This window comes from Vanessa tameamea, chromosome 14 (genome assembly GCF_037043105.1).
Source record: "Vanessa tameamea isolate UH-Manoa-2023 chromosome 14, ilVanTame1 primary haplotype, whole genome shotgun sequence".
NCBI lineage: Eukaryota > Metazoa > Arthropoda > Insecta > Lepidoptera > Nymphalidae > Vanessa > Vanessa tameamea.
In genome coordinates, this window is record NC_087322.1 from 7448786 (window position 1) to 7889654 (window position 440869).

The 440869-nt window shown below is 33.1% G+C and overlaps 26 protein-coding genes, 1 long non-coding RNA gene and 1 other non-coding gene across 50 annotated transcripts; 15 read left to right on the forward strand and 13 right to left on the reverse strand.

Annotated features, from left to right (window-relative positions):
• Positions 1-7217: 7217 nt before the first annotated feature.
• Positions 7218-53071, reverse strand: LOC113398677 (uncharacterized). 5 transcript variants are annotated; one of them, XM_026637538.2, is made up of 23 exons: positions 52791-53071; positions 52312-52396; positions 51223-51290; positions 50544-51092; positions 22528-22719; positions 22115-22265; positions 16154-22037; positions 15884-16077; positions 15650-15788; positions 15218-15383; positions 14561-14717; positions 13810-13910; positions 13324-13674; positions 12767-13082; positions 12431-12660; positions 12250-12349; positions 11967-12115; positions 11418-11675; positions 11160-11329; positions 10523-10625; positions 9964-10131; positions 9748-9879; positions 7218-9352 (listed from the first exon to the last, which is right to left on the reverse strand). In XM_026637538.2, exons 3-23 carry the CDS (start codon positions 51286-51288, stop codon positions 9188-9190), a joined length of 9741 nt encoding a protein of 3246 aa, XP_026493323.2. In that variant the 5' UTR covers positions 51289-51290; positions 52312-52396; positions 52791-53071; the 3' UTR covers positions 7218-9187. The 5 variants fall into 5 exon arrangements, with proteins under 5 accessions (XP_026493323.2, XP_026493324.2, XP_026493325.2 ...); XM_026637539.2 differs by having other exon boundaries at positions 22130-22265; positions 52791-53069; XM_026637540.2 differs by lacking the exons at positions 50544-51092; positions 51223-51290; positions 52312-52396; positions 52791-53071 and adding exons at positions 42239-42484; positions 43044-43238.
• Positions 53072-54208: 1137 nt separating this feature from the next.
• Positions 54209-55319, forward strand: LOC113398678 (tRNA-uridine aminocarboxypropyltransferase 2). The gene is made up of 2 exons (XM_026637541.2): positions 54209-54541; positions 54617-55319. The coding sequence occupies exons 1-2, from the start codon at positions 54459-54461 to the stop codon at positions 55272-55274; spliced, it is 741 nt and encodes a 246-aa protein (XP_026493326.1). The 5' UTR covers positions 54209-54458; the 3' UTR covers positions 55275-55319.
• A 1323-nt stretch (positions 55320-56642) lies between these two features.
• Positions 56643-58459, forward strand: LOC113398679 (small ribosomal subunit protein uS19). The gene is made up of 4 exons (XM_026637542.2): positions 56643-56738; positions 56899-56984; positions 57077-57299; positions 58266-58459. Exons 1-4 carry the CDS (start codon positions 56730-56732, stop codon positions 58389-58391), a joined length of 444 nt encoding a protein of 147 aa, XP_026493327.1. The 5' UTR covers positions 56643-56729; the 3' UTR covers positions 58392-58459.
• A 17688-nt stretch (positions 58460-76147) lies between these two features.
• LOC113398597 (bumetanide-sensitive sodium-(potassium)-chloride cotransporter) lies at positions 76148-111983 on the forward strand. The gene is made up of 20 exons (XM_026637404.2): positions 76148-76403; positions 87870-88002; positions 88272-88557; positions 91173-91244; positions 91314-91494; positions 92765-93024; positions 100614-100722; positions 101149-101288; positions 105182-105406; positions 106176-106407; positions 106586-106707; positions 106875-107010; positions 108029-108240; positions 108998-109239; positions 109370-109578; positions 109718-109896; positions 110197-110354; positions 110573-110709; positions 110971-111104; positions 111493-111983. Exons 2-20 carry the CDS (start codon positions 87989-87991, stop codon positions 111604-111606), a joined length of 3162 nt encoding a protein of 1053 aa, XP_026493189.2. The 5' UTR covers positions 76148-76403; positions 87870-87988; the 3' UTR covers positions 111607-111983.
• A 1814-nt stretch (positions 111984-113797) lies between these two features.
• On the forward strand, positions 113798-122076 carry LOC113398772 (bumetanide-sensitive sodium-(potassium)-chloride cotransporter-like). Its single transcript, XM_026637660.2, has 19 exons — positions 113798-113822; positions 114512-114594; positions 114730-114807; positions 114911-115091; positions 115173-115432; positions 115527-115635; positions 115795-115934; positions 116136-116327; positions 116701-116932; positions 117033-117154; positions 117223-117358; positions 117496-117707; positions 118341-118582; positions 119364-119536; positions 120043-120191; positions 120418-120572; positions 120956-121095; positions 121465-121598; positions 121908-122076. The coding sequence occupies exons 1-19, from the start codon at positions 113798-113800 to the stop codon at positions 122013-122015; spliced, it is 2871 nt and encodes a 956-aa protein (XP_026493445.2). The 3' UTR covers positions 122016-122076.
• A 982-nt stretch (positions 122077-123058) lies between these two features.
• Positions 123059-171473, reverse strand: LOC113398826 (tyrosine-protein phosphatase non-receptor type 9). 2 transcript variants are annotated; one of them, XM_026637766.2, is made up of 15 exons: positions 171350-171473; positions 162323-162544; positions 161513-161602; positions 160163-160303; positions 133995-134203; positions 131941-132050; positions 131133-131256; positions 130451-130527; positions 128263-128449; positions 128020-128180; positions 126879-127108; positions 126660-126796; positions 126335-126411; positions 126103-126260; positions 123059-125481 (listed from the first exon to the last, which is right to left on the reverse strand). In XM_026637766.2, exons 1-15 carry the CDS (start codon positions 171380-171382, stop codon positions 125410-125412), a joined length of 2028 nt encoding a protein of 675 aa, XP_026493551.2. In that variant the 5' UTR covers positions 171383-171473; the 3' UTR covers positions 123059-125409. The 2 variants fall into 2 exon arrangements, with proteins under 2 accessions (XP_026493551.2, XP_026493550.2); XM_026637765.2 differs by lacking the exon at positions 171350-171473 and adding an exon at positions 162806-162994.
• Positions 171474-172032: 559 nt separating this feature from the next.
• Positions 172033-173333, forward strand: LOC113398832 (large ribosomal subunit protein uL23m). The gene is made up of 3 exons (XM_026637775.2): positions 172033-172159; positions 172229-172508; positions 173101-173333. The coding sequence occupies exons 1-3, from the start codon at positions 172146-172148 to the stop codon at positions 173257-173259; spliced, it is 453 nt and encodes a 150-aa protein (XP_026493560.2). The 5' UTR covers positions 172033-172145; the 3' UTR covers positions 173260-173333.
• Positions 173334-173689: 356 nt separating this feature from the next.
• LOC113398834 (uncharacterized) lies at positions 173690-174566 on the reverse strand. Its single transcript, XR_010309335.1, has 2 exons — positions 174189-174566; positions 173690-174106 (listed from the first exon to the last, which is right to left on the reverse strand). It is a non-coding gene; the product is annotated as an uncharacterized LOC113398834 (transcript).
• Positions 174567-179574: 5008 nt separating this feature from the next.
• LOC135193625 (uncharacterized) lies at positions 179575-180692 on the forward strand. The gene is made up of 2 exons (XR_010309340.1): positions 179575-179835; positions 180443-180692. It is a non-coding gene; the product is annotated as an uncharacterized LOC135193625 (long non-coding RNA).
• Positions 180693-183571: 2879 nt separating this feature from the next.
• Positions 183572-184386, forward strand: LOC113398831 (mitochondrial import inner membrane translocase subunit Tim29). Its single transcript, XM_026637774.2, has one exon. It carries the CDS (start codon positions 183652-183654, stop codon positions 184216-184218), a length of 567 nt encoding a protein of 188 aa, XP_026493559.1. The 5' UTR covers positions 183572-183651; the 3' UTR covers positions 184219-184386.
• LOC113398825 (uncharacterized) lies at positions 184374-193313 on the reverse strand. 2 transcript variants are annotated; one of them, XM_026637763.2, is made up of 14 exons: positions 193067-193313; positions 192873-192985; positions 192194-192339; positions 190931-191100; positions 190689-190756; positions 190461-190617; positions 190059-190249; positions 189907-189993; positions 189331-189835; positions 189040-189245; positions 188838-188972; positions 186842-186901; positions 186527-186689; positions 184374-186144 (listed from the first exon to the last, which is right to left on the reverse strand). In XM_026637763.2, exons 1-14 carry the CDS (start codon positions 193134-193136, stop codon positions 186062-186064), a joined length of 2154 nt encoding a protein of 717 aa, XP_026493548.2. In that variant the 5' UTR covers positions 193137-193313; the 3' UTR covers positions 184374-186061. The 2 variants fall into 2 exon arrangements, with proteins under 2 accessions (XP_026493548.2, XP_026493549.2); XM_026637764.2 differs by lacking the exon at positions 186842-186901.
• Positions 193314-194896: 1583 nt separating this feature from the next.
• LOC113398830 (2-oxoglutarate and iron-dependent oxygenase domain-containing protein 3-like) lies at positions 194897-196319 on the forward strand. Its single transcript, XM_026637773.2, has 4 exons — positions 194897-195092; positions 195180-195606; positions 195692-195844; positions 196003-196319. The coding sequence occupies exons 1-4, from the start codon at positions 195010-195012 to the stop codon at positions 196273-196275; spliced, it is 936 nt and encodes a 311-aa protein (XP_026493558.1). The 5' UTR covers positions 194897-195009; the 3' UTR covers positions 196276-196319.
• Positions 196320-197378: 1059 nt separating this feature from the next.
• Positions 197379-201562, forward strand: LOC113398824 (myb-like protein D). 2 transcript variants are annotated; one of them, XM_026637762.2, is made up of 3 exons: positions 197379-197543; positions 197621-197749; positions 198392-201562. In XM_026637762.2, exons 2-3 carry the CDS (start codon positions 197631-197633, stop codon positions 200925-200927), a joined length of 2655 nt encoding a protein of 884 aa, XP_026493547.2. In that variant the 5' UTR covers positions 197379-197543; positions 197621-197630; the 3' UTR covers positions 200928-201562. The 2 variants fall into 2 exon arrangements, with proteins under 2 accessions (XP_026493547.2, XP_026493546.2); XM_026637761.2 differs by having other exon boundaries at positions 197380-197749.
• LOC113398829 (uncharacterized) lies at positions 201416-205475 on the reverse strand. Its single transcript, XM_026637771.2, has 8 exons — positions 205188-205475; positions 204887-205101; positions 203956-204184; positions 203691-203818; positions 203160-203253; positions 202841-202957; positions 202442-202558; positions 201416-201660 (listed from the first exon to the last, which is right to left on the reverse strand). Exons 1-8 carry the CDS (start codon positions 205345-205347, stop codon positions 201605-201607), a joined length of 1116 nt encoding a protein of 371 aa, XP_026493556.2. The 5' UTR covers positions 205348-205475; the 3' UTR covers positions 201416-201604.
• Positions 205476-206476: 1001 nt separating this feature from the next.
• L(3)neo43 (lethal (3) neo43) lies at positions 206477-207786 on the reverse strand. The gene is made up of 2 exons (XM_026637776.2): positions 207490-207786; positions 206477-206782 (listed from the first exon to the last, which is right to left on the reverse strand). Exons 1-2 carry the CDS (start codon positions 207642-207644, stop codon positions 206599-206601), a joined length of 339 nt encoding a protein of 112 aa, XP_026493561.1. The 5' UTR covers positions 207645-207786; the 3' UTR covers positions 206477-206598.
• An 883-nt stretch (positions 207787-208669) lies between these two features.
• Positions 208670-233191, forward strand: Csk (C-terminal Src kinase). Of its 4 annotated transcripts, none has more exons than XM_026637767.2 (16): positions 208670-208826; positions 220306-220396; positions 222741-222857; positions 224271-224351; positions 224573-224654; positions 225824-225917; positions 227432-227578; positions 228027-228117; positions 228218-228337; positions 228559-228682; positions 229027-229192; positions 229478-229645; positions 229831-230047; positions 230133-230219; positions 230355-230537; positions 230782-233191. In XM_026637767.2, exons 2-16 carry the CDS (start codon positions 220349-220351, stop codon positions 230782-230784), a joined length of 1728 nt encoding a protein of 575 aa, XP_026493552.1. In that variant the 5' UTR covers positions 208670-208826; positions 220306-220348; the 3' UTR covers positions 230785-233191. The 4 variants fall into 4 exon arrangements, with proteins under 4 accessions (XP_026493552.1, XP_026493554.1, XP_026493555.1 ...); XM_026637769.2 differs by having other exon boundaries at positions 228562-228682; XM_026637768.2 differs by lacking the exon at positions 208670-208826 and adding an exon at positions 213225-213608.
• Positions 233192-233199: 8 nt separating this feature from the next.
• Positions 233200-235713, reverse strand: LOC113398724 (uncharacterized). The gene is made up of 4 exons (XM_026637612.2): positions 235553-235713; positions 235178-235376; positions 234355-234475; positions 233200-233802 (listed from the first exon to the last, which is right to left on the reverse strand). Exons 1-4 carry the CDS (start codon positions 235620-235622, stop codon positions 233200-233202), a joined length of 993 nt encoding a protein of 330 aa, XP_026493397.2. The 5' UTR covers positions 235623-235713.
• A 308-nt stretch (positions 235714-236021) lies between these two features.
• On the reverse strand, positions 236022-239733 carry LOC113398627 (DET1 homolog). The gene is made up of 5 exons (XM_026637476.2): positions 239226-239733; positions 238757-238882; positions 237420-237643; positions 236426-237328; positions 236022-236341 (listed from the first exon to the last, which is right to left on the reverse strand). The coding sequence occupies exons 1-5, from the start codon at positions 239544-239546 to the stop codon at positions 236149-236151; spliced, it is 1767 nt and encodes a 588-aa protein (XP_026493261.1). The 5' UTR covers positions 239547-239733; the 3' UTR covers positions 236022-236148.
• A 466-nt stretch (positions 239734-240199) lies between these two features.
• Positions 240200-242437, forward strand: Cdk7 (Cyclin-dependent kinase 7). Its single transcript, XM_026637504.2, has 7 exons — positions 240200-240460; positions 240547-240715; positions 240920-241054; positions 241255-241420; positions 241519-241696; positions 241771-241943; positions 242022-242437. Exons 1-7 carry the CDS (start codon positions 240407-240409, stop codon positions 242161-242163), a joined length of 1017 nt encoding a protein of 338 aa, XP_026493289.1. The 5' UTR covers positions 240200-240406; the 3' UTR covers positions 242164-242437.
• Positions 242438-242805: 368 nt separating this feature from the next.
• LOC113398723 (tubulin polyglutamylase TTLL13-like) lies at positions 242806-251823 on the reverse strand. 2 transcript variants are annotated; one of them, XM_064216917.1, is made up of 18 exons: positions 251741-251823; positions 251516-251657; positions 251347-251446; positions 250732-250900; positions 250346-250546; positions 250180-250272; positions 249940-250081; positions 248441-248556; positions 247681-247809; positions 246975-247128; positions 246759-246830; positions 246411-246577; positions 246218-246313; positions 245750-245876; positions 245420-245623; positions 245176-245331; positions 243015-243113; positions 242806-242935 (listed from the first exon to the last, which is right to left on the reverse strand). In XM_064216917.1, the coding sequence occupies exons 2-18, from the start codon at positions 251519-251521 to the stop codon at positions 242927-242929; spliced, it is 2040 nt and encodes a 679-aa protein (XP_064072987.1). In that variant the 5' UTR covers positions 251522-251657; positions 251741-251823; the 3' UTR covers positions 242806-242926. The 2 variants fall into 2 exon arrangements, with proteins under 2 accessions (XP_064072987.1, XP_064072988.1); XM_064216918.1 differs by having other exon boundaries at positions 251746-251808.
• Positions 251824-252437: 614 nt separating this feature from the next.
• On the forward strand, positions 252438-260521 carry LOC113398722 (ubiquilin-1). The gene is made up of 11 exons (XM_064216863.1): positions 252438-252658; positions 252779-252965; positions 253163-253260; positions 253413-253556; positions 254005-254143; positions 254220-254327; positions 254591-254850; positions 254984-255097; positions 257922-258113; positions 258683-258815; positions 259356-260521. Exons 1-11 carry the CDS (start codon positions 252557-252559, stop codon positions 259430-259432), a joined length of 1554 nt encoding a protein of 517 aa, XP_064072933.1. The 5' UTR covers positions 252438-252556; the 3' UTR covers positions 259433-260521.
• A 715-nt stretch (positions 260522-261236) lies between these two features.
• On the forward strand, positions 261237-263667 carry Pig-v (Phosphatidylinositol glycan anchor biosynthesis class V). Its single transcript, XM_026637278.2, has 2 exons — positions 261237-261436; positions 261512-263667. Exon 2 carries the CDS (start codon positions 261518-261520, stop codon positions 263114-263116), a length of 1599 nt encoding a protein of 532 aa, XP_026493063.2. The 5' UTR covers positions 261237-261436; positions 261512-261517; the 3' UTR covers positions 263117-263667.
• Positions 263668-263879: 212 nt separating this feature from the next.
• On the reverse strand, positions 263880-268726 carry LOC113398516 (methyl-CpG-binding domain protein 3). 2 transcript variants are annotated; one of them, XM_026637280.2, is made up of 5 exons: positions 268465-268720; positions 267739-267888; positions 266648-266813; positions 266334-266478; positions 263880-264791 (listed from the first exon to the last, which is right to left on the reverse strand). In XM_026637280.2, the coding sequence occupies exons 1-5, from the start codon at positions 268584-268586 to the stop codon at positions 264625-264627; spliced, it is 750 nt and encodes a 249-aa protein (XP_026493065.1). In that variant the 5' UTR covers positions 268587-268720; the 3' UTR covers positions 263880-264624. The 2 variants fall into 2 exon arrangements, with proteins under 2 accessions (XP_026493065.1, XP_026493066.1); XM_026637281.2 differs by lacking the exon at positions 267739-267888 and having other exon boundaries at positions 268465-268726.
• Positions 268727-270003: 1277 nt separating this feature from the next.
• On the forward strand, positions 270004-340154 carry LOC113398721 (probable phospholipid-transporting ATPase IM). Of its 6 annotated transcripts, none has more exons than XM_064216843.1 (25): positions 270004-270174; positions 301454-301739; positions 315961-316019; positions 316326-316538; positions 318895-319100; positions 321495-321625; positions 324278-324477; positions 324756-324974; positions 325061-325169; positions 325523-325662; positions 326465-326599; positions 327477-327656; positions 328411-328521; positions 328605-328781; positions 329245-329416; positions 329523-329627; positions 329777-329929; positions 330005-330158; positions 332084-332215; positions 332385-332536; positions 332652-332875; positions 337984-338209; positions 338310-338413; positions 338508-338681; positions 338767-340154. In XM_064216843.1, exons 2-25 carry the CDS (start codon positions 301682-301684, stop codon positions 339169-339171), a joined length of 3939 nt encoding a protein of 1312 aa, XP_064072913.1. In that variant the 5' UTR covers positions 270004-270174; positions 301454-301681; the 3' UTR covers positions 339172-340154. The 6 variants fall into 6 exon arrangements, with proteins under 6 accessions (XP_064072913.1, XP_064072914.1, XP_064072915.1 ...); XM_064216844.1 differs by lacking the exon at positions 270004-270174 and adding an exon at positions 285927-285992; XM_064216845.1 differs by lacking the exon at positions 270004-270174 and adding an exon at positions 292706-292868.
• An 826-nt stretch (positions 340155-340980) lies between these two features.
• Positions 340981-342949, forward strand: LOC113398513 (uncharacterized). Its single transcript, XM_026637277.2, has 2 exons — positions 340981-342101; positions 342382-342949. The coding sequence occupies exons 1-2, from the start codon at positions 341026-341028 to the stop codon at positions 342923-342925; spliced, it is 1620 nt and encodes a 539-aa protein (XP_026493062.2). The 5' UTR covers positions 340981-341025; the 3' UTR covers positions 342926-342949.
• On the reverse strand, positions 342937-367016 carry LOC113398720 (unconventional myosin-IXAa-like). 6 transcript variants are annotated; one of them, XM_064216941.1, is made up of 33 exons: positions 366153-367016; positions 364538-364681; positions 363465-363577; positions 360614-361527; positions 359007-359187; positions 358177-358316; positions 357418-357664; positions 357102-357237; positions 356728-356876; positions 356507-356617; positions 355688-355828; positions 354854-355048; positions 354531-354778; positions 354283-354454; positions 354048-354216; positions 353844-353938; positions 353667-353738; positions 353448-353564; positions 352907-353081; positions 352667-352779; positions 351798-351970; positions 350978-351119; positions 350591-350722; positions 350003-350420; positions 349622-349891; positions 349227-349406; positions 347711-347815; positions 347408-347545; positions 347056-347238; positions 346709-346824; positions 346437-346578; positions 346139-346323; positions 342937-345881 (listed from the first exon to the last, which is right to left on the reverse strand). In XM_064216941.1, the coding sequence occupies exons 1-33, from the start codon at positions 366186-366188 to the stop codon at positions 345734-345736; spliced, it is 6000 nt and encodes a 1999-aa protein (XP_064073011.1). In that variant the 5' UTR covers positions 366189-367016; the 3' UTR covers positions 342937-345733. The 6 variants fall into 6 exon arrangements, with proteins under 6 accessions (XP_064073011.1, XP_064073012.1, XP_026493392.1 ...); XM_064216942.1 differs by lacking the exon at positions 355688-355828 and adding an exon at positions 356194-356241; XM_026637607.2 differs by having other exon boundaries at positions 349227-349388; positions 366153-367015.
• A 2706-nt stretch (positions 367017-369722) lies between these two features.
• On the reverse strand, positions 369723-371487 carry LOC113398766 (Krueppel-like factor luna). Its single transcript, XM_026637652.2, has 2 exons — positions 371280-371487; positions 369723-371204 (listed from the first exon to the last, which is right to left on the reverse strand). The coding sequence occupies exon 2, from the start codon at positions 371195-371197 to the stop codon at positions 370346-370348; it is 852 nt and encodes a 283-aa protein (XP_026493437.1). The 5' UTR covers positions 371198-371204; positions 371280-371487; the 3' UTR covers positions 369723-370345.
• A 7815-nt stretch (positions 371488-379302) lies between these two features.
• On the reverse strand, positions 379303-432028 carry LOC113398542 (protein groucho-like). Its single transcript, XM_026637321.2, has 16 exons — positions 431767-432028; positions 426422-426519; positions 425230-425293; positions 424224-424268; positions 407525-407662; positions 400439-400637; positions 397373-397398; positions 383951-384052; positions 383448-383569; positions 382175-382468; positions 381757-382003; positions 381413-381592; positions 380764-380924; positions 380522-380604; positions 380091-380290; positions 379303-379720 (listed from the first exon to the last, which is right to left on the reverse strand). Exons 1-16 carry the CDS (start codon positions 431833-431835, stop codon positions 379613-379615), a joined length of 2136 nt encoding a protein of 711 aa, XP_026493106.1. The 5' UTR covers positions 431836-432028; the 3' UTR covers positions 379303-379612.
• Positions 432029-440869: the final 8841 nt, after the last annotated feature.

Sequence of the window (440869 nt, forward strand, 5' to 3'; positions counted from 1 at the left end):
TTGTATTAGGGCTTATCTTACAAAACCATTCTTCACTCGCTTTTCTGACGGATGTGGATTTTTTTTTAGGCACGAGGGACATAACATCTTAGATCCCAAGTTTGTGTATGATGGCGCATCGGCGATGTAAGGAATGTTTAATATTTCTTACTGTATAATATATATAATATACTACAAAATAAGAATCTTTTATCGTGTTACATTAAACTATTACTTAATAAATTTAATCAAATAATCGAAAGAAAATAAATGAGTCCAGGGGCCAGGGCTTGTTTAAAGATTATAAACAGCTTAATGGATTTTTAAAGTAAAAATAATATTTTGTTTTATTTTACAAATAAACACCATATACAACTATGAATGTTTTAAATTTTATGAGTTCATATTAAATGAACTGACAACCGTAAAAACTATTATATATAGAAACTTTTGTTATGAGTTTAACTACTTCCATTAAAAAAAAATTAATGACGCGTGTACCTGGTGGAACTAATTAAGTTGATAATTGTAATAATATTTTAACTAAAAAGTTCCTAAATTTTAAACGGTCGTTTTAGTTGAATTACGTTTAAGCTAGATAATAATATTTCAATCGATAAAACTTTAAATCCGACTAAAATTCTTAATAAAAAATGTTTAATGCTATTTTTAGTTTTTTTTTTTATATTGTATGATTTTTTAGTAATGAAACTTCACAAATATATATTCTGATGACTGCGTATAGTTGATGTGCTAACCTAATTGAATTAAAAACCAATAACATTACATGTTATCCTTTGCATTTAATATGTATGTATATAATATATCTCTGGGTATATTACCTTTTTTACTATCTAGATACTCATTAATTTTCTGATTTTGTCGATATGTTAATTTATATGACAATTACTAAAACTACTGTAAAATAGTCTTGGTAATTCTAGGGCTATTTATATTTTAATACTGATCAATAAAGTTTCGCTTCAAAACAAAATCAAAACATTTATATAATACATAACAGCATATACCTACAATTAAATAAAATGTTTACAAGAAATTATTAGTTTTTAAGCACAAAAAAACCGAAATGAATATTAATATTTCGATTTACGCTTTGATGCGTGCTATAATTTCGTTCGATCAGTACATTTTAGAATTTATCATGTGTTATGAAGAATTTCGAAATTAGTATAATTTCGAAAAGAGTTGATCGGTCTATTTTTAATATTGAAGGCAGAAACTTCCGTCGGGATATTTTCCACCAAACCCATCTTCACAATACATTTACAAGATTATTATAAAATATAACCATAATAATATCCATATTAATATAATTATTATAGATCGGAACAGTTAAAAAATTTACAACCGCAAAATTAACTCTGCAAATTCATTCTTTCTGAGGCAAAGGGTACTAAAAGACCATCGATAAAAATAAGACATGATTTTATTAAAACAATACAGAAAACGCAGTAATTCAGTAAACCATAATCGTCGGTAGTTCCTAGTAGTAGTATCTTCCTTGACTTCGTTTCACAGACATGTTATTCACTGTCGCTTCCGAAACTAAATGATAGCAACCGTCCGCCTGATGAAGCCGTTCGAGATAAGATTTATAAAATTAAGCCAGTTTTTAAATATAATTGTTGAAAATATACATTGGTATTTAGTATAAGTATTGTTTATGATACAAGATATTTATCTTCCTATGAGCGCACATAATATTAAGATTATATATATTAAATAGTAAAGCTATTTTCTATTGAATCTCCGTGGAACACACGACCATATCATTCTACGGAGTAATTGTCAATACGGTTGTTTTTATCATCGTCAGGGTTTTTCGAAGCTATAACCAATGTACAAAGTTCAATCCGGAAATGAAATGGTTATCATCCCAACCCGAAGATGAGTCCAGAAACTTTTGCGTCTTAAGTTCTTGAGTAAATGCGTATAAAGGCATGGGACATGACTATTAAATGCGTCACATAGGTTGAGATACGAATTTGCTGATCCGTTGCCTCGTGCCTCACCTATATGATACTCCTTATACTTTATAACAGGTAACTAACATAATATAAATGTAAATTTAGTAAACAAAATCGTAACATTTTCTCACCCGATTTTATAAGCAAGTTTGGTTTATTTACGGTAAATAATTTACAAAGGATTTATTTATTAAGACTGGTAAATATTATCTAAGTTTGTTAGGTATATGTTGTTTTTATATATTTAATTCTACTTCATATAAAATACTACATAAAGGGATTTTAATATCTTAAATATAATCAGTCAGTAAACCTATATTATTGTCTATTTTATCAATGATGGATAGGCATTCTTTTCGTCTTCGTCTTATAATAAAACTGTTACAGATCGTATAGAGTATCACTTACAGTGCTTAGCACTGTAAGTTATATTTTTTTACTATTCATTATAAAAGATTGGAATTTATATAATTAATCGTATTGAATAATGGGTAACAATGCCAATTTATTATTCTAAAATTTATTATTCTATTATATTATATTATTAATATAAAAATGTCTTCATGTGATTCGTGTACGTGATCATCGAAAAAAATATCTTATATAACCGATACCAAAAAAGGAGTTACCTATGCTTTGACGCTCTTTAACTTATGAAACATACAAATGTCTCTATAACTTTGCTTGTTAGTTGATCGTACACCGTTTTTTGGGTAAATTGATTACCTGTAGATGATTAATTGTTCCGCTAAAAATCCATCGGCAACTGTGGAAAACTAGGGGAACCATCTCTCAATTATCGAAAAGAATACGTTTTATTTACGCAGACAGCTTATCATCGGCCTGTCGACTTCTATTTAATAAAAGATAAAGTGTATGTACTAGCTACAAAAAATACTGTGTTACATACACAAAACTAAAAACTAATAAATCAATTATTTAAATATTTACAATACATATATCATTATCAGTCTAATTCAGAGAGGGTGATTTTAGAACTAGGGAAGATTAAGCCGCTTATTTATGAACACAAAATATATTCTATACATCATTTATAAATTTTAATAATAATAATTTGTGTGCTTAAATCCAAATAACACACATTAACTTCGTGCATAAAGCGATAATTCAGAAGTGAGTAAGAAATCTTGTCGCGACATATTATTCGCGAACAATCAGTCACTTCCGCTTACACCATGTCTACTCAATTACTTTCAATAAACCGTTAAAACATTATTTAATAATACGGATACAAATATCTTTATTATGTGTAACAAATTAAATATTAAAAAATATGTTTAATCCTATCAAAATGCAAGTAACTATAAATTAGTCATAAAAATAGTAAGATAACGTTTCCACTTTCAAAAATCGTCTCGTATCAACAAATAATCAAAAGCAGATATTTTTATGAAATCACTTTCTATGTAAATTTTATTTATATTACAACGAACTAAATATATATGATATGTATATCTAATGTATTTATAAAGTTTCATTGCACATGTGAACAGTCTACAAACACAAACGTTTTAATCTACCATTGATATTTAACAGGCAGTACACAGTTTGAGAAATGTGTATAAATAGCTTTTTTACTGATTTCTCCAAAGCCTTCGACAACGATAACGATATAGTCTATTTTTTTTAAGCTTACATATTACAGAACTTGCTATCAGTTATTGATATACATAGATATATATTTGAAAAGAGCAATCATGCGAGAATCTTGCCGTTTCTTCTCGCTAGAGGTTGCTTTCCGAAATGGTGGTAGTGTTTAAATATTGATGAGTCAAAAGCGCTTCAATGTGAATAAAATACATTTGATTTGATTTGATATGGTTTGAGTCTTATCTCTACTATGCCTCTAGGTGGGGTCACACAAGGCTAAAATTTGGGACCGTTCTCCTTCATATGTTGTTTTCATGTTCATGTTCATGAATAATTTTATAGCCGAAATCAAGCATTCGCGTACATATGTACTTACAGCAGATTGCAGATGCAGATTACTTTAAAAGTTGAAAAGCTGTCAAGCAGCTGTCTGTTGTAAAAAAATATTAGAAGACAAAAAAATGTATTCTTTGGTGCCGAAAAAATAGTATTTATTTGTAACCATCGAAAACCTGGTTCATAAATTTATTCATTTTTTATTTATTATATATCAGTTATTTTTAGAGTTAGCGTCCGCTATGAAAGGCAAAGCTGCTTAGTTATGAACATAAACTATATTCTATTCATTGTTCATAAATGTTACTTTCATTGTCAATGAGAATGGAGCTTTTATCGTATATTATCATATATGTTGGACGACGAATGGATCTTTTCTGTAAATTGTTTTTTTTCTTTGTAAAACTAATTTTAGGTGTTGTTTTCTCTGTTCCTTAAAAAAACAAGACCGAAAATATAACCATATAAGAATCTGTTATAACCTTGTCTTAATTTTTTATTTCCGTGTACAACTTCCACCAAACATGCATATTTTCTTGATGATAAGGAACTTTTAAAGTTAAGATTAAAGAGTTTAACGCAAATAATAAAAATATTTTATTACAATTATTTTTATCAATATATATCATAATGTCTAGTTAAACCGACAACAAACACTTTTTTGTCTTATATTAATCGATTCACGATAGAAAAATTTATACTTTTTAATTTGTAATATTACCATCTTTCACATACCTCTGAAGTTAGGGTGATATATTTTATAACCGTAAATGGAAGGGTTAACGATTGAACTGATGAATAGACGGTTAAGACGATAATGGATAGCTGTATTGGTGAAATGGGTGGATGAATGAGTGGGTATCTCATAATGTCATCAATTTAAGACTAAGTAATATTTAAAAATAAATTAGTTGGGTGGAAATACCGGTTGAAGGACCGTTGAAATATTTTTCCCAGCCCTTTGAAGTTGAAATATACAAAAACTTATATATTTTAACGAGACGTGCTTATAATTGCGTACGACTTTTTTAGAATTTGATTGATGATAATTAGAAATGTTATTAACAAAAAAGGGCGAGTTCAAATGAAAAAATATGAAAGATATTCTTCTGGCTGAGATGGCTTATTCGACTATAATGCCCAATATTTTATCGAGTCAATTGATTAATGAAACTTAGAACCATAAAAAATTTTAGAATATGTTTTCTTTTGAAGTCGGCTAATAACTTCAAAAATGTCAACATTAAGTTTACCAAGGTGTTAACCCGTGCGGTGTGAGTAAGCGCAGCGACAGCGACATGCGGGCGGACGCCGGCCTAATCTTCTCATTGCGGGTGACCCCAGCAAGCGGGGCCACTGGATGGCCAGAGCATCGTAAACATGAATTGTTATTTAAGGTCAATGCTGATTCAAATTATTCCTTATTAACGGCAATATAAAGAATAGTCTGAGAAAAAACAGCAGTAAATCATTATTGTACCTACTAGCCTCTATAAAACCGATTTTAAATTCCACGTAAATAAGATATACCTACCTTTATTAAAACGTCTCTAGAGAAAAAACCTAGTACAAGGTTTACCTATTTTGCTCCGAAAAAAAAAAGATGAAAATAAGGAAAAAGATAAAAATTTATTTACGTTAATAGTTACGGTAAAATAGGTTATTTAAAACTAAATTTACTATCAACTTGACCCTACAAACTAGACACCTACCACACAAATTCGCCTTTAAGCCTGCAGGAGCAGGCCAATCATCACATTAATATATTGTTGTTATTTGAGTGGGTAGTCAGGCACTTGAGAAGTCCCATATTATACTTCCCATACCAGCTTACTGAGCGAGGAATTCATAAATACATTTCCCACTCAAAAGAATAAAAATAAAAACCTAGCTTTGTTTTGGGTAGTTAACAAAGCTTAATAAATATCTCTACATTAAATCTGTATACACATTTATATTATACATGTAAAAGTAAAACCATGTTAAAAATACTTCTTAAAAAGAATACGTAATTTATATACGAATACATTATTTAAAAAAAAACGCAGAATTTACATTTCGTTTAATGGCTACAATCTCAAGACATGACACACTTTAATACATCTTCGGATTTAGACACTGCCTGCTTATACACATAAACTCAAATGGTTGTAATTACTTACGTACTATCGATGTAATTCATTATTTTTTTATAAATACGAGTAACAATTAATTAAGGCATGGCTGAGAAAATAGTGCAGGTGGTCTCAACCGAAGATCGCGGGTTCATATGAGGAAAGGCAGTGCAATAATTTCCAAACTTTATGTTTAAATGTGGAAGCTTTTACCCCGAAGCGGGTATTTACTAAGCAACAAGTAATACTTTCATATTAATTTATAGCCTAATTTTAAATAGGCTATGTATTTCGCCCTTCACGACTATGTTCTTATGACCATGCAATAAGATTACAGCTATAGAGTATTATTTACAAATATTCTAGTCATCGTTGGAAATGAAAAACTATTTGATTCCATTTTTATTTAATATTAAAACATGAATTACAACAAATGGCATCTTAAAAATAAAATCCTACATATAAATAGTAAAGCTGCTCAATAGTTAGTATAACAGATGAATTAAATACATTTGCAGTTTTTATCCATTTGATTTGTTGTTTTTGGTGATTTTGTAATAAAATTCATAAGATATATACATATTTATATACATATATATTATAAATCAAAAGAAATATTTCAAAACTTTATTAATTGCAACTTTCATTGCATATAGATATTTAATAGATATGTGTAGTATGATTTGGAGGTGACATAAGAGTAATGTTGTTCCAAATCATCTAAACATTTTTGAAAACTTTTACATACATTATACAATATATAGAGCTGTTGTAATAAATATTTCATATGATATAAAAACAAATGTAAAGTTCAACATGATAAATGAAATACACCCAAATGGATAAAACTGTTAAATTTGAGAATGCCAATTAAACACGTAATATAATTTTGATCCCAAAATAGTTATATTTTTATATAAGATGCTATGTATTTTTATAAACAACGGTGATAGTAAACACACAAGAAAGCAAGTAAATTATCTAAATCTATTATATTATTCTATTGACGTCTATTTCTTCACTAATTAAGTACATAAATGGAATTGTGATATAATAACAAATCCTTTTTATTATATTTCGAAATGTTATGAGTTTTGTATATAATTAATTATTACTATCTATAATTCATACGAGTGCATTCGTGCAAGCAACTGAAATACGTAAACAAAGGATACTTAAACTTTTTATATCATATCATAATACTTTAATAATCAACAACATTAACTATGAATTGTCTAAAACTGATCTACTCTGTACTGTGAAAGATTTTTTATTATTAAAGACATTTATAAAGTTTCGTAATTCAATCTTACATGTGTTCACAATTACAATATCTAATACTTTTAAAATGACACAAAACATTAAAGTAATTGGACATTTCGGTGGACTTTTGTACTACATTTTGGGATCAATTTATCCTTATGTACTCTGGGCTCCACTTCATAGTGTCTATAAATATCAGGATCAAAAAAGCTTAGAAATATAATACTATTGAAATATATTGTGCTCAACCCTAAATCTTGTTAAATTATTTTACAAATGTAAAAAATTTTAAGTCATCATCCATTTTTAAAATATAAAATCTGGAGTAATTTTTTACATTTGTAAATTATTATTCAAATTGAATAAAATATTACAGAAAGTGTTATGATGAATATTAATTCATTAAAACTTATAAAAATAGTCAAGAAACATCAAAAACCTAACTGTAATTTACAAATAAATTAGAAACAAAAACAATTTGTTCTGTATAATCACGTTAGCAAGGCTAGCGAATTAATACTTGCAGCATGCATATTAGGCAAAACGCACAGCAACTTAATTCACGACCAAAAATGGTCTTTAAACAATATATTATTATCTTGATTTAAAATAAAACAACCAACCACCTTAATCACTAGAAATATGTACAACTTAACAAACTAAAAATAAAAATAGAGAGATTTTTAGCACATTATAAGGCTCAGTAGTGCACCAGCTAACCTGCTCACTGTTGGTATAATAAATGACCAGAAAAATATAAAATAATAATTGTAGAAGTAGCTTACTCTTAGATAAAATCAATAATTATCACTAATATTACTTTAACAACCTCCAAACAACTTGACTGTCCCTAACCTCTATAAAAACTTTCAATGCTCAACATCAGTTCGCACCAGTGGTCGTTAAATTGTAATTTAATTATTCTAAGATTTAATTTATATTATCAGTATACTTTAACAATAATAGCCTATATAAAAATATATTTATAACTAAAAATATTTTTTATGCATTACAAAGCTGTAATTAAACACTCTAAATCGTGAATTAATTAATTAATAAGACCTATCAAGCAATTGAGATTACAAATGTAATTTCATTACAACAAAAATAAAGTTTAGAAAAATATCAAATGGTTAGAAAACAATAAATTATAAAAGTAAACTAGGTAAATACCAAAAATTATGATAATTATCTTATTAATAGCTAATTACAAAAATATTATTTATGATGGGAATATGTCAAATGTATTTACAAAAGCTAGCAGAGATTCGTTTCCATGATCTGAACTTCACTTACAATTCACACATGCATACATACATATATACATACATAGATACATACCAGCTGATCCTTTATTATTGTCTCAAACCATTAAAAGTCCAGGAATGTCATTTTTACTTTACATACTGTGATTTTTATTTTTTATTACACCCATCCTACATATCCAAAAGACATTTTAGTCACTGTCTTTTCTTTTCTTCCTACCTATCTATCCAATACCCTGCCACATGAGTTATTCCAATAATGTCGAAAGAATAATTTAAGACTAACAGTTGCAAGAAATAGATAAATTTTTTACAAGGCTATATTATACGACGTATATAAATAATAAACGCATTTTATGCAATACAATTACAAATGTAATGTTAAAATTTTGAATTAAACATTTCTAATCTACGCATATGAGATATTTACAAGGGTGAGCCATAGTCTCCGGCATCACAGGGAAGCACACATTATAGTGACTTTTTAAAATACTATTGTAATTGTTGTCGTAATTGCGTCAAAGTCAGACTATCATGTCAATCACTTGTCACTGTCATATACACTCATCATCCACTGTAGCCCCTGATTGCGGCGCACTCAGCAGGGGCAGGTGGTGCAGGCGCGCGCGGGTCAGGAGGGGCGCGCGCGGGGGCGGCGCGGGGCACGGGCCACGCGCGGCGCCAGCAGGTACGACGCGTCGAGTGCGCCGCGCTGGCCGCCGCGGGCGAGGAGGCGCCGGGCGATGTTGTTCACGCGCTCCTTCTGTTGTTCGCGACGGGCACTTGGTGTCAGCGCCTGTAGACATATTTTCCTTAATGACAGGTGCCTTCAATAACTATTTTTATATATCCTATAGAGTAAGTAATTACAACCTTTTGATAGAATTTTATTTTCGGACAAGACGATTATGTTTACCTAATAATTTTAAGTATCAAAGTCGCACAAAGCGACATATTGCGTTAAGACAGCGACAATATTGTTTTTACTATGACTTATTCAGACTCATTTGAAGTGAGAACATAAAAAATCGTTTGCTGGCCCCTAGTATTCTTTAGAGTTGTCTCGTACGACCTTTATATTATAAAACATAATCAGGCTCAATTAAGTCACAACTACCTTAACAATTGAAAATGTAAAATAAGGGATTGTTATGACCTTAAGTAAAGATATATAATATAATTTATACAAACCTTAGGAGTTGTAGTAGACATTGTTGTTGTCGTTGGTTTTTTCTTAACTTCTTGAGTATTTTTAGCTTTATCAGTTGGTGCAGAACTTTTAGCAGCACGACCTTTAAGGTACTCAGGGGACACTTCATGAGGCTGCAATTTAAATACATAAACTTCTTTGATACCATTCACATTACTTTACAAATATTCATATAAAACACAAGTTATAAAACTTACTGCGTAAGTTCTTGTCAGTTTGAGACGCGTAGGAAAGTGATCGAAAGCGTATGGCTTGGTGCACAGCGGGTATTTGGGTCTAGACACGCGTGTAAAAAGTCGCGCGGAGCGGTCCACGCGTAGCTCGCAGATGTATACGTGCTCCTCGGATGCACCCACTGGCCGACCCTACAGAAAGTAAATAATAAATACACTTTTTAGGTTTAGTTAAAATAACAACCTCGTTATTATAGATCAAGTAGAATTATATATAAATTGAAAGTAAGGTAAAGAATGAATTTTATAAATTTAATTTAATACAGAACAAATAGAAAAATATATCAAAACTTTTATAAATATAAATATGGTAATATGTATAAGAAAATATTCATAATTCAATCAGTCATTTTTGCTTCAGGTTCTTTGTTTGTTAAAGTAGGATCTTATGAACCACGTAACTACAATGCTTAACACTTCTAGATTTAAGAAATTTTATTAATGTTCACATAATAAATCTAATTAAGATATAAATCTTGGAATTTATTAAGCATATTATTTAATTTCGTAAGAAATATCTAACCTTGCAATATGTATTCAAGTCCATAACCCAGCACTGTGACATCACAAGTTCTATGGGCACAGCCTCATACAGTGGTACTCTCATCACTTCATTATGGAAGAACCTGAAATAAAATAAACGTAATATGTAAATAATAATTAAACAGTAGCGTTAGTAATTACTAACGAAATTATTGAACGGGCGGATTGTATAATCATACAATATACTTAATATACCAAAATGATGTTTATATGTTTGTTAGTATCCAATAAATGACGCTGTCAAGCTTTAACAAATCATATTGAAATGGATCGAAATGACTCATATTCAAAATGTATTATGCTGATTTGATCCGCGTTCGTAGATCTAGTTGCTAGCTATTAAAGGTTCCGAGGTTCTAGGATAAAATCTCGGATCAAGAACTGTCCAGGTTCGAGCTTTTTTAATGATCAATAAAAAGTCATAGGTTTTCCTTCGAAGATATTAATAATAGCAGCCTGAAGTTTGCAAATTGAGCTCGGATTTTAAGCTTATACATGACGTGCCGAACCTGTGTTTGCGGCTGAGCACACACTTATATTGTACAGTTATCCGAGTCTGGTATTATCGATCAAGATATTATCATAATTATTTCATATATATCTTGCATCAAACTTACTTCCTAGTCGGCTCGTGGAAGGTCTCGTGCGGTCGTAAGTAATGGTGACCATAAACGTATCTCTCTTGAGTATCTTTATGCTTCCAGAGCCGCTCCACTCGAAATATATCCAGCTCCGAAACCGGAACCTCGCCGATTGTCTGATATGTATGTTTACGCACTTCCCCTTCCTGTGGATTATGAAAGAATAAAGGGTTAGCTTTAAAACCAATACAGACATACCCAGATACGTAAGTATCAGCGTTTAAAAGTATGTACCTTATTTTGAGTAGTCTCATCATTTTTATCTTTTCCTTTAGCAATCTTGAGTTTTTTTCTGTCCAATCGTTTAGTTTTAGGGGACTCGTTCTTATCACCATTTTTCTGACTTACATCTGGGCGTTTGTCGTCTATTGGAATATCTCGAAGCACGTACACTGTATCGCCTTGGCGGACTTGTAAGTCACCCCGCATTAGCGATAGATAGAATTGATGACCCTCTTCGGTATATTCGTCGAGAGGAATTTCACGATCGACCTGAATAAAATAAAACGAGAGTAATGAAAATGTATCACATTTAAGCTCGTAATATAATTAAATTTTTATTTTTAAATTCCAAATCAGGTCACTTTTTTATAACATAATTTTATTGCTATTTGCTATTAGTATTGACAGTATTTTTTTTTTATTGATATCATGTTGATTCGAAACCAAATAGGTCAACTTACGCAATGTCGTGTTTTTGCCATGAACATTGTTAAGTTTTTTTTGTCCTTTACATTTAAAATGATGTCTTATTTGTAACAGGTACGGTAAAAGTTAGTGTACCGGTTTGGGGCTGCAGTAGTGGCAGTGGTGTTGGCGCTTGGCGTCGGCGAGTCGCACGCAGCGCGCGTGTTGCCACACGCCGCACCGCCCGCACTGCACCATCAGCCCCTCCTCCACATGCAGGCCGCAGATGCACAAGATCACCTCCTCTGATCAAGTTAATTAATTCAGTAATGTGTTCATTAAGAGCTTATTTAATGTAAAGCATCAAACTATAATTTGAATATACATTTTATAACAATTAAATCTTATCGGTAATCAAAAAAAAAAGTATATAGGTTACCGGGTTTTGTCTTTTGTATAAATCCAGTTGGTAGAGACTCGTTGGGCCCAAGAATTTTAGTTAAATACTCTGCGAAGTCTGATTTCGTTGCATTGTAAACCTTAAAAAAAATTTAATAGTATGAGTTATTGTCTTTATGAATATTTATTTAATATTAAGTTATATTAATTAATAATGTTACCTTTTTGAGCTGTGTAGCAGCTGTACCTAAAGAAGTAAATCTTCCGTGTTCACGTATGACGCTGGAGAAAAAGCCGTTCATGTCTCCGTCAAACTGCGCCACTGTTTCATACTGACCACTGTCTATATTATTTTTTATTGTGTTCAAATCATGTGTATATCCTGTATCTGTCTTGGATTGACCGAGCTTAAGTTTCAGCAGAAGAGCAGAGACAGATTTATCTTCATCATCTAGGAAGACAATAATTATTATTTAAATTTAATAGTTCATATTATAAAACCTTTAAAAAGAACTCTCATAACCCAAATGAAAAGAAAAACAGAATTATTAGACAACCTTTAACAGCCACGACTGAGTTGTACAGGGCTTTGTAAACTCTTCCCAGCCGAGTTTTTACATCGAGCGTAGAGTCATTTTCTAGACGCGCCAGTTCTTTCACATTTTCCTCCTTCGATGCGCGCAAGGTCTGCAATCTTTTGAGAAACACTGTCGGATTCATGGTGTCGGGTAGGGAGAGGGGATTAACGTTGGTGACGACGGGAGCGCTGGGCGCGGCGAGCGGCGGCTGCGCGGGCGCCGGCGCGGGCGTGTCCGCGCCCGACGGCGGGGAGGGGGGGATGGGTAGCGACAAGCGCTCTCGGATACGTCGAACCTGTGGAGTTTTTCAAATGGTAATGATAATTAAAATGTAAGAAGTTCACTAACAGTAACTACTATTTCTATATGAAGGTTATTTTTTTTAATTCTCTGTTTTTCTGTCTCTGTAATTTAAGAGGTTACAGTAACTCAATAACCAAAAAGCCGTAGCAAATTTGGCGGGTTTGCCTTATACTTTTTAATATTGTAGCTTAATATAATTAGTAAATTATTATTATTGATATAAAGTTACTTACATTTTCCAAGTTTCTGAACAGGAAACAGTGACGTTCTTTGACTAAGGTCCTCTCTTTTGCCGTTAGAGGCTTCATTTGCGGCTCTTGCCACAACTTGTTTAAATGTTGTTGATATTTCAGTATCGTCATGTTTTTAATATCGCAAGCAGTGACGCTCTGCTGCTCTGACTTTTTATTGCATTTTACAGCTTTCCTTGGCCGGCCTACTCGTGGCTGATTACCGTTCGAATTATTTGATTGGTTGGAGGCATTAGATGGTGTTCTTGATTGTGTTTTAAGCGGTTGCTTAGTGATTCTTTGTGATTTGCCTCCAATAACACCACGACAGTCTTCTGAGTCACATTTGCAGGGCTAAAAATTTACATTTTATTATACATACATACAAAATTAAAACACATATAGAGTATATTATCACTCTTATATTAATAAAAAGAATGATGCGCTCTTATTATTAAAACTAAATAAATTACTATTTGAAATGCCTACCTGACCAACAGCAGGATTGAATAGTGAAAAGTTGTAGTCATAAGTTAATTCCTCATCTGGATCTATATCGCGAAGTGCAAATAAAGCCATTCTAAATGTACCTGTCAAAAAATAAAATATATTAAGAAAATACTCTTACTCACTGCACATGCCATATTTCATTCGAAACAACAAATTATTACGGTAGCTGGCTGCTTTGTTGAACGTGAGGTTTTCTAGGCTTTAATTTCGTAAATACTTAATTGAATTTTAGTAAAATAATGTGTATATATATATTCCCGCAGGATTGCCGACTTTGCAATTCTGCCAAATATCTCACATTAATCTTAAATGCTCAAAATTGCCGAGAGCCTAGATGGCCCAGTGATTAGAACGCGTGCATCTTAACCGATGATTTCGGGTTCAAGCCCAGGCAAGAACCACTGAATTTTCATGTGCTAAATTTGTGTTTATAATTCATCACGTGCTCGGCGGTGAAGGACAACATGAGGAAGCCTGCATGTGTCTAATTTCAACGAAATTCTGCCCCATGTGCATTCCATCAACCCGCATTGGAGCAGCATGGTGGAATATGCTCCAAACCTTCTTCTCAGAGGGAGAGGAGACCTTAGGCTAGCAGTGGGAAATTTACAGGCTGCTTAGGTTTATATATGTTATACTCAAAATTGCCTTCTAATAGTTTTGGTTTTTACACAAGTGCATGCGACATAAATCGTTTAAAAAAAACATAAACGTTAGTATGGTCTCTTACCGTTAGCAGTCCACTTTTGCATCTCGCAATTGGGTCTGCAGGAGTGGTTGACGAAGCGTCCGTCGCCGCCCATGCGGTGTCCGTCGATGACGAGCCCTCCGTCCAGGTGCAGGCAGTAGTGGTGCGTGTCGCGAGCGTAGCGAGTCGCCATGCGCTCCTATTTTATGTGCAAACATCGAACAAAATTTATCATCAATCATCCTGTGTTTTTTTTATATTTCTTTTCATTCTAATTGTTTTCAATCAAATCAAGTTTACTAAAGATGTGATCAAATATTAATTGAAAGTAGTTAAGTTACATTTCGAATCTGAATAAGTGAGCGCTTACGTTATTGTTATATATATTAATAAAGTGAATATATATAGAGAAGTTGTTATTGTCTAAAGTAAAATAAAATCAATATGTATAAAGTGAATTCCTTCGTATTCCTAAAACATTCTAACAAATCTAAAAACATACTTTATACTAATTTTAGTTATTTTTTTCTATTTATTACCATAAAAACCTTTCTAATTAACTTATATTACTTATATTTCGCGTTAACGTCATGTGGAATCAGTCGACGTCGAATTCATTAAAAATTTATCACCTTGAAAACAATTTTAATTATACGATAAGGTAATTATGTTATCTTATGCAAATACTGCAAATCCTACCTTAAATTCCTTATCAGAGACGACTTCACCGACGTACTCGAGTATGAAGTCTCCAGACTTTATCATGTGCTTGGTACGCACGCCCCAGCCTTTGTTCTCTGTCATGAACTTCTCCAAGCCTGATGCCCATTCGTGACGTTGTATTCGTTGATTTTTACATTTATCTCTGAAATATAATGGTATTATGATACTAAATATTTTCGTAAAATCTTAAAATATTAACTAACAAAAAAGATTATTTCAGAGTTTTCAAATTGTATAATTACAAAAGGTATGGACAAGGATAATTTTTTACAGTTACTATTGATTTTATTTTTAATTACGGATCTTGATCTGACCTTGTCAGATCCGCTTTAAAAAAGGTTTGTGAAAGAAAGTGAAAGAAATAATTTTAGCGATAATTATTAGTCGATAAAAGTAACATAAGTATACCCGCAAGGACATAATTGCGGCGAACATTCGGAGAACACGAGCCTGTTGATGCAATCTTCATTACACCCCGACGATTGCGCGCAATTGCAAGCCACACTCTCGCACTCTTCTGCTGAGGGCTTCACGTCGTAGTAAACATCTAAAAATTTAATAATTATTATCAATTATTAAACAACCTCTGGTAACTGAATAAAGTAATATTGTGCTTTAACACACTACGATATAAATACTAACTTGTGCGAATCTTTTTATAGTTCCAAGATGGTACTGGCTGATTATAATGTTGTTCCCACCAAATATCGTAAGGTAGAGTAAAATATTGTGGTGTACGGCGCACCCAACGTTCACAATATGGCGGTGGTGCTAGCAAACCTGGTGGAAATTCTGTTTGAGTCACTAGATTCTTTCCTTTTCCATCTGGTTTTGGGCTGAAACAATAATGATTAAGATTAATAAGACATATAACAAAAAAATTAAAAGATTATTGCACAGAAAACAACTTACTCTTCTTTGTAATAATCTGAAAACAGACCAGCTACCAAAAACTTTTTTCGCAGTCGAGGATTTTTTTTGGACACTACAGGTTTTTCCCTTCCATCGACACCATTAACTGGACTCTCGTCGCGTGATGAGGCAACCCGTTTTTTACAAATAATGTTTTTAGAAAGAACGTCGATACTTTTCTCAAAATCAATTTCCTTTTCATTCAATGGTAATGGATCATTTTCATCATGATCATGAAGGGTATCTAACGAAGGTTCACGAGATTTAGATGTTATTCTGCGACTAATTACCGTATCCAATGAACTGTCACGTGAGCTAGAATGTATTTCGTGAGTTTTTTTACTAGTCGTGCACGACCTCGATTTTCGTCTGTTGGCTATGCTCATTGGCTTTGCACCTTTTTCTGAAACATTTTCAATGGTCGATTTCTTGTTTTCGATCTTTTTGGTCCCCGTTTTTCCATCATCAGCTGTATTATCAGAACTCCTAGTAAGTCTGCGTTCGCTAGGATACAAAATGGCCAAGCTCGATTTTGGTCTCAAGCCCACTTTTGTAGATTTTTCGACATTTTTGCGCTTTGAAAATATTTCTTCAATTTCATGTGATGGTGACATAGCCCTTGTTTTTCTTTTCAATCTTTCCAAGTTATCTAAACGACTAGTGTTTTTGTGAGCTTTTAAATTCAATAAACTTAATGGGATACTGTCTTCTGGGTCGTTTCCTAAGGAACTAGTTAATGACGGAATACTATCACTTTCACTAAGCACTTCCCATTTATTGATATGATTTTTAATTTCTTTGTCGCTCTTACTTTGTTTGAGTTGTAAAGCAGGTGCTCTTAAAATTGATGAACTTCCAATCTTTTTCTCACTAGTTTTCTTGTCTGTAGATAGAACCTTATTATTATCAACTAAAACATCCTTTCCTTGTAATTTTTCCAGAGCAACAACGGTCAATCTACCCTGCTTCGGTAGCTCATCTTTATTCAGAACTATTTTTAACTCCGGTTTCTTAACTGTCGTGCGTTCAAGAAAACTGCTCATAGCTTCACCATCTTTGGGGACCCTTTCAAATGCTGAATGATCAGTGTCTTCTGATGTAAAATGGTCGGAGCAAATATTTAATGTACTGCTTGGTTCTATTTTCTTCTTCTTCTTTTTAATGCTAGGAAAACCAGTTCTATTAATAGCTTTACGCCTTCGTGTTCTTTTTTTTGTCTCTACGATTTTATTATCCACCGAGTCGGTACTTTCAGCTGTTTTGGTATTTAAGGCAGATTTTTTAATTGAATCCATAATTGATATTTTCTCTGTTGATATTTTAGGAACTATCACTTTTGTCGGTAGCACTAACTTGCTTTCTCTTATTAGATTATTAGAAGTCTTTTTCTTTTTCTTATCATTTGTGTCGTCATTTTCAGTATTCAGATTTCTCTTAGTTTGACGTAAATTATGACCACTAGCAGTCTCTTGGATTTTATCAGATAAAACAGCTGCAATGGACTCGCCTCGTTTCGGCCTGATTATAGGATCAGGTGTTTCAGATATTAACGCAAGAGGTATTTCTGCCTCGGTGTCTATTGGAGATAACAATGCATTTGAACTTTTGCAATCCATTCCTTTGGTTTTGTTTTTGCCTTTAGCACTGTCTACAAAAACACTAACGCAAATTGATGACTTTGGTATTTGATCTTCTAAATCAACTGAAGGTTCAAATATACCCGTGGGATTATCAACATTAACGACTACAGATTGTTCCGAAGTAACTTCTATTGTTTTTGTTTTTTTAGTTTCTATAACTTTTCCTTTAGACACGGGTGATTTAATTACACTGGCTCTAGTGTTAATTTGCGGTGAGCCTTTATTTTTTTCTTCACATAAGTTTTTAACACCATCATAACTGTTTTTCTCCTTTTCTAGAATACGAGATTCAATTGATTTTCTAATATTGTTATTTAAAAGCGTATCTAAGACTTTAGTCGCTGCACTTGGATTAATTTTTGACACTAAATTACTTGTCAGACCCTCAAGTCTATTCTTTTTGCGTGTCATTATTTCAGATTTTTGTGCGGGTGGAATTGAACTTTTATATAAGGAGCGCGCTGACATACTTTTAAGTGGGTCTATAGTTGATGTATTAGACTGATTATTCTGATCTGTGGACATTTCTGTTGATTTTTCAGACTCTTTGCTGTCTTCTATTGATGTGTTTTGATTGATATCCTTAGAAACATTTGGGTTTACAGATTTTTCTTCGGATAGTTTTTTGGACAATGACTGTACAACTTGATCTAAACTAGAATGTGATATAACTTTGTCAGCTTCTAGTCTATGACGCTTTTTTGGTGTCGCAATAGGGGCTGTATTACGCATTGGCGACAATCTTTTTTCTGATCTAGGTGATGATATTCTATGAGGATCAATTTTTGAAGACTCTGTTTTTCCTTCGCATTCTTTGGATTTTGGTAAGCATTTTTCTAGATCATGAACCATCTTGTGAACAGCTTTAAGCTTTTCTGATGTTTCATAAATTTTTTTAGACAGTTCTGACTGTTCAGCCGTGGGTTTTTGAATAGTCAGATCATCATCAATATTGTTTGAAAGTGAGGGCTGACTAGTGTCAGTGGGAGTTGTGTCATTATGTTTAGACGATAATTCTCCTGCATTAGCGTTCGACTTCAATGCTTTAGGTGAAGATTCACAATTCTGAGTTTTAGAATCTTGAATATTGTTTACATTGTTTTTAGAATTATCACTACCCTTTTTTCCTTTTTCTGCTATTGCTTTTTGTTTGGAAGATTCTTCTGTAATATTATTATGTATATCTCCCATGCAATCAGTTTCAGTGCATAAAAATTTGTCTGAACTAAGATCGGTCTTAGAATTTTCATCAAATTCGGCTGTTACTAAGCTCAGACTTAATGAGTTACTTGTAGAAGAATTGATATGATAATGTCTCTTTTTCAAAGGTAATTTATGTTCATTTGTATCCTTACCTTTATTTTGAGATTCAGTTAATTGTTTTTTGTGTCTTCGTTTTGATGTGGGAGTAACAATTTCCTGATTATCTGACGTTTTTCTTTTCTTTGAAGCTCTTTTTATAACTTTTGTTGGAGCTTGTTCCGTTGGTTTTTCTTTTTCTGCTGCCTTTTGCGGAACTTGTGATATATTTGTCATGAATTTAGGAGCAATTTGACATAGTTTTATAAAGTTTGATATTAAGCTGTCCATATCTTGACTAAATTTTTGATCAACTGAATCTACAGAATTCCGATTCGTATAAGATTCACGACACCTCGAAGCCGACCTTGAGCGATGTCTTCTCTTACTACGATGCCTGTGATGTTTACTTTCAGTTTTAATGGTTATTCTTGATGGTCGTTCAGTTTGTTTTAAATTTATTTTAGGAGGTGCTAATACAACTGTCCTTCTATGTTTTTTAACGTTATATGTTGGTTTTATATGTGGCTTTTTAAAATTCAAGAAAACATTTCTCGACAATGATTTATTCGGAATGTATGTATTTTTAGCTTTTTCAAAACAACTGGGTAAGGATTTAGAAATATTTTCTCGTTTTGCATTCGGAGAATCTTTTTTTACTTGCTTTCGATTTTTTGGTGAAAGTGTTCTAGTAAAATGTCTTAAGCTGTCTTCTTTTTTTGCACTAGACAATTTAGAACCGGTGCAAATTGGTGAAACACCAAATTTATGAGTAAAAACTGGCTTCAGCGATGGCAGAGGGCTCCCAGTGTAACGGGTCTTTGAAGGGGATTTCAATAAGGTATTATTGTTATTATGACTCACTTTGAAGATATTATATGTCGTTACTGGCCTCTGCAAACCACTAAACACAGGACCGGGTGCAAATGGGTCCGAAGAATTTAATCTTAGAATATGCTTTTGATTATTCTTTGTAAAGCCATAATTATATTTTGAAGGTAACGGATATTTTGTACAGACGCTTACATATTTCGGACTAGCGTTTGGTTTACGTAAGTAGGTCTCACATTCAGAATCACTGGAGCTGTGACCTAAAGTAAGACTACTAAAAGTTTTATTTGATAATACTAAAATTTCTTTATCAGATACGAAATGCTTTTGATATTTATAGTAGGATCTGTTTCTAACGGAACGCGTTTTCTTCAACTTCCGCATCCGTCTTCGCATACTTCTGACACTATAATCTGTTTTATAACCAGATTTATCACTTTTGTACCCAGATTTATGATCGCTTTTATAACCAGATCTATAGCAATCACTTTTATATCCTGATCTGCAACCATAATCACTTTTATAGCCTGATTCTATTAATCTACTACAACTTTTATATGGTTTAAATTCGTGATCACTTTTATAACCAGAAAGAATATCTTTATATTTAGGATTGAGGTCAATTTGTTTCCAGGTCGGGTCAAGCGGATCATCAGCGGCCGCTTCATTTTCACTTTGATGATCTCTCCATGAATTATTTATCGCCTTACTATTTTTGTTATTTTTAGGTAAATTAGCCAGTTTGCTATTTACTTCCTTTCTTTTGGCGTAAACACCAGATAAAACAGATCTATTAGACGGTAAGGAATCATCATCACTGTCTGCTGAATCGAATTGATTTTTATCTCTTAAAGTTTTTGGTGTGGTTTTAGTATTTTTCGCTTTATTTTGCGGTTTTCTTCCTACTTTCTTTCTTGGCGGGTATAAAACTCTGTCAGTAGCATATAACATCCTATCTAAGGCTGCTATATCGAGTTTGTGATCATTCTTTTTATTTTTTTCATATTTATTTTGTTCTTGTTTAAGCGGAATAGGAGAAGGAGCTTCAGTTTTTATTTGCTTAATTTCATTTTCTAACCGTTTTTTCTGGAAATCACAATCACTTGAATCAGACCTATTGTGCGTTCTGCTTCGTGTTTTTGATTTAGAGCGTGCACTTTTTCGCTCGCCGATATTATTTTCTTTATGGGTGGACTTTCGACTAAGCCTACTATTACTCTCATCGATATCGTGTCTTCGCAATGGTGAATGTGTGGGTGAGTTGTGGTTAGACAAAATTCCTGAATCAGGAGAAACATTCGGCGGATCATTATTATTATGAAAGTCGTTAATTACATTAACTTTGGCTTTAACTTGTTTTTGAGATTCAGTACCTTTACTCTCAAATTCGTCCACCTTTCGTACTTTACGGGGACGACCTCTTTTCCTTCTAGATTCAATAACGATATTTTTAACATCTTCCTGAGATTCAACAGAGTTTGTACTAATTGTATCTAGTTTTTGAGACTCTATTTGACTAACCGAACCTGTATCAGGGCCAACAACTGTTATAGGTGAACTTTTTAATAGGTCACTTGCACTACCAAGTTCTGAACCACCTGATGTTATATCCAAGTTCATGAAGTCGTTATTATCTACACAATCATCCAGACCTGGAGCACTTGGTATTGTTAACACTACAGATTCTGTGACGGACGTTATTTCATCAAGAGCTTTGTTTATTTGGGAAAGCTCTTCTGTCTGCTGTGGACTTAAATGCTGAGTATTATTCAAATAATTTGAAGCAATGGGAGGAATTTCAGGCAAATTATTTATTTGCCCTAAAACACAGTCAGTGATCGTTCCAACGCCTTCAATCGAGTTTGATGTGATACCACACTGTAAAGACGGAGTTGCCGCAGCATTGATGGTGGTGAGTGGAACTGTACTACTTAATAATTGTGTCTGAGCAACAAATTGTTGTAATAAACTGGACGCGTAATGTGAAGTGTTTTGATGGACAGTATCCGAATTTGAACACTCATTTTCTGAACCCGATGAGTCTGCAGTTGCCCTTTGTATTGCAGCTGTTACGAGTTGTGGTGTTAATTCCATTTCACTACTTGAGCCATCTCCTATAAAAAAAATAGAAAAAATATATTTTAAAAAATCTTCTCAATATACATTGTTAGTTATTCAAATAAAATATTACCTTCATTTGACTCACCATTATCTGCAATAGATTTGTCATCGTTTTCAGGTGCAGCGTTATGAACAGAGAAGGTCGAGAAATTGGGCTGTTGCGCCGGCGCGCTCGATGTTTGTTCTGGAAATAGTTCCGCAAGGTCCGCATCGTCGATGACCTGTAGGATTTATTTCTGATAAGTTAATGACGTCATAGTCTAGGTTATAGGAAATGTAATAGGTATAATATAATTATAATTTATTACGACATTTATCTTTCGGCGCTGTAAATACGAATTAAATATATATTTATTTTTTCAAAATTAAAGTTACTCCTAAAAAAACAAATAATTCAAAAGAATGTCACTCTTGATAGTGAGTAAATATTTATATAAAAAGTGATATTATTAGAATGTTAAACATTTTACAAGTTATGCTTACCTGCAATTGGCAAGCGGCCGCGAGAGCAGCGTTAGAATCATCGGGCGACGTGTGTGCGGAACCGCCAGCAGCATCCGCAGTGTCGGAATCAGAAGACGATGATGAGGATGAGGACGATGACGATGATGATGACGAAGTTGACGATGACGTACTACTACCGCATGCGCCGCTCTCAGCCGCTGATGAGGCGAACTGTAAATAATTTAATTATATGAGATGATTAAATTATAACATTAAAGATTATTTAGAATCTACTATTATTATCAAAATGCAACAAAAACGGTTCCATATAAAAAGAAACAAAAATTTTATAAAGACAAACTTTGGTCAACATTTTTATCGTTTTGTGTCTATGCAGACGAAACTACTTGACTCAACGAAAGATACAAAGCATAGGATAATTCACTATTTATATTTACACTTCAAAGATTTTTCATACACAAATTATGGCAGAAAGTAAAATCATTCTTCAATATAGAAATAATTAAGTCTAACCAACTATTGTGATAACTTTTTCAGAGACGCAATTTATAACCAGAGACATAACATTCGTTAAGATAGCTCCGCATTTGCTAAGAATGTTGAAGCAATTGCAGAGTTTAACGACAATAATCACATTGAGCGAGAGGTGCCATTAGCTCGGCAAGATTGATTTAGCGTAACTAGTACCGACAGTTGTTTCGCAAGGGCTCTCACTGGCCGCAATACTGCACCTTTACATTCGTAACAGGCTACACAAACAGTGCATTAAATCTAACGACCATTCATACATTTCCTGTATATTGCTTGGATTTCGTTTTATTTGCACATTAGTTCATCGTGTATGACCGAAAATATCGATGTTTAGTTTGCACGTTCGCGCCGGTCGTGCGCGATTAGTGGAAGTACTCGTATATGTGCCAATAAATATATACAATAATACTGCATATAACGCCAAGTTGTTCTTCCCTTTCCCTAAGTGGAACTTTGAAGAACGAATGTACAACTCACGACTTTCGATAACACAATGAAAGCAAGGGATTTACAGCACGCTTCTATTATTTGACTTGTCTAACGCGGCTTATCTGCGATCGTTCTCTTGCAATTAATTTTAGGCTTATTTAATTATAATAGTTTATAATCTCTTTAAGTTAATTCTCTAAAAATGACCTGTTTATAATTGATAATAATGAATCCACGGAGAATAGGTACAATATGCTACTAAAATTATATGATTGTTTTGAAATAATATAAGCCAAATGAAATAATTTAGTTTTTTAAATAAAAATAAGCCTCCCAACAATATTATTATTGTACTATGTTATCATCTAAAATATTTAGAAACACAACCAGATATCTGTTTCGTAAAGCAAGTAAATAAAGTCGTAAATCAAGTTAAATAGGCGGAAACCATACATATTATTTCAATTATTAGGTACCCATAGACAAGCCATATCAAACGCAGCTAATAATGTATTAAAGGTATTAAGTTATAAGTATAAGTTATTTTATTAAGTATTGTTGAGGAATAAGGTGATGTATGAAGGGCACTAATCAATAAGGCGGAAGGGCAAGCAGCCCTCGCAATGCAAGGGGCTAAAGTGTCGTGTGGCCGGTGGCCTTATCACGGCTCGCATATCAAACACCCTGAACTACCCCATGTTAACACGGCACCGAGGCCTTTTTCACACAAATTGTAAAAATATACAATAAATACGTATTTTTAATTTCCTAATATAATCAAATAAAATGGTTATATAATTAAATTGTTCTCTCATATAGGTATATTGTTTCCATGAGTCAATATTAATGCAGATATTAGATACTTAATATCTACTCATATCTTATTATTATGATCCGTCAGGAATGATTGATCGAATATGTAAGTATAAATTAATAACATGATTTTGTAATTAAGCAAATAATAACGTCATTGCGTCATTTAAATAGAAATATAATGTTATCAATAACAAAAAATTAGCGAATGTCGTTGTGTTCGACACTTGCATAAGTTTTTTATACCACATTTGGATTATCCATACCTGACTTATGATGAGTACATAAAGAGTACTTGCTTCTAGTTTACCAAATTGTTTGCCGTTTATGGTCACTGATTAACTCCTTGTGGTCACAGCATGAAGTCGCAACACTTGTAACCTTCCCCCATAAACGTTATCTAATGCAAAAGTATTTACTCAAATCGGACTGAAAATTCCTGAGATTAGTGTGTATAACTACACAATTTCTCCAGTTTTAAGATAATACGATTTATAGAGGCACCACTACTTGTGACTATTAAAAATGTTGAAATATCTTGCTATATAAATTAATTTTGTAATAGTATATATTATATTTTGTTTGTGTCTACTAGATTTAACTTCAAAAAATAAAATAAAATGATAATAACTAGATTAATATAAAAATCATAGCTTGAAAAAATGAAATCTACATGAAACGTCTCACATTTGAATCGACAATAGTGTAACAGTGCCTGTACCTCAGTCAGACGGCGCCGACACGAATATCACATTAACGACCTCGTGATCTACGGAGATTTATATCTGACAGTAAGTCAAACAAACGCAAAACGTTTATCGAATAGCTTTCAAAACGTTTTTGTTTGTTAAAATAGGGACACTCAGCGATGAAATCATGTCAGTATAACTACATACATACATACATATAACTGAATATATACATACATATAACTGAATACACTATAACGGAATCATGTCTGTGCGTTCAATTTATTTTCTAATAAACTGGTGTAGGACTTTATTATCCATGTAGCCCGCATGTATTTTCTTTTTAAAAGTAAGCCTTTTTAAACACAATGAAGTCACAACGAATATCATTAAAACTAAGTATGGGTTACCAATTTCATACTAAATACGAAATGTGAAAAGCGGGAAATTCTTAGATTTATTTAAAAATAAAACAGATGATATATATAAAAAAAGTCTTAAATACGAGTGCCAAACAAGAAAGAATCGTCTCATACAGACGTAAACAGTTTTCTTTTATAATATTATCCTATCAGTATGATAGCTTCAATATCATACTAACGTAAAATATTGCTATCGCACGGGCGATGTGTGTGTATTAAAAACAGTAAAACATTAACCATTACTTTCTATTTAAAAATATCACTTCCATTAACGTGATCTACGACACAAATTGAAACTTGGAAGTTATTTGCACGAGTCATTGACCCCGAGTCCGAATCTCGAAAACAATACTCGCTGGTAATGGAACACTCTAATGATCGCGTATCGAGGTTGATCTTAAATTATATTGTGTTCAATAGCATCTACAAAGAACACGGCGATTAGCGTCACGAATTACAAAGTGTTGAATTATGCGTTTGAAATTTTTACGCACGTTTCATGCCTTTAATCAATATTATATTGAATTAGTACCTAACTAGATACGTTGTCAGTATACATAATTTTATAATAAACTGATTCAAATCCCATTCGATGAGAAACTTAAACTTGCGAGTCAATTAATAAAGAGTATACTAAAATACAAGACGAAATCGAAAAAAACAAGGCTATAAAAAATAGTTAATAATTTAACAAATAACAAATGCCTACTATGTATAATTAGTTAACAAAAAGTCAACCGACTACAATATAACAAAAAATGCACGAAATGTAAAACATGATTCAATTGGGGTTTTTTTTAATGTTTTATGTATATAACCATAATCTTATCTTAATCTTACTGAAGGCTACACTTGTTTTTCAAATATATATTTTTTACCAAAATATCTTGTAGTAACACTAAATATACTGAACTATGTATATATATAATTATAAGAATGAATAGTTTTTGATAACGTGTTGTAATATATCTAAAACTGCTAGTCCACATTTTAAAGTTTATTTTTAATTTACAGTAAAGTTTAAAATTAATATGATATTCATTTTGATAAGGATTAAGTTTGTGTTAAACCATTTGACCTTAAGTTATCGGAAAGTGCGTAAGCGCCAATAAATGAGCATTAATGTAAGTTACTTCTTCTAAGATTTCGATAAAATCCGTGATTTTACATAAAAGTCTATAATTATAATGGACTTTAAGTCATCACAGTTGTTACAAGATTGAGCAATAAAACTAAATAGATAAAAAGTGTACGCTGAGGACAATCTATAAAACATTGTTTTCACAATTATATAAAAAACGGCATCTTGTACAAATAATGTTTATAATTTTAATTGTATTAACTACATCTATAGTAGTTTAAATCTCCCAAATCAGTCTAGCCGAATACCAATCGATGAACACAAATAATAAAAAAACATACGCGTCAAACATACAACAATCTCCTTTTTTTGGAGTAGGTTAAAAATAATATACAGTTCGAACGGTGATCGATCAAGAGAGGCCGTGAACTTGACTGCGACAGACAATCGAGCGTCAGTCTGAGCACAGATATCAAATAGCGGAAGGGCAAGAGAAAGGCCGACGAGCGATATTTGCGTGTATTGTGTATTGCGCGTATTGTTAAGCATGTAAGCGATACTACGATCGAATCTCTCCGCACAAGCGCTAATGATGTTCACATACATCAACAATTACTAATAAATAGCTACGATTGCGTGAGCCTATGCCATATTAGCTTTCCATTTTAACTATAACAAGAGCGAACTGATTAATCAGTATAGAATTAAGCTGCATTTAGCTACTGAATAAACATCAAAAATCTATTAATCAGAACATAATACAAATCGCCAATCGCATATTGCGATCGTTTCATAATATCAATCCGCTGCGGTGGCCAGTGCGGCGAGCTGGTAACCAATCACTGCATCTGAGCCATACGTCCAAAAGATCAATTAGCTTTTCTATGGACATTTCATTTTACATCTTACCTACAACTGCAAAAAGATCTCAATCCCACGCACCTATCAGCAGTTGCAATATTTCTGCAAATGATTATATTCTACCGCGAGGCCGTACACTCGCGTAATTGGTAACGATTATTAAGAGAATTTATATTCGATAAGTTGACAGGTCGTGCCTCAAATTAAATTAAATTTCAGTTAAAGTTGAATTTTAAGCGTGACACATATACGTAGCCGTTTTGATAATATAATGGTACGTTCAGATAATCACCGGCTGCCGGAAATCTTCGTTTTGTAATTTAGTTATTCGCTTCACACTCATTCACTGAATTGCTTTCGGACAAAGAGCTGTGAAGTAGATATAATCAGAACGATTATTGCTATAGCTTTACACATCGAGATATTCAAATTCGGATGTCTTCTACTTAAGATTCAGTGGTAACAAGTACAAGATAAAGTAATCTTATCGCAATGCACATAATTACCGGTTTACATATACGTATAGCCCGCATCGGAACGAGTATCGTAAACCACGCCGTTAATAGACGATTATTTTCAGTTTTAGTTTTTGTCGTCAGTTGCTAGCACCTACGCATTAATAGAACAGGGCTGTAATATCTTGGAACATTAAAAAAAAATCAAAATGTATTCCCTCAGAACAATTATTACATCTTAGAGCTCGCTAGAAGTTCACTTCGAAGTATAAAAATGTACGCAAAATAAATATGCATTGTTGCAATGACAGTTTGCGCGCGTAGTAAGTGTGCATTCAGGATTAAAGGTTACATTATTAATTGGCAGCCCTGAATGAAGGCGGCTATCCGGTGGCGGTTGATTGTACTCATCAAGGTTTTCTGCACTCAAGGACGTTGGTTGCTAGACGATTGCTGTCGAACGCCTCTTATTATTTCTCCCCAGACACATCTCGTTTTTGTCTCGACTCATTTATATTCATGATACATATCGACTGTTAATCCCTATAAATCGTGTTTATAAATCTGCAGTTAAGTTATGAAAACCTAAAGGCATCTTGTTATATTATAAAACTTATGAAAGGTAAATACTCGTTAGGAGTTTACAATGGTCAAGTCAAGGGAATTGTGATTTTCTAATAATGGCTAGTTTTAAGTTTGATATTATACATTTTTTTAAGTTGATGTCCTATAAAAGCTATGAACACTAAAAAAAAATTAATGAATATTCTTTCATCATTCTTTTATCATCAGAACATCACTAAGAATATTCCTTTTCAATATCGTACAGAACGATTGTCATTGTAATAATTATAGTTGATAAAAAATAAATGTTAAAAAAAAGATTGCGCAACAATAAGATAATGGTAACTAAAATTTATAGATTCAAAGTTCGTACAGTGTCGGACGCATGTTTAAAATGAGATATTGATTTGGAATTTTTTAAGACCACGAAACGTGCCGGGTATCAATGCTTAGTCGGTTTATTTAAATCAGTTTTTGTATAGACGAAGCACCAACAAAAACTATAGACTATGTTCATCTACTAGGGTTCACTCACCTCGACAAACCGAATGTGCGAACCTCATTGTCTAGTTACATTTTTTGTGGCATATGGCCAGTTCACGGTGTTTGAGCAGATGGTAAACAATTACAATCTGCCTTTTCGTCTCGATCTCAGATAATCCGTAAGATGGCTAGCGTTTAGCACATGATTCGTTTAACACATTATGATCATATCAATATTCGAACAATGCGGTTACTTTTGACAATTCATCCGATTCAGGGGTATATGCAAATAAACAGCACGTCAACAAGGCTCATTCGAAGTCGAAAAAAAAAAACAAAACAAGGACAAGGACAAAAGGACTACCAGTCAGAGCCATCGCACATATGAGGACGGCAGTCTTTAATTACTTTTATTTACGTCGAGGATATCGCGTTTTTATGACTTGAATGGCTGGCTTAAATAAACATAAGTAATAATTACACAGTTGCTTAACCGAGAGCGTAATTTTTAAGCTCGGGCGAGTCATGATATTGACATTTGGCGTATAGAATGTATTATTAACTCCGGTAAGCTGGTGCACTTATGAAGTTACTGATCTATCATCAATTACTTTTTTATTATTGTTACCGTTAGCAATATAAGTAATGAGCAGAATAGTAACATAGAAAGTAAGTTCATTCGAAAATAACTCACAAATACTTTAAACTTAAAATTATATATTACATTATCATATAAAACTGTAAACCTACTGTAATATGTTGTTATGTAGTACATAGTTCCTTATGTATATTATATCCTTTTTAATTAATATTTCTGCGTTTAAATGATGTATTTCCTTTATCAAAATCAATAAATAAACCCCAAAAGTACCTAAAAAAAGACTATTTGTTAATGTTAACTTGGTAGGGTTAAGATCATAAATATGTCCATAATTTGATAATAAAATAAACATGTGACTACACGAGACATATTGCGGTTTTAAAATAAAGCAATGTCCGAGCGTGTTCACGATGTGCAAAGTGGGTGTTGCGTCTGGAAACCGCAACTTAATAGTATGTGAAACGCGTGCACCCAAGTATCTTTAAACTTTATAATGTAAATAATTTAACAAATAATTGATAAATTTACTATAATAAAATATGAAATAATATAAATTACAATTTTACATGCGATTACACATAGTGTTGTTAATCAGTAAGATGTCATCATGCATATATTAGTGGATATAATATGAGTTTTTTATCAAATATAAAAAGGCATATAATAGTAATATAAACATATAAATGTATCGTAATGTTAAACGAATATAATATATATTGAAATATACGTGAAAAAAAAATAACAATTGGTTTTATATATTTTTTGCTGCATATTATTTTTCCAATTCGTCGTTTGAATATGAATAAATTAATTGAGATATAAAACTACAATCAAAGCTGCCGAATAATAAATATTATCGGAAACAGCGTACCTGTTAAGATAAATAACCGTCGCTAATGCCAGCGATCAGGCAAACGATATAAAAAAAATGTAATGGGGCTGCCAAACTGGTGTGATCATCAATTCGCAAATAAAACACGTGTTGTCTGATCGACGGACTTCGTGCTACAATTTTTACTTTATTATTCACATAAAGCAGAAACCGAATTTGATAAACTTAATATTTCTTTTAGTATAATATAGGTATTTCATATGCGTGTTATCTTTATTTTATTTTAAAGGAATAAAACTTATTATTTGGGCGTGAATTTACGTTAAACTACATACTATATTATTATTTTAATATTTTTACGTCAACGCAAGTCATTACTTGCGATGTGTTTTCAATTATAAGTTTTAACCTTCCTTTTCATATGATGTACCTACTTTTGACCGAGTGCCAAGAACAATTTAAACGGTAAAGGTTCTCGACGAATAAATTGTGAAACATGTTTGAATCATACAAAGCTAATAGTCAGCTCGTTAAAGTATTAAGTGGCTTATTGAGCCAACTATCAAACACTGTTGATTCAATTACACGAACAAATAAATTATATCTTATTAAAATGCATCGCGTTCTCAAGTCATCTCTATAAACACTCGATTATTAATGCCGTTTATAATAATTTTCAACAAAAACACTCGCCAAACATTCATAAGGCGTGATGTCACTCTGTCACATTGTGAATAGGTACAAGTGCTACGCGACGACGAAATAAAAACACCATGATATTGTTTACGGTCTTCATCGAAATCATTTTAAAGGACACGTCAATACAAAAAGAGGACAATGAAGTATTAAAACTAAATTCATGTTCTAAAGATATCATCATCTTATTTTATATAACCATTTAAGCGTCAGTTTTTTGCGTAATGTTCGACACTTTTTAATTGTTTTTAAATTTATTTAATAAATTATAATATTAAGTTTTATGTACCTTCATATAACATTTATGTTTATATGACTTTGACCTTTTTCTGTTACATACTATACTTGTCCGAAGCAAGCATAGTGTAGTAACCACCAGTAAATATTCCACTGCTAGTCAAGACATTTACTTTGGGGGAGGATTGGAACTTAATCGTCAGATGTGTGTGAAATAGGAAATTCACAGTACCACCAAGCATCAATATTATATATTACTGTTTGAAGAGCGAGTGACCCGGTGTAAATAAAATTACAAGACACGTGTATTGAATCTATTGAATAATTTACAATACCACGGTCTATGAAGAAGGTAACCAATTAAAATCTAGTGCCCATTATTCGTGGGCTCTCTAAAAGTAAAAAAAAAATATAATTATTATTAGTAGGTACATACAAAATATTAAAATATTGTCGTAAAAGGCATTTGATTAAGGTAAAAAAATGTACGTAACGTCGTACTGCTACAAGTAATTTGTAATTTTAATACCATTAATGAAAAGTGGAACCACACAAGGAGTTAAGGCATCTACAATTTGTCCATTTTTTTTATTAATGAAAACAAGTACCCACGTATAAGCGAATATATTAATTTATTTAATTGAAATCAATATGTATTGTTTGTACTTGTATAAAACAAATTGCTTTCATTTCCGACTGTCAATTATTTCGCCTACATTTTAAAATTACACGACTAATTTTGATATGGTTTTTACCACTTATTAGTAGGCAAGTTCTTTTAATTAAACTTTACTTTATACTTTATTTATGATTAAGTCAATAAAAAGGGGAACAAAGGATGTTCTGACATGTCTACGGTTTTTATCACACAATCCCAAACAATATTATACTAAAAATTAGTTTTAACCATTTTGTGTAAATAAACTAATTATTATTTACAATTTGCACGTTTGACTACTTTTCATTCCTTTTTAATATCGTAGACAAATAGATCAGATCTGTGTTATATTTGTCTATATTTCTTGATTCATAATCACCGTACCTCGTAACTACTTGTACATATTGAAAAAACCTTGAAGTAATAGTGTAGAAATATTTTTGAAACACCTCGTCCTACTTCCTTCACTAGTGACGACAGTTCGGCTCAATCATTTTTCTTACAGAAAATCAAAATTGCAATTAAAATAATCACCTAGCATTCTTGCCATTATTCCACGCGGTTATGATTTCTACAGTAAATCATTATTAATAATAATATTATATAAAATCATAACGAAACGATATACTACAACCATTCGACTATTCGAACATACAACTTCACTTTTAGGTCAATGTCCAATTACGTTGATACCTGTGATGAAAATAAGTTATGGAAGATGAAGTATATATTCAATTTATTATATAAATAATAATACTGTAAATATATTTCATAATCAAACTGCAAAGAAAGTGTTTTATCGAGCGGAGTATTTTATATAACGACGAACATTATACGAGATACAATCGTGAATATTAAGTAGCTGGATGATGACTGAGAGCATCTTGACGTTACAACCGCCATTTTAAATACATATACTTAAAACAATGTTGTAAAATCGAGACATGTGTGATATCGAAACGAGATTTTCCTCGTGACTCGCTTTGAATGAACAAAAAATATTTTATCGGTATATCTAACTTTATTAACAGATTAAATATATATAAATTTATTTATTTAAGCAAATAGTATGTTAAGTAAAAAGTCGATTATAATTAAAATATTAGAATTTAACCTAATATAACTATAGATATTTGATATATCTATGCGACCCGAGAAATAATAAACAAGAAAATTACACTATATTTAACGAAAATATCAAAACCATTATCCAGTAATTTGACCGTCAATAATAATACATTTCAAATATTATAATGATGGATAGAATATTTCGTAATTTTCGGCACAGCAATACTCAACATTTTAAGCATTTCCGTTCAATGCGAGATTCAATTATTATGCAAAAAAATCTACCAAATAAATTTACATTAAAACTCAGGCGTCATATTTACTATAATCTAATTGTATATTATTTTATATTGTCTTTTTTGAAATTATGTCTTCACAAGTCATACACTGTAGTTTTATCTAGTGTTACGAATATATGTCAAAATTATCGACCTCTTTCTTAAAGTAGCTTACATTTCGACTATTTGAAACATGTGCCAATGTTTTGTACCAAACTTAATGACGCAATAACAAATCGGGGAAGCGCGCTGAATCCTATCGAATATTCATTTCAAAACTATGCACGTCGTCCAAATTATATTATGAGAATTGGAAGCACTTTTTTTCAATGTTCAAATTAATAAACTTAAATAAGATTTGAGTAATACTACGTGTACAAGTAATACCGAATCGTTAATTTTATAGTTCGGGATAAAAATATCTGACCGTGATCGACTGAAAGTACACATAATTTACTATGACTTCTATTGTATTATTTCATTGTTTATATTTCAATTATGACGTCCAATTGGACGCAAGAAACTAATTAAATTTACTTCTAAATAGTGTTAAATTTTAATTTATGCCATTAAATGTACCTAAGTCAGCATCATAATACTACTATAGATGACGTAAATAATATAATCATTACTTCCAGTATCACCAAAAGCTGATTTAATTACAGTAATACTCGCTAATGATACAGAAATGCGCCTTTCGTTTGTATATTACATGTGGACAACGCTCGTGTAGATTGAAGGGTTGCCTTGGCCGTTCCGGGCGGGCAGGCACCGATGCACACCGCACCTACTACGTCGACCTGAAGAATGGTTACCGATACCGAACGACTAACCTATTGACTCGTTTTGAGTGATAGGCATTTTAATTAATGCGATAACATTTACTTCTTTAAAGAAATACTATACGCATCATCAATTTTTAGATTGTTAGACAATTCGTTTATTAAATACAAACTCATATATAATACTTTAATAAGGCACATTTTAAATCAACTTTTGTATGATTATAATTTAAACAAAACATCACAGTAAACGAATTATAACTTCACACTATTCTCGTCGATAAGGAACAAAATGTCAGATTTCAATCTTTAATCAAATAGTTATATAAATTGTATCTAACTATCACAAATATTATTAAAAATATTTATTGCAATATTTGTAACTAAAAAACGAAAAGAAAATTATTAAAATAGTTTAACGTAATAAAAACAGCGCTACAAAACTCCGTGTTACATTTTCGTTTTATTTAATATAAGCATAAAGTATTTTGTATATATAACCTTTATAGATAGAACAAAATACCAGCAAAACATATTAATTAACTTGTTGTTATTTGTCAACCTTACATCGCGACAACATTTCAAATCACACTGGCGCCCATGACTCAGAATTAGGCGCCCGATAATGTAGTAGGTACCTTCGATCATAATCTACAGATCCTGACCAAACTAATTAAGGTGCACACATTAGGGCGCAAATGGATGGAGCATTCGTGTAATAATACTAATAACACCCTTAATGTAGTCAAGCATTTTTAAATATTTTTAATAACAGGGGAGTGACTTGTTGTTGCTTATAGTAATAAAAAATAAACAGTGTAAAAATTTACAAATTCTAAAACGTCCCTTGTGCACTAAGAGTTAGTTAGTTCACAAAAGTTTGCATGCACATGGGCAGCTATTATGAAAAAGTATTATAATAACTACACTAAAACTGTTGTAATTACGAAGCATCATTTCAAACTATGAACTTGGTGCATTAAATTATAACTCATCATATATTTTACAATAAAGTACTGATTCTGCATTCCAATTCTCGAAACGGCAAATAATGATTTGCGATAAGCAGTAATCGCATGAAAGCTAGGCTAGCTTAGAACTGGTTGCTTTCCTAAGTCGCTCTGAGTAAAAGGGAGTAAGTCTCAACGGGCATTGAGAAATCATATTTTATACGACTATATACATATAACATGGCTTGTTGGTAATGAAGTACCGTGCTATGCACAACGTTCACGACGTAGTGGCAGTATTCCCGGCGATGACAAGATAGCAGACCGCAACTTCCTTATCCGTTACGCGATATAATCGGCTAAGAACGTTGTCTCATTTGAATAACCAACGACTTGAGAAGTCCCGATCTAAATATATTCCTTGATGAAATGGCCTGAAACCGTAGGAACTTCAATGAATATCGAGTCGGTTTATTAGATTATATTATATCATTCGGAATGAATTATAATGTTTTATTTAAACATTTTAAGAGCATGTACGGAGCCGACTGGTATATGAACACCGATAATCCCATTAATATCTGCTGTAGCATTTACGTTGGAATTCTCTAGAAATTTCCCGGGTTCCCGCGAAGTTCAGATCGTGACTGCGCGTCGCGTTCGGCGCAATTTGCTTACCCATACAGTGCCGGTGCGCGCCGTTCTAATCATGTGTAAAATATTGCCGTACCTCGTCACTGTAACACGGAATCAGGACGGCACGTCAAAAAGTCACAGTGAAACATTTTGAGATTAATTGACTACGATAGTCGCTGCACGATTACCGTTGTCTGCACTCAAAGCTGACTTTGAACGTGATCGTAAACCTGTTAGGCAAATGTTAAATATATTTTCTTATTATAGACCGATCTATGTGCGAAGCGCAGAAGTAGTGGCGACTATATTGTAACCCTCAGCATAAAATGGTCGGTTAAGTAATCCATCCGAACAATTCCCATAAAAGCGCGGAGAATCGACGAGATCAAGTTGAACGTGACCTCAAGTCGGCGAGTAACAAGCCGGGTGTTACGAAGTGCGAGAGGAGGGCCGAGGGCCTATTAGAACAATAGTAGCGCGCAGAACCATACGATCATAAAGTCGCACCTAGAATCAGTTATAAAGCATACACACCTGACATGCCACAATCTAACTAATCTCGGGAATAATACTTTAGTACTATAATATTTTAATGATAAATTTTAATATTTTAGATCTCAAATAAATACTGAAAATGTTTTTCACATGGTAGTTGAAAAAATTGCTTTCAAAATCCAATTTTTTATATACTTAACAATAATTATTACGCTCTTATTACAATAATTTAACGTAAAATAATTTAATTATTTTCTATTAATACATCTTCAATTGTTTATTGCTTCAACGATCCTACGTTAATAACAATGAAGTAATTAATGATTAATTACAAAATAATTATAAAGGATAATTGTAATGACCGCAAATTACCATAATACATACAACGTGATAGACATTAACAACTAATCGTCCATTGACAATATAATAATAATTAAAAGAAGCTACCAGAACAACACAAGTATTTTGTATAACAATTATTATTTATGCGTTCAGGTTAGATAATAAGAAACATTTTTGATTGAAACGTTTACGGAACTGTCTCGCCGAATAAAAATAACAAAATCAGATGACAACACAATTGAATTTGAATGATCAGGTGATATAGCATTTCATGAATACAAAATGTTCTACAAGATTATATTATAGACAAGTTGCAAGCCTCGACCTTTTTAAAGGGAAAATAAAGATTTATTTTAAACCTGTAAAAGATTAAACAGTCATCAATAAAAAATATGGAGAAGTGCTGAGAGGTTGGAGATTAAAGATTATATTTTCTTTTAATTTGATAAATATAAAAATGTACTTGAAAACATTATGGTACAGTATTTAAAGAATATCGATATCGGCGACACAAACCGGGAAAAACCGTATAAATATTTCATAAATATCAGTCAAGCTGTTTAGGAAGAGAAGAATTGTGAAAACACGCACATCGGAATTTTATATAAAACATGTACAAAACAAAGATTATACGAATTTCACAACCACAAAAGCTAAATGAAATAAACGCAGTTTTATATAATAGGTAAAGGAATGCTTTACGTAAAACAGCTCTACAGCTTTGTTTATGTGGTAAGGGAGGTAGGGGTACTGCATTCCCACGCGTCAGTCGGCACACGCGGATACGATGGTTCCGATCACCGCCCCCACTAATTGAGGAGATGCATCCAAGGACGCTTCAATACCGTACTGTTAAATACGACGATAATTAATATTTGCTTTTCATTTAGAAAAAATATACAACCATAACTATTACTGTAATAAAAAAAAAACGTTAAAAGACAAATACGATATATTATATCGCAAATTATAAAACTATCAATAGTTAATTTGTAATTTGAATAATAAATGGATGGATATATATTTTATCTTCAAACTAGCAAATCTTCTAAGACGTGTTTTCTGTGTACTTTATCTTACTATTATTTAGACTGAGTTTATTTCTGATCGGCTTACGTGTTTTTATTTCCAGGCAGCTTCAACGCATATGCACTGATAATACTCACCTACTATTTTATTAGCCGCTTTGTGAAAAAAATACATTGTTTTTAACGATTAAATATTTACTAGGTCCTAGTTTAGTCTTGACAAGTAAATATAAATAGCATATCGTTCCATAGCATTACTATTAATGATAAGTGACATAGCATATAACTATGCTGAACTTGAGAGACGTGTGGGCGGCAATCATCCGGCACTATCTACCAATGAACTTCGCATACTTCATCGCAGTTTACACGGAAAGCAACTAATAAATTCTGAAATACAGTGTATACGTTTTATTATATTATTATTATTATTAAAACGATGGTAACTTTTAAATATATACACGTTAAAGATAATTTTAATTAATTCGACTGCTGATATCCTGCACACTATGAATATAATTCATAAAGTGGTCACCGAATTATCGATAAAATCGAAACGGCAGCTGCTATTGCTATAAATATCAATACGGTCCATTGTCGTAACCATATTCAAACAAAATATAAACAATAAGAACTATAAAATATCGAGTATAGAGTAGTGTATGAGCAATTGAGTGCTGTTGGAACGGTTCAAGGTAACCGACGGGCATAAAAAGTGCAAAACATTCATCGAACTGAAATACTTCCTTGTTAGCGGAAAGATATTTTAAAACGTTGCGACCGCAGAATAATGCATAAAATAAGACTTTGCCGTGGAAGTAAACAGTGGTCAATTACGGTGTAGCGCCCGGCTTTGTGGCGGGTTCAGAAACAATCGAAGCGGTGCGATGGGCGAGATACCGACCCGTAATAACTCTAATGGTAAGATAAGACCGCCACTGCACGGCTACAAGCTGTACCAACCGCACAAATGTTCCAACGTTGTGCGTACACTATAATCAGATGTCGCATTCTGGGATCTGATCTGTAATGTTTTTTTACAAATATTTATTAATTTTAGAACTTATTCTGCATAATCTGTTCCTTTGATACAAAATATTTATATTTTAATAAATATTAGTAGATCAAAACAGATAAAGTTATGACAAGTGTAATGGTGCCGATAGCTTTTTACCTCCGCAGTATTTTACCGCGCGACGAATACTGAGACCAGTTTACGCCGACAACCATGTAAACGATTTATTCCCGAGCCTCGTTTTGCATTACCCGATCAGAAGCTAGGGCTGGATTGTAATAATAATGATAACAATATAAAAATCACGCTCCAAACATGATAATGATTTTTTGTTTTATATGATAGATTTGATTAACAATGAATAATAATTTAAAGGTGGAAATTGTATTAATACAACATCTTATACCACTATAAATACAGAAAAAATATATAATTTTAAAAAATCAAAATATCGCTTAGAAAACAAGCGTGGGAAATGTAACAATATCATATGAATAAGCGATCGTGCATGCATCGTAGATATGATAACGGGCGATTTATATTCAAAGCTCCTCGAATGTACTCTTATGCAAACAGGTATATCATGACTGTCAGCCCTATTGAAGCGTGCAGTTGTCGCAGGGGCTTTATTAAACGACGCAAAACTAAGATGGCCGTTGGACCGGCTTATCCCGATTCCCCGAGCGCCTACTCGACGCGTCGTTAATACGCAATAATCCCTGATTCTACTAACTTTACCACTTAAATCCATAACACCTTAACACATATTTAAGAGATAAATCTCAGAGACTAACAAATTAACCGCCCACTCCGACCATAAAGTTCACATATGGAGGTATAAATTTAAATCACGTTAGATGTCGTTTCCTTTAAAAAGATAAACAAGATGAATAAAATTTAATAATTACATAAGAGCCGTGGGCCGATGAAAATCAATGACTTGGATAGGCATTCTTATAAAACAAAAACTATAAACCCCGAGACACCACTAAATACAGTAGAAGACCCTCATAAATATTTAATTGGCACATGAGAAGCCTGATTGAAAGCGTTTATTAATACAAAAGGCCCGTATGAGGGTCGGCGAATTACATATAAAGGAGACCGATTGAATATAAGCATGCAGTAATGGTGCATTTAATCGATGTGACCAAGTGTGAGCGCAAACGTGTCGAATACACTCACATACATTCAAACTGCATTCCCTCACAACATTTACCTGTCTCACTTACGCATCCTTTATACCAGACGAATAAGCTATTCGTATATTAATCATAACTAACATTTTTTACATTAGGAATGTAGTTAGTTCCCAATAGAAACGGCTTCAGTTATTTTAATAGAATCATTAAAATCTGTGTCCCTGTTGGCAAGTAGAAATGCTATATTTGCAAGACATGACTTTATAATCATCTAGATATACAAACAAGAGTATAACCGGTTTAGATAACGACTCGGCGCGAAGAAAATCAATGCATCGTCTAATGATTGAACTTAGAAGCGATCTTTAGCATTGAACTTGAAAATCGATGTTTCGATTAAGAATGTGCCGAAATTTGCGCATGTGGTTGTGCACTTTTTGCGGATGTCACCAAAAGCCGGCAGTCGCCACGTTAAAGGTGTCCAACCGGTTTAAGTTACCATCTCCATCTCCTCCCGCCGCCGTCATAAACGCGTCTGCAAATTCAACACTCGTCAAATACCGCAAAATGCAATACGACCGCTATGCCCGAGCCGCACTGACATTAATGTAAGCACGCACCTTTTGAATAAACGTCGCGAATGTTCGTTCATAAAGCTGCATTATTATAAAATATTTTAATAGTTTTGAGCAATGGTATAATGTTTTGTACTTTTAATACATATAAATTTACATTTTTTTTTAAAGATTTCTTAAAGAAATACCTACATATTTAGCTATTCCTGAGACGTAGCGAACTATTTAAAATAATGTAACCGAACAGTGTTTATTATCGATATCTATATCGACGTACATACATGGAACTGAATCATCGCCATCTTTAGATGGGACTAACATATTGCATAATCGGTCATTAAAGTCGTTCGCAATGAGAGGCGTGCTACATGAGTATAATGAAACAATACTAAAGAACAAGGAAATATTTACGGAAATATATTTTATTGTGTCACGTCCACAACAACTGTTAGGAAAACATTGATAACGCAAAACGATTCGATAATAATCAGGAAGAGATGTAAATTGAACAAGTAGGGTACCGTAATCTCGTTAAAGCTATTAGATACCAAGATAAGATCTACAGGGCTTTAACGGCGACGCACATCAATCAGTTGCGAGACTTAGGTCTGCCGGCACATCGCATTCCTCCATTTTCTTTTATAATGATCTAGTTATGCAGCAAAAAGTCATATTACCAGGAGAAGTAATGACAAATGTACAGAGTAGAAAACAACGTTATTAATAGATTCATTAGTCACTCCCGAGTTTCATCGCTATAAAAACACGAATCTAGAAGTTGATTAACAGCATTATCAAAATAGAGAATTCAATGTCAGTGTTATCTACAATAATACATTCGGCGTGTTATTATATTTTTACAATTTAAACAAGATAAACGATGATATTGAAAAGCAGTTAATATGGAATATCCTTGAAACGATCAATGACATCTTTAATTATTAAAAACAGAATATTTTATACACTTTATTTTTTGTTAAATATATTCGTATTCATATTAACAGCCGGATCCATGATTTAATACCTACCTATATCAATAAAAAACCAAGCAATAATGAAGGTCAACTTTCACATCGAAGATCATATAATATCGTTATCAAATGCCAGATTAAAATAATCGGCAAGATCCATTTCAATAATAATAATAGTCTTATATATAAAGTCAATATGTAAGATTTAAGCAAGTTAAGTTAGGCAAATCTATGTAAGAAAAATCCAGACAATATGGCGACCATAAGGTTGATCGTAAGGTATATTCATTAAATGTGATTACTCTGATGAGCAGAATGAAATAGTCGCCCACGCGAATGTCAACTGCAATAAATTCTGAAACATACATACTTGTTTTTTTTTATATACGAAGTGTTTTAATTTTATTTGTTTTTAAAATGGGAAATCAATTGTTTTGTAATAGAACACATGAGCATTTATATGGATGTATGCACACCATGTCTAAACACGCGACGCTGTCGCGCTCGCTCGATCACAATTTCATGGTCAAATGAAGCAAGTTTGATCTGTCTATTACGTGGCATTTTATTGGTTGCTTTATAAATAGGTTCAACGAACAGAAGCTATCTGAAACAATCACATTCATACAACCTTATAATATACTTATTTTTAATTACGTGCTTAATGATGTTAGAACCAACAACAATTTGAAACAAGAAGATGATGCTGAGATATTCAATCGAAACACATTAAAAGTGAAATGCATCGTGTTAGTGTATTTTTATTTGGATTACCTACATATAAATAAACAAGCATATAAAATGTATGAATCGGTTGTGTAACAGAAATTGATATTTATCTTTAATGAGATTGGGCGCCGTATCTAATGAAATTGACGTAACCGCGATTCTTTACGAGCGCGGTCAATCTAATAAAATTTTCCCCGCCTTAAAATGTTAGGATTGAAATTAACCAGATACGATGTGCGATCCTAACCAAAAACTTGTACATAAATAACGTATACGAGAGGAGCTAATTGACGTGAGTCACATGTGTTATAAATGTTATTGATGCGGTCGAGTTGGTTGTGTATGTTAGGGGCGTTTGTGTCGCACCTGGCAGTCGTGCTGGTCGTGGTAGGAGCTGACGAGTTGGCTGACGTACTCCCAGACCTCGCCGGGAGCGGTCCAGGCTGCGGAGGTGGCGGCGTGCCGCATCATGCCAACATCACACGGCCGCACTGGTCTCACTTATCACTCACACACTGTTTTGAACGAACTAGTTACACTCACGCTCACGTCCGAGCGTTGACGAGCTATTTATATTGTTTTATCCTCAATCACGCGCAACTGGGTCGCGATCTACATAACGAGCTGTGCTAAAAATCGGTTCCAGTTTGTAAACAATTAATTAAACTTCGTTTTTGTTTTAATATATTGGGATATTAATTTGAGTAACGAAGATAATCGATTACACAATTACCATTAAAAACCAAGCATTGAAAATATGTTTTACAGCTGCAACGTTTAATACTTATATTTGAATATGTAAATAACGTTTTAAAAACAATTTTTTTTAAGCTATTAACATAACATTCGTAATAATACATAACGTAATTGACGAAAGAAATGGCTAATTTGCAGCAGAGCGCGCAATCAAAGAGCAAATCCATTGGATTCACAAGAATGACTCTGATAACGCGTGACCTTGAGCCGTCGCTAAGCGTTTGATAAGGGAAATTCGGCATTTGCGGCGTTGTCTCGCTTGCTTATCGAAGCGTCATGTTTGTTTTGCACAAAATTAATATCGCGACATGCATAACAATTCAGTGATGGCGAATTAGTGAACTATTATTACACGGCAATGAGAGATATGTAAAAATAATTAATTTTATAACGTAAATAAAATATAGTTATTTACATTTATAAAAATTCAATCACTTTTCATAGTTTTGTTTCACATATATTTATTATTAGCACAACCACTAAATCACATTAGTCAAACCGTCTGCGAAATGGTTAAGGCACGTAAAACGCGAGTAAGTACGCATTTGCGCGGCACCGCACACGCAGGAGTAGAAACGCGCGCGCGCTTCGCCGCGAGCCAGCTAATGACCGGCGCGACGCGTATTCACGACCCCCACTCCGCCACTGTACGCGCTATCAAACCAGTTTACGTGAAAAATTTTAATTCCTCGGCGCGGGTGACGACCGGTCGCGCTTTCCTCGATCGGAGTCCCCCGTGAGGAAAAAGCGCAGCACCCCCGGGGCGCACCGGAAGTGCACGGCCGGCGCCCGGCACGCGAACCGAGCGCACCCACCGCCTTAATTAAATGCTGCACGCTGCACACCTACCCTAACCACCGCGGCACGCTCTACCACCCAGGCTACACACTGCGACACCTTCCCGCCTATCACTTACGTTATTGTTTGCGATAATGCGACAAGAGATAGATCGAAACCCGATCCGAACGTCACATTCCACAAATATGCATTATCGCGATGCTAATCTTACGTGAAGTATTCATCATGAAAGCTTTTGTCGATTACGAATATCTCAATTACCGTAAATTTATATTCAGTCCGATGTTCTGAGAGACAGAGCAATAAATCTGTACAGATTTGATCCGTCAATGCTAACAATGAGCATTTTATTCGGCCTCGAAGTGAATGACCTACTCGCAGATTAGTTGTGGGCGGTTCTCAGATGTATATTGATATCATAGTAGTTTTCTATATTAATATCCACTTTGTACAAAATTATTGCATTTTTTACTTAAACGAAACGATTAAAATGATCAAAATAAAGAATCAATAAAATTTAGAAATATATTGGAAATTTTTGTTGTGTTATGCGATCTGACTCACATATCGCATCATATTAGCAGGATGCAAAAATAGCAATCTGGGGCGCGGATTCTGGCTCTTACAACTATTTTGTGTAACTATTAACACAATTACTTTTAGTATCGCGTTTCTAAGTTTTTGATTAAAACTCGTAGCGAGTGTACTGACACATAAAATTCCTTCCAACTTTACCTTACATATAATTTGATGTGTATGGTTTCCTAATGCTGTGCATTTTTCAGGCTACGCTAACATGCATTTGTTTAATTTTTTTTTATTATTATATTTTACGATATTATATACCATCTACAGTTATTTAAAAACCTGATTTATTGTATTGATATCATTTTAGACACTTTCATTTCGGTTTAGGTTTAGGACCATTTTCTCATTAGATCACGGGCTTACAGCTCAACTATGAATAAGTTTTTGTAGTTTTATTTATATTTTTAAAGAAAAATTGTTTTAGAAATCTTCAAACCACTCATAAATAGGTCAGCAATAAAATCATAGACAAACTTACTTATATGTAATATGAAAACCCCAGAGTATACACTCAAACGGTGTCTCAATCAGTGTATTTAATATAGAAAAAAAAATTTGCTCGATAACCTATTTTCATTTATGAAATAAAAATGTTTGAAGCGCAAAAATAAATCTCGAAGTCTGGAATGCGAACTGCGCGTTTTCATTGAGTCACATGGAAAAAAACGTGCACTAACTATTGATTATTACATTTTCATGACCTTGTATAATATTCAATCTTCAACATAGTTATGTTATATTATGAATAACGAATAAACTAATCTACCATTTAATATTTATTACAGAGACATTGAGAATTTAAATTCTACAATAATTTAATATCATTAAAACATATATGATTTAATAATAATAATATGTTTGATACAAAATTATGTTATTATAAAAATATACTTTAATACATTTATTAGAGCATTTATAAGTAAATCATATTCACCCCATTTTTAGAGTATACAAAAATTACATTAGGGTCCCTTTACTCCTTTAAATAAAATCATCCCATTTCTATAGACTTCTCACTTCACGTGTGGTAAACGAGTATAATAACGTAAGCAATAAAATGTATAAGTTTGAATAACAACAAAGAATTCTGGGTACCTTTTAAGTTCGTGTACCCTTCTTAATATTTTAATAAAATTTAAACCGGATTGAATATTAAATAGGGTAAGACAAGTTAAATACACGCTTATGTAACTTCACAGATCATGTCGGCGATGCTCGTTTCACATGACATATGTTTATGTATGAACAATATTTTGGGTGAGGTCATATCTTTCTACGCATTATATGAGAGCCGAGAGGGTATTTAAAGTGACTCAAACGCAATGAAAAAAATATTTATTGTAAATATTTCCTCACTGACCCGCCATCGTTTTATAAAACATAGATGCTATTAGAAAGAAAATTAATACAAATCATTGAAATCCCTTCAGAGTATGACAACTTGTCCGAAAAAGTATGTATAGCACAATACTGTTAATTTTCCACTGCTGTTTTCTCATTTGTAAAAAATATTTAGAACTTTTTCAACCATCTCATTCCCCTATTGTTTAATGCGTTGGAATTTTATAGACACATTGAGATCTCCTCAAAACGTAGAAGATGAACTATATACAAAACACAAATTAGCTACATCGATACTCCGTGTTGCCTGCCCGAATCGAACTTGCGATTTTCTTTTAAAATAGATTTATTCTATACCTTATCCCATGTGGGCTCTTGAAAGTAATTAAACGGACTAAAAACCTTTAAAACTAAATTTGATTTCATATTATCCGTTGCACCTCACTGTAATACCTTTTAAAGATTAAAGAATACGTTATTGATTAACCTAGAATGATGTCATTAGATTGCATAATGTATGTTAATGCTGGAAAGTCATTAAATAAAGAACAAGAAATTCACAGTAATAAAATACCACTATAATAAATGAATATGAGGTTAAATTTTCTTAACATTTTGGCTTATTTATTTATTATTTTAATCTTAAATTAAAATTTGACTACAAGTATGTGGGATTATAGGTGATTTATATAATGTTATTTATATTTATTATATTATATTTCAAATTTATTTATTTATCCACTAACTATACATAATACATACATATGTATAATTAGAAACGTGCTCAAATATTAAGCACGGAATTTTGAGACTGAATTTCTTTGTAGCTTGTATGTTGTCTACAGATGCGTAGTCGCGATTTGATGAAAAATTTGACAAACATTGGTGGGAACACGCAAAACATGGGCGACGGTTTACATATGCGTGTGTAATAGTTTCTATTCACACTTGCAACACGATGTGTACTTTCTAGCAACATCCGCGTTGTTTCTTAAGTATTTATAATATTGGTAATAATAATAAAACAGTGACAGACTTATACCACCGTTTTTAAATCAATATGTACTTTTTTTCGGGATTAGCTGCCACCTTAGTAGCGCTCGAAAAATCGCCAAACCGACCAACAAAGTTGCGACTCGAATGACAATGGAACCATCGGGCAATAAATACAGATGGTGATTGACGATTTGGTTTTTAGAAAAACCCAAATGTTAGGATTTGATATGTATTATGTATTCGATTTATCACGTGATCAAAATTGATACATTGCATTGAATAATTTAGATGAAAGCTAAGTTCAAAATCGCTTTGACAAATTTGTGTTAGTGGGATTTCGAAAAATCATTGTAGATAGGAACCATTCATTCATAATTTATTCCACGAGTCCTCCTACTCGTCCGTCTCGATGGTGTAGTGTCTAATTCATAGGGCCGCAGAACCTGAGTTATTGGGTTCAAACCTTTGGTCCCATCAATAAAAAGTTATAGGGTTTTTTGTCATGAAATTATCGGTAACTAGAATTTGGAAAGGGGATAGTGTTTGCACTCATGTGCTTCGTAAAGCACGTAAAACAGTTGTTCCAGTGCCTGAACTCTTTCCGGTCGTTTTGCATTAGACGTCCCATGGGACTAGCATAGAGCGTGAGCTAAGGTTTGTCAACATAGTTATGCACTGTAGTGCTTCTTGTGCAATTGACTAGTCTCGCTTAAGCAATCGCCGTGGCCAGAAATTGATTAGCAGGACTTCTACATTCTACCAGAGAACAGCATCACATTTTGTGGCTTTTTTTCTGGTTTAGCGAGCGTGTAATCTGTATACGGGTATAAGGGATATTTTTTCTTATACAGTTAAAATCGTTTATGGCGACATCGTTTAGAACAACATATCGGTTATATTGACCAAAATCAAAGGTCCCGGCTGAATGCTATATAACTGCCTTATGAAAAATATTGCTTTGTACGACATTGCTTACTACGAAATACCGCATTAAACGACCACATTTGGCTAATGTTTTTGGAGAATTATATCTGTAGAACCAGCTGAAGAAGAAGAAAATGACGAACTGATGAACAAATTACAGTGGCAACTTTGAATGATGGTCTCAATGTTGTTAGTGTATTACGCAAGATTGTTCTTTTTAATAAACAGTTTCACATGCAGGGAAATTATAACGATACGCTGATTAAACTCCAAAGTGAATTACAAATGTGTATACAAGACAGAAATGTTCCAAACTAAAATAACAGATTTTATGCATACAGGAAAATGACATTGTTCTTTCTTAATACGTATACGTTTTGATTGAAATAAACGAAATATAATTTAATTTCATTCATTTATATATTTTGCCTATTAAAACCTATGACCTACACATTCAATAATACCACTTCATAAATAAATAAGCATCACCGGTTGTTACGACTATCGGTTTTTAACACTAAATATGAGTAGTCCCTTCAATGTCGTTATAACAGATTTGACTGTACTTGCAATGTCTATAAACCGCGGTGACAACTTACTATCAGATGGACTATTTGACCATATTTCATTGTATATAAAATAAAATATAAATAAGCATTCCTATGTGCGCTAATTTACAGAATCGGTATTTTAGCCGTCATTCTATTAAATAACAATGAAAAACTATGTATATAATTATGAAGTATTTATTTAATTATCAACCCAGAACAGGACAATTTACGAGTGTACAGTGAAAAATTGTGCCTCCTGTACTTCTACCATTATTGTTCTATAAATTAGTACTACAGATCGTGTTAAATAAAAAGGTCCGATAAATGTTATTAGTATACTAGTTAGAAGTATAGTAAAAGTATAGTAGTTAGAAGTATACTTCTTAGTAGTAGGTTGTTATCAAGTAACTGCCAGTGTAGTAATCATGTGCGACGCAATCGAAAAAATCTCTCTTCGAACTCGTGGGATTACCGTCTCATCAAACTATGAGAGTGAAAGAAGAATTGATTAACAACATAAATGCTGAAGTATTGAGAGTACACAGGCACTATTTATACATATTTTCTGCAGATATGGTCTATGATTGTTTACCATGGCTGACATTCGGTCAGCAGAAACACAGCAGAAGCTAAAATGTTTTGACAGTTCCTTCAATCTTTCCTACGAAAAAAATTATACGGTGGCGCACATTAGTTTATTTGGACGATTTTCAAATAAGATATTTATTTCTCAGAATTTATTTTGTAACATAGTAAACCTAGTTAATTTGTAGATCAGTCTGCTTGGACCAATTTATCATTCGTATTTTTAAAATAGCCAAGCAAAATATATATATTAAAGCATAGTATCCACCTTATATTGCGCAATCATTACTATTTTCCTTTACTAAACTGGCGAGGTTCACCTGTTATCCTAACACCTGTTATCATAAATAAAACATAGAAAATAATAAATATGAAATTAAAAGACCAACCTTCGCGCCTAAACGTTAATATTACGGATTTTCGTTTTGATGAAACAGAAAAGAAAACGAGTATAATGATCAACTTGTTTATCAATTTTGAATATTTTCAATAAAAAAAATGCACTCTTAGCAACTATTCGGATTTACAAGGGGTTGTCCAATACCGATGGTAGTCTGAAGCTCACCAGGCTTAGCCACAAAAGCGGAGATTTACAGCATGAAACACTGGTCAGGAAACTACGTCGCAATGACGCTAGATTATTTGGACTCAAATGTAAATTTATCTCCAATAAATGAGGATACCACCATTTATTCATGGAACATTTATACTTTCATAAAAATAAATAGCAATGTTTGTTGATAAGAGAAATTAAAAGAGAGGGCATATGAGAGAAACTTATGACAAGCTATTATATATATGCTTATATTTAATTATATATAAATGTCACCTATTGATGGCAGACAGGCACAAGGGACATAATATCTTAGACAAATCCTGGAACTCTGGAAAGTTTAATCAAAATCAAAGGTTTTTTTTTCATCACTACAGCCAGACATACTCGGTTTTCTCTTTACAGACAACATAATAATTGGGGTCACCACAACTATATCTCATTTTCGCGTTGGATATGCAATTACCATACAATCCACCGAGAACAAATTAGGGTGAGAGATTACTGTTTGAGCGAATAAGGCCTAGACAAAGGGTTTTTATCTCACATTCAGTTCTTCTTACTCAAACTCCTTCATTTTCTTAATGACATTAACCTTTCTAAAGTTCCACATCCTATTGTTGATCTTTTTGATTACTTTTATATTCTTAAAATATTTTTGATTATTATTGATTACATTTTTATGTAAATACATTGAGCATACTTAAATGAATTAGTAAAGAGTGTTGTGATTATTCATATTAAAATTTATATTTATTAATTAATTATGTCTGTGTTGTTTGAGTTGAGGGTTGACGAGAAAACAATACTAGACAAGACTAGACAAATAATTTGATACTGTTATGCCTTCAAAATTAAAATAAGCCTGTAACCTCAACCTTATCTACCAATCTCCTTCGTGTCTTCTCCATCGCATGTGACATTCTGTACCAAGTAAGCACAAATAAAAGCCATAAAAATAAATAAACATCTTATGTTTTAAAGGTTGGCGGCGCATTGGTGATGTCAAGATTGGTTCATATTTGATAGAACACCATGTCTATGGGTAGTAACCAGCATCATCAGGTGGCCCATTTGGCTTTTGACTTCCTTATATATATACATATTATCCTACATAATTCCTCTTGTTTGGCTTATTATTAATTAATAATTCTATTTTGTATAGTAATACAACTTAGCTCTTCTACATATAAAACCTTTTGCTCATTACTTGCAGCCCAAAAAAAACCAAATAAATTAATAACTCAGCAATAATTTACCTCTTCCAAAAATTTTGACCCCACTCATAAGTATACAGAATATTGTGTAAGACACAGTAAATTTTCTTTATTCCTAATTTATATTTAGTGTGCCAAACAACAGGCTGCCTTTTCTTAAAAAAATTAGACTCATATACTGATATAGCTATAAGTTATCATTTGCAGACATTTTTATTATGCATTCACTTAAATCAACATAAAAATATTAATGTCTATAAATCCAAGAAGTAATCCTGCAATTTCATTTCTTTATGAAGTATTATTATTAATGTTGAATTATAAAATACCAAAAAACATATTAGAAAAACACTTGTGCTTACCTTAGAGCGTTTTCTTCCTTGCCCTCTCTTCACATTGACGTCATTATTGGAATCATCACTTTTAGTTTTTTTCACATGAACATTGGTCTTTGAAGCACAGGACTTGTCTTTATTTTTAGACGTATCTTTAGCCTCACAAAGTTCTTCATCACTATCACTTTTAATAACATTTTTTGCATTCTTCGAAGTTGTCTTCTGCGGAGAACATTTAGCTGGTAAGTTTTTCTTAACAGTTTTCAGTGGCAAGTCATCTTCACTGGATGAGTCAGATGAACATTTGCTACATGATTCTGAACTTGAACTGGTTTCAGACACCTTTTTCTTCTCTTGCTTATCTTTTGATGGTTTTGGTGTAACCTCATGAGGTTTCTTTTTCACTGATGGCTTGATAGTTTTCTTGGGGGTAGATTTTTTTGGAAGAATTGCGGCAATTTTTAATTTCAGTCCAGTGTCACAAGAAGTAACTGAGAAATGTGGTTTCCGTGTGTTGCTCTGTTTATTGCCAGAACATTCCCAATCACTTCCTGAAGAATCGCTTGAGCTGCTGTTCTGTAAAATTGTAAAACACAGCTTGATTCTTGTAGTAGACAAGTAAATTTGTAAAATATACATAGGTTTTTGCCTATGTCAAGAAAAATTACTCATATTTATTGAAATAAAAATAAATAATGTAGCTTACCTCGGAATCACTATTAGAATCCGAATCACCACTTGAATCTTGCGTTTTTGGCACCTCTGTGCCCATTTCTGAAACAAAATTAAAATACAATAATTAGGAAAATTCACAATAACTGTACTAAAACTAACAATTTTTAAGATTTTTTTTTAAACCTATTTATATCCATTTATAATTGAAGGCTATGGCTATGGTATGGTATGGTAAAAATATGGTATGGCATAGTATGGCTATTTTTAATAATACCTGATTATAACAAGCATAATTTATTAAATAATATAATATTATTAATTAAATTATAGAATATAATAAAATATACCATAACAGATCATTTATGAGGATAGTAAATCCTTATAAATTACTATTATGTATTATATTATAGCTAGTGTTTATTTGTTTTTACTTTTAATTATGGTAAAGATACCATTTAAAATATTTTGTTATTAATAAAAACAAATTTAATTATAAGTTAAATTGGGTATTAAGAACCTAATGCACCAGTAGTAGGAATGCATTATTTATTTCATATATACAAGAAAAATATATAGTAGGCATTATCATTTTAGAGGATTTCCTCCAGCAGGCCAGAAAAGGAATTAATGCTTACAGAAAATTAAAAGAAAACACAAAAGAAAAATACAGTAAAATAAAACTATAATGACTTTACTTTTTTAATTCAAATCATTTCTCTAGCTATACTATAATCACACAAATAAACTAAACATAGACTTCAGCTTTAAACATTCATTGTTTGCAATGATTTTGAAATAAGTACTACAAACAACCACCACAATAATAGTATTTTTTCACATGAGAACCATCAGTTTATATAATTATTGAAAATACTAAATATGATAAATTTCATTTATTGTTTTGCCTTAATTTATATCGTAAACCATAAAAAATATTTAAAGGACTGTGTTACATACTGATGTCTTAAAGCAAAGCATGACATTTGTTTTGTAGTACCAAAACAAAAAACTCTTGTTTTCTTGTTTCCTAAGTTATTAGTACACGTAAAATTTTTAGTTGTTAACTAGCTGAATTAATATCTAATGACGCTACTAGTCGTATCACGTATGAGGTACTTACTTCAAGGTTGGTCAAGATGTTCCAAAATATAATACTATGTATTTCTTCATTTCACTCATGGGGTATGTGTATACATTGACGTAATCTGAAATATATGATAGATTACATTATAATATAATACTATCAGCGGATAAGTTCAGTACTTCCAGAAATTAGTATCGTTTTCTCCTCCAACTCCAATACTAATTTGTCGGAATGACAGATCTGACGACACTCGTTGGACCAGTTTTATTTCACCGTGTAACTAAAAACTGAGTTTTTTACACCACATCAGAGACATACAATTTCATAGATTCATTATCAAAACATGTTAATTTAACGTTTTTATGTAATAATATAATAAGTTTAACGGTTTTTACGACGTTGGCGCCAAATAAATGTATACGTTTACATAAATACTTGATATAAAACCTCTACAATCGCTCGATAGGTTTTATATCATGATTTGTTACTCGTTACGAAAATGTAGAGTCACTAACCACTTCAATATTCTTCAAAATTCACGAAAAAAAACGAATTACATCAGCTAAGCACTTAATTTTTACATTGCTTGGCCACCATGTTTACAAATCTTTCGCATAAAAATTTAGGTAGGTACAAAGGGAGAAAGCTAGTGAATTCTGCAGCTTGTTCATTCCCTCTTACGTGAATTGCTTGTGCAAGAAAGAGATTCCAATCATAATAATAGGTTCAAATTGCGGCGCAAAATGGCGTCAATGATCTATATTATAAATATATGTAGCTTATTCTTTAACAACTATTATGAGTATTTGCTTAGGAAAGTAACTGTGTTCGATTTAATATTCGACGGTGATGTACGTATTTACCTAAAAATAAACAAAAGAATTATCTATATTTACTCTGCTACTGATACGATGACATCTATTAGTTAAGTAATGTACTATTCATATAAAAAATGAGCACTTAGCTAACCTAGTTAAGTGATTTGAAGTTAGATGTCAGCCCGTTCCTTAGGAATTTTATTACTCTTTGGATTACCGAGTGTATTCAAACTTTAAAAAAAAAATGCTTAATTATTATAGCACATAATAAACCATTCGGTTTTTTGTTCAATATTGTGTTAAATATGAAAGCTCTTTTAATTGTTTATCATTTTCTAGCTCTTGTCATTCATATGGCACATCCACACAGCGACTCCAGAATGGCAACAATAGTATAATTAATCATACTTAAATAAATAGTATTTAGGTTTTCTAGTTCGCAAGTTTTTTGAACCTCGCCATTTTTTAAATATTTATATTACGTGTATTATACTTAATTTGATCCAAAAGACAAGGTCGCAATTAGGAGAAGGGTCTACAGCCCCGGGAGTATCCTCAAACTAAAAGCCTATTTTAAAATCGTGCTCGTACAAAATAAATATGCGATTTAAAACTGCGTTGGCACACACGTATGTCCCATCAAAAATTAAGAATAATATACGATATTAATAAGAAAGTACCATGACAACACTTTTAACCTATGGTCTTAGCACACAATTTTTTTTTTCTATTAAAAAGAAAAACTGGTACAAAATGAGGCTCTTGTGTCAATATTTTTGCCTATTCCATCAACAAGGAAACAAGATTAACTCATAATGACATTTGACATTGACAGTCGTGGTAAGAGTAACTCTATCACTGAATACTGAATACTGAGATCAAATAAGCACTAAGTATATGTTACATATTATATGTTTTACTAGTCGTATCGGATAGTGCTACTTCAGTAAATAAAAATATGAACTTTTTATCATTAATTTATGGAATTATGAATTAAACTTACAATAAACTTAATTAAACTGCCAAAGCAGGAACATAAGTGAAAACACAGTGCTTATCATTTTAGAATTTAGTTTTACTTCATTTATGCTGTTGCATATTTCATATATTTATATAAAAGGCCCAAAGACATCAGTAATTACTGTCATTTTTGGTAATTACCAAAAATGTATTAAGCATTAACATGTATAAGCTTTTTTATACTAACACTGTAAACAGTATGAATTATTTTATATAAAATATAACAAAAAAGTGAAACTTATTTATAGACTGATTTACTTTTGGAGAAGAAAATAAAACAATTTGTGAATAAAGTGTTCAAACATAATTTATTCATTCTTTCGGAAATATTTAAATAGGAGAGTAATGGATGAGCTAGAAGTATGGGAAGATTTATCTAATATTCCAGCTGATCCACCTTTGATGCGAGAGCTATGTGAAAATTGCATGTGAGTTTCTAATTTCTTTAAAGGAAAATGACCACAGATACACAGATGTTAATTTTTATTATTTAAATTTTTTAGGAGACCTTCAGTTGTTTGTTGGTGTTCAGCACTTCCACCAGAGCGACTTGAGCCTAAGAGTAAAGTCATTTTATTACAACACCCAGCTGAAGAAAAAAGATGCCTTCGAACTGCTCCTATGCTACAACTAGGCTTAGCAGAAAATAAGTGCCTTATATTCAAAGGAAAAAAATTTCCTCAACCTAGACATGAATGTCTAGAAGATATTCTAACACAACCAAATACTGTGCTTTTATATCCCAGTAAAGCTGCCATTGATATTAAGGACTTAAAACATGAAGCTACCTCTTATAATATTATATTAATAGATGGAACATGGCCACAAGCTAAAGCCATATATGCATCAAGCCCTATTTTACATATAATTAAACAAGTAAAACTTACTACTACAAGCACTAGTAACTATCTCATAAGAACACAGCCAACTCAAGGCTGCTTAAGTACACTAGAGACTGCAGCTGAAGCTCTATCTCAATTAGAAAACAATTCAATTTACAGAGAACAATTACTTGAACCTTTACATATGCTATGTAAATTTCAATTAGATAATGGTGCAGTTACACATCAATCAAAAGAATTTTTAATTAAAACAAAAACATACCCTAAATTAATAGGAAAACGATTGTCTAAATTATTAAGATCTACAAATGAAATATAAGTAATTAAGATAAATTATTTTATAAAATTTATACAGTCATTTTTAGTAATTTTAAATTATTTTAAGTAACAACCCAAAATAAATATTACATACTTTAGTAATTATCTTGATTTTTTGGAACATTTATTTCCACTAAAATTTAGCTATGAATTCCTACCATCTTAATAAAATGTTCTGTTTTAATTGAGACATATACCTCTTTTAATTTATAATAACTCTACTAGACCTACATTCTACTTGATAAAAATTTAAAATGGCCGATTGACTTATAACATGACTACCTAAATCAGAGGGTATAACATGATAAATTTTTGTCCTCATAGAATGTAAATAACCACTAGAAAGAATTTTTCAAAATTCTTTACCTAAGGGAGCTAAATGGGGTATGGCCAATTGTATGGATATTTATCATTTCTGATGTAAAATATTAAAACTCGATATTTAACTAATTAACATAAGCCATTGATGAGTTAAGGACACTTATGAAAAAAGTATTTACGAAAATTCATCAGCTAAGAGGGTGAAATTTCGGATGAAACTATGAAAATTTGAATTTTTCAAAAGTTAGAAATATGGATTACTTAAATAATGTAGGTAAAGGTTATTTTCAAATTTACCTTATGTGGATAAAATTTGGGACTAAAGTATGTATAAAAAATACAGGAATCGGCTGCGATGGTTAAGTATAGAATTAATATATGTATTTGTTTTACTTAGACTAACCACTCTAAGAAGATTAGATTAAAATTCCAAAATATTCAACTTATGTGTTTTACATTTTTATATACTTTTAATAAAAAATTAAAAATATAGTTAAAAAAATTTTTACTAGTGATGATCACTATCCACATAATATTCGAGGAACAAAAAAGTTCTTAAATATAAGATCATCAATGTTGAAAATCGTCGAAATATCAATATGCACGTACTGTAAAAACAGTTTTGTGATAAAATTTAGCTATGTGACGTTCATACATCGAAAGCTACATAAATTGAAATAACAATTAAAACGGCATACAAATCTAAAAATAAGAAAAAAAAACAGCGACTTTTGCAGGCGCAACGACGAAATGCTATTTATTATAAGCTGAAATTATGAGCTAGTTATTATATTAGTTATTCTGCTAATTTATAAACGGACGGAATTTAAGCATATTTGTATTGTCCGTTCAACAAAAAATATTAGGAGATTTTTGTCACTAAAAAAATGTGCTACTTCCAACATCGACGCGAATCAAGTTATTTTGCAAACAAAATAAAATTGTATTTTTTTTTAAGTTTATTCAATTCAATTTTTATATTGTTTAATGGCTTTTAGTTGTGGTGACAGGGCACAGATTATTTCGCCAATAAGTTTATTTTATAATGGCAATACTATATTTGATCTGTCAAAAGTCAACGAAACAACAAATATTCACCATTTCTTTCTTTTTGATCTGTCAAAGGATATAAAACATGGCTGAGGTTTGTTAAGATTTTATAAAAATAATCAATCCTGTTTTATATCACCCATCGTGTATTTAATATTCGGACGAAGCCTAGTAAAAGAAAATGTGTCTAAGTCGTACGCGTTTTTCGGTGTTATTTTTTGTTTGTGACTACAAAATATGTTTACATATTTCAGGTCGACGAAACTCTGAAGAAGAAGCGTACCTTCAGGAAGTTTACCTTCCGAGGTGTTGATCTTGATCAGCTTCTTGATATGCCAAAGTGAGAATCATTGTTTTTTTTTACCAAATGACAATAATGAAATGAGATGCGGTGAAAAACATAACCTCATTTAAAATAAATTATATTTTTAGTGAGCAATTAATGGAATTGATGCATGCACGAGCCCGGAGGCGATTTGCTCGTGGTCTTAAGCGCAAGCCTATGGCACTTGTTAAGAAACTTCGCCGTGCAAAGAAGGAGGCTCCTCCAAATGAAAAACCAGAAATTGTTAAAACACACTTGCGCAACATGATCATTGTTCCAGAGATGGTTGGTTCTATCGTCGGTATTTACAATGGAAAGACTTTCAACCAGGTATGTTTCGAGTACCTCATGTTCCTTTACCAATTGACTGAGCAAATTCTCTGATAACTGTAAATCATTATTAAAGAGGGTTATAAATAAAACATCTATTACTAATAGAATTGAAAGAATTTTGAGTAATTGAGTTATTTATGTTAACATAAATAGCAAGAAATTAAATCCTTTCAGTCAATATTTTTTCCTAGTAACTTTAATTCTACTTTACATTAATTCAGTCATTAGGATTTTCAAAATCAGTATTAGAAAAAATTTCATAATACTTTACTGCTTTCTTATTGTGTTATTAAAGAAGTAAGACTTAAAAGTTTTAATATTTAGAATTGCTTTAAAAAAGAAATATGTTTTCCTAATTGATAATTAAAATAAAAAGAGAAATAAATAGAACGATAAATTAAATGCTAAATTACAAGTACTAGAGTAACTCAAAAAGTCGAATTTATATCTGTCACTGTCATACATATCATACATCGACACCTACAATTTATACTACGCTAACTCGAATTTTAGTGAAAATCTTTTTTTATGCCAAGTTGCTTAAAATATGTTATTTTATATGTATTAATAAAATCGTGAAGAAACATACAAAATTAACAAAGTTACAAATTTTATACAATGCTTACTAAAGGCAATTTTTGAAACAAAACGATTTAAATTATGCTAACTATTCTTAGCGGAGTGTGCGGCACACTCTTGAGTTAGCGTAGTATAAATTTTTGGTGTCGAAATATTGTTGAAAGGGTTTTTAATAAAACAATACTGTCATCTTTTGAATGGAAAAATATAAGACACAATTGTCATTGTTTAACAACAGTAAAGGAAGTACATATGTATGTTGTCATATTTACGACAAATATATGTTGCAAAGAATTATATTATATTTTTGAAATTTTAGCTACAAAAAAAATGTTAAAGAGAACAATGTGTCACTTTATTATTATAAAACATTTCTCTTTTCAGGTTGAAATCAAGCCTGAGATGATTGGTCACTACCTTGGTGAGTTCTCCGTGACATACAAGCCAGTCAAACACGGTAGACCCGGTATTGGTGCTACTCACAGCTCCAGGTTCATCCCACTCAAGTAGATGATAGAACATCCACTTAGGTTAAGTGCAAAATCTACACAATGATACAATAAAGTATTTTTGTGCAATGTATGCAGTTTTTATTAATTTTCCTTTATAAAAAAATGTTCTATGTCAAAACTTTTTTGTACATTATCAATTGCTTTACTATGAGTAAAAAAACACAGAAACTATATTCTATTTTATAGTAGAGTCTGTACTAATGTAAATAGTAACTAAATTCAATAGTGATATTTAAACAAATATGTAAAGTTCATATTTTGTAAATACATAGTTCTAAGACTTAGAAGGACTATTTAATTATGGTACCCAACTCGAAATAAGACATTAAACCTGCTACATAGTATATAAACCAAAGTCGCTTCCTGCTGTTTGTCTGTGTCTATGTATGCTTAGATCTAAAAAACTTCGCAACGGATTTTGGTGCGGTTTTTATAATAGATATGTGATTCAAGAGGACGGTTTTTATGTATAATACATGTATAAAATAGTAGAATTACACGGGTAATTTTAGAGGTTTCTAATGTGATGTAAATAAACATTTTTGTGCATCATTTGTGCATTTAATATAGATCAATATAGCTCTTTACAGCATGTCATTTAAATGAATATTTTCGATAATATTACAGATTTATAATACAGGGATTTGTATTGTCTAATGACAAAAAGCTGTGAACGTTGAATATAAAGACTTGTGATATATTTAGTATCACTTGCACCCGAGCGAAGCCGGGGCGGGTCGCTAGTTAGTAATAGAAGAAACAATTGAAATGGATAAAACTACTACTATTGTATACTGGTCTAGTAGAATCTTTACAACAGCGATTTTTAAGTGTAGAAATGTAGTTTGCTGTAGATGTTTAGGATTTTGTTAGAACTGGCGAGCTCTCGTCGAAAGAAGGATGCTTTTTCTCATAATTGGCAAACATCCTTAAGCGCTACATAAGCGAAGATGCCACATCAGCAACCTCAACGCGTTATTAAACTGAAAACAAAGAGTATTGTATAATTTTAATGTATATATAAATATTATCCGTATAAAAAGTTTTATACCAATACCATACACTAATACCAATAAATTACATGTATAAAAAGAGATACAGTAAGCGCGGAAATTCGTGGTCTTTGCAGTCCGTGAGTCGCGCAAATATGCGACTACTGCGATATTTCTTTTTATCGACAAAACTCTCCTCCCCATTTTAATGTCATGATGATATATGTCCAACGTATTTAAAATGAAGCACTTAAGTCAAACATGCACAATTATATTTTACCATGGGCAATATTTTCAGACATTTACTTCCAGACTCAAAGAATCATCACGTTATTTTAACGTCCTGTACCTATTAATCATACAGTTAGCCCCTTTTTTTTTTTTTTTTGTTTAACGAGGAGGAAATGCATTTACGCATGCCGCCCGGTCGGGGGACCGGGACGGGTATGTGGGACTCAACCGGGGCCTAATGCCCCGTGCCAGGGCACGCTGATGCTAATGCCCTGTCCTACCCACTAAAACCATCCTCGGGTTTCCACCATGCCGCCGAGTGGTGAGGCAACGGGATCGCCAAGGGCATGCAACCGCGACCCCACCAGCGGCTGAATATTCATGGAAAGCGCGCCTAGTGCGCGCCTTATTATTATTTTTAATTTACATAAACAACATAGAAAAGATAGGATTAACTGGCAATCTTACACTATATGCAGACGACACTTGTCTTTTTTATTTTCATAAATCTATTCATGAAATTGTAATCAATGCACAAAATGATCTAAATTTGATAAATGAGTGGTTCAAACACAATTTACTTACAATCAATACTGCTAAAACTTCATTTATTATTTTCTCTGCTAAAAAATAAAAAGATACCTGACTTCACTCCGCTGACGATAAATAACGATATATTACAGCGCTCTCATCATGAAAAATATCTTGGCTTATGGTTAGACGACAAACTAAATTTCAAGATACATATTAACCATATTAGAACAAAGCTGCAATCAATATTAGGAGCAATCAATAGAATCTCCACTTGTATACCAAAAAGAATCCGAAACATTTTATATAATTCTTTAGTAAAATCTCATTTAGAATATCTAATACAGGTTTGGGGATCCACTACTACTTCAAATTTAAATACTTTACAAAGAATACAAAATAAGATTATCAAAACTCTATATAAATATCACTATTCTACTCCAACGACACAACTTTATAATGAAACAAAAATATTGAATATATCACAACTATACACATACTATACATGCATTCTAATCAAACAAATTAAATCAGGTTCCATTCAATCAGAGATAAGGATTTGTGAGAGACCGCATATTTCGAATTTAAGGAATAAATATAAACTTCATATTGATAATGTAAGAACTAATTATGGTAAAAAGACAATTCTGTTTGAGGGAGTACAGCTGTTCAACAAACTACCAGATGAAATAAAACTATGTGATAGTATGGAGATGTTTAAAGTCAAACTAAAAAATCATTTAATATCCTCGCTATAGTAAATAAAGCCTTTTATATCCAACGGCCCAGATGTTAAAACTGTTTTGCAAATGTATAGAAATGTTCATTGTATCTCATTTTAAGTGAATGGTAAATTCTTATGAGAAATAAAGTTCTTTATACCTATCTCCCCCCGATGTAAGCTTCGCCGGGATTTTATAGGGGGGTTGGAGGTCCGCATGGGTGGGCCAACTATCGTGGCTTTACAGTACCGGTAACAAAAGCAGTAATGCCACTGAAGAGACGGAGTGGGTACCGCTGGTTTTTTCGTGGTTATTTTGGTGCACTCAGCGCTGTCGATTCCCGCATACCTCCCTCTTTATGTGGAGGAAACGCGTAAATGCGTTTTTCCAGTTAGATGAAAAATTGTACAAAGACCACCTCGCCAAAGTGACATCACACTTCGATAAATAGTTTAGAAACAGATAGAGGACAAACATTTTTTATTTATCAAGAATCCAGGAAAAAGTTTGCTATCTACTGGGTCCAATTAAAAATATCTAGGGCTTATCTAATCCATTTTCATCAAAATTGGTTTTATATATGAATGTCGGTTAGTAGATACAATTTGACATTTGCACTTTGCGCCGTAATTAATCATTTCTTAAATCGGCAACGCGCCACCAGTCTTGACCTGCAGTTATACTTATATTATGATTCTCTATTAAAATGATCTTTAAAGAATATATTATAGGGTAGGTCCGGTAAAGGTCTGACTTTCTCAGGTATGAAAGAAACGTCAAAACTGCCAAAAGTCGCGAGCAGGAGGCTAATCAAAAGTATGTCACCAATGTGTAGTAACTTTTTTAAATTTTAGTAGTTTGGACTACGATCATGTTTTTAGAGGAAAGTATTATTATTATTATTTTTAGTACCAGTATTATTATTTTGCCTGGTTATTTCAGTTTGATCTTTGCTTGGTGCTCTATTGGTCTATTTTTCTAGTATTATAATATTTCTTCTTCTTCGTATCCTTAGAAATTACAATTTTCTAATTCAAATCAATAAACTTTCTTATTAATTGTCAAATTAAACATTGCACTGGTTCGAAAAAGAATATACCTTGACCTGAGAAGTACTGGCGAAAGAAACTCAGCAGCTATACGTATATGTATAACAGTATAACTTGTTTGTTTCTTTATATTGTTAATAACATAAGCGTTCTTTAACAATTTATTTTAATTTAGCAACTTTTGGCATTTTGAACGCTTTCTGTGATTCTGTTATAGAACCGTATACATAGCCCCACGAAAGAGTTACTGACCCTATGCAGTCGAGTAACAGGAGTAACAAGTTTGTGTTAAGTTTCTAGTACCAATGCTATGAGTATCACGTTCTCGCAAAATCATTAATATTTTTCCGTACATACATAACATTACAGAATATATTTAAGCAATATAAGCAATAGTTAATAATATCTTGATTTCTTTAAATTTATGCTTCAATGATTCTTTAACTTCTAGGTTATAGATTGCGCGAATAGCCCTTTTCTGTAGCACTAATACCATATGGATAGCGGCTGCGTTACCCCAAAGCAATATAAATTAATAATACCTTAAGACATTGTACTGTGAAAGTAAGTGAAATATACTAAGTGAACCGTATCAACATCGGTAAATTATCTAATTTTTTGATCGTAAATGCAACAGTCTACTCATCCATCTATTTATATAGGGAACACACAACAGCTTGGCATCAACAGTAAGGCCAAGAAATTTAGTTGACTCAACTGGATCCATCGATGTAACATTTAGCAATTGGTGTACTAAACTTTACAATTTTTGTATTTTTATTGTTTAGCCTACGATTATAAAAAAAAATATATTTTTTATATAGAATACTATATAAAATAGATATTATTTTGGCTGTGGTTAAAGTACTTTTTTATTAGAGTACCTATTTGTTTTACATAATATATCTTAAAAAGTGACGGATTCGATACTTCTTATGTGCCGAGCTTCGCTTGTGGGTTGGCGCAACTTCGCTTAGCAGGCGAAAATGTCCCGTACTCCTCGCTAGTGAGTATGGCAGCGAGGTCATCCCGGTTGTTGTCCTACTTAGGTACATTTGAAACAGGAGATTAGAGGCTCTTGACCTTACGCGTTAACTGCTCTGGATGTACGATCTGTATTTTAAGCCCCAGGCGTCAAGGCTGTGTGTGGATGTCACATCCGATCTCACACCTCCAGGCTACGTTGTACCGGTCGTCGCCATTTCAAGTCCAATATTACACAATATTCGCTTAAACAGTCGAGTCCTGTCATTAATTGTGTAAGTCTAAATATCTATGACTCGTCTCGTGTTAGACCAGCTTCATCATATCGCTTGAATCTATTGACAATTGCTTCACTATATTTCGCATTAATTGCTAGATAATGAATTTAAATTAGAATTCTGTAATCGTTCATGATTTTTTGTCCATGATGCTCGTCATCTGGAGATACCGAATGAATACTGAACAATCGCCATGCCATGTAGTATGTATACAGCTACGCACTGTCTTGTGTGTTGCAACGTTGCATTAGTCCTTCTTACGAGAAACAATTTTAAATACCGTGTAAGTGTATCATGTATTAAGAGTATGTCAAATTGTTTTATAATATAATATAAAAAAATCCATTAGCAAATAATAGCACATGCATAATTATTTTATTAAAAATCAAAAATTCTGAAGAGGCGTTAATAGAATATGTGAAATACTAAGATTGTTTAAAAATATTTTAATAATAATTAATTAATTTAAAGTTATCTTTAGCGTGCCTAATATTAAAAAATAATATTTTAGAGCATTTGTTCAAATTGCCGCTTGTCAATTATAAGCTTGTGTGTAAGTAACTGCGTATGTGTTATCACAATAACTAGTTTAGTCAAGTAAATGAAAATAAAGCATCTTGATCCTATCACATTAATAATTCCGTATTTTTAATTGTAGTATAGAAAATAAAATGTCATATACACATACATACGCAATTTCATCTTAATATTACTTTACCGTGAGTAACAATAACAAATGTTTGTCTTACAAATATATTGTTTGAATAAAAGCCAAGATTTTTCAAATAGCAACATTATGAAATTTATTAATAATCGACTTTTTTTTGTAGAATATATTAATTATTAACTCACGATGCACATGTATACTTCATCCTACAAATAAAGTGGTACAATTTCTCTGTCCAACGCTGGGATAATATGTACCGAACGGTGATCCTTTGTTTTATCACGAACTGTAAGACGAACACATCTCACGAAAGATGAAGGTTTATATGATAATGGGTAGCAATATCTAGTTCTACAAAAAAATCCAACTACGGATTTGTTTATCCATGTTGTTTATCCATTTTAACTTTAAGTATTATTCGTTCACAAGTGACACATGTAAATTGATTTGAAATGAGAAGTTTTATTGGGTTTGTTGTTAATGGATCATAATTAAGTATCAATTAAGGAGTTCACGAATAATGAGAACGCAGTGCGTAATCATAATAGGCGGGTTAATAAGAGTGCATACTATTGTCTTTGTAAGCGTGCTTGGTTCATTTTGCGAGTTGTAACCGGTGGCTGCCGCCTCGATCTGACGATTACCGACCTCGGCGACGCCATAAAATGTTTGTTTGCAATTCAACCCTTTTACATCCTAACGTTATCTCCTTACAAAGACTTACCAATTAATAGTAAACATTGACTATTTGCTGAAATCAATCCATGGCTAACTTATATTCTTCAATTGCCCGTGAGACTTCTCCAAGGTTATCGAATGATAATTTAATTTTTTTTCCAATGTTTAAATAGCAAGTTACTTTAACATAATATCAATTTTATATTGTAATTTATTTACATACTATATTAATCTTCTGATTACGTACAGTGTAAATAGATCTCTAATCTATTCTAGAGGATGTATGGATTTATGCTGAATATATTTTGTAATAATGTAGTTTTAATTTTGTTCAGATAATGAAGAAGGCCAATTTGTTTATTATAAATGTATTATTTTCAAATAGATACAATTGAGTTTTAAACAAATAACGAAACTAATATCAACATTTAATATAGTATAAATAATAAAGATACATTGTTATTAAAATAAGTTATCGGCTTTATTTTATTACATTATTTTATAAGTGGCATGTTATGATCGTATTTTAAATTATACAATTAAATAGGTAGTGACTTCATGGCAAATACAATTTGAAACATGAGTTGAACTTTTGACTAGCGACATTTGGATCAGGGAGGCGTACACCATTATTCTTTTAATTTAAAAGTCTAGTATCAATATCGAGATGACAGCGGTTTTCTGACTGACTTCATCATCACGGTATGCGTGCGAAATGATCTTGCAAAATTATTAGTCATAAGTCTTAATTAATTCTGTTGACGATTAACAAGACTCGAAATGATGCTAATATATTTTCACAGACAAAATTTCATGGCATGATGTTCTTCATAACGCTTGCCTTTATTATGTTTTTTTTTTAATAATATTTAATTAATATTACGTTCGAGATTCTGCCGAAATACTTGAGCTCTTTAACTAGTGTATGTTGAAAGAACAGCGTCGTATGTGAGCTTTAACAAGAGTTGTTTTCAACAAGAGGGGGATCTCTTTTGTGGATTCACTCAGACTCACTCATCTCTCCGGGTTCTCGTACTGTCTTACTCATGTGATCATCATATTGGTGTTGTAGCAGTGGGACCGGGATGCCTAATCGGATAAACAAAAACACATTGGCCAGCACCATTTGTTTTGGAATAAAAAACAAAATCTCTGGCTAGGCACAAGACCTTCAAACTTAAGCCTACTAAGTAAGCAAAAACCAGGCAAACGCAAAAGCCTTTAATACTAAGTATAATAATACTATATAAGTAAGTTTAACACAATAAATAATCATTGCAGACCGTTAGAAACGGTATTAAACCTATAGCTTGTTACAGCGACTTTTTATTCAAATAAAATACGGCAAACTATATAACAATTTTTATTGCGTTTGTTAAACTTTAATTCTACAATGCGGATGGTAAGGCAGACAAGAAAGGCGAAGAAATTTATATAACGATTGAAAATAACGAAATCGGTAAGCGCGGTCAAAACTAGCATAGGTCCGGCGTAGAAAGCGGTTAGCGGGGCACTGCGGCGGCCGGCGGTCGACTGATGCTCCTCGGCTCCTCGGCTCCGCCCACTTGTGACGTCACGCGCTAATGGATAACGCGCCGCGCTGCGCTAGCGCCGCTCGCGGCTTGCGGCCGCTGAGATACAACTTCGTGTGCACTACACCACCCCCTTCGGAGACTTATTGTTCAACTGTAAAATAATCAGGGAACCGGATTTTACGTCCGTATGATGAAATTTTAGCAGGGAAAGGAGTTTGAGGAGGGGGTTTGGTTGTCGGTTCCTGATCCGACAATATGTAGGCAGGTTTAACACGGTCAATGGATACTGTGACCGGTCCTCTAGCAGTATGTACTGTAATTGTTTTGTCAGATTGTTCCAAAACTTTTAAAGGGCCTGTGTATGGTGCTTCTAAGGCGCCTCTTAATGTATCCTTCCTTAGAAAAATATACTCAGAATTTTTCAGGTCTTTATGTATAAAAATGTTTTTAGTACCATGCCTCGATGCGGGCACTGGTTTAATTTTTGAAATATGTTCTCTAAGTTGAGTAATAAATTCTGATGACTGATTAATATCTTTAGAAACTGAGTGAAAGAACTCACCGGGCATTCTCAAAGGCTCACCATATACCATTTCCGCAGGCGAGCACTGAAGATCCTCCTTGCATGCCGATCTTACTCCCAGCAGTACAGACGCGAGCACATCTGTCCAGCTTGTGGTTTCATGAGCCATAATGGCTGCCTTCAACGTGCGATGCAGTCGCTCTATCATACCATTAGCTGCTGGGTGGTACGCGGTTGTATGCTTCAGCTGGATGCCGCACAAATCTGTTAAAGACTTAAATAATTGTGAGTTGAATTGTCGACCTTGGTCTGTGGTTACAGTCTGAGGGCAACCGAATCTAGAAATCCACGTATTGTAAAACGCTTTTGCGACTGTTTCTGCAGTTATATTGTACAGAGGCACGACCTCCGGCCAACGGGTAAATCGGTCAATGGCTGTGAGGCAATATTTAAAATCCGATGATGGTGGGAGTGGTCCAATCAAGTCTATATGAACATGAGAAAATCTGGAACCAGTCAGTTTAAAAGTGCCTAGTGGTGATGATGTATGTCTTTGTATCTTTGAACGTTGACATTTTTCACAAATTTGAACCCAGGTACGACAGTCTTTCCGTACAGAAGGCCAAACAAACCTCTCAGTAATCATTTTTGTGGTAGCTTTGACACCAGGATGACTAAGTCCATGCATACTGAGAAAAATATCTCGGCGGAATGCCTTTGAAACATAAGGACGGGGTTTCTGTTGAGACACATCACAGAACAGTAATAAATCTGTACCTGGAATAGGGACTTGCTCCAATTTTAGCGATGAATTTTCGTTGAGAACTTGTTTTAACTCTGCGTCATTTTCCTGCGCCCGTGCAAGTGACACGGGATCCGGTGGACTTGAGAGGCTTTCAATTCGTGACAAGGTATCGGCAGTCAGGTTATCCTTACCTGAGATGTACCGGATATCTGTTGTAAACTGCGAAATATAGTCCAAATAGTTAAATTGACGTGGAGAGCATTTGCGGTCTTTTTGTTGGAAAGCAAATGTTATTGGTTTATGGTCCGTAAATATGACAAAATGATGACCTTCGACCATGTGCCTGAAGTGTTTTACACTTTCGTAAATTGCCAACAGTTCGCGATCGTATGCGCTATAAAGGCATTGAGTTTCTGTAAGCTTATGTGAAAAGAAACCAAGAGGCTGCCAATGACGTCCAACTAGCTGTTGCAAAACTGCGCCAATAGCTATATTTGAAGCATCGGTGACGAGAGCGAGCGGTGCATCCGGAATGGGGTGTGCTAACAAACTTACATTAGAAAGGTTCATTTTACATTTTTCAAAAACTTGCAACAGTTCTGGTGTCCAGGTCAGGGCCGTTGAACCCTTGACTTTTGGACCTGCCAGCATAGCATGGAGTGGTGCTTGATCCTCTGCAGCATTGCGTAAAAATCTTCGGTAGAAATTTATCATTCCCAGAAATCGTCTGAGGCCTCTGGCAGTAGCGGGAGGAGGGTACTCCTTTATAGCGGATATTCTGTCATCCAGGGGGCGGGTACCTTCTGAAGAAATAGTGTAACCAAGAAAAACAACCTCATCTTTCCCGAATACGCATTTCTGTGCATTTAATAAAAGACCGTACTCACTAAGGCGCTCAAAGAGTTGTTTTAGATGTTCCTGGTGCTCAGCATGAGAATGAGAGTAAACCAGAATATCGTCGATGTAGGAATAACAAAAATCCAAACCACGCAGTACCTCGTCTAAAAAACGCTGGAAAGTTTGTGCAGCATTCCTTAGTCCAAAGGACATATAGGGGAATTCAAAAAGTCCGAAAGGAGTCGTAATTGCTGTCTTCTGGACGTCTTCTTTATAAACCGGTATTTGGTTATAAGCCTTTACTAGGTCTAGCTTAGAGAAAACGTTACAACCTGCAAGTCTATTCGAATAATCCTCAATATGGCGGATTGGGTACATGTCTGGTATAGTTCGGGCGTTTAACGCCCGGTAATCACCGCAGGGTCTCCAACCGTCCTGTTTTGGTGCAAGGTGTAATGCAGATGCCCACGGTGAGTCTGACCGACGAGCAGTACCATCACGTAGCATCTCCTCGAATTGCTCCTTGGCGATCTTCAGGCGTGCCGGTGCTAACCGTCGAGGTTTACAAAACACTGGTGGTCCAGGTGTTGTTCGGATATAATGCACTGTAGAATGTCTTACCTCTCGATCAATGCCGCATGGTCTCGTCAATGTGGGGTACTTCGATAAAAGTGTGTGGTACTCGCTGTGTCCCGATATGGCCTTGACGCTGTGGTGTTGGCATGCCTTCAGCTCTGCTGGACACGTAAGAGAAGTCACGCCGTCGAGCAAACGCTTATGTCTGCAATCGACTAAGAGGTTATAGTGAGAAATAAAATCGACACCTATAATAGGTCTGTCAACTTCAGCCACTACAAAATTCCAGACAAAATCACGCCTAAGTCCAAAATTTAAATGCAACTTTAGAGTACCGTAGGTGCGTATTATTGATCCATTCGCTGCCGTAAGGAAATAATCTGTGGGATTCCTACGGTCCTTCAAAAATCTACGGGGCAGTACGCACAAATCGGATCCGGTATCAATTAAAAATTGCGTCTTGGCAACCCGGTCCGTAACAAAGAGGCGGCGAGGTGAGGGTGAACAGTCGGTTGCCGCCATTACTGACTGTCGCGGCAGTTTTCCGAGGCAAATTTGCAAGGCCTTGTACACTTATTTGCCCCCTCGCCAAATATCGAATGATACCAACAAATACCTGGATCTCGGTTTCTGCTTGCTGATCGTCGCCGATGCCTGGAACCACTGCGTCGACTTCCGGATTGTCTATGTGGGTAGTTGGCGCGACCACGCCCTAAGTTCATTTGCGCCACCTGATGGTTGAGCTCCGTCCGAATGCGGGTAGAAATGAAATCTTCCATCTTCTTGAAGAGCTCATCGAAACCTGGAGTAGAAGCACTAGAAACTTGATTAGAAAATGGCGTTACTTCGATTATTTTATCTGCTAATTCAGCAACTTCATCCAATCTTAGACTTGTTTGAGACGCTATAATTGCCTGAATATGCGTTGGTAGGCGGCTAGCCCATAGGCTTCTTAAAAAATCGTCGTTCACCTGGTCACCGGCTAACGATCGTATAATATATATACGATATATTTCTAAATAAATATAAATATATTTATTTAGAAATATATCGTAAAATAATATATGTAATGTTACTCGAAATGCAATGATTATAATATTATAATTTATTAGTAATATATATGAATAAGCCATAAAATAAGGTATTTAAGTGAAATCGTTAAAAAAAATCACATTGGTGTCATCTTCTACACCCAGTTAAAGACAAACAGGTTTCAAATAAAATGGTTAAAACTTTTTATTGTTATATCCGTACACTGTACTTATTAATATTTATAATTCATCATATTCTTTATTGTGAATTAACATTAACTAATTTGGATCGCGATTTTTTTTGAGAGAAACTATGAGAATACCCGATTTATATGTAATAAATAAATAATAATTTGTTGACTATATGTATGATTGTAGAGCCGAGATGGCCCAGTGGTTAGAACGCATGCATCTTAACCGATGATTTCGGGTTCAAACCCAGGCAGGCACCACTGAATTTACATGTGCTTAATTTGTTTATAATTCATCTCGTGCTCGGCGGTGAAGGAAAACATCGTGAGGAAACCTGCATGTGTCTAATTTCAACGAAATTCTGCCACATGTGTATTCCACCAACCCGCATTGGAGCAGCGTGGTGGAATATGCTCCATACCTTCTCCTCAACGGGAGAGGAGGCCTTAGCCCAGCAGTGGGAAATTTACAGGCTGATTATGTTTATGTTTATGTATGATTACTGTGAGTAAGAATTTATAAATATTTTAAATATTATCTTTCGATTCATAATGTTTCAAAACACAATTTTAAATGTATATTTAATATTTCCCGCTAATTTGTTGTTCGAAATTAAATTCTTGTAAATAAAACCAAAAAACGATTACCTATGTATGTTACAAAAGACGATATACAATAAATCATAAATAGTTAAGACTTTCCTTTCCTACCCCGGGTATAAATTGGAACATTCCTTTGTACCACGAACTGGGGTGTGTATTTACGTCAGAGATGGTATCTGCTCTCGACGCCTCGGCAGCCTTGAAAGGCAGGACCGATTGATTATCTGGCTGCGTGTGGATTGCGACGACCATTTGCGAAACTACGCGTGCCTTTATAGGTTGGGACATCGTACCCCTCGGACGACGGGTCGAGCACGTCCAAATGGCTACAGATTTCGTGCTACAGCAGATCCCATCCGCAGAGATCGTAGTTCTTGGCGATTTTAATGCCCACCATGCCGAATGGCTTGGATCACGCACTACCGATCATGCGGGTAGATCTGTTCTCGACTTCGCTTTAGCATATGATTTGACACAACTGATCACCTCGCCAACGCGAATACCAGACGTGGAGGATCATACACCTTCCCTGTTGGACCTTCTGCTGACTTCCCATCCGGATAGCTATCAGGTTATCGTCGATCCCCCTCTGGGCTCGTCGGACCACTGTGTCGTTCGGAGTACAGTGCCGGTTGCGCGGTACTCACGACTTCGTTTCGTGGGGTGCCGCCGCTTGTGGCACTACAAGTCAGCAGATTGGGATGGGATGCGGTCCTTCTTTGCATCCTACCCATGGGTGCAGTTTGTTTCTGCCCAGATGATCCGAGCGCTATTGCTGACTCTGTTGCCGATGTGGTACTTCAGGGTATGGAACTGTTCATTCCGTATTCTGCGGTCCCCATCGGTGGCAAGTCCCAGCCCTGGTTTGGTCGTTTCTGCAAAACGGCCTCACGCCGAAAATGGGAAAATGGACTGGGCTAAAGCATCGGCGTCTCGTGATGTAAAGACCAGCGCATTCAGAAAAGAATATAACTCTGCCTCTAGGTCCTTCAAAAACGTAATTGCTAAGGCGAAGCGGAGTACATTGGCAGAATTGGCGAGAGACTGGTGCGTCTCCCTTCAGGAACACGTGCGTTTTGGTCTCTCGCTAAGGCTGTTTTAGGGAATTTCTGTCAGCCTTCCTTTCCATCTCTGCACAAGGACGGTGAGTCATTGGCCCATACCGCGAAGGAGAAAGCTGATCTTTTAGGCTCTCTCTTCGCGTCGAATTTGACTCTGGATGAACAAGGAAAGTCACCACCAAGAATCCCGCGATGTGATACCACGATGCCGGAGGTTAAATTCCGGCAAAGTGCAATTCGTAAAGCACTTCTTTCCTTGAACATTCATGTCGAGTAGACCTGATGGCATCCCTCCAATCGTGCTACGGGTATGTGCTACCGAGTTGGCACCGGTCTTAACGCGTCTTTTCCGGCAATCCTACGCATTAGTCGTCGTCCCGATCTCCTGGAAGACTGCTTTGGTGCATCCGATTCCTAAAAAGGGTAACCGCTCAGACCCGTCCAATTATAGGCCTATAGCCATCACCCTCTTCTTCTCCAAGGTAATGGAGTCCATTGTAAACTGCCAGCTCCTGCGGTATCTAGAGGAGTACCAGCTGATTAGTGACCGCCAGTACGGTTTTCGTCGGGGTTGCTCGGCCGCTCGGCAGTTGAGAGCAAGGGGGAGGCATTAGCAGCCAGTCGGGACATAGCGAAGGCCTTCGATCGTGTGTGGCACAAAGCGCTTCTTTCGAAGCTTCCTTCCTATGGGCTTCCCGAGAAATTATACAATTGGATTACCAGTTTTTTGGCATATCGGAGCATCGAGGTCGTTGTCGACGGTGCATGCAAAAATTCGTCAATGCTGGTGTTCCACAAGGCTGCGTTCTATCACTCACTCCGTTTCTTCTGCATATCAATGACTTGTTGCAAATCAGGAAAATGCACTGCTATGCAGACGACAGTACCGTAGATACCTCATACACCGGCCGTGCTAATATTTCTCTGGAAAACGTCGAAGAAAACCGGAACAAACTTGTGTCTGAAATCGAGTCTTCGTTAAACAAAGCCTCGAACTGGGGCCGGCTAAACCTAGTCCACTTCAACCCCAAAAAGACGCAAGTTTGCGCGCTAACCGCCAAAAAAGCACCGTCGTATCTCCACGATTTGAGAACATTCCGATAGTCGCCACAGCTAGTATCGGGATACTTGGCGTTGATATTTCGAGCCTCGTTCAGTTCCGCGGTCAATTGGAAGGCAAAGCCAAATTGGCATCAAAAAAGCTAGGTGTTGAGCAAGGTAAGAAAGTATTTCACGTCGGCCCATCGCCGACTGCTCTACTACTGCTCTCACCTCTGGGCGGGTGCCCCCCAGTACCAGCTCCTTCCATTTGATCGTATCCAACGTAGAGCGGCTCGAATTATCGACGATCAAGCCCTTTCTGATCTGCTCGATTCTTTGGCTCTGCGTAGAAATGTTGGATTACTCTGCATCTCCTAACGAATTTTCCACGGGGAATGTTCCGAGAAATTGTTTGGATTAATCCCGGCAGCTGAATTCCACCTTCGGACATCTCGTCAAAATTCTAAAATTTAAAAATTTCCCCCCACCACCTAGATGTCCGAAAATCCACAACAGCGCGATTTTTAAGGCATTTTCTGCCTCGCACAACCACCCTGGGGAACCGATATGACTTGGGAACCTTCAAGAAAAGAGCATACTTATTCCTTAAAGGCCGGCAACGCACCTGCAACCCCCCTGGTGTTGCAGATGTCCATGGGCGGTGGTAATCACCTTCCATTAGGTGAGCCTCCTGCTCGTTTGCCCCCTATAAAATAAAAAAAATAATAAGAACAAGTCTTTTTTATAGCAATTATTTATTTTTAATTCCACCAACCCGCATTGGAGCCGCGTGGTGTAATATGCTCCAAACCTTCTCCTCAAAGAGAGGAGGCCTTAGCCCACCAGTGGGAAATTTACAGGCTGTTAATGTAATGTAATTATTTTTAAAATAAAATGTTTTTAAGATTTGAATTTGAATTTGAAAGAGAAAAAAATATACGTATTGTAATTTATACAATAAAGAATTATTTTACTATTATATTTATATACACAATACAAATTTATTGGTTATTTCAATATTTTTAACGTATGAAGTTGCTTTTCCTAGACGTTTGTTATGAACACGAAAGTTTTTTATTAACTAACCTACTTTGAAGATTCAAAATCTGTAACAATAAAAAATATATTATGTAGTAGTATAAATATTTTATTGCTGGAGTTATAAGCAATTCGATGTGAAGAAGCGTAGTGAATTTAAATTAACTTGAAATTCCAAATCAGTTATTGGATTTTTATTATTAAACTAGTATTTTCTGCATGATAGATTTTTGTTTAATGTTTATTAACTGATAGTATTTTTTTTTGTTTTGTCAATTCTAACTAAATATAAATCCTAATTTTCTATAAAATTAAAAACTAAGATATACTCAGAATACTATCGCCCTCTGTCTGTTTAGAATTAATGTATCAAACATCAAATTAGTAAAAGTAGTAAAATTGTCTGTAACTAAATCTCATTGTCTTTGATTAGTGTATGTACAATTAATTAGATAAGCAGGACTCAATAACTTAATAGTGATAACAAGATATAATATGCAAATTAATTGTTATTAGCAATCGAATGGAATTTTTCATAAGCTTTTTTACCTCATACCTTTTACTTTTTTTAATAAATTTGGTACGGTACCATTCCTCAAAATTTTAATAAATAATAATAAATAAATATTGGACACCATCACATACATTACTCTGATCCCAATGTAAGTAGCTAAAGCACTTGTGTTATGGAAATCAGAAGTAATGACGGTACCACAAACACCCAGACCCAAGACAACATAGAAAACTAATGAACTTTTTCTACATCGATTCGGCCGGGAATCAAACCCGATACCTCGGAGTGGCGTACCCATGAAAACCGGTGTACACACTACTCGACCACGGGGTCGTCAAAATAAAAGCTTAGGAACTTTTTATAATCACAAAATGTTGAAAATAAATGTTGTTGTTGATTTCTATACTTATTGAACCACTACCACCACATTAAACCAGATGAAATGAAAAAAATAAATAAATGGGCACATATATTTTTTACATGTTACAATATTTAGCCACCTTCTATAACTTTTTCTATATAGAGGTCACAACAATTCCAATGGTTGATTGTCCGCTGTTTTTCATTGTTGGACATTCTTCCTCTTCATTATTTTTTTCTACTTTCACACTTCATCTACCAATTTTAATTAATCAAATGCACTTTGGTTTTTTCGTTTGTTTTTTTTTTAAATTGTTTCATTATCTCTTTATAAACGAATGTAGGTATTTTAAATGAAAATAACCTTACGACGTTTTGATTTCATTCATTCGTTCAGATTTACAAATTATATTATATTTAAATACGCCCATGTATAAACAAACACCAATAGCCTCTTATCTGAGATCCAGATTCTTAACCTTGTTCTATACAAGCAGAGGATTATTTCGCTTTTGATTGTTATATACAGGGACAGGTTACATACAGGAAAAATACATATATTCTACTTTTTCCTGTGGTATTGAACCGTGCATTGTTCTTAAATTGTATTGATTTAGCACAAAATCACTTCAATCCGTTGTTATGTTGAAGAATCACTGCTGGGCAAGAGCGTCCTCTCCCTTTGCTTATTCCATCGCACTTCTGTATGTGGGTTGGTAGATTCATATATATCAGATTGTTATTTAAAACATTTCAGTTGACGTTTTTTTTAATCCATAAATACGAAATGAAATATAAATAGAATAATAATATATAGCTATTTCAATTTCATTTCGGTAGGGCTCAGGGCAATTAAGATTCAGGTATTCTAACCGCTGGACTATCTCAGCTGTTCTCACAATATTAGTAGGAATAAAAGAATTCTTTCTTTAAAAAAAATATAATTATAATTATATTATAATGAATTTTTTGTAAGTATTTTACATGTATAGAGCTCATTTGCGATTTTAGTTTTGACTTATAAAGAACAACTCCACTAAAAATATATAAGAATAAGAAATTAATCATATTGTGATGATTAATGCTGATGTTATGATTTGATTGCCATGATATCGAAACATTTGAGATACATCTCTTAAAGTTACCCGCTCACGTCGTAATTCAGTAACTATCTACTCAAATATAAACATTAAAATTGATCGCATTTGTTTATGTCTACGAACAACAATAATGTAACAAATAATCAGATCAAGAAATTTTCATCCAGAATATTTGTGCTACAAATCAAAGACAGCCCCCGCGTATATTTGCGGCTTACCCGCATTTATTGGTATGCGAGTGTTTCATGAGATTAATTTCGGTTTGTTCCAATGTAAATAATTCTCTATAACTAAAAATAAACGATATCCGTTCAGATATGGTTGTGAAGTTCGGGTAACGTCCATCGAATACCGTCACTGAAACTGGAAGAAATCTCGTACTAACTAGATTGAATAATTGAAGTGATTAAAAGTATTGTTTGTATGAGCTAAGGGCGCTTCTCGTTTAAAAGGAGCTGTCACGGAGGCTTCGCGACTATGCCGCGTCGACTGTGCTGTCGTTCGCACGCGGTTTCTGTAATTTTTTCGCGGAATGATAAATCACGCAACAATAATATAATTGTCCCGATAAACAATATTGTATAAAAAAAATATTAAAAAATAAAACTAATCCGATTTGTGAATTTTGCAATTGTTATGTAGTGTTCCAGTGAAAATGTGAAATTAGTTTAATCGTTATTTCGTATCAAAATAAACTTTAATATAACATAAAAGCAGTGACAGGTACGTTATGATTATCAGAACATATTTAAAACCTCATTCATTTTATGTTTTGTGCAATTATTTATAAATTTAATCTTATGAATACATAATAAATAATATAGCTTTTTATTTTATTTATTTATTGCCACAATTTTATTGTCGATTACCAAAAAAAATTAAAACAATTGATATTAACACAGGAAATTATTTATTTCAAGTTTTTAAGATTAATTTAATTTTTACTGTTTTTTTTAACCAATTTATCTTAAATAAGAAATATAGTAAATACAGATGTGTTTTGTTATATTTATTCAAATAAAACTACAAATTAAATGACTCTCATAATGTATTCATTATATAATATAATCACGGTCATTGAATAAATTCGTCATAGTATTTATGTGGACAGACATTGTGGAGGATATTTTGGCAGTAAATACAGAAGGAGTACCGCGACGAAGACGTATGAGTCATATAATAATTGTGTTGACTAATGACATTATTAATATTTATGAAAAATAAATCCCCTAAAGTAAACCACAAATTTCACTAGGAGTAGATAAAACGGTAGCCTAAAATGTTAGCTTTCGTCGCAAGATGGTCTGTATATCCATCAGTAATTAACTCTATCGAGACATTAATTAGATATTATGACGTCAAACTTTTATCCTGAACACCATGTTAAATACGTGAGATATATTTAATAGGATAGTTTCAAATTCAAAAATCATATTTGTCTATGGTTTATTTATTTTAATTGATTGCCCTTTACAATTAAATGATTACAATTAGCATTTTTATTATTAACGTACATACATAACAATGTTTGCAATATCATATTATAAATGAGAAAATATTGAATGTGATCACGTTATGATAATTAATTAACTTCTAATGCTGTAACATCCAGTTAATAAAACAGGTACCTACCAATTTGAATTGTTATCAAAAATAATGTTTATAAAATGTAAAGCATAATTGTAAAGGTTATATTGAATATCCTTACTATAGACCTTACTATAGTCTGTATATTTACTGTATTTGAGTCTTGAAATTATTATATTAAGATTAAATAGTTTCCAAGTGTTGATACTTTTACTATATTATTTTTTCAATATTAGGTTAGGCTATAATAATTGATGAATTTAATTTACTTAAATATCTGAACATCTTGATAGTTACACGGTATAAGATGAAAATCAATGTTACTTTAACAATTTAAGTATTTATTTATGATAGCGGTACTTAGTCTAGCATTGTTAGATTATATGATCATTGAGTAATTATCTACTCCGTCTAGATAAGCTAATAAGAAATGTCGCAGATAATGGCTAAGGACACTTGGCCACTTAAAACTATTCTATTAAAATATTGCATAGCTGTATTACTGAATTGAACATTTTAATAAAGTATTATATTTTCTTAGTATATTTTTACGGCTACGCATCCGTCGAATTTACACAGATTTGCCGAAATAATAGATATATTTTATACAAGTCTATGAAGTAAAGTTTACGCATCCGCTTTATATGATGTTTTCTTAGCCAAGTGCCATACTAATCACTAAGAAAAAACAATATTTTTTTGACTCATAATTCGATGGGACGACAAACTCGGTACGTCCGGAAAGATTTCAGGCGCAGGACCAACGGCTTAACGTGCTTTCCACGGCACGGGAGGGGACACACTTCTAATTTCCAGACTCCGGGCTGTTACTTCGAAGAATTTTTCGACAGAAAATCTCAATACTTTATATCCTACGATCAAGCCCCTAGACCACCGTGGCCTACGTATGGAGGCATTTAATGTCTGGTGGGCGTTTAAGGGTAATGAGAATTCTTCTACACCCATCGTGGTCATTCTATAAGCATAGCATTGATACTTGCATCTTAGTCTTCTACGGTGGAGTATGTCAGCAGAGACCTCTTCTTCGCCAATCCTTTTCCGCGAACTCCTACTACATTGCTATTTCGTAGAAAGACACAATTTCTGTCCAGCTCCTCGCGTTAGCTGTAACAATAGATCTTTGCCAATGTTGGAAGCCAGGGCATTGCGCTCAGGTGTCTAAATGTCAGTATAGCTCGTCAAGACATGGAGAGCCATGCTCTCCTGTGTCTAACAGGCAATTTCCGTTAACCTATTGTGAGCAGTGAGGCATTGATCAGACAACAGCGGTGAGGCGATCTTGGCCCTCCTGCGTTCATAGTTGTTGGTCCAAGGCAAATGATGATGATTGATTATCACCATGCGCCACCTACTTTGGAAACAAGATTTTATGTTCCTTGTGCCTGTAGTTATATAGCTTTATAATAAAATTGTCGTTTCTGAAACGAAAAATCCCTTTTTTATACGTATTATTTATACATAGCTTTAAGGAGTAATAATTGAGTTCCTCGGTAAAGCAAATAAAGGACATATAGTTAATTATGCGATTGTTTTTTAAAATGTACACAACCTGATGTATCTGTTGTCAAAATTAATTTTCAAAAAAGTCAGTTTGTATTCTTGTATTCTATATTTTATGCCGACTACTCAAAACACGTTTAAACGGACATGTCACGAGTCCTTGCAGTAAATTAAAACAAATACATTTTTATAGGTAAAAATAAAAAAAAGTTCAAATAAACAGGAAAACCTTAGGCATATTTTATCAACACAGTTTTTACCCATTAAGCTTGCTAAGGCACTGAATAGTGATATCAGTTCAAATCAAAACATAATTATTTTATATTACCATATTAGGCCTAAATTGCGTAGCTATAAAAAAAAACTAAAAATGAGAATTTGCAATGTCAAACATTGCACTAAGAGATTTTGCATGCACTGTTAGTTACAATCGATCCGTTTTACAAATTGTAATATATAACTGTGATATGAATAATTGAAATTTGAATTGTATTGAAAACCATAGACTTTGTAAACGTCCAATGTGACAATACAAATTTGCTTAACTCTTGAGAAACCCCTCAATCCTGGACATTAAAAGAAGCCTATGTCTTGATTATTTGATTGAAGGAATGGTAATTTATCTATAAAATTAAGCATATTGTCTATTGTAAATATTCCTGCATATTTTAATAACGCAGTTGAGACAACTATTGTATTCTAAAAAGTAATCTGTATATAACGTAATTTATTATTTTTCTGGTGGTAGTTTGTAGGGTGCTACTATTAGTGGCATACGTAGCTTCATCAGTCTCTATTACTTGATTAAACCGTGAGCCGCACCCCGCCTGACGTTATTAGAGCGCTCTGACATCTGTTTTGAAAGTCGTAAAGTTAATTGCCGTTTGAAAATACCTACTTATAGTAACTATATAGATTTTAGACGAGAAGTAAAATAATATTTAATTATTATACTTTACTTACCTTTTATTAGAGACAGACTAAGTAACAACAGCTTTACATAGAGTGATAAATTGGTATTTATAATTAATCTCGCACTCGGTGTAAGAAAATAACGTGGAAAAACCTGAAGGTGTTGGATGAAATTATACAACACTTATCTACCAATCCGGCCGAGAGCATCATGGCGATAAAAACTCCTCCTTAAGAAGGGATGAGATGTGGAATATTTGCGGAATATTACGGGGAGAATACTAAAATAAACATACACGAATACAAACACTCATTAGAATAACTCTAAATCTTCTGTGAGATAGTACGAGTAGCAAATTTTAATACGTATTTCAGCTAGCCTATTCAAAAAAGCACCTGTATATTGTATCGTCCTTTGCCATTGCGAATAATAAAAGGCCTTAAATGCACTTTTAGACTTTTACCAATTTGCTCGTTAATTTTGTTTCCATTAAAGATACATAAATAGTTTTTGTCTCGTTGATGAGGTGTCAAGCCATACGCTTGTGCGAAATTAGTAAAATAAAATATACCTATTCATTGACATTAGATAGAAACATATATATTTTTAAATCTATATATATTTTTTTTATTTTATAAGTCCGCAATCTAAGAACTTCTTATATAAATATAGTATCTTTATTATTTGTATATATTGAAGAGTTAAAAATACCAATTTAAAAAAAAATCTTCAATTAGATGAATACCTACAATATCTTAAGCGAGATTTGACGTAATGATGTCTACAAAATCTAGTACAAGTCTTTTCGTTAAAATGTAACGAAGTAAAAATAGCACAGCTTTTCAGTAATTCACGAATTATCCCTTGAGTGAAGGAAGATATTTATTATTTATTAAACAACGTAAATCAATTTTGTATACATAATCTACTTGATTCCTAAAATACAACAAGATAGCCTTCAACAGATCTGAGAACATATATTTATTACAATTCAACTAAATATATTTTGATGGAGTATGTATCGTAAAAGTTTTTTAAAAAAAGTGTGTACAGTATCAAGCATTGAAACGTATAAATAAACTCCAACGAGCTTCGTTGGTACATGAAATATGTTTTGAACAAATAAAATAAATCAAGTAATTCCATGATTTATCGATAAATGTGGCACCACTTGTTTTAATTGTCTGTTAATGTGCAAGGTGTGAAAATGAAATAGTGAGAATGTTTGACAATGTAATAATATATTATACATATAAAATCGTACAGTGAGTATAAAAATGCAACTCTCCGAGAATATAAACAATTAGTATTTCAATTGTTGTAATGTAATCTCTTGACCTAATTTCGGAATTAAATTTGACCAAGTTGGGTATATTACAGTGCTCAAATTTGAACGCATACATAGGTGTGAATCTAGAGAGTCTCTCTAACCCCTATTCTCATAGTCCGATGAGAACCCACTTGACTTCACGAATCTCCTAAGATTAGTCTTTTTTTTTTTTTATTCTCATTTTAAGAGCTGAGTCACTTGGGTGACTATGTTGCTCTGGTAGGTTACACAAATATTCTTATATTTACATTATTTACGTTATCTATTCTCGCTTATTTAAATTATTTTTACCTATATTATACATTATTTTGGCTAGTTCTGAAGTAGGATTAGCAAGATAAATATTACATATGCCCATAGATCTATCTATCAATTGTGATAGAAGAGGCTCGCTACGAACGCACTCCATTAAAATGTGGTATACATCCTCTACAGACCCGCAATCGGGACAATTAGGAGAAGAAACTTTCTTCATTAAATATCCAAACTTATTTAATGGAATGTGTCCATAAGATTAGTTAAAGGCAACAAAAACAAAAATATTTGCAATAGGCACAAAACACTATAATATATATATATGTACATATTTTATATTGACATACCAGTGGCATGTTGGAAAAGAAATAACAGTTATCTCATACCAAAGCAAACGCTTGTCATTTACAGCTTAAATAATTACATTGAATAAAAAGGCTTGACAGATAAGAATTTAAACTGTTTGCTAATGTCTTTTTTATATAAACTGATAAATGAAGTTTTAGATCAAGTACTTTTTCGACTCCGAAAATATGTGGGAGTTTATATCTTCGAACATTTGATTTAATCCTTTTATATAGTTTGTTAGTCGTACGTTCCGATTACTTGAAAACGGCTTGGCGGATTTTGATGATTTAAACTTAATCTTTTAAAATAGTTTCCGAGGTCGTATATGTTTTTTTTAATGAATATTGTACGGAAATAACATATTATAAGATGGTCATCAATGTATGCTTTCATGGATTCTGCATCGACTTCAAACAGTTTTGTAATACATACATATAAAACGTTTTAATAAAGTATCGTATTGAGTTCTTTACGTTTCTGGTAGCTTTGAAGTCGGTTTAGCTTTTTTATATATATTGCCAGTAATACTAATATTTTATTAATTTTTGTACGTATCAAAGAAAGTACTATTTCTATTAAATCATGTTTAATTTAGGATTATGATATTAGAATAAACATTATTAGAAAATTACAATTGTATCAGTTTACTTTTACATCATATTTAGTGTAATAACATTACGAAATTAACTTTTTACTATTTGACTTATTATAGTGGAAAAGTCCTATTTAATTTTATATTTTTATTTGAAAATTTTAACGTTACTCACCCTAAAACACTCATTATATGTTTTTCTACCGCCGAGCGGTAATACTAATTTTATTGTTGTGTTCCGGTTTGAAGAGTGAGTGAACCAGTATAACAAGGGACATAATATCTCACTTTTCAAGTTTGGTGGTGCGTTGGTTATATAAGAAATGGTTAAAATGACTTACGCCCAATGTCTATGGGCAAAGGTGGCCACTTACCATCAGTGGGCCTATTTGTCCGTCCGCCTCCCGATGTTACAAATTATTAAAAGGATTTGGAGATCAGTGTATGTTTATATTACACATAAAGTATTTATTAATTAGTGAAATAAAAAAAACTGAAATATATATTAAGCTTATTAGTTAACTTAATATTATGTATCTTAAACATAAAATAATATAGTACCACACCCATTTTCTTATAGTTTTATTGATAGCGTGGGCGATTCTAGATGATAAAATGAAATAGAAAACAAGAGAGCTGTGAGAAGTAGTACCTAACATTGTTTCTATTATTAGACAGAAAATCAAGTAGGAACGCAAATGCATTGCTTACAATATTTTAACTTCCACGTTTATATAGGTTTTGCGTTTGTAAACTTTGGGATTTCGCCAAATTCTACTTTCCGGAATATTTATCAATGAAAATTAGTACGTTATAAGAATAGTCCATTAGTAATTTTACTAACAACGCTCGTTTTAGTATTTCATGCGTTTTTTACAATGTATGTAATTTAATTTAATTTTATGTAATTTATTTTATGCAATACATGTGTCAGTCGAAACATTTAAATTATTATTATTCATTTTTATGCGAAACATAGAGTGGAATCTTAGTCTCTACAAAAACTCGTTAATGTATTAATCGCATTTAAAAAAAAACAATATAAGATTTTCACAGATTAAATTAGTCATTATTTTATTTATTATACAAAACATATGTAAATGCGACGATGATAATAGTATTTCGATCTCCTTTATTAAGAAAAAAAACCGAAATAGATCCATAAAAAAAAATTTTTTTGTAACATAACATAGTTAGAGTTGTGTACAATATTTCTATTGTGAGCTGTTCACGACATCATTGAGTGTGAAATAAAAGACACCTGTAAACAGAGTTTATTAAAATGGACATGCGATGTCCACGAACAGTACCCTTTTTGTTATCCACTGATCTAATCGCTCGAATTATGACAGCGCGTGTTTTCCTCAAGGTTTCTAAACTTGTCGGTAAAGGTGTGAGGTTTTCATCGTTTTATAGCAAATTAACTAAGACCATAACATATGTGGTTTAGGTTTTATCTAAACGAATAAATATTGTTTAAATGTTATTTATTCAACGTAAACCGTGGGTTGACCTTTGTGTTCACACTGTTGTGCGTTTTTGCTGTTTGTCATGTTACAGATGTGTCAACATAACCATATATGAATCAAGTACATGTTATTACGGATTATATCACTATATTATAATAAATGAATTATTTCTAAAAATATCTCTGTATCTTTACCTTAAAATCACTTTACGTCATAAATTTATTCTCAAATCAATAATAAATTTTTTATATCAAAATGCAATCCACTGAGATGACGTATCCTTGAATACGGCATTGATATTATATATGCATACGACTTAGGGCGGTGGACGAACACGTGACTCGGACTTACCCGTGGTTGGTTTCAACCGGATTAAACTGCCGCGAAAGCCTGCGGATACTCGTCGAGCGAGCTTCTAGGTTCATATAATGCTAAAATATAATATGAGACTGACCTTATTCTCTTCAAACGTTATCACTTATCAGTAATACGTTTTTAAGGATTTCTTATTATGTATGAAATTGTTCTTCTAAACTACGTTGAAATCTATAATTAAATTTTTGTTTATAGGTTATATGAAGTAGCTCATAAGTAAGCCTAAACTGTTCAATAAATTATAACTAGATTCATATGAATCTTGTTATAATATATTAAATATTTATTGTCTCTTTTTGATATTAGGTTGAAGTAACTTTAGGAATTGTCGGGAAACTATTATTAATAAATGGGTTTTTTGCCGATACAAAATATCACCAAAACCTTTCAAGTAAAAGATCGGAAGAACATTCAACAACTTAAAAAATATCTTATAACGAAACAGAAACTTATTTTAAAAAAAATCGATTTTAAATTATCAATTTTTTATTTCTCTATTTATTATTAATTTATTATTATTATAGTCGACCTATACACAAGGCTGCTCTGGCCAAATTGATGATATTATATGAATTAAAAAATGAATATGTATTAAATATGACCATCGCAAAAAAAAATTAACAGAAGCATTTGTCTATACAATTTTCAATTACTTCTAAGAAATAGAAGACGCGGGTGCATGAGGATGCTTAAGGTTGTAGTAGATTCTGCCAAAGCTGCACCCGTAGATGGTTATAGGCTATTAATTTTTGGAATTTGGATGATCCTAACGGATTACATCTACAATAGTATGTGTACAAAAGGCACATTATTTCAACAGTAGTTACTGCAACTGGCTTCTATTCTAACTCTAGTGAATTTGAGTCCTAGTCATGGAAATTATTTGTTATGTGATTTCTACATAGGTATAATAAGTTAACCATCTATAATATGTTGGTCCATATTACCTTACATATCTTGGATGGATTGTGAGCCTAGTTAAAATATCAAAAGTTATATAAATATTGAATTCTTTGATAGCGATAGAAGTAACAGTGACATTTTTTTATAGTTGACATAATTAAAAGTTCTCAGTTCTCTCATATTAATCGAATTCGTTATTTCTTTGACTTTTTCCTCGTTAAAGAATAATTTAACGATTGTTAATCAAATGGATCGTCTCTCTCATCTTAACTCTTAATCATTAGTTACATAGTTATATATTTTTCTTTATTATAATAGAATTACTAATACTATTTTTTATTAATATTCCAAGATATTTTTTTCATTACAATATATTATATTTATTTTAACAATATATATTACAGAGGTACATTTATATAGTATAGCTATAACATTGTTCGAAGTACATCAATCAAATTCTCATTAGCTCTAATCGCGCGGTAGGCAGTCATTCTAGTGAGTGTCATACATTCACCACTTTATTAGAGAAATAAATGAGACACAAGATAAGGCGTCGGCGGAAACTTTGCTTATAGAATTCGGTAAAATCGTCAGAAAGCCTTGAACTGACAGCCTTGTTTTTCTAGTATAGAAAATTGTTTACATTACATTAGCAGCCTGTAAATTTCCCACTGCTGGGCTAAGGCCTCCTGTCTCTTTAAGGAGAAGGAAAGGAAAGGTCACCACACTGCTCCAATGCGGGTTGGTGAAATACACATGTGATCAAAAAATTGTGATAGAAAATTGTAATCAGGTCAAATACAATGATTTATTGAATGGGCTTTTTTTTGTCAAAAAGTTGTTTACATAAAGCCGTAGCTCTACCGCCTGAAATCCTCCAGAAATTTGAGGTTGTCGTCGCGTGGAACCTTTATGTTTATGTAAACATATTATGTAATAATGTTATTTGATTAGGCAGACATAATTCATGGCCATCGTCAAAATATTGTGAACATGCTTCAAACCATGAAAATCAAAAAAACTATAATACGTTTGAAGTACTTTAATTACTGAAGTTACCGTTTAAGTTTTTCCATTCTAAACGGACCTGTATGTTTGACTCAGTGCCTTTAAATGCACTCGTAAAAAAATATTATATTAATTTAATTCTTATGGTTGTTAGACTTTACAAAGTTAAAATCTATTTGTAATTTAAAGCCACTACACGATATAAACTTAATATTAAAATATATATATTTTCAAACTCGTATAATAAGTTAAAATCCAGCAATCTGTTAAGACTTACTTCGACTTCCTGTAAACTGTTATTAGATACATACATTGAAACATGATAACATTTAAACCGTGATGTAGAGTTAAGTATAACTTATTACTTGTAGGTGTTGTACAAAAGTAAAGTGTTTGCGGTCACTTCCTACATATAACAGATTTAAATATGCAGGTATAGTACCATTCGTCTTGCTTCAGTTTTTGCTATTGCTACAAAACCTGTATAATTAATTGGCATAGAGAATCTTTATTTCTTATCATTGGGAGAGCGGTTAGAGACTTGTATTATTAAAAGACTTATGTTATTTTTATTCCTAAAAACTTCACGTCTCGGTGTATCACGACCGCTATTTAAACTTTAATAATTTACTTGGTGTATTTTTTCTTAATAAATGTAAAACTGATCGATATCTGTTATTCTAATAATAAATTTAGTGTGGAGGTTTCGGTCCATTAAAGATTCAGATTCAATAAAAACTTTAAATATTTGCATTGACATATATTATCCATTTTATACAATATATGAGTGTTTTAAACATGGTTATATTTTTGTTATTATTTAACCCGACGATTTGAAAGTATGCACCTGTCGTAGTCACGTGAGGTGCAACTTGCATAACTTGAATTACATAGACAGTACTTCTTTATTATTTGACAACAAACTTAATACTATTTAAAAAAAATATCTTTAAATGAGATATCGTTGCCATATTTTATCTATTATCGTTATAAACATCTTTTCACGACCGATATCCATTTGTTTAAGTCATAATTTATCATCTTTTTGATTGAATATGAATGTTATAACGTAACAAACAGTGCAGTTTAGATTGTTCGATAAAAATATTGCATTAATTTATTTGTAGGTACAATGAACATTCCATTAAAAACAGTTATATCAACACAGTACTACGTATGTGAAAAATTATTGGATTTATGTTTCTTTTTAAACTACTACTGTTTCCTTAGTGAAGTCATTATATATATATGTGTGTATATAAACATGTATAAGTCAATACAATCAAGGATGCTATAATGCGTTTTTGAAGACTGATAAGAATAAAGATAGCTATATAATTACAATTTATTACTATTTAATTAATGACAGTCTTTGCCAAACTGAAAATTTATAACTACAATATTTATACTTTTAAAAATAGATTCTATACTTCATTTATATAATATATTTTTTTATGAATCCATTATTTAATTTACTTATTTGTTTTTCTTTTATGCTTGTCTAATTTTCCATTATATTATCGTAAAAAGAGAAATATTATATTTATTTATATAAAATAACTGTTATCCTACTAAATCTAACTTTAATCATATTTGATTGTAGAGCTTCATCTATACGTAGGTATTCTAGTGGATTCTCACACTTTATAGTCTTGATTAAATATTCAGATAACACGAATAATAATAACACACGGTTATTAAGCGAATTAAGATTTTAGAATTCATTTAATTGATGTAGAGATGTACATGCATAAAATATATAAAGTTCTACTTTTAAAGGTACAAATATATGATTTTCCTTAAGAAAAATATTTTTTGACATTATAATTTATTTTAGTACTATCATTATCTCATATACAATCATATACTCAAGGTATTTTTTTTACAGATTCAAGGCAACAAATTATGTGGTTGAAGATAAAATCTGAAGATATTCGTTTTAGTTTTTCCAAAGTACTAGGTTCATATAAGACGATTTTCCGGTAGACTACGAATATATCAAGTAGAATGGCCGAAAGCAGGTACGAGTTAAATTGATGTTAAGATTTAATTCGATTATTATTATTATATTACAATGATATGCTCGAATTTATCATATTAATATACATTTATGATAATATTTATTTCATATTCGTCCGCTTATAACTAATTGTTTTTGATTTAAAAAAAATGCAATGTTTGAAAGATGTGGTACTTTAAGAATAAATTGGTGGAAATATGTAGTTAATTAGACTTAAATAAAATTATTTCTTATTTCATAAACCAATTTTAGTCTAATAATAATTAACAGGTTTTCAGTTTCGACCGTAGAGTCGGAATCTAAAAAAAATGGTATACACATGGGAGCCACCATCATCTCCCGACCCCTGCGAACTTCAGTGGAGATGGTGGAGAGAGGTGATCCCAATCCTCAGCCAGAGACATGGCTTCATGACGCTGGCTGGAGGCGGAAGAGATCTCTTGCGCAATTGACAAGAGAAGCTTTACCAAGGATGGAAAACTATAGAAATTCTAAAAGAGCCCTGAAACGACCGAGCTTAGGAGAGTTGCACGGAGATCATTTGATTACTGAGGAGGTAAGGTCATGTGAAAGATAGAAAAAGTTAAATATGATTGACTTAAATATTTACTAAGTATTTATTATATATTATTGATAAATTAGGTATTAATCAAATATTGAAGACAACTTTATGATGATTTATTAATGGTCTTTCATCTTCATAATTTATAAACAGCCGTTAAGGATTGCATAACACACAGTCACTTGATTTTTATTTGTCTTATTTCGTGCCTTGTTTATTTTAATTAACAATGTAATATCGATTACATTATGGAATATTTATTTTATTATTTTACATGATTTTTAACACGTCATCTAAGCATTATAAGCCTGTCGAAATGTAATCTCTGATGCATTTGTCGACTAATAAATTGTACATCAATTATGAAAGACTTGTCGTTAATTGGTGAGAGGATTTTGTGCAAGCCCGAAACTAATCAAATATTCTACCGCAAAACAGTTGTGATTATGTCCACAAGGCACAAGGGACATAATATCTTAATGTTATACAATCGGTAACTAGGCTTCCCAGGGTTGGTGGCGCATTGGTGATGTAAGGAATGGTTAATATTTCTTACAGCGTCAATGTATATGGGTGGTGGTGACCACATACCATCAGTGAGCCCATTTGCGCGTCCGCCTATCTAAAAAATGTGTATATTTTAGTAGCTATATAATTAATCAGTTCTATTTATAAAACTATATATATAGTGGCTAGAGTCAATAACCGAAATATTTTTATTCATATCAAACACCTGAATACTGAATAGATACAGTTTTTTAAAGTTAATGGAAATAGTGACGTATCTGTTATAAGTAAAGAGATAGGATCATCCAAAGTCATAATGTTTATTGCGGATGTATAAGCAATTAACAAAAATGACAAACTAATATTTCCCCGAAACAAAGTATTACAATCTTACAGTAACAGTTAGTAACAAACATATTAAATTAATAATCTTTTAATTAAATACTTGATATTGCCGCTGACACGGTGAGAGGTGACATACAAATTTCTTCTTAAAAAAAATCAAACGACTGCCTCGCTACCATAGACGCGATGTTCTGTTAGAGTGCTAGTAACACACTCTTATATGCGTAACTGTTTTTATTATAATATTATTTCTACTTCAATATAAAGATTACTTAATTCGAATTTATATTTTGTCTGAATAATATATCTTCAAAAAAAACCCGTGTCTTAAGAACTCTGTCAACAATATAACATAAAGATATTCGTAAAGCATTTTTTTTATTTAGTCACAGCGACGGATGTGTTTTAAGTGGGATGCGTCATTTTCTCGATGTTATTAGGCACGTGAAAAGACCGTAATTATCCAGTTCAAACCGGTAACTTTAGTATATTTACCAGCCCTTGTATCTAATCTCATATCGTTTATGAAGTAGGGGTGTTAAATATCAAGTGCAATACAATTATAAGTGTTTACTGAAATTATTAACAGATAGCGACAACTTAATGAACATTGAGATTCAACGTCTACTTGTTGATAAGGAGGTTTTTTTTAATTTGGTGATATAGGCCTGTTCTCATATTTAATTATTTATAAAGTAGAACTTAAGTCTTAAACACTGGTTAGTATTGACATTTTTTAAAATTAAACAATGGTATCCTGACCTTATCGATATTATATCGTTTAACTATACGTCTCTTTTTTATATCTCAGGATATTCTTATAAACAGTTTTTAGGTAGCTATGCTGCAACATTTTTAGGGCATATTCATGTCTGATAATACTTATGACATTGTTAAATTAATCGCCGACCTTCTGCTTCCTAAATATACTGTAGTTAGAGATACAAATTATTATAATTTTGCAATTGCGCAACTTACAATGTCGCTTTTGTATACGTTTACATTTTACTAAATGACCAATAATTGTCATCGTTTTTCCATCCATTTTTCATATACACTTGAATGTTAAATGAACAATTGTTTCCGCGTTATATCAATATTAACAGATAAGTAAATAAATTTCATAAAATGGTAGATGTTTTGATAAAAAAAAAAATTTGCAACTTTAAAGTACTTTGATCATAAGTTCAAAATAGTTATTTTAAATTGAATATGCGGGATGATTTAAAAAAAAAAAACAGATTAAAAAAAAAAAAAAAATCAAACTGCTGTGTCCAATGCAGGGCGCCTCGCTGGCGATTATGTATAGAGTTTATTACCAATCGTTAACATTGTCATCATTCATCAGCTGGTAATAATTTCAGTTTTATAGTATAAATCACAATGGACATACAGTGACAATCATCTCACCACGTTTAGCATCGCAGCTATGAAGTATATCACGTTTATGAGCTAAGATAATTTAGAATAGCATAATTATTATTGTTATTACTCGTGACTCACCGACTGAGACAACTATTTAGCTGTCAAATATTTATTATTAACTTATGTGACTTACTTAGTAACTGTTTAATTGGCGTGTATTGGCGTTATAAGCATTACGATTTATAAAAATGTTAACTACATTTATCCTAAATTTTTAAAGACTAAGTATTGTTGTGTTTTTTATTTGGTCACAATAATAATTATTTTTCGTACAAAATAATAATACAAAGCGTTTGCCCACTTTGAAATAAACATTACTTATATTGTTATAGGACGAAAAACAGCCCCAAAGAGATACAAAATCTCCAACTCCAGCTGGAGGAATAAAATTAGGATGGATTCAAGTAAGATTGTCATCATTTCCAAACTATATTTTTAAACACTATAAATATTAAGTTCAGACAGTGTTGTAGGGCGTGTTAATACCATGCTTGCTAAACATATGGGGAGTGATGCTGTTCTTACGTATATCGTGGGTGGTGGCACAAGCGGGCATCACACTTACGCTCGTCATCATCGCTGTTTCTGCAATCGTGTGCGTCATCACAACTCTATCAATGAGCGCTATTTGTACAAATGGGGAGGTGAAAGGAGGTTAGTATGTTTCCGTTTTAAATAAAAAATCTGACCTTTGAGCCCACAAAACTCATAGAAACAACCCATGCAAATTTTATGTCAATTACGATAGTTACATTTTTATTAAACATCTTACATATAATTTCTTACTCTTTGAAAACATAACGCATGCCAAGCTTTTGGTATACGTCATTATAAGATCGCCTCACATCATATTTTTTTACGATTTATTTGTATGCACTAGCCGTGTACCCGATGAGTATCCCTTTAGGAACATTATGCAAAACCCCATGTATTACTTTACGTATTAGAGTTATTAATAACCTACTTAGCCCATTTTATAAGATTTAAGGTATTATCGACGATTTCCATAATTCACTTCAAAAATGACGAACTATGAATATCTTCCATACAAATTTTTAATATGAATTTCTCCTTCTTAGGTGACGAGTTATCAAAAATCTATATCAATCGTTCTTTCCTAATTAACAAAAAACCAATCTAAATTTTTCTATCATCAGAAATAACTAATTTTCAATCAAACTTTCAACAACCATTTAACCCATAGAGAATTAATTTGGATTCGGAAAAAGGAATTCCTGTGTAAAATTTCATCCCGCTAAACGAAAAAAGACTTTACGTTGCCTGTCAGTCAGCCATTTTACCGTATATGTACAATATAAATAATACAATTTAGTATACAATATAAATCTTCAAACTCAATCTAGAGATCTCTAACATTTATATAGTAAAATTTCAACAAGAACAGTAACAATGATACCTAGTTAATTTTTTTAGATGTTCTGTAGTTATAATATAATTAATCTTATCTATATTAGTTTCTGACTACTCGTATGTGCATTACTTATAATTATTACAACAGCATGTTCATTGAACATTGTTCAATTCGTGATAAATGGTTTATGCATCAATTTGAGCAGCAAATTTTTATTAGCCTTTTACGTCTACTGTTTGTTTTTCGATGTGAATTGCTTGCTCGCTGTAACAAAAATCTTAATAAGTATGAATAAATTAATCACTAATATTTATCTATGAAGTTTTTAAATAATAATCCGCGGGTATAATTTGTACATTACTTCTTATTACAAGATCTAAATGTCAAATATACTCGTAACAAATATCTTATTCAAATGAATTAAATTGTTAACAAAATGTACATAAAACCAAACAAGGTTGAGCTTAAAAATTTTTTACTACAATAGACAGCCAACTTAAATTGGCTTCAAAATAATATGTATTTTCTTTGATTTTTTTTTTATATTTTTAGGTGGTATCTATTATATCATATCCAGATCTCTCGGCCCCGAATTCGGAGCTTCCGTTGGTATAATTTTTGCATTTGCAAACGCTGTAGCAGCCAGTATGAATACAATTGGTTTTTGCGACTCTTTAAACGATTTGTTGCTGAATCAAGGAGTGAAGATTATTGATAACAGCGTCAATGACGTAAGAATAGTGGGAACCGTGGCGCTTATCGTAATGTGCATCATTTGCGCGGTCGGGATGGACTGGGAGAGTAAAGCGCAGGTAAATAAGGCCTTTCAAAAATATGAGTAAGTATATTCTGTATAAGTTATTCAACAGCAAGTAAACAATAAAGAAAAAGATATTTAGATGTCCCTTTGTAGGGAGTATATAATATTCTTTTCAAGTTTTTTGCAAAGTTTTCAATATTTTATTTATTTAAAAAATAAAATACTTATAACGAGAAAGAAGTGTCCCAAAATTTGCTTTCTTCAGGTTTTATAGCTGTAGTTGCATCCTTAAAAGACAGGACACAGATTAAATATGATGTGGTCATAATATAGTTGTTTCTTTATGATACTTAAGGGTTTCATAATTATGACTTAGATTTATTACTAAAGCGCCCATAAGAGCAGGATTTTTGTAGCACGTTTATTGTATCATTAATAGATTCAGATACACACACTCTTTCTTCAGATTAAAAGTAATATACTTTAGTTGGTTTGCGGGATTCGTGGTAAATTAACTTGATTAAGTTTAAATAATTTTACGTTAAATGTTATACATGGGAAAACCTAACTTGACACATAACAAAGCGGCCTTATTAAAACAGATAATTTAGATTTAATCCATTACCAGATGAACTAAGCTAATTTAAAATACTCAACAAGAGTAAAATAGAATCATTTTCATTTCTTGATCGTAATAATTCTAATTGCAGTGATTACGATTCACGTGAGCTACGTAACTTGAACCTTCAAAGAACATTATACACATGTTGCTTGAAATCATCATATATGTATGCATAAGTACTAGTTTCTCAGTTTGAGATTTTTTATCATATAAGATCTTTTTCGGTATAATATTAGGACATATACTGCCCCAGAATATCTTTTAGGTATATTAACAAACGTATTATTCTTATACCAAACGTCTTATAACTGTGAAGAAAAAACATCGCAATAAAAGTCTCGGATGAAATTCCACCACATATGAATTTAATAAACCCGCAAAGACCTCTTTTCGAAGGGAAATAATTTCTAAAACTTCTTTTTAACTAGAAAAAGGTCTCTAACCTGTGTTAGGACATTGACGGGCTATAACTTAGTACGGCATATTAATTCGTAATTGAAACCGCGCTAATTTTTGATCATAAAAACAAACTTGGCTGTTTTATAAAGTTGGTTTATAATTTTACTCCTCCACTCTCAAGGATTAAAGCATGTTATACAGCCCATATACCATTTAATTAATATGTACATTAAAAACTATGTAAACAAAAATCACCAAAAATAAATATCTCAATCATGTAAACTTCTAATAATTATCTATAATGACGTTAAATTAATTACTTTACGACCTTCGAAAAAAATTATCTTTTTAAGTGAATTGAAACGGCCCAATGGGGACGAAAATCCATCATTTGATTAAAGCAATTTTTTCTACGTATGCTGTTTTCATTACCATTCGTAATTTCATTTTTATATAATTATATAAATAACGGTTTTCGCTATTTTGCTGGTAGTGACGTCTATTATACCTCCACTGCCAATATCGAAACTAATACAATCATCGGAAGCGTCACGAAGTTTAATAATTATTAACAGATAAGCTAAGACACACATTTTATTTAGTTTTTTTTTTTTAATAAAATGCTTTAAATTTAATAAAATATATTTTAATTAAAAAATATCTTTAAATAATAAAAAATATATTTATATTCAAATAACCATAAAACACCACAACTTTTCGTTTAATTTATTTTAAATAATATATTTAACGTTCTCTTTTATAGTATTTTATCCGGTTATTATTCGATCGTATAATTTAATTGTATTTGTAATCTATAACTATTGTATCTCTAAATAATTGGCTAAATGTTTTAGCTCTAAAACATATTTGACTGACAAAAGAGATCATAGCTATAATAACTTCTTTATTAGGTTTCTGGTAATTGATTGATAGCCTTAACTAGCGTAGATGTCTGCACAAACGTTTATGATCCAATGAAATTATTCTTGTATGTTGCCGATCATATGCAAAAGTATATGTTCGCATATTTTTGAAGTGCAATAGACTGCAGCCCTAGAATTTAATAGACAAAAGTGTGTCCAGCCATTACTTTCATATGATTTTTTTTTTTAAAATAAATAAAGCACAGTAATCCACACGAGGTTATATATCTAGATGTTAAAAAACGTAGAGCTCCTTGCTGAGCAGACAGGTTATATTATACAAATTTAATTGTATTTGATTGACATAGCATATTTGTATTTAAAATGTTGGAAAAGAGTAACTATTGAGTTACTTGCTAGTTCTTCACGGAAAAACCTACATTCCGAACAGGTGGTAGCTCTACATTTAATACCATTCTGTAAAATGTTGATTTAAAGTGCTTGTAAGAGTAAATCAAATCAAGCGTCGATTTCATTTAATGCATTTAATTTATCATATTTATCTTTTGCAACTCTAATTTAATAATTTAAAGTTCTCAGTATATTAATTTTACAGTGGTTGTCCAGAACCCTTAAACCGCTACTTCATAACCTTAAATTAAGAGAGCCGTAATATTATCAATAAGTATATATTATTGGGCATGTGACGATGCACAGCATCCGTGAGAGTACGTTGCCTACTTCCCTTTCCGGTTTCTTATTTTTGTATGGGGATATGACGTCACGTCCGTCCCACTCCATTTGTTAGGTCCCAGGGTGGCAGCTTGCCATTTTGCTTTCATAGCGTCGTTACTTCTCTTAGCGTTAACATCAATTTTTGCTCAGTGTGTAAAGTTGTGTTCTTTTTGTAATTAATTCGGTGTTTTAGATAGAAATATTCTATTGTGCTAACAAGTGTTTCTGCTATTGTTATTATGAGTAGTGAAAGTGAAGTGGAAAATGTGCGCTTGGACCATAATGGTTTCGAGCAAGTCGCTGATTGTAGTAACCGGTCTATGCAAGCGCCGGTTTTAGAACCGGCGTCTAACACAAGGAAACGACAAGGAACTGGAAGCGAATCAAATTTGTCTTCTTCGAATTCCTCTGACAGTGAGTCCGACAGTAGACGGAGGAAGCGGGTCAGGTCTTCGAATCAGCTTGATGCTTTGACAAACAAGGTCAGTGAGCTTACCAATATTTTATTGCAAAATATTTATCTACCCGCATCTCAGGCACCAATGCTTTCGATTAATTTATTGAGTTCTCTTCCACCGGATAATAACCAAATAACTCAATTACTTGCTCCGGCACTCGAACCCGTAGCAAGTTCGTCAGCACCACCGTTTTATTTGAAACGGCCTGTAATTGAATCATCTGGCGCAAACAATACCCCTTGTCTTTTGAGTTTAGGATGAATTAATACTTCAGTAAAAGACCCAAAGGTGCCTCGGGCCGATCCCGAGCACGTAAAAATTTTCCAAAATTTGCAAAGATTCGGGGATATTTCGTGGAAGGATGTACGATATGCTGACCCTTTAAAAGTGCATATTGCTTCCCGGGAATTTATGGATCTAGAGGTGAATGATGAACTCCGGCAATTTTTAAAGGGTAAAGACTATTTAGCATCCTCGGAAAAAGCACTGGCAGCCATGTTAATTACACAGCGTGAGCTTCTTAACAAAAATTTGCAATGTTTAGTTGATTGGGCGGCCTTCGCCGACACGATGCTGTCTGCAACTAATGTTTTTGACAAAGTAAGTGAGTTATTTCAACCAACTTCAAAATTTCACAAAATTAATGAAGATATTATGCAAATGGTCTGTGGTAAGCGTGCCGAATATATTGAAAATTGTCGGGAGCGTATCCTGAACGAATTGCCAAATAAGAACCTTCGCGAGGGTTTGCGTAAAATACCTCCGAGATCTAATCATCTTTTTGATTAAAATCAACTTCGGATTTACATTCAAACTACGGGCGGTATTGATAAGTGGTTGCGTCCATGGTATCATACAGGAAGAGATTCTAAGAGTAATAACAAGTCTCTTATTAAATCTACCAAAAAGATGAATAGTTCAGATTTCGTCATGGAAAGCTCTAATCCATCCGTTCGAGAGTCGATTACCAGAATACAAAAAAGTCTAAATCTCACGCGGGTTTTACAAGACAAGAGTATAACCCCAAAAATAGAAAGCCCTTTAAAAAGGATAAACTGCAGAGCAAGAGACAGCTTAATAAGTGACTATTGGCCACCCCGCAACAAATTTTACGGGGGCTGCCTTCGAGCGCATCGAAGGCAGTGGCAGATGCTTGGAGCTCCGAAGGCCCTTCTCGATATGATTGTGGGAATGCGTCTGCCATTTACCTCCAAACCATTGTTAACCAGTCTTTCAACAAAGGTTCTCGATCGCTTCCAAACGCCACTGTCACGAGAAATGACCGAACAAGTAAAAATATTACTGAAGCAGAGGGTTCTAGAAGTGGTCAGTCATAATCACCACGTACCCAGTTTTCTATCAAAACTATTTCTAGTCAAAAAGAGCGACGGCTCAAACAGGCCAATATTCAATCTGAAGCGGTTAAACAGTACATTGCACACAAACCCTTCAGACTAATATCACATTTCCAAATACCCCGATTTCTACAAAAGGGCGATTGGATGGTAAAACTCGACCTGTCATCAGCCTACTTGCATGTAAGGATCAGGGAATACCATCGAAAGTTCTTAAGACTAGTTTACAATCTACAAGTTCTACAAATGACTTGCCTTCCGTTCGGACTATCTTGCGCTCCGAAGAACTTTGCTGCCTTAACCAACTGGATGGCACAACATTTGCGCAATCAAGGTTTGAGAGTGGTTGTTTATTTAGACGATTTCTTAATAGCGAATCAATCAGAAGCAGCTCTTTAATCCTAAGTAGAGTTGGCGATAAACAAAGTGCTGGGTTGGACTATCAACTACGAGAAATCTGTAATCAAACCAACTCAGGAAGTGGAATTCTTAGGAATAGTTTGGAGCACCAAGTTGAATTTCAAAAGTCTTCCAAGAAAAAAGATAGACAAGATATTGTCAATTTCATATCGCCTGAATCAGAAACGTACAATATCACTCAAAGAAGCGCAAGGTATTTTGGGCTGCCTAAATTTCGCCAATTTTGTAGTCCCTTGAGGGAGATTACACTGCCGTCAGCTTCAGTTACAGTCCAGGGTGCTAGCGAGATCATCAATGAAAGAAATGAACTTGCGAGCTACAGTAATGAAAGATCTTCAATGGTGGACGTTGGAGATGTCGCAGCCAAAAACAACGTTGCATTCGAAACTGATCCATCATTTTTTGACGGAAAACAGATGCTGCAGATTTTGGATTGGGAGCTCAAATGGACGATCAGACAGTGTCAGGCAAATGGAGAAAAGATCAGAAGCATTGCAACCGCAAAGAAATATTTGCCATAAGAGCAGCTATAAGACATTAAATACAAGGGCGTCATCTGATTTTACAGTCAGACAATCGAACGGTTATCTCATATATTCAAAAAGAAGGCGGCACACGGTCGATAGCTCTTCTCAACCAAACATACCAGCTTCTAAATTACCTGGACAAGTGGGATATCACGATGACAGCAGAGTATATTCCTGGGAAATTAAACGACATCGCCGATCGTCTATCGAGAGGAAAACAAGCAGCCGAGTGGCACCTATTGAAACCTGCTCTCAATTTGATATTCCGCAGGTTTGGAGTACCACAGATAGATTTGTTTGCCACAAAAGAAACAAGAGTAGTACAGAATTACGTCTCGAGCAATTGTCAGGATTCCTCAGCTCTGTTTTGCAACGCCTTCAGTCGTCCATGGCGGCTTCAGCTAGCGTGGGTATTACTTCCGCTGAGTCTCATCCCACGCGTGCTGCAACATCTCAACACGGCTCAAGGAACCTTTTTGATCGTTGCGCCAATGTGGAAGAGAGTATTTTGGTTTCCGGATCTCCGCAGGCGAGTATTATGCAAACCTTTGAAAATCCAACGGTTATCTCAAGTGCTGGTGGATCGATGACGACGAACGAACGACGGGCTTGCCACCTCTCCGAATTCAAAACATAGAGCTTTTCGTCTGGAAATTGGGGCTGGGAAGATATAATTCAGACTTGGACTCAAGCTGAAAAGTGATTGCTTAAGTCTAGTTGGAGGAGTCTACGCTTAAAACATAAAAACCCGCTTGGTCTAGATGGGTGAATTGGTGTAAGCTAAATGATTTTGATTTTAAACATCGGAATGCAGTTACTTTATCAAGATTTTTGGCCTTTTTGAGCTTAGAAGAAAAATTAACTTATCCTACTATTCTCCTACATAAATCAGTAGTTCTTACATTTGGAAAAGTTTTAAATAATGAAAATTTGAATTTACATTTTTTAGTCAAGCATATTTTAAAAGCTATTTCTCTCCGTAGCCCAAAAACAATAAAACCTCCAATTTGGGATCCAAATGACTTGATTGTCTGGTTAAAGAACAATCCACCAGCCACAAATTCATTATTTGAGGCTTCACGAGGATTAGCATCTCTTTTGTTACTCGCATCTGGTAAACGTGTTCATGACCTTACATTGTTGAAAATAGATTCACGCCATTACTTTGATTTCGGTGACTATATAGTTTTACATCCTACATTTGGCTCTAAAACTGATACAGCTACGTACAGACAATCAGGTTGGAAATTGAAAAGACATTCATGTACCATGGTTTGTCCGGTGTACTGGTTAAGGAAAGTGATTGAATTAGGCAATGAACGGCGTACGCCCAGTTGTGATAGTTCCCTATTTATAACAATTAGAGGTTCGAACCGAGCAGCTTCTCGTACTGTGATAAGTGGTTGGGTAAAGTTAGTTTTTAAAGATGCAGGTATTGTAGCTTCGGCAGACAGATTCCGCTCTGCCGTCGCATCCTTAAATTGGTTTGAACATTTTTCTATTGAAGATATATTAGCGCGAGGAAATTGGCGCAGTGAAAAGACTTTCCTTAAGTTTTATTGTAAACAGATAATAAGTAATTCGAAACCATCTCATTATAATTTTTCAAATAATTTTGAACCTGTAGATTAATATATTGATTATTCAATAATTTACTATTCGTTAATTATCTATATCTTTAATTTTCTTAAACACCTGTGTTTATCGTTTTGTTTTCTGTTGAAATTAATATATACATTTGGATTGTTTTAGTTTATATTATATAACTCAGTTGATTATTATATTCATCTTGTCGAAGTAAATATATATGATTCTCAAATATACAGATTTTATTTTATGTTCTCAGTTTTCACATAGCATCGTTTAATGGTCACCAGGAGATATAAACACATCTCGCGCGGATACTGTGCATCGTCACATGCCAAATAATAGTACAAGTTTTACATAACAATAAAACTTGTATTATTGAGCAGAGACGATGCACAGCATCCCAATAAGGGCTCCTGATGAGAGACTTCTATAAAAGCAAAATGGCAAGCTGCCACCCTGGGACCTAACAAATGGAGTGGGACGGACGTGACGTTATATCCCCATACAAAAATAAAAAACCGGAAAGGGAAGGAGACAACGCACTCTCACGGATGCTGTGTATCGTCTCTGCTCAATAATACAAGTTTTATTGTTATGTAAAACTTGTACTATTTGTTACATATATGTTTCGGTGAGCACTTGTATTAAATTATAATTTATTATATTTCACAGAATTTTCTAATAGCAATTATTGTTGGAGCCATGGTTGATTTCGTAGTAGGCACATTGATGGGACCGAGGGATTTGGGTGAAATCGCTAATGGATTTGTTGGGCTATCGGGTAAGCATTTTTAAATGAAGATTGAATTTTTAGGTACAATGATTTTAAATATATATAATAACATTTATTAAATTAAATATAAAGTACTTACTGTTTTAATTGCTACGGACGGGTTTGCATAAAAAGCATATATTATTTATCAGAAAAAAATATATATTGATGTTTTCCAAATTTGCTGAAAAATGATTGTATGAAGGTTATGGTGTCAAAGTTATTTTTCGGATACGCACCCCGCTATCTGTGCTATTTAATCGTCGGATATTCCTATGACGTCCAATAGTTATACGATCCAATACCACTGCCATGTTTAAGACTTTTTTTATTGAGATATAATATATTAGGTGTGCCCAATATACAATATACGACTTGGTCATTCCTTACTTAATAGAAATAACGTTTATATTAAACAATGCATTGTTTTCGTAGCGGAGACGTTGTCGCAGAACTTCCAACCGAACTTCCGCTTCAGCGAAGGTCTTGACCACGACTTTTTTAGCGTCTTCGCTATTTTCTTTCCCTCCGTCACTGGGATTCAGGCTGGCGCTAACATCTCTGGAGATCTAAAGGTATGATACATACATTTTTTAATGATTATCATATAACCTAACAATAATAATTGTATAACAGAACTTAGATTAGATTAGATTAGATTTAGAACCAAAATTCTTGATAATTCTGTACCATGTAATTGTTAAAATTTAACAATTATGTTACGTTACATTACGGCTCTCTCTAAATAAAAAGTAGGTAAACATTGTGAGTAGTTTTAAATAAGCCAATAAATTGTATCACAGTTTACAAAATAGTAGTAATCATAGATTCATTAAAAAACTACATACTTCACAAACTATCGAAAGTGTAAACAACATCGATTAGTACATGTATCGAGTTTGGGCGCTATGTCCGTTGCTACGAATGACGTTGGCGCCAAAATTACACGCCGACCACTCCGCCGTCTCCGTCAATATTTGTCTCCTGTTTAGGGGACGGGAAGTAGGACACGTACCCACTAGCCTACTGGTCATGTTTATTGCATTATGATTTACTTCTGAGTGAGCTCGTATAATTCCATGTTGTAGTATAGGTTTTTATGTCTTTAATATTATTTTAATATTTAGCAATAAAGTTATAATATTTTAATCGACAATGGATAATAAGTTCAGATTAGATTAGAGTTTAGATTTATTATTTATAAACTCTTTGAACACCACATCTTTAAATTGTATTATGAATATGTGCTCTGAATATGTTTTTCTTTGCAATTCATAATATGTATTGATATTTATGAATTATAATACATAATATATGTATGTATAAATCAATAAATTAAATAAAAACAAATGAACAAAGATCGTCGACATTCTGCTCAGAGATTGTTATATATTCGTACACGTGGATTGCGAATTGATCCGAGTCCGACTCGATGTTCGGAAAGCACGAACATAGGCTACTTTTTATTTGGAAAAAAGTGCTATTTGAAAAAGTAAAGGGTTGAAAAGGGGGATGAAAGGTTGTAAGTTGTTGAAAGTATTGTCATTTTTAGAACTAGAAGCATAAAACTTATATTTTAGTCTGTACATTTATAAACTAACATATCATGACATCCATTAAGGAGCGTTAAATATGGATATAATTCCTATTTGATTTAGGGTATTATTGGTAGTGATTCTGGCCACACTTCCTAAACCTTTCAAAGTTTCAAGAACTTTCGATTTCGTTCTTTTTACATTTTTACATATTCGTTTTAACACCGAATTCAAACTTCAAATTCGATATACTGAATATATCGGTGAGTTATCGCTCCTGGCTTGGCCGTTCGCCAGGCCAGTGTAACTAAGTTTGTATAAAAAATTAGAGCGGGTACATCACCAAATTTCCAGCTACACGTGGATATTGTTTATATCTAAGGGAACAGGCATGCCATCCTTGGAGTTGCACCAGCAGCTATCTGGACACACTCAACCAGGAAACTGCAGCCGTCCACACTTAATATTTCAAATCTATGTGGTGGGTAATTTACCTTCTGGAGGTTTAAAGTCCTGCTTACTTTAAATGACGATTTCAACTCCGGAGAATCATTCCAATGGGGTCAAAAGTCACTGTACATCACAAATTAAACATGACTACGACTTTCTGAATTGCAAACCAACGCATTTAAGTAAAAACAAGAATTAAAGACTTACCATTTTTTTAAAGTCGGTAGAAATGTGTTGTATAAAGTTTTTATCAAACTTCTAAACTCCATTATAAATATATTCTGAAAAAATATAGGATGTTAAAGCACTGAAGTAATAATCAATCACAAATTAAGAAACTCAACTATTAAGATAACTCTCCGATATATTCAGTATATCGAATTTGAAGTTTGAATTCGGTGTTAATCCGAAGATGTAAAAATGTAAAAAGAACGAAATCGAAAGTTCTTGAAACTTTGAAAGGTTTAGGAAGTGTGGCCAGAATCACTACCAAAAGTACCCTAAATCAAATAGGAATTATATCCATATTTAAATCAAGGAAATAATTATGGAATAATTATTTAATTTAATAAAAGCCAATTATAAGGCATTTCCATACAAATACTAACCTTTAAATTGGATGACAGCTAATAAATTAATCGGAAACGATGCGAAATGACTTCCAAACAAATACAACAAACGAATTAGATAATAAAATCTAATTTTAATAATTATTTCACTGCACTGATTAAATAAATATGTAATTTATTTTATTCAATTCACAGAAAATGCCAAAATGATGTATTGAGCTAGCAATACATCATTTTAGCGAATTGACACTTTTGTGACGTTTTATATAATTTAAAAAAAGTTAAAATTATAAAAATATTTTTTAATGTAACAGTATGGGATTCCCCTCAATTTTTGACGGTCAGGTATAATGCTACTTCATATATAAATTCAAATTTGTGAAATAACAAGTACTAGTCGACTTCAGTATATCATATTTTTTGTCGTTTACATAAACAAAAATGCATCGTGCAAACTTTAATATTATTTGCCTTCACCTAACGGTCACTTTCAATCACTATAGCAAAAATGTGCAAAATATTAAATCTCAATACGAAGATCTTGTTGTACATCTTATATTCTTATAACAATAATTCCGTTCAAACACTCTGTCAAGTGTACTTCTATTGAAACTAATTGTAGTCTTAATTGAAAAATAAGCGAAATAAGCTTGTTACTCCTCAAGTGTCGTTTTTTTTGTTAAAAACAATATTAAGTAAAGAATTTCAACAATTACAAACTGTTTTTTTTTTCCAATTACTTAGTAAGTTATTAGTATCTAACCATAACATATATATGTTTAAAATTTATATTATTATTATTTATTTTTTTATTTATATGCATATATGTTTTAAATTTATAGTAAATAACTTAACATACTTTACAACTACAAACTTATAATCTATTCAAAATGTATCGAATATTTTTGGTCCTTATAATAATGTTGTACTCCTGAATGGTTTTCGACCACAATGAACATTCTTTAAACTAACCTCGGAGAAAATTTATAAATATACAACTGTGGGTACAAACACAGGTCATTATTCTCTCTCTAATCTCACAACCTGATAGCATAAGATTGGAATCCAGCACGACCAAAGAGAGATCAGATATTGCACCAGCGGCTTTTGAGCATTTAGAGATAAGTGAATGTAACACCGAGTACTTCCTTACTCTATGTACTACTTAGTTTAACTTTTACTGAACTGGTCCCGGGATAAGAATTTGAATACTAGGGGCTTGTAGGTATATAAGCTAATATTTATATACTATGTATTTATATTTATCTTATGAACGACGAGGCAGTTTTATATGATGTATGAATCAACTCAATCAAGAAGTCGCAAATAAAACGAAATCATATAAAAGTCGTAAAAGTATGTCAAAATGATTGACCCTCGAAGTTTTTTGGATAACATCACTGAATCGATCGCGCAGGGAATCAATTTAAGCCAATTGAAGTCATGGCTGTCAATGACTCATGGCTATTTATAGGAAGATTTTATTCATTTTATTTTAGAAATTTGCACTGTTGCGTTTTTAATTTGATTGTTTAAGTTGTTTCGTTACTTTGTTTTTTGGTTAAGTTAAGTCTATTTTATTATGAAAGTCGAATATTATAACCTAGATCACCACCAAGAACATTTAGTTCTTGACTATTAGTTAATGTTTACAGATACATGTAACATGATATTGACTCGTGTAATATATTCCAGGAATGTATGCGAGCGGCATGCCCTCTATCGATACATTTCTTATAATAAATCAATGATTCATACTTCACGTTCCTCAAACATTTCCATTCTTATTTTTTCATTTTACTGTAATAACGAGCAGCGAGTTATTTGTTTCATAAAATTCATATTAATTTATATTGAATTGTTTTAATTTACCAACTTATGAGGGTACTATATTCTTTTTATTCTATGTTTTAGGATCCAGCATCGGCAATTCCGAAGGGTACTCTTCTATCGTTGTTGATATCAATGGTGAGCTACGCACTCATGGTGTTGTTTGCTGGAGGTGGAGCTTTAAGGGATGCCAGTGGCAACGTTACAGATCTGTTACTTATGAACAATACTCCTGTGGACTTTAGTGGCATTTCTCAATGTGTTAATACTACTGCGGGTTGTAAATATGGACTTCATAATAGCTACTCTGTAAGTATTATTAAAAAGTAACCTGTGTATATATACTAACTGGATTTTTTTTTATATTCATATATTTGAGGCAAAGTAATTTATTTTTTTCGCCTCTACGCCACCAACCTTGGGAACTAAGATGTTACCCTTGTACCTGTAGTTACACTGGCTCACTCACCCTTCAAGTCGGAACACAACAATACTGAGTACTGTTGTTTGGCAGTAGAATATCTGATGTGTGGGTGGTACCTACCCAGACGGGTTTGCACATAGCCCTACCACCAAGAATAAGATCAATTAATATAAATTAAGCTGAGTTCTGTAAATTTCAAGAAAGGAAAGGAGTACTTGACGGCTCTTTTCGAACTGATTGAGCTAACTTCATTCTTTATCGGAGTACTAGGCGCAGGCAAAAGTTTCATTCATACGTTGTTGACATACCCAAAAGTCGAAGTAAACGGTTTGACAGCTCGTTTTTGGTAAGAGTCGCCAAGATTTGGAACGACCTACCTGGGTCTATTTTTCCTGATAAGTTGAACTCTGGCGCCTTTAAGAGTGAATAGGTTTCTTTTGGATGGTCGTATACCACCTTCGTCTTCATCTACACTTTCCATCAGGTGAGGTGGAAGACAAACTCCTATTCCATTACAACTATAAAAAAAGGATACTGAAACTTGCAATTTCTATCACCGTACAAAGGATTTAATTAAATTACAGATTTTAGAGGATGCTTTAATTTTTACCTATTGATACTTGCAAAATTATATGTGTTATCTTGCAAATTCAGGTGATGCAGTTGATGTCAGCATGGGGTCCTTTTATTTACGCCGGCTGCTGGGCCGCCACGTTGTCGACGGCGCTGACCAACCTGCTGTCGGTGCCGCGCCTGATCCAGGCTCTGGGCGTGGACCGCATCTACCCCGGTCTCATCTTCTTCTCTAAGCCCTACGGCAAGCACGGCGAGCCCTATCGCGGATACGTGCTCACATTCTTCGTCTCGCTCATGTTCTTACTGATAGGTAATGAAATCTATAATGAAAAAAGTAAAATTTTATCAACAAAAATTACTACTCGTTTTAATTAATAAAAAAGAATAATGCATAAATACTGCTTGACGAGAATTGTATGTATTAATAATGTGAGATGATATAATTATCTACCAAAATTATATGTTCCAACCAAAATGATCTTCCACAGCTGACTTGAACACGATCGCGCCGCTTATTTCAAACTTCTACTTGGCGTCGTATGCTCTCATTAACTTCTGTACCTTTCACGCTGCGCTTGTACGTCCTTTGGGCTGGCGCCCAACTTTTAGAGTAAGTCATATTTGCTTTACTTAATAACCTTGTAAGTGTTAAAATCAAAATCAAAATATACTTTATTCAAGTAGGCTTTTACAAGCACTTTTGAATCGTCATCCGCCAACTTATATCATATAAAATAAAATAAAAAATACTCAAACGTATAACGTATTTTTTTCTAGTATTACAACGTGTGGGTGTCATTGCTTGGGTTCTTGTTGTGCATTGGTATCATGCTGCTCATCAGCTGGATCATGTCGCTGGTCACCTTCGCGATCTTCTTTACACTTTATCTCATCGTGCATTATCGGAAACCCGGTGAGCATTTTTACTATGATATCTTTTTTGGTATTCACTTGTTATTGTTATGGTATTCTTCTAGTAGACTAAAATTCGGTTCATTCAATAAACGGTTCGTTTTACTTACAGAATTGTATACGTGGTTTAATCAAAGGCGCTTCTGTAATAAATATTTTGTAAGATTTGCATTTGAGATTCACGTCACATACATGTACTAAACATGTATGTGACGTGAATCTCATAGGATCTGGATACAAAAATTAAAACCAAATGTAGTTTAATCGATTAATTTTGAATCGTCAATATTTCAATTTTATTATTTAATATATATTTTTTATTTTTTACCACCGTTTCGGCGGCGAAAAACTCACATAGTCCAAAATTATTCTGTTTTTCTCGGAGATTTAGGTATATCTCGCTTTTGTAGAATATATTTGTATATTCTTCTGTTTAAGTATATTATTAACATAAATATATTATCAAGCAGCCTATTTCTTTCATTTTCTATCGTAATATTTTCCGAGAACTAAGATTATAAATAGTTTGTAGGTAATTTATGCATAATAACGATTCGTTAATTATAGGTACCCGGGACAAAACTCGGTTGTAAATATTCAATTTTATTCATTAAAAATATTTAATATTTTAAAATAGTTTGACGAACTATTTGTGTAAAGGGCAAGTTTCGATACAATGGATTAAGTGAGTAAAATGAGACCTTCGTCAGTATATCAGCACTTGGACTGGAATAATTTATGACTGATGCTAAATCTGTGGAGTTCGAAGAATTATTGCACAATTTTCGTAGCTTGCTTTGATTTGCTGAATATTACTGAGCGATTTCTGTTCTGAAATCATGATTTATATTGCTGTAAATATCAATGATTGCGTAACTCTTTATTTTAAACTAAAAGTTTATAAACATTTCACTCTATTGAAAATGATAAATTTTCTTATTCAACTGCATGTATACTGAAATTGCTAATAACAGTTTTAAAACCAGTCAATTTATCTTTTAAATCAATATTAATTTTAGATGTAAACTGGGGCAGTAGTACTCAAGCGCAAATGTACAAAACGGCGCTCTCCAGTGCTCATAACCTGGCAAAGACGGGTGAACATGTAAAAAATTACTGGCCGCAACTTCTGGTGTTAGCTGGAAAGCCCCAAGACAGACCAGCACTTGTGGATCTTGGCAATCTTATCACGAAATCTGGATCGCTTATGATCGTAGGCGATATATCACAAGTAAGTATAAATCATTTGAAAGGATTTGAAAAAGTTACTAAAAAGGACTAAATTTTACTCTCATATTGTCAATAAATGCAAAATTATGATAAATTTCAGCAGTCATAGGAATGACAATATGACTGGTGGGTTAATACATACTGTTACTTTACTTTACTATAATCAACTGGCAGTCGGTTTAGTATGAACTTTTTTGGTGACGCGTTGAGTACGACAATATAAAAGAAATTTAAAAATGAAAATGATGAGAATACATTGACAGCTTGCATACCCATTGATAACAACGCGATAATGCTTCTTTGTTGTGTTTACAAATAAACTCGAAGATACACAAAGTATATTTATTGAGTGAGGACGTCATTTTGCGATGCTAGGACATATAGATTTCCATTTAATTTTGTCAAAATAAAAAACATCTATACAATTAATGCTTCGATTGAACAAAATATTTTATAACATATAGCTAATATTTAAAGTTTATGGTAAATTAGGTACAATTCTGATATAATATTGATAGTATATTATGGATATTTTATTCAATTTTGAATAAAAAAAAATCCTTTTATTGCTGAGGTACTGTAACTTTGCTGTAACTTTGGTACTGTACTTGCCTTATTAGATACAATATAAATTATTGCTAAGCAATAAAACAACAACAAAATACAACAACAAAACGCAACAATATAATACTTAAAAAAACTATCGCGGCTACGGTAGTTTTTTTAAGTATCATACACTTACTTACATTTCTTTCTAGCAAAAACTATCATACAAGGAGCGCGCACATCGCACACGCTCCGGCGACGAGTGGCTGCGGGGCAGGAAGGTGCGCGCCTTTTGCACAGGCGTCCACGGCTTCAGCTTCGAATGCGGGGCGCGCGCGCTCATGCAGGCCGTGGGCGTGGGCCGGCTGGCGCCCAACGTGCTGCTGATGGGCTACAAGGCCGACTGGGCCTCGGCGCCGCCCGCCGACCTAGAATCCTATTTCAACGTGCTGCAGTAAGTTTTTCCCAAGTCGTTTCTTTTTAAATACATATCTCTATGAATATAACCAAACATATACTTTACGACATATGTGAGCCGGAGGAGACGAGCAGTAATTGATAATTATAAACGACTCTGTTTTTAGTACGGCATTCGAGACGAAGCTGGCCGTAGGCATTGTGCGCGTGTCGGGCGGACTAGACTTCAGCGCTGTCGCAGGCGCAGAGGAACCTAATAGTGGGCTAACAGCAGCTTCCAGCAGCGGCGACCTACGCGTACGCGCACCTATCATGCACGCAGATTCCGATCTCGATATACGCGCGGACTCGCAGCTCTCTAGCAGACACAACCTCAGTAAGTGTTTGTGGCGGATATGACCAATAATGTCTACTTACCGTTACTAATGTTTAACGAACAATTATGTTGCATTAGTATGGATTTTTCATTGTTATTAGTTAATGTAGAAAATATAGTATTTTTTTTACTATTTCAGACCTATTGACGTTAACGACATCGCGCTCATTCACGATGTCCGAGAAAAGTGACACAAAGGACAAGAAGAAAGATAAGAAAGGAATTGATATTCACCGGCAAGTGGTTTACAAATCGGCGTCGGGCATCGAGTTGTCTATGGAGCAGTTGTCTCACATGACAATATTTAAAAGGAAACAGGTATAGTATTGCATAAAACATTAAAGTTAACAATATAAAATATACTTAGCTCCAATTTATATCTTTAATTCAATATAATGAGGCGCTATTTCATAGTCTCTCAAATTAAAAACTGGTCATTTAATTATATTGTGTAAAAAATCGTAAGTTCTGCCAATACGCGTAATTCGTGAAAAGTAATTTGTTATATTTATAATTGTAATATCAGAATTTTACAAATTCGAGTGAGTTGGTATAAATACATAAGGATTTTATACACAAGATAAGGATTTCACACATAATTCAAAGTATCTAAACCAGGAGCCGGGTACGATCGACGTTTGGTGGCTGTACGACGACGGCGGGCTGACCATGCTACTGCCGTACATCATCTCGCAGCGCTCGGCGTGGGCGCGCTGCCAACTGCGCATCTTCGCGCTCGCCAACCGACACCACGAACTCGAGCTGGAGGAGCGGAAGTAAGTGCTTTATACCAGATGTGTTAACTGATTTTCGTGTACATGAATACGATTATTATATTGGCCTTGAGTTGATGTTATCTATTCTGTAGTTATTTTTAATCGCTGCAGCTCGAATCGTAATGACGAAAGGTTTTTATAGACAGGAACTATAGTATTATTCAACATTATTATTTTCTAAAGTATGTAGAGATGTTCCGTGTGTTTAAAATCGACAGTATGGCGAATTTGCTGGCCAAATTCCGGATCGACTACTCATCGCTGACAATGGTGCAGGATATCACGGAACCCCCACAGCCGGAGACGAAGAAGACCTTTGAGGAACTCATTAAGACGTTCACGGACGATACAGGAGGTAGAGATATTATTATCCGTGTGCTATTCTTAGTTTGGTTCAAAGCGTTTTATTGAGAACTCAGAATTTGTTTTTGAGGCTGACGAATTATTATTTTGTATTACGATACCTACGGAACCTAAGAAGTCATAAGTCCTTTAACACTCATAAGTCCTTTAACACAACGTTTAGACATTAAGTCTTTTAAAGAGTGCTTGTAAGAGCTTACTCGAATGAAGCATAACTTATAGAATATTGTGATAGTATTTTATTGCTCCATAGAGTGCAAAATCAGTCCCACGGAGCTAACAACGCTGTCAGAGAAGACGAACCGTCAGCTGCGACTGCGAGAGCTGTTGCTCGCCAACTCGTCCGCGGCGCGCCTCGTCGTCATGTCGCTGCCCATGCCGCGCAAGGTAAGACGTTGCACTATAAGGTGCGAGTAAGATACTTTGTTGTCTTTGTCTCTCTTTTATAACATTTTACATAAGATAGTTTGCGACTAGCCCTGAGACTTCTGTTCTCCTGATTACGTCAATGATTTTTAAATACAAAAACTATGACTATTGTTAAAAAGAAAAACATAATAATTGGAATTATGAGACAAACAATTCAAATTACCAGCTTAATGTAAATATTGCTAGGTAAACTCGTGTGTTCAGAAGTAAACTAGAAGTAACAATTATGATTTAAAATTGTCGTGAATAGAGAGTTTAAATATGTTTTAATTATTATTATTTATTATTGTTAAACCCAACAATGTAACTAGTATCGATTAGTCACGTACATTTTTACGCTTCGAAGGGCTCGGTGTCGGCTCCGCTGTACATGGCATGGTTGGAGGTGCTGAGCCGCGACCTGCCGCCCGTGATGTTCGTGCGCGGCAACCACACCTCCGTACTCACCTTCTACTCCTAGACTTAAGTCTTACTAGCTCTACATAAAACGGCGATCTTACTCGATAAATGGAATCTTTCCATTAGGTAGACATTAACAATCTAACTGCTGCCTAATTTATACCGAATATATTAGAATGTATGGACACGAAAGATTGCAGGTAACAAAGTACAAGAGTACCTATTGAAAGAGAATATCTCCCTATGCTTCGTTTGTTATTTTATGTAATAAATGGCGCAATGACGTCATCGATAGGAACAAATGTCCTAGATAAAAGGGCATTATCCAATAAAAGTTACTTAATATATTAATATATAATCATATCAGGTTAAGTATTGACATAATTCAACTCTGTGACTCTAATAATATGATAGTTTTTGGAATTAATCAAATCTATGCTGTCATAATATATAAGTATATTATTAGTAAATAATTAAATTTAAGAGATGTTGTGATGTGTAACATATACGTACAAACACGTGATTATAATATACGAGAGTACAAGTGAAAAATTATGAGTTTATCGTTAAGTAATTTGTCTTTTGAAAATATGTCCCAAACATCTCCACAGTATTTAATAAATATTTAGGAGGAAAATGTGATTTAACGCTTCACGAAAAGAAATAATAAAAGAAAAAATATAGCATTATTATGGGTTTTGTTTCACTCGTCTATCTTTTTATAATTCAAACAAATTGCTTATATTATCTATATTTTTTTCCTTATTATTTACAAAGTAACACCAAAGTAGTAAATTTAAGTAAAGTACAAGTTAACTATTAAGTAATGCAGGATTTTTTTTAATTAACATTGTATGTAAGTACCTACGTATTTAAGCTAAACTCGTTTTAGTATTCATTTTAAGTATTAGCGCAGCAACTAAGACCCATCATGAACCAAAGTGTATCATTAATTAATAAAATAGAACAAATTAATATATTTATACAAATTTTATTCTTCTTATACTCTTTTTGTATATTCATTGAGTAATGTGAATATGAATGAATTGAATCTGATCGAAGATCTTTGCCAACTAGCTGAATTCTAAATAAAAAAATAAAAAATAGGTTAAGTGAATAGTAAAATAACATTTTAATTCATTGTAGTATTTATATTTCCAGTTACAGTAGTGAAGAACTTAGAAATAATTTATTAATAGGATAAGTCTGTATAAGTAATAGTCTGTATAAGTATCAAAATTCATGCGCCTAAGTAATCAATACTTTCGTTACATTTTTATATTAACACGTAAAAAAACTGTTAAATTATGTCAAGCCATATTGTTTTTAAGTATATTCATGTAACATTAATCACCAAAATAAATGTTAAAAAATATATTTTTTACATAAAATAAATTATATTTTTGCTTTACTTAAAAGTATTAATTCATTATCATTATTACATATCTCTGTAAGATAAGATTAAGTTACTATAATAATTTAATGTAGTCATTTTTGTATTCTTTAAATTAAATACTTTATCATTAGACGTAAATCGTATTCACTCCTGTCATGAGTATTATACTTTAGAAGAAAGACAATATTTTACTTGAATATAGTTCATCATCAACAAGAGCAATTTGTTTTATTTTCTGTTATAAATTCTATGACAACAATGTTATTTTTAATTATCCTGAATAGGCGTTATATTAATAAAGAAACACTGAAATTTAGCAATTCAATGTCTTAACCGAAAGTAATAGTTGCCTTTATAGTAGATATGTAATTAATATTTATTTGTCCAATGTTTATATTTATTTATTTAAAATAAAAAGCAAATCTATTTATTTTATGATAAAGTAGACTGGTTAATTTTAGAGAAAAAAAGTTAAGTCATATAATAATATGAGTTATATTATTGTAAATATACAACCTAATACGAGTTATACAATCTGTTCTCAGATCTCTTACTATAAAATTCTTTAAAGTTTAAATAAAATATTTTTTTTTGGTTTTTTGTAATTAACTTATATGCAATTTGTTTATAATATTTGATTCAATCAAAATGAGTATTTATTAATATTTTTCTAAATTAAACAATATATTAAAGAACGCATAAATAATAAAAAAACGTCATTAAAAATAATGTCAATTAAATACTAATAGAACGTAAACAATACAAGTTTGTATATTGATATTAAATCTAAAAAAAGGAAACCTGGATATCTATAACAATACTTGTTTTTAGGTACTGACATTATATTATTCGTATAATGATAGCCGTAAGGTTAGAAAAAGGTAATGCTCATTAATCCACATTAATTAAGAATAGGTAAGTGTTTGGAACCTTCCTTAAAATATCTAGGATTGTTCCTAGTGTCCTAGTGTCTTATGTCTATTTCCGAATATTTTGCTGCATAAGCAATAAAATAATTGCAATTCCAATGGCATTGTTTACATTTGTTTGTTAAAATTTAATGTTATCATATTCAGAAAAATGATTCTTTTATTTATAATTTAAGGATAACCAATACCTATATTCCTACTGGATGTTTTATTACAATTTCTAAGAAGAAAACGTTGGCGTATACCGTAACGTTACCTACATATTCACCATTGTCTTAAATCTTTGAAAATTTCTAAAAACAAACATTATACAATTGAAGCGTGTTAAAAGACTCGTGTTATGACTGTAGATAGCCGGTAACCTGAGATCAGCTAATGGACAGCGGTTCAATCGAACTCATTCAGTTACTTACTGTTTAATCTTTGTCATGTCTTACACTATTGCCTTGTATCTCATTTAATATTGACATAGAGTTAATAAATAATCTATTAGCGTCTTTTTTTTTTTTTAGCTAAAATAATGAACCCACAAATATATCTTGTGTCGTTTGGACGAAGCGGCGAGTTGCCATAACTAATTACATAACCTTTGAAAGGTTTCAGCGGAACAGCCATTAATTGCCATTTACTTAATTTTACAGAGCCAACTAGTGGACATAGCCAGGCCCGAATAGATAGTAGAGTTGGTGCAGCTTTGATAGCTACTTCGGGTCATGGTGACGAGGTGAGTACGTATATACTAATAAATAAATATTGCAACCATGTCAATAGATATATTTCTGTTTCAAAGTATATGTATAAATAGAGAATATTATATTTGAATATTCTTAGTACTAAATGTTATGTAAACAATTTTTAGGAACATAATATTCAAGGTCAAAATATTGAACCTACTCCTGAACTCACAACATACAATATCAAATTAGGATGGATACAGGTGAAATAAAGCAACCAGTTTTATTACTCAGACATGCTAACAATGTTTATTATTTATTTATTGATATTTAAACAACAGGAATTAAGAGAGATTTCTCCATTAGGGTGTATTAATACCATGCCTTCTAAACATCTGGGGTGTGATGCTTTTCCTGCGCATTTCATGGATCGTGGGTCAAGCTGGTATCTGCCTAACAGTTCTGATCATCTTTCTATCGGGCGTCGTGTGCGTTATTACCACGCTATCCCTCAGTGCTATTTGCACGAATGGCCTATTGAAAGGAGGTACTTAACTGATAACTTATACAAATGCGTACGTTAAATTGCCTTTGTAAGCTACAAAGAACACTAAATATGTTGTTACAGGTGGAGTTTATTATATCGTGTCTAGATCATTAGGAGCGGAACTTGGTGCATCTGTTGGAATTATATTTGCTTTTGCAAACGCAGTAGCGGCAAGCATGAATACTATTGGATTTTGCGAGTCACTAAACGATTTATTGAAATATTTTGATGTGAAAATAATTGATAATGGAATGAACGATGTGCGAATCGTTGGCACTATTGCACTTTTTGTAATGTCCGTTATTTCCGCTTTTGGTATGGATTGGGAAACTAAGGCGCAGGTTAAAATGCCATAACGGATTGTATATATCAAATAACTTAGATAAGCTTAGTGATATAGTACACATGTACATTTACAAATTGGTTTACTTTCAGAATTTTCTTGTTGTAATTATTGTTGTAGCGATTTTGAACTACATATTGGGAGCATGTTTGGGACCCACCAACAACAGTGAGAGAGCACAAGGTTTCGTTGGTATTAGTGGTAATTTTGGATTCATTATTTTCAAAAACTGTAACGTATGATACATATATTTTGTTATTTCTGTATTTGTTGAGTAATTATAAGACAGATATTTTCCTATTCTAATATCAGATATATTTTTGTAGTTTCTAAAATTATTTATTAATCTTATGCACGCAGTGGAAACAGCATTGATTAATCTCGGTCCAGACTTCCGATACAGTGACAATCAGCAACACAATTTCTTTAGCATTTTTGCAATGTACTTCCCTGCTGTAACCGGAGTTCAAGCTGGAGCCAATATTTGCGGTGATTTAAGAGTAAGTTTAACAAATTTGAGAAATGCTAAAAGATACGTTCTTTTTGACTACTTCGACAACTCACAAAATCCGATTGGCATTGCGAAACTAAAATTTGATGTGAGGAATTGAAGTTTATGGACTTATTGTTAAGTAAAAACAAAGGATTTATTCATTTATTGATATTGTAAATTAATCAATTAAGTATTTTTCTACTACCAGAGTCCAGCCACAGCAATACCCAAAGGAACACTTCTGGCGCTAGGTTTATCAATGTTCAGTTATCTTGTGATGGCGGTGCTATGCGGATCGGGCGCTCTGCGAGACGCCAGTGGAAACATTACAGACGTCACCTCGGGCACTATCGACGCCTGCATACCTAACTGCCAATATGGGCTGCATAATAACTATGAGGTACTTATTTTTCATTCATCGATCATGTCGTCGTAATTTACCATCTTTGACACATTATTCTGGTTTAGAGATATAATGGATTACGATTAACTTCAGATCAGTTTATCGTAAAGTATCGTTTTTTGAACGTGGCAAAGAAGAGTTGTTTTTTTCGGATATCTATAATCAAATCAAGTACAAATATTATGGTGCCCCGGATAGATCATACATCAAACTAAAGTGAATTTCAGATACAACGTATAATTTTACCCCACTCTCAATCTTAACCATTCAAGGGTCAGCCATAAATATATTATCTCCACTATCATCCTGATGTTTTAAAATTCCCAAATTTTAAATCCAATTCTTTCTTTCTAATTGACCTATTTTGTAGATAATGCAGCTAATGGCGCAATCGAGCGCTTTTATTTACGCCGGCTGCTGGGCAGCCACGTTGTCGACGGCGCTGACCAACCTGCTGTCGGTGCCGCGCCTGATCCAGGCACTGGGCGTAGACCGCATCTACCCCGGACTCATCTTCTTCTCTAAGCCCTATGGCAAGCACGGCGAGCCCTACCGCGGATACGTACTCACGTTTTTCGTCTCGCTCGTGTTCTTGCTGATAGGTGAATCATTTTAAATTGAATATATTATATATTTGTTTAACTATTGTTTGAGAAATTGTGGAATATGTATGGTTTTTGTTATTCACCTTGTAATTTTCAGCTGATTTAAATACTATAGCTCCATTAATCACAAACTTTTACTTGGCGTCGTACGCTCTCATCAATTTTTGTACATTTCATGCGGGTTTGATCCAGTCGATAAGTTGGAGGCCTACATTTCGAGTACGTACGATATCACTGAATATCTATTCATTTATTTATTTGTTTCAGTAATTATATTTTTTTTTCAGTTCTATAATACTTGGTTATCTCTATTTGGTTTCTTAATATGTATCTTTATAATGATGATAATCAGCTGGGCGATGGCGCTCGTTACATTTTTTATTTTCATGACTATGTATCTACTAGTACTATACAGAAAGCCAGGTAACAAATATTCAATTACTTATATGTTAAATTATTCACTTATTAAAATTCGATATAACGCTTGAAAAATGATGCACACTATATTTGTTGATAACAAGGTTTTATTTAGTATGTGTAGTAAAATGAAATTATTTCAGATGTAAATTGGGGCAGCAGCACGGACGCACAACGATACAAGGACACGGTGTCAGCTCTGATACAGATGTCCCACATGCATGAAAACATCAAATCTTATAACCCACAATTGTTGGTATTAGCTGGAAGACCCAACAATAGACCAGCCTTGCTCGATATGGGTCATCTCATCACAAAACTGGGTTCGTTCATGATGGTCGCGGATGTCAACGAGGTAGATAATCTGAAATTGTTGGTACTTAGTATTTTTATTATGACAATATTGATGGTAACGAAATAACTAGTTTATATTTAAAAAACTAACAACACTTCCTAATATCGTATAACATAATTGTGCCCGTGCCGACAATTTTGTCTTTAAGTCCAACTATATGGATTTACATAATATACCTCAAACAGCAGGTATACCTACAACACAAACGTACCTGCGAGCAATTTATTTCAGTCCTAAAATTATAAACTATCATAATGTTAAGCAATTATATTTCATAATCCGATTACCTCCTGGTTTTGACTAAAATAACAGCCTGTAAATATCCTTATGTTAAAACCTTGGAGCGTATTCCATGAATTCCATTACGCTTCAATGCGGAATGGATACGGATGTGGAAGACTTTGAGATTAAGCATATGAAAATTCATTGATTGCTTGCAGTGGTTCTGAGCCCGCAATCATAGATTAAGATTCGCTTGTTCTAACTACCGGGCCATCTCGACATTTGAGTGAATTCGGAAAAAACAAACTTTGCTTATTGCTTTTATAGATAATATTAGTACGACGAAATAATATGTTACTATATTCTTTTTTAGTATTTCCAATTATATAAATGAGTTATTATAAAATTTAGGAACCAATTTCACAAATAGAACGAGTGGGTCGACTTCAAGCTGGCGAAGAATGGCTACTATCACGGAAAGATCGTGGCTTCTACGTAGTTTTAGACGGCTTGCCCTTCGAGATGGGAGTGCATGCAGTCATTAAATCAACTGGATTAGGCAGCCTAAGGCCGAACATTATGCTCATTGGCTATATGAACAGATGGTCAAGATGTGCAGTCACTAGTGTTAGAACATATGTACGGGTTCTTCAGTAAGCAACCGCAAAAACTATAATTGAACTTATTTTATTTGGTGTGTATCTTTTAACTGGGACAGGATGTGTAATTAAAATAAAAATAAACATAAAGACAGCAATAGCATATTGGGTATAAAAAGTAGGTATTTTTTAATGTCTTTGTTCCTAAATAAAAATAAAGCTTTATTAAAAATTAAATAAGTGGACTTACATTTTTGGAACAAAACGGACAAGTAACAGACATGTAAAAGCAGGGCCGGACCGTGAGTTTAGGGGGCCATCGGCTAATACAACTTTTTGGCCCACCTAAAACACACCTGAACTTAGATTTGAATTAAATGAATGGAATTGGTTTGATTAATTGCAGGATTCGCGGGGCTGCAAACCATACGATCTATTTAATTTAATAAAATTAGCTAATTCTTTCGCATTATCGTCTATTTTTGACTTTGACTTGACTTAGTTGGGGGCCTTTTGATCCACGAGGTCTTGGGCTGAAGCCCAAAAAGCCATATGGTAGATCCGGCCCTGTGTAAAAGTATCAGATACTAGTAGCTTTTGGACAGACAAATGGTAAATATTGTTCAAAGGAAAGGAAGTAGCACCTTCTGAATTTAATTCGATTAAAATAATGTAACTCGTAATATCACACCATTTGGAAAAAAAACATTCAATCATCATTTAATGTGCAGACATTGAGCGCCCCGCGGAACTATCCCAGTTAAAAAAACACCATTGAAAAATATGATACAAATTAAATTGCGCTACAGTGCATATCAGTGATGAATGGAAACAGGTTAGCGTTCGAAGAACAACTCGGAGTATCCATCTTACGCGTGCCGGAGACGGCGCGGCCGGTGAAGGCGCAAGTCACACGCAGTGCCCACGAGCTTCGCGCGCATCACCACGTGCAGGACTTGCTGTTCGCCGACTCCGACGCAGACTTGCCGTATTACGAGCGGTCTAACGGTAACTAGTGGACTCTTTACACTTATGTCGTATATAACTTTTATAACCTATGCAAAATTTTAATAGTTTTTAGCATTTCGAGTACAATTACTCTGTTTAATCTCTCTTGAATGTTCGGAAAATATTATTAAGCTATCGAAATACAGACATCATTAAAAAATAATATTTTATCTTATAAACGTTGACGAAGAGCTTATTCTGTAAATAATATTTTGTCAAATTAATGTTTTCATGATCCAATAGACACACGACCGTACACCAGATCGGTAGTAAATAAATGTAAAGTCCCAAGCACTGGTAAGTAATGTAAACTATGCTAAATATTCACTTACGACTATTAAATTAAGATTCCTAGAATCACAGGCTGTAGAAAAACGAGAGGAAATATGTTTCATGTCAAAATAGTTATAGGCCACACGCTTACTATTTTAATGTACAACTGGAATATGTATATGTATGTATGTTATAAGTTCACTAACAGGATTTTTTTTTGTTACATTATTTAGACGAAGCTCAAAGTAGTCACCCAGAACTGGGAATAGTTGTCAAAGAAAACGTCGCTTCTTTTCATGACAGCGATCCTAACAAACACACCCCAGTATCAAGTCTTTCGATGAGAAAATCTGGAGTATACAAACCTTTAACTTTTAGCTCTGTGAGTATAAAATATCTATTGAACTAGTATTTAATAAATCTTTTACATCAATTTTGTTATTGTGTACTTATATATTTACACGTAAATTCGTCACTAAATATCTACTATCTATATATGTATGACTATCTATAAATATACCTATATAATACCAGCTAATCATTTACCAAGTTTAAATATTTACACTTAAGTATTTACAAATGGGGATTCATGAAAGTTATATGTTAAGGACAACGATTTGGACGCCTGGTGGCTGTATGACGACGGAGGCCTAAACATCTTGCTACCGTACATCATTGCTCGTCGTGGCTTCACAGAGAAAATGCCGCTAAGGTTATTCGCACTTACACGTGACTGTAACGATATTCAAGTTTCTGAAAAACAGTTAGTATGAAAATATATATATATATAATACAATTTAGAAATACTTTACATGATATTAATGAAAAAAATATATATTTACATATGTATAGCCGAGCCACTTAACATTTTGTTTCGTTTGTTCAACACACCATACAGAAAATCGTTTCGTTTCGAATAATAACTAACAATAAATAAATATTTTTAAAAAGTTAAGCTATTATCCGATACGAACCGAATATATTCACGCAAGTGCTAACGACAACTGTACAAACTTTCAACTTTATCAGATGAACGCATCGTTAACATTGGGAACGCAGAACACGATCAAAAACGAAGATAATAGTATATATAAGTAACATTAATAATAATTAATGATTAAATACTATTTTTATTATTTATTTCAGGATAAAGATTTTACTGCAAAAATTTCGTATCGAATATTCATCACTAATCATGATTCAAGGCATCAACGAACCTCCTCTACAAGCTAGCGTGGAATACTTTAATCAGCTGATTAAAAAATTTAGAACTGATTTCGGAAGTGGTTAGTAGTACCATAGATTTTTTTATGAATATTATATTTTTTTGTTTAATTTAATACAACTACAACAACTATAGCACCTGTCTGGAGTGCATTATATAGGAAGCTCTATACAAATCGCCTGGAATATTTAAATAAAGGTTTTCTTTACTCCTTCTTCGATTGAAAAAACCCTACATATTTAAAGACTACAAGCTATTCAAATAATTTATATTTCGTCAATCCACACTACATATGTATATATATATATTTCATACTATAGATAAAAATGAAACTCAGAATTTATTTCAGTAGATTACTGAAATAATTGAATAAATTAATGTGATATAAAAATGTGTCTAAAGTGTGTTTAAGAGATAGCGGTATTTACAGACATTCTAATATCGGATGCAGAGCTGGAGCGCTTGAGTAACAAGACCAACCGCCACCTGCGACTGCGAGAGTTGCTCATAGAACACTCATACATGGCCTCCTTCATTGTTCTCACACTTCCCTATCCGAGACTGGTTAGTTTTATTTAAATAGTTATTAGAAAATTCCACGTATTGTTTCTACCAATATCAGACTCTACTACGGCTTTTTTACACAATGAATATTAATTGATTATTAAAACTTTTGGACATTGTTGTTTAAGTTTTTTTTATTAACAGCATCGCTTCTAAAATTTCTAAAACATTTTCTGTTAAGGTAACATTTTGAATAGTAGATTGGAAGAAACTCTGCAAATAAAACAGATTGTTCAGTTTAAAATATTCTAGTTTTATTGCTTTTACTTTAGATATAAGTGTGCATAATTCTTATATTTCTTCTGCCAGGGCTCGGTATCCGCTACTTTATACATGTCGTGGCTCGAGGTGTTGAGCAAAGATTTGCCACCCATGCTCTTCGTGAGAGGAAACGACGAGAATGTTCTTAGCGTATAATACCTAACAAAATAAATCTGAACATTTTAAAAAAGTATATTAAGTTTTGTTTATGGAGTTTAGTTTTTCGTAGTCGTATTTTTCGACATCGTTACGCCGAGCGGCGCCAGCGTTGCAGACGAGAGCCAACGTGTGCGAACAGTTCGTTTGAATGCCTTGCCAGTGCTCAGGATCGCTCGCCTGGAAATCAAAAGCTGGAGGACTCGGCAAGTCACGCCCACCTATTTGTCTGCGCTCCGTCATGTCAGTAATGATTTGGTCGCTAAACCCAACGGATTTAAGATATGTTTAGCAGAAAAATTGTGATATTCAATCTTCTCCGTTAGTCTGAATTTCACACATAAAATATGAATACAGTAGATTGATAAATAATTCAGTATTTTCATTTTGTTATATTGATTTATAACAAAAAAATATGCTCTTATTATAATTACATTATATTACATACTTAGCAAATAATAAACTAGTAAATCTGATGGACTTTTTAATGTCATAGTAAAATTTAGTTTAATTTAAATTCAGCTTCGTAAAAGTTTACTGCATGGATTTTTTATTAAAAGCATTAATCTGATGTGATATTCCGTTATAAGTTTATATGCCCTTAGGTTCATGTTTGTAAATTCAAATATTATGAATACTTCTGAGGAAAGAAAGCTTTGCAGGAAAGTTTCTATGAGGCTTTGTTTTGGCAAAATTATATTCCTGGAATGATTGAGTAAAATATTTTTTTATAAAATTTACAATATATTTAGTACCTTTAAGTTATATTCACCAAAACCCTTTTTTTAGTTTTGGGAAGGAAATCACTAATAGTACTTCTTTTGTATTATTTAGTTACAAGTGTGTAAGCCTTTATTTTTTTAAGTTAATCTCAACCAGGAAATTTTGTTAACTAGTTTAGTCCTTGAAGTTTATTTTTATTGATTGACATGAATATAAAAAAACAACAAGCCCGGTAATTTGAAGATTTTTACACATGGTTGAACATACGATATGCTAGTCGCAAGATATGTATCGACTGGCGTTTTAAAGAGAAAAACAATAATTCGGTTTCAATATATTACAAGTATTTCTTTATTTCACACATATTTCACAATTTTTAATTCACGATTTTAACATAAAATGATAATATATTTACAGACGCAAGAACCAACAGGCGTTCCAGACCAACAATTTCAATAAAAGATTACAAAATAACATGAAAATATCGAAAAGATTTGCAATTTGGTTTTCTTGTAACAAAAGCGAGCGATGATATAAAACTACACTCGATATAATGTGTCGATATTTACAAGTTTTCTTATCGTGGCAAAAAATTTGTACGCTAAGTGAAAAATATTTTCCTATTTATTATTAATCTATTTTGAATATCTTATAAATTAATATATTCTGCAACTATTCAAACGCTAAGAGCTGTGGATTGGGGCAGAGGTTGGAAAGCTATGTTTTCTTCTGTTTACACCCTTCCAAGATATTGTTAAACAAATTTATACATCTCAATTGACATACATATTTATAATTGTTTTAAGAGTGCAGACAGTAAGGGATCGAATGAAGTTAGTGTGAAAAAAATACATAATTCTGTCTTGCTGAGGCGGATTGAGATTTTATATATTTCATATTTATACATAATTTTATGAAAAATTAAGATCAATTGAGTTAAAAATAATTAAAGCAGTAAATCTTATTCGGGCTTTAGGTATCATATTTGTGCAAAATAAAGCCATGTTTAAAAAAACGCACGCAATTGAATCGTTAAAAATCGTATAGATCATATCATATCACGACACACGTACTCGTAAATTTATTTTGAATTGCATGTACTTTCGTTTCCTGTTACTGCATAGGAGTTCATATCAGGAAATAGTCAATGATTTTAATATTAACATTAGGTTTATTTTGAAGAAGTTAAATACACCAGCTGACATTTAATCATAATATCCGTTTATATAAACATGGCTTTATAACTTAAGATTATACCAAAAAAGTTTTATACTTTTCAAAGTCTTTGAACACAAGTCTTTACACTTTCGGATATTAAATTATTTTGAGCTTCTTACTTAAATAAATAATTTTAGAAAGCGTAAGTGTGCTTAGTGACCTGCCTGTTGTAGTAATTGGTACAGAGGCGATAGATGATCGATAGATGGCAGCACTACACATGGTCCGCAAGCCAGTATATCGTGTTTTTGAATGCGTAAACCTTGGGTAACCGGACCGATGTATTGTTTTATTTTTCATTCTATCATTAAATATTATAATACTATAATTTACTTTTCAGTTCAAAGCGGTAAGTTTACTGAAGCCCGTTTTAAGATTAAGAGAACACAAATATCTATTTATCGTACAAGCTTGCAAAATATATAGAGCTTTGAAGATGAAGCACGTCATGTAACAGCTGGTATCCTTTAATAGATATATGAACGTATCTTACAAGCGATTGTAAAGAATATCATGGAATAATGAGGCGTTATGCGATATGTAAATTGTTCGAAAGGACGGCGATTAAAAATATACATCTGTGATACGATATGTCGCTAATACATTATCCGTTGAAAAATAAACTTTCATTTCTGCTTCAACTTCACAAGTCAATGATTTCTAACTAACATTTCACTAGCTTGTATTTTATATATTTATATAATTTTCAACTATTATAATGTTTATTTATTCATCGGGAGCCTATAGTTTTACAATTATTTACTTGTGTTCCTGTTATTTTAACATTATGATTTCATAGCGACGTTAGAGTCGATAAAAATTTAGAGAAATTAACAGTATTCAGTCTATAACCATTAATATTATAATATTTATTTATAGGTTGAACTCGATTCTGTTTGCAATCTTTTCTTGGCTCTTAGTTTACCTTTTGCAGCGCAATCGAGAATCATCCTGTCTTATTTAAGCGCATTTATATATGATAATTCGTTATAAAAATGACAATTACACCAAAATGCCATGATGAATGGAAGAATCGAACGTTCGAGACACTAATGATTTTAACCTACCAGCACCTCAACACATTAAAATTATCAGACTCGTTGACTCGAGTGCCGACGACGGGTACGATTGCGCATTTACCGACCGAATTATTTCATAATAAAGTATAAACATCTACATAAATTAAAGACGAAAAATCTTCACACAGCCATACTTCTTATACATAAATAAATAACATAGAGAGTACACCTAAACGATTAAGGTTATACTTTTTGGTTACGGATGTCTCGCACGTGAAAAATAAATAGACGACGGGTGATCTAGTCAGTCCTTACTCTTTCTAAAGGAACGTTTTCATTTACACGTTTAAGTAAACACTAGGAGACTTAGCGCTAGAGGCTGGTTCATGTGGACACGTGTTTCACAGCAAGCTGCAGACACCTCGCGACAGTCTTCATTCGGACTCCTCTTCGTTTTCCTCGTCGAAGCCGGACAGGTCGGCCGATTCTAAGTAGCCGTGCATTACCTGAAACCGTTATATTCAAGTCAATTCACAGTTTTTTCAAGGACAAATTCGTTTATAAGCAATTATTATTCATCAATTATTAAATAAGAAGAGTACAATATAAGAAGAGGTAATATTTTGGCTACGCTTTCCCATGGGTGGGTGTCATCACACATTAGGGGCATAGTGCCGAGAACATAGAATATGAAAGAGGCTGGAGCAATAAGCTCAAATCACGTGGACATCATTTGTACTTGAACACTACGTTCTATTTTTCACAGGATCCGTTCCTACTATTCTGTAACCTATACCTGAAAGGTACTAAATAGTAGATAGAGTAGAGGTGGAAGGTACCGATGTTCCCGTGGATATGAATAAGCCTGTTTCTTTGTACTCTCCGCAAAATTAATAACTCTTCCTGATTACATATGACAGTGTCTATAACCTTTTTAAAACCAACTATTAATTTTCGAGAGCGTAAATAAATATACGTAATTTTTAATTTTGATCTGTATCATGCAAGATACATAAATGACTTTGAAAGTGTAATATCATAAATTTCATTATTAGAGGTTATGGATTAAAAAAAGTCTCTCCGACTTTTGCACGTAATAGCGACTGGAAGCGTAAGGAAATACTGACCGCGTATTCGAGCAGCGCCAGGTGGCAGAACACGTACTGGTCGGGCATCTGTATGGAGTGCGCACGTTGCTGCCGGATGCGCTCCACCGCGCCGCGCACGTCCACCACGCCCTCCGCCGCCAGCCGCGACGTGCACGTGTCCAGCGTCAGGAACGTGCCTGCACACACACACACACTGTAGCGCTCCCTCCGCGGGCCATCGCCCTCCCCCACCCCGGACCAGCTCACGCACCTGTGCGCCCGATGCCGGCCGAGCAGTGCACGACTATAGGTGGACCTCTACTGTGACCCGCCCACGCGTCTCCCAATCTGAAAACGTAGGAAAATATGGTAAATGGGCTACATCAAAAATTAAAATAAAATATTATGAAACGGTAGTGTAAAAATATCCTATTATAAATTAAACGCCAGAAACATTTGGGTTTTTTGAAAATCTTCAATACAAACGTTCGTTTTCTTATTCGATTTTTAAATAATTTAGTTATCGTTATTTGAAGTCTGAATAAAACGAGTTTTCGAGAACGGGGCAGTATGGAGACAAGATCGGCGCTACGTACTCCTGCCGCGCGCGGTGCTGCGCGCGCCGCACGAGCGCGAGGAAGCGCAGCACGGGCGCCGCGCGGCCGCCGCCCGGCACGCCGTAGTCGGGCCAGCGCGTGTACTGCCCGTGCCACACGCGCCGCCGCTGCTCCGTCTGCGGGCACACCGGTCCGTTAGTCCGCGCTCCGGCTATGGGCCGAGACTTCAGTGCGAACGTCGTCGCGAGAGACGCTCACCCTGAGGTCGGTGAGCAGCAGATGCGACACGGTGTAGTCGTCGTCGACGTCGACGGCCTCGGTGCTGACGGCGAACCCGGCGTGCACGGCGCGCTGTCCGGGCGCGGCGGGCCAGTACTGGCCGCACTTGACGCGGCCGCGCTCCACCGTGCGCGTCGTCATCACCACCACGAGGCTGCCCTGCTCCCACACCATGCGCCAGAAGTCGCCGAAGGTCTTCGGTAGCGGGCCTGGGTGAGAATGTTTCTTATAGGACTTCGGGTTTTATATATTCGTTTTAAAGTAACTTAAAAAACTAACTTATTTTTTAAGTATTCATTTTATCCGGCATATACGAATCTTAAAACAATGTTATACTTTAAAATGATATATTTCAATGAATAAAATATAATGTAAAGTAAAATAAAATGAGCTGCAACATTTGAGTCAAACTCCATTTTTTAGTTTGTAAAAGTGCCAAACTTTCTCCGTAGCCAAGAGCACTAGACGATATTTCAAACCCTTTTGGCATTGCGCCAACTATCGAATGAGCAAGACGTCAGAGCAGAAAATTCAATAGAAAACGCAAGTTCAGGAACACCACGAATTGAAATTTTCACAGACACGAAACGAATCGAATGCATCATAAATTAATTAATAGTTTTATAAAATACCATATCATACAGGCTATCACAAAACATGTATTGAAATGTAGAGCGATTATGTATAATAAAGAGTTATAGTGTGTTTACTTTTAAATAAACAAATCTATTTTATCGTTTCTAATATACTGTTGGAAGGTCAGAACAGTATTCATAGAAACAGTAACTTCACCGTAAATCCGTTTCTAGCAATAAGAGAATAGTTCAGTTCGCTGGATGTGTAGGCGTTCCGCTACGACCTTCCACGAAATTATTGTATAGTTTACAATATTCGAAGAAACAGTATATTTAGCAACGAATGTATAATCATTAAAGCTGACAATCATAATAAGTTCGATGTGGAAATTGATTTTTTACATTTTTATGAACACAATTATTTTTCATTGCACGATTCATTATAACTCATTATTTTCATGTGTTTCTTTTTTATCAATTTTAATGGATCGCGTTCGAATCGGCCAACGGTCTCGAAACGTACTCATAACGTGACACGCACTCACCCTGCGTACAGATGAACGCGTTCCGTTGCTTGTATCCATCCACGTAGTTGGCGTTGATGTAGTCGGAGCTGGGGTCGTCGTCCAGCTGCGACAACAGCACACGCGAGTGGTCGAAGCACAGCACGTCCGTGTATCTATTCTTCGCTAGGTTGCTGGGCAGTCTGCATCAGAGAAAAGACGCAATATTACGACGTGTTACTCGAAACCAGCCCAGGTGGAAGGGGGGGCGAGCACGGCACTGACTTGGCGTGGTGGAAGGTGCCGGCGGGCGGGCGCGCGCGGATGTCCTCGTACTCGGCCGCCAGCCCGCGCCGGCCCAGCGCGCGCACGCGGGCCAGCAGCGCGCCCGGCGCCTCGCCCGCGCCGCCGCCGCCGCACTCCTCGTCCGACAGCCCGGGGGACGCCTCGCCCGACGACCACGTGCCGCGGGCTGCGATGAGGAGATAGAGGCGCAATGACGTAAAGGAAATTCTGTCGTTTAAATGTCGAATTGACAGTAACTTTGATATGATACGCACTGTATATGTAATGTTACAATACCAGAGAGACCAGCATTTAACGAGTAATTAAATATACATTATTGAATTACTCGATAGATGACTATTATACTCTGATAATTACTCTGAACTATACTACTGAACTAAATTTTACTTATTATTCAAAAGAGACATTTGATTAGACAAGAAAAAAGGAAAAATGTAATATATGTATATTACTGTTATGCAAATTAAATTGATTATATAATAAAAAAAACGTACCTACATGAAAAGTGTTTGATAAAAACATCATAAGAACTATACGATACATTCAGTAAACTTTTTAAATGAAGTAAAATCAAACTCGAAATTTAAAAATAAAAAAAAGTATTGACTTCTATTTCATAACAAGCAATAAGTTATAAATCAACACATAAAATGTCTTGCAAAACGATTGCACAATATAATAAAAACACAGTTATATAAGTAACGAATATGAAACTTCATTACCGGGAGCCGGGCTTTGTCTACTTTGATATCGTCCCATTAATATATTACACAAACTGCTAGAACATTTGCATTGCAATGTTTGTTGACATACCCGTAATAGTTGTATCCAAATCCATTTATAAAATTTATCAATTACAAAAATAATTTATCATCATGTGTTATCTTATTGACTGACTTTTATAATGTCAAAAATGGAAAGAGATTTTGTTTAAAAAGTATATAGTCGACCAGTATTGCAAATGACTTTTTAAATAGAATAGATTTATAAATCCCTTAATGATAACAAACAGCCATTATATTCATCAGTTTAAATCAAATATAATTAATAACATTAATCAACATGTATTATTTGACTCCTAAATTGTATATCAGAAGCAATCTAAATTAGTTTTAAAAATTAAATCCGAGCCTGTGTGGCAAGAGATAGCGCATTCTTTTTTAGTTTCGGTAAGAATCTATACTAGTGTTAAAAATGCGATGTCTGTTCCGGTTTCGCGGCCAAACCACTGAACGGAATTTGGTGAAAATTCGTATAAAGTCAACTAAAGCCCCAAAGAAGGTTTTTTTTTTTACCTAACAACTCACGTCTAACTTCTAAATAACTAACGAAGCCGCGGGCGACAACTAGTCGTATATATTTTATATACTCAAAATTTAATTACTTATTTTGTATCTAATCGAAATATAATGTTATGGACATTCTTTTTCGATTAGATAAAATAAAATAAATTTATATATCGTGAATAAAGAAATCGTGAGCTCAGTATATTTTTGACACATTTATATTTAGGGAGCAAAATTTCAATAGACATCATTAACGTTAGATAAGAGCGATTTCAGAAACATAATCCAAACATTCGGATTCTTCGTAAAATACTTCAAATATTCGTGTATTAAGTCCTTTTTAATTGTGTACAGTTTAAAATCAATGAGCAAAAATCCTGCCAATTTTTATCTTACTTTTTTAGAGAGTCATAATGAACGAACGTTTTTAGGTAATCGAATGGACGAAACTAGGACTTCTAACTAACCCAAAACTTAATTATTTACATTTTTCAAAACTACGTTGCGTGATAGTAGAGACCTCTGGATATCTAGATTTTTGTCATTTTTAAGATGATCAACATCATAGAGATAAGAAGAATGACATTCGGGCATATCCGGATGGGCAAATCAATTTATTACCCTTTTCAATTTTGAAGTACTGTAACTCAAAAAGCACGATTAAATGGACTAGTAGGACTTTGATTAAATTGACATCGATTCGTATTGATCTAATCATCATTGTCTTTGGTTATAAAAAATGGACAAATATATACTGCAATTTTAATAGTGTCCTAAAGTATCCATATTTCGATTATTCGAACTAATCTCGGTCCCAATTAAGTCGGATAATCGAGGTTCTACTGTATATCAAAACAAGTATAAGTAAATATTTTACTAACTTATTAAGTCTATATCGTCTTCGTCTCCAGAGTTGATGTGTCCGGCTTTCATGTCGCCATTGTAGCCGTGTGTGTGTCTGAAAAAATTAAAATATTATTTATAAAAAATTCCAGGACCTTCAGAACCGGATATAGAGAGCTTAATAGGGATCCGTATGAGTAAATTAAGCCGAGTAATACTCTCAGGAACCGGCCTTTGTAAGGAATTACTTTTTCCTCAATAGGAGAAGAGGGCTTACTACAGCGCCGAGACATTTTTTTTACTTTATAATAAATATGTATCTCAGTCACTGATGCGGATTTATCCGTTTAATGTAATAAATATAACTGTAATATATATACATACAACGTATATATTCATATAAAAGAGTAATTACCGTCGTTCTTCTCGATTAAATCTACATTTCGTAACTTTACGTTTAGCTAATAATTATATCTCGAATCTAGGATAAATGTTATCAGTAAAATCAATTTCTAATTCGTTCAAGTCAAATTACACTAATTAATCATTCAACTCTCTTTTCTAAAACATGCAACTTCTGTATTTAAACCTTTTATCAGTCTCTAACATATTATAAAAGCATGTAGGACGCGTTTATATTATTTGTAACAAATGGAGTACGTCGTTGTATAAAAGTGTCACAAAAGACGTCAGCAGCTGAGCGAGGCGAGAGGGCCGTACCTGAGCGGGCTGGGGTCGCAGGTGTAGGGCGGGTCGCCGCTGATGTGCATGATGTCGGAACCGTTGTCGAGGCGCGCCACGCGGTCGCTGGTCATGTCACACGGAACCTCCGCATCTATTAAACCTGTCGTCGAACACTTTCAACCTTCACATTTGATTTCGACACAAAATACACATCAATCCTCGTCGTTTACATTGTGGAAACATTTAACGATTGTTACGTAGAGTTGAAATATACAAACAACAGAGATCTTAATATTAGTTATTTCTCTTCAATTAAAAAAAAATAATGGAAAAATTCGTAGCGACACCTTTGATATACTTGAATAGAATATAATTTGTAAGTTTTGCGATAACATTCGTGAGTGAATATGAAGTATATTGTATACAAGAATAGAATTAAGGTTTTCAGGTTCCTTTCGCTATTTTCTTTGAGCATTTAATTGCTCGTACAGTACATGAATGTACATTAAAGTACATTAATTTATAAAGTACTGCATTCAAATTACTAAATATCTAAGTTACAAAATATGATAAAAACAAATTCTAAGCTCGATGGATAAATTTTTCGTGAAATGTATAAAGGCGCTTCATTTTATGACAATTTTATATGTTAGTATGTATAAAATATACAAGATAATTATTAAAGTATTTCACCGTTGAACTTTTATATTTTCAATTATTGTTTCGCAGAATATCTATTATTATAAATGCTAACGCTTACCAAATTACGATCTTTGCATCTCCTAGACGTATATGTTTATGCTTATGTTTTATACATATATAACTTTGTCAACGTTTAACTTACCATTTTGTGTTTTGACGTGAGGTATGTGATTACTTATCACATAGTCGTCTATGACGACGTCCAATTTGGTATTCAGGTTGTTCGTGTAACAGTTCCTGCAAAACTCCAACCTGAAAGTTTATCGAAGCGTTCTTAATTTGATCAACTCGCACTAACGAACGTCGTTTAGGTGCTAGGGGCTAATCGTTTCAATTTATGGAAATAGTTTTTTGTGTTACCTGAAAAAACGATGTTAATCATTATAAATATCATTACATTACCAAAAGTGAAATAAACAGATACTCAATATGTACACCTAATAAATAAATCCATAAGTTTAAAGAAAAAAAAGTTTTTTAAAAATAGATCTTATTCGAATTATGAACTAAATTTTTAAAAATTGAATATAGTAGTATAGTATTATCACCGAAATTTTAAAGTAATCGGTTGGATCGAAATTCAATTGCAACCCACACAAACTCACAGTTTATTATTATCATCAAAATAGAAGCCAAAAAATAAAGCTATTTTTTTTTACCGCAACTTAGAAAATAGTTCTGACGAAAATACAATATTATAACAAAACATCAAATACACTCTGCATGACTACAGCAGATATCTATACGGGAAATTATCCGCTCATAAATAGATTTCAAATAATTGAGAAAAATATTTATAATTTTACCTAAGAAGGATGGAATAATATTTACATTCCTGCTGGAATACACACTCACTCACTAGACACAACGATACATAAAATCCCGTTTAGTTAAATTCGAAAAACAGATTTTCCTGTTGATATTTTTTTATGCGAATCCCATATCAGAATTGGAAAATACAATGTTATTCCTATAGAAACCGTTTTGTGTGTTGTACCTACCCAGACGAGTTTGCACGAAGCACAACCGCTCGTATAACGCAAAGTTTTTAATATTCGTATTTTCCAATCAAGTGTTAAGGTTGCTAGAAGTGGTTACGACAATAGACCAATGGGGTCAAGTTCGAACCTCATTTTCATGTCGGTAGTACAAGAGGCATCGATTCCAGTTTTTCGACGAAACTGGTATAAGTTTGTTATGAACAGAAAAAAATGTGTTGGAAATTTCTATCTAGGTCATATGTAGGGACGATTTGGCAAAGTTTGTAGTTGTTCGTCGACGAAACTGTGCAATGTTCAAATATATAGTTTGAGCGAAAGCTTTTTGTACACGTAGTATTAAGGAAAGGAGATGCAAACGGCTCTCACCAACTCAACACGAAATGCGTCATCAAAATTAGATCTTGATTATTGTGAAGATATTATTGTACCTTTGCTCTGTATATTTTTCTTCAGTGATATTTATTCTGATATTGAAGTATCGCTTACAGATATTTTTCAAGATACTTTATAACATATGTACAATTTTTTAGATAATTATCATGTTAAGAGGAGATTTAAGTTGTACGTGTTCCTTGTAAAGAGTGTGAGGTTATAAACCTGTGAATACAATTTTGAAACATATAGGCGAGTTCTTAAATTTATACGAACTAAATGAAAACTTAAATACGAAATCGAAATCAAAGTTCAAGATGCGAAAAGCCAAGGTAAATTGCAAGGCTTAGATCCACAGTTCCAAAGTAAAATCATATCGCTTTTAACAATTATCAAAGGTGCCGGTTATCATCCTTTTTCTTATACTGTCAATATTCACGTTTTTCGAATACCGTAAATCGGGCATAAATCATATGAATATTCTTTTATTTTAAAATATTAAGTCGCCTGTTGTGCAAATAATGAAGACACATGATTTTTTTAAAATATTATAACTCTTTTATCCATTGCAGGCTGGATCTCATTTTCTCGTTTTACGAAAAAGCACTTCCTATTTAATTGTAATGATAACAGGTCGTAATTAGAAGATGATAGTAGGGCCTGTTGCGTAGGCGTATTCCAATTATGTTAATTGTTGGAGGTTAAATTGGAAATCAAATTGTAATTTTATTCAAATTTAAAAATGTGATACTAGCTTGTTTAATTTACTCTTTTTAGGATATGGTCGTCACAGTTGATCAAAGTATATGAATAGCTAGTTTACCAAGCACTGTGATCGGGCTCCAGGTGTCCGCCTAGTTGTCGCGGAAGGCTCGCGCGCGGCACGTGCACGCCCAGCTGCGGCGCGCTCACCGTGTGTACGCGCTCGCGTAACTTCTCACGAACAAACAATCGAAGAATTCGAAACGGCGCCTTGAACCACAGCGGCGCTGTCACTATGAGCACCTTTTTTAATTTGGCTGGATAACCACCCTAGAACAAAAAATATAGATTATTAAATAAAACTTCTACTGTATACAAAATCACTCATTTATTTACAGAATTGTGTGTAAAATTAATAAATTTATAGAAATTATTAAGAAAATCTTTAATAGTCACTTGTATTTATCTTTTTTATAAATTGAAAAACGTATTGGCAGAGTTAAGATTACTTCGACACTTATACAACATTGTTAGCTTATTTTATTATTTAATTCGAAATGGTTGCAAGACAAAACGATAAACAATGAGTACGTACTTACAAATAAATTACCCGTGATTTATTGTTCAAGTCGAATAAGTAATAGAAATTTTAAAATTGTTATTCAAGTATTCCATAAAAAATCCTTATAGATAAAAAAAAATTAGAAGTATTTATATAAAAATGTATTACTGGACATAAAAACCAATGGATATAAAAAAATAAATCTTTAAATCTACGCTCCAATTGAAAGTAATCTTAGGCTGACTTTGAAAGGGTAGTTAAAGAACTGGCTGCTATCTAGCTCGGATCTCCAAAGGAAATGTGGCGTTGCGTCGTACCAAATACGTCAGCAAAGGAAAATCTCATGTTCGATGTCGGATATCTTTCCTAGAAATGCTCTTATAAAGCGAAGTGGTTTCTCCTTAAAGTTCTTCTTACGAGGTAATAGTTCATATGATTTCGAGTGAAGCTCGAGGCTACTTATAGGTATGAACTATAAATAAGTTAATAATTATATATTTACAATTTCTATGGGAAGAAACAACAACAAACATACTGGTTGTTTGTTGTTGTGTCTATTAATATATAACTGCTAAATGAAAACTTACGTATGACTAATGAATGACAATGACAGATTATTATTTATGGATCTACTAAGGACCACGATTTATCTAGAAAAAAAAACGCAACAGCAAAACATTCCTAGCGGGTAAAACTGTATTTTGACACGTAAATATGTTATTATTTGAAACTACTTCAAATTGCTTGGCTTGCAATATATTTTCTTAAAATATGTCAACAGAAAAAAAATCCTCCTAATGTACAACCCTTACACCTGACAGGCACCGCGATAATTATCTATATTTTTTTCCTACATTTATTATATATTAATCAACGCGTATGCGAAAGTATATCAATTACTTTGCATCTTAAAAAAATATGTAATAATATTTTCTATCATTGCAACCGAGCCAATCTCATAATATAACTTCATAGTATCAATAGGAATACACAAAGTTATTTTAGCATCGTACCACACGAAATGTGAACCCACCTACGAGCTGATCTATTATTATTAGCTAAAAAGGCATTATGCTATTCTATTGTAGGTAACACGATTCAAATACTAGAAGCCAACATAATGATATACGACATTATTGTTGATACTTTCTAAAATAAATATTACGGGCACGTTATTAAACAATTGCGATCGGTGTCGTAGTGAGTACACTTTCGCAATACTACGTTAATCTATGTGAAGCATTCATGAGCTGAATTATTTCAAGAATAGGTACAGCACAATCTTTTAATAATAATTATCTTATAGAAAACCAACAATATTATTTTACTCATAAAAAATCACATTATTTAATTAAATCAATTTGAAACTTGAATACGGTTGATCAGCTTCAAGAGTTCGTAATGAATCTTCCATAGCAGTGGGCCATGCTCATAAATATTCACGCTCGACGATGCCGCCGATCAGTCGAGGGTAAATGATCTCTTTTTTGGAATACGAAATTCTTTGGACGGGGCTGTTTTATGTGACTGCCATGTCGCTCTCTGTGTACTGAGTTAAGAGCATGTAATAAAATTAATTAGAAGTAAATTTTCCAAGTGTCAACGCAGCCCAAACATGTTTACGCATATTTTAAATCAGGGACCTTCGTGCTCTCTTTTTAGAATCGCTCGAAAAGCTAGAATTTTTCGTCTATCGTATATATTGTCGTATATATTAATATGGAAACCATCTTCTTTTATGATTTTATCAATATTTATATTTATTTATAATTTATATTTAATTTTAGAAAAGCCGGTTCTAGTGAGAAGTGTTTTTGACTTTAAAGCTACTTATAACGCGTAAAGCGTATTGAATTATTAAACATGGATAAGCAAGCAAATAATTATGAAGCACTAAAAAGTAGGACTGAGTTACCACAAACCAGAATAAAATATATTCTAAATAATAAATTAGAGACGAAATAAAAAACTGTGAATAAATCAAAATAATAAATATATTACTAATATTATCAAGGCTTGTAGGTAGACTTTATTGAATTAATGTCTCTGATACAATATCATTATATATTTAACTGTCGGATGTTTATTTTTTGGAAAATCCATAGATGCATAGGTGACCTTGAATTTTAAGAAACAATTTTTAACTTAAGCAAAGCGCATATCCTTCGTCAAATGAACCAAGAAAAAATGAAATAAATCGTGCAAGATATAAAACCTATTTAAGGTCAACAAAACGGAACATATCCAAGAAACTTTCGGGGTGAAGTCAGACAGGCTTGGGATGTTAAGAAAGGTAGGGGTGCCAGGTCACCGACCTCAGTTTTACGCTATGCTCTACGTATGAAATCATAATGTCTAGTTACTTTCAAAATATCCCGTAGAAATATAATGAAATATATATGTGGTCAAACCAAATATTTAAATTATTTTTAGTATTTAAAAAATACTTAAAAAAAACGCACACTAATCGTTTTAAGTACATGCGAGAATAACGTTTTATGTAATACGCACTTGTTATGGAACAGATGAAATAACTAAGGCATTGTACAATTTTACGAGGATATAAAACTGTAAATTGAATAATTGCATATCCATTACATAACTACTAACATTGTTATGTACAATTGTCGGTTGATGATATGGTTATGAAGTACAAAATGTATATAGATGTTAAAGAACATGCACTTTACCTATTCGTTAAGTGCGTTGGCCTGAGTCTTCCGCGTTGGGCAGACTGCAGTCTAGACATCCCCCGATGACGGCAAAGTAGACGATAGTATTATTTTCATTTAAATAACTATTAATAATCTGTCGGGTCATAGCTTTGAACTTTGTTTATTTTACTAAAGGTTCAACAGTAAATTCGTTCCGTAGTATTGTTGTGAGTTTTTTGCAATTGTCTATAAGTTACATAAATACGATATTTTTTAATTTAAAATTTAATATACTTTTGGAATTAAATTATAATATTAAAATAACATGATATAAAAACGTAAGCATAAACCTTCAACTTTTGAATATTATTATTAGGTAAATTAGATTCAAGAGGAGAGCGCATGTAGGCTGGTGACAAAGGTAAAAATCCTACCAATCTGGCCCCGTGCCTTCACCTCACTCTTGCCCTAACTTGGCCGTTTCAGCACTATAATTTGTTTGTGCGCTTCACAATACAGACAAGGAAATATATTATTTAAGTACCCGTCATTGTTCCAATTTAAAATCTCATATAATGGGTAAATAATATAAAGAAATGCTTCACGGGAATAGCATAAGGTGGAATGGCAGGAATTGTGTAAAATTAAAATCAAAATTTAATGCAGTACCATATGTTCACAAATCTCAAGATACTTTCCATTTGAATTTCATTTTCCGAAATTCAACTGTATCACATATTTAAATAATTTTATCTACGACATATACGGTGAGTGTGATTTATTATTATGGGCATTATTATTTTCAACTTTGTAATACAATTATTTTCTGTACAGATATAAGTTCAAGTATGAAAGCAGGTGCTGAGAATGAAGAAATAAGAAAAATCAGGAGAGCGAAGCGCTCGCTATTTCAAAAAGGGTGTGCACTTTAAATACCCACATTCATTCAATTCGTTGCAGCTGTGCTTCTATACAAAATGATGCTCTTCCGCCAACATTTATGCCTCACAATACCATCAGCCATTTTAGTCTTAATCTATAATACTTATACAAATAAATCAGTATCGTTTATAGATTTTAGATTACAATTAGATAAGGACACATTTTCAGAGTTGTTATATAAAAACCTTTAAATTGTCTACACGATTAAACAATTTAAAAGTTATACGGACTATATGTCTAACGTTTTTATAAAAAATAATAAAGAAAATTTTTACAACCTTGACTCTTACGTTATATAAACTAATAGATTTTTTTTAAACTGTTCAGTGTATGCCCTATTTTTAAACTACGTGATATACTTCAAGACATGATATATTTCTGTAAAAGCACCCACTTAAGAGCGTCAAAGGGTAAAAGGAGTTCGTCATATCCCATTTCAGCGACAAAAATGAAGGCATTCATGCTTTAAATGAGATCCTTGTGCTTGTGTACATAGCAACTAGTCGCAGAAAAAGTCTGACACTGTTACTTCAAGAAAAAGGAGGTAGACGTGCCATCTCATATCGCTCACTAGCAATCTGAATATATTTTTTTTTTACTAAGGATTTTTTTCTTTTGAGCTAAGTTTGAGCAACGTTTATCTGAGAAGCATAATTACATCTTTTTTTGTAAAAGACAGCGACAGCTAAAACTCTTAGCTATTTGTTGATTACGATGTCAAAGAGATTTCATCGAAGTTGATGAAGTTATTATGCCAATAGCAAAGTGACACAGACTACGTTGGCTGAGTTCCAACCGATACTGAAATAATAGTATTTCATTTGCGAGATAAAACTTTTCATAAAATATATTGTTTAGAATAAACAGTCATTATTGATATTTAAACCCTCGGCTGAATCATTGACGTCTAAACACATTGTCTTCATTTATTTACAATATTCATATTCAAATATTGGAGTTATTATAATATGCAATTAAAAGAGTAAAACTTGTTACCTATTATACTATATTATATATTGTATACATTACGATTCACATACATACATCAATTTATCCGTCCGTTACTATTTAAAACTCAGTTTATTTTTATAACGAGACCGCACTAAAGATGACCGACGACATTTGAAGCTTACCTATATTCTTAGTTATAAAAGTCATCGTGTGGTCCGTCGACCGAACATCACTCAATTTCCAATTACAACGTTGACCTTTAAATCAAATGTCAGAGAGTTCGATTTTATTAACGCATCGCCTACGAATAATTGTAAACACGAAGTAGTTGATTCGATTTATCGATTCTGATATGTTAATATTAACAATTCTATATACGATAAAATAAACCGCAAATAATCTACGTATGTATGTTGAATACATTAATATTGCGTATTATTTTGTACAAGATTATATTGATGATAAAAACGCTTGGAGTTAGCATTCGTTCATTTTCACACGGAGTCATTGAATGTAAGTATGATCATTACATATATCGCAACAGAAACGACTGAATTTCATGTAGTTTCTTTTCAGAAGAATCTAGATTTCGAACATGGAATTTATCCTTACTGGTACAAAATATATTTATTAATTTTTGAAAGTTTAGATTCGTAACTGATTATAAACATTATTATTTTATATGAATAAATTGATTCTAAATTACCTTACATTCAACATTAGCAGTTGTCATATCGAGGTCATACATACAAAAATAAAATAGCAATTAAAGATGCACTGTACGTTGTTATTAGATGTAAACAAAATAGTTTTATTGGCGAGCGTAGCTAACAATATTAGTGTAACAATATTACACGCAAATTAAATAGCACATATAAATAAGTAATAATGTTATTTAATATTAATTAAACGTGAAAAATGCATTAAAGGAGGTAAGCATATAGAATTAAACAATTAACAATACTAATCGTTGAAAGGTTTGATAAAATGTTTTTGTATGAATGATTTTTAAAGGTCAAAAATTTAATAAATACATTAGGTAACAGTGGCATAGCACTTAAAAACTAAAATGAGTAATAAATTTGACAAAACATTTAAAAGAGTATATGAAAGCTTTACTTGGTGGTAGGGCTTTGTTCAAGCCCGCCTGGGTAGGTAGCAACCACTCATCATGTATCCTACCGCCAAGCAGCAATACTTTGTATTTTTATGTTCCGGTTTGAAGGGTGAGTGAGTCAGTGCACAACAGGAACAAGGGACATAATAACTTAGTTCCCAAGGTTGGTGGCGCATTGGAAATGTATGGAATGATTAAAATTTCTTACAGCGCCAAAGTCTATGGCCGGTGGAGACCACTTGACATCATGTGGCCCATGTGCCTACATATTCCATAAAAAACAAAAATAATAAGTCAACAGTAAATATAAAATGGGTTGTAATAGATGGAAAGTAAAATTAGTATTGCAAAATATTACAAAATAGCTAGAATCAAAAAAGAACTAGAGTGACAATTACTGTGAAATCAATATGTATTTACCCTTTGTTTAGAAAATAATCATAAGTATTGTCAGGTCATATAATGTACGTCTATAAAATCTGTGCTCTCAATAGCGAACGACGTAACTCATGTTACTGGTCGTTGAACAGGCGGACTGCTCCCAATACATAAATAAAATCCTTGTCACGAGTGTCAGGGTGTATGTAAACGCATGTTCTATATGTGTCTATAGCATTAATTCATCGAAAAATAACTATTTTAACATTATGATAAATATGTTTGCACGTATATTGTATAAATATTATGTCTTTTGGAAATGTATCTTATTCATTTATTCTTGTAATTCCTCGCATTTCATACACATATAATTATTAATTAAACCAACTCTTTTTAAATAATAATGCGCAATTTTATCTTAAAAAAAGAAGCGCTACTTTTTTTCATCACATTCTTCTTGCTGAAATCCGGGACCGTAGCGAATGAGTACGAACTAGGAACCATCGAATTGCATGTTAAGTAACTCGGTACACTTTGTGGCAACCATATCCCGCAGTGAATTTTGCCGAGCGATGAATACGATGTTCTATCAACACACTGTTAGCTCGCATGACTGCTTTACATACATATACGGCGCCTTGATATTTAATATTTTGATTTTGACTAATTTTGAATATTTTATCATTTTATTTTAGACTTCATATTGTTATTTATTCCCATAGATAAATATTAAAATTATATATATCTTTATAAAAAAACGACATATTAAAAATGGGTGATGGCTATCAAAAGGCAAGTTATTGCTTCCGAGGAAAATAACAAGTTTTAATTACAAGGGAAAACCGTAGTAGATTATCTAAATTCAAGGTTATAGTTTTGATGAGGGTTTGCAAAACGTAACCGGTTTAACCATGAAACAATAAAATAATTAATTTCAATGATTTTACGTTAAGCTTTAGTACGAAATAAAATTTAAATTTGTTCGTTTTTAATTTACATCCTTACGATAATAATATCGAGACAGCTGATTATAAATACATGCGATTATTATCGATTTACAGAACAACACTTTTGTTAGATAGTATTAAATTATAACACAATATCAAGGTTATACACGTAACTTTCAATTACGTCATATATGGTAATGTCTAGCAAGTGTTTTAGGGCGAGGTCACAATATGTGTGCTGAGGTAATAATAAGCGAGTCCAGTTATTATGTCAGATATAAAATATTCTGTCCAACTGTTAACGTTTTTGTTTTGTGTCTTAAATATGAAGTGATGATTCACAATAAATACAAAAATAAAAATGTTTCTTGCTTAAACTTTTACAAATGAGGCTATTGTGAAAATTAGCCATCTTGTGGTCTCTATTTTTCTTCACTCAAATAGTCCGATGGGACGGTAATTCGTCAGAACCAAGCGCAGAATCAAATTATGCGTGTTATTCTTGACCGAAAACCCCAAACTTTTGTTGGCTCGACCACGAATTTGAACCCTAAAACCACTACTAGCCAGGTAAATCAGAACAAATATTTTAAAAATATTTATAATATCATCTTATGGTAATTGCTCACCTTTGATCTTGCACATTAGCAGTGTTAAATGCATATGCTATACCTTTCAAGTAGACATGGAGCCTTCACTTCATGATTAGTTAAGTGTGTATAGTCAATTTGAGAAAGGTCACGATCTTTGGTACAATACTAATTAAATTGTATCTTATTATTTACATAATTACTCAAACGGTGCTGCAAAGTAGACACTTTTTAATATTATCAGATGTCTATGGAATATTTCCCTCGTCGTCACGCCAAAATTAAGAATAAGGTAAAAGTTTAGTATAATGAAACAGATGTTTGACCTAAATAGCGAGTGACGTTGTTGTAATAAACTGATGGTCAATGATAATTTAGTTCAAACGATAAGATTGAGACGTTAGCCTTCAGGGTTAGCAGATAATAAGTCATATCGGTTACATTAGCTAAGTACTAGCTGAACCTGCGTCTTACTTACAAATACCTAGTAAATCATATCTATTTATAAATATTGCTTTTCAAATTGGCACTAATTTTAAAACAATAAAAAAATGTTTTGTAAGATCACGTTATCTTTAATTTCATTATCATTTTATGAAAAATTTTTTGCTTTGCTTCTAAACATGAATAGTTTAATTGAAATACAAAAAAACGAATAATCGTACGATTGTGTAACACAAATTTCTTTCTTCTTTTCTTTCGTCTTTCGGATTAATAATATCAGAATTTTTATTATCCCCAATGAAAGTAATATGAGTACATACCTTTAATAAAGAGAGCATGTCTTATAAAAAGTGATAACCCATAAAATCTTCGAGAGCAATTCTGCTGTGACATAAGTAAGCATTGCGTTGTGAATATAGAGCATTGCTGTAGAGCAGGCCAAGCAACGTTATTGACGGTCTTCGATATTAATTTTGAATTCCAAGTTCCGAGTTGTCACTGACATACAAGGCAGCCAATAAACTTTTTAGATTAAAATTAAAAATAAAATTTGTTTCTTTGATTTTGAAAATTGATTTTTATGAAATTAGTATCAAAAATATATAATAAATCAGGATGATTTAATGATAATTTATTATTATGTTGACTGTTCATTCAAGGCGCACCCGCCGTTATGGTATCGGCGTGCATTAACAAATATAATGTAATTTATATATTTTTTTCGCAGTCTTTCTTCTTAAATCTTAATCATATCAGAATCTAAGACATCTTGTGAGCACGAGAGTCACCCATATTAATGCACGCCGATAATTTGGCGTTGAGGGGCGCGCCTCTGAGAGTAAATAGGTTTAATTATAATACATTAGTCTTTTAAAAATAACGAATCTTATACTTACTTACTTATTTTTATTACCGTAGCGATCTGCTTTTTTTTTCAATTTTTATGTTTACAATACAGTTTCTGGACTGATGAAAGGAACATTCATTGTATTGTACTTAATTCACAATATATACGCTGGTATGTCCAAGAGAATTGATTAAATTTTTGTGTTACTGCCTTATGAATATCGCTAAGGCTTTACAGAAAACAAGGTCACATTGCTAACGAGAGCACAGTTACAACTGTAAAGCACAATTAAATAGTATAGAGGATTTCAAAACTAAAGGATAAACAATGTTTGAAAAAAGATTGATAGATGGAAGTTTAGGAAGTAAACTACTTACTACGCGCTACGATACAAAATGCCTTGTTTAATTGGCGTTATCATTATTTAACATTAAACCCAATTATAATTTGATTGTACTTTGTTTTAAAATAAGTACCAAATACGTTTGCTATTAATTATAATTTAATTAAATTTCGAAATCCTAAGCTATCAAACATGCAACAATTATGTAAAGTGTGCAACTGGAAAAACACAATTTAATTAAGAAGCAAATCAGCGTCTTAGAGTCGCATCACTGACATAATTTTTAGTGATAATGATTTCAAACAATTTCAAACGTTAATTCGGGGAGAAAAGAAAATTACCTTTCACGTCGTCGAATAATGAAAATATCTCTTGTGAAACCTGTTTAACTTTCAAATTAAAAAAGGCATGCATTTTATATTTAATAAAATAAAAAAGTCCTTGAAGCGATAGAGTTGGCGGTGTCCCAGGCTCCCTTTGAAATATGATATAGGTCACGCGTGCCATGAGCTATCCCCGTTTCGCGCTACCAGGTGAACTCTGCCGAGAGCTAGCGCTATGATTTAGCACAGTAAGTAAACTTAAGAACACTCTAAATTCATATTATCAGTTTAATTCGAATACCAACGTAAGAGCTGAACATAATAGAAGCAGCACTTTTTAAACAAAAAGTAAGTCTACTGTTTCCGTTGGATAAAGTGATTTGCTCGCGACCCGTGCTCATTTCTTTATGGAAAGAAGCCAAACTGTAGAAAATACACCCTTCCGTACAGCTATAATAGTCTCTTAACGTTTTCTTAGTAAAATGGGGTCAGAAGATCACTGCATTATTGCAACATGAGATTGTGTCGGTGAGTAGAATACAGGATAAAAAAAATAACGAAATGATGGCAGCTGCTGCTCCGACTGGGCCAGGTGCAATATTCACACTCCTCACTTTGAAGAAGTCTCTTTCCCTGGCAACCATTACAATATAAAAACGCGTTCCAATTTATGATTTAGAATTAACGTGACTATTTTCGTATTTATCGTTATCTAATCTAACATTCGAACTTTAAATCTGTTTTACGACTGTTTTCTAAGAATATGCGGTTGAACAACGCAAAATTCCAGATTAATATGTATACGACAATACATTTAGGTCAACACTAAGTTATTGTTGTTATGTAAAACACAACATCTTCGTGTTTTGCTAGCGTGTCAATTTTAATACTTTGACAAAAATAACATAACGATATACGGATATAAATAGCATTCAGATTCAGACATACATATAAATACTCTTGTCGACCTAAATTAACTATTCAGAAGTAATAGATGTCACTAACCTATATAAACGAGTTAAATTCAATATCTCTGTGCAGAGTCTATAGAAATTTACAATGCTTAGTGTAAAGTAAGACTACTTACTATAATTCTCTTATAAAATGAGCAGATACGAGCAAAGTTTCGCTATGTGCGCACGTTAGTCATTTCATCAGATACAATGAGTGCTCTCGCATCAGCCATGAATGCACCGATCTCATTATGCCGACAGAGTGATGAAAAGCGAGCGTCAGCTAACAAAATACGGCACATAAATGGGACGCGCAGCAACCCTATTGTTTCGCGTTTTGTTGTACGTATGGCAATATCAACATATCGGTAGCACAAGGTCGAATATTTTACAATAATGAAACAAAAAGCGGTCTGATTGTTGAAGGTATTTTTGTTATAAATATCGACCAGTTTATGGACTGTCATAATATAATGATATTATTTTATGATTGCTGACTCCACTCATAAAAGCTCCGAGAGAGTTTCAGTTCGAAATAAAAGTGAAATTATGCAGTGCAATTAAAACAATACAAAGAAACTTTAAGCTTTTGTCTCGAGGTTCTTTCAACTTTTTTTATCATTATTTTTTATATTTATCAAATCAACAAACCTGAGCCGTCTAACAAACACTAATCTAAAGCGAATAATTTTCACACATAATCACAATTGATATTTATTTAACTTTGAAGAAATTTAATTATGGATCGTCACCTTTCATAGTACAATGAATAGTAAAAGTAAATCGATTGACAAAACTAAATTGAATCGTTAACCGTTCCGTGATAGTCGCCAGTCTGTCCACGTACGACACGAGCGGAAGTAAAGTGATTGCGGAGATGACGTCACAGCTCCGCCCGCGACCTTCTCCTAGCGGATATTAATCATCCAGTGTCGATGGTGCAGGCGGTTGTCCCACAACAAGGGTATTTAACATATCATGCGGGAATTGACGTTTAAGCTGAAGCTATATGGTTTTAACCTAAAGACTATTTATTGTATTTAATTGGAAAAATATGTACATATATTTCATTTTTTTCAATTTAGGTTACGGAACATCCAACAAAATATTAATTATATTTTTAATATAAGTAACGGAAACATCGTTCGGAGTAAATGGTTATTATATACTTTAATTATTACAAGCAATTCACAACGAAATCTATAATGTAACACAAATTAGAAAATTCGACGTTTCATTTCACGATCTTCGCCTCCGATATAATACGAACCAATGACACTGACTAACCTTCGCAGTAGAATTTTTCCAGTCCGAAATTGGAATTAGTTGGCACGCAATGAAGCATGAACTGCGTAGCGCCTCTTAATAATTTTCAGAACAGTTAAAACTCGTCTGGCGCGTAGTAGTATGCAGACTAATAGCTTTTACTAGACAGGATATTATAGTCGTCTGCGATAAATTTTCTACATGATAACTCATTGAAATGGAATTGATAGCTCCCATTAATATTCTGAAGTTATATCCTACGATTCGCAGAGCATTCATAATTAACAATGTAAACAAAAGATTATTCATCTTGGAACTTACCTACTCGAAAATAATTTTCTATTCCACATTCTGAATTATTTATACCAAAAGATAGTAAGAATTTAAATCAAAGTTCAATATTGTATAATAAATATCTTAAACTCGGTCTGTTATATAAATCTTCATATTTAAGAGCAAAAAGGTTTTGTTTAGTGGCGCGAAAAATGGATAGATAATGGATAGGAATTAAACCCTTCTACAGATAACGATCTAGAACAGTGATTCCCAAAGTGGTCCAGGTGGACCCCCAGGGGTCCACGGGAGACTTGCTGGGGGTCTACGTAGGCGTGAATAAAAAATGGGAGTCCATAAGATGTTAATGGGGGTCCTCGAAAATTTATCTGCTTTTAATAGTAAAGAGCAAAAATGTAAGCATAGTTTTTATAAGTGCCTACCTACATTGTTTTAAGTACCTAACTAAGCAGATAATATTTTAATAAGGCAAGCGACTGTTACTTGTACAAATTTGCGTATTCGATATTACGTACAATTTCGTGTACAGACTTGCAAAGCGCTGTCCACCGACAATGCTTAATGCTTGTTCAGACATGAACTTGATCACCACTATAAATACTTGATGATAGAGGTACCTTTTTTTTTTTTGTCATCAGTTTGAGAGAATCACTAACAAATTCATTGATTTTAATTGCTGAAATACTCGTAGGGTTACTAAGGATAGAATTAAAAGCACTAATATTAAACAAATTTAAATTTAGTTCATATTTTATTGTTTCTCTCAAACTGTGGTTACGGACACTTGCCAATAGGTGGTCCACGAGAAAAATAAGTTTGGGAACTACTGATCTAGAACACATTGATATTTGAATACCTTTTACACTAAGCTGCACCGAAAGGATCTTTATGAATAGTCATGCAGTATATTTGCATATTGTTGTTAGTCGCATGAAGCTAAAAGCAAATAGAGAATGTGGCAGTAGCCGAGTGCAACAAGAGCTTGTCCTGCACTTAACGCCATGAACACTAATCTAGATTGCGGCTTAAGAGCAATCCACGTTGTGGACAGACATACGAGCATCCAAGCAATTAAGTATTTTATCTTATTGTTTTTATATACGCGTCAATACTACCGTTTCATTCAATATAATCAATAAAAATCAAGTTTGAGATAAATTGATTATGAGAGCTTTAAAAAATATCTAGCTGTACTGCGTTGTTAATGACAATATTTATTAGACTGTTTACGCGAACAATGTACGAATGGCCTTAAAAAGACTTGTACAACGCAAATCTTAAGGACAGACTTCGCTGCGCAGCGATGAGTCACAACGGCGTTCCACGTGACTACAAGGTGAAGCCCGAACAACCGGCACAAATAAAGACGTCCACGAGGTACCATCAAGGGCGCCAAATATACTTTTGTAAAAATTCTAAGCTGAGTCAATTAATAATGATGTTCATTACTATTACATTAATTGCTGATGTAATGCTATTTAAAAACAAAATATTTAAGTTTGACATATATTGAATTATATTTATATTGCGTATATTTCCAATATTGCCATTTAAGATTAAGTCGCCGTCGTAATACTCCAAACTAATATCATGAATTACAGTGAAGGCACAACGCCTCGATAAATGGCTAGCATCTGGCATCCCAAGATAAGAGTGAAGACGCCAATGTTTACTTAAAATCGATACGGAATCACAAAATGGTACTGCGTCAGATCCTATACTATATACGCAATGTGTTATGAAATATTTAAACCTAAAGACTATTTGATTAGTGATAAATTAAAAAAAATATATTACTTCTGACACCTGATTCTAATTATGTGTCAAGAAGCTAGCTGTAAAAAACACTAATAATATTTGTAAAACAAAACACCAATGTGGACGGGTTATTTTTTTACCAACTCGGAAGCGCTTCCGGTTGCGGTAATGAATAGGATGACAGCAGTTTGATGTTGTTTGTTTTGAGTAAAAGTAAAGTCATCGTTTTACAAAATAATACGTAACCAAAAACTATAAAAGTACAATACTATACCACAGGATAGTGAATAGGAAGGTTTCGAGGTACTCCCCCAACTTTACTTGCAGTTTCATTTACCCTCTATAACGGTACCGGCCATTGTTTAATAATAATAATAATAATAATAAATAATTATCAATAAAACCATGTATACGTACCTAATATAATAATATTTATTGATTCAATTATTTTTCAAGCCAAAATCAGTTGTAATTACAAAACTGTATAAGCATATTGCGCAGAACAAACCATTTATTGTGTAAAGTGCGTACTGGTTACTAAACAAATAATTATACATCCGCGTTTACTTTTTACGAAATAATGCCTTAATTATACGTATTCTCCTCTATAATATATAACTTGAGTTCACACACATTAAGTACGTAATTTTATGGGAACTCTATGTGTTATTCTTTGCAACTTAAGTGTGACATCGAAGTAAGAATATTAAGATTAGATATGATATGATGGCCTTACGTTAAAAAAATATATTTTGATTATCGTATTTCGAAAGACTTCTTATTTAAATATATGAAATGTAGTCACCAATTTAATTGATTATATACAATTATAAGTTCAATATATAATATTAAATGATCTACAGCGTATTTTTACGCGAATACAAAATTAAATGATGTGACACGTACATGTTTACCGCTAATTGAAGTTTATTTGGATTGATTAAACATTGCCAGGTGACGTTTAAATTAAAATATCAATTTTTATTTAAAATACTAATAAATTGGGCACAACCACATATCGTACCAGTTATTTAAGTTAAGTAGGTGAGGAAAAGACAGTAAGAATTAATATAAAATTTCGTTAAGAATTTAATTAAGGTAAATCTGTTGTACATATTTTAAATTGATGAAAAATAATCGATATTAACCACCAAGGGCATATCTCGAGAGAAAAGCTAGCTTATAAAAAAGATAAAAGAACCGATATAGAATAGTTCAGGAAACAGTGTTAAGAGGGCAATAAAGCCGGCTCCGTCATCTAGAGCTCTAGACCTGACCTTGCTCTTGAGGACTGGTTTCCGCGCCTACACCGGTCTCCTCTCAATATCTAATACGTTTCGACATATAAAATTCGCATTTTTGTATCGCAGGCAGTAAACATACTAAAAACGTGACTCATTCACAAATATTTCTATTTCATTGATAAACTTTGTGTAAATAACGTTCTATTGGTATTAAAAGTGTAATCTTATCATAACGAATAGACGAAAACAAATAACCTTTCAGAAAGACGATTAACTTGTTATTTTATTCAAATATATCAAAGATATGAGATATAGTGCGTCAATTATCATGAATATTACAAAAGTTTAGAACAATGATATGCTAAATATCGGATATCTAGTGAAAAAATATTTTACAAGTTACTGTTACTGCTACGGAGTTTATTTCATGTATACACGAGTTTTGAACTATTTTGAATGTCAAGGGTGATTGAGCTGTCAATGTTATTTTTAAAGTGTAATAATAATCTTCAGTATTTGGGAGAGAACTGAAATAAATTTTAATTTAGAAACTTTTCAAGACCATCAATACCAAAACCCCAGTTCAGATATTGACTTGATTCAAATAAAACATCCGTAAACAATAAACAGATATGTTGATCTAAAATTATTAACCAGAAAATGAAAACACACGAGCACATTCAATTGTAACGCAATAAAACAAAAACATAAAAATAGCTCATAGAGTCAAGTCTGTAATTCGCACAGGCTGAACAAATGCATCGACATACATACATACATACATACTGCGTTAGAAAATATATAATATCACACGAGAAATAATCCAATTGTTTTGCAATAGCAATCGTATCCAATGTTTCAAAAGCGGTAGATTTAAATGTTGATCAATACCTGACCGATTAAATTTTTGCCTTTCATGCAATCAATGTATGCGTTATGAAATTCTAGAGTAAATGGATATATACGTGAGTTGCAGCCGCATGTTACACGTCGCGAAATTGATTGTATAAGCAACACTTCCTGTTTTCTCAGACTTCGTTTACGAGTTACGTCTAATTTTAAATGCCGAGGCCACTCGACGCGTGTTTATTATCTAAATACTATTTACTGTTTCGTGTATTGAAGTCAATGTATTTTTCTAAATATATGTATATTAACTCAAAAATCGTTTAGATAACTCGTTATAGAAATAAAAATTGCTAAACAAAGTTGTATAAAGTGTAAAAACACGTAATTTTTGACGTTCACCGAAAGTAAACGTTAACAAAACATATCTTGCGAAAGTAAAACTTAGTAGCGCGGAAACCTAATCTAATGAAGTAATTATAGTGTAGCCGGCCAAGCTGATGATAGCGTAGTGAAAAATTGCCAATCAGACGCCCTTGGATTAAACTCTCAAGTCTGTAGCTTGTTTCATCAGCGTAATAATAATAAGTCACGCTTGAAAACGACAGACACTATGGAAAATTGAGCTTATATAAATAGTGTATTTTACGACTCAACGTATTAATTTATACAGTAATTGTTTCCAGTTGGTTAAATGAGACGTAAACACTAACAAACGGTTACAAAAATAACCTAACACTTGGAAACAAAGTCACTTGCCAATGGTAGATCTATTGTATATCCGTACATAAGATTTAAATTAGCTACACTAGAATACATTTGAAAGGCTAAATAAATTGTATGGATAAAGGTTTACTTCATATATGATTTCTTCGCGTATCGATATCCAGCAGACGAATGTCACGCGAATCATCGTGGTCTGTTGCACATGGGGTGTCGAAGTAAGGTTTCGAAAGCCATTTAATTAATTATAGTCTTAAAGTATACATCCCCTCCCTCTAATTAAACGCAAATGTTATAAAAAATATTGGTTTCTTATACCGTAGTAAATAACTTCCAGTGATCAACTATAAAAATTATGTTCACGCCATCAGAAGTAATGAAAGTACAACACTTATGTGTTTGTTAGAAGTTTCTCAAAGCGTAATGCTCTGCTTTGAACTTATAATATCGTAACAGTTGTATATATTTTTTTAATGTTACAAGCAGATATATATTAACACTTTTACTATGAATTAATAAAATACTTCAGACTAAAGTATATATATATATATATGTGTACCAATTATTAGTTACTATTAAAGTATCCGTTAGTATCGTCAGTAAAGAACCGAAATATCCTGACTGGAATTTAATAACCTACGATGCGGAACTCGTGTCCTTCGTTGACAATGAGTTTCATAACTTATATTTATTACTGCAGGTCAACGCCTGCTCAATCGTGACTAGAAAATAAAGGAACTCGCAAAAACTATAAAACTCAAAAAAAATTTTACTGTTCATTGATAAAACTCTGTTTGTAATTCGATTAAATACATTTTCGCGAGCACAGAAGTTGAAAAGCAATTATGTTAACTCTACTGAAGAAAATAAACAAAGGCGTCGCTTTACTTCATCCGACGAAATATTTAAAGTAAAACTTAAGCTCAAAGGTAAATTAAACATTTTAGTTTGAAAAAAGGTAAGTCATAAACGAGAACAATATATTTTTTAATTGCTTTTAGCAATGGCACAAAATTGTTACTAGTATACAGTAATATTAAAAGTAGATTATATTAATGAAAAAAAAAACAGGTAAAAGGTGAATTCCGCGAAAATATTACTTAACATCTAACTAATCCAGGGACCTTTGCTTACGATTACATTCAATATAACACGTGAGAGGCCTTCAATGCAATATGAATCTAAATTCTAAAAATAATTTCTTAAAATGTTTTTTCTTTTCTACTTCATCTCAAAATATATTATTGTGTCAAAATTATGAAGTTGTAGTCCTCAAAACTCCAGAACTAAGCCAACAAAGTCTTTGTGGCAATATCCACGATGCGGGTCGACGACGAAACGACGTCTTACTTCCGAACCCGACCAGTGGCACACATAGAACCATTCATCGAAATATAATATGCTATCTGCGACGATATCGCACGTTGCTAAAATTTACATTTAATAACATTTTCGATTGGAAGTAATTAACAAAAACGATCGAACCAAAGACGACGGAATCTACCAATTTAAATTATTTCACCTGCGATCGATTTAAACTCACTTACAATATAATTAAAAAAATATATTCAAAATGTGTCCTAAATTTAGCGGTCGAAAGGACACGATCATGTCATATTTGGTAGGGTAACTTCTGCCTCACTCAGACGGCACCCCTCGCACAAATCCATGTGACATGTACGTTGCCTCATGTATGTGTATTTATATTATAAGAATTCGTGTCTATCCTTGTATGCATTATTCAATGAATGAGAATACATTAGCAGTATTACAAAATATGCTGTTTTTTAGCATGTTTCTTGATTTATTGTTATTAAAATAATATAAACAAAACGTATTTTTTTTTCGTAATAAAATCAACAATTTATTAATCATATATACTTTAACACTACGTCATTTTCAGTGTTTGCTTAACAAATCGAAAATTACAAAGAACGTTTGTAATAAAACACAATTTACTTTGTATTATTCTCAGACAATAATGCAAGTTTGACGTTTTGTTAAAGGCGGAAAATTGTCAAGAACAATGTTTGACCATAATTTTTAATGTTATTAGTCATTCTGTCCGTAAATTAATATCCCTTTTGTTTGTGTTTACGTTCCCTTAATGAATCAATATTTTATCGGAAGGAAAAGATTGACTGTTTGATTAAGATTCGATTAATTATTTTTTTACAAATATTGAGTAACCTCAGATCAAATTTTCCGAAGTGATTGTTCTCTTAGATAAACAAGCCAACATTCGGCAAGAGTTTACCTTACAAGCAGTGTGGACTCTGCAATCGGCTCAGCTGTTAGTTCTATCGATCCGACGTCACTTCAGCGTAAAGTGCGTTACAATGGGGCGATAGGCATCAACAATAAAGACTAGTAGAGTTTTTTGCACTTCGATATTAGACACAAGCACTACACTGAGCGGCAAAAACCCAAAAATATCACTATTGCTGTCGCCACCTGTACGTTCATCCGAGAAATAACAGAGGAAACGTCTAATGTCACTATCAGTTTACGTTTCCGTGATAAGATATAATATCAGTATCGGATTAACATATAATCCGTACGGGATATGAATCGGCATATATGGAGTGATTGGCTTAACGTGAGTAAGACACGTGCGTTGTGTCCGCGGACGCGATCTCGACTGACGTAGGCGAGCCGCGACGCGGACGCCCGCCTCAGCTACGGAGTACGTACAGGGCTGATTCCGCCCACTGCGCTACGTAAAATCCAAACTACGATTTTTTACTTTAAAATAAGAAAAAGGTTAATTAAATTTGCAACGCAATACCCTATCCAAATGAATAAAATTGGAAAAGGTATTGTTAAAAGTAAAAAATTGAAATCAATTTAAATAAATAATTAAAACAGGAGTATATAATTTTCCGATAGTAAAATCATTATTAATAACTATATATATAATAAAAGATTTGTCACTTGAACCATAAAAATGTATCAATTGTAAACGTATTTCTTAATTACGTACAAAATCAATAAATATTGTAGGTACAAATAGGTAAGGGATTTGATTATTTATTATTACATTTATTTATACATGATTTTAAACATGTGTTTAAAAAAAGACCGTAAATTGTTACTTATGATTTTATTGTTAATTTAAATAATCTTAACTTTAAAGTAATCCTTAGCCTTATGGCTAGTCAGCTCAACAAAAGAAAACAATAACTAAACCCGGGTAAAAATATTGTGATTAGAATTGGGTGACATTACAAAAAGTTTCACAAGTTATATCGAAGTAGGCGAGCAAGTCTTTCGCCGCAAACTTGTACATATGTCCACCCTCAGAACAGAACATTATTGGAAGTCACATCGAATATATTTTAGTCTCTTATTAAGATTTAATAAAGTCCGCGATATTTTAATATTCAACTTATCATCACAAAGAACCAGAGTTTCCAAAGCTCCCCTGGAAATTTGTCAATGCCAATAAAAAAAATTATGTTAATAATATAAAACGATAGTAGTCTATAACTGAGCGATCAAAAACCACAGAAGATAGGAAACATCGGGTATGCAAAAACTTATTTTAAGTGCATAGTATAACAATAATTAGCAACAATACAAATGTCTTGCAAATAATACATAATACATTACACAACATTCATACAAACACACATTCCATCGATGAGTAACAAAACCAATTGGTTTTATATTATATGATTTACAATTTCTGTATTCTTACTCTGTATTCGGAATTCGAAAGAAAGCTTCAACTGAGAAGAAACTTCTTTAGCGTGAATAATTTACGGTAAAGATACGTAACGGCGAAAGGATAAGTGGTAACGACCTATTACGAGAAGAAGATCCTTTTCAAATATTAGTACAAGTATAAAAATTCTCGTGGATTCGTAGAATTGATTTCGAGATTGATTGAGTAGTGTCATGTGAACCCTTAGCAGCCGTATCTATAATTTTTCGAACCGAAATTGACGCATTTTCAACTAGACAATAATTAACAAAATTTGTATATTGTGTTCAAATTAATGTAGATTATGATTAATTATCTACTATTACAAGCTTATGTACTATTTTTTTTTTTTGTTTATTAAACATTAAATATTTATTTTATTTAATATTAAGACTCAAAAACATTAGTCGTTAGAACAATTCTACGACACGCTCTGGATATTTATTGCGACGCTTTAGTGATTTTATATTTTCAAACATTACAATTTATACTACTCCTTAAATTATCGTGCGTAGAAAATATCGAATCTGGTTTAAGCAACAAATATATGGAACCATTTTTCATACGTTATAATTAGACAATTTCTGAAAATGCGAAAAATCGCCAAAATTAGCAAAATGCATTGAAAAAACATCAATCAATTCATATAGTTCACGCGCAAAAAGAAACAAACGCCGGACAGATCAAACTAAAAACCATATATATGTTACAAATTTACTAATGTGAAGCAAAATTTTGCTGACATACTGAAAGCAATAAATCCCTAGTTAACAGCAAAACATACATAATATATGTCAGACCTACAAAGCATTTTATTCGTATTATTGCAGCGAGCAAACTAATTGGTGCAACATTACGGTTATTTGCATCAAACACAATGGAGCGTTCGGTACATATACATTTTAATATGCTAAAATCAAACGGCGTACAATTTTGATAATAATAGTAATATCTATAAATATTCTGGTACCGACATTATATACATATTTTTTTGTACATTTATTATGATATGTATGTATGATAAGTATCTTTATTTTATTATTTATCGTTTTATTACTTTATTATTGCGTACATCCGATTAAAAAAGCGAAATCTAAATTAGTTCACTCTGATGTCTATATCCCAATCTACTGGACCCAATTACGGATATGTAGATACTTATTATGGAAGATAATTCAAAAAGGGAAATTAGACTATTAAAAAAAATTATCATCCTGACTGATTAAGGCCACGGCAGCAAATCTTAATCAAATCAAATCAAATCAAGATTATTCAAGTAAACTTCACAACGAAGCGTTTTGGAACCGTCAATATTAAAATACTACCACCGTTTCGGAAAGCAGCCTCCAGCGAGAAGAAACGGCAAGAAACTCGCATAGTTGCTCTTTTCAAATAAAAAGATTAACAATGCAGTTTATTTACAATAATTAGTGTCCTGTGATGGACCCCGAGCCTAAATCCAGGCGTTTTTTTCTAAAAAGTACTCTTTTAATGAATAATATGACTTATTTATTAATTTAGTCTTAATAAACTTTTTAAATTTCGTAAATGGTAAATTGGTTACATTTCCCGGTATCTTATTATATATGTGTATACCATTGCCCAAAAACGTTCTCTTTACCGTATGCTAACGGAAAGTAGGGGTTACAAGTTTATTCTTATTTCTTGTATTAATAGTATGTATATTAGCTTTTGTATATTCTTCTGTATAAATATTATATTATCATAAATATATTGTGAAGCTGCCGTTAATACACCCTTTTCTTTAATTTTTTCACGTAATAATGTCCTAGAGCTAATATTGTAAATAGTTCGGATAGCTCTTTTCTGCAGAATAAATACTATTTCAATATCTGCTGCATTACCCCATAACAACATTCCATATGACATAAGACTGTGAAAATTACTTAAATAAACTAGTCTAGCAGTCCGTGAGTTTTCATATTGTTTTTATTGCATAAATGGCACTACTTAGTTTCCCTGCTAGGGCATACAAATGGATGCCCCACTGAAGTTTAAAGTCAAGGATTATCCCTAGAAAGGCCGTCGACTCAACAAACTCAAGCCTTTCATTATTCAAAATGACGGCAGAAGAATTTGATTTGACATTTGGCAGAAACAAAATACATTTAATCTTTTTTGCATTTAGTACCAAATTATTTATGTCAAACCAACCAAGAACCCGCGACAGAGCACTACTTACAACGTCATAGTTGTTTATTTTTCTGTCGAGTTTAAAAATAAGGGATGTATGTACAATGTCGCAAGTCTTATTTACAAAATAAGGTAAATCATTTATATATATTAAGAACAGGAGATGTCCTAAAATTGAACCCTGTGGTACACCCATTTGCGCCAGAGCGCCATTTGATTTTGCACCGTTAACAACAACCTTCAAAATTCTTTCATTAAGGTAGGAGGAAATTAATTTCAATGCAGGGCCCTTGATTCCATAATATTTAAGTTTTTCTAGAAGAATATCATGCCTAACGCAATCGAAAGCTTTTGATAAGTCACAAAAAACTTCAATAGCATTTTGTGACTTCTCCCACGCATCATAAATGTGCTCAACAAATGCTATACCCGCATCAGTAGTCGAGCGACCTTTAGTAAAACTGAACTGTTGAGAATGCAATAGCTTATTCGAGTTAAAGTATAACAACAATTAATTAAGCATGATTTTTTCAAAAATTTTACTTAATACTGGCAAAATAGAGATCGGTCTATAATTGTTTGGGTCATTTTTATCACCGGACTTAAATAATGGGAATACTTTACTTAATTTTAATAGATTTGGAAAAATACCGGATAGTATACATTTATTAAAGATGATAGCTAAACAAGGACCCAAGTCGACAATTACGTTGTTAATAATTGTAACTGATAGATATCATAGATCACTGGTTTTTTTTAAGATTTAATGATTTAAAATTTTTTAAGACATCGTAGGGAGACATAAATAAATGATTTACCTTATTTTCAAAAAAAAATTCTAACTCATTCTGGGGAACGTAACACTTAAGTAAGTCTAAGGCGTCATTGAATGACGCATTAAGTCCTTTAGTAGTATTCAAAGGAATATTAGAGAAATATTTTTCGAATTGGTTGGCCACATCTAAATCTTCACTTACAATATTCCCTTTTTTATTAAGGGTTAATTGCCCTGCATCAAACTTTATTCTGCCTGTCTCTAAACTTATAATATCCCAAGTAGTTTTCATTTTATTTTTAGATTTTAAAATTCTATTTTTAATATGCAACGAACGAGCTGTTTGACAAACTTGTTTAAATAACTTGGAATATTTTTTAACAAAATTGAGAAATTTATAATTACGATTATATTTCTTAACTTCATATAGCTCATATAATTTATTTCGACTTATATAGATACCGGTAGTGGTCCAGTCTGAGAACTGTATTTGATCGTTTAGATAAAAAGAATAAAATGAAATATTGTATTAAATTCGTTTTCAATTAATGTTAAAAGTGAATTATATAAAAAGTTGGGATCGTTTGAGCTAAAATTCAAATTTCGAAGGTTACATTGTATAGCGCTATTGAAGGTAATTAAGCCTTTGAAAGTAATTGGCCTACAAGTGATTTTCCGTTTCTTTTGTTTTTCTTTTATACCTATTGACACCATTTGGCCACAGTGATCCGATGTTAGGTTTGACAAGATTTCCTTATTAACGGCCTCACAATTACAAAACACGTTGTCTATACAGGTTGCAGAAGTAGCTGATATTCTTGTAGGTTCAGAAAACATTTTATTTAGGTTAAATGACTGAAATAAATTTATGAACCTTGTATTTATGGAAGATTGCACTAAAATATGAACCGCCCAGTACAAACACGCTTAAGGGCATCCTCCAGCACACATTCAAACAGGTTAAAATCTGATTGTGGAGGTCGTTACACGCACATTGCTATAGAATGCTCGGGTTCCACACATGTCATTGTTTTTTTTAATGTTAATAATTAATGTTAATAAATATATTAATGTTAATTAGAATTTTTATCAATATCAAGTAGTATGTCAATTGATTTTAAGACATCTTTTTTCCTAACTGATAAACTGTCTCCATATAAAATTATAATATTAGAATTTTCATTGTATTTAATTTGCTTAATTTGTTTATCATTTCAGTGTATGGTAGTCCTGGACTACACATATTAAGTACACTTTGCTTCAAATTATTGCTTAATAATTATCCCATCCCTTGGCCTACCTTGTCCGAATACATATATGTACGCACTAGGCTATGTGGGCTATTGGTATTTGCAGTGACACATTTCTGGGAAATGTTTTTGGTAATACTATTTTATGTTACAGTATGTGACTCATTGACCAGAGGAAGTGGTAGCAAAGTGTAAGCGGACTGACAATTACAATTTATTTGCTTAAAGGGGACTAGCTAACTACACAGAACATTTTATAGTTCACAAGTGTGCAGCTACGCAGGTGCAGTCGCATAATCTGACGGGACGGAAAATCCGGCATAACATACTTTCCGAGGCATTGGAGTTTACGCATTTCCAATCTCCAGACTTCGAGCTGTTACTGAAAATGTTTCGACATAAAAAACCCAATAACTTTCATCAGCCCGATCTGAGATTTGAACCTAGAACCTCGGGTTCAGTGGTCTTATAAAAAGTTACAAGACCAAAGAAGTTTTGCATTATAGCGCCATCTATCGAATCCCACGAAAACTTCTTCTGTTGTCAACGAAATTTTCCAAATATTTCAGATATTTTCTAGAATTTTGGCGTAAACAACGCAAAACACTTACTTGCGAATGTACGCATACTTTTATAAGCAAATATACTCTTTATCCTGTAAAACTTTCTAGTAAGATTAATAGTTTTAATTAAAATGAGCCATTTTCATTTAATTTTAATGAATAATTTGTACTTAACTCGTAATAAAAATAACAAATGCAAAGTTGTCATATATTAAGATCTTTGTAATATTAAAATAAACTAACTAAAAACCTTTCTGTCAGATAATTGAAAAATTAAACATCATGGAACTCATTTGAGCATTTTATGATTTATAATTTTCATTAGATATTCTATTCATATAAGAGGCTCGTTATAAAGCTCGTTAGCATAAAATTTCCTGAATTTTAATTTGTACTTACAAAAATATTAATAAAATATAGTGAGTCTATTTTTTTATATATACTAAATAGCTCTGTCGGTCACTAGTGATAAAGATAAGCATGAACTCGTCAATTAAAATACTGGTAGCATAGATACTTCATCTAACTGTTTCACTTTAAAGAGTTATTGTGTCAATGGTCTGTAGTTTTTTAAATTATTTATTAAGCTGGGAATCAGGCGCACATAATAAGGGTGTACATAATAATATTTTCCTTTATATTTATGTTATAAAACTCACCTTGAGCATAGTAAGTATCTTCTGCGAAAGCTCGTAGTCGAAGTTGGTGTACTTGGAGTCAGTCATGTCGTATATGAAAACGAGACCAGCTCGCTGTGTGTCGACTGACTGCAGCGCCACGTCCAACTGGTACACCACGCCCTGACACATACTTGTGAATAATTTGTTCTTATGTACTAACATTCCATACATACATATTACTATTGCATTATTAAATATAAAATTAGCAATGTATTCTACATTAAGAACTCCATATACGAAAATTAAAGTCCTGTTACCTGTTGTAATTATTCCTACAGTCAACTCAAATCACAAATATACACAAAAAATATATATGTTTATTAATATAAATGAAAATCGAGTAAAGAAGTTAAAAAAAAAAAAGTAAATTTAATAACAGGCAACTCATATTGCCCTTCAAAATAAAATAGTACTATACTTTAGTATACTTCTTTAAATTAATTAAAACAGAACATTTAATAGCCCGGGCAATCTAGACATTCGAAGTTACATAAATTTACAACAAGCTGAAAATGCTTTCACTTGTTCAAAACATAATTAAAATAATATTTAGAAGTTCCGAATCATTCCGGTACCTGATTTTTTTTTTATTTGAGGTCGAAGGTCGTAAAATATTTGGTATTTATAAATACATTTTTATAGAGAATTTTATAAGCTTCAATTTTTGTCTGAGGTAATTTTGCCATAAAACTTACCGTTTTCCTAAAAATTGTGAAAAAATATTTTTTATCGGGATTTCGAACTTTGACCTCAAATAAAAAAAAATCTAGGTACCGGAATGATTCGGAACTTCTGAATATTATGTTTTAAACAAGTGAAAGCATTTTCAGCCTGTTGTAAATTTATGTAACTTTACTCCTCTTTTTTGGTCTAATTTGACCGGACTATTAATACCATATTAATTTACTTTCTTATTAATTCATTTGTATGAGCCACCAGATTGTAATTGGTCACAACCGCCCATAGCACCACATCAAACATTGGCGCTGTTAAGAAATTTTTATGACTCCTTGCATCACCAATGCATCCAACCTTAGGAGACAAGATGTTGTCAATTGTGCCTACCGTTCAAACCGGAATACAAAATTAATTATTATTGCTCTTTGGCGGTAGAATATCTGATGAGTAGGTGATAATAACCCAGACGGGCTTGCACAAAGCCCCACCACCAAGTAGACGTTCTACACATTACAGTTCTACTAGTTTTCCAAAAATTAATGAATGTCTCTGTTAGAATTCATGTTAATAAGGCTGTTTCGATTAGATTCATGCTCGTTTAGAATATTGTTATCAATCTCTAAATATTATTTAATAAAAAATGGCAACTACCTGTAGGGTTGTCTGATGCGTGGTCAGCGCTGGGAAATGCTTGTTCGCCGTAAACACCGCAATCGCTGCCCCCGTCGCATCGCGCGTGGGCTAAAAAACCAAACTCATTACATATCGGTTAAAACTAATTTTACTAACAAATAATGTATTAATGCGTATTTTGGCCAATTATTGAATTTAAAAAAACGCTTAAACATACAAACAATGCTTATAAAACTGATAAAATTTTAATATAATTCGCGTCATCGATCTCAAGCTGGCACTGGTTAAAAATAAAAATGTAACACAATATTTTATTATCTATTGTAATGATCTCGCAGGACAAGTCCAGGCAATAAATTACGTGTACAGTTTGTCAGCGTGTTGTTACTATATACTAAGCGTAATGTAATCATGTACAGCGTTGCCTCAAAAGCGAACGCAACAATATCAAAAAAACACTATAACAGTAAGCTTTAAAAATATATTCGTTCGGTCTTCAGGACTAGATCCGGCCTAATTTCATACCGAGTCAGTATTGTGATATTAATCGTGGCGCTTTTTAAATGTCTCTCTTTCTAAGATTTACTAGAGGAACATTTGTACCATATTAAGGAAATGTATTCCGTAAGAAATCTGCTACTGTGTTTTTTTACATGTAAAGGCCGAATGCTTATACAACTAAAATAGCTTATAAAACCATAAATATTATATGGTAAACTTACTACCTCGTCGAATTAAAAGTAGCCGATTAAATATGTTTGATTTTTGTTACTAAGTAATAAATTGATTGCACACCAAAATTGACAAATATTGTAAATTAAACCATACCAATATCGTAAATTTTCCAGTCTCTAGTTCGCTTTTCAGTGGATCCTCGAAGGGCTCGAATTTGATGAGTCCTTCCCTCCGGCGCGTGGCCTCGTGTTGCCGCCACAGCGTGTGCGCGCGCGCTACATCAAACTTGCGTGCGAGCAGGAACTTGATCGCGGTCGCTCGCGAAACGCACGCTGCACCGGTTTCACTTAACGCGTCAAGGAACGCCTTCGTCGCCTGAAAATGAGATATAAAAACTTAGCTACTCGGTCAAATTAACAGAACAATAAATATTAAATTATTTCATTCTACCGCCACACATCAACACTTTGTATTGATATGAGTTCGAATTTTGACTAATTTGATTATTTTTTTCTGAATAATCTTCCATAAAATATTATTATTCTCTCTCGCTCTCTTACTTATGAATGAGAGTTACGGGACGAACAAAAATATATATTTTGTTATATTAAAATAAAAATATATTTAAACAAATACCCGCAAAAAGATCAGCCAATTGCGAAGAAACATTTGTTCCATATCAAAAATAATATGTCTTTCCATCAGCACTTAAGTCGGCGAATAATTAAGTATGCATTTATTATTATGCTAAGTTTATTTTATTGGTAAATGGTTGGTTTCTCCATTTCGTCACACTTTCTCAATTAGAACATCGTGGAAGGGTAGGGCTGAATCGTAACACAAGTTTACATTTAATTAGCTGATTGATAAACTGTTTAAAGACGAAACTGCACTTTTCATCGCAAAGAAGTATTGCTCCATCATCACCAGAAAAAATTAACGGCTATGTAATAGCTCTGACATGCTTATAAATTTTTTGATTAAATAATTATTTACCACAAGTTAATTAAATAATATATTTTCGCAGACGTCACGCGGTCTGTATTTACATACATATATTTGCACGATATCTCTTGAAAACTAATGAATCACATTGTTTTTTTATTTGTAAGCTTTTTAATTACATACGTTGTTATTGTTTACTATTGTCAACCGTCACGTTCATTATTAAATAACAAAAAATAAAAATTAATGTCTTTGTTTGTTTGTTTCATAATATGCGTTCACGTAAAGTTGTTGTTCACATATATAATATAACATAATAAAATTTAAATTAACTTATTTATAATTGTACTATTATTAAGGAAATAAGTGCCATTTGTTGTTGCATAGTAATTATTACTATCAATGTTTTAGCACGCCTGTCGTAACCGGCTAGTTGACACTTTTTACAAAATGACCATTATTATACATATTATGATTAACTCGATAGAAATAAAATTTATTAAACTTTGATTTATTTGGAAACTGATAGATGAAGAAGTTGTTATTTTTTGCATCCCTCTGACGCGACGAGCAAATAGCTCAGCTATGTATATTGTGCACTACTAAGAGTTTTTGATTAATATATCCTTATTTATAAATACAACACTATTAAAGTTATCTACATAAACCCACTTTGAATTCATTTCCAAAGCTCGGATAACAGTTTGTTATCCGAGCTTTGGAACATTCGACATTCGAAACGCCATTTTTTCGCAAACCCATAATAAATATCATAGATTATTCATGCTGTCAAATATTTTTTTTATTTACCTCTTGTGATTGGAATTCACTATATTATGTTATATAGTATTTACATTTCAAGTTAAATTATAAAGAAAATATTCAATTAGACGAAAATATTTAGTTAGCTAATTATTAAAAGTAAATTGTTTATTTAAACTACAACAGGAGCGTTTGAGGCTTTTTACAAAATTAAATTAAAAAATATATATGAACTACCATGCCTTACATAAATTTATATTTTAACTCCGATGCTAATGTGTAAATCATCTATCTAAAAGTAAAATCATAACTGAGAACTGTGATTTCTGAGAACTAGAAATAAGACTGTTTTCCTGTTGTTCCCAGTGGCTCAGGTAGGAATTCCCTGAGATTACTAACACTTACGGGTGGGTATGTATGGATTTATTTACTTTAAATATACATTATAAAAATCCCTGCTCTAAGGCTAAGAAATTAATATACCTATCTATATTGTGAAACGATATTATAAGCAGTGATATGTAAAAATGATATACAACAAAGAAAATGCTTATATTAGGTCTGAGCTGAAAGAGAGCTTCTGTCTATTATAATAAAATTGATGCCTGTAGTTTAGATTTTCAACAAACGTAGCAGAAATCTGATAACGGGCTAGTACAAACAATCGCACGCACATTTGTTATTACTAAATAATCTGTAGAAATAAATAAAATTGAAGCTCCTGTCCGTCATTACAAAGTCAATATAACTTGCTAATTTGCAAGTTACAAAACCTTTTTGTCTATGTATTTGAAAGGGTAGTCTTATAAAAGCGTAAAAAGTACAAATGTAAATTATTTTATTATAAAGTTCAAAGTATTAAAAAAATAACCATTAAAAAAATATATCGGTATATTTACTTTAGTTAGTCTGCTACAACTTTAAGAAGTTGATCAGTAAGCATAAACAACAACACATTTGTATATTTGTAATCGTAATTTTGTAATAATTTATAATTTAAAATGAATTCTAATAAAATCGCGGGGAACAGTAAGTTGTTAAAGTATGATACAATAACCTAACCTTAACGTGTCTGTGTGTAAAGGGAGGGGCTTATTCTTCCGGGATGTGTATCCTGTTCGGTGACCGTATTAGTATGAGCGGTCGCACACCGCTTACTTACTTCCATCATGTGTATACAAAATAAATATGTGTGAGATTAATTATTTCGTGTGTCGTACAGTCCTATGTCCTATCATTTTATTATAATAATAGTAACATTACGTTAAATTAACATGTAATTAATTAGTGTTTTTAATTTTCATGTAAGTTATTTAGACGACATAAACCATTCAGTAGTAGTTCTAGTAGACGAAATACTAAGTATATTATTTAATTCATATTTTTATACTAAATTATAATATTTTTACGCTTTTACAATATGAATCAATAACTTTTTCGATCAGCGAAAAAAGGAGATAGGCGAAATTAATCACGTGTCATTATCATCAAATTACTACGTTTCTATCGGAGTAGTATAATAACAAAAAAAAACTAATTTAACCTTATATTGAAACCTATTTGGCTGGTAAGATCAAGGCTCACTTGGCTGGTAAGACGAGAAAGATCAAAAAAGGTCTCAGTAATCGTAGAGAAGTAAACTCTAAAGCTCTGTTGGTTCAGTAGAAGCGACAGGCTAATTTTAGTACTCACACTATTCGCACTTCTTCAAAAAAGTTTAAAAACAAATTACAATTTGTAAAAAAGGAAGCACATTTGAGTTAATCAGACAAACGATGATCTAGAGTTTAGAATAAAATTAACATATTCAGAAAATTATATAACGTGGTAGTTTTAGGATGTTTTGCTAGTATGTTTACGAACTAAGTAAGAATTAAAAGCACCGTAACAGCAGAACTATCGATATCAGATATATAAATCTAATTATTGCACGACAGTTTTGACCCGACTTTAATTCGAAAAATCATATCGATAACTGAGTAAAATACAATAATAAATAATTAAATCAATATGATTCATTAGTAACATCTAAAGCTTAGATAGAAATTTACTTGGAGTACTTTAGTAGTTATATTTGTAAAATTTAGATTTTTGACTTGAAGAAAATTAATTCTATACAAACATATTAGTGCAGATTTCATGGTTTTAATTCAACCCGATGTCATTGCTCTAAATTACTAAATATTAAAATTTAAAACATATTTAATTAATGAAAAATAAGATTAACAATCGTATTTTAAACGACAAATTAACATCACTTTAAAACGATTTAAGCCCTTGACATACGTTCCGATAAGATACACATTTTTTTGTATACAAACAAGTTTATATACTGATATCACGAAATGTGCCATAAATATTTAAAACGTGGACACACGATCGCGCGCACTCGGCCACAAATTGCAACTGTCACAACATAGACAAAAATCAACCAGTGAGGCAGAAAGTCGGGTCAATAAGAACGTAAACAAGAGTTCGTCCAAAATCAACAACTCACTTTCCTTATTTGACATAACATTAAATATTTATTATTATATATTAATTTAATAATAATAACATGTTAAATTATTGCACGTCAATTCTTCTTATTAACTTCTCTTTAAAAAAATCGATAAAATTATTAAATTATGGAATGAGATTGCACATTATGTTGAACTTTCGACGGCAATTTCGAAGACGAAGACATCGTAATAGCGTGCCGTAAGAAAAAGCAGCTGTAAGTTATTTATGCTTCTTACTGGTATAATATTTAATCCGGTTGTACCTATTCAGTCTGCACAGACCCTGAACACTAGTCATTTAGGAACATTATTTAATTATATAAATACAAATATTGTTAGTATAAGATGCACTTTAAATCAAGAATATGACGTTATTGATAAACATAACTTATATTAGCCATATTAAAATTTTATAATAAAACTAAGAAAAAACAAGAAAACTATATTTTGTTATGACTAACGGGTGTCATTTACATTGTCATTACGTAAGGTATATTTATTAATTCTAGAATGTTAGGCAATAAAAGCTTACTTGTAAAAAAAATCTTCAAATGTTTGTCAATGATTTGCGAATGAATTGGATTTTATTACAGTAACGAAATGAAACTAATTTCACTATTATGTTAATTCAAACCTAAATGTATGAAAAGGGAAAGTAATTAACAGGTAGGTAGTCCAATGAAGCGAAATAGAAATGACAAAAAGCATAATTATGTTTTCTTAATAAATGTTTAAATTTTAGCGTAAAAATTTAATTTATTTAAAATTAAAGTCAGCCTCTATTCAAGAAACAATCTTTATATATCTAAATTTAACGCTTAACATATAAAAAATAAGCATTTTATATAATTTATTTTACATTTGATATTAATTTCTCATAGGTTATCCATAATTTATTGCATGAATAAACGAATATTCATTTACATGAGGTATGCCTAAAATTTTACCTGCCACAAAAGCATCAAGTTGATAACACATGCTTTATGTAAATTTAAATGAATATGCTTCAGCGTATTAATATCATAAAAACACATATTGTGAGTCAACCGACACGCCCCCGCCCGCTTCTGTTGCGTGGGATGACAACAATATTGTTATAATGCGTAGGTGATCAGAAGAGATCAAACTTTATCCTTAAATAAATTTGTTCTAATTCAAACAAAAGAAAAGTAAACGCCCGCGTAAAAGGGGAGGTATTAGATACAGTGTCTTTTCTATACACCAGGGGGAGCCCCTTGATGTATGCAAAATTTCATGATGATCGGTTTTATAGTTAAGACGTGAAAACGTACCAAACAAATAAATAAAGTCATTTTCGCATTTCTAATAGTAGTAAGTGTTACATTAAATATATAGTTCACGATACATTAAATTTTACAAATTATTATCACTTATAAATGTATGCAAAACACTAGTTACAAGTAGATTCTTCTGAGAAACGCCTTGCGTACACAAAAGGAGTGAGTGGAAATATGACGCAACGACATTCGATTGAAAATAATGTAAAATTCATTTGAAATTATGATTGGATATTACGATAAATGCTCATGATAATTTCACGTCTATTAGAATCATCTTTACGTAAAAATATAATTAAGTGGAGAAAACCTCTAAATTGAAGGTAGTGATTGAATGGTTTATGTGTAAAATATACACACAACTTCAATTTAATAAACTGTCATTGACATGAATTGAAAGATAAAGTGGGACAAGGGAGGTATAAACTGAGCCTGTGAGACGGGTCCGTTGCTACGGACATGCTTCCATTAGCACATTGTCATCTTTTATCAACGAGCGTGAAAAACTGTCCCAATTTTTTAACAATGAAATAATTTAAAATATACATACAATTATTCATTTAACACACTTATTTGATATCGAAATATAATTGGGAATCGTTTATCAATCATCATGCTATTGCAATTCGAGAGCCAGACAATTATATTATACCTAGAGGCAAATAGTTATTAATAAGTTTAAAATAATTATATGGTAAATTACAAAACATATATACAAACATTTTAAGTGTTTAATAAATTAAGTGAATATAAAATGTATAGTGTGATAAATGAAGTCGGTAATATAACTGGATTGAATACCGTCCTCTTACCGTCACTCACACTTAAACTAAGCGATTTATTGCGAGTAGTTTCCGTTACCACGTAATTTCCATTTCATCTTATACCTGCAATTTATTGACTTTGATTCATAAATAGATTTAACGGAAGTTTCGAAAACAACGATTATATTTACGGCAGACTACGTCGGGGTACTCGCACGTGGCTAAATATACGCCACAAGTAAACAATTCTACAGCACATTTAACGTGATCAAACTGACTTAAATATTCAATTTACATAAAATATTTTTTATTAGCTATCGCGCACCAATATCCTATAGGAAAGTAGTGGGGCAAATTGGTTACCCGATAGTAAATTTAATAACCATACCCAAAATACACCTGAGTTAGTAAACTAATGCCATTGTATCCTACAAATCACAACTACAGCAATAAAAAAATATATTGCCGTTTTGCGATAGTATAGCCAGACTCGGTGTCGTTTACTCACACGAGCTCGCTAAAATTCCTAATACAAATTTGCCTGGCCTGGTCTGCCTAAATTAGAACAGATAAAATTTTATTTAAATTTTATTTTATCTGTTTTGTACATATAATGTGTAACTTGTATTATAATTACGTTGTAGAAAATATTAACTTCTATTGGAAAAACATAAGTTCCGTGATGATATTAGTATCTATAGCAAAGGTAAGACCAACGTAAAAAAATACCTTTAATATTCTATGAATCCTCGTGAGGCGAGTACATCTCAGAGGATATAAATTTCTTTGATAATTTCTACAAGCCGTCAAACACTGATTAAGCATCAGATACAAACAGAGGCGAGGCGGATGTCGCGACCGGTCGTCGACCGTTCAATCGATAGTCTATTCTATTTCCGAATTGGCCACATTGGGCTGAACAATTACTTTCAACACATAATAGGGATTAAAATTAGGTTTCAAGTAAAATACAAAAAAAATATTGTCTGTTAAATTTTTTGGAAATGCTTGACATCTGCCACTTCACACAGTCAAAAATTATAAGAATCATGATAATGTTTATTTATATCCATTCTATTGTTAACATGGTACTATACTGGTGGTAGAGTGGAGCTTATATGGACCTATTTGGATACTACATATACATGATTTATTCTACAGGCTTACATACTATTATTTTGAACTCTGTTTCTCAAAAATGAAGATTAGGATGCTCTGGTCCAGAATAACGATCATCTGCTTTCATTTTACAGTGTCATTTTTAAGTTTTGATCAGTAATATCATTAAAATCATTATTAATTTTTTATAATTATTCTTTTAATTATTATATTCAATCAAGATTTTTGTAGTTGAAAAAAATATAATTTTATGAATTTCACTTTATTAATAAAGTTTTATGACATGATTTTAAAATTTATGTTAAAAAATAATTCCATCATCATATAATTTGTGGTTCATTTACCACAAAAAAAGTATAATTTTGTTATTATTATATGTCTTATTGTTGACTGATTTGTAGGTTTTCTGTGTTTTTGCTATGTTCTGTTATCAAATGATCCATGGTACAAACTTCTTCGTAAAACCTTTAAATCTCTGAATTAGTGTCCCTCAGTTGAAAGTGTAACAGTGAGCTACTCTTGCAAGTTCATGTAAACCATCCATGATACTATGACTAATAATTTTGCTTTTGGTATATTGTAATTTAGTATCAGGTTAGGTCATACAAGATCTTAATTTTTCAAATTTAAGTTACTTATTAGATTCCTATTCTCCTATGTCATTGGGGAAATAATCTATGCCCACTATAATGATATTCCTCAATCTTATTAGTTTAAAAATTGGGCTTTATAACAAAATCAGCAACACTAGACTTATCTTTATCCCATTTAGGATTTTTTTTCAGAAAGAGTATCACCGCACGGGTAAAGTAATGGTGAAGTTGAGCATGTTAATAAAGTGAATCACTTAGTCAAGAAGTCACGTAACTCCTATTACTAAGATTCTAATTTTAATTAATGCTATTCACATTCACTAGAAAAACGTAACAATCTACATCACTGATAAACTTTTTAAATGACTTAACGATTAAAATGGCATAACAATCTAAAAATCACATAGCAACTTTTGCAGGCGCAACGACAATATGAAAAACTACTGATGAGTAAAGAGACGATTAATTCACCATATCAAAGTGTGGATGAAAATGAAAAAAATCTTTTGAAAACAATTGTTAGTGTTTAAATATTGACAATTCAAAAATGCTTCATTTTAAGGTTTACTTAAATAAAATACATTTGATTTGATAAAGTACAATTTTGCTATTTGTATAATAAATAAGCTCCAACAACATGATAAAAGAACAAGTGAACAACTTTTGCATTCTTTTATCTTTTGGAAATGATTTTTAGTATACCTTATATTGTTACATTCCAATATAATGTTGAAATTTACAAACCACTACTTTTATTACAAAATTAACGAAAAGTTTCAAAAATTTAAACAAAAATGATGAAATATAAATAAACCACTTAAAGTGCAAGTACTCTAGTATACAACAGATATTTCTTTCAATATTAATATATTGTTATGGTACATACACGACAAAAATGAAATTAAAGGATCGTTCTTATTTAACTATACAGTATAATTAAATCCCGACTTTAATTTGACATCTTAATGTTTTTTACCAAAATATATTGTATGTATTTTTATACAAAATCCTAACGCTATAAACGAAATCAAAACAAACACTGATGACATGGTAAACGTAGAACGACTTAAGTTAAATCGTATTATGAATAAGTCTTATAACAAAAATTCTAAAAGACATATATGTTAAATAAATAAACCGTAACCAGAGAGAATAAGACAAGACTTTTTAAAGAAAACATTTAAAAAATTAAACTTACCAACTCTTGATCGGGTGACAAGGCCACCGCCATCTTTATGACTGCCAGTGTCCACAAACCAAACCTACAGATTAAGAATAAAATTACTATATTTACAATTTTACACGACTGACTTGTCTCTACATTGATGTTACCATAATACTATTTAAATATTCTTCATAAAACCTTTTTTTTTAATCTTATTGTTTAACAGACAAATATACATTTGTCAATCACTATTGACAAATGTTACATTTTATATTTCATTTTTCTGTATCTTTAGTTGTTCGTAAAATGTTAAATTAGGTATTTAAAAGTAAATATCTATAGCTAACATATTACTAATAATTAACTTAACTTTATTTAAATACAAAAAAGTTCGTCTCAGAAAACACTCATGAAACATTAACATTTCAAATCAATACTTAACATTTTCTACATATGTGTAAAATTAATTTACAGGCAAACTTTAAAGGGTAATTGAAAAAAAAAATGATCGAAAAATTAAGACCAGTTAAAACGGAAAAAAATAAAAATAAAATGGATCTCGCCTAACCTAAGAAAATTACATTGCACAGCTGAAAGTTATCCTTTAGTACTTACCCTTAAAGTTTTAAGTGTGTACACTATCTTTCGTCATCTGAGAATTGTGATTCTGATAGTGTGTCTGTGATGTGACTCTGTGTTGACTTTTGTAATTTGTATTGTATTCGGAGTGTCAACTGTCAAGTGCTTTTAGGTTACTACTTTAAAAACCTACAAATTTATATCAATTTATATAATTTCTATAAAGAAATAAATAAATTATTTAACAAAAATGTCAACACGATGGTAAGTTGTAATTACTTATTTAATTAGCCTCAATTAACGACACTAAAAATAATGTTTATTGAATTACAGGTATCCTATATACCAAAAAGGAAATCCACAATTAAGAGTATTTTTACCAAATTTTTGGATGAAATTAGTACGCCCTGAGGGCCGACAACAACCAAGCAAAGTAACATTTCACTGTTCAATTGAAATGACAAAACACGACGTTAAAAACTATATAGAGAAAATTTATAATGTCCCTGTAGTGGACGTAAAAACACGAATTGCAATGGGGAAATTTCGGAAAGACATTGGAAAGGGCTATATTGTAAAAGATGACGATGTAAAGTTTGCATATGTAACTTTGGTAAGTACTCTTTAAAAAAATTGCATTTTTGCATATGCAGATATTAAATGATACATTTGTAACATATTTATACATATTATTCAAATAAAAATGATTATGTCTTTTTAATGTGCTATTGCGTTATTGAAGAAATTTAACTTCCACTATTTACTTGTTATAATGATGTCCTATTAACAATCACATTGTTCAACCATATTGACTTGCTTATAATAAATGCATTAAAAGAACTATTAATATGATGAGTGCTTATATTTAACTGAAATAAAGTTTATATTTCTTATGTTGTTTGGTTTAATGTTTATTTAAGAAGTATTGGATGAAAGTAGGCAATATTTATAAACAGTATGCATTTACCTAGCCTCTTCAAATTTTAGGTTATAGCTTCTACTTAAACATTTCTTGATTAATGATGATTTAATGCAATAAATTCAGTTTTTTTCTTAAAATAAGTTATAAACACACAACACATGTGTGTGTCAGCATACTTTGGTTCAAACCTATTTATTCTATCCACAGGCAATTTCACATAAAATGAATGTAGTTTAAACATTATAATCATCTTTAAAGAGACCATTATATTTAAATTTTTCAGCCAAAAACGATGAAATTTGATTTCCCCAATATATTTGAGAAGAAAAAGGGTGATGGTGATGATGATATGAAGTCATTAGATGAAGCCAAAAAGTCTTTTAAAAATTACATAGAACGTAACAAGGATAGATCCGATGTCCCAAGCTGGTTTTCTATATAACACATGAAAAAACTGTTATACAAATTAGTTGTAATTAGATTCTATAATATTTATAATAAAGGAATATGATGAAACTCTATGTTCTCATTCAACCCTAAAAACCATCAATGAAATAACATTTTGTCTGGCTTATTGGGTTTACATTTTATTTGTAAATTCTATTTAGAATTAAGGTAATATTTTTAATATGAAGTTGATAAGTCATCATTTAATTTTATATTTAAAATCTTAAACAAAATGATGACATATAAGAGTCAAATTACTTTGACTGACTCGACTTACATTTAGTTGAGTCAGATCATTAAAGTAATTCATATTGTTGCTTATAGATACATAAAAACAAGAATGAAATTTGTATTTAAAAGAAATTAGAGCTTAAAAATAAGCATAAACCTAGTAATGAGATATTGGGTTTAGTACAAGAAAGAGATTGTATATTTATCATGTTGCATTTATTTACCGTTAACCCTATCGGCATAACTTAATACTAATTAATAACCACTAATTAACATACATAAAGAAAGGATATTTACTCATATAGCACTAAATTTAACAAACAAATCAGGTTTTTATCATAAAAGCCTAATTGTTTTAAATATTAACAGTATACAAGTAAATAGGCTCAAATAAAAATGGTAATCAACACCTTAAAAACTTTAGTCATTCAAATCATATTTAGATAACACAAACTTAACAATATCTTAGTTTAAATATGAATGAGGAGAATATAAAGGAGACGGAGAGTCGACATTTCAGTCATAACAAATTACAGGTCGCCAAAATATTCATCCAGAAATACTGAAGAATGGCATCGAGGGCATTCAGCAATATCCAATAAAAATGTAACCTGTAATATAAATTAAACAATGTTATTGAAACAAAACAATAAATGACACCACTTCATTTTATATTGTTTTATTAGATCTTACCCGGGGGTGTGTTTCACATTTCAATCGAATACGTCCATGGCAGTAGTAGCCACATGCTCGACAAAAGACGATAGTTTTTTCTCTTCGACAAGAACACTTCTTCGTATAAACCTTAGTTATTTCTGGTATACCTCGTCCTACTCTAGTCGCAACTTTGTAAATTTTACCAGCATTAGCTGCAACTACTGGCGTAGTTGTAGATTCCATTTTTGATTTTCTTAGTTTAAATGAGGATGAGAATATTGTCTTGCGTTACAAGCCGGTTTCTGTTACCAAAAAATTTTAACAATACCGCCTCCGAGGGTATCAATAAACCAAAGAATCAAAATAGCGTAGAGTTGCAAGTGTAAATAATTAAATATATTTTAACAATAGTTGAAAAACCTGCACTGCTAATAATTTATTTTATGAATGAAAAATCTGAAAATAAATTCTTTTTACTTACGATTGACATCAGAAAATAAATTATGTAACCCAATATTTGTAATATGTCTTATAAAAACTCATATCCCAGCGCTATTAGAATGAGACCTTGTCAATTAAATTGAAAATGACATTTCTCGAACGATATAGGGACTAGGGAGCGTCAGTAAAAAAATACTGAATAAGTGAATAATATTTATAGGAACTTAATGCATAAAACTGAAGTTAAAAATGTACACTTTAATATTTTTACATCACAATTGTAAAACCAGAGGCGAAATTTTTCTATTGAAGATTTTGAGAAACCTCCTTAATTATCTATACCTTTTAACTAACATTTATATAAAACCTCGCTTACAGACCCGTAATCATTCTTGTAACTAGGTGATAGTTATAAAACAAGGACTAACTATGCGCGCAATACTTTCTTGTACTCTTCTTGCATGACTCATAGTTAAGTTTCAATGATATTGATGATGTTTTTTTTTTCATTTAATACGTTATGAAGTACACTTAAAAAAAAGAATAAGGTTTTTATAATATTTGTCAGTTTATTATTTTCTTAATAACGTTAACTTTCATTTTTTTGTTCGTATAGTTTATATAAATTCTTAAAATTGCTTAATTAGTGTATCATTTTAGTCGACTTCGGTTTCTGCTTGCGTTGGTTTTTGTGTCTTCTAAACGTTTTATTTATTTATTTTAAGATAACTATAGGTATGTTTTCCTCGACAATAAACAATAATAATTACCCTGTAGCTGTACCCAAATCAAAAGGGGGTTCATGTTTTTAGCAGATTATATGTATTTATCTATAAACTATGTTACCTTTACTACCTTTTGCAGAATATTATTCCTAAACTATTCGTTTATTTTTATATATTATATATTGCAGCGTGACGCCTTGACCTCTGATGGCTACGCCACCGATTTGAAGTTCAAATTTTGAACTCATTAACGTAATATCTAAGCTCAAAGGGAAATTCCCAAAATAAAAGTAGGTACTGAAAATGTTTAAGACAAGTATTGTCATTGAAATAAATTATCCTAAGGAAAATGATTTAAATTAATGTAATAAACATTCTTCTTCCTAGTCGTTTCCTCATTACTGAGGGTCATGACCGCCATGCGTGTGGCTCTCCTGTACACTAAAGACCTCTTACATTCCAGGTGGCCAAATTCAGGATTTCCTTCATTGTTTGTCTACGTTGCGTTGGTGGTATTTGATCAACAGTAGCCCATTTTCTACCAGCAGCCTGTCGATACACTGACTTTTAGCCGGTCGCCAATTTCACACCAGGAGGCCCAGACCCACCCTGGCGCCGGGTGTCAGCCAGGTGGCTCAACAAACCATTCCTTGTAGTGCTGCTATGCATGGTATGTTTCTTGGGATAAATTAGTAACGGTAGTGTTCCATTCCTTTCCGTCCCAGTCTTTTTGAGGTTATTTAGTCCTCACGGCTACTGACGCCGCCCTTTGATTAAGGGTGTCGGGTTATTTACCGCCGCCCGATGCTCGGCGTTGTTGCTCGTTTAGCACCACCCGGAGGACACGTGTGGTTTTGTAAAAAGTAGCTCCCACGGACGCGAGCAACTCACCCTCCAAACAAATAGTATATATATATTTTTTAAAGTTGTATGAAAAAAAAATAAGTCGATCAAAGTTATGGCGCTTTTGTTACCGCAATTATATCGCGACAGTAGGAATGATCTATGCTGTGTAATATAATCACTGGCCAGTTGGCTGTACTACTTGCGACAAAATTGCAAAATTTTGTCAAATGTCATTATTAGGCAAAAGAGCATCTTTCAACGTTCTCCTTCAGTATCATGCTGACTCTACACATTCGTTCAACGTTCTAACATGACTACAATCTGTCCCACGATCGATCAAAACTACTACTCGCATACGTTCCAACTTCATTCACTATGGAAGACGATGAAGTGATTAGTGAATTCATTTTTCGTGTGAGTCGGCCATCGGCTTTTAATCTGTATATGATTTACCGTCGTCGGAGAGAACATCACTCTAACCCTCCACGGGTTTGACGAACATCTATTGGACAATTATGTAAAGCTGGCATTATGTTCTGTCCACTTGTCGAGTGAACAAGTTTTAACTTGGTGGTAGAAGTTTCATTTTTTTGTTAAAAATTGATAACATATATATTTTAAAGTTTAGTATGTTAATTGTTTTTATACTAAAAACTAAAAGCAAACTTTTAAGATAAAAAAAATGTTTTAGATCGAACAATTAAAAACAGTAAAGGAACGGTAGAAATAACTAAAAATAATAAAAACATCGATCTGCTACGCCAAATTAAGACTACACATTGAGAACCAGAGCGTACATTCTAGCACAAAGGTTATTAATTTACGAATAAAATAAGTTATAATTGAGATTAAGGATAAGCCAAGTATTGTTTAAATTTTAATAATTGTATAATTTACAAAAACTTATAGGTAATTGCTACCTAATTTTTTACAACTTTGATGATTGATTCTTAAAATGATCCCAAATAGGTAAATCATGTTTAATTTACGTAATAATGAAATTATTTAATACAGATAAATAATTGACGTTCAATGTTTATTTGAACTTTTTTATTATTTACTTTCCCTGAAAAATGGTACAAAGGAATGATTAATATTTTACATACTCTCAATGTATATGCGCGGTGGTGACCACTTACCATCAGTTAGGTAGCTCATTAATATTTAATAAATAAAATAATAAGAACTGGCTTTGTGATATGTGGCCACTATATTTATTATACAAATAATTATTATTTCTAATGTAACCTAGTCGCCTTAAAATATATTTAGTAAGTAACTGATTAGGAAACAATTGTATATATTATATGTCTGTCTGTATATAAATATGTCAGTATTTAGAACTGCTTTCAAGAATACTAAATAAAATAGCTGACTTGATTTTACATGGGATCTCACAATTTTTACCAGCGGAGGAAGTATGAGACTTTTTTACATTTTGGTATTGGCTAATCACTAGCTATATTCGAAATTAGAATTTCGTGTGTCTTTAGAAGTACCTTAGAATTGTAATTATCGGCGAGTGACAAAATACTTAGACTGACGACCTTTCATAAAGTATTCGTTTGAATATTATGTAACTTAGGAACGTACCTAGTCATAGTATGTTCTTTTCGTCATAGAAAATTCAGGCTGTCTAACTTTGTTTGTAACAAATTTACAACAGTTGGAAAGTTTTTTGAATGGCTTTAAGAAAAGGATGTTAAGACTTCTTTGGAATATATGTTTATTAGAAGTAAACAGTAATAGATACAATTGTCTATGTCTAAATCCCAATATCTTCGATAGCATATATATTATATATGACAGTACGCCAAAATACTATGTTAGATTAGGGTGATAGTGTTAACATTAATTACACAATATTAAGAATTCAATAGGGATAATTATCCACGGCTGTGTGAGAGTTAGTGGGGACAGTGCTGTGCCCCCAGAAAACAACAGAAACTAACCTCTAAGTCTACGCAATCAAAATATATGGCCCTGTATGTTGCATTTCATACACTTTAGCAAAATAAATCAAAAATCTATAGGTATCATGTAATCATGTAATTTCGCAAGAAGCAATATCTTGTCTTACATGTATAAGAAAAAATGCAAAAACCGAAAATTTGTTGTTCATGAAATATCAGTGTCTGTTAGTTAATCTGTTTGGCGTTACGCAACTTATATACAAATTATAATGCTTATTACATTGCAAAACACAAACATTTTTAAACACAACAAAAACAATAACAAAAATGTGTAAGAGCAACTACCCAAACTTGGACTGTATTGCAAGAGAAATATCTTGAGTTTTGATGTACACCCAAAGAAGAAAGTATCGTCATCGGATCTGGATTTCCTCAATTACCTCGATGATTCCACGGATAAGACAGGTCCAAGAGAGTCTTCGATGCCGTTGCCTATACCGTTATGCATCGAAGTTTGGTATTTTTTTTTGTAAAAATGTTTTCGGATTACCCCTACTTTGGTACAAAAACCTTATTAATAGTACGAAGGATAAAATCTACATATATAAATGTGCGGTAGGCATAACCTAATCTCTGCGATTGTCTTCTTAAAAGTCGTCGTCGATTTAGATAAATATTAACAATGCATGTATTCATTGGGATTGCTACCTTGCTATAAATATCTTAATTGAACAGTAAAATACGGACTTTCTTTAGAAATGTCACTTTACGTTACACTTACAGTGGAAATATCATTTCAGTACAATCTAGCGAGACTGTCGTGATCCTAGCAGCTACAGGAAGCTTAATTAACCCTAGCCGTCTGTCTCAGATATTTTTTTTTGATGAGGTGAGATGAGGTTTAAAAAATATTAAAATTCTGTTTACGTAATACTTAAATGACCTATTGAGAGGAATGATTATATACTGCCATACCTCTACAATCAATTCTATACTAGAGCGACATAATAGCGACATTTTCGTTGGTAGGTATATCAAGTCATACTTAACCGATAATAATTGATAGTCAATAATTAAAAAAAAAGAAACGATAATACAGTCGCATATTATGTCTAATATCTGACATCTTAGCTTAGTAATGTTTATTACCATTAACATTTTAACCACTCGGAAACTCGATATTCATCATCATCTTTGTTCGTTTGTAAAACCAAGGTGACATAATAATACCTACCTGGTTGTATCTCTTACAAAAATAAATATTACGATAGTTTCATACCAAAATGGAAAAATACAGTCATTGAAGACCATGAAAAAAAAATGCGCAATTCCTTTTAATTTTCCGATTATAATCATATATACATAACATTAAAAGTAATCATTTACATTCAATTGAACGTGATAACATCAAGATGAGGCATGAGGTTTCGAGCTTTTGAATGATGCAAGCGCTTTTATAACTAGATCGTAATTAATTTTTATCGAGGGTTTGACATTTTGATCGAAGTAATCTTGTTCATCACAGGAAATGAAGCATTGTTTACGAAATGTTTGCGTGCAGTTAAAGTCGCATACGACGTAACTCATATAAGGATGGGTATATTTCAAATTATATCAATGTAACAAAGGCCAGCAAATATGAAATACACACATTTTTTAATGTTAGTTTTCATTTGCCTTGCTTCATGCTATTGCCAAAAAATATCATTTAAAAGTATTATTGAAGATTCCCAAGAAGATTTTAAACCTCTAAAGCGGGTAAGAAATGAGAATAATATTTCTTTATAAAAAAATGTTGTTCATTCTAATGTTTTTATCTAGCCTATTTTATTAGATATCTAGTGGTTTATTTTAAAAGTTCAAGTTGAATTTTATCAATTTTATTAGAAATTACTTTTGTAAAAACTTAGATTTAGTTAGGTTAGCTATCAAGTAAAATTTACCAAATAAAATATCAAGCATTTGATTAAATTTAAATTAAATTTGGCCCAGTGGTTAGAACGCGTGCATCTTAACCGATTATTTCGGGTTCAAACCCAGGCAGGCACCACTGAATTTTCATGTGCTTAATTTGTGTTTATAATTCATCGAATCAAAATAAATCGTGAGGAAACCTGCATGTGTCTAATTTCAACGAAATTCTGCCACATGTGTATTCCACCAACCCGCATTGGAGCAGCGTGGTGGAATATGCTCCATACCTTCTCCTTAACGGGAGAGGAGGCCTTAGCCCAGCAGTGAGAAATTTACAGGCTGATTATGTTTATGTTTATGTTATTATTATTCATAAACATACATGTGATTTTATAATTTATTTGTGTTATGTATTCGAAGTAATAACTAATCATGGTACAATTATTTTAAGGTACCCAGACAAGAGATGCCCCAATTTCCTGATATGCCTCAACCACCAGAAATAAAACCCCTTAGCGATGTGATGCTACAAATGAAAGACTTGGTCAAAGCGCGTAAAAGAAGAGAAGCCAAAGGAGTCGGTGGTTCTTTACCAACACGTAAAGGTTAATCTTTTTGCTCTAAGCCTGACACCAATAAAGACTAACAATTTTTACATAACAAGGTACTGGAAGTAAAATAAATATAAACACTTTAGCAGATTTTTTTGCGTTTTATTAACATATTATAATTATTATATTAATACGATTAGTTGTGCATGTGTGATAGTCTATTTCAAACACACGAGGAGTACAGACAAATAAACAACATTTCACGTCGAATTCACGTGATATCATTGAGAATTTACGATAAAATGACATTTTGAAGATCGATTCAGCGGTATCGAAAAATTGGAAGTAAAATAAAAGTGGATTTGAACTGAACTAAAGTGGAATAGTATAGTATAAATAAAGATAATTAAGGTCAGGAAATATTTGTAGAACACAATACATCAAAGCTACAAGTAAATTCTACAGCATACTTAAATCTAAGGTTTGTTTATTTACTCCTTTGTCGATTAAATAAGGCTACATACGCAGGCAACAAATATATTATCACCTCGCGAATGAGAATAATATATTATATTGATATCGAAACCATTTATCGGACGCGTGACTAATGACGTTGCTTTTTTTAAAACTTGATTTAGAATAAACTGTAATTCCACTGGCTAAGGGTTGTCGGTATCCCAGTATCCCGGTGGTCATAGCAAACAATCTATTTTTAATGTCGTACCTTTCAAAAATTAAAAATGCAATTAAGTTTATAATGTTTTGCGGTAGAATAGAAGTGGACGGTACCCAGAAATGCCCGTACAACTCCGTACGGAGTACTCACGGTAAAATGAATTAATAGCATCATAAAATTATGATATTGCTCCGTGGGTGCTGATATGATATCTTATAGCAGTTGGTTATACAGTTTGAACTGGTGCTTCTGAGCAAAAGACTACTGCACTTCTAGAAATTTAACATTTTAGACAAAAAAAATTGGTTGAGATTTTGTAAGGAAATTCACCTATTTTGATGTTAATAATATTGTTAATTTTCTAAATATGGTAATAGGTTTTTATGGTTTCGTTATATTATTACTAAGAAGCAATATTTAGAGTGTTTTTAAAAAAAATCATGCCTTAGGAGTGTTAATTTGTGGATAAATAGCTTGCTTTCTTATTGTACTTCAGAAACATATTACAAAATATAGAAAAAGCACGAAAAAGTCAACGAAAGATACCTTGGCTTGAGGTTGGATGGCAATTTGATTTGGAAAACTCACATAGAACAAATCTAAATAAATTTATCTTCATGGATTACAGATTATCCAAAACAAAGTAATGAAACTTCTTTTTCGTACCCATACTTAACAACTACTACCAAAATCTACACATACACTAAATAAGAGCATTATACAACTATGTATATATACAATTACAATATTTGTATAAAAGTTCGCAAGTTATTACAAGTTCTATTTATGCTAAAACTCACATTCACATTTAAATTGCGTAAGATGGCGAAGTGTTTTGTATTTCCCATTAAGTTAGGCTTATAGACATTATTTGTCAAAAAGACAAAATTGTACTAAAGAGTGTAACGTTTACAATTTTAAAAATATATGTTAAGCAGGAAATCATCGTTCTTGGTTTACGTCAGTTATAACATTAATATTAATATAGATATAAATAAGAAATATATTTACATATAAGTGAAAATAAAAAAAAACCTTATTATAAGGCATGGACATAAACTAAATTTATAAATAGACCAATAATAGAAAGAGCAATAAAAGAGGAAGGTTTGTATGTATACAATTTGTAAAAAAAAATGTACCTACTAAATGGCTAAACGGTGGCTAGGGGCGGTGTTTTATTGAAAAAACTATTTTCGTATGCTTAAACATGGCTTACTCGGGTCATATCAAAACAATGTTTTAGAAAATTATATATTTTAAAAAGGCCTACAACAAAGTCCACTGGTGTGCTTATATGTGTCTATCGTCTAAGGTATGCTCATAATTATTGTTTATCTGTTACAGGTTTGTAAAAAACTCTTGGTTGTTTGCTAAATGCGAAACCATTTCCTCCAAATGAATATTAATCCCTATTATTCTGATTTCTGATAAATATGTTATCGATTATGTTATGTATATATATTTTTATCTTGGACATAAAATATAGATTAAAAATTGGTATATCTAATATACTCTAATAAAGTAAAGGTAAAGTACACGACTAATAACGAATATCTGACTCCATTTTTATAATTATTGCTTGTATATTTTGTTCTTCAAATTTGTTTGTAGTTTTGTTTTTAGTATTTATGATTTCATGATCGTTGAAGTTACGATTTCAAAATATTCGCCGTATGAATTCTGGCCAAGTTTTGGCGTCGCCAATTACGATCAATTATTCTTGCGTTGCTGTTTTTTGTATAACAGAGAGTCCGATTATCCTTGCGGATTGAATACTCCGTTTACTGGACGAATTGTTTTCGGAGAATTTTCCGCAAATCCTCCAAACGTACTAGCTCTGTTGTCACGACTTTTCACTTCAACGAAGAATAGAATTTATATGACTTTTTTACTTCGCAGCATTCAAAGTTGAATGTTGTTTGAGGTTCACCTAATTTACGGATTAGTTAACAAACCGTGGGAAAAAAATTATAAATTATTTGATCAAAGAGGATCAAGTTATTAATATAAACTGTACCAACCAGTACATGTACGGTAATTAGCACTTAAAAAAAATATTACCCGTACTATCTCTTCACAATAGTTACGAGCCTCAATAACAACATACTAATCCTACGTGTATAAACTATAAGACCTCATTATTTATCGATTCAAAAAATTTGATATAAAAAAATATTTATGTGTTAGTAAATTAACAGTGAATTTATTCTTAAGACTAAAATAAGCTCAATAGCTGTATAGCATTGTAATTTTATTCTTTGAAAAAAAGGACTCAAGTAAAAATTGTCAATGTCAAAGAACTGACAGACGTCAATGTCTCGTGTCTTGAAAATAGAAATTTAATTTTCTAGTTATTAAATTTCTGTTAACTATTTGAATATATAGATTAAAATTAATAAATTACATCTTATATATTCACATTCATATAATATGTTGAAAGTTATAAGAAAAACCCCGACCTTCGTTATAAACGTGCAATCAAGAATAAAGTTACCAGAAAAGTTAAAAGGAACTATAGTTGAAAAATGGGCGAATTATTGGAAAAATTTAGTTATAGATTATCGTCAAATGTTTCAAGACTTACGTACGGACATTCAAGAAGATCCAAGGAAAGCTCTAATTTGGACTACCGGAATAGCGACACTATATGCACTAGCTAAAAATAATCCTAGCGAAATAGATTTCAAAGACAACTTGAGGAGGATCACAAACAATGTAATCTTAGTAAGTGAAGAATGTAGAAATCCAAAATCTGTTGAACACTTACATTACATACAAAGATGTTACAATGAAGATGTGATCCACTACGGAACACTTGGAATTGTATCTTTCATGTACACTTCAGAACTTAATGATTCCTGTGACTTGTACAAGGCTCACTGTTCCTACTTAAAACCATCATATTTTAGCATTTTTTCACGAATAGTTGATGTAGGATTCATGGGAAAATGGTGGAATACTTATATAAAGACAACAAACTATGATGTGAATGTTTGAAACCACATCATTATATATAAATTAATTGGATTAAATCAATGTAGCAGTTAACATTATCTCTTTTCAATCATTATTTTGAAGAGGACATTATTACATTAAAATGTTCAAGTTTTAATCAGAAGTTACCATCACAATGTAAACAAATAAAACTAGGATTATTTTGTAAAATGTTTGTATTTTGCTCCTTTTTACTAATGATGTTTAAAACAATGAATGTATAAAAACTACATAGTCCTCACAAATCATTCTCATGCATGAGGTCTATCCTAAAATGCAATCTAAAACAGTATCACTAAATGAATCATGAAAATATACTTCTATAAATATTTTCCCATATAGCAGAACACTTCACTTTGTTAATTGTAATTTGAAACAAATAGAAATAAATTAAACCCTTCCAGCGGCTTACAAAATAATGAACATATTAACAAAGTAACAGAAAAAGCACAAAGCAAATTTAAACATAGGACTCATTCAAAAATCACAGTAACTTAAGTAACATTTAACTTAGGTTTTTTTTTTTAATATTCCTCATTTTAAATTTAAAAAGCATTAGTTAATAAGAAAATAAATAAATAGATTGAAAATAATAAAAACAAACATAAGCTAATAATTCTTGCTTCATGCTAATTCAAGGTTACTACATAATGCTATGATGAACCTTTAGAACTCATCTCAAAATTAGATGTTATATAACCTCTATTTAAAATGGTTAAAAAATATAAATAGTTACTGATTTATCGAAAATGTATTGAAATAAAAATTGATACTTTGATAAAAAAATAAAATAAAAACCACTTTGTTGATTACAATGCATTGAGTTCATAAAATTGAAAAAATATAATAAAGATACAGTAATGTAATATAAAATTATGAAAAACTTTTAAAAATTGCTAATTTACTCCATGCACGTAATATTGCACCTAGTAAAAAAGAATATAAAAAGATCCATTTCAACAACTGCATAACAAACAACTGTCAGATTTACAAATGTGTGTAATATAATCTATATACATCTTACATAAATATATTGTGTCACAGCATGCTTATTACATGATCTCGAATGGCCTAGCCCTATTGTCATATTTACTATAAAACTAGCATTGCATAGATGTGATAATTATATTCTCAAGCCGACAAACGGATATGACTCTTGAAGCTAGCAATCACTACAATTGGACCTATAGCTGGAGTACCTATAGCTACACTAAGAGGCAATGAACATCATTAAACAGTCTTTCAACTAAACCAACTTGTGCATTTTAAACACATTCTAAACAGGCTATATGCAATCTGTCAGTTTTTTGTACCTACAATTTTATTTTTTATTACAATTTATCATACAAAATAATACCAGTTATGAAAAAATAAACCATTAGGTACATGAAAAATTTACATTCTATCACAATTTTTCAGACTTTGCTTATACTTATATTTTTATGTATATTAAAGTAACAATAAACACTAAAAAATCAGTTTGTTGTTATAAGTTGCAACACCAACATCACAGATAAATATATATTGAAAATATTACAGATAATCATTGGTTCTATGTAAACTGCTTTTATATCTTCAGGTTTTCCAAACAAATAAACACTTACACATTTAAAATAACTATAACCATAAGGAGAAAGTATTTCTGTTTCATTGAATTTGAGAGACACTACTTATAAACAAATTAACTAAGATCTATTCCTCTAAAAAAATAATGTATGACAACAACAATCACATGAAACTAAAATATTTTAATTGAATACACAAAACTCAATATACAAAATCCACAGTAGCTTTCTATAAAACTATATTAGATAATGGATTTTTTTAATATAGTCGTTATATAATTTCAAAGCAATACTATATTGGGCCCATGAAATTCAAGAACATGTTCATCATCTTCTAAACCATCACCCAGGAACATTTCGTCATCTAAAAAGAAAAGATTTTTTTTATAGTTAGTTAATTTAGGTATTTTATTTATTTATATAGATAGGAAGGCGGACAATCGAATGGTGGCATTTTTGATGTACAATAGTGGTCACCAATTCTCCAGTGCCCTTAAACATTGAAGTTATAAAAAATATTGACTAGTTTTGACACCGCCAATGTGCCTCATGTGTGATAGTGTTACGTCCTTTGTGCCTGATACATTGGCTCATTCATTACTTCAAGTCGTAAGGCGAAAAAATTGTGATGATAAATTGACACCATTTTCTTTATATTACACATAAAGAACCAGAATTGCAACTGATTATGAAAATAAGTATATTGAGCAATATACATAGCATTTTTCTCTAATTTTGAATAATACCTGACACAAGGAAATCGTTGAAATCATTATCGTAGAGTATGTCATCGAAGGATCCCTCGGAATTCTCTTCGAAGATGCGGTCCACAAAGTCAGGCCGCAATTGTGGATTGCTACGATCTTCATACAGGTTTATTGTCAGCAACTTATGGCCCTCGTACTCTTGCTGTTGGTACAACAACCAATTTAGTTAAAAAAGCTATTATAATTTGTCAATAATTCAAGACTATTTGGGTATCTTTTTTTCAGTAATCGCTCTCTTTAGGTTATATGGGATAAAAAAGAAACTTGTATTATAAATGATTATTAAAGACATACCTGCAAGCTCTTTAAGAAATTCTGAGTCCCACAATCCCTCCAACTCTTTGGGGGGGGTTCCTAGCAGTACGAAATGGTAAATGTAGTAATGTTTCATTTCGTAATATTTAAAAAGAACAAAAATACTACAAAAAACTATTGGTATGAGTAACTCAGTATTTCCTCAAAAAAAGTTAAATTACATCCTGTAAATGTCCATGGTCCATACCCAAGTCAAGCATTCAAAGTTTTTTTTGATGAAAAATATTGGAGCTTTTTCACTACAATGCGGTTTGGTGCATTGCTCATAATTAAAAATTACTATGTACATCTAAAAAATAATATTCCATACAAAATTAATTGCGAAATTGAAATCGAAATCGAATATTATTTTAAAAGATAGAACTTGAAATGATATCAAGTATAAATTTTGGCCTAAAGTGATATATAGTGTTACATTTTAGCAAGCAGGATAGCTCTGCACTATACTATATGTATACTATATATTGAAATGATTATAACTTTAAACACTAACTATATACACTGACGGACTGATAAACTGCATCAAAATTTAAGACGCCTGTGAAATTAAAACTATAATCAAGTATTCAAACTTTTATACAAATTTAATTTGAAACCTATAGTTTGGTTGGTTAACTTCATAACAGCATAGTATCATAAGTATATGTTAGCATACTGGAAAGGACCATCCAATTTCTTTAAACAAAAACAATTAATGTAACAAATATTTGATTTTGTAATTTGTTTGTTCTTTTAATTAAGGTATTTTGCCTCCATTACAGATTCTAATGGGTTCGTTGATCCAAGCCTTCCCGCACCAATGCCATATTTGAGCGACTTGTTCTGAAGTACATATCCATATTTATGGTTACGAAACTTTTGTTGTGTTTAATAGACTAATAATAATCAATACTATTGACAAAATAATTAATTTCAAACTTAACTCTAATAATACGAATTTGAGACAGCAGGTCTTTTTAATAATTATTATTTTTTATGATTAATGAACAGTATCGACATGTTCATTAAATTTATTCTAAAAAGTTTGCTTACTAATCAAAAATATCAATTCGAAAAAAATACTGAACTTTGATGCAGTTTATGAGCCAGTCAATATAAGAAAAGACGTGATAGTGTATGTCTTCTTATATATAATGTATTCATGCTCCTTTGCCTAGGATTTAATAGTGACAATAGTTTAATAAGTGACTATGGTGAAAGTAGAAGAGGCAAGTTAGAGAAAGAGTTGGTATGTATGTGATGTATAATATATATGTATTCATGTAAGAAAAAACATTAAGAACAAGTATAGTTGTAACCTGAATGTTCAAATCATAAAGGAATATGCAAATGTTCGGTGCACTTGATATAAGAGAGGAATATTAAAGTATCTATTGGAGACCGTTTAGTATTCTGTTGAGGATATATCAGCTTTTTAGTGGTTTTACTATCTGGGTACAACAATTCTTAGCAATCTTAAATAAGCCAACCAATACCCATAGCTACTATTTTCATAGAATTTATGGTGTTATAAGGACCTGTAGTAAATTTTACATGGGCATATATTTATCATTAAGATTTAAATTCAAAGTTTTGCATGTAGGAAATTCAATATCGATGACATTCCAATCACGTCAATTTGTGACATTATTTTTTTTGGAATGAGAGGATCACCAATACTATTTTGTAAGAACATAGTTATATTTTGGAAACCGAATTGCATTCATGTGTTTTTTTGATGCGTTAAATGTTATAATTATTATAGTTAATATTTATAGATCACTTTTTGTGACACTTCACGATCATTTACTGCGATAAATTCCAAGAGCGAAATAGATATCAGAAGATATCAAAACGTTTTGGACCTATAAATGGACAAAGGATCTAATTAATAGATTTAAAATTTGACTAAAGTTACCACGACGCTGTAATGAGGTTCTCAAATAATTTTCTGAAACAATTTGTACTAACTACTAGTTTTACTCCGGAGTGGTACCTGAAGTCGGTCGAGAATTGCGGCGGCGGTAGCGGCCAGGTGCAGCACGAGCGGACGTGGATTGCTCCGCAACACATCCGCAGCCGTCGCTATAACCTCCTCCGAAACGCCATTGCACCCACACGCGTCGAGCTCCTTCACCGAGAGTAATCAATTAGTCGCCTGTACAAAATGACGCTCACCATATGCCCGCAACACTCACCTCCAGCAGAGGGCAGGCGCGCAGCACGGCGGAGAGCGGCGCGGCGGACAGCGCGGGCATGCCGCGCGCGGTCAGCGTGCCGAGGCGCGGCAGCGAGGCGGCCGCCGCCAGCCCCGCGTCGCTGAGCGCCACCAGGTACGACACGTCGAGCCGCGCCAGCGCCGGGCACGCGGCGCACACCGCGCCCACGCCCTCGTCGCCCACGCCTGCGGGCGAACGGAGATCAATGACCGCTGACCGACGGGGGAATCGAAGGCACGTTAACCAACGATGGCTCCGGCGGAAACTTACCCGGGTAAGGAAAGCCCTTTCTGGAATTACAGCTGGATACGTTCAGCGATTCCAATTTAGGACAGGATTGCGCCACAGTTTTCAAAACTGCATCGGTGATGTAAATATTTCTGCTCAAATTCAAAATCTTCAAATCGGTCAGGCCAGCTAAAGAATTACAAAATGCATCATTTCCGGGAGGGTTGAGAACCATTTCCACGGACGTGTATTCGCTGAGAGAGAGTTCTTCGAGTCTTGGCAGTTTGCTTATTATTAGAGGTATTATTTTCCACATAGTGACAGGACAGACGTCTAATTTGAGGGACGTTAAGCTCGGTAGGTTTTCTATAGCAGAACTGAGAACGGTGCCTTGAAGGCTATAGCAGTTGTAAAACGCTAAAGAAGATAGTTTCGAAGGATTGGACCCTGTGAGGAAAAAACCAGTCACATGTGTATTGTTGGCAACGGTCAGACTTTCAATGCATGAATCACCTTTGACTAAATTGACCAAACTCGAATCTGTGAGCTGAAAGAAATTGTTTCAATGTTAAATATGCAACTAAATTTAATTAATTCAATTTTAGACTAATTACGTACCTTGTTACACGACACAAAAGAGAGACTTTTAAGTTGTTTGCATCCATAAATTAATGGGTTCCAATTTTTCGTGTGCATTCCGACCACCTGAAATTAACGAACATAATCGTTATGCACACAATTACTGACTGACTACACTAATATTGACTAACCTTAAGCTCCTCGAGCAGCGGACAGAACTTGCCCACGGTGTGCGCGGTGCGGTCGTTGAGCGCGGACCAGTGGTGGTCGATGTGCAGACGCAGCAGCGACGCGCCCAGTCGCTGCAGCAGGCGCCGCAGCACCGCCGTCGTCAGCGTCACCGGCACGTGCTGCCACCACGACGTCTTGAACGTTCGCGTACCTACACATGTACACTCACGTCTCACTGTCGAAAATATTGACCCTTTAAACATTTTTTTTTCTATATATCATCATCATCAGGTGTAGACCAGTGACAGTCACACTACCTTATATGGTAAACAAAATATTTTACAAATAAAGCACACATATATACACAAATAGTTCCATTTAAACTATGTCCTATTATTTTATTTTAATCTGAAATTACTGACCCTGGAAATATTCTTGAACCATATTTTGCCATCCTTTACTAACTCTTTCAGATCTGATAAGATCTCTAATAGGAACATAAGTTAAAATGTGTGACAAGCAATCTCTATTGAGTATATCCAATATGTTATAGGGTCTGTCATCTTCAGTCTCTTCATTCTAAAACAAAGCAAAATATCAGTAGACTCCTTCACAAAATTACATTTATTTATTTTTGTTTCAATACATACAATTTCTTCATTGCTACTTGTTTCAATATTCTCAGTTTCAATACTAACATTAGGATCTGCAGTATTACCTAAAACAAAAATTTTATAATTATACAGAAACTATACCATTTATTTTAAGGTATATTAAATAAAAATTTAACCACAGCAAAATTATGACATTATTAAAATAGGTAACAATTAACTTAAAAATCTGCAAAACGAACATTTTCAAACAAGCTATTATATATTCTAGATATCTCTACCATTTGGCTGATCTCTCCCCCAATTGCTGTTAGGATCTTCCCTGCGAATGTTAGGCTTCCATTGTACTCTGCCATCTGAATCTTCAGATGGCTGATGCCAACTATCAGCTGGAGATATTCTGAGATTACGACCGTCTAACGTCTTCTCATGTACAGGTGCTTGTAGAGCTCTGTTTTTTTTGTTTTAAATAAAATAGTTATGATATACACAATTGTCTAACATAAACGAAATCATCATGTACAATTTATAAATACTTAAATAAAAGACATCATCAGCTTGTAGAATTATAAGGGTTGTCTGTAAAAATATATAATATATAGAATGGAAATTTGAGCTATTGTATTAGAGGTTACAGAAACCCAAAAACTGGGAGTAGTTTATTTACTTTATGGAAATATCAATGGAATAGTCATTCTATTCAAAATAGAGACAGTTAACATTTTTCTTTCTTTAGATGAACACTGTTGTATTTTTTATTTAGTTAAATATTTACATACCCAATAGGTCAAAACAACAGGTTGCAGAAAGTAATGGGAGTCATCATCTGTTAGTACCATGTGCTCTAATCCATAACTTTCCAAATTGATAATTTAGATTTAAATGCACTAACTACAATTTTTCATCAGATGAGTCCAAGAAAATTCCTCTTAAAATCAGTCTCTATTAAGTATTAATTGCTGTACTGTAGTAAAATAAAGAGGCTTGTTAAAAACTGCCATTTTTCATAATGACTCTCAGTGTGAGTTGCCGGAGAGGTAACCCTCACCTGCACTTAGGAGACTTTGAGTCTGAAAGCTGCTGGGGTACAAGAACATATAGTTACCTCTAATTTAATACCCACTATTTCTGCTGAATACTAAATAATAGATTTGGGACACTTGTACATTGACAATGGGGGGTACTCATGACCCTAGTATGCGACACTACATATTGATCAAATTTAAAAAATCTGTAAATATCAATCTAGTCATTCTTCTCCTCTGCACTGTCTCAAATTTAAAACTTGTATGTTAAACTCAGAATCAAACTCTCAGCATACCAAAATTCTCACTAAAATTTAAACGAAGGCAGAATGACAGGCATAGCAAGCAAATTTGTGGTTATGGCTTCTATATTAATAATAGTTGCAACAATTCATTTTCCATACATAATGATTTTGGATCTTCCCAGTAATTTATGTATAGATTTTAGGACATGTTTTCACTTGTCAAAATTTATTCAATTCTGTTAGTTTTGAATTAATTAACATTTAGTAAAATTACTTGTGGGCATCTGCTGGATTGCTAAAAGTGACAAACGCATAAGTTGGTACAGGTGTCCTGTTGGGTCCTCTGTCACCCATCCTCAACCAGCAGCTCTTAATAAAACCATATTGAGCAAACACTCCAAATAAATCTGTTCTTGTGGTCTAAAAATAAAGAGAAAAGTTATTATAGTTTAAGATAGCAAAATTTTTTTGTTACTAAATAATTTCTAACTAAATCCAATCTAAACAAAACAATTAAGATGTCAAGTTAAATACAATTCAATTAAAATACAATTATAAGTAAGGCTAGGGAAGATGTATAATGGTAATTTTATTGCTCAAAAGCAATTCGACAACCTTTGATCAAAGGATTATGCTTTGGTAGCAGTTAGGAAGTATACATACAAGTATTAAATAAATAAATATAAAATCTCTACTTAAATTTGTAAGACCATAAGGCAAAGATATTGTATTCAATATATATATTGAATATTGTAAACATTAATAGATATACACAAAAATTGTAATATACAAACATATAGAATTTACCACATTTAGCAACATTTACATATTCAAAAAAATATTATTGTCATTGAAAAAATGTTTCTAAACCTATAACATGTGTTTAAAACCATGTGACAATATGTTTTGTGATATTAAGATTAAGAAAACAGAAATTCCATATTTTTACTTACTGTAGGTGGTAAATTCGATACATATAACTTCCTAATAGGTATACCATCTTCAGTATGTGTAGGAACACTTCTTAAGCCGTACGGGGTTACATCAAGATTTGATCCTATTTCAACTAAAATCAATATAACAATAAATATTTTCATTCAATTAACTAATAACTATTTCTTTCTATAAATAAAGAAAAACTGCATACATAGTTCTCCATGAACAATGTGAAATAAATCAGGATCGTATATTGCTTCATCTTCGTCGTCAAAAAACATGGCAAAAAGACGGTTTAGTTATGGCAGTGTTTAATTTAAATGATTACTTTACCTAAAATATAAACTTAATCTATAAATCACAAGAATTTAGAGTATATACTCAACAAAAAAAATGGTAATCGCTATATAATGCAATCAACATACAACGGTCGTGATTTTTATGTCAATGTTGCCAATGTATGGCTATGGTACAAAATTATCAAAATATTCTTTAGTTTATTGTCTATGCCATGACGTTTCTGCACATAGATTCTCGTAACATAAGTTTAATAAGTGAATTTTACAAAATCTCTAAAATTTACTTAATTATGTACATGAAGAGTTAGATATATATAAATAAATCAGGCTTGGAGCAAGCCAATGGGCAATAGTTCCATAATTTTGTCCAGAATTCAGATCGCAGAACCACTTTAAAAGATCTATTTCATTTATATTATGCTTTTTTATTCAAACTTTTCGTTAACAATATTTATAATTAATGATTATAAAAATAATATTAATAGACGTTTATTAATTTTATTTTTATTTTAAACATTAGTTATATTAATGTAAATAAAATATATGCGCCTAGATTGTAAATGTACTTTATTACTAACACACAGACACACGACGTTGCCAGATAGTCGAAATATAAATGGATAGAAGGCGGTAAGATCGATTTTATCAAATTCCAAACGAAATATTTTTGTAAGATAAACGGTAACACCTAATTTTTTTTGGGCTTAAAATATTGCGAATCGCACAGGCTAACTAAAAATCAGTTTTCCCACCGTGAAACTTTTAAAGAAACTAACAAAATTTTGTAATATTTATTGAAAATTCACTTCCGGTGAAATTAACATTAATTAAATAGTGACTTCAAAGTTCAAAGTTAATTATTTCACTTATGTGATCGGGAAGGGTAATTTTCCTTGGTATCAATCGATGCAGGAACGCTTACTCTATTATTTATTTTAAATGCAGACAAAACTGTTTAACTTTATAAATGTTATACATAGCCTTAATAAAACGAAAAAATTATCAATTTGTAGATTTGTAAAGTTCATGATCGTTAATAAAAAAACATTAAATATATTAGGAAACTATAACTTGGATATACTGATATCAAATTTTATTTTAGCAATTACGTAACTGTTATACAAATACTAAATTCGTATTTGTATTTCAAATACAAGTTACTCTACCCAGTTCTGGTTATACGCCGGTGGCAAGTAGGGTGATCTGGGCGTTGAAGACCCACATTTAATTTATTTGCTAACTAAAGAAGAATCGTGGAATTATTATAGAAGAATATTTTTGCTAGTATTAAAGTAGCAAAAATATTTAATGTTAAAGTTAAATACAATATTGAATTTTTCTTCTTCAAAAATGAAATGCGTGTACCCTAACACCTGGCTCACCCCTTTACCTACAACAAAGCCGCCGGCGAAAACTAGTTTTAAAACAAAGTTAGTTGTTAGTTACTTATTGTCTTTGGTACATCGCTCGAAAAATTTAGTAAATAAACTTTCAAAAATATTTTGGATCACACTTTGAAGCTCTCTTAACAAACAATTAATTTAGCTAAAAAAATAATTCAGAATGATTTAAGATTGATGTCGCAAACTTTTTATTGTTTTCAATTTTCATTTGTGACTTCTGTCAACTCAACTCAACTTTAGTCAGTACTCGCAACTATATACAAAAACATATAGTAATAGTATATATAGTATGTACTACTTTGGAGTTTGGGCACTCACAGTCTCACACCCAGACAGATGAGTAGTTAACAGATAATAAATTTTTCATAAAAACTTCAATCTCTAACATATATAAATTTAAATTTAATCTCACCTGTCTTAGGTTAAAATTATGTAGAAAATTTCTAGCCAATATGGGTGATATTAAAAAAAGAAACAAAATCAATATCAAAAGTGAAAATGTGAAAAAAGTCGATGAAAAATCGGCTGCAAAAGTGTAATTAACAATTTTTTTAATGTTTTGTAAACATATTTTTGTATTTTTAAGCATAATTATTATAGTGCATCGTTTTATATTTTTCAGATCCGTTAATAAAGGTCTACCTCTTAGAGTTCTCTCTCGATCAGTTGTAATTGTTTCTTTGCTTATTGTTGTTTATTATTCATCTAAGAACAATGTTCAAACATTTGCAAAACAAGCTGAATTACTACCAGGAAAAGGTCAAATTATTGAATGTTCCTCCGAATATATAAAAGATATAGACAAGTATGAAGGCTGTGCTCCTAAATACTGCAAAAGATTTGTTACTGATAAAGTAATTTCTGTAAGAGAAACTGAAGAGTTGTTGAAATTAGCCCAAAAAGGTTTGAAGTATGGTGGTTCTTTTGGTGGTGCTTCTATATTAGACCTTCATAGTGGAGCATTATCCAAAGGACAGCATTTTGTTAATGTGTATAAAATGGATGAAATGAAAAATATTTTCACACAAGATGACTTTAACATCTTTAAGGTAGGTTATGATTTAAATTTAAAGACTTATAATTTTATTAAAATTAATCAATCAAGTATTTCATAAATTCTGTTCTTATTTCCAGGTGGTTAAAGATAAAATAAAGTACACCATTGCACATCATTTTGGCGTACAACCTGACAAATTATATTTAACTCATCCAACATTCTTCTCAGAAATAACATCTAAAACTGCTTTTACAGTTCATGATGAATACTGGCATCCGCATGTTGACAAAGTAATTATTTATTTTCTCATACTAATATCAAAATGGTCTCTTATTTTTGTATGCATTCTGATTGCAAACTAATTTAATCCTTTAAAATCCTCTAAATAAAAATTTAAAAAATATTCTTTAAAACTTTTATACCTAAGATTAACTGTAATTTTTTTTAGGAAACATATAAGTCCTTTCACTATACAACATTGCTTTATCTTGGAGATTATAACATTGACTTCAGAGGAGGTAGATTTGTCTTCATTGATGAAAAATTTAACAGTACAATAGAACCACGGAAAGGCAGACTTAGTATGTTTACCAGTGGAGGTGAAAACTTTCATTATGTCGAAAAGGTTACTTCAGGTGTAAGATATGCAATAACAATTTCTTTTACTTGTGATAAAAAATTTGCCATTAATGACCCTAGTCCGGACAACTATTACAATTAAATTTTAATTGACATTCCAAAATTTTAAGTTAATATTAAATAAAATAGATTCAATAATTAATGTGCTTTCATTTTTTAATTTTTGACTATAATTTTGAGTAATAAACCAATTGGCTGCACTTATTTTAATTTAAATGTTTCATTTACAAACACATAATCTGATTATTGTAAATACTAGGAATAGGCTTTAGTACTATACTCTGTCTATTCAGATATTCACTTCTTGAGAGATGGAACTAGTTATCACAGTAACATAATATTTTGATTATGAATTCGATTACTGGCTCTGATAATTGATATTGAACTAGAATGAAAAGTTCATCTAGTATTATGTTGGAACCCGTTTGTAATGTATGTATGAACTAAAGAACTACTAGATTATCTATATTTGCCACAATTGACAAAAACTTATTACAATAAAAAAAATATCTTGGTTCGTTGGCAGTTTCCAGGTATAATTAATGGAAAAAAAATTGCTGCTTTGTTCATTTTGAATTTAATTCTGCAGATTTCTATGGGAAATAATAAAAAAATGACTATCCACTTTCAGAATGTAAAATAAAACATATATTTGTTTGGTTGTTCAAGTAACAATTCACAAAAAAACAAAATTTTAAACCATTCATTTCGAAATATATAGGTATGTTATATATAGATTGTTTCATTAATATATTTTATTAATACTTGAGTAAATGTGAAAGATTTTGCTGTAATGACTCATTATTTTTGGCAGTTTACATATTTTTTTAACACGCAAGGTAAAGTTAACTTTTTAAAATAGTCCACTATACACGATACTGCGAACACAAAGTTACCTTAAATTGCAACTCTCCTAGAATCAAATAAACATTTTACCGTAAGAGATAAAAGAAAAACTCCGTAAATGTAGTCTTTGTTATAAATTTAAATTATGCCAAATAGCTTAATAATCAAGCTTACAATTAACAATGTAGAAAAAAATATGCATTTGGAAATGCGAACATTTTTAGCTAATATAACACTGTCACTCAAATTTCAAATCAATGCTAAATATTAGGCTGTATGTTGCAATACCTTTGCTTTTTTCTAAAATAATAATTTCTTAAAAAAAATAGACGTCAAATTTAAAAAACAAAACACTATATAGAAATCGATTAATTGCGCAAGTGTAGCATATTGTTTACACAAAAAAACAAAATACAAAAACATGTCTTACATTTATAGTTTGGCTCTCTTTAAATTCTAGTGATACTAAAAAATACACCGTTTTAGTTCAAAATTAATCCAGTGGTATATTTACAGTAATCTTTATATTTGCGTTTTATTTTTTTGCGTCGTAAACCTATCGTGGATTAAAATTTTTTTAGATAATTGAAAATGGACCGATGCGCTACAGATCATAGTGATTCTGATTCTGGAGATAGTTGGACTCTGATTGAGAATAGCTCTACATACGCTGATGATGCGCTCGAAGTACCTGATCATCCAACTGAGAGGTATTAACATCTTTCAAAGTAATTAAGCTTAATAAATACATTTATTCGATTTTGTTATTATTACTTAAATCTGTAATTTTTTGATTATTGGAATGAATATAGCTTAAATATGTCATTATATATCATGTGTTATGTCAATGAATAATAATGAAACAAAAAAAAAGAATTTAATAGTGACTGGCACTTTTGGTAGTTCAAAGTTTGCTTAATGAAGAAAAGTCATGAAATTATTTGGATGAGAGCCAAGTTAATATTCATTTTGCAATTCAAGGGATCAAATATTGACACTTATTTGTCTAATAATTTGTAATCTCGCAATTGTAATTATATATGATCATAATTATATATTATGGTGGCACCTCCAATGTTTTTTTGACAGAATTTACAAATCAATTTCGAATTTGCCTATAAACAACTCACGGGTCTATTTTGTTGGTATAATTTGTGACAAACTGCTTAAGTAGTTAATATCCATTATTCTACTGCTAATGAACTTACAGACACAAGAGGCATATCATCTTAGTTCTCATCACATACAGTGTATTTAATGCAATTTTTTTAAAATATCTTACCATGTCAATATCAATAGGCAATGACAACTGTTTTTCTTTAGACAATCAATCAATAAGTTCATTATTGCAGCACCACAGCAGACCATCACGACAGAGATGAAGACACTGATGGAATATCTATAATCACTGATAGTGAACCAGAGTCTTCTTCACCATGTGAAATAAATTATGAACATTACCTTATAGAAGAAAATTTGGCACCGGAACATCATATTTCACAATTTATGACAGTAAATTCAGACTTGCATGATATTAAAAACCACAGTGAATCTAAAAAGGATGATGATGATTTTCTTGGGGACAGAGGGGAAAAACATAAGACATATGTACATAGGCGAAATAAAAGATTGAGCACAGTACTTAACATAATAATGTTGGGTAGTGTGATAACGGCTGCAGGAGTAGCTATTGGACACATGTGGGGTGCTAAAACTGACTGTTCCATGCAAACTTCTCCAAATGTGAATAAAATTTTGTCTAATCTGTATAAACTACAAGAAGAAAATGCTTATTTATGGAATAAAATAAAGGAGTTGACAGCTTTAAATAATTTCCAGATGAATCAACAAAAAACCACGTTGAAACAAAATAAATGTAAGAAAATATTTGAAGAACCATTGATAAATAATGACAGTAAGAAAGTTACAAAATGTGTTGATGGTAAATTTATAAATGATGACAAATTACTGAACAAAGACATGGATAAAGGCACTCATGAAAATAAATTTGCATTAAATAAGAAAAACAAAAATACCTACCAAGAAAATAAAATGTGGTTAGATGATGAAATTTTGCAACCAGCTAATCAAAATAGTTTTAAAAAATTTAATCCCCAGCATATTTCTAAATCTCTAAAACATTATCCCAAAAATGAAAATAAAGATAATTACTCAAATGAAATAATTGACGTTAATGAAAATGGTCAAAACGGAAAAAAAAAATCTGAAGAATATCTAAATGAAACAAAAGACTTAAACAATGCAGCAGATGCACTAAATTATAACGTCAATGTAAAAACTTTCAATAATAAAAAGAGTGAAGTTTTTAAACCAGGATATAGGTATTTAAATGACAACAATAAGTTACTCAAAAGACCATATGTTACTGAAAAAGATTTTTCTTCCAATAATGTAGATAAACATGTAAATGAAAATAATAAAGAACAGATTCAAAAATATAAGAAATTTCAAGGAGAATATGGTTATGAGTATGATTTTTCAAATAAAGGAAAAAATACTAAAAATAATTTTAATAATTTAAATGAGGAATATAATTTGTTTAATGACTTCAAGCAGGAAAGACAACAAAACATAAAGAAAAGAGAAAGTAATAGAACATTTAAAGTAGAAATGAAAGACATCAATTTAAATAAAATATCAGAAGATAAATTTGGTACTGAAGAGGAATTTTTAAGGAGTATAAAAAACAAAGAACAAAAGAAAAAGGACCTAAAAAGTAAAAACAAAGTTTTAAAAAAAAAATGTCGAGATTGTGATAAAGAAAAAAAAACTGAAGAAAAGGAATCTGTTAGAAATTTTAAAGATAAAACCCAAAAAATTGTTGGTAAAGATGAGAGTAACAAAGCATTTAAGCCAGAGTATACAATTTTGAAGAAAAATAATACTCCACGCGACGAAAAGGATACTGAAGATGAAATTTTAAGAAACGTGAAAGATAACAATATAAAAAAGGATCATAAAATAGAAGATAACAAAACAGTTCATAAGGAAAACAAAGGAAACACAAAATATGAAATCCCGAACGGAAAATACGACACTGCAGAACAAGATATGGAAGATAAAAAACGTAATGACAACCAAAGCGAAGGGCAGACATGTGAAATAAATACTAAAAGTTTATACACTGAAAATCCTCAAAGCGAATTGTATACTAAAAAAGAATCTTTAACCAGTACCAATAATAAAAACATAAAAGAGAACATTGAGAAAGATTTCGCGAAAAGTAAAGATTTTAATTGGAATGAAACACCAAAGAATGAAAACGATAGCAAAAAAAAAATGCAAACTAAACGTAATGATTTTATTTACGATAAAAAAACAAATGAAGAAGACTATTATCGAAAAGACATCAGTGATGAAGACCTAAAAAAGGATAACAGATACATTGGTCAAAAACAGAAAGAAGAAAGAAAAAAATATGATCGTCAACAATCGCATAAAAAAGTCAAAAGAAGAAATAAGTATGAACAATGGGAAATGAAAGGCGGGTTATTCAAAGATTATGATGATATTTCAATGTCGTCATCTCAAGAAAATGTTTATTTGCTTAATGAACCAAATTTAAAAGGCGACCGAACCCGTACACGTCAACAACTAGGAGATCATTCTATTATTAATAATAACGCTAATGCAGTAGATAACCAAAATCATGACTTTAAAGATAAGGATGAAGACGATCAAGTAAACTGGTTAGACAAAAGAGCGAAATTTCGTACAGACGCAAGGCAAAGGCTTGAGCAGGAGTCCCTTGTTAAGAATGGTGTCAACGCTGCTGGTTGGTATTTTCGACGAATGCGTAAACGTGAGCAAAGTCGTGGAAAAAACGATAACAGCACTTATCGAAAATTATTAAAACGTAAATTATAAATGTTATTATATTATAAGAAAATTCGTCGTATTACTAGATCACTAAGGTTCAATTAGATACAATGCTATTATAAAAGCATTTAAAAGGATACGAAATTGCGTAACTGAAATAGTAACTGTAATTTTTAGATACATATTCGCAATTTTTACAGGGATACTAGGAGAGTGGGTGTGATAAAGATTATTATTTTTTTAGACAAGTTTCAAATTTGTAATAATTATATGTTTGTTGTAATTTCAATATAAACTTTTAAATTTTCCAGCTTTTTGATGGTCAAGACCTCCATTAGGTGAACTGATACCACCAGTTATGATTTAATACATATTTTAGTATAACTAATTTTGAATTTCTTTCAATGCAAATAATATAACATAGATATTTTTATATAATTAAATATGAATGTGATAGTATAGTATATTAGTATTTAATGATGATTCAATAAAAAGGTCTTCAAAAAAAAAAAATTTGGCTATTTAAAATCCACTGCTGAGTTTATGGAATAGTTTTATTCACAATGTATAGAAACTGTTAACACTTGCCCTTTCGGATTTTAATATCCAGTGATATTTTTAATTTAAGTTTACAAAATTTGTAAGTATTATTAATCAATAAATATAGTAATCATAAACATAAACATTTTATTTATTTTTCTACAAATATTTAACTGAAGTACTGTTTAATCATCTTCAATAAGTCCATTGATAATTAAATTGATTGCAGCATTTGCGTCACCTGAAAAAAAAAAAATGATTTGAACTGATTGATTCACATCGTTATGTGCACCATTTGCTATAAAGGATGACAGGCCACAATAGAATTAATTTAACAACATTTTTTAGATTATGTAATAAAATTTTAAACATATTTGAACAACTTCTGAATGTAAAAATTAGCCATTTTTTAGGAAACTTTTTTAATCAAGCCACTAGTGATATTACAAAATTAAAATATAAAAAGTGAGAATCATTAGTATATCGTTTATTTATGTTATGTTTAAAATAGTCCCCCGTCCTCGAGCATTGAATTTATATCGATTTAGTTTTTGGTCATACTGTACATGTGTTTAATTTATCTTGCACTAGTTGTCGCCCACGGCTTCGTTCGTGTTTTAGGAATCGGTCGTCAGGTGTTAGGCCAATTATAATATTCGTATAGATTATTACAATTCAAGTATTGCATTAAACAGTGTAGACGAAAAATAATTCTCACTTCGACAATCATAATTGTGGAATTCGTTTTTTTCGAATGTCTACTTAAAATTAACATCACAAGTGTCGAAACTGTACCCATGCTGGGTTTAGTGTATAATTATTTGTCGACACGGAATATTCATATATATATATTTTTTTTATTTCTCATTTATAATTTGTAATGGGTCTGATTTTCATCATGGGTACAATTTTAGACAAATTAATATCCCTTAATTTAAATTCCTTGGTCTGCAATTAAGTCGCAATCGTGTTTTAATTTACCATCACAAAGAACAATTACTTTAAGAATAAAACTAAATTACCTTCATTAATGAGTAATGCTCGAATGTTAAGGGCATCGTTCAGTAAGCCCATCTCGTGCATTCGTTGCAGTTGTGTCGTGAAATCTTCTTGTATGGAAGGGTTGAATGAGGATGACGCTGAAATAAAAATTTTAAAATCTATCACAAGTTGTTTAAATTCGTTTATTTTCTATTATTTTTAATGTATGTAATAGCATTATTACATAACATAACATATGTGTTTACTTTTTTTCAAAATCAACAGGTTTGACTCCCAGAGTGAGGCTTGTATTTTTTTAAGTAGAGTTTTTTATAATCAAAATATTAATCTTTACCAACTCCTTTGAACGGTTTTTCCTCATTCTTGACTTTACTTTTCTTATAGATTGGACTACTGTATCCAAGTAGTCAAAATATCACCTGGGGAATTAGCTGTCGAGGATTCCGGCATGGACCGAGTAAGCGCCTCGGAGATGGCCTCGCTGATCATCTCAGCGGTGATGTTGTTGTGATTCAAGACAGCACTGCTCGTACCGCCTTTAAAACAATATACTATTAAACTATATTACGTTTAATAGACATATTTATTAATAAGATAGCATGGTAAATCAACAAAATGCTACATTATGGTAAATGGGTGATAAAATGCCCTTACTTTTTTCTTTTAATTTATTATATTGTGTCTGTAAATTAAAGTTGAACGATCGATCGAACGATCATCATATGATGATATAATTACCCGTGGTAGAGGGCGTGGCGGCCTGCAGCAGGCCCAGCAGCCCGCGCGGCACGGCGGCGCCGCTGGCAGACGACAGCGTAGCCTCCGTCGCCGCCTGCACACGTCACATGGCTCGAGAGACAATAATTCGTGTTATCCGTGTTTTCACAGATTAAAAAAAATGTACAGATGTATTTAAAAGAAAAATTATCTAAAAAAGATGTAAACACATTAGGTGCATGTCCATGCTATTATGTTCACATTTTAAGCTCCTAAAATTAACATTCATGTAGATAACAAATTGCAGATTTACCTAGAGTATCATATGCCAATTTCACGCTAGAATATAGCTTAATATAATTATGTTGACATAGTTAGAAGTAATGATCCGGCACTTTCAAAGTACAGCTGCCAAAACTATAACTTAACTATAATATATAAACATTTGTAGATGTAAGTTTGTTCAAAAACACCAGCACATACATATGTTTTACAAACAATACACACTTTTCTGTTCAAAAATTATATTCATAATAATATAAATAAATAAACCTGTAATGCTGCAGTTAATTGTTCTTGGGTGATAGCATTTCTATTTTCTACCTCCTCAGTCTCCTCTTCCTCCACATCCTCATCTTCAGAAAGTGCTTCCAAAGAATAAGCAAAGCCAGATGTTGGAGCTTAGATCAAGAAATGTAGAAAAATTATAAACAATGTCTATTATTTCAGTTATTAAACAGATGTTCAAACAGTTTTGGTAAGTAAGACATATTTTTTTAAAAAAAAATATTCAATACAATTTACATAATTTAATTACCAGTGTCAGAAGTAGCTGCATTTGATCGAGAACGCACTAAACGCATTAAGTGTCGTAATGCATTTGGTAGATCCGGGTGTGCTTCAGCACCACGTCGCATTGTTTGAATGTTGGCACCCAGAGCTGCAAGCAACTCTACCTCATGCAGAATTGACAGGGTCATACAGTCTTCAGCTAATGATGGTGCATGGTCTATTATTTCAGCCATTGCAGATTCATCGTTTAATAACTGGAAATATATGTATAAGATTATCTGGCAAAACAAATAAATAATCTGCCTAATTTAGACAAATTTACAATACTTGGGTACAGAAGAAATTCATGAAATGTAAAAAAAATAATGGCTAGAACAGAATCAGTGTCAGTAGTGGCAAAGAAATATGAAATATTGCACATATGTTTCTTACCAAGTTTTATTTTAAAAGAAGATTGATTTAAAAAGTGTTGCATGTGTCTCACTACTTAATGCACTGAATTTCCAGCTAAACCTTAGAGTATCGCCCAAATCACTGTAATCTATATTTATATCATGAAGCTGGACAATTCTTGTGCTATAATTGTTATCAGATCTTTTAATTTACTTCAATTTTCTCCTTTTTCAATTTATTCTTGCACTTAACATCCTGACTTACTCAAACTATTACAATGATTTACAAAAAAACACCATGTTCACAGCATTCTCAATATGTTATTATGTCTAGACATAACATGCTTATTAGACTATATTTTGCAAAAACCTAGTTTATGTTTTACCTAGATAGTTGGTTTTTCAGTTTCTAAGCTACAATCTTTAGACCACAATAAATAAAAAAAAGTATAGTATAACACAAAGAGAACCATTTTGGCTGCAGTGAAAATACCACAAGTGAGATTGTAGATATACATAATATTGAAGAATAAGTATTATAATAAACAAATTAGTGAAATTGACCTGCATCGCTTTTGTCCAACCAGGAGCATTGGGTGTACACCCAAGTGTGCGTAATGAAGCAATTAGTTGCAGTAGCTCTGCATCAGTATATGTCGGTGGTGACGCAGGAGGTGCCTGGATTTTTTTCTTGAGCACATGAACCATTTCACCATTTTTAACACCACAATTAGAAAGGGTTGCATTGTCATTCAATATTTTTCCATGATGTATTAGTTCTAAAAAAAGTTTGAGAATTAAAATAATATTTATATTTTGATTAAAACGATAAAATGATCACTTCAAATTTTTCAATATTCATTACCCATAGAAGCAGATGGTAAATTAGTCTTCTTTTCTGCCTCGTTTTTCAATCGGTCCACAGTATTATCAAGAGCAAAATTTTCTATTTTATGGCGCTCCATTGGCCCAGGTTTGACTTTTATACCCAAAAATACACATTGCTGATTTTCAATAGTTTCCATTGTAACTATATATAGATATCTGATACAAATAAAAATTGTATTCTTAAAGAAAAATATATTGTAGTAAAAGAGAGATCTTTCCTGTTAAAATCACAATTTCACGATTCAACCTTTTATACAAAGACGAACTTGAGAGGAACAATGCAGAAATGCAATGAAATAACAAAAATACGAGTGACAACTGAGCTGACAATTATTGACAAATGACATTTTTTGGTTAACTAGCATTTTTAGAAAGGCAACAGATCCAACTCATACAGCCTTTTCTGTATTTCCCGCTTGGACGCTTAAGAGTAAGTAAATGAGTAATAAGTTTTAAAATTAATCGTTTCGAATGTCGTTTTCTGTTATGCGTAATGAGTCAAAAAAGGTTGTTAACCACCAGCCGCAGCTGCAGCAGTCAAGTTTTCCACCGCGTATAATCAGTGAATCCTGACTCTAATATCTATCAATCTATGCAAGATAGAAAATTTCTACGTAAGTAATCTAGCTTTTTAGAAAATCCATTACGGCTTCCCAATTGACTTGATCCCCCAGCAACCTAAAGGATTGTAAAGTAAAGGAAGTAAAAAAGCTAGCTAGTTTATCGGAATCAACTGCTTTAAGGCTACAAATAGTGAGACTCGCTTTCTATCATACTATGGCCTTAAAGAGGTTATACTATTCTAATTTTACAAACTATTACAAATCAAAGAGTATAAAATTTAATAGGTTTACTTAATATTGTTCAATTCAGAAGACTTTCAGAGTGAGATTTAAATATATGAAAGTGATTTCGGATTCGACAGTGGTTTTATACAGAATTGTACTACTAGTCATGGCATCTACAATGGTTAAGGAACATTTCAAACGATCAGAGTAGCCTAAGCTATTTTATCATAGTCGAGATCACAACGCAATCGATAGACACATCAGTTACAGTCACTATCAGTGGAAACACAGATATTGATAAAGATATTCCAATTGTGATTTCTTTGATCTTTGAAGATGTAGAAACTTTTTTGTAACCATATTTCAACATTATCATAATTTTACAGTAATTACTTACTATTTACTTACTTACTATTACAATTTTGATTTGGCTCTAATCAAGTCTTGAGTGATTTAGCATATTCACTAACAGTTGAAATAAATTATATTTTTGATTTAAACTTGTTTTTAATTAGCTCTTATAACATACTAAATTACAAACTATGTGTGTTATTTACACATTATTAACTAATTATATAACATTACATATATATATTAAAGTCAATTCTTTTTTTGTGTTTCATTTTGTTCCCAAGGTCGTGGGCCTCTTTTATTTTCCCAATTGTCTATATCCAACTTTTGAATGTCTTCATAAGCACCCTCTAAAGTAACATTTTTTTCTTTATGAAGACCCATTTTTTCTGCTTCCTCTTTGCTTATACCTTTAACCTTCGAAAATTGGTACCTGCAACATGATTTGTTTACATAGGTATATATTTTTTAACTTACAAAATAAAATTGGTCTTAAGTATGGATAGAAAAATTAACATTTTATAAATTACAAATTATTTAAACTTTTTAAAATACAATAATATTTTTCCACCATAACTCCTTATGTTGCTATTTTTCTTTCATTCTAATATCTAAAGAAACAAAGAATTATTTATTCTATAAAACAAAAAAACTTTCTTAGGTTTAGGTAACTTCTTTATACTTGATACTTGATGATATACTTCTTTTGCACATTTTAATATTCTGGCTTACTCATCATTTTAACTAGAACATAGTATTATGGAGCTACTGAGCATTACTGTTTGGTGGTAGAATATAGAATTACTATAAATCATAGCAGTCCTTTAAATTAGAATTTGCCACAAATATAGGCAAATTTGTAAGACAAATAAATAAAATAACATTTCATTGCAAACTCATCGTTCACTATCAATAATGGTTGAAATGGAGTGTTTTTATTTCAGTCTGCCAGAAAGCACATTATCACACACACAAAAGAACAGCTGGTAAACAATCCATTTAAAATTTCTTTTCCAAATGTATGGTTGAAAAAATATTAGTTTGGATCTGCATTAGTACACTATATAATCGTTGGTAAAAATGAGATGTATAGGTTTATTTTTCAAAGTAGGACTTTAGTATACATATTAATAGTCTAACCTTATTTGTGTCCATTCCCTTAACCCAAATGATCCTCCTATCATAAATATTATAAAGGGTAATCCGTATCTAAATGATTTCTTTCGACTGTATGTTTTCCAAATATTCCGTAAGTCTTCTAGACCGTAACTCCTTTTTTCACCCTCTACGGACATTTTTCTAAAATTTATTTACAGAAAAATAAAAATCCAATTTTTTAAATGTTCATAATTGCTATTTTGTACTTTATTTTTACATAACTATATTTTTATCTTCTGGAATTATAAGTAATCTTTGGTTCTTATATATCGGCTGTCAAAGAGTGTCAAATTTCAAATGTGATGTTTTGTTTTTCACGAATCATTCATCGGTAATAAGTGACTATTAATGTACAGATTATTAACTATGATTCGTTCTAACAGTTTAGTCTGCGATTCTAAACCGTAGTGTTACAGAATTATTCTAAATCTAAAGCTGCTACCGATTTGGAATTTAGATTCTACTGAAAATAGCCGGTATGAAGTTAGTTTTTTTTAAATATTTGAGATACAAAGTTATATTATCACTTAAATATAATTAATATTATATTATAATACCACCTAAACGCTACTTGCAGTCCGGCATTTTTGCTTCTGTGTCTTCCTGTTAGGGACCATAAATTAAAGTTTCACTAAAGATTCTATAAAATAAAAACACATTTCGTTTTTGTAGCATTGAAAATTAAATTATTTGTTGTAATCCTTATGAAAAATCTGACCATTTGTTTTAAAATCGATAAGAAGTTAAATATTTAACTCAAAAGTGAATGTAAAGAAACAGTGCTGAACTATTAGGATGACTTTTCCAGTGTTAAATACTTTTTAAGGCTATATTAAATATCAGTAAACTATAAAGCTAGAAATATATTTGCAATGGAGGCACTAAGCAATCACACGTTCTTTCCTATTGAGATGCTTTGTAAAGACTAGGAGCTTAAAATGGAGCGTTTTTTTTATTTTAAAATACATGAAGTCCGTATGTTTTCCTTTTTTTATAGTATAATATGTTGTACAACTATAAAATAGTAAAATTTATATTTTCATAAAAAAAACCTTTAAATTCCTTTTGCTATTGATTGTTTGAATTTATTTTTTAGTAAAAAAAACATAAAGTGCACTTTAAAATTTTAAATTTTTATCTGTCCTCAAAAAAATATATACAAATACATTGACGTAAAATAAATTTATAAAATGGCGGACATCTGCGAGTGACGTATAAGTTGTTTATGATTATCAATAATTTTCATCAGTGTTGTGACTAAGGATGAAATAAGAGTTTACAAAAATAGTTAAATTTAGTGCTATCTTCAAGTAATTTTGGTAAGTTTGCTAATTTTAACTTTCGTGTAACGTCGATTTCTAACTAGTTGACATGCTGCTGAGGCAAGTAGAAGAAATTGTAGGCGGACGACTTCATAACTATACGTTTCTGGGATAGGGCAAAAAAGATGTAATTGTGGGATTATTTAACAATGATCTATTATGCAACAAAGTTATAGTTGTAATTGATGACCTTAAATTTTCGACCATCTACAAACCAAAAATCGATCTTAGAATATAAAAGGAATAATATTTCTGCCTTATTTGTAATATAAGTAAGGCATATGAAATTACAGGAAAAACGTTTTAAGACAACTTTTGATTCTTGGGACTCTTGAATCAGTCTTCTTCAAACTCATTATCTTTATCATTAGTTTTTGTATACTTCATTAACTAAAGTCTCCTGTAATTATTACAATAAAATATACTAAAGAGATATCATTCATGTTCTTTATCAATTTGCGGACTATGAAACAGTAGAATACTTAAATTCTCTTAATATTAAATAATCTTTTAATAATCAACTTACTATGATCAATATTTTTTGTATTGTTTTCTAAACATTTATTTCATGTATTTGTAAGCAATTTAATATATAATCTAAATGGCTCTAATGTTTTGTTGTGCTATATTTATGATATTACGAGTGTTACATAGATCTTTACTAGAGCTCTGAAGTTTGCATGTTCTAATTAATAAATGTTCTTTCATTCATCATTAAAAAAATATAACTAATGAACTGAAAAGATTTATCACAAAAAATATTTGTTGCATAATATTTGATACACCCCAATCCTTTTGAATAATAATTTGGTTAATTAGACCACCAACATTGATGGTCACAGTATGAGTAGTTACTTAAAATTCTGTGTGGCACTGAGCTGGATTAATTAAGTACATAATTAAATTATTATTAAACAAATTTGAAGAAGATATTCTTGTTATAGTGTAATTTAACCAAGATTCTGATTATAATATGAAAATGCTGTAACAATTATTAAATATTAATACTAAATATGGTGCATATTTTGATTGACACGAGCCGAGATGACCCAGTGGTTAGAACGCGTGCATCTTAACCTATGATTTCGGGTTCAAACCCAGGCAGGCACCACTGAATTTACATGTGCTTAATTTGTTTATAATTCATCTCGTGCTGGTGGTGAAGGAAAACATTGTGAGGAAACCTGCATGTGTCTAATTTCAATGAAATTCTGCCATATGTGTATTCCACCAACCCGCATTGGAGCAGCGTGGTGGAATATGCTCCATACCTTCTCCTCAATGGGAGAGGAGGCCTTAGTCCAGCAGTGGGAAATTTACAGGCTGATTATGTATGTTATGTTATTTTGATTTATAAAATAATTTATAGCATTTATTATAAATGGTAACATGATAATGACCCATAACTAAGAACCATTAGCTTTTTAGGTTTATGTATAAAAAGGTAAGCGGTTGGGCAAATTGGTCACCCAAGTGTAAGCAGACAGTACTGCCTGCAGACATTGGCATTGCAAAAAAATTTGACCTCCCCTAACATTACCAATGTGCGAGCAACATGGGAACTGAGTACTTCTTCCATGTTTTTACACCGGCTCACTCACCCTTTTAATCAGTACATAACAATATCATGTACTGCTGTTTGACAGTAGAATATGTTATGAGTGGTTAACACTAAGCCTTACCACTAGCTGTAACTAAAATAAATATAGTTATTTTTTTTTATCAATATAAGCAAGTGGTTATTTATTAATGTAGATGCTGTCTGTTACTCTCTTAATATAGTTTAGAGATAAATCTCTTTTTAAATATTTTATTAAATATATGTAATACAGGTACATAATATTACTTCATAAAAAACAGATACTGGCCAATAATTCCCCTATTAGCATCATCTAAAAACTTACTTAATCTCACTCGTCTAAAAAGTCTTGATTAGTTTAATAAACTGATGCAGTTGGATGATATTGTATGGGGTGAATCAGCCATGGTTTCATACAAAATCAACAGAATATAAACTTCCACTCTTTGTAAAGTTCAGTATTTGCTCCAAAGTTTTCGATGGTATCACTTAAAAGTTAAATTTTCCTCTGCTTGCTACTTGTATTCAACTTTTGCAAAATATTATATGACACAATAATATAACAGTAGTTTAACATCATCACATTTTGCATAATATCAGTTTCTATTCCAACATATCTCATCTTGTGGACTATTTGAATATTAAATCATTGGATGGGGGAATGGGGATTAGTAGTCATCACAATAAATTCTAAAATCAGAATTATTGATGTCATTCTGAAATCTGAATTCTGCTTTGCTAGTATGGATGTATGGTATAGTAATAAATATGTGACATCTCTTTCCAAAAATACTAATTATTCTTGTTATTTAAATGGAAAATCGAAATTATTACAATACTATTCTGTTGTATGTGACACACAGACACTTTGATCTTTATCACATTTTACTGTATTATTTAGATGTATCCTTATACCTCTTTCAAACAAATAAACAACTTTGACTTTCAATTGCTGTTGTATCATTGGTCAAGATCTTGAGTAATCTATGGTTTTAATATTTATTATCTTTCGTTGAGAATCTTTTTTTTCTTGTATGTTCGCCTGTTCATATCATACAATTTGCTTCTGTTTTCTGTTACGTCTAATAATTATTGGTATGGTTCATATGATTTTTTACCTTATATTTTGAAATTCCAGGTGCTTCTATAGTTTTGAAGAAATGTTGTTATTTGTTTATCTGCATAAAGTAAAAAATATATGCCTTTGCTTGCTCAAGGCTTCCTCTGCATTCAAGGAGAAGGTAGTTTTATCTACGTAATTTTTCAATTGTCATTTCGATCAGTTTTGTGCTTAGGTATTTTTTCATCATTGTAAAGTTGAGAGCGATTTAGATTGAACTTCTGTGACGATTACTTGCAAATTTATATTATTTTCTGTTCTTGTTATTATACTGTGTAATGTGACTTGTAATATTTTGTACCTCTTATATCGATATCCTCATCTTTGATAGTGAAGCTATAAATCATTACATAAGAAATTAATATTATATACACAATAATGCTTTCTATCAATCATCGAATTGTGGTTGATACTTTTGTAAAACGGCGAAATAGCTATTTTAGCTTATAAGCTGGCTAAATGAATTATTGATGAAATACTACTACCTATTTACGTAGATGGTGGTATAAATTTTCACTTGAAACCTTTATAAGACATACTCGTAGCTTCAAAATGAAGTCTCTGCCCATACGTGTTGACGGATGTCGAACAGAACGACGGCTGCGCGTCCGATGACATCACCCCGTCCTAAGACACCGTGACTGTTTACACTTCTAATTAGATAAGCAGCACATTGGCTAGTAGTATAGTTAACCAAATGTTGAATGAAATTTCATATTTTATACCTCACTAGCTATTCCCCTGCGATTAGATCAGATTTAATTTATTTTTCCTATAAATCGTGTGACTACATATCTACATATGTTCTCATGTTTCAGACTAACTATAAAATAAAATTAATAACGATTACTTAGTACAAGGTAATAGAGAGTTACATACATTGACCCTTGAACGGGTGACCAATACCCAACTTTGGTTCAAAAATCACTTATTACGAAATTTATGCATAATATACATATATACGTATATATTATTCGAAACCGATACGATACGATCTCTTTTTATACTTAACAAAAGTTAGCGAAGAAATTGTCTGCTTGTCTATATGTTTGAACGGAGGGCATTTTGTCAGTCAGCTTCGTGGACTTCACGGGGCATTGTGACTGGAACACTACCGTACACCGGATTCCTCTCACGCTCCAATTGTCACAAACACCACTAATTGTATTGCGTTTTTTCATCACACGGATGTACTTATGGAATTAACACGAGTGCACTTTAAGTCATAAAATCAGTATAACTCTCTATTATTGAAGTTAAGAAACGAAGGAGACCTTATGATTGACAGAAAGATATTGCTTATAACTTAAAATTGTTTTCCTGAATATCTTGAAAAAATAAAGCAACTCAAGATATTAAGAAATAAATTACTTTACAGATTTATGACCTCACCTTTTATTTTAAATTTATTTTACGTGTAAAATAGTTTTTGTATTTGTGTTTTTATGTGTATATATATATATATAACACCGATATCCAATGAAAAAGATTTTTGAAATTTCTTTACATGTAATTAAACAATAAAGTTTAAGATTAGGCCAAGTGTGAATTTTAAAATTATTGAGTAAATATTTCTTAGTGATGATAAACAATTACAGAAGGAAATAATGTTTGCGTAACACGTTGACTAATTAGGAAATTTAACTGGACAAGTTGATCGCACGCCGGCTGACCCACAACGGCAACGGTCCCCTCCGAGTTCCGACAGTTTGTGATTGACGATCACCTCGGCCGCACGTTGTAGTGCCGAATCATGTTCGTTTAGCGAATCATTTGTATTTTCATGGTCTTTGCAGAAATTGCAAGACTTCGTCTCTTTCCACGCATTAGTCGCCTCGTTGTTGTTGTAAATAAACAAAGGAGCCTCCCGCGCGCGGTTGACTCACTTAGTGACATCGTCAATTGTGTAAACAACACAGAATAACACAGAATAATTATTTTTTCCTATATTAAAATATCGTAATAATTTAATTTATCTCTTCTTATCATGTGTACATTGATTGCGTGTCGTCGTGTTTGTGATATGTTGAAGGTGCTGATGAAAAAAAGAACTAATTAATTGGATTATTGTAAAACTATGGTAGGCAATTTTAAAATTACTGTACTCGTTTGCTTGTATATATTTAATACGTAGGTATCCTCAGCTAACTTGCGAATATTCTATTCTCGGAAAAAATCAATACTCCCGATTTAAAGTTAAAATGTTGCACGCCTCGTTGCTTAAAATAAACCATATGGCTACCCACCGAATAATGTTCTCTTTCTTGTCTAGCAATAATCTCGACGACAAATCAAAAGACGTAAAATGTTTAAGTAATATAGACATTGACCCTAAATAAAATTATACTGTTGCAATATGAACTTGAGAGAAGAGACAGAGAAGTGTAAGTGTGTTCAAATCCAGACAAGCTAAACTGTGTTTTAAAAATCACTATTCATATTATTCTCGGCACCTAAGGAAATGTCGAGGAAACTCACGCATGGGTCTTTTTTTATATATCTGCCACGACGCATTGTACCACCGCTGTGGTTCTTTTTCATAATATTCCTAAAATTAATTATTAAATTTGTAGTGTACTAGCGAATATTCCTCCATAAAAGAATATTTACTGGTATCATAAATTACTGTAATTTTAAGCAACTTTTTACCATTTGCAACATTATATGAGGTCAGTTCAAAACAGTAATCTTTCATTGTTACAAAAAAATTTAAAGTTTTGCAACAATATTCATTAACCATATAATATAATTAATCATTTAATCAAACAGGTTTTAAAACTGTTTCAATTTTGAAACCACGCATTACTATGTTGATTAAGTTTTTATATTCTAATAATTAGGGTATTTATTTATTAAAAAAAAACTTGTATATGTACAGTTTTTTTATATTACATAATACATGTATGTTCATTTAATAAAATATAGATAAATTAAAAACTTACTAGATATTAAAAGTCCCCTTTTAATTTTAACTTTGAATTAATACAAAAATTAAACGAATACCAAAAATATCTATTTAATATATAAAAAATAAATATTTAACGTGATAAACGAAATACTAAAAAGGTTGTAATATTAAGTGTGGAATTCTGCTGATCTTGTATGTGTATATGTCGTCGCAATCGTACAAGGCCATGATATGACCGCCTTGTTTGTAAATTGTGATGTACGTAGGTTTTATGAGTCATCGACTCATCCTATTACCATCTCAAATTAGAGTACGAAACGATCAAAAGGGTATCAATGCACTTTAGTTAATAGCTTCAAACTCCACATGTGTTTTTGAATAACTTACTTAAGAACACAGACCCTTTAATGAATACATTTGAGAAAAGTACGTTACTGAGCTAGATTAGTAATCTTACCTTATTGAGACGTATACATTTTTAAAGTGGCTATGTATTTAAGTAGAATTACTTACAAAGAGATATTCCATGTTTAAATGTACGTAGGAAGTACCGAGACTTGTATTTTCCTTTTATAAATATGACCGTGGATGGAAGGAAGCTGTTTTATTAAGGTCGGCTTAATTTACTTTATAATTTAGCGTTTTAATAAAATTAGTTTCAGCGGAAATTAAACGATTTGCTAATTATTTGTTTCTATTGCGATTAATATATTGTTATTTAATTTTTTTTTCACTTTGCAACTATGTTGCTTCCAATGTTGAAAATATGGATCGAGAAATCGTTATTCGTTATTTAGGTACAGTGCAATAATTACGATGTTTCATATCATCAGCTTCATTGAGTTCCCGTCAATGGTCTCTATATAATTAGTTTATTTGTAATAAAAACATCATCCATGTTCTACCGTTCCATATAAAATAATGGATATTCGACCACATTTGATATTAGATAAAATAATTTAAAAAAAAGAAAAAAATGAAAGTGTTCCGTATTACTGTCCTTATAAAGTCCAACCTTACCCCGAAATTTCCACCCAACCGATCTTATTTTCATCACACTAAAATCTATCATGTGTCAATTTTATTCTCATAAAAACAAATTACTTATTCCGGATATAATTGAAATTATCCGAAAAAAATTAGGTATTTTTAAGTTACGCTTATTATTAAATTAACCTTTTTTATGTGTTTTGCTTGTTGAAAAACTAGTTCCAATACGGACCTTAACAGGAATTTCCTTCCACTATTTAAAGACGTACTATCATCCGAAATAATTTCCGTACCAGTTCTTTCTGATACAACATTTTTAATTGTTTTAACATTTAAAACTGAGCACCGGTTTCATACTGGATAAACATACACAACCTTCTCGTTCCGGATTGACTTGTAATATAAAAGTAGATTATACATTTGTAAAGTTAACGTAAATAAACTTTGTAACCTTGTCTCTAACTACAGTCGCATTTTTGAGGCTGAAGGTGTCAAAGTCTTGGCTGAAATTCTATCATGTTCTTAATTTCTGCGGTGAGAAAACCTGTATGTGCCGGATGAAAATGCGCCACATGTATCCACCAACTTGCATTGAAACAGCATGATGCGTTCCAAACCTTCTCCTCAAAAGAAGAAAAGGCTTAGCAAAACCGCCGGGGGAAATATTCATATCACAATGTAATATGTCTTTCTAATTGCCTTTGAAACGTAATCTGCCTAAGAGATTTAACTAGACGGTAGATTATTCTCTGGATTAACACATGAGATACATTTTGCAACAGGAAAGGCATCGACTGAAGAAGCTAAATAAAATTATGATATGCTACAACTTTAATAAAGTTCAACTGAGTAAATTGAGCTCTCTACGCTATTTCCATCGATTTTATACAATAACATTTAAATATTATTTTATTGGATTTTATTACAATGTGAAACTGGAATTGAAATGACAAATGGAGACGAAGGAAGTGAAAGAACGAACACATAATCAACTTCCGCTATTTAGAATAAAGGTGTTTTATTTAATGACAGCTTCGTTTAATATAAAAAATATTTTCGGTATATTCATTTTCTTAAAATTGCATTTTACTTTCAAGGTGACTTGAATTTACCAAATTTACAATGCACTACAGTTCCGCATGTGTGAATCAGTGCCAACACAACTCATCAAAGATATTTTGCGAAGGTGTCGCGTAATCTAGTGTTTGTTATCATAGCTAAACTGTGTTTACTACTACTATAGCCAAATATTATTGATAGATACCTATTCAATAAAAGTGTCTGGTGAGTAGCAATATCGATGAATCGTCAAGATCACACCATAAACAAACATTAGTAAAATTGGCACTCGACACACTAGGAGGCGTTCGTAATACGTATAGTGGATGAAATGAAAGTGAAACGTGCGCGTGGTGGAGTGGTCGTTCAACTCGGCACGCGCCTGCATCCCCGCGCGGTTTCTTTGCTCGTAGTTATGATTTCAATGCAACTTGTCGGTCTACTCTAGGGATGTCCAAAAGAGAAAATTTTTATTTAAATATTAACGTTCGAAATCGAGCCGAAATTGAAAGTATTTTAATTTTTTATTTTAATGGCGTTAGAAGACATCATTTTAATAGTAACCAAAAATATCTAGCCTTACACTACTAGGAGAGTTTTCGTCTTTTAAATTTGTTTCGTTAAAATTTATCAGCTGTCTTATTAATAACTTATTGTATATTACCAACGAAAGATGTCTATGTAGTTGAATATCACATACAGGCGTATTTTATATTTCCTATGATTTCCACTATTGCGACACGAAAACAATTAAGTGTAACTGATATAAAGATCGCTTTATCACTACAATAATGTCTGCATTTGACCATGAGGTGTCGTTTAATGGCGTGATAAAAACAAGTTATCGTTTTGGTATGTAGAAAACGTATTGGCGTGCAAGCGGCGCCGACGCTGGCAGCCACGCATGCGGCAAAAACTGGCTAATCGCCGGCCCGTCGGCTTACGCAACGTCTTATAAACATACTCGAATTCGGGCTAGCTCATGTCAAAAGTTACATATTACCATATCCGCTCCATTGTTATTATCTATTCGCATATTTATACAACAAACGTTTTAATTATATTTTTAACTTTTACTGTAAACCTATCCATGAAATATTTAAGCATATCATTTTAAAAAACTTTTTCAATAGTCAATATACCAAAGTTCTTTGGTAGAAGTAGACACTTGACACCCCCGTATGATAAGCTCATTTTGCATACAATAAAAGCTTTGTAGATTTATATCACCTCGTTAGGAGTGAAAGTAGACAAAATGTAAATTTTCTACTTTTGTAAAGAAATGAATATGATAAAATCTATATTATATGTGGTCGAGGCTTTGTTGAAATTATTGCCTTTAGATTCGTTTTATCGCACATGTGCATTGTTTAATGCATATGTGCGAGGTAGGCAACCGCTTATATAAATACGAACGGGATAAAAGCGCCATGTCTCATTAATTTGACGACAGTATTATAGACACACGTTTTAAATAATCGCAATCTACTCGTTTATTTGCGCATTGCGGTGTGGTGTGGGAAGTTGGCAGTAAACTAATATGCGTTCCCGTCCACTCGACACGGTGTAGCAATATTGCGTTACAAATACGAGCGTATTAGTCTCTTCGTAGATAAACAGTTCTTATATTTATATACCTATATCACGTCCATTTCTTAACTTTAATTTATTCATTTTATGTAATTATAACGTCTCAGTCGTCTCGCGAACAGCAACGTAAAACATTATACCATATAAATAAATCGCTAATCTTTAACTCTCGCTATGTTTGTTTACATAGTTAGTAAAAACGATTTTCCTGTTATTGTAAACGTTTAAATAAATTACTTCACAGAAGCGTAATAGAAGTAGAATCACGATACTCGACACGCTCCGCCGGTTATATGTTCATTCGCATGTTCTATATTATCGGCGGGAGAATGAGAGTGATTCAGCGGGCCACTCCTACATAGCCCGTATAAATAATATTCGGCTTTGTTTCATTTGTCACAGATCATGGTGACGTATATTTGCAAATTAGACCTTGTCGGAAACATATTGTAATTAAATGATTCAGTGTCGTGACACGAGACAAGGGTAAAGTAAGATGATAAATTAAGTTTATTTATTTATTTAGTTTTACTATATTTAACTACTTCATTATATCAAACATCAATAGCCCATTAGGATAAGAGCCTGCTTTGATGTAAATCCCATATTCGATCCAACTTTGTTATCTTGGGCAATATTCAAAATTAAACGGTTGTTTTTTTTTTTTAAATGAAGGTTTTAGTGAAATTAATTTAAACCTTCAATAAAATCAATGAGTCAGCGGAAAATTAAATCTAGTATAAATAATATATTATCGGTGTTATTATTAAAAATTTTACACATTTATGTGATATTACAACTGAATTATATTCCTAATGGATGTGTTAAATATTTACTTTTTAATATACTTGTTACGTTACCCAATGAGAAACACATTGGTCTCAGACACTCGAGTTCGTGTACGTAACGCGATATCGTCTGGGTTTCAATATGTTTGCTTTCTATGTACAAAGTAATATTTAATTACAATTTTAGCATACATATATATGTATAACGCAAATTTATGACAATATTGTTACATTATTATATTCATCACATTTGCTTTTATATTGAATAAATCCTCAGTTATTTTACACTAAATATAAATCTTTTGTACGAATGTATTCTATTTTGAAAGGAGAGTGAGCTATCATTACATGCCCAAACCATGTAACATTTTAGATTTTCCCATGGTTGACGCCCCACTGAAAGTATACTGAATTGCGTAGGTATATTGTAACGGTCAAGAGTCACCTTACCTCTTGTGTTAGTATTTGCTCGTCTGCCTCCGGTTATTAATCAGAAGAAAAGCTTCCAGACTCACTAATATTTGTTTATTTTAATGTAATATTATTATCAACAAAAATGCATTTTCCTGCAGTTCGACTGATTTATTTCGGGATGAGCCCGCCCGCAGCATGACGTGAGGAAATGAGGAATTAGGTTAAGAAAACTCAAGCGATATTAAAACAAAAAAAAAATGATCCAAATTTCGATTCAAACGCCTAATTTACATTTTATTTTGTATTCATTATAAATTTGCTATTTGTAATACCGTCCGTGTCGGTTTTGGCCATATGGTGTTGACGGGTTGAATAAGTCTACATAAAATGTTTATTAAGCCCATCTGGGTACGTACCGCCCAATATTTTACCGCCAAAAAGTAATGCTTTGTATTTTTGTGTTTCGGTTTGAAGGGTAAGTGAGTCAGTATAACTACGGACATAAGGGTCATAATATGTTAGTTCCCAAGGTTGGTGTTTTGGGAGTGCTATTTTATTTCTTACGACGCCAATGTCTACGGCGATGGTGACTAATTACCGTCAGGTTTATTTGTCTGTTCGCCTATCTATTTTATAAAAAAATAATACATATAAATATATTGATTAACGCGGCGCATGCCAGTAAAGCTCCCAGTCCGCATGATTTTATGGATATCTTTTTCTTCTTTATCGATTATATCGTAAAATTTTAGGCAGTTTATACAACCACCCTATTTATACCGCAAAACCATTCTTATGAATCACTTATACTTTGGTAAATATCATATGAAAATCTGTTGGGTAGTTTTTCAGTTTAGCACGTTTAGACAGACATACGTGGCGGGAATTTTGACTATGAAGTGATAAACAAAATTATTTGATTGCTAAAGAGGAAGCAAAACTAAAAAAGGACCTAAAAATGCACCGCTGAGAAAATAATTAAACATTATTTTGTTGTTTTATTTAAAGTTAACTGTTTTTGTTAACAGATAATGAGGTGCCCGTGAAGGGAGGTGCTAATCGTCTCCAGATATGAATTCGGACGTGCATCGTCACCAAGCTCATCCGCCGTTGGCGCAGGTACACTCCCTTTTCACAATATACTTCAGAATGTTACTCGAAAATCATTCGAAATTGAATTGGAAGTAAGTTATATATTGCTAATTTAAAAACGAAGTCCTAAGATATGCGTATATAATATAATAATAGGTATATTAATCTTACCATATTGCGTTATCGGAGTTTATAATAAGCCACGTGTTCAATCGGGTCGCTTGTATGGCAAACAAGAGAATGATTGTGTCGCATTCCCTCTCTGGTATCCCACAATGAGGCAATGTTATATATTAATGACGATTGCCATTAAAAATACCTCCTAAACTTGTTCCTTTATTGATCAAACTACATGCTTTTTAGGATATGTTACACGATATAGATCTACTTAAAATATTGTAATGTAAATCTGACATATTATGTAATCATTTATCACATTGTTTGAATAAGTGTCTATTTTGCATTGCATCTATAGTATAATAGTTAACAAAATGTGAACATTTTTGGTGCGATGAACGTAAATTCAAATTATAATTGGAACAAAGGAACTGAATAAGATCTGTGAGAATTTAAATAATGAGAAAATGTTTGTAGACAGTAGTCGCCGACCATATTGCTCTGAGTGTTGAGTACTTGCATCGCAATAATCTGGCGTCCGGCCAAGTTCAGTTTTCAATGGATCGTTAACTTTGACGTGTCATAGTAAACATTAAAAACTACATTAATCTTTTATTATTGCAGTAATTACTATGAACACGACATTTTTGTTAAATAACTTTGAAAATTGATCCATATTTTTAACTTATTATATATGTAAGACGAACAAGGCATATTTCATTCACTCACTTTTTGTACTTGTCTTTTTCTTTGAGTTAAATTGATTTGAGCAAGTGAATCTTACTCAGCGATGACTAAACTCAATAACTTAAACATGACTGTTATGTCGTCAAGTATTCTTATATTTATTTAATATCCATGGACTAATCAGTTTAAATATCATTAAAACTGTTATTTTTACTTTATCAAAAATTTACCATAGATCCGAGGAAGGTTTCAAAGTCAGTGGTTACTATGGATTGTAAAAAAAAAAGATATAAAAAAAAATATCTTTTTTCACTTTTCAGTATAATTACCTATCCTCGAATTCAATACATTGTGCAAATCGCAATAATAACATAACTTAATTAGCCTTCTTGACTTCATTTTCGTCATTAATGGCACTGTCACCGTAAATCACATTTTAAAATTAGATTTTGAAGTCGTTAGAGACAAAACCTGTACTAAGTTGGTTAATAAGCGATTGTCATCTGTAGTCATATTAACCTACCATCTCAACTTTTCTTTTGTGTACTGGCGCGATATCTTGCAAAAGAAACACTTTTGGATAATTTTCCTCGTCTTTTTCTTTGAAGACTTTCAGTCTTGTCAATAAAGTGCAGTACTCTCCGGTAATTGGCGCACCCTTTGCTTTATAATAAATTTATCGGATTGCTTCAGGTTACGAAAATATCTAGTCAAATTTTTAATGAATTTCTTGTACGCTTCTATCTGATTGCAATAACTCAGACTCAAACTTATGTCTCATCCCAAGTCACAATCTGCTTCTAAATCCGTGTAGGGTAACCTCACCACGCAGCTCTAAAAGTACTTAGATGCATAAATTCGCTGTTGCTTTTGATGCGACGTGAGCATTCTCAGCACTTATTATTACACTTTCATCGTGCCAAGATTATCACGTAGGATCATCACAATGTAATAATACTATACTCCGATTAAGATAGATAGCTTATTTTTAGTTGACTTCTAATACTCGTTTGTCGATTTTTCTACGACGTTTGACTTGTCAATCCATAGTCCCTGGACTAGGGTCGTTTGCAATTGATTATTGATCTATTTTTAATATTCCTTGATTCTTGCAAATAATTATTTTACGAGGGCAGTGGTACATTATGGTTCAGTCAAGTATTTGGATTGGATAAGTGTAATTAAAGCGCGATATTCTATTTTTTTTGCAGTGTTTTTAGAAGCGTCTATTTTGGTGAATTATTACTTAATAAGTGATATATATATATTTTCCATGAATTCCCAATTACGATGGTATCAAGTAAGTATCCCTACCCTCCGTTTTGGACCTCCCCTTATAAGAAAAAGAACTAACTAATCTAAACCCATACATTTAAATGAATAAAAACTTCTTTTTAACAGGGATACTTGATAACATCACAACTGAGAATTCATGGAAAGTATATACACCACTAAATTGTGGCAAATTACATTTTTTTAAATAAATGATGAAATAGATTTTACTGGAAGGAGGAGGCATCTAGTTGAACAATTTTCTACAAAATAGTCATTTGCACACGTTTTCCAGCACGGTGTGCACAGCACGCAGAGCGTCGGTCCGTGCGGGTGGTACTCCGCATCCGCCACCCCAGCGCCCACTGCCCCCGCACGTCTCAAGCGGGCGCAACCACCCCATCAGCTACCGGTAAATTCGCATCATATAAGAAAATGTAAATTTTTGACGTATGCCTTGACATGACGTTGGCTGTGTTTATTTTATGTAGCAACCTTAAGATCGTAGGTTGGTTATCGTTTACGCAAATACAAGACAATTTTCTAAATGATCATTGATGTCTAACCGTACCTTATGCTATAATCGTATTTTCTATAGATTTATTATTTAATAGTTTTTTATCTAATAAATTTATCCATGAATAGTTTTAAATATACATGTCGCAAGCACACAACGCGCATCTCTGTTGTGATCTATAAGGTTAAAAATGGAAAAATAATCGCAGTCATAAAACACATAATACATTTGTTATTGTTACATAAGCAACTATGTCATTCTACCGGATGGTTTGTTTTGTTATTTATTTAACCGACTCCAAGAATGAGGATATTATATTTTTGACGCGTATTTATTATGCTTTCAATTATTTAAGGATTTGACATAGAAACAATTTTCAATACGTAAGTACATGTAAGAACCCAAATGGATAACAATTAGTCTTTAGGTAATTTTTGCCATTTCTGATGACGTATTTTTATTACAATTGGCTATTGTTAGCAATTATTCTTGTTGTTACTTGTAAGATGAGCAAAGTGACACGCTGAATCAACTACAATGTAATATAATACTTTGGTATAGATTATATTTTAAATCGCACTCTTTTTGGCGTTATTCAACAAAACAAAACAAGCTTAAATTATTCTTATTACGATATTCATATGAAATTATTTATTAATTGGACGTAAAAATTATGTCGAATTAATAAATATAATTTATCTCTGATCTCCCATTTAATCGGAGATAAATAAAATTTATGTTTTTGTTGTTTATATTAGTGCAGGTATATTCTTCAATTATAAATCATATGTTTATTGGCACGCGTTATAAATTAAATTTTCAAAGAAGTGATTACGTATGAAATCTGCATGCACGTTGTTTTAATATACAATAGTAAACTACGGATATAATAGAAAAAAATATTGAGTAAACATGAAACTATAATAGATCGTGGACGGATCGCTTTTATAAATTTAATATTGCAAGGCAAACAAGCATATTCTTCACCTGTAAGTTGCTAAACGATATTGGCAGTGTTATAAATATTAACTAATATGCCTGTTGTTGGCTTACTCTGAAGAGTAAACAAAGTGCCTATATTTGTTTGGCGATGGAATAACTGATGAGTGAGTGGTATCTACCGAACTGGCACAACGCCCTACCAGTAAGATTTACTTGAAAACTTACTTATTATTTTGATTTATATACGTTACTCAGATATAGCTCTCCTTTGTATTATAGTAGTTATTTATCAAATACAATGTTGTTTTATAAAACACACCTACTTATTGCATCACGTATTCATATTGTCTTCCTATAATGTTTAAGTCTGGAGGAGGAGTCAGCGGAAGCAATGGTCCTCACGCGCCGCTCTCGCCCACAGCGTTACAAAATTCTGTTCCACATAACGTAAGTTCGTTTTCGATGATATCGTTTAGAGTTTAACTGAAAAAATAAAACTTTGGGCTAAGATATATCAAATTTAAGTTTGAATCATTTTCTTTGGAAACAAACTCGATCCAGTTAAAATAATCAAAAAAGCAGTGAATAGTATATAGATACAAGGTCAAGAGAATGACCACACTGTTGGCGAGTCGTACGCGAGTGTATCGAGCGAGCGTTGTCCGCAGAACGTGATGTCGTCGTCGGTGCGCGCGGCGGCGCCGGGCGCGCCCGCCCCCGCGCCCCTGCACGCCTCGCAGACCGGCGCCGGTGAGCACACGCACTCACCCCACACATATGCTAGCATCCATATATTTACCCACACGAGATTTATTGGAATCATATTCTTTTACGCGTCTCAATTATGTAGAAATTGATCTCCGACTTGACGAAGGTAACAGAGAGCAGCTGTGACAAAATAATAAAAATAATTTACATCTACCAATCTACCGATATTTATCTAGCTCTTACGTTGACCCGTGAAGCCACTAAACTACAAAAGGACCGATATGTTCATATGTTAAGCGTTTAGTAATATGCGTTATTCAAATGCATTTCAAATGGTTTTAAATGCACCACAAGCTTAAAACATAAATAATTCATGATGATCATTATACTGACACGCTGAACACGTGATTAGCGATACTTCTAGAGTGTGTATTGTCGCAGGATCATTTTATCTCTAACCTATTTAAAATATGATGTATCTCTTTGTATCCCTCGTATGTTATTATGATCGCGTTTTTCGAGGAAACTACACAACAGTTGCTAAGAATTATTGAACTGGATTGTTGAAGGTTTGACTATATAAATTATTGGGATTGGGATACCGTTCTTATGTAAGTAATAAGTATAGACTTATCTAATTGTGGGAAATAATTAATTTTATATTTTAATTTTCAAGTAAAAATATATTAAAAGAAAACCAACCAATCGCGTCTTCTGACGTCACTAGCGCACCCACGCCCACCCAGACATACAATAGGCATTTTTAAAGTTATCCTTAATAATTTAGTTACAACGAATAAATGATGACTATGATTACATAAAAGTCGTAATTAATTTGAATCATGTAAATTATCCATGTGTCATCACAATGAGTTGTGTAATTCTGACATAAAAACAAACAAATGACTCGTGTTACCCGTGTGTAATTATAATTTCTATGCTCATTCATTACAAGCGAAGACTTTGAATGAAGACCAAACGTTAATAGGCCTCTCGATATAAAATGGCAGCTAATTAGTGTTTAATGATGTTAACGCGTCTCATGTTCTACTGCTCTAGAATCGTTTAAAAAAACGTCGGATTTTTTTTCCTTTTTGTTAAAACATGAATATTTATGTGTATAAGTAGTAATATGTGTTAATATATATGTGTATTTTTTGTAATTAAATAAATATCGTTAATCTTAGTGGTATTTTTTTGTATATCCACAGTAGTTCCAAAGGGACCGAGTGATGTTCTCGTAAACTCGTCGGGTCAAAATCCACCGCCCGCTGCCAATAGGCTCGTCAACATGACGCAGTGGCCGTAAGTTGATCATTTCTACTGTTGTTCAATTGTTTCAGTGTGTTGTATTTGTTAAAAGGCATAACCTATACAAATAGTATACGTAGGCAAGCGGGCTATGAGGTCACCTCATGTTAAGTGTTTGTGTGCATGTAGTTACACTAACTCCGAGTAAGTTCTTCAAACTGGAACAGAATAATACCGAGTATTGCTGTTTGGCGGTAGCATAAAATAAAGTAAATAAATTTTATGACATTTGTAAGATAAATTATATTAAATACGATTGTTTTGTTAAAATATCTCTATTTAGTTAAATGTATCTGTACTGTTATCTATACAATCAGTTTATCACAATTTAATTATCGTATATCGATAACAAAGTATAACTTATTTATTCAATTTTCGTTAATCAAAGTACTCGTGCCGAAGATGAGGGACACAAAAAGTGTTTTACTTGTGATAAGATACGGCTTATCTTAGGTGTTGTCTCGTTAGCATAGTTCGGTTCTACGAAGCTATGGAGACTGACAGTGACTGTGAAAAGGGTAGCTCGAAATCCGGTTCGCCGTTAATTAATTACGATGACTTCAAGTAATTATTACTTTATATTATGTTATCATTTTCGTTCGGTTGTAACGTTTGTTTGGCAATCGTAGCAATTTACCAGAGAAGTCGGTTTTGTAACGATAAGACTGTGTTGCGTCGTAACTAACGGTTGCAAAATAATACCATATATTACAATTAAGTGTTTTCGAAATTTAAAATTTTAAAAGATCGTTTCATATCAATGTTTCATATCAAGTTTGATAGCAGCTAACTATGAATTATTTCACAAACGAATGCAATTTTAAAATACATAAATAAATATGAATATAATCTGTTCCGGCTAAAAACCATGAACTGACCTCATCTAACTTTTTTTTTTATATATATAAATGGCGTTATTACCTTATTATTAATGGCGTTAAGTAAGATAAATACTTAGCAATGAGTTTTAATTGACTATTATTAATAATGAATTGTGAAACCGTCTCATTATCATCATTACTTCTCGATTTCTAGTAATAAATTATAATAGTAATAGTATAACAATTATTTTTATTATAATTGTCTGAAGCTTGATCATCAATCGAAATGATATCATTTCAGAAAAATATTTATGTACATTAAACAATTGTATGAATTTAGGTTATTTTTGTTTCATAGACGAAATGCACAACCAAACGGTTAGTGGTTTCCACCGCCAATATGAGGTTAACCGAGAAAACCTAAGATGTAATGTTCCTCGTGCCTGTAACTATATCGGCCCGACCCTCTAACATGGCATAGCAATACCAATTCTTGCAGTTTTGTGATAGAATAATCTTTCAGTGGAGGCGTCGCAGCTAGACCGGTTCGCATAAAGATCCATCATCGAATGTAATATGTATACTAGATTACAAGTAGATCTATTCGAATAGGCCGCTATAAGCGAGGATTTATCAATGAGACCACAAGTAAGTCCCACTAGAGAGTAACGGTCCCTGCGCCCGCAGCTGGCACCACGGCGCCATCTCCCGCGAGCGCGCCGAGGCGCTGCTGTCGGGCTCGCCGGACGGCGTGTTCCTCGTGCGCGAGAGCACCAACTTCCCGGGCGACCACACGCTGTGCGTGCGCTTCCGGGGGCGCGTCGAGCACTACCGGTACGGGACGGCGGCTATACAGAATAGTAGTCACTGATTTTGGGTCTAATTCTCAATTTTATTTTTTATGAAACAGGTTGGCTGACGGGCATTGAACCACGTGATGGTGACTGGTCACCGCCGCCCGTAGACATTGGCACCGTAAAAAAATGTAATCATTTTTTACATCTCCAAAGCGCCACCAACCTTGGGAGCTAATTTATGATTTTCCTTGTGCCTGTAGTCACACTGGCTCCCCGTCTCACCGCTCACCCGTCAACCGGAACACAACAGTACAAAGTATTGCTGCTTGACGATAGAATATATGATGGGTGGGTGGTACCTACCCAGACGGGCTTGCACAAAGCCCTGTCACCAACTAAAGTGGTTTCTGTAGATCAATTTTAAAGATATAAAAAAACACCTACACATAGGTAAGTTTAAAAATTTGTTTTCCTTATTTTCATAGAGTTAAATGGGCGACGGCGCCCGACAGTCAAAATCAACGTCTGACGATAGACGATGAAGAGTTCTTCGATAACATGCCAGATTTAATTCAGGTGAGTTTCATTTTTATTGATCACTGAAGTTATTGTGTCTGTGATCTTTGTAAAGTTAAATAATTTTAACGGAAATATTATTTTTGACAAATTTTTGCAGCATTATTTAAAAGATGCAGATGGGCTTTGTACAAAATTAGAAAGATGGCTTCCGAAATCATCTCCAAATGGTGCCAATAATAACAATGTTCTTCAACCGCCATTTTCCCCACTGCCACAGGTGCGTTTGTTTTTATTCATTATCGTATCATCTAATAACTAAGTCATAATTAATTACAAGAAATTGTTGATATAACTCGAATCTTTTGTACTCAATAAATCTTGATTATGTAATCAACATCATTCATTTAAAAAACAAATCTTATATATTAGTAATACAAAAAAATGCTTGATTGAATAAAACTAAGGAGAAATGTTCTTAATAATAACTCATTTTCGCAGCAGCCACCACCGTACCCGCCCACGCCGAGCGTGTCGAGTGCGCTGAGCTCGGGCCACTTCCAGCATGCCTTCGGGCACCTCTCCACGGACCAGCCCGACAGCGCGCAGAAGTTCGTAGATGCGCGTGAGTACTTCCCCCCCCCCCCCGCCACACTTAGCCAATCTGTTTTCACATGGTTCCATCCTGAGGCTGGAAGACCGCATCTAACATTTAACAATGAAAAATCTAACCAAGTTTATGTCTCATTTTAATATTAATACTATAGAGAAATAGAAAATAAAAGATTTATAGTTTGTAATTATTAAATTTAAAAAAGTAAACAAACTGACGGACCACATCTAAAAATCCAGCACTAAGTTCCATAAATATTGGAATAAAATGAGCAGCCTATTTGGGCTATAATGGCGTGAGAAAATATCAAAAAAGTATTATTGAATCTGAGTATCGATTTGTTTAATTCTTTTCAGGTTGGATTATAGCTGAACGAGATTTGGAAATTCGGGAAAATATAGGCAAAGGCGAGTTCGGCGATGTGATGCTCGGTATTCTGAATGGCACTCAAAAGGTAGCCGTGAAGATTTTAAAGGATCGAGAGGCAGCCAGCAAATTCCGTGCGGAAGCGAGCGTTATGGCGTAGGTTACTTAGTATATATAATGATCAAATAATATATTTACTATTATAAGTACTCCACTTTATACTTTATAGCTCCACTTCAATTAGTTACTAACAGACTTAATATTCTAATCTTTTAATAACAAATGCGGTGAGTGTTTGCAATCACTGCAATTGCAAAAAAGGGATCAATGTAACTCGATTGAAGCTCTAACTTATATCCACGTCTTAAATAACTTATTATTTTCTCATATAATTTACGATCACTAGGAAATATTTAGTAACTTATTCATGCTTTCTTCCAGATCTCTCAAACACGAAAACCTGGTTCGACTGCTTGGCTGCGTGGTGTTCAGTATGAACGGCAGCACGTGCATAGTGACGGAGCACTGCGCGCAGGGCTCGCTGCTCGACTACCTTCGCTCGCGCGGCAGACACTACGTCACGCAGCTCAACCAGATCAACTTCGCGTAGTTAGTGAACATTCCCGTTTTAACTCTTCCATTCGAAACGTCCAAATCGTTACTGACGACAAAGAGTTCCTCTTTACTTATATTATAAAGCCGAATAACTTCGAGCCGAGCCAGGGAGAAACCGCGGGCCAAAGGAACGTTGCGACGAGGGAACCGGTATAAATAACGCGCCCCCATCGTTCCAGCGACGCGTGCTGCGGCATGGAGTACCTGGAGCGGCAGCGCGTCGTACACCGCGACCTGGCGGCGCGCAACGTGCTCATCTCGGCGGAGGGCACGGCCAAGGTGGCGGACTTCGGCCTCGCGCGCACCGACGCCACGCCCGACGACCCGGCCGACGCGCTGCGCGTGCAGGCCAAGCTGCCCATCAAGTGGACCGCGCCCGAGGCGCTCAAGTACAACGTGAGTGTGCTCCACTTGTCTTCCGTGCGCTACGGCGGATTCGATTCTATGTAGTATGTGGTAATTATTTGTCCTTTTTTTTCAGAAATTTTCAAATAAGTCTGACATGTGGAGTTTTGGTATACTCCTCTGGGAAATATATTCTTTCGGCAGAGTTCCGTATCCGAGAATCGTAAGTGAACGATTTTTACGTAGTAAATTGCTTTATTAAATGAGAATGTTTTTCGATCATGGCCGTGCAAAATTTATAAAAGAAATATCGAACGTTTCGATGAGAGAAGTTGAAACGCTAACGACTCGCCCACAGCCGCTGGCGGACGTGGTGCGGCACGTGGAGCGCGGCTACCGCATGGAGGCGCCGGAGGGCTGCCCGGCCGGCCCGTACGACGTGATGCGGGCGGCGTGGCACGCCGACCCCGCGCAGCGCCCCACCTTCGCGCACACGCGCCTGCGCCTGGCCGCCATCCGCGACGCCGCGCACGCGCACCAGGTGACAGCGGCCGCCATGCTGCCTTCGTTTGTATTTGTAATTTATGCTCGGCGGTGAAGGAAAAATTCGGCCAGGTGGTTATCCACGCAGCCCTCGAGCGCTCCTCGTTTTGAGAGGAAAAGCGACCTTAGTTTGGCAGTTTATGTTCTTGAAAGGTCTAAATGTCAAACACATTTTAAAATAAAAAATTAACTCGATAAATCGCTATAAAATTCAAAATAGTAATTAAAATGTTTTGTTTCAGTGAATGCAGTAGTAAAAACGGTGAAACTTTTGAGTTAAACTTTATTACACTAGTGGCCGCTGTGAAAATGCAAGCTGTATTTTTATTATACAAGGTTTTAATCTCTCGTGTAAGTACTAAATTATTTTGATAAAGTATAAAGACTTCTTCCTCGCTTAAGAAGTAACCATAATGCAGGATAGTTAAAATTGGTGTGTTATAGAGGAGAATTTTATCTCATGTTGTGTATTTTTGCTCTCGCGGGGCTTTTAGTGGCCTCTCAATGGCGTGAAATATATTATTTAGTACTAGAATAAATCACTATGTCTCGCTTTCTATTGCAAATTATATTGTTCAAATTATGCACAAATTTTACAAAGCACAATAATCCTGGCCATGGACCATCATTTTTAAACCGACAAATAAAATGATAACTTTTTATAATTTTCATATTAATAATAATAATTTAGGAAATATTTTCATGATGCATATTATAAACAGAAGGCAAAGTTGATAAAAATATTGTGATAACATTTTTTATTAAATTATTTTTAGTACGTATATTCCGAGTATTTAGTGAATTAACTACCACTTTACCAATAATAGTCCACGGTAACCTAAAAATTACATTGCGCAAATTGATAAAGAGTATATTATGTATAATTTTTTATCGAACCTTTAAGATAAAATTTATAATATAAAAATTAATTGTTCAACTATTTCTAAAGCTAATGTTCCGATATTAATGATTGAAACCTACGAACTATTTGATTATAGTCGGCACTAAAAGCCCTTTTATAATTTGTAAGGCCTAAATAATATAATGTAAAATTCCTCAATGAAATAACGTGACCGTATGTCGGTACTATGGTACTGTCTAGTCAAATAACATTTGTAGTTTCCTTTGTATCATATTTTTTCCTCTATTTAAATATAAATATGGTGTCTGATCACACTGTAAACGTGAACATTTATAATGCACATAGAGAAATATATCGATAATTTATGAGTACCTACTGTAAGTTTTGAGCATTTCTTGTCTGCATGCGAGGAACTCGAAATGCTATTTTGTAATAATCTTTACCGATGTAATTTAAACACAAAACAATTCCATTATATTTTTATTGCTATGTGAAGAGACCACGTACATTAGTAATTCATTCCTTTACAATATTAGTGTTAAAGTCTGATATTACGATAACTCTTTGAATTTTTAGCTGATCTTCTTTGAAAGTTTTTTCTTTAAGATCGGTATTAGCACTGTGTTGTAGAGTAATCATGTGTGCTTAGATAAAATAAGGAATAAAGTTGTTTAACCAACTTCCTGGTTGTGTGCTAAAACGTAGTGATTACCATTGGTAATTTAAAATCGTAATGTACGATTTAATATTGTTGTTAAAATAAAATGAGGTTGTATGGTATAAATATAAAAAATAAATTATCATGACAAATGGAGACAAAAATGGAATCTCAGTTGGAGAAGTGTGATCGGTATTTCGATGTAATGTTAGTGGAACTCTTCTATGCTTGTCATTGTAAATTTTAAAATGATTTATAAACGATTCGAGAACATGTCATACGAAGTGTAAATATTTTTTTTATTTTTTTGATTATTGCAATAACAAGCATATAAAACACTACCCGATTATATTTTGAATAGTGATGATTTATTCAAAGGCTACACGATGGGAAAGTCCACTTATTTTCCTTATGCAATACTAGTTATAAGTGTTACATTGTTTTTTTACGATTAATTTATAAATTTCTTAAAAATTGGTTAGTAATCCGAGCCGAACATGGTCTATTAGCGCGTCGCAATGTGTTCATATCATTCTATCTATTGCTACGATTTGTTTTTATCTAAAGTAATAGACAAATGTAGATAGATAAATTTCATGCTTAAAATTCATGTAAAACAATGATATGATATTAATTTGTTCCTTAAAATATAACTTATTTTTAATCGAATATGTAGTAATATTGTAATTTCCGAGCCAAATATAGTATGAATGTTTCTTATGAAAAAATAATGAGACTGTGCGTTAATAAATTTAAATACATATTTATCACCTACATAAAATATCTACTTATACGTGTATACATTTTTGCGATCGCTAATAGATCCTTACGACTCCGCGCAAGAGTCATTTTTTACCAAAGTAATTTCTTCAAATAGCAACCTTAATATTATTTGCAGTCTTCCTTGTTCGATAAATTGTAATAACACACAACTTTAATATTAACGAATACTAGTCTAAAGTTTGTTAACTTAGGACGAAGAAGAGCGTATCTGAAATGAATATACCCTGTAATATTTTAAAGGTAAAAAATGAAAATCTCGTTTTTGTTTTTTTTATTATTGTACTATTTTCAAAATGTAAATACGTGTAACAATAAGGAATAAATGTATTATAAGAAACTATGAACATAATGTTTTATTCATTGACTGTCAGTTTCCGTAAAACTTGAGCACGCGCAATCGTCTGACGTCGTGAAGCTGTAACGCGGGTCGATTGCGTGCGTCGACGAACTGGAGCTCGGACTGCTCTTCCTTTTTATGGGTGTCCATACCTCGGTTTTGATATCGCATCTCTTCGAGTTCCGAGCCGTCTGCGTATCGCGCCCCTCGAGCGCCACGTGACCACTGGCCTTGTCCATATAAGTCGTCACCAGTTTGTCTGACGTTTCTTTTACGTCATTATTACATTTGCAAATATGTTTAGTTCTTTTACTTTTGCCTTTCCTTTTTGAACTTTTATGTATTTCTTTACTTTTAACGCTACACTGACTCGACGTACTTTTCACACTGTCAACGGACATGGATCTGGGACTTCCTTGACACATACATCTACTACTGAATTCTTTTTCAACTCTAAAGCTAACTTTACATGGACACTTACTTACTTCGTCATATGACATTTCATAGTTAGCAGAGGGTTTATTTGTTTGGACTGACGTACTGTTTTGCAAAGTCTTCTGTGGACGTAAACTGGGGTAAAAGTACATGATATCTGTCGTCGACGTTGCGTTATCGTTGTGGAACTGTAATGATATATAGATTTTTAGGTTTGAGATGAAGAAAATTTACGCGTTTTGTTTAGATGATATTCATTTATCAATGTTGTTGTGTAAAGGCAATTATTACTTTTCATTTCAAAACTAAAGCAAATTTTGTTTTGCAAGCAATTTGCCCATTTATAATTAATAGGCATATTGTAATGAATCGTGATCTATTACTGAATACTATTCAAACAAACTACTAAGTTAATCAATAGTCTTTATTCAAGTAGGCTCATAAAAGCACTAGAATCGTCATGTTACACTGTTAAATTTATTGTACATAATTTTTTGGCATGAGTTTTAAATTTTTTATTAGGCCATGTTATAAATAACTATGTAATCTTATAGAAACGAGTACCGTGCCCAAAGAAGATTAACCTTATATATATTAATATTGATGTAAACATATTGTGAAGCAACTGTAAGCCACCTTTGTTATAAACATCCTGAGTCTCTAGCTCCTAAATTATAAATACACCGGACAGGCTTTATTTTACAGATAAAAAACAAACACGTTACGAACGTTAAACAAACCTTTTGATAATATTCAGTTTGGCTTAGTGGAACGTTTGTATTATAATTGGGAGTAAACGGTTGTGTCGACATATAATTTCCACATAGATTTGGTGACTGATTGTTGAAACCTGTTGGAATCCTGGGAAAATTATCACAGGTGTTATTAAATATTAAACCAACCTATCCCTAAAACGACAATGTACTTATATATATTTTAAATACTTTCTTCATGTTTTATCCTTCATAAAAACTCTTAATTATCTTATAACGTTATGTTACAGCAACAATTCGGCCAGATTTTTTAAAACATTGCAAGAATTACATTAAAAAGTCTATAATATTCTAAAATCATATAAATTGTTAAAATTATTTCCGTCACAATAAGGGTTATGTCGCATTGAAATGACATTACTGATAACGATGATGTCCCGATTATAGATTTGGACCAAAGGTAATTTTCAAGAGGGATTAGCTAACTGCACAAAAATATTTGACGTATTGTACCCGAGTTCACTTTATTTTTTCCCTTTCATAATCCGATGGAAAGGCAAATCCCTACGACTGGAAATAGTACAGGACCAAAAGCTTAATGTACATTCCGAGGAACGAAAGTGTAAACACTACCAACTCCTAAGTCCCGGGAAGCGATTGAAAAATCATCGACAGAAAAACCTAACATTTTATTGGCTTGATCCGAAATTGAACCCAGGATCTTGAGATATGTAGTCTTATAAGTTAGCCACTAGACGAGAACTTAACGAGACGAATTAAAAAAATATGTCACTAAAGTCATACATAGGTAAATACCAAATAGCAAAGTTAGGAAACAAATTTCACTTACGGGAAAGAAACGCTTTTTACAAACCAATATTCAGCGTTTAAATTTTTGTGAAAGTTATCAACATTTGGAATATTTATATTATATTGATGTGGTGACCAACGATCGTATCTAGTCGTAGGTATAAAGTACATCTGCGTGCTGCCATCTGGAATATATATGGAGGTAACTTCACCCTCACCTATCGCTCGAGATGGAGGTACTAAAAGAAATGAAATAACATTAACTTTAAATAAAATATTAGGTACTATAATATATTTATACGAAACATTGAAGCTCAGAGTTGTTTTGTCGTTTAGTGCAACTAAAATGTTTACATTTGTGTAATTGTTGTTGAATATGCCAACTATTTCAGTAAAAACGCAACCTAATACTTACTGGTTTGATAGTAAACATTGTTAGGAAAGCTTTCAAACGCAACTTGTCCGAAGGGCTGATTCCACTGCATTTTATTGTTTTAATTTTATAAGTTAGCATTCTTAGATGTCTGAATCATGATGTTAAATTTATTTATATTTTTTTTATACAAATTAAGTGTGTTGATTCCATGATTTGTTTCTGTAACTCATGACAGATGACAATAACTGTATCTATTTATTTTTCATTTCATTACGAACCTTAGTTATGTAAACTCTTTAAACGCTGCTAGTAACAAGATTATACAACATTACGTTGTGTAATTTAAATCACATTTTACACTGGTATGAATGGTATATTATTTTGGTAAAGTATTTAATTGTTTTGTTATCATAACGTAAAAAAAATATAATAATCAAGTATTTTATAATGTTATAATTATTCCTACCAGATAATGCAGTCATATGCATCCATTTAAAAGTAGTATAAATAAATGATAAATCTTGTATTTATAAAATTGTATAATTTAATATTTATACATATAAAAATTAACACATTCGATTATACATCACTAGTTTTTTTAGTAATACAACATAGGCTTGTAAATATCACGGTAGTCAGCTAAAGACCGCATTTCTGATGTGAAAATTGACAATATATTCAGAATTGGTTCGCTGAACGCTTATGGCGAATGGGTCAGTGGGGTGAAAAGTAAACGCCACAAGCCGCCGCGCACTCGCCGGTACCGACTGACCCAAAACTCCAGCGTAAATCTTGAACTTCAAAAGTCCAGAATCTCGAGCATAAAAACTGAAATAAAAACCACAATTGAGAAACGAATATTTTATACTTACATAATATAATTTGCTGACCACAATGACATTAAACACGTACCGTATCGGATACTCTCCATAAGCCTTGGGTCTCTCCATAACTGAAACCCATTTGTCGTCGTAACTAAAAAGACCCAAGTCTAAATATGGTGATCCGCTATAGGACTGAGCACTTATAGGCAACTGTGCCAATATTCGTTTCGTCGCTTCGGTGCGGCCGCCGTAGATCGCCCGCACTATTGTCTGTTTGAATCTTTGTTGCGTCAACCGAGCGTATAAGTTATTGGAGGGAGAACAAGTGAACTGCGAGTCTGCGCATAGTCTAGCATTTCTAAAGCAGTCGCAATAATTTTCAAATAATTGCAGCAACCCCTCTGACGTATTTTCATACACCTCTAAAATTTTACTCTCACTTATATTATATATAACGAAGAAAGACGATTGACTATTCGGTTCGGCGACCCTCAGCGTCACTACTTCTTCGCTTGCATATTTAATAAACAGGTGATCTTCATCTAATAGTTGCATTTTCCACATTCTTAAACTTTTAAACATGTCAAAGTATTTATAAAACTTTCTCAATTCCAAGGGATCTTTTGTTTCATCACTTATGGACTTTGCTCTTTTAAAAAGAAATACGAGGAGTCTATGCTTCAAACTATTTATAGTCTCTTCATAAAACGGCCTTTCATTAGTCATTGGTGCAAATACTGAACTAACAGTATATGGATCGTCATCGTAGCAAAAACGTCCTATTTTTCTGATTTCAACAAGCATCCCATCAACTATGTGGAATAGATGTATTGTCTGGTGTTGAACAGACAATACGGCTAAAACTTCCTTATATAAATAAATGCCTTGATTATGTGAAAGATAGATTTTGTCAGTTCTAAAATGTTTTGTATCACACAGTTTGCCGTGATGTAAGTCAACTAAGTGAAGTGAATAATCTTCAAGTGCAGATCTGTGGAATATACATGGACAAAAAATTAAAAAAGAAAAAACAAAATGATTTACATAAACAAGCATCCTTATTGATAATAATCCTTTTATACCTAATAGTAGGAGTAACCGCTTCATTATTGCTGTGTATATTATAAAAGTGTGGCCGTAGATCATCAGGAATGTGCGCTGCGGAGCCAACAATGACATATCTACCATCTTCAGTAAATAGACTACATTCCCTGTTTAGCTGTTGTTCCATAAAAGGAAGTTGACCAGAATTTCGTTCTGCTCTAGAAACTAGTCTTTGCTGGCAAACATTAACTGTGAATTTTGGCTGAAAGATAATGTAATAACATAATATACATTTGATCCTTCACAAATTTTTTATTCATCAATTTTCTACTTATAGTTGACTTTATTCATTTATGAATTATTATTTCAGGAATAGTCAGACAGACGAGGAATAGATATAGATTTAAATTAAACTAAATTACACTACACTATGTCAGTTTGAATTCCGAGGGTTGAGTACGATTTGATCGCAATCCAGAAGTAATGATAATTGTCTTTTTTAGTGGTCACAAAAAAATTAAGAGATGAAAGAATCAGAAAACCTCAAACTCGATACCTCTTGCAGCTATAGTATCCATAGGAAAGATAACAGATTAACTTGACAAGAACTCTGCTCGTAATTGTTTTGCCTATCTTTAATGCTATAATGTCTTTAGAAGTCATGGTACGCAGGACTATCTGAGGATCAAAACCGACATAGAGGACAATTTTTTGCCGCATATATGGGGAATATTTTCTAAACATTTTTGTATCTGGATTAAAACCCAGTTATGCGGGATTGTTATTAGGGCCATTATCTGTTAAAAAACTGTCTAGGAGGCCCTCATCAGCTAAATGGCCCCTAGAAAACTAATTATGAAATAGTTAAATCTAAATAATTATCTTATTTGAATGCGGTGACAACATCTTCACCATCATAGATAGAGTGCATCCAAAAGATTCTTACTATGCAGGCCAAATTAAGAGATTACGAGTTGTACTGCTATTTCACTTACTGGTGAAATGCACCAACACAAGCACAAGCTCAGTATTGGTTTTTATTCACAAACTTTTTTTTAATTCATCATTACATTTATCCAGGTCTGACTTCCAAATTAAGCAGAACACAGGAGTAAGATTTTAGCAAAAACAGTAGCAAGGTTGCAGTAACAGCAATTAGGGACACTAAAGATATATGTGTTTTAAAAACAAATTTATATACAACAGAAGTGTTAAGTGTGTATAAATGGTATTAAGATCCTCACAAAAAACATAATATTATAAGCTAATTAAGGAACAAAAAGAATCATTTGTTTCAGAATATAAAGTATTTAAATTAGAATAAATGTTAATATATATATATAACTTAGAAAAAAAAAATTGTTTTTATGTATACCTTAAAAAATCTATAGAATATATGAGTTCTTATTCTATGATGTGCATCGGCATCAGCGTTTAACAAATCTGATGGATATCCCGCCACAAGATCTCCAGCAGCTGATGCTCCCCTATATTCATAAATCTATAATGGAAATTGAGAATGATGTTTATCAGTTTAAATGGTTCCATAATTACTTCAGTAATAATCATGTTTAAACTAAATAGGATTTATCAGTCACATTCATCGTTCCTTAACATTATTTTATGTCACCAATGTTTTAGAACTGCAAGATACTGAATTGGGCTTTGAATGCCTGCCTGGCAAAAAAAATGAAAATAAAGCACCATACTAGAGCTAAATAAATTCATAAGCTTAAATTGGAGAAGTACCTTAACAGAAACATTAGATTGAACATCAAAAATTGCTGGAACTTCTAAAGTTACTTACATTACTTTTATTACTCAAAAATTTATGACATATTTACCTCTAGTGATGTTTGATCAGCAGAAAATGCTATAAAATGTTTTCCATCAGGGCTAAACTTTCTCAAAAAACATGGTGGTTTTTCTACGTTTACTATAGTCAAATTGGGAAAAACATTTTGATAAAATTCTCGAACTACATGAAAATGAGATCCAGGTTTGCGAGAACCATAAATTTCTCGATCCATAAGTCTAATAACAATATTTTGCGGTTTAATTTTTCTAGGCACGATCTTTTCAGTACAAAAAAAATCTTCATCGTCAAGAGTGCCTGGGGGTATATCTTCGTAAAAAACATTTTCAACATTACTGCTTGCGTTCATTTTAAAGTACTCTACAGCTTGTTCTATGTTTAAGACATTATATCCCCATTATTAAAATCTAGTCTTATCAAAAGATAACAAGTTACAAGTAAAGTAACTTCATAAAGAGGTAATTTTAATACATTTTTCGGTATATATATTATAATATTTTATTAAATTATGAAAACAAAAATAAGTATCTCTTTAACACTATAATTTAATATCTTCGACTTTGACATATGACAATACTGACTTTGACAACAAGACACTTAAAATTTATAATGAATTATAGAAATCAGAATCTGTGCAACAGATTAACGACAATAAATTAGATAATATACAAAATAACTACTTTAACTTTTGCATCGTCGTTCATCATGTTAAACTAACTTAAACATTTGAATATTTCAACCAACAGAAACACTTAGATCAAGAAAATATATTATATTTTCTTTTTGTTCATATTGTAAATGTATTAAGGACATAAATGAGTCTTAATTATGTTATCAATAAACATACAAATAAATAAAAAAAATCAATGACTTCTCTATATAATTAAATTATTTTAAACACTTAAGTTAAAAGTTAATTTATTTAGTCTTCACTTCATACCATAGAGCTAATACTATTAGGACAAGATCCTGTCTTAACTCTCAAACTATTTAACAGTCAACAGTGACCGATAACCAATTACGTTAAACGTCAAATTTGAATTTCATGTGGCTCGATAGGGATAACTAGCATAGTGGCAATTTTAATAAAGTGAATTACTAAAATAATTTATACAATATGCGAGCTATTTCTTATAATTAATATTAATATGACATGGCATTACTAAAATACAATTAAATATATAAACGATAATTAATTACAAGGAAGCAATGGAAGAACAAACATCACGTTATGAGAAGATAGATTTTTTGGGAGAGGGTCAGGTATTTAATGACATATTTATTTGTTTTTAAATATAAAAATTATTAAGCCCTTCAATATGATTCGGTACAATAATCATTTATTTTAGTTTGCTACTGTATACAAAGCAAGAGATGTAAAAACTGACAAAATAGTTGCTGTAAAGAAAATTAAAATTGGCTCAAGACTAGAGGCACAAGATGGTATTAACAGAACTGCTCTCAGAGAAATCAAATTATTACAAGAGTTACAACATATAAACCTCATTGGACTTCTAGGTGAAACAAATAAAATTGTTTTGTTCAATTACTAATTTATGGTTTGGATGAAATTTGTAAACAACAATTTTTATAAAATGTATATTTCGTGTACTGTTACTACTGTTACTTCTTCATAAAAATATATTATACATATATTGTAATAAAACTATCATGACTTGTTAATTATTACATATTACTTAAACAAATGGTGTTTATTTGTAGATGTATTTGGACAAAAATCAAATGTTTCCTTGGTGTTTGACTTCATGGATACTGATTTAGAAATAATTGTTAAAGATAACAATATTGTACTCACTCCAGCCAATGTAAAAGCCTATATGATTATGACTTTAAAAGGTAAGTAAAAAAACATTGAATATTTTATTGTTGTCGGTATATTTATGAGGTTCATAAATTATAAAAAAAAGAAAGAAAACAAAGAAAATTTTTAAAATACTGCTTAAAAAATTGGTTATTGTTTGCAAACTATATACTAATAAATAGGTCTAGCTTCAGTCTTTGGAGATTAATATAATTCATTTTTATTAATCCTGTAGGTTTGGAATACTTGCATCAAAATTGGATTTTACACAGAGATTTGAAACCTAATAACCTTCTTATTAACAGAGAAGGGATTTTAAAAATTGGTGATTTTGGTCTGGCAAAAGCATTTGGATCACCCACCAGAATAAATACACATCAGGTGGTTACAAGATGGTATAGGTAAAAGTATATTAATAATAGTAATATGAATGATTAAGTATTGGTTAATAATTTTTTTTAGTACTCTTTATATATCAGTATAATTTTTTTCTGTGTAGATCACCAGAGCTTTTATTTGGAGCAAGGCAATATGGTACAGGAGTGGATATGTGGGCAGTAGGCTGTATACTAGCTGAACTATTGCTTAGAGTGCCATTCTTACCTGGAGAGTCAGACCTTGACCAACTGTCTCGTATTTTTCAAGTATTTGGTACACCCACAGAGGAGACATGGCCTGTTAGTACTAATATAATGTGATTTATGTGGTATTTTTATTATACAGTTAAACATTACATTTTATTATTTCTTAGGGCATGAAGACTTTGACTGATTACGTTCAGTACAAACAGTTTCCTGCACAGCAATTACGACACATATTTAGTGCTGCATCAGATGACCTTTTGCAATTGTTGGAAAGCTTACTTGCACTGTATCCACCACGCCGTTGTGACTGTACACAGGCTTTACAAATGTCATACTTCAGGTACATTCTAGATATTAATAAGCCTGCTTCACTAATTTTTATTTTTGAAACAATATTAATGACATTTATTTATTTCAGTAATAAGCCAGCACCATCATTTGGGCCAAAATTACCAATGCCTACAAACATAACAAAGATAGAAACAGAAAAGCCATCACTTAAAAGAAAATTACTTGATAATATTGATGGAGGTTTACTTGCAAAAAAACTTCAATTTTAATATTTATCATAACTAAGTTTGTAATTAATGTAGGTATACCAAAATCGTTAATTTCACACTAATAATATTGGCATAATGACACTGCCAAGAATGCATAAGACAAAAGTGCAATTATAACAGAGTTATTGTTAATGAATTTTATAAATGGGACTGTGTTTTTGTGCATATATTTTAATGGGTGAGTACATAAAGCCGGACTTTGAACATCCAGCTGACTTTCATATGTTAAGATTTATTGTAGGACAAATGATATGGAATTATATATTTGATTAATAAAAAAAGTCTTTTAATTTTGGTTTAAAGACTCTATTTATAAAAATAATATATTCTTACAGATTTATTTATCTCTTACACAAGGATTTAAAATTGACAAAGTTCATAATTTTTAAACATAATAATCTTGATACAAATTTTAAATATTATAATAGGATACAAATCCTTATAAGTACTTTACTCATTTAAATCTTGCCACATATTTGCTTCAGTAACTGTCTGGAAATGAGGGTTTTAAAGATTATTTCCTGTGGTGGTATATACAAGTTTGAAAATATGAAATTATATTTTAGGTTACTTGTTTGTCTACTTCACTCATGTTTTTTTTTTTGTATTAATTTATATAAATATTGTAATACTAACCATGCAGATCGTCTATCTCATATAAATCTTCCTAGAAAGTTCTTTATTTTTACACGAAAATTTTCTTTATTCTTTACATTTCTCTATGGCCTTTTTTATTATATAATATTAAATTTTCAGTATGACATCATAATTTCTATAGAAAAAAAAAGATATACATGCAACTTACGGTTGTTTATTCTTTGAAACAAATATATTAAAAATTGCGATAATACCTTTGTTGAATTAGACACAACTGAGAGACGCCCATAAACTCCATACTTTCGTTCGTCTTCAGGCCTCAAAGTTCCCATTTTCTTCATTACCAAGTAAATCTAGAAGTAATAAAAAGTTATTGATAGAACAGTCAATGAAGATATTGATTATGTGTAAATGTGGTTTTACTCCATGTTGTAACATATACAATCACGATCGATTCAAGCTATCTAACAGCTCGTATGCCAATTCGCTATTCTAAACTGTAATTGCAAGCAAGCAATATGATCTTCCTCTCCTGCTGGTGATTTTGAAATATCGCACATTTTGGGTCTACTGCGAATTGCATTTTAGTATCCCGATTAGGAGCCGATTAATCAATACTTGAAGAAGTAAAGAGACTAAGAATGTTATTCCCACAACTAGACCGTCCATTAACTGAAACCAATGATTGTAGTATTTGGCAGCATAAAGCAAAAGTATACAAATTACATTGGATTCTTCAAAGTTCTTGCAAAATTATCTGTTTGCTAGTAAAAACTAGAAAACTACTACTAGAAAAACGCTGTTAATAAGTTAGATAGTTAGTTGTGTAAGGTCGATTCGTTGCTCTGTCCTGTATCTCTTGTTCCATGAAATAAAATTGCCCGTTTTCAAGATGGATAACAAGGACCATTGGATTCCTATAATACGCAAAACAGTTATATTGCGGTTGATATAAGTACCTCTAAATTTTAAAGTAATTGCTGTTCCATTGTCTTATTTACTTCTCCTTCTGCGATATATTAGGGAACCTTCATCGCTAGTTAATTTGTATTATTAAAACTATCCATGATTAATGCTCCACATGGTCCATGTATCTTGTTCTTGATTATAAATTCAAAGAGCTCTTTATAAATTGTGGATCGTGGTGTATTGGCAGATATTTGGATAAACGCAACACTAGTCCTTAGGTATACTTTTGATCCACCGAGAACAATCGGAAATCTATCTGTGATTTTTGCGACGACTTGATCTCTTCTACGTAGCAAAGGCCTACGTCAAAGTCTGGCACAATGTCATTCTTTACAAGCTGTAGCAAATAGGTCTGCCACACGTTTCGTTTTTATCTAATTAAAATACTATAATCAGCCTGTAAATTTCCCACTGCTGGGCTAAGGCCTCCTCTCCCGTTGAGGAGAAGGTATGGAGCATATTCCACCACGCTGCTCCATTGTGGGTTGGTGGAATACACATGTGGCAGAATTTCGTTGAAATTAGACACATGCAGGTTTCCTCACGATGTTTTCCTTCACCGCCGAGCACGAGATGAATTATAAACAAATTAAGCACATGTAAATTCAGTGGTGCCTGCCTGGGTTTGAACCCGAAATCATCGGTTAAGATGCACGCGTTCTAAGCACTGGGCCATCTCGGCTCAATTAAAAATTCAAATACTATCGAATATAAATCGCTATATCGTCCTCTTGATTGAGCCATTTTTAAGTTTCACAAGGATTCGTTATGGTCACGGTGTTGTAAGTGACGTTATGAAAAGCCTGTATGATTCACATACTTATTTATAGTCCAAGCTTCACGCATTCCAGCCCACTGATTTTGCAAAAACTACACGACATCTAAAACCAATGTTTACGAAATGCCTCGGGTTGTCTATTGTACGTGTGCAATACAATTTTTCCTTTAGGGACTTACTTGATAACTATGATTATCATAACCAACGGTCAATTAATATGGACGAGACGAGCTAAAACAATTTCGTCTATCTTACTCCCAAACTAGAAGCCAGTAACGCTTCAGTTTACTGTCTGAAGCGATAGTAAACACACATCTGGTAAAACAATTCTACTAACTTACAACGGTAATGGATCGGATCGGATCTAACTTCGTCTATTCCTCAGAAAAATAAAAAAATAATAACTGAATTTAATATATTATCTTTAATCAGATTTTAACTTGCAACGTTTGATTAGATTATCTCGTCTCCAACTCGGATTTCTGAGCATCCATTAAAGTGACAGCAACAACTTTTTAACTTTGATTTATTTATAATTTATTATATTAATAATATATCATAAAGATCAGTGAGGTCCATACCTTCTTTCTAGAATGTACGATTCGTACGTACGAAGAAACATATATTTAAATAATTCTTAGTTAATTCGAATAAGTTTTTAGCCGTACCTGTTCCAACATGCCGTAGCTTCGGACGAGGAAGTCTCGCTGTGCTAGCAGATTCACGCGTTCCCGTTCCTCTTTTTCCACGATAGGATCGGGTTCGTATGAACATAGCACGTATGGAGGTTTCAATTGTTTTTCTTTTTCATCTATTGTAGTTATCTGCGTATAAATACAAAAAAAAAACGAATATTTTCTTATCTATATTTTTATATTTTTTTAAATATATTTTAGTTTAGTTATTTGTTACCGATTGTTGCGCTAGAGATGGCTTCGCTACAAGCTTTCCCTTCTCGTCTTTATTACGTTTGGTATCTTTCGGTCGCGGTTTCATCTTGTCTCCGGTGCCGTTAGCGGTAGATCCGGCCCCCTCTCCCTCCTTCTCTTTCTTCTCGATCTCCTTTGGCTTCGGCTGCGACGGCTTCTTCAAAGCCTCCGCTTTCGCTTTCGTTTGCTGCAATCACTTAACATTTTACTACAATATATATCCAAACACATGCCTAATAATGTAATCGAATGTTTCCTTTTTATGAATCCACATGAATGTGTTATAGGCGTTGGCACGGGGTGGTCATCGTACCTGGAAGTCGTCCCGCTGCAGCCGCACGCAGTCGCCGCGCGCGCGCGAGGCGGCCGTGCCCGCGTACAGCGAGCCCGCCGGCTGCTGGAACAGCGCCGCGTACTGCGACCCCGACGGGTACACCCGTCTGCGGATGTCTCGTCAAATGTACCGTCGAATATTATTAAACTGTGCTTCCCGTGTTGATGAATAAACCAGAGATCACAGTGCATTATTATCGTGACTGCACCGACATATATTTTGAACTTAAATAAATAATTTATTGTATTCAATAGACGTACTCTAGGAATGAGTCTAGAATTTTGTATATTTTTACATTCATGTATCCAGAAATTTAGAAAGGATATTTTAACTTTAAATGGAAAGACTAACATTTTATTTATTTTTAGGGTATGTAAATGAGACGGGTCGCTAATTTAATGTATTACTTAATGTATGTAGGTACGGAATGGCCATTTACGTAGTTACCTAAAATTACCCAAATGGGTCTCTTCCCACTGAATTTGCGTTTGCCAGGGACTTCTTTCCGACTCTTTCTCTTCTGTTGGAGTATACTCTGCATATCTACAAAAAGTATTACCTTTGAACATCTTAATGACTTTCTTAGTAACATTCTTTATTTTAATATCGTTTCTTCGCATTGCAATGAATGTTCACTAACTTGTTAGTCTGAAGCAATCTGTCCCTTATTCTTTTACGATCTTCCTCTAGAACTCGCTTCTTGTCGCACTGCCAGATGTTTAACATAGTTAACGTGTCAGTAAGCAAACTTTCCTTTACTTCCCGATCGAGTTGGGTATCTGTGTGGAAACTTGGTGAGTGGTTCACCTGAGGACCGAGAATCATTGGTAGAATTAGTGCAACAATACCCATTCTTAAGTTTGGTCATAAATCTGTCATGTATTATAAAAAATCTATTAAAATTTAGCATCAGCATGGTTAAGATAAAAAAATCTCAATTACTGATCTTTGTGTGCAATCAGCAATAAACAGTTTTTGATTAACGTACTTCTAAAATAAAAGGATGTAACTTGTGATCCAGAAGTATATCAAAGCCGAGTATTTCGAAACACGCATGAACCTGTGAATTAAATTTAATCAATAAAACAAAATTAATAACATACTATTTTAATTTTGTTATAAGAAATATTCACACGAAATAAAAAAAAAGCCATGGATAACTCTTTGATTCATATTTTTAAAATAATAAAACTGAAGAAATAACCATATCGTGCGAAGGGAAACAGGCGTGGTAGCTGTGTTTGAGTATGGGCCAGGCGGATATTATGGTCTTCACGATCACTTGGTCTATGGAATGCCACAGCCGGTCGAGGTCCACTCCTTGCGACAACAGGACCTTGTTCAACGTCGATATTTTGCTGATATTCGAAAACACAGTTCATGTAGATATCTTACAACGAGCAATAGGATTTCAATAAAATACCTAGCAGGGGGATCTTCCAGACTACCGAACTAGTTGGTTTATAATTGATTAAAAACATTTTAATTTTATCTTTAAAATTAAAAGGAATTTAACATTTCATCAAAGCAAAATACAATTTAAATTCCTTCTAAGAGTCCATTGTCTAATATACAATATTTACTAAACATAATTAAGAATTAGGCTAACACCAAGTTTTTAAAAAATACAATCATCAGTTTCGATCATCGTTCAGATTTTAACGATAAAAAATTTAAAAAAAAATTTAATATGAAAATGTAAAAAGAAGGTTAAAAAAAGAGAAATAAATAAATACATAGTTTTCGCATGACGCTCAAGGAAAAGCTGCCTTAGTTATTATATAATTATTATGCGTCGTAAATGTAAAGATAAATAACTATGGGAAAAAGTGACCAATTTCCAAAAAATGGGACATTCGTTCCTCTGTGACCTAATAATAAAAAAGAAAGAGATGTAAATGTCAACAGACCGCTTGCTCCCCGCTTCAGAATCGTAGACGTATGTGCGGCTATGCTTGTTCAGCGCGTAGTTGGTGAGGTGCATAAAGACGTTTGTCGTGTTGTTCGCGTTCGGGTCCGCATACCGACTCGTGGCAAACCTATAATCAACCCAGTGGAGATTCACCTCTATAACTAACTTTATAGGTACCTAAATATTGACATGTGTACGTTGTATATTAAACATAGTCGAATACTAAACAGTTATTTAAAATAAAATGAAACAATACATTTATAGGTTTTCCAAAAATATTTTATAATTTGTTTTAAACTTAAATATTAACAGTCGGGTGTCTTCCAAAATAGGTAGGTACACGAATTCATAAATAAAGTATTTTAAAACGATTCAATCGCAAATAAACCCGTCTAAAGGACAACAAGCGCCCAGATACAAGCAGAGTTCTGGCGATTTCTCATCCTCAAGGAGGAGAATTTTAAGAGATATTCTGGGGCGCGTTGCCATTGGTCCAAGACTTGACGATATCGTTGGGACTATCCAACCCCAAGAAGAGCGGAACTCGGATTCTTTGCACCCCCCGCAACCCGAGTTAAGACGGGCCTGATCGTAAAGGTGGGAAAACATGGTATGGTAAAAGTTACCTTTATGAAAAATATATATCAATGATATTAATAACGCTTTCAAATAATTATATTTATTAAATTATATATTTTAAAACCTAAAAATCAACGTAATAAATACGGTTAAATGCTTCACACGATAGTATTGTTTACCTGACAAGGCCTTCGTTATATACAAAAATCCTAAGAGGATCGCATGACGTAATAAGGGTATACACTCTTATATCAAATTTATATCCATCCACGAGATAGGGTTTCGATAAATAAACCTACGACAAGAGAAAATGATTTTTTAATATTTTCTGTTCAATTACATGGATTAGCAATTAAGATAGGCGGCATAATTGTTTAGGATGAAAAAAAAAAGGAAATTACACGACAAACTAATATAAATATCAGGGTAGAAGTAGGAAATGTATGTATGATGATGTATGTATAATTTTTTTGATTAATTACTTTTAATTTACGCTTGCTCAAATATGCTTAAAAAACAAAATTGGTCACATTTCAGTTGGACATCGAGCGCATTAACACGAAATATTTATATATAATTTTTATATGCATAATATTTTAGAGCTTATAAATGTAAAAAATAAATAAATTGTTTGCATCATTATATTTTAAGAAAAATAGGCATCGAAGAGACGTTGCCCAAGTTTTGCATAGATAAATACCTACATGTATAGATAAATATACAGAGGGTAAATAAAAAGATTTTTATGATCTATATAATTATGTATATCAACAAAAATATTTTTCTAAATATTCCTCTTTCATTCAGTCGATTTAGAATAACATAATTTTAACTTTCGTAATCTTTCCGCAAAAGAAGAAGAAGAAGAAAGAAGCGAAAATCACTTATCGGGGCTAAATCAGGAGGATACGGTGATTGTTTAAGAATATCACCAATTTGGCGTAGCGGATTGAGTTGAGTGCAATTACTGGTATCATGAAGAAACAACCTTCCAAATGAAATTTTAGGTAAAAGTAAAACTCGAAATTTGGTCCTTTGTTTTTCGTCGTTGAATACATGTTTTAGTTTTGAGACCGAATTGTTTCAACGATGACTATACGACTGTAAAAGTCCAAGCAAGGCTGGAAGATTTTGAGATAACCGTCCAAACGTCATATTTTGTTTTCGTTGGATAAAATTCGTGAAACATTTAAAACGAATTGAATGCTACTGAATGATATCTTTAGGATCCCAGCTATAACTACAAATGGTTAACATCTTTTTGCATGTTTTTAAAACATTTTTTCTGATTTTTTTCCCTTGTGCGATGATGAAATCATTTTGAGCAAAGAGTTATGCATACATAGAAATATGCATAACTCTTTGCTCAAAATATTATTTTAATATGTTTATAATGTTATAACCTAATAATATTTAAAAAAAATCTTCATCTTTTTTTTTTTTTTTTTACAATTACCAAAAAAATATGTAAATGTCGTAAGATGTGTTTTTAAGAACTATTTGTTAGTGGTATATCAGTATGAACTCGACTTAACGAAAGTTTTTATTTATTTATCATATATTCATATTAATATCAAGTGAATAATATAATCAATGTATTTATATATATATAAGAAAGAAGAGAACGATTCAGATACTGTTACTTCTCTACTGATTTAAACAAAAACTATTAAAATACCTGACAAATAAGTTTATCAGTAGGCTTGATGTCCTTCAAAGACTTTGTAAGATAAATGCCTCGACCCTGACTCCCACACTCCGGCTTTATTATGAACGTCTTATTCTTGCGAGATTTGCTGTAGGTCAAAACTTCCCCAAAACTACAAATGTCGTTAAATTTATGGTGTGAGATACGAGAATTTATGCCTTCATTCGAATATTGATCAAGAAGGCTATTGCTTTTTCTTTTAATACTCACTCGGCGGGCAAACACCAGGTTTTAGGGAAGAAATTATATTCCTTCGGATAGATCTTTTGCATTCTATTTAAGTTTCTCGCTAACAAATCTTTTCTGTAAAGAATAAATCAGATACAAGGCGAAAAAGTAATAACTTCACAACAATTTTTACATTTAAGGCATGTACCTGCATATTTCAAGCATTCCAGGAAAGTGGTTGATACGTTGAAATCTCTTCATCTCTTTAGCTCTTTCCACAGACACGCTCATATCGGTCCAGTAGAAATTCCAGGCTTCTTCTTCAGAAACTTCACGCATACCAAACGCACTAGCTACTTTTCGAATAGATTCGTAACGACAGTTGGTAAGACAAATTGATATTTGAGATCTATAATATTTAAAAAACATTTTTTTTTCTAAAAGTTTTGTGTGAATATATTAAAAAATAAAAAGTGCAACTAGTTAAAAAAATCTTTCAAAAATAATAAAATTGGTAAGTTATTTCCTACTCGTCCCATGATATTTCTATCATTAAATAACTTTATTACTTCAGTTTATATGAGGAGCAGTTACCTCTTTCTTTTCTTTTTCTTGCGTGTGGTCTCAATAGGTATTATAGGTGCTGAACAAGAGGTTGGCTGGGACGTATCATCTTCGTCATACAGCTTGCTGTCATAATTCGGCAAAAGTATTGATGTTATGTTATCTGCTACTTCTTCTTTATCAGGTTGTTCGGCCATTACTATAACAATATCATACGATTTGCGCTATTTGAAACTCGATCAACTTCGCGACCGTTTGCGTAGCAGCCAGTTAGTGATCAAGGCGACAAACAGCCTCTTAAATCTTAATACTGTTTTTATTGTTTCATAAACAATATATTAACGTATTAAAAGAAGTACCGATATTTTAAAATCGACCAACATTCAGAAATTGCAAGAATTACGTAGATACAAGGAGATAGTAGTTTTTCAACAACTATCGGTCGAATTGAAATACGTTATTTAATAAACCTAAGGATTGTATGAAATAGAAAAAAATATATATCAATGAATAGCAATGAAAGTAAAAATATAGTTTGTAATACAGTAATTGTTTAAAAATTATTTAATTTTATCATTATATTTTAACCAAAATTCCTAAATAAAAGCGCGGGATTCTAATTAAATCTAAATAAATATAGCTAACCTGCAACTTTATCGCTTTTTCGTATAGGCACATTGTACGTTTTCTTAGAGCTACTCAATGAACGTTGATCCTCCCCGTGTGAAAAAGTTTCAAAGCCTAGCTATAAAATAAACTCTCAAAAGATATTTATTTTTAATGGTTATACAACAGAAATCATTATTCAACTAACCTCCATTTACTATATAGTATATATTTAATATTATAAGCCTACGATTAAATTATAAAAATATTTGCGCAAGGCATTCTTCGCTGAAATGACAAAGTTCGAAGTTCCGAAATCAGTAACAAGTCCTAAACAGGATTGAGTTGTGCTACAAATAAAATGATTTAATAAAACAATTTTATATTTATATTACAGGATCAAACATAATTAAATAATACCAAAAGTAGGTACCAAACTTTGTATGGACGATTTCATTAAAATTTTGTTAGTAAAATTGCATTCTGGTACACTGTTTTTTGTTTTGTCAACTGTCGTTCAACGATTATAGAATCACTACGTTCTATGTCTTCTTAGGATTGTCGTCAGTCATGCTACCAAAGCTAATAATTTATCATTACATTTTTTGAACATTGTTTATTTCTATGTTAATCGACAATTTTTTTTAATGCCTAATTTTTATTATTATGTATACTTCTAAATAAATTTGTGTATACATGTAATTTGTTTAACAACTTTGGTAGAATTGTATTCAAAAGTTAAGTTAGTTAAGTTGTATTCTACCGTCCATACAAATTTTCTTAGTTCATTCCTCCTCACACGTTACTGCCGTACGGCAAATTACCGTAATTGTAAACCAACGATTATTGGCTTACGCGAAATTTTTTAGACAAGGCTTTTTTGTTGGAATTCGTTTAGTTAATCTTCAAATATCAATGGCATTGCTAAAATATTTTTTATTCATTAAAAATAATACATCAGTAATTGTGGTTTAAACTTGTTATAATATTATATCGATAGTAATAACATTTTGTTTAACAAAAAAATCATCTCATTTAATCTTTGTTTAAATATTACGTAAATTGTAGTGTTCAAAATTTAACGATATTAACAAATTACTTTATTTAAGCTGTCAACTGTAAATTATTTCGGAACGTCGGTTTTAGAACGCAATTTTATGTATTATCTGCTTTTAATCGCATAGTCGTCAAATTCTAGTGCTACTATTTGCTATTCCGCCAAAGTACAGAGTCATCTAGAATTGATAAAATGGCAGAAGGCCAGGACGAACCCAAAAAGATCACAATTACTGTAAAAACCCCAAAAGAAAAGCAGCAAGTAGAAATCGAAGAAGATGCTGATATTAAAAAAGTAAGTACTGAGACTCTATGCTACTTTTTCATGGCGTAATAACATAGATATTGCATACGCAATCAGTGATGACATTTCTTTAATTATTCGGCAAGAAACTAAATTAATTTATTGTTTTAGCTCAAAGAAGTACTGTCGCCTAAATTCAACGCTGAACCGGAGCAGCTATGTCTCATCTTCGCTGGAAAAATAATGAATGACTCCGACACACTTAAACAGCACAACATTAAGGATGGGTTGACAGTTCATCTTGTTATCAAGACTCCTCCTAGACCAGAGCCTGAAGGTGGAACTCGTCGTCCCCCAGGTAAAATCAAGAAAACATGAAATAAATTGTGTGTGATAAAATATTGTGAAAAATAATGGTGTCATAAAAGTGAAAATTTAGTGGAAAAAAGTTTATATACCTGTTTCAATATAATATAATAATTAAATAGTAATTATTGCTTCCGATCTATTAATTTTGAATTATCAAATAAGTGATACAAGTTAAATAACTTTTAGCTGATGTTGGTGCAACACCATTTGGACTTAACTCCCTCGGAGGGCTTGCTGGACTGGAAAGTTTGGGTCTTGGTCAAAGCACCTTTATGGATTTACAGGTAAATTAATAACTACTAAAGAAGTAATATATAATAAAGTAACTAATTTTTGACTAAAGTTACTTTACTGTTACAAAATCATTTTAACAGCTTTCATGAGTGTACAGAAATCATTTTATAGAACTATACTGTTGTTAAATTGTATGTTTTAGGCTCGCATGCAACAAGAACTGTTGTCCAATCCAGAAATGTTGCGGCAAGTCTTGGATAATCCTTTGGTGCAACAGATGATGAATGATCCGGAAAACATGCGTTCCCTCATCACATCTAATCCACAGATGCAGGATTTGATGGCTGTAAGTAACTTTTTATCATCCATAATATTTAGAGGAAATTTGCTTAGGAAAATAATTTAAAAGATAATGTTTTCAAATCTATTAAGTTTCTATATCTAAAAATTATTGATCTACATATAATTATTTGTTATCCATTGATTAAATATAATAAAAGTTTTGCTATAGTATTAATGTTACTGTTCATTATTATTAGTACTGAAGTTAGTTTTAAGTGTTGAAATTGCTTGTAAGCACTAAAAATTACATTAAATTGATTAAACAATAATTATGGTGACATTGTTTATTACTAGATAAGATTTTATAATATTAATAAAATCTTATTTATGTTAAAGGTAAACAGAAATAAATAAAGTTATTTAAAGATAATGATGTTTTACTATAACAAAATATCTAAATATATTTCAAAATGTCTATTAAAATAACTCATGTTTTTCTAATATCTTCATAGAGAAATCCAGAAATAAGCCACATGTTAAATAATCCAGAACTATTACGCCAAACAATGGAATTGGCACGTAACCCTGCAATGCTGCAAGAGCTGATGAGGTCTCACGATAGAGCACTGTCCAACCTGGAGAGTATACCTGGTAATTAAATTAAGATAATTCTTTAAACTATATCAAATATTTAAATATCTAAGTCATATTTTAAATATTTTTTTAGGGGGCTACAATGCATTACAGCGTATGTATCGTGACATCCAGGAACCTATGCTGAATGTAGCCAGCAGCATGGCAGGAAATCCATTCTCTGGGCTTGTCGATAATTCAGGTAAATTGACTTTCAAACAATGATTAAGTATTTAATAAGAACGACATTGCTAATTAAGCATTCATTTATAGTGTAAATTAACAATAATTATCAATAGTCTTTACAACATGACTCATGTTTAATTTGGTTTTTTCAATTTGTCACATACTGCAATTAATGACTCTTCCAAATAATTGAAAACTAAATATTATATGACCATATATTTTATCAGTTGAATGAACCCTTGCGACAATCAATAAGCAAAAATAAAATTTTATTTTTAGATGGAACAAATCCACAACAGGGTGCAGAAAATAGACAGCCATTACCAAATCCTTGGCAGCGTGGTGGTTCCAACACTGCACCCAGTACTGGTGGTGGAACTGGTCCAGGTCTCATCAACACTCCAGGCATGCAGTCTCTGTTGCAGCAGATGTCAGAAAATCCTCGCCTCGTACAGTCGATGCTTTCTGCTCCTTACACCAACAGCATGCTACAGGCACTATCTGCTGACCCTGAAATGGCTTCACAGCTTATTAACCAGGTAATTACTATGAATTATTTGCAAATAAAATCAAATTGAACTACATAAATCAATTAGTAGTAATGTAAAATTGTTTTGTATTACACACACTCATATACAGTTAATAATACACATTTATATAATAAAATTTCAGAACCCTATGTTTGCAAACAACCCCCAACTTCAGGAACAGATCCGCACTATGATGCCACAGATGCTTGCTCAGCTACAAAATCCTGAAATGCAACAAATGATGTCAAATCCACAAGTGAGTTTATTTTTAATTAGCTCTTAGGAAGTGTATAGTATAATTAGTATATACCAGTACTGTGGCTAGGACATGTAAATTTTAACTAAAGATTGCAGGATTAAAGGTAGGCGAATATCTTGTAAGTTTTCATGTGAATAATTTGTGTTTTGATTAATGGAATTGAGATTGTGAGGAAATCGGCATGAGTCAGGTGAAATATTGTCACATGTGTATCCACCAAATCATATTACAGCAGCTTGTTAAAATAAGCTCGTAAGCCTACTCCATAAGAGGTGTGCTCAACTCCGATGGTCTTAGCTCAGCAGTATTATATTTGAAGGCTATATATTATTTTATAAATTTTTATTTATCTAATTTTGTTCACCAAAATATACATAAAAAACAAAGATTTTTTTTTTAAATGAGAATTTTATTTATGTATTCTTAAACAGTATTTGACATTTTCAATTAAACATTATTTCATGTCAGTTGGCATTTATAATTATTCCTTTGATAAAAAGTTGTTGAAGTAGAAGAGAAACGATGGAGGTCAAAAAGTTCTCAGAATGGAATGGATAATATCAATAAAAGTCCTTGACCTGAATACACAATTAAGTAACTTTAATTAGCTCATAATTATAATCTTATGAATAAAATATTATGTGTTTGAAGTAATAATATTATGGACCCTAAATGATTGTATTGCCAGTTTCTGTTATTTTTCAGTTTAATGCTGTGATTGTTTCCCGCCTGCAATAACGAATCTATTGTCTATTAGCATTTGCTAAATTTTGAAACTGTAGCAATTTTATTAAGTCTCTCAATGACAGTGGTAACAGAGTGTGAACATATTCTATTTTTCATAATTTCCATATAAAATTATTTAAATGCATATATAATGATAAGTATCTGTTGTATCACTTATTCTAAATTATAGATACATTAATTTCATGATTTTAATTTTCTATCTTGATTTGTTGTCTATTAGGAATTTTTTCTTTGTTTACTGAACATAATATTTAGTCTAGTCCAACCATAAAAGAAAAAAAAAACCTATTAAAGAACATTTGACAGCGAATTGAAGCAATATCAGTCGAAAGCTTAACGAATTGATGTTATTCATTATGCCTATGCGATAACATGGCGTTTTTAACTTCGACGAAGTTGTCATCTGAGGTAAAATTAAAGTGGAGCTCATTGATCAACTGAATTGATTTATCAAGTTATCAAATTACACTTTTTTATACAATTATCTCTATTAAAAAATATACTTAATTCGAGTAGGCTCTTACAAGTACTTTGAATCATAATTTCACGTTTATCGCCAACATTGATTGAAGCGCGTATGTAATGAATCTCATCAATTTAATCATTACAAAACTTCAATTTCAATAACACCTTAGTATATCAAGTCGACACCAACAATTTATACTACGCTAACTCGAAAGTGTGCGCACACTCCGCTAATAATTGTAAGCGTAATATAAATCGATTGATTTAAAAAATTGCCTTTAGTTAGCGTTGTATAAATTTGTTACTTCGTTAATTTTGTATATTTCTTCACGATTTTATTAATACATATAAAATAACATATTTTAAGCAACTTGGCACAAAAAAACCATTTTCACTAAAATTCGAGTTAGCGTAGTATAAATTGTAGGTGTCGAAGTGATATCACTCATATTTTTGTGATCCAACCAAGGCAGATTGCTTAGCCCATCTTGTATTATAACACTCATTTCAGAAAATGTAGCATAAATTAATATAATGCATAAATATCATCGTTAGAAGCGTTCATAGGCGATACTTACAGGCGTCACTTAACGTCTTAATGTGCCCTATTCTGAAAAAGGAAAGAAAATCCTGTTGGATTAATAATATTTTAAATAGATAAATTAAGATCAAGCTTGAACTAAAAATAAAATAGGTTTTGTTCTTATCTGTGTAACATATTAGTTGGTTAAAAGGATTTTGATGATGATTGATGGAATGTTCCAAATTGAAAAGCTTCAAGTTAATATTTTGCTCAGAAATATTATTATGATCACACATCTATTATGATAGATTGTAGTGATTTGTTACAAAAGCTTCAAGTTAATGCTTCTGCTTGTATGCCCTATATGAGTGCATATAACCTGTTTGCCATTCCTAAATTTAAATCAAACTGCTGCTGTTTCAATGATCTTGACATACATTGTTACAGCCAAATTCAGAGATTGCTTTGCTTAACTTTTAAACTAAGAAAAAGATAAAGAAATATTTAGTTTCTAACTGTATATATTTTTACTGTTGTATTATTTTGTCACTTTATCATAACTATGGTCGAATTATTTTTGCTTAATAGTGCATGCTGTGGTCTCGATAATTAAAGGAGTATACAACTTGTACAACTTAAGTTGTTTAAGAGTGTTTTTTTTTCGGATTAACCGGATTGTATGCCAAATATTTACAGTTACTTAAACAAAAAATATTGTACAAAAGGTTAGTTTAGAATGAACGAATGCATACATTTTAACCGACTTAAAAAACAGGAAGCTCTCAATTCTATTGTAATTTTTTTACTACTGTTAATTTAGAACCAGGGACCACGCATTTATTAATTATATACATTTACCACCTACCTTAAATAAATAAAAAACCCATAATGTAATACAATAAATTTAAGATTTATGGTATTTTTTATGAACTCATAATGTAGTTGCCATATATAATTATTACACTATCAATGTCCTTAAAGGTTAGGGTAAAATTTTTTTTTTGTATAACCTGCATATCATACATATGTTAGACTACAAGTTTCGACTGCGAAATTTGACATTAAAACGTGTAAATTTATTTGCAGGCATTGAACGCGCTACTGCAGATACAACAGGGCATGGAGCAACTGCGGTCAGCCGCACCCAGCCTCGTCAACAACCTCGGCTTCGGGCCCGCCGCCGCCGCCGCGCAGCCGCCCGCCGCGCCCCCCGCGCCCGCCGCGCCCGCCGCCGCCCCTCCCGGCCGCCAGGCACAGAACTCCGAGCTCTTCACACAGGTAGCCGCAATGTTACCTCTGTCTCATTTTAAATCGCCTAATTAAAAATAAGACCAAAATGAAAAATATTAACTATAAAATTCATATCCCTGAATTGGTGACAAGAATGTTGCATATATTCTTCTATTGCTTGTGTGCTTATAGTCTATTCCAATCGTGGGAGGAATAAATATAAACAAACCTTAGATTTAGGTATTTCATTCGATTCCCTAAAAGCCCAACTTTATTGCACACTACTAACAGTTCTTGAGTAATATGTCTTTATTAATACCACACTATTCCACTTAACTATGTATATCCACTTTAATTTTAGTTCCAAAGTTTCGATAGTAGCTTCATCATATTCGAATATCCCTAATTAATATCATAGATTATTTATTTAAGCTCTTGTGACCAATGATAATGTGTCAATTCAATGACAAATGTTATGTATTTGGGTTTTGTGCTCCTATAGTTGAAAAAGACTATTTAATCATAAAAATATTCTTAATGTTAATACAATAGATAAATAAACTTAATGCTATACCTTTTCACCAACTTATTCATATGAGATGCAATTTTTCTTTCAGTTTATGCAAAGAATGGTATCAGCAATGGCCAACAATCAGACTAACACACAGCAACCGCCGGAACAACGCTATTCTCAGCAACTTGAACAGCTTGCCGCCATGGGTTTCCTTAACCGTGATGCTAATTTGCAAGGTACATACTTTATCAAATATAAATATAATGGATTATCTTACCAGTAATAGTTCCCTGCCAAGAAGGTACTTTGGAGTGAGTAGGATCATCTTACATATGATAAAGTTTTGAGGAAAACCAGTCACTTATCTACTTACTATCGCCAAACACATGATGCTATATAATTAAACGAAGTATAACATCTTAAAATAGTCGACGGTGTATAAAAGTGACAGTGTAAAGAGTAGTTCATATTTATATTAATGCTCATGTTTATGAGTATGTTATGAGATAAGATTACTTATTGTGAGGTCCGTTTGCTTAAACTCACTCCTCATTCTTAAACGATTACAATAAGATATTTATATTATTCTACGGTCACGATGCCGTGAGTTGATATGAATATTGAAAAACCAATTATTTCAAGAAACTAAACATGACCTTTAACATTTCTTTAGCAGTTTCAGTAATAACCTTCAAGTGGGAAGTTTGGGTGTCTGCTTCTACGATTCATTAATTGTGTTTGCTGTAATTTAATTAATATGAAAATTTGCATTTCAGCTCTTATTGCAACATTTGGGGATGTAAATGCAGCGGTGGAAAGGCTACTGGCACTTGGACAATTGTCTATGAGCTAACATTCGCGCGGGTGCCCCATCGTAACCTGTACTCACTTGTACCCCTGTACTGCAAACTTGGATTGATCACGGATTTTTAATTCAGTTATATAACTATCAACTTTTACACGTGGTATTAATTTTATACATTCTGTCTTAAATTTTTTTTGACTAGATAATTAAAAGCGATAATACAAATATGTCTATTGCGACATGTGGTGCAAGTGTGTTATAAATAAAACGATAGAAATCGTCACGGTATAGACTCATTTTCAGTTAAAAAGATATCTATCTAAATGTCTATTATTTTTAACAGATTGTTTCTTAAATTAAATAATTTAAATTCATTCCTTCTTATTTTAGGTGTATTAGTTTGTTTCAACTTTGAAATAAAACTAATCTTAAATTTTGGACTAAGATTATATTAAACTTGATTGACTTGTTTAGTATATTTAAACTAATATATTTTTATTAATTAAACATTTTTCTGTTTCCACAAGCTATAAAGATACATACATAGTTTTAGTTCTCGTAAAGTTAGATAAATGATGTAGGGTTATGTAAATAGTTTTGCTTTAAAAACGAGTGATAAAGGCAGTCCTGGCAAAGCATATAAAATTAATTTGTGCTATTATTATATACAGTATCTTTAAATTGAAATTTGTTAATATTTTTAATTGCTAATTCTTAAAATGTATAATTTGTATAAAATGCAAAAGGGGTTAAATAAAAAAAGAATTAAGTTTTTTGAAGAATAAAAGTATAATTTATTTGCACTGAATAACTTTAAAAATTATTAAACAGGATTGGCATAAATAAATCGCTTTTGTGTGTCTCTTTGTTATATGGGTTAGGAGCATATTAAACTTCTCTGAGTGGGTATTAATTAAATCCATAATGGCGTTGATGATTGTACAGTTATTTTTGTATTTTTTGTGAGGTGGTAAAGTACTGGAATTAAGCTTTTGCTTTTTTCTATTTGATGTGTAGCAAATTGTAATTTGTAAAACATACATGCTCACTTTTGTTGGGATTTCGTTAAATTTCCAAGAATTATATAGAATTATATTAATACAAAAATATGTATCAATAAAGTTTGAAAACGCTGAAGAGCCTTTTTCTACCCATGATTATATGTCCTTGTTTGTTTATATCAAAGATAAAATAATACAAAATCAGCAAATACTGTAAATTGTGCAATACGTAAAAAAGTTTAAAACAGTCAAGTTGTCAACACAGTATCAAACTAACATCCGAGTGCACAAATAGAATTTGGTTTATTATTTAATATTAACATGGCAGTAGTATATGTGAGTGCCAATTAGTAACACTCTCTAATCCACATTACATTGTCGTTTCCTAAACAAGGGGTGGTCGTCAGGAATTGCTATAAAAACAAAATCTCATCAAATTTAGTTTGATGTAAAAGCGCAACAGAAAGACAAAGAGTTACTTTAGCATTCATAATATTATTATAAATGCGCAGAGCTGCTATATCATACAATATCGATCCATCTTAAATGTCCACTGTCTACTTTCTAAAACCAATTGCCTTCCATAATTCGATACAAAAATAAAAAAATCAATTTTAAACTATGAGAATTAAAACAAAAGGTTTCCGTGAGTTGCTAGACTGATTGCTTGCAATTTATAACAATCGGCAAATAATATCTACATTATAGTTAGAAATCTGGATATATTTATACCATTTCAAAAAAATCTGTTATTTTAGTTTGTACAAGTATGATTTGATTCTATAAAATTTCAGTAATTCAGCGGTATAAAATAAGTTGGCTGTACTGGCAGCCCTGCTAATAAGTCATGTTATGACATTGACATATCTTAACTCTCATTGATTTAAGTTAAATATTGATAGGTAATTTGTGTTGTAAAATATAACAAATATTTTGTATAAACTTGTAAAAAAATATATTTAATACGAGTTCAATGAATATTTTTTCATAATATTTTAATAAATGCCCCATAGATGCGGGATCAATTCCCTAGGTTTATGATTTTACATAGGTTAGTTCAAAATCAATAATTATTGAAGTGCAGTTTTAACAAGTTATCTTTAACTTTATTTCGAACACTTTCCAGAAAATAATGTATACTCCGAGACAGAAAATATTATGGTTCGCATTCAGTACCAGAGTTTTCATAATTTTTCTTCAAGCTGTAGCAAATTTCATAATACCAGACCACGACGCAAATGTATTTAAAAGTCCCGAAGACGTAGCATTGCGTAAAAACAAAGGGGATGTGATTATTGATGTACTACTTGGCGGTTTTAAAAGATGGGATGCCCAGTATTTTATACACATTGCACAATATGGATACACATACGAAAATTGTTTGGCATTTTCTCCATTATTTCCATTAGTAACGAGGTATGTCGCCTTCATTCTAAATAGTATATTAGGCTCCTTTCTAAACTTCCATAGTACTTTATTGATTTCAGCAACTGTTATCAATTTATTAACATTTATCAAGTCAGCTGATGTATTACATCGGCTAAGCGTGAGAATATTGAGAAGTGAATGCAGAGCATACAAGTCAGTTATTTTGTATTGTGTTAATCCAGCTAGTATATTTTTTTCAGCACCTTACTCTGAGTCATTATTTGCATTGATGTCTTTTTATACAATGTATAAATGTACAGAAAATGAAACTTTAAGGTTTGCTAATATAGATATAACAGCTGCATTACCAGCTGGATTCTCTATGATAAGTCGATCAAATGGTATCATTAATTTAGGGTTTATATTATATGCTAGTTTCAAAAATGTAATAGAAAGGACATTACCAGAAATAATGTACAAATATAAAACTTTAAGACATAGATTAATTTTACCATTTTTAGTTTTACCATTATTTACTTCTTGTGTAGCATTATTTTTGACTGTGGTTGTTGCAGTAATTCCATATGTATTAGTACAAATTTACAATTACTTTAAATTTTGTGTTTATAGTGATCATAATTTACCAGAATTCTTGACTAACACAGAATTTATATTGCCAGGGACTGCTGAAAGTCCTTGGTGTAATAGTTCAGTACCTGTTTCTTATTCTTACATTCAGAGTCATTATTGGGATGTTGGTTTTTTAAGGTATTATAAAATAAAACAAATTCCAAACTTCATTCTTGCCGCACCCATTCTTCTTATAACATTATATCACTGTTTGTCATACATCAAAAATAATTTTAGATTATGTTTACGTCTAGGTTTAAAAGAAATTGTATTTAATTTTGGATATTCAAGTAAAATAAATAAACTAAAACAACATCCCAAAGGTTTTGGGGCCAATGATCCTAATTTTTTTGTATATGTAATACACGTATTATTTTTAAGTATATTTTGCCTCCTATATGTACATATACAAGTTTCAACAAGACTCCTAGCTTCTGCTAGTCCAATTTTGTATTGGATATGTTCTAATAAAATGAATGTTGGTCCTACACCAACATCAGACCAAAATACTATAAATGAACATTTTCGTCGAATTGGTATAGGGAAGAGAATACCCTCTCACCATTTATCAATAGCTAATTTAGAAGGTGTTGACAATATGTATAGTAAGTGGAAAACTTTTATAATATCCAGGAGAATGCCAGACTTTCAGTCTAGACTGATACAGTGTTATTTTCTGGGGTATCTTTTTATGGGTACAATTTTGTTTTGTAATTACTATCCATGGACTTAAATGTCTAATTCACATTCTACATTGATCTCACAACATATCATTCTTTCAATTCAATACTTATTCAATTATTATAAGATTTCTTACATATCATTACATATTTTTATTTAATTTTTAGATTTAAGACATAAATAGTGATGATTACATACTGTAGTAATTTTAATGATAGTAGTACAATTGTTAAAAATCTCTTTGCTTGGAGTTTAATAATGCATGGGGCCTTTTCAAATGAGTCCATTTTACATTTTGACCTGAGGTTGTTACTTATATAAAAACTGCTTAGTAAAGTTTTATAGATAGACAAAGGGAATTGGCTTTATTAGCTAATTTTGTTATAATAGATTAAGTATAAAATTCTAGTCATATTTTGCTCTAGTAATAGGATTTGTAAAATGAGGTGATAAAACATTTTGAAAATATTTTAAGCATGTTAATTAAAGCACAAAGCCATAATTATGTAACACTAGTGTAAAATGTAATTTTTTTCTTTGTATATCTTCTTTCAAGAATATCTAATTAAATACCTGTCAGTTTTTCAAATATGTACGACTTAATAAGACTTTATTTCTTGGTTATATTTATTCGATTACTTCATAGCTGTGTAAGTTGTGATCGTTTTTTTTTTAATTTAATAATTTTAATTAGAAAAATGATTACCTGATTTCTAAATTATGGTTGTGATTACAATTTTAAATCTACTGCACAATTTCACAAATTTAGCTTCAAAAAATTTTCTGCTTCATCAAAAAAAATGAAATAAACGCAATTATTTTTATCAAACACATTTTATTATTATTATTACTCACTTACAAATATGTAGGTACACACAATATATTAATACAAATTCGAGTTTGTATCCTAAGGTTATTATTTTTTTTGTTTACTCACACTTATATTACAAATTAGTTGAAATATTTAATAAAAACCAATACTTAATATTCGAATGTTCATTACACCAGTCTTATAATCAATTTATTAAATTTAAAGTTTATGTAAAGGTAAGAATGTCAATTACAAAGACTACTGCTGTCTCTTACGACTATATGCTTTAAATCGAAATCTATGTTTCTATTCTGAAAATGTAATTTCTAATCAAGTTACAAAATAAGAACAATTTGTCTGGTGACATTTCTTGGTTGCATGTGGCTGCCTTCTGAGCGAATCATCTTCATATTACTTGCCTGAATTTAAAATGAGCAGAGCGTCATAGTGATCTGAGGTGTACTGAGTTTTTTATCGAAAGTTTAATACTCACAAAAACGGGTAAATACTAGTACAATATAAATTACAGCTAAATACAATAGTAATTTTTTTATTGCTAAAACTTTAATGAAACTTCTAGCATCAATTACCTTATAACCTAAATAATCTTAGCTAGTACTATCGACGATACAATCCGAATTGGAAGGTTTAGGCGAGTCTGCGGTGGAATCTGGCAGCATCTGTTCGACGGGGTCTGTTTCCTGCGAGTCGGCGGCGGAGGTCAGGGTTTCCCCGTCGCCGGCGTGCCCCTATGCAGCCACAAGAGCCTCTTGCAGCCTCAGGCGAGCACGCTTTACTCGCTCTTCTTGACGCCGGAGGTCATCTTTTGTTATTGTAACTGCCGCTATCAAAGGTTGATCAGGGTTTAAAAAAACACCTGGATTCTCCATTATTGTTTGTTTTGAACCAGACTGACCTGTAAATCGTTGCAATTTACTTGAGTTCATAATAGAATATTATTTTATCACATAAATTTGATTATAACATAACAATTTTATAAGAATTAATATAATAATAAGCGAATAGATATTTGGTAACATTTAACCAACTTTCAACGAAATACTGATAAAATATAGATTTAGATAGAGATTATATTTAAAAGCGGTTAGTGCTTAAAATGGACCGTGTTGTGCAGTTTTATCTGTTTGTGTAGGTTAGAACATTTCTGCAGAACATGGTGCAAATTATAATTTAAGTACGAGTAAAATAGTGCTAGGCCTGTTTTGCTTCGACTTGTAGCAACTATATTTTATGAATTTTAGCAAATTAGTAAAAAAATTCATTAGGAAAGATTTTTTTTTCCGTACGTACAACCAAGATAAACAATAATATACAGTAATTGATAGCTTGGAATTATTTAATGTTAAATAAATTTAATTACATTTATTGTATTCGCTTTTTTTGCTTCATTTTAATGTTATATGCGCAGCGTCTTCCGTTTGTTTTATAATCTAATTATAAATCAGGGTGGATGGATGTTTGTTACTTAGTCATACCAGACCGGCTGACCGGATCTGGATGAATTTTGGCATGGAGAAAGATTATGTCTGGAATAGCACATAAGTTACTTTTTATGTACGGTCTCCGTGGTTTATTTTCGTTTTTTACAGAACAAGGCATGATCATGATTTTTATTCATAGTGGTAGTTTAGGGATCGGAGAATGACAAAGGCTTCTTTTTATCCCGGAAAAATACACGTTTCCTATGGGATGACATAAATGAGAAAGATTTAGCTCCTTGTAATCGATTCAGATACTACTGAACCGATTTTAACCATCAGAAACCTTATTTGTCCAAGAACAACATAGCTATATATATTATCAAAAATTTCAATATTTCGTTTTTAGCCTGAAATAATGGTATTTGTGAAACAAGCCAGAAGAAAAAAAGGGCTACCAAGCTGCTTTATCCGCGTGCGCTGACTAAATGGTCCGTTACACATAATTACTATGTATTATTAATAAATTGGTCATTAGTAGATCAAAAAAAAGTCCGCGATCTTTTCATAAATACTCCGGTATAACAGATTTTATGTCAAATATATGTTTAAATAAGAGAAAAAACACTAAACAATACAGTCATAACTTGCGTTGCAGTCTAACAGTCCCTACCTAATTATATTAATTATTGCTGCTTCTTAATTATTATTTTATTGTTTCTATATATCAAATAAACGTTAAAATGCCACATTTAGGAGAATTTTCGTCACAAACTGAATGCTATACAGGCGAAGCCGCTGTATCAGCTATTAATTAATAATAATATTGACACTAAAATGTATAAACCTTATCTTATACCATCAATCTGCTACACGATTAAAATGTTATGTCTAGGCGATTAATTCCTTCACTCAGCATTCAAACAGAATATTGATGATTGAATAACTTAGATAAATATATTCATATAAAATGCGAATAATTAAATTAATACAAATTTCCAGCATATAATAATATTTACCTGTAATTGGTTGCGATGAAACATGTAAAGCTGTAGCTAGTGACTGTATAGTTGTAGCATCAGATGTATATGGCCCCAGGGGCTTTATATACTTAGGCAAGGATGTTGTGCCGATGACTCCATTTGCATCACATGCCGTCAATCCCTAAAACATATTTTATTTAGTAGGCAAAGGCAATTTAATTTGTACATTTTTGACTAAATATTTGAGTAGTTGAAATCAGTTTGACTTTTCTACAGCTAATCTAATCTGAGTAATTTTATTAATAGTTTTTGTTTGCTAGTTAGTTGAAATTTAGAAAATGATATATTACTTCTAAGCGCTTTTCCCAAAATAGTTGTTTAGGTTTTTCCTGGGTACCATGTTTTAAGTCCGTTTTGACTTTACTCTCCTGAGTCTTGTACACAGTCACCGGCTGTTTAAATATAGAAGCGGTTTGACGTATAGGAGGCACAAGTGAAGCATCTGATCGAACACCCCTGTGTATAAATTAACAATTGATTACTAAATAGGTTTTATCCAATTTCATAGTATATAAAAAAATTTCAATTTTTCAATAAAATATTTTACTTTAAAATAGATGTTTTTTTAATAAACAAGTACTAATTAATATACTAACAGTAAAACAAGTCACACAGGGTAATAATACAGAATGTGCCTACTTCACAAATGAATTTATTAATTCACACATGCAAGATTAGTCATGCTAAATGATAACTAGGCACTTGTTATGTACAGTGAGAGATGAAGGTGATAAATTTGGCCAACTGTGATAATTAAGTGTGTTTTTATTTCAAATTGATTTGTACAAAATACATGAAGTCTCTAGCTATCTTCTATTTCAAAGCCAGTATTATGTTTCTCTATATTTACCAATATTGCCTGAAATAAATATCTTCATTCATTCTAAATTATCAAATTTTTAACAATTACTATAGTCACTATACACACAATATCAACTTAGCAATATTTGTTTTGTATATTTTTTGTGTTTAAAGACATCTTTTTCTGTACATTGTATTACATTGTATTAGAATAAATATTCCTATGTTTTTGGAAAAATCGATATTTAAAGTCACAATAATTTTTACAAAAACAAAAAAAGATTCATGAAAAGCTTGCATAGAAGGAAGCATTGTGCAATATAATTGAAAAGTAACAAAATGGTGATTATACTTTTGAAATTAAGCTAGCGTTTAAGGGGTGTATCAAAAAACTACAGAACTTCATAATATCAATGTGAAGCTTAAACCTATAAAATAGGTCAATAGAAATAGGTTCAATCTAGTTCTAAGGCACACAGACAAAAGCTATTGGATAAAGAGCATGTACAAATATAACACAAAGCAGGACTGCACTAATGAACACAACACAAGTGAGAGAAGGTATGGCACATGTGGGAACCTGTAGTCAAACTGCGCTCGAGCTTTCTTGACCTTGCACAGGAGCATTGTGTTTATTTGACCTTGTTGAAAGTCGAAACACGATAAGTCCACACTATCACCCAGATAACGAACTAGCTCGGGTTTACTGCGAAACTTTTTACCTGTAGGGCTGCAGAAAATTCATTGTCACCACAGACCGGTCAGCTATAACAGCTGTGATACTGTTAGTCATGTTAATTATTAATAGCAATGAATGTTGTGGATGTTCAGGTAAATATTTGGCTAGAATGGAAATTCATTTATGAATTTTTACATTATATTAATTGCATGAAAACCTTTAAATGAAATAACAATTCATCCTAATTTCTTAAATTTACAGTTGCCTCCATTTATTAAAGAAACCAATTGCTATTTGATTTTTGTCCTTATGATGCTGCCAAAGTACATGTGCTTTTTTCAATCGACAATAATAATTTGTGCACCACTCAACTATATAAGTAATAATAAAAAATATTTCAATAATATAGTTATAACATCAATTTATATAAAAAAAGTAGCAATTATTGAATAAACACACTAGTTTTAACTTAATATTTTTCATTCTGTTATAAAAAGTATTCATAGTAAAAAATATAAACTTGCAATTATTATATATAATGTTTGGTATAACTTAGATTTTTTGTTTATTATAAAATATAGTAATTACGAGACTTGTTGTTGTTATGTTAATAAACAAACAAATTACCTATAATAGTATACATCGACTTTTCCTGCCGAAAGCCCTGTTTTTCTTATAACTTCTTCTCTTTGCCATCCTTTTGGCAGTGCTGCACAATCTGATCTTTTCTTTTCTATAGAAATATTCATTATAACATACAAAAATACGAAACCTTTATGTCGAAAATAAATGCTAAACTAGTTTAGTTTTTTCAAATTACACGTTTAAGCATTATTTATTTACTACAAATAACCAAATATTAAACGAAATTACTTTTTCAGAAATTGTAATGACATCAAAGTCAAGGATAATCAAACTTTAGAAGATATGTCATTTACGCATTGTGACGGTCGTTGTAACTCAAATTATAATAAACAATTTATTCTATTATCTTTGATAATAGAACCTTCGTAAAGCCTAGTGGCGCATCTGTGGTTAATTTTGCAAAACCATGCAAGTCAAGTTTATAAGCATGTATTCTAATATAAACTCACGTTGCTACGTGTGTACTTTTTTTACTAATTATTTCTTCATAATATTTACTGAGTTAATAAATAAATATATTACAATATATCATATTGAAACTATAATTATCAATAAGAAAATTATAATTAATTGATTGTGAGTGGAAAAAACGGGAAAAAGAAACCAAGATCAGTCGGTTATTGTATTGTATTATGTCATAACACTCATGGTAAAACTTTTCAAATAAAAAACAATAAAAGTTTTCATCAAAATCATCATCTTCACGATGATGAACATATGACGGTCGCAAATCCAGAACTTAATTTTGGAAACCTACTTTTAATAATTACGTAAGACATTTTCAAAATTAATAATTACTTTTTATTTAGTATAGCGACTAGTATAAATTTTATTTTCTCTCACATGCCAAATTTCACCACAATGGGCGATCATGCAGGTTCACTATACAGTAGTAGTATACAATCTTAACTCATACTTATGCTTAATAGATTTTCTCTGTTTAAATACTATATATTATGAGATATAGCAGATCTACTAAGAGAATGAATGGTTTTCGCTTGTAAACATTTTCAAAATGTCTCGAATATAGCTTCAAAGTTTACATTGTGTTCGCAGAGTCGACTTGTTTCAACAAAGTCGTGGAGACTAGTGTAGCTCCAGAATGCGTTCGGTAAATATTATATTGCACAAAGCTTTACGTCAGTTGTCACTTAATAATGATGCTAAATCCCGGGAAGACAATTTTGAAGGCTGTATTATTATCTTATTATTGGTATTATTGTTTCCGACTTCGCAAAGTCAATAAATCCTTTTTGGGGATTTGTTTCTATATTAAAATTTCGGAGATATTTAACTTTGCCGATTCATAAATTCAAAAACGCTTGTAAAAGCTCTGTTGTGGAGTATCAGATATATAGATGCAAATGATTGGTGATACCAATCACCAATACCAATTTGGTATGGATTTTAAATATCAAATCTATAATTAGGTTGTGTAAGTAACCGTTAAAAATGTTTCTGAATTCTGAGTGTGGCAGTTAATAGTAGACAATACATGTGTAATCTCTGTAGTCTAGTATCTACTCTCTATGGCTTGCTTACTTCACACTTGTCATTTTATGTCAGTCAGTTTGTGCAAATTGTGGATTTGTGATTGTGGATTTCTACGTTTGTTATAAGTGAATATAAGAATATTTTCATGCAAGAAAATAAAACTATTGCGATAGTGTTTATGGCGTGAAATTCAAAACAGTACGTATCTTTGATTGGAATATATGTAGCTAAAATTAAATTGTTTTCAATAAACACAGGTGTCAACTTTTGCCTCTACTTTCACTTTTAAAATATACGAAATCACTATACACTACATGTGGTGTACGTAATCATATTATTTTGTAAACCTTTCATATTTGCTGAAAGTTTACATTTAACTCAATATGACGGTACAATATGTCTATTTTTAGGTCGCCAAAATATAGCCACCAACCTGTTGTAACCGGGTGTTCGCTAGAATTTTCAGCTTATAAACACTCGTTAATTTATGAAATAACTTCTATTTTTGGCTATAAACATTACCTTTAATTTTGTATTGAAGATGCCGTATACAAATAAACATTTACAAGTTCACCAGACATTACTTTCTTGTAATGAAAAATATAAATTTTAGATGAATTTATACAATAAATGACTTTATCATTATTAACAACTTTTAAATTGATTGGTTTAAATAATTCAACCTTTATGTAATTAATACTCTGAAGTATTGACTTTAGGAATAACTTTAGACTTTTCACTGGAATCTGCATTAAGCCTCCCCATTAGGACCTTACAGGAATCCACAGGATATTTATAGTCAGTAAAATGGAACCAAATGAAAATATTTTCAATATCTGAAATATAGTAAATCAGAATGTTTTGTTTTTACAAATATGTTCTTCACATTTCTTTCTCATTTATTTTTTTCTTCTGTTAATTTATAATACAATTACAATATATTTACAGTAATATTATGTATATCCATAATAGCATTGACAATTTTGTTAAAGTCTGTGGTATGTCTAGATACGAGAAGTAGATGTAAATTTATAATACCAAGCTTAGACTCTGCATAGCCTATATCCTGTGGCAAGGTCACTACCGAATTTATTGTCAATTTTTATTGTCAAAAGAACTAAATTTCTAAAACTGTGGTAATGATATTCAATTTAAAAATGATGATTTGAAACTACATGTTAGGAGTTTATGTTTTCTGTAATATTTGAAGGAGTTGGTAAGTAGAATAAAGTTTAGGTTTGAAAAGATATAAAACAAAGTTTATTCATATCATAAATACATTACATATAATAATAACTTAAATTAGAATAGTTTAAGAGATATCAGTATGTTAATAATATATCAAACTGCTAAATCTACTAAATGTTTGTATAGACAATAATTAAGTCTCAAAAATTACTAAATATTATCGAAATATAGCTGTAGTTCATTGTAATTTATGTATGCATTGTAAAGCATGATAAAGAAGAAGTCTTAAACTAGGCCACTTTAAGTATTAAAAAATGCAACTTAGGTCAATAAATATTTACTTACTATTAATTCTTATGATAATAAATATTGGTAATTTTTAACATTACCAATAATAGAAAAAAGAAAATAAAGAAGAAATAAAAAAATGTGGGCCAGAATCAGAGCCTCCTGGTCTGCAATCTTATAAGTTAGACATGCACTGTTGAAGATATATTTTCTAAATATAAAAAACTAAGGAAATAGTAGGGTTTTCAGTAGATTAAAATAGGCCCAACAATTAATTCATTGTCTTGGAACCTTGTCTGCTATATCTGCATACAATCACAAAAAATATATAATGTTAAAAAAATAATTAGATGTTCAGTTTGGTTCTGGCTGGCATTCAACTTCAAATACACGCAAATAATAAATATTTCACAAATAAGATTTATGCTCTGTCCTGTTAATCCATTCTTAATAGCCTTCAATTTAAGTGTGCGATTGAACTTAACAGTCAATTGCGATCAATGATTCTGAAAATTATATTTCCATGGGGTTTATATCCAACAGAAGTGTAAGAACAATAAAAGAATATGAAGTTTTAGTAAAAGGTTATATAAAAAAAGCAAATGAATCCTACTTGTGCAACTACTAAGTGCAATATCCTGCCTTCTTTTACCAAGGCACCATGCTTCTCTTGCGGGAGTATAAACATGTATCAAAGAGTATTGTGACATGTGCAGGTTTCCTCGAAGATGCTATTTATCAACTCTTATAGATAATTCTTTGGTTTTTTATGTCTTCAAATAGTTGTTACTATATTTTATTCCCAAATGCTGTGTAATTTTTGTTATTTGTATTTTTAAAATTGCTCGAATTCTATTTGTAAAAACAATAAAAAGCAATTTTTTTCTATTTATCTTATAAGCTGCTTTTCCTATGACAAGGTTTTCTAAGATAAAGATACTCTATATTTTTTTTTACTTTATTTATATATACTATTGTATTCGGTTTTATTTCCAAGTAATTGTAATTTCACAAAAGCAACTGAGATGGTAGAGCATATCCTTAATAAAATAATGAAAAAGTATACCATGTATCCATGACATTACATAAAAGATTAAAACTGTGTTATTTATTTTTTTTATTTAAAGTTGTACTACATTTTATTCTTATGTTTTTTTATTTGCTGTTAAAATGGACATCTTATTTCACCTTTTTATTCAAAATCTGCGAAGTGGGGTTCTTTATAATGATTAAGTAATTTCTGTTTGCATAGTATGTAACTTTGAACTTAGACTTGATATTATATCAGCCGCGTTACAGGTGCAAGTTCTCTCACGCGTTTAAATCAATTAGATTGTTGAATAATTTAGTAAGATTGTAGAGCCAATGTCATCCTAGAACCTTGAACTTAATTTTCGCCGAATGTTCTATTGTTTAATGTTGCAATAAATTAAATAATAATTGTTACGACTTATGAAATAGGATTACAGTTCACATGTATACACGGGACAGAATTTTAGACGACGTACAGGAAAACACGGTGACAAAGAACAATACACAACCTCTATTAAGTCATTAAAAAAAATACATGAGGCGTGCGTCTTGATATATTACAGCTCACGACTAGTTTCATTTGAAAGTGATTAATTGTTAATTTAATAAAATCTCATTATTTTAAAGAATCTCGCGGAGTGTAACTTGTGAATTCCTATTTTATAAAAAATGTGGCATCTATCTGGTATCGTATAAATACATCCTCAATCATATATATTTAATGTTAGTTCTGTAAGATACTCCTAATATATCTATACTAATATTATAAAAAGGAAAACTTTGTTTGTTTGGTTGTAATAAATAGGCTTAAAAACTACTGGACCAATTTAAAAAATTCTTTCACCATTCAAAAGCTACATTATCCACGAGTAACATAGGCTAAATTTTATTTTGGAAAAAATAGGGTTCCGTAAGATATTTGGGTTTTTCAGACGCAAGGTGTAAAAAATCAACCACAAATTTAATTATGCAGAAAGTACCGGGTGAAGTTAATTGCTATAAATCCATAGACACCGTCACTAACATCGAGGACGCAGTGCACTACCTCCAGGAATTTTTAAATTCTCTGAACCCCGCTGGGCTACCACCTCATGAACTGTCGTTAAAAGTTGGCTCGCCGATAATGCTTCTCAGAAATTTAAGCCCCCCCAACATTGTGTAATACAACACGAGACTTCTTAAAAAGGAGCTAAAAGATAAGTTAATTGTAGCGAAGATTATTATCACCGGCCCTGCAGCTGGTGAATTAGCTCATATACCAAGAATACCCATAATTCCTACTGATTTGCCTAAACCCTTCAAAAGGCTCCAATTTTCAGTAAAAATTTCTTTCGTACTAACGATAAAAAAATCCCAGGGCCAAACATTCAAATTAGTAGGAATTGATTAACGAAAAAAATGTTTTACGCATGGGCAACTTTACGTTGCCCTATCACGGGCCGGGGCTCCCGCCCATCAAGTATATTTTGTTACCTGAAAATAATTTAACGTCAAATGTTGTTTTTAGAGAAGCACTACAATAATCGCTTTAGTTATCTATCCTAAAACAACGGATTGCAGAAGTGAAAACATAGTATTAATTACATTTAAATATTTTCATCTTTAACAACAATTAACATCCACTAAAAGACAATCTATGCAGCCTGCGGATAATGACTGCGTCGTCGATGTTAGTGTCGGTGTCTGTGAATTGACCTGGGAATCATTTTGCTGACCGTGTCTTTCCTAGGTAGGCTTTTTGCAGCGGTAACCGATATCCACGCGGGCAGATTCGCGGGCGACCGCTATTAAACATGTAAAAAATAATAAGCTTTGAATTTTTAAAAAAATATTTAATGTACACCTACAGCTTCGGTCGATTTACTCCTTAATTATATGTATAGAAAAATATTGTCGGTAAATAAGTTTACAAAATCAAAAATCAAGTCATAATATAACTATTTACATCACATCCACGATCTGTATAGTGTTATAAAGTTTTCATAATTTTCGCAAAGTTTAAAAAATTCGTCTTCGTCTATTTATTTAAAAAAAAAATATTTTGTAACTTTATGGGTTATTTTTATTTCCGTTTGAGATACGCAATCCTGTCACAAATCCGAAATTTACGTGAACGAAGTCGCGGGCAGAAGCTAGTATATAATATAGTCGCTCTATTAAAGGGCTTTACATTAAACAAGACAAAACTGTAAAATTTATAATACATATATTACTCAAAATAGTGTAGTTGAAAAATTACAGCTTTATATATACAGTATAAATAAAGTTAACATAAATCATTAATCAATAACGTAAGCAATAAAAAAATAATATTTATAATGCCTTTAAACAAAAAGATTAAAACTTTAAATTTTCCATCAGATGAGCCTCTTGCTCGTTTGCCACTTATGATATAAAAAAAAAAAACAAAATTAAAACCTACTAAAATGAAAAATAAAGAAACTTATTGACTGACTGTCAGTGACATTTTACAGCCGAACAGAAGGATTAAAATTTCTCAGAATCTGATTCTTTGTAAAAAGTACTAGTATTTTTTATTATGAAAGCGTGTCCTTCTTATTAAATTTAGAAATATGAGGAATGGTGCTTATACTTCAACTCGTAAGTTAAAGGCATCAGCGTTTTTGGGAATCCTTGTACTGATTGTATAAAATAGGGGACGATGTGTTTTATGGCACTTGTTTCAATTTATTTTATTTATTTATTTAAGAAAAACATTAATAAATCGAGTTTTCACTTAAAATTAATACAAACAAATGACAACTGACATTTAAAATAAAAACAAAAACAGAAAGAATAAAAAGCAAGTAAAACAGTTAAGTTATTAATATGACGTAAACTTACTTTAAATACACTAATTTTTGAGTTAACTCAATTTATATCTAATTTATATCGAATTTATATCTAATTCTTTACAATTAATGTTATAATTTTTACATGCACGTAACAAGAACATGTTCTTTTAATAGTCACACTTACAAAGGGGTACAAAAAATAAAGATTGGTTTCTCGCGTTAAGGCGAGGACATTTATAAAATGTAAATTATTAAGGAGACTCTTAGAATCAACAAAGTTGTGGACAATTTTATATAAAAATATTTGGTCCCTTAAACTTCTACGCACGTTTAACGGGATGATACCCGAGATATCATTATTGTCAATATTATCGGAAAAGCCACCTCTAAATCGCAAATGTTTCAAAAATGTTGGCTGAATTTTTTCTATTTTATTTATATACATTTTGTAATAAGAGTTTCAAACTGTAGAGCAATATTCCAAGATAGACCTAACATAAGCATTGAAAAGTAAAATAAGGGTGAAGCTATTTTTTAATTCCTTAGTCAATCTTGGAATAAATCCTAGCATTTGATACGCTTTAGCTGTTATATAATTAATATGGTAAGTAAAAGTTAGCTTATGGTCTAAGTAAACACCCAAATATCTCATCTCAGAAACTCTGACTAAACCGGTATTCTACAATTTATAGTCAAATAATATTGGTGAGGCCAATATTTTCCTTGTAAATGTTAGAATGTTACATTTTTTTATATATATAAACGCAAAAGGTTTTTATCACAGCAATTATCTAAACAAAGTGAATAATTTGTGGTATTTTTAGTATTTATGTATTTATTGAAAGTAATTCCCCGCCACGACGTAAAATAAAGGGCGGCGTAAAGGCCTGGTTACGCAAAAACCTAACATTTAAGTAATGTCGGATGCCTCCGGTCATAACCTCGTTGGTAAAACCACTATATACTTTTAAACAAAGAAGAAAAAGATAAATTATGTAATTAAGATTACATAGCTTAGTTCTGAATCATTTAGATCTAGAGATCGTGTAATTCCTCCATTGAATATAGGGTAACGAATCACTGTTATCTGAAGCATTGCGCCGTGCGCGTTACCCTCGTTTTCTGTATTACCAGTAATTAGTACTATGGGTAAAATAGTTTAAATTATCGCAGGTATATTTTACACCAGTTTTAATTCTGCTTTAGTTTTAATTGCAGCAGTTGTACAGAGATATATTAACGCGAGCTGACAGTTATAACATAAATTTACAATGTATTTAAATATAACGTTGGCAGTTTTGAGTAGCCTATACATTGTAAAAGTTAGCTTGATGTTTTTGACAGATCAGAGGACGGATGGGACACGAATGACAGGTAGTAACTATTACAAATATCGATTACAAAAAATCATTATTAAAGATCATTGTTAAGTTATTGTTACAAACGGAGGTCCTTTTGGTTGGGGTCTCTTTAGCTGGTATAACTCTATAAAGAAAAATAATGTAAAAATAAATTGAATTCTAATTTGAATTACGCAATAATTGATGTCTAGTGCAATAAAGAATTTCACACATAATACACCCACACCATCTCGTCACAGTTACAAGTATTTTAAAACGTTATTTTTTGGATTACTAGATATTTTTTGTTTCCCATCACTGTCTGTCAATAAGATCAAGATTTTTCCTTTCAATTAGAGGACGCCTTAGCTCAGCACAGAGATATTTTCAGACTGCTACTTTACTTCACCACTGCATTCATATAATTTAAAGAAAAACCCGTGATCAATTTCTGAAATGATTTTTTTCGTATAAGTTTTTGAATGCTGATATTTAGACTGCAAAATTTTTCCAGTCATTCTGTGGTTTTCTTGTATGACTTCTCTTTAGAGTGTAGCCCGTGATAATGTTCGAGAATATTGCGTGGTTAAATTTGCTTTATAATAAAGCGATACAATGCCACCACATGGGCGAGTGTGTTACGATTACAATTTGACTTCGATGTTATACAAATGTCCCACTGCTTGAAATTATGTGGGTAGATGTTAGAGCTTATTTCACCAGTCAGCTCTAATGTATGGGGGATATATTATGGCAGAATTACATTTATTTATATTTATAAACACTTTATTGCACACAAAAGACAAAAGATACAGTGTACATAACATTACAAGAACATATAACAAAAAAGAGAAGCGTGCAAAGGCGGTCTTATTGCTTAAAGCAATCTCTTACAGACAACCCTTTAGAGTAAGAATTTGTCTGTGGGAAACGGGATGGTGCAAACAAGCATGTTTTATTCTTAAACAACTAAAAATTAAACTTTAAATAATACAAATAATATATAACAAAATAGATATATATAAGTTTAATAAATACATATGTATTATATATACCAAATAATTATATAAATAAAATTATATATATAGCAGAAAGTTATACTAAACATATAGAATAAAAATAAAACTTACGTACATAAAATATAATACTTAATAAATAAATACTAATAGTATGATAATATAGGAAATAGTATTTACGCAGATTGAATAGATAAATAATACTTATGTAACCTATTTTTAAATATATAAATTGACTCAGATTGACGAATATCGGTAGGGAGCGTATTCCATAGCTTTGCAGCTGTCATCGTAAAGGATTCGCTATAGAAGTGGGTATGAGCGACCGGCAGTGACAGTTTGTTGTCAGAGCGTGACCGCAGTTCATGTGGATATCTGACGTCAGTACCCACAAAACAGAACCGTTCCTTCAAATACGCGGGAAGAAGAGGATTATAGAGGATAGAGTAAAGAAGAGATAACATGTGCAAGTTGCGACGATGTCGAATAGTAAGCCACTTAAGTTGCGCCCGATATTCGGAGACGTGATCAAATTTCCGTAGACCAAAGATGAATTTGATGCAAACGTTCTGTAACCTTTCTAGCTTATTGAGTTGGTCCTCAGTAATGTTTGTGTAACAACAATCTGCGTAGTCCAAAATAGGAAGTAGAAGAGTTTGACATAACGTGATTTTAGTCTTAATGGGCAGAAAGTGTTTCCAACGTTTTAACAAATGAAATGTGGCGAAAACTTTTCTACTGACTTCAGCAACTTGCACAGTCCAGGATAATGTATTATCGATAAGAAGACCAAGGTTTTTAACGGAACTGCTAAGTGACAAAGGCGTATTGTTAAAGATGATCGCAGGTAGGTTGGCGTAATCAACTTTAGTAAGTAGTTTGGAGCTGCCAATAATAATGACCTGCGATTTATCTGGATTTACAAGAAGCCCGCACGTCTTGCTCCAAGTACAAATTTTATGCAATTCCTGGTTCAGCCTCTCAATAGCCCCTCCGATACCTGTTAAGGGAGCAGAAACGTAGACCTGCAAGTCGTCAGCATAAAGATGAAAGGAAGACGAGAGGAGATGGGATACAGTATTAATAAAAATGGAAAATAAAAGTGGAGAGAGGACACTGCCTTGAGGAACACCAGATGAGAGAGATTGGAGGCTGGATAATTTATTATTAATCCGTACACATTGCTGACGACCAAACAGGTAGCTACGAAACCACTCACATGCATCGGAAGAGATATTAATCGACCGAAGCACTGCCAGCAGGAGATTTAAATCAACCGTATTGAACGCATTACTGAAGTCCAATAATGCCAGGATACTAACATGTCTGTTGTCCATGTTAAAACGTATATCGTCGCATACTTTAAGTAGGGCAGTAGTAGTACTATGACCTCTCCGAAATCCTGATTGGAAATCAGAGAGTACATTGTACTCTGCTAGATACTTTGTTAATTGAAGATGGACAATACGTTCTAACACTTTAGACAGAAATGGAAGGATAGATATTGGACGAAAGTGAAAGAAAGATATGGGATTTTTGTTTTTGGGAATAGGAAGGATATAAGCTAAACGCCAAGTGGAAGGGAATCCATTATGGTCAAGGGAGAAATTGAAAATGTGAAATAATATAGGGAGAACATAATCTAACACAGCAAGTATCATTCTACGGTTGATTCCATCACATCCCATGGCATCGGATCTTATTGCAAGGATGTTGGCCTTAACGTCACTAGCAGTAATTGGGGAAAAGTGAAAAGAGGGTCTGTTAGGAATAGGCAAGGATCTAAAATGATTTAAAGTACTAATTATATCACTGTTGTTCATTAGGACAGTACTAGCAAAAAATCCGTTCAGAGCATTGAGATCAACAGTATGAGGGATCCTGGATGCTTGTCGTCCAATACCTAGAGATTGTAGGAATTTCCATGTCTGAGAAGAATTGCTGTTCACAATCTTATCTTGTATATATTTACGTTGAGCATCTCTACATACTTTACGGCACCGATTACGTAAACTCTTATATTTCACGAGGTTGTCAATAGTTGGGTTTAATTTAAATTTTGATTTAGCTCTGTCACGCTTCTTCATTAACTGCCGAATGTCCTGAGATAACCAAGGTGCAGGTAGGTGTTTGAGCTTGATGGGACGGAAAGGAGCATGTTTATCGAAGAGATCATTTAGAGAGGAGTTAAAAAGTTCAAGTTTCTCATCGATAGTAGAAGCGTTTAAAATTGAGTCCCAATTGATAGCACTAAGATCCTGCATAAATTTTTCGTTGTCAAAATGTTTGAAGCTTCGACGCATGACCACAGTGGGTTTAACTTTCGGCGGACGTACTTTGTACGACAGATATATTAGGTCATGGTACGAAAAGGCTTCAGCAGGTAGTTGTCCGTGAATTTCAACATGCTCCAAGGATGAAACAAAGGATAGGTCAAGTTGGCTTGGGATGCAGTTGGGAAAGTAATGAGTGGCATTGGATGGGAGAAAATTTAGATTGGAGCTATTAATTATGTTCAATAAGCGCTTGGCACGAGCGTCATTTTTGATAAGGCAGGTATTGAAGTCGCCCATAATAATAGCATGGTTAACATTAGGCAAGGAATTTTCCAATAGACTTTCGAACGTGTCGAAGTAGTCTATGTGGAGCGAAGGACTGTAAAAAACACCGAGTAGTACCTTAATGTGTCCAAATATAACCTCGATGAGTATGTGCTCGGCGGATTCAGAGTATTGGGAATCGGATTTATTCAGGATAGTGAAAGGAATGTGGTTACGTAAATAAATAGCAACTCCTCCGCCTCCTTTTCCAGTTCGATCATTGCGGATAAGATGAAAGTTAGGTAATGAGAAGGAGGAAGAAGGAAGAGATGGCTTGAGGAATGTTTCGGAGATAAGGATAGCGTGAATATTAGAGTTGCCAAAGGAAGATAAGAGATCAGGATAGTGAGCTGGAATACTCTGCGCATTCAAATGAACAACATTAAAATTTTTTGGGAAAAGAGAGAAGGTTGAATCAAGAGAAGTGGAAAGCGGGATGTAAGTACTATGAAAACTGTCAGCCGAAGAGGAAAGTGATACAAAAGTGTTATCATCGTCTGAGTCAATATTCAGATCAATATTATTAATACTCATACTAAATAAATATAAATATATATATAATAAATATATTTAGAAATAATATATATGTATATTTAAACAAATGTATATAACCCGTAAAAGCTAATTTTATCAGACAAAAACTTACACTTACCAGCACTAACACAAGTTGGTCATAGTTAAATGCATGAAATAGAACAAAAACAGTGCAAACAGCAACACCAAAGCATAGCAAAAACATCAAAAAAAAAAAAAAAAAAAAACATTTAGGCACAAAAATCAATCAATGGATAGATAATAATTAAATCTCCTCGCTTAGTAGTTAGGTATATTCAGCGAATATTTAAACAATATGACATTTAAAATGAAAACAAATAGGTATTGATAAAAAAAAAAAAAAACAAATAAATTAAGTTACATTAATTTACAAAATATATATCTATGTTTTATCAAGAAATAACAGTAGATATATGGTATCCATATTTCTGCTTAAAACGGAACGCTTTTGTTTATGGCTCAATATTTGTTTACTCTGTAATCTCATTTGTCAGTTTGACCTTTGAGTTTGACAATCATTATGATGAATGTCGGTATCGGTAAACAAATAAAAGAATTGTGTTCGGTAAATTATATGGCGAGTCGAAGTACTGAGATTTAATTATTATTACTCTATAATTCGAATGAGATCTCACAACATGCACACACCGAACGATGTGATTGTGACAAGTAACTAAGATAAATAAATAAAGAGATAAGCGGATAGAATTATTGCAACCGTAATGAAACAGATAAACAAACACCTCAGAAGCAAAATTAATATAAAACTATGACACAAAGATAAGGGATAATTAATAACATAAAACAAAAGAAAAGAAAGTATTACTTTTTGACGGTTCTTTTTGGCCTGATATTGGAGATTTTCAAGTCTTTTGATGCCAGGGTGCCGCAGCTAGTAGAAGCAGTAGGAGTAGTGTTTACCTCTGTGATGTCGGTGGATGAAGTTAAGGACTTTAATTCAGCCATCGTAGAAATCCTCTTCTTAGTGCCATGTGACTCTAAAACTACCACAGTGCCGTTCCTAGTCCAGCACTTTGTGATCCCGAATCGCTGGCGAGCCGCAACAAAAACCTCATGACGTTCTTTAGTGAGGAATTCAGATATAGTAATACCAGTATTCCTCAAATTGGTTTTACTGAACCAGACCTTATTTCTAAGGTCAATATCTCGGAATTTGATAAGAACGGCACGTGGCTTGTCAGAGCTGGAGCGGCCGAGACGGTGACAACGGCTTATATCTTCCACTTTCAATTCGGGGATTTTTAGATGTTCAGAAAGAATCTTAACGGTACCTGACACCAATTTTTCTGATTTGCTTTCCTGAATGCCGTGGACAAGAAGAATTTTTCTACGGGATTTCATTTCTAACTCATCATACTTGCCAGCCAAAAGCCCAAGTTGTAACTGAAGCCCCTCTAGAGCACCCATAACAAAACTTCTGAAGACACTGAATTGAGCCGCAATATTGGAAGTAGGACTTGTGGCCGGGATGGAAGCACTTTGAAGATTTTTTTGAAACTCGGCCATTTTATTATCAAAATGATCTCTGAGTTCAAATATTGTGTGTTTCAAGGACTCCATTGTTCTGCTGCTGTTGTATTGTTTGAACAATTGGAAGAATTTTATGAAAATTTTTATTGTGAATGCGATAGGTGTTTAGTGTAGACTATAATTGTTGTCATTAAAGGAATGTAATACTGGTAAGTGACAAGACTTTCACAGCATATTTCTCATTAATTTAATTAAATAAAACGAGAGCATTAAAAAACATGAGTTCACTTATTTTACACATACCTGCAACTTTTTACATATGACTCATACATATGTCTTTACCATATTCTTCGACAACGCTGAGCTGGCGACGACGGGCTGAGTTCTAAAGATACATAAGTCCATGAAAACATGACCGGAATAGATCCCGCTATATTCGACTAAAATCCTTTTATCCACTGGGCCGCTGGGCACTGGCTTTTTCGTATTTTAATTTATTGCTATTATTTGTCACACAAATACAAAAAAAAGTGTTCAGCAAACATGCAATATTCTCGTATATGCTTTTTGGGAGATTGAAATATTTTTGAAACAAGTTTCTGACGACCTTCCTAAGTATGTCGTGAAGTATTTTCTATAAGTATTTCCGGCAGTTAAAACCGAAAAGAACTTGTTACAAATACAGTTTATTTCACACGTTATGTTGGAAGGTAGATATTTTGGATTTTTAAATAATATCGTAATATTTTAAAATGACCCTTGGAAAGATATTGCATTTTACGCTAATTTTACAATTATTATTATGAAACTGTAACAAGAGCATAATGTTTGTAATTATAAAACCACATTTTACCGTTTGAATAATTCTTTGTATCGTTTAGTTGTAAAATAAAATATCATTGTTACCAGGATGGGTTACAAAAATTAAAAGTGTCTACTCAAAGGCTTATTCCACTACGATGTTCCCGTGCGATTTGGTGGGTAGACGTGGTAGAATTTAATTCGATACATGCAGGTTTCTTCACTATGTTACCTCATCAACGAATACAAGGCGAAATTTAAAGAAAAATAAAGTACATTAAAACTCAGTGGTGACCCGGGCTTAAACTCATAATCTTCGGATTAGTTACAATATCGGTCGTTACGGTGCTTCGAAAATGGGTATTGTAAACTTTAAGTTATTGGTAACCACTAAACCTCGTTGTTTCTTTAAATAAAAAATTGATAATCGTCTCAGAGTTCAAATAAATATTTTGTAAATATATAAAAATACAAGCTTTAATTATATTCTTATGGGACTTCAGAGGCTCATTTAAAATTGACATAAAACTAGTAGGCAAAAGTTTAGCCTAAAGTATAAAGTCGCGAGCAGTCTGCGTGTCGTACGTATCTGAATCCCTATTGCTTACTATATAATATAAATATATATTTATGTGCCTGAGTAAAACCCTTTCAGTTATATAGCATTACGTAAGTAATACACGCATTGCGTAAGTAGCATTAAAATTATGCAAGTACTAGTTTCCGTCCGCAGGTTATCCCGCGGGTAAAAGTTCAGACGCAAGACCAATAGCGTGTACACATATACAATTTACTGACTCCGTGCTGCTACTCAGAATTTTTCGACAGAAAAACTCAATAACCTTTCCAATCTGGGGTTTGAATCCAGTACCTTGGGATCTTCAAACTAATATTTAACTACTCGGTCAATTAAATGTAAAGTCGATTTGCTTAATAATTTTTCCTTAAACATAAAAGTGTTAGCATTATATTCAATATGGGATATATTATAGATACAGTTTATTGTTATCAAAGAATTACGATTTGCGCTAAAATAAGACGTAGAAGCTTATGTGGAGTCGGCAATTAAACATTTTTATGGGACAACGCACAAACAAAGTGACCATCGGTCATTATACCTGATTAAGATTTTTTTACCTAGGAAATCTTATCATCATAATATGTAAAAATAAAAGTTAAGTACAATTTTTTGTATTCAACTAAATGGTTCGACACAATTTCAGAACTACTAAGGTTTGTAAATGCCAAGGTAAAATAGGACGGCCAAAACGCTATGGTGCGCGGCCGTGTGCAAATAAAGCAAAGAGCTTGAAGTTATTAAGGTTTTTCAGTTATCAGTAGTGAGGGAAGGTAGGGCTGCTTTTGTTGCTTTAGTCGAAATGTCAGGAGTGGCCCGTGACGTCATCGTGCGGTAAAATGGCGCGACATTTCACGGTGCCGACACGCCCTAGTCCACCCTAATCTCTGTCATGACAGGGTTGCCCAAATCTACCCCCAAAGCACCCGCTGAGGACCGACCTAATTCTTTTATGTTTGCCATTAATCTGGATTTAACGATTTCACTGCCGCTAAATGGAGAATTCATCGGTGCTCATTGATTTTGTGGTACATATGTTTTTTTTTTCATTTCGTTCATTTACTAAAAATAAATACAAATAGGTATTTAATCAGTTTGAAAATTTAGTGTGAACAACAATTTTATTTACAAATCTACGCGATATGCTACGTATGTAGTGTGAATCAGGTCGTAATCGTTGGCGTAAAATATATTGTACTAGCTATATTTAAAAGTAAAGTTGAATGAGTAACATAGTAACGACATTAATATTTAAATTTCTCTAGGCTTTTAGGAGATTCGATGTCACAAAGCTGCAAATTTACTTGCCATGATTTATTGAGGCTTAATTTATTTGATATTTTATACTATATACACTCGAATATAATTAAGCAGCTCGGTGGCACTATTTCTTCCATACCATTAATTAAGACAAAAATCGTAACATTACTGAAATAGTCTATATTGCTCATGGATAAATTATCTTTCTAATGGTGAAAGAATTATTAAAATAGCTTCAGTAGTTTCAGACTTTATCGATAACAAACAAATAAATATTTCCTCTTCATGCTTTCTAGGATTATTTATATTTTAGCTGAGATGGCCCAGTGATTAGAACGCGTGCATCTTAATCGATGATTTCGGGTTCAAGCCCAGGCAGGCACCACTGAATTATCATGTGCTTAATTTGTGTTTATAATTCATCTCATGCTCGGCGGTGAAGGAAAACATCATGAGGAAACCTGCATGTGTCTAATTTCAACGAAATTCTGCCACATGTGTATTCCACCAAACCGCATTGGAGCAGTATGGTGGAATATGCTCCAAACCTTCTCCTCAAAAAGGAGAGGAGGCCTTAGCCCAGCAGTGGGAAATTTACAGGGTGCTAATGTAATGTACTGTATGCTTTCTAGGAACCGTGCATTCTTGCAGTTTAAAGAGCAGCCCCCAGACTGCTATACATACGAAATATCATGTCGCTTCCTTGTAAGATCCTAACTGAATAAAGTATATTTTGATTTTGCCATTAATACAAAGTTCTCTGTTGGCAAGTTATTTTTGTTGTCACGAATAAGAAAGCATGAATTAAATAGTAGGTTCTATGTACATTTTAAATATTAAATTCAACCTGTGATTGATACAGTGAATATCGACGAAAGTTTGTTTAAATGTTACTCAGACAAAAATATATATTGTTTAATTTGTCTATCTAAGCAAACGAAATTGCGGCCTTTAATCGGAATAAGATAAATAATTATGTCAACTCACATTCTCAATATTTTTTTAAGATAATCACAATGGATGCCAGATCACAGACAATGCAGATCATTCATCCACTCGCATAGCAATGTCAGGTCAGTGTGATGATTTTGTCGCATACGATGTTGTATGATACCGGTCACTGATTTAAATCGAAAATTTTATACAACTTATTTGTGGTAAGTTGTCTTAACATATACGCTGTGGAATAATACTCTTAAAAGTAATTAAATTTACTTTTAAGAGTATTAATACGCTTTGCATAAGGAATGAAGAATATAACAGAATTGGTAAACTTGCTTGAATCTGATCAAATATTTAACAGTTATAGGTAGCAAAACTTTATTTAAAGATTTTTTAGATCTTAAGGTGTAAAAATAATAGTAGTTATATTTACATATCATTTGGGTGACTAAAACGTGTTCGATGTTTGAAATCTAGAGGTCCGAAGAGTTCGTTCAATGCGTGTAAAAAATAAAATCGAATGAAAGCTTGTGTTTGCTCTTTTCGTTTGTTTTTATCGTTAATGTTAACCATAACCTATTCCAAGCACAAGAGGAGTAAAGAAAAATAAACAACTTCGGTATTGAATTGACGCGATATCATTGATCGTCATCTTGAATAATCTATGGTACTCATTATGGACTCGCAAAATAATGCCGTTTCGACCGTCGGCAAAGTTATAATCTGAAGTTCTGAAGAAAAATTTAAATAGGTACAAGTAGAATAATGTTGTAATATGAATAATAATATTTGAATCAAGAACTGTTTATAGTTCATAATATAGTTCTGATATATTATGAACTGCAAACAGATTTACATATCACATGCGATTTCTAACTTCGAACTGCAGGTTACTAAGTTTTATTTAACTATACTCCTTCTTCGATTGAAATAGAGTATAAAAACAAAATTTAATAAATTTCCATAATCTTATTTAGAACTGAATAAGTTTTCATAACACTCCATTGTTATGTTATAATAAAAAAAATATGATCTCCAGTTTCACTTACTTTGGGCATCAAATAAAGACGTTTAATCGAAATAATAAGAAGTTTTATAGACAAATATGTATGTAATTGAGTTTAAAATTTAATACAGAGAACAGATAGTATAGTGATTATTTGTTAAACGATCCCGCTGTTTTATAAATATTTGTTCAAAGCATTTAAAATTTAATATAAATTATATATTTACACATCGATTGAATACTCACATCGTTAAGCGAACATAGCTAGGTATATATAGCTCATAAAATTAATGGTATATTTATCTACGGTATCATTATGATATCTGTTTTTAATTTAGAGCTCACGTTTTTAATTATAGTGATAATTGTTCTGGTTCAGGTTAAGACCACACAGCTACCACACATTGAAGGTAGTTACTGTGAATTACTTTTACGTATAATATCATTATCTATAATTGAAATAGATAAAAAATGAAAATCATTTTACAAAGTGCTTGAATGAACGAATATACCGTAAGTCCATCTAGAAATTATATGCTATCAATGAAAATTTTATGTCAAGGCTCTTAACAGTTTTAAGTGAGTCCAAATAAATTATGTATATGATGGTGCTTTTTCTTTTAGAATATTAATGTACTGATTTGTTTTTTTTTATTCAAAACTTTTATACGTAATTACGAACTTACGAGAAATAAAATAGAAAACTACAAAAAGAAATGTCAAAATAATGTCCATGGGCGGTGGTAGTCACTTCCATCAGTCCATCAGGTGAGCCTCCTGCCCGTTTGATAAAATAACTAGGTATAAAGAAGAATGCTTATCTTTTATAGATATTTCTTTCATACCCAAGAAGGAAAAAACAGTACTGTTATGGTAGACACGTAGTTATCATGTAAAATCGAAATTACAATATGTAATAAGAAAATCATGTATATTACCTCAGGTAGCTTTATAATATATGACAAGCACGTACATAAATATTATAAAATAACATTATACAAGTTAAACAAACGAACATATGTATGTATAGACAGTTTTTTCTTTAAATCAATATTATAAAAAAAGAGTTTTAGGCGTTAATGACACGGAACATTAACATGACAGCTCGATTTTACTCGTATCTATTGATCCAAAACAACGAATACGGGCGGTATTCATAAATAAATTTCATGTCATGTATTGACAGGCAGGAAATCTGATGGGCTGTTAAAATAGACGACTCTAGCAAGGGCTATTGCTCTATCAGTGTGCCGTATTTCTGATTTTGTTATCGGTATAGCCGCATTATCGTCGAAATGACCGCATCGTCGCAACGGTACCGCGCCTTATACAATCACGTATAGCAGGGAATACGCATCTAATGTCGCTGAAAGTAGAACGAAAATGTGTGTCATACTTTTTCTGATTTCTACCCACATCATTTACTATTGATTATTTTTAATGCAGAATATATATTTTTTGGTCACAAGTAAATTTTTAGTATTTTTATCTGGGAAGGATCTCTTACGTGAAGATAATAGAACTATAGATTAGAGATTAAGGAAAAAGACACACAGAGACCACCAACCCCAAATAATCGAAATAAGAGCACGCGAAATACGAATATGGTAATGTTTTGAGTAATTTCAGTTATTAGTTAAAAAATCTCATTTTTATAACATTAATCTAATTTTAACTTTTAACAAACTATACATAAGTACAATTATAAATATGTAGTTTTTTATTGAACCTTATTTCTTATTCAAATCACGTTGAAGGTCGACAATAAAGATGGATCAGAGTGAATTTGTCCTTTAACTGGTGACTATGTTCACCTAGAGAATGTACTTAGTAGTTTATTGCATTCATTTTCGTGATCGCAGTGTTAAGTTTACTGAGTAGATATAATTCGCAATAGAGAACAGTCTTATAGTGGGTTTTCACTGAAATAGCGAAAAAACGATATGTGTTTGTAACTGACTGTGTTTGCTCTTTGTATTAATTTTTATTCTCAGCTTAAACCGAGGCAAAAACTACCGTAATTACTTTAGGGTAACTTTTGTAACCAATTTATTATTTATTTATTCATTCTTTATTGCACCAAAGCTTATTAATAACGCAAAAGTTGTCCCCTTTCGCGTAGGTATATCAATTATCTCAATATTCAAGTTGGTGAAGCGATCAAGTAATAACAACTTAGTGTTTAAGCTTAAACTTTTGTATTCGTTTTCAACACTTACGTAGCTATATAAGTAATAATGAACATGTGAATATGATAATGAGTCATCCATATGTATAAAAATCGCTTACATTCGCGTCGTGGGTTTTTGGCAAAACGACAAATTTTGTAATGTGAGCTTCAATTGTACGTTGCTACGTGTACGATACGCATACATCGTAAAACTGTTAATCATCTAAAAGTGCTCAGATCGTTGTTCGGGGCATACGGTCCGGGAATGAAGTCATGGCCATCGCGTTGTTTATAACAAATTATGAGACTTGTGTGAATTTCAAACAGAGTCAGGAAGACGAGCTAGTGAAATATTTACTTTGTCGATTTCCATAAATACTTTTTTACGTATAGAGTTATCATGTAACAGAGTTTGTTAAGTAGTTTATTTAATCAAACAGTCATCTCGTAAAACGCTGACTTTGTTCGTGTACAAAATAAATATAATGTAGAGGAACTTAGATTTAAAAGTAATTTCTTCGCCATATATACATACATACGTGTAGACTACCTACATGATACATCTCGCACTAGAATAGCGTGGTGGAATAAGCTCCTTAAGAGTACTCTCCGGCCATTGTACGGCTATGAGAAGTTAACGGGTAGGTGCACTGGTTTTATTTATAACCATATTAATATTATAAAGAAATTATAAGTTATTCGATTTCACGCAAAAATACTAATCGGATTGCGTAGGTATTTTCACGTGAATATAACCCTACTAGTCTGGTTTTTTTGTTATAAATTGCAATATTTGTAGAGAAAATTATATTTTTTTATCTTATATTATTTGCAGTCAATTTATTTGACTTTGGAGCTTTTGTGAAGAACTTTGGCAAAACTAAGAATATACTATATCTTTGTTCCGGAGATTTGTAGAAATGAAACCTATTAAACCACTTGGGCAGAAGCAGAGAAAAAGTAACTACAGACTTAAAAACTAACGTAAAAGGACTTACCTATTTCTTTATATCAAAATGTAGGAATAAATCTTTGATCAAAGTGCGAAGTCAAGGTGGGTTAGCTGGTGAATATGTGGTTTTTGTGCCGCAGAGATTAGAAACTAGGTTGAACAATAATCATTACAAAGCTTGCCAGTACATCAAATAAAGCATACATTGTTCGTAACAATATTTTCATAAAACAAAATTATCTTTTGTCTCTATTATATTGGCCTTTAAAGTTTTAAAGCAGTTGCTTTTGTTTAATTTTTTTCTTTCGCATAATAATGTCGACGTCGATTAGGAATATCACTTTTATAAAAATATTTAGAATATGACGCAGAGGTTAACTAAATAATAAAGACAATTTAATAGTTAAAGCAAAATATATGCATTGGTTTCAAGTACACATTCTAAGCTATACTTGGCACGTATGAGCTGTTGAACCATCTAACTAAGCATTAAACAATGTTAAATATGTTAATGACGCAAGCCTTTCCGTGACAATTATGCATTATCTTATATTATTTTTTAATAAATATAATATATTTAAAAAAACTAATTATTTTTTATTACAATAATTATATAATTTGGTATTTAAAATTATGTCGCTAATTATTGGTATATTAATTATTTAACAATAATGAAATTAGTGATGGACTAATAACCTTCTTGTTATACCGCGTAATTGAATAGCGATTTTAATACAATAAATTATAGAAAAGTGCATTCGACAATAAAATTATTTATCTATCCAAATTCTTGCAATATAATACGCCTTTTGTTGATACTGTCGATCGTAAATCTTTATTTCCTAGACATTGTTTAGGCCCGCAGTTATATATTTTCCCAAAATTACTTAATATTTGCCAAATTATTTTGAATGGGCCCAACGATAAAACAAAAACTACAAGATGTTAAGTTTATCAATGATTACGCAACATTTTCCTAGAATGTCGAGTAGTTCGAGTACCTACTACCTACTCAGTAAAAAACGAATACTCGGTCCAACACTAAAACAATCGGAACTATTAGAGGTTGACTATTTTTTTAAATTATATGAAGTGAATTAAAATTAAAATATAAAATTCGTAATTTCTGGTATAGGAATACTTAACTCTGCTCTGTCTGGTACATGTTTTCAACTTTAGAAAACAAAAGACTGTTGTACACAGTGCTTGCAGGTGCACATATATTTAAATACTTTTGCGGATCGTCCCACATGTATTGTAGTCTTTCGGTATTAAACTTTCAGTCTACAAAATATAAATCTAATTCTATAAAGATAGGACTTTTAAGATTTAGGTTCACGTATAATTCTATTAAACGTCATCGTGGAGTTTTTATTTCATTTATATTTATTTGGATAAATGTTTCAAAATCTGAAATATTAATGTTTGGGGTAACAGATTTTAAATCGATTAATATGTCCTAATTACGTTTAAACTTTTTCATGCGGTTTAAATCTGAGTATATGTATCTGTATCGAATGACATCGCTGAATTTGCCAAGTACTCGGTTCGACGCAAATAAACCGACCATAGATTGAACTGACTAATTAACGATTCGTATATTTATATTTGCAACTGTTATGGAATATTTAAAATTTAAATTCCTTACGTTACAGCAACAATTTTAAATTGTTGTAGTAAAATTTACTTTCTTAATTCATCTGTTTTGCCTGTTATGAGTTGTGACTGTTACTTTGTCGGTGTACAATCTGCGCAAGAGTCAGACATTCCGCGTACTCTTAGTACGAATGTACGCGACTTGCACTCGGCGAACTGTCATCGTCGATACGGAAGTTTGATTTGCTGTGGCTAACTTCTCTTCGTTAAGTTGTACTGTTGTCTTCTTTCTTGTCATTGGATCGATTTGAAATTGACGTTATAAGATTTTACATTATTATTTTGTTGGGAATATAGAAATCACTAATCTTAATTACTGACTAGACGTTTATAAATAATAAACGTTAACGGTAATTAATACGAGGAAGGTCATTTCGTGTAAAATTCGATTGTGTCGTTGGATTAACACGTAATTAACTACGATAAAAATATAAGAAATTTAATAAATTAATATTTATTTAAAATATTAGTATCAATATTTTTATAATAAGTACGTACAGCGTACGCTTATGTTAATGAGTTAAAGACAGATGTTAAAGTTTTTTTGAAAATTTCATCACCCAAGAGGGTGAAATTTAGGATGAAAGTTTGTATAGAAATTCGTCATTTTTCAAGTTAAAAACACGGAAATAGGTATTTAGTTTTCTATAAATTCAAAACCAACGTTACAGCGTTTCCAAAGGTATAAGAATGACTTAATAATATTTTACTTGATATATTATTTAGAAATAGTTGACTAGATATTGGAAACACATTAAAAATTGCTTATCATTTAGGCTAATTTACATGCAAAAAACTTTGCAAAATACGTGTATGTAATGTAAATAGGAATTTAAATATTTAATAACATTACTCTACTATTTATTTATTACATTGGTAACGGAATTTTAAAATTAATTGCTTGAATTGAATAGAATTGTCTGGCATGAGAAACCGTGAAACATAATAATAGAAAAAATGAAGGAAACCTAAGGAAAAGAGGTATAAGTCTGTATAGAACTCCTACTCACCTTGGGGCTTGCTGTGTTACGTACGCAAAATACATACTATACGCTACGCTATCAAAACAGTTTGTCTACCGCAGCGTCGCGAGTCGCACGCCCGTAGACTACGCGCTGCGGACTTTGTTAATTTAAGCGAAAATTCATATCAAACCGAAACGATACTAGTGCCTTTAACGTGATTTTATTTACAACTCCACAGAATATATCTACAATTTAAAGGTAAAAGTGATAAATATTACCTCGTCTGATGTCTTAATATCTTTTGATGTGAGTTGTCATTTAATTTAGGTTAGCCTCAATACTTATTATTTTTTAACGACAATTAAATGCTATATGGCAAAAGCGGTTACCAGTTAATTTATTTTATCACATGTTTCAAATATAAGTATACATAATGTTGTCTTCGACACTATAACTTTTATAAATTGCAATGAAACCAAATTTAGTTTTGGAAGTGTAACTGTTGAATAAATTTTTATGTTTTTCATCTTTAAATATTTTTTAAATAATTTGTTCCGAATTTTTTTGTAGCACAGACCAATAGTATGTTTATCTCGATTTATGAAATAACTACAATGCAATACTTATCTATAAAAGATTTCAGAAAATAATTTTCTTAAATTATTTATCGCCCAATATCCAAATGTTTTTATTTTTGAACGATTTTTATGGAAATGTAAACGAAAGTCATGTAATTTTGTATTTTAATAAACCATATCATTATATTATATACTTTGGTATATTATCAAGTACTCAAAACATATCCATAGCTAGTGGCTGAATATCTAAAAAAATAATTGTTGTTTTATATTTGATTCGATTCTTTTGTACTCAACAACATAAACATAAATACTATAATAGTATACGTAATAGGCAAACATTTTTTTCTGTAAATCCTTTTACCGCCGTCATCGTATGTTTAGGTAGAGGTTAGCCTTGACCGACAAACATTAAAATACTTTTTATATTTGCCAATCCTCAACAAAACTAGAATTATAATTATGTATAAATCTATAAATTTCCTATTTAATCATTGAAAACGTGATTGTATTTGCATATTTTTAAATATCTTGTATCTTTATAAATACAAGCTGTGACACGTGATTTTACACGCGTGCGATAATATAAAATTGAGTATTTATAACGCGAATATAAACTGAGGAAAAACGACATTACTATTTATTCTAAATAGAGGGAATTTCGGAACAATCCCAATATAGTTTTTATGAATTATAATTATGTTCCTTATAAACCTGCTTGTGTGCTTAAAATAGCGTGAACTTCAAGATCGTATATTTTTTTTATAAACTAACCTATTTTATTAAAATGAAATTTATCTAAATAAAATAACTAAACAGAACGTTTGATTGTTCCCTATAAATATACATAAGTTTTATATGTTTATAATTTTACCTGTTTTAAAGTAGTAGTTATAATTTGGTTGTTTTGGTTTTGATAACTTGCGAATATACTTTAAAACGGCAGTTGTTTTAAAAACATAGTATTCAATTTAATATATTTGTATAGAGTATTTATGTGTATGGACGAAGAAACTGGTTTCGTGTCTGCACCATCACGCAAAACAATTGCTCTTTTCAAGATGCAAATTTTAATCTTTCTATTAAGCTAGTCCAATGATAATTTTAAAATGTCTAATAAAATGTATATATAATTAATAACCTCAATATACATTAACATAAAAGCATATTTGTTGCTCGAATGCTAGGCTCGGCTGTTGAGCGTGTTTCTACATTATTGCTAACAAGTAACACGCGGATGAGGTCAAGACTGCTAACTAGTAAGAAATCAAATTAAACATTTAGTCTACTTAGTCCCAAAACATCAAATAGTAGAATAGAAGTAGGTGTGAGTAACACTTTATGTAATGAAAGGCAACACTAAGAATATGTCTACAGTCTAGACGCAAATTATTGTTACGTTTCATTTAATCGTTTATTACGTTCCATGTTTTCATTTACGGATAAAATTTTGATAGGGTTACTTAATAATATTGTTTAGTATTTTGAAGAAATTATCTTACATATAAAATTCAAAAACCTTCATCAAATACGGTTCCGCCTTTAACTAGTTCTAATAAAAGAAAGAATGAGTACTAACGGATTATTCGTTAAATACAAGTTTACAATTTTCTATTTGTAAGTTAAGGTAAGGTTATTGTTATTATTGGAGGCCTGGAATGTTGAAATCTTATTGGTGTATGTAGTTTTAAAAAGGATAATATCGACTTTAAAACAGCGACATCCGCCGCGTAATACCACAATGAATAGCATATTAAGGTTTCATTAAATTCGATTCGCCAGTTCTATCTGTAATAAAAACAACTTAAAAAGTAGATGAATACCGTCTTTAATATCTTAACATAAAAAGGAAGTTAATAGTACGGAACGACGTACGGGTTAGTAGACGATTCGTATCCAAAATGACAAGAAAAAGTCATCTGTTTCGTGGGCACTTATTTCCTTACATCGTCAATGCCGTCAATGGAATTCGTGCTGTTTTCTCCCTTTTGCCTGTAATTTGCTGACTTCCGTCAAGACGTCCTATCTTGAAGGAAACGCATTTAAGTTCAAAGGATTCAATCTCTGTTTCCTCAATCTAATTCGAAGGGATGGGAGAAGAGCTGCACTAAAAGCTAGTCGCTAGACCAACGAGACCCCTTTACCCTGTAACCGTACAACGGTAATATGTAGTATTACATTTTGGGGAGTTACTTGTCAGTGGGTCTATCCTAGTCGAGCGTGTTCATTTCTTACTACCAGCCTAATATTGTTCCACCAACAATTTTGCACAATTTTACGTGTACATACATATATTTAGCCAATCTTACAAAGTAACGAGAAGTAATTGGAACGAGAAGTAATTGAAAAGTAATTGGACGAAGAGTAATAAAATGATTAGATATTATTATTTATCAAATTTTGTACAAGCGCCGAACCAGCTCCAGTCGATAAACAAGCCAACACGACTTAAGACTTGCATAATGTAATATTTTCGACGTTGGAAATTGGAACTCGTAATCAAGTTTGAATGAAAAGCTCCTTCAAAAGTTACACATCGAAACTTGAAGTTCGAATTAAAGCTTTTAAAATTTCCAGGGGCCTGGATCAGATAAGATTTTTTTTTATATTAAAGGTTATAAGGAAAATAAACTTTATATACCAATCTCAGTAGACTAATTATTGTTGTTGCAATAATATTACGAGGAACAGATTGTAGTTAATCTTTACATTTGTAGTGTTTACTACAAACAGTACCACTCGAAAGATAATATAAATAAATAGATATAACATTGTTTTAGTCATCACATTGGCGCATTTACTTTTTTAATTTATTCAATTTAAAAAGTTCTTGTCCATGGAGGTATTATAATAAATTTAAATTATAGTAGGTTATATACATAATCTAATCGTGGTTGTATAAAAGATAAAATCTATAAAAACTATTCTTAAAACTCCTTGTTTTTCGTTTGATAACTATTTTTATGTTGAAAGTAATTTCACTAACATCGGACAATGATTGAACTCCTTTTATTTTTCAAGTAAAACTGTTTTTTTTGTTTTAGGTCTTTGTTTTAAGACCTTCTGGGTATTTACAGGAACAAGTGACATAACTTGGTTCCCAAGGTTGGTGACGCATAGACAATGTAAAGTATGGTGAATATTTCTTACAGCGCCAATACAAACTTACAATTGGGGTTGGTGACCAAGATTTCCATTTGCAATTCCGCTTACCTATTTAAAAATAATAATAGCAAAAATAGTAGTCGGCTTACCTTACATTGGTAATTATTGTATAAATACAATGGACATTAAAAGATATTGGAGAAAAACACACTTACCTCATTATCGTATATCCCTTAAAGCAAAAAAAAAAACGCCGGTATATCATTATCAAGTTTGCATTACAACAGATGACGTAATGTTACTTATCTAGGATTCTAGAATTTTCTGTACATTTCTAACAAATTTTGATTACGAGGTTCATATCTATGGTAAAGTTTAAAAAAATATCCTCAATTGAAATTTAATACAACAATTTTATCTATGATAGTTAAAGATGCAAACATTGATCAAAGGAATCGATATAAGCTTCTACTTCTTTTATTAATATTTGATTTTACCGTTTTGTAATTTGTCCTCAAAGAATTATTGTACAATATGGTAACTTATATTATATACTTACCTCTTTTTATTTAATTTATGTCTTTATATTGATGACAGAGAGTTTTTACGGTTTTTTTTTATTAAGTAGGTATATAGCCCGTTTGTTAAGAAATAGGGCTATATAGCTTTACGCGCAGCAGTAACCATTAATATCAAACATTTTGGCAGACTGTAGGCAAGTACTTATCAGTCCTCATCTGTATGAAACGGGCTTGGATAATCCAAATTTAAAGCTGGTGCAACAGCGGGGCACGGCTGTGCCAGTTGTAATATAAAATTCTGGATCTAACGATCATCTTTTTCAGCAATGAACATTCGACTCGTTATTGAAAAGATGTCATGCGAATGTATTTGATTCTGTTTAAGTATTGAGAATTGGTTCATTCTATGTATATTAAATGAGTCGTTATCAATGGAACATTTAATAATTAATTTACATGTAAATGTATTTTATAAGTGGTTCTCGATATACATCTTATCTATGGATAAATATGCAAATGCAGAACATCAGTTCAGTACCTTTTTCTCTACTTATTTTCAGCTGTTTTATTCTTTATATGTTTAACTTAACTCGTATGTTTTCCGCAAATTTTCAATAGTGGTTATTATTAAATTTCAACAGCTGAGCGGACACTAGTAAAATAAATATTTCCTCGTAACATGAGCTCCTTAACCAATTATACGATTCAGTTAAAGTTTTGTATATCTGTTGTTAACACTCGTGTTAAGATTTCTGGTAGATTACCATCAGAGTAAAGGTAGCGCGTGAAACATCGGATATTTAAATATTAGCAAAAAATTCATGGTTATTGTAACGCGCGCCGGACATTAGCCAGTACTAAATATATACAATGACAATTTAATTACGTTAGTATAATTTAATTTCGTTCTAATCTCATTTATGGTTTTAAAGTTATCACAACAATTGTACGGTAATGGTAAGCCATCAACTAGAACCAGGATGATAGGCTTAGAATTTTAATTGTTTGTGTTGCGGTTTACAATGATAAATCCAATGGCGTGTTTACTTATTGAGTTGGTGGTTTTGCAGTGATTATAATACAATAGACACAATAAACAAGGACTAGTAAATATGTTGCAAGGTCGAGCCGCTAGTCGTTAACACATGTCGATAAAATATCTTCGGAAGAACTTACTTATAATATTGAAATTACACGTTTCCCTACGTAAATATCTTATGCCATTAATATCCCATAAAAAACATTTACGACGGCAGACTCTTTCTCTTTTGACACTTCAGAAATAATTAAGTAGATCACAATAAAACATTGAACTAATAACAAAATACATAAAAATTCTGCAAAATCTTTTTCATTGAAGTTTTTAATAGCATCGCGAACTAGAAACAGATTGCAGTTCAAGGTTTGAGCCTCGATATATGATGTCACTGTGAAATATAGAGGATCCTTGTTCCGCATCAATTAGGCTAATTTGTGATACCGAAGTACGTTATGATATATAAATGAGATCAATTATTTTAATGCCTTAAAATATTTCTATTTGTTGATTAAATAAATATCTCGACATTTAAATGAATAATCAATATATTGTATCCATTTACTCTTACTAACGTTCTAATTAATTTATTTATGCACCACAACCATTTGTACCATCAATGAATGTTCTTCGACAATCAATAATAATCTAAAAATACAAAAAGATATTCAGATGAATCGTATGAATGCTTTGTGTATTTAATGTACTAATTAATATATTAATATTTAATTTTGGTTTATTATTGTTGATTATATTTGGAATGTAAAAAACAATTTCTCGAAAAATACCTTAAATATTACAGGGAGTATTTGACGTATTTTTTTTTTTATTATGAATGAATATTTTTACTTGAATGTTATATTAATATTTATAGATTAAAGTCAAATCAAATGTTATAACCTACATTTCTGAAATATACTTACACCGATTTTAATAAGAACTTGTTATTATGTAAACTTATAGACCCACAATGAGTGACACACATAAGGCAAATGTTTCTCATAAATGTATAATAAATAATTGATATAGATTTTTATATTTTTAATCTAATATTGTTTATCTCACTTGTTAAACTCTTATAAGTCTATTTAACGTATTCCATGATTCGGCGTCACATGAGCTAGTTAAATCACGATGGATTAAACCCTCTAATTATATTGACGCTATAAAGACTCGCATAAAAGACGTCACCTGTGTGCATAGATATAAAACTTAACCAGACGTAAAGTGGTATCACTAACGTAAAAGATTTAATTTCGTTTGTATATATTTTTCGAGTTTCCATACTTGAGGAAATTATATTTTTGATTAAAAATTAATTTTTAACATGATTATGATTTTATTTAAAATTAAGAATAATTTAATTCATTTATGTCGTTGTATTCTATAAAATTAAAAGTGAAAAGTTGAATGTTATTCATCTTTAAAATTTAGTGTTTTCTTAATTAAAACTTGATTTGATAGTGACATTTGTTATTAAAACATTTTAATTTAATAGTTTTAACGGCCATGCAACACTAATTCAAGGACACAAGTTCAAGTTTACTCTGAACTATCCAGTCAGATTTTAAAGTCGCTATTATGTATTGTCTACCATGACACGATCAATGTCAAATAAAAACTCCATGATTGTTCTACCTTCTAATGTACCTTAACGCCTACTTAGGCCTAATAATAAAAAAAAAGACATTCAGTTTTAGTAGCGACTTAACTCCACTTTAAATAACAATTAAATAATCGTATCTAGAGTGATTCTAGATAATAATTATTGTAGTTTGTTTGTTTGTTTGTTTGAACGTGCTAATCACAGTAACTAACGGCGCTAACAGTCCAATTTTGTTTTCAAAACATCGCGATTCCCTCCCCGTTGTCGTTAAACGCAGGTGAAACCGCACGGTGCAGCTAGTATTCTTATGTCCTTCAATCATCACATAGCTACGGGAGCGTCTACGTCGTAATTTTATGAAGAGCACTTATAGGACGTGCGATTGTGACAATATCGAGCAGCGCATCTCAATTCTCTCAATCAAGTTTAATTGTCTCATTAGGAACTGGTTGACGTTCTCTGTCGCTAGGCCTCGACCACATTACTGCTTATTTACCTACGTCGAATTTATTTTATTTTTCTTATGTAGCGTTCAATCGGCTAGTACGGGGTTTTTGTTTAATTTTTAGTTCTAGATAAAATAGAAGTCCTGTTTAAACGTTAAAGTGAGGTCTATGAAATATGATATACTCGTTTTCGCCGCGTGTAAGTTGTGGGGGGAGAACTACGTAGGTTTTAGATATAGAAAAGTAGTCTCCGTCCTTCCTTGGGGTTCGAGCTTGTTTCATACCCAATTTCAACCAATTTGATTTAGCCGTTTAGCCGTAAAAGCGTAACAGACAGAGTGCCTTTCGCGTTTATAGTATTAATGATTACTATAGATAATGTGTAATAATGTGTAGTAATGTGATTACAGGTATCGAATTAATTAGGTATTCGTGTTAACCACATCCAGGTTATAAACATTTAACGTCAATTAATTATGTTAAATATAAAATGTAATGTTATATCACACAGACATACAATAAATATAACATTTTGTTAAATTGATCTTCTTAATAAAGTAACTGGATAGAAGTAGTAGTTAATCACGATTCAACTATTGCACATTTTCACCAAATATATTTAATTTTTACTGAGGTAATCCCATTTTTTAAATATATTATTTTTATGTTTTTTTTTGTACAAAATTCGATATAGATTTATTCAGTCACTCACTCCATGTTAAATTGTTACCGGCTCGCCTAAGTATGAGTGAGTGAGTGAGTGGCGTTCGTTCTTAGAAGATGTCTTAGTGTGCGAGAGTTAACACAGCAAAAAATACAAATTACACTATGTAGGCTATTTCTTCTATTATGAACTAGTTGTCCCCTTGCGTTTTAAGGGTTGGCGTTAGGTGGCACAAAAAAACCTATATCCGTCCTTGTGGCGTCCGAGCTTCCTTTCATCGAATTTGGTTCAATAGATTGGCCGTGCAAGAGCTACATATAAACAGGCAGACTGAGTCGTATTTATAATATTAGCATAGATGTTGCGTTAGCATGATGTATAGATTAATTCATTAATTGTAGAGGGGCGCGCCTTATTAAGTTAAAAGATATACTATATATCCTTCCTTTGTGAATCCTGAATTAAGTTGTGTGAAATTGTTTCTATTGATAATCTTCTTCTATATATAAATAAAAACAACTCACTACCTTTTCTGGCTTTCTGTTTTTCCAACCGATTTTCTTTTCTTTTTTTGGTAGCTATCGAGGAGACAAGTGCTATCACCCCAAAAAATCACATCAGTAAATAACATTAGCAATGAAAAACTTATGTCCGAAACATATTTTTTTAATATGTTTTTCTTAATCTTTATTTAGGCCTCTGTATTTGAAATTTGATCACTAATAATAATAAATGAATACAAAGAAAAACAATGGCTAATATTTATATATTACAACTAATTTAAAACGTATATTGGCAAAAACATTTTTTATGTTAACTATCGATTGTATATTTATGAATTTTATTCATTATACTGGTTAAATTAGTAATTATTTCTTTAATTGCAGGAAATTGAAGTGCAAGATTGGTTCGCAGGATGCCGATCGCACCGCGTGGCCCTCCGCACGTTTTGATACCACCCTACCGCCTGCGACTCCATAGGAGACCTATTTCAACCCTCAAGTGGCCTTAGATTATATAAAGTGTAACTTTTGTACGCCTCTTTTACACCGACCTAATAAGTTTAAGTAGATACACAGTGTTTAGTGTTAAGTGTCGCGTGAGTGTAAGTTTATATGTGTGTCGATGGTGCGGCCGACATGGGAAAGTCCTCGGCGAGAACACATGGCCAAGGTGAGTGTGTTGTCCAATAGCTATTTCTAACCGTGCACCTGGCCTATCAGAGGTCGCTCAAAATTCTTGGTAAGTAGGTAATATATTAGTTATGATGACCTAGAGGTTAAACACGTGAAACTGAACCGAAGATTACGGGTTCAAATCAAGCATCACCGTTTTATGTGCTTAATTTGTGTTTATAATTATTCACCTCGTGCTCGTGCTGCGTGAGGGAAGTCATTCTGAGAAAACCTTACCTTATAGCAACATAAGAATCGGGTGATTTTTTGCTACATGTTTCTAGAGCATGTCCCAATGGTAGAAGGAATAAAGATAAACATACTTTAGATTTATATATTCCATGCGATTTCTAGGAGTCCTATTATATTATACAACGTAAACAGCTCTTGATTAATATTTATATATATTATAGTTTCTTTATTCAATTTTACTTTCAAAGTTCCGATTGCGAAGTCGCCGATATTCATAACGTAATCTTTCAAATGATCTATATTTTATTGCACAGTTATTTTATAAGTGAAGATTACTATGATGATATGGTAGCTTTTCGGTTTGCAGATAAATACAACAATCTCGTAAATGAGTTCAACTCGCTCTCATCACATCCAGTTTGCAGTTTCCAGTAATCAGAAAACATTATCTAACATAATATATGCAATAAGTAAAACTTGGCAAACGTTGTCCTGTCTGTGTATATACTGTGTATCTCAATTAACGTAGTGGTCGAGATAACTGTAAGAAAAAAGGATGACGGGCTGCACCGTCAGCTGTAGTCATTTCCACGCCATTTTCCAATAGTTCTGTTATATTGTACACTACTAACAGCTCTTGATTAATATATCTGTATTTATAATACAACACAATTCCACATAACCACTTATATCCACTTCAGTTTTACTTCCAATATTCCGATGATAGTTTTGTAGACGTTCAAAACGCCATTTTATCGCAAATCTATATAATTAATATCATGGATTATTTAAACTCTCGACCAATGACATCGCGTCATTTCGCTGTCAATTGTTGTTTATTTGGCTTTTGTGCTTTTGTGTATGGTTGGATTAAACTATAGGCGTGTCACAACAAAGTGCATAGTATAAAACCTATACAGAACCTACTCTATAAAAATACATTATATACATTCCATTAACTTTCATGAATATCGGTAAAAATAATATAAAAAGTATCAATCTGATAAACACCAACATCCATTTCATATATATACAAATTTTTCGATCTGGTAAGATTTTTCTAAACCCTTACTTACCAAAGATTAATTTGGCAGAATATACTAGACTCATGAATTATATTGACATCTACTTAATAAAATTCCAAAATGACTGACTAACAACGCACAGCCTATTAAGCCGGCGGGTCTAACAGGATAAAATTTCGCACAGGAATTCCTTATGGAACGAAAGTAAGCACTAAAATTAATCTCCTAAGGAGGTTAAATAGGGAGTGATAGTTTGTATAGTAATTCGTGACATATCTGATGTTGTAAATACGATATCTTTGACAGAAGCCTTCTGTTAATGAATTGACGGCAGTATTCAAACTTATTTTTTAATTTCTCATTTAAGAGGGTGAAATTTAGCATGAAAGTTTGTATGAAAGCTTATTTTCTTTATAGTTAAATCGGAATCTGTCTGATTGATTCTGCTTTTGAGAAATAGACAGTTGTTATAGTGATTTTTAATCATCTAAAAGGGTAGAATTCATTATGAAAGCTTGTATGGAAGTTCTCTATTGGTATTTGAAATTAGAAAAATGAAAATTTGCGTCTGTTTATGAGTAAAAAATTGTTAATGTTTTTCAAAATTTATTCCCTGGGGAAAATAGTCTAAACTAAAGACAACACAGGTAGCGAAAAATCCCTTAATACTTAAGAAAATTCAGTGGGGTTCTGTATAACGTTCCTTATAAATAATCAATGAAACATTACATCCAGTTGTAGATTACAACCTACATTTTGACTTGTTAGTTTAGTATATGTGTCGTCGAAATTTTAATCAGAAAGAATAATAGTAAAATATAAACGTAACGAAATTCAAAGACTTCAAAATTGATGATTACAAGAAGATAAAAAAAAAGCAAAAGCAAAAGCAAAAGCTGCTACAAAAGTAGATTTTTCATCGAAATAATCAAATTGTCGAAACTAGAACCATGAGCTTGACCTTTATTTATTTACAACTACACGTCCCGTAATAATATAATGCCTTGGATATCTTCCTCATAGATTTTTTGCGTCGAAATTATTCCATGCAAAGAGAGCAAACCAAACACTGCTTCTCAGATCCCTAATTATAATGCCGCTGCGCTCGCGAAGCTTTAGAGAAATATGTACACGTTTACTTGAAAATGTTTATTTTTTTCAAAGATACATCGTCCTGTGATAAATTATGGAGATGTTCGACATGAGTGCGTAATCACGTTCGTGTAGGTGTTGTTTGTCCGCTAGCAGCTTAAGATTTAATTTATTGATACCTTAATTGTTCTTAAAGAAAGCCAAAGCCGCTGTTTACCGTTGGTGTAGGTGACATTATCTAGGGAGCATAGATCCTTCTGTGAAGCCTCGTAAAACACGTGCTGATTACCAGATGCTTCAATGGGTCCTGCACTGTTATGCGGATTATGAGACAAAGGAAGCGTAACTGTTATTTATTTTTCAATTTATTCTTTAATATCTCGTGCGCAATTGCATAGCCGACCAATTCATTTTTAAATAGTAAGTATGTTTTTAAATACAAATATGGCCGAGATGGCCTAGTGGTTAGAAAGCGTGCGTCTTAACTGCTGACTGTAAGATGAACCTGGCAAGCACTGCTGAATTTCCATGTGCTTAATTTGTTTTTATAATTCATCTCGTGCTCGCTGGTGAAGGAAAACGTCGTGAAACCTGCATCTGTGTAATTTCATTGAAATTCGGCTACATTTTTTATCCACCAACCCACATTGGAAATACCTGGTTCCAACACGCTTAGCTCCAAAACACGTCCTCAATGAGAGGACTTAGCCTTAGCCTAGCTATGGAAGATGTCCAAGATATTAATTTTATTTTAATAAAAAAAATTAAAATAAAACTGTTTTTTTAAGCAATTTAATAAGCAATTAAAGTTAAATAATAACTTTAATCTAAATGAAATCATAAGATACAAGATTGATATCTCAAAATGAAATTCGTATTTTGGTAGATTTTAACTGCCATTTAGTCAGGCTTCAGTGGTATCATATAACATGTATACGATTCATGTAAAAAATACATATATTAAAACGCCTTTAAAAATATTCTTTAATTATAATAACTTATTAATTTAGTTGTAATTACAATTTTTTATTGCGTACAGAATTATTAGGACAATTATATTAATAAATTACCCAAAGGAATATAATATTATTAATTTTCGTCACTTATCTGTTTAGATTTTATATTTGAAATCGAACTTAAAATTTTCGTAGGAAATTTTCTTCTTTTGCTGTTAACACTGTATTATTATAGGCAACACTACTTCGAATTGTGCATGCGCGCGCCGTCGCGAGGGCGCTAGTGTATTTCGAAGAGGAGTATCGGTTCCGCGGTGAGTCGAAGCGCGCGTGTAAAGTCCGTCACGATTCGTGTGGAGCGTGGTGCGTCCGTGTTTCTCGCTCGGTGAGCCGGCGGGGTGGCCGCGCGGAGTGGAGCGCGGCATGGCGCGGCGGTAGCGGCGCGGATGTGCGCGCGCTCGGAGGCGGTTGAGCTGGAGGTGCTGGGCGCGGAGGGTGGCGAGGCTCGTGTGCCACCGCGCCCACTGCGCCTCTCACTCCTCGAACTGCTCGGCAAGTTGGTACGCCGTGACCAGCCCACCGCGCCGCGCCGCCGCACCAGGCACAACCATCGTTTTCGCACCTTCGTATCCTGTGGTCCGTATTTATAGTTTTAATGCTCTTTCGATCCGTAGCATTGCACAAAGAATCAATTTACCGCATAACATTTGATTTAGTACCTATCATTGTACTTTCCACTAGGTCAATGCGGCAAAGAAACATATAATCATTTTTTACTCTCATGAGATACCGTAGCAATGTATAAATATAGTAGTGAACTTGTTATGGAAGTAAAAAGATAATTTCCTGCAAAAGATTGCACAATGAGCAAGGTCGGAGTCGGCGCGCCCCCGCGCACGGTCAACGGCCGAGGCGGCGGCGCCGTAGCACTTCGCGTATGACCTAGCGTGCTCTCTTGTTATTGATTAATTGTCAATATTTTGCTTTTTAACCGAAAACATGGTTTTAATAATAATAATATCCATACAGAAGTCAAAAGCAGTCGATGATTAATATAATTTAAAAAACTAAGTAAAGTTGGAATAACTATCTTGGTCTGATGTGGTTTGTCAATTTTGTGTCCCTTAAAACTAACTGTTTCAACAAATTGGATGTGGATATGAGGTTATATTACTCGTTGGCTAACTAGTCGAGTGCAGTTTTATCCGGAACGGATAACGATAAAGATTAACGTGCAAAGAAACCCTATGAAGTACATAATATGTCAACGAGTATATGTTTTTTGTGGGAATATTTTCTAGAAAAATGCCTATATTCGAACTCGGTGTTTAACTTAGTTAAAAAACTAAATTATATCCAGTCTCAAGCAATAGTTTTATTAAATCTTCACTCTTCACATAGAGTAAATATTTTAGATATAACATTTTGCATTTACAATTATTAAAAAAAATATATATATTCAACTGAAACCTTTTCCAATTCAAATACTAATTTTCAGAGGTAAAATATTTACATTTATTTACACATTGGTTTTAATTAAATTATTTATTTAATTATATTGAATCAAACGTTAGCAATAAAAGCTTATCGTGGCAATCGGTATTTGGAGCACGGAGTAATTTATATTACGTAATCTTAAAAATGAATGAAATCCGCATAACATTTCTGCATAGTAGCATTCAATGAATGAACCATAGGCGTGGGAGCCGTGAGTATATTTCGTTCCACCAATCATTTCGCACGGCGCTGCTAAATTTAACAAACAGTTGACGTTTATTATCACCGTCTGCTATATTCAATTAGCGAGATGTTCCTGATCGATGAGATGAAGATTGGACGAAAAATGTTATGTGTAACCTATATCTTTATTTTAAGAATTCTATTTCCGTTTATCATTATTAAATATGAAATATCTCTCATACGCATACATCGTATTAATCAAAATCGAAATATACTTTATACATGTAGGATTTTTGAATCGTCATTTAGATTAAATTGAATGTTAAGCAACCATCGCGCATCGGTTCGTAATGTTGATTCTGCTTAGAACAAAATCAGTAGTAACTCTTTTTTAAACAATCACCGATATAATTTTTTATTGTATCAATATAATAATTATATAGAACAATTTATTGTGAATGGTCGCTCGGACGGATCGAGTCTAATGATTTTTATAAGGACGCGATTATGTTATCGATTAGGATATTGAATAGTTTATTTATTTTATGAATAATAAGCTGTAACCTGCAGAGCTACAGAGTTAAAACTCGTTTCAGTATTAAATGATCGGTTCGGCCGTTAACATAATCACATCAAAACGACTAAACGCAGTTAAATGCTGTAAGTGGGAATCGATCAATAAAAAAACTGCAACAATATACCCGAAATAAAACATTTAAACGAAACTATTTTTATTAAACTAGTAACTGTTATTACGTCAAATACAAGCCGCAGGTTGTTATCCCTTGAATTTTTAAGTTTGACCCAAAAGCTTAAAAATATTACAAGGCTGTAATTTACAAGTAAAAAGCTGTATGTGGCGTGAGATTTAGCTTTTTTTCACAAACTGCCGTTACAAACTGACGTTAGGACCGCTTGGCGCCCGATAACTTTGACTGATTAGATCATTTTTAATAAAATTAAACAAAAAAAAATACGTATCCTTAATTCTCTTATTAGACTGAATCATGCATAATTGACTCGGTAAGATGATGTAAATATATAACATCATTTAATTTATAACTACTAACTAAGATGGTTTTATGTTATTAGTACGTAAAAATACTGTCTTTTGTTTTATTACTTCTGAAAATGCGTCGTCTCAAAGGTATATCTTCAAAGAGGTAATTACGTAGAAAATATAAATTATATGAACGTTGTCATTTGGCTACTAAGCAACATTGTTTGGCTTGTTTAATAATATAGGATACGAGATAAAAATGTATATTGTATACGGTAATTAAATAATCAAAAACGTAATTAATCCAATTGTATGTAAAGGCGACGTACGACTGTGTGACACATTTTGTTTATTTTCGAGAGATAATAAGTTGCTTTTAGTTTTGCTCCGCTTTTGACGTAATTCTTTACGCAGTATGAGTTTGCATAGACTATGATTATAATGGCCTTCGTAGTTATGCCATATCCGTTCTTAATGACGTGTCTTCACATCAGTTTAGTTTTATGTATAAATATGAAATACTTCTGTTGCTATAACAGTAAATAAAATTTCTGTACCATTCTGTAAATATTTCTCTACTAAGCTAAGCTCTCTTTTCTATTGTTCCCCACTATAGGAGAGGCCTTGGAGGACGAGGAGGTTTTGGAGCTTGTAAATTAATAGCCTGTAAATGTCTTACTGCTGGGCTAAGGCCCTCACATATTGTTCCACAATAGCAGAGAAGGCATTAGAGCAGGAGGTGGATTTAGAACTAATTTCACTCATGCAGGTTTCCTCACGATGTTTTTTTAACAAAGTAAGAAAATGAATATAGTGGTCCATTAAAAAGTTTGAATCTTCGGTTAAAAATTAAAATTCATACGTTCTAACTACTTGGCTATGTCGGATCAGTGCAGTAAAGTAACGGATAATTATGGAAAGTGAAATGTCCCTGAGAGTGTTATTAACCATAAACGAGAGCAGATCGATCGTCGTCTCCGCGGCGCCCGCTCCGCCTAGACGCTCTAATAGCTTCCACCATAATAGTAAACACTTAAAATCGACCCTTAAATACCCTTTCTGTTCTAACTACTGAAGTGGAAGTTCAAGTAGTAACTTTAGCATATCGTTTGTATCAAACAATTCAAAGAAACTACTTCAAAAGTAACGATCCAGCCAGGAGCCGATACGAACTAAGTCGGTACGAACATCCTACATTAGCTCAAATCTTACGTAAGGTGCTTGTATCTAAACCATTACGAGTTGTAAGTTTTTCTAATTTAGAAGATATGTCTGCATTTACTCACACAAAATTTAAATAAAGAAAGCATTAAACTTAAGAAAGAGCTTAATCATAAATCGACACATTCCATTTTTAACTAATAAAGTAATAATTCATGGTAAACTTACAATTTAATTATAAACTTTTTATAAATATAAATAATTATGAAACATAACATCCAGGATACCTTAATTTAAAAAAAACATTTGCTAAGCAAGGGAGATATTGATAATTATATTTAAAATGCACAAATTACTATGAATGAAAAAAAAATGAAACCGTGGCTTAATATTGAAACGTATGTGTAGGCGAACAAAATATATAATCCTCCACATGACTGGACTGACATGGAGTCACTGGTCTCGGGGAAATTGAAAAATTAGAGCATTATTACTGTATTTGCATAAATAAAATGCTTTTGTGTGCCTTTATTAAGATAATGGACAGCTGTTTAGTGTATCCGTCTTTCGCTTAAGCAGTAATGTCTTCTTTAATCTCGTTCATTCAAAGATGGACACGTTTGATCATTATTTATATGATTTTAAAACTCTTATGTTATCCGGCTTGGATGCATTCAATGTGTAAAAAGCGGCATGTATATGAATATATTTAGTGTATATTTTTCTTTTGAACATTTGTTTACATGTTGATAAAGTGGAATATAAAGATAATCAGACAAAAGGATAAGGAGTATTGATAACAATATAAGCATATTAAGTGGTTAATATACCTAACTCTGATAAATATTCTTTAAACTTAACTCTGAGAATTCAAAGTATATATATTAAAAACATAATAAACTTAGTTAGATAAATCACCAATTATTAAAATAGTCTGATTCATATCGTCTCTGTATCACATAGTAAAGAATCGCCAAATATATTTTCTACTTACTCAGTTAACAATGCGTCACTATATTATAATATTAGTTTCCTAATGTAAAAGTGTAACGCACCAAAATCAGCTTATATTTGCCACACATTTTAATGATTTACTGTTCAATGTAACTGTGACCGGACAGCTCTCGTTTGTAAAATAAAAATAGAATCAATATCTATATTTACCCTAAAGTAATATGTCATAACACATAATACTCTGAAAATAACCAAAATATACTAGATGAGCGGTATCTATATCAGTTAGTTGTCTATTTTTTCTAACCGCGTACGTTGCGCAGCTGAGTCTTCCCGTTAGGGACGATAAATGAGATTCAATTTGTATCAATCTCTTACTTTTGTGGCAGAAATCTATTTCAGCTTGGATTTAAATCCTCTATCAGCGGTTAAAATCCATGTGCTATCCACGGTGATGTGATTACATTCCACTCGATTATTCCTCGGTTATATATATACTAGCTACCTACCTGTGACTTAAATCGCCCAAAATTCAGCCCCTTGAGGGATGAGTTACAGTCTATGCCCTTCCCGGGGACTCAAAGTATCTGCATATAAAATTTCATCTTAATCGGTTTAGCGGTTTAAGCGTGAAGAGGTAAAAGACAGAGTTACTTTCGCATTTATAATATTAGTATAGATATGTATGTATATATAATCGTAATGTTTAGTTTAGACTTGATAGTTCTGGTTACCAATAATGAGTCAATCGGTGCGTCCTCGGTCCATCGGTCCCTGATACGTCATCAAGTATAATATTTGAGAGTCTTTACACATGTCTTGTAATGTAAAGACATTACGTAACTATAATTCTTATGACGTGTTTATTAACACGGATTTTATACATTGCTTACTCGTTATGAGATAAGCGCTACTAAAAGCCTGGCATGTTAAATTATTAAAGTATTAAAAATTAATGATGACACGAGGTTTTGTTTTACAATACAAAAATTTAGCATTTCACGATGAATCTTAAAATGATTTGTGTTTAAAATGCTATCATGTAAAAGTGGAGTATGCAATATACTATATTAAGAAAGACAAATATCCAACTCAGTGAGAAAATCATATTTTAACAAGTTTATTGTATGAAATAAAATTTCTTTCCCTCATATCAAAAGTATTTATTTATAAATTCGCGCAAATTATTATTATTAGATATATAATAATGACAAAACGTTGATTAGTAAAGAAAGTACTATAAACTAACTATATATGCTAATATATATATATATATATGTTATAAATATATATACATAATACTTGCAATTAATATATAACTATAAATAATTTGTTTTAGATGATATAAAAAGTTGTTATTTTATTAAAAGAAAAGATAGCCAATTCGATTTCATGTAGTCCTCTGTACTTAAAGTTGTCTCTGAACTTCTGTTACCTTTAGTTAATAGTTTCGATTGTTCATTTTATAAAATTAACAATATAACTTAAAAAGTGTGCGTGGGTTACAGCCCGCATGCTTCAGGAATAATATCAAAATAGTAGTTGTCACGGTGTTATTGAAGTGAATTCAAGGCAGAAACTAAGATTTTAGAGAAATGTTGTCATACATAAATATATCTTCTTTCTTGATAGCTAATAGGAGGTGCTAGAGTTACAGAATACGGTTCCGATTGGTACTATTAGAGGGTACGCAGGCTTTCCGTGTTAGCCGTTCCGTAGCTGTCAGTTTTCTAACATTTTACCGCGAGTAAAATCGGGTGTAATCATTTTTATCTGCTATTCGACCAGAGACTGCCAAGAAAAGATGAACTGTTTCTAGTAAATTTTCCGGTTCTAGCCACATATACCACCATAGCTACCTTATATTTAATTTTTTTTATTGCATTATTGTTACAATAACTAAGATAATTCCCGCTTTTTGGTACATTATAGACGATGATAGAATTATGGGCATCTCGATGCGAACTTGCACTGTTGGCCGCCGCATCGATTTAAAATAAGTCGGTCGGCTAGGCGGTCTCGTGAGTAGAGTATGATCTATTCTTCGGCTTAAACAAAGTGATGAAACAGTCTGAATTTAAAATTAAATAATCAGTAATCAGATATACAGTGTCACCGTTGCTTTAATGCATATAACACTAGTCGAAATAGTGCCTATGAGGAATTATATATTAATAAATAATCGTTACAAATTACAAGACATACCTACCTACCTAAAAAAAACAATATCACCAGTTTTAACGAACCACTTTATGTTTATTTGATATTTCTTCCGTTTAACTAACATAATGAGCATAATGAGTACTGTACAGATATATTCTTTGTCTTTTACATTTGTTTAACAAAAGAATAAACAACTTTAAAATAACTATCAAGTCATGTATACAGTTATATGTATACTATGTACATGACTTGATAGTTACTTGATGTATGTCATTCCTTTTCGGATTCGGATGACTTATTTGATACAATTACATAAATACATTTTTTTTACGCTATTTTAACGAATTCATTTTATACGTGACTCGAAATTCTCAACTGAAGATAATTTCCAACTTAATTTGAAAAGAAAATTATGACTTTAAAAAGTAACTCATTCATTTTTTTTTAGTAATTGTATTTATATATGCCCAATATGTCTGACTGAAGCCATTTAACCTTTGTTGTGTAAATTTTTATTACATAACTGGTATAAATGATGTGTTACATAATTATAATGATTTAGATATAATGACAAGCAGCTTTTTCTAGAGATTAAAAGAAACAAATCAATTCCTCGAAAAATAGTATCTTACGAAGTAATAAACTATGACAAACTACATAATGCTATAAAAGATCATCAAGGTAATAATGAGCATAACTCGTATGGCCTACTAGAAGAGAAAATTATATATTGTATTTTGAAAAGTGAAACTACAAAAACTAAAATTATCAATCCTCCTAAACAAGACTGGATTCGCAAAGATATATTGAATGAAATTAATATAAAAAATATACAATGGTATCAAAATGAAATAGCCCCTGAAAATAATATAATAAAAGATAAATACAAAACGAAAAGAAAACAAGTAGCAGCTAGTATACAGCATGCCAAAAGAAGCTACTATTTGAGATCTTTTGATAACTGCAAGAGCAAACCAGCTAAAATGTGGCACCTAATAAATAGCTTATCTAATAATAAAATAAAAGTAGCCGCGGTGCCAAGTAAATTACATACTAAAGAAGGCGTTAACTGAAATCAAAGATATTTGTGATAATTTTAATAAGTTTTTCTCTAATGTGGACCCAAGTCTGGATAAGCAGATTCCCTCAACAGTCTCGCGTAATTTTAATTTTAATAGACATATAAAAGACGGCTCAAAAACTTTAAATAAAATATTCCCAACAAATAAACAGGAAGTCGCTAGGATAATTGATAACTTGGACCCAAACACAAGCTCAGGCGTCGATGGGATAAGTACTAAATCAATTAAATGTATTAAAAACGTTATTTTAGAAGAGCTTTACGGACTGTATTAACTCTTCTTTCAAAGACGGTAAATTCCCTGATATACTAAAAATTGCAAAAGTATCACCCATTTATAAATCAGCCATGAAATCGGACTCTGGAAACTACCGTCCTATTTCGGTTCTATCAAATGTTTCAAAAATTTTCGAGAGGATTCTTTATAACAGGTTAGAGGTGTATTTAAGATCTTTAAATTTCCTTTACGATAAACAATACGGTTTTCGGCCCAAATCTAATACAATTTCAGCAACAATAGATATAGTGACTAAGCTAAAGGTTAGTATCGATAGTAAACAAATAGGCTTGGGAATTTTTATCGATCTAAAAAAGTCATTAAACACGGTTAGCCATGATTTACTTATCGAAAAATTAAACCAGATTGGTCTCACGGATTCTGCACTACAAATTTTCAAGTGTTATCTTCATAATCGAAAGCAATTAGTTAAAATAGTGCAATCACAGAGTTATGTTAGTTCTTTGACGTATGGGGTGCCCCAAGGATCGATTTTTGGTCCCCTTTTGTTTCACATTTACATAAATAGTATAAAAGATATTGGTTTGGGTGATGTAACCCTATATACAGATGACACGTGTTTGTTTTATACTGTCAGTCTATAATAAATAATCAATAGGATTAGTATATTTTAAAGCATTAAGCTTAAACAGATTCAATGATCCGATCCTACACTCGTGTAATATTGCCGAAACTACGAAGAGTAACGTAAATTATAATTTCAGAAATCGTTAAATTGATTATGTAACTAATGTTAATAATAATTTATATTGTGTGTCAAATAATTTGAACTGTGGTGAAGGGGGCGAACGTCAAGTAAGTGAACGATAATGTAAGCGGCAGGACTATGTAACAAAGAAATTACTGAATCGACTCATATTAAAAAATAAATTATTTTGCCTACTGGCCTTCTCTCCTTTTAAATAGGATGGTTTGAAACCAATTCCAAGAAGCTTGGAGTATCGGATTTTAGGAGAATTTCATTGGATACATATAAATTTCCGCACGGAGTTTCCTTCTCCGAGCATAAGATGAATTATAAATTCAAAATTAAGCACATAATGATTCATTGGAGCTCGCCTGCGGGCTATAAAGCCGCAATGTTCGGTTAAAATTCAGATGTTTCATCGTCTGAGTCAATTTAAATAAATAATCGGACTTAGATAACAAGTATTGGTGAACAAAACAAATCAATGAAAAAGCGTAAACATTGATGTAAGTAATAAACGTGGTCTATCCCGATTTTATAAATAAAGGTACACCTATTGCGGATACCTAGTGAGAATATATGAAACCATCTGAGTTCTTATAAAAAGAAAGTATGAATCAAATCAAGTCGGCTTAATTCTTACCGGTTACTACAACAAAAAATAATAATATAACAGCTTTTTTGAAGTCAGTTGCAAATACGTTGCTTCATTAATAACGTATATACATAATATAATTAATGGTTATTTACACTTATAGTATTTTAAAATTAGTATTAATTAGTATTAGTAAGCCCCATGTCGAAAGCCTTTAGGTCGTAAGATATTTTTTTCTGTAATTATAATAATATAGCTGCCGCTAAGCTACTTAGTTATAGCCTATTCCAATAGCAAGAGTAGAAAACATTTATAAACTGCTTATACATACTTAGACTTTTAAGTGACATGACATCATTAGTCCAGCTCTGAAATAAACTACGGTATACATTATTGATTCGTGAGAAAATGCCATTTTGGAATTTCGGCGAAGTTGTTTTTGGATCTTTCGAAGTCAAATAAAAATTAAATTATTATAATATTATATTATAATTAAGTATATATTGATCAATAGTTATTTGTAGTGCATAATATACCTGTTAGAAAATCGCATGGAATAGGCCATAGTAAATAGCTTATAGCCTACCTGTATATCTCATAATTTATCAATAGTATAAATGTTCGAATCCTTAAAGTGGCTTGTTTTAATAAAATTATCCAAGGCTTTATTTTTTAATGCCGTTATTTCATACATCTTAATCGGTTCAGTGAAGTAGAACATAATGCATGTTATGTCTCGCTGTCAAGTGTGGAACTTGAGGAAGCCGTGTAAGTACGTTTACGTTGTGAGCACGCTTCAATTGAATGCATTGTATTTTAATGTGCCTCACTTCTATATGAATTATATTTTATTTACGTGACTCAAGCGAGCTTTGTTTTCATGTTCTGACTCTGACTTATTTTAACGTTAAGGTCTGCGAATGTTATACAATCGATTCGTTTGCAGTGCAGTATACATTCAGAGATATTTATAGTACCTATATGTAAATTGATATCAAGAGTGTGTTATTGTGCTAAAGTATTGAACTCTATATTATTTACGTTTGTAATTTCCTATGCGTTACTGTAGAATTATATACTATTAGGTCATGTGCACTACGTCACGATTGTACAAGTTCAAATATAAATATGCATACTGTAAACAGTTCGATAAAATATAGATAATAAAATAATAAGCTGATTTCTGGTTTTCGTAAATGTAATGTTTATAAATTTTAATGTATTTTACCGAATCCATTACGGACTTTAACAAACGGTTTCTTTAGTCTGCATTTATTAAAGTACTATTTGTATAAAGTAACAATCGCTTGAATCGCTTGAGTTCTTTGTTGCAGAGAATGAACGGAGAATCAAAGCCAACAACCGAGAGTACAACGCGCAGTTCCGCTACGCTGTAAGTCGATGATTTTTATATTAATTTGTATTAAACTTAACTCTGTATTTATATTAAAAATCATAAAAAATATTTAAGTGCTGAATGTTTTCAATATAAGTTATTGTTATATCTCAGCAGAATATATTATATTCAATAACTAGTTGGCAAGGACTCAGTTTGTTTTTACATTCATGGAATTGGGGTTTACTCAATGAGATCATGAAATGGCATTTTAAATAAGTTGTAGAAGATTTACGTTAGATTTCGTTACAAAAGGTTATAATATGTTAATGTTTACATTATTTATATACTGTTTTATTTCAGAATAACTATATCAAGACCTCGAAGTATTCGATAATCACGTTCCTGCCATTGAATTTGTTGGAACAATTCCAGCGACTGGCCAATTTCTACTTCCTTTGTCTGCTAGTGCTGCAGCTCATACCGGCTATATCCTCGCTGACACCCATCACTACTGCAATACCCCTCATTGGTGTGCTCGCTCTAACTGCCGTTAAAGACGCGTACGACGACTTCGTAAGTAAATTGAATTCCTTTATTGTATTTTTTAATTATTTCATTCATAAAAAATATATATTTAAACACTTTACATTAGAATAAATACAAACGTATAAAGATTAATAATAGGCCGAAATGACACATCGCGTGAGTCCGTCAGGCCGTACGTCCGTGTGTCACAGTTGATTACCTCAGAAGCTATTGTTATTAATGTTACTGGTAGAATTAATTTGTTCGAAAAAATCTTAGTTTAACGGCCGCCATGATCTGAATATATACCATTTGTCACTGCGATCGCGATGCAGAATTTGATGCGCTAGTGTCCGCTGGCGGCGAGTTAACAAATAGTGAATAGTATAAAATACTACATTCATAAATATAATACATATTATATTTGTCAACTTTCATGGTTACCAGTCCACAGTGTCGAACTTACTCTCGAACAGATACACCAACATACATTTTATATATGACATAATATTATAACTGAATATGTTTTAATTTAATCTTATCGTACAATTTTTAACGCCAAATTTATTCTGAATATTGTATGAACACCACGACGCGCGAGGCTGACTCACTTGCTTATCTAAGAGATCTTGCTTTTCGGAGCTTTCGAAGGCGTTACTAAAGCGTTTCAAGACGTTTATTTTACTCATCATTTATTTATCAAAATTATAACAATTTATAACCAATCAAAGTAAAACAATTTACGTATCTATCGATCAATCCGTCATATCAATAACGTACTAATGAGTGATGTGTGACTCATGTTCATATCGTCCATGTGTACCGACATTGAACTTATGAAGGCCTTTTAATAAACTAATGGTAATATTCTGTTAGTTGTATGAAGAAAGTAAACACTCTGTTATTACTATGAATTATTAAAAAGTTTGTTCTCTGCTTACAAATACTATGGCTTGCCTTAACAGATAGTGATTTATTTTTTATACTAGTTTGTTTTTTTATATGACAATATTTTTTTACTGTCGTCTGAAAGCAAAAGTGAGATTAATCTTCTCGTTAAGACCACAAGAAAATCCGTTCAGTAGTCACTCCTAGATTTTTTATCTCCTTTACGTAGAGATTTTTTTGTGAGTATTATATTTAAAAAAAATTAAGCCTAATTCTTAGATTCAATTTAAATTTTAAAAGTTTTTATGTCACAATACGTCCGGCGATGAAACAAGTTTTGAAATAAATGTTTTAAAGAAGTTCAATTTCTTATTAAGCGATATTGTCTATGATTTAATCTTCATAACATTTACAAAAAATAATATGATTTTTATAAATAATATTTTGTTTTTAGTTTAACTACGATATATTTGATTATAAATGTAAATAAAATAATTCAGCGTTTTCGCTAAAATCATTACTTTCATAATTTAAAAAGAGTATTACAATAGAAAAATGGTATATTTGTGTTGTTACTTAAATAATGATGAAACATAGTATCTTTAGAAATCAAGCGCTTTGAACGGCACTAAGATATCATATGTAATTAGAGATGAATATTTACGCCTTCAGCATTTTTCGACGTAGCTTGTCTCAAATAGTTTCCCACATAAGGGGATATCTTCATTTCCTGGACACCAGTGTCATCTGAGTATTTAACGCCTAATTTCAGTGGGCACAATAAAAGCAGGAACGATGATGGTAGCGATTGCCTGTTTTATTGTTATCTTTAAAGATACATTCTTACATGAGTTCATTGGAAAAGAAATATCGAAAAATCCAAAAAGTCCACCTCCTTTCGACATGGATATCTGTGTTCGAAGCACAGCATTGTTCCGGCGAGAGGCCTATTGTTGCGTGAAAATATTCATAGTCTCGAAAGTGTCCCAAGAATTTTAGGGAGTATTGCATCTAACCAGTGACCTTACTCTTTATGTATATTAAACATATTCCATTGTTCGCAAGCAATCTACGAGTAGAATATTTACTCTTCTATTCATTTGATTATAGGTATGGAAGGTAGGTATATATTTGTAAGGATATGAGTAACGAAAGATAACGGATGATATTACATATTTAGTGAGAAAAAATAGTACCACATATTTGTAAAGTATTACGACATAAGTGTTGTAGTTGCCCAAACTACATAACATCGGCCAGGAGAACAAAATATTGTATGTATGCTATGATTTATGGAAATCTTAATAAAAATGTTTTTTATACAGGTTTAATAGTTCTCTGTGCGACAACAGATTTTGTGTTACTACTAAGAGTTACTATCAGAAATATTTTTTTGGTCATCATACGCATTATTAATATCTGAGATCAAAATGTTGCAAAAAAAAGTCTGCCTCATTAAAAGTAAGATATTCTTAAGTCATTGAGTTCATATTTTAACGAGACATGTTAATTACAGCAACGTCATCAGAACGACTCTCAAGTGAATCACAGGCGGGCGAAGACATTGCGTAATGGCAAGCTTGTGGAGGAGAAGTGGGCGTCTGTTCAGGTGGGAGACGTCATCCGGCTGGAGAACGACCAGTTCGTCGCGGCTGATATTCTACTGCTTAGCAGTTCGGAGCCTAACGGGCTTTGCTATATAGAGACTGCAGAACTGGACGGGTATGTTTATCAAGTATAATTAATTATTTTTCAACTTTGTTTGATCAATCAATATGACTTTACTCGTTGTTTCTTTGAGTTTATATATTATGTTACAACCTTAAATATTTACAAGTAATAAGAATAACTGCGGGGTGACATTAAATTCTTGGAAAAATCCGAACTGTTATAACTGTTGTCTCACGTCACCACAAATATAAAATTGCTCATGGTTCAAATGCAAATAGTTTTTTTTGGTTTTCAAATGTTATTTTTAATATAATTCTGTATAAAAATATTGTTTAGTGTATAAGAGACCTGCGTTTATTATTTTCTGCAGTTAGCAGTTACCTATTTTGATATTAGTATTTACGATTGAATAAAACACATCATGGCAGATGGCGTAAAGTAAATGTTGCGGTTGCCAAAGACGTCGTCATAAGAAGGGATATAAATAACTTAATTTTTTTGCGCGGAATTTGAACGTTAATATCGCTGACGTCATAGGCCGTCGTATTGGCAACCTTTATCTACGACGAAATTTTCGTCATTTCGTCACACCTCTTGATTTATACATCAATGAAATGTCACACCTTCACAATTTTTTATAGTTACCGTATATCTGACCATAAAGTGACCCTTATAGGATCACTTTAGCTTATTTTTTTCCTTAAGCCATTTAGCAAAAAAAGTCCAGCTCGTACACAGCTAAGGAATCCAATCGGGCGTTAAACGAGCCCATATCAAATTTGATTTTGGAGATTTAGGGGGTAAGATAGCAAATAGGGAGAGAAATATTTTTCGATTTGATCACGTAGCTTATACGCCTATTGATAGAAGAAGTGTCTTTAAAACAATCTTCAGCGTTTGTTCGAATATAAATCGGGGCAAAACATAGATGCGAGGTCGAGTGAAAGTAAGACGTACCTGAACTGCGATCAATTTAGATAATAATAATAATAATAACTCTTTATTGTATATACACGAGAAAAAAAAAACTTATATTCAATAACAATATATTAAAAAAAAAAAGAAATGTACAACAGGCGGTCTTATCGCTTAAGAGCGATTTCTTCCAGATAACCAGCATGGAGGAGTTAATGTGAAAAAGCGGATAATGATTTATATAATTTTTCTGAACTTTTGACTTACGATTTCTTATCATATCATTAGTAACTTCGCTTATCATTGGGTAAAATTATACGTAATTTCCCACCTCGGTTAATTCGATCAACATTCTAACTATAAATTAAAGTCATCCGTTTAAGCCAAACGTCAAATCCAGGAAATATAGGAATGAATGTAGGCTCAACAAAAACTAAGTGAGTCCTAGGCCGCATTGCGAAATCACACCTCGCGATTTATGGTTTGCGCCTTAAATCTGCACCTCACATTATCAAATTCGTAGCGGCCCAGCCCATAGCAATAATCCGCATTGCGAAAAGAAGTATTTTTTTCCATTTCCCTGTTACATGTAATCATATGAACTTACATGCACTCGGGTTTTAAAAGTTTGAGATACGATTAAGTTACAATAAAATAAAAAGTATTTACAAACCATACACAGAGAAATAGACTAAATAAACATTACTTATTCTAAACAAAAAGTAACAAAAGGTTTAAGAAACAATGACTTCAATCCTAATATAATATCTGTGTTAAGTGCAGTGCGGTGCTGTGCTGTGCATTTTAGATTATGAATCTCAACCATGAACAGCAAAGAACTGACAAAAATTTAACTGCGAAAATAAAAACTGCCTCGTGTGATTTCGCAGTGCGGCACTAGTCAGTAATCTATTTATCAATTTTTTCGATTTTGTCCTGATTCTGTCCTATTCCTTTATAACGTAACGCTTAACTAAGAAGTAATTTAAGATACTAAATTTATTAACAGATTTTTGTCAATACATGTGGGATATACATTTCTCGATTGGATCTTTAATCTACGGACTTACATAAATCGCATGTATATGTAAATCCGGAGATTTCTATTGTGAAGTTAATACTTTTAATACAAGGAACAACCATAAACTTGTTACTTCTGTTAGTCGACGCATAAATGTTCCCAAAGTCTACTAAATTTTGTCGTACGAGAAAAGTAACTTTTTTGTAGGAAATTATATTTTCTATTATTTCTTCAATAGTTGGACCATTTAAATTGTTGTTTTTTGGCGATGTACGCCTTGATTTTTTTTTAAATTCTTATAGAGATACTTTTTTTTTAATTTTTGATTTATGAACATTTTACATTTCTTGGAATTGTTTATATTTGAACCGTGAATTCAACGTGTTTCATGCAGTAGTTACTGATAAGAGTTTGTGTTGTATGTGTGTTATAAAGTAAAATATATTATGAAAATGTTTTGTTTACTTACTTTATGTTGTAAATTAATAATGGAAATTGTCGGTTTTTAGGGAGACAAATTTAAAATGTCGTCAGTGCCTTCTAGAGACGGCCGCGATGGGCCAGGACGACGCACAACTCGGCGCCTTCGACGGCGAGATCGTCTGTGAAACGCCAAACAATCTACTTAATAAGTTTGACGGTATGTTTAACATTCTAAATGTTTTTTTTTGTATTTTTTGATACATTTTATTATTATGTAAAGTACAGAAACTAAAAAAAGACATACTTTTATTTTTATTTTTTATATAAAGAATTTAAAAATATATATGAATTTATGTTCTATTTAAAATGTGTCCTTCATACATAGCAGATCATAAAAACTGATTATTTCCTAATGTTCTTTTAATATATTCATACTGTATCTGCTTTTCTATAGAGATTAATAATATAACGTAACGCTTGAAACTAAATTATAAACATTTAGTATTTACTTAAACACTCAATTCCCTCGTTCCGTCTTGCCTTCCGATTTGTCATTTGACAAAGACAAAGACAAATATAAAAGTTATAAGTAAATGTTAAAAATATGGTAACAGTTGTGTTTAATTGGAATGTATCATGTACATATATGTACGACTTTTTACATTAGCAAATTCAGTAAATTCTAGTGAATAAATAATGTCCTGGTTGATATCTATAACTAATACGCAATCGAAAATTTATTAGCATTCATCATAAATGCCGCTAGCGAGTCTCTTCGTGTTATTTCATAGCTAGGTACACACAATCACGTTACAGAACAGCGCGCGCTGCAATCTGCGGTTTCGTAACTAAACGATGATTTTACTGCAAAATTAGATAGTAATTGACGGATGAAATTGCTTTTTCCCTTGTTAACTAAAATTGCCTTCCTCTGTTTATATGCTAACACTACAGTGTTTATATTAATTCATGTTATATTTCATTATTTTGCTATAAACGTTTTTTTTACAGTTATGTATGTATTATTTGCATACAAAATACTCCCCTTAAATACTATAACATTGTATTGTAGGTATATCTAAAGTTAATAAAATAAAATATGTATATAATATATAAATAGGAATGAAACGATCGCCTTCAGGTCGTTTAAATAGAAATAGGAAAAAATCGACTGTATATACAATTGATGAGAAAAATGAAAGAAAATTCCCGCTCAATTTCTTTCGTCGGTTCCCCTCAGGTCTGAGGCGTCGCAAACTTTTGGTACTTTTTTTTCTCGATAATAAGTGTGTGGTGTGCTTCCAATTAAAGATTTTTGACTTTTGATATATTTTGACATATTTCAAAGATAACCTTTTGAGTGCTGATGACCACTCATCAGGTGGCCCATTTGTCCGTCCGCTTATCTATACCATAAAAAACCCCTGGTACACGCGTAAGCATATTTTTTCCTTCTATCTAATGATTGAGACAACACCAGTTAATATAATAATGCCGAAAATAAAATAGATCGGGAAAGTAAAAAATCTTGAACGATGGGTACCTCGTGAATTGAGTGAATCGAACTGCAAACACGCGTCGATTGCTGTGTTACTTTGCTCAACCGACACAATAATGAAGGTAATTTAAATCGAAATTACTTGTGATGAAAAGTGGATACTGTACGATAATCGGAAGCGCTCGTCGCAATCGCTGAACCCGGAATTTGGACAACTTCTAACAAGGAAAAAAAATTAAACTCCGATGCGGCAGTCCAAACCGCCATCGAAGAGTTTATTGATTCTCGCCCCCATGGTTTTTTTAATAAAGGGATCAATGAACTATCTATGAGATAGCAAAAGTGCATAGATAACAACGGTGCATATTTTGATTAAGTAAACATATTTTACAAAAAAAAAAATGACTTTATTCCTCCTGTACAAAACGCCAATTTCGTATGTAAGGACCTAATACTATTAGCTACTGAATGTCTAAGCGTATATAAAAGTGCATTTGGTTAGTTGTATACGCTTATACAACAACCATCGAATGGTAATAATTGTTTTTTTTACGACTACCGCTGTATAAGTACTTTATCCTTATCAGAGTTTTATTTCAAGTGCTAAAACTTTTTATTTCCAAATACAATGCAAAAATGATACAGTATATCCACAATGTTAACTCTGTTATGAGTCTGTGTCGCCATTATATTACAAAGTTGAAGCGTCTTTAAAAATATTTTTGACAGAATAATTAATACTAGTATTCGCTCAGTGGTCAATCGACCGCAATCTTTATTATAAATATTTGTTATTATATTATATAAATTTGCTTGTATAGAAAAATGTTTACTCTTATTTCTAACATATTGTAATTAATAAACACACTAAACTCGTCAATAGGTACCAAAAAAAAAAGAAAAAAAGTCGCTAGACAAAGTTGTGATGCCCCATTTTATTTTAATTACTAATATTTCTATTTACCTCTCCAATTAAGTATAAAGATTGCCCGAGAAGTGGGGACGACAATAGCTCAAGGGGTTAGGATGAAACCTACGACATTTTACATCACTAGGGCCGGTACACTATTGCGCTATTTTCGCTTCTTTTAGCCAGTATATATAATTTTTTTAATATGGTATATTAATGTAACATAACCATTCGAATTATAAATTTAACAAGTCAACAACAAATTATAAAATATGCTACATAAAAATTGCTTAAATACATTTTAAAAAAGTAATAGCTAGAATTATAGTAAAGTAAATGCCTCGGAAAACACGTAAAGCCGTGCATCCCGCGCCTAATATCTATGGTCGTGTCACATTAACTTGGACGACGATTTACATGAACGCCTTAATAAAAAAATATATATATATTGTATATTGTAGGTACGCTAAGCTGGCGCGACCAGCACTTCTCGTTGGATAACGATAAGATACTGCTGCGCGGGTGCGTGTTGCGGAACACGTCGTGGTGCTACGGCGTCGTGGTATTCGCCGGGAAAGACACCAAACTCATGCAGAACTCTGGGAAGACTAAGTTCAAGCGCACCAGCATAGATAGATTACTTAATTTTCTTATTATAGGGGTAAGTGGGGCTTGCTTTTTAATTGTGTACGAGATTCTTTTTCTGCGAATCTTATTAAAGCTTGTTGTTTCCGGGTATTAAAAGTATTCTAAATATTAACTAATAGTGTTAAACTTTACTTTTTTACTTTTACTATAATGAATGGAGTTACAAACAAATAACGAAGATAAATAAAGTTTTCCAAACAGTTAACATTTTACGATACGTTATTTCGAATTTGGAACCTAAATTCGCTGAACGGAAGCGATGGTGCGATGAGTCGTGCGCTGGCCCCCCAGATAGTGCTGTTCTTGCTGTCGATGTGCGTGTTCTGCACGGTGGCGTGCGGCGTGTGGGAGTGGCTGGTGGGGCGCTACTTCCAGGTCTACCTGCCGTGGGACACGCTGGTGCCGGCCGAGCCCGCGTCGGGCGCCATCGTGATCGCGCTACTCGTCTTCTTTTCTTACGCGATCGTCATGAACACCGTCGTGCCCATCTCGCTTTACGTTTCTGTCGAGGTATCGTATATTATTGATCGTTAGCTATGCTACAGATCGTAACTTGTAAATAAATTGATTACTTTGAAACTGTTGTATTTTTGTAGGTCATAAGATTTGCGCAGAGTTTTTTAATAAATTGGGATGAAAAAATGTATTACGAAAAGACTGGAACCGCGGCTAAGGCGCGAACAACAACGTTGAACGAGGAGCTGGGTAAATAAATATTTAAATATAAAAATGACTATTATTTATAATTTAAAAAAAATTTTAGTAAAATTAAACATCCCTTAATGTCCGCCTGGCTGGCTTAGACTGAGACCTCTTCTGTCTTAGGAGAAATTTTGGAGCTTGTCCCACCATGTTTCAATGTGTTTCTTCGCCACCGAGAACGCGATAAATTATAAACAAAACTAAGCACATGAAAATTCAGTGTTGCTTGCCTGGGATCGAACCTGTTAAAAGCATCGGTTAAATTCTCGTGTTTTAGTCATCGGACCATCTGAGCTCATCTCATCCCAGATTGCTTAGTTAATTAACATTTTTAGTTTTTGGCTTTTTTTTTACAGGACAAATCCAATACGTATTCTCAGATAAAACTGGCACCCTAACACAAAACATAATGACTTTCAACAAGTGCTCGATAGGCGGCTTGTGTTACGGCGACATCGTCGACGAGAACACGGGCGAGACGATCGAACTCACCGACGTAAGTGACACAAGTTTTAAGATAACAATTTAACTCATACTTATCACGAGTAGCCAGGCACTGAATTATTTAGAAGACACGGCGTAATTGCATGTAGGCTGCTCCTAACATGACCAGCACTATAAGTTGAACATGCGAATAGTTTTCTACAGATTAAAAATAGCACGTAACAGATTGGATTTATTTGCATGTTTTCAATTTTTTGCGGTTTTAATTGAATTTTAATTGGTGATAAGATGCTGTCCTCGTCTTATCAGCTTGTGTTGGACATCTCATTTTGGTCCGTTTGATGTGATCCACCGACAGACGTATTTGTTTGTTTGTTTTGTCATATTGTTCGATTAACTAAAATAAAAACACATGTTTGTACCTGTTTTTCATGCATTTAGCATCATTCGACCAGTCGGACCTAGGCGTCGACCCATTGACATCAAACGTTTGTAAAAACCGATATGTGCGTCACTGTGTTTTTAAAATTTTCTCGCAAGAACGTATTTCACGCGTGACTACCGCCCATTTATATCGATCTGTTAGCATATAGACTTTTTACGCAAGGCTTGCATGCACAATATCGCAACTCAAACAATTTATGGTCAAATTAGCTGTACTCTTTAGAACAAAGTAACAATCGAGACAACGGACACTAACCCACTCCATTCATCGTAACGATCGATCTCACCGAGGAGCGGATTGAGTATTAAGACAGTGTACGACGACGCGCTATCACACGAGACCAATGTTAGGACACGTTAGTCTCGCGCGGAGCGGGCGGTAGGGCCGAGAGTGACGCGAGTGTGCGCAGCGCGGGCGGCGGCGCGCGGGCGGCGCGGGCGGCGCGGCGGCGCGCGGCGCGGGCGGCGCGCGCGCGCGGCTGCTGGAGCTGGAGCACGAGCAGGGCCGCAGCACGCCCGGCGCCACGCCGCACGCGCACGCGCACGTACGCCCCAGCCCTCTACACCGACGCCTCGGCTCATGCGAACCGTTTGGAACGTCCCCTCGGCCCGGGGAGGCGTGCGTACGCCGGGTACGCCGTCTCGGTGCACGTTGCGTACTTTATAAATTGCGATCGAAACGGTTCGTATGAATCGCGGTTCTATATGCAATCTAGCTTGGTCTCTTCGTAGTACGATGTGTCGGAGCCGCAATATGAAATTTCTTTTGCTAACGCTAATAACATTTATTAAATTAGATTAACCTGTCGACGAATGTATAAGCTATATATGTTTAAAAAATATAAAAAATAAATTTCCTCCTGTAATAGACTAATAATAATTAATCTCTGCGAAACAGGCTATCTTGTAAAACTTCTTATTCCTCGTGGTATTTAGTGGATAAGTCAATTGAATCGTTTATACCTCTATGAGTTAAACACTAACTAACCTCCCAATTTAAAATATACTTTCAATGGATTTAGTGCTAACAATTGATGTGACTAATACTGCACATATTCGTTTTCTTTGTACACAAATAATTAATCATTAACATACTTCACAGAGCTGCATGATGTTTGTGACTCGCGTATTATTGTATTGCATGGTTTTGCATGAGAATATATTGTGTCTAGTTGTGGTCTTGTTTTAAATCAATTGTATTTTGTGTAAATAATGGTCGTTGTAAGGAATATTATGTTAAATTGTAATTAATATTTACCAAAATGATAAAAATAACAGTCTTCATTTATAATTCAAGTAATTTTGGAATAATGGCATCTAATTATTATTAACAAAAAAGATATGGTTAAAAATATATCTCACCGAATAACATACGAAAACAGGAGACGAACCGATGACATAATACTATACAATCTCGCGCAGAGCACGGAACCGCTCGACTTCTCCGACAACCCCGAGTACGAGCCGGAGTTCAAGTTCTTTGACGCGAAGCTGCAGAAGGCGGTCCGTCGTGGCGACCGGAACGTGTACGACTTCTTCCGGTTGCTGGCACTCTGCCACACCGTCATGCCCGAGCAGAAGAATGGCCGGCTAGAGTACCAGGTATGGAATTGTTTAATTTGCTCAAAAACAACTCATATAACATTAAATTAGATTTCATCTCTTTCATTTGCAAGGGACCTACTTTTTTATAAAGCGTTGTGTGTGTGTTGATTAAGAAAACTAACAGCTTTTAAAACTTTACCCCTTTAATTTCTATGTAGGAGTCATAGAAATTTAACTGTATCAAAAAGTATATATAGTATATACGTATGCTTTGTCATTAATCTGTATCCCAAGCCGTACTCGTTACTTCTCCATTTTGCACATATAATCCTTCACGCAGTCCTTTTTCGGTCGTTCTATTGCTTCCAAATGTAGTATTATCATAGCGTAAAGATAAACTACCAGTAGAACATCGCCTTTGAAGTCTCGCGAAATGCCGCTTTTCGTCATTGACGAGGGTTGTCACATTTATTTATCATTTATTGTGAGCGAGTGTATGGCAGCTTGGGCTCGCTACCGTCCCTCTCAAGCTCGAACCTTACACGATTGCCGTGTTAAGACGTCTACTTCTTTACGCTATAGTGTTATAGTCAACCAAATGCATACACAATACATCTCTACCATCATTCCCTCACTACGGCTTCCCCCTTGCATACTTATATTCATATTTTATCCGTTCACGCTAGTCCACACTTCCCACAACCACCTCAACATCTTGTACCGTCTGAAGCCGGGGTGGGTAATTAGTATTTTATAAAACGAAAATAATTTGTTAAGATCATAGATAATATATAGATGATTCCCATTGCAGGCGCAATCGCCAGACGAGTCGGCGCTGGTGTCGGCGGCGAGAAATTTTGGCTTCGTGTTCCGAGAGCGCTCGCCCAACACTATTACTATAGAGGTTATGGGTAAAACAGAGGTGAGGTGTTTTCTTTACATAAAATCCATCTTTAATATTTGTATGAAGTAAACTTTTCTTTAACAGATGTGAATTTGTTCCAGGTGTATGAGTTGTTATGTATATTAGATTTTAATAATGTTAGAAAAAGAATGTCCGTGATATTGAAGAAGGATGGTGAAATTAGGTTATATACTAAAGGTGCTGATAATGTTATATACGACAGATTAAAACGTAGCCATCAAGAGGAAGTGAGATCAAAAACACAGGAGCATTTAAACGTGAGTTATGACAAAATTATTACACTACTTTAGACATTTATATATATGTATATATCTCATACTATTCCATTGCATACATAAGTAAATGATGTATATTAAATGAAGTTACATAATTATATAATTTGAATTAGTTACTGTAGTTAATTATCAATTATTAGAATGTTATAATTACCATATGAATAGGTTACCTTAAACAAATTTAAAGAATCCAAACACGATCGATGTTCTGTTAGTCACTATGGTGCCCGATGGCCGTCGACCACCTTTGTCATCATATATTGTAATTGTCAGGTTACATTCGTTTGAGTCGTGTATATGAAGAAATTAATAACCAAATTTTGATATAAGACTGCAAACATAGTTTTTCTACAAGAGATCAGAGTATATACGGGCAGAGGACATAACACACTCTGCTCAAAGTTTCGGTGACTTTTTATCTCAACACCATATCACCTCGGCGTAGAAATTCGCGGGCGAAGGTCTGCGCACGCTGGCGCTGGCGTGGCGCCCGCTGGAGGAGCGCGGCTTCGCGGAGTGGAAGCGCCGCCACCAGGCCGCCGCGCTGGCGCTGCGCGACCGCGACGAGCGCCTCGACGCCATCTACGAGGAGATCGAGACCGACCTCATCCTCATCGGTCAGGCCGCGGCTTGGTCGCTTTACCGAACCTGAGATTTATTCTAACTCCTTTTATTTGAGTTTTTATATATATATGTTGGTAATTAATGTCCTCGTTTTTTCAGGCGTTACGGCGATAGAGGATAAATTACAAGATGGAGTACCAGAAACGATAGCGAATCTTAGCATGGCGGGTATCAAAATATGGGTTCTGACGGGAGATAAACAAGGTAACTAGAGCTAAACGGTCACCCAACCTAGACAACGATTGAAATGTTCACAAGAATTTATATTATAGTTTGGTTACGACGACGACGTAGCGAGAAATCGGTGCAATGGAAATGGCATTAATTTAAGCTTTCGATTACGTCATTCACAGAGACTGCGATAAACATCGGCTACTCGTGCCAGCTACTGACCGACGACATGGCGGAGGTGTTCGTCATCGACGGCGTCGCCCACGACGACGTGGACCGCCAGCTCGCAAAGTGCAGGGACTCCATACGCGTCGTCAACACCTTCCTCCCGCACGGTACCCACGCCTCTATGAGTTACCTCGACGGTCAGAGGACCGCCCGAGCCGACCACTAACAGAGCGACTGCGCAGGCCCGTCGGAGGCGAAGGGCTCCCGCTCGGAGACGGCCAACGGCGGCGCGGTGGCGCGGCCGTCGCCCGGCCGGGCCGCCAACGTCAAGCTCAACGCGCCCGCCGTCTCCGTCGTCACATTTAGGTGGGAACATAACACACTCGCACACGACAGGTAGACACCGACCACTTACTCGTTGCCTGCCGCCTCGCCCGCTAACCGCCCCGCCCCGCCCGCCTCCTGTCCGTACTGTTCGTAGCTGTGTGTTAGTGACGTTGCTGACCTTCAACTCGTCTTCGTAACCTTGCTTTGATCAAATTTTCGCCTACTTATCTTTACGTTACGTACGTACGTATAGTACGACACAACTTAGATGTAGCATCGGCAAAAATCGTAAAACCGATCACATCCGAATCAAGTATGTCTTCAAAATCATCAATATTTTTTTAATTCTTATGTGAGAATGATAGCAAAATAAATGGTCACATAATTAAATCTTTTGAAATGAAATTGATTTGTTTTTAACTGACTTAAAAAATGGGGTTATTTAAATTTGGTTTGAAGGATAGAAGACTAAGTAAATACGATACGGCTTTTAAAATCAAACACCTGATATTATAAAAACAGTTTATTCTTATGGTTACACTCTCGATAGCTCCACAAATCATCGAACGATTCGTCGCTATCTGATGACGTCTCCTTTAATAGTTCTTTAACTTCCGTTAAATTAATGGAAACATTTTTAGGACTAATGAAAATGTTTAATATTGTTAACAAACATTTTGTCACAGGCTACCTTTTTCCGGTGAGATGAAAGTCATACATCTTCCTTCTAATATCATAATCAAAACTTAATCTTAATTTGCTCGACGTTCTTAATTTTTTCTGAGCTTTTAGAGTGGGTTAAAAGTTGTTGTTGATTGTCCTTTAAAATAGCGTTTATAAACGTACCTATATACTTTTGAATGATTTGAAAGTGATCTTCTCCAAAATCTATATTTTTGTCTCGTCTCATAAATTGATAAATGATGGAAAATTATTTCACGACTTTGGCTATTATACGGTCTACCCAGTTTCAATGATTCATATTTAAATATATACCAAAAAATAAATAATATTCCCTTTACCATTTAATTGTCACGCAGTGTACGGAATGATTCACTCACGTGGATTCCCGTTGCTGTCTTGGGTTGAACTGAAGCGAGAATCTATAGCGTCGAATAGCGTCGAGTGGTGCGATAGGGAGCTATTTATATTGGTTGTTTAAATCGGCAATAATCGGTTTTATTGAATTTGCCGATGCTACATCTAAATTGTGTCTTACTATACGCGAGCCTTAAAACAGAGTATGATCTGACCATCGGAAATATGTAGATGGCTTATTTATAAAATTATTTTAATGAGTCCTTATCAGAAGAAGATTGTTATTGATACCAAAAAGCTGCCTCAATTGTTTCAGTAAACAAATTATATATTTTTTTTCCTTTATAATAGTTTCATAACCCAGAAAATATTTTCTAAACAATTATCCATATTTTGTAACAGATCATTATTCTACTCCTGTCATTGACTGTGTTTCTTACCTACTTGCACTGAGTCTACCGTTCTACCTTAATTTTTCTCCTATTCCGTAATTTTCAAATTAAACCAGACGACACGACCTGTCACACTATTTAATAAAACCTCACATCACACAAATATTATTAATACCCTCTGTAGTTTAGTTACTTCATGTTTTGCTCGCAAACGGTATTATGTCATTAAAAAACAAATGATCATATGTTTTTTTTTACTTTGTGAACTTGCTACTGCTGTATTGCCATAAATGTTTGTGTGCGAGTTTTATGGGATATTTTTAGTTGAAATAAATTTAAAATGTAATTATTAATTTTGTTTACCGAATTCAATAGTTTTATAGACGAAGTAAATAAATAACAAAAAATAATGGAATATTCTTAAAAAAGGTTACTCTCTAACATAATTATGAAAGATGTGACTATTGCTTTGTAAAGAAATTTAGTAAATAAAAATCTGCCCGCCTGCGCTCCTCGAGCGTCCCGAGTGTCGAGCGCTCCGTGCTCACGCGAGTTGTGTTGCAGCAACGAGTACGCGTCGGGCGGCGCCGCGCACGCGCCGGACTCGCACGAGCACGGCGACGACTCCAACGGGTTCGCCATCGTCGTCAACGGGCACTCGCTCGTGCACTGCTTGCATCCCAAGTTGGAAGAGAAGTTCGTTCATTTGTCGGCACTTTTGTAGTTTCAGGTTAAATTTAAACTTGGAACTGTCATTTCAAATTATTAATCGAATTTGCGTAGTGGACTGTTTAATTATTCTTCTGTTCAATTATTATTTTAAATTATTTTGTTGCAATATTACATTTTTTATTCCTGTTTTCAGATTTCTTGATGTAGTTCTTCATTGCCGATCTGTGATATGCTGTAGGGTGACGCCGTTACAGAAAGCAATGGTCGTTGAGCTCATTAAGAAAAGTAGAAAAGCGGTCACGCTTGCCATTGGCGATGGTGCCAATGATGTTTCGATGATAAAAGGTACATCAAATGTTTTAAATGTCAAAAAAAAAAAACAAGTTTATTGATTTTTGCTGCTTAAATTACTTCTTTTTATTCTATTTTTGAAATAAAATAAATATTTTATATATTCCAGCGGCTCATATAGGCGTGGGTATATCCGGCCAAGAGGGCATGCAGGCGGTGCTGGCTTCCGACTACTCGATAGCGCAGTTCCGGTTCCTGCAGCGCTTGCTGCTCGTGCACGGCCGGTGGTCGTACTATCGAATGTGCAAGTTTCTACGATACTTCTTCTACAAAAACTTCGCATTCACCGTTTGCCACTTTTGGTTCGCGTTTTTCTGTGGATTTAGTGCACAAGTAAGTCTATTAAAGATACTTCATACAAACGTTATTCGAGTTTGTCCATCAAAATGTTCTAAGTAATCCGTTGCTAGAACGTTGGCTCGTAAACCACGTGAAATAGTCGGTCTGCACTCTCTCCGGTCGTGTCGGCGTATAGAGTGAGAATAGAGATTGCACTTACATCTGCGCATTTACACATCTGATGCAATATCATATCATATCATATAATATCATATAGATTCTGAAGAGAATCTCTTTAATCTAACTGCCTCTATTGATATAGCCAGAGAAGTAACTCTTCCAAGTAGTAAAGAAATACCATCTTTTACAGAAGCAAGCAAGACCAAGAGAGCAACCAGAGTTAAAAAATAATACTTGATTTCTTATTCAGTTGAAATATACTTAGTTGTAATTATTCCATGTGTCTTTCTTTCGTATTTTTGTTTGTTTGTGTAATTGCCTTCATTAATTTATTGTTAACACACAATTCCTGTATATGTATGGTCTCTTCTTAAGATTCTAGTAATATATTCTATTAATTATGAATATTTTATCTCTTTAGTTTTTGTATTATATATTTGTACTATTCATCTATTTGTATTATTATGTGACATTACTTTCTTAGTTTAGATATAGTTAACTCCAATTTTTGTATACACATGATCTGTTTCGAAATCAATTTAGTTAATGTTATAGTTTGTATTACTCGTCTTTTAGTAACACTCAATTTCATACACAATTAATTTTCAATTTTTCTATAATATGTATGATTTGTTTAATATCATCCTTAAAGCTTTTGTATTATAACTTATCTAAAAGTCACTTTAGTTGCACAATAAAACTAATCTTATTTTGACGCACTGACAGTGACATATTCTGTCAGTGTAGCTACATCAAACGTCACAGATAGTGTTAAGTTAGGTTTTGTATTATTTAACCTAGGAATATTTGCGTATCAATTTATCTACAAATATTAATAATATATATAGTTGTTAATTACTTTTACAGTAGTAAGAATTATAATGCATTCCTATTGTAATATCCTTATTTTTAGGAAATTATTATTGTATGGCATGTATCCTATGTTTTTTATATTTCGATTTGTCTTAGTAATCCAAACAATTTTGTTTTTTTGATTTTTTTCTTTATAGTTTATATTTTTGATCATACTATTATGGTTTTGTGTGTATTCTAAATATCGTAACTGTCAGCTGGCAGGACAAGCGTGTGAAGGTCTTCCTGTTGGGCTAATGCCAGACCGGGTACGGGCCTCGAGGCTTGCCTCCTTGCCCGGGCATGTCCTCAACGGTAGCCGTAGCTACCGTGTCATGCACTTTTGACCCGGCGGGTCAGGGTCCTACGGACCCAGTGGTATGTCCTGTTTGTATTTGGTAGTCATTTCGGGTGGGTGTCTCGTCCTTGGGTGTGTCTGGTCCGGTGGTTGTCGTCGTCCTACTAGTCGCTGTCTTCGATGCCTGCAATGACAAGCAGAAATGATTTGTAGTTACTTATAGTATTAGAAAACTAGAGTAATTCATAATATCAGCATTATTTTAAATATTTGTTTTATATATATATATATTTCTTTATATACATATTATACATATTTTAATTTTATATAAGATTTTAAATTAACATGGTTATTTTTATTACTAACAGTACTTAAAACGGGATATTTACCATGTTTTTTATTTTTATTTGGTGGAGCTCGATATTTCGACTTTGTCTACGAATGTCTTGTTCACAAGACTGACGTTTTGGGGTAGATGTTGACGGCATTAGAAGTGTCCATATCGGACTACCTCCTTTCTCGTACGTTTGTTGCGTAAACACTGGTTACCACTACCACTGTCACTTTCACCCCTACTATTTGTTTTATTTACACTCGAAACTCGACCCGTGTTTTACAAACGAAACTCACCGTATCGATTCGCGATTTTTTTATATTATTATTCAATAATAATATAAAAAACCCTCCGACCTGTGATTATTTTAATTCATTAGAACCCGTCCTTGAATCGCTGTCTTCGGATTATTCACATATTATTGGGATATATATATGGGGGATTTGAACACTGACCTTTTAAAATCTACTAATCGCTCTCTTCGTCTTCTACATTCTTCCTTTTGATCCCACTCATCATAATTCGGATGCTCCTGATACTTGGTTAGACCTAACTTTGATTTCCTCTATCGATGATGTCTTTAAACATGGACAATTAATGGCTCCCGGATTTTTTCGACACGATCTCTTATATTTGGCTTATAAGCTAAGACCCCCCCTAAAATGAAACCTCCAACTGTGTGGATGCGCAATTTTTCTAAAATGGATCATCAGGCTTTAATGAGGGACGCGAACTTACTTGACCTATCACTGGTATACAGTTCTTCGTCACTCGACGATAAAGTCTCCCGTTTTAACTCGTCCATTTTATCGTTCTTCGATAAACATGCTCCACTAAGACCGATTAAGATAAGACGGCCACCAGCACCGTGGATAATGCAAGAAGTGCGTATGGCCATGACACGACGTGATCGCGCCTTCAGGAGATACGAAAATGAAAGAAGTGCTGAAAATTAGTACATATATAAAGTTGCTCGTAACAGGTGTAATATGATGGTGAGAACAGCAAAGCGCCACTACTGTCACAGTAACATTCCAAATGCTTCCACGTCCACTGTATGGAAGTTCCTTCAAACCATAGGTTTAAACAAGCGTGAAGGAAAAGTTGTTGTCTCAACACTTTCTTCTAATGTTTTAAATCTACATTTTTCCTCAATTACGCCTATATGCTCAGCTATTAAATTAACGACTATTTCTGAAATCAGGTCCATGTCCGTTGCTTCAAGTGATAACTTTGTCTTTTCTCCGATAACTGATGATGAAATTCGTAATTTTTTTTTTCAATTAAATCAAATGCTACTGGTTTTGATGGTATCAATTGTCTAATGATTACATCTATTGTAAATAAAGTACAGCTCGCTATCACTCACATTGTTAACTTTTTCATGTCATCCGGGATGTTCCCTATAAATTGGCGCAAGGATTTTGTCATTCCTCTTCCTAAAGTCTCTAACCCTAGCCAGTTAACTGATTTTAGACCTATCTCGATCCTGCCCTTTATGTCCAAAATTCTTGAACATACAGTTTACAAACAAGTGACCTCCTTCGTTTATAGTAACAATATCCTTAGTTCATTTCAGTTGGGTTTTCGGCCCGGTCATAGCACTACTGAAGGCTCTTCTGAAGGTCACGGAGGATGTTCGGAATGGTATGGAGAATAGAATGGTCACCATTTTAGTCTTAATCGACTTCTCTAATGCTTTTAATATGGTTGACCATGATATTGTCCTTGCTATACTCGAGCATCTCAAGTTTTCGCCATTAGTTTTGGAGTGGTTCTCATCATATCTCCGCGGCCGCCAGCAAGCAGTTAGATTGGATCAATCGCTCTCCGATTGGTTTGACCTTCATACTGGCGTACCACAAGGTGGCATTTTATCTCCTCTTATTTTCTCTCTGTTTATAAATCTCCTCACAACTTACATCAACTGTTCTTATCATTTTTACGCCGACGACTTGCAACTCTACTGTTAAACCAAGTTAGATGAAATAAATTATGCTGTTGCAACTATTAATAATAACCTAGCTAGTGTAAATTCTTGGTCTCAAAAATTCGGTATAAAGGTTAATCCATCAAAACGTCAGGCGATCGTTATTGGGAGCTCTCGCCTTATCACCAATCTGAGCTTAACGTCTTTACCGCCCGTTTTGTTCAATGACATCAATATTCCTTACCGCAATCATGTAAAAGACCTTGGTCTTCATATTGATTCCACATTCCGTTGGTCTGTGCATATCTCTGATATTAGTCGCTCAGTTACAGCCATGTTAAGGTGTCTGAATCGACTTCGAAATTTCCTTCCCATCAAGACTAAGATTATACTTGTGTACGCTTTGGTCTTTCCCATAATTGATTATGCAGACGTATGTTATTACGATCTCAACGAAAATCAACTGGATAAACTTGATCGTCTCTTAAATGACTCTTTGCGCTTCATTTTCTGTCTTCGTAAGTTCGACCATATCTCTCAGTATCGTGATAAACTAAAATGGTTTACAATTCGACAACGTAGAGACTTCCGATTACTTTCATCTCTTTTCTCTATTCTCTTTGATCCTCTCTCTCCCGATTATTTGAAAAGCAAATTCAAATTTCTTTGTATTAACCACAATCGTCAACTACGTTCTAAGGATTCTTACCTTCTTTCTGTCCCTACTCACACTTCCGGTTTCGTCTCTAATTCCTACTCCGTTCAAGTTGTCCGATTATGGAACAAAGTACCCGAACATATTAGAAAAGCTAACTCAAAATTTACTTTTAAAACTCGTCTACGTGAGCACATATTGTCAGAAAGTCCCTAGCTCTTATGATTTCTGTTATGCACTATTATTATTAAATTAACTATTGTTATATTATATATATGTTTTTACGATAGACAGTATAGATCAATATTTATTTTGTAGATACTATATGGATATGTATGTATATGTTTTTTTTTATGTAGTTTTATATAAGTATGTGCATATATTGTTAATTCATTTTTAATTACCGCCTTCATGGTTTTCTGTTTGACCTAAAGGTTGACTGGCAGAGAATGCCTTCAGGCATTAAGTCCGCCTTTTGTCCCATTAACTTTATGGTGGTCAATAAAGCATTTAAATAAAAAAAAAAAATAAAAAAAAAACTCCTGAGCAATTATCATATCATATCATATAGTATCTCCTGACCAATTATCAGGAGAGAATCAATAAGGAGGACATATTCGTCTCTATTTCAATAACTTCTATTAAGTAAATTTAAATATTATCATTTTTTAAAGATATTCTTTTACTATATCATTGTTCTATTAATTACTTTAGATATACGAAATAAACCATATTAAATTACATAAAATAATAAGTACATTACTAATTGACAATGATATGCTAAAACTATCCAACACGTTAAGTAACATGATGTTTTTATAAGTAAACTCTTATAATGTATTCTCTATACAACTCTTACTTGTCGGCAAGACATCGCTACAAAATCAATTTCAAATCGGTGGTGTTTCCGCAGACCGTGTTCGACGAGATGTTCATCTCGGTGTACAACCTGTTCTACACGTCGCTGCCGGTGCTGGCGCTGGGCGTGTTCGAGCAGGACGTGTCAGACGCAACGTCGCTGCAGTTCCCCAAGCTGTACGCTCCAGGGCACACCAGCCAGCTCTTCAACAAGACGGAGTTCATCAAGTCCACGCTGCACGGCTGCTTCACTTCGCTCGTCTTGTTCCTCATCCCATACGGTGAGCTATGCGACACTAGACATAAAATATTTTGATTTTTCTTCTATACTTTTTAACGGTATTATTTGATATTGACTTTTGCACTTTTAAATCTGTTCAGGTACTTACAAAGATGGACTGGCACCCGACGGCAAGATATTATCAGATCATATGCTTTTAGGGAGCGTAGTCGCGACGATATTGATCATTGACAATACGACGCAAGTGAGTATCGTTTTATCGGCTAAACTATTCAATATACATATTTTTCATTTAACTGCAAATTTTCTAATCGTATTTTGCTCTGCTTCCATTTTAGATCGCATTAGACACGACATACTGGACAGTGTTTAACCATATCACTATTTGGGGTTCGCTGGTGTCGTACTTCGTGCTGGATTACTTCTACAACTACGTCATCCGCGGCCCCTACGTAGGGTCGCTGACGGTCGCGCTCACTCAGGCCACCTTCTGGTTCACCGCCGTGCTCACGGTGAGTCCCTCTTAGCGTTCTGTCCTCGAGCCGGCTTGCGCCTCGTGCGCCTCGTGCGGCTCGTGCCAATCGCCACTCTGCGCAGATGATGATCCTGATGGTGCCGGTGGTGTCGTGGCGGCTGGCGTGGTCACGGCGCCGGCCCACGTTGGCCGAGCGGCTGCGCGCGCGCACGCGCTGGCGCCGCGCCGCCGCCGCGCCCGCGCCGCGCACGCCTTCCGCCCGCCGCGCGCGCCGCTCCGTGCGCTCGGGCTACGCCTTCGCGCACCAGGAGGGCTTCGGCCGCCTCATCACCTCCGGCAAGATCATGCGCCGCATCCCGCACGCGGACGCCGCGCTGTCGGCGCTGGCGTCGCTGCCGGGCAAGTTCCACCCGCGCTCCTCGACGCCGCCGCCGTCGCCGCCCTCCGCCTCGCCCTCCGCCTCGCACTCCGCCTCGCCGCCCTCGCCGCGGGCCCCGAAGCAGGACCTCGATTCCGTCGATTTATGAGCTCCCGTGTGGCGCGGCTCGAGCGAGCGCGGTCGGACTGAGTGAGAGTGCCGGACTCGTTGGTCGCCGCGTCGGGCCCGAGGAGTCCTCCCGACGCGGGCGACCGTCGCCTTCCTCGTTGCAGGTGTTCATTTCAGAAAAGACGAGACGTGTACGATGTAAGAATGAGAGTAATGTTTGTAAATAATAAAGTGGTTACAAACGAACCATAATTTTTTATTAGACGGCATAATGTCGTCGCAACTCGTATTGTGATAATGTTAATAGATTTAAAAATTCGTATTATATATATTATTGCCTATATTAAATTATATTTGTTGATCGAGAGTATATATTGATAGATATTTATTATCGTACGTAATAAGATTACTCTTTTATATCGGAAAAGCGTAGTTTTCTCCTAATGTTCCTTTGTATGTGTAAATTATATAGTTCCGGTTACTGCGAGCACGACCCATCGATTGTATTCTTTAGCTCATTGTCGCCGTAAACGTAAACTTGGCAAAATGATATCAGAAGAACTTGTTACCGAGATTTGTATTTTTTGTTCTTATGACATAGAATTATATTAGAAATTTTCTCCTTTCCAATTAGTATTTTATTTGTTATTTTATTTATGAAAAAAATGTTTTTTTATATGCTTTTTAATGTCGTCAGTGTCGGAGACCTTAGTAAAATTTGCATTTAAATTTATGTCAATATGGTAAGCAGTTAAAATAGACACGAAATGAAATAGATAAGTTGCATACAAATTATTAATGTACCGTCTTAAGTCTTGACATTGTTTATATCATGATATTTTTAAAAAATTGTTTAAATAAACTCTTTATTATTGTGTAAATCTTTTGATAGATATTAAAAATATGTTGAAATATTAAATAGAAAGATACTAATACAAATCAAAACTGATATTCGGTGTTTTAACTGCATACAATATACATTTGCTTTGGTATCAAATTTTTAATAAAAAAATACTCTCTTAATTCTATTTTTATTTATGCCTTTGCTATTAGAAAGACTGGATCCTTTTTGTAAAACTTTATTTAACTTCAGTTTTATATGCACATGTTTGAAACAGTATGTTGTATAATGAATATTGTATATTTAACTAAATACAAGTACGAACAAGGATATTGCCAATAAATTTTACCCTGTACAGTGTACACATAATAAATTATAATAGCTTAAAATTCTCGCTGTCTCTCTTTTCACTCACCATCTACTGGATAATAAAGTGTGGGAGATCAAATATCCATTATCTGTAAAAAAATTAAGTAGTTATGTCTGTTTGGTCCTGTCACTTGGTATCGAACGCTACGAGATTTTTTATCAGTGCAGTGTATTTACAATACCGAGAGCGAAGCGATCAATATGTGCACAATTTGTATGTAAAATATTATTTAGACAATCTTTTATTGACAAGATAATTAGATACGAAACTTGAAGAAATTTAACTTAAGAACAAATAGATTACAATTCAATTCAATTTCAATATTGAAAGAAGCTATATAGTATGATGACTGATAATATGTTATTTATTAATTTGGAAATTAAGAAAGTGATTTTTTAAAAAAGTTACCATAACATGTTTTTCCCGTTCCTATATATAGTTATCGTTCATCAATTACGAAACTGCTACGGATTCTAGCTTGGTTTATTATTGCTCGGGTAGTGGTATAATATATTTTTCTTATAGCAACAAAAACTGTTACTGTCAAATTTCATATGTCACTTCAAATGACATCATTTGTCAATATCTTGCCAGTTGCCTTATATGTATTATCTATATTTGAGACTGTGACTGTGACAGTTAAATGTGATTGACTCTCGACTGAATAGGTTATAAAATCGAAAATGTTAGCTGGGTTCCAGGTAGTTCCGTGGTATAATATTCAAGAGTGGCAGGAAGTTTATGAAAAAATATATGCGCAAACTACGACACTTTCTTCAAAACAGAAAGCACTAGATCATTTATTAATTTGGAAAGCCAGGTGTCCCTCTTTACCTTCCGGCATTGAATCAACACTGACTTTGCTTGAAGTTCACGTTCAAGATTTAAATAAAAACAATGAAATATGTACTGACCATCTATTACGCTTAGCATATTCATCAGCATTAATGCGTTTTGTAAATCATATGCTTGATAAAGAAACAGCGAAAGGTCTTACTTTATATCAAGCGGCTAAAAATTCAGGCATCCCAGATTGGATTATAGAATTGCGGCACGATACAGCACACAGTGATAGACTTCCTCCACTTGATTTGTTAAGAGAGGCGACTCTTACAAGCATACAGTGGCTACAACAAAATTATTGGGATAAGCATAAACAATGTATCAATAATTTAGTAATTGGGAAATTACAGGATGGAGGTTATTTACAGAATAAAATATCGGTTCTTATAAATTTTTGTATTTCTTTAAGCATATGTTCTCATTCAAAATGCAACATAAAATTCATATCTGAAATTAAGGATGCTACAATACGAGAGTCCTTAATAAATGATGCTAAAGATTTGTTTGATGAAAGTGTAGATTTTACCAATTTAAAGTTAATTTCTATACATTTTCTTATTGAGACTATGAATTCAAAGACTAAAAAACTCCTTAATAATGATTTAGTTTCAAATTATGTCAACAGAATACTGATGGCTGATGATTCATTGTTTTTATCTTTGGAACTTCACAGTTTATTAGATAATTACAATCTCGACTGTTCAAAATCACTCTGTAAACAATATGTGCAGTGTTTTGAAGGATTGCTAAATTTTCTTCACACAAATGATTTAATACAAGACTTTGTATTAGAGTTAATTAAATATACAAACTCTGATGAAAACATTAATAGAAGACGTAAACTTGCATCACAATGGGTATCAGTTATATTAAAAGCTTTGAAGAAAAACCAACTATTTATGGAAAAAGTATATGAGTAAGTAGAATGTTTATATAGTAATATCAAAAGTTTTACAGCTATCTGAAAATATCTGCATAAATCTTGAGAATTATGAGTAAAACATACCTCTATAATATAGTGTATACACAGCAAATAAAACAAAATACACACACAATATGCTGAAATTATTTATTTGTGATATTAATGCTTATCTGTTTTATAATATGCTTCTGAAAATGATATGTTTCACATATTTTTACTGATATATAGTATTATTCTCTGTTGGAACTGTTTAATAAAAAGTGTTCTATTTCAGGACAGAAACTAAACATGTGAGCTTAAAGGATAAGAAGGAAATAAATTCATTATTCTATCACTGGTTTCCAAATAAAAAAAGGTCTTTACTTTTGGATTTGCGCAAACCTGTACCTAAAAACTTAACAAACATTATTTTTATTCAGCCAATAATATCGACATATAATCCTAATCTTACATATTTCATTAAAGACTTGCTCTATTTAGTACAACCCAGACTACCAGTTTCTATCATACGCAAAATATGCAAATTAGCTGAGGTAGTTGCTACGCCAGAAAAGTTCTCTGCGGTACCTCCAAAGATATACACAGTGGAAGATCTAAAGGTTACAGCTGATGCAAATGTTTCAACTATTACTATTAATGATGATGAAATGTTAGAAGTAAATACTACAAATGAAAATTGTATAGAAGAAGAATGTTATCAGAAATATGGCATTTGGCAAAGTTCTTCTAAAAATTATTCATGGTCTACATGTGCTATAGGACAGTTACCATGGCAAGTAAACCAACCAGAAGAATTAATAGAAATTTCTAATAAATAAAAAAAAATTAATTATCCACAGCAATTGTTTATTTTTTTTATCATATTTTGTATACACTTTAATATTTTGGTTACATTTTATTAAAATCATAATATTGACATATTACAGGACCCTTAAAACAAATTGATTAATATACATATCATTAATATATTACAAATTATTACCATATTAGATTCAAGGAAATATCTTTGCAGTCTATAGAGATTTAAAAAAACATATGAAAGCATATTGGTCCTTAGAAAATACAAAAGTTTAATTAATATAACATTTACTGTATTAAATCACTGCCTCATTTATTTATTTTAAACAAATCATAAAATATCAAATTAATATCTTATCAAAATTTTATTTCACATAAGTGTGATCTCAGACTCCTAAAAACTTCAAGACAAAAAATTTACTGTAATTGTCGTACATTTTAACACTCACATATAAACTGTCAATTTAAAAAGTTTTTGTTTAACAAATCAATTTAGGCACCAATTCCAATTTTAAAACACCATGAATCATAAAATACTCTAAGTGTTAATCAACTTAAAATAAATTTGTATAATATGTATAATAATATAGTAATAACTAAATTGTTAGGCTAATAATTATTTACAAAAATTTTACAAGGATTTTTTTTTATCTACATGGACTTGTAATTTAATTATTCTAAAATGGAGCCATAATGCACAATTATCAAAAATCTACAACATACCACATAAGCAATAAGTTTTTATGGATCCAGAGTAAAATATTTCAAAGGTATATTATATATAAAATATTGTTGTAGATATTTAAGCAGTAAGTGGTTAACCAATACTTAAATCTAAAAATCTGTAATATACATAATATGATAGGATAGTTAACATTTAGTAAAATACAACATCATCTAAACGCTTATAGACATGAACTGCTGCTTGCTGAAAGCAAAGAAGTTGAAGGCACAGAAAGTACAGTAAAGTACTGTGACACAACCTCCTATCAAAGATTTTTATATATATTTTTAAAGATTAAAGAAAATTGTTCGGCACCTTTGCAACATATTTCAAATTAAGTAGCATTATTGGTTTTTTTACCGGATAAAATGTACAAAGGTTTAATTAATTGTGAGATTCAAATAATACAAGTATAAAAATGACTACTACAATAACCTATATGTTTTGTTGTGAGTTTTTAAATTACACAATATCTTGATATAAACTTAATGCTACAAGTATGCTTTAGTAGATAAAGTTACGTTTCACAGAGACATTCGTTGTTTGAATAGTAAGTATAAATATAGTAACTAATTAAAAGCAGATAAAACTTTTGTGACTTAACAATAAATTCAATAGCTTAACAATAGACAGTCTTTTAGCTTATGAAACAAATAAAATACAAGCAAGGTACCATCGATAACACTAACAGATATACCATGCATAAAATTAATATTAAATGTTCCTAACATTTAATTTTATAGAAAAAACTGTACATACACTAGTTTTTATGGAATACTTTTTGATGTCTTTCAAAAAATAGTATTTTCTTTTTATCGTAACTTGTGATCTTAGTTTAATTGCAACTTTAAAGTTAGTAGACATTCTCTTAAGCCTCTACTAGTAAATTATGTGTGTAAAATATGTTAAGTAAGTAATCTAAGCTGTTCTTTTTTTTATTTATTTCTAGAAACATCATTTTAATTATCACAATATCTTTACCTTGATATAATCTGATTGAACGTGTCATCATGAAAACAACCAGAAAGTTTTAAAATATTTAAAATGCACCATAGAGAATTTATTTAGTTATTTTATAAATATTTTTTTTGTAAAACTCTACAAACTTGCTTGCAATACATCTGCACGAACAAAGCCCGCCATAATATGTGGTCTATAAAATGTCCAGAACTTTTGGAAGTTAACAACACATACCGAGTGATGACATTCAATGTGAACATTATTTAACATTCAATAACAATAAATGTATTATTTGTCTATAAATAATTGTATAGATAATTTTTGAATACAATACAATTTTGAAGTAAATTCAAGTTTAATACAATATTTTTGTAACTATTTTTTTGTACATTAAAACCATATTTGAATAAAAGATTCAATTTTTTATATAGTAATTGAAAATTTTTATTTTAAACTCAACTCATTCTTAAAAGGCTTTAAAACTTAACTTCAATATTTGACTAAAAATTCTTGAATTATTATCATTAAAAATAAATGCTTAAAAGTGTACCCTTTTAGAAGTAGAACAAAGAACATTTTTTGTTGATTGATAAAATAGGAATATTAAATATTCATTTATTGAAATATAATACGATACACAAAATAAACGCTGAACGAGGAATGATTATTGTTTGAATGCATGTTTCGTTTCTCTTTTTAGATTATTTTCGTGTTTGTCATGAATGATATCGAAAATGTATTTACGACATTACTTGAAGTGTAAAGCGATTAGGTACTAATTATTATTTATTTATCTAGTTTTAATGTTGCTACGAATCTAATATAATGAGTAACGAATGTAATATTATTAGTTTTACAAAAGGTATTTTTTGTCTACGTATTTGATCTTTTTCCACACTATTTTTGTAACATTTTAAAAAATAAACAGTAATTTATTTACGAGTTATATATAGTAAATTCCGTTAAAATTATGTATCATGGCAAGATATAAATACTATAAATTTAAGTGTTGTTTTCGGTTCGCTCACAAAAGCCTAAGTGTCGTAACTGATTAATGATCACGGCTAATGAAACAAACCAACAATCTTCAAAAGTTCGACGATGAATGCGTTGTAAATATCCTTTGGTGTTTATGGAATTTCGTCTACACCATGATAGGGTCGTCTGAAGAGAGCTGGCGATGCAGGAGTCGTTGTGATCGCAACGAAGAGGCGCCCGTGCTGACGTCATCGGTGCTGCCAAACTCGCCGTCGTGGTCTGTAGTTGATAGCAAATCGTCGTCTGATGTCGCCCTGAATTGGTTAAATAGCGAACAGTGTAAGGCCTCATTGTGGTGTTTTTATTTAAACCGAATATTCGAAGCGATTGTTTGGTTTCGTATTATGTTCCCATCTGAAGCTAAAGGGAAGGCTAAGGGAAAACTTAAAGAAACTTTAATATGAAGTTGCTATTAAAAAAAATATATATTTCTTGGATTTGCTAGATTTGAAGATTATTTAATATTTTACTTACAATCACTATAATATAAACAATAAGTTTCGTCTCTTACCTAATAAGTGTAGGCAGGTTGAAGGTAAGATTCCTCTTCTCCTTTTCGATTTCGTGTATGTGTCCTTCGAGGATTTGCTCCTCCTGTCGCGGAGCGAGACTTCGCGCGCGGATTATGGTCAGTCGATTAGACGCCGTCTCACATGCTTTATCCAAAGTCGCGATATCCTCCAGTGTACCGCGCGTCTATAGCAAAAGTATATATTAATGTTATTATTTAAACAATTGAAATAAGTTTTATAAATAGTTTTCCTTTGTGTCAAAGGGAAGCTTTATTTAATATATGAAGTTGAATTTACATTGCTTATTTTGTCGATGAGGATGGCTTCGAGGCAGGCGGTTTGTCGCGCGATGTCATGTAGCGAGTCCTGCGCAGGCTGTATCTTGTGTGTGCGCAGGATGCATGGGGCGAATACGATAGCTAACGCGTTGGGACCCATTCTGCAATTACACGTAACTTTAAACTTATATGGCTTTAGAAATATATCTAAATAATTTAAATTTGTTTGTTAATTTTTTTTTACATTTTTTATTGGAAGAAAAATTTATGCTTTAGTATAATTTTGCTTACCTATTGTGATTTTCTCCTAATGCTACCCTTGCCAGATGAAATATTAATCTTTCAACTAAATCATAATTTGGTTTAGGTAGCTTTTTTAATATTGTAAAAATACTGGACACTCGTTCCTGGAATGAAATTTATTTGTTTTAATATTTCGGTAATCAAATTATAATTACACATTTGTAAAATCTGTATTTTATGTTAGAAAAGCTTGTTTGTCTTTCGCTAACGAATCAATTTAAAATATTTTTATTTGTATTTTACACATAATAATCAGCAAGTTCATTAAAAGTTATATTTAAAAAAAAAATTATAGCGTTTTATTATTATGTAAAATTACATATTTTTATAAGTACCTGCGGGTCAGATATTTCTGCGGCAAGAATAAAATCGTCGTAGAGGTCGAAAGTGAGCAAAGGTTCAGGTAATTCGCGGAAGAATGTTTTAAGCACGGAGGCGCGCACGTGCACTGCGTACGCGTCCAGTCGTTCTACGCCCTCCTCCGGCCGCTCGTCCAGTAGGCGTCGCAGCTCACGCACCTGAACACACAAAACCACACATTCCACTTTTTTTCTTAAACACCAGGGTAACAAAATATTTTTTATATGAAATACTAATTTTACATTGGCCAGTATAATTTTCATTTGTTTGCTCTACAAGTTAGAACTGATATAGTATAATAGTTAGTAGGATAAGTTTTTAATGTACCTTAGAACTAAGCCCACTCTTTCTGTAAAGACCTTCAGTGTACAATCCAGTCATTTCAATAGTAGTAATGAGTCTGTCAACAACGATGGGTATGTTTCCTTCCCCAGTAGGCAACTCGCTTAAAGGAATGCCGAAGACCTGAAATATATCGAATATAAATAATGTAATTGCAGGTCGTTAATGATTAATTTGCCAAAAACACGTATTTTATTGTAACATGTTCGAAGTTAAGTTAAAATTCTATGTAAAAAAAAATAAACCATTAGAAAGCAGTGACTGAATGACAGAATAGTTAAATTTTACCTTTCCACGTTTGAGCACGCCGAACTGTTCACGGCCGCCCGCGTCCACAGCGCCGACGATGGAGGCCGACGGAGTCCCCGAGTCCTTGCGGCATTGCGTCGACACCTGCGTGACATGTACTCATTATTTTGTATTCTCGACGATGTGTTATTAATTGTGCGAGAAGTACAGACGTGCTCCGAAGAACCTGCACACGGTGTTCATTGATCTCGAGAAAGCCTATGATAGGGTTCCTCGTGAAGTGTTATGGTGGACATTGAAAGAGAAAGGTTTGCCTGGGAAGTATGTGGAGTTAGTCCGTGCTATGTACAGTCTGGTCAGATGGTCTGCCGGTAACACCGACCAGTTCAGTGTGGCTGTAGGGTTGCACCAAGGGTCGGCTCTAAGTCCTTACCTCTTCCTGCTAATTATGGACGCTCTAACGGCGGACAAACAGGAGGAAGCACCCTGGTGCATGCTTTTACATTGTACTGGTTAGTGAAGATGGACCTGAGATCCAGAGCAGATTGCAAGATTGGCAACAGAAACTGGAGAATGTTGGCTTGAAAATCAGTAGAACGAAGACTGAATACATGTTCTGCGATTTCGGCGGTCTCTCCGGTCCTGAAGCCATAGCGCTTGATGGCGTGGCCCTTCCAGTCTGCTCCGACTTCCGGTATCTCGGTTCACTCATTCAAGGCGATGGCGAAATAGATCGAACGGTGAAGCACAGGATTAACACAGGGTGGATGAAATGGCGGCAGATTACGGGAACAATTTGTGACCCCCGTATTTCCCTTAAACTTAAGGGGAAGATCTATAAGACCATGGTCAGACCTGCTGTTCTATATGGATCAGAGTGTTGGGCTATAAAAGGGATGACTGAAAGACAATTGCATGTGGCGGAGATGAGAATGCTGAGAGGAATGTGTGGTGTTACGCGAATGGATAGAGTAAGGAATGAGTACATAAGAGGAAGTTTGAAAGTGGCACCGGTAACCGAGAAGCTATCTGGAAACCGGCTGTCTTGGTATGGGCATGTTATGCGGAGGAATGAGGACCATGTTGTGAGAAAGGTTTTGAGAATGGATGTGGATGGACATAGAGGTAGGGGACGACCCAAGAAACGATGGATGGATTGTGTGAAAGACGATATGGTTAGAAAGAATGTTACTTGTGAGATGACGTCTGACAGAGAAATATGGAAGAGGAAGACATGCTGCGCCGACCCCAAGTAAAATTGGGATAAGGGCAGGAGGATGATGTGTTATTAATTAATAAAGAACTTATATAATATGCATATTTTTTTATTTAAACGTATGTATTAAATAGACATATGTTTAAATAGAAATATTATACCTTGGGCGCTTTATATAAAACTTTATTGATATTATTTATTACTTTATTTCTTTTCACTATTGCTTTGTCTTGGTGGGCTATCCAATTATTTAAAAAAAAATCAGTAAATGTAATTTCTTAAACCGAGTTTAAGTACTTGAAAACTAAATACTTTATAATTGTAATTAAATTTAATTACCTTCATATAGCACTTCTTGTGTGAGGCGAGTTTGCAGGTCTGGCAAATGAGAGAGCGCTCGATAGGCCACATGAAGAACGTTTTACAAATCTCGCATTCCGTGGGGATGTTAATCATGGATAAGATGAATGTGTGCCCCTTGTACTGTATCGGATCGTCCACCTGGAACCGAATGGACAACTAACCAAACGAATAAGTTTTACATGCACTAATTTACTAGTATTAGTCTTAAACTACATAAAAAAATCGTTTTGATTAATAATTAGGTTTATTGATTATTGATATCGATAGGATTCGGATCTATAACATTTTTTGGTAGATGACTGTTGTGTTAAACAGAAAATAGTTAATGCTAATAACAGAAATAATGTTTATAAAACAAATAACTAACTTACCTTTCTCTTCTTATCCTTTTTTCTCTTCGTTCTAGCCTTATCTGTTTCGTGTTGGCTCATAAACTCGTCCATGAATCCCCTAAAGGCGTTGACACCCATCGTTATGGAAAGTGTGGAACCTTCTCTGGCACAAACAGTTTCCATCACGTGAAGGAAATTACCTATCAAATCTTTGTACTTCAGTGCTGAGCCTCTTGTTTCTACTACGCTGTAAGTGGCTACTAGATTGTCTTTGAACTCTCTTAATGCATGTTTGAATACCCTGTCCACCTATAGCAAGAAACAAGATAGTATTGTTTAATAAATTATAGCCAGTGTTATATACATCGTGGTTTCTCCAATGACGAAAATAAAAAATTGTATGATAACATTTTTACTTACTTCCGACTGTTTTTCATTTTCTGAGGACTCCATAAGATATATTTTCTTTGTGATGAAATTTTGCATTGCCTGTAATTCCGTGGCATCTGATATGATTTTATCTGTTCTATCCATGAACTCGGATGTACCGGTCAAATTAAAATTAGAACTAACGGGGCCCTTGGAGTGGTCTGTCGTTAAGCTGTATGGGGAATCTTTATTTAGCATGATCCTCTTTCTGTTTTTATGTCGTCCTCTAGATGCAACGGTAACGGGACTGGGACAGGGCATGGTGATGACTCCCTTATTCTGAATACACTTTGTGTGATAAAGCTGTTTGCAGTCGATACATCGTTGTCCTTGAGTAATGAACGCATCGATCGCTTGATGGCAATACACACATTTATCGCCTTTAGCGAATCTCGTACCTTTACGAAACCTGGAAAGATATTTAATATTTTTTTGTATTAAGTTCTATATAAGCCCAGAATTTATTTTGAACAGTGACTTTCTCGCTAACCAACACATGAAGGATCTTAAGGCATATAAGAGATTCGATCAAAAATACGGAAATGATGTCAGAAAAGTCACGAGAATGAATTTAGCAACCTGTGTCCGGCGATCCCGAAGAGCCCGTTCCCGGTGTGGCCGATGTAGTCGGGCGCGGGCGCGCGCGGCTCGGGCGCGGGGTCGGAGTTGCGCCGGCGCAGCGCCTCGCCGCCCGCCGCCTCCGACGCGCAGCTGCAAGGAACATTCGGAACGTTACGGCCTGCTGCGTCATCGTCCTCGGAGATATATTTACATTGGTGCATATAATTGGATTTAAAATTTATGTTTGGTTTTGGATCTAAGTTTTTGCAGGAATTTAGTTAATTTTATCATTAACGTTAAATATCATATATATTAATCTTTTCATTGGAGCTGTTTCTGGCGTAACACAGGGATCCCGGAAATGATAACAAGGCTCAGTGGTTATATAATAGTAAAAATAAATACCGTTTAATGTCCAAGTGGTCGGCGGGCAGCGCGGGCAGCGCGGCCAGCGGCGCGGCGTCGGGCGGCAGGCGGCGCGGGGAGCGGCGCGCGGCGCGCACGGGCGGCGCGGGCGGGCCCTCGGCGCGCGGCGGCGGCGGGCTCGCTGCGGGCACACGCGCGCGTTACTTTGCTAATGTTTGCCTCGTATGCGATCGATCGCTCTTATTTACCTATTTCGATTTTTTTCAACTTACCGAAGTAATAGAACACCAGTGGTAGTAACACATCGTAATAACTCCTCACTAAGAACCACACCGTGCAACCTAGACAGCTTAAAATATTCTCAAATTTCTCCTCTAATTCATAATTATGGCTACTTATTTCGGTTAATATTACTGAAAACGAGCACATCCTTTCGCTATCGATTCCTATTGACGAATGGCAGCCCCGAATATTGAGAATAGTAGACGAAAGAATCACCTTCAAGTGTAGTAATTAGCATTATATAAACAATAATGTTTACGAATATACACCGCATTAGTGAACAAAATATTGATACAAGTCTTTGAGACTGAAGCATTGATGACATTATTACTTGTATACCATAATTACTTTTTAACGATCGCTAATTCCATATTTAGACAAGCGCTGTAATCATTAAAGTTAATTAATGTATCTCAATAGCAATATGTAATGTTAGCCATTTTCGAATTATTTTTTAAGATAAATGTTATGTATTCGAATTATTTATTTAATTATGAGATAAATTCATATAATTAAAGAAAGGTATCGATGACTTTGGACATTAACGCTAATCGATAAGTTTAAGATCGACAGTTACCCGGTTCAGTGCTATTTTCCGTTCGAATAGCGGGAACTGAGTCCCGGTGGTCCCGCGATTCTCGCTGGTCCCGCGGGTCCCGGCGCACGGGCGGCAGGCTGTGCAGCGTCCGCACGGGAGGCTCCAGCGTCGTGCTCGACAAGCTGCGCTGATACACTTGTGGTGATGTTCGTCTAACATAACATGCAACAGGACACAATAAGTCCAACTTATTATACTGTGTATGTTTGTGTTATTATTTATGTCAATTGAGATATATAATGTATTAGGTACAAAACCTCTGTGAAAGGGATTAGATATTAGATATTCAGAATAAAAGCTTGAATATATTACATCTTAGTTACTGCAAATGACGGCGCATTGTCAGAGGAAAGAAATGGGTAATATTTATTACTGGTTGTAATTTGCCACTTTATTCGTGTTAGTAATATTTTTGTACATTAACATGAGATACTTTAGGAGTTAAAAAGCGGCTCATGTTCAAAGTAGGCGATTAAATATATTGTGAGAAGAATATACAATATTACATATCTAATATTATATTACAAATATTAAATTCTTTTCGATGATTTTTGAGTAAATAAGATTTTAATAGTAAATATTATAGGTTGCGCTTTAACTTTTTTTTAACGATTAGCAGAAAAATATTCAGTCAAATTAAAAATCGTATAACAACCAACAAAACTAGAGTTAAATATTATCAATATTTATTGTATTTGTATAAATTATATTTATTCATTCACATAAGAAATTTTAATAAAGCATATTAGATTGAATCGTCTATGAAGGTCATTTTGTTAAATTAGCTTACCCTATGCAAATATATATTATGTAAGATATATTATATTATGAATCGTTTATTGACGTACCTCGATCCGCTTTTAGTAGTGTCGGAACTTTCAGCTGGACTCCAGTCGCCAACCTGCCGAAGGTACTCCTCACTACTGCTAGCTATCGACTCGGCCAACTCACGTTCTCGTATCTGTGAACGTAAACGATATTCGTTTTTGTTACTTTAGATATAATATACTGAAATGTAATATCGATAGTGTGGTACATTTTAAACGAGGTATAATAAATTGAGAATCAAATATTTTGATAAATTTTACCTTGTTCTTTTCAGCCATTAGATAGTTCTGATCTATCCTGAGCCACAGCAGTTCGTTGGCTAGGTCTTCTGCTGTAATTTTGTTTGGCCAGGCGACTATGCCTTGTGGATATTTGTTGGAGTTTACATTCCAGCTGTCATCTGGTGATGACTCGTTTGTTTCTTGACTAATCAAACTGAAATAATAATAGTTAGATAAAATTGTTTTTACCTCAAAGTTATTCAAATTGTATTCAAAGGTTTAATTAAATAAAAAAAAATACTATTTAACTTTGTGTAATATAAAATGGTAACTGTTATGTTAACTCACATTATAAAAATTAAATAATTTTCTTAACATTATTTAGATCACAGCTTTATAAGATACATTCCACACTATTCATATTGGCTTTGACATTACAAGTTTCATTATTATTAATTACATCAGTTAAAAACCAAGCATGGCTTATTTTTAAAAGATAGGTATTTTCTAATATATAATATGTTTGGGAGTTCTATTATTTCAATTCGAATAAGGAGTATTAGCTTTAATTATTTCTAACCTTGGATTTGATTGTTTAAGCGGTAGTTCTGTTATGTTTTGTGTTTTGGAAACTCTTCTTTTGTTGTACGTCTGCGCGCTGGAGCTCTCCAATATATTGTCTCGTTTTTTCTCTAAACTGTAAATGAGAATAATTCAAAGACAAATTTAAAATGAAATATAACTAAAAAAAATATATATATAATATTATTTAACACACAATATTTTTAATTAATTTTACCTCGCTAATGGCAGTGATTGGGTAGCTCGCAGCTGTCTCGTTTTTTCCGCCTCCTCCTGTATAAGCATGTTCCTGTAAAAAAATTCACTAACGTTACACAACATGCGGGTATATCATATGAAGATTCGTATTATATTCTGTATTCACAAAGGCAAGCACAATACAATGGGCACTCACAACTGTATGTCAATAATATTCTTCAATTGCTCAATACTGGGCGGCCGCTTCTTGAAGACGCCAGTTTCCGGCACGAGCGCCGCTTTAGTCTCATGCTGTCAACACAAATACCACCCACGACTCGTAAATACAGATGTGTTCCACAACACTTTGCCTGCGCACGCACACACGTTAGTCGACATGGAGTAGTAGGGGGAGGGGTACCGTGGGCAGCCGGCGGGCGGGCAGCGAGCGGCGCAGCAGCCAGCCGCGCGCCGCCGCCTGGAACAGCACGGCCGCGGCGCGCAGGCGCACGAACCAGCGCCGCACGCGCCGCCCGCGCAGCCACGCCTGCACGCGCAGCGCCGCCTCCTGCCGCTGCACCAGCCACTGTCTGCAAGCACGCTGCGGGTTGGTGGGCGCGCTCCGCGGGGCGGCGGCGCGGCGGGCGACACCGTACCTGCAGTATCCCTGGATGACGACGGAGGCGCGCCGCAGCGCGAGGAAGCGCCGTCGCTCCAGCACGGCTCGAAACCAGCGCTGGATGGTAATAATTGAGGCCATAATTTGCTGATGTAGCCGGTACTCCAGCTTTGTCTGCTCACTCTCGCGCATGAAGATCTTCGTCGCACCTGAAACGTCCAACATTTTCGCGTGCATTTCGATCTTTCGCTCTATAAATTAATAAGCAATAAAAAAATAGTTTACCTAATTGATAATTATCCCTATCCAAATTTAACGTAGCCAGAAAGTGTCGGACGTCCGTCTGCGAGCTTAGCAATCCTTTGGGCAGAAGTATTCTGTACAATTGAATAAACTCCTCGTACGTGAGCCGCACATTGTAACCCGCCTGTCTGATCCGAACCGTCTCCAACATGCCGGTGTAACGCAGCTGTCGTTGGACCGTCTCCTCGTCGAAAACGTTTGGCACTTTGTCGCTGTTCGATTTTATACACCTACATCATAAGAAATAAGACTCAGAATTCGTTAGTCCGTGCGGATACATTGCGTATTAGGCGTATCGCAAGTACCTGATGAAGAAGGGGTTGGCTTGGTTGAGGGTCTCCATGAGCGCGGCGAGCGAGTGCTGGAACTGCGCGGCCACGGTGAGCGGCTGCTTGCGCTTGCCGGCGGGCGCGGCCGTGCGGCCCGCCAGCGTCTTCACGCTCTGCAGGTTCTTAAGGCCCTTCTTTGCGCGCTCCCGCGGTCGAAACGATTTGTTCTTCCTGTCGATCGACAGACTTTCAGAATTTTTAACGATACGGCGGAGGACTCCCTTTACCAAAAATAAAACATTCATGCGGCTAATATAACCCTGCTATACGATAGAAGCTAGTAGTCGGAGAATAAAAATTTACTCATACATAATTATGTATATACATCTTATGAAAAAATTATAAATATTAAATTGTTCCCTGTAAAACCAATCATTAAATAGGTGCAAAGAAAGTTATAAACAAAAAGACCATCACCGTAACCGATCGACCCAACAAATTTTCCAAAATTCATCAAACAAAATCATTTAATAATCAAAAGAAAAACAACAAGTATTATTTCTTACGATAGGACTAAGATAAGCTACTCGAATAAACTAAGTAACTATTGAACATGCACCACATATGAATGATAATTATATTTAATGTGTTTAATGACAAAATTCAAATAAATCCAGGCAAAAGTTTAAACATTTTCTTTCTTCGAATAACTCCGTCCCATCTCCGAGATTTGTTTGATGAACGTAAGAGCGAGCGGGAAAGGGATAGAGAGCGGAGAGAGATAGAGAGTGTAGAGTAGAGAGTAGAGAGCAGAGAGCAGAGAGCTGCGGGAGAGGTCGGCGCGGGCAAGCGGCAAGCGTGCGCACGTACATGACGATGAGGCTGGCGCGCTGCAGCACGTCGGCGTCGTCGAAGCGCTCGTCGCGCTCGAGGCGGCGCGTGCGCGTCTCCGCGAGCCTGTAAGGTTTGCCCGCGACGCGCTGCTTGCTATCGGCCCGCGCCCTGCCCGCCCTGTCGCGGGTGGGGGGAAACAAGGCATCCGCGGAAACAAAACAAAAGTACAGTAACGGCGCGGGCGGGGCGGGCGGCGCGGCGGGTCGGCGCGGCCGTGCTTAGATGTGCGACGCGCGACGTGCGACGCGCGACGTGCGACCGCACGCTTCCGGAGCGTTCCGGAGCGGCGTGAACGGTCGCCGTTCTGCTTATCTTTAATTCTACGACGTTTCCATTGCGCGATAATTGTGAAATACATCTAGACACAGCCTCGTGAACGTAATATTAAGGATGATAAAAGTCGAGAGAAAAATAAAAAAAACATCAATATCCATGCGTAAAGTGCACATAGAACTGAAAGCATGCCATAAACGGTGACTTACGCAATGCGGTTGATCGCAAGATTGATTGACGATACTGTCACCAGTTGGCTGAGCAACAAGACATTTTATTACGTCACATTACAGTATTAGCAAAGCTTATATGTAACATAGTATTATATAATTCGAGGTAAAATTAAACGATTTGGGAATATCAATATATAGAACATTTTCATGCCTCGTTCATGTTAATGGAACATATTTTTGCACTTAATTCTGTTAACTGTAGACAAGCAATTTCTTTTTACTATTGATGCAATTTTGAAACAATCACGTAAGACATAGATTTTAATTTAACATCAACTGCGATTCTTACCTGATAATACTGTCATTCGGTGCATGTATAGATGCTCGCTGTACCCTAGAAGCCCCTTCGACCCTGTTTACCCGATGCCGTCTACCAGCTTCTAAGAAGGCAAAATACCCCCTGCAGTGAATAGAACGCATTAAAGAATTGTACTAGTATTATTACTTATAAATTACATACAGAATTTATGTGTAAATACCATTTATATAAATGAAAAAATATTTATTTACCTAAAGAAAGCTCGTACAATAGCCCATCGGAAGACAGCAACTGGATCTACACCCACTAATTCTCTCACAAACGCCAGAGAAGAATTCTTTAGAACGCTTACTATGTCCTGTCGCATTAAGTCTAAGTTCTTCTCGCGCATTGCTGTCACCTAAAATATAAAAAAATATATATAATGATATCAAATAACATCTCAAAAATAAGTTACTCTAATAACAAATTGTTTTAAATTGTTTTAAACTAAATAAGTACCAAACGTCCTCAAAAAATGTTTCATTGCTTAAGTTCCACTGTTAAGAAACTGCAGTGGAAAGTTTACTTTTAAGTGTATTTTTGCTTTACTCATATTTTATGCATGGCTATATATTAAGGCTACCTGATATTTAACCCTCCCTGCGTAATGTCGCACTACGAATGCGGGCTCTCGTCGCTGTGGTTTCTCATAAAAGGGATTGTCTTCATGCACAGAATTAAATTTTTGCAGGAGTGTCTCGTTTGTCGCCCACGGGAAACTGTAATAAAGGAACATATTCAACTTTAGCACTCGCAGTGTAGTCGCATTAACATTTATTTCTGATTTTTTTTTCTGTTAGTAATAAATAATTTTAGTCTTTTAAGCGATTTTCGGCCACGGCAGCTTAAAGACTTTCTAAGCACAGCCTCATAGTACACGAGTCGGTCACGGAACCCACTTGCACTGGTCGTCCAGCAGACACAGCAGGCCGCCCGGCTTGCCCTCGATGAGCTGCAGACAGCCCGTGTTGTCGGAGAAGCCGATGTCCGTCCAGCGGATGCCCTCGCGCCGGTACTCCTCCTGCTCGTACTTGAACACGTGCTGGTTGAAGTAGTACTGCAGGTGCTCGTTCGCATAGTTGATGCAGAGCTGCTCGAAGCTGTTGCTGGGACCGAAGTCCTCGAAGCCGAATATGTCGAGGACGCCTGGAATGTTTACATTGATTCCTTCGTTACGATTTCAAAATCGATTATAATTCGGTACATAAAGTTATTGAGCAACAAAGACGGTTAAGTTTCGTCTACTCCTCCGCGATGGAGGAATTTAACGACTTTTTATACCCGTTAACTATTCTTATATTACATTATAATAAATTTTATTCAACTATACATTTTACTGTCGAGATGGCTCAGGGACAGAACGCGTGATCCTAAAATGATGATTGCGGAATCAAACCCAAACAGAATTTTCATCTGCCTAATTTGTTTTTATCACATGCTCGCGAGTGAAGTGATAACATTGTAAGGAACATGTGACTAATTTCAATGGAAATTCTGCCTCATATGTATCCACCAAACTGCATTGGAGCAACGTAGTGTAATAAGCTCCAACATTTATCCTCGAGATGCGAGGAGGCTTTAGCCCAGCAGTGGTAAATTTACAATCTGTTACTTAACTTTTATTTTTCTTTACATTTTGAATAGAGCACTAGGATTACCTATACTATGTCCTTGGTGTTCCCTGAGTGTATCTTTTTTTGAGAGCAACGCGTGATTGACCTGCATTACTATCCAGTCGAACAGAGCGCCGTACAGACATTTTGCCATCGCATCTCTCGTGGCAATCGCTTCTGGCAACCTGGAATGTTATTAATAATTTGTCAATATTTGTATTTTACTGTTGCTTATGCATAAACTACAAATTATTGAGAGCAAAAATATATCAAGCATATATGTAATGTTGTAAATCAAATATTTGAAGTTATAATCTCAAGGTTGTATCTTAAGGCCCTTAAGGTTTAAGAAATTAGCCATAAGTTATTGGTACAAACTGCGATGGTATCATTCGCCACCCTTAGTTTCTGACACGCAGGCGATCGAAACCGTTGTTCTGTCGAGTTCGTTGAACAAACATCTGCATGGTTTATTCAGAATAACCACAAACCTGGTTCGTTAATACGAACAACTGCGGTAAAATTAGACAGTAAATTAGAAGCCCTTAAACGTAGACATAATAAAATGCATTAGACATCTTAAGCATATATCGTGGCACTGCTGTTTATGTCTCTTGTACATTTAATTATTTTGTACTGGAATACCGGAACATAAACCCTTGCTGACTGACATTAAAATTGTGTGGTTTAAAAGACATTTCCATTAAATATGTACTGGCTAGAGAGTATCATTGGCCATAGACACTAAAAAAGTATCCACATTGATATTTCATGAACTAAACATTGAACCGGATTAGAACAAAGTAGTTGAACAAGGTCCTGAACAGGACAAGAAGCCTTTTGTCAGCACTAAGACGTTTATAAGCTTTACATACCTATAATTAATGACAAGTGTCTCCCCAGAGGCTCTGGCTCGTTTGGATGTGAGCGCCGCGAGTAGGGTCTCCTGTTTAACTCGCAAAAGTGATGATATAAGTGATACCACTTCTGGGTTCCGCACTCCCACTGCTTCGTCATGATGGTAGGACTTCCTTTGAGGTTGAAACTCCACATTGCCTGTTTAAGAAAATAAAAGTATTAGAATATTGTGATCCCATTTACTTGAATTCAGTGGCACAGGGGTCGATGCTTTACAGCACTGCAAAAGCAATTTCTATGATTAAATTAATAATGCCAAGTTTATTTTAGTAACATAAACACAAAAATATTTTAGATTGACTCCATAAATTCTATCAAACAGGAAAATTTTCAATTGCATTAATTATAAATAAATTTAATGACACTAAAAACAATACAGTACTTTATTTTATCAAATTCATAATATTTTTATTAAATATTCAAAAGACAAAATCATACTAAAGGCAACCAGTTCAGCAACTTATTAAAACAATGAGTTTTAAACCTTAATTTATCCTAATTAGCCATTTTTATTCAAGAAATATAAACATATATAGAAATACGATGAATAAACAACAAGTTGAAGCAATGAGACAAATAAACATATATGCGTATGTTACTTAAAACTGTAATTAAATTTACTAAGGAAAATACTATGAATAATGAAAAATGTTTTTAAAGTATTTCAATTTTTAAAAAAGTTAAGCTGCATATGGATCTTGACTGATTGGTATAACATTTACCAATTGTTAATGTATTATATTGTTCTAAAAATAAGTAATTTAGTTAATTAGTTTATAGTCCTTAACTTAACTATATATGATACACTATTTTAAATAAGAAAATTAATTTTTGTGGTTAGTATTTAGATTGTATGGGCAGCAACCTCCTTGTTTCTTTTCTAGTTTGGTCAAATTACTGCATTTTAAGAACCCTAGCTTTTTATTATAAATATAAATTGAATCTGCTTCTATTTTCAATAAATTAAAAATAAAACTCACTAAATATTTTCTATGGAATATGAATGGAATATAATTGTCTGCATCTTGTTTTAAGCCATTTTTATTTCTTTCCTCATTCTAATTCAATTAATCAAAAAATAAATACATATATCAATAAATATATATATTTTACAAAATATTTGTAGCAATGATTTCAATTTATTGTCGATTTTATTGACATTTTTATTTTAAAAACCTTTTTTAGATATCATAAAATTATCAACAAGGGGTCTATTAACTGTCTGATAATATAGTTTGTATCTTATCACAATGTTATAACAACTTAGGATTAGCAATTTGAAAACTTTCACTAGTACTTATCATACATTTTATGATAAAATTATATATCATTTATTTGATAATAATTTACATAAAGATAAAGAAAATTAAAATTATACAATATTGTTAAAAGAGACATATATATATAATAATGAAAATATACTAGATATAATTTATAGATTTTTAAATTTACCCTTTGATTCTTACACTTTTCTTTTTTCAAATATCATAGTGAGAAATCTGTGTTGAAATAATCATCCCTTAAACAGCGGATATAAGTAAGGCCAATAAGGTTTAACACTTACCTAAAAGGAGTACCGCAGAGAGAACAGCAAACAACCGCCGCTGCTTATCCAGTGTGAAACCAACCATGTCCATGGATTGTTTCAGACGTGAGAACTCATACTGTTCATCGACACCGGGCACTACACTACAACCAGTTTTTGATAAATAATTGTATTTGTCCACACTGAGCAGATGCAACTGTTCCTTTTCTTGTTCAGAAGCTCCCGCCAAGAGATAGTAAAACACATGATAGTTCCTTTCGTTTCGACCTTGACTACATATTCGGGATTTCTCTAGAAGATATTTCTGCACTACAGCACCGTGAACCATACCATTTTCCTTATAATTCACTTGTATAAATTTGCCAAACCGACTGGAGTTATTGTTATGAGCGGTTTTCGCATTACCGAAAGCCTCTAGCACTGGTCCTGCACTTAATATAGTTTGTTCCACGCCACTTCCATGAGATCCTTTCTGACTGAGCGCGGTGAGATGATGGAGAAGAAAATTTGTACTCTCTGTTTTCCCTGAACCGCTTTCGCCACTTATCACAATACATTGATTCGTCCGCTCTCGCAGCATACAGTGGTACGCCGCGTCAGCGACTGCGAAGATGTGGGGAGGAAGGCTCGAGCCTATTCTCTTATTTTGATACAGCTTAACGTATTTTGGGTTGTAAATAGGATAGAACTTGAAGGGATTGAGGGCTATTAATATAGAGCCAACATATGTGTAGATATATCCAGCGGCGAATCGAGCCCTCAAGTTATCCAGGAGGGTCTGTTCGTTTAACTCTGGCAGCTGGCACAGGTCGGGATACTCCCGATCCTTCGGCTGATAAAGAAACCGCTGGAAGTAGTCCTTTATGAGTTGCGGGTCCACTGAGAAGTTTTCCATCCATGGTTCGTCGGGAATCTTTTCTCGCAGATAGAACCTGCACAAACAACATTGACATAAACTATTCTCACACATACAGAAACAAATTACAGACGTGAGATTTTACATTTGTGTTATTTTAAAATGTCGAATATTATAAATTTACCAAAAGGCACTTTCAGAGTTCATGTTTACTGCGAGTAGCAAAAATTTCAGTTTGAATTTGATTGGCAGGATGGTTGTTATCACGCCGCGGCGGCGGCAGGAAGAGTGACTCACGCGCACCAACTATATCCCTAACCACTGTCGTAATACGGCCCTTCATTAAATCAAGTTTATTTCAAATACGATATTTAGTCGACGCACTAGTTTTTAGTTGCTGATATTATGGAATAATGAAAATAACCACTATCAAACCGAATTGCTATGCATACATATTTTAAATGAATATTGAGGATACGAGAACAAAATTACAATAATTAAAATAGACGCAAATAATTATATATGAATCACTGTATGTACAATTATTATTAAGAGCATTGTAGTCTACAAATAGCTGCTCAGTGACAGGATAATTTGAAATGAAGCAGAAAATATTATGGCAAGATTATATACATCATTTGAGTGAACATCGAAAATTGTCGTATCAGTCATTATTATATTGGAAGTAGTTTTTATGTCGAAGACTTGGACGGTGTTTTTTTATCGAATTTCGTCCAAAAATGGCGGCAATTAGGACTATTTATTGTTTAAATCAGGGCAGAATGGTACTGTTCCCCTATATTTTTTGTAAGACCAACTTTGGTTAAGTATTAATCTAATAAGTACAATAGTGAGTATATTTTTCTTTTATGAGATATACATATATATATTTATATATATTTGATTAATAAATTAAGAAATGAAAGCAAATATTTGTCTTGGACGCTTTATCATTATGGTAATAAAATAAAAGAAGCCGGAAGGCGCGTGATACATGAGCGAGCTATGTATCGCTGGTGATAAAAGGAAAAGACCTCAGAAATTTCTGGAATTTATTAAAATATTTGTAAATAATATACGTATATATGCCGAGGTGGCCTAGTGGTTAGAACGCGTGCATCTTAACCGATGATTTCGGGTTCAAACCCAGGCAGGCACCACGTGAATCAATAAAGTTTATATACATATATGACAAAGTACGACGCGATAGCGCGCTTATATAAATAAATAATACGGTAAAAAAGACGTTTAATTTAAAAATAATCATTTAATTTTTCCTTTTAACAACAATTCTTATTCGCGATGATATAATTATTCAACACCAGATACATGCACAAACAAAGCAACTGAGAAAACCTAAGTCCATATCGTGTTCGAGTCTATTATAGGTAAAGACACCATTCACATATTGAATGTAAATAAATATGTTAGCAAGGTTATACCTGTAACGCTGTACTTCGATAATTACACAGCGGACCGGCTACTATGCATTGTTGCTAATTAAGTCGTAGAGGAAAATATTTATGATAGGATACATTTATTACATTCCGAACGTTTCTAATTTTATTTTGTAATCTTTTAACGACAAAATTATACGTCTTTTAGGTTCGATGACGAATGTTTTTTTCAATGAAAAAAAGTATGAAAGGCGAACTGATAAAGGATCGACTAGCAGTCTACCGTTTCCAATGCGTACGGAGCCATAGGACACGTAATCGAAAATTACAAATAAATAGAATAGAACAAACGTGAATAATCTTTCCCTTGACATTTTCGCGATTAAAAATATTAGTCAGTTGTTTGTGAGGTATGTCAGTCATCGTCGCTGGGGCGATGTTTGTTTTCAAAGCATTACTGGAAATAAATGCCAACGTGCCGGCAGACGCTCTCGTTATAGAACGTGGAATATTTTCACGCCAACAATATTTATATAAAACTTCATGAAAGACGTCTTTATAAATATTTCTAATTTTCTAAGCTTCTAGAACATTAGTGGGATAGCATTTTGTATACCTGTAGTATTGACCGGAATTGTTGTTGGGCCACAACATCATGACTGCGACCGGCGATTCATTGGGTCCGAGACGCCTTTCCTTACATTCTCCGCTGACCATGTCTCCCACCACCTATTTTATTGAACAATAATTTATATAATTAAAAATTAAGATAAATTCATAACAAATGTTAAATAAAAAAGTAATTATTACCACTATTGTTTAAAAAATTGATGCTAATTAATTTTTAACATACATACTAAGCTTACTTGAACTTTGCTGATATTCAAAAATTAATAATAGAATGCTCATAAAATAAAGACAATATATTCATATTTTAGGATAGAGTTACAGACAGAAATTGGTACAACGATTGAAAAATAATGCGGATTCTTAATACTAATAAATAAACTAATCTAGAAATCCATTACTTATTAAACATTTACAGTGAAATAAAACACTATCACAACATCTGTTAGGAAGTTATGTTAGTGTGGAATTCACACAAGTAGCTTCTAGTAATGCAGCAAAAAATTAATTGATGGTATTTATCATCAGTGACTAATCTTGTCTTACGCAGCGATTGTATTACTATTGTTTCTAGTAAAACATTAATAGTCTTGTTTGGGAATGACGAAGGTCAGATTTTGGATTCAATTATATTTGTTGCATTGTTCTTACTGCTTTTGATAAGAGAAGAATATTATTTTAAGAAAAACTATCAGTAGACTTGTATAATATAATTTGTTATTATGAATATTAATAAGTAAATTTATTATTTAATTCTGGTTCTATTTCATAAATCACTAAAAACAATTTTCAAAAGCAGGATTTTTTATTACAGACTCATACAATGGACCGGTTGTATCTACACCATTAACAGCAATAAAATAAACAGAATAGATTTGTATGAAATCTTCTACCACTTCCAAAACACATTAATTTTTTCATCATCAGCAGTCTTGTATCAGGATGTAAGTTCTCTTGTGTACCATATGAGAAATGCACATTTTCAAGAGTTGGATGGAATAGTCTTAATTAATCACCATCAGTACCTGATCACGCTAAACTAAGAAAGGAATGTGTACATACCTCTGCCAACTCATAAGGACCTCCCGATCCATCATTTAAGCTGAGTTTATCAGCAATGCAGCAAACTATCTCCTCAGAGCTTGTTTGCTTAGAGGCTTCTACTGACAAGGCTTCATATTGTGCAGAAAGTGCTCCTACAAATACCTAGAACAATATATTTTGAATTATAAAATTGTATTGAGCATTGACCTTTGCATGCTTTCATTTTAAATATATTTGTAATTAGTTTAGTGGATATACATGTGGAAAATTATATCTCATGCACGCTTTCCTCACATTGTATTCCTATACTGCCAAATACAAGATAAATTTTAATAATGTTATCCTGACCAATTTAAGCCACAGCTTATCTCGAGAGAGGCCAGCCGACTATACAGGACACTTCATAGTGCAGACACATATACACAAGTTTACACAAACACAGGTGCACTCTATATTCACTTTCTCTAATAAGTTAATGAGATAGTAAATCTAACAACTGGAAAGAGTTTGGCGGCAGGACCAATGGCTTTACATGCTTCGAGGCATGGGAAAGCATGTAAGCCATTGATCCAATGTCATCCAATTGAATAAACAAAGTTTCATCATCCAGACTGAGGGCTGTTACTGAGAATTTTTCTATAGAAAAACCCAATAGCATTTATTGGTAACCTCTAGTCCAACTAGGCAGTCAATTCAATGAATTATAAATACAAATTAAAAATAATAAAACTGTTAACCATACATTGTGGGTTCAAAACCCAAAATCTTTGGTTAACATAATCTATACTCTAACTAATGGGCTAGTCATTTATCATACCTAGTATATATTTTACAATAATAAAAGCAAAATATAGAAGCACTTTTACTAATTGATTAATTAAAATTGACCTGTCTACTACGTAATCTCAATAATATTTAAAATTTGGAGGAATGCTATATTTGATTCTAGCTTAGATTTTAGTAAATACCTTTTGGCTTATGAATATATAAAATTAGTCATTTCTTTTTGAATCTAGTGTAATTTTTTTACAATAGTACAGAGTATGATAATTATTAAAAAAATATATGTTAAACTTATAATGTTTGATGATATTGAGTAATGTAAGTTAAAATATGACTTAATTCTCAGTGAGAAGAGCCACCTATTATTTATTTACCTTTCTGTTATGTATCTTTAGTCTTTAATTTAATTCAAAAACAATTATATCAAATGTGTTTTTGGAAATAATAATATATAATTGTTCATATTAAATACACTTTTTTTGTACATCTTATATTATTCTGTGTAGTGATTACAATATAATGTAAAAATTATTTAACTTTTCTATAAAATAAAAAGAACTTTATTCTATTCTATTGTTTATATGTTAACTCATTTCAAAGTAGTGATAAAAATATGAACAAAGGTCAATTTAAAAGTGTACTATCAGTAAAAGTCAGCCAAATAGGACACCAATTCATAATAATATTATAATGGTAATTAAATTATTTTTAAAAAATGCTTGCGGATAAGATTTTTATATATGTATAGTACTATTTTTTATAGTATTTTCTGTGAAATCTGAATGTATGATGCCAGACAAAATAGGCTACTAGACAAATAGTAACAGAAACCAATGTATATTAAACTGACCTGCACAATGTATCTATGATTTTCAGCATGAGCCATCCTGCTTCATTCTACACACTCTTGATACTTTAGTAAATAATTTAATTTCATTTTGGTACACTACACACTTCTTTGAATATATTTTAAAATTCACTTAGTTTTATTAATAACATTTGTGGATAATTTATTTGTTACTTTTTGACGATCCTGAATTTTAAGATAACACGAGTAATCGTCGTCGAATTCAACGATGTTTTCAAAAATCCTGGTTTGTGAATATGACCCCCCGAGAGCTGCACAGGTTGTAGTCAACCGTGACAAGATCACAAAATGTCATGTCTGATATTCATGTAGTTTCTTCCGTACGACTTTACGGTGAATTCTTGACTTTAGCCGGTCTGATGTAGTTTTAAATGAATTTATATTTTAGTTTGAAAACAATATACAAGGAAGAGAAATCTCAGATGTGGGTCACATGCTGATTAAATTGAAGTTGCCCAGCTTGTTGCTCTTTTAACATATTGACATTTTCACTCAACTCAAATAAAATATAAAAATGTAGCTTTCTTCACTTCCTTTTGCAAGTCTTTAAGTAATAGTTGAAACGAACAATGTAACTATACAAAATCGCAACGAAGTCGGTGTATTCAACAACCTGTTATTTGTCATACACAACTCTCGCTTACGCACCACGTAATCGCACCAGACGCACAATTACAATATAACTATCTTCAAAATCATGTACAACTTATGTGAGGCTCTTTAAGGTTTTATAACTTAATTCAATTTACTAAATATTCTATAGAAATTGAACCACCATTTTTATTTGTATGTAGAGTTGAATTGAATCGTGTATCTATTACTAACTTAGCCATGGCAAGAATTTATATTTTTCATAGTAAATGCATGGAAACTGCATACCACTTATTTTGGTCGCATTATACAAAACCATAGACTAATCTATTACTTTACCGTAGACATTATTTCTTTTATAATATCGAAAAAGACAACGCTACTGATTTATACAGCCACATATTGTGTTTATATATTTATTTTATAATTTATTATTTATATTAGAATGTTAATGTCTTCATAAATATAAAAGTAAATTAAACTTCCATTTTGTTTATATTATTTTTCACACAGTCAGACCACAGTATAATGATGGTTCATGATCAAGTTGATAAATGATCCTTTTTTGTTCAATTATATATTAAAGTTGACCTTGCACAAGGAGAAAGCAAAAAATAGCTTCCAGAACCATTTTTAATAAAATAAATCATTGTTAGTAATTGTGAATAGAATAATTTCATCAAATAAATAGTTAATATTAAGTTAAATACTAACTTCGTACCTTTTATTTAGACTGTAATAAAATGTTATAGAATTATGTTACCTATAATTTTACATTTGTTAACAAAGGATTAAACTGCTATAGCGATATAAAAAAATACTTAATTACATTAACTAAACTTGGTTGGAATGTAAAACACAAATGTTTTTGTAGTAAAAATTATTCAATTTTTTAAAATTATATAACCGGTATGGTCGTCGTCGTTCGACCACTGGTCGAAATTCGAACAGAAGGAACAAATAGGTACTAAATTGCGCATTTTAATGTAAATTATGAGGTTGTAAGTCTGTAATATATATTTAAATACAAATATATTTTTATCAATACTTAATAAAATAAAACAAATCTCAGGTTCATTCAATATGAACATACAACGGACAGATTAATTGATTATTCGTTTTGCCGAATTCAGGCAAAAAATACAAATCAAATTTATATGTATTATTCGTAACCTATATAGACTAACCTATATAGGTACTAATATTATGACGAAACATGTCGGACTGATACGCTTTCTCGGCTAAACCACTGGACCGAATTTAATGAAATTTGGTATGAAGCAAGTTTAAACCCTAAAAAAGGGAATATACTTTTCTATACCTAAAACCTTCTACAGCGTTGTGAAACGTGGTATAAGCCGCAGGCTAAAATTAGTACTTTCTAGTTTCAGAACGGACGTAAACAATTGTATATAGTATAATTTTATATATTGTATACTTTTACGAGATTTACGTAACTTATAATGTCGTTTAATTACATATAATAATTCAGTTAAATGCAATTTAGCTATCGGAAAAAAGTAACCACTTCTGTAGTTTATTTTCAGTTTTACACCAATCCAAACCGGTGTTACATTTAAATTAAAAATATATATATATATATATATATATCTTATAATTAACGATTTTAATGTGTTTGAAAGAGTTTACTTGAATAAATTACCTTTTGACGCAGCTTTTTGTTCTAGTCGGAGACAAAATAATCGGCTTTCAGCGGCAAAATATTTTATCGGTAGGTGTCTGATTCTTTGCTCATTTAATGTGATTTTTTTACTAAACTTTCTTTTGCAAGTCACTGCATTCAAATTGCATCTCTATCAGTTTAAAGGCTGTTAGAAATAAATCAAACCATTAAAAAGTACACAAATTATCTTTGTTTATAAATTATTGTTTTTGATTAGTTGCCGAACACAACAATTACGTATATTATTGAATAAATAGTTAAGGAAGACTTATTAACTCAATTGTGATAATAATATAAGCCACGTAGAAAGTGAGGGCTGGACCCTGATTTTTGCACCGCCACACCGGGGCCCTTATCCACCTGGCTAAGTCAATGGTGACAGCATTATTTATCTCTTATAAAGATGTCCATTGTCCAGTACTTTTAGATACATTACAAGATATTTGATAATGAACGCGTGGGAAACGCAAATACACATATTAATAGATGCTTAGAAAAGGAAGAAAAAGTCATGTCATTGAAAATTATGCTATTGTACGGTATGGGCTGATGCTACTGCTTACATTATAGTTATTTAGTTTATTATTGAAATATTTCTTAATATAATTTTATAATCATGTGAAGTCAGAAAGGTGTGTCTCTTTTAAACTTTACCTTGATTTAAATCCAAACGATTAACTATCAACAAACTTTCAACGATTTTTTTTTTACCAGTACATTTCCAATTTTCGAAGGAATAAAGAAAAATAAACTTTAAATTTACATCTAAGATTTATTAATGACCCATTCTATATTATACAGTACAAACAACTATTAATTAATATATCTTTATTTTTGATACAACACTACCCCACTAACTACTTAAATGCACTCTTTTTACTTAATTTTACTTCCAAACTTTCGATAACAACTACGTTGAAATTCAAAGTAATTTTTTCGCGAACCCATATTGATAATACCATTGATTATTCAGATTTCGATTATGTCGCGACAATTCAATGTCAAAGTTGTTTAAAAGTCTACTTCTTTTTTGGTTAGAATAGGCTGTAGGCACATATTATTATTTAATTATCAAGAACAACTTATCTAGTTTAATTTTTCACACGATGACTTGGTCTGGATGACTGAGTCTACAATTAAATAAGTAAACTTCCAACTGTACCGGAAAGACCTTTCGATGAGGTTTGGAGCTTACTCCACAACGCTGCTCTAATGCGGGTCAGTGAATCATTAAATTTTTTAACCAATGTGTGAGAAGAATACTAAAACTCTTTAAATATTACTTATGTTTTAATTTAAAGTTCGTGTGGATTGTGACAACAGATATGTCGTTTATAAAGACCTGTTAAAAAGTAGCCACATTGTAGAGTAGGTAAATTATTATTTTATTATTCTAGCTTATCTAAAGACTAAGTAACACAACAGTAAGTTCTTGTTATTATATTCAAGTATACATAAAGTACAAGATATTACAACGAGAATAAAGTTAAAAGAACATCTAACTAGTTTGTCTACTAATCATACAAGATTTCATAAATTAAGCTTAGCGCAGGTCGAGATTCATACGGTCAACGTATATTAAGAGTGGCTTCATTATTTTAAATATAAATTATTTTAGTAAACCGTTCTAACGATAACTTCACTATTATAATCTAGCTTAATTATAACTTATATAATAACAAAATTCGTACAAATGTTATAAAAATATATTAGAGTTAATATTACTCAGTATCGCATAAAATATCGTAAAAACTACAACAAATTTTAAGTTATTAACTGCACAATTTTTTTCCACATATTCTTTTGTATGTATCCTTATTTGTACTTAATGAATAAAACCAAACGCGCCAGCGCGATTATAGTTTCATCACACACTTTAATAGATTATATAAATCACATTTCACATCAGTCTTCTAGTTTTATAAGAATGGTTCGAAGCTCGTTTGGCGGCCGCGGCGGCTGCGGCAGCGCGGCGAGCGTGAACACGTCCATGTTTGGCAAGATGGTCTGAACGTGCAAATCTCTTGCCGCATTCGCTGCACCGATAGGGCTTATCGCCTGAATGGCTTCGACGGTGGCGCGCCAACTCATCTGACCGCGCGAAACGCCAACTGCAACTACCCCATGTGCATCGGTAGGGCTTCTCACCACTATGACGACGCAAATGCGCGCGAACATGTGACGCTTTTGCGTATAGTTTACCACAGTCTTCCACCGGGCATCGGAACGCTCCAAGTTCCGGACAGAACGTCGGCTCTCCCCATGTTTGTATTTTAGTTTCTGGTATAAAACTTCGCACTCTATCATTAGTTTTATTTATATTGTTAGACGAGTACTGATTGTCTTGCACATAAGTTGATTCCAGATCAATTCCAAGGACAGAAAGTCTACCGAGCGCTGTGTCACTATCAAAATCTGTAGAATTTGGGCTGGATTGTAGCACGTCGTTGGATTTATCACTTGTTAATGCTTCTAGGAGATAATCGTCTAAATCTATGTTTTTATCCAAATCGTCGAAATCAAAAAGTATATTCGAACCGTCTTCGAAGATAGAGTTCTCTCTGTTAGAATCATTCAATCCGTGAACAAATGCATCACAATGAAAATCTAAATCATTAAGTTGCCAATCATTGAGTTCAGAGTTCAAGTTCGAAGGTAACTCAAAATTGATGAGACTCTCTGCTGGTGAATACTCGAACATGAGCTGGTCGCTTAGAGCTTCATTTAGCAAGCCGCAGTTTTCGCGGTACATTTTGAATCTAAAAGGTAAAGAAAAATTAGTTAAATCCCTAAAAAATAAATTAAAAAATATATATACATATATTTATACTTACGAGTTCTAAATAAGGCACGAGCTTTCTTTATTACATAAATGTAGTAACGAAATTTGGAAGTTGTGATAGAACAATATTAAGAATGCACGTACAGGCGCGTACGGCGCGTCCTGTGACAAGAGTGAGTGATCGCAGCTACTCCGGACAGTGCCACGGACGCGCGATAACAGCGATCGGCGATTATCGGCCAGTCTGCGCCAGCGGGAGGACTATTGGTGGTGGTTACAGTGCACGCGCTAAACTTTTCACTCTATGATAGCAATGTTAATCTCTATTATATTAATAAAACACAATGTTGCATAGTTATTTGCGCATTAAGTTATATTTGTTATATATACACCAACGCGTTGTTGTGTTAAAATCACGCATATTATTTAAATTAAAAAGTTGTTTATTGAACATGATGATATGCGGATCATTCACTTTTATTCTTATCATTTGTTTACCCGACCTACCCGACAGTTCTTTTACCTATGATAATAATTAATAGATATATATGAAACTGAAAATGTTTTTAAACTCAATTAAAGTAATATGTTATGTGATTTTTTTTCTGTTTTAGATATTAATAACCAAATACATAAATTCCAATAATCAATAAATCCTAAAACCATTTGCTTTATATTTTCCTTTGTAAATAAATAAAATATTTCTTGAAGAATTTATAACTTAAAATAAATTGTTAAGTAATTAATTCTTAAAGTGCGCGGCTTAAGTTTGAACTCATCAAATAAAATCACAACGGAAATTCCGATTGGAGCGGAATAGATAGTATTTTTGCAATGCTTACATCCCCTGATAACTAGTGATAACATTCCTCGGAAGTGATGCTGAACAATGGACAACAGCAACTAACCCAACCGTAATAAATAACGGAAACTATCGTATGATTTTAAGGACAAGGCTGAAATGATTATCAATAATTTTGTAGGTGTTTCAGGGATATAAAAATAGTAGATATGTTATAGTAGCCAATTGTTTTAATAAAATAATATATTACTTTTTTGCAATAGTCATTGCAACATGATTAAGCGCTTACGGTTGGGAGTTTGAATGTAAGTATATATGCATTGACATACAAACAACGAAGGATATTTGTTTTTTTTTTTTTACTTCACTTGTGTTGTATTTATGAGAAGTGTTTTGATAGAGGGTTTATTTATGAGCGTTTTCAAATGCAATACCGTTTTTCTTCCTTGTGTGTAGCGTGTAAAAAAACCTTTTTTTGGTTAAAATGTCGAAGCCACAAAAACATATGATGATTCCTTGATGGTTCCAAATGACATTTTTGTTCTTACATATTATTAACTTATATAAAACGATCATTAAAATAATTCTTAGCGTTATTTATAAAAAATCATCATCATCAATCTATTGACGTAAAAAGTAAATTTTAAGGTTGAAAATGATATTTTTAAAACGTTAGCTATTTTAAATATAATTAAAAAAAATAAGTTAGATGTGGGTCAAACTGTTTGGTTTATCCCAATTAACCAACTAGTCCTGCGTGTCTGGTCTCAGCGTGTAGAGTTGACGACGGGCGCGACGCAGCGGCGCTATCACATCGGTGGCTGGCACCGCCGGCATCTGGTGCGTGCGCGCCTCTTCTCGTATTACATGGCAGACGTTGACAACTACGCACGTATATAACAGTACGCTTTATCTAAAAAAAATACTTCAAATTAGGTATTCGGGTTTTTCATCAAACCATTACTTTAACGACAGGGAAGATTAGAAGATTAATAGATTTTATTGACAAAACACTTTTCATGATAGTTTAGTTTTTTTTCTATAGAACAACAACTAGAATAGAAATATAACTATTTAATGATGCGTCATTTTAACTCATAAGGCATTATTATTCATTCGTGAGAAATCGGCACGTAGGACACGTGTCCGCATAAGGCACAGGTAAATTGATAAGTTTAACGTCACGATCCTTAGATGCCAGTTGCATAATTAAATTAATGATCTTACGTGTGTTACAATTTACAGAGGTGTTGTATGTAAATTGTTACACATACATATGACGATTGCGATTAGTGGCGACCTATGATTGTATGAAGGCGATAACGTACGGTGGCTGGCAGTGCCAGCGTCTGCTCATTGGATACATTACGTATTGGCATTCGTATTGGTGTTTTCCTACAACAATGATGGAAAATACCTTAACAGTAAACACATGGAACAATTAAACTAGATAAAACGTAATTTTTCTGCTTACTACTTGTAATAGAGTACTTGCAATAGCGCTACTCAGTTTAAATTGTGAATACTATTTTGAATACAATTAATACAACATAATTATTAATCTATTGAAAAAATATCATGAATCGAATCAAAATCTATTAAGGCATCTACATTGGTTAAATATTGGTGCGTTTTTATTTTATTATGTATTACCCATCTATAAATAAAAAAATTAAACTAAAATAGTTCACTACATTTCTCCTCTGTTTGTTATCCGATTTTCTTTTTTTTATTGGCTATTAACGACATACGGTTTTCACCAATAAACATAGTATAAAACATTCATATTATAGCCAGAGCCGTCTCAAACTATGCTGGGGTCTTTGGGCACCCATGAAACTGGGGCCCTTTTGGGAGATATTTACTACCATGTACAAATAATTTGCTTTGGGCCAGGCCTTAAGTATAGTTGCAAATAAAAGGTGCAGTGCATATTTTCGTATATTCACAGGAATCTGATTGGTTGTACAATCTTATGGCTATTTTTTAAGGCTATCTTTTTTGATAAATATGTTAGTTATTTCTTACAAATATATCACTTTCGAAAATATAAATAGCAGTCAACGTGAGAACAAACGTGTGAAAGAAATTGTTGGTTCTTCGGGGCCCTCTCAGGATGGGGGCCCTGGGCACGTGCCCCATGTGCCCTATGGTAAAGACGGTAATGATTATAGCAGAGAAAAGCCGACATTCCTGGCCAAAAAATAAACAAGAATTTTTATTTTTATGTCTGTTCTTCAATCTAAAATTTACATATAGATCATATTGTACCCGTGTGAAGCCGTAAAAGTAACTCTATAAAAATTAAAATGATTAAATAACAATTCAAAATAGAGATGTGTTAACATACTTTCGATTGTCACAGTTGCATGAAGCTATTTCCTTAAGCGCTAAGTTGTTTTATTAGCTTTTGCGTCCGTGGAGAAATAGAATTTTAAACTGATTATTATTTCATTTGCATCGTCAGGAAGTTAAAACGTAAATCTACATATTGCTCACATCGTCATAAATAAACGTTGAGAATGTCGAGATAATAGTTAACTTAAATAAATAAAGAAAGCATTATGGCTATGTGTATATAAAATACATGGTAATCTATATTATTATTTGGGAAATAGATAAATAAATCAAAATATTAAGCTTTATCAACGGTGTGGCGATAATATCCTCGTTAACTAAGCACATGTGTTTTGAAAATTATTTACAAAAATACTTTATCAATAGAAATCTATTGTGTCAAATTACAAATGTTGGAATTTGACGTCGATCGTATTGCCACAAAAATACCTTTTTATCTGAGTTTTTTACTACTTCCAAAATTTGTGAGAGTAACGCAGTTATTATCTGGTTTAAGAGTAGATGGATTCTAGAAGAATAAATTAACAACTATATAGAACCTACTTAGACGTGTTTGTAGTAAAAATAATATATATTATATAAGTATAATATATAAAACACCGGGGTAACGGTACAAACATCTTATTTCACACTAGAATGACTAATTATATTTGTGACTAATAATGTAAGAATAAAGACTAATTACAACCCTTGAATCTAACCATGTTTTAAGTCTACCTCATTATACTTTTTTTTAAAGTACAAAACAAGTTTGGCAGTGGATATCAAAAAAACAAGTGGAAAATTTAAAGTGCACATTGAACCAAAAAATAATACCCAAACAATTCTACATGTTGCAGAAACGGAAAGTTAAACGTCAAGAAAATAAAAAATAACTACTTTTATAAATAAAGATCTATTTTTTAAAATATATATTAATTGTAATACAAAATAAGTCTTTTAGTCTTTTGGTTTTTTTTTCTTTACTATAAAAGTTTTTCAAAATACAGAATTGAATCTATTAAACTGTTCTTCTTAAACTGTTCTCTCTGCTCTAGTAAAATGTTTAGACCGTAAAGCATTGTCTCTGAATTGATATTTCGCGTCATGAGTCGTGCATTTTTATAAAATCAAAATAATAATTGAGATACTTTTAGAATTGGTTGCTATTCGAATACTAAACCTTACTTTGTTCAAATTTTATCTGTACTGTTCATTGACATCTATTCTGCGATGTATATTGAGCTTAATAATTGAGGTTGTGTTGAGTTGTAGGTATATATACCATACCTACCTAATATTGTTCTGGTATTTTTTCCGTATTTTTTGGTTCGAATACCTTGAAAGTTCTATACTCTATTCCAACCATCACAGAAAATTGCCAAATAAATAACAGGTGACAGCAAATTGACGCGATATAATTGGTTGAGAGCTTAATTAAATTATATTCACTATGGATTTGTGAAAAAATGGCGTTTTGAACGTCGACGAAACTGTAATCGGACTATACTACTACTACTATACTATTAATACGAATAACGTACAATACAAATATTAACCATTCCTTACATCGCCAGTTATGTACCACCAACCCAGGAAATTGACATTGGTTTTCTGGGAAAGAGGACGGGCCCTAGTGTAGGACGCTACTTATGGTGACACGTTGTCGAAAACATAAATTAGTTCTAATTAAATAAATAAAGACTAAAGACGACAATGATAGAGAAACGACCTAAAATGTCAAATTTATTGTAAAAATATTTTTAAAGATATGCCTCATTCCTGTAGAAAGTTACATGTCAAAGGAAAATTTCTGTTCTTGTAAGCCTTCAGATAATTGTCCTAATAATAATAATTCAGATAATTCAATTAATATTGTCCGAAAGCAGGCGGCGATGCGGGACCTGTAAAGGGTCGATTTCAAGTTGATAATGAAGGCTTCATCTCGTCCCTTCTACAGCCCAGACATCTGGGGTGTCAAAACTTATTTTTGTGTACTTCTGTAGTTGGAGAAGACTATACAATTAGCATGGGTGGCGGAAAACACTTTATTTATTCTCTATAGCCATACCATCCATCCATCCAGTAGGTCACGTTTCAGTATAAGATTCTAATTTCATAATATGGAAGTTTCTTAGCCCAGCACGCGATAAATATTATTCGCTTTAATATTCAGGGTAATTGAAAAGTGCTAAGAGATGTAGTATGTAAATAAAAAGTGGCCAAGTGCGAGTCGGACTCGCCCATGAAGGGTTCCGTAGCAGCAAGTAACAAGGTTTATGTTTATGAAATTAAATGTTCTTTTGGGTTGATTGAATGAAAGGTAAATTGCGGTTTACTATTTATGAAATAAAAAAAAAACTACCAATTCAGTTCAAACCAATTATGGGAGGAAGTTTACATGGTAATGTACATCATATATTTTTTTACTTTTATCATTCTCTTATTTTAGAAGTTACAGGGGGGACACATTTTACGACTTTGGAAGTGTCTCTAGCGTAAACTATTCAGTTTATAAAAAAAATATGCTAGAAACCTCGATATCATTTGTGAAACCTATCCATAGATACCACACACGTAAGGTTTGATGAAAAAAAAATTTTTGAGATGCAGTTCTAAGTATGGGGAAGCCCAAAAATTTATTGTTTTATTTTTATTTTTGTGACAAAATCTTAATGCAATTCACATAATACATCTATTTACCAAGTTTCAACAGTATACTTCTTAGAGTTTCGGAAAAAAGTGGCTGTGACATACGGACGGCCAGACAGACAGACAGACATTACGAATGTATAAGGGTTACGTTTTTTGCCACTTGGCTACGGTACCCTAAAAATATTTTAAAAAAAGTAGTAACCCCTAAACTTAGTATCAGCACTAGAAGTAGAATTTTATTAAAAAACAACATTAAATCAGACAAGATCAATAATTACATTTATTACAAATAAAAGAAAACAAAACGATACAAACTTAATCAAAATAATTTGAGCAAACTTACAGACATATTTCAGTAATTAGCAAATAAAAGTTGGCTCTACAAACTAACAGGTATTTCCCTAATCTAGTCCACCAAAGTTCATAAAATGAGACGTGCAACCGTTTTTATTATCTCGCCTCCACCACAGATATACTATAGCTTATTCCAATTGAAGTAGGAATTAAGATAAACAAACCTTAGATTTATGTATTTCATGCGATTTGCTAATAGCTCAGCTACATTATATTGTGCAGTACTAGAGAGTTTTTGATTAATATATCTTTATGAATAATTACTCTACACATAACACTGAACTCCTCATATCCATGTTAATTTTACTTCCAAAGCTCCATTAAGAGTTACAAAACGCCATTTTTTTTGCAAATCCATAATGAATATTAAACATTAATATTCAAGCTCTCTACCAATGATACCACGTCAATTTGCTGTCAAATGTCGTTTATTTAGCATTTGTCTGCTTTTAGTATATGACACAATGTAGTCTGCAACAACGCTTTCCACAGTAAGCATAAATTAATATTTAACTGGTACATTTCTCAAAATATCACGGAAAGAAGACATTATCACGATGACACACCAATTCAAACCTAGCTGCTAGTGATCTTCTGGCTTAAACTTTTGCAATTAAAATGCCAACAAATTAATGAAATATTCATTTCTGACATCTAGAGGCCGTTACACAGGAATCGCGGAGATATTTACTTCGAATTGGTTCTCGTAAGTTCTCTTCTCGACAAAGCATTCTTCACGTTGAGTAGCTTTTTTTAAACGACTTTCGTTTTTTTAAGTAATTTATTACAGTTCACCGCACTATATACATCATCATTACATCACTATTTACACTCAAATAAATTGTCTTTAATATGCAAATTACTCAGTATAATATTAATTATAGCTAGCACCACGTAATTTACAAAATATCGTAAGACTTTTTCCTCATCACAAGGTGTCGCTTTAATGCGACTACGGCAACTGGTGGATTTTTACGTTGAATATGCTTTTAAATAGATTTCAATTGAATAATGCGTCAAGAAACGAGCTTATTTTTTCACTTCAATTAGACAAGCTATAGATATGATAATAAAATAACTGTTAAAGTAATTCGTTACAATATTTCCTGTAAATAAAAGGGTCAAAAGTCGTGTCGTTGGCGGTCTAATGCAGGCGTGACTAGATTATCATTATATACAATAATTATCGTAACTAGGTAAACTTCTTAAGCTATTTCTTGTTTTTCGAGTTATTTGTTAAACAGTACCTATATCAAGCAGAGTGCAAGATAATGGAACATTTTACGGTCTCAAAAAGGGATGAAGAGACGACCGGTTTTTTAAATGAACTTCTATCAAAATTAATTATTACCAAAGTACTAATTTTGTACTTATACGTTACTAGTACTTGTATATTTTAATTTTCCATTTTCTTACATATATGTACATCAAGGTCATGAGTTTTTCAAATATTTGCTTGACTAAAAGACAATTGAAGAAAACTGTTAACTAGAAGAGCAAGACTAAAAATTTGAAAATATTTCACAATAGCGGGACTCAGTGAAGACTCGTGTCAAATTTCAAGAATATGTAGTAGCTTCTATAAGCTACCCGTGACTGTATTACCGTATAGTTCACAAACCACCAACCCAGTACTAACATCGAACTTTTGCTCATTTAAAACGTAATGCATTGACAGTGGTCACCAATTTGATTTATTATAATATTTATTACGAAATTACGTAGTTAGGTCATTAAATAACAAATAGATTGTACAAAATAAAATACAGGAATCGCCATGCATTTCCTAAAAATAAATATATATTTTTGTATTTCAATTTTTTATTTTTCTTGAACAATCTTTGTACGATACAATTGTATTATTATACTTGATTTATATTATATTTGTCTTTATTATTACATTAGGGTAAAAATAAAACGAGACATGTATAATTTGCGCATATCTTTTCTTTAATATGAGCATTTTACAACAATATTGAAACGAAATCATCATTTTGAGATCTGCTGCCAACATACACTACGGGCGCTCAACAAATAAACATAAACCGCGCTCACTAATCTATATAAACAAGTCGCATAAGTACATACAGGCTTCCCATATATTCTATACATACACTAAAGCTATATCACCACTTGCCACGCTACGTTCGCAGAACGTCCGCAATCACTAGTCACACGTCACTTTGATCTGTTTTGTTCGCTTGTTCGCTTGTCCGAGTGTCCGTCAGTTCGTCGCACTAGTAGATCACTTCGTACACTGTGGCCTTTTTGTCGCCCGAGCCTGTCACTATGTATTTGTCGTCCGATGAGATGTCGCAACTGAGCACCGATGATGATTCTTTCGACTGTAATGATAAACGTTGTTATTAATATTTAATAGTTTAGTTAAGTTGGCAGCTTGATGTATCTTGTTAACGTGTTAGAATATGGTATGACAATTTTTAAAATTCCTGATTTAACACTTTTATGGCATAGGTAGGACGGGTCCACCCGATGGTAAGGGGTCACCACTGCGCAAACCCTACGGTCAGAGTTGTTTCAAAAAGGGACCACTGATTAAGCTTTTCAGACGTTAATGGTGCTTTTTCAATAATATAGTATATATATTTCAATTATTATATTTCTAGAATTATATATATATTATTTTACCGTAAAATTAATTGCTATTTAAGAATAACCCAGCGACCTATGGGGACACACGAGATGCCGACTCACTTGGAATATACTAGCGCCATAGGGCGTGCGCCAGGCGTTGAGCAGGTTGTCCTTGCCGGTGGACACGAACCACTTCCCGCACGACGCGAACCGCAGCGACAGCACGCACGACTCGTGCAGGTGCAGCTGGTACTTGTCGGGCTTCACCGCGTGCAGCACCTCCACGTTGCTGTTCTCCATGCCCACCGCCAGCCATTCACCTGAAATACACCAAAATATTCATTATCAATATTTCTTTTCAATTTTGGATAAGTCGATTCGGACTTTATTTGAAATTGTTTTATTTTTATCGTATACGTATCGTATACTAAGTTTTTTAATCATTTTTCTTTGGATAAAGAATTCAGATGTGTTGACATCATCAGGGTTTTCTCAACTTTTTATATCATTTATAACATTTATTGTATGGTTCATATTGTAAGTTAGTTTACCTGTGGGACAGTATCCTAATGAGAATATCTGTGAGCTAAAGTCGTGTTGCTGTAATTGTCTTCCTTCTCTTAAGTCCCAGGATCTGAAAATAAATCGTTGAATTAGCATCCGAATTCATATATTACAATGTATAATTTTTCATAATTACTTTTAGTATTTAAATCGATAAATGTAAACTAACTATATATATATATCATAAGACAAGACTATATCATAGATACAAAATTGGTTGCCTATATACCTAACAGTGTTGTCGAGGCCGCCGGTCCAGAGCTTGGTTCCGTCGGCGGAGATGTCGATACAGGAAGCACCGTCTGTGTGTCCTTGGAACTGTCGTACCAGCGTCTGGTTGTGAAGGTCCCAAACCGCGATGTTGCCGTCTGAGCAACAGCTGAAGCACACCTGCAATCAAAATAAATAAAATAATTTATAGTAAGGATGCTACTGATAATTGTAAGAACAAGGTACGCATGTATGTATATGTATTTAAATTGTATTCAATCATCAATCATATTTTTATTTTATTTATTGACCAGTTAATAAATTTTATTCAACTTTTCAACAGTAAGTAACACTTAATCCTTTCCTTATCTCATTTATTTAGAGAGTCCATGACACTATATCGACGGTTGAGAGGCTTACGTGTCCAATTGACGGTAACTCAAATTCCTTTCTTTATATATATGTAATATGCATTTTAAAAAGCAACTCAGTGAGGTGTTTGCCGTTCAGAAAACAAGATCGTGAGTCGTGACCAACTATGTAGATTGCCTAAGATGTCCAACATGGTAAATTAATTAATGTACATGGTAAGATCACGGGGATAACTAGTAAAAACTATATATAATGCCGAAGGATTAAAACAGTTCGTGGCTGCGTCGTCGCGGTACCTTGGAGTCGGGGCTGATGGCGAGCGCGTAGCACGCGGGCGCGGACGACGTGAGCTCGGCCTTGATGCGCGGCGTGGGCGACGCCAGGTCCCAGATGGACAGGTTGGACGCCTCGCCGCCCACGATCAGCGTGCGCCCGTCCGGCAGCAGCTTCACTGATCTTATGTAGTTGTCTCTTTGCTGTAATACGATTAAATCAAAACATAAAACTTGATTCTATACCAATTTTTTGGGAATTTCAAGGATCGTACAAAAAATATCGAATGCAATCGATATGTTACTCGGAAATATGAATAAAAAGGAGCACTGTAATAAATGAGAGTCGCCGACAGTTACCCACTCACCAAGCAATCCAGCTGGCTGACGGGCGCCTTGCTGGGCTGGCTGATGTCCCACACCTTGACGCAGCCCTTGCCGCCGGTGTAGACGTACTTGGTGGGCGACGAGACGGTGACGGCGCAGACCACCTCGCCATGCGCAAGCGCAGACACTTGGCGCGCGTGACGCGGGATGCCGGGGCCCATCAGCGCGTCCGGTGGAAATGGCACTGGTTGCATCTGCCCCTCCGCGGACACGTGGAATGAGTACGCTCTGAAAGGCAAAACGAATTCATAAGACCACTAATGAAAATTGCGACTGCATGAAATTGTTTAAATATTTTTTTGCTATAAATGATTTTTTCATTTGATTAAAAAATAATAAACATTACATTCATATATAAGCATACTCGTGTGTATGTGAATAGAGTAAAATCAAACTTACGGTTTGCCACCGGGTATCGGTGCGAGCGCAGCCGGTCCGATTGGCGGACGCAGCGGCTCATAAGCCAGCGCAGCTCTCGCGGAGTACCCTGCGAGACCGTATGCGTCGTGTGCACCGTTGCCGAGGTAAGGGTACTGTAGCGCCGGAGGCTTAACTGCGGCCTTTAGTGGCGCTCCTGCGGATCCCACCCCGCTAGCACCTGACGTTGGCGTTACTGGCTTAGATATAGGTGTACTTGGCTTCTCGTCCAATTTCTTTGCTGAGGGTGTTGATGCGTTACTCGACGTCCCTGATCTGTAAATTAAACGCAAAAGATTAAATTAAAAAAATCAATAATATTTAGAACGAGAATTATTATTAATATTACATATTGATGTTATTATTATGTAAATTAAAATGTAAAAACCTAGCACGCTCTTGATTATTAGAGAATTTAATTGTACCCGCCCATTAAAATGTATTGAGGTTATTTACATATTCAATACTTTTTGCTAAAAGACCTGAATGTATTTTGTATCGTCATATAAATGATGTATTTAGGTCGTGGACTTGTGATACTACAGCAAAACATCACATTTTACCATGAAGATATAAGTAATTAAAATTGGCAATTATAAATCATGTGATTATTTAAAGCACAAGTTTAGGTGTCTTGAGTACATTATGTTTAAATATTCCTAGAAACAACATTAGAACTAAATCATCAAATAAGTTTATTAAACAGTTAACATAATCCGTTTTAATTAGGGTACACTTTAATAAGTCCCTACAAGGTTAGACTGGAAGGCGTAAGTCGGCGTAACCATAAGTTTTCGTGATGATTATTATCAATGGTTATCCATCAGGCGTGTCTATTGTCGTCGTCATAACAGGAATAACGCGCCGCTTCGTAATTGATTCGGAGAAGGAGATTAACTTTTGACTGTTCAATCGTCGCTGGCACATTGACCTTCCGCAAGAAATGTAACGGATAGTTTACAAACTACGGCTTCCCTTAAATGGATGGAGCGATTATCATGAATTTATCGTGCACAACATCGGACTAAGGCGCGACTGGCCCCAATACATGTTTGTTATACAGCTTATCGAGCGCTATAAATGTTTTACGACTCTTTGTAATGATTCTTTTGGAATGTTAAACTTTATGGGTAATTGAACAGTGATCACGTTTTGTTTTCATCTGTTTTATATCACAACTTTCAATGTGACTTTTAACGATCGTGGTAATCAATTCGTTTCTTTGAAACAATATGCAAGATGACGTAAATGTTACCTGGGACTGTGCGGTGGGTGTTCTTTCTTAGGTTGTAATTTGTCCAGTCCATTTTCTCGTGGAGAAGGTGCACCGTTGTGAGGAGACGTCGGCTCTTCACTTGCGTCGTCTACTACCAGTTCCTGAAATAAATATTATTGAAAATTTATCATATTTCTGTCAGTAGTCTAAACGATTCAATTAAACACGACAGAATATAGCTTTAATTATTTTTTTATGTAAACGACTATTTTCAACAAATTACATTATTTCTTAAATAATATAGCGTGTGCAACAAAACAATTCAGCTCAGTCGGTTGGGTGGAAATGGGTTAAAATTCACTTTCAATGTTTGACCCACACACTTACAGGTGGAGAGTTCAATAAAAGCTTGTGAAAAGAAATAGAATCAAAATAGTTGAGTTCACCTAAAAATAAATTTAAATAGCTTCATGATACTTCAGAATGTCAACATTCTTAAATTACAAAAACAAAACAATTATATATTCGTAAAAGAAACTTACATGACCCATATCTTTTTCCTCTTTTTTAAGTTTCTTGTGATCTGGTTCTGCTGGACTTCTTGTTCTGTACTTTTCTCTTTCACCGGGAGATATTGAATTTCTCTACGACAAGAAAAATAAACCAGTTAATACAAATCGCAGAATGTTTCAATATATATGCATGCGGTATCTGGTTCTGTTGATATAGCAAATAAGAGTAGGTAAACATAATCAAAACGTTTACGGGCGAGCTTACGTACGTATAGCAATCAATCGATCATTGTTCGCAAATAAATCGGCGCGCAGCGATGCGAACGCTACAGTCAATATCAATATCAAAACACGCTGAGGCAGAACAAACTGACCGCATGATTAGCTCCGGGAGTGGTCATCGCCCCCCTCACGACGCGCCGGGGGACGTGGGGCAGGGCGGATGCTATATTCGAATGAGTGCGCAAATACGAACTAATGAAATAATCATATACGTGTCGAACGACCGTCGCGCTTACTGATTCAGCTCGTGTTGACATTGCGATACGAAATATATTCGCGGATGTGCACAGGCACACTTCAGTCTCAGTATGGATTCATGCATCAATTAAACGCTTTATCAACATTTAGTTGAGTGTTCATGGCGACTTGGTTTTATTACACTGCATAAAAAAATACAGCTTGTAGAAGAATTCTAATCAGATAATTTATTTCTTTATTATTATTCGATTGTAATATAAATTAAATAATTAATTATATTAATATACTTAGGTGATTTAAAGTTTGTTATTAATTGTTCTAAATATAACTGCTTGGGGTTAATCCGTAATTCTGCATGAATCGTGTATAATACAACTATACATCAAGGTTCGTAGGCCTGGAGGGGTCTAGTGGGCCTAATTTTACGAGGTACTAAGTTAGAGGATAGTGGCAAGCTGTTAATTTGCTCGCCACGCCGTCAACCTGTCGCCGCCCGCTGTGACTTACAACCCTCTCGTTCACAAGCAATATCGCTTTATGTTCAGATTCAAGTTTATTTGTGCTCGGAGCTCAGCATTACGAATTGCGTCAGCATTTGAGCTCGTTTTATTGTACATTTTATATTTCATTGAACAAGTAGCTGTTTCAGAAAGATAAACATTCAGTTTACATCCACACATTTTTTTTATAGATTAATCAATAAAATGAAATAAATTAATCGAGATTGCTATTAATTTCTATACGTTGCTATATTTTATGAGTAACTAAACTCCACGCCATTTGATATCCAATTTCAAGTAGGTAATGCTATTTCGAGAGACCCACGGTGCGCGCCATAAAGCGACGTGTCGGATTCGATTCAATGTATATTATGTTGCCCCTACGAGTCATTCACTCTGGGGTAAAGCTCTTGTGGCTAATCGTTAATTTAATAGTCTTTGCGGTCGGCTGCTATTATAACATGAATGTGTAATATCTCTGACCATTTGGCTGATACTACTAGAGTAAATTTTAATTTGTTATATTAATTATTTTTATTAGGTGTGTATGGAAAGCGAAAACAGTCAAAGAAATTCTTAAATGAGAAAAAAACTAAGAATATTTTACATCATAAAATTAAAATAAAATGTTTTATTTTGAGTTGAATTTCTGGAGTGTAATTATATAATATGTTGAAGTACGTTAGTGAAATCCAAAATTTATTTTTGTCAGTAAAGCGAATAGAGATAATCTGTACGAACTTTATCTCATTACTAGGGTCGACCTCAAGAAAAAGGCAATCGAGCCGGGCACAATAGTCGGCGGGGCAGGGCAGCAACATTGCCGCTAAACAAGGCGCTACAAGCTCCGATAACACGACTTATCGGCTCCTGTTCGTTTCGAGGAGGATGGAGGTCACGTCCTCCTGTCGCATGAGACACATGTGTCGAGAAGAGGAGTGCGAGAAGCGGGTGGTGAGTCGGGCGCGGGGATCGGGTCGCTCTGACGTAACATATAAAGTGGCAACACACAAGCGCGCTGTTAACGCCGCCTGGGCTTATTGTCTGCGGTCACGCGACGAGCCGTTTAGCCGCGCACGCCGCGCCGCCCGGTTAACCGGAAGGGGGGCGGTTAACCGGACGCTTGGGGGCGGAAGCGGGGGAAATAGATAAATAGACCGCCCACCGCTCGGAAATGTACGGATTGAGTTCGGACTATATTTCAGGCATAATAGTTTTGAAAAGTTACTCGATTTTCTACAGTTATCGCGTCAGCCATATCACAGATGTCGTAACCTTTTTATTCCACCTAAGATGTTTTTGAATACGGTTTGTTTATTTTGTTAATACTAGTTTGCCTTTTATAAACAAGTTATTATCGAACTTTGTAAGGCAATAATTTGCGTGGCATTAGTTATTCGGAAGCGAATTACAAAGAATTAATCGCCAGCGATCGTGCATACTGCGGTGCGCAGCGCGACTTTAAAATTAACTTCACCGGTTCATTCGTATACATAAATAATGAAGGAATTTCTGAATACACATTAAACTACTATAAAGAATACATTAGCATAAATTTATGGTAGCCAGTCGGCATTTCGAGCGTGTTTTTACGTGACTCGTAAAGTTTATAGTCGCGAGTGGTGGATTGCGTTTACTGCGCTCGCTATCGGTTTATGGCCGACCCCAAATAACCAAATTGTCTGATGATCGTTGGCAAGCTGACGTGTTTCGCCACCCACTCAGCGCTCATCGTTACCACTGCGCCATCACCCTAACATCAACTTGAACGTCTAAAACAGATCGCGCTTATTATTTAATAAGTGCCCAGGTCATGTTTATTAAGTTGTGCTTTTTCCTTAGTAGTAAGATATGTTTAAGTAAAAGTATAACAAGCAGAATTAAAGTTCATTAAATGTGTAAATGAACAAATTAATTACGATATATTTGACGGGGTCTGGGAAATGTAAATAATATATATCTTTGGCGTGCCAAGTTATTTGTATGCCCGAACAGTTTATTCAACGAAGTTGTTAGTTGTGTTAAATTAATACTCTGCCTAAAATACTCGCAAATATAACATAAATTCAGTGGAAGCCGTCGATAAGTAATCTCATTCTACCCTACACCATTTCAAAAGTAATTAGCGCAATTAACAGGAGGGGCCCGGGCAAGAGCCGCGGGGAGCGATCGCTTTCACGCACGCAAACAAATGTCACGTGGCATGGCAGCGCCTTAATTAAAACGATAATTGAGTTGACTTGCGAAACTCATCCGCCATTTCGGAATTCTGAGAGAAATTTCACGGAACTCCCCTCGAAACTACGAAGCCCTTAAGTGTCGACGACTTTAATTTTGTGTTAGCGTCTACTTTGTGGTCGCGACTCAAATTTTAATACGATGTACGCGGCCTCGCTTTGTTAAAATTGCTTAAATAAATTACCTCGAATGGAGTTACGTCGCCGTGTTGCAAGTTAACTCGATCGGGAAATTGGTACTGAAGAAGTAAATCATCAAGTCTGTGTTACAGCGATTTTTATTTAATCAATTTTTTCAAAGTTGAAATAATTGTATTATTATTGTAAAAAATAATAAACATGTTAGTTTTTATACAAAGTTTGTGATGTGGATTCAAATGAAAAGAAAAAGTAAAGTCTAAGTACCTACTGTTGGAGTAGAAACAATCATCCTCAATTTATTCACTTGAAGGTACTTTACAATTCAACATTTTTACTCAATATTTCATCATCTCAACTAAAGTCGGTATTCTAATCACTTTTTCGATTGTAGGAACATCCGGTTTAGTAAAAATTTAAATATATATTTTTTTGAGTCAAAACTGAATGTTATTAATGTTTTTAAAATTAAATCGAATATATTAAGATCATTTTCACATAAAGAAAGATTAATATAAAAACAAGTAAGTACCGATTAGGTATATAAAAATAAATATACTGACAATATTCATTTTTAAACTTTGATTGCGTTTTAATTATTAACAATTACCAATAAATTGATATTAACTGTAATGATATAAATACCTCAGTGTAGTCTGAAATAAACTTGTTTTATCGTTAAGTCTCATTCTGTATAGTTTGTTTACGTTGTAGTTGTAAGAAGAGACAAATTTAATCGCATTAATGGAAAAAGCAAGTTATATAATATTCTGAAAATAAAACTATTGTAACTATTTTTTGTGGTTTGTCTATTCGAGCGACAAACCAAAATTTTCACTAGGGTGAGTTCAAAAGTTTATATTTAATATATAATAAGCTGACAGCATATCACGACCGTGTGTTGACAAATGCCAGCTCATTTAACCGTGATCCCTCGAAGGGAGGGCGCGTCGATCCCTCGGAGATTCCTTCGTCTGCAATATGTGCGTCGACAGTCCCGCTACGACTTAATACCGGGGATAAACAATTCGTTCCACCTCTAACGATTCGCCTCCACGGAATAATAGATCGAAAAATTAATTTGTCAGGGTGAACGACCGTTTTAAATACGTGTTTATCAAAAGTTAATCGCAATTGTTGACGTATTTTTATTTTATGCTGGTGCTAGAGCAGTATTGGTTTCATGTTTTTGAATATTAAATTTTCTATTGACAAAGAAATGTGCGTTATTTTGTAATAAATGATGTTCTATGAAATTTGCATAGACACATTAATAAATAAGTCATAGCATACCATACAACAGATTATATTGTAGATTCTGAGTAGGTACAGACGACAAAATAAAAAAAAAAAAATATTTATAAATTTTTATACGACGTTTTTGTCGCTTATCATTTGAATCTACATTTCTTACTTAACGATACGGTTAGCTTTATTTAGATATGTACCTATTTAAAACTTATAAATTGGCAATCCAAAAGTGCGTTTAGTGTACTCGAATTATTTGTGCTATTAATGAAAGAGATTTATGATGTGATCAAAAATTATTTTGTAACGAGCAGTATAGCTCTAAAGATTTAAATAATATATTCATGCAAGTAGTAATAGAAGCTCAATGGCGAAAATTTGGAAATAAAACAATAAAGTAATTAAGTAGTGACTATTAGATTGTATTAAAGCGAAGGATACAGGCGGTCAAACCACTAGGTCATTGTTAAAAGGACGCGGATTATTCCTCTGTTATTTAAATGAGAGCTCTCTTGCCACCCGTCAATAAAACATTAAACACGTAACAAGTTTATGCGCAGCGACAACCCTAGCGGATTCCGCCACTTCGTTAATCCGGGGCGGGGGCAGCCCTAAATTAGGGTCGAGACAAGCCTTAATCCCCCGCTCGGCGCGACGGGGGATTTATATTGTTATTGCTCCGCGTCCGGAATTATACGAGGGTTGAGGGACTAATGAAAGGGGAAATTTAATTCCTAATGATTCTCGTCTTAGCCCGTAACGAGGAAACTTGAAAAAGGGCTGCGAGTCGCACTCTTTTTATGACAAATCGTTTTAGACGAACCGGAGATTGTTCGTTTCAATTCTTCATCGCCGCTGCCTTACGTTTAAGTCTGTTTTCATTAGCAATGACCGATGTTAGCGTTCGTGTCGATCGAATAAAAAGTTAAGCTCAGAATTGGATTACAAATTTATTCATCAAACATTTTCAATGCTCGAACACGGCTGCGAGCACCCGAAGCATATGTAAATGTGTGATAAGCACGAAGGGAACGGCGCGGCGTGCATAGGAGGCGGCGGCGGTGCGGCGGCGGTGCGGCGGCGCGGCAGTGCGAGCGTGTTCCAAGTACACGAACAAGTCGTGTCGAGGCAATATGGGACATACCGCACGCCGCCCGCCGCACGCCTGCCGCATTGTTAAACACGCCGACGACTACCGCAGAGCTGCACACTCGCATATTCTCCACTATACGGCGGCCGCCTCCGCCTCTCTCGCCTTTGTCGTTTTGAACTAATATCATCGAATGTAGCAAGTGCTACGGGCGAAACCACAAACCGAAACTCAATATGTTCCTATACTCACAGCTGGATGAAAGGCTTAAGAACAACAATGCAACCTAATCGTAAGAATAATGCATCATTCGGCTTCAATTTACATTATTAATTGAAATTAAAATGTAAATAATACCATTCATAGAGTTATATTTGTTATCTAATTAACTACTACTTGAATTTGTGCATAAATTGATTTTTCCTCAATTAAACGCATATTTACTGTTAACAAATTATGTTATATACTGCTTATGAGAAGGTATTAACTATATAATTGTTTGAGTTTGCGAGATTTAATGTTGAGTCAATTCATGATTAAAAAACAAGATATATACAATTGTAGTTAGGTTATGGACTCGTGGTGTACTACATGATCTGCAAGTACGAAGAGAGCGCGTTGGCCGCCCTTCCGCCCATTACGCTGCCAACTAATTGAGATAAATTATGAAGACGTGAGCCGAGTCGAGAGCTATCGCGCCCGCCTAACTGCTAATTACTTGCAGCGATTTCAATTATTCGAATGTTCTTTTTTGTTTATTTCTTTATAAAATACTGGTTATTGGAAATTAGTGGAGCAATACAAACAATAAATAATTGTACCATGAGAATGCATGCTTACGTTGCATTATCTTAATGGCATGGTGGTCGCCACAGTGCAGGACCTCACACGTTGCGACGATGTAGTGCAGGCCGCAACCACAAGTCCGCAACATGGGAGAGTACGGCGTGAACGTCTGTGCTCGATGCACGCTCATTACACTTGTGGTCTAATGCTATCCACGCTGTTCTAGATATGGCTTTATGTCTGGACTATGCGATTTTAGGCATCAACAATCAACGAAATAAAAATGAATATCGAGGAAAACAAAGAAGTGACAACAGTAGTTTGAGGACTAGATATGACAAAATTGTCATCACCTACGATGTAGAAAAAAAGAGTCAAATATTAAGCTAATTTAATCATTTATGACGTCGAAACATATCGAGTTAGAAGATTTTTTCTTTTGAAAGTTTCACCGACTAGTGTGTGCGTAAGTTTTTGTTTTTAATAAAATATTGCTCTTTTTACGTTAGTGAAACCAATGGGTATCTGCATATCCGATATTTCAGCGGGAATATTGAATCGATGGGCGTGTGGGAGCGCGCTGTTACGGCTACGGTCGGCCGGCTATCCGTGCAACAATGAATTGATAAGCCATGATTGCATTTACAAATGGAATTTTAGCGCGAAAGGTCGGACTTACCGTTGCGTGTTTCCAATTACAAGTGTTTCATTTAAACGAAATTGCGTTGATTTTAATTTTTAACTGCAAGCTTTCTGGGTTATTAATTGTATGTCTTATTAAAATAGCGATTTCGAAATGAATTTATAACTTTCATATCACGCTTACACTTTGTTTTTACTAATTGGTTGTTTTTGCAACGTAATCAATTTTATTTGTTATATACTTGTACGGAAGGTATAAATATTATAAGAGTAGCATAAAATTTATAAAAATAACACCGGGTTAAGCTATATATTGAAAATGTATAATACAAGTAACAATAAAAAAACAACAAACGTTTTTTTAACGATGATGTACCTACATTGCAATGGAATAACAATACAGACTTTGAAAGGCGAAATGTACGAAATGAAATCGAAATATATAATCGTGTAAGAAGCGAAGGTGTAGAATGCAATATTCAATTTTGTCACGTGAGCAGAGTGGAGGCAGCAGGCAGTAGGCAGGTATTGTTATAAGAGTGGCGGTGGGCGCGATTCGATCAAGCCTGTATAAATCGATGCGATACGCCGGATAAGAACAAAGCCACACAGCTGAGACGAGCACTATCCTAACACTGCGATGTAACTATATGTACGACAGCTCATATGAAAGCTTAACAATTTAAATTGGGGTTTCATCGCAACGATGTCTAGAGAAGGGCGATCGTTCTATAAATATTCAATTGTTTGTGTGTGTAATAAAAATTGTATATGTTTTTAGACTCTGCTTTCATACGGTAAATTTAACGTAGCTATTATACGTAGCTTTGTTGCCCTTCCACTATTTTTTGGTCTTTTGTCGTACGATTCATAAATTCAAATCATTTGTAAAAAATACATTAATATAAAAAGCATACCTATTATTCAATACGAGATCATATAGATGGTAAAAAATCGTGAAGCTACTTGTTTACTTCTAAAAGGGATAAATTATATTAATGTATATTTGTATTTAACTAACATAACTTAGTATTTTAAATGTTGGAAAAGAGTAACTTCTGAGTTTTTTGCCGGTTCTTCTCGGTAGAATCTATCATTCCAAACCGGTGGTAGCTTCACTTAATATAGTTTTGTAAAATGGCGATTCAAAAGTGCTTGTAAAAGTCTTCTTGAATAAAGTATATTTTAATTTTGATTATTTGGCCTAATAATTCGATGCATTAGAAATACGTAACTGTAACAAAAAAAATAACGAAATACATTTGATACCGGATTACTCTAGCCGTTGGGAGGTGTACTAACTAAGTAGTTCAATAATGACAATCATTGCCTATTGAAATTATATGGTTTTTAGATTTTTACTTATTGAAACGTATAATACTAAGAATGTTTTTTTTTTAAATTGTTTCAGTAATTTTCTTAATGTATTTTAATTTATAATTGTGAATTTGTATGTTTCCACAGACGCTCTTGAATTTTTGTACACTATATTCTGCAAAAATCCTTTAACTATTTACCTAAAGCCACTCTCTACTAAAATATTTGAAACGAAACATTTTATCAAGATTATTACTCAATCATGAAGATATCACAAATACGTAAATTGGTCGAATAATAAATAAAACGTGTTATTAAATGTAATTCATTCTGCAAAAATTTCTTATATCATTTCCTAAATGAAACCGCAACTTAAAATAATTTATATTTATCAAGACATTTAAAGGCCTCTTACACTTTATTTTTATTCTCGAGAGAAAAAGCAAAACACAACGGAGACTACTATCGCGCAATCTGTTTCACTTTAGGGCGTCTTAATAATTACAAGTGGCCATTCTTTCCAATTAAGGGAAGTCTCGAGCGATAAATTGCGAGGGTTGTCACTGCGGAGCGGGTGGCACGACTCTACTATGGGAACGAGTACCGACCGCGCGTAAACATCTCTGTCACCGTAACACCAGTGTAAAAACATTTTATAAAATTATGCTTTAAGAGGACTACAAGAGCTAAGTGCCCTTGAGAATCGCACGCACACACTTACAAAATCGACAAAAACGGCAAGCCCGTGAACTAATGGTTAAGCGAGGTAACGAGGTTACGCCCAAATATTCTAATAGACGGCGCCAAACCGAGCGAAGTAAGATCAATCATAAATCTCATAAAAATAGATAGGACAACAGAATTGTTTTTATTTCTTTCGATGTTAGTTAACAAATGATTATAAAATAAAACTGATTCAATTAAACTTACAATATTTTTATTTATATTTTGTATGTATACAATAAAATAGACATTTAGTTTTAACCTTTTTGTTTTCTTTTATTTATATTATTATACCACATTTAGTTCTTATACTAAATATTAAAACATACCAAATTTTAACATTTTATAAAAGTTTGATAATCTATTTATATAATAAAATCGTAAGTGTTCGAAATCTGTAGTGTAGTAACCGTGGGGTAACATATAGCGTAGTGTTTGTTCGTTTTATTAATATCGGTTCACAAAGAAAAAATATATATTCTATTTAAAAAAAAAATCTAAATATTTACTAGAAAAAAATGTCGTCAAGTCGATTTGGTTGAATCATTGGTTAACTAGGTTAATCATACTAGGTTTAATCATAAATCTCAGAAAAATAGATATTAGAATTATTTGTATTGCTTTTGACTATTATTCGAAAATGATTAAAAAATAAAACTGATTTAATTAAACTTAAAATATTTTTATTTATATTTGGTACTACAAAAAAATAAAATATTTAGTGTTAATTTTTTTATTAAAATATTTTATTTAATTTCACTTGTATGTATGAATGTATGTACATATGGAATCTTGCAATCAATATTTCACCCACTTCCACTGAAGCTATGGAGCTGAAAGTTGGCACACATATTTAGTCTCGATGACAATGCACGATTCATGAATTGCTGCCATATTCAATCCAATATGGCGGAAGTTACAAAAAAATTAAAATTTTTGAATTACGTACAAATTACACTTCTAAGTAGCTTCCATGTTATTGTTTTCGACTTTCTTTATTCTGTAACAAATAAATAAATTATATTTTTATTAATTATAAAAGTATGTATTTAAAAATTATGTATCTAAATATGCCCCATAGTACTTTTAATGAAAAATATCATATTGCTTCGAGTTCATGGGGATCGAATGTAGTCACTCTCAATTGACGTTTTCCTTACTTTGACCAAATACTCTATCGTAATTTTTAAAGAATAGCTCGAAAAATCTGATTCTATGCGAACTGATTGCACATTTTTTCTAATAGATGTTATGTTTTCAATATTCATAATTTATAAAAAAAAATATGTTTACTAATAAAATACTCTTACCTTTTAATATCGTTCATATGTATGTTCGGCGCTTAATTTATATAAACGTTTTTTAGTTTTCCTGACGCGTTTCACTTTATTTCCCATATTTACACAATTAAAATTTATAACAAATAATATAATAAAAAATAAATGTCTAATTACTACGACACTATTTTAACTTAATATATTTATTTACAAGAAAGAATAATATTTATTATAAGAAAACATGAAACAATGAATTTACAATTAAAATTACAAAAAAATATCGCGTAACGTAATGATGCGGCGAAAAGATCGACAGTCTGTATAGCATCAGGCCTCGGCCGGCAATGTCTGTACACGGCGTTTACGCACACATGCGTACGCATTTTGTTCGAAAATCAGAATATCTGATTATAAAAAAATCTATTGATTTTACTAAAAAAGTTACACAGGGGTATAGTTATATATTGCTTCTAGAATAATCAGACAAAAAACCAGAATTATTGAATGTATATAAGTATAGTTATTATTTGTTAAGAGTTTTTTAGAGGTAACTTTGTGATTTTTTTCTATCGTACCAAATTAATTACATCATGTTTTCAAAATAACAAATAACTAGCATGTATCCTGAAGATTATCATATTTTTTTTCATTTGGTTTACTGCATTGGATCATATACTTTTTTGCATTATAAAACTTGCATTTAGCTCATGTAGTCCCCTTAATAATACCTACCTTAATAAAAAAACATCACGCAATCATTATTCAATTATTAACTTAATTTAAATTGAATATGATTTACAATTGAAAAAAAAACTTCTTTTTCTACTGTATGAAGGACTCCTTAAAAGAAACGTTAAACATTTATCAAATAATCCATATTTCAAAGTACATACATATATATTATTATGTATTTGCTAAGTTTCGAAATTTTACGACAGTTAGAACAGGTAAAATCGACCTTCAATCGTTTCATATTGTTTACATACTGACTATGCTAGTTTCACAATATAAGTAAAGCTAATATAAAGTCTGTAAAAACGAAACAAACGAAGTATATCGAAATAAATCGCAAATTTAAAGTGATCGAATTTTTTCGGGCACCTATTAAGCAAAGAAGTTGAAGAGAATGCTAAACAAGGCCCGGTCCTCGCTCTGTGAGTTTTCCACTTGAAGTGGTGAGCGAGAACCGGGCGGATTGGGGGTTATGGGGGCGTTATTCAGAGTAGCTTAGATAAGGTAAGGAGGATGAAGAGGCGAGATGTGCGGCGTAATGAACCGGCTTCGAGCAGTTTTTGTGTGGTTTGGGCGCTAAATTGAATATTAGGAGTAATTCAACAGCGAATAAACGGGCGGCAAAATAAATCCGTGGTTATTATATTAGCAAAATGAGATCGTGAGAAGGACGGTTCGAGAGGCCCGTTCAATTTCGTGTTGGTGTAAATTGGCAGTCATAATCCCAGTTTTATAGTGAAAATGGAAGTAGCTTTCGCAATTGTGTCTGCCTACATAAATATCTTTCTCAGTTAGTTATGTAAGATGTTTATAGTTAATTTTAAGTAAAAAATATAACCAAACAAAAACTTAACTTAGGAAAGTATTTTTAAAACGTCACGGTGTTATGCATAAAACGGTCTGCGCGGTATGCGGTGTTGTCAATAAACTCACGACTCGCTTGCAACAGTGTAGCGCCTTCGTGATTTGCAGTGAAAACATTCGCCGGACAAACTAGTGAGGTACGAACAAGGAGTGTAACCTGACACCCCCTCGGCTTGCACGAAGCCGAAGCCAAGACGGTTTATGTAAACTTTATTAAGGCGTGCATTCTCCCTACGCCCCCTGGACCCCCTTCGCTTCGAATTGTAAGACGCGTCGGTGCATTACTCAGCTCGCCGCGTGTTTGCACAGATCGACGGCTCCGTGAACAGACTGCTAACATCGCCTTCGCTACTACGTATCGGTTTCTCACAACACCGCTTCGTATAGCCGGAGCCAATTCTCCAAAATATCTAATAAGAATAGCTAATTTTTATTTTTAAATAAGTTTTTATACTTTCAGTTTTTGAATACATTTAATTTAATTTACTCCACGTGGTTGTGCATAAAAAATTATTAGACGCATATACGCTAGATTTTTTATGTTTTATAAATAGAAATATCAAAGCAGATTTCATGAAACAGAATGGAAGTGGGGTACGCAAGACATTTTGAAGCTAGGTCCTGCATGGATCCGTATGCATTTGGCTTGCAGAGACCGCACGGGTTGTTGGCGTAGCGGCAGCGGTGGAATCGCCGGTGAGTGGCACATCTGTGTGGTGCGCCGCCGCTGCGTTCAGCGAGCATAACAGGGTGTCGCCACCCACCGCCCGCGCCACCACCACCGCCGCGCTAGCACGATAGCCGACATTCGCAACACCTCGCGAACGACGCACTCGGTCGCGAGCTCACTTTAATATAGGGATGAAAATGATATTCGATTTCTTGAGGTATTTATCCAACTATACAACATCTTTTTTTTATTTCTACCTGTATATTTAAGATTCAGAAATTTCATTGATTTTATTATTATAATACATTTATAGTCAAAATAAAGACTCGTAACTAAGGTTATATAATATGACAATTTTAAATATTCCTAGTTAATAAAATGTAATAAATTAATTACAATACTAAGAATCCGAGCCTAGTCTAACATGAATTCGAGAAAGAATAATATTAATGTACCTAATTAAAACGTGCAAAAAAGTCAAAGTTCATAATAGAGCAATAAGTAAAGTTCATTTTGTTGCGAGGGGCAACCCTACGCGGGGTGTGCCACTTGCACCACCCACTTGTTTCAGTCAGGGCCGTGTTATGAAATCAACGCGTTCGAGCACAACACTCCTCTCTACGTTCGCATTCCCAAATGGAAAAAGCAGAACGTGGAGTACACCTCTACGAGAATTTTTCAAAGCAAAATTTTGTTTGAAATTTTAACAACTTCAACTTTGTGAAATTGGAATTCTGTTGGTACTCACATGCCGTTCCTCTGCTGAACTGATACCTGCGAACAAGGAGCGCGATGTTAGAACGTATTCATCTTTTGTTGTTTAGATTCTATTAAAGCATTATATGAGTAGTGCTTTCACTTTTACGTTTAAATACAAAATAAAAGTAATATGTACATACCTAATTTAAAATACAATTATACAATATTAATAAAATAACGAGAAAAATAATCATTTTTGAACTGTACATGTTGAAATTGTAAGAATTAATTGAAATTACGAATAAAATAATTTTATAATTTCGGAAAGAAAGCATATATAAACGTACTATTAAGTGATTATAAAATAAGGATGTTCATTGGTTTGTGTAAATGCTCTGATCGGCAGGTGGGGCGGGAAATAAATATTGCAAGCGCTGTCGGCGGGTCACGCAACTCTACGAGGTGTAATTTAATTTGCGCTACTGGCATTTGAAAGGTTTAAAGCATTGAATATATGTATCAGAGCGAATGTTTACTTTTTTGAATTTGCTCAACAAACATATTTTGATAGTTAGCAAAAGCTTGTTTTCAACTTTAAAGTAATTTATAAAGCCATGAATCGTATCTATATTTGATGGCGTAAATAATATGTTAGTTATATAATGTGCTTTTCGAATAGTTTAATCAATTAATTATAATAACACATATTTGTCAAATACGGTTTAAAGATAATTTACCTATTCGGTAGGTGTAGTATTAATAACTGAATGATATGACAATGAATGAAAAGTAAACACTTCAGAATGTTACAATAATATTTTCGAGAATTTGTCTTAGCCACGTTACACTTATTTATTTTCCTTTAATACTTAAGTATTATATATTTATATATCACAGGAATCCTTGCAATATATTTCATTATCTTGGGTAAGCTAGATGCATATGGAAATAGGTAGCAAGGCAATTGCAATATCAAATGATAACACTGCTATTCCTCTAACGTACGCCGAGATTATGCAGCACACACGTCACAATAATTTAGCACTAACACAAGCGAGGCCATACCGTCCGTGCCTACTGCGACAAATTAGTCTTAGATTCTACTATTGTAATTTATTGCATATTGCCATGAACGAGTCCAAGTCAATTTTTGATATAATGTGAATGAATAATATACCTGTTTCGTCAGGGACTGAATACGAATGATATTATAAAACACATGCATGCAGCCGAGCGTTTTATATCGTATAAATATTCATAAGATAAACCAACCAATTTACAAAGAGGAAAAAATCTTAAAAAACTAATTTAAAAGCTAATTGTATAACTTGAGCGCCTTTACCCAACAATAAGCGTTAATTCCACCGACCACACGTTCCTACTCACATCTACTCGTATGTTAATATTGAACATCAAAGGCATTATCTTCTATCGGTTAATTCGTCTAAGTTTGTGAGCAATAACCGAGCCAATATGTTTGTGATTATGTGCATATATTGCATACATATTAGGTTGTTAATACATAGCATAGGGCGCGGCAGTGCATGAATTGCTTCAATTAATTTAAATGCAATAGCCTCAATTATTGGCCGTATACTCGCTATCTATGGATACACGCAAATTCGGAATGCGCGCATGAAACATACCACAACAATAGGCAAGCGATACTGAATGTGAAATTAATCAAATGATTATGGATATCTATACAGATTAAAATTTAATACAATTTGCTAAAATTGACAATATTGATAACCAATTGCTAATGTCGTTTACTAAAAAAACGTATTAAAATTTTAGCCAAGTGTTTAGAAACTAAGCAGATTATGTTTCAAATAAAATGTCGTACTAAATCAACAGCGTTACTTTAATATAATATTGTATGCAGTATGTATTTATAATTATAATTAGAATATACGAATGTACATGTAGGTAACATAGGTATTTAATTCAGTGAACGTTAAAACGTAGCGCTCGAGTCAGTCCGCGGTGAGGCAGCGCGACGCGGGTGTACACTCAAGTCACCCGCAAAATTACGTTACTAATTGACTAAAACACGCGACGCTCACACCAGCAAGGAATAATTAATTGGGCGCGGGCAAGGTGCGGGGCGACGGGCGAGGAACGGAGGGGCCATCTGTACGGTAACTCTTACATCAGTACACCGATAATGGCACAAATTAGCCAGGGAAGTGGCAGGCGGAGGAGCGGTTGGGGTGGCTGAGGGGGCACTAAGCCGGAACATCCCGGAGCGCAGATTACCGCTTGCTTTTGTAATTAACCGGAGCGACGGGCGGCTTCCAAATCCATTTCTGTGTTACATTTTCATTTGCGGCGCCCTCTTGTTCCCAGTTCGTGTGGAGTATTCGTTTAATGTTCGAACCTACTTTTATGTTTGTGAAGCTAAAAATGTTTAGATAACTATTTAAATATCGAGTTCAAAGTGACGACGACAACGTAAAACAAGCGTTTTATATGCCATGTCAATTTAGTCGCCTATTTACATGCCCTATCCAAACATTACGATAGGTAGACATCAATTCTTAGAAGTGACTTATTCATACTCGGAAAGTAATATCGGAGAGCCATAGCCGTCAGCGATCCGAAAACACGCAAACAGCGGGTTCAAAAAGCCTCTCGTAGGTGGTAAATATTGAAACAGAAGTGGGATCGGAGACGTCTGCCGTGGTAGCGGGGCCGTGGGGTAGGGGGGTAGGGGGACTCTAATAGTCTCCAGTGAGTGGCGCATGGCAAACAAGACGAGCATCACAAACACACGACAGCTCTTAAAATATTCATCTTATGTATTGATCCGTTATGATATTACACTTCAACAGGTTTTTTTAGAGTTCATTTTAGAATTATGCCTACTGTAAGGTATAAAGGCAAAAATGTACATGTTAAGCTACTCGTTTCCCAAATGAATACCGAGAGACGGACGAAGGGACACGTGGTAAGTTTTACATAATTAAATCCAAAAGCTCGTGTTAAAGCACATTAAATAAATAGTCCTAATATTTTATACTAAATCCTTAATAAAAATATTACTTATGTGAATAAACGAAAGGGAAAAATATAGTTTTTGTGTACATAATTTGAAATTGATTAGTTTTCTTACCGTTGCCTTTATCGTCTGGTCGGTGTATATCTGGTGGTTTTGCTAATACGGATAGGGGGTGATGAGGTACGCCAAGGCCTAAGAGGCCTGCAGGAGGTAGGGCACCTTGCCCTAATAGAGGTAGAGGTGGCGCGCCGTGGGCTGGCAGATGTGCTGCATGCATCTGCTGCAGGAGTCGCGGCAAGTCTGGCCTTTGTTGCTGGGGACAAAATAATATATTTAAAAAGTGTTTTTTACCTCTAAGCATTTCAATGTGATTGTTCAGTATTCTTACCAGTTTCTACATTATAGTCATTATAAGGCACATCATTCCTTTCAAATAGCAATCGATTTCTATTCTTTTTTTAAATTCAAATCAAGCGGCATATATTACGTAGGTATGGAAAGTACAAAATATATTCTAGTTAATATTTAAATTAATACTATAGTCATAAATATGTAGGATACGCGAGAACTATCTAAAGTATAAATGTATATTCTAAAAGACTTTTATTGAAGTCAATAAAATTAATATATACCATTTTTTTGACAGAAAAGTTGTTTTTATCAAGTGATTTCAAAAAATTAATATGCCTTAACAAGATAAATTCGTTTGAAAATAAATTATTCAACATTTTAACAGACAAAAATAGAGTATTTTTTTAAAACTTTGTCTGTTTAGATCAAACCTTGTAAACAGAATTTGAACCACCTCCTTTTATCCTGTGAATATGATATTTAACATGTAGGTTCATTTCCGACAATGCTTTTTTATGGTGACCATGACGCGATATATATAAAAGCTTGTTGAAGAATTCATATAAATATAGGTATGAATAAAGTGCGACACATTTTAGCCTTAACTGTCGGCGGTCAAAGTGAATTGATGTGTCACCGCAGAACGCCGTGCATTTTTAAAACAGAGCCGAGGCAAATTAAAAAGTCCTCCACGGACCCCGGCACCGCGGTGTTTTAAAATTTAAATGAGAGCTTCGCCGCCGCCGGCGACGACTGTGCGAAATTGATTACTCCTTCTCCATTATTCCCCTTTTTCCACTTCCCTCGTTTTCCCGCGCTTCCCGTTTCTATCTCGTCACGTTTAACTTTATTATTATACGGGATGGTTTTGCCTGAGCTTCGAATAATCGCCTCCGTGAATCGCTTCCGCTTTCTCGCTCGCTCGTCTCTGTTCACTACGGAAATTTTCCCCGCTTGGGCGGTCACGATCTTTTATTTAGCCACCGAAAATTAATTGGTTTTTCGCTGAGGGCGGAACATATTTTTTATTGGCCGCTCATGGTTCTGATTTATTGTGTGTCAAAAGGTGGCGAACGGCACTTAACCGTGGTACGTTTATCCTAGGAATATTATTATTTAAAAGGTTCTTATTTTGCATTCCACTTTAAAAGTTAAGAAATCTTTAGCGTCTATTATACTTAAATTTTCTTTTCATTCGCTTAATCACATTCACGCGTTCGATTAGATGTAAAACATTCTTCTTTAATATATAATTTTAAATTAAGCTAGCCGCAACGTAAAATTGATGTAATCTGTGAGTACTAGGTAAACTTAAGAGTATCTACTTTTTGTGAAAAGGTGTTGTTTCCGAAAGTCGGGTGGGAAACCAGAGATATCTAAACAAAGCTGAGTCGCGTCGAAACGGCTGGCATGACACGACCCAGCTATTGAGACTCACGCCTCGCGCCTCACGCTCAAAGCCTTATCTCCCTTCCACCCTTCGCCCTCTCCACTTCACTCGCTTGTTATTATGAATGACAATAATGTGCCGTTCATATCTCACCGCCATATTTTTTTCGAAGTGCATTTTACTTTAGAAGTGATTAAATACCAGCAGGTCTCGGGGGATCGAAACTCGTTACCCCTAACGACTACGCCATCCGTTTACTTATCTCGCCGCCAACTTTCGGTGTTTATATTAACTACAAATTAAAGTTTGCTCAAGTTTCGGTTATGAAAACGAGGGGAAAAGATTATTTTTCAATATAATTTAGGGTAGGTACTTTGAATTGCGATAAGATAAAAGTTTTAATGGATAATATTTTTATAAATATAAAATGTATATGTTATCGTATTATAATTACAGGATAAATTTAAAAGATTAAAATTTGAGAATTATTAGATTTATTATTTAAAAGGTTATCAAGTTGAAAGTAATAATAATCCACAGCAACATCTTTAATAAAAAAAAATCATAATCATAATGAATATAGTTCAGCAAACGCTTTGTCATGAAAAAAAATGCTTCTACGCGTTTGGGTTTCACGGCACATTTACTCTGTCTATACACCCGCGAATAATTCTCCATTTATAAATGGATGATGTTCGCCGAGCGTAGATTTTTACGCTAAATATTTCCCTTCGCATCAAATCTCGCTGGAAATATTTTACGGTAAACATTAACAAAACGTTAGGTAAAATGCTACTGTTCGAACCGGAGTATTGCCGCGTTTTAGGATTTATTTAAACGTTTTGTTAAACTTGTTTCATTGATATCCTGTTCAAATATTTGTGCAATGTTAGGTGTTGAATATTCTGTTAAAATTACGGTCACTTTCACGGCCAGCAATGACACATTGTTGCTTTTAATTTACGTAACTTGATAAATAAATTAAATATTAGTTTGTTTTCTTTACAAATAAATTCGTTTTATTTGAGCGAGATTACATTTATGCTCAAAACAAGATGAATTTACAGTGTCATTTCTGAACTAACGTTTATTAAAAGATACAAAGGTTAACGCGATTTATTTACAAATGCTATGAAACGATACAAAAATGTTTTACACTAAAAGAATAATGTCATGTGTCTAGACAGCGCAGATAATATGTGATTAATCTTAATTTCCACAGTAATTACCCAGCTGTTACCGTCGAACAACTTCGTTCGTAATAATCTATAATATTAACCCACAATCAGTTAACTTTAATAGCAACGAGAGGAAAGTTTCTTAGAACATTTAAATAAATTAAAGCCAGTTATTTTAGAGTTACCGGCGCATTAGAGCTATTTAAAGATTCATTTATAAGAGATAATTTGAGTTTATCGTCTTATAGTTCAATTGAGTCTTTCATTTCTAATTTTATTAACATAGTGTTAATTTTATAATTGAATATAAAAGTATAATAGCTACTTATCCCAATGATCTTTTTTTCGAAGTTTACTAGCAGTAATGAAAAAAAAATATCATCTTTTGCTTAATCTCCTTAAATGGTATTTTTATCACGCTCGGAAAATCAATTCTAAAATGAGATTACTCTAACCAACTGAATTAAAGAAGTCGTGACTTAGCGGTCTGAACGTTAGAGTTGATCAAATTATAGACGTTTGTAGTCATTTATATGACGGTGTAAGCTACAACGAGGGTAGAGGGTGTGGGGCGCAGATCTGAACACGCACCATTAGACGCGGAGTTCGAGCCCGAGGCGCAGGCACGCGACGCCAACACTTGTTACAACATCAGCTTTCAACATAATTGCGTCTAATCACATACAAATACGTATCAGAGTGCGGGATCCTATAAATCTGAGAAGGCATTGTGTTTCACATCGATGGGTTTATTTTGTTATCTGGTTTGTAATAATCATTCTAAATGTTATAAATAAAATATCATATTTTTAATATATCATATATTTAATTGATAATCAATATTAACATATTATCTTTTAAGTAGGCACAAAAATACTTATGTTTATTTACTTTTGGTTAATGATGTGTAATAAAAAAAAAGACTATAAGAAAACTGCAATAAATTTGCATTCAGAAAGCGAATAGCTACCATGGTAATGGATATGAAATATATGCCATTCAATAGTTTGTATCATATTAAAGAAAACTTAAAAATAGACTGTATTATTTACTGTAAATAAAAAGGTTTACAAAAGATTCAGCAACAGAGTTTATTCCAAAGCGCTCGATAGCGCAAAGTTAATGGTCACAAGAAACGCCGAACGGCTGCAATGCAATATTTATCACCCGGCCGCGAACGTGCCTAGGAAAAAATGACAAATTCATGTTTCCCACCCGCTGCGGCCGCCCCGCGCCCTGATTTATGCCCGTCGTAATTTTTATCAGAGTGCGGGACCCGGCGCGCGACGTAAACTAGACAGAAATGTTTTCACGACTCGCTTGTTTATAAAGCCATCGACGGGGAAACAGATACGGTCTATTTACACTGCGAGCACTCGTGTTTGTTCACATATCTCTTCAGATAATATTGCATAAACTACGCAATACACTTACTTATTCTATACTTATGTCAACGATATAGCTTATCAATTACTATCGAAATAATTAATGCGGATTATTTACTTATATACCTATTAATAATGAAATTCCTTATCGGATTCGATACGCGTATCTGTGACACGAGGTCGCACGTCTTGCCTATCTGTTGGAGTTACGTGAATATTTTTTCAATGTGAACAATTGTGTCATAGGTGAGCATGAGGAGATTGCATCGAAAAGCTATTACATCGTCGGAGGGCGACATCCACCCCTTGGATTCGACGACGCGGAATAAAATCAGAACGAGAATTGATGAGCTCCCAAAATGTATCGACAAAGACGCTACAGGCTTTATCTATTGTAACAAAATTTACGGACGTTAAAGCTTTTCAGAGATAATATTACATTCGATATGCTTTAGATATCAAAAGATATGGGATAGGGCGACAATATGAAAATGCTTCATGTTTAGACGTTGAAATTTTTGAAATGATTTAAGCAATACAAAATGACAAAAACAAAACAAGTCGTTTCATCGAGACACTCAAAGCGGTAAGTGATTTTAATAGACGAGCAAACAGTCCCCAATTTGAGAAGTATTCCCTCTTCACAAATCGGCGCTCGACGGAATGGTCGCAAATCAGACGAGGAGGGCGAGGGCGCTCTCAAGGGAGAGCCCCTTTGATCCCTAGCTGACCCGAAAATAAAAAAGGTTCGTAATAAAAAAGGACCGACATACGGAAGGTGGCGCCGCTTTTTTATTTAAATTAGAGTGTTTTATAGGGGGAGAGCGATATTGCGTTTTGCCGGTTTCTCAGGGACCGTTCGGTAATCTGTATAAAAAGGTATAGATAGGTAAATTCTAAAGTCCCGAGGACGTTGAACCCGCACTTAAACCAATCCACTAAAATTTAAATCATATGATGGTTATACTTTTTATATCTATACTTTGCGTCATGTAATTGGTTTTTATTTACTAGGCATTAGCTCTTGAGAGCGTGTTAAATAATTCATGAGATTGTTGATTCACGGCCAAAACTTACAAATCACATTCAGGTGCTAATATAAGTAATCTTCTAAAACAATATTATCGCCAACTATTTGACTAACAATAATATAGCAGTACTTAATGACTGCGTTAATTTTTAAAATAGCTTTAAATATAAATCAGTGTCTGGCAAAGGTGGAAACATTGTCGTCAGTATGCGAGCTCTAAGAGTCCTAATCGAGTTGGCTCGGCGCCCAGGACTCGAGATTAACAAGAGTCTATCGGCCGCACTCCGATGAGAGACGAGTGAGTTTCACCGCTTTATTTTCGAACTCATTATCTTTGAAGTGATTTATTTTGGAAGCCGTGGCTGTAAGCCTTGTGCTCGTCGCTCTCACTTTACACATCACGAGATTAGGTCGCTCTAATGACTTGGCATCCGACTGCGAAATTAACGATTGAAATAATAGACGGCAATGAAGTCTGTACAGATACAATCAAGAACACTATTAGAGTATTGTTAAATTAAGAAATACTATTGAGAATTGACTTACCGCGGCACTCGAAACTTATTTGTTACCAGTCAACAGATTCGTTTTTAGTAGTAATATGTTATCTTTTACACATATTTTGAAAGTGTGAAACATGTTAATTTTATATTATATAAACGCCAACAGCGTGTTAAAAATCAATGGCCATCGACTTTATAAATTGAATTGTATTATACAATGAACATAGAATAATTCTACTCGGTGGCAATTTTATTAATTCGACGTTGTTGGCTGGCAGCCAAGTCGAGTAGCGCGGCTTAGATCGTTTAATTAACGACCGTCGAACTTTCGACCTGTTGAAAGCCGCGTGCCTTTACAAAATGAACTTACTTTACACATTCTTACAGCTTTAACAAATAAAGTTTTATATTGCATATTTTAGAACTTGTTTGGTAGCGTTCGCTCGGCGCGAATAGACCGTGTGTTTAGATAATTTCAAATAACGTTTACTCGCTTATCCGTTATGATATTTTTAGGAAATAGTGTAGAAATAATCACATCTTGCCACATTGTTGATCATTTTAATTTTTAATGAAAAAGTTGTTATATTGATCGGATTGATATCCGTTCGTTAAATCAGTACAATAAACTGAATGTTAACGAGTAGTTGAGAGACGATGGCGACAGGAGGCGTGAACTGTTTGGACAGTTGCCACAATCAGCGGGCTGAGCGCAATGTGGCGATAGCATTGCTAAACATTCCACGGCATATTTACAACACACCGATGTAGTACTTCAGAACTGTACAAACAAGACACGTGTTATTTAAATCGAATTTAAGCGAAATGTTACTAACTATTAGTATAAAATATACGACATTATAACACACGAACATAAATAACACAAGGTAACATCATACGAACTCGAATAAATACAAGGTTAGACGTTTGGTTTTATTATCTATGTGGAATTTTTTGCAGATAAAATATTACTGCTAAATTCTGTTTGTAAATACGTATGTGTCGCTTGAGTAAACGTTCTTAAAGTGTCGAATTTACTAAGCGGTTAGCTACGTAGGTATAAAATATCTATAGATACATATAAAGGATTGATGGCTGTTTACTCGTTTAACTCAAAACGGTTTTAATACTTAAACACTGGTATAATATGCTGTATCATTTGTATGGACATTTATTATATGCAGCATACTAATTAATTTAAATTGTTTCGATACTTTTTATGATATTATTTTAATAACATAATTATTACATATCTACTTCTAATGTTCAATCCTATAAATTAGCGTTAATGTAGAAGGTAATTGGATTTAAATCGCTTGTATTTATATTTATAATAAACGTGGAATTTAATTAAAATGCTTACCCCAATGATAGCATTGAGTTCAGTCATGGTGACCTGCTTCGCCCGCTCCACCGCCGACGCCACTTGCTGTTGGTGCTCTTGTGAGAGAAAAGGCAATATTTGCGCAATTATAGCATTTAACCTCTTCGCGATCTCCGTCTGCAAGAAAATACATGGATTGATTTCTAAATATACACTTCTTAACACTAAAAAGACGGGCAGGGGTCTTTTGACCCATTTTGAAGTTCGAAGAATTTCGAAACTATTAGTTTTGGTGCTACGTCCTCCCGTGACTTTTAATGAAACAGTTTATATTTCAATTTACTCTTGATGTTATTGTTATATTATCACCCTGAATTAAATAAACATAACATTTACCTACAAAGACGGCGTCGGGTCATTTGATCCAAGCGGCATTTATTAAGCTAAACAGTATCCATTTGAAGGTAGGTAGTAATATTTACATTATTCTTTTATAGCTGTGGATGTTACATGTGAAACTAATTGTATAGAATAATACCAACTGTTACTTTCGTGGAGCAAACAGTGCTATTTAGTTATTTTACAATGTCTAGGCTGAGCGACCATCAAATATTATTATTGTTACAATCATTGCCTGAGGATCAGTCAGACGGTGAGGGTGAAGATGTGGAAAGTAAATGCGATTCAGAAGAAGAGATAATTCCATCCGAAACGAGTTCTTAAAAAAGTGACGACTCAAATGACAACATACCACTAGGTAATTATTATCTCTTTTCTTTACTTATTCGATAAGAATATTTGCATCAATCGATTACTAGAATTACCAACGTAGATGATTGATATATTATACAATTACATTTAAATATTTTTCATTGTCTTTTCAGCTACTGTACAACGTCAACGATCATTTAGAGGAAGAGGACGAAGGAGGCAAGTGCGTGGGATTCGCGAAATGCAAGCAACGGATAATGCGGATGATAACAGTTTGGTGTCGTCAGGATTTTTTTTAAATATATTAGACCTTGCTGTTATAAATGCATGGATTTTATATCAAGAAGTGACAAACAACAAAGTGCGTAGAAGAGATTTTATACTCCAGCTAGCTTTAGAACTCAGCAATATGTCGGAGGACTCTTCTACCATTGGTTCAATACAACCAGCAATACCGAGGCAGTCAGCCGTAGCTACTAGAAAAAGACGCCACTGTTCTACTTCTAATTGTAAGAATAAATCCAATAAAATGTGTGATATTTGCAAAAAACCATTATGTGGACAATGCAATCAATCAAAAATATATCTTTGTCAAAATTGTAAATAAATTAATATAAAAGTTCTAGTTATTAAAAACTATATTATTACGCAACAAATTCATGTTTGAATGATAATCCCGCCTTTTCTAAAGATCACAAACATATTTGCAATCAAATGCTCAATATGTGCATATTAAATACATTGTTATTATTACGTGGGGTCATTTGACCCCTAGCCGTCTTTCTTGGTAAGATTATTTTGCCGTCTTTTAAGTGTTAAACTTTTAAGTAAATAGTTTACCTTGTAATGTATAACTGCTAGTGAGAAGAATAATCTTATATTTAAGTAAATGTAAGATTATTCTCGTATTTAAGTAAACACGTAAGAGAACAACGTATAAAATAAATTAAATTTCATTTAACACAAACACCGAAGACACACCAAGTACACAATTAAAACAAATGACAATAGTAATTATCTATATCTATGAATGAATTGGACATTAACATTCAATAAAGATGGGGTAATCAATTATTAACAGACCGCTAACAGCGGAACGCGTTTTACATACAAATAGATATTCGAAAATGTTTCCACATTCCATCGCGGACCGGCGACGAGTCGATTCAATAATAGCGTATTATAATTGTAGCCGACAAGTTGGCCGGCTCCAGCTAACAAATAAAATTAAAACTATAAATAATATGCATGCGGTCAAATGAAATGATAAATCGCCGTGTTACCCGAGCCACTCGCGTTTATTGGCTTTGTTCGTATTTTCCGTTTAAATGCACATTAATTTTATTCACAGATTCGCAGTGAATCGAGAACGAATTAACATAATGAGCCTTTTGAAAGTGGTTTTACAACATGACACCTTATATTAACATCACCTTGTGAATATTTTTATTAATTGTTTTGTGTTAATCGGTATTGTTCTGGTCGTACATATATATTTCATAATTCATGTTTATCGACAAAAGAACGTATATAATAAATAGTTTTACTCATATTTACATACTGCAATGAAGATAAATTTGCTTAGATAACCTACATACGGTACACTTTTATGGAAATCAATCTTGAAATATATTTTAAATCTGTCAAATAGATCGTAGAGCAAATGGTGAACACGGTAATTGATATTATATCGATATTTATAAGTTAAAAATAGATAAAAAAGAAACTGAATCGAAATTAAATCAATTTATAATAAAGTAGCGTTTTGTTTAGAATACTTTTCCAACCTTAATTATTAATCAACAACATTCAGGATATAGTTGTTAATGGAAATAGAATTGCTTGGTTTTAGTTATTTCTATACGATTTTAATTCTTGTTTGCATTTAATAGTTATGTACATTGTACACGGCGAGCAGACCGCAGCGAGCCGCGCCGCCACAAATTGTACTTTCATTCCACGCTAAATGGACTGTTTGTCGCGACCCGTGCTTCTGGTAATTTATACCTCGCTTTGCTTTACTTTACTGTTGCAGCGGTGCTTTCGTTTCATTATGTTACGCTTTATCTTGATTAATTCTTTGCTTTTTTTAAATTGTATCAGTTACGCGACATTTAGAATACAAAACCAATAAAAAAACAATCATATTATTTTCAACGCAATTCAACATACCTACACATTTTCAATATATTTAGAAATAAAATGTTCGCCAAACTGAAAAATTAAATGTTCACAGCCCACTAATAGGTAAAATATAATATTCAAATCATGGAATTTCAACATGGACACAAGTACGAAAATATTTGTTCGAATTGTAAATAAATGTATTGTCGGTTGTATAACACGGGCAAGTGACGCGAACAAGCCGCGACGCGCCCGAATTACCGCAAATTACATTACATCCGCCGCGCCATCGCGCCGCATCGCGCTACCCGACACCGCGCGATATCAGCGCGCGAAACATCTGCTCGCTTAAATGTTTTTATTTTTATCCTGTCTCTATTTTGCTATCATAATTGCATGTAGTTAATAGTTTACGATATGTGAATATAAGTACGGACTGTGCGGTAGTTCTATCGTTAATAAATTACAAAAAAATAATGTAATAAGGAGCTTTATCTGTTGTGCTTACTTCTTATTTTCGGATTCTTAGAATAGAATAGTTAAAAAAACCTAGCTTTCTTTAATGCCTAATATAAAAAAAAATACAGGATACATATATTACCTGGCCTTCTTTCAATTTTATTATTTAAAAATTAACTTAATTTTGATACATGAAATTGAAATTTTATTTGTATAATTCATGACTTCTTTCTCAAAACAAAAAGACAACATAAGGTTGACGAACATTGTTTTAAGATTTATTTTATTTAATCAATAATAATGTAACTTATTTTCATTTAAATAAGATTTTTTAAATAAGTTTTAAACCTCTTAGATTTACAAATCGTTTCCCCTTACAGTCCGTAGTTACATAGCGAGATAGGTAGGTAGACGGTATAACTCCCGAACAACAGCTGCGCACAGCGCGGGAATAAAAAAGATCGTACAAAAGGGCCGCAAAATACGTACTTTTGCGGGCTCTTCACAAAAGATATAGTAAGGTTTGTCATTAAGGAGTTCATCCCCGCGCGAGAAATAAAAGAGGTACGTGAGGAGAAAGGGAGGACGGGGTGAAAGAGACATGGGAGGAGGGCGCACTAATGGCTCCGACACTCATCCGCTAATGCCGCGGGTGACTTCTCTTTTTGCACGATTTTCACGTGGTTTAGTCGGTCGAGCTTTTAATCTGGAGTTGCATCTTGCGGTGACGCTCCATTTGTTCATAGATCTATGTATATCTCTGCTTATATATATTATTATGTATGATGTATATGTACCTCAAAATATTATTTATATATATTATGATAAAATATATGAATATATTAATAACGAACATTTTATTGAATTATCATTAAATGATCGTTTGTTTAGAATATTATGTATTCATTTTATGATAAGAATAAGCTTTACATAGACCATTAAATTGTATGGTATTTCAAGTATATTTGACAAATGTGAGAATTCATAGCACAAATTGGTCTCAGTGACTCCAGTGGCTGCAGTGACTATGCAGGCGGCGTCACGATGTGGTTCGGTTCTGCTCAGCGCGCGATGCAGAGTGCATGCAAAAGGCGAGGGCGCGGTGGTGACCTAAATGCAGGTCTCGCTCGCGGTTGCACGCCGCAATTTATTGTCTCTTAGCTCTCTCGGAATACTCACGTCTGACCCGAGAGTAACATGGAGAAGCGACAGCGGATTAAAATTAATATACATATTGTATATATTCTGTTCGAAACAATTTTTAAAAATTTCAAAAATTTCGATTAAAATAAACTAAAAAGTATTTTTTATTTATTCTTATAATTTATTATTTAAATCCTCATCACATAAGTAAGTACTAAAGCATAAACATTTTATACTTTCCATTCGCACACCAATAACCCGAGCTTCCATTATCAATCGTGGATGCAAATTATATTTTTGTTAATTACAAGCGATGACCGTTAAAGCTGGGCATTTGGACCTTTCAATTAGGTCTAATATATTATCAAACGTCGGTATTAGGTTTTATATTAAAATAAGCTCATTAAAATGTAACTCAAGTGATTTTATATTAGATCGACACTTGCGATTCTCATTAAGAGCCATTAGTTAAGTAACGATATAGAAACAACACAAACATTGATAATGCCAGACAGATTTAAGTAGGTAGTCGACAGTTGGCAGTCAGTAATTCAGTAAGTTACCGGTCTCCCTCGAGGCGAGCACTCCGCGCGATGAACTTTTACCGCGATTGTATTCGCGAAACAAACCAAACGGACGTATAGGCAGCCGCGGTCGCTTCCAGAGATTTCGACCTTCATTAATGGATGCCAGCTCTTTTATGAATTATTTATGCATGCCGCGTTCAGTTTATCTTACCCGCATCGCTCTTGCTAAGTTTCCACTTTATTAAACAAAACAGTCGCGCATAGAGAAGGCTCTATTGTATTGTAAGCGACATAGCTCTTATGGCAAGGTAATAAATAATTCTCAAGCGAAATGGCATTCGAGTCGATAAATGGGCTATTATTGCAGTAGACAGAGGCCAACATTATCATCGATTCGTATCGCATTCGCAGAGTAATAATTGTTTAGACATAGCCTGCCGCGGGACATTATTGTCTGGCACATCGACAATGCAATCCCATGGCCACGTCGCCAACTCCTGTCGATTCTCGCTGAAGTTGAGGTTGTATTACATTAATAAAAATAATATCGATATATTATTTTTATTAATGTAATACAATCTAATCTATTCCGTTTAATATCAGTTCTATGTATTTGTTATTCGATATTAATAATCGACACGATGTCTGAGCGAGGGTCGAGGCGTGCCATTAATATTCATTAAAAACAAATGGATAATATAATTATGCGGCAAAAACAAGTTGATTCGAGAGATGTCGAGAGGGTGACTGGTGCGGTGCGAGAGACATCGTTATCTTGATATCGAGAGTAGTGACTGTATCGAGTACGTACTCTCAATCGCGACTTGTAACAGCCCGGCAGCGTCGCCTCGTAATCAGATCGTAATTGCGCGACCAACGAAAGATGGAATTACAAAAAAGTACCGCCTGTCAATTAATGACTTGAGAAATGACTTGTTGTTGCTCTACAAATATAAAATCGAATGTATTTTTTTGTTTTCATAAATAATAATTACATACACGCGTTGTATAAATTAAAAAAATAAGTTCGAGAAACATGTTACACCAATGACATTTAATAGTTTGTGAAGCACCATAAAATTAAGAAAATTAAAGGGAACATCGACCCGTCATTAACATCAATTTAAAAGCCATTTACTTAGAAATATGTCATTAAAATGTATTAAGACGTAATTTCCATAACGTTTGACTAATAAGGTCACAAAGATGTTTGTAATTGACATATCGATTCGAGAGTTGGTAATATACCGGCGACCGGTACCTATTCACAATTGGACGACTCTGTGTTCAGTGTGTTGACTCTCATGTTTCTCGCCAAACAAAGAGCCAGCTTCCTAGCTACCCTTGTTTGTTTAGGCCCATACCGAACGTTTACTGCCCTTTGTGTATCCTGCGTCTCCTGCCTCTCGCTAAAGCGTGAAGCCTTTTTGACTCGGCACTTTTTTCAAGAGCGCTTATAATTGCGTGTGAACCAACGACTTACGGAATTGTTTGGAACTGTGTCTAATCTAAAGTGTAAAGAAAAAATCCAATATTTAATAATATCATTTAATGTTATCAAATGCGATAATCGATAAAAAACATTTAATCTTAGAATAAATAGATATCAACTTCTGTATTAGACATATGATTCTTATAAATTCGTCATATTCGATATTCAGATTTTAGTTGTTTTGCTACTTTTGATGTTTTTTTTAAAGTAGATGCAGAAGCGATCGTATACGGCATACATTCGGTTTTTTTTTTGTTAACCAATGCGTCAATCTTTACGTCTCGTACGATACGAGTCTCGTAAGTTAAGAGTGACTTGATATTTTTTATTCTTTTGAATGATATCTACCTATATATATATATATATATCTGAAAATTTATTGACAGCGATGTCGAATAATAAGTCAAAACCGTCAAATTATTTTCTCCATACTAAAATGTATGGACGACGAATGCCAAAAAGTAAGCAATATTTAAATAAAAATTACTATAATATTGTGAGATATAATAGAAATTGAACATGGTGAACTTATTATTTACACTTCTGTGTCCCCATTTAACCAAAAATACATGTATAAACTAGCCGGTAAATAGCTTAAAAAATGTTAATAGAAAAGGTCGATTTCAGTGTTTGGAGTGATGTTGACGATTAATTTACCAGGTTATTGATACAAATTTTATAAATATCATGCGGTGAAACTTGAGATATATCTATTGAGATACTGAATGTATTTTTTTATCCATAATCAATGCTCCAGTTTTAAGATATTTTAAAAACAGTAAGCGCTATTTTGGCGTTCCGCAAGGACTGTCCTCTTAAAGAAGCTTTTTAACCTTAATTTGATGCGAAGTTTATTTTACAAGTTTTCATTTTAAGCTTTGTCTTTGACAATATATTACTTTAAAGTTCTTTACAATGCATTCCATTGAATTATTTATTAAATCAGCTATAAATTAAACAAATATATTTGGTTACACTTCGCAATTACTACCTTATGCAATATAAAATACAAAGTGATTGCTCAAAATAGTTTTTGTGACGTATTACGTGTATGTTTATTTTGTTAAAGTCTTACCAAATATATTGCCTAATACAAAGAAGAATAACAATTTAATTACTCACACCAACCATCAATTCAATTATTAAGATTTAAAATAAGAATATAACAAGAATTGACCAATACGCTAATATTAGGTAAGGACAGGTTTCGTAGACAAATCAATCAGTGGAGCATACGCGTAACTTTTTGTCGGCATTAACGAGCCGCCTCGGCTAATGACTGCGCGTTTCTGCTGCCTTGTGAGTTGTGAGAACATTGTGTACCGGCACAATGGGGCGCCGACACAATACAACTACAAGTCTATTTTAGTAGTGCTATACCGGCAATTAGTGTAGTTAATTCAAAGTCTAAGTTATACAATCATTCGACGCTCCGCCACTTTCTATGCAAATGAGACTATACATAACAGTATTATATTATAACTAAAATGAAATCTTTAGAAAGTATATCATTTAAGATGATAAATTGAGGATGATCTAGAATATTTTTTGTAAAGAACATGGTAGCTAACACATTAACATTATAAGATAGCGCCGAGTTAATCACTATCTTACGATTTCCTTGCACTGTCCGCTTGTCATGATATCGTCGGTATCATGGATTTGCTACAAAATTGATTGGATTGATTACAACAAATCGTAACAATTTTATGTGATAAATAAATATGATACACAATGTATTATACGATCAGCATACGAATGATAAAGTACCTGATAAAGGCGTGTTAACTGGAGATAAACCTGATATATAAACACTTATATAAAACCTAGCATAATCTCCTGTTAATAAAAGAAACGTAGTAAACGTTCTCTGACACGTCAGAACTTCTCTTAGATTTAAGATAATGATACCTTAAAAAATCTACATACAAACAATTTAAAGAACATAATTTTGCATGTCAATTTCTAATTTGACATGTTCATTTAAAAAGTATGTCATAACCAGTTATTAACCTTCGTGAAATTAAACACTATTAGCAAATGTGTTATTCATTTATGGTAGACGAGTTCATAGCTTTCTCGTTTATAACGGCGAAGTTTGTCCGGCGATAGCGCGATGCGAGGAGATTGAGGCGTGTTTGTTTACATTTGCAGCGCTGTTTGCCAGCTCGTACTGCAGCGAACAAATATTGCTACCCGGCCTCTCGCAATGTAACGAATGCGAATAGTTAATTTAAGATACTATATACATCTGCAGCTTTTAACCTTTATGAATATGGATAGCTTGTCATTTCCAATATGTATGGATTTATTTTTAATTTAATTTATGTTAAATTTTTTATGTATTCATTCAGGCTATTGATCGTATCGATTACCATTTAATAGATTATATCTAATATAACTTATTTGACCTATTAACTACGTTTCAATTAATCAACAGAATATGATAAGTACAAAAATGTAAGAAATTTCCAAATACTGACTTAAATATATTATATAAGTATACATACATATATATGATGGCAACACTGTCATCTAGGGTGTAAATTAAACAAATATTTGATTTTATGTATATGAAGCATAACGGTCGCAGCGCGAGCGACGCGGGCAGGGCGGAGGGGGAGGCCGGGGTGAGTTGGTATGTTTACTCGGTGTGTTTGCGCAGGCTGTTTGGACGCCCAGCGATGCTTATTGTACGCGTTACTTCGACCTGAGCTCAATATTATTTATTTTATCTGACAGCTTTGTAGGAAATGGAATAGACGTCAGAGTTGCAATAACTTATCGAGTTTAGTTACGGTTTCTGAGAAGTTTGCTTTTAAAAAACATATCAATATGTTACAACATTATTGTTAATTAAAAATTTAATTTGACGAGTACAAATAAATGGTCAATCATTTCTTCATATTTAATAAAGTTTCGCAATTTAAATGTTTAACATTTTAAATTTTCCAATTATTAAGAGAACGCATGTGTTAAATAAATAAATATTATGTTAATTTTAAATGTCAATAGGTTCACGCGTATTAATGATTCTATTATATGACTGGATTTTACGAGATATCATGATTTGCATACAAATTTTAAACACTGGAAAGAAGATTTTACATAACATTATGAAACACAAAAATAATTAAGTTTTACACATACTTACTATACATACTATACATACATAACTTACTAATGTTGTTTTAAGAAATATATGAAATACTATGGCATATTTTAGATTTAGACGTACATATTAAAATATATACTTAATTAGGCTCTTCTAAGCAGTTTGAGTATGTATATGTATATATCTATTTATGTATGTTATGAAGTTCGTATAGTATAACCATAATCAAACTGTTTTTATAAATCTTGATAAAAAATGTAAACATTAAGATCATGAGTATTAAAATATTTTGATTATAAATAATTATAATATTACTAAAAACTACATTTTAAATTCGACTTATTTAAATCACAAAATAAAATAAAAAATGCTTTTACCGTATTTAAATTCACGATTTACAAAAACAGAATACAAAGTGTATATTCGAAGCGGCGGCGGCGCGGATTGGGCGACCGCGACCGCAACCACAGCGCTGCGGACAGCCACGTCCGACCCACCCTAGCCTCCCCCGCTAAGCTCCACTTGTCTTTACATACAAGCTGCGATAAAGACAGGGTTATGTTAAATTGTTACTACAAATTACTGTATTTAAAGACTCTATTAGTAACATTATTATGCTCAATTATTCATTGATTCAAAACAAACTAAATATTTTTTTAATAATATCCTAACTTATTATATTAAGTATGTACGTGATTTAAAAATGGAAAATACAAAGTGTATTTTGGGAGCTGCAGCGCAGATTGGTCGGGCGCGACCACAACCGCAGCGCTGCGGACAGCTACGTCCAACCTACCTCAGGCTCCCCAGTTAAGCTCAACTTGTCCTTACATAAACTAACAAAAACAAAATTATGCTCAATTTAAAAAACTAAAAAAATTGCACAATATTTAATTTTATATAAAAAGTAGTGTAAGTTGATTCATAAAAATAGACGACATTGCTAGAAAAATATGACAATTCAAATATATGAGATATGTATCATTAATTTATAAATACATTTTAACGGGAAATGTCTCGGAGTGATCATTACAGGATTAATGAAAAATCAATATTATACGAGAGCGAAGCAACAAAAAACCGCTAGTTATTCATAATGTGTACCTATTGTAGGTACCTGCAGGGCCTTGGTAAACATAATCCCATCCACTATTAACACGTCACAAACAAAACCGGTGTTTTAACGTTAATGAATCATTATCAAACAAGCTATGTTGTACGACATGTGGTGACTCTGTGTGGTCGTGGTGACACGGTGGCATGTACCTACCTATGGCCATGTTTTCCACACGTGGCGCCGCACGCACTACCATAATTACTGCACCTCTATTTCATTAATATAACTCGAGTTTGATCGAAACGGTGCAATTAATAATTTGATGTTAACTAACTTACAAAAAATATGAAATATATGTTTCTTTAGATAGGCCTAGTTGGTTACTTAGCTTACTGATATTACAACAAGCATTAGCATTGCAGATTGTTCACCTGTATATTCAATATTAACGAAAAAACTATTCGTTGTGTTTATATTACCTACAAGACAATAACAATAAGTAACTTCATTTACAACTATCCGAGTCTTGAATAAACAATGTTTGATTTGTTTAAATAGTTTTAAAATCTTATCAATTCGCATTAATAGCAAGAGAGTTAGTGCACTACACGATGAAAATCTCGCTGATAGCCATAAGTACGGGAAATAAGTATTGACGAAGAAAGTACCTAATAGGTGTTTCATTCATTTCATATTTAACTGGACATCCACTTGTATGAATCAATGACACCTACTAGCACCTTCGATATTATCACATAAACACCTATGCTGAACATTTATTATTAATAGTATGTAGATATGGTAAATTATTACTGTTACCGTCTGAGAGTTATGAGAATAAATAAAGGTAGCGGATATTTAAATATCAAATAAAGATCCATGTTATACGATAAAAATAAACATTTCTATGTCACTGTTTTAAATCGTCGTGATAAAATCACTCGTTATGAATATATAAATAAAATAACACAATATACTTTTAAACCGGAATTCGTCGCTTGTAGTTTCAATTCAACTTAAGTCGAGAACCGTTATTACACCGACAGCATTTTTAATTGTATAATTATCGTAAGCCACATCGGCTGCCTATTAATAAAATTCAACACGCCTCGCATGCAATTACTGTTAAATAAACATATCCTTTTTTAATTACCTTGTAAATAGATACCTTTTTACAAAAGGCTGAATAAAAAACTGTTTTTCGTTTATTAATTGTAACCTGATTCGCTGGGACTACTATTATGTAATTACTTACTACTCTCGAGCGTTTCACCCTCGTCGATGAAATGTGAAGGAGCAAGTCATCGTTATTCGTTATATCGAATTTAAAACTTTGTTTTCATCGTAATTACACTTCGCCCCAACCCCGTTTAAAAGTGTGTTGTACTACAACGCTCAGATTGTGTGGGATTCAGCCGTCAATAGCACCGCAGGCTGCCACCCTCTTTATTTGTACGTGTCCCTTCCTCCGTTGGAATTGTTTCACTATTTGCAAAGACTACCCGGACCCATCACCGCACAACTGTTATACTGCTTTCATGATACGTAAATGATGTTTAATGACACCGGCGGCGGAGCCTACTAGAACATTGGTATACTGTTCGGCATCTTACACATAAATTAAGCATGCAGAGCAGTAACGATAGTTCTCGAAATTCTCACAAAGCCCGGGCTGCATTTTTACGAAGTATCACGGTGAATGGTAAATGAGTGAGTCATGGGCGTGTGGTTTACGAGTGGAATAGAAATCGTCTGTTTTAAATGAAGAGTCAAGGAGCGAACAAGGCGTCCATTATTCATGAGTGCCGTTTCACACCCGACCATCGACAGACCCCGGCCGCGGCCCTCCGAGTGAGGCGGCATCAACGCAAACTGTTTCGAAATCAATATCCGTGTCTCAATCAGTGCAATTAAGGCGGCCCCGAAGCGGAGGCCGTATTTGGTGTAATTAGTTTCGCGCCATGTGCGTCGCTGTCGGTAAGGGGCGTAAATAAATAAGAATAAATGCTAGATTAACGTTAACGTGTTCATCGCCTGCCGGACACTGCACTGTAACGCCCATACACGCTATTTGTCACGAACAACATTATTTGTTGATAACATAATAAGATTAGTTCTTACAAAACGTTTACTAAATGGTCTTTCGAATAACCTACAAAAATCTTCAAACTGATTACTTATATTATTATTATTAAGTCAATATTTTCCTTCTATGGTAATCAATTAAACTCAGCGCAGATTATATTTTGGAATTTAATAAATTCCGAGGGACACGTACGCCCTATTTTTTTCACATGGCGCACAAAGCATCGCCGGTGTCATTATAGGGTCCGAATTTGAAAACACAATTAGACTTAATACAGAGGTGATTGTTGTCGACTAAGGGTCGCAGGCGAGGGGTTACGGTAAATCCTTTAATTTGGCTCCCCTATCAAATAATAAAGCGAAGGGGCAGCGAGCTCTGAGCGAACGATATCGCGTTTAGTGGTTTTATTGCAAGCGCCATCTGCCGCGCGCGACGTACTCTGTAGATGGAGAGATAATTTCGCTTTTACAGTGAGGGGCGACGGAGCGTTCATTGTGAGTTGTTGCGTTCATTTAGACAATTCACAACGCGGTACCCGCTTGTAGATATAGCGAGATAGCGCACCCATTATTATACGGGACCCTTAACGACTATCTTTATGTGGATATGAACACACAGTTATAATTTGATACGGAAAGCGGTACGCTACACTGCACACGAAATCGAAATCATCTCTGATATACAGAACAAAACATAATTATGTTGTTTTATCGTGGTTTTATTGTTTCTTGCGTTGTGTGAAATATATCTTCCAATCGTATAATTTAATCTATTCAAAGGCTTTAAGCTTAACATCATTGCACACATTATTTCTTAATTCATTATTACCTAAATTATTATATGCGTAATGTGTAAGGATTTAAGCATGTATGTAAATTGCATTATCTCTGACAAATCGTATAAAAAATATTCATGATAAACCAAAAAGGTGGGTATTTACATTTAAAAATAATAGGCATATAAAGAAACATTATAATACAAAATAAGATAATATGAATACAATTTAGTAGCTACGAACGCTGCAGTATTGTAAAACAAACAGGATTAGGGACATCTCGAGCGTCCCCGAGCCCCTGTTGTTTCATTATAAATAGTAGCTAAGCGGATCGGGCACGTGCAATGTTTTTATCAACGAGAGCTGGCGCAGCGCGGACGCCCCTAATGCAAGGGTAAACAATCCTCCGCCCCGCATATGAATAATTTCGCATTAAGGGTGAGGGAACATTGGCGTGGAGTCGCAATAAACCGTAAATTATTAAATTATGCCGACGAGCTCAATTTTGCTTCTTGTTTTCGCCCACTTCGTACGTCGGTCAACAGTTCGCGATTTATAAATTAATCTTGTAAAATGACAAAAGGTCGCGATCGATATATTTTACCTGTTTAAACATTATTTTTGTCACTATGTAGACATGTCTACAGGTATCCTTTGTGAGAGCAATATTTAAATAATCGTAACGAAAATTATGTTTATTTTAAACATTGTACTGTAAAGCTCACGAACAAATATTTTACAACAAACGAGTACCAGATATAGGGGAAATATGTGCACTGGAGCGTATAGTGTAGGGGTGTCAACGCTCGTAAAACACGTCGAAGTATTTTATCGATATCCCGTGGAGCGTTGAGAACATTGCACATTGCACAACCCTATTGTTTCGCTGTCGCCACTCGTGACACTTCATGAAATCACTCCAGCGTTATGAATTTATTGCTCTTCAACTATTGACTTCCATTCGAAGCGCTCTATCAGCTCGGCACATGATAATTTAGTAGAAGGCGTGTTCGACCTAACATTACATAGATTATTTCTCATATACTCTGTTTGTTTAATGTTATACTCATTTTTTATATAGTAATACAATGAAAGTTATCTGCAAATCTTTTTACGCCATTACGAATAAGTTATTGCGTGCGATAAAATGTTAATAAAATATATGTCCTATACGTTTGCTTGATTGAATATATACGGAAATAATTATAATAATTGAGAACGTAAAGCCGGTTCGGGCGTAAATAATGGGTAGATGAACAGAACAATAAGATTCCGTGTCGATACAGCCACACAAAGACGAAACAATCAATTCACGACGTAAGTAGGTGTAATTCGGCACGGTCTGACTGCGGTCCGGCCCCACGACTAACAAAAGAAAATCTAAGCAATTAGTCGTCGCCAGAAAGAGCGGAAAACGCGCGTTAGACGCGGTCACGCCGACCGACACGATGCGGTCACGACGCAATCCGTTCAAACGAAACAAATTCAAACTTATTGACTTTCCTATTTATTTTTATATTACTCTACAGAAATAAATGTGACGACCTTGAATATTCAGTGTAATTAAATTACACGTAGGTATGGCATTAAAAGAACGCATTCGAGTGATTCGAAATGGATATTCCGAACTCAATATCTTGCTTATTGAGCGGTTAAGCTTCACGCAACGTTGGCGATAAAAATAAGCATGAAGTTGGACAGAAAAAATATTTGTTGTTGTTCTAATAATATCGTGCGATATCTATACATGGTTAAAGGGGTGCATTTCTGGTTGCCGTTCGACTGAGCGTGTTAAGTGCTAATGTAATAATCCATTACAATGAAGCGCTGCACTGTACTGTACCATGTACGCTAAATAGCGCATTCAAGCGTTGAGCCAGCGAGCCATCTGTCCGCCGCAGCGCAAACAATACGACCCTTCTAAATCACCCTCGTTGCTTGTTTGCCAGAACCTAAACAAACATAGTTTCATGCCGTTCCAACTTTGAATCATTTATGAAGAAACTTGTAATTTCATTATCTGTTCTGTTTGTTTAATCCGATTTTAAGTAAAAGTAAGTAAATGACGACACGGAATAACTTCCAGTATATTTATCTATCATAAAATATTTACGTGGGAATATTTCTTAAACACCAGATGAACTGGTTTATATGAGGTTTGTGTGGGTACATTGTAAATTGTTTTTTCCGCTTTAAGACGTGTTAAGGTAGAGCTATTATTAATAAAATAGGGGATCGAGTATGGCAACTGACGGTTCTTTGAGCGTAAAATCAACAGATTACTACGATTGCCCCTACAGCGCAAGGAACCCCTGTCGCACAAAAGTAATAACTATTCGTTACCAAAGCTATTGATGCCCTGCGGTAAGGGTTGTCAAGTACACTATTGAAGAATTAAATTTATGAATTGAAGTTTACTTCGTTTATTAGGGTTCGTATTTTTTTTGTATATTAATGGAATAAAAAAATATTATTAAATATATTTAAAAAAATTTAGAAGTTAACTCGATTAAATCTTCATTGATTGATTAATTTAAGAGAGTTACAGAGAAGATTATAAATAAAATTAAATATTAGGGTGAAAGCCCTAAAAAAATACTACAGTCAAGTTTTCTAAGCGTCACTAACATAAAGATATATCGCTAAGCATATTACGAGTTTCAAACGCACACTTTAGGGGAGCGGTTTTAATAATCGGTCCCCAATCACAGATTCAATATACTTTATGGCATCGAAATAGGATCATAACAAAGTTATTACACAGGCAACGTTTTTTTCTCAAGCAATATTAGTGAGAGGAAAGAAACGCAAATCTTGATTGCCTGGTAAACAAAGAAGGCTATAAATTAAAAAGGAAAATGTAAACAAACGGTTTGACCATACTTTGCCAAGCGGCCCCGAGTCCCCAGCCTCCCCAACATTGCCTCCTGGACCCCGGCCTGCGGGCTGCTGTCAAACAACGTTTATCCAACAAGCGGGCGCAGCAATAACACTTTTTTTTTTCAATTTTACAACATTCATTTTCCCCGTGCGCCACTTTGCTCGGCTACTAATAAAATATCGCTAGTTTTCACCTTCATCATACCGTTTTAAACATCACACAATATATCGGAATGTGGAAACATTTTTTACTTTTTATTTGCTTTAATAGATTATGGTAACTGACAGTTTTACTATTCGGCTTAAATGATTTTCTGTTTTGCAAATGTAACGTATTCGTATAATAATATAATAAATGTTTTAACATACCTGTTTGTGCATTTCCACATTGAGTCCATACGACATTTCATAGTACTGAAACATAAACGGCACAGATTAAGGAGATCAATTACATTAGTCCGTTGAAACAATGTTTATGTGACACAGAAAGCTTTTGGCAGGGATTAGCTTCCTCGAATCATTTGAAGCGAGTGACTAAACATCCGCAATGGCACATTCTGGACCGCCGCCAGAAGTGTTTCCGACACATAAAAACGCTCGCGAAAATTTCCTCTAGAGCGTATTAAAATAAATTGCAAGCGATTTGGCAACACTTAATCGTGATTCATATCAAACCGGAACGACCACGCGGGGATTAAGGACTGCCAAATAATATCTATTCGCTTTTACTGACAAATGTTGCCACTTTTAATTTTTACATCATCTTGCAAAATTGATCTTAATAGCAAAACCATATGGTTTCATTCTATTCTCAATTTATTTAACGGTACGTCCGCGCTTGAAAATTTTTTGAATTTTTAATGGTGAATGTAGTTTAAAACTTTAAAGATTTCACATGTGTAGTTAACGGTGACGTATGAACGGTAACGTTCTTATAAAAAAATCTCAGATGAATAATGTTTAAAAACAAATTTAAAAGAATTTGTTATATACGATGTAACATTACGAATTCCTGTAACTTGTTAATATGTTAACAATTTATGCGTAATAATAGATATACAAGCGTAATTTATCAAAACAGCCGGTCTTGACAAGTGAGTGTACACGCTACACATATTATTCACGTCGACGATTATCTCTAAATAACAGGGGGGCACTAAATGTACTGTCGGTTCCAATAGCCTCGTTGTCGATATGATACGTCGTACGCGCCATGCGGGCGTCGAACAAAAGATACATTTTATTGATTGTGCGTACACACACGAACATAATACGATAATCATCTAACAGCTCGTTAAAAACAAACATCGATTAGGATTTAATACATCTCTATTAAGTAAGAAGCGAACAAATAAATTTATTTCTTAATACTCACCATAACGTAATGCCTTTGTATTTCAATTTTTTCACTAGCCAGTTTCTCGCATTCTAATTTTAAACTGAAACAATATACAATAGAAGTGAAATTTCGTCAATTATTCTTTTAATTTATAATTCATACACAATTATTTTAGTCCAGAATTTACAATAGCAAATAAAACCTTGCACTTATAAATTATAATTTAACATAGTTGTAAATGTTTTGTAATTGAAATAGCTTGAAAGTAGAGGCTCAATAAATCAAAATTCACATTATGTTTAAAGAGCACTCCATATTATACAACGAGATAAGCGGTTTTATAACAAATAGCTTGTTTTATAGCTGTTATCGTCAGTAATAGGTCAAACTTGTAAAGAGCTTTATCAATGCTCGACTGTTCTACTTCACGATTCTAAAGTTTAAGAACATTCTTAAGAGACTTGAAATTATAAAATACACAGTCCATTAGTATTGGAATTATTTGTTACGCTTCATAATTTTATTGAACAATTTTTTTAGAAGAAAATATACAGAATATATAGTGATTTTTTTTATTTTTACCTGTAACAGATTTTTTAAGTTAACAGCAAAGGGTCATAAAGGGTCTGCTTGTAAAAGAGACTACTTAGCTCACAAAGGGGCTGATAGGGGATGATTCACTGATACTCAGCGACAGGAGAAATCCCGGATGAGCCCTTTTTAGCTGATTTACTTTTATATCCTTTTCGAGATGTATGTCTAATGTTCTTCAATTTCGTATACCTTTGTAATATTTTTAGTTCGTATCTTTGTTTTTACTCTTAGCCAAAAATGCATAAAATAAATAAATTCAGTCTAAAAGTAGTTTCTTTACAAAGTAAACCTAAATACAATACATAAATCATATTTATTTGTTTTAATCTTATATATAAAAAACCTTCTGTTTTATATAATCATCATCGAATTTTATTTTTACATAAAATATTAATTAAAATTTGCGGTTTTCACTCTAATAAATAATAAATAATCATTTTTATTCAAACTTATATCAAATTATGTTTTACAATACGAACAAACGTCACGATAACCATGAAGTTCATTAAAAATATGAAGTACAAAATTGATTTAACATTTATTGTATCGTCTCGATGTCGACACAGATAACAAAAAAATGATTCGATGAGATAACAAAAAAAACGTATTGCTTTTAAGTAAGTAGTATACTAACTTGTGATATTGAGCTTGAAGAAAGTTGAACTCCTCTTTAATTCGGTCACAAGATTCACCTACAGTGAATTTGATAGGTTGCCCGGGTTGCGGTGGACCCTGTAAGAATAACGCTTTTATTTATTTGTACACAATTAAACAGTTGGCGTCTACATTTTTCTATAATTAAGAACTACAAAAAAATGAATGGTGCAAATATAATGCATTTTTTAAATAAGTATTTTTTGTGTCTTTCATTGACTTCCAAATTAAGTTAAAATATTATTAAGTAGATTAAAGAGAATCAGATATGATAACCGATTCTGTTTAATCTGCTTAAAAAAAACGAACAATTGAATTGGACCAATAAAATTAAGGTTATGATCATTTGTTATTATTTTAGTGTAGTCGTGTACGTAATATTTCTTTTATATATGTTTAATGAAATTATTCATACAATCAAACAATTTTTTAATTGAAATCTTAACAGTCGTTTACTTAACACGCCAATTAATGCATTTAACTGGTTGAGTAGATTGGCAAACATATGATGGAGAGAATAATAACATAACTCATCAATCTGAACATCCAACAAAAACGTTCCTATCACGAAACAAAAATTACACGCATCCCAAATTACCATAATACAAATTATCCTATAATGACCATAATTCGGTGTGAGGCTCGATTAATGAAAAAAACAACAACGCCGACTGCTCGCCTCTTAACACAAAAATAAAATACGAACACGCAAGCACCTAATAATAAAGTAAAAAAATAAATAAAAAACAAACTCCATAATAAGAAGCAGGAAAATAAAAATAAAGCGAGGGACACAACAACACACGGTCGCCGGGAGGCCGGGCGGCAAAAAATAAATAACCGTCGCTCGCCGGCGCGCGAGGAACAAACGGACTTTAAAAATAATAAAAGGAGCGTAAATAAAAGCGTAAAAGGAACTGGCGCGGCGTGTAGACGTTGTAAATGGAGCTGCGGACAATCGGGCTCGGGAAAAATGTGGCCGGGAATTTAGTGAATGTAACCGAGGAGATAGGTCTGCGGTCGCATCGACCTCGGCCCGCGACTCCTTCTCGGCTGCGATGGGTGATCACACTTAATAACGTAATACCTAACCACAACCGCAAGTGAGTCCACTGAGTGCATAGTTTATTGTGCCTCGGAATTCACAAACATAAATTACAAGCTTTACAACATTGCTCAAGTTTTTGAATTGTTCTACTTAACCAAAATAAACTTAATAAAAAACTTAAATGCAAACAATTACATTTAAGCTGTATTATCTTACTGATAATAAAATTAATTGAATTTAAGAATCGGAATCTTAATGCAATAAAAGTAAAATGTCAGTCTCGGTAGCCGTTCGGAGGCACGCCGATCGTCCAAACGGCATGCATGATACATGGCCTGTGGTGCCCTTCGTTTTGTACTCTTATACATGCTGAAAATACTTAAGTTTACTTTGTATCACATTTTTCCTCTTTACAATGACTTTTTATTTAAAAAAAATAAAGTAATGATATAACGTCCAATGTTCATACAAATGTATTTGTATTTAGAGTGAGGCTAACCATTTTTTTTTACTCTGTTATTCCACTACTTCAGTAGTATACCAATAGTAAATATATTATTACTTGATATATTATATATTCACATGATAAAAAACGCTGTTTAACAGTTTTCTTTATGACAGATAAAATATATTATAGCAACGTTTAATGGATACCGGTTAACCGCAATTATATCCTTTAATATGTCAATTTATGATATACAATATCAAATTAATTGACGATTTATGTAATTAACATTTGATTAATTATTTTTATAATTACATTTAATTACTCTTATACCACATTATATTGAAATCAAATTCATAATAAATAAATTTGCGAGACAGCACATATTCTGTTCAACATTTATCAAAGCAGCAAGAAATTAAACATCCCTCGAATCACTTACAATATTTAATAGTCCCTAAATTCGATCGCCCCATCTTTAAATTGAACACAAAAAATTCTGACAATAATAGACTGAGTAAACGTTCCCCTCAAGGAAAAAGATTCTCATAAATTATCGCCGAAAAGGTCAAATTAAAATACAATGAAGAGTTTTTGAGTGGCAGTATTGTGCGGAGGGCCGGCCGCCCGGATGAAAGGCCCGCATCCAGCGACGCTCACAAAAACAAAACTAAACAGAATGCGTTTAAACGGATATAAAAAGAAATACGTGTTCTTATTTCAAATTATTGAATACGTCTGTCTGCCCACGTCTACCTGTTCACTCGGCGAGAGGACTTCTTTTGTTGGAATTTAAAATTCGAATGAACTGAATGAATTCAAGCGAAATTTTATCCGTAAAAATTTGTTGAGACGCATTTTGGTTTTTTTTCTTAATCGTTTAGAATATAATAAATAGACATAAATGTTGTTGATTTTTATGTTGATGCCATTACTTTAGAAAATTTTAAATAGTTATTGATAAAAATGTGATGTTGTCCCAAGTTTTTATTTGTTTCAAGCTGTATAAGATAATGTATATATTTTTTTTAATATTTCCTTATTACTCTATCTTTATTCATTGAATCGAAATACGGTTTTTTTTTTGTAAGAAGATAAAACATGTTCGTTTCCTCCAATTATTATATATTTAAAGGTAAATGTTGAATTTGCATAATTTTCCATAATTGAAAGAGTCACGCGACATACGGTGCTACACGCAGATTCGTTGTTTCTGTCACGAACTTATTATCATCTCCGGCTTCTCAGAAACAGGAAAATAGATCGATGTCAAGTGTTTATTAGTGATATTAGAAGGCAACTCCGAAAAGCATACATAGGTTCAGCAGCACTGTAAACAACTAAGCACTATTCACACTTACAGAGCAAACAAGCATAGACAAATATTTAAACTCAGAGATTGGTTTTGAAACGTTATGGTCGAATATCATAATGCAGGCTATTTTGAACCTTATACTCCAAAACCTTAGGGTGTGTATGTACAGTTGGATTTATGAATGCAAGTCTAATATGGTAGCGCAGGGATCAGAAATCTGATTTTACTTTCCGAGAAACAGCGCTTGCACTTACCGACGAGTTCGGTTAGAAAGGTGATACCTGCCTCATTGTAAATCGATTGAATACCATGAAATGTCAGGCTTTTTGAACTATATACAAAGTTTTAAAATACTAGCCATCATTTCCGTACCAACTGGAGTATTCAAATAGTACTTTGGGTCTAAATCAATTATGAAATTATTATTTAAGTATTCATAGCAGATAATCAGATAATTACTTTTAAAATAAAATAACTATCGTTATAATAGGCTTTAAGATTTCTTTGTTATTTCTCAATTTCCAATACATGGAAAGTGGAACTATAAACACACGTGAAGACTACAAATTGATGTTGCGTTGATTACGGCGGACACTGTTAGCATACTCCAAATGCTGTGTTTGTGCGAACTGATAACGACGTTATCAGCACGAATGTGGGGAATTATTTCAGAGCATTGACTCAAGAGTGCCCTATCGTCAGCCCTGATACGTAATCCTAACAAGATATGTTTCCGTTGATAAACGTGAAAGCATATCACGGGAAGTATTACTAAGGTTACATCGACGAAACGAAAATTTACCATCTTTATAGAAAATATATAATATTGAAGTTGTATATCTTTGAGGATATAATAATATTCTTTAATGCAAATTAAATAACATCAGCGTACGGTTGACTTGCTTTTATAAAGCGATTCAACAAAAAACAAGTAAATAAAGCGGTTATTTGTGAAGACGTGAAAACGCGAGACGCCATCATTTGTTCGTAGCGGTAATTCCGTAAGTCAAATATTGACCGAGCGAGAGAGAGTACCTAGGACGCGACACAGATTTCAAGCAAACATACAAATAGGCATTTACATTACCACCCGCCCCCTCTAACCCCTCTACCTCTATACGAGTCATAAAAGTGAAGTCGTAAAAGAGTACAACCTACTGTCATACGTAATACAGTTCACGCCTTTTAAGTTCTGAGGACCCGTAAGTATCCCATATGAAACTGTTTGAGTATTAACTTATTGTAAGATTTGAACTTATGTTTAAAACATAAAATGTCATCTAAACTATTAATGATCCTAGACTTTCAATGAGAAAAAATGTGATAGCTTTTTTATAAAGTTACAAAAATATTTGATAATTTTTTCATTTAACTCAATCTGCTTTTGGAATTGTGAAAGTATTACATTGTTACGTTAGCATTTTACATTAAATAAATATTAAATTAAATAATTTATTCATAAAAGAAAAAAATACCGCAATTTGAAATAAAATACACGGCTCACGTGATGGCAATAAATATACGTAGGAATGCATGAGTATTAAATTCAAATTATATTTAACTAGTAAAAGGATCACAATACGTAATTGTTTATGGTTTAACATTGTTTAATGATTTGTAATGTTTAACAATGCTTATAAACCAATGTGTAATAACGATAATACATTTAAGTCATTCAACTACAAATAAAAGTTAAACTTTAGTATTTGATTTATACGTTTAATACAGCTTATTCAAATTTATAAACATCCTTCGTTAATAAAATAAATGGATGTTTTTTTTACAATTAATATATAATAATATTTAATTACATATAATGATAGCTTTGACATTGATTCTATTAAAATAAAAACTGTACAAGAACATTCGACAGAGGAAGTTTAAAGATTTTTTAAGTAATAGGTATACAACATCATTTAAATCGATTTTTAAATATTGTATGAGCTCCGTCGGGGGCAGCGACGTATGTGTAATAGTCATGTGAAATTTTATCTCAAATTAAGTAGTAAACTTTAATTGGACAAATAATGTTCAATATTTCTTAAAGACCATGGGTTCACTTTTTTCTAATTAACGGTGGTAGAAACATATATTTGTGAGTATTTTTTCTACAAAAAGTAGCTAGTCAGTTGTTAAGTATAAAAGTTAACAGACAATTACACGGGTAATTGAGTGTGTCCGACAACGCTCCGACAGCGAGTCGACCTCAGCGGGGGGCGCATTTGTTTGTACCCTTACTTTCTTTATTATTACTATTTCCAACGTCCATATCAGAAACAAAACCTTTTCATTGTATTTCGTTTTTATTATGTAAGTAAAATAATGCTCGAGCGAATGACTAAGTATTTACATTTCCCATGCAAATAACAGAAACCGTTAAACATGAACGCTACATTTAAATATGATAGACTTTCCTCAAGCTTTCACACCGTAGGTGATTTATCATAACAATGCAACTTGATAATGGAAGGCAAGTTGATTATCTCCGCAATGATTTATGTAAGTTGTGTGGCTCACCGGATGCCTAGCGGCCGCCACGGCAGCGGCGGCTGCGGCGGCGTTCATTGCGCCCGCGCTAGGATACATCCCCACGTCAAACACACGCGGTCATCGTCTGAAGCACACAAAAAAACAGGACACAACACTCACTTCACTTAAGCCACAAGATCAACACAAATACGCGCGCAAATCCGTGCAATAAGTAACACGCGACTCGTAACCGTAGTAGAAACGACACACAACCGTCATACACAAGAGTCGCAAGTGAACTAAAGCGAACGGCAGCGGGGGGACCGCTACAACTCCCCCGGTACCCCACCTCCTCAACCACCCTTTGCATGCCGCTGCCATACATATTTTCTCCACTCGAATTTTTCGCCGACTATCTTTATGTTTGAGGAATACTTAGGCGAATCGGAGATATGTGCTCTAATAGATACGTATTATTTGGGAATTCTCTAGTAGCTTTGAGGGAATACGGCTATGTAAATCTGGAACTGTTTCGCAAGTTATAGGTATTAGATGTTCGATTTGTATAAACCTTGTTATTAAAAGGGTGATGCATAGAGCAACTTTTAATACGAAAGCAGACAACATCTTTTGTTTCAAGTCACGCAGTAAACTTGCAACAGAATAGATGAGTCGGCACTCGGCAACGCCTAGAATAGGACAAAGTTTGACAGATATCTACTTTAGCGAAAGTTTAGAGTAGATAGGTACCCGAGAAACAGGGACAGATGTACACCCACTTAGCTTTATTGTTTTCAGCAAAGTTAAATAATAGGGCAATTTATGTCAGGTCTGGCAAGAAAAGAAAGCCAAGATAGGTGGAGTTACTGGGACACTTTGAGATTACGGACACACCTTAAGTGTGTCACTGGGCTTAAGGCGCATTTTCATTGGTCGATAAGTCGGTAGTTAGCCCGATTGCGGGGAGTACCCGCATGCGAGCTAACAACCAATGAAATCGACTGGTCGATAACTCGGTCGATTAAACGTGTGCGGGTGATATCCGCATTCGGGATAACGACCAATGAAACTAGTCAGTCGATAACTCGGTCGATACAAAGCATGCGGTGACTCGCCTCCGTTCAGTCATTCATTAGACGTCATCAATACTACGCGCATTATTTATATTATTAACGCTGTTTATTTACGCAGCGTGGGAGCAAAATGGCTGAACGGTTTTCGGATTCACAAATGCTAAAACTCGTAGAGATCTATCGAGACAAAATTGCTCCACAAAGCAATAATTGTTGATCCATGGCGAGTACGTCTGCTTATCTCAAAACCCACTGCCAAACTGTAGGTACCTAATTCTCTCGCACTTCAAATGCGGGCTCTAACGACCAGTGAAAATGGCTCCCCGCATGCGGGCCTTATCGCATGCGTTATAGAAATCACCCGCACCCCGTATGCGGGCTCTGACGACCAGTGAAAACGATAAACTCTTTGCGGGCCCTATGGCATGCGTTACAGAAATCTCCCGCACCCCGAATGCGGGCCTTATCGACCAATGAAAATGCGCCCTTAAGGGTGTGCAGAGGCGTGTAAGAAATATTATAAGCTTGTTTTCTGTTACATGGAACTCGCTCGGTTATCCATTTGCTGTGGATATTGTAAAGGATTTACTATGATTGTATTATTGAATAACGTAAGCTCATTATTTTTAATTCTTATCCGTATTCTTGGAAAATAACTATTGCGCATATTTACGCTAGAATTATACTTAACAAGTATATATTTAATAATTGTTTATGTACATATTTATTAGTGAATTTAAATAAAGATTTCTTTTAGAATAATAAATTATCTCATTTGATAGACCTCGTGCATATGCAAAACAATTATTTGTGTAAAAATGTAATTACTCTTGTAGTCTTGTAAGTTTTAATAAAGTTAATGAATACAAGATATACACAATAATGCTAATAAAAATAATTAGACATTATTATCAATTGAAGATAATCTACGGCCTTTCAACGAAAAACCAATGTAACGATATTACAATAGACTCGAAACGGATTTGCAAACAAACCGCAATGAATAATATCCAATGTGTAGGAATGTTTAATGAAATAATCAACTCAGAGACACTTGAACATAAATCTATAGAGTAATATCATTACCTACTTACTTGACAATAACCGCAACTTCTGTGATTTTAAGTTTTAAACAGAAGTTTTTCTGTTTTATTTAAAGTTAAATTTTTCTATAAAAATATACATAGAACATTAATATCGATTTATATATAGTATGTATATATATAATATATTGTAAATTAAATCCTTTAAAATATTAAATATATACTTGTAATTCAAAGAAAATAACAGGATAAATAGATAAGATACATACCTATTTCAAAATCAAATTGAGCGCATATTAAAAAGTGACATTCAATTAATTCTTTTGGAACACGTTTGCATAATGCCTTACAACAAATACACACTTAATTTTTTTTAATATCTCCTTAATGTGAATAATTTACGGAAATTATAAAAGTATTCGTACGTCTCGTAATTTACGGAGCGCTTACAAAGTGGGAAGTAACGAGCCTTGACAAAAACCTTAACTCCTTAATTCTTGTCTCGAATTTCTTCTTTTTTCTCGTTTTCTTAATTCTTCAATCCTTTTTGTTCAACGAAGATATGTCGCGCCCACAGAAGTGTGGGACACGACTCCTTGACAATGGACGCAGTGTATTTTATAGCTTTTATCGTCTGTTTGTACGTTTCTATTTTTACGTTTTCTTTTCGTTTTTATTTCGTCCCACTAAGCTTCTCGATTACAGCGCGATATAAAAAAAAATCGTTCGCTCGGGTTTAAAGCGTAACTTCACAATGTGGTCTCCTAAAATAAAGTTTATAGTGTTTTCCCGTGGAATAGGTCCCTCGACGAGCGCGATGGCGGTGCGCCGTCGTCACGATAACAAATAAACAGCAATCAAGCGATATCGCGGAGACGTCACCAAGTCGCACCCTAAGCACTATTTTATCGCCACTGTCCAACAACAGGCAATTCCTTTACTTATCTATATGTCTATAGCTATACGTACCTGTCGAGCGTCGATCTAGAACATCATATTAGCATTCGTCTATATCTATACACGAGTGAGATATTAATTACAATTTTAAAATTCACTGGATATTCCTCATTTCATTTACTTATCGTCAAAAGCCTATTGCGTGTTAAAGGTTATATATGAAAATAAATGCAATCCTACCTACCGGAATATCATAGAATTGCTTTCGAGACGTGTCTATCATCTATTTATCATAAACATTGTGTATCACACAATGTTTTCTTCCATCGCTAAACCTTATAAGCAATAATTTAGCGCACGAAGGTACACAATGGTGCTGAGATTTGAACTTGATACACGTTATTTTCTTTGGCTCATCGTATCTTCATTTTTAAATATTTAAATAAATAAGTAGTCGTTGTATTAGTCTTAGTATTATCTATAATTATTATATTTATAGTACCCATAGGCAGACTAATACTGAAAAGCATAAACTTACGATAACTTAAAGTTAAAGGTGAATCAGAAGTAAAACAATATTGTCTATGTATATATATGTTATCAACACAGTATTTCTTATAGTAGCGATCAAAGATCAGTCGGTTCATTACGACAATGTAAACAGGCGATTAATTGGCAAGTCAGCGGTCGCCGGTCAGCGACAAACGTTGGCGACCCGCTCGCGAGCCGCGATATCACGCCCAACGCGTCGCCGACTTGCCGACTTGCCGCACACGTAGGGTTGCTTGGACATTTTTAATTACTTCGACTTTTTTATTATTTTTAAACTGATATTAATACAGCAAATAACATAAATAACTCTGGTCTTAAAAATACCACAAATAATAATGTAAGTCAGAGTATTATTAAACAAGGCAATACAAAATCTTCAGCGTGTTACTTATCAGCAGGTGGTCGAATAAATTACCGATTTTATAGTTGATTTTATCTTCTGAGAAATGTTAATGTGTAAAAAGGTAGGTAGGTACCTATTCATATTTAAATATTACAATCGTAAATAAATATTTAATTTTGTCAATTAATGTTATTAAAGGAGAGAAACGAACGTCTCGCAGTTGTAAGATTTCATCGCGATATTTAGGTGGCGGGCTTACACCGGCGCACACTTGCAAACAAAACGAGCTGCATTATTAACCGGCGCGAACAATTAGTTGTATAACCCGGCCATTGTGCCAACGCCAGCCTTTGAAACCTTCCCGCGATTCCCAGAAGGCACAGATTCCATTCCATTCTTCTTAAAGCTTTTTTGTTTGCGAATTAATGCTTAATGGCTGTTGAGATTATTTGACATAGAAAACTAACTATAAAGATAATATCTTTGATCACAATCGTTATTTATATATATATATAGTTAGTTATAAAAATGATTAAATGATCTTTAAACACGATTTAGAACTCATTGATTTGTTATAAATGTTCATCACCATTCTAGTTATCCAGCAATAGGTTATATTCTTGAGAAATTACTCGGATATTATCTCTCCGATTTCGTAATTACAATGGCTTGATTAGTGCGTTTGTAAATCAGAGCTAGATCGGAGCGAACGGTGTTTTTGATTAGCGTTCTATTTAAACGGCCGTAGCGATTAGTCGAACGTTTTACTAAGAATTATACAATCGAATACCGAATTTATGTGCATTTTGTCGCTAAAATAATTGAAAATTTTATAGATATAAAAGGTAAGTTTACTTATAAATCTGATGAGCCAATAATTAGCAACAAGTATTTTATTTCTTTTAAAATTCAATTGCATACGCATGATATATCCAATTAAAAATAAAACAAAACAAATGAATAACTAGAATTGTAATAACATTCCAATAGTATTGAATATGTAAATCGTTTTTTTTTTTTAAGTGACGTAACAAACAGTATACCTACCTAATCTGAAAGAATAATGCATATTTAAATAGCTTAAAACAACTATCAGCATAACGTACCAGTTAAAACAAGAAAAAAGAACTTGAATTCTATGCAAACTATACAGCATGTTTAAACAACATTAATTTATAAATCAACACATTCTCCGTTCAAATAATTGTGATGGGGCAGTGAGTGTAATATCGCACTTATAGCGTGATTGACACTCAGCCGCAGCTCGCCTGCTCGCCCGCATTAAACGTTGTGTGAACGTGTACCTATTACGTATACATCATGTACACTTGGCACGAAATAGTATAATTAGTTAAATAATTATTGCTTGCTAAAAGGTCTTGAGACAATAATAATTATAACGATTTCACATGTCAGATTGATACAGGATATTTAATTGTCGTTTGTTTACTTATATGGCATTCGATTCAAATTGGTAGATACGATCACAGCCCAAAGCCGAGATGGTTTAAGCATGTAAATCTTAATCGATGACTGCGAGTTCAAACCCAAGCAAGCATCGCTGAATGCTTATCAGCCACCAACCCGCAATGAAACAGAATAAGTTCCAAACCTCCTCGAAGAGCAAACGAGACCTTAGCTCAGGAGGTATTGACTTCACTTTATTAAATTAAAGCAGTAAGAAAAACAAATTATAGAAAAATCTGAACGAAAATTAAGTACTTTTAGGTTTTATACTTTATAGCGGCAAATTCTGCTTACTTACAAATACACGATAATAACAAATACACAAGTAGCAACTAAATTGTACCTAAGTAGGTAGATATAATCTAATTAGGTGTTTGATACAAAAATTATCAAAAAAATATTCTTATCTAAGATAAATTTACGAACAATTTTATTTAACGATAATTACTCTTGTCTCCAAATATATTAATTGCGAACGAGGTATTATCAAGGTGTCGAAGTCGTAAAGCGTGTTGCTTATTTCTTGGCGTGGAACCTATTTATTAATTTAACATTATAATTAATATGTCCGACATTTGTGATCTGCCGTGGGCGTGGATTTAAAAATTACTAACTTCGACTGTTGATATATGATAATATTATACTTACTTATAATTACTTTTATAGCATGTTCTTAATTTAAAATTTAGTTTTTTGGTTGTTGTGTAAAATATTAACTCTATTTAAGTATATAAGTTGTTATGTCTTATGTTTAATTACTTTTTTATACATTAATGATATCATGAAAATATTATAAAGTCAATAGTAAATATATTTCTTTACGAGTAAATATTTTTGATTCTAACTAGTTGTACCTAATACAATTCTTGGGCGTTTCGTACACCACAGCCACTATCGAAATGAAGATACTGAAGTGGCGGGCTGGTGCTAGTGTTGTATAAATCATAGCGACTGCCGACTGCCGACTACACTGTTTAATGTGGAGTGTACACTGCACAGTGAGTATAATAATGTTCGTGAAGGAATGCCATTTTAATGACCGCGGCATTGTTCGGGCGGCGGCGTGCGTCATCGTAGTTTAAGAGCTGCCCAAGTATTTCACTTGATTCTCTCCTCTCGGTTTGGCTTAACTAGGCGATTGTTCAATTTCGTTCACTCACTCGATCGCAGCCTGCTCAGTAAATTTGTGCAGATTGATTTATGATTTGCTTTGTTGTGACACCCCCGTACCCGACCGACTCTTACCTGTTATTAATACACCGTTAAATGGCCTTTCAGGTAATACAATTTGCAATAGATTGTGACACTGAATATACCTAAACTTTACTTTGTACCTACAACGTACATTAATATTTTTTCTACTTATTTTTATATATTACTACATACTTAAAATTTGTTCTAAATACTTCTTGTCAATCAATTTGAAACAAAAATAAGTACAATGCGCGTGCACACATGTTGCAATTTCTACTTGCTGCGCAGTGTAGTGTGTGTCCGCTGCGAGACGAGGTGAGCGCTGGACACTATGTAGCGAGTACCTAGCGGTAGGTATCATTAATTTTTTAGACAAGACGCTTGTGTGTTGAATAGCGATTGCGGCTACCGGACAAGCATACTTTATCGGATGGCGGTCGACACAATACGCCTACGTCGATAGCTATCTTGCGTTCCACCGGCATCGCTTGCTTTTATTTCCTTTTAGACAGGTTTTTACCACAGCCGTTTTCTTCAACGAATATAAGCGTTGCTTTAGATTATTAGAAATCTTACGGTTTTTATTACTGGTTTTCATATTTATTTCGAGGTTCTTAACAAGTTTTTTTATACAAAATTCAGTCATACCAAGTTAACAGTTTAATAATAGAGTTATGTTTATAATAGTATGGTAAACGTGAGCCGCCAAACGAACGGTGCTCGTTGTCGGAGGAGCAGGAAGTGTGTGATCGGCTGAGCACGAGTCGTGAGCCGCGACCCGCGACCTGCGACGTGCCATTAGCGCCGCGCATTCAATAATAATGAACGAGCCGCACCAAAATATCCCCTGTTTACACCCACTCGTTCGCTCGATCCGCCGCCGCACCGACCGACCGCATTTTATTTTTTCGCTGTCGCACATTTCGCCGTCATAGCTATTTCCACTCGAGGCATTATACTCACGTACGTGTGTGTGTCAGTCCACGTGGACTGCTTCGTCGTCGTCGAGCGGAATCCGTCAAATACGCCCCTCTGATTGGTCGAAACTGCCGGATCGCTTATTAAGGGCGGAGTTACACGCGATTCGTCGTCTCTATTGGTGCGAGTGCTACGTGGAGTCATTTCGATTGGAGGAGGCGATTTTTATAAGCGCGGCAGTCCACGTGGACTCGTTTATCTATTCAGACGCCGGCGGCGCGGTCGCGGGGGGAGGCCGGGGGGTATACGGGCAATCAGTAAAGGCGGGAGGAATACGGCCATATTTATAAGAGCTGCGGGGATGCAATCACGAAGCGGCGCGGGGGTCGGCGGGCGTCCGGGGGGGAGGCGGCGGCCATTTTGAGGGCAGCTCTTTTTATTCGTTTTTCGCGCGGGGTGCGTCGGCGACGGGAGCGCGGCGTGCGCTAATTGCGGGGGTAATGAGGGCGCTCCACTCGGCTCGCTCACTCTATTAAACTCTCTCGCTATCGACTGCCTTATTGATTTGTCCTTAATCGAACCGCGGTGAAGCGATGAGATACGGCTCGGCATAATGTAAACAAAGCGTCTCGACCGCCTCGGCCGCGGCACCGCTACATCCGCGCAAATTGAATTGCAATGATTGGGAGCAGCGGCCACCGCAATCACTATCGACACCGGCGCAACACTAGCCTACACGAGAACACGCTCACGCTGCCCACATTCTGTCCTGAAACCATGTTAGAACGCAATTTTAACGCTCTTCGTAGACATCGTACTTACTCTGCATACCGATAAAGGAAGGAAACGTTAACATCGTCTAGTTTTATTCGACTGTCAACTACAATTTCGTCAAATGATCTGTTAAATCATCCGTATTTTTATTAAGAAATGAATTTCTAAAATCACGTTCCTACTTAGTTTTGTTTTAGCACCACAATTGTGTTGGATTACATGTTTACAAATAATAATAATAATAGTATTTACTGACCTGCTGTAATTACGTATAAGTAGGTAATAGAATTTAATGTGTTTGAACTTTTTTATCGGATGGATTGAAAGTTTTATGTTTTCGAAGAAGTTAGAATATACCTACCTACTATTATTTTGTTTACGTGTTTTAGCTTCTAGATAGATACTTCGATAAAATACCTTAACAATGATAGAATTTATGATGGCTCATTATGGGTAATAAGTATCATATAACATACATATATGTATTATGTAATATGTAGGTATATGTACAAAATATTTTTTAATGATTTTTTTTATAAGCTATGAATTTACTTCTTGCTAGGTTGCCTATGTTCTTAATTGAGCACTATAATTTTTTTCTAATTGAAATAGATAAGAATCACACATATAGTCTTCTTACGACGTTGTCTTACTCACAAATAGCTTGTTGATAATTAAGTACCTACCTAAGCTCTAAAACATGAAACAAATTGTTTGTAAGCAATTTAATTTACTTACTTGTCACGAATTTTGTTTAAATACGTCTATTTATAACAGGTCCGGTCTTTGCTCTCATACGCAGAGTTTATAATTAATTATTTTTTCAGCTCAGACAACGGCCTTGACACAGACATGCGACTGCCGTATCTGATTGAAGATCAGATAAATGA

Coding starts and splice junctions, on each gene's coding strand:
- LOC113398677 (XM_026637538.2), bottom strand. CDS start 51,288: ATGGGCACAGAGGTGCCAAAAACGCAAGATTCAAGTGGTGATTCGGAT. Junction 22,038..22,114: donor TAATGGTGAGTCAAATGAAG/GTAATATTTTAT, acceptor TTTTTTTTATAG/GAGATGGCTCAAGTAGTGAA. Junction 9,353..9,747: donor TGTCTACTACAACTCCTAAG/GTTTGTATAAAT, acceptor ATATGTCTACAG/GCGCTGACACCAAGTGCCCG.
- LOC113398678 (XM_026637541.2), top strand. CDS start 54,459: ATGGATGAGCTAGAAGTATGGGAAGATTTATCTAATATTCCAGCTGAT. Junction 54,542..54,616: donor GAGCTATGTGAAAATTGCAT/GTGAGTTTCTAA, acceptor TAAATTTTTTAG/GAGACCTTCAGTTGTTTGTT.
- LOC113398679 (XM_026637542.2), top strand. Junction 56,985..57,076: donor CAGCTTCTTGATATGCCAAA/GTGAGAATCATT, acceptor TTATATTTTTAG/TGAGCAATTAATGGAATTGA. Junction 57,300..58,265: donor ATGGAAAGACTTTCAACCAG/GTATGTTTCGAG, acceptor TTCTCTTTTCAG/GTTGAAATCAAGCCTGAGAT.
- LOC113398597 (XM_026637404.2), top strand. Junction 93,025..100,613: donor ACTGGGAGAGTAAAGCGCAG/GTAAATAAGGCC, acceptor TATATTTCACAG/AATTTTCTAATAGCAATTAT. Junction 110,355..110,572: donor CTCGAGCTGGAGGAGCGGAA/GTAAGTGCTTTA, acceptor TAAAATCGACAG/TATGGCGAATTTGCTGGCCA.
- LOC113398772 (XM_026637660.2), top strand. CDS start 113,798: ATGATAGCCGTAAGGTTAGAAAAAG. Junction 114,808..114,910: donor TCAAATTAGGATGGATACAG/GTGAAATAAAGC, acceptor TTTCTCCATTAG/GGTGTATTAATACCATGCCT. Junction 118,583..119,363: donor ACATATGTACGGGTTCTTCA/GTAAGCAACCGC, acceptor GAATGGAAACAG/GTTAGCGTTCGAAGAACAAC.
- LOC113398826 (XM_026637765.2), bottom strand. CDS start 162,871: ATGGAAAGACATATTATTTTTGATATGGAACAAATGTTTCTTCGCAAT. Junction 161,603..162,322: donor CTGGAAAATTTACGATATTG/GTATGGTTTAAT, acceptor TTGGTTTTTTAG/CCCACGCGCGATGCGACGGG. Junction 126,412..126,659: donor CAGCACCGCGCGCGGCAGGA/GTACGTAGCGCC, acceptor CTACGTTTTCAG/ATTGGGAGACGCGTGGGCGG.
- LOC113398832 (XM_026637775.2), top strand. Junction 172,509..173,100: donor AGTTTGCATATGTAACTTTG/GTAAGTACTCTT, acceptor TAAATTTTTCAG/CCAAAAACGATGAAATTTGA.
- LOC113398831 (XM_026637774.2), top strand. CDS start 183,652: ATGTTGAAAGTTATAAGAAAAACCCCGACCTTCGTTATAAACGTGCAA.
- LOC113398825 (XM_026637763.2), bottom strand. CDS start 193,136: ATGTTTTTTGACGACGAAGATGAAGCAATATACGATCCTGATTTATTT. Junction 188,973..189,039: donor GCGCCTGCCCTCTGCTGGAG/GTGAGTGTTGCG, acceptor CTCTCGGTGAAG/GAGCTCGACGCGTGTGGGTG. Junction 186,145..186,526: donor CAACGATTTCCTTGTGTCAG/GTATTATTCAAA, acceptor TTTTCTTTTTAG/ATGACGAAATGTTCCTGGGT.
- LOC113398830 (XM_026637773.2), top strand. CDS start 195,010: ATGGGTGATATTAAAAAAAGAAACAAAATCAATATCAAAAGTGAAAAT. Junction 195,093..195,179: donor GAAAAATCGGCTGCAAAAGT/GTAATTAACAAT, acceptor TATATTTTTCAG/ATCCGTTAATAAAGGTCTAC. Junction 195,845..196,002: donor GGCATCCGCATGTTGACAAA/GTAATTATTTAT, acceptor AATTTTTTTTAG/GAAACATATAAGTCCTTTCA.
- LOC113398824 (XM_026637762.2), top strand. CDS start 197,631: ATGGACCGATGCGCTACAGATCATAGTGATTCTGATTCTGGAGATAGT. Junction 197,750..198,391: donor CCTGATCATCCAACTGAGAG/GTATTAACATCT, acceptor TCATTATTGCAG/CACCACAGCAGACCATCACG.
- LOC113398829 (XM_026637771.2), bottom strand. CDS start 205,347: ATGGAAACTATTGAAAATCAGCAATGTGTATTTTTGGGTATAAAAGTC. Junction 205,102..205,187: donor TTTACCATCTGCTTCTATGG/GTAATGAATATT, acceptor AACTTTTTTTAG/AACTAATACATCATGGAAAA. Junction 203,254..203,690: donor AATTAACTGCAGCATTACAG/GTTTATTTATTT, acceptor TGACGTGTGCAG/GCGGCGACGGAGGCTACGCT.
- Csk (XM_026637767.2), top strand. CDS start 220,349: ATGAATTCGGACGTGCATCGTCACCAAGCTCATCCGCCGTTGGCGCAG. Junction 224,655..225,823: donor CGCCTCGCAGACCGGCGCCG/GTGAGCACACGC, acceptor GTATATCCACAG/TAGTTCCAAAGGGACCGAGT. Junction 227,579..228,026: donor GGGCGCGTCGAGCACTACCG/GTACGGGACGGC, acceptor TTATTTTCATAG/AGTTAAATGGGCGACGGCGC.
- LOC113398724 (XM_026637612.2), bottom strand. CDS start 235,622: ATGCAGTGGAATCAGCCCTTCGGACAAGTTGCGTTTGAAAGCTTTCCT. Junction 235,377..235,552: donor CAATGTTTACTATCAAACCA/GTAAGTATTAGG, acceptor CATTTCTTTTAG/TACCTCCATCTCGAGCGATA. Junction 233,803..234,354: donor AAACTGAATATTATCAAAAG/GTTTGTTTAACG, acceptor ATATCATTACAG/TTCCACAACGATAACGCAAC.
- LOC113398627 (XM_026637476.2), bottom strand. CDS start 239,546: ATGAACGCAAGCAGTAATGTTGAAAATGTTTTTTACGAAGATATACCC. Junction 238,883..239,225: donor CTGATCAAACATCACTAGAG/GTAAATATGTCA, acceptor TTTCCATTATAG/ATTTATGAATATAGGGGAGC. Junction 236,342..236,425: donor TATGGAGAGTATCCGATACG/GTACGTGTTTAA, acceptor TTTTTATTTCAG/TTTTTATGCTCGAGATTCTG.
- Cdk7 (XM_026637504.2), top strand. CDS start 240,407: ATGGAAGAACAAACATCACGTTATGAGAAGATAGATTTTTTGGGAGAG. Junction 240,461..240,546: donor ATTTTTTGGGAGAGGGTCAG/GTATTTAATGAC, acceptor CATTTATTTTAG/TTTGCTACTGTATACAAAGC. Junction 240,716..240,919: donor AAACCTCATTGGACTTCTAG/GTGAAACAAATA, acceptor GTTTATTTGTAG/ATGTATTTGGACAAAAATCA.
- LOC113398723 (XM_064216917.1), bottom strand. Junction 250,082..250,179: donor ACCTGGTGTTTGCCCGCCGA/GTGAGTATTAAA, acceptor CGACATTTGTAG/TTTTGGGGAAGTTTTGACCT. Junction 246,314..246,410: donor AGATTGCTTCAGACTAACAA/GTTAGTGAACAT, acceptor TACTTTTTGTAG/ATATGCAGAGTATACTCCAA.
- LOC113398722 (XM_064216863.1), top strand. CDS start 252,557: ATGGCAGAAGGCCAGGACGAACCCAAAAAGATCACAATTACTGTAAAA. Junction 253,261..253,412: donor GCACCTTTATGGATTTACAG/GTAAATTAATAA, acceptor TGTATGTTTTAG/GCTCGCATGCAACAAGAACT. Junction 255,098..257,921: donor AAATGATGTCAAATCCACAA/GTGAGTTTATTT, acceptor ATTTATTTGCAG/GCATTGAACGCGCTACTGCA.
- Pig-v (XM_026637278.2), top strand. CDS start 261,518: ATGTATACTCCGAGACAGAAAATATTATGGTTCGCATTCAGTACCAGA.
- LOC113398516 (XM_026637280.2), bottom strand. CDS start 268,586: ATGAATATTTCTATAGAAAAGAAAAGATCAGATTGTGCAGCACTGCCA. Junction 266,814..267,738: donor CGAGCGCAGTTTGACTACAG/GTTCCCACATGT, acceptor ATTTATACACAG/GGGTGTTCGATCAGATGCTT. Junction 266,479..266,647: donor TTTGGGAAAAGCGCTTAGAA/GTAATATATCAT, acceptor AATATGTTTTAG/GGATTGACGGCATGTGATGC.
- LOC113398721 (XM_064216841.1), top strand. CDS start 305,453: ATGTGCGCGCGCTCGGAGGCGGTTGAGCTGGAGGTGCTGGGCGCGGAG. Junction 332,876..337,983: donor TCTGTGGATTTAGTGCACAA/GTAAGTCTATTA, acceptor GTGTTTCCGCAG/ACCGTGTTCGACGAGATGTT. Junction 338,210..338,309: donor CTTGTTCCTCATCCCATACG/GTGAGCTATGCG, acceptor AAATCTGTTCAG/GTACTTACAAAGATGGACTG.
- LOC113398513 (XM_026637277.2), top strand. CDS start 341,026: ATGTTAGCTGGGTTCCAGGTAGTTCCGTGGTATAATATTCAAGAGTGG. Junction 342,102..342,381: donor TTTATGGAAAAAGTATATGA/GTAAGTAGAATG, acceptor GTTCTATTTCAG/GACAGAAACTAAACATGTGA.
- LOC113398720 (XM_064216941.1), bottom strand. CDS start 366,188: ATGGCTCATGCTGAAAATCATAGATACATTGTGCAG. Junction 351,971..352,666: donor ACTACTAAAAGCGGATCGAG/GTACGTCAATAA, acceptor ATGTTATGTTAG/ACGAACATCACCACAAGTGT. Junction 350,421..350,590: donor TTCGGGATCGCCGGACACAG/GTTGCTAAATTC, acceptor ATATCTTTCCAG/GTTTCGTAAAGGTACGAGAT.
- LOC113398766 (XM_026637652.2), bottom strand. CDS start 371,197: ATGTACCGCGAAAACTGCGGCTTGCTAAATGAAGCTCTAAGCGACCAG.
- LOC113398542 (XM_026637321.2), bottom strand. CDS start 431,835: ATGTATCCTAGCGCGGGCGCAATGAACGCCGCCGCAGCCGCCGCTGCC. Junction 383,570..383,950: donor AGGAAAAAGATATGGGTCAT/GTAAGTTTCTTT, acceptor TATTTATTTCAG/GAACTGGTAGTAGACGACGC. Junction 382,004..382,174: donor CCGATACCCGGTGGCAAACC/GTAAGTTTGATT, acceptor TTTGCCTTTCAG/AGCGTACTCATTCCACGTGT.